Below are 477,725 nucleotides of genomic sequence, written 5' to 3'. Positions count from 1 at the left end.
AAGTCGGAGCTTCAAAAGTAGACCATCTATCTGGCCGCAGCTCGGGGCTTGCGTGGAGATAGCGCAAGTGTTGGTCACTCACATTGCTGACTTTGTTGACTACGTTGTTGATGTAGAAGTGATTCTCAAGATGAAGAAACCAGATGGCAAAGCGGGCTACTGTAAAGCTTCGGTAGACCATGCATCCGCAGAAGGTGTGAGCACAGAGCATAGGAAGGCTTGTCTGCTGCTGCTTGGGGTGAAATCTCGAATGCTCATAGCATCAGGGTTGCGGTGGTCGCTGAAGGCATCGCGAAGGTTGTACTTACGGCGTCACTGTGCCTGCGAGAGTGAAATTTGCACCTAGTGGAGCCGGTGGGAGAGCCTCTGTATCGGTGATGAGTGAGGTGCCCCTGAACAGAAAGCGGACAGCTTGCAGGAACGTGCAAGGAAAGAGAGCGGTAGACCGTAGAATAGCCAAAAGCGTTTACGTTTGGCCCAGTGAATTTCTCGGAAAGAGTCATAGCGCAGCGGCCTTTGAACTGCAGAGGAGGCTCACAGACCGAGTAGAGGTCTGATGCTGAGGCTGGCACGTGTTCACAATCGGTACGGGTGGACACAGGTGATGTGGGCTGATAAGACATGGACTGATGCAGCGGTTCAAATAGTGAGAGCTGTTGTGAGTGAGCATTCGAGGTGACGTAGTGAGCAAGGACGGCTGCCCGCAAGCCCGCATAGAAGCCGGTGCCGAGGGATGACAGCCAGAGCCTAGAACGCAGCCATAGACTAGAACCTCGTTGAGAAGAAAGCGGCTGTCCAGCTGGATGAAGCAGATATCTGGCATGTCGATGCAGAATTCCCGGACACCCTACAACCGCAGGACATTTGCTGCTGGACTGCACGAGGCCACGTCACTCTCACCTTGGTAGAGTTGGTGCATTGATGCTGGCATAGCTGGGCTCGGTCGTCTGGTGTCACCAGTTTGTGGGTTGACATTTGCATGACTGGGCTTGGTTGCCCGGCTCACCAATTTGTGGGAGGCGGCGGGAAGAGAGTCGCCATAGCGACGATTTATTTAGGCCAGTCATCCGTGGTGCAGTGTGATCTCGGGAGTGGCTGACACCGCAGCCACTCAGGTCGAGCATGCTAGCGTGTTCTATTCTCATGCTACCTGCATGTGAGCCCATCTTCTTCGCCTGCTTTGGAGGTGATAGTCGTGCCGCTACAAGATAAAATAGGCCACTGAGTGTTAATTGGACTTATTTTAGGGCTTTTCTCTACTGCATTTGTGAATATGTAAAACCGTCGCACATGGAAACTACGCTGATTCAGTATCTCCCAAGAAACTAACAGCACTGTCAAATGCTTCCAGAATATGTGGCATTGTAACACGTGGAAGCTCTGCCCCCATAGCTTTCCATCCATTGCCACAGAAAGCTGTCCACGAGTATGTCCACGAGTCCTACCAGTATTTGCTTAGGCTGCCATTACCAGGGTTACTAGGAAAGTTTTGAGATCCTGTAAATTAAAATGTGTTGTAGTGAAAAATGTGTTTTGAAAAACGAGGGGAAAAGAAAGGTCATACTGAACCTTTGTTGAATTTTGATAGCAAGGTTATCCCAGGTGGACTTTTCTCGGCATATATGTACGTCAATGTTTCTCCTCCTATTTAGACTTTCTCTTTCAGTTTCCTCATAATAGAATTACCTATGTTTTCTTGCTAGTTCGAATTACAGTATGAACGTATCGTGTGTGCAGCTAATGTGTACGTTGACATAATAGTTCTGCAGAAACCCACAAGGTGGAGAGAAGTAATTAATGAAGGAAAAAGGAGACATCCGCCCAAATGTAGCCAAGTGCTACAAAGGAAACCCATACGGGTTCCTCTAAAGAAAAGCTTCGCAGTTGAAGAAAAATTCGTCCTGGTCCAGAACTCAAATCCGGGGCCACCACCTCTCCGGGGCAGCCGCTCTAGCATCTGAGCTAACCAGGCGGCTAGCAGATGGCAGGCGAAGTCGAATTTATCAATAACTCTGAAGCAAAGGCAAGAGTTTGACGTAATAGTTCTGCAGAAACCCGCAAGGTAGAGAGGAGTAATTAATAAAGGGAAAATGGAGACATCCACTCAAACATTGCTAAGTGCTACAAAGCTAAGTGCGTTGTAGCAGTTAGCTACGTTTGGGTGGATGTCTAATTTTCAATTTATTAATGTGTACATTCTAATTAATAAATTTTCTGATGCAGTTTGCTTCAGAAACATTAGCTGAATAAACCACTTGCCCTTGGCAGAAGGCCTAGAAGAATGTGGAGTATACTGCACTGCCACACGTGTGGGCACGTAACGTGTGCACACAGTGACGGTATTCCAATGCTTGCTGTAGACAGCTAATTGGACAGCAGCCATCTTAAGCCTCATTCCCATTCTCATGAAGAGTCTGCATATCAGAAAACTTAGCAAAAGCACAAGTAGAACAGCACCTGTGTCCCTCGAAGCCTTTTTCGTTCAAAAGAACGAGCAGCAGTGTGTCGGTATCTTTCTTCCCTACGGGAAGAAAGATACCGACACACTGTATCTTGTATCTTGTATCACCTTGTAACACCTTGTATCTTTCTTCCCTACGGGAAGAAAGATACAAGGTACAAAAACAAAGTTCACAATAGAGGGTCAGAAAATTTGGGTATGGGAATTCATCGTGAGTATTTTTTCTTTAACCTAGGTAGGACATTAACTGAAGCAGGGTGTTGGAACACCAGTTGGAAGTTTGCGCTTGACCTAGCTTGTTGCCTTTTTAGTGTCCCGTGTCCACTCTTGCACTAGTCACTTAAGCAGGACATTAGGCAGTATAATAGCAAGAGCTTGCTGGCGCAACCCACTGCCTCGTTCCAAAGGGGACACTCGTAACATCTACCCATGCATCCTAGCCTGCTTGGACGAGATGTGGGCTGGCGACTTGCTGGTCGCGCTGTTGCTTCTTTAAGGGGCCCATGAGTGCTCAGGAGGCCAGAGTAGGTAGTAATGAAGAAGGTCCCCTAGGGGAACCTCAGAATAGCATCGCCATCAATAACAGAAGAAAAGGAGGAAAACAAGAAAAAGAGCTTGCAGTGCAATAGGCTACATCAACATGCAGGGTGGCAGAAGAAAGGAAAAGTGGACAGGGATTGAGGAGCAGTTAAATAGAGAACAAATAGAGGTGTATGTGGTTACAGAAACACGCCTTACAGACTCGGAAGAGCTGCTAGTGATTGAGAATTATGTTTGGGAAGGGTGCAACAGAACTAAGTTGGAAACAAAGGAAGGGGGGAGTCGGAATGCTCATCCATCGGGAAGCCAAATAAAAAGGAGTAAATTCAAAATGTCAAGAGCATCTTTGGTTATCCGATACAATGAGTGGAAAAAAAAAAAAACTTGGCTGGGCATAACATATTTGTGGACTGGAAATAATTGCACAGAAAAAAATAGAGTTAGGGGAATGCATAAGTGCTGATATTAAGGGTTTCGGGATTGATGCCGAAATTATCCTATTAGGTGACATTAATGCCCACATACAGGATATAGATGGCCATACTGACAACAATGGGAAGTCAATACTAGATTTTTGTGAGCAACACAACCTCGTTATCGTGAATATGGAGCCTAAGTATGAAGGGCAGGTCACATGGGAAGTGGGAAACCGGCAATCAAACATTGATTACTGTCTGATGACAGAAGGAATTAATGATAAGTTGAGAGAAATGGTCATTGATGAGGAAGGGTTTAGCAGCATAGGGAGTTACCATAAACGCATCATTTTGAAAATGGGATATGTAGTTGGAAAAGAGAGCAAGGAGTGCAAAATGGGCAGTATGAATTTGAACGCTGAACAAATATTGTCACTAGAGTCGAGGAAGAACTTGGCAAATGGCCAAGTGAAGAGTGTTAATATAGTGAGCTTCTAAGCGTTATAACGACAGAAATACGAGAGAAAGAGAAACAACATGATAGAAGAGAGAGAGAGAGAATATTTAATGGCAGAAAGGTGGAGAGGTCGCCCTGAGTGAAATGCCTCTAGCCTGCTACTCCATGCTGGGGAAGGGGTTTGGGGAATAACAGAGATAGGATGTGAAGAGGAAGGAAGGTGGTGTTATGGAGGATATGATGAGGGCTGCACAGCACAATGTTTCTGTGTAATGGGTACGTGTACACTTCACAGCACAGCGCAGTAATCTTCGCGGGCAGAGGTACAAGTTACTGCAGCATAGCGAAGAGACTGTCTATAGCGTTCATAATTTTTGCCGCTGTTAGCGCCACTGGCGTATGCAAACCGGACAGTAGCAGCTGCAGTGTGGCGATTATTTGTCGCAGCATGGTTTGATGACAGAGTCCGATGGCGATATCTGAGTGTACTGTCCTTGCTCGTGCTGACAGTCTGAGGCCCGTGAGCGTGGTGGTAAGCGTGGCCATACATTCGGTTCCGGGCTTGCAGGGCTCGCTTGAAGCAATGGTTCATCTATCGCGGAATTGGAGCCAGGAAGCTCTCGTCTGGGCCTACAGCTTGTCCACGCCGACGATGCGTTCGTCTCCTTCGGTGTTGCACTGACACTGCCGCCTCCTTGTGGGACATACTTGTCTTGCTCATTTGTTTCAGTATTTTTTCTCCTTTTTCTGTTAAGGACAATCCTTGGAATTGGCCTCGTGGGTTCCGTCGCAAATCGAGCACTTCGTTTGTCTTACTGTGCATGAAGATACGTCATGGCTGCCGGCACAGAGGAGGCATGTCGTCTGGCATGTGCAGACAGCGCTGACATGGCCTAGCTTTAGGCACTTGTGACATTGCAATGGTCGGAGCACATAAGGACGCACCGGGTGTTTCACATAGCCCACCTTGACATCATCAGGTAGCGTGCCTCCCTCGAAAAGAAGCTTGACACTCGTCGAGTGACCGAAGCGGTGAAAATCGATGACCTTCACTGTTGAAGACAAAAGCCTTTGTAGCTACGTCCAAAAATATTTGACACACAGTCCAGGCAGAGCTTCATAGATAAACAGCTTGAGAGCACCCTACTGATTATTGTGCAGTCCCGCTGCTGGAAATAGAACTGCCGCACATGCTGATAGTGGTTTCAATGTAGACACACTTGCTGCCCTGGACAGGTATGCTCAGATATCTGCACTGGTGCTCCATTTTGTCGAAGTAGACATATTGATGCAGTACGCTGGTAATTGAAACGTTTCGAATGCACAAGTATTTGCTTCACCAGAAAGACTTGCCCACATACCACCACTGGCATACATATGCACTTGCTCTTCACTCAGTAGCATTGAACTTAAAGTGTTCCCTATGTGGGAGCCATGTGTAAAACCGGTGTCACACGACCACTCTCGATCGCGGTCAAGCCCGATCCGGATCGAAATTATCGATGCGACTGGCTCACTCTCGTAACTTGCGCAAAGGAGCCAATCGCGACCGAGAAATTCGATTTGTAACGGACTGGATAGCGGCTAAAAGAGCCCCGTGTGAAACCGGTATCAAATAATGCACAGACGTACGCTAGGAAAATGTGTTGCACAAGGACAAAGAACTGCGACATGCCCTGTTGTGCGAAATGCGTGAACAGAACACATGTATATATAAAAAAAACTCCATCCATAACCATAAACAAAATCCGTCCGTCCGTCCGTCCGTCCGTCCGTCCATCCATCCATCCGAGGATCAGCGACGTCAGAAGACAAGACGCGACAGTCATCAGGCTAAGCCCACCTTCCCTGCTGGTTCCCTTGTGTGGCCATGGATACCGCCTCACATGCCTGGCCTTTCTTCTAAGCTACTTGCGCGGTACCACGGTCCGTACCGGTCCGTCCCGCCTCCTTCCCTGTGAACTATATCGTTTAGCCCGTCACACCATCGCCGGACCTTCGTTGTCAAATTCGCGAGATAGTGCATGTTGTGTGTGTGTCGGCTGTGTGTGTGTGTCTACCGGCTGAAGCTTTATTTCGACCCCCTCATCTTCCCTGCTCCCTGAATGGCCAGGATGGCTCCGTGTCCCACCGGGGGCCAATGTAATGAAGTAGAGGCGCCTCGGGGAAAGCAGGTCGGAGAAGACGACGACCCGTGCTCTGATTTGTAAGAGAGCACGAGTGGTTCACTGCTGCTAGGCTGCTGTTTACCTGCTGCTTCTCACGTTTCATTAAACATATATATATATATATATATATATATATATATATATATATATATATATATATATATATATATATATATATATATACCGTAACGCCTTGGTTGAGGGAAAGGAAGAGGATGACGGATCTGTTTAGTGCGGAGCGCAGAACGAAACCCTTGCTGGGCTGTTTTCTTATACTCAACCATCTCATCCATAGTCTGCGAATAAACACACCTCGTCCGTAACGATTCTGTGATGGAGGTGCTGGGTATTCAACCAAGCAGTACGGTTCCGCAACCACCTGATCTACGTCGAAGCTGCCGCCTTGCTGGCATGCCCCGTTGCCTCTGGTGGTCGAGATGTCTCACGGTGAGGGCGGAACCCGGAATGTCCCAGTTCCTGCAGCTGCAGCCCCTGCCCTGGTTACAGCAGCCCCTTCGGTACCTGCCTCATCCGCGGCTGGTCCCTGACAGCGTCAGTACCTGAATGAGCCTCGCTCATTCGGAGGCAAATCTGGCGAGGACGTGGATGAGTGGCTTACACACTACAAACGGGTGAGCAACTTGTACCATTGGGATGCAGTAACTCAGCCATCCAATGCCATGTTTTTCTTAACGGACACGGTGCTTGTGTGGTTCGACAACCATGAGGACACCCTCAGGACGTGGGATTGATTCGTGTCAGAAATAACTGAGTGTTTTGGGGACTCAGTTGCGAAGAGGAAGCAGGCTGAACAAACGCTGCTGCAGAAGACCGTCAAGCTTCGCTCGTCGGAGGAAGATAAGGTCGGCCACCTCTTAAAAGGAATTGTACAGGATGTGTACTTCCTCGTCGGCAAAGAGAATCTTGGTAGAGTAGCTGACGTCATGCGGCATGGTCGTATATTCGAGACCCTGAATATGGTCGCCTAAATTCGGTCGGTCACCGAATGTGACTAACGTCTCGCCATCGTTTGGGCGATCACAAAATTTCAACCTTATCTTTACGGCCAACCACTCGACGTCATGACTGTTCAATCTGGCCGCCTGGCTCGGTAGGCATACGTTTCCAAGACTAGGATATTCGTGTTGTCTATAGGTCCGGACGCAAACAGGTCAATGCTGACGCCCTTTCCCGCTCGCTCTCTTCTTTCCCATGAGCCTGGTGTTGCGCCGGTCATCAGCTACGATTCTTTTTCCCTTACCTATGCTGACATGCCATCCGAACAACGCCAGGATCCTTGGATAACCCTTTTACTAGAGTTCCTGTCGGGCCCATCACTGTGAACTACCAACCACACGCTTCCATGCACTGCTCATCACTTTAGCATCCACGATGGGCTTCTGTACCACTGCAATTATCTAATGGCCGTAAATGGTTTCTGGCGCTTCCTCGTCGTTTACAATCCGACATCTGTGCCTCTTTCATACGAACCCCCAATGCGCCCATGCGAGAGTAATAAGGACCTACGCACGCCTGCGGGTTCGGCACTACTGGCACGGAATGTACCGCTTCCTCTGGCAGTACGTCGGCTTGTGCTCCGAGTGCCGACGAACCTTATGCAACTACAGGGCCATTTCAACCCCTGCCTTGTCTCACCCGGCCTTTCGATCGCATCGGAATCGATTTGTACGGACCCCTTCCAAATACTCCAAATGGCAATTCCACTGAGTCATCGTCGCTCTGGGCCATCTCATGCGCTACGCTGAAACTTCAGCGCTTCCGTCTGCCACATCGCGTGAAGTGGCCGTGTCCATAACCTGGTTCTTCAGCACGGCGCACCTCGTGAACTACGAGTGATCGTGGACGTTCCTTCAGCTGTTGCATTCAAGTAGAAACCCTTCTACGTGAATGCAACATTATCCATCGCACTATACTAGTGCATATCATCCCCATACCAATGGAATGACCGAGCGCTTTAATCGCACACTAGGCGACATGCTTGTAAAGTACGTTTACGCTGACTGCACTAACTGGGACCAGATACTACCGTTCATTACCTGCGCTTACAACAGCGCCACTCTGTCTACCACAAGATTCTCCCCGTTTTTCCTTCTTGAACCTCTCTCCTTCATGGACAGTGTCCTCTCATATCACCCTGATGTCTCTGAAACCACTGCACCATCTGAAGTAGCCACCTATGCTGAGGAATGCCGCTAGCTTGTGCGCTGTAACCTCGCAACTCCAGGCCAGCCAGAAAGACTCTAACGACTGTAGCCGCTCTTCGCTGTCATATCCGCCTGGTACATTGGTGTGGCTCTATGCTCCCTTCTCTGCTCCTGGCCTCTCCCCAAAGCTGCTTCCGATGACGGCCCTTACCAGGTTCTACGTCAGGCATCCCCTGTCCACTGCGTCATTGCGCCCATCCAACCATCTACGGACCAACAGCGCCGTGGCCGCGAAAAGTTCACGTCGGACGGCTTAAACCGCACTACGACCCGCCAGTGTTGCCTTTTCCTTAGGTCGCCAGCGTGGCTCCTTTTTTAATGGGGGTGATCGTAGTGATATATACGAACTCCAGCAAAAGACGAAATTGAAGACTGTTGCTGATGTTCATGCTCACCCTGCTTCGCCGTTGATTAGAGCGCCTTCCTTTTCCTTGATCCCTGCGATAAATCATGACTACATCTAAACGTGTGCTTGCAGTAGTTTTTCTTCCGGCCTACACCACAAGCCACCTTCGGCCCTTGGACGCTAGAATAATAGAATATGTGAAGTATTTCTGCGGAAAGTGTAATGTAAAGTCGTCCTTAGACAGCGTGGAATGTGGGCAGCAGCCGGTAGGCATCCATTCTTATGCTATGCATTATTTAGCATCGGCATGGAGTGCCATCACTGCTGATACATTCGAACACTGCTTGAGACGATTGAAGCTAGAGTTGAAGCTGCTAGAGATGGTGCGTTCGCGGACTGCCTGCGACAGACACAGCCATGGAGACTGTTGGTGCCAACCGAATCGCGGAAATTGCCAACGGAAATTTTTAGATATGTTGACGATTTTCTTGTGATAACACAGACTAACAGCGACTGCTCCGTTACGGTAGCTGATATTTTAACTCTGTTCACTGGCAATGGCAAAGATTTAACTTTCACACGTGAGGTATCTAAGGACGGTAAAGCTGGGGTTCGCCTGTACTAACACAATGTCCATTGAATGTTGTTTGAGGTTGGTGTCATGAGGAATATTAGTGCCCCCTTAGATAAGGACTATTTACGAGTGACTAAACATATGCACAAATTATAACAGTACACTTATCTTCCTCTGTGCCTTATTACCCTGAATTAGTCCCACTTGCTGCGTCATGAGTGATTTCTGAGATAGCGCTTTATAAAATGCATGGCGAGATCCATGCTAATGCTCGGTTATGTTTTCAATAATCGTTATTATGCACTGTATTGCAGAGATGATTCGGTGCTCTCTTTGGACTGTGACTAGAATTCTGGTTCCCTTGCATTTCCACTGCATGACGGTTCCAATGGTATCACTGCATGAAGCGACACTTCTCAGCAAAATACATATATCGGCATATGTATGGAACACTGCCTGAACTAACTGCAAATTGCTTTCTGCCCATTGGTTTCAATAATGTGAAGTCACGGCTGCTCTAGTTGGGGAAAACAGTGAGGAGGAGGACAAGCATTTTGAAAGAATGCTGCTACGATATGTTTAGCTGAGTGAGTGTGTCACCATACTGACTCGCTGACGATGAAATAATTCAAGCTGTATTTCACAAAAAAGAACCCAATTCTGGTTCAAAAGATGTGCGAGTCATGGAAATGCGTGATGAATGACCCCATCGGATTGAGCGGAAGGTTCCTCGTTCTATGAGTGCCCAGAAAGACATGCTGTTTCCTCTGACAGTGTATGGAAATCCCCATCGGCAGGGCCTTAGGAAGGTACTTACTGGCACGCAAAAATTAATTGTTTCTTATTCAAGGCAACGTACATTTCATGGTTATATTGCGCTTAGTTTTACACTGACGATATTAAGTGAAAGACAGGACGTGGACGGACGTAGCGCGATTGCGCTACGCATGTTCACGTCCTGTCCTTGACTGAATATCGGCAGTGTAACTAAGCGCAATATAACGATGAACGTTCACCAACTAGCCCCCTTCATTGCTTTACTAAACATACGTTTCCTACGAATTCCGCACTTCAAGAGAATGTGAAAATATTCAAAATTCTAATGCAAATCAAATGGTTCTCGCCATTTATTTTATACTCTATGAGGAAATAGATGTTTCAAAATCCTGAAAATTTCATACTGGCTGAATATTCAGGAGTATTAAGGCCAACTTTGAAAGAAAGAAGATGAAACTGCATGCATAAACTAAGAAGTACACAAATGCTTCCAATTACAATCATCAAAGCCAGCTTGGCTCTTTGCAGCACTTATTTGAGATCTATTTTATGAGCAGAATCCTCAGAGATCCCATATGTTTTGTACCAAGCAAAGCTCATAATTTCCTGCAATACGCCTTTCTTGTCGTCTGCCACATTTCCATCATGGTGGTAGTTGTGGAATACATAAAGTGAATCAGACACTCAAGGAAACATGTCATTTTATTCAACTAGCATATTCTGCCTCCGAGCATTCCGGCCCGTTAGCTGATATGAAAGCTGACACTATGACCAGAACGAAGGGACAGTCCCAAAACCTAGAGACTGAAGTTAGAAGTTACAACATACTCCAGCAACGCAGTCCCCATCTGTTACTTCAGCATAGCATCCTGACAAAATCTCCTTGTCCAAAGTGACAAAAACATAAACATTGGCGCAGTTGTGCCGTATGTTGCAACTGAACAGCGTGGGCTGCACCTGCCCGAACACTCGTGGGGCAGCGCCTTTAAAAGGCGACAACAAACGCTGCTCAAATGCTACTCAGACGCAGCCACAGCCCGTTCTTCAGTGCGCCAAAGACCAGGAACAACAAGAACATGACATCTTTGCCACATTGGCTCGAGGCGGAGGCTTAATTTCTCACTTACTGTAGCTCACTTTGATATAGCATGTTGTGCTATATCAAGCACAACAACTATATATAGCAGTAGTAAGCGATTTCGAATGGGGAAAATAGAAAATATAAGTGCAGTACCGTAACTGTCCCTCGCTTAGGAGGTTACCTCAACAGTACTGCACGGGGAAGGAGAATAGAGGAAAAAGAATGAAAAGAATGTAAGGAAGGAGGAAGTCAAGCATAAGGCCGTGAAAAGTAGAAAACGAAGCGTGAACGGGGCTTATAGTCGCGTGTAAAGGACAGTAGATTCAAGGAACTAAATTAGAGCAGAAAAGGCTCGTTTGAGCAAACATGAAACACCACTTAGGAAAAGAAAATCCTCAGGACGGGCTGTAGAGTCCTAGGCGTTGGTACGAGGCCATTACTGTTTCGCGACCTGAGCTGTAAGCAGCGCAGTCGAGCAGTATGTGAATGAGAGTTTCAACTCCAGCAGTGCCATTCTGGCAGACGGAACTGACAGTGCCTGAATGGCGAGAGATCCGCTCCGCAGTTCTGACACGGCCAATGCGGAGGCAGAGCCATAGGGCCCTATCGGCTCGTGAGACTTTGGTAGCGGCCGGGGTAGAAAGCCGGTGGCGAGTCCATTGTCAGTGTGCTTAGTTCGGACTGCAGGCGATATTAGTTGGCGTGCGGTGTCAAAGAGGTTGCTATGGGGCGTGCCATGAGAATGTGCCTCTTGGGCGAAGTGATCGACTCGTTCACAACCATCGATTCCGACGTGCGAACGAAACCGATGGAGCCCATTTGTTGTGCCTAATCAAACTTCAAAGAAAGTCGTTGCGCGATGAGCGGGCCTCGCTCCCCTTTGGCCAGCGTGAGTAGCGCCGCGCGGGAGTCGGTGAGTATGGCGACGGATGGGGGAGGCGTTCGAATCGGCAGCCAGGTGGTTAAGGGCGGCAAGTTCGGCAACCGTTGAGGAACAACCGCAGCAGAGGCAACACGCCTTATGCAACGAGAAATCCGGGATAACACAGGCTGCGCTTGAAGAGCCGCCATTCAGGAACGAGCCATCGGTGAAGACGAGCACACTGCCCGACAGTCGCTCCTCAGAAGTGGCGGTAATTTCCTGAAGAATCGCGCAAGTAGGTGTGTGCCGCTTACTTTTCACCCCGGGTACTGTAGTACGGATGACAAGTGGGCGTGACCGTGTGGAGTGGGGGGAAGCCAGGCACAGTTGAGGGCGACAAGTGAGTGAAAGTCAGCTGCGCGCATTCCCATGCCAGAGTGGGGGGGAGAGTGAAAGTGCCTGACGAGCTTCTGCCCTTGTGGGGTGCGTTGGAGATGCTCGATGTGGTTTAGGGCGCAATTCAGCTCTAAGTCTTTGGCTTCTGTTAGCATGGGCCCTATTTTAGGGCAGCGCGGGAGGCCATTAATCTGGTGGATGGCTGCTCTGTATTGTATGTCGAGTGACTGGGCAGGTTTGAAAGAGGCCAAAAGAAGAGGGTTCTTGAGGAAGCAACCGCATTGTAAACTCTGAGGGCAGGTTGAGGAGAGAACCCGCGGCCTCGAGCTAGAAGGGAGCGCGCGGCACTGGCAGCTTTGATGGCGCTCTTGCGGAGAGCGGCCACAGCCGGCTTGAAGCTAAGACGGTCGCCTAGGTAGCGAACTTTGTGGGACCACGGGAGAGGAACACCGTGTAGACTGAGATGAGGAACGGCATGGCGCCCTCCAAAGTGAGGGTTTACGAGTAAGGCCTCGGTTTTGGTAGGTGATAAATTGAGGCCTGGTGCCAGAAATGAAGCTGTCAACCGCATTGATGGCGCATTGAATGATTTGACAAACTTGCCGGCCGCGGGAAGTGGGACCGATGGCGAAAAGAGCTAGGTCGTCAGCATAAACTGCGATGCGGACTTCGTGAGGTAGGACGCGGGGAATGAAGTCCCTGATGCGAGCGATTACTACCCGTCAAGTAGCAAATGTGGCTTCTGCACTAGCCTCATCGCTTCAACTACGTGCCGAGCAAAAACTGATGGCTACTTTCTACGTGTCGGCTATTTTCCTCTTTAAATATCTCGGACCAACTGTCCCAAAGTTCCTCCCTCGTGAACCTAAAAAGAAAGATGCTGAGTACGCTGCCTTGGGGAACACCAGTGGAAACGGGACGGGGCGTACTTAATGATCCGCCTATTCGGACACGAGAACAGCGGCCATGTAGAAAAGCGGCAACATAAGAGAAAAGGCGGCCGCCGACACTGATGGCGCGAAGCGCATCCGTGATTGAGGTGTGCGGTAAAGAGTCAAAAGTGCTCTGAACGTCCAGAAGAACAGATACCCTGATTCTCCACGATGCTCGGCGTCTTCGAGATTGGAGATGACATGGGCGAGAGAGTCAGCTGCCGAACGTTGTCTTCGAAAGCCCCTGAGTTCCGGAAGCAGGAAGTCCAAGGTAGTAGCAACCCATTCGAGGCGACGGAGGGTTATGGCCTCGAAAACATTTCCCGCGGCGGATGTGAGAGAAACAGGCCGTTAGGAGGAGATTTTATAAGAGGGTTTGCCTTTTTTAATGTAAACACGATGGATTCCTTCCCTGAAGGTGGCAAGACTCCGGAACTCCAAACTTCATTGTACTCTTCGTCTATGGCCGCGTTCGGCCGGCCGTGGTAGGCCGCGGGTAACGGTGTCTTGAGTTGCGGGCCGACGTACTTCTCTCGCATCTCGGCCAGGAACGACCTCGGGTCCTGAGCATGCCGGTGGGTTAACTTGGCCGTGTTTCTTCTGCCTTCGAACCTGGTGGTGTCCGGGTCTAGGAGGTGGCGTAGGAGGTGTCACGTCCGGGCTGCGCCGAGGCGTCCCCTCATGCGATCACATAGGAAGTCAAAGGGAAGTCAAAAAGAGCACGCAAAATTAAGTGACGAGCAAATAGCGCAAATAGCGGCCGGCATAGAGCAAGCAATAAAGATTCATCCCGTGGAAAAGCGGGATTATAATCAGTTAGAACTTCTTATTAGTACAAAAATAAAAGAAGTAAAAGGAGTAAACCGCTGGAGGGGAAAGAGGAAGCCACGAAGTTGGTGGAATGAGGAAATTAGGGAGGCCATCGAACAACGACGGTTGGCATCACGGGAACACAGAGAAGCAAAGAGGGCGCAGTTAACTGAAGAGGAAATAGGCCAAAAATGGGAATCTTATCGACAAAAGAAAGAACAAGCGCAGGTCCTCGTCCAGGCTAATATAAAGCAGTCCTCTGATCGTTGGCGGGCTGAAGTTCGCGATGCAACTAAAGGGGGGTCAAGAAAATTCTGGAACCATATAAGCTGGCTGGGTAAAGCGAATCACAGAAAGCAGGAACAGATTCACGATGCCGAGGGAAATTGTTTAGAGGGAGATGACGCTGTGAACTACATTGGTTCAGTTATAGCCCAATCATTTAGGAAACGCGATAGGGTAATCGCCCCAAATGAGGGAGCAACAAAAGGTAGCACAATAGAAAACAGCTTAGAACTGACCAATCTTAAGTGGAAAAAGGCGGAAGCAAATGTTCCAAAATGCACGTCCGCAGGGATAGACGAAACTCCAATCAAGCTAATTAATGAACTTGGCCCAAGAAGCAAGGAAACGCTGATGAAAGCATTGGAGTCACTCATAACAAATAAGCAAATTCCGCGCAGCTGGAAACAGAGTAAAATTAATTTGATTTATAAAGGGAAAGGTGATAAGAAGAACATAAAATCCTTCCGACCAATTAATATAACATCAGTTATATCTGCTGGCGATTTCACCGCCTGCATCGCCAGCATATATCATCAACCAGGCTGATGATGATATATGCTGGCGATGCAGGCGGTGAAATTAAAAATGCAGTCATGGGTAGAAAGTAATAGAATACTCGGAGAACTTCAGAACGGGTTCAGAAGTGGTAGGCGCTTATGTGATAGCCTGTTCGTGCTTACCTAGTGCATAGAAATGGCTAAGGCGCAAAATAGACTTTAGAATAAAAACAGGAACAGCGCAACACATTGAACGTTGAGCCCATTGAACACACTGCTAACGGAAAATAGACCTCTGTATTTAGCCTTCCTGGACGTAAGCGGTGCATACGACAACGTGAACAGGGAACTCCTGTGGAACATATTAAAAGATGAAGGTATCGGTCATGAGGTAATTGATTTTTTACAGGAAATAAGCCGAGAAAATAATGTTGAAATAACGTGGGAAGGAATTAAGAGTACGAAAACTGTCGCGGTACACAAATGATTAAGGCAAGGTTGTCCTCTATCACCACTGCTGTTCATGCTTTATATGAGCATGGAAAGAAGGCTACAAGGAAGCAATCTAGGGTATAATGTGTCGTACAGATTCGGCGGAAAGGTTGTTGAGCGACGACTACCGGGTTCAAGGTATACGGGCGATATTGTACTGTTAGCAGATAGCCAGGAAGATTTGCAAACCCCGGTTAATTACTGTGGAGACGAAGGAGACAGTTTAGGTTTCAGTTTTAGTACAGCTAAGTCCGGTGGGATGTTTTTCGACGATACAACTGATCAGGAGCTTCCAATACAAGGCCATGAAATACCTCGAGTGGCCGAATACAAGTATCTCGGGGTATGAATAAACAAAGGGCAAATGTACACGGAAAAGCACGAACAGTCTCTCATAGCAAAGACGACGAAAAGGAGCTCACCGAGTTCCTGAACGAATGCTGGAAGACGGGCACCATACCGGAAGAGTGGAAGACGTCCACGATCGTCTTTATACCCAAACCAGGCAAACCACTCAATGCGAACAACCTCAGGCCGATTTCACTCGCATCATGCGTCAGCAAACTGATGGAGCACGTGGTCCTGAACTGTCTCAATGAACACGTAGAGGACGCGGGGACAAGTTCCCCCACTCCATGTTTAATTTCAGGCCACACCTGTCCACCCAAGATGTACTCCTTCAGTTAAAAAGGCAGGTGGTACAACCCGAAAGTCTTGTCGCCGATTCCGGTGCCTAGCGGGCCTCAGCCTGAAGAAGGCCTTCGACAATGTCGCCCATGCAGCAGTGCTGGAGGGCCTGACCCAACCGGGGATCGGAAACCGAGCATACCAATAGATCCGAAACTTTCTCACCGACCGGAAGTGCCGGATCGAAGTCGGCGAACATGAAACTAACATTATAGAGCTGGGGAGCCGAGGCACGCCTCAGGGATCAGTCATCTCCCCTTTTCTCTTTAACGCTGCGATGCGCGGGCTCCCGGACCTGCTGTGCTCTATCCCCGGGCTTCACCACAGCCTCTACGCTGACGACGTGACGTTATGGGTGGTTGCGTATGATCCACAAACTCTTCAAGAGATCATGCAACGCGGCATGATCTCTTGAAGCTTATGTATAGTCAAGGGGCCTGACGTGCTCACCGGAAACATCCGAATACATCCTGATCATAGTTTAGTAGAACTTGTTGTTGGGCGAGTTGGTAGATATTAGCGAACATTGTTTAACTGCGCGAACAAACGAACCACAAAGACAGAGAGGGACTAGGACGAGCTGCGCCCGTCCTTGTCCCTCTCTGTCTTTGTGGTTCGTTTATTCGCGCAGTTAAACAACATCCTGATCAAGCGCGGCAGAAGTAGTTGTCCCGGGGGAATACCACGGGGTAGGCGCTTCCTTGAACTTGAGATCGGATGACTTGCCATCCCGGAGCGCCCCAGTATCAAGATATTGGGGCTAGACTTTCAGAACATGCTGCGCTGCGGGCTCATGTTAAGGAAACTCCAGAGGGCGACCAACTACACACTACAGCTCATTCGCCGGGTGGCTAATCGGCACCACGGCATAGGCGAGCAGCTTCGACTTGTGCAGGCGTACATAACCAGCAGAACCATGTACTCGACACCATATGTCAAACTCGCAGCCACGCACTTCGCTAAATTAAACACAATTATCAGAAGAACCACAAAGGCAGCCCTGGAGCCTTCCAGACCATTCGGCCACCGCAAGCCTAGATGCCTTAGGCATGCACAACACGATCGAGGAGCTAATTAGGCGCTCACCACACAGCCCAAGTCCATCGTTTCTCGCTAACCCAGGCTGGCCGCACAGTCCTCCGGAAGCTCAGTCTCGAGGCCATCTCCAAGGTTACAGAGTACATGATGGTTCCGCGAAAGGTCATGGGAAATATTGATGCCCTGCCTCTACCCCGCAGCATGAACCCCGAGTTCCCTCAGGGCCGTCGGAAGGCCCGTAGTGATGCAATTTGGCGACGCTACGGCTCGCAAGATGGAGTGGTCTACACAGACGCAGCGAGACACCCTCGCGGTGGCATCATGACCGCGGTGGTAGCGGATCACCACGGATGATTGATAGAACACACAACAACCACGGCTTGCCAAATGGTGGAAGAGGAGGAAACCGCGATTGCAATGGCCATGCATGCGGAAGCGAATACCGTCACCAGCGATAGCAAGCAGGCCATCGCTAATTTCGTCCGCGGTAGAATTTCCGAACAGGCGTACCATGTCCTCACGCTGCGCCCCCTAAGCGGCTTGAAAACCCTCGTGTGGACCCTCGCTCACGCGGCTGTACCCAGCAACGCGTCGGCTCACAGTTTGGCTCGAGATCTCGCGCGCCGAGCCTCGTCCGCGGATGCGGACGGCGTGAACGAGAAGAAGAGACACGAGGAACCCTGCGAGACTTATCACAAAATAGCCCATAGGCATCACTTGAGGCGTCGTGTGCTCCAACCACCGGCCAAGCAACTCGATAAAACGCAAGCGGTCGCGTTTAGGCGGCTCCAGACAAACACATACCCACACCCTAAGTACATTACCAAAATCACAGGGGGCAAGGAAAGCGACCTATGTAGGCTCTGTGCACAAACAGGGACACTCACACGCATAATGTGGGAATGCACCTCGCGCCCTTTTTATCATCCCCTCGTCAGCAGCGAGACGGACTGGACAGCCTGGTTCAGTTCCGGGGACGTCGACCGACAACTTGAACTGGTGGACTGGGCGGAGAAGGCCAAGCCGGCCCAGGGCCAAACTTGAGCCCGATCCCTCAACCACCTCCCCGTTTCCCCTTCCCCCTTTCAATAAAGTTTACCACCACCACCACCATTGTACTCTTCGAGGAGTTGAGGTAGTAAGGAGCGGTCGAGATTACGTAATATTTGATACGTTATGCCGTCGCATCCCGGGGCTGAGCGGCGCTTGGGGCTTAGAAGAACATGAGTGAGTTCGCGGATAGTGAAGTCAGCGCTGCACAAAGCACCAATTTCCTCTCTAATATGTTGGGTTGGAAAGAAACGCAAGAGTGCAAAAAGCTCGCACCTGTTGCGATCAGGCGAGGTTAATGCTGCGAGATCGTGCAGTGACGGCCGCCTTCTATAATTAAAAATAGGGGATTTGCAAGTAAAATTATTTATACTCACGGAGCTTACGAACAATGGGAGACGATGTCTGCAAATGTTATGAAGCTTTGTGAGCAGAAATATTTTATTTGACAGCCACCACTTTGCTGCTATTTCCTAATACTATTATAGTGACAGAGATAATTGCATTAACGAAAGGAAAATACCCCCCTTTACGTTGCCTCGAACACATTTGTCAAAAAAAAGCAAATTGCTTGCAGCGGAAGACGTAGGTGACTACACTTTTTTCATTTTGTAATGGCAGCAACGGGCACAGGTTCCACACGGCCACTTGCACAGAACCAGGCAAAGAACTATTGAGAACCGGGGTGATATTCCGTAAGAGTCCAATGAGTGGACTGTCCATTTCAGATGCGCCTGATTGGCTGAAGCTGTACCAGCAAAAAGGTAGCATGCAGCCCCAGCCAGGCTCCTTCTCTCCGATGAAGCTCCAGCCAAGCAGCGGTGGCGCAAAAAATAGTCAATTAGGTGGGCTTTTACGGAATACCTCCCCAGAGTGAGAAAGTTCAGCCATATTAAAGAAATTCAAACACACCCTGTGGTCTTATCTCCCACATTATGTTTTGTTAAGATCTCTTGGGTTAAATACAATAGTAGCTATTTGGTACTCCAACTATATGCAGTAGTACTTAATGTTTCCAGTAAGCGTAACTCTACATGAATGGCTGTGCAATAGTGTGCTGGTTCCCCCAGTCCGCAATCGCTCTCCCCCCCCCCCTTTTTTTTTTCTTTTTGGGGAATGTGGTGGGGGCAAGGTCATAAGCAGGCGTGCGATTCTGCTTGAAATCAGCGAATCTATATGACAATTTCTTTCGCCTCAGTGCTGTATTAACAGCGACTGCTTTTTCACGTCACATACAAAGGTTCAGTGACAATGTAGAACGCGCTCGCCTGCGCCGACGATTCGCCACTCTCGGCATTTACAAACGGGAAGCGCATCTCTCGACGGGATGGATGGATGTTATGAGTGTCCCCTTTGGAACGGGGCGGTGGGTTGTGCCACGAAGCTCTTGCTATTATACTGCCTAATGTCCTACCTAGGTTAAACAATGAAAAAAGAAAAGAAAAACACTATGAACTATCGCACCCAAATTTTCTGATCCCTTATTGCGAACTGTGCTTTTGTACGTCTCCGTCCTATGTGGTTTCCCTACTTTTCTTCAAAGTTCTCTCTCCCGAGTTCTGCATGCAATGTCATCTCGTGAGGAGTGATCAAGCTTCAATTCTTCACTTCACTTTTATTTCCTTAAAGACCCCTCAGTGGGGGTATTACATAAGGGGTGGGGTTTACAAATGTGCATTTTAATTGGTGGCCACATGAGTTCAATGAAGAATATTAGTATTAAGCTTATCAGCAAACGTCGTTGAACAGGTGATTTCGGTTATGTGACAGGGCAGGCCATTCCAGTCGCTTGATGAACGGCAAAAGAAGGATGCAGAGAATGCTGTAGTTCGGCTGCGTGGACGGGTTACTTGCAGGGAATGCCCTGTACGCAGGGAATGCCGAGGGGGTGGGGCCAGCACATATGGTGCATGATGGAGCGAACTGTAATAGAACTTGTGAAAGAGGATTAACGAATCAATGCGACGCCGGGATGATAGCGTGTTTAAGGCGGACTGTGCTTTAAGTAGTGATACGCTAGTGTTATAAGAATACGAAGAATGAATGAATCTGGCCACACGATTCTGAATTCTTTCAAGTGCATTGATAAGGTAAGTTTGATGTGGTGACCAGATGGGGGATGCGTATTCAATTTTCGGACGTACGAGCGTCTTGAATGCTAGTAGTTTGACGTGTTGCGGTGCATGACGCAGATGGCGTTTTAGGAATCCCAGTGTTTGGTTAGCGGAGGCAGTAATGCGCGTTACATGAGCAGACCAGTCTAAGTCGTATGAAAGGGTGACGCCGAGGTATTTAAATGTGTCCACTTTTTCTAAGCTAGTATTAGTAATATTATACGGTGAGTATAAGGGCTGATGGTGGCGAGTGAAGCACATTACTTTACATTTATTGGCGTTAAGGGTCATTAACCAGTCGTTGCACCAGCCTTGAACTTTGTAAAGGTCATTTTGTAAAATACTGTGGTCAGAGTCATTAGTAATTGTGCGGTAGATGACACAATCGTCAGCGAACATACGGATTTGAGAGGAAACATTAAGGGGAAGGTCGTTAATATGAATAAGAAAAAGTGGGGGGCCTAGAACGCTACCTTGTGAGACGCCAGAAGTTACAGGGAGGGGTGCGGAGCTGCGATTGTTGACGTGCACTGACTGTGATCGGTTAGTGAGAAATTCAATTCAGTTCAGCTGGGAGAGCTTGAGTATTAGGCGTTGGTGAGGTAACTTATCAAATGCTTTAGCATAATCCAGAAAAATGGCATCGATTTGGGTGTTAGCATCAAGATTAACGTGTAAGTCATGGACAAACATGGCAAGTTGTGCTTCGCACGAGAGACCTCTACGAAAACCATATTGGGATGGATGAAAGTAGTTGTTAGTGTCAAGGAAGTGCATAATTTGGGTGAAAATGACGTGCTCCATTATCTTGCAGGGTACGCTGGTTAGGGAAATCGGCCTGTAGTTAAGAGGCGAGTTTTTATTACCTGATTTGTAGATTGCAACGACCTGCCCTTCCTTCCAGGTGATGGGGATGCTATATATACAGGAGGATAAAGACTGTGAGAAGATTAATCTAAAGTACGATGCGCAGATGAGTTTAGTATTTTCTAACAGTTTAGAGTTGATGCCATCCGACCCCGATGACGATGAGAGTTTTAGCTTTTCAATTATTGCTGTTATGCCATTTTCAGTGAATTCGATGGGTGACATCACATATTGCACAGCTGACGGTGGTATAGGTAACAGAGCATCAGGTTCAGTGGTGAATACTGATGAAAACGCGCGGTTAAATGCATCGGCACACTCCTCTTCGGGGATTACTATATCGTTATGGTCGGCGATAGTGATAGCATTCGGCGGCTTGGGGTTTAGTAGTTGCCAGAATTTCTGGGGGTTAGTTCTAGTACACGAGGCAACCTGTCATGACCCCCTGGGGTTCTTTAACGTGCACCTAAATCTAAGTACACGGGTGTTTTCGCCCCCATCGAAATGAGGCCGCCGTGGCCGGGATTCGATCCCGCGACCTCGTGCTCAGCAGCCCAACACCATAGCCACTGAGCAACCACGGCGGGTAAAACCTGTCATGGAAAAAGGAGTGTTTTTCGCGGCGTATAGCCGAGAGATAAACTTTCTCTGCCTCGTAATATTTGTCCCAGGCCACAGCACAATTGGTTTACTTTGCCGACCGAAAAAATCGTTTCTTCCTGTTTTATAAAGTTGATAATTTTTTTTTGTGAACCAAGGTTTATTGCTGTTAGTCGGTACTGAAACAACTGGAATGTGGTTATTAGCAAGTTCGGTGATTTTTTGTTGGAAGATCGACCAATTTGCTTGAAGTGTGCGGTTGTGGAATTCATCACTGAAAGTGGGGTAGAATGACATTAGTTCGTTGTTAATGGCTTCGTAGTTGCCTTTATCGCATAGGCGTATTATTTTATTCCACGATTCTCGTTTCGGAAAGGTAAAGACAGTGTGGATTACTTTATGGTCGCTAATTGCCGGGAGATAGTATATCGAATATAGGCTAGACGGATTGTTAGTTAATATGAGATCTAAAATGTTGGCCGAGTCATTCACTACGCGTGTTGGTTCTAAGACTAGCTGGGTCAAGTTGAAATTAAAGCAGACTTCGAGGAAATCATTTTCGGTTGAACTATGTGACGAAGGCGGATAGTTATCCCAATTGATATTAGGGAAATTTAAGTCTCCAAAGAGCAAAATCTGAGCGTTAGTGTATTTTTTCATTAGTACATCTAGGACGCCGTTGAGCTTGTCAGTGAAGCAAGTGTCTGCTCGCGGGGGGCGGTAGCAAACGCCAAGTAAAGTAGTTTGCCATAATATTTCAAGGTCATTTGGGTTGTGAACAACGGAGCAGTGTATCGTATTACTAACGGCGATGAGCACCCCGCCGCCTCTAGAGTGCTGGCGATCGCTACGGAAGACATGGAAACCGGGTAGGTCATCCATGACCTCCGCGTCGGATACGTCAGCGATTAGCCAGGTTTCGGTAAGTATCAACAAGTTACATCCAGATGATAAGACCAGATTAGATACAACGTCACCTTTGGAAAGGAAGCTACGTATGTTAGAATATACTACTGAAATAGTACTGTTAGGGCGGATTGTCGTTATTGAACGGTGTGTTGGATGACGGTGATGCAGCGATTGCTATTGGATTTCTTTTACACATTTTGTATTTTCGTCGTACATGTACTTAGCAGATCCTATAAACATAGTTTTGTAGCGTAATGAAAATGCAGCTGACTTAGTCCTTGCAAAAGCCAAAAGATGTTTCCGGGCATTCTGCACAGTACGAGAGTAGTCTTAGCGAATGCTATAGTTAGTCCCTTTCAACTTGCGGCCGTTAGACAGAATTTTTTCTTTTGTTTTATAAAAAAAGGAACTTTACGATTATAGGACGGTTTCGGTTATCAGAATGAGGGCCGAGACGATGCGCACGTTCAATCGCCTCTGGATGCACGGTTATGTTTAATTGGTCGGTGCAAAGCCGAATGATTTCTTCCTCTGCCTGAGCGGCGGATGCAGGCGCACTTGGGTCGGGGATACCCAAGACGACAAGGTTGTTGCGGCGGGCTCGGTTTTCTGCGTCATCGATGCGCGCTTCTATATCGGAGATTGCCCGTGTCGTCACGGCCGCAGAAGTCTTAAACGTTTCAACCCGTCGCTGCAGGTCCTCGATGTGTTGACAGTGGCTCTCGACGGCATGCATTCTTCTGTTCAGTTCAGAAATCAAATTGTTAGTCTCGACTAGACCGCTTTTTAAACCTTTAATCTCGTTAATTAAGTGCGATTGCCCAGCGGATAGCTTCTTTAGTTCAGTTAGTATAGCGTTAGAGTCAGGACCGGGGTTAGTTTCTATGTCGCCCGACAGTAGCAGCAAAGAGCGCGAGACATGAATACAATTCATTGCGATGGCAACCAGACACTGGGGGCTCGGCAGCAGTACCAGAACATAGTTGCTTGATTTCTTAGCGTAGAGACTATAACACTGACGAACCTGCATGTTAAACAGCAGCAGTTTAGTGGACTGTATCGTGGCACAGCCACCGAGCCCACAGGTTGGCACGTCAAGGCGTTTGTCTTTTATAGGTGATCTCCAGATGTTGCTGACGCAGGCAGCTCCCCGGTGGTAGGGCTAATCACGCTCGTCACAGGCGGCGCTAGTAGAAGCGTAGGGGGCGCTAGCGTGACTTGGCGATAGACAGCAGGGGCACAGCCAAGGCACGGTTCCAGGCAGATTGAAGTTGCGTGTGGGACAGCCGAGATGGTAGCGGGCAGAGCTGCGCCGATCAGTGCGATGATGAGCACCTGCATGTTAAACAGCAGCAGTTTAGTGGACTGTATCGTGGCACAGCCACCGAGCCCACCAAGCTATTGTTATTTTACAAATATCGCACAAAATAACTAAAGAAATATGCAAAGAGCCAGTTGATATATAACGAGCCGGTCGACTTACCGATCGACGCAGCCTTCAATTCCAAATGACACTGCCAAGTCTGGAAGCGCGCTGCCAAAGCGACACTCGCTCAAAATGTTACTAAATTTGCGTGTGACTGCGTTATCATAGATTGCCATAGTGGTGATAAGACCACGCTCGGATCGAATGCAAAATAAAACATAGGCAAAATAATCGTGGGAGTTGCGACTATCCGCACGCACTATGCATAAAGATCCACCTCCAATGAACAAAATTCTGACGGATATTGCAACGTTGGGACGACGCTTGCTCGACGCCGAAGTCTGCCCATGCAAGATCCCAGCGACGACACGGAAAGTCCTTCGGACACTTGTGCATTTCAGACTTGCGCCGTCGGCTGTTATGTCGGAGGTTTAACTCCTCAACGGAGAAACACTTTATATAGAATGAACAGGAGATACTCGAGCGCATGAGGCTACACTAAGCGTGTTTTTGCATCCTTTCGGGGCCGCCAATGCTGCGACCCGGTCGATGGAGTGATCGGGGTGAGGGGAAGCGCTATTTTGCCCGGGTTGTTTTAGCGCTTAGGGCCCGAAAGCGCTATACATTCACCCAAATAGATGCTAAGCATTGATTTGTCTTGGCTTCACATAATATTTTTAAACAGGTTGCACTGAAGTGATGAGCGCGGTAGGTTGCAGTACCTGAACGTCCGAGCACATCAAAACTGTATGTAACTGCTCTTTCTGCGCATGCGTATTTGTACTCCTTTACTCTGAACCGCGCAAATGTACATGTCCAAATATTTATCGCGTGCCTCACGAGGTCTGCATGATTTATTGGAGAGTCCAGGTCAAGACTCCCATCTGCAGTTGTACGATCGAAGAGGTGTTCGCTTAGGCGTACATTTCTCGTGAAATCATCTAAATCTTGGAACAACTGAAACTCTTTCATCCTCCCGCATGCGCGACAAAACGTTAGACCTTTTGAAAGGAGATTTATTTGGGCACTGGACAATGGGCTACTCGACAAACTTGTGACATTTCAGCCATTGCCCATTGTCTAGTGCTTTCTTTCGCTGGTTGTTCAGTACAATCAGTTGGTTCGAACTCAAGATTACGACTTTCAGAATCACTGCTGGTGGCTGTTGGGACATTGTCACGCTCGCGTTTCTTTCTTTGTTGTGCTTTGGTGTTGCATTTTTCATTTCCTCGTATTTTGCCAGTTCCAGCGCTTCTAATTCTCTGAGATTTGATTATCCAACAACAGCTGCTTCTCAACAACAGCTGTTATCTCCGCAACAACAGTTGCGAGGCCTCCAAGCGATGTCTCCCGCAGTTATAGTATTCCACTGCTCTCTTTCGTTTTCATGAAATGTATCTATTGCTGGCTTCTGTTTTACCTGAAGACCGTTCGGTGCCACGCCTGAGGTTAAATATTTATTCAGATTAGAGGCATGCATCTCAAATCGCACCCGCTTGTCAACTGTTTTACGTAACGTCATGAACTCGGGCGACCGAAAAGTGCCAGATCGGGCCGTACCTGAAGGGTTGGCCCGTCAAGCTCTCGGCGCTGGCGTTGTGCAGCCGACAGCCTCGGCGTAGGCGGGTAATCTTCATGGTGGCTGCCCCCCTGAGATATATACCGATTAAAAGGAGGATCAGACCTTGGATCGACTTGATGAACCATGAGGGCCAACACTTGTCCCCGCATCTACTGAATTTCGTTACCTAATTGTGCTAAACAGCTAACAAATGTTAAAGGTTATAGCTCCGCGCAAGATGCGCCCGTATGATTTGCGCCTCACCATGTATTATCAGATCGAATATTACGTTAGAACCTTCGTTGAGTGATGTATAAAAGCCGACGCGCTTGACCCGCTGATCAGATTTCGACGATCGCCTACTGTGTTCGCTGCTGTCGTTGGGCTTTGAGTGTAGCCTGCTTTTGTGGGCACAGGTTCGCCCAACCGGGTTCGAGGACGAGGGGGTGCTCGAGGCACCCTCTGTCAGAGAGACGCTCCGCAGCGTGGTGCACGATGACTGACCGCGAGCAGCTGTGGTCGTCGGTGTTTATTTGGTGTGGTGACCAATGTTGCCCACCAAGACTGGAAGGCCAATGAAGATTATGCCAGAGAGGGCGCCACGTGCTCGTCACATATCGTCATTCACAGTTTTGCTGTGTTTGGCTAATGTGTTCTTTTTTATTGTCACTACTACATGACAATATATACATAGTTGACGAATTTCGCTGAATACTGTTGAACTAAAGCACTTCTTGATGCATATTTTTAGCGTCTTCTTTTCAGGCCCGTTCCTTTGTGAGCAATATCCTTAGCAAAAAATCTGATAGGATAAATTGACAAAAATTCTGTCAGTTTTGTATATTGCATTATGAAACGATACAACTGATACACTGGTAAAATTCCTTTTAGTTCTATTCTGGACGTATCCGTGTTATTCTGCTTGTACAAGTCTACTAGTGTATTCTTTTTATTAGTGTAATAGTGTATTCGTATTAGTGTGCCAGATGTATAATCTATCAGTATCTATGTGCGTTGTATAAGTGTAATGTGCTTCAAGGATAAGCAAGCTTCCTCATTTGCCCAAAAAATGAGTCAGAAATAATGCATTTATATTAGCACAAAAGACAATACATATAAAGCAGATATGAAGCCCAGGATTCGGAAAGGAAAGATTGTTGGAACAAATATACACTATACAACAGCTTAAAAAGAATAAAAATGTGATCACGTTTAAAAGAGAAAAGATGTTTACATTGGTTCACAACAAAGTTTAGCCTCTTTAAACAGAAGGTTATTGGCAGTCAAGCCACCGAATTGGTCCACACGTGCACCAGGAAGATTATCAGACTTCACAATCTGGAAAGCTAGTGAATGGAAGTTGTGGGTTCTTCATTATTCATTACCATGTCTTCATGGCTGTTTGCCAGATAAGTATGTCAGGCATTTCAGTTTGCTTGCGGAGGGCACCTATATACTTCTACGGTCACTTCAGATGACATAATGAGATCATCTAATCTTCTCTAAGAGTTTGTTGTGAGAACACAGTCTTTGTACGGATTGGGTGTGATGACATACAATGTACGTCAAATTCTGCATCTTCCTAAAGTGCATGTGGCTGAACTAGGACCTCTTTGGTCGCATTCTTCATATCTATTTGAAGGTGAAAATGGACTTCTTGTGAAACTGGTCATTGGAGCTAATGGTGTTCCTTTACAAATATCGGAACCTTATGTACTTGCTCGAAAGTTACAGGCAGCTAAAGCTAGTTTAAATGCTTCACCAGAAGCAGTCAGTTTTCTTGATGTACAGGAGAGGAGAGCTGCTCAGCAGACGGTTTTATTAGGCACTGGAAAGCTGTGCCTGAACTTGGATGAAAGTGAAAAACAGGCTATAGTCCACAACCGTGGCTATGACTCAATAATTGTCCCGGAATATTACCGAATGGTCATCAACCACCAAACATTCCACTCTTTCCAATACACTTGGACTACAAAGACTAAAAACAGTGCATTTGTCAGCTTCCCAGGTGCGTTTTTTTCTCACGTGTAGAATTCTTACTGGAGCGAATTTTTGTATGATTCTGCAATGCCAGAAATTATTTCCTGTTGAAATTCATACAAAGTACCTTTCAGTCTGCATCAGAAGAGAAGAGCCAAGAGCCACTAGTTTATGTAACACCCAGCGAAGTTATGCGCCTTTGTGTGTTTATGGAAATAGACCACAATATTTTTGTATCGACAATACCAAACTTTTATGCAAGAGGCTAATTCCCGTGCTCAAGACATGGTAACAATGAACAGTATGTCTTCAGCCATGGTACATGAATGTCTGATAATAACAGGTATAACTTTAAAGAACAGCAGTTGGTAACAGTGCACCACGCTTTACGCCGTTCTGTAAGAATCAGCTTTTTGATGTTTGAATATATTAAACAAGCCAGAGCCATCAAAATTCTAGAGCGTTTTTTTTTCTTGCGATAGCTTCTTGTTTTCCTAATGAAGCAGATAGCCCAATTTGCCACTCTTCATTATTGTACACTTGTTGAGCAAGTGCTTGGGGAATCGCATGACCTACATGTTGGCAGTAGTGATGCAGCTTCTGATGAACAGTTGCGGTAGCCAAAACACGACAATATTTTACAATACTTATGTATGGTTTCGGATCGGTGTCCTTACATGTAGCGAAGGACCCTACTTAACCGACTGCCTTGAGTGGGTGATCACAGTGAACAAACAGTGCTTCATTAGCAGATGGTGAAGACGTAAAGCTTTTCAGTCTGTATGCAGAGGCATGTAAAGCAGCTGAATGATGCCTTAAGTGAGCACTTGTGCTACTTGACACAGCAGCGTCATTTTCACACCATGCATCTGTCTTCCTCACTTTGTTAGTTTTGTAACGAAGAAGAGTAGCCTGCCTGCGCCACAGCACCATCGCTACCGGCATGAGCTCGTGGTTGCTGTCTTTCGCCGAACGCTTGTGAGGACTACCCGTTCGCGCCCGTTGCTAATAAATCTCTTAGCAAGTGGTGGACGTGCTGGGTTTCGACCACCCTGGAACTTCGGAGTCGCACTCTACCCCCCTTCATGCCCGACGACGCACGCACACCTCCAGCTCCTCCAACGGCGCCGGCCACCTTGGTTTGTGCCGGTGCCTTGCGTCAGCGAGATCCCCCTATCTTCTCCGGCACAGATGACAAAGACGTTGAAGATTGGATCTCGTCTTATGAGCGAGTGAGTGCCCATAACCACTGGGACGACGTTACCAAGTTGACAAACGTCACATTCTACCTTACGGACGTTGCGAAACTATGGTTTCTAAACCATGAAGCCGACCTCACTTCGTGGTTGGTCTTCAAGAACAACTTTACCCAAGTTTTCGGTCGGCCTGCAGTAAGAAAGCTTCGTGCAGAACAACGTTTGCGCACACGATCCCAAGAGGCCGCAGAAAACTTCACGAGCTACATTGAGGACATTGTCGACCTTTGCAAACGGGTGAATGCGTCGATGTCAGAGGAGGAGAAGATCAAACATATAATGAAGGGTATTCAGGACGACGCATTTCAAATGTTATTATCGAAGAGTCCTCATACTGTCGCTGAAGTGATAGAATTGTGCCAGAGTTACAACGAGTTATGCAGGCAACGGCTTCACACCCGATGTCCCACCCTGCCCGCCGACTTTCTATCAAGCCTTGGAGTCGACGACAACCATGCTGCTCTCTTCGTTAAAAGCAGGAATTCGCGCAGAGGTCGCCCGCCAGCTATCTTTGATATCTTCTGTATAGGAACCACCACCTGCTTTGCATCCTACGATCCGCAACTTCATTCAAGAACAAGTATCTCAAGCCGTTCCTCCAGCCGTTGAGCAGACACCAGTCACGGCTCCTCTCACTCGCTGAAGCAGTTTCCCGGTCTCGTCCACAAACGCCCCTGCCGCCCTCTATGTATCGACCACCGACATTTTTGCCGCCATCTATGCCGCTTCACGACCGACGGCATTTTCCTCCTATGCCACTGCCCGACCGACAGCATTTTCCGAATCCTCAACCGCGACTCTGACCTTACCCCCACCAGTGGCGCACCTTCGATGACCGCCCAATTTGTTTTGCTTGCGGTGGTGCTGGTCACGTGGCGCGCCATTGTCGTCGTTGCATGCTTCCTCTTCAGAACATCCGGCGAGCGCCACCTTTCCCCGCTCCGTTTTCCTCGTCGCCTTCCAGCCTTCCTACTTCTTCCTTTTCCCCTGACCGCCCAACCGCCTCTACTCGCCGCTCACCATCTCCCCGTCGTCGCTCGCTTTCTCCGATGCGGCGCCGTCCCGTGTCCACCGAGCAGGAAAACTGATGGCGGCAGTTCCCGAGGCATGAACTGCGTCCACGTCGCAATGCCCAAGTCCCCATCCCTCTCCAGCCAACGTAATTGAAGTCTCTGTCGAAGGAATCGCCGTCCTGGCACTTATAGATACAGGAGCCGCCGTATCCGTAATTTCCGCCGAACTCTGTGCCGCACACTACGAAAGGTTTTGACGCCTCTCTCCGACTTCTCCCTTCGAACCGCGAACGCTCAAAATATAACGCCTCTCGCTGCCTGTACTGCTCGCGTCTTCATTCAAGGTCTACTGTATGCCGTCGAATTCGTCGTGCTGTCCACGTGTTCCCATGACATCATATTAGGCTGGGACTTCCTTGCAAATAACAACGCTGTTATTGACTGTTGTCACGCCGAACTCGAACTTTCTGCACTTCCCGACGTCGAGATTATCGAAAACGACCCTTCCAGTGTTAAAATGTTTGTTTCCGAAGACAATTCCGTCCCTCCACGCTCTTCCCTGCTTGTGCCTGTGTCGTGCGCCGCTATTTCTGATGCCACTGTTCTCTTTACGCCCTCTGAGCTGTTCATTCGCCGCCGATGTTCTCCGCTGCCCTTTGCTCTCCTTACTCTTGGCAGTGGCGTCACGAAAATGGTCGTCGACAATCCCACAGCCTGCCCTTTAGCTTTATATCATGGTGAGTGCCTAGGCCTTGTTCAACCGGTCGGCACCTTTTGCATCTTTGACGCTCCTGCCGTTTCTACTTCTGCGGGCCTTGGCGCACTTGTGACTCTGCGGTTGATCAGTCACTCCTCGACGCTTTCCACTGCTCCATCGACGATGGCACGTCATCTTCAGAACGAAGCCAGCTTATTGCTCTCCTGCAGAGGTTCAGCGCTTCTTTCGACAGCCATGCTTCCGGTTTGGGCCGCACATCGACCGTTTTTCACCAGATAGATACCGGCAGTCATGCACCTTTACGGCAGCGCCCTTACCGAGTATCCGCCTCTGAGCGCCGTGCCATTGACCACCAGGTTGCTGACATGCGCAAGCGTGGCGTTGTGCAGCCTTCCAACAGTCCCTGGGCATCACCGCTCGTCCTCGTTAAGAAAAAGGATGGCTCTATTCAATTCTGCGTCGACTACCGACGTCTGAACAAGATAACGCGCAAGGACGTTTACCCGTTACCGCGCATCGACGACGCCCTCGACAGTTTGCAGGGAGCTGATTTCTTTTCTTCGCTGGATTTACGTTCCGGATACTGGCAAGTCCCCTTGGCACCATCTGATCGACCTAAAACAGCATTTGTAACACCTGACGGATTGTACGAATTCATCGTAATGCCTTTCGGCCTGGGCAACGCTCCAGCCACTTTTAAGAGAATGATGGATATTTTACGCGGCCTCAAATGGAACACATGTTTATGCTACTTGGATGACGTAGTTGTCTTTTCCGCTGATTTCCGAACCCATCTCAGCCGTCTCGAGCAAGTTCTGAAATGCCTTACTGACGCGGGACTTCAACTTAACTTTAAAAAATGTCGTTTCGGCGCCCGAAAGCTCACTATTCTTGGTCATGTTGTATCACGAGACGGCGTCCTTCCGGATCCAGCCAAGCTCCGCACTGTCACCGACTTTCCGCAACCAAAGAAGTTAAATTAGCTTCAAAGTTTCCTTGGTTTATGCTCATACTTCCGACGTTTCATTCGAAATTTCGCTTCCATAAGTGCACCTCTGACAGCCCTTCTAAGTGGCGACAAAGAACTTTCCGCTTGGTCGCCCGCCTGTGATGACGCCTTCACGAAATTACGCCGCCTGCTAACCTCGCCACCTGTCCTCCGCCACTTCGATCCTGCAGCGCCCACAGAGGTCCACACCGATGCCAGCGGCGTCGGACTTGGCGCCGTACTCGCGCAACGAAAATCGGGGTTTGATGAATATGTCGTTGCCTACGCGAGCCGAACTCTGACAAAGGCCGAGGCTAATTACTCTGTTACAGAGAAAGAGTGTTTAACCATTATTTGGGCCCTTGGAAAATTCCGTCCTTATTTGTATGGTCACCCTTTCGATGTCGTCACTGACCATCACGCCCTTTGTTGGCTGTCTACCCTTAAGGACCCATCTGGCCGACTTGCTCGCTAGGCCCCTAAGCTACAGGAGTATGACATTCGCGTTCTCTACCGTTCCGGCCGCAAACACACGGACGCTGACGCCCTTTCTCGCTCACCGGTCTCCGATGACTGCGCTTGCCTATCCGCCCTTGAGCCCACAGTTCCATCTCATGCACTGCGCAACATGCCGTCGGAGCAGCGCAAGGATCCCTGGATCAGTGCTCTCATCAGCATCCTTTCTGATCCATCCACCTCTTCACCATCTCGCGCTCTTCGCCGCCAGGCTACCCACTTCTGCATTCGCGACGGCCTTCTTTATCGTCGTAATTACCTCTCTGACGGTCGCAAGTGGCTTCTCGTGATACCCCGCCATCTCCATGACCTTATCTGCGACGCTTTCCACGCAGATCCTCAGTGCGCACATGCCGGCCTCTTCAAGACCTATGCTCGACTACGCATCCGATTTTATTGGCGCGGCATGTATAACTACGTCAGAAAGTTCATTCGCTCCTGCGCTCAGTGCCAACGCCGAAAATTACCTCCCGGACAAGTCTACCCGTCACAACCCCTTCCCTGCCCTAGTCGGCCCTTTGATCGTGTTGGTATAGACATCTACGGACCGCAACCCTCCACTCCAGCAGGCAACCGCTGGATTATTGTTGCAGTGGGTCACTTGACCCGCTATGCTGAAACAGCTGCTCTGCTGTCTACCACCGCCCGCGACGTTGCCTCGTTTCTGTTACGACATTTAGTGCTTCGCCACGGTGCCCCTCGCGAACTTCTGAGCGATAGAGGCCGTGCCTTTCTTTCCGATGCTTTGAAGGCACTACTCTACGAATGCCGAATCGTTCACCGCACCAGTACAGCGTACCATCCGCAAAGTAACGGCATGACCGAGCGCTTCAACCGTACTCTTGGTGATATGCTCTCCATGTACGTCACCTCTGATCATTCAAACTGGGACCAAGTCCTCCCTTTCGTGACGTATGCGTACAATACTGCGGCCCAAGCAACTACTGGTTTTTCCCCTTACTTTCTCCTATACGGACGAGAACCTTCTACTACTCTCGATACAGGCACGTACCCAGGATTTTTTTTCGGGGGGGGCCCACCACCTCCATCATCATCATCAGCCTGTTTTATGTTCACTGCAGAGAGAGAGAGAGAGAGAAAGAAGTTTAATGACACGAAATGCCGAGAGGTCGGCCTGAGGTATATTCCTCTAGCCAGCTACTCGGCATTGGGGGAAGGGGAAGTGGGAAAGAAAGAGGGAAGAAAGAGGTGCATGATGGGTGACGATGACGATAGAAGGAAGATGTAGAAAATATGGCAAGCAATTGGGCATGCTCAAAGTCTGCAGTCCAGGCCCGTAATTTTTAAAAAGTTCAGTAATGCCTTGATGGCCTTAAAACTCGACTGAGCGTCTGGCCAAGAGCCTAAAATAATATCCTCCGACAACGGTGCGCTGTCGAGACGCGTAAGGTCCTTGACCAACCTATCACGCTCTTCCACAAACTTAGGGCAGTCACAAAGCACATGACCTATAGTCTCAGTCACATTGCATACCTGTGGAGTGTGGAGACTCGGTGCGTCGCATGAGGTGCACGTATCCGCGCGTAAACGCTACCCCCAGCCTTAGTCTGTGCAGAAGACTGGCATCACTTCGTTGAATTTTCGGTGGTAGCCTAAAATTCATGGTGGGGTCCAATCTCTGGAGTCGTCTGTGGCGATTATCTGGATTGTCCCAGTGCTTTGCTGTCAATTTTCGGATGACACTGGAGAGGAGACAGTTGGCGTCCGCTCTTGAAAAGGGAATTGAAAGCAGGGACTCTCGTTCTTCGAGTGCTTTCTTCGCTTCGGCGTCGGCCAGTTCGTTGCCCTGTATACCACAGTGACTAGGGATCCACTGAAATGTGATGTGGTGGCCGTTATCTTGCGCTAAAGTGTAGAGCTCGGCAGTTTGAAGAGCCAACACTCTATAAGCGCTTTCTTTCAACACCACTCTAAGTAGTTGAAGAGCCGATTTTGCGTCACTGAAAACTGTCCATATTTGAGGAGGCTGTCGCACAATATATTTAACGGCCTCCCTTATTGCCACTAATTCCGTAGATGTTGTAGTCGTCTTGTTATGCAGACGAAACCGTCGAATGACTTGATGCGCAGGCACGACGAAAGCCGCACCAGACGCATACGATGAGACCGAGCCGTCTGTATACACGCTCACCGCGGAGTCATATTCTTTCGACATATATTCAAGTGATAAATGTCTGAGGCCGACGGTAGGTATTCGCGATTTTTTAGAAATTCCGGGAATAGATAGACGTACCGGCATTTTGGACATTACCCATGGGGGCATATGTGGAAGGTCAGCCGGGGCAAAGCATGCTGGTATGGCAGATGCTTGGCATTTAACGGCTCTTGAAAAAGTGGAGTCCGGCCGTATATCGGGTAGTTTCGATAAGGGATGACGTCCGTGACGGCAAAGCAGTCGCAGGAATACTCGAAGAGGTTCGCATCGTAGATAGACAGGTAAAGGGGTGAGGCGAACCTCCTCAATTGTTCCGTAGGTTGAGGTGCAACGTGGAACACCGAGACATGTTTTCAGCATCTGCGCCTGGGCACTTTCGAGCGTACGCAAACATGACGGGCTCATACTTGATAAAACTGGCAGGCTATACCGAATGTATCCGACGTAGAGAGCCTGGTACAGCCGGAGTAGCGAATGCTCAGATGGACCCCATTTCATACCGGCCAGAAAGCGAAAAACTTGAGCAAGCCCAGTTAATTTTTTCTTCAACATTGCCACATGTTTCGACCATGAAACACCGCGGTCAATGACAACGCCGAGGTATTTGTGGTGGGTGACATATGGGATGGCATTTCCATTGATCATAATTGGATACCAACACATAAGCTTCCGTGTGAACGCTATCGCAGCGCACTTGTCTGGGGCCAGTTGCAGTCCTTGGCACTGCAGGTACTGAGACGTTAAAGAAACAGCTCGCTGCAATCTGGCACGAATTTGTGGTCGCGTGACTGCGGATGCCCATATGCATATGTCGTCTGCGTAGGTACTGATGCGTACTGTATCAGGAATTATTTCCGCAAGGCCAATAAGGGCAACATTGAAAAGGGTCGGGCTGAGAACTCCTCCTTGAGGCACTCCACAGACCACAGCGTGTCTTGTCGTTTCGCCAGCATTCGTGGACATGAAGACTGTACGACCATCTAGGTAATTTGCAATCCACATGTAGAGACGGCCGCCGATGCCTAGATTACTGAGGGCATCAAGAATGGCTTCGTGCAGTACATTGTCATAAGCTCCTTTTATGTCTAAGAAAACTGCTCCTACAAGTCGGTGGCGCTTTTTTTCCTGTTCGATCGTGGACACGAGATCAATGACCCCATCTGTTGCAGACCGGCCACGTCTAAATCCGGTCATCATTTCAGGATAAAGCTCATTCTTTTCCATGAACCATTCTAGTCTAGTGAGTACCATCTGTTCCATCACCTTACCGACACAGCTAGCTAAAGCTACTGGCCGGTAAGATGACATTTCGTAAGGCGATTTTCCTGGCTTTAGGAGGGCCACCAAACGGCTGGTTTTCCACTGCTTCGGGACTGTACTGGTTGACCACGTGGCGTTATAGTATGACAGCAGGACTTTCCGACCTTCCATCCCAAGGTGGCACAGAGCAGTATACGAAATACCGTCAGGTCCAGGGGCAGAAGATCGTCTAGACGCAGCTAGTGCAGCTTCCAATTCCGGCATCGTGAAAGGAAGGTCAAGACGGTCATCTTTAGGAGGTAGCACGGGTCGATCCAATGTTGGACATGCTGTAACATCAGTACGGGTGACTCTCTTACAGAAGTCTTCGGCAACCTGCACTTCCGTCAGACATTGGTGAAGTGCTAGAGCACGGAAAGGATGTTTTTGCTGAGGAGGGGCACGAAGGCTTGGTACTACCTGCCAGATCCTAGAAAGTGGCTTTCGAGGATCCAGAGACGAACAGAAGGTCCTCCACCGTTGTTTTCCCATTTTTTGAAGGTGACGCCGTATTTTTCGTTGAGCTCGTCGATATAAGACAAGGTCTAATGACGATTGAGTTCGCCTAACCTTCCTTTCCGCTCTACGACGGATCGCTCGGAGTCGTTCATATTCAATATCAATCGCCGTTCTGGATGTAGGTACACAGATGAGCTTAGTTGTATTCTGCATTGATGATACAATAATGTCTTCTATATCAGATGGTGAAGTGATGTCTCCGCAGTACTCTTCGACAGATGTAGAGAATGTGGACCAATCAGTGCAGCGTACAGCAGGTGGAGTTGATTGCACAAACCACTTCATCTGTACATATGTTGGTATATGATCGCTCCCATGCGTTTCTATGTCCAAGCACCAGTTGACTAAGGGCAGGAGGCTCCGAGATACAATAGTGAGGTCTAAGCAACTTCCGTAGGTAGTGCCGTGGATGTAAGTTGGAGATCCATCGTTGATGACAGCCAGACCTTCACTGTCTATGAAGTCCATCAAGTTCCTACCCCGACAGTTCATTGCGGCACTTCCCCAGTAAGGATGATGAGCATTGAAGTCTCCAATAACAACATGAGGGCCTGGGGAGCTTTGTAATACAGTGGATAGATAAGATAGTTCAAGTCCTTGTCTAGGAGGTATGTAGGCGCCGATGATCGAAAACACATGTAGTTTATGTTTTAGTGTCACACACACATATTCATTGCTGTCATGTGGAGTGATCGCGTTCCGCACAAACGTCATGTCACTGCGTATACACATTAACACTTTGCTCTTGGGTCCATCTTCACGTGACCAGAGCTTAACGTATCCGGAAAGGCGAAATTCCGACGTGAGATTTGGCTCGCATATCACGATCACTGGGAAGCGGTATTTGAATACTCGTTGCCTAAAGTCAGACATGCGGCCGCATAGACCTCGAGCATTCCATTGCATTATAACAGAATGATGCATCTTCTGTTCCAATGTCCAGTGTTTTATCGTGAGAGCCATGATTAATACCCTTATTTTAGAGCCGCTAATAGCGGCTCCATAGCATCTAACGCCTTCACGACCGACAGTGCAGTTGGCGTTGCCAATCCGGAGAGTAATATACGCATAGTGTTTACTAGCTGTTTAAGCATGTCTATCACCTTTTCATTTCCAAGCCTTTCAGTACCCTCCCGGCACTTGGGGAGCGCCGAAGGAGTATCTCCTCCGGAAGCCCTCAGTGGTAGCGAAGGCCACTCAATAGCAGAAGAGGTTGGACGCACGTTGGATGACGCCTCATTCCTTGACGGGCGCGGAGATACTGGGGGAGGCGCATCTTGTGTGTGCCGGCCTTGCTCTCTCTGTGGCACGGTTTGCATCCAAGTACTCAAAGGAAGTGCCTCTTTACCCCGAGGCTTGCTCTGGGAGCGGCGACGCCTTTGCCGCAACCGGCGCCTTTTCTTGCGGACGGAATCGGCAGCCTCCTTGTGCGTGGAGTTCTCTCTCACCATTTTTCTCAGAATTTGCCTCTCCTCTACCATTTTGGGGCAGTCCTTGGATGTCGCCTCATGGGCTCCGGAGCAATTTGCACATTTCATGGCGTCAGTCTCACAGGAGTCTACCTGATGAGCACCACCACATCTTCGGCACGACGTAGGATTCTTACACACAGCACTCACGTGGCCCAGTTTGAAACACTTGTGACACTGTAACGGTCGTGGTACATATGGACGCACTGAGTGCCTCACATAACCTACTTTGACCGATGCTGGCAAAGATTCTGACTCGAACACCAACTTGATGCACCGGGAGCGGCCGAATCGGTGGATGTCGAGGATTCGCACTGTCGACGATAATAGAGATCGCAGGTCGTCCTCCTTTATGTCAATGTCCACATCCGATATCACACCAGTGCAGGTATCTTTGCCGTACGCTAGGAATGAGCGAATTGGGATGTTGCCAACCACTTGAATGCCTTTCAAAGCCTCCAATACTGCCTGAGAATTCACGTCCACCGTCAGAATGTTCTTCCGAGCATTAATGCGGATCTCTCTCACATGTCCTGAGGCTATTCGATCGAAGTATTTGGTCAGTGATTGTCTATTCAACGAATTCATATTCGTACCTTCCGTTGTTGGGGTGTAGCCCACGGAGAAGACCCGTTCGTCACATCTGCTGTTATGAGTAGAATCACTGCCTGCTGACGTCCGGCGAAGCTTGCGCTTCAAGTGGCGCGATTGGACTAGCGTGTAATCACTGTCCGAGTCCATCTCTGCCGCTGTTGAGCTGTCAGATGAATCGGGAAGCCTACAGTCGGTGATGTCGCGGTTTCCCACGGACAGGGCTACCGCCGCGGGACTCGCCTTGCCATGAGGGCGCGGAGGTCCTCCGTCCTCCATTCTGGAGGACGACGTCTTCGGGGAAGCTCCGGATATGCAGAAGGCGCACAACTTTGAAGAACCACAGAACAAGATCAACCGCTCCGCACTTCTTCGTCTTCGTCTTCGCCATGTTCACTGCAGGACGAAGGCTTCTCCCAGCGATCTCTAATTACCCCTGTCCTGCGCCAACCGATTCCAACTAGCGCCCGCGAATTTCCTAATTTCATCGCTCCACCTAGTGTTTTGTCGTCCTCGATTGCGTTTCCCTTCTTTTGGTACCCATTCTGTAAACTTAATGGTCCAACGGTTATCTAACCGGCGCATTACATGACCTGCCCAGCTACATTTTTTCCTCTTGATGTCAATTATAATATCGTCTATGCCCGTTCGCTCTCTGATCCAAACCACTCTCTTTCTTAATGTTATGCCTAGCAATCTTCGTTCGATCGCTCTTTGCGTGGTCCTTAACTTGGTCTCACGTCTCTGCCCCATATGCACTGGCAAAACGCACTGGAAATGCACAGTACAATATGTCCAGTGCATTGGCACTGGACATATTGCACTGGCAAAATGCACTGATTGCACACCTTACTTTTCAATAATAATGGTAAGCTTCCAGTCAGGAGCTGGCAATGTCTGCCGTATGCGATCGAACCTAATTTAATTCTGTGAATTTCCTTGTCATGATTAGGGTTCCCTCTGATTAATTGACCTAGGTAAACGTACTCCTTCACAGTCTCTAGTGGCCGACTGGCCATCATGATATCTTGTTCCTTTTCCTGGCTATTTATCATTATCTTCATCTTCTGCATAATAATATTCAACCCCACTCTTACACTCTCTCTGTTAAGGTCTCCAATCATTTGTTGTAACTCGTCTGCATTGTTGTTCAATAGAACAATGTCATCGGCAAACCTAAGGTTGCTGAGATATCTGCCGTCGATCTTTACTCCTAAGCCTTTCCAGTTTAATAGCTTGAATTCTTCTAAGCACGCAGTGAATAGCTTTGGAGAAATTGTCTCCCTGTCTGACCCCTTTCTCTATAGGTATCTCCCTGCTTTTCTTGTGTAGAATCAAGGTAGCTGTAGAACCTCTAGATATTCTTACGCGAAGGACGAGTCAGTAAGACGAGAAACTATTTACAGAATATATTTACAACAACGGTTGCAGCGCTGACCGGTTAGATTCACAGCGCGAGCCCAGTTTGTTCTTCCTCCTCTTTTTTGAAGTGATGGCGCCTACGCGCCTCGTTCAAACAAACAAATACCTCACGCATGTAGCAATATTTTCCAAGCTTTTTACGTAAGCGTTCTGTACTCCTTGATTACGCAGTGCCTCTACGATTGCTGGTATCTCTACTGAATCAAATGCCTTTTCGTAATCTATATAAGCCACATAGAGAGGCTTATTGTACTCTGCAGATTTCGCGATAACCTGATTGATGACATGGATGTGATCCATTGTAAAGTATCTCTTCCTGAAGCCAGCCTGTTCCCTTGGTTGACAAAATCCAGTGTTAACCTTATTCTATTGGAGAATATTTTGGTAAATATTTTATATAATACTGGGAGCAAGCTAATGGTCCCATAATTGTTCAATTCTTTAACGTCTCCTTTTTTTGTGGATTAGTATAATGTGTGCATTCTTCCAGTTTTCTGGGACCCTTGCAGTCGATAGACACTTCGTATAAAGAGCCGCCAGTTTTCCAAGCATTATGTCTCCTCCATCTTTGATTAAATCGACTGTTATTCCACCTTATCCTCCCGCTCTTCATTGTTTCATGTCTTGCAGGGCCCCTCTGACCTCATCGCTAGTTATAGGAGAGTTTCTGTATCCTGTTCATTACTGTTTCTAAGTGAACTATCGTGACTTCTCTGGGTACTGTATACAAGTCAGCTTAGAATTTTTCCGCTGCTTTTACTATATCTTCGAGATTGCTGATGATGTTATCCTTCTTATCTTTTAGTGCATACATCATGGTTTGTCCTATGCCAGGTTTTTTTTTTACTGATTTTAGGCTGCGTTCATTTTTTACGGCTTCTTCAGTCTTTCTCATGTTATAGTTTCGAATATAAGTTATTTTCGCCTTGTTGATCAGTTTTGACAGTTCCGCGAATTGCGTAACTCTGTGCGGCCGCCAGTCCCGTACAACCACGTAGAGCGCAGGACTCTGCGATTCTAGACGTACTGCGCTCACTACGAAAGGTTAGAAAAACGCCCACATAAGCACAGCAGAGAAGTGGCTACGTGAGGTGGTTCGACCGATTACTGTAGAAGCGTCATTCAAAACAAGTAATTGTTCTCCACTTCCGGCGGCGTTTTCTCTACTTCCTTTTTAAATAAAAAGATGTTGATCCATAAATATTCTCATTAACAGCGGTTAACTTTTTTATTATTCGCTTTTGCTTACAGTTTGGTTGTTGCCTTGGCTCTCTCCCTTAGTAGATCGCTTAATTTCTCAACTCCTTTCGATTTTTGTTTCCAGTTGCCAATATTGCACGAAAACTGCTATACTGTTAGGGAAAAACAGACGAGGTAACGGGCGACAGTCATCTTGTTTATGGGTATAAGGGTTATTGCAGGGTTCCATGATGGACGCTCTTTCACATTATTTTATTTCCCACCTTAGCTAACCCATATCACGTGTATATGGTTCCGGGCATCTGCCAGCGTCGCGGCGAGCCGTAACTCAGGGAAACAAAGAAGCAAAGGGATAAGTTGAACGCAATTGGCATTTTCTCCGGCCGCAACTCGTTCCATGAGAGTACAGACCAGCTGAGTAACAGCCGCGTCCCTCTCCTGGTCCCAGAATCAGCCTAAACAAAGAAGGTTGAACTAACAAAAGCAACAGCTATGCGCGTGACGGTTGAACAGATGGTGACAACTGAACGCATCTCGAGTTAATCGCGCGGGTGCGGAATCTACGAGAAAACTGTCCTTCACATTACAAGAGATGCCGATAACTACCGCCATCTAAAAGGAGTGAAAAAGGCAGCATAATGCTGACCGATGAACAGCTGCGAAGTCTCAACATTGATCTGGCGGCGCTTTAGGAATGTGTGAGGAGTGGTGGCGTGGGTGGGGAGGGGGGGGGGGGGGTATGCCACTTGATTTCGGGGGGGGGCCCGGGCCCCCCCGGGCCCGGGCCCCCCCCGATACGTGCTTGTCTCGATACCATTCTGTCATATACACCTGACGCGTCCGAAAGTACTCCGCTATCTGAAGCTGCTCGTCATGCCGAGGAATGCCGCCAGCTTGCCCGCTCTTTTTCCACCGAGGACCAGTGGCAGCAGCAATCCCGTCAACCTGCCGGCCGTTCTGCACCAACTTTTTTGCCTGGCTCTCTCGTATGGCTTCGGGTACCCGCTACTACACCCGGCCTCTCCTCAAAACTTGTCGCAAAGTACCTAGGACCCTACCGCGTTCTCGAGCAAACGTCCTCCGTCAATTACATCGTAGAGCCCCTCACGCCATCGACGGACTTACGCCATCGCGGCCGCGAACTTGTCCACGTCTCTCGCATTAAGCCGCACTACGACCCAATAGTAGTCTCTTCGCCTTAAGCCGCCAGGATGGCGCCTTTTTCTGCGGAGGGCGATTGTAACGAAGAAGAGTAGCCGCCTGCGCCACAGCACCATCGCTACCGGCATGAGCTCGTGGTTGCTGTCTTTCGCCGAACGCTTGTGACGGCTACCCGTTCGCGCCCGTTGCTAATAAATCTCTTAGCAGTTTTTTCTTTGACTCAATGTAGCTGGTACAAGTTTATCCGTTAACTGTGGCGGAATGACCAAGACACTGTCTTTTTTCTTAATGAAACAATAAAACTCTAAACTTTTATTTTGAACAGTGTATTGCGGTTTGAATCAGACTCCAAACACTATCATATGAAGGCTGTTGCTGATAGTCTTCTTTGCTGTGGCGTGCTGAAGGCTACACAGGTTAAACTGCTCTTGGATGCATGTGTTAGCGCTATAATTTTCAAATCAAGTATGCAGCAACTAGCCCAGAAAGAAGTTTTAATGAAATTACGTTGGTAGTGTCTAATTTATGGCATTCATAAACTCAGCCGGACATGTTAGAGTTGCAGTTAGTATCCACAGTCCTGAAAGTGCTTTGTTTTGCCTTTGTAAATAAGCTGTATTGCAACAGTAATCCTGTTTTGGATATGCATTAAATGTTGCACATCCGTCTCGCAAAATTTGCAAATGCAATTTTGTATTAAAAGAACTGGAGCACACCTGACACAAAAATGGACTGATACTTTTCTCATGCAACTTCACCAGTGTGGTTTCACAGGCTAAGTAACGCTGCTGGGCGTTGAAAACGTGTGCTTTAATTTACGTTGAAACATGTTTAGGATAATATATCTGCATACAAACTGTAAGAAGTTTTGATAATTGCGCACTTTACACAGTTCATTTTCATTTCATACTCTCTATCCCAACTGCGTTTGCTAATCTGTTTACGTGACATGCAATGCGTTCAGGGTTGTATATTCAGTTCATTCTAAAAACATCTCTTCAGGCGTGTGGGCACCGGTGTGTGTGCTATTCCAAACATGCTTTATCAGTGGCTCAATTAGATTTCTGTACGTTTGTGACAAACAACTGACGCCCCCTCGGGCATCATCTTCCTTGGCCCGCCAGGCTCGGTAGGCAACATTGGCCACCGCACTCACTAAACGGGAGCAGGCCGGCTGTACCGGTTTGGAGCGAAACCGGGTATGAAGTGGGCCAGGGGTGTACTCCCTGCCCCCAGATAGGTACTTGTACGCCTAGGGAAAGATGCTGCTAGGTGCTGCTGCTGAATCCCTGTGGTTTCTGCCGGCTCGCCTAGGTCGACATTCACGTGGTCTTGTTAACCCTCGCTTGATCGTGTTTAGTCATGCCGTCCTTGCGCGGTGTCATTGCCAGCGACAGTCAGGTTAAATTCTCAAATATGTCGCGCCTGCGCCTAAATGATTCTATTAAAACCTGCACATTCAGTTTTGCTGGCTACATTGCAGCGTGGGTCGCGAGAGCGGTCTCCACGATGCGCCTCCAGCGTGTCAATTTCGCCGTTCTTTATTTATGTTGGCGGAAATGACGTTGAAAGCAACATGGATCCACAAGAAATATGCGACAACATCAAGGTAAGTCTACTGAAATCACAAAGTTCTAAACATTAAGCGCTGATGGTTGTGCTTTCTTTTAAATTTTAGGCATTGACTGATCAACGAGACGTGGCCCTTGTCGTGCTGGTTTACAAGGTGCTCCCTTGCTGCCTGGAAGATGCTGATGAGGAGCAGAAAATGCAAAAGCGTCGTTTGCTTAACCGCAAATTGATGGCTACGCTGAAGCGCATGCCATGTCTGTGGATATTGAACCGCGAGGTATGGACCCCCTTTTTCCAGCGGCATGCCGGTGCATACCGTCCGGAACACGCTTGGCTTATTTTTGGCTCGGTTGAAGATGTTTCACTTTTGTCGTTGCTTGCTGCGGTAGAAATGCAGACAATTTGTCGTAGTTGTGTCTTCATTACAGAATCGCATTACTGCGGTGAACAAAGCAAGTGTTGCGGTACACACTGTGTGCATAGTTGAGCACTTCACCCTTTGTTGGACGGTCGGAAATATCGGTCCCACTTTTCAGGGCAACTTTGCTACTCTGTAGCGGTGAAGTGTAATTTCTACAATTGAACATTCCTGTGTTGATATCTGAATCACTCTAAGCGTATTTTTTCGTTCATTTCTTTTGTCAAACAATGCGATAGAGCGATTGCGCGGATTGTTTACTTCCCTATCTACTATGTTTAGTTTATTCTATCGCCTTCCTTCAAACCGCCACAGCGGCAAATAGACTCTTTTGATCGACATTCTGTGTTTTCATAATATCTGGATTTTGGTGCGGTTAGGTGTCTAACTTTTTCGTGCCCGCAGCTACCAAAACAGGTGATAAAATTACTAGCATCGTGAACAAATCGCATTGCTACATATGAGAACTGCATAGCCTTCAAGGATTTTCAAGAAGCATCTTTTTCCTGAGAACCCTTGCGATATTGGAAAGCCCTGAATGACGCTGCTCATACAAGCATGCTCAATAAGTATAATGAAAACGTGCACAAACTTCGTGTGTAATATACCGGATACTCTGGCTGCTTCTAATAACATTACAGGTGACCACGAGTAGGTAGAATGGGCCTGTATAATGGGACGTAATATTCCAACTTTTCGTTATTATAGAATCACTGCCAGCTTTGAGATTTTAAGTTATGCGAAAAATACTGAATCTCTAAAATGAATACAGCACAAGAGAGCAGCAGGCAGCGTGTCTCAACCAGCGCATCTCAGGCAGTCTCGAGCTCGCGCCTCCCGGGCGACTGGCGATGCGGTTGCGGCGCCGGGCATTCCTCTTCATTAACATCACCCCCCACAGGAAAAGGAGCCATCCTGGCGACTCATGGTGAACATAGAATCATGGGGTCGTAATACGGCTTCAGGTATTGTACGTGGACGGTTTCACGATTACGACAGCATTGGTCCGTAGGTGGCATGACAGGCTCGCCAATATAGTTCACAGGCGATGTCTTCGTTACAACACGGTAGGGTTCTTGATATTTGGAGACAAGCTTAGATGAGAGTCCAGCAAGAACGGCGGGAACCCAAAACCAGACAAGGGAGTCCGGAAGAAAGTGACAATGCTCATGATCATCGTCAAGTCTAGATTTTTGTTTCCATTGGTCGACGGCTGTAAAGGAACGGGCGAGCTGACGGCATGCTTCTGCGTGGCGCGCAGCTTTGGAGAGGGGCGTACATTCGGATGAGTCGGGTCTCTACGGAAGAATGGTGTCGAGGGTAGTCGAAGGTTCGCGGCCATACAAGAGGAAGAATGGGAAGAAGTTTGTGGTCGCCTGTGGTGCAGCGTTGTAGGTGAACGTGATGAATGGCAAAATGAGGTCCCAATCAGTGTGATTAGAGGCGACGTATTTGGAGAGCATGTCGCCAAGGGTGCGATTAAATCTTTCCGTCAGACCATTAGTTTCAGGATGGTAGGTGGTGGTGGTGCGATGAACAATGCGACATTCAGCAAGGAGCACGTTTACGACTTCGGAGAGGAAGACACGTCCTCTATCACTCAAAACTTCGCGAGATGCACGGTGACGGGGAACAAAGTTTTTCAGGAGGAAGGATGCTATATTGGAATCTCACGCCTGTGTTAGAAGCAAACACAAGGCGTGAGATTAAGAAACAACTTAGAATTGTCGATGTTTGATGTACCATTTTGTATAACTGTTCAACATTTTGTTCCGACCCGCTAATAGCTAACTCCGCTTTTAACCCTGTGCAATTTTCTGTGACCTGACTGTCAGGCACTGCCTGTCAAGCCCTCTGAGGCTTTGGTAGGCCTGCTATATGTACTTTGTTTTCCTTATGCACAATAAAGATTGTATTGTATTGTATTGTATTGTATTGTATTGTATTGTATTGTATTGTATTGTATTGTATATTACGGGCGGTGGCACCAGGCAGAGCGGCTGTTTCTGCGTATCGCGCCAAATGGTCGATGGGGACGACTATCCAGCGGTTCCCGGAAGCCGTGCTCGGAAGGAGTCCATACAGGTCAATGCCAATGCGATCATAGGGCCTGGCAGGACACGGGATTGGTTGGAGTGGACCAGAGACATGCTGAGCAGGAACCATGCGGCGTTGGCACTGAGGGCGCGACCGAATCTACTTGCAGACAAAGGTGTACATGCCACGCCAATCAAACCTGGAGCGAAGGCGGGGGTACGTCTTGAAGACACCCGCATGTGCACTCTGCGGGTCAGTGTGGAAGGCAGAACATATTTCAGCACGAAGATGTCGAGGTATGAACAACCACTTGCGGACGTCAGAGACGTAATTCCGGCGATAGAGAAGTCCATCCCGAATTTGGAAGTGAGATGCTTGACGGCGCAAAGCTCGAGTAGGTGAAGGAACACTCGACGGGTTTGAAAGGAAGCGAACAAGATCCAGGCATCCTTGCGTTGCCCCGAAGCCATGTCGCAGCCTGCTGGGAACGAAAGTACTTGGTCAACGGCAGAGAGGCAGGCATCGCTTTCAGTTGACACGGGCGAACGGGCAAGCGCGTCGGCATCGGTGTGGCGGCAGCCAGACCTGTAGACAACACGCACGTTGAAATCCTGCAACCACAAAGCCCAGCGAGCTAATCGAACTGAGGGGTCATTCAACCTGGACAGCCAACAAAGTTCATCGTGGTCTGTAATCACGTCGAAGGGCGGCCATAGACGTAGCGTCGAAATTTACCAAGTGCCCAGATTATGGCCAAACACTCCTCCATAACGGAATAATTCTTCTCGGCTTTGGTGAGGGTGCGGCTTGCGTATGCAACGACGTACTCGTCAAATCCAGATTTACGCTGCGCGAGCACAGCGCCGAGTCCAACACCGCTGGCGTCGGTGTGTACTCCGGTCGGAGCTGTCGGGTCGAAGTGATGCAGTATAGGTGGCGAGGTCAGTAGATGACGCAACTCTTGGAAGGCATCGTCACAAGCGGACGACCAGGCGTAGTCATTCAAGTCGCTCCTTAGAAGCTGATTCAAGGGAGCGGTGATGGACGCAAAATTCCGAATGAAGCGGCGAAGGTAAGAACACAGGCCAAGGAAGCTGCGAAGTTCTGTTACGGAGGAAGGCTTGGGAAAATCAGCAACTGCACGGTGCTTAGCGGCGTCAGGAAGAATGCCGTGTTTAGATACCACATGGCCAAGGATGGTGAGCTGCCTTTCGCCAAAGTGGCATTTCTTCAGGTTGAGCTGAAGGCCGGCGGCAGTTAGCCACTGCAACACTTCCTCCAGCCTACAGAGATGGGTGGGAAAATCGGGTGAAAAAATAACCACATCTGCTTAGCACAGGCACGTTTTCCACTTAAGACCACGCAAAAGATTGTCCATCATGCGCTCAAATGTTTCGGGGGCTTTGCAAAGCCCGAAAGGCATGACATGAAATCCATATAAGCCATCTGGTGTTACAAAGGCCGTTTTAGGTTGGTCTTCGGGTACCATGACGACTTGCCAATAGCCGCTGCGTTGACTGTCTCCAAGGCGTCAACTTCGCGCCTTGGAGACAGTCAAGGGCGTCGTCAAATCTCAGAAGAGGGTAAGCATCTTTACGAGTTATTTTGTTAAGACGACGGTAATCGACACAGAATCGTATCGATCCATCCTTCTTCTTACCAAGAACAACAGGAGATGCCCAGGAGCTGTCCGAAGGCTGAATGACGTCGCCCTTGAGCATGTCACCTACTTGGTCGTCGATAACACGGCGCTCTGTCGCGGATACGTGATATGGTTTTGTCGCACTGGCGCACTGGTACCCGTGTCGATGCGATGACAAACCGTTGACGTGCGGCCCAAGGGAACATGCTGGCAGTCGAAAGACGAACGGAACTTGTCGAAAAGACGTAGAAGCTGGGTGCGTTGAGAAACAGTCAACATGTCGGCGATGGAGCAATGTAAAACATCGGGCGAAGTTGGCTGCTGCGCGGGGTTAGAGGTCACTCCGGCGACCTCATGAGTAGCGACGGGACCAGTTGGCATGTCAATGACGGCAGCAGGGTCGACACACTGGGCACAGCCGATGCACTCCCCACGAAGCAAAGTGAGGGGACAGGATAATCGGTTGGCGACGACCAATCTGCTGACGCAGGCATGAACGTCCAAAAGAGCGAAAGGCAGCGGGGAACATTTGCGACGAGCGAAAATTGCAGATGGCGTAAAAAGTGCACTGGAATCAGCAACAATGTTGCATGACACTGTGGCAAGGGCAGATGAGTGCGGTGGAATTGTAACGTCGTCGGCAACAAATACTTTATCTTCAGGTTCACGAGCGTCAAGCAGTGGGGCATATTACACAGCATTTGAAATTCCACTTCACTAGAGAACAGTCGATGATGGCCTTATTAGCGGAAAGGAAGTCCCAGCCCAAATTAAGATCGTGGGAACAAGAACACAGCACCAAAAATTCGACGATGTAGAGGAGGCCGTTGATCACAACGCTAACAGTACACGCAGCTGCAGGTGTAATGCGGTCTGCGCTGGCATTACGAAGTGACACATTGAACAGTGGCGTCGTGACTTTTCTGAACGAACGCAAAGTTTGGCGCTAATAACTGAAACTGCGGCACCAGTGTCAACGAGGGCGAGTGCAGCGATGCCGTCTACATATACGTCAATAACATTAGTCGGAGAAGGGCGAGGCTTTGGTCTCTTCGTGGGTGACGCAGTTCTTGCCTCTGGAACAGCGACGATTAGTTTTCCCGTTCCGGCGAAGAAGGACGACGGCGCATCCGCGAAAGCGAGCGGCGTCGAGTCGATGGCGAACGGCGGTCAACAAGAGGGCACGGTACGAGTAGGAAGACATATGGCCGGGGTTCTGAGACGTGGAGGATGACGGGTATGGAGAAACGTATGGTGCGGCGTCGAAGCTACGGCGATAGCACGTTGTGCGGCAACGACAAAATCGTGCAACGTGGCCAGGTACACCACACGCGAAACATGTTGGTCGGATCTCAGGAGTGCGCCATTGTCCACTGCTTTACCGCGGCTGAACGAAGTCAGGAGCTGGACGCAGTGTCACGACCGATGGGGATGGCGCAAAGGTCGTGGCCGCGCGAGAGCCTCAGCATAGCTGAGAGGTGCAGTCACATCGGAAAAAGCAACGGGAGTCGGCACAGGTGGAATCTCGCGGGCAGAAGGGAGAGCTTCGCACACTTGCTCGTGGATGACCTGGCGAAGGTTGGCCAGCAAAGGCGAAGGTGGTGGCGTGGCTGAGGACAGCAGCTAAAGCTGACGAGCGACCTCAGCATAGACGAACTCTTTTATCTGGCCAAGCAGGGAGTCCAACTCAGGAGCCGCGGTCATGCTCGCGAGGGTATCGTCGGACGTAGGGGGGCGCCGCGTGAGAAGGCGCTGTCTGCAGAGCTCGTCGAAACTCTGGCAAAGCTCAATGACCTGAGAGACAGTGCTTGGGTTTTTGGAGAGGATCATATGAAAGGCATCGTTGGAAATGCCTTTCATGACATGACGTACCTTGCCCGCCTCCGTCATCGTCGGGTTGACACGCCGGCAGAGGTCGACGATGTCCTCTATGTAGCTGGTGAACGTTTCACCAGTTTGCTGGGATCGGCTTCGTGGGTGTTGTTCAGCGCGAAGGTTGCGCACGCCAGAGCGGCTGAAAACTTCTGCGATGCCGGTTTTGAAGCTAGCCCACGTGGGGAGATCGGCTTCGTGGTTTTTGAACCGCAGCTTGGCGCCGCCTGATAAATAGAAGATTGCGTTGCCCAGCTTTAGGGGATCGTCCAATTTGTTGATGTTGCTGGCGCGTTCATACGATTCCACCCAATCTTAAACGTCTTTCTCATCGGTGCGGGTGAAGATATCAGGTTCCCGCTAACGCTGGGCACATACGATGGCTGGAGTAACCGGTGGGGATGTCGGGCTGGGGTCGTCAGGCATGTCGGATGGCAGAGTTCGGGTGCGTAATTCTAGGTTGGGGAAAACCGTAGCACCTCCACCAGAATCTAATATGAATACAGGACAAGAGAGCAGCAGGCAGCGTGTCTCAATTAGAGCAGCTCAGGCAATCTCGAGCTCGCGCCTCCCGGGCGACTGGCGATGTGGCTGCGGCGCCGGGCATTCCTCTTGACTACACATAAAAAAGTACTTATAATCTCTTGGACACAAAGCGATCTGTTCTCTGCTTGCGTCCATGAAAGGGTTAAGATGCACGCTATATTCAAAAGTAAAACCATGCACATAGTTTTTAAAACGAAACCCTCTTTGCTTCTTCCTTGCTCAGTGGGTGCTGGCTGCTGCTGTCCTGCAAAATATTGGTTACTGTGTGTCTCGCACTGGATATGTACTGTTTGGCATTGTACTGTTTGGCACTTATAACCGATTTTCACATATGCATGGAATCTGTTAACTTTTCTGTGCATAACTCTACCGGAAAGGATGTATTGCATCCATCGGCGTTAATACATTTTCTAGCATATTTTTTTTTCAGCCAACACACACATCCCCGTTAAATGACATAGATCACTGTAGATGACTGCCACAAGCTTATTACAAGAACTGTGAATTGGAAGCTGTTAGCTACCTGTGGCACGAAGTCACGCAAGGGTACATAGTTTTTGTGCGCACATTGACTTCATATGTTTTACTAATTTAACTGGCTCCTATTGCACTCCGACTGGATAGCAATAACACACAGGCCACTTTACGTTCGAGCTGCTCGAAAGTTTGCGAAAGCTGAAGGTACATTCACAAAAGTTCATAAGTCCATGGCATTAGCGAAAAAATTCAAATCTTCTCTGGTACAGCTGTGCGCTGTCAGAAGTGTCTCAATGCATTGCATTGGGCGAACATGCACATATTGGCTGTACCACTTGGATTTCAGCGTGAATGCGTAGGCTTGATAAAACATTCTACCATATTTTGCCTCGAAACTTTTGCTCACGAGTGGAAAGCGCTGTTTCTGTTATTAATAGATGTGGCTTGCACACAAGGCATGTGCATGCTAAATTTCCGGGTAAAAAAAAGAATAGGTATGCTGCCTGAACAGAACGTGCTGCAGCCACATAACCTGACCTTTGATCTTCATTGCGCTCACAGATTGAAGGAACGGAACCAAGCGAATGTATTTCAAATGCTTTATTTCAGCCAGTTGAATTTGCCAACACGGGGTTGTCCATCTGCTGTTAGTCTGGACTCTATTTAGAGAATTCTAACTGCTGTATTCATTGGTGCTGACAGATATCAAATCAGTTGTAGCTCAGCACACTGTATTCCGTTTGGCACCAAAATGCTTGAGAACCACTTGAGATCCTTCGATGTCAGCATGCTCATAATCAGCGAGCACCCAATAAGGAAAATAGACAAGGTCAGTTTTGGATGGTATCCTTGCAAGGGCTGAAAGTTCTTGAGATATAAATCAGGTGACACGAGCAAGTGTGAGAAGGCTAGGCCACAGAAACTCGCGTTTCTGATTTGTGCTCTATTTGTTCAGCCACATTAAAATACGTGGAGCTTCAAAATGTGAGGAGCCTAGACATCTAAAAGACAAGGAGCAAGCAAATTGAATGCCACTACCAAGCAAAAAAATGTGCAAGTGTAAACTGTTGATTTTGACTCTAAAGGCACGTTCCCACCGAAGACGGAGCGGCTAAAGCCGGCAATCCTCCTCGCCAGGCGAGTAAAAGCGGGCGGAAAACAAGGCGCGATCGCTCGCGGACCAATTTCCTTCCGCCCGCTGCAGCTGTCCACTTTGCCGCAGCCAATCAGAACACCAGACGATGGTGCCACGAGATGGCGACACATGCGCCACAAAAACGTTAGATCCTCCGCCTCCTTGGCGGCGCGGGCAGTCAGGCAAGCCGCCCGGTCTGAACAGGCCCGCGCGCTCACTGCGTTGAAAATACGCTTGGCTGCTTAGACGTTCCGCTTTTGGTGTGAATGTGCCTTTAAGCAAACACAGGGAGAATAATCAGTATGCAATGAGAACAATTATTTTGCATTGAGCCAACATTTGACAGTCTGGCCAGGAACTAAAATATCAGTATTTAGATAGCACAAATGTATATATAGCAAAGTGCGGCAAAGATTTGCACATGTGAATGCTTGTTACCCTCTTGCACCACCTGTATTGTCCAGGTTTGTGCTCCAAACTGTACATATCGCAGCGGCCTGAATACTTTACAAACATTCGTCCCTATTGCGCTGCTTTTTTCCCTCCAGCATCGATTTCTCAATGCGTCCAAGAAGCCGAGGCGCGTCATGTTTGCAGATGGGTACCATGTGCACAGGGGCTCAGGAAAAATTGACCAGTCAGCAAAGATCATTGTTAATGCTCTTGCTCAGCAGTTTGACCATGGTGTCAAGTCACCTGCACATGCTGAACCAGGCGCTGTCTACAAGGCAGTCAAGTGCTGCTTCTGCAACACCAAGGGCCACAAATCAAATGAATGCATGAAGTTTTGTAAACCAGCTTCTCGGCAGATGTCAACACAACACTAAATGTTTCCTGCCATCAAATGGCCCTTCTCAGGGCCACCCATATGCTGTCCGGCAGGTTTGAGATGCTCCTGACCGTTGCCCTCTCAATTTTCTTGTTTAGCTAGGAATCGCTTTGCTTAGCAAAGTATGTCGTGAAGGTAAGGATGCATATCTGGCATATTGCTAGGATTTTTCCTTCCAATTCTATACTTATAGTTTCTGCAATAACATATGCAGAGCACTGCTCAGACCATGCAGTGCAAGAGGGATAAGATATGTAGTAAAACTGCTACATTATCTCGGCACAAGACTTGGGTGTGGCAAAGTCATAGTGAGGGTGTTTGTACAATATGCAGTACAATATACAGGGGGTCTCAGCTGACTTGTGCCGAGGCTTGAAAAGAGAAAGAACGAAAAAAGCTAGGCCTGCAGAACTCAATTGCAATCAATTCAGTAGACTACCCTTTTGAGCAACTTAAATACTGTTAACAACGGCCCGATGACGTGCAAGTTTTGCCTACCAGTTGCGCCAACGGGCGTCATCTTTTCCTGGAGCGCCGCCGCAAACCTCTAGCCACGGCGTCACCTCGTTGCCATTGTAACTAAACGCCTCGTCGTGATTGGGACTGAATGAGTTCGACAAAGCAGGCTTTGTGCCGCAAGACGACACCGCCAACCGGGTTGGCCGCGAGCGGGGGAGTTGCCGCGGGAACGTTGTCGCGGACCCCTTCCCACGCGCCGACCAAAACGCAGGACAATGGCTAACCGGGTGCGCTAGCCGGATCAGCTCCGAGTTCTACGAAGCCCCTCTGCCGTCGGTTCCAGACCGTGCTCCTCTGCGTGCGTGTGTGTGTGTGTGTGTGTGTGTGTGTGTGTGTGTGTGTGTGTGTAAGCCGTCCCGGGGAGAGCTGGCGTGTTTACAATGGCTAGACGAACGTTTCCGTCCCCTTGGAATCAAGGGGGGACCGAGTGTATACAAGCCGCTGTAGTGCGGACGCTCGATACACTTTCTTAAGCAGTCATGTTGGACTGAAGCACTCCCTCAAGCAGTCGTGTTAGACTGACGTACTTTCTCTCGCAGTCATGCTAGACCGATGAACTGCATGTAAATACTGTAAATAAACCCATATTCCTCGTTGTGGATAAGAAGCAGTCCTTCCCTTCATCAACGTCCTCAGCGTGGATAAGTTGGACGACGGCATGGGCCAGCTACCTTCTAATTCATGCCAGACTCCAATCTTGACAACCGATCACGAGCGATGGGATTGAGCACCCAAACCTGACAACTGGCTGACAGCGGTGAGATGGACTTTGCGACGTGGTGCTGTGTCTGCGGTGAGTGCTTGGTTCTTGCTTTGACTCTCTAGGCTTCATTTTGTGGTTCTGTTTAGAACAGTATGGAAGCTAGATTGTTGAGTGTTAGCTAGGTTGTGTTTTCCTAGCTAGATTTAGAGAGCAGGATCAAGGCAATAAAGCAGCAATCATGGAGTTAAGGACACTGCTGAGAGACGAATTGTTGATTGTTGGTGAGGAACTGGGCCTAGATGTACGCAAGGAAATGCTAAAATCGGAATTATTGGAGCTAATTTCCGAACAGGCCAGTGAGGAAGAAATTGAAATGGGATTGGGACTTCTAAAAAGGAGAGAGAAACGGGAAAGAGGAAGAGAAGAACGGGACAGAGAAAAATGAGAGAGAGAGGAACGCGATAAAGATCTTGAGTTAAGAAAAATGCATCTGGAACTTGAAAGCAAATGTTTGGAGTTGTCTCAAGGAAGTGAAGGGGCTCTGGGACGTTTAAGTGAGGCAGGATCATACCGCATGGACAGGCTATTAAAGCCATTTGAGGTCGGGACCGACATAGGCTTGTTCCTAAGCAATTTTGAAAGGACTTGCGAGAAGGTGAACTTCGGCCCGAGTACATGGCCAAAGCGGTTGCTGTCTATGTTGTCGTGTGAGGCGGCGGAAGTAATCGCCAGACTGAGTGCACAGGATGCATATGATTGCCCAAAAGTTAAGGCTAGTCTCCTAAAGAAATACCCCCTTTCAGCCGAAGCTTTTCGGCAAAGGTTTAGGAGCACAGGCAAGAAAGATAGCGAGGGGTATCCGGAGTTTGCATACGGCTTAAAGGCCAACCTACTCGAGTGGCTGAAAAGCGCGGAAGCGTATGACAGCAGAGACGTGATCTTTGAATGCATGTGTCTAGAGCAGTTTTACAAAAGCATCCCCCAAGCTGTGAAGCTGTGGGTGCAAGACAGAGGGAATGTAAACACTGTGGAAAGGGCGGCTGAATTAGCCGAAGAGTACGCAACGCGTAGAAAGTTGAACGCAGAGGACGGAAACTTGGACGGTCGAAATGGACCGCGGAAACCATTTCCGTTCAAAAAGAGTTCGCAGACTAGACGACCGGAGCCTGTAGACATGGAGGAAAGCCCGCAGAAAAGAGCGAGGAAGAAAGCTAACGGCGAAACTGTACAAAAAGAGCAGAAAAGAAAATTCGAATCTTTTAGACCAATATGCTGCTATAAGTGCCTCAAACTGGGACATATCGCTGTGAACTGAGGGAAGCCTAGCGTAGTTTTCTCCCTACGTGGAGGAAAAAGACGAGAATATGGAACTTTTGAGCCCATACCTTCACGACCTGCAAGTTAATGGCAAGCCATGCCGAGTGCTAAGAGACAGTGCCGCCACGATGGACATTGTCCATCCGTCTTACGTGACGGTAGATGACTTCACCGGGGAAGTAGCATGGATCAAACAGCTTGTAGAAGAACACAGCGTATGTCTGCCCATGACCAAAATCAAAATCAGCAGACCATCCGGGGAGTTAGTGACCGAGGCTGCAGTTTCCAAATTTTCGTCACTGCAGTACCCTTACATATTTTCAAATCGTTCGAATCAGTTACTGCGTGACAAAGGGCTTAAACTGGGAGAGGGCATAGTACAGGCATTGACCCACGGCCAAGCTCGTAAAGTCGCGTCGCTTTCGACTGAAAATGCGCAAGCTGCTCCAGCGGAAGCAGAAAAGGGGATAACTTCAATCCGAGCTAGGCCCGAGGAAGAAAAAAACAGTTGAGGAGAGCCTGCCAGCTGACCAGCTCAAGGAGAGCGTAGAACTAGAGTGTCGAGTGCAAGCGTGCAGAAAGAGCAAGCTGACGCAATCGCAAGCGAGACAGGGTCGTTATGATCACCGGCCTCAAAGAACTTTGATCCGCTCTTACGTGTGGATAGAGAGTCACTGGCAGCCGAGCAAAAGAATGATGAGAGTTTAGCTAAATTACATCACAAAGCTAGAGAAGGCACTGCTAGGCGCAACGTGACGATACATGAGAGAGGAGGATGGTTGTATCGGCATTACAGAGATCGAAAGGGTAGGATTTTAGATCAGTTAGTCGTACCTACTAAGTATAGGGAGTGCCTTTTGAGTCTCTGTCATGGAAATGGGTGGTCCGGCTACCTAGGCATAAACAAGTCAAAGGAAAGATTGATTATGGAATACTACTGGCCTGGCTGTTTGAAAGACGTAGAAAACTTTCTAAGATTATGCGACGCCTGCCAGCGCTCGGGTAAACCAGGAGAGACATGGAAAGCTCCACTGAAGGTAGTGCCCTTAATAACAGAGCCTTTCAGACGACTTGTAATAGACACGGTAGGGCCTCTACCAAAAACAAAATCGGGCTACAGGTACTTGTTTACCATGCTGTGTCCGGCTACAAAGTTTCCAGAAGCAATCTCTCTGAAAGAGCTCAGCTCCACCGAAGTAGTAGACGCGCTTTTGACAGTGTTTGCCCGAGTTGGGTTTCCAGCCGAAATTCAGGCGGATCAAGGGTTAGTATTCACCAGCGCACTGACTTCCACATTCTTGCAAAAGTGCGGGGTAAAGTCAATACACAGTTCCGTTTATCATCCTCAGTCAAACAGTGTAGAGAGGCGGCATTCAGTGCTTAATCGAATTTTGCGTGTGCTCTGTTACGAGCACAAGGAGGACTGGGAAAACTGTCTGCCGGCAACTTTGTTTGCTTTGCGAATGGTTCCACATGAAGCGACAGGGTTCTCACCAGCAGAACTAGTGTATGGGAGCACACTCCGTTCTCCACTAAGAACGTTAAGAGAGATGTAGGAGGAAAGAGGAGAGAGTCCTACAGTGGTTGAATACGTGCTAAATCTGCTGCAACGGCTAAGCGCAACCCAAGAACTAGTCGGAAAGAACATGGGAGTGGCTCAAAAGAACGCCGAATTCTATTACGACAAGAATGCGAGGCTTCGTACGTTTAACGCCGGAGACCAGGTAATTATCCTCAAACCTTCAAGAAAGAACAAGCTTGAAGTTCACTGGGACGGGCCCGTTAAAGTGTTGCACAAACTGTCAGATACTAACTATGCTCTGAAAAGGCCCGATCGCAGGAAGGAGGTGAGGATATATCACTGCAATTTGATGAAGCCGTGTATAGAGAGGAGCGGAGTCGTTAACTTTACCATCAAAAAGCCGGATGGCACTAGTGCCAAGTTTAAGGAGTGTAGGGCGACCTCCATCTCTGATATCGGCCTAGAAGAAGTAGTAAAACATTCGGTAAGCTCCCATGCTCTTAGACCCAAACAGCTAGAAGAGCTAAAGGGGGCGTTAGGGGAATATCTCGACAGACTCAGCGATCGGCCAGGTAGAACCGAACTAATAATGCATAAAATAGAGCTGACATCAACTGAACCCGTAAGATCAAAGCCTTACAGGGTGTCTCCAAGACAGAGAGGAATTACGGAGGCAGAGATACAGCGCATGCTAGAGTTGGGAGTTATTGATAGGGCTGAGAGTGACTACACGTCACCGCTAATACTGGTAGAAACCCCTAACAAGGACCCTCGTCCGTGTGTTGACTACAGGAAGTTAAATGCCATCACTAGGGATCAGCTGTACCCGATACCCAACATTGAGGAACGAATTGCAAGAGTTAGCGCTACTAAATACATTTCAACTATAGATCTCGTGCGGGGGTACTGGCAAGTTCCCCTTTCAGAAAGTGCCAGCCGCTATGCCGCATTCATCTCGCCTGTAGGCACTTTTCGCCCTCTCGCACTCAGCTTCGGGCTGAAGAACGCGCCGTTTAGCTTTTCTAAGTTAATGGATATTGTCCTAAAAGACTTGCAGGAGTTCGCCTTACCTTATCTTGATGATGTGGCCATTTTTTCGGACAGCTGGGAACAACACGTATCGCATCTCAAACAGGTGTTCTCACGGTTGAGGGAAGCCGGCTTAACGATGAAAGCGGAAAAGTGTAGATTTGGGTGTTCACAGGTGACCTATCTGGGCCATGTTGTCGGCCAGGGCACGAGACGACCGGCCGAGCTGAAAATAGCTACGATTGGAGAATTTTCTCAGCCGCGCACGAAAACAGACATTCGTTCACTTTTGAGACTTCTGGGGTACTATCAACGGTACATTCCTAATTACTCGCAAATGGCAAGTCCATTAACGGACGCCCTCCGAAAGGGAGCACCGAGTAGCGTACACTGGGGAAAGGACAAAGAGAACGCTTTCCAAAGTTTGAAAACGCTATTGGTTTCTCTTCCTGTGCTTCGCGCGCCAGACTACACAAAGGAATTCATAGTTCAATGCGGCGCAAGCGACAGAGGTGTGGGCATGGCACTTAGTCAGGTCGGTGACCATAACAAGGAGCATCCTATCCTCTATGCCAGCCGTAAACTAAATGTAAGTGAGGAAGTTTACAGCGCTTCAGAGAAGGAATGCGCTTGTTTAGTTAGGGCCGCCCAAGAAGTTGTCGTGTTACTTGTACGGAGCGAAGTTCATCTTCGAGACCGACCACTGTCCTCTGACGTGGCTCAATCAAATGTCACACAAAAATAGCCGCTTGCTCCGATAGGGCCTCACTCTCCAAGTGTACAACTTCTCCGTTAGATATAAAAAGGGAAAGCTGCATAGCAATGCGGATGGTTTGAGCAGGCTAATTTGAATTCTGCGTTTAAGGGTCCCGCCTAAATTTTAGGGTTATTATTGGTAATTTTTTTAAGCCAAGAAGTTCCCCTCTCATTTAGCAGGATTCCTTCCACAATTGATGAATTTGTCAGCACGGAATTGCTTCAAAAAGTGGCATAGCGAAATGCAAAATTTTTTTGTTTCGGCACTTATGTTTTCTTTGACGCCTCGCGTGTCTAAAGTGAGAGCCAAGGTACGTCATCTCGGCACAGAGCCGTGTTGTGGGGTTCGTTTTGCAGTTGCCTGTCCTTGTTGGATGTTTTGGGGAGGTGACATCATTACAGAAGTGGTCGCAGCGAGCCAAGGCATCACCCCCAGGCCACCAGCCGTTCTTATCCTGCCCAGCGGTTGACAGCGCTGGACAGTTGAGATTTTCCGGGCCATGGAGGCGCTGTTAAGAACGGCCCGATGACGTGAAAGTTTTGCCTACCAGTTGCGCCAACGAGCGTCATCTTTTCCTGGAGCGCCGCCGCAAGCCTCTAGCCACGGCGTCAGCTCGTCGCCATTGTAACTAAATGGCCTCGTCGTGATTGGGACTGAATGAGTTCGACAAAGCAGGCTTTGTGCCGCAGCACGACACCGCCAACCGTGTCGGCCGCGAGCGGGGGAGTTGCCGCGGGAACGTTGTCGGGGACCCCTTCCCACGCGCCGACCAAGACGCAGGACAATGGCTACCCGGGTGCGCTACCCGGATCAGCTATGGGTTTTACGAAGCCCCTCTGACGTCGGCTCCGGACCGTGCACCTGTGTGTGTGTGTGTGTGTGTGTGCGTGTGTGTTTTTGTGTGTGTGTGTGAGAGAGAGAGAGGCGGCGTGTTTACAATGCCTAGACGAACGTTTCCGTCCCCTTTGAATCAAAGGGGAACCGAGTGTATACAAGCCGCTGTAGTGCGGACGCTCGACACACTTTCTTAAGCAGTCATGTTGGACTGAGACACTCTCTCAAGCAGTCGTGTTAGACTGACGTACTTTCTCTCGCAGTCATGCTAGACTGATGAACTGCATGTAAATACTGTAAATAAACCCATATTCCTCGTTCTCGATGAGAAGCAGTCCTTCCTTTCATCAACGTCCTCAGCGTGGATAAGTTGGATGACGGCATGGGCCAGCTACCTCCTAATTCATGCCGGACTCCAATCTTGTCAACGGATCACGAGCGATGGGATTGAGCCCCCAATCCTGACAATACTTACGGCTTATTGAGAAATATCTAACTGCTTTATTTTTATGAAGATAGGTGCTGTGGATACTTTTTCAGGACAAAAGAAAGTGCACAAAACCGAAAAAAGTACTATGCAACTGTGCACATTGCAGTAGTGACGCGAGTGCTCTCGTGCATGCTTTAAACAAATGAACCATGTGGCACGCAGACAGAATGTCAAAAATATGCAGATCCGACACTGTGAAAATTATTTAAGCTAAGCTTTCTTTGCTGCTCGTGTTCATTGATGGCATTTGGCAGTGATGTTAAATGTTACCTTGCATGCACCACTTGTGTTTGTCTGTAGTACAGAGAGCTCACAGGCAGGCGTGTGCTCTGACGCTCGAGGTGGTGTTGTGCACCATCCATATCCTGCAAGAATGGTGGCACTGTCATTCCCTCACACGGTGCATCGCATGGTGGGTGAGGTAGAGAAATCGTTTTATTGAATCCTTAGGAGAAATAGCTGCTGCCACGTCCTGTGCCCGACGGACCAGCGCCTGCTGGCCGCACAGGCTTCTGTCGTGCAGCACGGCCTCCCAGTGTTACATGTAGAGACATTAGTTGAAGTTTTGATGCTGGACCACCACTTGCGTACTGTCGTTTTGGCGCTGTGGTGCTGTATTGCAGCTGCGCATCCTGTGTCAATTGTTAGCATGGGCACACTTGCCGTGTTTATTTTTCAGAAATAGCATGCTGTACATGCTATTTGCTGTACCATTCCTTAAATTAGCATTATAATATTATTAGTTTGGCCGCAACTGTCACCATGTCTAGCTGTAGCATTCTTCTTTTAACGAGACTCTATATGAAGGATGCTTTCTGACGGCATCTTCACCTTCTCTTGCGATCATTCAGCGTGCACAAAGATAAGCGCTGCAGCTTCTGCAATGCTTTTGTCTTTTCTTTCCAGGCACACAACTCTCTATGTATCATTAGCGCTGAAATAAAACACTGCCGGTTGCTCAAAGCAGCTTCAATATATTCCAATTGGAACAATAGGCATAGACTTGTGGCAGTATACGACTTTGTATAGCCATAAAAGGCAAGCTAGCATAGTGGGGCATCTCAATGCACTCAACTCCATGTATCTCCAAATAACTAACCTCAAGCGGACACTGTCAAAATCCGGGCTAGTCACCGTGAATTGGTGCGGGAACTTGAAGATGTCGCTTTTCCTTCACTTTTGTGTCTTATGTTTTTGCGAAGGATCTTACCACAGTTAAAGTTGCCCTTGTGGTATTTTAGAAGGGTAATTTACTAATCCCCTAGGCGATGTCATTTCCTTCGTTTGGTTGCACTGTATCCATCAGTTAAGTGTCAGTGCAATAAATGGCTCAAATTAATTAATACGAAATGTTGCCAGGCCTTTTTGGCACGACACTCATGGATAACATTTTGGTGTGGCTTGGGCGAGACCGAAAGAGAGAAATTGATGCATACAAGCACAAAGGGCAGGCACTGTTCCCTTGTGGCCTGCACAATCACTAGTGCTCAAAGCACAGTCAGTGGAGTAGCAGCTAGTCTTATGAATTCATACTGACTATTGCAAAGTTAAACATTGCAAGCACTGTAGCTTGGTTGATGGGACAGACACTTACAGCTGCAGCTGAAACGTGGTGTGATCAACATGTACAAGGTTACGATGCTGTTCACACTTTTTAAACTTTGCCCACAATCTGATTACAGCTTTCCAGAGGGCATTGTTGCAAAGCCTCCAGAATTCCTTGGAATATCCTCGCATGCACCTGCCATGTAGTACATTGTCCCTCCTCTTCGATGTGGCGTGCAAGATGGTACCAGCAGCAGTGGAACAGTTGAAGAGGCGAAAAAAGGTTCCCTTTATGATAGATTGTATGTATATAAAACTTACTGAACACAACCGATTCGGCTTCCGCTTTTGCCAATAAAATTGTCAGCAAAGCAGTAGGGCGATACTGATAAATAGTGCATAAAAATTCTTGAAAGCCCTGTCAGCTTTCTTGCTGTTAACAGACTTTGTTGCTGAGGTGGTTTAGGCAGGGAATGCCAACCTATGAGGGATGGCCATCGCCTCACATTCACCATATTAAATACATGTGCAGCATTAGTCGGTTCTCTAGACTGAGTGCACTAATGTCACAGCAGGCCAGCACTTAATCACACGATGCATTTTCAAACCTCGCATGCTTTCTTTGGAGCTCTAAGAAAATTAATGAAACTTGAAACTACAATTGGCATGTTGCATTTTTCAATGCAACCATCACAATGCAGTTGTCCATTACTGAAACAAATTTTATTGTACCAAATGCATGCAGAATGAATTTGTAGAATATCCAAAGTACATTTTGCTTGTTTTAGTCAAGCAGCTGGCAGAATAAAATACAAAGTTCCAAAGTAGAAAGGTAACACTTCTTTTGAAGTACACGAATGGCGAAAAAGTGTTGCTAACACACAACCAGTGCAAAACTTGTCACAGATTAAAGAAGGGAACTGCTACACACCATTTCTTGGTTCGTTGACCATTTATTTTCTTTCTTTTGTGGCTGATGTTTAAAAATCCTTGCTATAGCAAATGCAGCGACATCAAAAATCAATGCCCGACAGATATGGGCGCTGTGGTGTAAAGTAATGCAGATATAATAATTTTGCATGCACATTATTTAGTCTGAAATTGAGGGATACAATGTATACAGCACAAACGTTACTCTTCAATACCAATAAAAAATATGGAACTCGTGGGCTACAGGAGGGATGAATTTAGGGTGAATTTTAGGGACCTGGGATTCTATAATGTGCAGCTATACCTAAGTACACAAGCACTTTTGCATTCTGCCTCTACCTGGGTGCAGCTTTGTGACCTGGAATGGAAACCCACAGCCGTCAAGCCACTGCAGTGGCGACATCACAGTAAAAGGTAATAGCCAGAAATTAAAACATTAATAATATGGCCATGCAACTTGCACATCAGATAGGTCACCTGAAGCTTCTATTTCCGATTTTTCTGGTGCATAAAAGGATAAAAATTTGGAAAAGTGATAGTGTATGATTTTTATACATTAACAATTATGCATATCTAGTTTTCTTAAACCATGCTGATATTTCATAAAAACGTTTTGAGCCCAGAGAGCCCGGCGTTTTTGCAAAGAAGTTTTTAGGTGAGGTGGACACACTTTGCCACTAATAATGCAAGCTTCAGAAAATTAATTTTTAAAAATTTGGTGACTTATTTATTAATACCTTGGGGGCAGCTGTCTGAGTGGCATAGCTGGAGGTAGTTGCATTTGAATGCACACCCTCTTTTTTCTAAATCTCCAAATTGCACTTATTTTGAAATATTCGTTATCGCGCTCAATTGAGTGCTATTAAAACTTTGTGCATCCTGCTCCACATCAGGTGGCAGTGCCACGTCGAAAAGTCAGGGACAAAGCTTAAGTGATAACCTGACACTGCACACTGATGCACATGCTTGCCAGGCAAAGTGTGTCGTATCGGTAGCTACAATGACTGGCCAAAACGTTGTTTCAGACTTTCTCGTGCCTGTTGGTAAGGGGCGTGTTTCCATCTGATAAAATAGGGGGTGCTGTCAGGATTGGGGGCTCAATCCCATCGCTCGTGGTCCTTTCCCAAGATTGGAGTACGACATGAATTCGAAGGTAGCTGGCACATGCCGTCGTCCAACTTATTTACGCTGAGGACGTCGATGAAGCGAAGAACTGCTTCTCATCGAGAACGAGGAATATGGGTTTATTTACAGAAATTAAATCAGTCTGACATGACTGCTTGAAAAAGAAGAGTGTCAGTCCAACATGACTGCATGAGAGAAGTGTATCAGTCTAAAATGACTGCTCAAGAGAAGTGTGTCCAGCATTCGCACAACAACAGTTTTTATACACTCGGTCCGCCGGCCATACGAGGCGGCGACTGTTCGTTTACTCATCGCCAACTTGCTGCCGCTCCGCAGAACAGTTTACGTACACAAAGGCACACACATTCCGATGCCCAAACGAAGGCGTTGGAGGGGTGCCGTTCCGGGAAGTATCGGTGCCAATCGTGGGTAGCTCGTTGTCTTGCGTCACGCCGAGGCATGGGAAGCACCAAAATACGGCTTTCCCGCGGCAGCTTGTCCATGCGTATCAGATCAGGTCCGCGCTGGAGAACTCCTTGTTCGCACACCGAACTCGTTCCGTCACAATGTCGATGGGGCTGGTGGAAGGAGGCGGTTTTCAGCACAAAGGCCGCTTCTTCGAACGCCTCCTAGCTGCAGCGACGGTGAGTGGGGATGCGCGTCGTGTCGCCCCGTCGTAACTGGGTGGCAATCTTGCCTTGCAGCTCGCCATTCTTAACAGTGGCGGATGCGCGTCGTGTCGCCCAGTCGTAACTGGGTGGCAATCTTGCCTTGCAGCTCGCCATTCTTAACAGCGCCTCCATGGCCCGAAAAATCTCGACTGTCTAGCGCTGACAACCGCTAGGCAGGAAGAGAACGGCTGGTGGTCAGGGGGGGGATTGATGTCTTGGCTCATACTGACCACTTGTGTATTGATGTCACCGCCCCAAAACATCCAACAAGGACAGGCAACTGCAAAACGAACCCCACAACACGGCTCTGCGCCGAGATGACGCGCATTGGCTCTCACTTTAGACACGCTAGGCTTCAAAAAAAAACAACAACATAAGTGCAGAAACAAAAAAATGCTACATTTCGCTATGCCAATTTCTGAAGCAAATTCCTGCTGACAAATTCAGCAATCATGGAGGGAATTCTGCTAAATGAGAGGGGATCTTCGCTTAAAGAAAAGTTAACGCTAATAACCCTAAAATTTAGGCGGGACCCTCAAACGCAGAATTCAAATTAGCCTTCTCAAACCATACGCATTGCTATGCAACTTTCCCTTCTTACATATAACGGAGAAGTTGTACTCTTGGAGAGTGAGGCTCCATCGGAGCAAGTGGCCGTTTTTGTGTGACATTTGATTGAGCCACGTCAGAGGACAGTGGTCGGTCTCGAAGATGAACTTCGCTCCGTACAAGTAACACGACAACTTCTGGGCGGCCCAAACCAAACAAGCACATTCCTTCTCTGAAGCGCCGTAGGCTTCCTCCCTTACAATTAGCTTTCGGCTGGCATAGAGGATAGGATGCTCCTCGTTGTCGTCGCCGACCTGACTAAGTACCACGCCCATGCCTCTGTCGCTTGCGTCGCATTGAACTATGAATTCCTTTGTGTAGTCTGGCGCGCGAAGCACAGGACGAGAAACCAATAGCGTTTTCAAACTTTGGAAAGCGTTCTCTTTGCCCTTATCCCAGTGTACGTTACTCGGTGCTCCCTTTCGGAGGGCGTCTGTTAATGGACTTGCCAATTGCGAGTAATTCGGAATGTACCGTTGATAGTACCACACAAGTCCCAAAAATGAACGAAGGTCCGTTTTCGGCCGCGGCTGAGAAAATTCTCCAATCGTAGCTATTTTCAGCTCATCATGCAAAATATAAGTGAGGCGTGCAGACAGGACACAAGAGTAGAGAAGTGGACAACACGAACTTCTCTACTCTTGTGTCCTGTCTGCACGCCTCACTTATATGTTGCATGATGAATCCTTACCAACTAGCTCAGCTTTCTGTCGTTCTAATTTTCAGCTCAGCCGGCCGTCTCATGTCCTGACCGACAACATGGCCCAGATAAGTCACCTGCGAACAACCAAACCTACACTTTTCCTCTTTCATCGTTAAGTCGACTTTAAACGTACGAAGCCTCGCATTCTTGTCGTAATAGACTTTGGCGTTCTTTTGAGCTATTGCCATGTTCTTTCCGACTAGTTCTTGGGTTGCGCTTAGCCGTTCCAGTAAATTTAGCACGTGTTCAACCACTGTTGGACTCTCCCCTCTTTCCTCCCACATCTCTCTTAACGTTCTCAGTGGAGAACGGAGTGTCCTCCCATACACTAGTTCTGCTGGTGAGAACCCTGTCGCTTCATGTGGAACCGTTCGCAAAGCAAACAAAGTTGCCGGCAGACAGTTTTCCCAGTCCTCCTTGTGCTCGTAACAGAGCACACGCAAAATTCGCTTAAGCACTGAATGCCGCCTCTCTACACTGTTTGACTGAGGATGATAAACGGAACTGTGTATTGACTTTACCCCGCACTTTTGCAAGAATTTGGAAGTCAGTGCGCTGGTGAATACTAACTCTTGATCCGCCTGAATTTCGGCTGGAAACCCAACTCGTGCAAACACTGTCAAAAGCGCGTCTACTACTTCGGTGGAGCTGAGCTCTTTCAGAGAGATTGCTTCTGGAATCTTTGTAGCCGGACACAGCATGGTAAACAAGTACCTGTAGCCCGATTTTATTTTTGGTAGAGGCCCTACCGTGTCTATTACAAGTCGTCTGAAAGGCTCTGTTATTAAGGGCACTACCTTCAGTGGAGCTTTCCATGTCTCTCCTGGTTTACCCGAGCGCTGGCAGGCGTCGCATAATCTTAGAAAGTTTTCTACGTCTTTCAAACAGCCAGGCCAGTAGTATTCCATAATCAATCTTTCCTTTGACTTGTTTATGCCTAGGTAGCCGGACCACCCATTTCCATGACAAAGATTCAAAAGGTCCTCCCTTTACTTAGTAGGTATGACTAACTGATCTAAAATCCTACCCTTTCGATCTCTGTAATGCCGATACAACAATCCTCCTCTCTCATGTATCGTTACGTTGCGCCTAGCAATGCCTTCTTTAGCTGTGTCATGTAATTAAGCTAAGCTCTCATCATTCTTTTGCTCAGCTGCCAGTGACTCTCTATCCACGCGTAAGAGTTGATAAAAGTTCTTTGAGGCCGGTGATAATAACGACCCTGTCTCGCTTGTCAGCGCGTCTACTTGCTCTTCCTGCAGGCTAGAACTCTGACACTCTAGTGCTACGCTCTCATTGAGCTGGTCAGCTGGCAGGCTCTCCTCAACTGTTCTTTTGTCCCTCGGGCCTAGCTCGGATTCGGGTATTGAAGTTATCCCCTTTCCTGCTTCCGCTGGAGGAGCTTGAGCATTTTCAGCCGAAAGCGCCACGATGTTACGAGCTTGGCTTCGGGTCAATGGCTGTACTATGCCCTCTCCCAGTTTGAGCCCTCTGTCACGCAGTAACTGATTCGAACGATTCGAAAAGATGTAGGGATACTGCAGTGACAAAAATTTGGAAACTGCAGCCTCAGTCTCTAGCTCCCCGAATGGCCCACTGATTTTGACTTTGGCCATGGGCAGACACACGCTGTGTTCTTCTACAACCTGTTTTATCCATGCTACTTCTCCGGTGAAGTCATCTACCGTCACGTAAGACGGATGGACAATGTCCAGCGTGGCGGCACTGTCTCTTAGCACTTGGCATGGTTTTCCATTAAATTGCAGGTCGTGTAGATATGGATTTAAAAGTTCCATATTCTCACCTTTTTCCTCCACGTAGGAAAAAACTACGCTAGACTTCTCGCAGTTTACAGCTATATGTGCCAGTTTGTGGCTTTTGTAACAGCGAATTGGTCTAACAGATTCGAATTTTCTTTTCTGTTCTTTTTGTGCGGTTTCTCCGTTAAGTTTCTCCTCGCTCTTTTCTGCGGGCTTTTCCTCCATGTCTACAGGCTCTGATCGTCTAGTTTGCGCACCCTTTTTGAACGGAAATGGTTTCCGCGGTCCATTTCGACCGTCCTAGTTTCCCTCCTCGGCGTTCAACTTTCTTCGGGTTGCGTACTCTTCGGCTAATTCAGCCGCCCTTTCCACAGTGTTTACATTACCTCTGTCTTGCACCCACAGTTTCACAGCTTGGGGGATGGTTTTGAAAAACTGCTCTAGACACACGCATTCAATGATCATGTCTCTGCTGTCGTACGCTTCCGCGCTTTTAAGCCACTCGACTAGGTTGGCATTTAAGCTATATGCAAACTCCGGATAGCCCTCGCTATCTTTCTTGTCTGTGCTCCTAAACCTTTGCCGAAAAGCTTCGGCTTAAAGGCGGTATTTCTTCAGGAGACTAGCCTTAACTTTTGCATAATCATATGCATCCTGCGCACTCAATCTGGCGATTACTTCCGCCGCCTCACACGGCAACATAGACAGCAACCGCTGTGGCCATGTACTCGGACCGAAGTTCATCTTCTCGCAAGTCCTTTCAAAATTGCTTAGGAACAAGCGTATGTCGGTCCCGACCTCAAATGGCTTTAATGGCCTGTCCATGCGGTACGATTCTGCCTCACTTGATCGTCCCAGAGCGCCTTCACTTCCTTGAGACAACTTCAAACGTTTGCTTTCAAGTTCAAGTTGCATTTTCCTTAACTGAAACTCGCGATCTTTATCGCGTTCCTCTCTCTCTCGTTTTTCCCTGTCCTGTTCTTCTCTTTCTCTTTCCCGTTTCTCTCTCTTTTTGAGAAGTTCCATTCCCATTTCAATATGTTCCTCACTGGCCTGATTGGAAATTAGCTCCAATAATTCCGATTTGAGCATTTCCTTGCGTACATCTAGGCCCACTTCCTCACCAACAATCAACAACTCGTCTCTCAGCAGTGTCCTTAACTCCATGACTGCTGCTTTACTGCCTTGATTCTGCTCTCTAAATCTAGCTAGGAAAACACAACCTAGCTAACACACAACAATCTAGCTTCCCTAGTGTTCTAAACAGAACAACCACAAAATGAAGCCTAGAGAGTCAAAGCAAAAACCAAGCACTCACCGCAGATACAGCACCATGTCGCAAAGTCCATCTCACCGCTGTCAGCCAGTTGTCAGGATTGGGGGCTCAATCCCATCGCTCGTGGTCCTTTGCCAAGATTGGAGTAGGACATGAATTCGAAGGTAGCTGGCCCATGCCGTCGTCCAACTTATTTACGCTGAGGACGTCGATGAAGCGAAGAACTGCTTCTCGTCGAGAACGAGGAATATGGGTTTATTGACAGAAATTAAATCACTCTAACATGACTGCTTGAAAAAGAAGAGTGTCAGTCCAACATGACTGCATGAGAGAAGTGTATCAGTGTAACATGACTGCTCAAGAGAAGTGTGTCCAGCATTCGCACAACAACAGTTTTTATACACTCGGTCCGCCGGCCATACGAGGCGGCGACTGTTCGTTTACTCATCGCCAACTTGCTGCCGTTCCGCAGAACAGTTTACGTACACAAAGGCACACACATTCCGATGCCCAAACGACGGCGTCAGAGGGGTGCCGTTCCGGGAAGTATCGGTGCCAATCGCGGGTAGCTCGTTGTCTTGCGTCACGCCGAGGCATGGGAAGCACCAAAATACGGCTTTCCCGCGGCAGCTTGTCCATGCGTATCAGATCAGGTCCGCGCTGGAGAACTCCGGAACCATTGTACGCACACCGAACTCGTTCCGTCACAATGTCGATGGGGCTGGTGGAAGGAGGCGGTTTTCAGCACAAAGGCCGCTTCTTCGAACGCCTTCTAGCTGCAGCGACGGTGAGTGGGGATGCGCGTCGTGTCGCCCCGTCGTAACTGGGTGGCAATCTTGCCTTGCAGCTCGCGATTCTTAACAGTGGGGGATGCGCGTCGTGTCGCCCAGTCGTAACTGGGTGGCAATCTTGCCTTGCAGCTCGCCATTCTTAACAGCGCCCTTCTTTTCTGCGCTCCCAGAACACTCGGTTCCAATATTGCCTCGATTTGCCATTGAAATTCAAGGACGAATATCTTGAACTATATGCAACTTTCAAGATCTGTAAGAAATGAGGGCGCATTAAAATGTGACTGCCTCCAAATTTGTGGAGTTCCAAAATAGAGGAATTCCTCTGCAAGAATGCCACACTCGCCACGCTCAATACTTTAAAACAAGAAAATTTATATGGTAAAAAAAAACACCCTGAATGTATGCAGTCTGCATTGGAGCATTTCATGCAACCAGTATTCAAGCACCTTCTGTCTACAAAGAATTCATAAAGCAAATTTATGCACTAAGACTGGAATTGGTTGCGAATACTGGAAATGCCTCTATGCAAGAGGGATCTGTTCAGACAGTTGCAGCAATCTAAAAAGGGGGAAATGCTTGCATAAATGCCGCGCTAGCACTTTCGTGCTACTTGCAGATGAACCCACACACCTTGACGGATAATGTTACAGGTAAAGAGTGAGGATGCAGAAAGTTTCACTGCGACCCACACTGTTCACATTGCAGGCATTGTGTTGCTGCTCTCTGCATAGGGCCTGTGAATGAAAACCGCCTTCAACATCTCACAGTTAGCTACCAATTGCTATGTGTAGGAAGCCTTACAATTCTTCAAATGCAATTATGACCTAGACATTCGAGAGCTTTTATAATAATGTGCTTGTAGTGAACCCAAACTTGAACATCAACTCTGAAGCTATAATGCCATTATTACCTTAACGGTACACTACACATTTTTTAACACAGTAAAGAAACATTCACAATCTACAATGACACCACGGAAATGAGAGCCATATAATGTTGCACTGCATGCCGCAAAGATAGCACAGTCTCACACAAAAGATTGATCTCTCCCGCAGCCTTTGAGACCCCCTTTATAATGTCTAGCTTATGATGCCGTGACATGGTACGAAACCATGATGATTTAACTTATGATCGTGAGTTACTCTTGAACGAAAGCTTGTGCACGCATGCATATCCCTGCATTGTAACTCTGGAGTGCACTTACAATAAGCACACTGTGAAAAGAAGAAAAATAAACGTAGCAGCAAGAACCATGCAGTGCAGTGCTATTTGCACCTTCTCGGCTATTGTCGGTTTAAGTCACCTTCGCCGCTGCGCAGTTGTGCTATGCGGCGAAGCATATTTAGCAACATGAAGTGAAGCATATCTGAAGTTAAAGGGAACACTGTGACGAGGCCCCTGCTTGTGCTTATGGTTAACCGACACTATCAGCTTAAGTACCCACACTGTGATCTCTTCATGCATTTGGACAACAACAATGGGCATGTGGAAACCACTGTGTCTGTTGCTAATCTCGCTAAGAGCCTAAACTGTTTCCATACTACAAATTTCACCAAGTGGCAAACTTGGCAATGCTTTTGGAACCTCATTCTAAAGTACTTTAGTACCACCAGGATGGTTCAAACTGAAACTGTATTAAAAACCTGAGAAGAGATCGCGCAAGCTTCTAGCTTTCTGAATGTTCGCTTCATCTCCTACATCACTGAGTAGGCAGTGTTCAATTGGCGCTCCCGCTTCACCAAGCATATGACCGCTGACGACAGCACGGCGAAGGCGAATAATGAGGGCTCAAGCAAACATTCAGAAAGCAAGATGCTTGTTTGATCTCGCCCTTGGATTTAGAGAAACTACGCATAATTTCAACACCAAGGAACCCAGGTATGCGTTCAACAAGAAAAGCTTCTGAAGAGGCCACATCCACATCAGCACTGCGGAAAGTCTCTGATGAGCTTATCAACCAGCAGGAATTTTCACTCGTGGCAGAAATTTTCACTGCCACAATCGCAGGCTCAAAAGTATTTGCATGATGACATTTTGGGCCAAAAAGAAGATCCGTTTGAGCGATGGTGTAAGCATGGTGCCCACTATTGACTCTGCTTGCGAAGAGCGACCTGCTGGTACCGCACACTCTAAGCAGCTCTTTTCAGTGTTTGAATCGATGGTGACAAGCAGTAGGTGTCGCTGCTCGTAATTTTTGCCTGAACTGCAGCATCACTGACAAAATGTTTCTTTGCTAGACAGACAGACAAAGAACTTTAATAACAAGGTCCTGAGAAGCTTTGCCCTAGGGCAGAGCTGCGGGCCGCTCCCACGTGGGGACGGGTAGGCCGAGCCTAACCGCCGCATCGTGGGCTCTCTGGACAGCCCAGGTTTGACGGGAAAGGTCTGAGCTCTGGATGGCAGAGCTCCATTCTTCTTCTGTGATGCGATTGGGTCCCTGTAACGAGGGGCATCGCCAGAGCATGTGTGCGAGATTGCTAACAGCCCCACAGTCGGGGCAAGTAGAGCTAAAAACCTCTGGAGTGATCGTGTGGAAAAGGGCCAGGTTTGGATAGCACTTAGTTTGAAGCATGCGTAAAGTGGACGCCAGAGGTCTAGCCAGTTTGCTGTGAGGGGAAGGATAAGTCCTCCTACCCAGGTGATAGTGCGTAGTAATTTCGCTGAAAGTAGTGAGAGTGTCCCGAAACTCGAGGACCCCGGAGTCTGAGCTCGATCCTGCTCCCGCGCGGTGGGTTAGTGCGCGCGCTTGGGAGTGGGCAATGTCATTAAGATTGGGAAACGAGTCAAGCTGAGGTTCGAGGTGAGCCGGAAACCACGTGGAGACCCAGCAGGGCAAAGTTTTGTCAATAATGACGTGTTTCATGCAGAGATGTTCTTATTTAGGTCAATGAGTGAACATTGGAATTATATCAGCATACAATACAGATCTTGTTTTATTTGCAAAATAATTATGACAGGTGGCATTCAATTGATTGGTCTAATTAAAAAGCACAAATTGACCAATGAGGCTGTACTACACTATTCCCATGGTTCACATCTGGAAAAACTACCTCTGCATCACTATCCGACAATATGAACTTTTTTTCTGATGTCCATGCCTCGTTTAAAATAAATTGTAACTGTGGGCAAACGTCGTGTTACTGTAACAGCTGCCGCAATAATGTGAGGGAATGTGTAATAAAAGTCTTCAGTTGTTCTTGTCAAGCTGTCCATTAGCCAACATTTAGCGTAACGTTAGCAGGGCTTACTGAAGTACTTCTAGACGTCCATAGCTACAAAATGTCTTGATCAAGACAGCTACTAGGCTTTTCAATTAGCCTTTCAAGACAACTTTTAGACATCAAATAGCTGCTTGCGTGTTTCGTGAGTATGGGGGTCGAACACGATGAAACAAACGGATACTTAAAGGAATGCTTTAGGTTAAGACAATGAGCTGGAAGTGATTTTTCTCGACAATAATTCACTACACCAAACAGACCCTGCCCGCTGGCGGGGAATTGGACACGTCACGTTCGGAACTTCAGTTAGTATCTCGTCATGTCCCCAGCGGCAGCGATGACAGCGCTCATCCTGGAAGGCAGTGAAGTGTAGAATGACTTGATCAGGGATGTTTTCATTCGCAGCACGTCTCAGTCGCTGACGATGGCGGATCGAAGCCTATCCTCGGGTGACTGATATAGGGGATGGTGCGGCAGTGATACTTTCAACGAGCCCCAGACATTTTAAATGATATTGGCGCCCAGGGATTAAGGCGGCCAGTCCAAGAGAGTGACTGGGCGCTCTTCCAGCAGTTCTTGCACAACATGAGCAGTGTGGATCGGCGACCTATCGCGTTAGAATATATAGTCGCCTTCCAGAAACGGGCCGTCAAAAATGTATGGAATCAGTACGTCGTCTATGACTGCCCTGCAGCGATGACCTTACCTTCGAGGCGTATCAGTGGGCGTCGCACATCGCTTAGTAAAGAATACCGGCTCATTTCACGCAGTAACGATGAGATCGGCGCCCTGCAACTGACAGTAGAAAGTTTTCCAGACAATCCGGCCAGCGCGCACCGCCGTAGCAGACGACGCCGTTCAAGATCCCGCCCCTCGAGCACCTGCGCGAGCTGCTGGCGCCGCCTGACTCAAGCGCTCGCCGCGTCGCGATGCAATGCGCTCCGAGTTTTCCCCTAAATCTGAGACAGACTGTACATCGCTCTTCGAATGAAATGTCCACGCGCACACACGTAGGCACACACCGCGCGTGGCACGAAACGTGCCCAAACACGCGCAGTGCAGGAGGAAATCAAGGCGGTGCGAACGAGAGGTGGGAGAGGGGTACCACCCGCTAATAGAATTTTGCTTCGCATGCGGCGCTCTCAACGCCGGCGAAGCAGCGCCGCTCTCAGTGCCGTTCTTGTCCATTGGCGAATGCTTAGAAGCTTTAAGTTGCGGGCACTGCGGTGGGCCAGGACTTGATGACATTTGTTGCCCAGCTGCCGGTGCTGCCGCGACGCACTTCGAGCAACGGTAAGTGTCGTGCGATTACCCGTTCTCTTGCTCACACGTAAAAAAACGGTTGCGCATTCGAGCTGTGGTCGATGTGATCTCGAAATTCGAAGGAACACGAAACGGTTGTCGCAGGTCCCGCAGTGATCGCAGGATAATTGATTCGTTCGTGCCTTCAACAATTACTACTGCAGTTCCTACGCGTTGCACCAACAAAAATAATAATAATAATAAAAACACGGACAGCTTTCACGCGCCAGCAAATGATGCAAACTAGTGTGGATGTCGTCGTGTGATATTTATCGCGTTAATTTTTCTCCATCTCTATAGGATGACTACGCTATGCGCCTCTTATTTACGCATGCAGTGCATGGCTGCATTTGATTACCTTTCTCACTGCTTGCACTAACCGCGGTAGGGGCGTCAGAGGCGTTCATTCATTATAGTGAGATTACGAAAGCGTATTTCCTTCACTTAAAGCTTCTTAGTAGCTCCTTTGTGAGCCTTGGAGTTAAATCATACAACGCCTACGTTGTGAGCGAGCTGGTAACGAAGCCACTTTACTGCTACCATACCTGGCCCTTGCGCCATTAAACAACACACATCCATCCATCCACTTTACTGCTGCTGCTGCTGTCGCTTATACGGCAACTTTCAAAATTAAACATATATGAATATGAATCGGCTCACCAAGCTTTACATGCACGTCCGTTGCTTTCGTTCATAGATAATGTGCGCAGCTTTGCAACCGTGACCGATATTGTAAAAACAGCAAGAAGGCAAATGACACAAGTAGTGTGTCTGCTTTAATTGTTGTCTGTGCTGTTTTTAGAATATCAACCAACTCCGCGCAGTGCTGTTTACAGCTAAAACGTGTTTTTTTCTTGTTGCATGAGGAGCATTTGCTTCCAATTGTGACAGTAACGTTGTGAATTGTCCTCGGCTCAGACTGCTGACTGTGTGCAAATTTGTCTAATTTGTTTCACTTTACTGCTGTCTTTACAGTTTCTGCTTATTTCCTCTGCCTTGTGGGGTTCTCCTCCGGTACATGCGCGGCGAAGCCGCACTACAGGAGACGCGCTATACGGGAAAAACATCAGGGGAGGCGCGAGGGTCGCGCATCCCCACAGCTTGCACCTTATAGTTGTTTTTATCGAGACCTGACCTGTTTCTGCCTCGTTGAAGACAAATGGACCCAAGTACTGGTCGCTGTTGGTTTGTTTGGTTTGCTAAGTCTGAGCATGGTATGTACATTCGTTTGCTGAAAGGGTATGCTGCTGCGTCTAATGCAGGTGCTCCTCATCTAAAGGTAGATTTAATTAGTAGTGGTTTGAGCGATGTATGACACCACAGAGTTATTGTTCTAGAAAGGTTACAAAGCTGGTCCACAAATTAAAGGTATGGAAATGCTTAATCATTTAAGTGTTCTAAGTTGCCATGAAGTATTACACACATTTAAAATTTCAGTTCCAAAAGAAATAGTAGAAGAATCCAGAAGATTTGCTGCCAGATGTTTTGAGATAATAAATTGTAGAGAAAGCATTATAGTGTGAGCTGCCAATGATTGTCGTAAGCTCTAACCCATTTTTCTATATAGTCACCGTTGCTTCATTGTCTGTTGCCATCACATGCTTCTTATAAACAAAAAATTTACCCGAGTGATTTCCTTGATTTTTCTCATTCATAAGATACAAATGTCTTGATTTTGGCTGCCTTAGTGCCTCATGGTAGAAAACAAGTGTTTATTAGCCAGTTGCCAGCTTGTAAAATCATATGCTTTGTAATGTGGGGGTTTTAAAGGATACTTCACATCTGCCATCATGACTGCGAGTGCTGCTGCCTAGCATTCCCAGGGCTATGTTTAATACACATGCGAAGCTATCCAAGAAAATGGACATTGGGACAACTGCCGTTGAAGCTCACTTGGTAGAGCATCGCAAGCACAAGGCAGAAAACGTGTGTTCAGCTTCGTTGTCTCTTGTGCAAAGCATTATCATGATCTGTCTCCGGGCTTCTTCGTACATCCGGTCAGATAGGCTCAATAATAGTTAGTAACATGCCTGATGGTGGGTCATTCATCTGGGTCCTTAGTGCAGCAGCCCAGTTCTTTACCCATTAGGCTACAGATGCATGCATAGCGCGCCAGATTAATCTCACTGGTTCTTTCATAGCAGCTAATTCTTTCAGGTGTTATGTGACACAGAGTTTGGGATTCACCCGTTTCAGCTCATGAGGCAGTCGACTTCCGGAAGCTGCACGTTGATGTTGGCCAAAATGAGTCAGTATGGGTTCAACTTAGGTTACAGAACGGGAAATCTCTTGCATTGTGTTCGTTTTATCGCCCACCTGGAAGCCCGGTTAAAGTACTGAGTGACCTGTCTGATACCTTGGAGACAATAGACGCCGATATCTTATTCGTAGGTGGTGACTTTAACTTACCTGAAATTGATTGGTCCCGTCAAAGCATTACAGGTAACTTAGGAAATGCGTCGAGTAAAGAAATGATAAGGATATGCCACTCCTTCGCATTATCTCAAATGGTGCTAGAGCCTACTCGAGGAAATAATATATTAGATTTGCTATTCACTAACCTTCCCACGGTAGTGCACTCTACAATAATAGTACCTGGAATAGGGGATCATAACGCTGTCGTTTGTAACATGCACCTCACATACGCCAAAATTGTTAACTGCGGCCAGCGACGCATATATGCTTACAAAAAAGCCCGTACACTTGACATATGTCGAGCACTAGACGCATATTACGATGTCTTTGAAACCTTATCAGAATCTAATGACGTGCATGAACTGTGGCGCATATTTAAAAGCAAAATCTTTGAATTGCGGGAACGATACGTTCCATCGTGGTTGATGACGTCACGGCGTGGCAAAAGTAAGCCATGGTATACGAAGGAAGTACGCAAAATCGCCAAGCGAAGGCAGAATGCTTACGCTAGCTTCAAAATGAACCAGTCGGCCACAAGAAAAGTTAAATTGCATCACCTTACAAAAGAAATGAAAATTGCAGTGAAACAGGCCAAGGAAAAGTTTTTCGGCTCTTTCCCCTCGCGAATTAAAAACCAGCCTAAAGTATTCTGGAAGCTTATCAAAATGAATAGAAAGGACGACTTATCAATTCCCCCCTTAGACGATGCTGGCATCGTTGTTCACGAAAATCTGGCTAAAGCAAAATGCTTCAACTCATTCTTTGCTTCGGTGTTCTCTGCACGTGGAAACAGCAGCAAAATGAATACGAATTTTGGCAAAATGGGTGGTGAACCAATGGAAGACATTTTGATTGATCAGAGGGGAATTGAACTGGTACTAAAGCGGCTGGACGTTGGTAAGGCTTGCGGTCCTGATGGCTTACCTGTTGCCTTACTATCCTCGTGTGCTCACTCTGTCTCAAAATATCTTCGCGTTATTTTTGATAAATCATTACGAGAAAGTGCCTTACCTGATGATTGGAAATCTGCAAATGTTGTCCCTGTGCACAAGTCTGGACCCCGTAACAGTGTATTCAATTATCGACCCATATCTTTGACATGTATTGTTTGCAAAGTGTTTGAACATATCCTTTTTACTAGCATTATAAACCACTTAAACAGATACTCCCTTCTAAGTCCTCAGCAACACGGATTTCGTACAGGTTTTTCCTGCGTTACCCAGCTAACAGAACTAACACATGATATAGCAAGTGCATTAGATAACGGCTGCTCTGTTGATTCAGTTTTTCTCGATTTTGAGAAAGCTTTTGATGTTGTTCCCCACGATTTATTAGTAGAGAAGTTATCATGGTATAATTTAACCACATCAGTTATTGCTTGGATTAAGGAATATTTAAGCTCAAGGCACCAGAAAGTAGTTTTAAACAGCGAACACTCGGATGACATTGAGGTAACATCAGGAGTGCCACAGGGATCCGTCCTGGGCCCTCTCCTATTTTTAATCTACATGAATGACATATGTGTTGATATTTCATCTTCTATACGTTTATTCGCAGATGATTGTGTGTTGTATAGAGTTATTCATAATGAAAATGATTGTCTTGCCTTACAAGAGGACCTGAACAAGGTTACAGATTGGAGCAAAAATTGGGGCATGCTCATAAATTTGCAGAAAACTGTTCACCTGTCTTTTACAAGAAAACGTATTCCTCATCAATATAAATACAAAATAAGCACTCAACAGCTGTCATCTGTATCCGAGTTCAAATATCTTGGTGTTTTTTTTTACCTCCAATCTGTCATGGCACCGACATATTGAATACGCTTCAGCCAAGGCGTGTAGGGTACTAGGTTTCTTGCGACGAAATGCAAAACATTTTCCTACGGAAACTAAGCAACTCCTCTATCACACGAATGTTAGATCTGTCCTCGATTATGCTTGCACTGTATGGGACCCTTGGCTAAAGGGTGACATACAAAAGTTAGAACGAGTGCAAAATTTAGCGGCTCGTTTTGTGTTCCGTAATTACTCTAGGCATTTCAGCGTATCACGTGCGAAAGAGAATCTTGGCTGGGAACTATTAGAGGAACGAAGAAAATCACTCAGGTTAAAGTTCTTTCATAACATATTTCATTCTAGAACTGGTATTGAACGCGACAAGTACATACTTAGGCCTGATTATGTATCTTTACGTCTAGATCATGTGAATAAGGTAAGAGAAATAAAATGCAAAACCGAAATGCTAAGAATGTCTTTTTTCCCCAGGACGATTTCGAACTGGAACAGGTTACCGCAGGAATCTGTAACAATTCTGTCTAACGATGCATTTTTTTCTTCCTTGTCATAACATGTTCTTTTGATGAATGAAGTTGTGCTCTAAGGACCAATGCTGTCTGAAGATGTATCTTTCTTTTTCTTCATTAAGATATATTCTGTTATTGACTGAAGTTGTGTTTCTCGGGATGTATATGTTGTGCTGTAAATTATTTAGCATTTATTATGAAATGACTTGTACTGTTTGTTGTATATACTATATGACCCCCCCCCCCCCACTGTAATGCCACACTGGCGCTGTGGGTTCTGTAATAAATAAATAAATAAATAAATAAATAAATAAATAAATAAATAAATAAAGATGCAACATAAAGCAGGTGTGTCTATTTCGGTGAGACGTTGAGCGTGCAGCGTGCAGTTGTTTTGGTTTTTGTGTGTTGACGTATTGTGCTTTGTATTTCATGTGGTGTTAGGCATTACCTCAATCGCAGCTTCAATGCTGTGCCCATAAAAATAGTTGTAGGTAAGTGCTCAGGAGTAACGGGAAGCTCATTCTCCCTCATTCTCTCTTGCATACAGCAAGTAGTGCGTCCAGTTTAGTGCCACGTACCTGTGTCGGACATTTCCTTGTTCTTATTCTGCTGATATGTTGTACATAGGGGGAAAGTCAATCCTCTGCATCATGGTTGTCAGTGCCACTGAATACAGGGCAGTCTCAGTCTCGCTGCCTTGAAATGTCATAAGAGGCGACATCTCGGTGTAAAGTAGCATCTTCCTGTCCTTTGTCATCGGGCATAGCCAAAGTTGTGCAACCCGAGGATCCTGGAACTTTGTGCGGGACCGATGTTGAAAAGGGGGTGGCTATGTACGAACGCGTGAGCAGAATCAACAGGTGGGACCTCACGCTTATGGTAGTTAACCTGTTGTTCTACCTAAGAGGCACGGCAAAGGTGTAGTACGAAAACCACGAAGAGGAGCTAACCAGCTGGGACCAATGCCAAGAGAAGTTGACAGAGCTGTTTGTCGAACCAGCCGGCCGTAAAATTGACGCAAAACAGGACTGGCATCCTGTGCCCTATCCCCCACGGAGTCCTATGTCTTGTACATGCAGGACGTGCTAGCACTTTGTCGTAAAGCGAAGCTGATCACCACATGACAGAAGCTGAGAAGGTCGGGCATGTGCTTAAGGGCATTGCTGACGAAGCCTTTAATCTGCTCATGTGCAAAAGCTGCTCTACAGTTGATGCTATCTTTAAAGAGTGCCGACAATTCGAGCAGGCCAAAAGCCGATGCGTTTGCAACCATTCGCCAGACTTCCCAATACTGCTACAACGTCGCCGTCGGAGGACGTGGTGCGAATCATTCGACGTGAACTGGATGCGATGGCACCTGCATTTCTGTTCGCGTATCACTGATGCTACAACATTTTCAGTCCCCCTTTTACAAGCCATCGTTCACCAGTAACTTGAAAACATTGGTTTATGTTCTGTCTGTGCTGTTGCCAATCACAGAGCTAACAAATGCCCTTCTACTATCTTTGCTCCACCCCGACGCTTCTCTCCGCGTTATTGCAACCCAACTGAGTGGAGAACTGCAGACGACCAGCCGATATGTTTCACCTGCCGCCGCATTGGTCATGTCACCTGATACTGTCGCAACTCGTGGTCCTCAACACTTCGCACGCCGACCAACCTGAGCCGTTTCGATGAAAATGCCCGCAATGCTTCGCCCACCGCCGACTCTAACAGCGCCAACTCTGCTAGGAACGTGTGGTATAGTCACTCACCATCGCCGCGCGGACACCATTCTCGCTCACCGCAAACACATCGCCCATCTTCCCGTTCGCCGCAGCCACGTCGTCTTTGGTCCCCTGTGGCGTTTGGCCGCATCCGTTCGTAAAACTAAGAAACGAAGCCCTCGGAGGTGGTGCTGCATTGCCTAATACTGCAGCAAATCCTCTGTCTATGCCTACAAGGAGAAGTGTAATTGACGTTAAAATAGACAGCATACCTGTCCAAGCAATCGTCGACACTGGAGCCCACACATCTGTGATGAGTGCTAGCCTGTGTAGACGTTTAAGGAAGGACCTCACCCCAGCAGCTGCCCTAGTTTTTCATATGGTTGACGGTGGCATGCTGATTGTTCTTGGAATGCGTACTGCAAGTATAGCTGGCCGCCCTACTTCTGTTCTCTTTGCTGTGATCAACATCTGCCCTCATGACGTTATCCTTAGATTGGACTTTTTATCCACTCATTCTGCTCTCATCGACTGCATGACCGGTGTTCTTCAGTTGGAACTGCCTCAACTTGCCAATGCTCCGAGCACTGCCCCACGGCACTTGTGCTCATATGACGATCGATGTACGTCTGCCACCCGAGGCAGTTACTTACGTCACTTTGACCGCCCAGCTACAGGTTCCTGATGGTGAATATGTGCTTTGCCCCATCATCGATGTGCTTTTGAACCGGAACATTATTGTTCCGCATACACTGGTCACCGTTACTAATAACGAAGTCGTTTTACCGCTTCTGAATTTCAGCCTGTGCCCTCAAGTGTTTCCGGCCAGCATGCTCTTGGACAGCGTTTCTAGTGGTTCCGAAGTTGATATTGAGAGTCTGAATTCTGAGAGTGGTTTATTAGTGCCAATTGCAGCTCCCAGCTCTGGTTCCTTAACGGATGACTTTGCGAAAATGATTGCGCTTGACCTCACCTCTGCACAGGCCAGGGCCATACGTCTCCTGCTTGAATTGTACAGTGGCATCTTTGATTTCGGCGACAGGCCTTTAGGCCGAACATCTTTTGTTCACTACCCTATAAACACTAGAGACACAAATCATATTTGTCGGCGTCTCTATCGTGTATCGCATGCTGAACATCGTGTCATCCAATCAGAAGGGGACAAAATGCTCCGCAAAGGGGTCATCGAGCCATCAGCCAGCCCTTGGGCTTCGCCTGTGGTCCATGTGAAAAATAAAAAAGGTGCCTGGCATTTTGCGTCGATTACCGCCACCTAAATGAGATCACGCGAGAAGACGTCTACCCACTACCATGCATCGATGACGCCTTGGACTGCGAGAAAACGGCCTTCACCACGCCAGATGGCTTATGTCAGTTCAAAGTCATGCCCTTTGGCCTATGCAATGCTCCTGCGACATTTGAACATGTGATGAACTCTCTTCTGCGAGGCTACAAATGGACCACCTGTCTTCGTTACCTTGATGAAGCTGTTGTTTTCTCTCCTATGTTCGGCAGCCGCCTTACCCGACTCGCTGCCATTATTGCGGTCTTCTGAAAAGCCGGCCTCCAACTGAACTCCACGAAGTGTCAAGTCGGGCGCCGTCAGATTACCGTGTTGGGATACCTCATTGACGCGTCCGGTGTCAATCAGATTCGGAAAAAGTTTGTGCCGTACGCAGTTTACCTGTGCCACATTCAGCTTCTGACGTGCGTTGCGTCATCGGCCTGTGTTCTTAGTTTCGCCGTTTCGTCAAAAACTTTGCCAACATTGCTCGGCCTTTGACAGATCTTCTAAAGAAGAACACGCCATTCTCATGGGGCCTGGAGCAGGCTCACGTGTTTGCCGCTCTCATCGGGTTTCTGATCACCCCTTCCATACTTGCCCACTTTGATCCATCTGCACCGACCGAAGTCCACACTGGCGCAAGCGGCCATGGCGTCGGCGCTGTTCTCGATCAACAACAGAATGGTACCGAGTGCGTGATAGCTTACATCAACCGCCTGGTGTCACCTGCCGAGAGAAATTACTCCATCACTGAGTGGGAGTGCTTCGCTTTAGTTTGGGCTGTCCCCAAGTTCCGGCCATTGTTGTACAGCCGTACGTTTCCGGTCGTTACAGACCACCACATACTCTGCCGGCTGTCTTCCCTCCGGGACCCGACAGGACGGCTTGGTCACTAGGCTTTGTGGCTCCAGGAATTTTCATTTATTGTCAAATACAAGACTGGATGCCTCCACAAGGACACTGACTGCCTCTCTCTTCAGCCCGTGGATCCACCTGATCCTTCTGCGCATGACCCGGTAACCTGTGTGATGGCTTTCACTGAACTAACTGACATGCGCGCTGAACAACAACGTGACGGGTCCTTACAGTACATCATTGCCCGAGTGCAATCACTCCGGCAGCACTGACGGCACATGCCACATGTTCGTGCTTCACAACGGCATCCTCTACCACCGCAATGTCAACGCTGATGGCCCTGAGTTGCTCCTTGTCCTTCCTCGTCATCTGCAATCCGTTGCTCTCGAACAACATCACGATGCACCGACGGCGGGACACCTTGGAGTTTTGCGTACATGCGATCACGTATGACGCCGGTTCTCTGCTGCTTTGTGCGCTGTTATGTAGCAACTTGCTCATTGTGTCAGCGCCGGAAGAAACCTCCCGTACCACCTGTCAGACGACTCCATCCAATTTAAGTTCCCTCTGAAACGTTCTTTCGCTTAGGCCTTGACCTGTCTGGCACTTTTCCGACGACGACTAGAGTTAACAAGTCGATTGCTGACGCTATGATTACACGACATGCTACGCCATAACAAAGGCGTTGGTGACTGGTTGTGCAACAGACGTCGCCGATTTTCTCCTCCACGACGTCCTTCTCCACCACGGTGCACCTCGACAGTTATTACACACCGCGGCTGCTCATTTTTGTCTCGAGTTGTCGACGACCTCCCTCTGCTCTTGTGTCACTGAGCACAAGCTGTCCACCGCCTACCACCCACAAACAGATGGTCTTATGGAATGTCTCAACCAAACGATCACAGAGATGCTGTCGATGTATATCTCCAACAATGACCGTGACTGGGATGCCAAGCTGGCCTACGTGACGTTCACGTATAACTCGTCCCGACATGGCACCGCAGGATATTCACCCTTTTAACTTTTGTATGGTCGCGACCTCACTTTGCCTTTTGACACCATCCTCCCTTCTGTTCCACGTGTTGCAACTGAGTATGCTCGTGAAGTCATCGATCGCGCTCACATAGCACGTCAAGTCGCCCGATCTCGTTTATTAACCTCGCAGCATATATAAAAAGAGTTATGACCGGTGCCGTCACGATGTTAAGTTCGCGCCAGGTGCTTGAGTGCTCCTTTGGTCACCATGTCGTCGGGTTGGCCTCTCCCAGAAGCTTCTCTCTCGCGACACAGGGCCTTATGAAGTCCTAAGTCAAGTTAACAACGTAAATTACAAGATTTCGCCGCTTCAGTTTGATGCATCCTCAAGAGTGACGCCTGTTGACGCCGTGCATGTTTCGCGGCTGAAGCCATAAAACGCTACTTATTTGCCCTAGTATAATATCAAAATCGGTATTCTGCAGTCTGACAAGTGAAAACAAAAACATTATCGTTGCGACATTCACAACCACTTTGGCTGCTCATAAAATCATTGAAGTGCATGTAAGTAGCAGCTATGTTGTGTCTGTTCATAACATGCTCCATCATGCTGCAGCATTATGCAAATTAGCTTTGTGTGGAAGCCACAGCTGTTGCAATGTGCTGCACCACAATGCACCTTGGTTATGTGGAAAAGCTACCATTGTTGCTACGGACTTTACTGTTATACACGTCAACCTTTTGGCAAAGCCACTGCAGTTGCAATGTGCTACACCTCAAAACATTTCAGGTATATGTGAATGTACACTTGCATGTGCTAGATTTGGGCATTTTTAATGCACAGAATTCTTTCTTCATGCCAAGCACTTTGCAGTAGGCAATTTTACGACCCGGCTCGTTTCGGTCTTCTGCATTGAAAACAAAAATATGTTACAGTGAGCCCGAACCTATCTCCCAGCATAACAACTTGACTCTCTTACCATTTGACCACTGTTGTGCACATACTTCTTGGTCACCAGTGCATAGCTGTGTGTATGGGATAGTGGCATGTGCATAACAGTGCATAGTACGTGTCAGAGCATCTGTGCATATACAAGTTGTTTATCAAACTGAGAGCATGTCAGTCTCTCCCATTCTTCCTTTGTGGCTGGACTTCAAGGTGCTTTGCTAGAATGCACCACCTTTGGGATTCGCTCACATTTCTAAGTCCCCCTCACTGTAGCAGCTAGCACAAGATCGACACTGCGCAACATAGTACGAACTTTATTCTGCAATGTTTCTACACTGGAGTACAAAAAGGAATCATGTAGATCCAACGTACGTGTTAAAATCTATGTAGAGTGGTTAATCAGAATCTATGAAACATTCATATTTAATGCATTGTTGCAGTCCAAATGATGGAAAGCGTATTTGCCTTGGCAAGCTAGCAGTAGCAGGTGTCACAAGCATGTTATGCAGGGAAGCCACCTTATCACCTGTAGCTGTTCTCTGTGCAGTGACGATGAAGGTGACATGTGCTTGTTTAGTGACGAATTTTGACAAGAGGTGTATGCACAGGGGCATATGACACTTATCGTAATACTATATGTAAGGCTTGTATACTTGTGCCGCAGCGACACATACCCGTTCTACGAGATGGGCCTAGAATAGGCACGTGCCCATTTGCGCATACTGCATAAGCCACGTTTTCCACTCGTCAGAACAGCGGCCACCACAAAGGTCTAATACAGAGGCAAAAGAAACCATGCCTTTGCATTCGTGCTCTCCTCACAAAGCTTGTGTCATATATGCAATCACTCGCCATACACAAACACATTGGTCAACACTGCAATGTTTGGAAAAACCCTAACCAATGCTACGTAGCCATTTTCCTGCAATATGCTTCTTGTAACATAAATCCCCACTGTGTTTGGAATCTATATAAGTTTTGTTTATTTTCTCGGGCATTTGGTGGTAGAGGCCAGTGCATTAGACAGAAATCCGCTAGACTGCAGCAATGTTCAGAATGTAGTATGAGGTACTCTTGTCTGGCTGGAAGTTGAACATAGAAATTATATTGGTAGTGAAAATATAGTATTCAGTATTTAAACTACACATGCACTCAAGGCTGAGCCTCATCATGAGAACGCAGAAGAGCAGACACACACACGGTGGTCACATGAGATGGCATTGTGTAGCTTTACCAACAAGCCCAGCTGCACACTGAAGTAATTAAGGCATGTTGTTGGGCTATTCACCTCATAGCTTCAGCAAAATTTTAAACTGTGTGAAGAAGACGGGACATGAACAGAAACATAGATGCATGCACAAAGTGTAGACTTCCGACTGGCTTGTTGTGTCCAGTTTCCAGTTTTGTGACCAGTTTTGTGACACACAGTACACCGTTTGCCGAAAGCGGGGCGGCTAGAGCATCCCTTACTGTGAGGCCATGGTTTTCCGCAGTTGTAGCATGTCGCGTTTGCCCGTTGATGGCGGGGAGGCTCCCGAGTCCGTGACGGCTCTTTCTCATGGTGCTTCGGCTGATGAGGTCGCGAGGTGCGCTCGGAGTTTACTGCAAGTGTAGACGCTGACGCCGAGTTTTCCTTACACTGCTGGCTTTCTTGCTCGATCACGGAGATGTCGTGCTCGACCTCTTCAAATAACCTGCCTTGTTTGAGAATTCCTTGCAAGTCGAGGTCATGCTGCATGACATACCGGCGTAGACGTGTCGACGTTGTAGACAGCAATATTTGATTCTTGATTTCGGTGTCGTCATCGGCGAAAGCACAGTGCCTAACAAGCTGTCGTAGCCTGGCGTAAAATGCGTCGAGCGACTCGTTTTCCATTTGCTTGGCTTGACGGAAGCGGTAAACCTCGAAGGTAGTGTTTACTCGGGGTGCGAAATAGTCATCGAGCTTCCTACGTGCTGCGGTGTAGAGAGGGGTAGCGTTACTGGAGCCACCGGTGCTTGAAATGGTAGACGTAGCTGCGGCTGCGGGAGGATCGGGTAGTGCACAGTATATGTCATACACTTCTTCCCCCACGTAGTGTAGTAGTATGGCCGTCTTCCGGGCATCGGCTGTGATACCGCAGGCTACGATGAAGTTTTCGAAGCGTTTCACCCACTTCAACCACTCGGTGCCGACGTTGTTGGCGTCAGTGGCACGCGCGTCGAAGAAAGGGAACGATGGAAGCATGTTGTGCGCCATACCGCAAAGTAGAAGCTTCGACAATCTGTTTTGGTATCTTCGTTCTGCTTAAAATCGTTGCTTGGCATCCTTCACTAAGTTCAGACGCATCCTCGTCGCCATTGTAACGTATGGTAGTTCGAGTATTGAGACTGATTACGGCCGATTCTGTTGGGAACACACACACATTTATTTCAACGAAACTGCAGCCATCTTGGAAGCTCCCTTGAACCCCAGGGTAGCCTTCCTTCTTTCCAAAGAGTGCCATACATGGGCACTACAGCCATTATTGGAATCTGAACCTGTCAAGGTTTAATGCTAGAACGTTAACTAGTGAGGCGATTCTAGCAGTGCTATTGGAGGAATTAGCGGGCATTGAATGGGATATAATAGCGCTCAGTGAGGTTGGCAGGCCAAACGAATGCTTATACAGTGCTAAAAAGCGGGCACATCCTGTGCCACAGGGCCTTAGCGGAGAGACGCGAACTAGGAGTCAGATTCCTGATTAATAAGGATAGAGCTGGTAACATACAGGAATTGTATAGCACTAACGAGAGGGTGCAGGTCTTGTTGTAAAATTTAAGAGGTACAAATTGAAGGCCGTATAGGTCTAGGCGCCTGCATTCAGTTATGATGACCAGCAAGTCGAAAGCTTCTATGAAGACGTGGAACCGGCAATAGGTAAAGTCAAAACAAAATACACTGTACTGATGGGCGACTTCAATGCCAGAGTAGGCAAGAAGCAGGCTGGAGTTTACTAAAGTCAGTGGGGGATTATGGCATAGGTTCTAGGAATAGTAGGGGGAGAGTTATTAGTAGAGTTTGCAGAACGGAATAGTTTGCGAATAATGAATACCTTCTTCCGCAAGCGGGATAAACAAAAGTGAACATGGAGGAGCCCGAATGGTGAGACAAGAAATGAAATAGACCTCATACCCTGCGCTAACCCTGGCATCATACAAGATGTGGACGTACCCGGCAAAGTGCGCTGCAGTGACCTTAGGATACTAAGCTCTCGAATTAGCCTAGATGAGGAGAGAACTGAAAAAATTGGTACATAAGAAGCTGATGAATGAGTTAGCTGTAAGAGGGAAAATAGAGGAATTTCGGATCAAGCTACTGAAGAGGTATTCCGCTTTAACTCAGGATGAGAACCTTAGTGTTGAATCATGCAGTGAACAAAATCTTATGGGCATCATTAAGGAATGTGCCATACAAGCCGGTGGTAACTTCGTTAGACAGCATACCGCTAAGCTACCGCAGGAGACGAAAGATCTGATTAAGAAATCAACCCTTATACATAGCTTTCATTGATTACGAGAAAGCGTTTGATTCAGTCAAAACCTCAGCAGTCATGCAGGTATTACGGAATCACAGTGTAGACGAGCCGTATGTTAAAATACTGAAAGATATCTATAGCGGCTCCACAGCCACCGTGTCCTCCATAAAGAAAGCAACAAAATCCCAATAAAGAAAGGCGGGAGGCAGGGAGATACGATCTCTCCCATGCTATTCACAGCGTGTTACAGGAGATATTCAGAGACCTGGATTGGGAAAAATTGGGGATAAAAGTTAATGGAGAATACCTTAGTAACTTGCAATTCGCTGATGATATTGCCTTGCTTAGTAAGTCAGGGGACCAACTGCAATGCATGCTCACTGACCTGGACAGGCAAGCAGAAGAGTGGGTATAAAAATTAATCTGCAGGAAACTAAAGTAATGTTTAACAGTCTCGGAAGAGAACAGCAGTTTACGATAGGTAGCGAGGCACTGGAAGTGGTAAGGAAATACAGCTACTTGGGGCAGATAGTGACCGCGGATCCGGATAATGAGTCTGAAATAATCGGAAGAATAAGAATGGGAGGGGATGCGTTTGGCAGGAATTCTCAGGTCATGAACAGCAGGTTGCCATTATCCCTCAAGATAAAAGTGTATAACGGCTGTGTCTTACCAGTACTCGCCTACGGGGCAGAAAACTGGAGGCTTACGAAAAGGGTTCTGCTTAAATTGAGGACGACACAACAAGCTATGGAAAGAAGAATAGATGAGGGGATTAGATGAGGGCAGATTGGGGGAGGGAACAAACGCGAATTAATGATATCTTAGTTGAACTCAGGAAAAATAAATGGGCATGGGCAGGGCGTGTAATGAGGAGGGAAGATAACCGAGGGTCATTAAGGGTTACGGACTGGATTTCAAGAGAAGGGAAACGTAGCAGGGGGCGGCAGAAACTTAGGTGGGCGAATGAGATTAAGAAGTTTGAAGGGACAACATGGCCACAATTAGCACATGACCGAGGTAATTGTTGTTTATGCAAGCATTCTGCAAACGCAGCTCGCTTTTAAGCACCCCTTCTTATGTCTAAAAAAAGAGAAACATCCAGTATTCTTTTTAACTTTTAGTAAGCTTATCATATAGCTCAGTGTTAACATACAGGTTAACATACAGTACTTACAGGTGAGGTTACAGAAAGCAGTAATAATTGACAGTAAACACTGCTTGGTTGGTGAAAAACTTGGGGTTTTGACAACCTTTCTTGGCATAGGAGGCTAAGCAAATGGTGATGTAACAACACTGTAAAGACTGAATAAGATGGATGTGGGATGCCTTGATGACTTCTCTTTCTGTTCCAGATAAGGGAGGCAGCTTTTGCATCTGCAACAGAACATTGGTGGATGTTGTGTGAAGCACTTTTTCATGCTTATTCACTACCTGAGCAAAGTAACTTTCTTGGTGCTTCATCATGCGATTTCTACAGTCAACTTCCGTTAGCTCTGCCCTCACGAGACCGACGGGTCGAATTAAAAGGCAAAAACCTGCTGTAACACCATTGAATCATTTGGCAGTATGTGCTTGAGTAACACGCCTCTGAAACGAACGCGCATCAACTTTCTATTTGTACAATGCACAAAACTAAAGTAGAAATGACTTAAAACTGCAAACCAAAGTAGAAACCTACGCGTACCCGATTTGTTAGAATGACAGCCGATTTTTTAAAGTCAGCTTCGCCGTATTACAGCCATGATATTTGGTAAAGCATATGAATGCTAGAACCATGGTTTTAGTATCGCAATCGTTGCACAGCTAGGCAATTTTCTGCTCAATGTCCTTTGAAAACAAAAAGTGTTCGTTAGAATCAGATACGTACCACAATCGGACATATTCAGCTACCGTTACTGCTTGAAAATCTTTCTCGGGTGGGTCAAAAATAGGCATTTCAGACAGGAGATGGCGTTTGTTTAACGCATTCACTGTCCCCTAAGCTCTGCTGAGGCAGACGCTGCCACTAAAAGGGGTCGTTATTGGGGGTCTGGTCAAGTTCGCATTATCCGGCTAATACCAGTTTTAGGATCGAAATAGTGAATGTTTAGGCCCATAGAAATACATGGGCACCGACCAGCACCTTCGGCCACGATCGAATTAGCAGAAAATTTAATATAACCGGAGTCAGATTATTGGAAGTTTACTGTACACCTTTTTCTGTTCTACAAGGACTTGCCATTTTTATATGTAGTTTTCTTCTATAAGTGTGGCAGTGCTGATAAATTTACCATTTGCTCAAATCATTCATTGTTCCAAGGACAAGTTACAAAGTAGGGGGCACACTTTGAGACTTGAAACATTTGTACATATAAAGGCAGGACACGTTAACAGCTGTCCAATAAAGGTAAGTTGGCTGTATTGTCTGCATAGCATGTGGTTGCTTTTTTGAAATGTGGTCATTCTGTAAAACAAAGTTGCATTTGTTTCAAATATATTGCTTAACTATTGCTTGTGTGCTTTCCTGTGCTCTCTGTGCTGATTGCGCTTTTGAAAGTGCAGTGAGCGACTGCAGGCTGAAATGCACAAGGCTTCACTTTATCATGCCAGGAAGCATTTTGGCTTTACAAAGGAGCCTTAACCCCTTCCAAGCATACACACTTTTTTGTATAAAAACATCAGATGAAAGAGAGTGACCTCACGTATTTTAAAGCCTGGCAGTGTTAGACAGAGTGAAGTACAAGTACAATTTGCTGTTAAGTATTGCTGCTAAAATCTCATGTTTGTGTATAGTATGCACATGCAGTGCTGGCTATGCCGTGGTAGAGCCTGAAACAGCTTTCACCACGCTGCTTGCTATAGCATTGCTGTGTTCTGCAACCTGAGGGCAAAATTACAGATATCTAGAAGTTCAGCAGCGCAATTGACAGCTATTTCCGTATGTTTGATGCACTCCTGGCAAGGGACTTTTCGTCCTGTAGGCAAAATAGATGGCCGCCTCTGACGCTGTTTTGGAAAGAGTGCAGCGTACCTCGAAAGCCCTCTCACAATGCTTCACCAGCAGGTTTTGCCAGCGTGAGTGGAGGGGGGCACAATAATTTGACTTTCCATGGTGCGCCACAATACCTTAAAATGCTGCTGCTACTGGCTTCTATTTACTATGACATGCTGGTGCACCTGAACATTGAGCAACCCCATTTTACTAAAATTCTTAATTATTCTACCAAGATGGTGTGGTGTGGCTATCTACGATCACTGTATAAAACCGGGGCAAACAGCATGTCTTAAAAGTACAAAAGCTAGTATAACTGCAATGAATCACTTGCAGTCGTCCGAAATGTACAAAATCGCAAGAATTGGTCAAGCTAAAACACTGCAGAGTTTAAGTAGTTCTGGCACAATTTTTTTCTTATGCGTGTGTAGCTGTCATTCAGTTAATTACACTACGAAACTTCAAATTCCTTCTATCTGCAACAAATATATCCTTAACGCAAACAGTTAAACATGTGCCAAAGGCAGTGTGGCCCTATAATCTGGTGACGACATTGCATGGTAGGTCACAAACAAATGATGCACACTGCAGTTGTTCATGAGTAAGCCATGCCATTATTAGGTCATTGAAAACTGAGCATGTTAGGACCACTATGCAGCACAACGTTGGTCTTTACTTTGTCTTGGTGCACACTGTGGAGTGAATGCATGTTGAAAAACTCAGGCGTATAAAGTTAAGCCGAAGGCCGCAACTATGGCATGCTTCGTAATGGTATAGTGGTTGTGACTTATAGAATACTAGAATTAAATTAATTTAAATTTATATGTTTGAGAAGAGGCATAAGAAAATTTATTTAGTGAAGCAAGTCATAGCACACACACAGCTTTCAGTGGCATGGTGTGGTCATAAAAGCTACCATGTGCAACCAGACTAATATAAAAAAAAATTCTGTCCGGAAGTTTGATGTCAGTGCTCCTTTACATGTAAGCATGAGGGACACATTTTTAAAGGCATCATCTAAATCCTGTGTATTTATTGGTGAATGTCAAATGGCCATACATCTAAGGAAGTTATAGGGTGTTATGACAACAGGAAGCCACAAGATTTTTGTTGTGCGCTCTTCCTATAGAGACAATATAGGGCAGCAACAAAATAGTTGGGCCTAGGGAAGAATTCATTCAAGACCCTTGCCAATTTGGCAGGTTCACTATTACTAGAGATAATGAAAGCCAAGCACATTGAAATGCATGCCCTAACCTCATCAGCATTGCATCACTTATTTCAAGTAATTTTTATTTTGTCATTTTGCCAGAAAAGTTCTCGAAAACCTGCTTGGCTGGTTTCAAGAACATTCTGAGAACGGTTTGGTTTTATTCGAATGCAGCATTGTCAGTCTTTAGTCAACTAGACCCATATTTACTGATATGCAGTTAAGTAGATCAAAGCAGGTGCTGTCAAAGTGCATGTGACAGAGTGTTTGGAGTGGGCATTCTTGGGTGATGTTTCCAAGAAGGGAGTTGTGAGCTTAATGCACACAGCCGCTATAGCATGTGAAAACCAGCACTTTATTAATTTTTTAGATACCGCAGGGCTTGAGCTAATGCTGGTCATAATCTGCTATAATTTCCACCATATATGGTCCTTGTCATCACAAGTTTTTTTCTTGTCCTGCAGTATATTCCCTCTGTGCACAATCAACATCTCTGCCAAGGACAACAGAAACAGTACGATTGGAAACTGCAGAATTCCCCATCTGCGGAGGTGGCTTGGTGATTGCCGTATAAGATGCTTTGTGAGCTGGCATTGATGTCTGAATCTCAACTGATCTTCAAGCGTACGAAATAGGCTTTGGGATACTTTTACCACAAGAAGAAAGACTAGAATTACTGTTGCCTGTGACATATGGCACATAATCATGGCGAGGGATTGGCTAGGATTCCCCATGAATACAACATCAAATAGCTTTATATTCCTACTAACTTGATAGTACATAATACTGATATGTAACAAAAATAAACAACAATGTAACTGAAAAACGATTAGGTCTACTACGATTGAGCCACAAGGGGAAAGATGGAAACATTTGTGTTAATTGTATGAAAAAAATTTGCCTGAGATGTCATCTTCCTAGTAGCAACAATATGATCGTTGCAACAATATGAGCATTACTCTTCAAGCACACCCCCGGCTGCCCACACCATTTTTTACGAGACTTGAAGGCCAACAGGCATAAGGGGTAGCTGTCAAAAAGTTTTTTGGCTGAATACCATCAGCATAAACGAAGAAAGTTATTTTATCCCATATCCTGACATGAAACACAGCAATATTGTTACAAGCCATTTTTCACACACTGAAGAAGGCATCAGCAATGTGATGAAGACAATTGAAGAAGCACTCATGTTCTTATTTCCGTTGCAATACAAACCTACACATGGTCATATGAAGGTGCATGTGCCAAATTCAACATTATAGAATACTAAATGGCACCATGTACTGTTATGAGGCACATGGAACAGACATTCCAAGGAAGTGAAATATTTGTAATGCAGTAAGGCAAGGAGGGATTCACTGTTGGTGTCGAAAGAATTTGGCTAGTCAGAAGGACAATGTGCTAAATACAAAAAAAAAACACTACAGGCCCACTATGCAATGCTTTTGCCAAACTATCCAAAACTTCAATGTCTGCACGTCCACAATGACCAGGAAAAGAACTAAACAAATTTGCTGATGATGGAATGAAAAAGAAATGTTGCGACAATTGAGAAATGAATTATTTGTACTTTCTAGTGGCACACGGATAGAGACAGTCGGTGGGCACAATTTGAACTTGAACTTATGGCAGTGCTGCTGGGGCAAATACCACACTCATACTCCAGAGAAATGTCGGTTACAATGCTCAGTTGGAAGGGAAACTTTGCAAATACTTCTTCAGAAGTTCAAGCATCTCACCAGTTGAGCATGACTAGAGGAAATATCTTCAAATTCACAAATAGCACCATTCCAAAAGAACTGGCACACTGTATTGATTTCTCAGGTGACAACTATTTTTCTAAAAGCCTCTGTGCGCGTTAATACAACCTGAGGCAGCTTAAATCTAGGTCACATGGAATCCAAATATGCAGCGGTGAGTGTAACACTCAAAAATTTGCTATCTCGCGAACGTGAGCGAAAACTTCAATTTGAAAAGGTTTGCTCGAAAGGAAAACTCATGGCCGTAACCCTACTGCCCATCGTAAGTTGTATGAATAAAAAAACTGCACGATGAATAAACACTTCGTCGATATTTGAAGCAGATTGGTAGTGGATATCAAGAAATGTGTACCGGATAATAGCGAAACATGTAACCGACTGACTGACGGAAGTAAGGCTCACAGGATCTCCACCGATAATCTACACCGATAATCACCGATACACCGGTGATTCACACCGATAATGCAGCACGTATTGTGCAAATAAATCGCCCGAAATGCGGAGCAATTACCGCACCCTATTGAAGTCGCCATCGCAGCAACGCGCCATTTATTTCAAAACCACGAAAAAAAAGCTATTCACCTAAGTACAGCGGTGGTTTACCTGTCGGCAACCCCTAATTCGCATATGACGAAAGCAAATGTCACGGAGTCCGAGGCGACGATTGCTCAAGTCAAACTGCGCTCGCACGAATATCGCGCGCGTTTGAGCCCTTTCGACACGCACAAAAGCGCGCGCAGAATGTCTTGCAGCCGATACGATGGCAATTACTAATCTACGTTCGAGAGTAGCTCTTTCAAAAAGTAAAAGCAAGCAACAATGTGACGTCACATTCTGCGAAAAAGGCTTGACCGCATTTCACACCTTCTCTTAGCTCACACATGTGAGTGACCACGGAGCCCTCGGGGGCGATGTTCAGGTAACGCTTAGGGCCCGAAAGCGTTAGGTTCACCCAAATAGACGCTAAAAAATGGTTTGGCTTGGCTCCGTATATTATTTTTAAATAGGTGGCGCTAAAGCGATGAACGCGACGAGAACCCTGAATCGGTGCTTCCGTTGTGCCCGTGCGGTCTTCGCCTGTGCCCGTGACTGTGGAGAAGTGATTGTGGCTGTTTGATGTCGTGAAATTTGAGGGCTTGTGGCGAAATGATTGAGTGTGGCCGTAGTAGTTCTGCCCATGTAGTGTTTTGCGGGCTTCACCTGTGCCTGTGACTGATCGTGTTGCCCAATAGCTTTGTGGAAAGTGACATGGTTTGTGTGGATGTCATCGCAGCGTTTGCCAGCTCCTGGGTGGCCCCTGTGCCCGTTATTAATGGCGTTGCCCAGTAGCTTTGTGGAAGTTGATTTACATTGTGTGGATTTCTTTGCCGCTTATGACTGCCTTAACTATAGGCGCTCACGCTGCTTTTTGAAGAGCGTACGAGCGCAAGAAACTTCGGCGACTTTTGTGTAAACAACGTGGATGTCTTGAAATCTTAGCTAGAAAATCAACCAACTAGCCAAGTCTGTGTTATGTGGTTTTGCGAGCTTATACTCATGCGAGCAGCAGAATGACAGAAAGTCCGTTACATAATGTCAGTTCGATAAAATCAGCTTTGCCGCAATACAGTCATGTTATGCGGTGAAGCATACGTAGTGTATTGCGGTAAAGTGTATGAAAAAGTAGGCAGGGACCACTGCGTTACTGTGGTGATTTTCTTGTATTATGGTCATGGCCGTGCGCGAACAAGGATGAGTCACGGTCGAAGCGCATGGCACAAACCTTGAAAATGCTTCAATTGAAAAAAAAAGAAAACGAATTGGAGTGGGTGATGCCAAAAACAAAGCCTTGACTTTTATTATCAAAGCAGTTCCGAGAATATTCAATCATATTCCAAGCTCCTGCCTTATTTATGATTGTTTGAAGTATATGCATATATTGTGCACCAGCCTTAGCACCAATTCTAGTGTACTTTAATGATGTAAGTTTAATAACACGTGGCAAATATATAATTTGTGCTGTATGGTGTGCTGTTTATACGCTGCTGCTTTCATGTGGTAATGTGTACATTGGTTGGAAGAGTTGATGCATCCTCCTTATAGAACTCATTGAAAGGTGAACCACCTGTAAATTCATCATTGTTCTTGTGGTTGTACACCAGAGTTCATAAACATAGGGATAGTTATGATACACAAGGAGTAGCTGAGGCTTAACTGATCCAGATGTATGCACAGGAGTGCGGAAGTCGACCGTCTATCTCCCTAACTCAGGTTGAATGTGCATACTTGAGTAACATGTAACACTTGTTGGGTGTCTGGCTTCTTATATTGTTAGCTTCTTAGTTTATGTTTTTCTCCCATTTGTAGGTTTTAGTGCGTGTTGCTGTGAATGTATAAAATTGCTTCCAGAGTGGCTTTCTTGTTGCTAATAAATTTAGAGAAGGCAGCGTTCTTCATTTTGTGCATCAGACAGCAAGTGAGCGTGTTTCAAAGGATGTTGGATTTTGTTGCCATAAGCAACAAAAAGGCACAAGAATATAAACTACTTGCTGGAGGTACTCTTTATAGCATTAAGGATATTATCATGCTGATAACTCTGTGCACAATAATTAAAAAAGATCAAATAAAAAAGATCACATCATGTCTGACATGTCTTCTTGCCTCCATGAAATCTTGTCAAATGCATAACACGGGACATAGACCACAGATCTTGGCCAGCCATTCTCATTTGTGGTCTCGACCTCCTACCACTGAGCAGACTGGTCCAAGAGACAAAACATGCAACTTTATCTGATTAAATGTAGTGTATGTTGCATAAAATTAGATGTCAGGTGTTATTGTTGACACAGATACATATCTGTGAGCCTCATAAACTAATGTCAAAAGAAAGAAAATAATACCCATGAAATGCACTCTTGGTAGGATGGCAGGACCATTCTCTTGCAGAGTTAAATAACAACCATGCAGCAGTATTATTTATTTATTTATTTATTTATTTATTTATTTATTTATTTATAGATACTGCGATCTGAAATCAGATCATAGCAGGGTGGGGATACATAGAAATATACAAGCATGTAAACACATACAAATCCATCACATTTGCAGGCATTTTCAGACATTGGTGAAGAATACATAACATACAAGAAAAAAACATACAAGCAGATTGTATCGGATAGATAAGCCGAAATGATACGTGCCTGCGTGTAGCATCTTCGGCGCATGCTCGCCACTTGTGTGCCCTTTCCTGTACTGGGTATAAAACGAGCACGAATAAATGCTGGGGTGTCTTCGTTTGCTGAGAACTGGTCCAGGCTGTTACTCTGTCGCCAACACAAACGATACATGGTGTCAGAAGTCACGCCCATAGTGCTCGGGCACGGTAAAGCAGCATGGAACTTGTGAAGCCACCAGAGCCGCTACATTTCACCGGCGAAATCAGTAAGCAATGGAAGCTTTTCAAACAAAAGTTTGAACTTTTCTTGGTTGCCTCCGCGCCCGACAAGAAGCCTCGACCGGATGCCTCAAAGATTGCTTTACTGCTAACCGTGGCAGGTGACGACGCACTGGAAATTTACAACAACTTCACCTTCGGGGACGATGAGAGCCGGGAAAGTTACGTAACTGTCATAGCCAAGTTCGACACCTACTGCGCAGAACAGCTGAATGAAGTGCACGAGCGCTACCTCTTTAGGCAACGCGTCCAAGGTCAAGGTGAGCCGGTTGAACAGTTTGTCAGAGAGCTCAGGAAGATGTCTCGTTCATGCAACTTTGGCACCACGGCAGAGTCGTTCATACGTGACCAAATAGTTTTTGGTACAAATGATGACAAAGTAAGGCAAAAGTTGCTGCAGGATAAGAAGTTGACCTTGGCTAAAGCGGAAGAAGTCTGCAAGGCTGCGGAAATGACTGCCGCGCAAAACGAAATCTGGTCTCGAGAACAGAGACAGATTGACGCTGTCAAACTACGGGAGTGTACGAAGCAGCAGCAGTGCGATGAACGACCTGCAATGTTCAAGTGCCGCAGGTGTGGACGTACGCACGGTCCGAGAAGCTGCCCTGCATTTGGCAAAGTGTGCAGAAAATGCCAAGGGCAGAATCATTTTGCTGTCCGTTGCAAGGTGAATAGACAAGTTAGGGAAGTGAGGGGCACCGAAAATAGCGAAGAGGAATTTGACATCCTTGATGTATCTGTCAACAGCGTTGGAAGATCGTGTGACCGTGACTGGGTGGTGAGAGCGCAAGTTGCGGACACGGCAATAGACTTCAAAGTTGACACAGGATCGCAAGCCAACCTCGTGCCATTCTCTGCCTACAAAAAACTGCAGCCGAGGGTACCCTTGGCTAGAAGCAACTGTGTCCTACGATCTTACAACGGAGGAGTCATCAAGCATCTCGGAGTCATGACTACCACGGTCGCCGTCGGAAGCAAGACGGCAAAGATTAATTTCTTCATCGTGAAGAAGAACCGTCATGCCATACTTGGACTGCGAGCCAGCGAACTGCTTGGACTGTTCTCGCGCACCGTAAACGACATCGGAACAAGCAACAGCGAGGCAGTTGTCCACGAGTTTCAACAACTTTTTTCTGGGACTGGATGTATCAAGCGCCCATACCGCATAGTTCTTCGAGAAGATGCGGTGCCAGTCGTCCAGACAGCCCGCCGTGTGCCCCTTTCCTTGAAAGAGCCTCTGCGCGAAGAACTTGACCGCATGGTCAAAGCCGGCATTATAGCAAAGCAAGACCAGCCGACGGACTGGGTGAGTCCTCTAGTTATCGTCAGAAAAAAGGACGGAAAACTACGTTTATGCATGGACCCGAGGAAAATTAATGAGAACCTCAAGCGCGAGCACTATGAGATGCCGCGTCGAGAAGATATTGAATCGGAACTAGCTGGAGCACGTTTTTTTTCGCGCCTTGACGCCAACTCGGGGTTTCACCAGATACTGCTGCATGATGAAACGTCAACAATTTGTACGTTCGCGATTCCTTTCGGTCGTTACCGCTTTCTGAGGCTGCCCTTCGGTATAGCGTCCGCCCCAGAAGTGTTTCAAAAGGCTCTTAGCGAAATATTCGAAACACTGCCAGGAGTGCGAGTGTACGTTGATGACGTCATCGTGTGGGGTGCGACAAGAAAAGAGCACGATCAGAGGTTACGAGCGGTACTAGAAGCAGCACAGAAAGCTGGTCTAACGTTTAATGCAGACAAGTGCAGCATTGGCGTGCGCAAGATTTTTTTTCTTGGCGACGTTATTGCGGCAGACGGCATACGCCCAAATCCTACCCTGGTCAGTTCTCTGTTAAGTATGCCACCGCCGACTGACAAGCAAGCAGTGCAGCGCATGCTCGGTGTCGTAAACTATTTGTCGAAGTTCCTGCCATCAATTACGGACCGAACGAAACTGCTTCGCGACTTGATAAAGAAAGACCGTATCTTTGGACGGAAAACCACGCGAAAGAATGGAAAATGATTTGTGACAGTCTGAGCAAAGATCCTGTGCTGGCGATTTTCGATCCTAAACGGATTACGAAGATAACATCCGATGCTTCGCAAAATGGAATAGGCTCGGCTCTCTGGCAGCTTCATGAGGGTTCTTGGAAGCCCATCGCTTATGCCTCACGCGTCTTAACCGAAGCGCAACGTAGATATTCCCAGATAGAAAAAGAGGCTATGGCTGTTGTCTTCGGGTGCGAAAAGTTTCACCATTTTGCGTACGGACGTAACGTTGTCCTCGAGACAGACCATCGACCCTTAATAGCTATCTCGGAGAAGCCGATTGGAGAGATGCCGCCCAGACTGCAGCGATTTTTTCTTCGCTTGCTTAGATACCACTACAAACTCCAATTTGTTCCAGGTAAACGCTTGGTGGTCGCTGACATGCTGTCTCGAGCGTCCATCGAAAGCCCAGAAGCAAACATCGACGATGACGTGGAAGTTCACGCGGTAAGCGTTTTGTCATCACTTGTCAGCGAGGAAACATTGAAGCGCTTGGCAGAAGAAACTAGCAAGGACGACTACTTGAGTCAAGTCATTCATTGCTTGGAAAGCAGTCGTCCAGTCCCTGGGATACTAAAATCCTTCGGAAGTGAATTGGTTGTCTTGAGCGGTGTGTTGCTTAAGGGATGCAAGGTGGTGATACCGTCAAGCATGCGCCCTGAGCTACTTCGAAGAATTCACGAAGGCCACTTGGGAATAAATAAATGCAAATCACGAGCACGTAAGCTGCTGTTTTGGCCTGGTCTCAATGCTGACATTGAAGCACACATCAAGAGATGTGCAGTCTGTCAGAAGTATGCATATCGGCAGCAAAGTGAACCGCTCATGGACCGCCCAGTGCCTGAACATGCATGGTACCGAGTAGGTGTTGATATTTTTCAGAGGGCCGGAAAATCGTACCTGTGTGTTTTTGACGCGTTATCCAACTTTCCGGAGGTGGAACTTCTAAGCGATACAACGACGGCCACAGTTGTGCAAAAGCTCAGCGCAGTGTTTGCACGGTATGGAATACCTATTGAAGTGTGCACAGACAATGTTCCGCAGTTTGCGAGTCATGAGTTTTCACTGTTTGCCAAGAAGTACGATTTTAAACACATTACGTCCAGCCCGCGGTTTCCTCGCTCGAATGGCCTCGCAGAAAAAGGCGTTCAAATAGTAAAGCGAATTTTAAAAAAGACGTCGGAGATGAACGATGATTTGTGGCTTGGATTACTCGCTTACAGGAGCAGTCCGCTAGAAGACGGTCAGTCACCTGGAGAGTTGCTTCAGGGCAGACGACTTCGCACAACTCTCCCAGACTTCAACGAAGCTCACAGACAGTCGGTAAAGAAACATGAACAGTACCGAACCCCAAGACGCAGTCTGGCACCGCTACAAAAAGGCCAGGTCGTCAGAGTACGAGGTGACTCGTGGTCGCCGAAAGCAAAGATTCTTAATGCAACTGCCCAACCAAGGTCGTACCAGGTCGCCACCGAAGACGGCGACGTCTTGCGACGCAACCGACAACATCTCATGGCTACGGCTGAGCCTTTCAGCATTGCGCCTAGTGATGACGACATACCAGACGACAGCCACGAGAACGGGTCCCCGTGCCAGGTCCAATCAAACAACGAAAGTGCTCCCGCCATTACGCCACCGACACGAGAACCAAGAAGATCCCAGCGCGAAAGAAGACAACCACAGCGGTTGCGATATGACGACAATTTCGTGCAAGTTCCGTGAGCTCTAAACCTTTTGAACTGCGTACGCAAACTTTAATCGGTGATGGTGCTGTGTATTCTTTTGAACTCATTTGTTCGTTAAAACGTTAAAATTGTTTATTTTCCTTCCAAGAAAGGAAGATGTATCGGATAGATAAGCCGGAATGATACGTGCCTGCGTGTAGCATCTTCGGCGCATGCTCGCCACTTGTGTGCCCTTTCCTGTACTGGGTATAAAACGAGCACGAATAAATGCTGGGGTGTCTTCGTTTGCTGAGAACTGGTCCAGGCTGTTACTCTGTCGCCAACACAAACGATACACAGATAACGCACACGAATTCATAACATTTGCAAGCATTTTTCAAACATTGATAAGGAATTCTGGGTAACAATATGAGAATTAAGATTATTCCAGTCTGTTATTGTCCTAGGAAAAAAAGAATATTTGAAACAGTTATTCCGTGCGTTGATGGGGGTTATCGATAAAGCATGCCTTCATCTCGTGTTATAACCTGATGAGTAAGTAAAGAACTTGGAAGTGTTAACCTTATAATGGCCGTTTACAAGTTGAAAGAGGAACTTTAATCGACAGATACGGTTGCGCACAGTCAGCGGGGGCAATCCACTGCGCCTTACGAGCTCACCAACAGACGCGCGGCCGTATGAATTAAAAACAAACCTAACTACCTTGTGCTGTACACGTTCCGGTTTTTTTAATATTGGTTAAAGTGAATGGGTCCCAAATAATTATGGCATATTCCAACAACGGACGAATCATAATCATGATCTCAAGCTGAACAATAATTTACTCAAAGAATAGTTTTCTTCGTGCAACATTGCACTGATAGTCTTGAAATACAATACCCATTGCTAACAGAAGGCCTTCCAAATTAGCATGACAGGAGGGCATATTTTATGAAGCAAGAATGAAAATGGAACCGGTTAACTGTGAAAGTTGTGAATGTAACTCTGCAGAAGAAAAATGAACCAAATGGAATAGTTTAAAAGTAAGTAGTTTAGAGACAAAATGCTGTTTTATCCCATGCCAGAAAAGCAAGCAGAGGTTAAAACATTTTCCACATACATACCTTCAAGGTACATGTACAGGGTCTGTCCTGATAGTAATGTCAGTAAGGCGATTAAAAATCATTTATTGAATTTGTTGTTACAAAAAGTTTAAAAATCTTGAAAATACTCTCCTTCTGCGTCAATACATCGGCTCCAGTGAGACTTCCAGCTCTCGAATGCGTTGCGGTAGTCCTCCTCCGGAATGGCCTGTAATGCTGTGGTGCTAGTTGCTTTGGTCACGTCCACTGTCCCAAAATGTTTGCCTTTCAGGGGTGTTTTGAGGCGTGGAGACAGAAAAAAGTCGGGGGGAGCCAAGCCCGGGCTGTACGGGGGCTGGGGGATTGTTGGCACTTCTGCTTTAACTAGTTGGTGACGAAGGCACTGTGGGCCAGCACATTATCGTGGTGCAACTTCCAGTTGTTTGCAATGTTCAGCCGGATGTGTTGAGCCTGCGTTTCCGTCTTTCGAGGACATCCACATTCAATTTGGAGTTCACAGTGGTTCCAGGTTCTTCAAACTCATGATGAACCAGTCCGCGGATGTAAAAAAAAAAATGATGAGCATGATCTTGATCTTTGATTTGCTCATCCTGGCTTTCTTCTGGGGAGGGGACGAGTTCATGTGCCACTCACATGATTGCCTTTTGGCCTCCGGGTCATATTCAAATTCAAATATTGAAATATTCATTGATTTATATGTGTGTGCGTGTGTGTGTTCCTAGGCTGCCTTTGACAATAAGAATAGAAAAGATTGGTTTGGCTAGTTGGCACCTGTACCTTGAGGTTGTGGTTACAATGAGATACAAGGACGTAATAACATATGTTTCAATGGAGAATTTGTGAAATAAATGGGTAAGTTTTTTTTTTAACAAGCCTGGCCAATCAAGGCAAGTTTTAATTGTTGATATGCTTGCGGTATGGGAATAAGCAGCTACAATACAATTTACAGGTTGGTTTTGTATGGCTTCAACTAAATATGAGAGTTGTGTTTTTTGTAGGTGTATCCCGGACTGATGAAGCATACTCCAGTGTTCATCTTGAAAGCATATTATACAGTATAAGTTTAAGGGAAGCAGGAGTCCAAGAAAACTTGAAGCACAAAAAGCCATGTGTTCAGTAATTAGCGTTACTCAAGAAGTTGATATGCATTTGCACTGAAAGATCCCTAGCAAAAAATCTGATAGGGCAACCTAATAAAAATTCTAACAGTTTTTTTCTATTGCATTATGAAACGATACAATTGATAGACTGATAAAATTCCTTTTAGTTCTATTCTGGACGTATCTGTGCTATTCTGCTTGTACAAGTCTACTAGTGTATTCTTTTTATAAGTGTAATAGTGTATTCGTATTAGTTTGCCAGATGTATAGTCTATCAGTATCTATGTGTGTTGTGTAGGTGTAATGTGCTTCAATGAGAAGCAAGCTTCCTCATTTGCCCAAAAAATGAGTCAGAAATCATGCATTTATATTATCACAAAAGACAATACATATAAATCAAATATGAAGTCCAGGATTCGGAAAGGAAATATTGTTGGAACAAATATACACCATACAACAGCTTAAAAGAATAAAAGTGTGATCACATTTAAAAGAGAAAAGATGTTTACATTGGTTCACAACAAAGTTTAGCCTCTTTAAACAGGAGGTTTTTGGCAATCAAGGCACCGAATTGGTTCACATGTACACCACGAAGATTATCAAACTTCACAATTTGGAAAGCTAGATTGTGAAGTGGTGGAAGTGGTGGGTTCTTCATTATTCATTACCATGCCTTCATGGCTTTTTGCCGGATACGTATGTCAGACATTCCAGTTTGCTTGTGGAGGGTGTCTATATACTTCTACGGTCACTTCAGATGACATAATGAGATCATCTAATCTTCTCTAAGAGTTTGTTGTGAGAACACAGTCTTTGTATGGATTGGGTGCAATGACATACAATGTACACCAAATTCTGCATCTTCCTAAAAGTGCATGTGGCTGAACTAGGACCTCTTTGATCGCATTCTTCATTTGTATTTGAAGGTGAAAATGGACTTCTTGTGAAACTGGTCATTGGAGCTAATGATGTTCCTTTACAAATATTGCGACATGCTTTACAAGCAACATGCTCATTTCTAACTAAGGGCTTCTAAAAAGGACATCTCACTTTTATATTGAATTTTTGATGGTTCGCTGACGCATTCAAGGCCCTTCCTTCTAATGTGGAAAGCTTCCTTCAGCTCACGGACAACGCTGTTTCGACTTCTGTCCAGAAGAAGTGATGTACCCTACAGCTACATGGGCAGCAGCAGCAGCCTGCGGTGCCAACACCGCACGCCACCGACGTGCTGCACGACCAGAGACCAGGAAACAGCAGTGGCCACCAAGGCCGGCAGGCATGAGCAGCAGCTAAGTCCAGTGGAGGGGAGAGATACGGACCGGGTACACCTGGTGTCGCTACAGCGACAGCAGGTGTACCTTTTCACCCGCTCTGCTCCGTCGAGGCGCGCTCGTGACGTGGTCGCAGCCAATGGGGTTTGAGGTGCCGTTTCGCTGAGACGACAGACGCCGGATTTTTTGCTCAATGGCCCATTTGATACTTTCGCATAAATAATCGCTACAGAGGAATGACGACGTGGTTATGTTGAGCTCACGTTCACGCTTCGTCTGGACGGACCACCTTACCTGTGTACTTTTTGTACTGGGGCCACTTCTGCATCATGCAATACACTAAGCCATGGAGCACCCGCAACGATCACGCGATAGGCAAAAAACGCTGTGCTTTAAAAATGCACCCGTAGAGTGCACCAATATTGCAACCAGCCGATCCGCGCATAGTGAAGCGTCCGCACGGCTGCGTCTGCCACGTGGCCGTGCTATGCGAGCTTGTGGCTGATATATATTAATTGAGTAATTGAAAGACTGGTTCCGAATGCATTTACTAATGAATTTGAGTCCGCGGCACTTTTATGTGCTGCTTTGAATAACTGCGTATGGTACCGCGGTTCCCGCAGATTTTTTCTTGCTCAATGCATGTGGCGCGTACTTTAGCAGCAGCGCTCGGCGTGTTTCGACTAAAGCAATGTCATTTCAATTCTGCTCGCCACTCGAGGCGGCTGTAGCTGCTTATAGTTATACAGTACTTTGGTTATAACGTACAGTAAGTCTAGTTAATAAATTTTATAGGGATGTGAGGTTTTATTTTGTTAAATTGAGAACTTCGTCAAATTGAAACCACTTGATTAGATCATGCAACATGCCATAGAATTGATGCAAGAGCCAAAAATGTCGTTTTTGCCTACGTTCACAGTTATTGTAGCAGTTGGGCATTTACTCTGCCTTAACGCAAGAAACGATTAAACATTCTTAAAAGTTATATGTCAGTGATACTAAAATCACATGAACTCAATTAGACTTACTATACCCACATTTTTCTTTTTAATTGTGGCAAATCAGGCAAGATATTAGTTGATTCTAGGTTTTCAGTGCTCATGAATGTGACAGTGAAAGTATTGAATGTCATGTAGTGGAATGCAACGAAAACAAGGACACAAGAAAAAGCAAAACAAAGACATAAGTAGGCGCTTGTGTCTGTGTTTCATTTCTTCTTGTGTTCGTGTTTTTGCTGCGCTACCCTGCATGCCATTTTATGATGATCAACAAACAAGCCCACATTGCCACCCCCGTGTAGAGAACAGGAAATTTCGTTATACACTTAAACCTTGATATAACAAAGTAGGTAAAATCGGCAACTCGCTTCGTCATATAGAAATTTTGTTGTATTGAAATTTGATCTGGTATGCAAATGAGTACAGACGCCGATCGATTTTTGTTGTACGGAAAGGGGCCATGCAATTTTCCGAATTATTGGGCAATAAAAAAAAGCAAGTTTGAATAAGAAAACAATTTATTTGAAAGAATATAGGAGTCAGCGATGAATGATACGGTTTCATGCCACGTTGATATCTTCACATCAGCGGTACGAATGAAGTGACGCCATGCTTTCGCGTGCACTCCGCCCCGAAAGCGTCGCCCGGTCGCACGGTGACGACGCTATCATGAAAAACGCCGGCAGCTGGGAGCGAATGCTTCGTCTGCTTCTCGTTCCAACGGGTCATCAAAACTCAAGATTGCGCAACCTTCAATACCAGACGTGCGGGAAAACAGCTTACATGATGCCACGCCATCTTGGCATGCCCGCTCTTTCCACACGCGGCAGATTACCTCTGGAGTAGGGTGCGCGGCTCCGTATGCACTCAGCCACGCTTACAGCCACGCGCAGTCATGGACGAGACGCGCGCCACCTAACCCCCCCCCCGCTCCGCCCCCTCGCGCGCGCTTGATCTCGTTACCGCGAGCTCGCTTTCCTTCCCCACTTTGCCATTGCTCGCGTGGGAAGGCGGCACTTATGAAGCCACCATCTTTCTTGTCTCACCCTCACACACTTTCACTCGCACCTAAAGCACTTAAGTGCGCGGAGCGCGATAGGATCTGATCGCACTTCGACTCAATTTATACGGAACATGATGCGGCTCCAAGCTGTTGTTCTTGTCGCGCTACACGCAATTTGAGAGGTACGTTTGCAAGCACACGCATGTAATTCAATCATTGACTCATTTGACTATCTCCGTCGACGGAAGTTACCATTGATTGTCTTGGCACCAGAAACGAAATTTCGTTATATTGAAATTGCAAACAAACACACTTCGTTATATTGGGGCTCTAAATGCGTGGTGTTCTATGGAGAAGAGGTTATGAAAAGTTAAATACTTCGGTATATCGACAATTTTGTTATACTGAGGTTAACTGTATAGAGATTTGAATGTATATACCTTGTTGTGCAGATCCTTGGGTCATGGTTTCAATGACTATGACTCATATGACTCTGTATCTGTTGCGCAGAAAATCTCTCTTGACCCGTTTCCTTCCCGTTCTCCTTTTGGAGGAGGCCCCCTCTTGATGCTATCTTTGTTCCACTCTTGGCCCACATCATTTCATAATCGAGGCAAGTAAGGCCACAGTTCCTTATGCGATGCAGCTCTGACATCATGCGTTCCATACAGAGTTGCACATAAGCCTGAGCCCATGCATAACCATTCTTCTGATCAAATGTTAATTTTTAAACTAACGTCCTTTCCTCTTGCATTACAGTTATCTCTGCTGTATTGTTGCTGCTCTATCGTGTATGTATACTAATAAATTACCTTAGTCAATTTCTTCTTCAACATTGAGTCCAATCTTTGCCAACTTAAGTGTGTGTTGAATGTCAATTTTTTAAGACCTGTCTTCACAATCTGCCTCCACCTCATCCATTTTAGCATCCTCAATTCCGTCACTTCTCCATCCTGACTTCTAAGTGACTTTATTAAAATTGTTTAGGTTCCATACAGTATTGCTGGTCATGTATTGTCTCATAAGTTTATTAGACAGTGAAAATCTTCAACTTGACTGGAACCTGTGTAACATAAATTTCATAGTGCATCTTTTCAGTTTTCCCAAACTATGTAAATTCTGCTGCTTCTTTGGGCTGCCCAATTTTGCCATGTTGGTGTTTTCAGTTATCATTGAACCAAGGCCTCTGTCTTCTCTAAGGTTTACCCTCAAGGCTTCCCTTTCATCTACTCTGAGAGATTGGCATGTGGCTACCAGATGTGGGCAGCTTGCCTCACAACACAAACACATGCTCAGCTACTTTTGCCTAACCTTTGTGCTAGATGTCAATCAGCATGAGCAAAGCAGCGAGAATGGGAATTATGAAATTAAGGCAGAGGTTTGAGCATTAAGGGAAGTCATACTTATGAGGTGAGTACATGTGAAGAAAAGTATTCAGAAATGTTGGGAATTTGCAGTTTCCTGTTTATTGGTCTATTAAACTCTCCCTAGCTATTTCAGTTATTTCATCATGTGTTGCAATTTTTAGTTGCAATATATTTTTCTTAAGTGCTGCCACACTTACTACTAGAAGTTTGAGAACCTATTTTTCTTATTCACTTGGTTCATTCATACCTACAAGCAGCAGTATTCTCACTCTACATCAGCTATTGAATGCAATGCCCAGATATGTTCTCAGTCTACTTCAGTGGGAGTCACTAACACAGTGAATGATCATGAAGCATGTGTGTTCTTAGAAAGTGCCTTCATGTCATGCAGCTGTAAGTTAAGGTAGGGGATGCTTTGGAAAGCATGTTACGTAGCTTACATGAGAAGTATTTTATCCCAGAAAGCACAAAAATATTTGTGTTTATTTCTGGTGTTCTTCTTCCTTAATTGCTTTCTTGATTCAGCGCATATATATGAAGCAAGAGATCCTGGCTTGTTCTTTCTTTACATTAGCAAATTACATTAATCATATAATAGCACACTTTACATAACTGAGCACACTAAAAGTCACTTGGTGAGCAAGACATGTACTTGTCTTTTTTAATATACCAGCTTAATGTTTTAGTGTGTGCAGTTTGGACGTGATCCTTGAGAAGCACTACATCTGCTACAAGCATATGAGGTATAATTACATTTGTTTAAAAATAATCCCAATCTTCCTTGATAGCTGTCTTTTTTTACTAGACAATACAAGCATGGTGCTTAATTACAAGATAAATATGCCTGCTGTAAGTGTATGCATCAGTGTTTGACTGTTCGATACCATGTATTTGCCAACTTCCGATTATTTGCACTGAAGTAGTGAAGAGTTTGACGGCAGCCTGTCTGGCTTGGTCAAAAGAGGCACGGTAAGTAGTTTAAAATTATATGCCAGCCACAAAAATGAAAAATAAGAGCTGGTTCAACTGGAGCTTTGTTCACAATCTTTGTGAACAAGGGTTTCATGTGGGAGCCGAAACATCTATGTTTTATGCCCGATCTTCATTTGCTTATTATAGTTATTTGAATTCATCTAGCCCTAAAGAAATGGCAATATATTTCGAGTACTACTCTTTGCATATTGTTTCCATTGCTGAGTTTTTTTTTAAGTAACTTCATGCACCACACAAGTACTACTCAAACATTTTCATCCTTTCAAGGACGTCACAACTAGTGGAAGGTATTCTGCACTAACATAATTATTTTGAGATTTCCAGTAAATATGTAGTCCTCACAAAAAGTATCTAAATAATTTTGGCCTAAGCGGTTATACATTAACCATGTAGGCCTCAACTTCTGACATCACTTGGTCTTGGCAAACTTGTGAGCTGACAAGTTTGAGCATGCAGTCACTTCGATCCCTCCATATTTGTTTCGATGAAGGCTTGCCCTTTGGTGCTACTCTGGATCCACCCCCGTTTTCTGTGATTGCCACTACGGACTTCAGGGCACACACCCTCAGGAAAACTTTTCATGTACAAACCTGGTTCTTTCACACTTTTACTAAGACAGACATTGAAGGTGGCATAACAGGCATGTTGGTTACAGAAGTACTTTATTAAATAGCTTTGTAAGTATTCATCTAGTGGACATGTCCATATCCTCTTCTGCTGAAGTGAAAATTAGCTGGGGGAGCATGTCTCCTTCTCATGCATACCCCAGCCCAGCCAATCAGAACTTCAGCAGCGGATGAAATGGACATTTCCACTAGGTGGGCACGGAATACATCCCCTGTGCTCTGTCCTACCTTTCCACCCCTCTCCATGTAGTTTACTCAGTAAACTACTGGTTCAGCATGTTGGTCACCTTAATCAATCTTTCAATAGCTCAGCACTTAAAAGGTATACAATACAAATAAGGCACTGTAAACCCAAGCAGTTAGGCTGACGATTGCTGCTGTTATGCACCATACAGGCTGAAGCAATGGCTTCACCGTATCTTTCTAAGTTAACTTTACTGAACTTTAAATTTAGAGAAGACAGAATATAAAAACAGAATATTATTTTTCTTATGTGCTTCACCCCTCTGCTTTTTTGTGTTACTAAAATCAGTATACTGAACCTAAATGAAGTAAAAAGAAAAGGAAATTGTGACACTAATTTCATTTCACTGTCTTTTTAAAGGTATTTTTTAATTGCATTACTAGTTGTTACTTATGTTTCGATCTTAATGTTCATTTCTCATGCTCCAAATAGGGCTACAACTGTTCCCTCATCCACAGTTATCAAGGCCTTATGGCAACTTTGGAAGCTCTCTGAACTGAGTAAATGCTATGCATTGCATAATTTCTTAATACATTTTCATGGCTGCCTTTAACTTCTATAGTTCTTCATTAAAGCCTCCATCTTTCTTGTGACCATCTTTAAAGAGCTTGCAGTAATGTATGCCTAACAAGAAAGATGGGTGCTTTGTAGTGCTAGTGTGCTCTAAGTAAATCGTTTTATGCAAAAATTGCTGACATAATTGTCTGACAAATAGCGCATCATGTTTGCAATTTTGCCTTCAGTTTCAATTTCACTGTATCTATACATTTTACCAGTGCACGAGTAGGGTTCAAGGTTGTTATTTAAAATGCTCATGAGCACCTATCATGATCAGTTCCCCATATAAGTGGTTTGCCGAAGAGAATACAGGAATACAAGCAAAATTGACATAGAAACCAACATATAGATAACGTCTAAATGACTGCCTATCAAAAGTTATATTTTCTGAAATAAAACTGGAACGTGCATCGCGTAATGTAAAGCTTATTGCATACACTGCCTTCATCAGGACGATACTAGAATATCCAGCCGTTGTTTGGAGTTCCCATCAAGTGACGCTTAAGAGGAAGTTGGAAAGGATATGCTCTGGCGGCGCGTTGGATCTTCTTGGATCTTCTTGGAACTTGGATCTTCTTGAGGTACGTAGGAAAAAATATAGGCTGAAGGTGCTTTATCAAATAATGCAGGATCAACTTAAGATTGATAAGCTCAAATTTCAACATGCTCCAGGCAAAAGAAACCCGCGAACTAACCACGACTACGTCATAAAGCTGTACCGTACCAACAGTGATACATATCGATACTCATTTTTCCTGGATGCGATAGAAATGTGGAACCAATTGCCAAACGCTATTGTTAGCCTAAAAGATGTCACCGACCTTGAAAATGCGGTTGAGGCATATTTATGGGAGTTTTCAATTTAGTTTTGAAGTGCCAAGTGGTATATGTGTTACTTGATATTCATTGTACGTATTTTGATAAATGTCAGAAGTGTGCTGAACAGCATTCAAGTGAACATCTTATTCACTGTGAATTGACAAGTGTTAAGCAACTTTATGTACACTGACAATGTCCATATTTGATTTATCTAATTGTATTGTCCTCTCTGTTATGAACCTCTATCAGGGTGCACAGTGTAAATAAATAAATAAATGGACAACGAGAAATGTGGGTAGGAACACTTTATTTTCCGCACATTTTTTTATTAACTGCTGTTATACTGCTAAAACCTGCACATTTAATAAAAGTACACTGCTCGGCTTCCTCACTCCATGCTAAGTGCAAGTATCTTGTACCAGGAAGTCAAACCAAGACGTGGGATGTTCAGTCTGTGAAAATAAAAACGAGTTAGAAACATTATCGTTCAAAAAATAAAGCGCACTCAAGAAAATAAGCACATCACAGGAACATATCCAATGAATCAGAATTACCTTTGAGAGCAAACATATAGTTTCTATGGCACAGTGAAGAAACCTTATTCCTCCGGCGTTTTTTATTTTTGTGCGTAAGAAAATATGAAAGTGCATGTGTTCTCCCCATTTTGTGTATCTGTCACCTTTTCACACACAACAAAGATGTTGGCTCAATGCGCCCAACTGTCTTTGCATATCCATTTCTCTGCTCTCATACCATGATACCTACAGTTAAAGGCTGTAGTAATGCTTAGCTTGAATGAACCAACACCAGCTACATGAACTGTGCTACTGAACATGGCATTGTAAGTTAGGTTCAAGCACAGCACATTCATATGCTATAAACATTTTATCTTGATTGTAGGCGGGATAAATAAAAAGAAGGTATGTAAATTATAATCTTCCCTAATAAGCTATGCAAAAGCGCTCTCCCGTTTGGACAGAAGCCGAGCATAACTGCAGTGAACAAGAAGCCAACTTATACAGCATTTAAAATCTAGGTTCTAAATGTGCTACAGATTTTTCTGAATTAATGGTCGAAAATCTAGGTGCTAAAGTTGAAAAACATTTAAACAGGTCTCTGTTCGGACTGGTAATGCTATGTGTCGCCTAGTTTGATAAAATATTCCATATCACTAGTCTCCCAAGCTAAGGCTGCTGTACATTTGCAAGCGCAAATCACTCAATTATGTCTCGGGCACGTTTGAGCAAAAGGCAGCCAAGATTACTGTGTCACTGAGGTCTATTTCCTGACATTTGATTTCTTCTCAGAAAGCTACCTCTCTAAAAAACCTTCGCAACAAAATAATCCAAACCTTTCTTGAGAAAAGCTATCAAACTGGTCCTCGAACACTAATTACACAGTGGCTCCTTGTGATGTAATGTTATGTACGTCAGCACCTTAAAAAGTTCAAGAAAATTTAATAATGGCAGCATGACAGGTATACAAAAAAGTAAAGGGATAAAACATCACACAGGCTGCCATCAGTGTTCATATGTCCATTTCAATGTGGATGTTTTAGCAGTGAATACATGTTCTCATTAAACTCAGTCATAATATCACAAAAGCGAAGGGCAAGAGTCTTCACGTTTCTAAACTGACAAATTTGCTTTATTACGATTCACCGCAATACAGGATGTGTTTTGCAGTGAACGGTCACGTAGGGTTTTGGCTAACTACGGCAGGCGTGTCCTGCAGCGAGGCCTCTTGCGTATTGCGGTAAAGCATATTATTGTGACAAGAGCTAACCTGGCATGTATGGCTTTAGCCGACAAAAGTTCTCGAGACATCATGCATCCTGCCACGAAAATCTGCTTTGTTGAAAGTAGAACATTAGGCTCGTTGCTGACTGATAGCATACATTCCAGATTCCCGTAAATATTTCCCAATGTCGGCATGCTTCACCGCAAAACACAAATATGTTGCAGTGATAACGGTGGTCGAACAGGCTGGTGCAAATGTTTCGACCGGGGAGCGTGCCTGCATCAGGGAAACTGCTTTCCTTGGCAGTTTTCATATACGTTAGTCTCCCCCCACTCCCAACAGGAAAGATTTAGCTGGACCTTTGCGAAGAGGCGTACCGACAATCGTTCGGTAGTGGCTGGTAGAGATGCAGGAGTCTAAAAAGCGTTGCGAAATTCGGTTCCGTAAGGTTAGCTTCACCGCAATACAAATATATTAAGCGGTTAGACATACAAAATGTGTTGCGGTGAAGCATAGCAATTGAGGGTACCTGGCCTTTGATGCAAAGCAGCTTCCTAAGAGGCACGCTAATCCCATGGCTAGTTATGCAGTTCCCCGCGTTCGAGTGAGTTCCCTGCGTTCGGCGGTTTCCCAGTGACATACAAAATGACATTGATTGACTGTGTTGTAAATGGCCGACGGCATTATATGCTGATGCAAAAGCGTCGTTTCGCTTTCGAAAACTGCGCTCGGCTAAAGAGAACACCTTAACTCGCATATGACCAAAGCAGTTGGACAGGAAACTACAAAATTGCGTAGCTATTATACAAGAAATCAACAGTTCAGAAAAAATGGCCGTGTATACATTAACTGGCTTACGAGGTCGACAAACCAACGGTTCAAAGCATCACAGCCATGTCCGAAATAGCGCTGAAGGCCGGCCAGTACACTTATTAGGCGCCTCGGCACACGTAATGTAACAGGATACGGCAGGTGCACGCGTACATCATTAAGGAACACATATTATATATGTCGGTGAAAACGGTCACTCTTCACTTCTGACATGCTTCACCGCGTAACACTAGTCTACTGCGGCAAAGCTGATTTCAGGACGCCAATTTATTCAACTCATCTAGCGAGGCAGGTCCGTTTATCACGCTTGGCAACGTTTGGCATTTCCTGCATTCATTTCGTTTGTTTTTTTAATTTTCTTATCATAGTGACACTGTATCACGCAGTGGCAGAGCTGGTGCCGCGTCTTAACTGCTTTAGGAAAGATAAGCGTGTATGCAGCAGGCACGGCGGCTATGGCTCTTCTTTGGAAACTTCAAGAGACGCTCTTCTGCGCAGCGATGCCATTTGTATTATTAAAAGAATGCAGGTGATGATTAAATGAGCCGCAGCAAGGCTGTAAAAAAGCAGTAGTAATGCTGTTCTAAGATACTCTCACTCGAGCGAGATGGTCTTAGCAAAAAAGCGCAATGTGATAACACAATCTCACGAAACAGCTCGTCATGCCAGTGTTTTCTTACGTCCTCGCTCTTTCGCGCATCCTCCCCTGAACCAGACTACTGAATGGTTCTGTGCACACACTGATGATCCTGACGGAGGCAATACCACTCACATGAGGAGCTCTATATAAGATGCCAGGGCCCATTCCACATGCCGGCTGTAATTTGACGCGGCCAGGAGGCAAAATATGCGCACAAGGTACCTAATGGTGGCGCATGAAACAGCTCACAGCCCCAAGCTTTTATTACACGCATATAGCGTGGAAAGATGAATTACTCACGCTCTAAGTGGACACGGAATAGGGACCGCTTCGCAGTGCAACCGGCTCCGTCATGGGCTCCGTAGACAGACGCCATGGAAATGAACGGATGTGACATCATGGGTTATAGTGGACGTGACGTCATGGGTGAACGTAGACATTTTGGGCACCTTTTGTCTGCTGTGCCCCGGTCACACCAGACACAGCCTTTTTTGTTTGTTTCTTCATATTGGTCAATTATGTTTAAAAAACGAATTGGAAATCCCAATGGTTTTGTTTTTACCGGGGGAACACAGAGTAGAACCACTGGTTTGAAACACACTTTCATTTAAAGGTGGTTACGTAGTAACAGCGACACCCTAGAGCTCGCTCATGACAAAACAACTTTCACTCACTATGTCCAGACACTTCGTTCAGGTTGCGTGCAATGCTTCATCTCCAAGCTTTGCATGGTTTCTTAAAAGCATTGTGAACTCTACTCTGTGTTTTTGTTTTACACCTCCTCATCTCATAGCACAAGATCTGAAACGCGTGAACAAGAAGAATCAGGCCAGCACATATTCACAGAAACGAACTCTTCACAGTGCAGTTGACAATTGCAACAATTACAGCAGAAACTGTCAGTCACATGATATGAGCAAAACATAACTCTTCTTTTCTCGGCGACGCCTCAGTGTCATGCCGATGTTAACCCATATGGTGTGCGTCAAGGCAGTGGTCGTCGCTGGCAATGTTTGAAAGATTTTCATAAAATAGAAACTGACTGTAGTATTTATCATAAGGGAAGTAGAAACTCGCAGATCTTCTAAACAGCACTTTGCAGTGCTAAATGTACGCTGGCTATTGATAGTAATAAATAGTATGAATGTTACAATGTTAAACAAGACAAAAGCTATCCGGAATATGAAGGCTTGATGTGATAAACAGTGTTTGGAGGAGGAATGTAGCTGGAGTAAATCTTGCGACAAAGATTTGTCTTCGTCAGTGCCGCAACTAAGTTCTCCACAGCAATCTTTATGCACGCTTAGCTCACTTTCCCAGACCCTCAATGTAGGATGAAGAGGAGAATAAGATAGTGCATAGAATGAAGTTGAAGTGTAGGAAAGAAATGGGGAGACAGTGAAAGAGAAGGTAGGAGCATTGTTGTAGGTTATTCTTCCAAGGTTACTCTTCGAAAATAAAAAATAAAAATAATAAATGTGTAAGGAAGCATTGCCAATTGTTATTATGCTTACTCAAGTAAGAGATACACCATACACCATAAGCGATGCTATATAAAACTGATCTGATATGTAGAGTGGCCTAAAGCTTTCTGCATAGCCTTTACAATCATTATGACACTGTCTGCTGCAGCCAAATATGCAGAAGTTATAAGTGTGTGCTCATGGCCAGAGCAACTTATCTACAGACTGCACACAACACCACTGCGTATGCCCTCTATTTTGGTAATCTGAAAAGTAAAAGTTTATTCAAATGGGCAATAAAGAACATCACATTGAACACAAAATCTAGATCGAATTATCAGGCATGCCACAGTCCGGGACTCAGTATTATTTTGACCACCTTGGGTTCTGTGATGTGCACTTAAATTCGACTACATGCTTATTTTTTTCATTTCCCCACCACTGAACTGCAGCCCCCTTTGCTGGGATTGAACCCGCAAGCTCGAGCTCAGCAGTGCAACATCATACGTACTGTGCTACTGAGTGTTTATGCAAATTTATAAGTAGCAAAACACATTGGAGGCTTTTGCACACTGAAACACTACACACCATCCGATGCACTTCCTTACATCTATGTACATACCAGCGGCTCATACAACAAACATGGAGGCATCTCTCGTGCCCTAACACACATACCATCCAGCTGTGACATATGGCTGCACACCACAGACAAAAACAGATGGGCTAATCATCAGAGACCACACGTCACGATTTGTTAACATGTGAGCCCTCAACCTGCTTCAATAAGGCATGACAGCACAACCCTACTGCACCACTTCTCTCTTCCTAACTGCACCGGAGGCTTGTTACCAGTAATCGTGCCCTGCTGACGTGGTTATCTCTCCAGTCTCTATGTTGCTGTCAATAAGCTGTTGTTTAAGGACTACCTTTTGAGCTTCATTGGGCCTTGAAAGGCCAGATGATGGCTGCGACAATCTAGGGTTTTTCGTAGAGTGAAATCTTAACAGGTGTACAACTTTTTTTGTTGGCTGGTTCATTTGAATGGTCTGGCATTTATTTTTGGGTCACTTTCAACAAGCATGAAAACTGGCTCAAACAAATTGTTTGCCTTCTCAGCCACACCCTCAGAGACTTCACCATCTGATATTGCCTATCTGACTGAGCCCATTTTTGCTATTAAGAGTGCTGAGCTTGAAACTGCATTGGCTGCTTCCAGCTTTGTTATACTCTGCACAATGTGCATTGCCCGACTTGCCTCACATGCTTCTTCGGGTGAGCTCTCGTGGTCCTTGTCACTGCTAGTTGGATTAGCGATGATCACACAGTGAATGTGCTTGCACACTGTAAAGTGTATAAGATGGTCATAGCAAGTGCACATGTAAGTATGCACACACACTGCGCATTCCTTGCACCTCAAAGGACAGTAAGCACCATTTCCCACTTCTGACACTTTGTACGAGAGCCCTTCAATAGACTGAGATGGCACAGTCCATGTGCCATTCTCAGTTAATTTGTCACAATTAAGCTGCCATTTCACTGCCAGACCTGTGGTTCTTCTGAATTGTGCTCAGCTTCTTACCCTTTGCCCCTTTCATCATCTGGATAACCCTCTTCATTAAAAAATGATGTGTCAAGTCCATGAGGACAGAAATTAGTTTGTAACCACGCTTATTCTGTTTTCCCTCCACCATAGTATGCTTTAACGTCCTGTGCTTACTCTCAAGGTGCATGTTAGTGTTGACAGCTGCTCTAGTCCTAAAGCAACAGGCCCACTCTTGTGGTCTAACTGCACAGTGGTCTTTGAAGTACTTCAGGAAGTCCCTCTGGTTTTCTTCCTCACTAGAAAGGAATTGTTTAAGATAATCTTCAAGTGTCTTTTCCTCAAGGAACTCTAAGAGTAGCCACACTATGGTAGACATGTGGCCTTAGCTGTCTTTCTAAACACTCGAGTATCTTCTTACGCCAATTCTTATCCACATGTCAGGCACAGAGAAGTTACTGTTTCGGGACACCCATCACCGTGGATCATGCTTTGTAGAATTACGAGGCATCATCAGATATAAATGTCTTAGCGGCCACTTTTTTGGCCATGGCCGACTCCAGATATTTGAAGAAGGCTGTCAAAGTTTGCTCGTTCATCCAGTTGCAGATGACAAGCTATATCTACACCTGATCCTACTTTATCTAGCACCAGAAGAGTCGTCAGGTCAAACTGATACTCTGTAGTTCCATGTGTGGAGTCAAGACCTGCAGTCCTTGCAGGGCCCAATTTTTCTAGTAGCTCCTTCTGAGGCTCTGTCATCAGAACAAGAGCAAAGTCTGCTGAAGAAAATGTACCACTTCGGTCCACTGCACCTTGTGCCTTGTACAGGCGGACAGATGTTTCACTTTTTTTTTCATCACAAGCACCCACGTTTCTACACTGACAGCGTCATTAGTGTGACAACGTTTAGGAGCAGTAATGTTGCAGGGTTGAGCACTCTGCCAAGTGCACTGGCCTCAGCTTGGATGCCACAGATGGCCTTATTCATTTTAGGATGGTTTCCATTGGCACACCCCTTTCTAGGTTCTCTGCTATGCTAGCCTTTTCCTTGTCACTCATTCTCAAGTGCTGAATTACTGGTTTATGACCATAATTGTTTCTTTGATACCTGACTTTTATGGTGGTGCCTTCAGGTGTCGGACTCTGAGTGTTGTCCTTTGTGACAGTAATAAATGAAAGACATATCTTGTCAGACCTTCAGCTCTTTTGACTTTTCTCCCGACGGTCACTACGACCTTCCTTTTTCCTTGCCTCGCCTGATCTAATACAGTAATAGTGGATCCTTCTCTCTTCACTGGCCAGTTTTTTGGGGGCCGTGGGCAAAATGAACCAGCAGTTTTGGCTACCCTCTTCTTCTGCTTCTAATTCATGAAATTCTGTAATAAAAGCACACAATAGCATTAGATAGTGACAAGTACATTGGGGAGAGATGCAGACAAAAATAATCACTTTTAAGGCCTTGGACACGGGTTAATGTAGTATTTATTTTACTCCCTCACTTTCAACTCGACCGTGTCATTAGGTCACCCTTGATATTGCTCAAATTTCTGTTAAAATTGAATTTCAAATGCGATGCACCCTAAATTCAAAAAATTACCATGTTAGTTTTCTTTTAATAAGAAACAAATCTGAAACTTAAGCATGATCTATCCTCACTCCTTCAATATTGAATCGGACTGTACGTCCACCGCAATGCTGTTACGATAAGACAAAGACGAACTGACAGCACGTGGTGCAAGCTACGCCTGTCAGGATTGGGGGCTCAATCCCATCGCTCGTCATCCGTTGTCAAGATTGGAGTCGCGCATGAATTAGAAGGTAGCTGGCCCATACCGTCGTCCAACTTATCCACGCTGAGGACGTTGATGAAGGGAAGGACTGCTTCTCATCGAGAACGAGGAATATGGGTTTATTTACAGTATTTATATCAGTCTAACATGACTGTTTGAGAAAGTACATCAGTCTAACATGACTGCTTGAGAGAGAGTGGCCTGAGCAGCCGCACAACAGTGGTTTTTAAACACTCTGTCCTCTCCCGATACAAGGTGATGCGAACGTTCATTTAGTCATCGCAAACTGGCTGCCTCTCCGCGGCACGGTTTACACACACACACGCACACACACATACACACACGTGTTTGCGGTCCGAAACCGACACCACACGAATTTTGTAGAACTCGGAGCCGTTCCGGGTAGCGCGTTGTCTTGCGTCTCGGTCGGTGCGTGGGAAGGAGCGAAAAACGGCGTTCCCGCGGCAACTCGCACACCCGTAGCAGATCAGGTCCGCGTTGGGGAGTTTGGTAATAGTTGGCCCGCCGAACTCATTCCGTCACAACGGCGATGAGGCTAGAGGTTGGAGGCGCTTTCAGCACAAAGCCTGCTTCATCGAACGCATCCTAGCTGAAGCGACGGAGAGCGGAGAAGGCGCGTATTGTACCCCGACACAAAGTCAGTTTAGTCACGCCGTGGCTAGAGGTTGGCGGCGATGCTCCCAAGATGTTGCTTCCACAGTCGCAACTGGTTGGCAAAACTTGCACTGCAGCTGGCCGTTCTTAACACGCCCCAGAACAGTGCGAATCCCTTCTCAGTTTCTTCTTGAAAAGCTTTTCTTTTCAAGAGCTTGATTTTTTCACTGTAGATAAGGTCTTGATGAGGGAGTGTTCCATGGTCGCGCAGTTATGATCTGGCTTGCGCATGAGCCTGGTTCAAAGAGGCTGCATTGTGTGTGATTTCAATAATCCAGTTGTTAGTCTGCGTTCGTCCTGTCTTCTTCTACCTTGGTGTCTCGTCCCAAGCGCAATTTAAGTTCACAAAAAGATATCTTACCAAGTAGCCTCCTAACACACTCTTCTTAAACAAAAAATGATTGCGCGTGAGTCAAATTTGGCTCCATTTTATGAAATCTACAACCAGAGTCCTTCAATTGAAGAAGTGCGGTACTACTAAAGAATATTCCTATAGTACGCCGGGAGACCAAGCCGCTGACAGCCGCAATTTCATGTGTGGTCCTGGACCTACGTCGGCCTGCATTCGGACCTATTGCGGCCTGCACTGAGGCGAAGACTACGCCACGCACGCAAGTAGCGCAGAGCAACGTCAGAACCTAGAGCAAACCCCTCCTCTCATTCAAGAAAAAAAAGGGGGGGTTGCGCGAGCGTCAAATTTCGCTCTATTTTATTAAATGCACTACTAAAGAGTTTTCCCACAACATGCTGGGAGACCATCCCGGCGACATCCGCAAATTCAAGTATGGTCCCGGTTCTGCGTCTCCGCCGCATTGCAACGTGCATTAAGGCGAAAACTAGGCCACGCACACACGTGGCTCAGAGCAACGTCAGAACGCAGAACAGCTTACTCCTGTTGCATAAAAAAAAGATGTACGAACGTCAAATTTCACTCCACTTGCTGTGCAGGAAAACAGACTACTATGCCAAACGTATGTCATGTAGCGTATCGCGGGGAGCGCGCACACGACTGTACTATAGATGGATAAACAAATTATATTTAACGAGGATACAAACTTCAAAATACCCCAAGGAAATAATATGGGCACCTGCTCAAAAGCTGCTCTTCGCGAAACAGATGGAGAAAGAGAAAAGAACCATTGGACCACATATCTCCAGTGAATGTACAAAGGACGTCCTACAAAGGATATTTTGACGTCCGTCGGACATCCCTAGAAGTCCCAATGATGTACTACGGATGTCCATGGGATTGTCCGACGCAAGAGAATTGCACATCCAACGAACGTCGATCGTACATCAAAATCAAATATTCGGACGTCCACAGAACCTTCGAAGACAACCCATTGGAGCACCAACGTCCCACAGATGTCCAGCTGAGATCCAAAACGGGACACTCAAACGTCCCTGGGATATTGGGACGTCCAAGAGATGTTTAAATACGGATTATACTTATTGCACAATCCCTAGTACATCCTAAGGACTTTTTTGTCAGGATGTAGGACACTTCTAGGACATTTTACCAATCGTCCAAATGACGTTTGTGGGACATTTGGTTGTGGATTTAGTATTTCCACAGGGCGTCCATATTGCTTATATATTACAATAATGGGGACGTTCCTCAGAATGGGCCCTAGCAGTGCAGCAAGCCTGCTGCAATTTACATACCATTAACAAAGTAAGCTTGGCCTAGTTTTGTGATAGCTTGTGGGCTGCAGTGATGAAAAGGAACTGCATGGCTCTTGAAGATTCATCCCAGCGGTCCAACAAGGCAACCAAATACTTTTTGTCATGCAAAAGGTGAAGTAGCAGGCAGGCCAGGAATATAGCCCACCGCATCTCTAAGCACGGTAAATGAAGGCTGTAGTTGAATTAGGAAGGAACAGCGCCAACTAAGACGATCACACGAGGGGAGAACGACACAGGACAAGCGCCAACTTCATCTATCTTTATTCACCGAAAATTCAGCAAATATAGGAAAAACACAGACATGCGCACCATGACCATCATGCGTCATCTGCCGAACCGTTCCAGATAAGACATTTCGCTTTTGAAAAGGGTCACGGAAGTATCACTAACACAGTTTTTTCCTCTTTTCTTTATATGGAATGCTTCTAAAACCTCACGTGCCTTAGTTTGCCTACTTCTGCCAAGAATCTTTATCTCTCCGAACCGTGGTTCACACTTCTTGCAGTACTGGCATTTTGTTTGTGGTGAATGTTCTGCCGCTTGGTCACACACGGTGCAAGTTGCGCAATGTTGCGAAAGATGCGCACCTCCTTCTTTCAGCGACCTCACATGTTCAGCAGCACGGTCGTTCACGCAAGAAGGAGGTGCGCATCTTTCGCAACATTGCGCAACTTGCACCGTGTGTGACCAAGCGGCAGAACATTCGCCACAAACAAAATGCCAGTACTGCAAGAAGTGTGAACCACGGTTCGGAGAGATAAAGATTCTTGGCAGAAGTAGGGAAACTAAGGCACGTGAGGTTTTAGAAGCATTCCATATAAAGAAAAGAGGAAAAAACTGTGTTAGTGATACTTCCGTGACCCTCTTCAAAAGCGAAATGTCTTATCTGGAACGGTTTGGCAGATGACGCATGATGGTCATGGTGCGCATGTCTGTGTTTTTCCTATATTTGCTGAATTTTCGGTGAATAAAGATAGATGAAGTTGGCGCTTGTCCTGTGTCGTTCTCCCCTCGTGTGATCGTCTTAGTTGGCGCTGTTCCTTCCTAACTCAAGTATGCACCATCTAGCCCAAATGAATGTTCTCCTGAAGGCTGTAGTGCAGCTAAGCATTCTGCCCATGGTTCCCTGCTACGCTAAGCAAATACATTACATACAATTCGATAAAAATGCATTATTTCAAAACATATAGACATGCAAGTTATACTTTTCTGTGCTAACTGGAACGAAGCTACAGAATTAAGTTCTGGAGGCTACTGAATCATCTGACAATCTTATTAAAAACACAGCATTTATTTCAATGAAACAGTTGCAGGAAGATCAGTGGTTCAACTCTGAAATGCACTCAGCAGTTTTCAGTAAAGCCCATCAATGCAAAGAAATAAAACTCAATAATTTCATCATACAAGCGCAGCCATTAGGAGTTATTTATACCGCACCATGGTTAGTGAAAGTGCACATGAATGAAACTGTTTACAAATGCACTTTGGGTATTAAGAAAATTTAGGAATTAGCAGTGGGGTCACTACGGAACTTATCACGAGGCTTGCTGTGGACTCACTCCGCGGTCGCGGGCACATCAGTGCAAAATTTGCTGGACAGTTCTGACATGTTAGCCACTTCAGGTTGTCACAGCCTTTCCCTAGGCCATATTCAGTAGTTACAAACACCAACACGAGTTATGCTAAAGATGTCACAACTACATTAGGCATTAAATTACTTTAGACTAGTTTAGTGGTCATATATAGACACAGACAGTTGCATGACCATCCATTTATAGAGCAAATGCGCTATGCATCTATAGAAAGTTCTGGTAAAGGTCACCAGAAACATTGACACTTTCATGCAGTGACGAGACCATTTCAGTTGAGCTAATAATTTGCAGATGCACCTCGGCCAGTAAAAGAACTTTAAAAGCCCTTTGCAAAGGGGAGGGGGTACAAAGAAGCTAGTAGGAGGGCTACTGTGGGCTGGCTCACTTCAACGGTCGCAGGCACATAAATTCAATATCTGCTGGAAAGTTCACAGGTGTCTTAGCCATGAAGGAAGCTACTCCAGACTTTCTGCAGGCCTGCTTCAGTGGTCGCACACAGTAAAAGTACTGAATATTTTAGACACACGGGACATTAAAAAAATTACTGAAGGATCACGTAGCAGTTGCAAACACGAACATTACTGGAGAGTTAAGAGAGACAAAAGGAGTTACAAGACGCTTGCTTCAACACAATACCAAACTGATTTCACAGGTACTAGAAGTTACAAGACGCTTGCTGTACTTGAGTGGTCACAAGCACAAATTCACCATGAGTGTTCATAGGCTTGAAGGCCTCTAAGCAAGTAAACATAAGCTGAATGCGACCTTTTCGTGGTCACAGTCAAATATTGCTGAACCGTCACAGGTACCTTGGCCACTACACAATTAACTAAAAGCTTGCAGCATGCTCGCTTAAGCAGTCATAGACAGAAAAATGCATTATATGAGTTCACCCACATGAAAAGCTTATAAAAAAAGTGTGGGCTTGCTTCAGCGGCCACACATAAACACAATTTCATCCTAAAAATTCACGGGTATCATACAGCCTCGATGGAAGTTACCAGACGCAGAGCATGACAGTTTTTCAATGGCAGCAGTTACAAATACTTCTGAAAAGATGGCAGCTATCTTGGCGACTAAACATTTTACTAAGGCTCACTGCAGGCTGGCTCAGCGGTCGAAGACAACTACATTGCAGTTCACGTGTACTAAGAAATTTAGTGGTGCATTTCTGTGGACTTGCTTGAACAGTCCCAGAGACAAAAATTAACCCAGAGTTCACAGGTACATCAGCCCATAAGGAAGTCGCCACACGCTGGGTTATCTTTTGTCCATAGTTTCAGATGCAGAACAGAAGAGAACCGGGGTACGGTACACAATTTACTAGTAATCCTGAAGGATCGGTTCCAGTGGTTGCAGACATGAAAATACACTGTCGAGATCAGAGGTACTAAGAAGGTTAGCATAATTCCGTGGGCTTGTTTCTGTGTTGATCATCAACGAAGAATGATGTCGACCCAAAATGACACCAGGCTCATGGCAGGAACACAGCATTGCTGTAAAGTATGCATTAAAAACGTGTAAGAAGTGTGTGCAAAAATTGCTATCCACCATGTGCATGTTAACAACCTGCACGTTTAACAGCAATCTAAGGTTCTTACAGCAACTTTGCTTCCTTGTGGCCTAATACAAACTCGTTGAGCTAACGGTTATCAGAAAGGAAGTAATTATTTCAACTCTGTACAAAGATAAAAGGAACTCTCCTGGTCTCTACGTCAGCATAGCTATGTCAAGCGACCTGATAACAGTAAATAATGTCGCAGTATCGTCCGAAGAGCGAAGCAGCAATTGGGACAGCAAATTACTAGACGCCTATAATTAAGCAGCTGTACGCGTTATCGCCAGAATAACTTACAGTAAACCTTCGCTTCCTCGTTAAATTAACAAACGGTGTCGTGCGCAAAACCAAACATGAACACATCTCCCTGACGGTAAACACGCTGTATGAACGCTGGCGTGATGAAGTGGGGCAGCAGCGACAAGCGATCGCTTCTTGCTGCTTTCAGCCACTATGCCTTTCCAGAGCCAAGTTTACGCCACTTTCGACACTAAGCTGCGCGGGGACAGCGCCCACGAAGCCACTACCCACCGCGGCGCACGTCCGCGTTAGCGGAATTTCGTCAGGAGTGTCCCTACAATTTCTATCGCAATAATAAACAAAAATTAGGTGAATGTCAACTATATAACTCCAGTAAATATACAATGACACTATCGGGATGCAAGTCTCGTAATCTTATCCAGCGCGTCGCTCACACATGTAAGCGCATACGCTGGCCCAAATGATAGCAAATGCGAGAAGAAAGCTAAAGCAGCACGGTTGGTCAACAGCCCTGTGTGCGAGGTGCTGCCATTGAAATACAAATGCCTACAATATAGTTCGGTTATTCGGAACTTCCGCGATTGCAAACGCGATTAAGCAAAGAAAACTCAAACGGTAGACGAAACTTAAGCGACACGGCAACTCACCTGACAGAAATTAAATTAACAGTCGAAGAGACAAACGTTCAGCATTACTAAAAAATAAATTACCGGGTTTTACGTGCCAAACCCACAATCTGATTATGAAACGTGTCATAGTGGGGGACTCCGGAATAATTTGGACTACCTAGGGTTCTTAACGTGCACCCAAACCCAAATCTAAGTACACGGGTGTTTTCGCATCTAGTAGTTCACATGATGTCGCCCGAAATTTCGTTATTTTCAGAAACAAACGTGTATGGCATTGTATGGCAGAAACGCATGGGAAAATTCAGCAACGCGGCCTGCCAACCATCACGTGCAACAAGTGCTGCGATCGCGATACAAATGCCCACAAATTTTGTTATTTCAACCGCACGCCGTTTTACGATCACTGTCGCAGTCGCAGTTACGCAAAAAAAAATCTCGAACGGCAGACGAAGCTCAAGCGACACGGTTAATCAGTGAGGGTGGGCGCGTGACGCAAATTTAGACGTCATCGAAGATCGACAAACGTTCCCCATTACTAATACGAAACAATACGAATACGTGCGAACGAGTTATAGTATAAGTAGCGTAAATGTGTCGATCGTTACAGGAGAATCAGAAGAATAAGAATGGGCTGGGGTGCGTTTGGCAGGCATTCTCAGCTCATGAACAGCAGGTTGCCATTATCCCTCAAGAGAAAAGTGTATAATAGCTGTGTCTTACCAGTAGTCACCTACGGGGCAGAAACCTGGAGGCTTACGAAAAGGGTTCTACTCAAATTGAGGACGACACAACGAGCTATGGAAAGAAGAATGATAGGTGTAACGTTAAGGGATAAGAAAAGAGCAGATTGGGTGAGGGAACAAACGCGAGTTAATGACATCTTAGTTGAAATCAAGAAAAAGAAATGGGCATGGGCAGGACATTTAATGAGCAGGGAAGATAACCAATGATCATTAAGGGTTACAGACTGGATTCCAAGGGAAGGGAAGCTTAGCAGGGGGCGGCAGAAAGTTAGGTGGGCGGATGAGATTAAGAAGTTTGCACGGACGACATGGCCACAATTAGTACATGACCGGGGTTGTTGGAGAAGTATGGGAGAGGCCTTTGCCCTGCAGTGGGCGTAACCAGGCTGATGATGATGATGATGATGATGGCCGGTATGGGACATCCCATTGAAAACATCCTTCGGACATCCACAGGATTAAAGTTTTGGGATTTTGCATAGATCCCAGAAGTTCAATCGTGTGGATGTCTGAAGGATGTCTCAAATATGACATCCCGAAATGAATGTCCTCATGTTTTCCACTGGACGTCCCGACCGGGACTTGGACGTTCGGATCTAATCGGGATGTCCAGAGGATATTCGTGGCCCAACGAGTAAGGCCCTCAAGGCATAAACAGCTGCCTTTTTGGAGGCGTACTGCGCAACAAGAAATTTTTGAAAGCCCGAGATATAATATTGCGTTTAAGCGTCATTTGCTCACGATAAATGAGAATGAACCTAATAAAACTGTTCCTCACCCTTATTGTTTCGGAACACCACGTGCACGTACTCAGCCTCGAAGCTGTGCGCAGCAATCTGGTTCCCCGAATACTTCTCCATTGTAGGAAGGGAAGTGCCACATATGTCGCATTTCATCAGTTTCTTGACATCCACGGCCATGTTGTGAACGTTCCTGATGGGTTGCAGCATGTTCTTCCTCTGGATGAATAGTTTGCTGCAAAATTTGCAGCGACGATCGTCATCGCCGATTGCAGCTCGATCACAGACGTGCGCCATTCCGAAGCGGAGTAGGCAGCGTTTGGAAGCAGGTGGTTTCCGTGTCATTGTACGCACGTGGGTTGTTGTATAATCCGGCGGCAATACATGGAAGAAACCTCCCCAATCACATGATACACTTGGTATTCAGTGGCACCATAGGGACATCTGGAAACCAACTTAGGGAGCCAACATGCGGGAACGTAGGGTCACGTGATGCTGCCTTCTATTGTTCACCGGCCTCTGCAAGCCTGCGGGGACACGCATGTAACGGGAGAGGTTCACCGCAGTACGTGCCATAGAGTTTCCTACAATTTTTGTAGGAAACTCTATGGTATTGGCCACATGGCTCTAGACTGCGCATGCCCAGCAGTCGCCTAGCAACGGAGACGCGTGCTCCGCGATCACGGCCGGAAGCAGCCGTAGAGACGTGAGCGGCTACATCTTCGTGTTTAATGCAACGCGCGCTAGCATACACCTAGCGCAGACGACTCAGAGGGCCCAATAAAATATGTCGCTTTACAGTAGTCGAAATCAAGCTTCGAAGAACTTGAAAGATACGAAGGCTCTCAGGTAGGCATATCTGAAAGAAATGTTGCACCTACAGCTGCTGCAACAGGCATTTATATGCATGTGCTGCATGCAGGCAGCCTCAGCCACCCACGGCTGTGTCTTTGATGAAGATATGATGAAGATATTAAACGTTAGTGCGAGTGTTGCTCTACTCTAGGTGAACGTTTCTGCTGTACAGGTCATTCGTTTGAGTGCTTTAGCACCACCCTATGGTAAATGGTAAACGCGGCAAATGCTGCAATTGCTACCACACGCGAACTTGGCGTGGCAAACACTTCGCAACGGTAGCAACGGTGACGCGCTTCGTTATTTACCGTACGCCTGTTCCGGCTGCGCTAAAACTCTCCATTAATTGGGTCTCAGGAGGGTGCTCTGCTGTGGCGGCTGTGGGTATCTGCAAATAATGCACGTATTGTACGGAATATCGGGCATATGGCTTTAGGGGCCAGTATACTGGCCCCCAAAGCCATGTAAACCAGACATCCACGCATGTACAAGCAAAATATCTTGAACAACAACAACAAGAACCAACACGGGCAGCCACACTGACCAATTCATAAATGGCTATTGCGCGCGCGCGCATTATGTTTATCGCACTAATGGGCATGCAAGAAGAAAAAATGCGAACTGCTGGCCACGATGCATGAAGAATCAGAATATAGTAAATTTTTGCTAACACTTAGTTACTGTAAACACAAAGCACAGAATTAGGAAGGTCTGGTATTCGAGGACTTGCCGTGGCAAGTAAGACGAATGTTGCTACTAGAAAGCTACATCACTGGCATACATTTATTGTGCACTGTTACAAAGGAATGCAATGAATTGTTAAATCAGGATAAAACTTAAATTTGAAAGTAATGAGTAATATATATGAGGTACGTAAACATTGGCAGCACAGAAATAAATATGTCATAAAAAATACTACAAAAACATTGCAGCAACCCACAAGGACACATAAAAGAGTTGTACATCTGTATAATTTCTTGGAATTGCTAAATCAGCTTAAAGATTACATTTGAAAGTGATGAGTAATATATATGAGGTAAGTACACATTGGCAGCACATAAATAAATGTCATAAAAAGTACAAAAGCATTGCAGCAGCCCACAAAGACACATAAAAGACTGGTATATCTTTAGCATTTCTTCATCTAGCACACAAGACACACTAGGGTGGGGTGAAAACACAGACACGTGCTAACTTCCAACAGATTTATTTTCAGAAGCGTCCCACGCATATATATGGCGATGAACAAGAGCATGCGCAACTGCGTTTGTAACATTTGTCGTGATACACGCAGGAAGAATACGCCAATACAACAATCAAGCAAAAGTTTACTTTCCAAACACATGATGGATAGTTCAGATGTAAATTGCAATAAAGAAATTTAATTTTGTCGGGTAGTTTTTTGTTGCGCTTCTCGCCAAGTCTTTCACTCTTTATGGTTGAGATATTTTTTTGTATTAGATCAATCAATGGTGCGCACTCACACACAAGTCCCAAAACATTTTCAACCAAGATTTTCAAAAGCCATGACAGGCTACGGCGACCCCTATTTCCAGCTAAGTATAAAATAAATGAAATACCAACATATTTCATGTGTAGCAGATTCTAGTGCAGAAGAGCAAAATCCCGGAAAGTCGTTAATGGAGTGTGAAGGAAAGAAACAAATGAAGGTGTCACGCCAAATGTCTCTGTCATCATGCCAAAGATTACAGTCTACATTTCGCTAACTCTAGCAGTACGAACCAACAAAGAATAGAACACGACATAATTGGAGCATCGAATACGAGACAGTCACAGCTAAAAAAAAACATTGGCATACAAGCTACGAAGGATGCAAATGAAAAAATGGCTTTATTTATTTTAGTATTTTTACTTCCAAGCGCCCAACATATATGTAGGCTTACAATTATCACAATGATGATTTGTAACATTCACAATTTCAGCCTTTCTGCCCACCCTTTCCCGTGAATCCCAGTGCTCCTCTGGCGCAGGTAGTCCTTGTGCAACTGCAATTTCTTCATTGCAACTCCAGTTGCTGGTGATGTCAATGCTATTTTTTTTTGCTTTCACACCTGAGCACCCCTTTGTCGGTGAACCTCTAACAGCTATTCCATTTTTCGTGGTCAAATTTTTTTCAGCGAGCATTCTTAGCTCATGTAACGATCCACACAACTGCTGCAACACTGCCACCATTTTGGTGTTCGCGTAGACCGGGATGCAGTCTGATTGATTTAGATTGGAGTGACATGGTGATATGCACTCATTGCTCAAGCTCCCATGCTTTATTCCAGGTTGCCAACCGAGTACTCACATTTGGCGAAATGCTCTTCATAGACACTAGATTACCCTCCATGGGGAAAATAAAATGCATGCGGACACAATGTGATTAGGGAAACCATAAACGGAAAACAGTTCACTGTTGAAAAGTCGTGAATGTCTCCTACGAACAAACAGTCACAATGTCAGGTTGCGAAATCAGAAAGATGGTGTGGAGGCTTTCTGTTTCTCTTTGGGTAGCGCTCTCTTGGAGAACTCTGGTGCAATGCAGGTGGTGCAGGATCTGGCGCTGAGGTGGGTAGAGGATATATGATGTAATCACAGCCAAGTGATGTTTTGGCTGGTGCTTGTTTAAGGCCAGAGGCATCTTTGAAAAAAAACTTGAGTTGCGCGTTATTACACTATTTCCTCTCGATGCCTTGATTTGTGATCCATGAACGCTGACAATGGTATAAGGGTCTGGATCATAGTACGAAGTAAACTTGTCGTGTCTGTCTTGCTTGCACAAGACTCGTTGACCGACACAGGAGCGATGTGGTTGAGCGTGCCTTCGTGCATCAGCATGTTGTTTGTTGTATGCCCTTTTCTTGAGCACAGTTGTTTTCAACTTTGTTACGTCTTCCGTTTCCGAAGCAGCTTCAACATAGCAAGGCAGAAGATTTCTCATCGGTCTGCCGAACAGCAGTGAATACGGTGATCTTCCTGTAGTCAAGTGTTTTGAAGACCTGTATGACATCAGGAAAGTGTCGAGCTCTACTTTCCAATCTGTGTTCTCAAGCTGACTAGTGTGAACATGCTTTTTTAATGTTCTCATAAACCGCTCAGCTTCGCCATTAGCTTGAGGCCACAAAGGTGTGATCCGATGATGCCGAAATCCTAATTCTTTTGCGAATGCAGCAAACTCTTTGCCTTGGAATGGTGGCCCATTGTCACTTTTTACCTGTGCAGGGATTCCGAACCTACAAAACACTTGTCATAGGGAAAGAAGCACATTGTTTGCACTTGTAGAGTGTGTGACTTGTACCACTAGGTATCGTGAGAAGTCATCTAACACCACCATAGCGTACTTTCCATCTGGGAAGGGACCACAAAAGTCGACTGACACTTCTTCCCAGGGACCACTGGGTAGTTCTGTCATGGCAAGTGGTTCTTGCTTTGCTTGTGGAACAGCTGCTTGACATGGTAGGCAGCTTTTAATCAAAGTGTGCACGAGCTTATCCATGCCTGGGAACCACACTTTTTCTCTTAACATTTGTTTTGTTTTCACAATCCCTTGATGGCCCTTGTGGGCAAGTAGCACTGCTTGTTTCTGCAGAGTAGCGGGAAGAACTAGGCGTGTTCCTCGAAGGACGATGCCCCCGGGCGTTTTTGTTAGTTCTGTTTTTATAGATGCAAATGGCTTCAGTTCAGCTGAGACCCAGCTGGTGAGTGTGGGGTGCTGGATAACACTGATAAGTGACTGTAGCTGCTGGTCTGCTTTCGTTGCATCAACGACTTCTTGAACCGAGAAGGCCTTTGGGATGTTGTGGCGCTGGATAAGTTGACATACTCATTATATACTTTGTCGATGTGGGCACACATTTTTGTTTCAGGAACTGGATGCCTGGAAAGGTAATCGGAAGGGTTATTACTTCCTGCATTGCGTTGTACAACGAACTTGTACTGTTGAATGCGTAGAGCAAGGCGCTCAATGCGGGCAGATGGTGATGATCTTGGGTTTCCCAGTATGCTCACTAAAGGCTTGTGATCAGTCAGCAAAAGGAAGTTGACTCCACAAAGGTAAAGACGGAAGTGCTCCATGGCCCATACAGCTGCGAGCATCTCACGTTCAATTTGGGAGTAGCGACTTTCAACTGGTGTAAGCGCTCTTCAACTTAATGTCTTCATATCACACTGTGTGAGGATAGCACCCAGTCCATGTGGACTTGCATCTACCACCAATTCTGTCGGTTTAGATGGCTCAAAGTAAGCAAAGTTGGAGGCATCGGACATGGCTTGCTTTAGGCTCTCAAGAGCATTCTGCTGTCGTTCTGTCCACTCTCAGACGACATCTTTCAGTATCAGTTCACGTAAAGGCTGTGTGAGGTCAGCAATATTTCTCAGAAATCTGCCTTAATGGTTTATCATACCTAGCAGGCCCTTCACTTCTTGTGGTGATTCCGGTGTTTTAATCTGTAGGAAGACTGCTATCTTCTTAAGATCAGGACGAACGCCATCAGCTGAAAAATTAAGTCCAAAAAGTTCAGTTCACGTTGATGAAAGTGACACTTCTTTTCATTCAGTGTCAATCCAGCTTCTTGTAGCCGCTGCAGAACGGCTTCCAAGGGCAAGTCGTGCTCCTGTTTTGTTTGCCCAAAAACAAGAATATCATCACTAACATCCAGGACATTGGGGATGTGGTTGAGCACTTGGCGTATGGTGTTCTGAAAGGTTTCCGCTGCACTGCTGATGCCGAAGTTCAGTCGTTTGTAGCGAAACAACCCAACATGTGTTGAGAACGTGGTGAGTTGCCTTGAGGAAGGGTCAAGTTCCAACTGATGATATCCATTCCTTAAGTCAAGATTGGAGAACATTGTTGCTCCATTTAAGGCAAAAATGATGTCATCCACTGTTGGGCACAAATGTCGTTCACGTTAAATGGCAGTGTTCACAACACGCATGACAATACAGATTCGAATTTCATCAGACTGATGCGGTTTAGGCACAATAACCACAGTGGACACCCACGGTGTAGGTCCTATGGCTGGCTCAATGATGTCTTCTGACAGGAGGCGTTCAAGTTCTTTCTCTGTGGCGTCACGTAAGGCAAACGGAATACGCCTGTGTGGTTTTGCAACAGGTGGGACAGTGTCGTCCACAAAAAGATGAATGCGGTGGTTTTTGAGTTTTCCAGCTCCAATAAACAACTTGGGGAATGCTTCCACAATTGTCACCTTGATGCTCATTAACTTGGTATGTGATCTGGACAAGCCCCAGGTTGGATGCTGCTGTGAAGCTTAAGAGTGGTGCACAGTTTCCTCGAATGACAAAGATGTCTTCTTCAATACAGTTATCTTTGTATCTCATTGTGACAGAGACTTTGCCTAGAAGTTCAAGCGGAGATGTTGCTTTGTATGAAAACACTCTGATGGTTGTTTCCTGGAGTTTCACCTTTAGGCGATAGCTCTCAAAGTCATGTTCGCCAACAGTTGACACTGTTGCACCTGCGTCGATTATGAAAGTGACCGGCACATTGTTGACAGTGACAATAACTTTTGGAGATGGGCCTGTCTGAGGTGAGGTCATGGCAATGAAAACATACTCGTCACTGCTTGAACTGGTGTCATGGGTGGCAGCACATTCTTTGGTGCTAGAACTCTTCTTACTGCAAACTGTCTGTGACTACCTGCTTGGACCATTGTCACAGTCCACTGCTTGTACCATTTGTCTCGTTGAATGACAGAATCGTGCAAAGTGACCAACCTTGTTACATGCCTTGCATGTCTTGCCCCATGCAGCACAACTTGATCGTCCGCCTTGGTGAGGCCACTTGCCACCGCAGTTGCGACAATCTGTTGATGAGACACGAGGTCGTTGCGGTGCATAGGTCTGTCGTGGCATCTGTCGGCTGTTTCTTTGGTATTGGCCATGGTGCTGGCCTTCCTCCTGCACTGCGAGCACGCCGCATTGCTATCGACGTCCTTTTCGATTTCGGATACATCCCGTTCGACATCCTCGAGCATTCTTCCCTGTTTAAGTAAGTCTGGTAAAGTGAGGGAATGAAGCATTGCGTATTTGCGAAGGCGAGACGACGTTGTGGCGAGGATTATTTGGTTCTGGACTTCAGGTCGACGTTCTCGAAGTTACAGTGGCGAGAGAGCTGCCGGAGGCGCGCGTAGAAGGCGCCCAGTGGCTCACCAACGTTTTGCTGGGCTTGGCGAAATTTGTAGATCGCAAATGTCGAGTTCACTCGTGGGGCGAAGTATGCACTCAGTTTCGCTCGTGCGGTATCGTATTCTGGCGTCGATGGGCTCTGCGTGGTCTGGGTCGCGCTTGTATATATATAGCTGTTGCAGCTTGTGTAGGGCTGTCGGGGAGGGAGCTAAATATGTCGTAGACTTCCTCGCCGATGTAGTGCAGGAGGAGCGCTTTCTTGCGTGCATCTGCCGTGATGTCACACGCTAAAAGAAAGTTCTCGAACCTTTCTATCCACTTGGTCCATTTGTGACCAGTATTGTTGGCGTCTGTGGCGCGAAGGTCGTAACTTGGGAAGCATAAAGTTTCATATTAGTATACCTAGAGGCAAATCTGGCGCTGCGATCGTTCAACCATCATGGGAATGATGGGAAGTACAGGCTTCGGATTGGCATTCTATTGACTGGCGAACTAGTCTACAAGTATTTTTTGGCAGTTTTGGTTTCGCTCCAAGCGCAATTGCTATAACCTGCAGTGGGACAGTGCAACGCGACGCTCTCTGCCTTTGTTATGTTGCTCGGAGTGGCGATAGCGCGCTGGGCCAGTGACTGGGACGATGCTTGCGTCGCGGTGTGGCGTCGAAGCCCTGACGAGAAAGCGGCGGCATCGTAAACGTTGAAAGAACATGTTTTGAGCGTTTGGACTTTGGTTTCTTAAGTGCGTTAGGTTGGCACTGCAGCGTTACGTTCTTTATGAAACTTCAACATAGGACAAAGAAGGCACTACTAATACAAGACATATACAATTGTACTTCTAGTGGCTTGACAATCAAATTTTATTGAGAGCTTCATTTTGCATTGCTCGTTTATGTGCTCAGTGAAATGCGTGTTTTATGACTTTGAGAACACAAACTTACTTGTGGTAGGAAAGGTTGCTGCTTCCTGGCTGTAGTCTAGTGTCGCAAAATGGGTAAGTGCAAAGCCACGCCATAACGCTTCGGAAGCGGTACGTCAATATTGTGAGCATTTTATTACCCCTTCATCTTCTTCATCTGTATATATTCATCATCATGGTCAGCGTCACCATCTTCAGCGCGCGACCTGCGCAATAAACCGTTGAGGCTTAACAGCTGTCTCACAAGTGGTGGAGGCTGCTCTCGATTCCTTGGTCCTCTATGCCTTCGAGTTTCCCTGGAGCTTCGTTCAGGCCGCCGCTTGCTCCGCCAGGAGAATCTTCTTGGGCCAGGATATATGCGGCGTCTTGCGGCTTGTCGGGTCAGTGGGTGCGGCGGACCGAGCCTCGCAATGTGGCCTCACAAGCCGTTCTTCTGCTTTGTGCAGGTTTTATTGACTCAACTTCCAACCTTCCAGCCCGAGCGGATTCAACGCAGCGCGTGGCCGATGGATTCAGCGACACATCATGAACCGTATCAGCTGTGCTCTTGGCTGCATGATATCGACATCACAGCTACGCCTCCCTCCTATGTGACTTCTTTGGATGCCTTCATAAGGGACATGCTGCATCGCTATGACTTTAGTGGGTGCGGCGGACCGAGCCTCGCAATGTGGCCTCACAAGCCGTTCTTCTGCTTTGTGCAGGTTAGTGTTCACTACAGCACAAACAAAAGTGACTACCGTGGCCTCCTGGTACTGCCATGCCCACGCCAGTGTGTTGAGATTGCATGCGAAGTTCTTTGTGTATGTGAACTTTTATTGTGTGAGGACATTGAGGTGAACCCTGGTTCTAACACGGAAGCTTTATTGACCCAACTATTAGACGTGCAGAACAAGCTAGTCACAGAGATAGCCACCCTGAGGAATCAGCAGAGTGACATAGGAAAAATGATTTCTGAACTTAATGAGCGATTCAGCGATTTGGAAAGGCGCGTTTCGCGAGTTGACAGCCTAGAACAGACAGTAAAGTTGCTTCAAGCTAAAGTAGTAGACCTTGAAGACAGGAGCAGACGCTCGAATCTGGTTATCTTTGGCATACAAGAAGACAGGGGTGAAAATGAGACAGCTCTTCGCGCAAAGTGATTGAAGATCTTTTTTATAAGAGACTCAATGTAACATGTTGCTCTATCGCAAGAATATATCGCATTGGAAAGGCGGGAAAGATAGACCAGTGATTGTATTCTTTCAAAATTACAATGAAAAACAGGAAGTCCTAAAAAACGCGCGAAAGCTCAAGGAAACAAAAATTTCCATTCAGAATGATTATTCGGCGGACAGGCTAAGGAAACGCAAGCTGTTATGACAAAGAGCCAAAATAGAAAAGCAGCAGGGCAAGAAAGTGACTCTTCTGCATGATAAACTGCGCATAGACAATGACCTATACGCATGGGACGATGACGCCAATTCTAGGGTAGAATTGGTTAGCCGTCAAAGAACCTCCAGCAAAAATTGACAGGAAACTTCATGTACTGAAGAGCTGCGTCTGTTAAATATAAACGCGCGCAGTGTAGTGAATAAAAGTGATCAGCTTGAAGCCATCATTCTGGGATACAGCCTCATGTCGTCGTGATCACGGAAACTTAGCTCCGTGATGACATCCATGACAACAGCATCTTTCCACCTTCCTACCAAATTTTTAGGCGGGATAGGAATACAAGAGGGGGTGGTGTCACCGTCTTGGTTAAACATAACATTCTAGCAACTCTGCTTAGACAAATCGACAATCATGAAAGTATTTCATTAAAGTTGTCATGCTGGGGCTTTTCTTTATTACTATTCGCAGTGTACCGTCCTCCCGATGCACCCCCGCAGTTTTTACAAGATCTATACGAACACATGTTGAATTTTCCACAGGATAAATTAATTATTGGTGGCGATTTGAACCTTCCTGGTGTTGATTGGAACAATCCTTTTGCTTCTCATGAGCATAGCGTGCATGTTCAGAGTGTACTAGACTTAATGTTATGTAGGAACCTGCAGCAAGTGGTTAAGCAACCTACGCGTATTCAAGGCAGTGCGTCCTCAATATTGGATCTTGTTTTTGTCAGCCGATGTATGGAAACTTTTTTTGTGTCAGTCCAACAAGGTTTTTCAGATCACTACATGGTGAAGCTCTCATGCCCTCTAAAAGCACGAAATAGTTCTCCTATAAAAACAGTGACGATTAAAAACTTTTTTGCTGAAGATGAAAGTGTCTTAGACTACCTTGATCTTAACCTCAGCAGTTTTGGCGGGTCTGATGTTTCAGAGCTATGGGATAAATTTAAACACCTATGTTTGTGCTGCATAGATAAGTTTGTGCCAAATAAAACGAAAAAGATGAAGAAAAGAACCCATGGATAACGCGCGACATCTTGCACAAGAAAAGAAAACTACAATGGACCGCCCCTGAAAAATTCTGGTCCCACTTGTGCCGAAAAAAAGAGGGTGTTAATCAAATAATGCATAACGATACCCTTGTTACAGATAAACAAAGAATCGCGTCGTATTTTAACGTTTACTTTCAGAGCGTTTTCCCAAAAGCTTGTGATAGCGCATGCGTCGATACCACGTCATGTCATCTTGATTCTGACATCCTATCATTATCAGGCGTGGTGTCTATGCTCCTCAAGTTAAAGGCTAAAACTTCACGAGGCCCTGCAATCGGAGGTGGTCAGATTACTGCATGGATAAAAAATAGGGGTGTGCGATTATTCGAAATTTCGAATACGAATCGAATATTTTCTTTATTCGAAGCGTATTCGATTCAAGGAATGCATATTCGGAAATTTCCGAATATTCGAGGACGGCCGAATAATGGTAGAAATGGCGAATATTCGGACAGACTATGAATAATTGAACAATTATCGAATTATATGCTTGCTATGCATTGTCCTAAGAACATGTTTGTTCACAAAGGACTATGCCTGATACGGTTATTATCTCTAGGCTCTGTTGCAGTCTATCTGCATAACGCCCGTGAGACATGATCAGTATCGGTTTCTTTTTTACCACGCTTTATTCCAGGACTTTTTCATAATGATATATGACGTACTTTCGTGTTCTGTAAGTATACGCAATAAAATATGTAGTGAACATGTTATATATATATATATGTATATACATATATATATATATATATATATATATATATATATATATATATATATATATATATATATATATATATATGTGAGTTTATGGAATGTTTGTGCGGATCTAATGATGAACAGGGAGAAGACACATTCTACATCTGGCCCTCAGAAGGAAATTACAGCCTATGCGAAAAAGCTTCTTCTGGAAAGGGGCAAGGATCCTTGTGAGTGGTGGCAGTCCATTGGCCGCGTCAAGTACCCGCTTTTAAGTGTACTCGCCCAGAAGTACTTGGCCATCCCTGCCACCTTCCTAGTGAAAGAGGCTTTTCTATCGGTGGAAATGTTGTCACAATGCATAGAGGGCGCTTACTTTCTGAACATGTTAAGCAGTTAATTTTCCTTTACAATAACCTGTAACAAGGACATTGCCTGACTGAGAGCATTACCTGACATTACCTGAGTGCATTACCTATAATGAGTGCTTCTTCAACCTGAAGCAGCCTTGTAAAATGCAATATTATTCTTAAAAGGGTAATAAAGCTATTGTATCGTCGTTTTGAACTTTTTAATACTACACACATATTCGATATTCGATTCGATATTCGAAGACAGTTTTTTGCTTTATTCGTATTCGATTCGTATTCGAAAATTTCAATATTTGCACACCCCTAATAAAAAACTTCTTATCACATCGAACACAATATGTTATTGTAGATAACACCCCTTCCAGGTCTGTAGCTGTCACCTCCGGTGTTCCCCAAGGGTCAGTACTGGGCCCATTGCTATTTTTGATCTTTATTAACGACATTGCTGCTAACATTGAATGTGACATTAAGCTCTTCGCGGACGATTGTATTATTTATAAAGAAATTGTCAGTTACGCAGACCACTTATTATTAAACAGAGCACTCGATTTGGTGTGCAATTGGTGTAAAGAGTGGCAAATGTCAATTAACACCACTAAATCTGTATGCATGTCCTTTACAACAAAAAAGAAGCCTTCAGAATTTTCTTACGCACTCGGTGGCACTTGCCTGAATAAAGTAAATAACCACAAATACCTAGGTTTGACTTTCTCTTCTACCCTTTCTTGGAACTTACATATTGATAATATTACCTCAGTCGCATTACGCAAGCTTTTTTTCCTTAGACGATGTTTACGCCTTGCACCGAAACACACCAGACTACTAGCCTATACAACTTTTGTTCGCTCCGTCTTGGAATACGCTAACATCATCTGGTTTCCACACACATCAACTAACATATCAAAACTAGAAAAGGTGCAAAGAAAAGCTGTGAGGTTCATTTTTAACAAATACAGTCCCTATGACTCCCCTACAAACCTCTTAGCTGATGCAGGTCTTAAAACACTATCTGTTAGGGCCAGACACGCCCGCTTAAAATTCATCTACCAACTAATGCACGACAGTTATAAGATAGACCGAACTAAGTACGTTACTTTGTCTACATCACGCCTGTCGCGGAAAAATCACCCATTTACACTAAACCAGTACAGTATTCACAATGACACGTTCAAGTTTTCACTTTTCCCACGTGCGATCAGAGAATGGAATCTCCTCCACTCAGACATAGTTTCCTCTCCGTCACTTTCATCGTTCATCAACCTACTGGAGACATCAAACAGAGAAGACGCCACTTAACACACCCACATATCTTAATCTTAACCCACATATCTGTAATACTTATTTCTGTGCGTGGAATTTATGCATTTCAAACCCCAAACTCGCCGCTTCTGCGCGGTTATCTGTTACCTGTATAAGTTCTCTGATCTTACAAGTGTCATTCATTCGCTATTTTTTATATAAATTCTAGTAATACAATATTGTTATACTGTTATACTAACTACATTGTTATATTGTTATGGCCATATTGTTATACCAACCAAAAGTATTGTATTAATGGTGATTTCTGCAGTAGTTAAGGAAGCGTTTTTCCCTTTTTTTTTCTTCTTTTAATGTACCACGCAACATGACCTGTTTGTTTCTTTCTGTAAAATTGTGCCCACCTGCTTTGGCCTCAACTGAGACTGGCAGTATTACAAATAAATAAATATCCAAAATGCGTTTCTGCGTCGATATGCCGAGATGGTTGCTAACTATCTTGTAATCATCTTCAGTGCTTCCCTGCGTTCATCTAGCATTCCCGGCGATTGGAAAAACAGCGCGAATCGTGCCAATATTCAAAACAGGGGATAAGTCATTGGTCTCAAATTATCATCCCATATTTCTCACTTCTTCCTGATACAAAATTTTTGAGCATATCATAGCCAACTATATCACTGATTTTCTAAACAATAGGAACATATTAACCCCTTTTCAACATGGTTTCAGAAAGGGTTTTTCCACTGTTACTCAATTGGTCTCAGTCATACATACTTTCGCATCTATTTTAGATAAATCCGGACAAATTGATGTTATTTTTTGGACTTCAAGAAAGCCTTTGATTTAGTTCCTCACTCTAAACTCATTTTCAAGCTTAAGACTATTGGCCTTCCAAACTTTATTGTGAATTTGGTTGCCGCTTACTTGTTTAATCGCATACAGTTCGTTAATATAAACGATTACTGCTCATCCAAACTTCCAGTTACATCAGGTGTTCCCCAGGGAAGTGTTTTAGGACCTTCGCTCGTTTTAATATATATAAATGACATTGTTGATGTTATCCCTGAACTTGTCGAAATAAGGCTTCGCTGAAGATAGCTTTATGTTTAAGGAAATTGATAGCGTAGACGATCAGGTTCTTCTAAATAATTGCATGATGAATGTTTTTCAGTGGTGCAACCGATGGGGTATGAAGCTAAACTCCGAAAAAACAGTGTACATGAATGTACCCAGAAAGAAAAATTACTTCTCTTTTCCATACACGCTATCATCTCACCCCCTCAAAGAAGTCAGCGAATATAAGTACCTTGGCGTAACAATAACAAAGAATCTCAGTTGGAATAGCCACGTATCTAACATATGCGCATCCGCCTTCCATAAGTTATGCTCCCTCAAATATAAACTGCGACAAGCCCCTCCATCCGTCAAGCTGTTGGCCTATAATTCAATCATTAGACCTGCCCTCGAATCATCATCATCATCATCAGCCTGGTTGCGCCCACTGCAGGGCAAAGGCCTCTCCCATGCTTCTCCAACAACCGTGGCCATGTACTAATTGTGGCCATGCCGTCCCTGCAAACTTATTAATCTCATCCGCCCACCTAACTTTCTGCCGCCCCCTGCTACGCTTCCCTTCCCTTGGGATCCAGTCCGTAACCCTTAATGACCATCGGTTATCTTCCCTCCTCATTACATGTCCTGCCCATGTCCATTTCTTTTTCTTGATTTCAACTAAGATGTCATTAACTCGCGTTTGTTCCCTCACCCAATCTGCTCTTTTCTTATCCCTTAACGTTACACCTATCATTCTTCTTTCCATAGCTCGTTGTGTCGTCCTCAATTTGAGTAGAACCCTTTTCGTAAGCCTCCAGGTTTCTACCCCGTAGGTGAGTACTGGTAAGACACAGCTATTAAATACTTTTCTCTTGAGGGATAATGGCAACCTGCTGTTCATGATTTGGGAATGCTTGCCAAACGCACCCCAGCCCATTCTTATTCTTCTGATTATTTCCGTCTCATGATCCGGATCCGCCGTCACTACCTGCCCTAAGTAGATGTATTCCCTTACGACTTCCAGTGCCTCGCTGCCTATTGTAAATTGCTGTTCTCTCCCGAGACTGTTAAGCATTACTTTAGTTTTCTGCAGATTAATTTTTAGACCCACTCTTCTGCTTTGCCTCTCCAGGTCAGTGAGCATGCATTGAAATTGGTCCCCTGAGTTACTAAGCAAGGCAATATCATCAGCGAATCGCAAGTTACTAAGGTATTCTCCATTAACTTTTATCCCCCATTCTTCCCAATCCAGGTCTCTGAATACCTCCTGTAAACACGCTGTGAATAGCATGGGAGATATCGTATCTCCCTGCCTGACGCCTTTCTTTATTGGGATTTTGTTGCTTGCTTTATGGAGGACTACGGTGGCTGTGGAGCCGCTATAGATATCTTCCAGTATTTTTACATATGGCTCACCTACACCCTGATTCCGTAATGCCTCCATGACTGCAGAGGTTTCGGCTGAATCAAACGCTTTCTCGTAATCAATGAAAGCTATATATAAGGGTTGGTTATATTCTGCACATTTCTCTATCACTTGATTGATAGTGTGAATATGGTCTATTGTTGAGTAGCCTTTACGGAATCCTGCCTGGTCCTTTGGTTGACAGAAGTCTAAGGTGTTCCTGATTCTATTTGCAATTACCTTAGTAAATACTTTGTAGGCAACGGACAGTAAGCTGATCGGTCTATAATTTTTCAAGTCTTTGGCGTCCCCTTTCTTATGGATTAGGATTATGTTAGCGTTCTTCCAAGATTCCGGTACGCTCGAGGTCATGAGGCATTGCGTATACAGGGTGGCCAATTTCTCCAGAACAATCTGTCCACCATCCTTCAACAAATCTGCTGTTACCTGATCCTCCCCAGCTGCCTTCCCCCTTTGCATATCTCCTAAGGCTTTCTTTACTTCTTCCGGCGTTACCTTCGGGATTTCGAATTCCTCTAGACTATTTTCTCTTCCATTATCGTCGTGGGTGCCACTGGTACTGTATAAATCTCTATAGAACTCCTCAGCCACTTGAACTATCTCATCCATATTAGTAATGATATTGCCGGCTTTGTCTCTTAACGCATACATCTGATTCTTGCAAATTCCCAGTTTCTTCTTCACTGTTTTTAGGCTTCCTCCGTTCCTGAGAGCATGTTCAATTCTATCCATATTATACTTCCTTATGTCAGCTGTCTTACGCTTGTTGATTAACTTCGAAAGTTCTGCCAGTTCTATTCTAGCTGTAGGGTTAGAGGCTTTCATACATTGGCGTTTCTTGATCAGATCTTTCGTCTCCTGCGATAGTTTGCTGGTATCCTGCCTAACGGAGTTACCACCGACTTCCATTGCACACTCCTTAATGATGCCCACAAGATTGTCGTTCATTGCTTCAACACTATACGGTCCTCTTCCTGAGTTAAAGCTGAATACCTGTTCTGTAGCTTGATCTGGAATTCCTCTATTTTCCCTCTTACCGCTAACTCATTAATAGGCTTCTTATGTACCAGTTTCTTCCGTTCCCTCCTCAGGTCTAGGCTAATTCGAGTTCTTACCATCCTGTGGTCACTGCAGCGCACCTTGCCGAGCACGTCCACATCTTGTATGATGCCAGGGTTAGCGCAGAGTATGAACTCTATTTCATTTCTAGTCTCGCCGTTCGGGCTCCTCCACGTCCACTTTCGGCTATCCCGCTTGCGGAAGAAGGTATTCATTATCCTCATATTATTCTGTTCCGCAAACTCTACTAATAACTCTCCCCTGCTATTCCTAGTGCCTATGCCATATTCCCCCACTGCCTTGTCTCCAGCCTGCTTCTTGCCTACCTTGGCATTAAAGTGGCCCATTAGTATAGTGTATTTAGTTAATACGCATGTGTTATTTGGGACCCACACACTAAGAAAAACATCGATGCTCTAGAAATGATTCAAAGTAAATCCATTCAGTTTATCTTTTCTCGATACTGCATGACGGACTCCCCAACCTTTATGATGCAACAAAATAATATCCAGGAACTTAAGCTACGTCGAAAAATTATGTGATTAAACTTTCTTTTTCACTTGAAAAACAACCATCTCGCATTAGACCCTGCTCCGTACGTCCAACCTCTGATGTCACGACTGACTCGAAATCGTCATACTGAATCGATAACACCATTTAGAACACGTACTAACACATTCAAGTTTTCATTTTTTCCACGAACGATTACAGAGTGGAACGCTTTGCCACTATGTATGCTTCGATACAGTGACTCATTCGAGGCATTGACGTCATCATGTGATGCGCTTTTCTTGTTTTTTCTTGCAAAGGACTGTTTTTCCTAAAGTTTCAATGTTCATAATTGTTTTCACGGCCATAAGGTGCTCATTTATGTGTCATCTTTATGTATATATTATCTTTTTTCTCTATGATTTATGATGATTTCTGGTTGATGTTTTGCCAGTGCTTGTGTAAATCTTTTTTTACCCCTCCTGCATGGGCCCTAGCTTCGGCCTGCAGTATTTTGTAAATAAAATAAAATAAAGAAGATCCTCCAGGAGCCTCCGGCGTCACCGTCTCTGCCCCACCGGTCGTTCCTTCATGGACCGTCAGCACGCGGCAGCGCGATCCCACCGTGCTCGCTGGCCTTCGTAGTGACGACGTTGATGATTGGATGGACAATTATGACCGCGTGAGTGAGTCTAACCGGTGCGATGACGTGCACAAACTTCGCAACGTCGCATTCTGCCTCACTGACGTTTCCAGGACTTGGTTTCTCAACCACGAGAGCACCTTGCCTGACTGGGCGGCATTGAAACACCAGCTTCGGCAGATTTTTGTCGCTCCCAACGTCTGCTCTGAGGTCGCCAAGAAAAAGCTTGATGGACGCACGCAAAATATGATGACGAAATACTCGTAGGAAGCCACTAGCGTCCTAGCTAGCACTGTATCAGGTGTGCTTAAAAATACTTGAAGACGTTGAGCAATTGTGACAGCCGACGCAGCCTTTCGAAAGAGTGAGAGTGAAGAGCAAGTAAGTGCCTGTCGTCTGCGAGAGAAGTCTCGCGTTTGCAGCGAGCAGGCGTTGTAGCAGACAACACTTGTAGCATTCCACTCAAGGCGGAATGCTACAAGGCGCAACGCTTTCTCAGAATACAACATTTTTATTTCCAGAAATACTTGATGAGTATTTTTATATAAGTACATGCACGGTTGTTTTGCTGTTGCAAAAATGAATAAATTATTCTTTGGCGTTAAATCAGGAACACAGTCGCACAAGTATGCATACTCTGGTGTTTCCTGGTGACAAACCACCGTAAACCATGCTTCCATCTCAAAGTCATAGAAAGTTAATGTAGCGTGTTGTACATTATATAACTTACTGCAGCAATACAATTAGATTTTACGCGATAATATTTGAGTATAGCTTTGTTTACTGCGCCACAAGCAAACGCCACTTGTCTAAAGACCAGAGTCAATCCGAAGCTGTACTTCCCATCATTCCCATGTAGGTTGAGGCAACGCTCATGAGAACCCCCGTAGGCACTAGCGCCACATTTCCCTTTAGGGTACTTATTTAGAAACTATGTTGGGAAAGGAGGGAGCGAGTGTGCCATGGCTGCGATTGCCGGTTGCCGCTTGCTGCTGAGGGATGATACGACAGAATGACTGTTGGTCTGGCACTCACATGAGACCAAGTAACACTTCTGACACCATTTTAGTGTTCGCGTAGACCGGGATGCCGTCTCATTGATTTAGATTGGAGTGACACGGTGATACGCACTCAAGCTCCCATGCTTTATTGCAGGTTGCCACCGAGTACTCACATTTGGCTAAATGCTGTTAATAGACACTACAACCATGAATGTAGGGCAGGGAAGACAGTATGCGCTCGGTTTAGGCCCTTATCTTCGATTTGAAATGGTGCCTGCTCTGTTCAGATGTTTCCTGCAAATCGCACTCAAGATGTTCAGTGGCTACATCACCTAGGTCTTCAGTGTATCGTGCATCAGAAGATGTGCAGCCTGTAACAGCATGGGCAGTCATATTCGGCCCTTCCCTGTATTCTGCAGGCAGACGTGAAAAACCCCACCCATCAACAAGCAAAAAAACTGCAGCAAAGTGCTTGCATGGCAATTTCGACCTGTTAAAGTCGAAGCATGTACAGCTTGGAGTGCTGAAGTTAACTTTATAAAAGCCCCTACCCTCATTGACAGAACGAATACGGAATGTCCCTTTTTCGCTGCCACCTTCCACGTGCTCGGACCTTTAATCACACACTCGTGCAAGCCGCTCCATAATGTGTGTTGCTACAACAGGAGGCCTCCCATAGAGGAACTCAGGCGCAGCATGGTGCTAAAGACGGTATGAAGGTGAAAAACTCAGATTCGCCTGCAAGAATTATACCTCTTTCTCTGGCAAAAAATTTCCAACCCAGACTTTTAAAAGCCCCTCCAGACTACGGCGACCGCTATTTCCAGCTAAGTATGTCTTGAGCTCTTTGTTTTTTTATTCAATCCATTATTCGTGCCAAAAGGGAGGTGCAACCTATACATCTTCACCCACGTTTCCTTTACTGAGACGTTTCCTTTACTGAGAGCCATTTACTGCTTATATAGGCTTGCAACTACTCATTTTCCTTCCACTGGGGTGACTGCTTCACAGCTTCAATAGCTTTTGTTAGATCATCCTCATTCGCACTGGATGCTACTTGCCTGAGCATTTTCTTCACAATGTCGATCTTCTACTTCATTTTCTTTTTTCGAAATCCACCTGTGCCAAGCCTGTTCTCTGTGAAAATTACACATGACTGGCCGACTGTTCGGGAAGGCAGCAGAAAGTGCGCTGATTTCCGCCTGGCTGTAGTCCACCATCCAAAACTCAAGACTCAGAGTTGGCTTCCAGGCCTTAAAGGTGTTTAGCGCCTCTTCGACGCAATCAGCCGTTTCAAATTGTACCATGAAGGCACCATCAATAGCATAGGTACTTGCGGTCTTCACTATAATAAGGAATAGCGGTAGGGCATAATCTGTTGTTTTATATCTGGCGTCCAGACATACCACATCATCACTATACTTGAGCATCAGTTCCCTCATAAACTCAGTCTGAATACAAAGCAGCAGTGTCTGCTCGCATTCCTGTGCCACAGTTTCTAAAGCGTCACAATAAGGTAACTCATCCTGTGACTCCTCTTGCCCCTCTGAATAATTTTCCATTGACTTCACATGATAGGGTCGCACAAAACATCTTGTTCCAGATGCTTTCTCAATCATTTGTTCAACATAAATTGCTACATTTTCTTGATCAGCTTAACTAAATCTATCCTTACGGAGTGCCTTCTGGATATGATTTCTTATGTCTGTCTTTGTAGGGTAGAAATCTCTGCATGGTGGTCGGGGGGCAGTGCTTGTTTGAGAGCAGTACATCTCGGACAAAAACGTCGGATAGCTCTCAACTGGTTTTACAGATGTCACACCTTGTTGCACAAGCTCGCAAATTGTTTGACACTTCTGAATTTATTGGCTGCGCGTAGCCTGCACACCGGGCATCAATGTCGTGGTTGCAGTGACTTTCCCTGTCGGACATGCAGACATAGAAGCGATGAAGCGATACTGGCGCAGAACAGGTTTACCACTAGCTTCTTCTTGCAATGCGAACCTCAGCCGGGACATCACTTCCTTGGAAGCTGTCTCGTGCTGCCATTTGGTACATTGTTCTGAGATGTTAATCTAAAGATAAAAGAGAAGAGCAGATGGTAAACAGAGTAAACAAAATTATGTGGTTCTGAATTTTGTCGGAATGAAGTGATAACCTCTTTCAGTGATAGAGAATAGAGATAAATTTGACATACGAAAATAAAGGCATGACAGCTGAAATGCATAGGCATAAGAAGCTGATGTCATTATATTGGTGACATTACAGAACAATACCATCAATACCACTACAATAATTCTAAACATTTTTACAGCTTCATCAGCATAGGCCAGGGAGTCCATGCATGGCCAAGCATCCTTTATCCACAAATACTGCAATTCAGTGCTGTAAGCACTTTTTTTAATGCTTCTCGACCGACAGTTTCACCTGTGGCATCAAATGCTAAAATTTTGCATCAAGAATTGCAGTATGAATAAGTGAAAAGATCCAAACAAAAGGCAAGAAATAATAATGACAACAAACAGGAAAAATCTTGTACATTTTTGCAACGGTCAAATGTATTACAAAATTGAGACTGCCCATGTTTGTCAAGAAGTATTTCAACATGTCTGTGCAACACTCTTGGTTTCTTGGGCATTGTAACATGCGCTAGCTATTGTATTGCGAAATCAAACTCATGCGCTGACCCAGCGTTCCAAAAGAAGTGTAGAGAGGGTTATCTCATCTCAACAAGCATACTCGGATTATAAGGTTATTGTCTTGACAGAAAGAAATTAATAAAACAAGTAGTTACGTTCACAAGCTGAATAAGATTTCATTCATTGATTCCAAAAACAGTCATAAATAAAGCTGTAAAACTTGTAGGTTGAATAATTGTCCATACTTCTAAAAAAACTTATTATTAAAGCAAGGGTTCAAAGGTGGAGGCGAGTACTTAAAACTTAAAATTGCTCATACTCATAGACATTACCCCGTCAGTGCAGCCAATTTCAACCAAAGACACATTTCTGCACTCGAAGAGGAGCAAATAATGTCATTCAATACTGATTGCACAATCCACATACATTCACAAAAACATGTCTTTCATAACGCATATTTCAAACCACAAGTTTCTTTCACAAAATTAGTGCCAACTAGTTTCGCTTAGTGGATGCCCCCAATTTTAACACTCCAAAATGTCCTAAAATAATTAATTAAAGCAATGCGTGGAGAGAGTAAGCGCTTTTTATTGGAAAAAAATGAGAATTTAGGCATCACTTGAAATTCGCTCCATGTCAGCTCATTACTTATTTGACTGCAAAAATCTACATTTTATTCATGATCGCTAAGCTGATGAAGTGAATGACTAAGCTGAAATGGTCTAATTTCAAGTCCCTTAATTCCAAAATAAACATGCAGCTGAAAAAGGCTGTTTACCTTATCATCAATGTTGCTTCCAGCGATAAATCAATCCCAAAGTCAAAAAGTTAATATAGGCTATATGTGTTTTTGCTTACCCTGAATTCCGGGAACAACTCCACTTGTTTTATGTCCATCATTGCAGTGCAGCCCTTCTTCTTCGTTCCTTGTAAATTCACCTTTTTTCGTTGGAAGGTAGCTGCTGACTATTCTGCGTCTTTCTCCTGTTGAATGAAGTGAGATATCGAACATCAGTACGCTATAAATAATGACAATTACATTTGGATGAGTGCATGCAGTTAGTGCATTCATTATGAGTGCAGTATTGGTTCCTTGCTCATGCTCGTCCTTTATGGAACAATAAGTTCCATGGTCGCTTTGGCTCCTGCCAGTTGTCAATATTATACTTTAGCTTCGGAGAAGCACTCCGCATCTTCCCTTGGGCACAGGCACAAATTTGGCTCACATTTAAACTAGCATTATGGATCAACCCTCCCTCCCGAACTCCTCCCCCCTTCACCCCCTCCCTCACTGAATTCCGTGGATTTTACAACATATCTTATAGTGCATAGGGATAGAAATGCTAATAGGGCTGGGTGCTTAAACACTTTAATCTGATTACTACCTAACGTTTGAATAACTAACAATCTTTTAACTATCACTTTACTGATTTACAAGCATATACAGTACCTAAAAAGGAAGAAAACTGCATTTGAAGGAGACAGCTAGGTCATTTTTAATGATGTCCACTTTCACATTATTTGGTTGTCCCTGTGCTACTCATTTATGGATTTGCCTGACCTCTGCTGTGTGAATTTTGCAGCATGCCATTGGTAACAAATAAACCCTGCAACTAACAAGCTGGTTCCAATGTGTCTTACAAAACACTGGGGAGTTCATGGCCACTCCTGCTTTTTAAGCAGTTCGTAAGGCACCAAAATAATGACATGTGGAACGTGTTTTGCAATATCTTCAGCAGTTTTCTTCTGGTTAATGTCGACTGTATGAACATGACACCCAGTCACGTTCATATTTCTCCGTGCTACTAATAGCAGGCTTACAAATTTCGCTTATTATATTTTTCCGTGAATTCTGCCATGACACACAGCACTGGAAGTCCTGCTACTAGAGTACGGTTTACTTCAGTCTAACCTCCCACAAGTGCGCGTCACATTTTTAGATGGTATTTTTGACTAGTATCAAGGTTAACACCTCCATCGTCATTACGGCTATATTATATTAATCAACAGGTGAATGGGTAAATTTCCACACCCTAAATATTAACTAATTAAAGAAATATGAAAGCATAGTGAATAAATTCTAAACGTTAACGACGTCGACAAGCATAGACTTGAATGGATGCACTGTCCACTTCTGTTTCTTCAGAAGAATCGCCATTGCTCAGTTCTAACGTTATTTTTATCATTACAGAAACTATATAAATACTCACTTGAAATACTTGTCCATAAATCTGTTAACGGTAAGCTCCTGTTCTCTATAATTAATTACTCACGACCAGTTTCCTCACCCCACATCCACCCGGTTCACTTCTACCACATTCATTATTCATTACCACAACCTAGCATTATTCATGGTAAATTCACTACTAATTTTTTCCGCCACACAACTCAGGAACTCATTAACTTGTATTAAGATACACTCTCATTTATACACATTTAAATCGACCCTTCGTGAATTTTTTCACTCAGTATGTTAATTTCATCATCACCATTTTATTATCAATTATTTTGTGTTATTAAAATACCTTACAGTGTTAGCTATAGCATCTCATTTTGAACAGTGTCTTGTGTGGCGTATAGGTGCCTTGGATTTACTTATTCTACTCATCTCTAGCGGAAGGTTCCTTGTAAAGTCTGTTGACTATGGGATCTCCCTCTGCATGCATTTATTATTCCCCATTTAAAACCTAAAAAAATTCTAACCTTTCACTGCAGTGATGCGGATGGCAGATATGCTATCGTGAACGCGCATAGGCAGAATTTTGTGTGACGTACCGATGCTTGCACGCTTCAGTGCGTATGATATATGAGCGCGTTCTACCCATATCGGATCCACGTAGTCTCCGCGCAATTGTCACGTACCTGTCGAGCACTTCTTGAATCTTGCACCTTGTGAAGGTCTCGCCCAAAGAAGCAGCCCCTGTCCACGGTTTGGACAACCTTAAAAGGCATATCTTCACTCACGACCACATGTCCGCGCTGAGTGCTGAACATCAGCCTGCCTGATATAAAATAAATATTTATATCATCGTACCATTGATCCTGACGCGGTACGTACGTACTACACGCTTGCGATGAACATACCTTTTGGCTTCACAGAGTGCTCAGTATAGAAGCACACATTGACAGCGGTGAGGTTCCTCAGAAGCTCTTCGTATACTTCTTTGAAGTCTGCATAACCGGTTCAGGTGTTTCCACACTTTTTCAAGTCCCGCAGGTGCCTCTTTAAAACTTCTTCAGCTGCTGTCAGATCCATCGTTACTCCCGCCACAGAAAAAGTGGTGCGAAAATCTGCTCACGGCCACGGGCACGCCTGGTGGTGTAGTCGTATATTATAGTTTGTGATTCTCCAGTCACTTTCGCGCGCTCATTCGGTTCTCGTCTGCTGCACGCGCCGGCGCAAGCGGTGGTACCATTGCTAGCCGACGGCCGGGCATGCGCAGTGTAGAGCCATATGTGGTACGTACTGCGGAGAACCTCACCCCCAATCAACACCGACGAGCACAGCTTCTCAGGGTCAGTCCATATGGTGTCATCGTTCATCACCACCACGCTGCGGAGCGTCCGTCTAACGGAAGAGCCTCGAGCCCTCCCTTGTTCACGAACCCGGGCAGATCGGCGACGAATACCCACGGATCGTTCCACGACACCGCCCCCCGTTGCTTCCGCCATGCCGCTGTACGGAAGGCTCGAGCCGTTCGAGGGAGATAGGCCCGCCTGGCCAATTTACGAGGAACAAGTCCACGTGTACTTCCGGGCAAACTACACACGCGAGGCCAAACAGCGGGAAATTTTCCTGGCCAGCTGCCGGACCCGCGTCTTCAGTCTCCTGCTCGACCTTCTCAAGCCAGCCACGCCTGCGAGCTACTCGCCATACTGCGCTTCAACCCGGCACCGTCCACACTAATGGAGCGTTCCCGATTCAACTACCGGAGCCGCCGCGAAGGAGAGATCCTCGGGCAGTTCGTTGCTGCGCTACGAGGGTTAGCGAGTGCCTGCGTTTTCGGGGACCAGCTGGACTCGCTGCCCCGGGACCGTTTCATCTGCGGCGTCAACAATCCCGCCACGCAGACGCGAATCCTGGAGTTTCCCGACCACTATCTGCACGATGTCGTGAAGGCAGCGCTGGCAATGGAAGCTGCCGGCAAGGAAGCCGGCGAGATTGCCCGTGCGACTGGCTCACCGTCGGCGGAAGCGGCGGTCTACAAGTTGGCGACAGAGGGTAGCACCTGCGGCCGCTGTCGTGGTGCCCACTCCCCCTCACAGTGCCAGTCATCTCAAGCACAATGCTTCACGTACGGGAAAACTGGGCACCTGGCACGTGTATGCCGAAGGGGGAGGACGAACAGCAAACAGCAGCAGCCTGGTTCAAGCCCAGGTACCACACAAGCCCGCGGCGGGGGCGTGCGGCAGCAGGCCCGAGTTCTTCCGCGGCCAGGCTCCACGTCATGGCCGAGGACCCGCCGACTTTCGACACGTGGCACACAGGCCTTGTACCGTCGTCTGTGCCGCTGTTCATGCTGACCGTCGAAATCTGCGAGCACCCCATTTCCATAGAGCTGGACACAAGGGTCAGCGTGTTGGTCATGGCCGGGAAACTGTTCAGGTGTACTTTCCCCGGCGTGTCCGTCGAGGCTTTGGGCGTGATGCAGCGCAACTACTCCGGGCAGCTCTCCCGGGTCCATGGTCAGGCACAGGTCAGCGTTCGCTTTGGCGACAGGGAGGCAACCCTCCCCCTTTACATAACCAAGGGGTCGTCGCCGACGCTGCTGGGCCGAAACTGGATTCATGCACTGGGCGTTCGATCGTCTGGCAGAGTACCAGGAAGCCAGCTTGCATGTCATGAAAGATGTCCCCAGCCTCCTGACCGAGTTAAAGTCCCTGTTTCAGCCAGCGGTGGGCACATTTGCCGGCACAACGGCTGGTAACTATGTACCCGAGGGAGTCCAGCCTCGTTACAGTGGCCTCGTTTTTCCAAACCTCGCCCTCTGCTGTTCGTCCTGAAGGACGGAGTCACCCAGCAGCTGAAACGGTTACAGCGAGAGGGCATCCTGGGGCCCATCAAGACGTCTGAATGGGCCGCTCCCATCGTACCAGCCCTCAAACGAGACGGCAGTGTAAGAATCTGCCGGGATTTCAAGGTTACAATCAACCCCGTCGCTACCATCGAGAAGTACCCGTTGCCCCGGATTGAAGATCTCTGGTCAGCGTTGTCCGGTGGACAGAAGTTTACCAAGCTCGACCTCAGAGATGGTTACCAGCAGTTGGTGCTCCAGGATGCCTTCCGGAAGTATGTCACAATATCGTCAACTTTGGCGCTCTTCCAGTACACACGCTTACCGTTTGGCGTGGTCTCAGCCCCAGCCATATTTCAGAGGGAGATGGACAACCTCTTCAGGGGCATGAGGTACGTGGCGGCGTACTTGGATGACATCCTGGTTACTGGCAGCAACGACGGGGACCACCTGCCGAACCTGCACAACGTCCTGGCACGACTGCAGAACGCCGGTCTCAAGCTTAAGCTGGAAAAGTGCATTTTCCTCGCCCCAGTGTTGAGTATTTGTGACATATTTCCGAGGCTGGCCTAGCCCCGGCTCCCCGCAAAGTTGATGCTGTGCTCAAGGCGTCTAAGCCCCAGAACAAGAAGGCGGTTCAGAGCTACCTCGACCTCATTAACTTCTACAGGAGTTTTCTGCCGAACCTGTCGGAGCATCTACAGCCGCTCCATCTTCTGCTTCGAGATGGTCAGTAATGGGTCTAGAAGAAGGGGCAGGACCGGGTCTTCGAGTGCAGCAAGGAGCTAATCAATGCTCCAGTGCTGATGCACTTCGATCCTGCCAAGCCTGTCGTCCTGACCATAGATGCGTCGCCATACGGCGTGGGAGCCGTCCTGGCGCACCGGGACAAGGATGGCCAGAAACGCCCTGTATCGTTTGCTGCTCGTTGGCTTCACACTACAAAGCAACGCTACAGCCAGCTGGACAAGGAAGGCCTGGTCCTCATGTTCGGTGTCGAACGCTTCCACCAGTATTTGTGGGGCCGGAACTTCGAGGCGGTCATGGACCACAAGCCGCTGTTGGGGCTGCTGGGGCCTGACGGCAGTTCCTGTGCAGACATCACCTCGAGTGGTACGCTGGGCCTTGAGGCTGGCAGCTTACAGTCAACAGCTGGTTTACCGTCCGGGAAAGGACCTGGGACCTGCTGATGCCCTGACCCGCCTGCCCCTGCCTGAGGTGCCTGATGCTGTTCCTGAACCTGCTGAAGTGTTCATGCTGGAGCACGCGTACCCGGAGGTGCTCTCCAGATCTGAGGTATCGCAAGCGACATGCCAGGACCCAGTCCTGTCTCAGGTGGCCAAGGCAGTGTCCCGTGGGGAGGAATTGGTTTTGCAGGCCTATAGCCACACGGCCGCTGAAGTGAGCCTGCAGCAGAGCTGCCCACTGTGGGGTTCCAGGGTGGTTATCCCACAGTCTACGGTCCAGGGTCCTGCAGTTGCAGCTCGCGGGCCATCCTGGCGTGGAAAAGACCAAGATGGTGGCCTGGACCAGGACAACACTCACATGGTGCAGAGCTGCCAAATCGGCCAGGAGCGAGCCTCACGTCATGTGGAAATCACCCCCTGGCCGTTCCAACAGACCCTGGTCCCGCCTACATGTGGACTTTGGGGACCTATCAAGGGCCACTACTTCCTGTTGGTGGTGGACGCCTTTCCGAATTGGGTGAAGGTTCTACCTGTCACCACTCCATCAGCAGGCGCGAATATTGCAGCGCTACGACAGGTCTTCGCCGCCCAGGGGTTGCCGGACTTCATCGTATCGGACAATGGTCCTGCTTTCGCCAGCACTGAGTACCTGGCCTGGTGGTCATGGTGGTACCATCATCCGCCGGATGATGGTACCACCGTGACCACCCTGCTTCAAATAGCGCAGCCGAGCGGGTGGTGCAAGCCATCAAGGACAAGCTCAAGAAGAGCCGGACTTGGGATTTCCGGACGCAGATTGCCCGGATAGTGTTTCAGTACCGGACCACGCCTTACAATGTCACTCGCCGTGCCCCCTGTGAGCTCCTGCTGTGTCGTATAGTCAAGACACCCTTGGACGTCTTGCATCTGGACCTCCGATCCACAGTTCTCCTGAAGCAGGAGCTGACCAAGGGCGCCGTCCCGGCCTTTGCCGGAGTCGGCAGCTCCAGTTTTCGCCAGGAACTTCCGTCCTGGCCCACCCTGGTCCACCGGACAGGTGGTGTCCTGCCAGCGCCTCATCGCTGCTCGTCCGCATGCCAGACGGGGCTACGTGGTACAGACACGCCGACCATGTTAGGCCTCACCTTGGGACCTGACCTGCACCCTCGACTGCCAGTTCCGAGTTACAGCCCGCAGGAGGACTAACGGCAGCACCAGTCGCTTCCAGCGGAGCACCGCCAACCTCGGAGGCGAGCGTTGCCAGTGGTGCGCTGGTGCGCACCCGTTCGGCCGGTATCGAGCCCGGCACCACTCACAAGGCCGACCACTGCGGACCCTCCGGATGGAGCGAGGCTGTCTCAGGCAGCACCCGGCGTTGCCACACTCGGCCCCTCAACACCGGTGCCCAGGCGGAGTACTCGACAGCGGAGGCCATCGGACCGTTACTCGCCTGGGTGGCAGGCGCCATCGACCCGGCTAGAACGGAGGCAGAGCCTCGCACATTGAACTTGGGAGTTTTTTTGTTGTCGACAAACAAACTAGGGGTAAGGCCCGGGGTGTGACAAGCATGTGACGCCCCCTCGGGCATCATCTTCGTTGGCCCGCCAGGCTCGGTAGGCAACATTGGCCACCACACCCAATAAACACCGATACAGTGTACTAGAATAGGGGCAGTGTGTTCAGGAAGCGCCCTCCGCTGAGGCGCTTCATGTAGATAGCACGGGATGGCGCTGTAGGAACATGGGCTGTACGGAACGTACGGCGCAGTGCCAGCGCTGCACGCTGATATTTTGATAATCGTTTTCTGTCGCAATCAAATGGACGTGCAAATGATCTTCGGATGTTAAGATGCATCCCCGAAACTCACTACATATAAGAGATGAATTGTATGTGCACTCCTAGCGCATCTCAACGCCCATTAGACGGATTTATTAACCTGACAGCAAAGGTTTTGCAGACACAGAAGTTGTGGCGTAAAGCCGTTAAATTTGTTTTGGGCCACGTTGCCACGTAACCAGAAATTATTCGAACGGAAAAGTCGGCTGCAAATAACGCCGTAGTAAAGGACATCGAATTGATTTAAACCAACTCGGGTTCCAGGTGCACACATTTTCTTTTGCGGTTCGCATTCATAAGAACGCGGCCGCGGCATCCGCGACCCCACGTCAAGCGCTTAGTTCCTCAGCCGCTGTTGTAGAAGAGAAGGCAAAACTACATGCACGTACATAGCCCAAAGCCAAAGAGCTTCCCTGTGCTTGGCATTTACCTTCTTTCGCGATAAACATTTGTCCCTCGTTATAATTATATTATATTAAATTAATTATAATTAAATTATATTAACAAAATTAGCGTTTTGAATGCGCCAGAAAAAGTTGTGCATTCAGATGAAAAAGACAAAGAAGGGTCAGCATACATATGTTGCACCAGCCTGCTAAGAACAGTATAGCTAACTTTAAAGTGCAATTTCTTTTTTCGTCATGCTTCTCTTCACTGATTAACACTTTTTACGTAAAAGTGCAGCCTTGTTAGGACATAATTAAAAACGCACAACTGCTGATGTGAAATCATCAGCATGCAATTTGCAGCATATATGACATAGCCAAATTTAAAGCTTTCACTGGAATCATGACATCAACTATGCTGTCGTTGCGAAGCTCCTCTTTGCGGAAGAAGGTTGTAAATATATTCCCTCAAGTTTCTTTAGTGCTTCGAAAAGCAACTTGGACGGATACAGCAATCCTCCCCTGTCACAAATTTCGTGAACTTTGAGACTGCTACTGACACTAGAGTTCTGCAAAAGAAGAGAGCGGCAGTCCTCACATTTCTTGCGAGCAAAAAATTTCTGCGCGACATACCCTGCCATATATAACGGATGAAGCGGTCACCGCTCCTTTCCTCCGTGCACATAAGCCCGGTGCTCTGCCCGAGTATTGTTTAGCCTTTGCTCTACCAGCGTAAGATTTCCAGCTTCAACTAACTCGTCAATTGTGACGCAACTTCCATTTCCTTGTCAAAATTATCAGGTGAATGAAGTAGCGATACCAAATCCTTACTGACCTCTGTGTTCCCTGTTTGCATTGCCTTCGCCAAGATATAAAAAGGCAATTCACAACAATCAAAAATTGAGGCGGCGTTGGGTGATCGTTGGATCCGCACGACTACTTCACAAGAAGTTATCCAACTTTTATTGGCTTAGTCTAGATGTCAACAGGTATTTAAAACCCTCTCTTTCCAAGTATTCTAACAGAGCCAAAGTGCTGCACAATGTCACACGGAGCCCATCTGCCGTCGACTGGCTCAAGCCGCAAAGTCCTTTTGCAATGGAAAGCATATTTAGCGCCAGCGAACAGGGACAGAAGGGAGACAACACCACAACGCGATAACTTCAACAACTTGATTTTCAGGAAACACCCACCTATTTAACCCATGCACAGTTAAATAGACGGGTGTTTCCTAACAATCAAGTTGAAGTTAGCGCATTGTGGTGTCGTTTCCCTTCTGTCCTAGTTCTCTGGCGCTAAATATGCTTTCCAAGTCAGTCTACCAACACGCCCAACAAATGGCAATCCTTTTGCATGTGACTCCCAACGAGACAGAAACTCGAGGAATGCCTTCAGAGCAAGCACACGGCAAGCACGCTGCAACTGGCCGCAACACCACAGAACGCAACACACGGAGAACGCGTCCGTACAGCCCGTGCGACTGCAGCGCCGCCGCATACATCCGGGACCTGTCTACGCTCCCGGCTTCAAAGCGGTGCGTGGCGCGCTGCACCGTCTGAACACACTGCCCCTATCTAGTACACTGTAACACCGACGAGCTAGCACAGCTCCTCGGTCGGCGCAGTCATCGTTCATCACCACCACGCTGCGGAGCGTCCGCCTAACGGGGGGGGGGGGGTGCCTCGAGGCCTCCCTTGTTGACGAGTTCGGGCGGATCGTGACAATGTTGTATGATGATCTCTATCTGGGTTTAAAAGATTGATACATCATGCTATTTGGTCTTGTAGGCAGGTGGCGTACGTAGCTAGGTAGCTACAGCTACAGTGGCGTGTAGGCAGCACAATGCGAGATCTATCTGCTGTCTACCAGTCTGGTGAAGAGTTCTATGGGTCAGGTAGGAGTATATATCAGACTCATGGAAGGACCCGTACAACCTATACATATTCCTAAGAGACTTGCAGTAATTTCTATCAGTCTTTTTTTTTCTTTTTTTGCTAGGGATGCGTCTGACTTAAAACTGTAGGATCACACGTATTTTTGTTGGCATAAAGTTACGACTGAAGCGCTTTCTATGGGATAACTTGCTCGTCTGTAAATTAATCAAAGGGCAGCTCTACGTGGCCTTCGCTCACGGAACCGTACGAATAAACATGGATCGTTTTCCTCATCACGACTGCGCATGGCTCACTCGTGGAGGCCAGAGGTCAACCGCTCAGTTCAAATATGCGCGGTGAAGCGCGCGCCGGGCAATTAGAGAGAGGATGAAAGCGTGCTCGGCAGTTTCGTTTTCTTATTCGTTTGGCGCTCAACCGCGTTTCTTCAAGGGATGCAAAAGATAGCGCCAACCTTTCCTTTCTCGTTACGAACCACTTCTCTCTTTTATTCATCGCAACAGGTATACAGTCTCGACTCGAAGAAAGAGCCAAGTCGGCGACGCTTTGCGAGTGTAGAGAACCTGCCTTCCACCTTCGCTACGAGGAGTAGGGTCTTCACAAGCCCCTCATACTCGAACTGCTTGCGGCTGGTTCGCAAGTCGCCACTGCAGCTCCAAATATCTTCTTCGGCGCTTATCTGTCCTACAGTGCGCTACAATAGCGTGCGAACGTTCTTGTACAGGTTCACATTCCCAAAAGCTTCGCCGCAACCTGCACCACCAGCGGTTGCGACTAATTAGATCATCGCTGCGACCTTGCCAACCCCACCCTCTAACGACATAAGCCCTGAGGTATCGGACCGTTGCGGTTGAGAAAGTGGATGCGGCGAGCGTGACGTGCGAGCAGTACAAGCAAGGGACCAGCAGCAGCGCACCTGCGGAGAACGCGCTCGCGGGCGCCATCAGCCCCATCGTCATTTCACGCGCGGCAGCGGCGACGCTCCCTTCGGCACTGCGGCAAAGACGGCCCGAGCCAGCGGCAGCGACCCGCCAAGCAGGTGAGTGCGACGCCTTTGCAGTGTGTATTTCTCGCATTCTAACCAGCGCCCCTCGCTGCGCCCGTCCGGCCGCGATCGGAGTGGCCGAACGGGTTTTTTTGCATCCCTCGGAACAGCGCCGCTCGGGTCCTCCCCGCGGGAAGATGCGTTCCCTTCCCTTCGCTCCTTTCGGGCTGTGGGCCGACCATTCCCCCCACCCCTGGAGGTGCGCGCTGCCTCTCCGCTGTCGTGGTGCACAAGCAGCGCGGCCGAAAATCGGCGACGATGTCCGCGCGCAGCCTGCTTGCCACGCGCGGCAACCGCCGTTTGTTTACGTCCCTTGCCGGATGATTGATTCACGGGCGCACCCAGCTGCGTCCGAGCCAAGTGATGTGCGTTTTTGTTTTGCAGTCCGCCCGGACGAAATTTTCCGCGGCCGGAGGACGTAATGCGCGCATTCTCTGATACGGATCCCAGTAAAGAGCCTCCCACGGTCCCTGACCGTGAGTCGGGACACGCTGTCCTGCGGTTTTGAACATGTCGTTGCACCTCTAATCCGCGCTCGTTTTCGGATGCCCGCGGCGCAGGTGCCCCCGCGCGCATTCTTGGCGGCCACAAATGTTTTTGTTTGAGAAGGCGGCCGTTAGAGGCTTTGCTCAGAACATACATCTTCGTTTCGTTTGATTCCTCTTGTCCTTGTCGCGCTGGAAGGGAGCCGTGCTATCTAACGATATGCCGCTGCTCTGTAATTAGCGACGATGACGCCGAAGGATTCTCGAGAAGGAACTAGCGCACGCGGCTTGCAGCGGTTTCGGTCCATGTGGAACCATCGTGTGTGTTCCGGTAACATCGACGGGGCGCGCGGCTTGTAATGTTGGAAACATCGCGTGCCGCGAGGGAGTGCCAGGTACACCGTCGTACTGTCACGTCAAGTGTGGCGCCGCGCGTCCGTCTCACCTCTGGACCATTTCGCATAATATGTGCGCCGCGTGCTGAACGTCATCCGGCGTTCCGTCTTTCGTCGCCCGTATCGATCACGACGAGCGCCTGTTTACGGCCCATGTAGGACGTACGCTTTGAACGACTTTCTAGAAATGAGCGAGAAGGAAAGGGGTTAACTGAAGGGCCCGATTTTTATTAGTCATATCATAAGAAGCCAACAAACACTGACACCAAGGATAACATAGGAGAAATTACTTGTACTTTATAAGTGAAATAAAGAAACGATAAATTAATTGAAATTGAAGTGGATGGAAAAACAACTTGCCGCAGGTGGGAACCGAACCCACAACCTTCGCATGTGTTTGTTGACTTCTTATGATATTTCTATAAATTAGGGGTTTGGTATTTGTAGAGCAGACGAGGCGTTTTCGCCATCCAGATGCAATGCAGTGGAACCGATAGGGCAGCTGCCTTCCTGCCAGGTGATATTTATTTTCCAGGGGATCTAGTTAAGCCTGTTTAAGCGTGTACGCAGACATCTCAGGCAGTGTCGGGTATACTTTTGTATTGGGTCCAGAATTCCTTAGACATTTAGAACGTGCATTTGGTGCTGGATTGAAGCTCATTCACCACTATGCTGTTGAATATAAAGTAACCTCCTGTGCTGTGCTGGCACAGCTTTTAACAGAAATTTTATTCATAAAAGCCTCAAGCTGGAGTGCTAGAGGGTAGGCTAGATGGACACCAGCTTCTAAAATTTTCACTGCCGCTAAAGTCCCTGTGAGTCGAATGTTACTCTTGATAACATTAACCCTTCATATATAAATTATGAAAATAGATTCGGTCTCCTTAAATTGCTGTGTGGTGAAGTGTTGTGCTGGACATTGCAAGATACAAACTGGGCCATTAAAAAGCTGTTGGCCCAAGTGCGAGTATGCTGTCGCAGAGACTGGTCTTATGAATTTGTAGATGGCATGTAAAATGATGAGCTCTTTAGTGGCAAAAATATAATGTTCAAATTGTTTGCAACACTAAAAAAATTTGTTGATTCCACACAGCTCTCCATTATTGCTGGAATATAGTACAGCAGCTAATGTCACTTGTGTTTTCATGATGATTGTATCACTAATGCTTGAACACTATGCCTGCCTGAAAATTTCTAGTGCCTATTTATTGTTTCACCATAGAGAAAGGTGGGCATCATCTGCAGTATAAGTTCCCCTCAAAGAACAAGGTGTTAGTCCACGTGTCATATTGACGTGTATAAATTAAGTGCCATGAATTGTCTTTGCCAGACTGCAGGGGAGGGTATTCTGTGAAGGCTCACTCACACTAGGCCGATTCAACACCAATTTCGGTCTGCCGACTCTCCGCAATGTTTTTTCCCTTTGGGTCGGCGCCAACAATCTGCCGACGGTCGGCGGAGAGCTCCGAGTCGGTACAGTGTGACAGAGGCACTGAGACGAAGGTAAAAAATACTGTCACCGGCAGTCAGCAGACGCAAATCAGTGTTGGATCAGCTTAGTGTGAGTGAGTCTTAAGTCTCAGACTTCGCCTGCTGTTGAAGTGTTGATTGGTTGGGCTGGGGTACCAGCAAGAAAAAAACAGGCACTCCTAGCCAGTCTCCTTCTCGCTGGTTCAGCTCCAGCCAGTCAGCGGCAGTTGAAATGGACAGTCCAATAGGTGGCTAATTACAGAACACCCTTCTGTTGTCTAGCCCTCATGGCTTGCATGTGCTAGCACGTTATGCTGTAATACACAATACAAAAAACTGATAATTAGGTTAATTTGTAGTGGTTGGCAGTGCAACACAAGCAAGGACATTTCATGGTCAGCTCTGCAGCTCTACTAACAATGTCTCTGTTAAATGACATTGCACGTATGTACAGGACGGAATGAAGAAAAGGCAACAAAAAAAAACCTGGGGTAATCACTGCCTAAAGCATTTACTTACAACCTGCCGATCCAGCAGAGCCTAATCTCTCACACTGCAGCAAGTACATTTGAATATTCAATTTGTGAAGGGTATCACCTCTGCCACACAGATGAAAGGTACTTGTTGTGAAAGCACATAAACCCACAAATGTAACATGCAACAAACAAAAATTAATTAACAGTGATTTTTCTTTCTTTCTATGTGTTTCCTTTTTTTTCTCTCTCAGTCTTTTTCACTTGCCAGAATGACTGCTGTACATCCGGCTGTCCCTTATGCCCAGTTCCATAACCAGAAATAATTCCTGATCACTTAGGTTCACAGGTGGTTGACTGAAGCTTAACAGTGTGCCCTCCTTTGGATTTGTCTTCCTTATGTCTACCAGCACAGTAGCATTGCTGCTAAGCAGGATTGTGCCCGTCCTGCTTCATTACTTGCCCTTGCTTATATTACACTTCCATTGTTATCACAAACATACAGTAAATGCAAAATAAAACATGCTGATCAAATTTGTGTCAAGTGAAAACCAGGCTTCATGTTGAAGATCATCGGTATAATTGGTCATCACGATATCAGCACTACTTTTCTCATTTTAGCAGGCACAGAACTTTCTGTAGGCATCAGAGTACTCTTGCATTGTACAACATATGTTATGATTTCAAGTATTGTTATATATAGTGAGCTCTTTCTTTTTCAGATTTTTTTGTTTCAGTGGTTTCCAACTTTATATGTCATATACCTTCTTACTCATATATAAGTTGTGGACCCTTGTGAAATTTTTTCTTTTACATTTCACCCAGGAACATGCAAAGAAGAAATGAACAGTTGGGCATAGATCTACTGTCAGGAGTAAGGCAGTATATGTAATTTTCAGTCTGCAGCCAGTTAGGTGGCTGCAAAAATTTATTTTATTTTATTCTCATTTTAAACTACCTGCACACTGCTCCGACTTACTGTCATAAACAGCTCATTAGAATGGGGAAGTGGGCAGTAGGGGTTGTAGGGTTACAAGTGCCCCATGACTTGATCACTTAGCAGAAACAAAGTTGCAAGTCTATTCCTTGTGTAGTAATAAAAAGCCACGGATGCGGTTGACACACAGGTCAAGCTACAAGTCTTCTTGAATATGCCAATCCTGTTTCTTTACTTTTTTTCCCATGAGAGAATGCTGCTTCACTGTCTCATCATCATAAGCCCGTTTTGCAATGTCCACCTCCATACTCTGCTTCTAATTTCTTATAAACTGATCAGTGTGAGCACATAGTCATTAGCATACAAGCATGCTTTGTAAGTCAATCCTTCAACTATATGATTTATAAAAATTAGCAAGAACATCAGAATCACAAGATCTATATTTTGGCAAACTGCTGTTGTTGGTCATTAAAGAAAAACAGGCGTAATAGGGATAAAATTCCTACTGCAGGCTGGAAAACAAACAAACAAATGAGTCACTGCTGTTTTTGCTGGTCTACACAGCAACAAGTGCTGATGGTAACTGGCACTGTGTGCACAAAGGAAATTAGTTTTATCGGCTGAAAGATGCATTGTATTTAACTACAAAACAGTTCAAGGAAAATGCACTTGTGGGCTGACAGGATTTCCTATATTATTTTATTTTATTCTTCAAAAATTGGTACATGAATCACTGTGACCTAGCTGCAGGAGCTGCATTTTGGTGGAGGTAGCAGTGCAAATGTGCTTGTGTGTAGATTTAAGGGTACATTGATGAACACCAGATGGGCAGGACTAATTTGGAATCTTCCACTACGACCTCTCTCTTGTCAGATGTGTAGCTTTTGAATGTTGGACAGACACTAAAGGGAAAAATTATTTGAGTGGTATCTGTAAATTACCCTTCTACAATTAAAAAAAAAAACAGCCACTCTTGCTATCGGAAGTTCAGTGAGGCAGAAATTATGCAAAAAGGAAAGAGCAGATGGTGGAACGGCCTTGAAGTTCTCATACGAGCTTGCCCTAATGTCGTGGATATCGATGTCATCTGCTCAAACCTCATTAATTTTTTATCAGTATAGTAGGACTACATTTTATTTCAGTAGATCTCATGATTGAACTTAGCAAGCTTGGAATAATTCTTACTGAGTCACGATGGTCAAAATAGGAAAAAAAAGATATTTCAAAATATGTGATGCCCTAGCATGTTGGCACTGAAGTTTTAATATGAAATTTTTAAAAATGGAAGTAGGACTTTCATTGTCTCTTTTGATAATCAACCAATCACTGCAAAACCATGTGTCTTTAGTGTCCGTTCAGAGCCTCGCCAATCATTTTATGAATGTATTTGGCTTCAGTTACAGTTCAACTTCAGTTGGTCTTTCTGCTGTGAATACACAAATGGAGCAAAGAAAAGTTGTAGTTTCAGATAGATCAGGTACTAGAAGCCAATTCAGTTTGATGTAGTTGCATTGTGTTTAAGTGTATGCAATGCTAAAAATGCCAAGGACTGCATTGGGATTTCTTTACTAGGCAATGCTGCTGCTCTAATGTCTTGACATGTACAAGTGTGAAGCACTGCATAAACATTCACTAGAAGGAAACTAGGGCAAGCTCAGCAGCTGCGAAGGAGTCCACTGTAGCTGTTGGGGCTGAAGGCAGTTGGGCAGGTGAGGAGACCTCGTACTAGGAAGATCCCCTCTTGTAATATTGTTACAGTAATATTCCTCTAAAGGAGCATCGACGAAGAAGGCGCTTTTGATCTGGCGTGTACATTCGCCCATATGATTCAGTGCTTGCTCTCCTTGTAAATATATTGTAAATGCGTTTCCCTGTTGTGTCTGGGTCTACGTAATATCTTGGCGAAGATGCAGAGGGTCTGATGCAAGATGGAGCTCTGCAGCAGTTGCCACTCTAGGCATGTCTTCCGGCAGTGAAACTGCATCAACAGCCATGCCAGCCATCATCCTGGCTCTATCCTGTGATCCTGGGACATTTTCTGGTGCTGATGGTGATGATGTTGACAACTGGATTCGACTTGTGAGTGCGTAAGCGCACAGTATACGTAGGACCCGACCTTGATGCTGGTGAGCATATTTTATCTAAAGGGAACTGCGAAGGCCTGGTTCGATAACAACGAAGAGGAGTTCACAAGCCGGAGCGTATTTAAGACAAAACTTCGGGAGTTCTTTGGCCAACCTGCAGGCTGCCAGCGTTCCGCCGAGAAAGAAATTGCCATGCATGTGCATCTACCGAGTCTACTGGTTGTACCGGGACACTGACTGTTTGTCTCGCAATCCTGTGGTTCCATCTGAAGCCTCCGATGGTGCGCTTGCGTGTGTACTCGTGCTCTCCACTTTTGAGCCACGTCCGTGATGTGATCAACAGTGCCATGATCCCATCTTAGGTGAGCTTATTCAGAAGCTGGATTCTCCAGCATCCAATCCATCCCTTCGCCTCTTCGTGCTTAAAGATGGCACATTATATCGCCACAATGTCCACCCGCATGGACATGAACTGCTGCTTGTCCTTCCCACATATCTGCGCTTGAGCATTCTCGGCCAGCTCCATGACACCACACCCGCTGGTCATCTTGGAGTTTCCCGGACCTACGATCGCATTCGGTATCGCTTCTTTTAGCCCTGTCTTTACCGCTTCGTTCGTCACTACGTTGCTGCATGTTACCCGTGCCAGTGCCAAAAGAAACTACTTATGCCTCCTGCTGGCCTCCTTCAGCCCCTTGACATCCCATCTGAACCCTTCTTCTGAGTTGGTCTTGATCTGTTCAGTTCTTTCCTTGCCTCTACTGCTGGCAACAAATGGATTGCCATTGCTACACAGACCACACCACCCGATATGCAATTACACATGCTCTCCCTACCAGTTGGGCAGCGGACGTCACTGATTTCCTGCAACGTGATGTCATCTTGCATCATAGAGCCCCTTGAGAACTCCTGAGTGTGGCGCTGCTTTTTCTCCAGAGCTATCAATGACCTGCTTCACTCCTGCATGACAAAACACAAATTTACTATGGCTTGCCACCCACAAACAAACGGCTTGACTGAACGATTCAGTGGGATGCTAACTGACATGCTTTCTATGCTTGTTTCTTCTGACCATCAAGACTGGGACAGTGCATTGCCCTTCGTTACATTTGCCTACAATTACTCCCGTCATGATACCGCTGGTTTTTCACCCTTTCATCTTCTGTTTGGCCACCACCCAACGCTACCTTTTGACACTATCATTCCAGCTGCTGACCATTTGCGCCCTGATTACGCCCGCAATGCAATTTCCAAAGCTTACAAGGCACACCATATTGCTCGCCATCGCCTTACAGCATTGCAAGACCACCAGAGGCACCACTATGACTCCTGTCAAGTGTTATCTATACCCCGGGCGCCTTTGTGCTTCTGTGGACTCTGACTCGGCATATCAGACTCTCTGAAAAATTGCTTTCCCGGTACTCCGAACCCTACCATGTCTTAAGATGTGTAACAGATGTCACTCACGCGATTGGCCCACCTCAAATCTACCTCTTCCTTCATTTTTCCGCCTACAGACGTTGTTCACATATCCAGCCTTAAACTTTACCGCTCCCATACACCATAGCAAGCACCGTGCCGGTGATTCAGCAACTGGAGGTCATGTTACGGTAATATTCCTCTAGAAGTGCATGGACAAAGATGATGCTTTTGAGCTGGCACGCGCATTCGACCATATGGCTCAGTGCTTGCTCTCCTTGTAAATATATTGCAAATACGTTTCCCTGTTTTGTCAGCCTCCATGTAACAATATTGTAAATGTTATTTGTAATACTTCAAGTCTCAATGTTGCCGATGCAGGCAACATTGAAAACAACTGTAGAACAACATTGAGAACTACTCTACGTACAGTGGTGCCTAAAGGTAATAAACAGCACATACTCATGGCACAGATGGAAATCCTACATTAAGTGTAGCAAGAATTAGTGGCAATTTATAGTTAAACATTTCGGCTTGGTAGATAACAAGAAGCATGGTACTGTACATTGTCATTGTAATTCTTGCCATACTTGATATTAACAAATCTGAACCCCTCTGCTTTGTGTGCAGGAAGTGCAGGCACATTGATAGGCCAGTGCTACCAACTGAGACCATTTATCTAGAGTTCGAATATTAATGAATTACTTGGATAGCTGGAAGCCTTGGTGCATCTTAGCAGTGTCCTAGGCACGTAAGGAACATAACATAAAGGCAGAAGAATGGCGCCAGGCTTCACGGCGAAATCTAGGTCAGGTGCAGGGTGAAGACCTGTAACAGCAGAAGAATACACAGCGGGTCGAGTGTGGGGCTTCCCTGCTTGGGGTTTGGGAAAGGAAACCCTTCTGCTGACTCACTCAGTAGAACGACTAAAACTGGATCGCATTCAAAGGTTGCACCAAACAGGATGACACAGCACCTACAAGGATTTACTAGACATGTTGTTGGTGTGAAGTATGGTGTATGAAGCAAGCCAACCGGAAAGACATAGAGAAGCTGTCAGGCAAGAGCAGTGACCAAAGTGTGAGGGAATTATTGGAAACTTTTCACATAAGAAAGAAAGGGTCTGCTTGTATTATGGACACATATATACGTTGCTTTCTTCAAAAGGCAGCTTGTGACAATGTGATTCTTTGTTACACATTCTCTGTACTGTGTGCTATGTGTGCATGAGCGTCTTAGTTTTGTATCTGGGTCCACTGCTAAAAAGTTGGTAGTTGACACTTCTTTGAGTCTTTCCAGTTATCTGGCTTCATGTCCTGTACTTTGTGCTAAGAACAACACTTATAGTAAACCTAAACACCAACTTGCCCTAGAACAAGTTCACATGGAAGGGCGGCGGGTGATATTCTTACAGGGCAGTATCTTAGGATATTACCTAGAGGGAGATCTGGTGGTAATGTCCATGTGAATTTTGTAGTCTTCCATCATGGGAATATGGGTTTGGCTTGTATTAAACATAGTTTGGTCTTAGACAGGGTCACAGCTGTGCTGATAAAGTTTTCTAGGTATAAACTCTTCATAAAAGACCTTGGTTCTCCTGCATTACATCGTACAGCATTGGTTCCTCACATCTGAGACGAGAATTAACATTTTACATTTTGCACCCCTCACTGCCTAACTGCACTTAAGGAATCAATCTAAAACAAAGCATCTCACATTATCCCCTCTCAATACTTAAGTCAGTAGTATTTCATTAAAACAGTCACGTGGCTTGCCTTCAATTGCATTGTGCCATGTCATCTTGCACCTTTGCCAGCTTCATTCTTTTTCTATTGCCTGAAGTCGCACGATATGCTGTTAAAGCCACAGTTCAGAATAATGCCCAACCTTAATACTTAGCCAGATAATAATAACATGTGTAAATTGTCACACATTGCTTCTCGGCCAATCAGCTAAAATCAATTTGTCACACGTCAGCTGTAAACACATACTTTTTGCCCTTTGCAGTAGTGTGGAATGCTCTTTTTGATCACAGTCACGTGCATAGACCACAAAATATTCAGAGGAAAACTACCTACCTGGTGTGCATAGCTTCATACACACTGCTCCTGAACTGATGCACTGCACAAACTCTAGGAAACATATCACGTAATAGTTCTGCAGAAAACCGCAAGGTGCAGAGAAGTAATTAATTAAGGGAAAATGAAACATCTACCCAATCGTCCCGGACCAGGACGAATTTTTCTTCAACTGCGAATATTTTTTCGAGCAACCTGTATGGGCTTCTTTGTAGCGATTTCTACGATTGGGTAGATGTTTCATTTTCCCTAAATAATTACTTCTCTCCACCTTGCGGGTTTCCACAGAACTATAACGTGAAACTCTTGTCTTTGCTTCGAGTTGTTGACAAATTCGACTTCGCCCTGCCATCTGCTAGCTGCCTGATTAGCTCAGATGGTAGAGCGGCTGCCCCAGTAAGGTGGTGGTCCCAGGTTTGAGTCCTGGACCAGGACAAATTCTTCTTCAACTGCAAGGCTTTTCTTTCGAGGAACCTGTATGGGTTTCTTTTGTAGCAATTTCTACGATTGGGTGGATGTCTCATTTTTCCCTAAATTAGCTAGGAAACATACCTACTTACTGAATTTCTTGTTTTCCAAGTTTGTCTTTACCCTCTGAACTTGTTTTCAGCGTACGGATATTTAGCTTTGACAGTTGTTTGCTTTTACATTTCTCATAACTATTGCAACTGCATTTCCGTTATATGTTCTCTAAATTCTTGAGAGTATCCTGATGTTACAGGCTTTTTGACATCCCCCTCCTCCCCACCCTTTGATAATGTATTTGACGCCTTAAGGGAGAAATAAGTGAAACAGTATGTCAGGTATAATGCAAAGGACAGAAAGACAGTGCAGACCCAGTTTTGAGCTCGTAGCTATTGTCTAGAGCATGTAAGCAGTTGTGTATTATATATACGTAGCTATTGTCTAGAGCATGTAAGCAGTTGTGTATTATAGTAATGGAATAGGTGCCACATGAAGAGAAACAAGTCAAGTATGGCAGAAAATTAGATGTCCATACAAGTCATAAGTTCACAGGAAGACCAGCAGATGTCTCCGAAGTCAATATTGTCTCCATTGAGGCCTGACAAAGTCTAGTCCTCTTTTCAAAACTTTGACTCTAGAGACATTTCTTGTTCAACCACTGTCGATCACAGAGAACTAAACGTTGTGATGAGATTAGGAAAGTTGTGAGCAAAATCTGAATCATTGTATTACACATAGGTAAAGTGATCCACATACAGATGTTATATGCAGGAGGAGGAGGGCGATAGTCAGACTGAGGTCCTACAACATCCAATTTAAAGAGAATGGAGTCTACTGTTTGGTTGCTGTAGATAGCTAAGAGAGGCATTTGACCTGCAGTGGACATGAAAAGGGCTGATGATGCGAGGGATGATCTTGCCTGTATCTTTGTTAGCCCATGGGATGGATGGGGGGTTTTGTGTGAGAAGCATGAAAGATGAGTGGAGGCACTGATTGATTAGCTTGGCTTTCACTGGTGCTCTTTCTTGGCAGCAGTGTGCAACCTTGCTATGCTTAGGGGGCGAAGCTTCTTTGGAAACTGTCATTAGAATAATTCTTCTCATGCTTATCAGAAACAAGTCCTCTGTCTGTGCGTTGAATGTGAGCATAACCGCAGCATGTTCAAAGCCTACCACTGACTGTCATGGTTCAGTATGTGGGAGAGTGGAAGTGCAGGCAGAACACATTTGTTAGGAGGACCTCATGAATACATAGGTTGTAAGTGACTGTGAACATACGTAACTACAGTGCCATACACACTATAGTGATGGAAACATAGTTGCACTGAGCAAGTGACACTGCAGATCACTCGGGATTTAAAATCTAGAAAGAGCCCAGAATTTAACTGCACTTTATAGGCAGCTGTAGGCAAACCTGCGGGAAAATTTGATTGCAGTACAAGGTAAAGACTTGTGCTTAGAGGTCCCCATCATATCTCCAGTGGGCTGGCACCTCTGAATACCATTTGGCCTGCTCTCAAGTCTTGCATTAAAAAAAGAAGAAAGTCTGTGTGACAAATTCTGACACCAGTATTCCTGCCTCTTCTTGGATATCTCAGCTTTTTACATATCGATCTCCTTGTGACTGCTTTTAAATCCAAATGCTTCATAATTCTCTGGGCTTGCCTCGTCTATTGAGAGTGGAAGGAAATTATACTTTATTAAAATATGCTCAGTCATTTCCCTGGCTTACATGCAACAGTGACAAAGGTAATCTACTTTATCAAACTTGTTACTATACAGCACTTCATTTGCAAGCATCCAGCCCTACCACTGGAAAGCAAGGCACTCTTGTTGGAGTTGTCAAAAATGATTGTTTTCTAACACCTTCAAATTGAATGTCCCCAACTGCAGTAAATTATGGGATCGATGTACATTTGTGGATAGCTCCAGATTAATTTTTACCTCCTGGAGTTCTTTAATGTGTACCTACTGAGTGCATGACCATGTTTGCATTTTGCCCCCATCAAAATGCAACGAACCCACAGCTTCCATAATGGTGCGGCAGAGCTATAACCTTCACTTATTTCTGCATCTTGGTTGCTCCCTTGTAAACCCTCTCGTAATTTCTTACTTTTTAAAAATTTTACTTAGCTATCTTAGGCTTGTCATGCTTCACTTTAGCAGCTGTATTCACTTGCAAGCCACCATGCTATTCTTCACACTGCAGTGGTACAGGCACTGAATGCCCACAGCACTCATTGGTCCTCCACTAGTAGGGGTGTTGGAATATTAGAAAATTTTGATTATCAGATCAAATAAGGCCCTATTGGATTCAGTCTTCAAATTGAATAATCGGTATTTGTAAACGTGAATATTTTTCGAACAATTTTTAAGTAGTTTAAATCCTCTAGTGTGTGCACTCAAATAAAAAATCTGAGCAGGAGTGCCATAAATTTTCACCTTGGCAGCCATAGCAGGCAAAAGAATGCAGGCCCTCCTGTAATCAAGAGTAGTTGTAAGCATGAAATGGCTACCAGCAAAGCAGATTGGTTGGAGTAATTAGGACAGTTGCTCACATCCATCTCACAATCATCCACGGCACACGACGCTGCTGGCCTGGTCACACAGCGTGGTGCCATCTCTCGAGAGAAGGAGGCGGTGCAAAAACCGCACTGCGAAATCTAGGACCGCTGGCATTGAAAGAGCACAAACAACCCTGTCTCAGTGCCGAAAGATGACAATCAAGTGTGTGGTGCACTGTATCTGCCTTTTGAACATCACTATTGGAAATGACAGATAAAACTTCAACGTACTAGAAGTTACAGCTTGAGTGATATTGTGAACCAACATTGAAAGGAAGTCGGAAGCAATACTATTGGTAACTTGTTTGGACAGTAACTAGTGCATGTAATGCGGTCCTGTGCAAAGGGTTCGAGGCCAGAGACCGCATTTTCTAAAGTTTTGGCTGGTTGCCCAGATGTTCACGTCAGAGTGCCAAGATAATGGCTCCAGATTTTGGCTCAAGGTCACTTGAAGGTCACTGACAATGGGAGCTAACAGCATATCATGCTTAAAGAAAGAAAAATTAGAAGTTACATATATAGCAGAGCCACTGTACATTACTCGGGGAGCCAGACCTTTTATTCTGAATCTGGATTCTCTGAAGAATTCCGGGTATGCAAGCTAAGTGCCTTTTTGTTTTGTATGCTCTATTTCGACTTTTAAGAAACACTGTTTCATAACTTGCAACAGTATGACAGAAAATTGCTAACATTGTGAATACTAGGATATGAATATCATTCTATGTTCATGATGAAAATGACTGCTTTTTATTCAAAAAGTAGTCGATACTTGATTTGGTCTCAAAAATTAATATTCCCACACCCCTGTTTGTCTATATATTTCTACTATGGCTAAGCTTCATGCTGAAGCTTAGTCTTTTACCTCCCAAATGTTGGGTACTTCATGTCTCCTCGGATTGTTTTACTGTATTTGTTTTACTGCCAAAAACCCTATTCTTGACTTCAAGGCTAGAATTCCTGCCTGATCCCAGCCATACTTCAGCATTCAGTGACCTACCATTGCAGCCTTGTACATTACGCTAATTACTTCGTATTTGTATCACATGCTTTCTGACAGCAACATTGTTACTTTCGTTACTTTTTTTCTCCACTCTTTTTTGCAGTCTTCCCGTATTCATCCATGCACTGAAATGTTTGCATGCTTTGACTATAGGTAATTGTGATCACTAAAACATAATTGTGTTGCCATCATCTTTATACCGTTAGCATTTTTTTCTTTGAACAAATGTTTCAAGATATTGTGGGTGGCAGATTACATGATGTCACCTCCCCAGGTAGCTTGCTTGAAGGCTTAGAGTTCACTTGCATGACATATATTGGAATTGTAAATTAGCTAATTAACAGTATTGTTACAGTAACTCGGGCATTATACTAACTAATTAGGTAATTAGTCATTCACTTTGGGGCACGTGTAATTGCAGAAATGAAGCTGGGTGGTATCTAGGTCTATTTAATGGAAGTCAAAATACTAACACCAGTTTCAAGTTATTTGTTCCTGACATGTTCTACAAAATTCATTGGCATTACAGTTAGTTTCCTCCCAGAGTTCATGGAGGGAGCCCTTTGAGAAACTAGTAACTTATGTATTTCGTAACACGTATTTAAGATGGATTCTGAACTCCCAAGATTGCTTTTTGAAGTCTCGAGACTCGTGCCACTTTCGAGTGATGTGAGGGCCGTGATTTTTGTAAAATTGACATGAATTTATTGGTACTAGGCTTCAATTTGGCTAAATGCAACATGTGCTCTAAAGGTTAGTAATTAAAAAGCTTCATAGCCTTTCAACTTTTTCCTAACTTTTTTTTTTAGCTTTAGGTAGTGCAACAAAGGCAAAAAAAAAAAGAGTGAATTTACAAGACATGCACTTTGCTTTTTTATATCATGTTTATTTTGATGTATTGCTTTTAGCAGTTTCTGTTGTACTTAAAGGGACACTAAAGGGAAAAATGATTCCTTCTGCATCAGTAAATTACCTTTCTACAACACCAAAAACACCACTCTTACAACGATAACACGTTTGGTAAGCCAGAAAAAGCGCAAGAACGAAATACGGGTGGCGACGCCTACTGAAGTTCCCGCACCTGGTGGCTGTGACGTCATCGGTTTTTATGGCATCTTATAGGGCCTGCTAATTATATATAGCGGTACAGATTGACTACATTGTGTTCTAAAGGAACCAAATCTTAAACATGGCAAGTTTCGGGAACCTTTACTCAGCCGACGCTGCCCAAATGCGAAAACATATTTTGGAATCCCTGACGTCACGCTCACGTACAAGCAGTGGGGTTTCGGCGCGAAATTCAAATACTGATACTTGGACCTTCATTTTCTCACGTAATAATCAAACTATCTTTTTGAAATGACTGCCTGCAGGGTTCTGAAACAATGCTTCATTAGTCTAAACTGATTTTTTGTTTCGCTTTAGTGTCCCGTTAAGCATTTGACTTTCATTAATGAAATTCAGTTGTGAGAAATAACAGTGGCTTTCCAGCTAGTTTACTCTATTGTCTTATCATGCTACCTCAATCAATTATGAATCCACTGCAATATTACCACGTTACTGTATTGCAAGTAAAAAGTTTATTGATGAAGTTTTTGAACATTGCACATTGTTGGCCAGTATTTTCAGTTTTCAAGTTAGCCACCTGCTGAGGCAGGGTTGCACTTTCTTATGCAAATGAGTTTTAAACAATTCCATTTTGGGTTAGAAACAACAAACCAGTGTCATAGCCAGAAATTTTTTCACCCTCTTCACCATGGAAAGTGGAGGGGGGGGGAAAGAGGCTGTCCTGGCAGATTGTATACTAATAGGAATCGAAAGGGGGAGGGGGGGCATGGCCAGTGTAACGCTCCCCCCGGCGACACCACTACAACAAACACTATCCCATAATGCCCATCTTTTCTTGTGTGTATATGTGTGTGGTAAATTTCAAGTCTCTTGCCTTCGTTCCATAAGCAGTCACCAACTTTTGAAGGTAGCTTCAACTATCCATTAGAACAGTCCCATTGGTGAACGCAAGGCTTGGTTCGCAGTGTGTCAATTTTCCCTATCTGTTGACTTGGCAAATTAATTCATTGTTTGAAGAGTTATACACCTGTGACATAGGTGCATTCAATCGCGATCAAGCTGTCGGGGTTGAGCTCAGTCCACATCAAGTGTTCCTTCACTCATGACTTTGCTCCATCTGGAATCACAAGTTGTGCATTGGCCACTAAAGATTGTAATTGTAGGCTGACATCTGCACTGTGATTTTTACTGCATATTAGAAAAATTTCCAAGTGCTTCGGATCACATATCAAAACCTGGTGCACTACAGCTCACCCAACTTGATCCATGTTTTTGTACTGGGTAGCAGCAATCAATGTTGATTGAAGTTAGAATATTTCATCCCTATTGGGCTCCATGGCAAGCAGAAGTGTCTGTGCAACATTGATATTAGACCTAGAAATTTCAATCGGTCAACAGATAAACCCTATTAATTTAACATCCTATATAGTTACCTACCGTCCCTGGCAAAATCATGGAACATATCATATACTTGCATATCACAAAATTCTAGAACTCAATCTGCTATTTTCACCCTTGTCGATATGGGTTTTACAAAGGGAATTCTTGCGAAAGGCAGTTGGCCATCTTCGCTCATGACCTGCATGTTAACCTTGAGAGTAACCATCAGACTGATGCTGCATTCCTCGTTTTCACAAAAGCATTTGACACAGTTCCTCATAAGCGTTTGCTTTTAAAATTGTCTCAATTAAACTTGCACAAACAGGTAGCAAACTGGAGCATTCTCCACTAACTGTTATTAGTTTGTCTCCGTTATTAACCATTATTCTAATAGGCTCCCCATAAAGTCAGGCATCCTGTAGAGGGCCCTCCTAGGACTGCTACTTTAAAAAAAATTATATCGGTGATCAACCAGTGCATGTATCGCGTAACCTTTTTTATGTCTGCAGATGATTGTGTAATCTACTGCACAGTTGCCAACAGATTTGACTACACACACATCCAGAACAGCCTTAACAATGTACAAGAAAAGTGTAATTGCCATCTAATTAACTTAAATCCTAATCAATGTAAACTTGTGTCCTCTTTCTGCCATAACCTGCTCAGTTTTACTTATTCAATTGCTAACTTTCCAATACAATCAGTCCAATCATTCAAATATCTCAATGTCGCTCTGTCTTCTAATCTGTCCTGGTGCTCGCACACTACTAAGGTCATTTTAGCTGCTAGTAAATCACTGAGATTTCTTAGCACCATCTACGTCATACTCGATTGTGTAATCTACCGCACAGTTGCCAACAGATTTGACTACACACGCATCCAGACCAGCCTTAACAATGTACAAGAAAAGTGTAATTGCCATCTAATTAACTTAAATCCTAATCAATGTAAACTTGTGTCCTCTTTCTGCCATAACCTGCTCAGTTTTACTTATTCAATTGCTAACTTTCCAATACAATTAGTCCAATCATTCAAATATCTCAATGTCGCTCTGTCTTCTAATCTGTCCTGGTGCTCGCACACTACTAAGGTCATTTTAGCTGCTAGTAAATCATTGAGATTTCTTAGCACCATCTACGTCATATTCTGCAACATGTAAAACCGTTGCCGTACAAATAATTTCATCATCATCATGATGATCATCACCATCAGCCTGGTTACGCCCACTGCAGGGCAAAGGCCTCTCCCATACTTCTCCAACTCTAAACTAGGAATAGGCAAGAATCAGAGACAAAGCTGGCAATATCACTTCTAATATGTATAAGATAGTTCAAGTGGCTGAGGTGTTCTATAAAGATTTGTACAGTATCGGTGGCACCCACGAAGATAATGGTAGAGGGAATAGGCTAGAGGAATTTGACATCCCACAAGTAATGCCAGAAAAAGTAAAAAAAGCCTTGGGAGCTATGCAAAGGGGGAAGACGGCGGGGGAGGATCAGGTTACAGCAGATTTGTTGAAGGATGGTGGGCAGATTGTTCTAGAAAAACTGGCCACCCTTTATACGCAATGCCTCATAACCTCGAGCGTACCGGAATCTTGAAAGAACGCCATTATAATCTTAATCCATAAGAAAGGTCCTGGGACGCCAAAGTCTTGAAAAATTATAGACCGATCAGCTTACTGTCCGTTGTTTACAAAGTATTTACTAACGTAATTGCAAATACAATCAGGGACACCTTAGACTTCTGTCAAGAAAGGACCAGGCAGGATTTTGTAAAGGCTACTCAACAATAGACTACATTCACTATATAAATCAGGTGATAGAGAAATATAACCAACCCTTATATATAGCTTTTATTGATTACGAGAAAGCGTTTGATTCAGTCGAAACCTCAGCAGTCATGGAGGCATTACGGAATCAGGGTGTAGACGAGCCGTATGTAAAAATACTGAAAGATATCTATAGCGTCTCCACAGCCACCGTAGTCCTCCATAAAGGAAGCAACAAAATCCCAATAAAGAAAGGCGTCAGACAGGAAGATAGAATATGCAATGCTATTCACAGCGTGTTGACAGGAGGTATTTAGAGACCTGGATTGGGAAGAATTGGGGATAAAAGTTAATAGAGAATACCTTAGTAACTTGCCATTCGCTGATGATATTGCCTTGCTTTGTAATTCAGGGGACCAATTGCAATGCATGCTCACTGACCTGGAGGGGCAAACCAGAAGGATGGGTCTAAACATTAATCTGCAGAGAACTAAAGTAATGTTTAACAGTCTCGAATACAGCAAATACAGCAAGCTCTCCTATTAATTCAACAAACACGTCAATTCACCCAGCACCAGGAGTCTCAATGTCGATGTTTATGTCTCCTACAACTGAAAATTAAATAATTTCTGTATTCAGAAATCTTAAAAACAGTAGGGCTTTAGATATTAACGGTTTTCAAATAAAACCTCTAAAGTATGTAATTGATTTGTTAGCCCCAATATTAACATACATATTCAACCTTTGTCTCAGTAGTGGAGTATTTCCTAAGCAGATGCAGATGGCAAAAGTGATCATGATACACAAAGGAGGCGATACCTCTGAATTGTCAAATTATAGGCCAATTTCTATTCTACCAGTAATTTCTAAAGGCATAGAAAAAAATTATCCACACGAGAATAACAAATTTTTTAGATACGCATTCCATTTTGTCGAATGGTCAGTTCGGATTCAGACCAAAAAGATCCACTGAGTTGGCACTGCTTAAGCAAAAGGAACTCATCATAAGTGCATTTGAAGACAAGCTCCTTGTCCTCGGAATTTATATTGACTTTTCCAAAGCCTTTGATTTAATCAATCATGACTTGTTAGTAAATAAACTAAACCACAATGGTATAAGAGGGATTCCTAATTCTTTGATACGGTCATACCTTCAACATCGTAAACTAATTGTAGCACACAATGATGCTCTGTCTGATAGCCAATACACAAAATCGGACGTGCCGCGAGGCAGCATCTTAGGCCCTTTGTTGTTTTTAGTTTACTTAAATGATATATTTTACACTAAGCTACCGGTGAACCTTACTGCCTACGCTGATGACATTACGTTGCTCATTATGGGTAGTAGAGAAAATGACTTATCCTCTAGAGGTAATGAGCTTTTGCAATACATGTGTCAGTGGTCGCAGGAAAATTACCTAAAGGTGAACACAAGCAAAACTAAAGCCATAGTATTTCAAGCAAAAAACAGAGTTGTAAAAGATATTATGCTTAGATTTGGGAACAACTATACTATTAAATGTCTGTGAGTAACCTTCTCGGAATCGCTTAATTGGGATGCCCAAATTAATAACATACGATAAAAAATGAACAAAGTGAATGGGGTGCTATGTCGTCAACGGTATGTGCTATCAACAAGAATTAAACTATTAATCTACAATGCTTTCTTAGTTCGAATACTTAACTTTTGCCACACTGTCTGGGGCACAAGTACGAAGCGTAATTTATCCAAGATTATTGTTACTCAGAAACGTGCGATAAGATTAATTGCTAATATCATGGTATGCCCACACAGAAAGCTAATATTCTGAGTTTAACATCATTCAAGTGCCTAATCTTTATGCCTTCAGATTAATTCTTATGTACAAGAATGCTTTTAGAACAAACATCGCAGATATGTTGACACTATTCAACCTTCAAAGCCATGTGCCCACGTACAATGTACGCCGTTGCACCGCTTGGTCTACGCCGTTTTGTCAGACTGTGTTCCGATTTCAATCAAGCGCCTAAAAACTTCCCTGTTACCTTAACACACTTGAGTGTAATAACATCTCGCTGGAAGAAACACCGAAAAATAAGTTAATTAATGTTTTGCCGCTCCTGCACTAATGTATGGTGTTTCATTCTGTTTTCGTATGTCACGCTATTGTTTCTTACATCACACAATGTTAACAAATGCACTAAGGCTGTTGTCAATTTTGTACGTAAATTTTCTTACTGATCCCTACTGTATTCTTGCCCTTGTACGTTCACAAATTTCGCAATGTATTCCAATGTTTCTAGTATTTCTCTGCGTTTGTCATGACTAAGCTGTTTCCTCGTCATACTGTCATGTGGGGCGTAATGGTGTTTTTTCAAGCTGCTGCATGCAGCTTTTACCCTTACGTCCGCTCTCATTCTGTATTCTGTGAAAAGAGAGAAATAAAGGTTATTATTATATTATCTATATTATATATAATATATACATATAGAAAGAGAACAGAAGTTTACGATAGGTAGTGAGGCACTGGAAGTTGTAAGGGAATACATCTACTTAGGGCAGGTAGTGACCGCGGATCCGGATCATGAGTCTGAAATAATCAGAAAAGTAAGAATGGGCAGGGGTGCGTTTGGCAGGCATTCTCAGATCACGAACAGCAGGTTGCCACTATCCCTCAAGAGAAAGGTGTGTAATAGCTGTGTCTTACTAGTACTCACCTACGGGGCAGCAACCTGGAGGCTTACGAAATGGGTTCTACTCAAATTGAGGACGATGCAACGAGCTATGGAAAGACGAATGATGGGTGCAACGTTAAGGGGATAAGAAGAGAGCAGATTGCGTGAGGGAACAAACGCGAGTTAACAACATCTTAGTTGAAATCAAGAAAAAGAAATGGGTATGGGCAGGGCATGTAATGAGGCGGGAAGATAACCGGTGGTCATTAAGGGTTACAGACTGGATTCCAAGAGAATGAAAGTGTAGGAGGGGGCGGCAGAAAGTTAGGTGGACGGATGAGCTTAAGAAGTTTTCAGGGACAACATGGCCACAATTAGCACATGACTGGGACAAATCATTTTTGAGATCAAAACTTGAGTATGCATCTCCAATCTGGAACCAGCATCAAACTTATATCATAAATACACTCATGCTACTAGGTTTATTCCTACTTCATATTCATGTGATATCAGCATTTCATCACTGAAAGCAAAATCTGGTTTGTCAACACTTGCTTTCTATTGACAGGTTGCCACCCTCTCTCTCTTCCATTAATTTTTTGCACAGTTCCCTTAATTGCCCACTGTACATCACAAGCCCCCTTCATGCACATCTCACCGCACCAGTCATCATCCCCTTCAGGTTGCATGCGCACGTGCCCAGACCACCACATTTCAAGCATCAATTTTTCATTCAAGCAGCAGGAGACTGGAACAGCTTTCCACACACCATCACAGCCATCGCAAGCCCATCTGCCTTTGCCGAAGCTGTTGTCACCCTCACCCATACTTCAAAATGAACTCCCGTTTCTAATATTTATTTTGTGATCCACCACTTATGTAATGCCACTTCAATGGGGTTTTTAAGGAAATAAAGTAAAGTGAAGGAAACATGGATGTAATACGATTGAAGAGGACAATACAAATGCCTTGTTCTTGTCGTGTAAGGGTCTTGTGACTATCAAACCATGAATTCTTACCAATTTGCTTTTCTTTCTTTCTGTTGTCCAAACAAATTGGTGCCTGGCTGGCTGATTAGTTCTTTGGGTTTATCATAAATACCAATGGTCATTGTGGCCACCCTTGTGAAGTCCCATTTTTATTTTTACATTAGTTACAATCTTCACTCCTATTCGTGTAACTTCCACAGTGTTGTCCTCTTAGACTTCTTGTAATGTAAGCACAGTTGGACTACTACTATTCCAAAATGTGCCACAGCAGGCCAAACACTGATATATTCTTTGAGGCTTCCTTTACATGCTGTTGATCATCAAAGGACTGCTGCCTATGTATCCATATATTGCCTCTTGATTCTTAGGCTATTGTGACATACATTCAGTATTCTCTGTAGGTGCAATAGTTAGGGTTAAAATATGATGGTGTACGTAGTATTATTTAGCTTTGTTTATTTTTGTTATATTTCTAACCCTTCACGGAAAGCCTTTCTTTTTAAACATTTGCCTATACTAGAGTGGCAAGTATCGGATTCTTGTGTGATAGCTTGTATTTTACTTCTTCATTTATTATTATATGATTGTTTTTGCATATGTTCAACATCATATTTTCTATAACACCTTCGTATCCATCTGATGTCTCAGTGTTCACGTTCATGTCACCTAAAATGAGTTTCTACTTAGCCTCTTATTGGTTTAGGGCCTTCATTTTGTCAAGTACGTTCTTTATTTCGGGAAATCCTCGGTGCACGTACACAAACGCAGTCTGCGTTCCGTCCCACCCCGCTGCATGCGGCTTTCTCCGCCGATTACTTCACTCACTCAGTTCGTTGTCACGCGCTCCCTGCATGCCGACCGCGCACACACCATTGCCTACTGTCCCGTGCCTGCTCATCATCATCATCAGCCTATGTTATGGCCACTGCAAGACGAAAGCCTCTCCCCGCAATCTCCAGTTACCCCGGTCCTGTGCCAGCCGATTCCAACTAGCACCCGCAAATTTCCTGATTTCGTCGCACCACCTAGTCCTCTGTTGTCCTCTACAGTGCTCCCCTTCTTTTGGTGCCCATTCTGTCAGCCTAATGGTCCTACGGTTATCTAATGTGCGTATTACATGACCTGCCCAGCACCATTTTATATCTTAATGTCTATTAGAATATCGTCTGCACCCATTAGCTCTCTGATCCAAACCGCTCTCTTTCTGTCTCTTAAAGTTATGCCTAGTATTCTTCATTCCATTGCTCTTTGCACAGTCCTCAATTTGTTCTCAAGTTTCTTTGTCAGTCTCCAAGTCTCTGCCTAATATGTCAGCACCGGTAAAATGCACTGATTGTATACCTTCCTTTTCAATGATGACGGTAAGCTTCCAGTCAGGAGCTCACGATGTCTGGCGTATGCAATCCAACCCATTTTTATTCTTCTGTGAATTTCCTTCTCATGGTCAGGGTTCCTTCTGATTAGTTGACCTAGGTAAACGTACTCCTTCGCAGACTCTAGAGGCTGACTGGTGGTCCTGAATTCTTGTTCCCTTGCCCGGTCGTTATAACTGTCTTCGTCTTCTGCATATTAATCTTCAGCCCCACTCTTGCACTCTTTCTGTTAAGGTCCTCAATCATTTCTTGTAACTCGTCTGCAGTGTTGCTAAATAGAACAATGTCATTGGCAAACCGAAGGTTGCTGAGGTATTCGCCGTCGATCCTTACTCCCAAACTTTCCCAGTTTAATAGCATGAATATTTCTTCCAAGCACGCAGTGAATTGCATTGGAGAGATTTTGTCTCCTTGTCTGACTCCTTTCTTTATGGGTATCTTCCTACTTTTCTTGTGTAGAATTAAAGTGGCTGTGGAATCTCTGTAGATATTTTCCAAGGTATTTACGTAAACGGAATGTACTCCTTGATTACGCAATGCCTCTATGACTGCTGGTACCTCTACTGAATCAACTGCTTTTTCATAATCTATGAAAGCCATATAAAGTGGCTTATTGTACTCTGCAGATTTCTCGATAACCTGATTAATGACATGGATGTGATCCATTATAGAGAATCCTTTCCTGAAGCCCGCCTGTTCTCTTGATTGACTGAAGTCCAGCATTGCCCGTATCCTGTTGGAGATTATTTTGGTAAATATTTTGTATAATACTGGGAGTAAGCTAATAGGCCTATAATTTTTCAGTTCTTTAATGTCTCCTTTTTTGTTTATTAGTATAACGTTTCCATTCTTCAGCCAGTTTTCTGGGACCCTTGCAGTTGATAGACATTTCGTACAAAGAGCCGCCAATTTTTCAAGCATTATGTCTCCTCCATGTTTGATTAAATCGACTGTTATTCCATCTTCTCCTGCTGCTTTTACCTGTTTCATGTCTTGCAAGGCCCTTCTGACCTCATCTCTAGTTATAGGAGGAGTTTCTGTATCCTGTTCATTGTCGTTTCGAGTGGAGTTCTCCCGAGTCCTTTGGGTACTGTACAGATCAGTATAGAATTCTTTCGCTTCATTTATTATACCTTCGAAATTGCTGATGTTATTACTCTGCTTATCTTTCAGTGCATGCATCTTGGTTTGTCCTATGCCAAGTATCCTTCTCACCGATTTCAGGCTACTACGACCATTTTTTCGGCTTCCTCAGTCTTTCTCACATTATAATTTCAAATATCCCTTATTTTCGCCTTGTTGATCAGTTTTGACAGTTACACAAATTCTATCTGATCTCTTAAATGGGACACTTTCATTCTTTCTCGTTTCTTTATTAGGTCCTTTGTTATTTGGGAGAGCTTGCCTACTGGTTGCTTTGGTGCCTTGCCTCCCACTTCAGTTGCTGCCTCTGAAGCCAGCCTCATTACAGTTTCATTCATTAGCTCTATGTCATCATCATCTTTCTGTTCTAAGGCTGCAAATTTGTTTGCAAGTACCAGCCTAAATTTGTCTGCTTTTACCCTTACTGCCTCTAAGTTGACCTCTTTCTTCTTGACCAATTTACTCTTTCTCTCTTCAAATTGAGGTGAATCCTAGCCTTCACTAACCTATGATCACTGCACTTTACCCTACCTATCAGTTCTACATCCTGCACTAAGCTGGGATCGGCACAAAGTATGAAATCAATTTCATTCCTTGTTTCACCATTAGGGCTTTTCCATTAGGACTTCCTGTGGCTACGCTTCCTAAAAAAGGTGTTCATTATACTCAGCTTATTCCTTTCTGCGAATTCTACCAGCACCTCTCCTCTAGCATTTCTAGAACCGGCGCCGTAGTTGCCAATTGCCTGTTCAACGGCCTGCTTTTTCCCCACTTATGCATTGAAGTCACCCATTACTACTGTATATCGAGTTTGCACTTTTCTCATTGCTAATTCAACATCTTCATAAAACAGCTCTACTTCCTCATCGTCGTGGCTGGATGTTGGAGCATAGGCTTGTACTACCTTTAATCTATGCTTCTTATTAAGTTTGATTACGAAGATGGCTACTGTCTCATTAATGCTGTAGAATTCGTCAATGTTGCCCGCTATGTCCTTATGGATTAAGAATCTTACTCTGTATTGCTTCTTATCTGGCAGACCTCTATAGCAGAGGACATGGCTGTTATTCAGCAGCGTATAAGCCTCACCAGTTATCCTAACCTCACTAAGGCCAATGATATCCCAAACAATGTCTGATAGTTCTACGAACACTACTGCTAAGCTAGCCTCACTCAACAGAGTTTGGCAAGTAAAGGTTGACAGGGTCAGTTTCCAATGGCAGCCTGTCAGGACCCAGAGATTCTAGCACCCTCTGCTGCGTTACAGGTCCGACCGCCGCCTTGGACAGGTGCTCCGCAGCCGCTGGGGACTGAGGGCCATGAGTTAATTGTAGATATCACTGGGGAGGTTGTGGCAAAATGCTGCACCAGGGAGGCCAATTCCTGTTCTGGTGAGGGAGTGTCTTTGTTCAAGCTTAGTGGGCCTTCTTAATTTGGTTGTACCTTGATTAGTATAGCCCCACTCGCTCTAAGCATCTTTCGCCGGTGTCAGGCGCCACTCCAAGCCTGCAGATGTAGTGCATTGGAGGATGTCATACGGAGGTACACCATTGTAAAAGAAGGGGGGGGGGGATTTGAACTTCCGACTACCGCAACCGAGCAGAAGACATGGCTCAGTAAAATAATCCCGCAGGCAGCTAGGCTACCTTGTCGCCTAGAAGTGCGGTCCAGAGGGTCCTACGTGCCTAAGAGATCCGCTGATTTGTCCTCCCTTTGCAGGTTTTGCTGATCGTCATAGGTTGCACAATATAGCGTCAATTCAGAGTAGTCCCAACATCGTGTTTCCCGAATCTCATGCACGCATACGGCCTTGAATGCGCCTAGGTACACTATATATTTTCGGTGAATTTGAACAGCACTTGACACTTGTGCGTAAAAATAAAGAAGGGAAAAGTTTTTCAGTGCTTACTTAGAGGCCGCGAGTTGCGTATGATCTTCTCGTCGCGTCTGCTTGTCCCTTGGCATCCAAAAACTAGCGCGCCCGCGGGTAACTATTCACAATGGTCAGTTGCACCGCCTTCTCAATATGCTCAGAGTCTCTTGCGAAGGGAGCGACTTGAAAGCTCCCAATGGTGTCTCCACCCTTTCTTCAACTTTGGACAGCGCTTATAATAGAGCTAATGAGAAGGAGAAAATGGGGGAGTGGGGGGTAACAGATCCCATAGTTTTTCTGGGAACGCTGTGGCCCTAAACAATAGGAAGTTGGGAATTGTATGCATCGTTTAACCTGCAGTGGCGCCTTCTTCGATCAGTCAGACATGCTTTGGGCATTTCGTAATTATAAACAAATTGGTGGCTATGTTGCTGCCACGGTTGCGATACAGTTCTCAGGATTACAAATGAAAATACGCAAGAAAGAACATCTGCAGAGCAGACGAAAGGTATGGACGCGTATACGATTGTTCTGACGTGCTGGAAATGTGTGTGTTAACTTCACAGCTAGGTGTTGTTGCTACCCGCCGTGGTTGCTCAGTGGCTATGGTGTTGGGCTGCTGAGCACGAGGTCGCGGGATCGAATCCCGGCCACGGCGGCCGCATTTCGATGGGGGCGAAATGCGAAAACACCCGTGTGCTTAGATTTAGGTGCACGTTAAAGAACCCCAGGTGGTCTAAATTTCCGGAGTCCTCCACTACGGCGTGCCTCATAATCAGAAAGTGGTTTTGGCACGTAAAACCCCAAATATTATTATTAGGTGTTGTTGCTACATGCTTTTCCTTCTTTGTGTGAATATTGTAAACAAAAACCTTCCCATCATTTCACTCTGTTCTGTTTGTGGGGAAATTTCGCATCCTCAAGGAAAGCCCATTTTGGCAGTGTGCCTCGTAAGTTGCTGCGGATAAGTTCCGTGCCTGCTCAGTTGCCTGCTTCACTACACAGTTTCCTACTGTCTCATGCCTGCGACTCTACGCCACCTGACATCGGCCCGGTATCCTCACAATTTAATTGTACAAGTAACAAGTGCCTCCATCTCCTTTCCTTTGTTACTGCTGCCCATCTGCAAGTGCTGTACACTCCTAGTAGGACCCCTCTGCCTTCGATGTAGCATTTTATCTGTGTTTGCTTGTCATGAATTCCAGCAAACTAAAGACAGATAGGTTGCACATGTGAGAAATGTTTGTCATTGGAAAAACAAACGTAAAAATAAACAACTCAGAACAAATAATGTACAGTACAAGTTAATTCCACACATTCCCTAAATTCCTCAGACACTATGCATTGATAAGTCCAAAGTATTTACATTGAGTCCGCCGGCAGTGCCGCATCGTCACTGCTTTCTACGAAGTCATTGGACCCACCGACGCGTCATGGATTCAACCTTGTTTCAGCCGTCCAGTACACGGTTGATCTGGCCAGAAGGAAGGTCAGGACGGTCGGGTGACCGAGGCACCTGAATCGCCTGGCAGACTTATCTAGCCTGTGGATTGTAGCTGCAGGGACTCTCAGAAATTGTGCCATAAGCATGTAGACCACTCAGCTCATGGGTCGGTGCCACGGCAGCTGAAGCACAGCCCCCACTCAATTGCCAGTTTCCATGACCCATCCGTCACATCCAAGCTCCAGCTCCTTCTCGTCATCCCAGAGTGTAGCTGGGCAGCTCCTATCTACTACTTGTCCTTCCACAGTGTTGGCCATGTACTTCCACGTACATTTTTCAGCTTCCTCTTCATTCATATTCAGTTCTTTTCGTGCTACCACTTCCTTATTTTCTAACATCTTCTTTCTCTTTATCTCTTCCTCTACCACCTCGTACTTTCTTGCTCGTTTTTTTTTTTTTTCGATAGCAATTATATGGACACTTTAGGCGGATTTCTGCCATCACCTTCGCCGTGATGCTCCATGTAAAGTCCAAGTGCAATAACACTGTGGTCGTGCACCATATGCTGCAAGTGCAAGTGAAAGCTCGCGAGGGTGAGCCGATGATAGCGGCTCAGTGGGGGGGGGGGCGCAATGAGGTGTTTTCCTATGGCAGCTGCTCCAAATGGTGCGGCCATGCGGGCCCTAGCTTGAAAGTGAACTGCAGTGAGTACAGAGTCTAGATGCACTGAGGGCTCACAGCTTCGTGTGTGTTGTGTTTCTCTGGCTTAGTTCACGTTGAAGCGAGAGGCAGAACGAACGTCAATTCATTCACTGCTGCTGCTGCTGTGCTTCCTCACTCCATCATTTTGACAGCGAGTTTATGCAGTCATCGAGTCAAATGTGTTCATGTGTGCTTGTGCATGCAGTACTCCTTGCTTGTTAACTAGTAAGCAAATCTTTACTTAGTTCTTTACTTACCTTAGTTCAAGTGGCTGAGGAGTTCTATAGAGATTTATACAGTACCATTGGCACGCGCGATGATAATGGAAGAGAAAATAGTCTAGACGAATTCGAAATCGCAAAGGTAACGCCGGGAGAAGTAAAGAAAGCCTTGGGAGATATGCAAACGGGGAAGGCAGCTGGAGAGGATCAGGTAACAGCAGATTTGATGAAGGATGGTGGACAGATTGTTCTAGAGAAACTGGCCACCCTGTGTACGCAATGCCTCATGACCTCGAGCGTACCGGAATCTCGGAAGAATGCTAACATAATCCTAATCCATAAGAAAGGGGACGCTAAAGACTTGAAAAATTATAGACCGATCAGCTTACTGTCCGTTGCGTACAAACTATTTACTAAGGTAATCGCAAATAGAATCAGGAGCACCTTAGACTTCTGTCAAGCAAAGGACCAGGCAGGATTCCGTAAAGGCTACTCAACAATAGATCATATTCACACTATCAATCAGGTGATAGAGAAATGTGCGGAATATAACCAACCCTTATATATAGCTTTCATTGATTACGAGAAAGCGTTTGATTTTGTCGAAACCTCAGCAGTCATGGAGGCATTACGGAATCAGGGTGTAGACGAGCCGTATGTAAAAATACTGAAAGATATCTATAGCGGCTCCACAGCCGCCGTAGTCCTCCATAAAGCAAGCAACAAAATCCCAATAAAGAAAGGCGTCAGGCAGGGAGATACGATATCTCCAATGCTATTCACAGTGTGTTTACAGGAGGTATTCAGAGACCTGGATTGGGAAGAACTGGGGATAAAAGTTAATGGAGAATACCTTAGTAACTTGCGATTCGCTGATGATATTGCCTTGCTTAGTAACTCAGGGGACCAATTGCAATGCATGCTCACTGACCTGGAGAGGCAAAGCAGAAGAGTGGGTCTAAAAATTAATCTGCAGAAAACTAAAGTAATGCTTAACAGTCTCGGAAGAGAACAGCAATTTACCATAGGCAGCGAGGCACTGGAATTCGTAAGGGAATACATCTACTTAGGGCATGTAGTGATGGCGGATCCAGATCATGAGACGGAAATAATCAGAAGAATAAGAATGGGCTGGGGTGCATTTGGTAGGCATTCTCAGATCATGAACAGCAGGTTGCCATTATCCCTCAAGAGAAAAGTATATAATAGCTGTGTCTTACCAGTACTCGCCTACGGGGCAGAAACCTGGAGGCTTACGAAAAGGGTTCTACTCAAATTGAGGACGACGCAACGAGCTATGGAAAGAAGAATGATAGGTGTAACATTAAGGGATAAGAGAAGAGCAGATTGGGTGAGGGAACAAACGCGAGATAATGATATCTTAGTTGAAATCAAGAAAAAGAAATGGGCATGGGCAGGACATATAATGAGGAGGGAAGATAACCGATGGTCATTAAGGGTTACGGACTGAATCCCAAGAGAAGGGAAGCGTAGCAGGGGGCGGCAGAAAGTTAGGTGGGCGGATGAGATTAAGAAGATTGCAGGCACGGCATGGCCACAATTAGTACATGACCGGGGTTGTTGGAGAAGTATGGGAGAGGCCTTTGCCCTGCAGTGGGCGTAACCAGGCTGATGGTGATGATGATGATGATGAAATCTTTACAAGTTTATGCGGATGATAGAACTACGATCCTTACTTTGCATAGCTGTCTACTAATTTGCTTTCACAACCGATGCTTCACCTTTCTTGCAAAACTGCGACTTTTTATTTTCTTCCTTTTCTTCTTTGCCCTATTTCTTTACTAAGTCATGGCAGTGCTCTGAACTTTTCCTTGAACATACTCTTGACCACATAAACAAGCCCCCACTTCTTCCTTTATGTTGTCCACGTTTCCTGTTGTCGAGCTATACTCATTGAGCGGTGGCCCTGAACTTCTAAGGGCTCCTCTCTGTAACACTTTGGCCTTCACTCATGCAGCTCTTCAACCTTTCTGCAATCATTTCTCCACAGCTGCAAATATCTTAATCATTAGCCCCTATCATGCTATCCTGGCCTCTCCCCTGATCTCTGGCATCCGCGTATCGTCAGTACCACCCACATGTATCCTTCGTTTGTGACCTGCCTGGCCTTTCCTTTTTGTTCCGTGTTAGAGGATGGTGATTTCATCTTGCCACCTCTGTCATGTCTGTCATTTTCACTCACAGTGGCAGCCCTGAGGTGCCATTCTGGATGGCTTCCGCCTCATTGTCAAATTCACCAACTTGTCAGCTCTGGTTGGCTCACAGGGCTGCTACGGCCTCTCTTGTTAGCGTAAAATGCCAGCATGGAGGAATTTTATTGTGTTCAAAAAAGCACCTTTAGTTAGCTTGTCCTTCAATAGCTTTAGCCTTTCCTTGGCTAGTTTTCACTCATCTTATCTGCACCTCACTTTCTAAACGTGTGATGCTATGCATAAGCTTTGCCAATTCCTGTAGTTTCACTTCCTCCACACTACCTGCAGCTGAATTCAACTTCCTCCACACTCTCATCCCCTGTGCTCTACTCTTACTCCGAAATCTGTGCCAAACTGTCTACAGCTTAGTCACCAACCTTAAGCAGCATTTGGCTGTACTTTAAAGGAAAGCGTCCATCATCTCTTTCATGCCTTACTATTAGTGCCTTATAGACCCAGTTACTTTTATCTGAAATCCTTAATTACAAACAAAATCTCAAAAAGAAAACCTGTGGTAGTATGTGTAGACAAAAGAAGGAAGCTGAGCATTTTCGGCTGAGCATCTTCATTGTGATTGCATTTTTTTTTTTTCAGTGAAAGGTTGACAGGAAAGTAATAATGCAGCAAAGGGCAGTGAAATGAAAAGGCTGCACCCACAGGCAAAATCTGAATAACTAGAAGCTTTAGGCAATTACAATTTGCAATGGACTAAAGTGCTGAATGGCTGCTGGACTTTTGGTTCTTTCTGGTAATTGTGATTTCAAGGGTTAATGTGACCTTTAAGTTTTTGCCACACTGCGCTACATTTAGTCTAGGGTAAAGCAACATTCTTTGAAAGCAAGCTATGCTAGCCACGTTGCTGTGGGATGCACACAGCTGTCTCTGTCAAATTGACGAGATAACTGGCTCTGCCATAGCCCGGCTTCAAATTTCACATGTGTGCAACTGCAGCACTGCATAATTTCTCCATTTGCCAAAAATAACACTCCATCCAGAGAATTTACTTACATCTATTGTCATCTGCACATGTGCCAAGCCCAGACTGTCAAATTGCACTCACACCTGTATAAATATCCCAAGCAGCTGCTGTCAGTATCGTGGATGCACTACAGATACCATTGCATACATAGCAGTACACTTTGGCTGGGACCTGCCACAATGGGCTAGTTGCTATGTCATTCTGGCGAGCACAAGGTCATGGGTTCAATTCCCGACCGTCCAGTGAGAAAGGAATGCAAAAATGTTTGTGGCCGTTCTTTGCAGGCACATTAAAAAAACTCCAAGCGGTCATAATTGAGTTTTGGGGTATTAACCCCTTCCCCTTTTTTTCTGGACTCATTTTATTTAGCAAATTTGAGGTGGCATAATGCAGTGAACTGAGTTGTGGCCCAGGAATCTCTATCAGGTGATAAAATTTCAATTATATAATTGTTGTTATTGCATATTGGCTTCATGGAAGTGTGTAGCCAAGAACTTAAAACGTTAGAAATTTTGCTGCCATAATGGGTAGGATATGTAAACTTAGTGCATCTTTGAGGGCAGGTGTAGAGGTATCTTCACTTAGAGCATTCAATCGTCTGTCCATGCTTTGCTGCTAGATTGTCGTAGTACTTGAGATATCTGTTACTACAAAGCACTTGCAGCAGTCTCCCTTTAACCATATGTGTATGTAGTCTGTAAAAAATGTTGCATTAAATAATGGGAAGGTGACTAAGCATAAACATTTTCCAACAAGAGTTCCTATATAGCACCTAGTTCTTTTGCACTAACTTTGCTGTTGTGTTTGCATTCCAACTTATACACTGGAAAGAATGGCAAGCTCAAAGGTGTGCATTAGTCACTCATTGGCAAGTACTAGCTCATTAAGTTTGAAAGTGTTGGAGAGCTGTCCGGAGCATTTGATCGATGTTGCTGTATTCGTAAAATACTTGTATGTCTTCAAACATCATGTTAAGGTCACTATGAAGGAATTCAAATTTATTGGGCAACTTTTTTTTTTATCTAGGTAGAGAAAATAATTGCAAATTTGGCCCTGAAAAGTGACTAAGAAATAAAAAAGGCTTTACCATACTGAGCTAATTATTTAGTGTTGTAATATCCCAGAAAGGAGATTTCGTTCATGCTGAACTCTCACTTGGCAGCATTGATGACATGTCAAAATCAGTCAATTTTACTGTGAGCAGAGTCTTGGTAAGTTGAAGAAAAGACACGAAGGAGAGATGGGTCTGAAGTTTCTACTCTGGCTTCTCATGATGTTGCAAGATTTGGGCAGCATCTGCTCATTAGTACTTGTTAAAAATCTGCCACTATATCAGGGCAACACTGCATTCTTAAAGAAACAAAGGCTCAACCAAGTGAGCTTGGAAAACTTTTTTCACACAAAAAGGACAGCTCGAACATGTCAAAATACTTTCAAATCGGTGATGTCATATCAATGCTCTAGAGTTGCCGTTTGGGTGTTAAAGAAAGGGAAACACAGCTCTTCGTGTTCTGACACATATTTTCATAGTTGTAAGAACTCTACCACATGCTTCTACATAAAAGTGTCACATTTAGCAAGTAAGGTTGGAAAGCATTTACGAATATGTTAATTTGATAGTACTAAAGTTTTTCTCGAAATGCCCAACGTGGAGTCATTGACATTATCATTAAATTGTGATGCAGAACAAGACTTGCTGATGTGTAGCTATAAGGCTGGATATGATGACGTTGCTCGTAGAGAAAGATGAGCTAAAGTGCCGCACATGTTTTTTCTGGCTGCACTCATGTTTGACACTCTAGCAATCGTAGGAATAAAATGAGCCATTAGATGGATGGATGGATGGACGGACGGGTGGGTGGACGGACGGACGGACGGACGGACGGACGGACGGACGGACGGACAGACGGACGGGTGGGTGGATGGATGAGTGGGTGGGTGTCAACCGTTTGACAAGTACGTAATGATGTACACAATATTTGCAGTGAAATACAATGGCAGACTGCAGCTGTCTCATGAAAATAAAGTGAACAGTAGAAATGCAACATAATGCCATCTTTTGGTTTCTGAAAGGCACAATGAGCACTTAACGCGCAAACCAATACAAAAATACCACATATGCATAACAGCTAAGCATAAACATACTAAAAGATAAATAAAATGAGATATTAAAAGCAATGCTTTCAAAGGAACACTTCTCATAGTGCAGTGTTAGTTGCATTTTCTCCATTAAAATAAAACACAAATGGCACATTATCAGACTTGATTCTCATTACCAAAAACAAAATTCACTTATGGAAACATTCGAGCACTATTTGACTAGCCTTGTATTCAGCACAAGAAAAATAGAAACAACTTCTGCATCATCATCATCATCATCAGCCTGGTTACGCCCACTGCAGGGCAAAGGCCTCTCCCATACTTCTCCAACAACTCCGGTCATGTACTAATTGTGGCCATGCCGTGCCTGCAAACTTCTTAATCTCATCCGCCCACCTAACTTTCTGCCGCCCCCTGCTACGCTTCCCTTCCCTTGGAATCCAGTCCGTAACCCTTAATGACCATCGGTTATCTTCCCTCATTACATGTCCTGCCCATGCCCGTTTTTTTCTTCTTGATTTCAACTAAGATGTCATTAACTCGCGTTTGTTCCCTCACCCAATCTGCTCTTTTCTTATCTCTTAACGTTACACCCATCATTCTTCTTTCCATAGCTCGTTGCCTCGTCCTCAATTTAAGTAGAACCCTTTTCGTAAGCCTCCAGGTCACTCCTCCTTAAGTGAGTACTGGTAAGACACAGCTCTTATACACTTTTCTCTTGAGGGATAATGGCACCTTGCTGTTCATGATCTGAGAATGCCTGCCAAATGCACCCCAGCCCATTATTCTTCCGATTATTTCAGACTCATTATCCGGATCCGCGGTCACTATCTGCCCCAAGTAGCTGTATTTCCTTACCACTTCCAGTGCCTCGCTACCTATCGTAAACTGCTGTTCTCTTCCGAGACTGTTAAACATTACTTCAGTTTTCTGCAGATTAATTTTTATACACACACTTCTGCTTTGCCTCTCCAGGTCAGTGAGCATGCATTGCAATTGGTCCCCTGAGTTACTAAGCAAGGCAATATCATCAGCGAATCGCAAGTTACTAAGGTATTCTCCATTAACTTTTATCCCCAGTTCTTCCCAATCCAGGTCTCTGAATACCTCCTGTAAACACGCTGAGAAACAACTTAGCCTATAAAAAAACACTCTTAAAACCACCAAAACGTTAGTGCAATGATAAATTTTGTAAGAGAAGCAGGCAACGCCCTGTAGCAAAAGGGTGCCAAATTAGCTTCTTCACAAACGAGGAAAATTCGGAACACAGCTGCTGCATAAAAAAATTGTTTTAGCATATTGTTACGTAGGATGACGCAGATGAAAAGCTATGTACAAATATATTTACAAGGAAAATACGCTGCGCTAGGCCAAGAGGCAACAGCCCGCGCTAGCATCTAATCGTCGTCGTTGTCTTCACACTGCTGGCCTTTCGTGATCGCACATATTGTGCCGTAGCACTACCCCCGGCTGCAAAAGCGCCATCCCGGAGCGACTAAAGATCGGACTCGGAAGCAGTGTAGTAGGCCTTGAGCCTACTGACGTGTACGACATCACTAGATGCCACAGGAGAGGATGAGGTTGAGCCCACAGGAGCAATTTCGTAAGTCACAGGCGTCACCTGGCGCAGCACGCGGTAGGGCCCTGTGTATCGCGAAAGAAGTTTCTCTGAAAGTCCGACGTGACGAGAGGGCGACCACAGGAGCACGAGCGCACCAGGTGAAAACTGTACGTCACGATGGCGGGCGTTGTACTGACACTGCTGAGTGGTCTGTGAGGCCGTAAGTCGAGCACGGGCAAGCTGGCGTGCATGGTCGGCGAGGGCGATGGCGTCGCGCGCATACTCGCTTGTTGAGACCGCAGCAGGAGGAAGTGCCGTGTCTAGGGGCAAAGTAGGTTCGCAACCGTACAGGAGATAAAAGGGAGAAAATCCGGCGGTGTCGTGCTGGGAAGAATTGTACGCAAATGTTACGTAAGGAAGGGCAATGTCCCAGTCGTGGTGGTCCTTGGAAACGTACTTGGCCAGCATATCGGTAAGAGTACGGTTTAACCGCTCTGTCAGGCCATTGGTTTGAGGATGGTATGAAGTAGTCAGTTTGTGTTGAATGGAGCAGGAACGCACAATGTCAGCGATAACTTTCGAGAGGAAGTTTCGACCACGGTCAGTAAGCAGCTGTCGCGGGGCGCCATGAAGCAAGATAATGTCACGCAAGAGAAAGTCCGCGACGTCAGTGGCGCAGCTGGTAGGGAGAGCCCGAGTGATAGCGTATCGGGTGGCGTAATCAGTCGCGACGGCTACCCATTTGTTCCCAGAGGATGACGTGGGAAAGGGACCGAGCAGGTCTAATCCAACACGAAAGAACGGTTCCACAGGGACGGTGATCGACTAGAGATGACCGGCAGGTAGCACCTGAGGTGTCTTCCGACGCTGACAGGGATCACAGGCAGCAACATAGCGTCGAACGGAGCGAGCGAGACCAGGCCAATAGAAGCGGCGGCGGACGCGGTCGTACGTGCGGGTTACCCCAAGATGTCCTGCAGTGGGTGCGTCATGCATCTCAAAGAGCACAGCTTCTCGTAGATGTTTTGGCACGACAAGAAGAAGATCAGGGCCATCAGGGAGGAAGCTCCGTCGGTACAGAATGCCGCCCTGGAGGACATATCGGCGAACGGATGCGTCGGTAGGTGTAGAGCGCAGACACTCGATGAGTACTCGCGGCGATAGGTCTCGGTACTGCTCATCGGCGATGTTAGCGAAGGCAGACACAGAGAAAACGCCGTCGGCGGTACTACTGTCGGCGCCGTCAGGCTCGTCTACCGGGTAGCGAGACAGGCAGTCAGCGTCCTTGTGTAGTCGGCCAGATTTGTAGGTGACAGAGAACGAATATTCTTGGAGGCGTAAGGCCCAGCGACCAAGTCTGCCTGAAGGGTCTTTCAATGAGCATAACCAACAAAGCGCGTGATGGTCTGTGACAACGGAAAAGGATCGGCCATATAAGTATGGGCGGAATTTCGCAACCGCCCAAACTAGGGCCAGACACTCACGCTGTCGGGGTTGTCGGACGATCCTACCGCTGTCAATCAGATGTAGGACTCGTCGGACTACCTCGCCGCTGCCACCATTTGAAGGAGTCGGAGGTCGTAGATGAGGAACTCGGTTAACAGGATTTATTTACAGGATTAACATATTTTAAGACAAGATACATTGGCAGTCTAGCGCGACTCCCATATGGAGCCCGCAAGATTAACATTCAGCAAACAGCATTCGAGCACACAGCTCACTACTACATTTTCAGCATAACATCGAGCACTCAGCTCCTTACGACGAGCACGACACGAGCACGAGCACCCTCTAGCAGTCGGCAAACGCTGCTTATAAGCCTCCGCTTGACGTCATAGTTCGACGTCATCGTTCGGCGTGGACGGAGCACGAATGGTCGGGAATGTGCGTCCAATCATGGTAAACTTGCCGCCGCCCCGCAGTACAGCCCACACACACAAAGGCTAACACGTTCGAGCCTACACACACAAAGGCTAACGCGCTCGAGGGCTTTGTAGAACTCTCGGTATAACCCGCGGTGTCGTCGACCGAGGGCCTCGTAGAACTTTGCGCCGTCTCGGGTGGCGCGGCGGCGCACCACATTCCAGAGCTGCCCGCGCGCCACGTGGCCGCCTGTCATCCGTAGTTCTCAGAAGGCGCCTCGTCTGGGGGGGTTGGAACACGCGCAGCGGGCTGAAAGCTGGCACGTTGCCACCCCCGTACGGCCATTCCTAACAGCTCCTCCATGGCCCGGAAAATCTCGCCTGGCCAGTGCTGGCAACCGCTGGGCAGGAAGAGAATGGCTGGCGAGCAAGATGACGGCTTTGCTCTCTGCAACCCCTGCGTACTTGGAATGCCTTCAACCATCTCACAACAACTGGCACAGAAGAGTCGACCCGGCAACACAATACCGCTCAGCGTTCAAACGCCCGGAATTAGCTGCTAACCCACCAGGCCTCCTATCACAATTTCCATGCAGGTCACTCAACTGGGAATCCCAATTTTTGCCCCAAAATTTCGTGCCACCAAAGCGAGCGTTCACGTTCCTCCCGAGTTCGACCAAACCCGACCGTCGCGCTGCTGAAGAGTAAAGGTTTACGCAGAATTAAACCGAAGCCTTTCAAACACCAATACTCAAACATCACTTCAGCAGCTTAACTTCACGAACAGCCTGTTCTTACCCGGTCACAGTGGCGTACTTATCTCATGTACTGCTGCCACTGAACCGTCTGGCCAACTCTACAGGTACGTCATCACAAACGCGCTAAGTTTGAGGTCCCTATTCCGAACTCGTGCTTGCATCTTACAAAGTTTTCATCACGCTGACTCACATTTGTTCCTTTAATCCACACAGGACACGTTCCTTAAACAAACAACCACACTTGCGTAACTTACGCAACACAGAGGAACCTTTGAACAAATGTGTCTTTTACTAACTAGCTCTTCGCACGCGTACTAGAGAAGTCAGAATACGGTTGCCCTCGACACACACGAGCAACCCAGTCAAAAACCTTCTGCTTCCTTCCGTCCGCACAGGACACGCGCTAATAGACCTAAGAGCTTTTCTCAGTGCAAATCACGCACTTACTGAAAATCTACGCGCTTAACCTTAAAATTAAAAAAAAACACTTAAAAAGAAAGAAGGTTAAATAATACACACGCGCGTTACGATAGGCCTCTCAACGATAACCTTGACCTTCAGGTTACTCACATACACACAAAAAAAGAAAGCCTATATACTTATTAATGAACATCTCGCGAGACTACAGGTTTACATAAAACGCGTCTTTCAAATCACGGAGCTTCTCAAACGAAAACACAAACAGAGCTCATACCTTACATACTGAAAGAAATCCTAGTCTCAAATCGCGAAAATTTGCAAATGTTCAGAAATAAAACAAAACACGTTTCACTTCTGTGGAAGCTCTCTTGGCTTCCCGTTCCCGATTGCTTACGACTGACTCATACTTTCAGCCGGACCCGTGGTGGTCGCACTTTACAAGCTATTCTGGCTACGGAGGAACAACAAAAGGGCTGACTCACTATCAGCTCCCCCAAGACGTTACAGTCTCCTGCCAATTTGCGTCCTCCCGCCCCGCTTTCAACAGGACCTCGACTGACCGCGTCGCTACTCCCCACCTGGTCTCGTCTTGCCACCTTGCGCTTCTTTGAACTGCACGCTGAGCTTCGAAGAGAACGACGGAACGACGAGGAATTTGACTGCCCCGTGCCCTTTGTCCGCGTCCGTGCAGAACAAGCTTCTCGGTCCCCCTTTGACCTGTGGCTCGAACGTTCTGGATGCGTCAACATTGTCCTAGACGACCGCACCTTCTTCCTCGCGCCCTGCCCTTTTGGGTTTCTCGCCATCTTTGACGGCGCTACATTAAGTACCGTCTTTCGGTCTTTACCGCGCTTCTTTTTACGGCGCTTTCTCTTTGCACTCGCTTTCATGTCGCCTCGTGCCTCGTGCTGGCCGGTACACATTTCGTCAGCCCGGATCGGTTTCTTACCCGCACAGTCTGAGTGATTTACATTTAAATCTACTCTCTCGCTGCCTCGACTGGCGGACAGCTCAACCGACTCTGGCACAATGCAGCAGGCTTTACTCGAGTAAGACAACTCGCACTCTTGCGAACTGCCCTCTACTACATTGCCCAGCTCACGCTGTGAATCGGCACACAGCCCGTCGGTATCGATCGCTGTCTCACGCGCACAGTCCGAATGATTAATAACGGAATCATCCCTATCTAGGCTATCTAGACTGGCGGAGAGCCGCACCGATCCCTGAACAATGCAGTTGTTCTCTCGTGGACTACGGAGCTCGCCATCCCGAGAACTACTCTCAACTGCACCGTCCAGCTGGCACTTCTCTTCTGCACGCAGATCTGACTCGACATGGGTGCTCGCGTCTGTCAAGTCAACAGTACCCTGTACCTCGCTAACGACCTTGATACCATGAGATGCGATGCACACACGCGGTAACTGTGCCAAATTGTTCGCAGCTGGCCTAGCTGTCTCTACAGTCCTCTGTTGGCACAGCACCTCGTCGCTCTCACTCTGGCCTTTAACGGCCTCTGCTGCCACTAAGGCATCGTTAGCTGCTAGCACTTCGAGTTCACTTATGAACGTGTTGCTATTCTCACAGGTACTACTACTCTCGGCTTTCGACTGAAATCTGCTGTCGACATCCTGCCACTTTCGCTGCGTCCAGCCTACAGATTTTTCAAGCCGCTGTTGACTTTGTTCGATTAACTGCTCGAAACCTTCAATCGTTTTGTTCAATGCCTCAATGTACTGCCTTCTTACTTCTGTTAGGCCTTCTTCCTGTGAAATGCTTTTCAGTTTCTGCCTTGCTTTTTCCTGTTCTTGCTTAAATTCTTCCTGCTCTTGCCTAATTGCGTCCTGTTCCCGTTTTTTGTTTAGAATTCGTTTACCCATTCGTTCGATGAATTTCAAATCATTGTTACTTTCTAGAATTGCCTTACGAATTTCTGCTTCCGTCAAGTCCTCCTCTACGTTTACCTCGATCTCTTCACACAACCACAACAGGTCAGCTCTCGTCAAACACATTAGGACCATGGTCGCTACTTTAAGCTTTGGTTCTGCTGTCACACAATACTTGTTGCGATACCCACGCAAATCAAAATACAAGTAAAAGATCCCCAGCGAATCAAATCCAAAAACACAGTGAAATTGAAGCCTGGTAAATCTTACAGCTAAAACCAAACGCTTACCCACTGAAGCAGCACCATATCACCAGTCCTTCCCCGCCGTAGAGGTGGTCAATCTCAAGTCGCCTCCAACTTGATCAGGATGCCGGTCGGTCACCATGTGCCAACGTCCGTCAGCTGCCGTTGTTGTCTCCCGAGTCGTAGGCCGATCTAGGAGCCGTAGTCGGATCCCTCCGCTGCCATTCAGTTGTCGGGGTTGTCGGACGATCCTACCGCTGTCAATCAGATGTAGGACTCGTCGGACTACCTCGCCGCTGCCACCATTTGAAGGAGTCGGAGGTCGTAGATGAGGAACTCGGTTAACAGGATTTATTTACAGGATTAACATATTTTAAGACAAGATACATTGGCAGTCTAGCGCGACTCCCATATGGAGCCCGCAAGATTAACATTCAGCAAAACAGCATTCGAGCACACAGCTCACTACTACATTTTCAGCATAACATCGAGCACTCAGCTCCTTACGACGAGCACGACACGAGCACGAGCACCCTCTAGCAGTCGGCAAACGCTGCTTATAAGCCTCCGCTTGATGTCATAGTTCGACGTTATCGTTCGGCGTGGACGGAGCACGAATGGTCGGGAATGTGCGTCCAATCATGGTAAACTTGCCGCCGCCCCGCAGTACAGCCCACACACACAAAGGCTAACACGTTCGAGCCTACACACACAAAGGCTAACGCGCTCGAGGGCTTTGTAGAACTCTCGGTATAACCCGCGGTGTCGTCGACCGAGGGCCTCGTAGAACTTTGCGCCGTCTCGGGTGGCGCGGCGGCGCACCACATTCCAGAGCTGCCCGCGCGCCACGTGGCCGCCTGTCATCCGTAGTTCTCAGAAGGCGCCTCGTCTGGGGGGGTTGGAACACGCGCAGCGGGCTGAAAGCTGGCACGTTGCCACCCCCGTACGGCCATTCCTAACAACGCTCAGTAATGGAATAGTTGCGCTCCGCGGGTGAGAGGAGCCTGCTGGCGTAAGCGATAACACGGTCGTGACCACGCTGGCGTTGTGCTAGTACTGCTCCAATTCCGTGACCGCTGGCATCAGTACGGACTTCGGTAGGCGCAGAAGGATCGAAATGGGCCAGAACGGGAGGCGTTGTGAGAATGTCGATTAGATGAGAGAATGCAGAGGCCTCGTTATCGCCCCACTGGAAAGAAGAGTCTTTTTTCAAAAGGTCGGTTAGCGGTCGTGCTATGGCGGCGAAATTCCTCACGAAACGGCGGAAGTACGAACAAAGACCGATGAAGCTGCGCACATCCTTGACACACGTCGGAACAGGGAAGTGCGTAACAGCATGGATCTTGCCTGGGTCCGGTTGCACTCCGTTCGCGTCAACGAGATGTCCAAGGACGGTAATCTGGCGACGGCCGAATTGGCACTTCGATGCGTTGAGTTGCAGACCGGCTCGCCGAAAAACGTCCAGGACTGCTGAGAGGTGCTCGAGGTGCGTAGCGAACGTTGGGGAGAATACGATAACGTCGTCCAAGTAGCACAAGCACATGGACCATTTGAAACCGTGAAGAAGGGAGTCCATCATGCGTTCAAAAGTGGCAGGAGCGTTACATAGGCCGAACGGCATCACCTTGAATTGATAAAGACCGTCGGGTGTTACAAAGGCAGTCTTCTCGCGGTCGAGAGCGTCCATGGCAATCTGCCAATAGCCGGAGCGAAGGTCAATAGAGGAGAAATAGCGAGCACCGTAGAGGCAGTCAAGGGCGTCATCAATCCGAGGTAGGGGGTGCACGTCCTTTTTGGTAACCCTGTTAAGGTGCCGATAATCCACGCAAAAGCGCCATGAGCCATCCTTCTTTTTTACCAGCACAACCGGTGACGCCCAAGGACTACATGACGGTTCAATAATGTTCTTAGCAAGCATTTTGCGAACTTCTGCGTGAATAACTTGACGCTCAGCTGGTGACACTCGATACGGGCGGCAATGAATAGGAGGGGCATCGCCGGTATTAATGCGATGTTTGACAGCTGTAGTTTGGGCTAAAGGACGATCGTTAAAGTAAAAAATATCGTGGTAGGAAAACAGAACGCGGTAGAGTTCACGAGCGTGCTCGGAGGGCAAGTCGGGCGCAATCATTTTCCGTAAGTCAGCGATGGAACAATTTGTCGACTGCGATGGTAGAGAAGTATCGGATGAAGTGGCGTCTACTGCAATGGATGCTACTGAGTGATCCTCGAACGAACAAAGCTGGGCCAAAGACATCCCACGTGGCAGCACTTGTGTCGTCAAGCCAAAGTTGACCACTGGCAGGCAGACGCAATTCGCCGTAATAGATAAAACTGTATGGGGTACTGTGATCCCGTGTGTAAGAAGGACGTCTTGCATAGGAGCCGCGATGTAGTGACCGTCGGGGACTGGTGGGGATGACACTAGGTCAACGTAGGTCAGTGCCGAAGGTGGCAAGCGAACGAAGTCGGCGGAACTGAGGCGACTGGGGTGTGGTTCAGTAGGATCCAGAACAGGCAGGTCAAGGCGGAGAGTACTGGCGGAACAATCGATGAGAGCAGAATGTGCGGAGAGGAAGTCTAAGCCGAGGATGATGTCGTGGGGACAGTGGGCGATGACTGTGAATAGCACGATTGTTGAGCGATCGGCGAAGTTGACGCGGGCGGTACACATACCAATTACGGGGGCTGTTCCGCCATCGGCGACACGGACAACAGGCGTCGTGGCGGGCGTGATAATTTTCTTGAGCCGGTTACGAAGGTCAGCGCTCATTACGGACAAATGCGCCCCAGAGTCTATGAGAGCAGACACGGAAACACCGTCGACGTGCACGTCAAGAAGGTTCAGATGAGTGGGCAAAGTCAGTAGAGGATTTGGCGGCGTAGGGAGCAATGCAGCGTCACCTCGAGGCGCTGCATCGTCTAGTTTTCCGGCTGGGAGCGGCGCCCGAAGGGAGTCGGCGAATAGGAGCGACGGGGCTGGGGAGAGCGAGATTGTCGTCGTTGGGGCGAAGGCGAACGAGAATAGGGGCGGTTCGTTGCAGGAGAATCAGTGGCGGCATTATCGGAGCGTGCGGCATAGGGACGAGAAGGGCCACCTGAGGGGTGAGAGTAGGCAGTATAAGTAGACCGGATCGGGGAACTCCAGCGACTACGACAGTGCCGAGAAATGTGCCCGATTCGATGGCAGTGGAAACAAATAGGCTTGTCATCAGCAGTGCGCCACTCAGATGGGTTGCGGAAACGTGGTGGGTAAGAAGATGCGGGACGGGGCGAAATCGAAGAAGCCGGGCGGGTATCAGGGCGATTGGCCGGCCGGGTATCAGGGCGATGGGCCGAGCAGATGGTGTGAAGACCCATGTTTTCAAACTCCTGGCGGACAACTGCCTGGATCAGTGAGACCGTGACTGCAGATGTGTTGGTGGGACTGGAGTCGAAGGCAGCCGGATAGGCGGCCTCGATCTCACGCCGGACGATTCTGGTAACATCGGCAGTGTTGTTGGGACGAGGAGCGTCGGCACAGGAAGATGTCGCTGGGGTGTTGGGCAGACGGGCAAACTGCTGGTCAATACGTCGGCTTTTGGCGAGTTCCAGGCGGCGGCACTCTTTTATAACAGCATCCACCGTGGCTACGTTGTTGCAAACGAGCAAGTTGAAGGCGTCATCGGCAATGTCTTTGAGGATGTGGGAAACCTTGTCTGACTCAGTCATGTGGGTGTCAACTTTGCGGCACAGAGCCAAGACGTCCTGAATGTACGTGACATAGGGCTCTGTTGACATCTGCACACGGCCGGAAAGCGCCTTCTGCGCGGCAAGTTTTTGACCGTAGGGGTTGCCGAACAAGTCTCGAAGCTGTGTCTTAAGTGAATCCCAACTGGTGAGCTCATCTTCGTGCGTGCGATACCAAACTCGAGGTGTGCCACCGAGGTAAAAGACTACGTTGGCGAGCATAATAGTAGGGTCCCACCGGTTATTGCGGCTGACGTGTTCATAGAGGCTGATCCAGTCATCGACGTCTTCCCCATCGTGGCCCGAGAATACGCCAGGATCACGGGTAGCGGGGAGAGTGATGTAGGTCGTCGAAGGGGCAGCAGGTGTCGGAGCCGGCGGAGTCGGGTTGTCGTCGCCGGGAGCCATGAAGGAAGGCTCGACGTACCGTCCACTGCGAAGCTCCGTGACGAGGCACAGGGAACGTCCACCTCCACCAGATATGTTACGTAGGATGACGCAGACGAAAAGCTATGTACAAATATATTTACAAGGAAAATACGCTGCGCTAGGCCAAGAGGCAACAGCCCGCGCTAGCATCTAATCGTCGTCGTCGTCTTCACACTGCTGGCCTTTCGTGATCGCACATATTGTGCCGTAGCAATATTGTTCTCACTCGACGGGGAAGTCATTTTCTTCGGATAAGTAAACATGCATTATAAGTACAAAAATGGTATGCTCTATAAATAATTCGAGTAGAATAACTATACCATGTTTCCATGAGAGTGAGACTACAGCCAATTCGTGTGTATGTTCATGGATCATAAGGAACGTCAATGTAGTTGCAGTTAGTGGTTACCTTGTACCACAGCACATTTGGCATGCACTAGTCAACCAAATGCAGTGGTACCACGCCACACCATGCTGCTGAGAGTGCTGAGCCACTTGTAGCAGTATCAAATCAGCCCTTGCCTTTTAAACTATCTCACTGCTTTCTGTACACTCAGCCTGACATCACGTAACAGGATCCTATATTTGTCACATTTTTGAAAATGTACAGCACTACTAAAAATGCAATCAGGTGCACGAACGGCCAAATCATTGATTCAGCTGATGCTGGAGACTAGCTGCTACATCTACATCTGTGTAGCGTTATCTGGTTGGTGTTCATACACTGGGCTCAACATAGCAGCAGTGGTTAATTTCATTGGCCCCCCGCAGCAGTACTACCAAGGAAACATGTTGCAGTGAGGGCTCATCTTAAGGTTGCCACTTCAAAGGGAACATTATTTTTGGTTGCTTAAGATAGTGAGGTTTAGCCTTGTAGTCATTACCATGACTACAAGTTAGACCGCTACCAGTTTCAAAAGAGGAAGAAAATTTTTCAGCACTCCTAAAGGCACACAGTACGATGCCATGTGGGGCTGGAGTGCGAACCATGCTTAGAAGATCACTCTCTTGCTGGCTGGCTTGAGCATCCTAAACCTGAAAAACAGGAAAAAATCTTTACAACTAAGCAAACACATCACTTATTACTTACTTCCGCGTTCAGATGTTCACCCTTGCTTGGAGCCCATGCTTGACTGTCACTATAACAACAGGTGCGAACGTGCCCAAGACACTCACTGTCTCTCCATGGGCGCGTTCGCATCGAGCTTTATCTCGACCAAATCAAGCATGGGCTTCAAGTTAAGGCACGTTTCTGAGTGCCTGGGTAAGATATACAAGGTCGCTTAAGACGTCGAAAGTAACCGGTTTTCAGCTTCTCTAAATACAGTGATTAGGTCAAAATCTCAAGAGTATAAATCCACACCTATAGCATCTGTATCATAGGGGCAGATCTAAGGCATCTGCTTAAATAGTGCCACTGACAATAAGATTTGTCTTTGCAAGCAGTAGAGCACAGGAAAGCTTTATATAATATGCAAAAAGATCGACTGTTCAAGAACATGTGAAAGTACATGGCTTGTGCCTACAAATGGTACAAACACCTAATACTGCACGCTATACACAGGAGCTATGTAAACGTACAGAGGACGGAGGAGTAACAAAGCATGCAAAATATCATGTAGCTCTACAGACAGCCCTGAATACAAAAGACCTCCACTGGCAGACAGAACAAAAGCAATGCATGAATGGTGACTACCTCACAACATCGAGCACCACTATCGAAAACGTGTGCCAGAACCACTGAAACCATTGTGCCGTTTTGCACAAAACCTGTGGACTATGGGAAGCACGTACAGTATAAGAAACACCAGGACGATTATGAGAAGATGAACTGAAACATGGGACAAAGGGAGACAAACAAGAACGTCACTTCTCTATTGCCATTTCTTTCCGGTAGCAGTTCAGCTGTTCAAACGAGTCTTAGCTATGTACCAATTGGCTGTTTAAAACTATTCCGAGAAGAAACACCACTGACATGCCTTTAAGGGTACTGCCAAAACCATTGGGCGTTTGCGTTGTGCATCAGCTCTTCCGGCCCATGCTAAGCAATCATTACCAGCATAAAAGGGAAAAAAGTGCAAAACAAACCGACATACCTTGAAAACCATGTGCCTGCTGCAACCGGACACCACTGCAGACATGGCTGGGAATAAGAAATGAAGTGTCACAGCATCCGCACCGCAACCTAAAGGTGGTTCGTTGTGAGAACGGAAAGGTTGGCACTATCAGAGTCCTTTCATGTTTTTCTGGTCACGAAACTCCGCTGTCTTGCTATGGGAGAAAATCATATGCTGCCCAAAGTTGCCGCGACTCAGCGCCACTGTGCCACAGAGGGCATCGTTTGCGTACCGAAACGCTTGCGTAGTGCGAGGCGAGCTGAGTGATTGGGTGCGTTCTGTGCATGTGCTGCACTATTTTTCGAGTGCTGGGCTGTTTAGTTGAAGTGGCAGGGTGGGACAACGATGTCGAACACATGTTGCGTGCCGGGGTGCCGTTCCTGCTACAAGGGCATGACTGAAAAAGTGTCGTTCTGTTTACCTATTGACAAGGAGCAGTGCGAGAAATGGAAGCGGACCATACCGCAGCAGGAGAGTTGCGGTTTTAACTTCGAATCGATGTGTACGCGTGTGTGCATTCTGTATTTATTGCCATTCATTTGCTGGTGTTTGTTTCCTGCCCCCCCCCCCGATGCATATCTCTCGTTTGATGTTCTTTCTTTATGCTTATTATATCAGTGTCATGCTTCTAACAAACTTCTTGCATTGTGAATGGTGGACCATTTGTGACCGGACGCCTCTTTCTGCTGTGTGTATTTCACTGCGCTTATTTTATATGATAAATAAATGATCATGCTTGTATGTTGCTTTTGCACCGACACGGTTTATTTCTTAATCGAGTTATAAAGTTCTTTTTTTTTCATTTTTTGACCATGATAAGAATATCAGGACCGGTGATCACAACATTTTCACATCTTGTAAATAGTTGCGCAGTAAGAACCAAAATACCTAGACTCGTCGTTTCTGTGTCGAAACCACGAGCAGCGTGAGTAAGTGCTGGGCTTACTGATGCTTCTAAACGACTGCTTGCTGAGGCAATTGCCTAATTACAATACAGCTAGTTTCAACTGTGCAGGTCCTAACACTTCACGTTCGCCTTAGTCCGTTGCTAAAATCCGCACCGAAGACACTTAGTAGCGAAGTTTGTCTTGCAATAATCCTACCTAAATCTCATTCAGAAATGGCATCGCTTTGCAGAGAAATCTTAAGCGCACGGAGCAGCTCAATTTCCTTTTCTTTGTCAATAAGTATTCTACTGTAGCAGCCCTTTGCAATAAAAATTTCATTCTTTTGATTTCTTGATAAGATACTGCCCACAGTTTAGCAGAAAGTGAACAGCTGTGCTCGGTGAGCAATTTGGCACTATGCGCAACGGAGAGTTGGTGCTTAATTACAGCAGAGTCCTTCTTACGGGTAAGCGGGGGTGCCACAGCTCATATGTTTGCATCTGGTGATAAGTGGGACCACTGGTGCTTTGTTGCGAATGCGCGGTGTTTAATTTCAGGCAAATATAAAAAGCGGAGCCCAGCGAAGGGTTGAGGCGAGCGGCGATGATGAAGAAATCTGGGCCGAGACCGCCCAGTCGTGCACAGCAGACGCATTTCAATGGGGGCGAAATGCAAAACACCTGTCTATTTAAATTTAGGTGCATTCTAAAGGATCCCAGGTGGTCAAAATTAATCCTGAGTCCCCCACTAAGGCGTGCCTCACAATCGTATTGCGGTTCTGGCTCTTAAAATCCCAGAATTTTTTTTCTTGGACTGAAACCAGCGATGTTATGAGCGGCTTCTTTTTTTTCGTCCCGGGCGCTCGTATCGTGGCAGAATACGTGCTCAGGCAGGTATTTATGCATGTTGAATGTTAAAAATAGTTACGTGAAAGTAAAGCGACGGTTGTGGAAGTTGAAGAAGCTAGAATACCGAGGCTGCCCCATACACAACCACAGCGGTAGCGGCGTTCGCATGCCCTCTCATGCATGGTTGCGCCTCTAGCGGTGGGCACTGGCTCTATATGAAACTGAGGTGGCAGTTTTGTTACCAGAAAAAAAATGGAAGGACTCTGGCGCTATCTTGCTATCTTCTGCATCCCTTCAGGGAGCACAGCATAGAGCAACACAGCTCAGCGATAGAGAAAGCTCAGTGCCAGCACATGGCCAGCACTGGAACACAAGCTCACACGTGCCCGCATATCCTTGCTTGCTGCGCCATTGCAATGGCTGCACTTATGGGGCGGTGTGACAGGCACGCGACTGTGAGAATAATTGATAATTGGGCAATAATGCTGCAAAAATCTCTTTAAATCATTTGACTTTTCTGATGTCCTTAAACACCATTTTTAATTTAGTGCAAAATTTGTGTGTGCTTCCAGCTCCTTGCTTTCGAGCATGCTTTCAACGCACATGGCCTCCGAGATACAGTGTCAAGTGTCGGAGGCCACGCAATCACTTCCACACAGGAAGTTTGCCACAGTTTAAAAAAGTTTGGTGGCGCTCAACAAAAGTAGAGTGCTTCGACATAATTTTCATGCAGTTTTTTTTCTACTATATATATCAGTTCATTCCCAAACATACTGTACCTTGATTTTTCAATTACTTTTCCAAAGTCGGAAATAAAGAAGTTATTAATTGCAAAAAGAAATGAGACATCTATCGGCATCCATTACATGATCACTGATGATACTGGGCAATTGTCGCACCAAACTACAGGCTCCAACTGCACAGCATCTTCCATGCCAAAATCACAGAAGCGCATGTAGACAATGCGAAAGCTTTGGGGGGCCTACAATGCACGTCTAAAGTACAAACTTTATGGATGTTCCATGGACATGCAAAATTTTGTCTGCTGTACGTCTGATGAACGAACTAAATGGATGTTCATTGGACATCAAACCAAAACTTTGATGCCATTGTGCGTCCCTTAGATGTATGTGCATGCAAAGGATGTCCATAGGACATCCCATATTTTGCTGGATGTTTGGAGCAATCGGGTACATCTATTGGATGTTTGTGGCTATCTGGGTACTCCTTTTTGTAATCACATCCGTTCCCCTTGAAATCGACTTCTTTAGGCGTTCAGTCACAATGGCCACTGCCATGCTAGGATAACCTTCTTCTAATAGGCGCCAGACCTGTTCATTAAAACTGGCACTCATTTTGTGCATGCACGATCTGATGAGAGAAGACTTAAGGCATGACATGGCAATTCCGTTTTTGCTATTTGGAATGCTTGGATTGAAAGTTTAACAATGGCTTCGAAGATCTAGGGGAGTACTGCCAATACATGTGATTTTGTTCGAAGACCAAGGAAATGTCTAGAAACAGTATCACGGGTCTCCGAGGAAATTCCTTGGTAAACTTTGATCCTCCTCCATTAAGTTTAAATTGCTCACTTACTGAGATAGCAGCGGCATCAAATTCGTCCCTATTGCTGAAAATCAGGTAATCATCAGCGTAACGAAAAATCTTAATAACACAATTGCCTAAGGCCTTCTCTAAGCAGCTGTCAATCTTGCTCAGGTAAAGCTATTCCTCAGGTAAAGGTAGTGTTGCTCTTTAGTCGCCTTTAAGGCAACGAAGTGATGTGATAAAGTGAGGTGGCACATGAGCTCCCGCATGTGATCAAGCAATGGTATAGAATAATCTCTGGGATTGTGATGGCATCTATTGATGGAGTGGGTAGGTTGAGAAATATCCTTTTTTTTTTCGTCTCTCTTTGTCTGTCTTCCACAGGAGGAGCATCCAAACGGGACTCACCTGAGGGTGCGCCCTGGTGACGCCAGCATGCCTTTGCCATGATGAATTAGCCCCCTGCTGCAGTGAGTAGCCCACGGCAGACTAGCCCAGTTCTTCCTCAGCATGTGCATCAAAGCACGAAATCACCAGGGTGCAGTGACCAAAACAGCATTTGAACGAGGGATGCCTCAGGGGCTGATGCTTCAGAAGCGTATGCAGTTGGGCTGCCTGGTGCGTGACTGGACCATAAATGGTGTAGAGGAACAGGACATTGCCTTGTCCCTTTCTTACCTCCAGTCTATATATTGTGACGCTCTTATGTGCATAGTGGGTTCACGCCTCAACAAACTGTATGCGGGGGCACCGAAGAGTGGTGAACGAAGAAGACGACGTATGGCTGGCTAGCTGAATCTCGACAGGCGCTCAGCTGATCAAGGCCATCGCATCTAACTCTACCCGGCTTTAAAGTAACACCTTTTGTGGGCGTAACAGAGTGGTGGAGGTGCGGGGTACGACAGAACGTACCACGGAGTCGCAACATCTAGAACTTCGCCGGAGCCGTCGTCTTGCCGGTCTCTTGCCAACGACCTTCCCTATGGCTCAGGACAGAGGTGGACAAATGCCAGCTCTAGTTTCACCTTCTCAAAGGTCAGCGCCAGTTGGACCTTTGCAGCACTACATGGAACCACGCTCGTTCGCGGGAAAAGTGGGCGAAGACGTCAACGAGCGGCTGACGCACTACGCAAGGGTGAGCCGCTACAACCGATGGGATTCTGTCACTCAGCTTGAATATGTCGCACTCTTTCTGAGTGAGACAGCGCTGATGTGGTATGAAAACCACGAAGACTTCCTAACAACGTGGGAGCGCTTTGTCGAAGAAATGAAGAAGTGTTTTGGCGACACCCACGCCAAACAGAAAGGCGCCGATAAAACACCTGCTCAAAGAGCTCAAGCTCCTGGAGAAACGTGCACTATATACATAGAGGAAATCCTCAAGCTGTGCAAAATCGTGAATTCGCAGATGTCCGAGGAAGACCGAGTCGGACATCTCCTCAAAGGAATTGCAGAAGATGTATACTATTTCCTCATAAGCTGGGTAGAGTTAGATGCGATGGCCTTGATCAGCTGAGTGCCTGTCGAGATTCAGCTAGCCAGCCACACGTCGTCTTCTTCGTTCACCACTCTTCGGTGCCCCCACATACTGTTTGTTGAGGCGTGAACCCACTATGCACGTAAGAGCGTCACATTTATATTTATTTATTTATTTAAAAAAATACCTTACAAGCCCCTAGAGCTTCTTTTGCACTGTTTCTGGTGAAGCCGATGTCTTGACAAGGTGGCTTGTTTTTTTCTCCATTTCCTTTTCTGTACCTCATTTCCTGCTTAGCTAGCAATGCTGCAGAAGCTACAGAAGTGGTGCAGTGATACAAGTCTCGCTTCACACGTTTTGCAGTGGGGTTGTTCTTGATCTTCGACACTCTTTAAGGAACAAATCCTTCATATATTACAACTACATCTTAATTACATTAGGCTACATCAAGTGACGTATTATGTGTGCACATCTGTGCTTCCAGTATGTTACATACTACGCATTAGCAACAAGTGCAGTTGTCATGGTGTAGCCACTGGCCACAAAACGTGCCACTCCTCTCATTCAGACATAAATAGGTTCAGGTCTGTAATGGCTTCTATGCAATAAGTACATCATATTTTGTAGCATACAAGTATGAGACTTAATATTGCATTGAATTACATAGTGCATATGTAATATTTTTAGCTGGTCGTGAATGCAGCCAGTGAGAGAAGTCTCCCTAGCATTTGCCAGTTGTCTGTAAAATGGAGTACGGGCCTGATGAACCCCTTGTTGAAGCATTGGCTCCAGTGATGTTTTTCGTTTCACTGCTGTTTATCACATCGAGTCTGTGAACTCTTCTGTCTGGTGCACATACCAATGGGCAGGTAGCAGTGCACAAAAGGCACCCAGTATGCAAATATTGTTATCGGCGCTTTAACATTGGCCCCCTGCAGAGCATGATTTCATGAAAGTGCGATGGTGCTCATATATTCTTAAAAAAAAATAAAAAAATTCTTGAACTTCATTGATGTGAATTTCTTCAGAAGACAAGATTCTTAGTAGATGTTGCCAAGTTTGTAAGAGATACAAATTATAGATTGAGAGTTATAGATTTTAGATTTACAGGCCCAAAGAACAATTAGTTTTATGAGTTACCTTGAAAAGATCATTGTTATTCTTCAAAGTGACAAATATCAACAAAGAAGATGTGTCATTGTAGTCATCTGGTCCTTTTGCCTGCACAGTGCATCCTTGTTTATGAATGTACAGCTTGTCTACAGAGGCGGGGAGAATGTAATTGGGCATAATCAAAACTGTAGGAACAGCATGGTTAGATAAGATGCCGCCACTGTTACAATCGGCCAGAAGTGATAGTGACCTTCTAGCCTCCCCTAGCCCGCTGCGACATATCTCTTCGTGAAGCCAACAATGCATCTCCCTCGAACAGGTTGAGTATTGTTAGCTGGTTCGCAGTCGCCTTCACAGACCAATTGGAGCAAGAAAACTGGAAAAGGGTGTTCTACGGTGTTCCCCCACAGACTCCGGTAATCATCACAGTCGTTTGACGGACGCGGCAGCTAACTGTGGAGTCAGCTCAGGAACCAAGACATGCCAGCTTGAATCAAGCATGACAACCCCTGTCTACGAGGCCCCACTCTTTTCGGTTTGTTCAGTGAAACAAAAGTGCAAGAGTGAGTGTATGAACCCTCACTCTCAAAGACGGGTCCTTTAGCAACTTTGGACTCCAATTGGATGAAGGTTAAACGGTTCCTAGGCCAGTTTCCCTGGCCCAGGAATCTAGGGAAAACATAAGTGGTTTTCAGCAGCCGTTTTCGGCTCCTTGGTGTGCTTTGTTTCAGTCATGCTAGGCCACGGAGCAAGAAGCATTTAGGAGTGGAAACTCCGCTGTTTGCGGCGACCAGAAAAGGTCACAAGCCCGCGGAGCCGTTATCGTGCTGGCGGCACCTGGCGGCCTGGAAAGAAATTACCGCCGTTGAGAGCGCGCTGGAGCAACGCCGGAGCCGCCTGTTCGGGCGCTGCATTTTTTTTTCCGCTGCGGCTTCTAGGACGCGCCGCATGGCGCCGCCACTGTATACGGCCCCGTCGGCGCATACAACAATTGTGACCTTATCTGGTCGCCCGCGCTCGCTCGCGCTGACGGGAGTTTCGCCTCCTAAATGTCTTACTCCGTGTGCTAGACTGATGAAATGTAACATTCTCTGCCCTTCATGTAGATACTGTAAATAAATCCCGTACTCCTCGTTTTCGATGAGAACAAGTTCCTCCTTTCATTAACGTCCTGGCTTGGATGATCGGACGACGGCATAGGCCAGCTACCCCTTTTGACATACCCGGCCCCAACTCTTACAACTGGCTGGTAGCGTTGAGATGGACTTTGCGACGTGGTGCTGTGTCTGCAGTGAGTGCTTGGTTTTTACTTTAACTCCCTGGGCTTCATTTTGTGGTTGTTTAGAACAATAGGGAAGCTGGATTGTTGATTCTTAGATAAGTTGTGTTTACCTAGTTATGTTTATCGAGCAGGACCAAGGCAGTAAAGCAGCAATCATGGATTTGAGGACACTGCTGAGAGACAAATTGTTAGTTGTCGGGGAGGAACTAGGCCTAGAGGTACACAAGGAAATGATGAAATCGGAACTATTAAAGCTGATTTCCGATCAGGCCAGTGAGGAGGACATTGGAATTGGGTTAGAGCTCTTTAGGAAAAGAAAGAAACGGGACAGAGAGAGAGAACGGGACAGAGAAGAACATGAGTTAAGAAATATGCAACTTGACCTTGAAAGTAAATGTTTGGTGTTGTCTCGAGTGAGTGAGAGGGTTCTGGAACAACAAAGTGAGGCAGAATGATACCACATGGACATGTTGTTAAAGCCATTTGAGGTTGGGAACAGCATAAGGTTGTTCCTAAGAAATTTTGAAAGGACTTTTGAGAAGATGAACTTTGCTCCAAGTACATGGCCACAGCTGTTGCTGTTTATGTTGCAGTGCGAGGCTGCTGAAATAATCGCCAGACTCAGTGCCCAAGATGCATATGATTGTGTGAAGGTTAAAGCTAGCCTTATAAAAAAGTACCACCTTTCAGCCGAAGCTTTTCGGCAAAGGTTTTGAAACACTGGCAAGAAGGATAGTGAGGGATATCCGGAGTTCGCATATGGCTCAAAGGCAAACCTAGTCAAGTGGTTGAAAAGTGCGTAAGCATAACGAGAGCAGAGACATGATTATTGAACGCATGTCTCTAGAGCAGTTTTACAAAAGCATCCCACATTCTGTGAAGCTTTGGGTGCAAGACAGAGGCAATGTAATAACTGTGGAAAGGGCAGCCAATTTAGCCAAAGAGTATGCAACATGTAGAAAGCTGAATGCCGAGGATGGAAATTGGGACGGTCAAAATGGACCGCGAAAACAGTTTCCATTCAAGAAGGGATTGCAGATGAAACGACCAGAGCATGTAGACGCGGAGGAAAGGACGTCAGGAAAGAGCAAGAAGTCAAATGGCAAAACCATACAAAAAGAGCAGAAAATAGGAATCTTTTAGGACAATTCGCTGCTTTAAGTGCCACAAACTCGGACATATCACTGCGAACTGCGAAAGCCTAGCATAGTTTTGTCGTACGTGGACGAAAGAGATGAGAACATGGAACTTTTAAGCCCATATCTTCACAACATGCATATTAATGGAAAACCATGCTGGGTGCTACAAGACAGTGCCACCACCATCGACATTGTCCATCTGTCTTACGTGACGTTAGAGGACTTCGCCGGAGAAGTAGCATGGATCAAACAGGTTGTAGAAGAACACAGTGTGTGCCTGCCCATGGCCAAAGTCAAAATCAGTGGACCGTTCAGGGAGCCCGTGACCGAGGCTGCAATTTCCAAATTTTTGTCGCTGCAGTACCCTTACATTTTTTCGAATCAGTCAGAGCAGTTACTGTGTGACAAAAAGCTTAAACAAAAAAAGGGCATAGTACAGGCAATGGCGCGAGGCCAAGCTCGGAAAATTGCATCGCTTTCGGTTGAAAATGCAAAAGCTGCTCCAGCGGAAGTAGCAAAAGAGGTAACTTCGTTAACCGAATCCGAGCTAGGCTCGAGGGATGAAAAAACGGTTGAGGAAACACGGCCAGCTGACCAGCTCAATGGGAGCATCTCGCTGGGGTGTCAAAGTTCACACCTGCAGGAAGAGCCAGCTGACACACTCACAAGTGAGACAAGGTCATTACTATCACCGGCCTCAAAGAACTTTGATCAGCTCTTACATGTGGACAGAGAGTCACTGGCAGCCGAGCAAAATAATAATGTCAGCCTAGCTTAATTACATGAAACAGCTAAATAAGGCATTGCTAGGCGCAATGTGACGATGCACGAGAAAGGAGGCTCATTATATCAGCACTACAGAGACCGAAAGGGCAAGACTCTGGATCAGTTAGTAATACCTACTAAGTACAGGGAGGATCTTTTGGATCCCTGTCATGGAAATGGGTGGTCAGGCCATCTAGGCATAAACAAATTGAAATAAAGATTGCAATTGCGCATGGAATACTACTGGCCTGGCTGTTTTAAAGACATAGAAAACTGAGATCATGCGACGCCTACCAGTGCTCGGCTAAACCAGGAGAAACATGAAAAGCTCCACTAAAGGTAGTGCCCTTAATATCAGAACCTTTCAGATGACTTGTGATAGACACGGTAGGGCCTCTATCAAAGACAAAGTCGGATTACCTGTTTATCCTGCTGTGTCCGGCTACAAAGTTTCCAGAGGCAATCCCTCTGCAAGAACTCAGCTCCACCGCAGTAGTAGATGCGCTTTTGACAGTATTCGCACGAGCCGGTTTCCAGCCAAAATTCAGGCAGATCCCAGGCCAGTATTCGCCAGCTCACTAATTTCCACATTCTTACAAAAGTGCGGGGTAAAGTTGATGCACAGTTCTGTCTATCACCCTCAGTCAAATAGTGTAGAAAAATGGCATTAAGTGCTTAAGTGAGTTTTGCAGGCAGAGCTCTGTTACAAGCAAAAACAGGACTGGGAGAATTGTCTTCTGGCTACTTTCTTTGCTTTGCGAACAGTTCCTCATAAGGCTACATGGTTCTCACCAGCAGAACTAGTGTATGGGAGGACACCCCGTTCCCCACTGAGAATGTTAAGAGAGATGTGGGTGGAAAGAGGAGAGAGTCAAAGAGTGGTAGAGTATGTGCTAAATCTGCTGGAATGACTAAATGCAACACAAGAACTAGTTGAAAAGAACAAAAGCATGGCGCAAAGGAATGCCAAGCTATATTACGACAGGATGTGAGGCTTCGAACGTTTAACAGTGGGGACCAGGTAATGATTCTCAAGCCTTCAAGAAAGAACAAGCTTAAGTTCACTGGTATAGACCCATTAAAGTGTTGCACGAACTTTCAAGTACTAACTATGCTCGGAAAATGACCGGTCGCAGGAAGGAGGTGAGGATATACCACTGCAATTGGATGAAGCCGTACGTAGAGCGGAGCTGGGTCGTTAACTTTACCATCAAAGAACCGGATGACATTAGTACCGAGTTTAATGAGTGTAAGGCTACCTTCAACTCTGAATTCAGCCTGGAAGAAGTTGTAGAACACTCAGTAAGCACAGATTCTCTTAAACCTGAGCAGCTAGATGAGCTAAAGTGGCTGCTAGGGGAATATCACGATAGATTCAGCAAACTGCCAGGTAAAACCAAACTAATGACACATGAAATAGAACTGACATCAACCAAACCTGTAAGAACAAAGCCTTACAGGGTGTCTCCATGACAGAGAAATTATGGAGGCAGAGATACAGCGTATGCTAGAGTTGGGAGTTATTGAGCCTGCTGAGAGTGACTACATGTCACCACTAATGTTTGTGGAAACCCCTAATAAGGACCCTCGTTCGTGTGTCGGCTATAGAAAGTTAAATGCCATCACCAGGGATCATTTGTACCCGATACCCAACATTGAGGAACGAATTGAAAGATTCAGCGCTACTAAATACATTTAGACTCTAGATCTTGTGCGGGGATACTGGCTAGTTCCCCTTTTAGAAAGTGCCAGCCCGCTATGCTACATCTATCTCACCTATAGGCACTTTTCGCCCTCTTGTTCTCAGTTTCGGGCTGAAGAACATGCCGTCTAGCTTCTCTAAGTTGATGGATATTGCCCTAAAAGGCTTGCAGGAGTTCGCCTTGCCATATCATGATGATGTCGCAATTTTTTCCAACAGCTGGAAACAGCACGTATCGTACCTGAAGCAGGTCTGGTTGAGGGAAGTGGGCTTAATGATGAAGGTGGAAAAATGTAGGTTTGGCTGCTCACAGGTTACTTATCTGGGCCATGTTGCCGGCCAGGGCACGAGATGGCTGGCTGAGCTGAAAACAGCTACGATTGAAGATTTTTTATAGTCGCACATGAAAGCAGACATTTATTCATTTTTGGGACTTGTTGGGTACTAGCAACTGTACATTCCGAATTACTCGCAAATAGCAAGTGTTTAAATGGATGCACTCCTAAAGGGAGCACCAAGTAGTGTGCACTGTGATAAAAACAAAGAGAACGCATTCCAAGGTTTGAAAATGTTATTAGTTTCAAATCCTGCGCTTCCTGCACCAGACTATACAAAGGAATTCATAGTTCAGTGTGACGCAAGCGACAGGGGAATGAGCGTGGTACTTGGTCAGGTCGGCAGTGATAATGAGGAACATCCTATTCTCTATGCCAGCCGTAAACTAGCTGGAAAAGAGGAAGCCTATAGCACTTTAGAGAAGGAATGTGCTTGTTTCGTTTGGGCAGCCCAAATGTTGTCGTGTTACCTGCATGGAGGGAGATTCATCTTCGAGACCGACCACTGCTTTCTGACGTTGCTTAATCAGATATCTCAAAAAATGGCTGCTTGTTCCGATGGAGCCTTACTCTCCAACAGTACAACTTCTCTGTTAGATATAAGAAGGGAAAGTTGCATAGCAATGCAGATTGCTTGAGCAGGCTAATTTGAAACTCTTTCTGCGTTTAGGGATCCCTACTAAATTTTGTTGTTTTATTTTACTAAGACAATCCCCTTTCATGTAGCAGAACTCCATCCATGATTGCTATGTCGGCACGAAATTCCTTCAAAATTTGGGTAGCGAAATGCAGTATTTGTTGTTTCTGCACTCATTTTTTCTTCAAAGTCTGGTGGGTTTAAAGCAAGATCCAAGATGCTTCATATCTGCACAGAGCCGTGTTGTGGGGTTTGCTTTGCTGTTGCCTATCATTGTGAGATGTTTTGAGGTGTATGTCAGCATTTCACAGCTGGTTGCTGCAATCCAAGTCATCCCCCTTGCCACCAGCCATTCTCTTCCTGCCCAGCGGTTATCAGCACTGGCCAGTCGAGGTTTTCCGGGCCATGGAGGAGCTGTTGCAATCGGTCGGGGGGTGATAGTGACCTTCTAGCCGTTCCTAACCCACTGTGACAAATCGCTTCGTGAAGCCAACAATGCATCTCCCTCAGACAAGACTACCGGCGTCACTAGGCGAGGCAAGTTTGGTGGACTGAGTATTGTTAGCTGGTTCGCTGTCGCCTTCACAGACCAATTGGAGCAAGAAAACTCCTGGAAAAGGGTGTTCTACAGCATTCCTCCATGGACTTCAGTAATCGTCACAGCGGTTTTACAGATGTGGCAGCTAACTGCGGACTCAGCTCAGGAGCCAAGGCATGCTAGCTTGACGTGTTTACGAGGCCCCATTCCTTTCAGTGTGTACAGTGAGACAAAAGTGCGGGAGTGAGTGTGTGAACCCTCACCTTCAAAGGCTGGTCCTTCGGCGACACATCGCTCTCAGTCTGTCTTCATTAATAACCAACCCTCGAACCCACTTCTAATGACTCCCGGCATCCTTCAGGGTTCTGTCATCGGTCTCTTGTTAATATTCCTAATTTACATTAATGACTTACCCCAGCACATATCTTTTTGCATCTGATTCTTCGCCAATGATGCATTATTTATTGCCAGTGACTAACCCATCTTACCAAGAATCCCTTCAGGCAGACCTAAACCACTTGCTAAATTGGCGTTGGCAGTGGATGATGATACTCAACCCTAACAAATGTAAGTAGTATGTGTCTTTTCACCACAGTCGCAAATCCTTTGTTTTCGAATATACCATTTCTAGCTTCCCTGTTGACTTCCTCCAGTCTTACAAATACTTAGGTATCACCGTTTATGAAGATTTATCCTGGCTAACATGTGACTAACCTGATATCATCAGCTAATAAAACACTAGATTTCTTAAAACGTCACCTGCGGGAAGCTCCACAACACGTCAGACTACAAGCTTACATTTCACTCATCAGCACTAAACTAGAATACGCATCGGCCATCTGGAACCCTCATCAAGCATATTTAACAAATGGCATCGAAGCTGTACAAAACCCGGCTACCAGGTTCATTCACTCTTCATATTCATATGACATTAGCATATCATCTTTAAAATTGCAGTCAGGTTTGTGTAATCTTTCTGCTCGCCGCCGCATTGCTAGTCATGTCTTGTATCACAAGTTCTTTTATTCATCACTAAGACAAGAACCATGCACCTGCGTACACCCACCACGCAGATCCCATCACATCGGTCACCCTCTTCAAGTTTTGTGTCCACGAGCTCGTACCTACTACCTTCATGAATTGATTTTTTTCACGAGCAGCAACTGACTGGAACAGCCTTCCCCATCATGTCACTGCCATAACGTGCCCATCAACATTTTCGACTGCTGTAAACGCCTGCATTTTGTAAACCCCATCCCTTATGTAACACCCCAGAAGGGGTCTTTAAGGAAAATAAAGTGATGTGATGTAATGTGGCTTTAGACGCTCCGATTGGACGAAGGTTGGACAGCAGTTTCCCTGGCCTAGAGATCTAAGGACGACAGAGGCGGTTTTAAGCAGCCGTTTCCGTCTCCTCGTTGTACTTCATTTCAGTCATGCTAGACTGATGAAATGTAACATTCTCCACCCATCATGTAGATATTGTAAATAAACCCCGTACTCCTTGTTCTCGATGAGAACGCGTTCCTCCCTTCAACAACATCCTTAGTGTGGATGAGTTGTATGATGGCATTGGCCAGCTACCCCTTTTTGACATGCCCGGCCCCAAATCTCGCACTGCCATTAAGGGAAATACATCCAGAAAGATTGTGTCATGTTGAGACACTACAATCTGAGAAGTATGCTGAGAAAGCTTTAAAAAAATCGGGGATATTGTCAAATATTGTCCTTTAATGCAATTCACTGTGAGGTTGGATGCGCATTCATTATCGGTAAAGTTGTTTGAAAGTGTGTGTTAAAATATATTAGCTTAAACTTCGAAATTTTTTTAATGTACCTTCAGTTTACTCATGTTAATTGGAAACATTGAAAGAGCAGATGTTGAGAATCTATGTGTATTGAATGGCTGCAATGCACTGTGGCTACATCTAAAGATGTACAATTTAAAAGAATGATTTGGCTGCATGGTGTTTGTGGGTCATGAATATGAATTTATCAGCTTTTATTTCATTAGGAAAAACAAATTTTCAGCGTTCATGGGTTCATGATGTTCAACAAATGAATAAATTTCTCACAAACAATGATTTATGTACACCTGCTGTCACTCCAGGCTGATTATTTAAATTGAATGTTTGGTTTTGTCTGCAATGAGGGGCTCAGTTTCAGATTGTTATTCTTTCAGCGAACATTCAGTACCTTACAAAGAATATACAGACGACTGTCCCAAAGTCAAGGACTGCAACGTGACCCTCGGTTAGTAGTAAAAGTGAGATAAGAATAAAAAAGCAACCAGAAGAATGCTATGTAGCTCAATGCTAAAATACATAGGTAACAAATTTATATGTTGAAAAATCAAAGGTTTAGGTCTAAAAGCATTGGCCTGCTGGCATGACAGTTCACAGATGTTGCAGTCTATTCTAGTATGGGTGAAATGAAAATATTCTGGTGCTTTTATATATGCGGATCATAGAACTGAGGTGGTGAAAGTATAATCTGATGTCCACTGTCACATTGTCCTTATCAGTTTATTATGTAGTTTTGGGATGTCAAGTCAATCAGTCAATCAATATTTTGCTTAGCCTTACACATTCTCGATGTGAAATTCTTAGACTAACTACATGTGCCAGCCAACGTTTCCTTGCCCTTGCCTTAACTAGCTTTTTATGATATGTACCATTGGGCCATGATGCAATAACGCCTGTCAAGTTAAAGGTAAAGGGTTGGCAATAGGAGGGCAAGATTGGCCCATTACAGAGCATTGCCTGAAAGGCAGCGAGGCACGTCCGTGCAAGTCAGTGATCCAGCCGCGTTTTTAAATGCATCTGTTGGGTGCCAGCCTCAGTTGGGGACACCCCCACTGTGAGCATTTTTTGTTCTTGCCCATCACTGGCTCTTCGTTAATTGAAACAAGGGGTGACCACATGCTGACATGGCTGTGGCAGCTCTGACAGGTCACGGTTGTGGCCTAGGCCATGAATGGCTCTAATGAGCTTTTGGGCTGCATACGGAAGTGGCTTTTTCAAGGTCTCACTAATGACAGACTGATGAATATTCATGGCTCCTGAGCAAGTTCACTTCTGCTTGTCTCGTGAGAAACAATCTGCTGCTGCCAGGGTTGGGCTGCTCGTCGAACTTGTGAGTCTTCTTAGTTTCAGCTTATAAATCTTGCACTGTTGTTCTCTTGGTTCAAAATGGTATTGAAGAATGCGGGTGAGGTAACTGGAATCTTATCTTATTAGCATGGACCTTAGAGCAGAGCAAGTCAACATTAAGATAAGGATGCATTGTGCAATACCTAAGGGCCAGGACACAGTTTCTACTACTATTACCACTGATCCTCTGCAGTAAATCTTCTGCAATAAATGTTGGAAGAATGGCCTGTTGTGTTTGCTGGCAGATGAATGGGTGTTCACGTGATGCCATTCTTTACCATGATTTTGGGACTCAGTTTGTAGGCACAACTTGCCCTTTTCATTTGAGAAAGACAAGTGCAGTATGCAGCAAGTATTGGGGACTCTACACTGGCATAAACATGTGAAAAGAGTTGCCTCCAACTTGCTATGGCTGGAGTTGTTCAGCTGAGCCTTTGTGCATCTCGCAGCCTCTGGCACTGTCATGACGAAAGCATATGACTTCAACTGGCAACGTCCTGTACCTGAAGCCCTGCTCAAGGGATGCATCTTTGACCGTTGGGAAGAGGTGTGTTTCCTTGCTTTTTCTCTGCTCTGCTGCATGTGACACACATGCTACGTCCAACAAGGACTACTTATGATGAACAGTGTGTGGCATACTTGCATATTATTGCCATGCATGCATCGTTTTACTTCTGGCTAATGATCACTTTTACTCAGACATCACTGTCATGCTATCCCTTTCACAGAAGACATGTTTACTGTATTAAAAACTGTGAGAATGTTGTTGTCACCTTGATAGAAAGACGGGACCCGTCATGCTACAGTATGTTCTCCAAGAAAATTTGACACACTTCAGAGGGCGGACGGGGTTGCACAATGCTTGACCATGCTTGCCCTGTTTCTGTCCTCACACAACTGTTCCAGGGTGCCCAATAAACACTCCTGTTCTCCTCATTCAGCAGCCTGTTTAACTTAGCTCTGTTTATCTTCAACTTTGAAGCAAGAAGTTTTAGAGGTCTAGCTATCCATTCGTACTTGCAGGATCCCATGATTACCTTGGCTGTTCTTTTGTTTGACATGGTACTCTTTTCAGACGTACTTGAAATGAGCTTGTTGGTGTGCTGTCATGTACAAGTGTTGGCTGCAGCACTTGTAGTCGCTGTTAGAATACAGCTCACAGCAGGTGCACATTAAAACAACAAAGAATTGCAGTTCTTATAGTTGAAGTAAGTTAAATTTGAGGGCTCACCAGTTAAAGGAGTACTGTCTTAACATATTAAACTTTTCATTTATTGCATTAGATGAAGCCCTTTATTTAAAGTGAAGAAAATTATAGTCGAAAACGTTATGACAGTGCTCCTTTAAGACCAGGCCATTTTTATTAGTGTTTACTTATGTGCATGCCTTTCTTGCCCACAGGAAAAAGAACAAGTTGTCTACGAACCGAATGCTTTGTTCCGAGTTGACGAGTATGGATTTTTCATCTATTGGAACAGCGACGGAAGGGTGTGTACATTTATTTACGTTTATTTTTCTTTCTTTCCTTTCTTTTACATATATCAAGTGTGCAGCTTGTAAAATGTGTAGCCTGTAAAGTGTTTGCCCTTGTTTAACACATACGCATTGCAGGACTGGGACCTTGATCTTCGAATCTTCCTCTCAGATGTGTTTTAACTGTTTTGTTCTCATAGGGTCATCATTGTTAAGGGTTTCTGCAGGCACCAGCTTTTGAACAGTCTTTGTCTCTTATCATAGAGTGATTTTGGAGCAGTAAGTAAAAGTTTTGAATGTAGAGCAAGTATCTCAGATGGGCATGGTTTTAAAGGGACACTAAAGTGAAACAACAAATCAGTTTAGGCTAATAAAACATTGTTTGAGAACACTGCAGGCAGTCATTTCAAAATAATAGTTTGATTATTAGATGAGGAAATGGAGGTCGAAGTATCAGTATTTTAATTTCGCGTCGAAACCCCGGCGCCGGTACATCAGTGTGACGTCAGGGATTCCAAAGTATGTTTTCGTATTTGGGCCACGTTGGCTGAATAAAGGTTCCTGAAACTTGCCATGTTTAATATTTGGTTCCTTTAAAACACAATGTAGTCAATCTGTACAGCTATATAATTAAGTAGGCCGTAGAAGATGCCATCAGAATCCATGACGTCACAGAGACCAGGTGCGGGAACTTCAAGGAGGCGTCGCCACCCGTATTTCGTTCTTGTGCCTTTTCTGGCTTACCAAGCGTGTTATCGTAGTAAGAGTGGTGTTTTTGGTGTCCTAGAGAGGCAATTTACTGATGCAGAAAAAATAATTTTTCTCTTTAGTGTCCCTTTAAGGACACCTGTACAAGACATACAAGTTGCAGCATGAAAGGACAAAGTTAACAAGATTCACTCTTATCAGGGAGTTCTATGTTTTGCACACCCAAAGTTAGGGGATGTGCACCGCCGGGTGTACAAAATAATAAAAAGGTGCACACAGAAGAAAGCAATGGTGGTACAAAATAGTGTAAGCAGGGCATGGGGCTATGGGTACACAAGGACCTTTGGGTGTGCTATTTCTAAAGCTTCCTGCAGTCATCAAAAGTCCAGGAATGGATGCATTTTTCACATGGTGGCAGCCTGCATGCATAAATAAGACCCCCCCAGATGTTTAGTTGCACACATATCTCACAGCAAATGTTGGAAGATGCCAGTTATAAATTTCTCAGTGATGGAAGCTGTTGTCAATCAATCAATCAGTTGATTGATTGATTGGGTTTGATGAAATTATGTTTGATGAAATGAAAGGTGGGTTTGATGACTGAGATGCTGATGGTGAAGCCATGATGACGGAACACTGGCAGCTAGCATGCAGTAAGAACAGGCTGTGCATTATCACGGTTGCTTGGGACCTGATGGAAAGAGCGACTGTGGTGACGCTCAGCCTGTTATTACCGCATGCTTGCCACCAGTCGCAAAGGCACCTCACAGACTCTGGAGAGAAAAAAAAAAAAACACAATGCGCTCTCTGCAACAGTTACTTTTCGCAGTTTACGGACATCTTAGGAAGGCGCCCGTTGCACGGCAACATAGCGCAGTGAGCCACGTCGCATGGGAGAGTCCAAGTGAAGAAGGGGTTGCCAGCAATTGGTCAGCATTGTGAGCACAGTTGGGCATAGTGTAAAATTTGCGTGTCTGTTGCTCGCTTTCCTACCTGTCTTTGGCTTCGCTGTGTGTGGGGAATACGCCTGCTGTGGGGCAGATCAGACATCAATAAACTTTGACATGCCAATGAGCAGGACGATCAAGGAGAGAGACGCACACAGCATGGTTGTCAAAACAACAGGTGCCAAAAATCAGCGCTTCAATGTGATGCTTGCAAAAATGGCAGACGGCCAGAAGCGGCTGCGAGGACGAGCTGTTGTGGATCCACAATGTGTATGAAGAGGCCTGGTGGTCTGGTGATGACAAGTCTGGTGGTTTCAATGTGAAATGAAGTGCAATAAAAACGCTGTTACGGTTTGCAAATACAGTCTAAACCCGCAACAACGAATCCCCGCGTAAATGAAATTCTCGAGAGAACGAATTATTTTGTATCCCCACTGAACGCCCACAGGATTCAATGCATTTTGTACCTCTTGACAATGTAACGTCACTTTACTACAATTCCGCATCAACGAAATTTGCGAGAACATAACCCCACATATTATCCAATCGCACAAGGCTAGTAGGCTCCAAAATGTGCTCAAATGCATTTGCTTTGCGACGAAATTTCGTGAAATACGACCACATTGCACTTGTGCCAGCGCCGCCATTTTTTTTTTACCAGAACAATAAGCGCCACAAGCAATCGCGTGTGCTGAAACACATCATGGCCACCATCTTGTTTGTTGATTGCTTGTTTGAAATTCCACACATGTTGCTACAGGCATGTGGCAACTGTTTTTGCATACCTAAGGTACGCTCGATTCTCCTGCACCACTGTGAACCCGTTCACAATGGTTCACGAGAAGTTCAGAAATTCTAGTACTATATTTCTTCAGTGCAGGCGCAGCACAATGCTCAAAATGAATGCTAAAGTACAGACATGGTGCAGGAATTTTGTTTTTTCCGACTAATGTTCACGGAATGTGTAAGCTTGAAAAGTCAAGAACTGCTGGTATGATCGGGTCCTGAGGCATAAGTACACCTGCGTTTATGTAGACACAGCAGACACACGTAAGCAGGGTTTTAACAGTGCTTGTGCTTGTGCTTGACATAAAAATTGTAACAGCGCAAACACATGCAACTACAAAGTAACAAGGACGTCCTTGATACTTTGTGGTTGCATGTGTTTGCACTGTTACAATTTTTATGTAAAGTATGCACCAACTCGCCCAGATAGAAGCTTTAATGTTGTGCTTTTGCGCTGTGTCGTCTGGACCTCGTGAACTGGTTCAGGCGGTGCAGGCAAATCAAACGTACCTCTAGTACAGTGCGTAATGTGCGCCTCGGTGAGAAAAAGGCACCAAAAAGAAGGAAATCCACGACCCACCAATGTGGAATTATTTATGACCCTTGTGATGGCAGTTGCAGCATGGAGTGCCATGCATCGAACCATGGTTGAGCGATCATCCGGGAATACGCATCCCTTGCTTCAAGAACGCTGGTTTTGGTGCCATCCGAGAGGCATCACGTGTGGATTCGGCACCGGATGTAGATTTGTGCAAAGGGGCCATAATATCAATCAACTACCTTCGGGTATACGAGATACGATCACTTTTGTGGATGGCACTAGATGCGTCAGCGCCTCCAGGTGACAGCGTGCACCGGAGAAATGGTGCTGCATGCATGGAGCACTGTTTCTCTGCGTCCAGTGCTGAGTTATGCAAAGTTTCACAAAAGTGATCGCATCTTCGAATGCAGTTGACCGGGAGTAGTGCTCCACGGCAGTGCAGCCACTGCCGACAGTGCAGTTCTGTGTCCTCGAGCAAGCTTGCCAAAGTAGGCTAACAGAATTTTGACAGTAAAGTTTTTTTCTGCAGCACATTACCTATCTGTGCTGTCTGATTTTGCAACAGTGAAATTCTTGCGAAAGCAAATTTTTTCGCATTCCCAGCCGATTTTGTTATTGCGAGGTTCAACTGTAGTATATGTGTATTTTTACACAAAGATAAGTTATCTAGCACATTTTTGAAATCATTGCTATCTTACTTTTCAATTTTTGCTGTTTCGAAAAAGTTCCCATGAAATTGATCCTGCATAATAATTTCACCTCCCAACTTTGCTTCGTTTTTCTTTTTGAAAAAAGTATGTTCATTGCTCGAATATATATGGTAATTTGCGGTTGTTCTAAGAGATGCGACAGAACTAAATGAAACAGAGTAATTTAGCTAGAGATTATGGTTTTCAGGAAGAAGCAGTTTGCGACCTTGCTTGAAATGTTGTGCTGTTTTAACACCAAGGGATGACATATTCCAAATTTTTCAGCTGCACAATTCAATTACTTTTTAACCATGTACATTATCACAATTTAGCAAATTAATGTTGCCATTCGAAGCATGTCTAGTATTATGGGCCGGTGCATAGAACAGATATTCGAGGAAGTAGAAAACTTGTGCATGTTATGGAATGGAATAGATGTGGCTGCATAATGTTTTAATCGATTGCAGCTGTTGCATTTGAAAAATATAAAGTCGTCACTTGCTTAGTGGGAGCTCAGCACTTGAATCGGAGCTCTTTCAGAATAAGTAGTTGTTACTCTGCAAATGATGACTTGAACAATATTTTTCAAAAGCAATATGTGCTGTCGGTCATTGCGACTGAAAGCAGGGTGGTCATTGTGAATGTGCCGGGAAGTGGACCCAAACGGTCAGCCTGCCCCTTTTGGTCAGTTTGGTTGAAGACCAGGATTTAGATACAGCTGTCTTAAAGTCGTATGCCTTGCACTGAAGCATCCCTTACATCAGTGGTGCCAGGTATTGTCGCACATTTTCCAAGTATGACATTCACATGGCAGATGTCCCTTCCAACAAGCTGTTGATGTAACTCAGCAGCTTAAAAGACCCATGACAGCCCAGAGAATTCCCTGGCATTATTTAGAATGTACCTTGTGCTGACTGTGACCAATGTGCTTAGAAAGCATCATCTTTTTTGTCATTAAGGGGAACCAGACATCTAGTTCACTTGATGGGGACGTAACTATTATTGCAAAAAAAAAATAATAATTTGGCAACTCATCTTCTTCTTGAGTTATGTTTTGTCATGCCACAAAAATGGGACAGAACAGAATTGTTAGCTGCCAATTCATGCACCACGCCATCTCTTGCACATTTAACCCTTTCAGGGTCAATTTTTTTTTTCGCCATATGCGACCGCCCAGCGACGATTTTTTTATTGCAGATTCCAATTCTTCTTAGGGACTTATTTCGAAAAAAATTTACTGCAATTTTTCTAGGGTGACCGTAAAGTGAGAAAAAGATATTTTGCGTTGATATATCAGTACTCTTCATTCATGAATAACAACAATAAGAAAGGAAATAAACTTATAAGAATTAAAAATTTGGTGCATTGTTATACACATAGTTCATGGCTTTAAAAATGCACACACGAGAGCATTTTGCGAGTCTCAAATGTTCCTGCTCTTACACTAATATGTACATCCATAACGTAATCGACTACATATGTGCCGCACTCAAGAAAACTGTGGTTGTGTACCCGTCAAAAAAGCAATACGTGTGACAAACTGCTGCTAATCTTAATCTTATTTCCAACAAGAGGCAATTGGTTTTCGCGAGTCTCCAAAAAGAAAAAGAAAAGAAACGGAAATGCATGCACGTCAGCATCCTTCCTATTCGCACCCCTGTGAGCACTAAACGAGCAAAAAACAAGCAGTCGCCCTTTGAGCAATTAGTAATGAGATAGCCATCAGTATTGCGAGTGCAAGAAGCCAAAACCACCCGCGGAACAAAACCCCAACAGTACCCAAACCGCCACCTGCCTGCGCGCGTGCCAATGCGCGAGTGGTAGTATATAGACGCGCCGGAGCAGACTAACTCTAAAACAAACCATGCAACGAAAACCGAGAGAGGGAGGTGCGCAAAAAAAATTCCCTGTATTCCTACATAGTGGCAGCACATGACAGAAAAGAAAAAGTTAGGAAATTTGCGCACTTTTTAAACATACAGATGGCGCTGTAAATATACTGCATCGACCATTTTGGACTTGTTCGCGGCATCAGATATTTACGTCATTGACCCTGAAAGGGTTAGAAGGAGAACTGATGCTTAATCTTTTAAGGAACCTGTAATGGTTCCTTAAGGAACCTGTAATGGTTTGAAACATCACTCTCCAACATCTTCACCCTCGTGCTTGACTTGGTCTTGCATCATGACACCTGACCAGATGTCAAAATACGTGACTATCGCTTATATCCTCCCACAGCAACAGAATTTCACAACAGGTCTGCAGCCTGTGGATTATTCATTTTGCCACATTGCGTCTTGATCAGTAGAGCAGTTTATTTTGCATCTCTTACTGCTTCATTTTTCAAGACTGCTACAGTAGGTTTACATAACTGGTTGCTGTTATGGTGTCACACAGCATGAATGCTGTTATCATAAATGTATCATGAACAAATTTAGGACAACTGGGCTGAGCTTGTTTGACATAGTGTGGGATGGTTTATCTTTGTTTTTGATTTTGCTAGGAAATTGAGCTAAGTTTCCTGGCCAGATGCATTGCCAAAGGCATAGCAAAGGACAGGTTAGGAGTGACAAGAAGACAGACAAGGTGACAGACAAACAACTAGCCCCTGTCAAAGCATTACTTTCTAATTAGCTAATCATTCTTAATCCATTGGCACAGGGCCCACTGCCATGGTATTGCTCAAGTACTCAATAGATGCACTGAAGGGGGACAATAAAAATGATTTATTTTCATATTGCTCCATAAAGTGCACTGCGAGGTGAGAGTGGCGGCATAAGTGGACAGATAGCTAAAGGTGAGGCTAGGCAAGGTGCGGCTGGCCGCACTTGTCGAAGGGGGGAGTGAGGACCAGGTGGCGCAGGTGCAGCAGAGAGATAGAGGAAGGAAGTCATGGGTGGCACGTAGCGTGCTGTGCCCAGATGGGCGGCGTGGCGGGAGAGTTGCAGAGTACTGTAATGAACTGAACGTGTGCGACGGACATGGTGGCCTGTGGTCGTTTGTAACAGCACAACATTTGGGATTTCTTTCTACAGCCCAAAAAGTACGAAAATAAGATATTGAAAAGGTGTTCCTTATTTCACATGACACTGCCTGAAGCAAGTGTCCAAATAACACAGCGCAGTCCTGGCAAATCCACTTCTCTGCTTTCTTCATGCTGTAGTGGCAGCACATATTCGCAAACAAGCAGGCTTGCCGAATATTTCGGATATATAATGCTTCTTTTGTTACTAAGAAAATTCTTCTCAAGCCAAAATAAGAATAAATAAAAATAAATTTGACCAGACTAAGAATAACCACAAAAAGCAGTAGCAGCTACTGAACCGTCACCTGTTGAACCTACTGAACAAGTCATCTGTTGATGCCTCTATAACCAAAATAAATTACAATAGTCTCAATCTTTCTGAGCCCAACGAAATTGCTAATGCTTTCTCGCACTACTTCCGTTTATACTAATAACAACCTACATGCACAGCTGCATAATACTTTAAGGCATACAACACAATTATTCTTCCTGTTTCCAGCTACACCAAATTAAGGGTTTTCTATGATTGCTAGTCTTAAAAATACAAGGCCTGGCATAGATAAAGTTTGTGTAAGGCATTTAAAACTGGTTGCACATTTAGTTTCTGACATGCTCTGTAATATTATTAACCTTACTTTTAACCCGGCTCATTCTTATCATATTTAAAAAACGCTAAGATTATTCCTGTTTTTAAGAAAGAGTGACAAACAAACAGTTGTCTACTTATTACTGACCAATTGCAATTATTTCCTGGCTTAGTAAACTGATTAAAAAAATTGGTTAATGTCTTAATAACTACATAACAAATCTTAAGTTGCTAAGAAACAACAAACTTGGTTTCCACCCTTGAAGTTCCACTAATATAGCTGTGCTCTCTAAATAACTACATAAAGAAGTGTTTCGATTCAGGAAACTTAGCTGGATCTGTTTTTTTAGGGTTCACTAAAGCTTTTGACGCAGTTAAACATCAAGTCCTGTTCAATAAACTTGAGTCTTATGGTATAACTGGTCCTGCGCTATCATTCTTAAAAAATTACTTACTTGACCGGCAATACACAGCACACATAGCAAATACTTTCTTTGTAACAAAATGTATTAACTAGGGTGTACCACAGAGCTCAGTTCAAGGTCCTCTGCTTTTCTTTCTATATATTGACACGTGTACTTATCTTTATCGGACAACCACGTTTCGCCGCTTAACAACTGTAATCGCACAGCGAGTGACGCGCCTGAATGTATCCGATGTTTCTGGAAAGTTATCGATGCTTCTACCTGGCTGTCTGTTGTCGCCGAATCTTGTGTTATCTGATTTCATCGCGTAACGCGAATGGTGTAGAACTTTGTGGAAGGCACGCAGGTCCGAACGATTAGTCTGGAACATTCGACGACTGCTCTATAAAAACCGACGCGCTTGACCCGCTGATCAGATTTTCGCCGATCGCCGACTGTGTTCGCCGCTATCGTTGTGCTTTAAGTGTAGCCTGTTTTGTGGGCACAGGTTCGCCCATTAAAAGCTAGTTTTGTCTTTCACAGTACTGCTACTGTGTTCTTTCTTCACCGTCACTACCACGTGACAATATTGGCATGTGTACTTATTTTTATCGGGCAACTACGTTTGACTGCCTAACAAATGTTTCGCACAGCGCAGGACGCGCCTGCATGTATCGAAAGTTTCTGGAATGTTATTGATGGTTCAATTCGTTATCTCTCACCAAACCTTGTGTAACCTGATTGCATTTATGCGCAACGTAAATAATGTAGAACTTTGTGGAAGGCACGCGGGTTCCAGCAATTACTCTGGAACATTCGACGATTGACGTATAGAAGCCGACGCACTTGACCCGCTGATCAAATTTCCGATGATCGCCAACTGTGTTCGCCATTGTCATGTGCTTTAAGTGTAACTTGCTTTTGAGGGCACAAGTTTGCTCAATAAAGATTTAGTTTCGCCATTTACAGTTTTGCTACTGTGATCCTCACAGTCACCACCACGTGACATCTGGTGGAGGTGCTAGTGCGTTCATGTACCAAACACCCCAGCAATGTCGCGATCCAAGCCCGAAAGCCGACGACAACAGCAACGTCACCAAGGACCAGCAAGCTAGCCGCAGGCAGCAAGGACTGCTACCTGAATAAGGACCTCTTCCCGAGAAGACCAGAGGAATCAAGCCCAAGTTAGCAGCCCCAATGGCTGCCCCAGCGTGCTCCATTCTGCTGCAACAACCTCGGGACCCACCAACCTTTCATGGATCATCGTCCAAAGACCCAGAAACCTGGCTGGAGACGTACGAACAAATTGCAACTTTAAACAACTGGGACTCCAACGACAAGCTGCGGCATGTATAGTTGGCCTTAGAAGATGCTGCCAGAACGTGGTTTGAGAACCGGTAGTCGACCCTAACAATGTGGGACCTGTTCCGTAGCGGCTTCCTGCAGACCATTACGAGCGTCGTGCGCAGGGAAAAGGTTGAAGCTATGCTAGAAACCCGAGTACAACTACCCAACGAAAACATAGCGATCTTCACCGAGGAGATGACGCGCTTGTTCCATCACGCCGACCCCAAAATGTCCGAAGAGAAAAAGCTTCGCCTACTCATGCGTGGCGTCAAGCAAGAACTTTTCGCCGGAATGATACGAAATCCACTGAAGACCGTCGAAGAGTTTCTTCACGAGGCCACAAGCATTGAGAAAACTTCTGAAATGCGGAACCAGCAATACAACCGCCGCGCAAGCCCAGAATTGTGCTGAAGTTCAATCATTGGGCACCGACGACCTGCGCGAGACCATAGCGGTCGTGCAAAAGGAACTTCAGAGGATGTTCCCAAGATCCCAGCCTCAGGTTGCCTTGATCATTGACATCGTGAAAAAAGAAATCCAGCAGTCACTGGAACTTCCCGAAGGCAAGCTGGAATCGCCACAGGCCCAGCCTTACGCGACCTACGCTGCCATCGTCCGCCGTCAAATTAATCATCTGTGCCCACGCCAGGGCACTATAACCACGCAGTTCTGCCGTCCGCCACCAGCTCGGCCACCCGTCGTCCAGCGAAAGTACCCGAGGAACACAGACATCTGGCACACTCCTGACCACCGTCTGCTCTGTTACCACTGCAGAGAAGCAGGCCACATCTACCGCCGATGCCCATACCGGGAAATGAGACTGCGAGGGTTCGCTTTAACGCGCCACAACCACAGCTTGGCGAACAACCTCGTGATATCGCTGACTACCTAACCGCTACTTAGTAGAGCCCTCGGCGACTGTCCCATTCGCTGTCATCAGGCGGATGGGACAGTAGCCTCAATGGCTACCTGTCGCCACAACAACGACCATACATTGGCCCAGCCTGGGGCCAGTCTACGAGTGCATATCCGGAAAACTAAAAGCAGCAACTGACGGAATTGCGGTTACTGTTCGTTGAACTGCCAAAGAACCTCTGCCGCCGCCGAAGACGCCGAAAAGGTGATCTCGACGATATATCAACGAGACGCCACCATCCTGATGAAGCCATAAGGTCAACAATACACCGACAAAAGACGACTTGGCAACGCGACATTCCAGCTTCAGTTCAACAAGATGCAGCCGTGATCCAACGTCAAGGCCTAACTGCAACACAAAACAAAAAACCACCAATCTCGATGTGCTTCTTGACGGCCACACTGTCACCGCCTTAGGGGACATGGGAGCCGACTACTCCGTCATAAGTGGACCCATCGCCACCCAGTTGAAGAAGGTTAAGACTGCATGGGAAGGACTTCAAATTCAGACCGCTGGAGGACACCTAACTAGAATTGCACCGCAAGGATTACAGTTCAAGACGGGACCTACCCTGCCATCTTCGTTATCCTCCAACATTGTTCACGAGATGTCATTCTCAGCATGGACTTCCTGAACCAACATGGCGCAATCCTTGACCTGAATTGGAAGTCGATAACGTTATCTGAAGACCAAGTGATACCGGCAGAGAGTTCTCGTAGTCACCATGCCTTGAGCGTGCTCTAAAATCAAGCCGACGTCCAACCCCACTCCAGCATTGTTATTTCCGTCAGCGCGAGAACACCTGCTGACATAAAGGCATCATCGAGAGTGACCAACGTCTGGTGCTTGACCATGAAATTTGCGTTGCAAGAGGGATCACTCGTCTGCACGGTGGAAAAGCGAAAGTGTTGTTGGCAAACTTCAGCCAGGAGTTCAAGCGCATAAACAAAGGCACGACAATTGTATACATAGAGGAAATTCTGGAAACCAGCAATGCATTAGTCCTCTCCTATTCTGCCGCATCTACCCCAACGACCGTAGTTCCCGAACCAGACTTCGACATAAATCCAAGTCTCCCCATGATTAAGCAGCAACAGCTCCGAAGTCTGCTTCGAAGATACAAAGACTGCTTTTCGACGTCACCAAGAATTCGACAAACACCAGTCCCAAGGCATCGCATAATAACCGAAGAGTGCGCTCGATCATTCCGCCAGAGCCCTTACCAAGTTTCGATGCGAGAACGTGAGGCTATAAGACAACAAGTGGACGAAATGCTGCGCAATGACATCATCCAGCCATCTAAAAGCCCATGGCAATCTCCTGTTGTCTTAGTGAAGAAAAAGGACAGAAGCCTACGTTTCTGCGTCGATTATCGTTGACTGAAAAAGATCTCTAAGAAGGGCGCATACCCCCTCCCATGAGTAGACGACACATGTATCAGCTTTGCAATGCTAAATACTTGTCGTCGATGGATCTCAAGTCTGGCCACGGGGAAAGAGAATTCGACGAGAGAGATCACGAAAAGACCGCCTTCATCACGCCAGATGGCCACTACGAGTTCAAGGTCATGCCATTCGGGCTGTGCTCGGCGCCTGCAACGTCCTAGCGCGTGATGGATACGGTTTTAGCAGGATTGAAGTGGCAGAACTGTCTTGTTTACTTGGATGACGTCGTCATCTTCGATGGAAATTTTGACTATCACCTTAGGCGGCTTGTGACAGTACTAGAGGCCATCATGTCATCAGGGCTCAATCGGAAGCCGGAAAAGTGTCGCTTCACTTACGATGAGCTTCGGTTCCTGGGCCACGTCATCAGCAAATCTGGAGTCCGCCCCGACCCACAGAAGACAGCCGCCATCACAATGTTCCAGCTACCCATTGACAAGAAGGCAATGCGTAGATTCTTTGGCATGTGTGCCTACTACAGGCACTTTGTCAAATACTTTTCACGTATCGCTGAACCGTTGACACATATAACTAAATGTAATGTCGAGTTCAAGTGGGAAACACGGCAGGCTGACGCATTTGAAGAACTCAAATGACACATGCAGTCGCCACTGGTACTTGCGCACTTCGACAAGTATGCCGAGACAGAAATCCATACTGATGCCAGTAGCCTAAGCCTCGGTGCTGTTCTAGTCGAGAGGAAAAACGGACTTGAACGGGTGATAGCTTACGCTAGCCAGTCGCTGTCAAAAGCGGAAGGCAATTATTCTACACCGAAAAGGAATGCCTCGCCATTGTTTGAGCTACAGCCAAAATTTCTCCCCTACCTATATGGCAGGCCATTCAAAGTCGTCAGCGACTATCACTCGTTGTCTTGGCTAGCGAATTTAAAGGATCCTTCAGGACGGCTGGCATGGTGGAGCCTCAGACTACAAGAATACGACATCACTGTAATGTACGAGTCCGGACGAAAACACCCAGATGCCGATTGCTTATCACGCGCCCCCATTGACCCGCCACCGCAAGATAACGAGGATGATGATGCCTTCCTTTGAATAATAAGCACGGAAGACTTGCTGAACAGCAACGAGCAGACCCGGAGCTAAAAAGCCTCGTCGAGTATTTGGCAGGGCGCACCAACGTTGTCCCTAGGGCATTTAAGCGAGGATTGTCTTCGTTCTCGCTTCAAAACAACTTACTAGTAAAGAACTTCTGACCAGTCTGTGCCAACTACCTTCTTGTTGTTCCCTTAGCACTGCGTCCAGAAGTACTGTATGCCTTGCATGACGATCCGACCGCTGGGAACCTCGGGTTCTCCCGGACGCTATCAAGGGTACAGGAAAGGTATTACTAGCCACGCCTGATCGCCGACATTGCCCGTTACATCAAAACATGCCGAGACTCAGCGATGCAAGACACCACCGACAAGGCCACCGGGATTACTACAGCCGATTGAGCCTCCTTGCCGACCATTTCAGCAGATTGGGATAGACTTGTTGGGACGCTTTCTGACATCAACAACCAGAAATATATGAATCGTCGTGGTGACGGACTACCTCACCTGCTTCGCTGGAACGAAAGCTCTGCCGAAAGGTAGCACAACTGAAGTGGCGAAATTTTTCGGCGAGAACATTCTGCTGCGACATGGTGCCCCAGAAGTCCTCATCACCGACAGAGAAACAGCTTTTACAGCGGAGCTCACCAAAGCCATTCTGCAGTACAGTCAGACGAGGCACAGGAGGACAACTGCCTACCACCGACAGACGAATGGTCTTATGGAGCACCTGAATAAGACCCTCGCCGACATGCTAGCAATGTACGTCGACGTCAAACACAAAATCTGGGATGCTGTCCTGCCGTACGTAACCTTCACTTACAACACAACGGTGCAAGAAACTACACAGATGACATCGGTTAAGCTGGTTTACTGCAGGAACCCACCGACGACTCTCGATGCCATGCTGCCACATGTCACCGGCGAAGAGAATCTTGATGTCGCCGCCTATCTCCAGCGCGCTGAAGAAGCTCGACAGCTCGCCTGCCTACGGATCAAGAACCATCAGTGTACCGACAGCCGACACTACAACCTCCGACGACGCTTCGAGTACCAGCCCGGTGACCGTGTTTGTGTTTGTACTCTGATACACCGACGAGGACTCAGTGAGAAACTATTGCGATGCAATTTCGGACCCTACATTATCATCCGACGTATTGGCAAACTGGACTATGAGTTCGTGCCAGACGGCATTTCACCTTCACAGCGGGGCGCCATACACAATCTGAAGTGGTTCACATGGTGCGTCTTATGCCCTTTTACACATGCTGACGAACTTCTTTATTTTGTTGTTTGTTTGCTACGAGTGTTCTTGTTTATTATTTTCAGTTGTTTGCAGCATCGGGTTTATGGTTTTTAAGACGGAGGTATTGACACGTACTTGTTTTTATCAGGCGACCACGTGTCACCGCCTAACACGTTATCGCACAGTGCAGGACGTGCCTGCATGTATTGGAAGTTTCTGGAATGTTATCGTTGCTTCCATCCACTGTCTGTCACCGAACCTTGTGTAACCTGATTGCATGTACATGCAACAATAGTGTTTTACTTTGTGGAAGGCGCGTAATTCCCAGCGATTACTCTGGAACATTTCATGACTGATGAATAAAAGCCGACGCGCTTGACCTGCTGATCAGATTTCTGACGATCGCTGACTGTGTTTGCCACTATCATTGTGCTGTGTTCATCACTGTGTTTATCATAGTCGCCACCACATGACAATATTAATGATCTTCCAGATTCTCTTACCTCCTCCGACTACAATCATTGTATTTTGTATTCAGATGACACAACAATATCTTCATCAGATAAATCTATACTGCTCTTACATCAAAGTTAAATATTGCATTGAGTAACACTATGAAACGGTGTTGCAACAATTACTTAGTTCTTAATCCTCTAAAATCTAAATTTAGGTTGTTTAAATGTGTTTGAGGCCCTTAGCTTTTATTCCTGAACTAAAGCTTTCAAGCTTTAGTTCCATTCAGTTCCCACTTGCAACAATGTTACTTTTCTTGGCATACATCTCGACGCTAACCTTACATTTTGGTGTCACTTCCAACATCTCAAGCAGAAGACTGTTTGGTATGTGCACGTTAATCAAAGCTCACCCCTCTTTTTTTCTCGTGAGGCTCTGCTAGCCTTGTATGTTGCTTTTATTACTAGTCGCATTAATCACGGGGTCGTTTCGTGGGGCAACCTGTACACTTGGCACTTATCATCAGTTCAACATATCCAAAATCAATTAATATGCATTACATTCGAACCCACTTATAACAATACCGGTTTTAACAATATATTGGTTATAACAATGAGAAGCTGCTGCACCGTCAACTATTGTATGTTTTCCATGGTTAAATAGCCCCCTTACTACAATGCCCTGATGCCGCATTATCGGTTATAACAATGAACTTTGACCGCTGAATGTCTGAGCCGAAAGGCAGTGAAATGCGAGATCCTTGAAAAGAAAAAAAAAGAAAACAAAAAATTCGAGCCGCTGCACTTTAGGCCGGCTGCTCCAACAGCCGCCGCATGCTCATTTTTCAGCCAGCTCCGCGCAGCTCTCTCCCGTCGCCCTTCCACCCCTCCGAACACGAATGGGCTGCGCCTATAGCTCTACACTGCCCCAAGCTCCGAAGCACGGATGGACCGCACCAACTACACCACTCGCAGATCGCTCGTATGTTGCTCTGTTGTTCGCTGGTCAGCGCAGTTCTGCAAACAGCTTAATAGCTCGCGTTCGTCTTTGTTGGTTGCATCGAAATCGTTCCTGGCCATGCAGTTTCTAAGCCTCGCTTGACTCGCTGCATAAACGGAAGATGGCTGATCCGCCCACTGATCATCGGCAATGCACAACATTGTTGGTGAAAAGAAAGCGCATGGCTGTAGACTTGGAAACTAAGTGCTTTTAACCAACAATGCAATTGTTGCAAACATGCTTGCATCAGATAGTGACGGCGGTGACGGCAGCAATGACGCAGTAAGGCAGGCTAGGGTGCCTCAACGTTGTCCTCACAGGAGGATCGGTAGATAATTCAGCCCTTCCAGGGCTTCGTTTTCACGAGGAACCTTCTGCTGCACAACATAGAGCACGTGGATGTGTTGGAGAAGGATGTCGGCAAGCTTCGCCTTGTGCAAGCCAGTGAGAAGTACATGGCGAGATGCTTGTGGCGATCTCTCCTCAGCGTTTCTTCTGGATTTCTCAAGCTGACAGGCTGCCGCGGCAGCCTTCTCGCAATGTTTAAAAGTCCCCTTTCAGGGCCACCGAAGCGATGCCTCAGCGGTGCTCGCATATCGCTTGCCACCCTTGACACCCCTTTGCAGTTGTTACAGCAGCGCCATTCTTTAACGCCGACAGCTGCGGCTTGTTTCACGCTCTCAGAGCGCCCAGGAAGCAGTTAAATGAGTGAACACAATCAGAAGCCAGATGGAGGGAGGTGGTAGGGAGGGGCAGTGGCCTCCCCACCATTATAGTTTTCTCACATCAGCTCTGCTGTCCCCCTATTTTGATTTTTTCATGCAACCTGGTTATAACAATGGAATTTTTGTGGCACTTGAATATTGTTATAAGCAGGTTCGATTGTATTACTTCTAGCTGCATGCAATCCAATGCCTCTGTGTAACTTCGCTTGTGCATTATCTTGCCTGTTAATAATTTGTTGCAGTTTAACATAGTCGTCTTATTCCATAAGTTGCTTTATAATAACCTTACATTTCCATTCATTGCAGTTGGGCTTTCACAGAATAAAAATGCAAGCAAATTTGCAGCTAATAACGATTCCTTGTTACCCATGATTCATACCAATTACATGTGCATTTGCTGCAATTTCTCTTAGGAATGAATTACCATTAACAATAAATTTCAGTAGTTCTCTTGAAATCTTTAAAAATTACCTTAAGTATAATTTCCTGTGATAAGTGTACTATGATCCTGGCGGGGCTTCTAGAACTTCTCTCTCACATGCCACTTTTTGTGTTTTGTCCTTGTTGTTTTTATCCATGCCTTTTGCTGGCTTTCTTTTATGCCATGCTGATCATGTTTACTTGATTTGCAATGAAATGTCTAGTAATGTATTGAATCTGTCAATTTATTTCGTAATAACGTTCATTTGCTGTATGTAGGCATCACCATCAATGTTGTACTATTAACTGAGGGTCCCACTACAGTTCTTGCACTTTGGGACCCTCAGCTGTGTATTTGTGATGTTGTGTAACTACATTTTTGGAACCAATAAATCTGAATCTGAAGCCACAACTCACGTGAAATAATAAAACGGACAGCATCGCTGAGATCGTCTCAAAGTGTGGAAAACACTGTAGAATAATTTTGAAGGCAATAGAGGACACCATTGCATTTAATTTTGCTAAGTTTTAGTAAGATGCCAACACATTCATGGCAGTTAAAATAATGCTTTCCACGGCCTGCTTACGTACATATAACAACTGGAAAGCGTACCTCCACCTGCTAATAGGGCAGAAAGAGGTTTTGCTAGACTGACACTAGTTGCCTTTAATTTTCCAAAGCAAGCAAAGTGCACTTATGTGGCACTTTTAAGTTCACTTTCATCTATTGTTCTCAAAAATGGCATGTACACATCTCTTTCGCACTTCTAGGATGGTCAGGTGCTCGAATTGTCACAAGTGAATGACATAAGGGCTGGCGGAATACCAAAGGTATGTTTCTGCATTTTCATTCAACACCTTTCTTTCGTGCATGCGTATTATTTTTTGATCCACCTCCATGTTACATGTATTAGCACAGCAGACTCCGTTATGTCAAGCCTACTTGCTATGTCTCTGTTCAAAAGCGTACTGCATGAAGCAAAGCATGCTGTCATAAATTGTTCCAAGTGCTTTGTTTTCCTATCTCTCTTGATTAACCAAGCAAAGTGGGCCTTTGTGGTTATTTCATATGTGTGCAGTGTTTCACACAAACCAAGGAGGCCAGTGTTAAGTGCTTGCTTTAGTTTCCACCAAGCCATGCAATTTTTGTGCAAGGAGCTTGGGTTGACTGCCGAAAGAGGTGGGCCTCCCACTCTGTAACACACCGTGACACACCATATGCGAAACTCCTTTCTTCCAACCATTTTTACATGGGGTGCACAGGTTACTGCAGTAATGATTGTTAAGATATCATGCATGTTTGCTGGAGTCATTATCATGCAGTAATGTTTCACACATTGCAAATGTTAGGGTTGCTGATCTGACCTAGATGCACAAGCAAAGAACTCCTGAAAAGGCAACTGCAACAAAATTTTTGTCCACATAAAATGGCTAGATTTAGATAGTGTATATATAGATCCGCCTCTGTGCAAAATTTTACATTTGAAGTAGTATGAGTGAATGCATCATGAAAGAATCGGAAAAGTAGACATTTTTAATACCGAAACCTAAAAAGCACCATCATTACCGCTCACCAGAAGTGAGTCATACTCCGAGTTGGGTCAGAGTTCGTACAAAGCTCTGAATAATACTTGTAGGCAAGCAGCAAGATTATAAACACTTGCGTAAAGAGTAATGTCTGCTAAATGTTTTTGTAGTCTACAATTTTCTTAAGGCTGCGAAAGTCACTGGGCATGGTGTGTTAGAAGGCGCTGCTGACCCTTGGCTGTTTGCTCTTGCCTTGAGCATGTGCTGTGTGGTTGCTTGCACGGCCAACGTGAGGCATTTCTTGGTTCATCTGCATACGGGAGTGTGGGTATACTGTGGCCACAGCTTGCCCTATACGTGTGTGCAGGATGTGAGACTACTGGCAGAGCTGAGCAGCAAAAACCGGTACGGCCTAGACGAGGTTTCACTGACCATCTGCTCAGGCACGGACATGGTCAACATCAACTACACACATGTCGTCTGCCCAGATCCTGAAACAGCCAAGGTAGTATGCATGGTGCCCTTGTTTTATGACTATTTAACACTTTACATACACTTCTGGTTTATGCAGGTCTTAGACTGTACAGTTATGCCATGTCATATCATTGTGACATAAAGCAGTGTCACAGTATGTATTCAGACGACTTGCTACATAATTTGTCCCGGTCACACATTAGTCATAACACAAAGACTTAAGTGCTCACTGTCTGGCATACAATGCATTTTCTCTGTTAAAACATCTTAATCACCATAGTCACTGGATGATTATCTGTGCCTGCAGACAGTGGTGACGACTTCTGCGTGAATCCGCTTGATGCATTGCGCATGTTGAGTCACTTCTAGGCTGAAAAAGTTAAGGAGTAGATCTTGCTGTGATGTCTCCACCATGCAGACTTGGCTAAATAATGGCTAATGCAGGTACACTTTGCAGTCAGATTTTCAGGACTGCTTCCTTTGTGCCACTGGACTACGAGTGGTTACATGTCTCCCTTACTAAGTCGTTTGAGAATTATTGTTCTCCATAGGCAGTATTGTACAGCAGAATGTTGGGGTTATGTTTATGGCTCATACAAATTTCGGGGTGATACAAATTTTTGGTTGGCCTCAGCAAACTTCCATTAGAGTACAACGAGCTAGAATTCTAATTTAGTGAACTGCTTTTCATTCCTTGGCGTTTGATACTAAGAGACGAGGCCACCAAAAACACTCCACGGATAGGTGGCACGGCACGAACAGTACGCTGCTGTTGTCAGTCCAGCTAAACGGCTGCACAGCGTTGTGTGGGTTGCCAACCTCGCCTGCTAGCTGCACCTTCGCTTTGCAAGCACAGATAGCGCAGGCAGCGCAAACATAGATCATGGGACAGGCTGGGATGAGCTGCGCCAGCCATGCCATTTTTTTTTTTCTTCTCTTTATGTTCGCATTTGTACACCGTGCCTTGTGATAGCTATGCTGTTTCAGCAAGTGCCTTCAAGCAAAGAAATTTGTCTTGCAAGTGGAAAGACCGCCCCCTCTGAAGAGAAGTTGGACATTTTACAAAACGTGGATGAGGAGCCAAAAAGAAAAGGCATGGAATTTGCAAAAAGGCTAAACCTCACACCATCGACACTGTGCATAATTGTTGGACAACGTGATCAAATAATGAAGAATGTGCTCCGCTTCAGCGTAGACACGAAGGAGGCAAGTACCGCCCCCCGCATTAAGCTGGAGGAAGCTCTATTATCCTGGTAAATTTCTCAGAGAAAAAGCCAATGAGATAGCACTTTCTTTGGGCATTGATAGGTTTCAGGCTTCTGGTGGCTGACTCTATCGCTTCAAAGCAAGGCATGGTCTTACCTGCAAAATCGTCACCAACGAAGCAAAAAAAGAAAAAAGAGACGACCAGTCAGCTGGAGCGGTTAAAATACCAAGTTTATTTGAAAAATGCTATCGAAGCAGTGCAAAATCGTGCTGCTTGCTTCATTCATTCTTATTCATGCGATATCAGTTTGTCATTCCTTAAAAATGAATCTGGTCTGCTCACTCTTTCGTCTCGGCACAGGATCGCCACACTATCACTTTACCACAAGTTTTATCACAGTTCTTTCAGCCATCCACTTTACATCGCTCCCGCCGCGCACATTTCCCCCCGCACGGGCCATCCACTTCAAGTCGCCCGACCCCGTTCTGGCACCACAACTTTTTCTGCATCATTTTTTTTGCCGCGCAGCTTCAGAATGCAATGGCCTTCCCCACGACATTGTTTCAATCACCTGTCCATCACGTTTTATTCAAAGTGTATCCATATACCTGTCTTGTTAAAAACCTGTGGCATTAGTAACATCTCTGTACAACCCACCCCTTATGTAACACCCCCTTGTGGGGTCTTTAAGGAAATAAAGTGAAGTGAAGTGAAGTGAATTGAGACTATGTTGCTGTTGCTCATCTTGAGATATGAGCCCCAAGACGTGTTTAACGCAGATGAGGCAGACCTGTTTTTTAACCTTCAGCCTGAGAAGAGCCTCTGCTTTAAAAGCCAAGTATGTCGGGATGGGCAGAAAAGCAAGGAGAGGATCACCATTCTATTCTGCTGCAATTCTGATGAATCAGAGAATTTTCAGCTCACTGTAGTGGGCAAGCGTTAAGCGGGAGAATCACCTGCCCTGCATTTACTGGGCAAGCAAGAAAGCTTGGATGATGGTAGCCCTGTTTGAAGAGTTCTTTTCACTCCTCGACCGAAGGATGCCGAGTAAGAACAGAAAGATTTTCCCGAATGTTTATCAGTGTGCCGCCCGCCCTAAGGAAACGCTTAAAAATGCAAAGGTAGCTTTTTTTACCCCGAATACAACATCTTTTTAACGAACTTCTTGTGCGGTGCCTACTCGCTAAGATTAGTCGTAGCAGCAAAAACTTGAAAATAAGCCTTCTGGATGCGCTGCACCTAATTGCCATGGCTTGGGACTGGCTCACATCGGTTACCGTAGCCAACTGTTTTGGGAAGTGCGGCTCCTTTAGAAATCCCGATGTAATGAATGCCCCAAGAGCCAGAGGAACCAGCAATCAAAGAGGGGAGTGATCTTCACGCCGTGTGCTCCGTGCAAGATTTTCTCGCAGCAGATGTGAAGACGATTTCTCACGACTTGCGGTGTGCACGCGGTCGAGGACGAAGGTGACGTCCAGCGAGAACAAAGGAACAACGATGAGGAGCCACCACAAGCAGCTGAAATGCTGCATGTTTTGAGGCATGCCATGGGCACAAAAGAAGGCAGCGATGGTACTTGCGAGTGTTATTATGCATTTGGGAAAAGTCTGCTGGCCTACTTGATGAAAAAGCAAAATGACATGAGGGATTTATTTACCTGCAAGTAAACTGTTTGTTTTTTGCTCCTCTCAGTGAAAAGCTTGTCAGTTTCTCTAACTTTAACTCCTGTTTTTATTGTTTTTTAACTGATACAAATTTCGGGTGGTACAAATATTTTTCACGACTCTTTAAGATTCGCATCATTGAGATTCTACTCTATTAGCAGTTCTGTTTTAAACCAGATAGCAAGAAATGCAGTAGAAATTCTTGAGTGTTACTTTGAACAGCGGGGTTGAGCAGAGTTCTTGAGCAGTTGTTGGGCAGACTTACCAGACACACGTGTGTGTACGAAGCTGCAAAACTCAAGCAGAGTGCAATTAGGTCGATTTTCTCATCGGAGTAAAATCACAACACTTGGGGCTTCTCAACTGAGACAATATTTCATTATTTTCACATCCTTTACGCTATACAAAACTAGATAACATGGATACCTTTTTCTATATACTTTTAATTTGTTTAAATGAATTCTACTTACAAAAGTAGGATAGACAGTTGGCATTGCTGGCACCTTAAAGAGGTGGGCGCAAAATTTGACTTATATATGAAAATAAGATTGGAGCAGAATCAAAGAACTAAGCAAAACTGCAATAAATTAAAAATGCATTTCAAGCTTTGCAAACACCTGTAGGGACTTTCAGGTGACATGAACAAATTTCTCTTTTTATCAATTTCTAGAGGAACAATATGAAATGAGTTGTTGCTCCATCAAATAGCAGGCAAATTTCTCTAGCTATCTGAAAGAGTTTTGGTGTCAAGTTGCAAGGGCACAGGCATTTTGCTCTTTTGTAGTTCAAGGCAGTGTGCAAGCATAATTTTTCAATTAAAAACTTGTAATAAAATGAGACACTAAACATTATACCAGCAAAGAGAGGGCTAGCATGTGTCCTGTCATCCTCACTTTGCCGGTCCTTTTCACTAACGTTTGGTCTATGGCAGAAGCAACTTGCCCCGCTTCTCACTCTTGCGAAATAAAAATTCATATCTTTCCATCAAGTTGTAAGGGATTTGCTGCATGTAGTAAACCTCCCATGCAGGGTTGAAAAATTTTGGAGGGCTCTGCACGTGCCAATATTTACAAATATGTATATGTGCAGTGCACAGCAGCTGTTGTGGCACGGGTGTTCGTTGATGCCATTCGTGCTGAGGTACCAGACTTTGTGGGCATGCTGTGCTCTCTCATGTTCCCTGGCATTCAGTCTTTTCCACATGACTATCATGCCTCCTGACATCTGGCTTCCCTGCATCACACATGCTATGGTGAGGGTCGATGTTGTTGTTATGCAGCTTTGATGAGAAATGGCTTGAATATTCCGATGCTAGTGCCACTTGACAGCGTGAATAGCTCGAGCGCTACAGGAAGTTGCTTTCACTTTTTGAGCTGCAGAATGTTGGTACTCGGAGACTGACCATGTTTTGTTATTGCACCCCACGGGACTGCTCTGAAAAATGCTGCCCATTTGGCTTCAGAGCACAGCACTAAAATTTCTGAACACAATCACTCTGACATGGTTCCGTTCACGGTACTGAACCTGTAAACAAAGCCTCAGTGTTTGGTATGGATAAACATTTGCTTGGTATCCCTGCATGGCGAGTCTAACTTCCTCGACCCCTCAGGATGTTTCGCCGAAGAACTGTTCCTTCTGCTGTCAGTGTAAGTTGAAACCCTGAAAAGTTGTAAACGACTTGCTTTTCTTTCCACTTTCACCTGCATCTGTAGCAGGGGCTGAAATGACAATACATACATGTACGATTTTCCCTGCTGAGAAACTGGCTACTGAGCAATTGCACAGCGCACTTATACATAATTATGCAGAACAAAGGTTCCGATCACCTATTCTCAGTTTGCATTTCAATTTATGCCAACTCTTCATTTATCGAATTGCTGGCATTTTATACAAGGAGCAATGAATGCCCCTTTTGTATGTTGGTGCTGCTGTGTTTGTTACTGGGAGCTTTTGAGACCCCACACATAGTACACAAAGTCTTCAAAGTAGTAGTAGTACTTTTGTTGTAAAAAAGAGGAACAAAGAAGGTAAGAAATAATCCGGTGGCCATGAAGAAGATTCAGGTGAACAGAAAAGATAGGAGAGAGGAAAGTCGTAATAGGTGTGGAGAAAATAAAAGAAAGCTAAATGGAAAAAAACGCACTGGTCAACTGGTTATACTCTTTTTAGACTCCTGAATTTTTCTCACAACGCCTTCTCTGCAGGTGTGGCAAGCTGGCCTGCGCAGCATCACCAACAACATCAAAGCCAACAATGTGTGCCCCGCCACCTGCCTTGAAAAACAGTTGAGTCAGATTTTTTTCATGCCATGGGCTCCATACCACTGACTTAACGCACCCACAGGACTAGTAGCACAGTTGGCATCAAAAATTTATGTGAATAGGAGTTCGACAAAGAGAATATTTTCCGAGTCTGTGCACACTGCCTGTATTTAACATTTGCTACCTGTACATGTGTACGCAAATAACATAGTGTTGTACTGTTGTACAGGTTGCAAGATATACCTGGCCTGACATTGGATTTTTTGTTGAACTTAAACATTACAATATTTTGAAATTGAATATACATTCTAGTTCAGCAGGTAATTGATTGTTCTGTGCCAAGGAAGGTGGCAGAATGCAAAGCAGCTCAGTATTTTCTGTAATGTCACAGTATGTTTACACAAATGTTGTAAATTACTTCATAATAGTACTAGCTCAATAATGCCAAGTAAATCAGATTTTCCGGGATATCATAATTTAACGGATAATAATATGCTGCTTGCACAAAATGAAATATGAACTTTTTTAAATATCCAATAACATTCTGTCATCGTAACAAATGGGGGAATAGTTCTTCTGGAACCATAAAGTTATTAGGAAGCTCAAATGACTTTATGCATGAAAGTGACTTTATCCAATGTGAAGTGCATATGCGGAGTCTACATACATCTGTTGCTTTGATAAATGCACTTCTATGTGTCCGTCATTTATTTGCATGGTGCCATGCATGAGTGTGGCTGACATAAGACTGATTCATGAACAAAAGACTCGACATCTCCCATGTGATGTCCAATGCCAATGTATCATTTGATATGTTGTGGCACACCATAGAATGGATTGACATACCACTATTGATTACACTACAAATTTGATACACACATACATTACTCATGTACTGTCTGCAGTCGAACCCACTTATAACAATATTGAAGTGCCACGAAAATTTTATTGTTATAACAGATAAGCGTTGTAACCAGGTTGCATGAAAAAAAAAAAAATAGGGAAATGGCAGAGCTGTTGTGAGGAAACTATAATGGTGGGGAGGCCAGTACCCCTCCCCACCACCTTCACCATCTGGCTGCTGCTTGCGTTGACTTGTTTAACTGTTTAACTCTGCTTCCTGCGTGCTTCAATTACGTGTAACAAGCTGCGGCTGTCGGCGTTCAAGAATGGCACTGCTGTAACAACTGCAAAGAGGAGTCACGGGCATCAAGTGACATGCGAGCTCCACCAAGGCATCCCAGCCCCAAAAGGAGCCTTTTAAAAAATGTGAGAAGGTTGCCACAGCAGCCTGTCAGCTTCAGAAATCCAGAAGAAACGGTGTGGCAAGATCATCATAAGCATCTCACCACATATTTTTCACTGGCTTGCGCAAGAAAACTCTGTCCGTCAGCCTTGCTTGCTTTACACAAAGCTTGCCGACAGCCTTCTCCAAGGCATCCAGGTGCTCCATGTATTGCAGCGAAAGGTCCCTCGTGAAAATGAAGCCCCAGAGTGACTGAATCATCTGCAGGGCCTCCTGTGAGGACAATGTTGAGGCAGCTTGCCCTACCGTGTCACCACTGTCATCGCTCTTCGATGCAAGCACGTTCACGATGATCACCTCATCAGTTAGAAGTTTTGATGTTTCTAATGCATTGTCCACATCTAAAAACGCTTCGAGTCCTGAAACATCCTCATCAACTGCAGACCAAAAGTTCAGGCATCACTTCATCAGTAGGATATTCACAGGCTTTGTATAAGTCACTGCTGCTGGGGCAAGGCATGCTTTCCTAAAGCAGTTCCACCCCGTAGAAGCACTTACTTCGGACCATGCATGGAAGATAAACTGCACAGCCATCAATAGATTGATCTTCAATTCTGTTTGCTCCCTGCTTGTCCATGTGACCATGTCCATCAACAAGACTAACTTGTTCAAGATGTGGCGACGATGCATGGCCTTAAAATTGGTGATCACGCAGGCGTCCATGGGCTGCAAACTTGCCGTCATGTTCGGTGGCAGGAAAAAACTTCCACGCTTTATAGCTTGGGCATGGAGTGGGTAGGCACTACAATTACAGTAATCCCTCATTATAACGAAGTCAGGGGGTGGGTAATAAAATTCGTTATAAGTCATAATTCGATGTAAGTGACCACTCGAGAAAAGCTAAAGCAGTCGAGCTTTAATTGCACCACAACTGCGAGGAAGTCAAAATCTATTGTATTCAGTGGAGCAAAACTTTATTCAGGTGCAAAAAAAAAAAGGCAGTGAGCTTTAGCTGTTTCAAGTTCCAGGTGTGAGCAACCCCTGCTCTAACTTGACCAAGCATTGCACGAGGCCGTGGTCGCGGCCCATGCATTCAACCTTATTTCGCAGCAGGCATAGGTACTCCCACGTCTGCAGCATACATAGTTGGCACTTCACATGGCTCTTTGTCCGCTGGCTCTTCGTCCTCGTTGGGGCCACCAACAGCGTCATTTAGTATCTCAGCATCCGTCACTGAGGCAACCATGGTTGCAGCAGCGTCAGCCAACACGAATGTCTCGAAGTCGCCTTCTACCTCTTGGCCAGCAATTTTATGAACAGCCTTGTACAGATAGCTACAAGTCTGGTCATCGTCAGGGTCGCTTACGATGGCGCGGGAGAAGCCGGTGTGGCCAGAGCAGTTGGCGACCTTCGAAGGTGCGAGTTCTTTCCTTGAAAAGTTCAGCAAATGGATCGCCCCAAGCAAATCAATGTTGTACCTCTTCACTGGCGTCATACGCCAAGAGCATGCGCTGCAAAAGAGCCTTGTGGTACAGCTTCCGGGTGGTCTCAATGATGCCTTGATCCATCGGTTGCTGTACCGTGGGTGTGCTTGCAGGATAAAATTTCACAGCAATCGCCTTGAGATTGTCGATCTTCCCATGGCTCGGACAATCGTCAATTATGAAAAACACTTGCCGATTCTTTGCGTCGAACAGTCTATCCAGAAGGTGCATATAGCCATCAAATATAGCAGCAGTTATCCATGCTTGCTTGTTACTTATGTAAATGAATTCCTTGGGACTAGCTGCATTTCGGAAGCACTGCTGCTTCTTCTCCTTCCCCAGTATCGACAACGGAAGCTTGTCCTCGCTTGTTGCATTGGCACCAAACAGCACCGTGACACACTTCTTGCTGTGTTTTCCTCTGGGTGAGGATCCGCCAGCGGTAGTGAACGTGTGATTCTGTAGCATCTTGTAGAAAAATGCAGCCTCATCTAGGTTATAGATGTCTTTGTCTTCATACTTTTCCAGTCCAGCTTGGAGCCGATGTTGGTGCCACACGTCTTGAGTGTCACGGTTCATGGCTGCGCTTTTGCCAACGATCAACTTCAAGGTCACGCCATGTCTTTTCTTGAACCACTCAAGCCAGCCATTCCTGCACTTGAAATCTTTTTTTTTTTTAGTACTTGAAATCTTTATGGCCTATTTGGAGAGCAAGAGCTTTGGCTTTTGCAATAAGTGCCGGTCCATGTACGGGGAGATTTGCACTCCTGGCATTTTTCAGCCACTGTAGAAGTGCACGTTCAACTTTGGGTTATTTCGAATCGCGATTCCTTTTTCTCTTTGCCGAGAAGCTCTTTTCAAAGCCATCCAGCACAGCTTCCTTGTTTTTTTTAATACAGGTGATAAAGTAGGCGGCGGTATACCGAATTCCTTCGCAATGTCAGTTTTCTGCCAGCCGCCTTTTTCCACTTCTTTTATCAGCAGAACTTTCTGCTCCAAAGTCAGACACTTTCGCCCGGAGACTGATGGAGCCATTCATCACTGTAGACCACAAAAGCACACGCAAGGCATGCCTAACGAAGCAGTCCGAATGACACACAATCACATGGCCATCGGCGCCAAAGTTACTGAATGCGGTGGGCGATGCAGAAAGCAGAATCTTCTAAATGTCGTCAGGGCAGGCACACACCCGGAGAGGGGGGGGGGGGGGGGTGCCTGCCCTGACGACATTTAGAAGATTCTGCTTCTCTGATTGGCTGGCAGAGTAACACAACCTCGTGCAGTCTGTGTACCTTGGTTGATAACTTGTTTTTTTTTTAAGTTGTATTCTACTATGAAAATTTTTATTTTGAACTTTTGCTTGTTTACTTAATCTTGGGTCATTCCACGCCAAATCAACCAACGTTTTTTCGACCATCACAGATATAGCTGCAAAAATTTCCACATGTTTGTTGGAGTTCAAAACTCATCCTCCAAATTTATTTTTCCTTGCCAAAAATTTAGTAGAATTTTGACGACAATTTGTTTTCCCTGCCAAGCTGAGCTAGACGGCATCAATCAACATTTTTTCTCAGACACACTGTAAGATCCACTCCTTCAAATTGCGTTTATGGCAACCCAAAGATGCGATGTGACTGCAAAAATTGCCAATTTTATAAATATTTGAATACTTCGATTGGTTCTGGCCCTAGCAAAAGTGTGTAAAATTGCAAAGTTTGAGTTTTTTTCTCGGAACATAGAAAAACCTGGAAGTCACATATAACATATATACTGGTAGCCCAGTTAACATAGTACAGCTGAAAAATATTTAAAGTATCGAAGGTTTAGCAGTTCGCATGGAAAAAAATTGTAAAGTTCTATTTTTTTTGCAAAAAACACCATATTCAAGGTAAAGAAAGGTGCCTTGGTGGTCGTCCTAAATATATATGCATTATATCATTAGATAGCCCTATGTGTCTACTATGCATGTGAGAAGTTATAAAAGTATTATTTTTTAAACGCAAGAAATGATTTTTTGAATTTTCGTGTCAGCACCGAATTTTTCCGACGCGAGCCAAGCTAGGTAGAGCACTGATTCGGGTGCTCTGCGGCCCAGGCTTGCTGGCCTGGGATCCAGATGACAAAGCAAGTATCGTCTGCAACGCAGACGAAAGGGAGACAGTGTGATCACCTGCATTTCATTGCGAACAGACGCACGCTTCAGTGCAATGCAGCTTGTGCTTGGTGTGTGCCAGGTAAACCATCCTCCAATTGCACATAGAACTTAAGAGGAAGCTCGTCAAATACATGTAAAAGGAGAATTCGTCTTTTTCAGCAGCCACTGCGCCAAATTTGACGAGGTTTGTTGCAGTTAAAAGAAAAACTTAAAATCTAGTGACTGTTGGTTTCGGATTTTTGAGTTAGGTCGTCAATTTTTTATTAAAAATTGTCAAAAATCGTAAATTTTCAAAAAACAAAACTATCAAGTTTATAACTCTGTAACTCAACGAGGAAAAACGATAATGGAATTCTGTTAATTGGAACTAATAGTACATCTAAAGCGGACAAAACTGATATGTTACACATGAGTATAAAAATAATTTAGTTATATGGAAATACAGCTTTTGCAGAACCCTTGTAACCAACATAACAAATTCACGTAAAATGTAAAATGACATATCAAATTTGTCTGCTTTGAATGATCTAATGGATGCCATTCACAGAATCGCGATACCTGTTTTTGATGCAGAGCTATGAATTTGTAAACAGCGTGCTTCTATATTTTCCAAAAGATTGAATATTTTAAAATCTTTATAACAAAATTCAAGCCCTAAATCGAAAATTCCCTTCCAACAGTCACTAGAATTTAACTTTCTCTCTCAAATGCAACAAATTTCATTAAAATCGGTCCAGGGCTTATCTCAGAAAAATGTTTTTGCGTTTTACATATATTTGAATAGGCCGCGTTGGAGTTGAGCCCGACCTCAAGCTTCCTCTTAATTTCCCCAGAGAGTCCTGCACATTTGAAAGGTATGTTTCATACATTCATAAATTGAAATATTTACACATAAGCATAAACTAAACGCAGAAAGAGTGCTCGCATCCTTCACGCAAAGCATTATAAATCAAATCTGGCCCTGAAATCGGTGAATTAGTTTTCTATTTTCAGATGAACACCTTTTGCCCTGCTCACTGGGACCCAGAGACTGTCATAAAACGACACAAGTGAAAAACACCTTCCTGATTAGAACTAACAGCCTAGATGAACGTGAACTTAGTCTTTTGGTATTGCGTGCGAAAAGCGACTAGGACAGTTTAGAAACAGTATGTGCACACCATTATTGTGTCTATATTAAGAAGTTCACGACACTATGTGCGTGGAAGATTTGCTCGGACACTTTCTCCGTCCATGGGTCAAACCGTCGGGGCACGTGGGTCGTATCTCTGGGCCTCGCTTCAGCAGTGTCTCTCTTGGGGCTGGTTCCTGGTGAGAGACTCTATCCACAATGTATAGTCAGGTGTTTCCAAATGCGGGCGCAGTTAGACGTAGCCAATAAGAGCTTGGCAGATTGTGAAACAATATGCGAGTCTACATTTGAAGGGTATGCATCCACCTCAACAAACTGTGCTGCATCACGAGATGGGACTGGAAGGACCTCGAACAGAAAACGGAAGCACCATGAGGAAGAAGCGGCTGTCGCAGGTGGCACCTTGCCCAATGATAATAGTAAGGATGCTCAAGTGCAAGGCGTAGCCTATGAAATGGCACCAACCACCGTACTTGCGGAAGACTATAAAAAGCTTCTTGGAGACGGGAGAGATTGATTTGTACGAGAAAGAAAACGGTCAAAAGAAATTTCTCTTCTGGCATCGGTGCCTCGTTCATGGTCCTGAAGAAAAGTTGCTAAGTGCTTTGGTGCATCGGAAAGTCAAGTTCGCATTGCTATGAAAATTAGGCAACAGGGGAGAAATTTTGGGCTCTCCTACATCAAAGTTATGTAGACCACTAAACGAGAGAACAAGAAGCATAATAAAGTTCTATGAGGATGAACATACATCCATCTAGCTTCCAGGCAAGAAAGACGTCGTCCGATGTGAAGCACAAAAGATTGCTGCGAAGGGATCTTAAGGAAGCGCACGAGGAATGGAAGAAAAGTAACACAGAGCTGAAGTGCGGCTTTTCTAAGTTTGCCTACCTGAGGCCACACCACTGTTTACTTGCCGGTGCTCCGGGAACGCACTCCGTTTGCGTTTGCATTTACCACCAAAATGTAAAATTGATGCTGCAGTCCTTAGGCATTTTACAAACAATCGACTCGCTCCTTCAGATGACTGTGTGTGAGATTATGAATGAGTGCTGTATGACCACTATATGCAGCAATTGCCCAGGATATTCGTCACTCAAATTGCTGATATTGAGCTCTCCTGCACTGAACCGAGATTTGGCAGCAAGTATTTCTGTCCGTCGGTGGGCTAGGGGAGTGTGCTGCCGATTGGAAACAATCTTGTTTACCCATAATGACTTCGTAGACCGTCTCCTTGAGATGATGTGACTTAATATCGCATCATTTTGTCAGTAAGCTCCAAGCTCGGCACCTGCGCAATTTGAAGACCGCTCTCATGCCTGCAGAAGCCATAGTTGTTATTTATTTATTTATTTATTACATACTGCCAACTGCCTCTTGGCAGTCCAGGCAGGAGTGAGTGTATACAAAGTCGGCACTGCAAGTCAAAAACAACAAAAACTTAGGTTACGAGGAACCATAAAAAAAGAATGCTTAATGATACAGACTATTGCGTCGGGAAAGGCAGCATGTACAAAATTACAAAAATAGGAAAATGGTGATTCTAAAACGAACACGCTTCATTGCAAAGATTGTACGGCAGCCACAAATGAATCAACCGAGGACATACAAGCGACTTTTTGCGGTAGAGCATTCCACTCTGCTATAGTTCGAGGGAAAAACGAGAAGCGATAAGCAGTAGTTTTAGTCGGTGGCATCACAATCGTTTTGCTGTGCTTGCGTCTGGTTTCTCTTGTTTTGTTGAAATTGATGTATATGTCGGGATCCATTTTTGTTTGTTTATTAACGATATTAAACAAAGTTTGTAGGCGATGCAGTCTACGCCGAAATTCAAGCGATGGGAGGCCAGACCGTGTTCTGAGATCAGTGATCGAGACTCGTCTATTATAAATAATATAAATAAATCTAAGGGCTTTCTTTTGCACGCTTTCAATGTTGTTGACACCGGTCTTTGTGTGGGGATCCCAGACAGCATCGGCATATTCAAGCAGTGGTCTAATGAGTGTCGTGTAGGCAGCGAGTTTAGTCCTACTAGTGCAGTGTTTAAGCCGGTGTTTAATTAGCCATAGCTTCCTTAGCGACGCCGAAACGACGTATTGGACATGAGCGTTCCAGGTTAACTTCGAGTCAATAACTACACCCAGATACTTAAATTTGTCAACCGTCTTAATTGCTACATTATTGATTTTATATGTGCGAATTGATGGTGCTTTCTTTCTTGTAATCATCATTTGAGTACATTTTGTGGCATTTAAGTTCATGCGCCAGGATTGACACCAGTTATCGATTGCATTAAGGTAATCCTGTATAGCAGTCTGATCATGGGGTGATTGAATGTTGTGGTACACAATACAATCATCAGCGAAGAAACGGCAGCGTACCGGGGAATCAAAGGACAAGTCATTCAGATAAATCAAAAAGAGAAGAGGTCCAAGTACTGAACCTTGCGGTACACCGGAAAGTACAGGAGCAGGTGAAGAAAATGAGTTTCCTATACGGACATATTGTGTTCGATTAGTTAAATAAGAGTCAAGCCAGCGAAGAATTTGTTCATTTTTCAGCGTACATTGTAGCTTCAGCTTTAGTCTTTGGTGACAAACACGGTCAAATGCTTTCTGAAAATCAAGGAAAAGCACATCTATTTGCCCGCCGCAGTCCAGCGCTGCCATGACTTCATTGGTAATATGTAGAAGCTGAGTAACTGTAGATAGGCCACGCCGAAATCCATGCTGTTTTTCCGAAAAGAAATTATTGTTTTCCAGAAAGCTGCTCAGGTGCTTAAAAACATAGTGCTCCATCACCTTACTAGCGGTGCAGAGAAGCGAGACAGGTCTGTAATTAGTAATACTGAGTTTATCTCCGGACTTATGAATGGGAATTATCTTTGCTGCTTTCCAATCGTTAGGAAGGACACCTTGCTTTAGACTTTCGTTAAATATTATGTACAGATACTTTGCGCACCACTCCGCATATCTAAAAAGAAAATTATTTGGTATGTCATCAGGACCAGCAGATTTCTTTATATCTATGTTTAATAGGGACGAAAGAATACCTTCTTCGGAAACAAAAAGGTCCGGAAGTTCGCAGCCAGAACCTGAAAATTCTAGGCTATCGTCTTCAGTACCGCGTAGAAATACTGAAGCAAAGTACTCGTTGAATGCTTCCGCAATATTCTGGTTGTCACTGGTCTCGGTATCATTCAATCTAATTTTGGTGACCGGGTTCTTTTTCTCGGTTATGTGCATCCAAAACTTTCTTGGGGCGTTAGATAAAAAATAGTGTAGTTTAACATTGAAAAAATGGTACTTTGAGTCTTTTATTTTTTTCCTAAGTTCGGTACGCATTGACGGTAACACAGAACGATCGACACAACTATAGGGGCGTGACAAGCCTTTTAAGCGGCGCTTTAGCTGCAGTATGTCCCGAGTGATCCAAGGGTTATTGCGGGCCATTCTCTTGCGTTTTGTTGGAATGTACCTGTGCATACATTCCCGCACTGCGTCCTTAAAATGCAACCATAAATCATTGACACAGGTAACACCTTGATTTGATTTTTTAAGAAAAATGTCGAAATCTTGCTCTAAGTAGTCGAGTAGACTTTCATCTGCAGCTCTCCCAAAATCCAAGACTTCTTTGTCTGGACAACGGATAATATTTTGCTGTAGATTGCTTTTAAGCAGAATCACTTCATGATCTGATATGCCTGGTAAAACTTCTACAGTAAATCCTTTTTCACTGACTGTTTCAGAGATAAGAACAAGGTCGAGGATAGTTTTTGAGCTTGAAGTAACACGTGTAGGTGTTCCTACTACTTGTTTTAGATTAAAAGAAAATGCTAAATCGAGTAGCATTTCAGCATGTTGACAAGAATGCCGAACACAGAGATCGTCCCAGTTTATCATCGGCAGATTAAAGTCCCCGCATAAAATGATATGAGTATAGTGTTTACTGTGGACGTAAAGAAAATCATGCAGCGATTCCAAAATTGAGATATCTGCATTCGGAGGCCTGTATACTACACCAATAAGAACCTTACATTTGAAAGACGGCACTGCAATCCAAACCATTTCAGCAGAAGTATTGTGTGGAATGGATGTGAATGGGATGCTATTCTTTATTATGGTCGCGACACCACCCCCTCTCGAGCCACGGTCATGGCGAATTATGTTGTACGAGCTGGGTATTATGTCAGAATCAGGGATAGCATCATGAAGCCATGTTTCTGTTAGAAGCGTGATGTCAGGATTGTAACTAAGAAGTAGGCTCTCAAGGTCATCAGACTTGTTCACAACGCTCCGAGCGTTAACATTTAAAACAGTTAGCGGACTGAAGACGGGGGGTAACTCTAACAAATGTGCTTTAGTCTTACTTTTGCGCTGTTTTTGACTGGAATTAGACCGGTTATGTCAATTTGCTGCTGAGGGAACTGCCCTGTCCAATGCCTCGTCCCATCTGAATGTATTGCCATTGATTCTAACCTTGTCGAAGGATAGAAATACTTTGTCGCCTCTGTCTCGGTTCTCTTTTGTCCAGGTCCAAAGCTTTTTTCTTATTGATTGGACTCTAGGAGAGAAGTCCTCTGAGATGCTGTATGGAGTGTTCTTCAAAGCTTTACACTCTTTCAGTATTTTTAATTTGTCTCGGTAGTCTACTAGCCTGAATATTACGGGGCGGAATTTGTCGTCCCTAGGCTTCCCTATTCGATGAGCTCGCTCAATTGAAACATTTGGAACATTTAGTACGCTGTCAAGGATTTTTGTCGAAACCTCTCGTTCCAAAGATTGGTGTGCTTCTTCCTTCGGTTCCGGCAGACCATACAGTATTAAATTGTTCCTTCGGCTTCGGTTTTCAAGGTCATCTACTTTTAGCAGTAGGCTGTCAACGGTTTTCTGCAGGTCGTCTACCTTGACTGTGTAGGTCTTAACAGTAGTCGAAATATCCTCTACTTTTCGGTCAATGGAAGCTAACTTATCAATACTTTCATCTAGACGCTGGTTTGATATGGCCACACCTTCCTTAAGTTCTCGCAAGTGGTCCATAATTTTTTGCAGCATGATTTCGGTAGACAGGCCTGGATTCAATTCAATGTCCCCGCAGGAAGCTAGTAAGTCCACAAAACAATGGTACACACTATTTAACGCATCTATAAACGGCCGTGGGCACGGCAAGAGCAAAAGACACACATCGTCACTACTATAGCCAGAATCATGGCGGTAGTCTCTCACCTGTATTAGGAACAAAAACGGATTCTTTAGGCGCATGGTTCCAAAGCTCTCGCCGCGCCCACTGGTCGATTGCCACTCTTGAGTTCTTTTTATACTCTCCGATAGCTGTGACGTAGCGGATGGTGGCGCTCGATGTCGGTCTAAGTGCATCGTCCAAGTGCAGCTGCGCAGGCCCGGCATGTCGTCAGCGGAAAAGCCTGTCGATGTCTTGCGCTGGTGGCCACGCAATTCCGTCCCATGCAGCTGGATCGGACTCTGTAGCTGAGGCTGCATCGCTGTAGCTGATGCAAATCAGGGCCTGTATTAGGAACAAAAACGGATTCTTTAGGCGCATGGTTCCAAAGCTCTCGCCGCGCCCACTGAAAACTACAGCTTTCTCATTCAGAGCGCCCTACAGTCAGTATACTGCAGGGTGCGCACAGGTCCGTGAAAACCTTGAAAACCTTTGAATTTGAATATTTTGTTTTCAAGGCCCTTGAAAATCCTGGACTTTTTGCTGCTCCTTAAAAATCCTTGAATTCCTAGTGTAGTACATGCAAATGACTATTAATAAAAAAAATGCAGTTAAAATATTTGTATTTTCAGTACCGTGCTTCAATATATGCGTTTCAGCCGTAAAAAATCAGTTTGTGCTAATATAGCCAATGTTGCGTGACGGTTAGCCACATTGGAGCCACTCGGCTCTGAAGCCAACTTGAGCCGATTCAATCCAATCCGATCTTGGCGCTTTGTTATGGTGGTTGACGGCATTGCATTGTGCCGTCACTTCTGCAGCCGACTTGTTGCAGCTGAAACGTCTGAATACAAAGGAAATGCCTGAGAAAAGCAAATTTCAAGGTGCGTGGCTTCACAACAAGGCTTACAAGGACTGGATTGCACTAGATACGACGAGTGAGCACCGTGCAAGATGCAGGCCTTGCGGAAAGACCTTCGATATCACCAACATGGGCAAGTCAGCATTAAAGAGCCATATGAAGAGTGCTAAGCATGCTAGCGTCATGGAGATTGCAGCCAACAGCTTGGTGCAAAGATACTTAGTTCCAAGCACGGGGCAACAGTCAGCCATACCACTTACTTCGCAATTGGGAAACCTAGACAATGCTTGCAAGGCACATGAGCTGGTGACGAACGCGGAGATTCTGTGGACATTGAAGGTTGTCACATCGCATTTCTCCTATCGGTCGTCGTCGGAAGCAGGCCAGCTATTCCAGCGTATGTTCCCGGACAGTGGCGTGGCCAAAGCATTTTCTTGCGGAGAGAAAAAATGTGCCTATGTGACGTGCCATGGTCTGAGGCCCTTCTTTTTATCTGCTCTGCAACGGGAGATAAAAGATTGCGATTACTACGTGGTACTCTTTGACAAGTCCACGAACGACTATCTCCAGCGAAAACAATTGGATGTTCACATCCGGTTTTGGAATTCGTCTCACAAGGTGGTAACGAGGCACTATACCTCGGTGTTTATGGGGCGCTCGACATCCGAGGACATCCAAGGAACGCTGCTGATGGTGCTCGAGCCTTTCCCTCTTGAGAAATTTCTTCAGATTTCAATGGATGGTCCCAATGTTAACCTAAAGTTACTCAAGCATTTCCAAGAGCACCTGCATCCAGCATACCAAGTTCAATGTCTGGACATTGGGACTTGTGGCCTCCACACCATGCACAACGCCTACAGGGCAGGTGTTACAGCAAGTGGGGACTTGACTGTCTGCTCTCCAGTCTGAACGCGCTTTTCCATGGTTCTCCGGCAAAAAGGGAGGACTTCTCAGCAGTTACCGGTCAGGAGACTTTTCCCCTGAACTTTGTCTCCCACTGGTGGTTGGAGAATGTGCCTGTGATAGAGCATTGCTGTTGTGGTGTGACATTAAAAAGTTTATTGCAGCTGCAAGGAAGAAGGAAGTAAGCCCCCCAAAGTGTGGATCATTTCACAACTTGTGTGAGTTTGCCAGTGATGACTTACTGCTAGCAAAGCTTCAATTTGCACTGGGTGTGGCTATGACCCTCAAGCTATTCTTCACTGAGTACCAAACGGATCAGCCCATGATGTTCTTTCTTGCAAGGGACTTGGAAACTGTGGTCAGGAAGCTACTGACAAAGTTTCTGAAGTGCTCGGTCTTGTCTTCAGCAAAAGAAGCCACTGGTCTGCTGATGGTGGTCATTGAAAGCACCGAGAACCACACTCCACTTGAAAAGGTGGATGTAGGCCATGCCGCTGAACAGACTGTCAGGAACACTAAAGCAAGCCAAAAGTACGTGTTCCAGTTCCGCATGGAATGCAAATGCTTCTTGATCAGTGTGACAAAAAAGGTGCTTGAGAGAAGTCCATTGAGATTCCCAATCATTAGGAGTTTGTCCTCTCTGGACCCACGACAAATGTGTACCAAACTAGATGAGTGCCTGGCTGGCTTCAGAAGAGCGTTGGATGCCCTCATTACAGTGGGCGGAATGTCTGAGCACCAGAGAGACACTGTACTGGGGGAGTACACCGAGTTCCTGCAGGAAGAGATGCATAACCTGCGAATGTTTGAGAAGAATGTAAACAGGTTGTGCGAGTTCTTGACTGAGCTGATGAAGTTTAATTCATCATATGGTGAACTGTGGAAGGTTGTCAAACTTTTGCTCGTGCTCAGCCACGGACAGGCCACTGTGGAGCGAGGGTTTAGTGTGAACCGCCAGGTTGCTGTAGAAAACCTGAAGGACCTGTCGTACATTTCGCAAGGTATTTTGTGCGACGCTGTAAACAACGCAGGGGGCGTCCTTAACGTCCCTATTACAAAAGAGCTGAGAACTGCTGTATCAGCTGCCCGACAGCAGTATGCTGCATATCTGGAAGCAGAAAAAAAGAAACAATGTGATGATGTAAGGGAATCAAAGAGGCGCTGCATCGACGCAATGAAAAAAAAAGAAAGAAACTCGAGGCAACAATATCTGACCTCCAGGCTTCAGCGGATACGTATGCCGAAAAGGCAGAAGCAGCTAATGATCTGAAGTATGTGGTCAGATCAAGTAGTCTGAGGAAGCCTGCACAAAGCAAGACTGAGGAACTGTGTAGTCTCAACCAGAAGATTCAGGAAAAGCGGCAGGAGCTCCCCTGAAGTTGCCATTAGCACTTTTGCAGAATGGATTGCTGTTCGACATTGGTGCAATGCACTGCAGGGTGTTTTTCAAGACAGAACATATAGTATGTTGGTTTAGTGCAATACAATCTGTTGCTTGAAATGTTTTTCTTCGACTTTGTTCAGTAATATTATGTTGGTTTAGTGCAGTACAAGCTGTTCCTTGAAATGTTTTTTTTTTTCGAATTTGTTCACTAATATTATGTTGATTTAGTGCAATATAAGTTGTTCCTTGAAATGCTTTTTTTTTTTTCGACTTTGTTCAGTAAAATTTGTACCTGATATTGAAAACTGCTGCATGTAGCATTGTGTTGAGTCCTTGAAAATACTCCAACTGGGTCTTGAAATTCCTTAAATATCCTTGAATTTTCCCCTTTTGAGTCTGTACGAACCCTGATACTGGGACAAAACTCAAGCAACAGTACACCCGATTGTAGTCTACTCTCGCTCGACGGACTCTTCTGATGAACGAAATGTTCAGTCATACGTAGTGATATCCAACTACCTCGACCATACGACTGCTGCTGCTTCAACATTTCAGCAGGTGCTGATGGATCAACTTAAAGTAGACATGCCGCAGGTAGAACATGTGCACTACTTTTCGGATGGGGCTGCTTCCCAGTATAAGAACAGAAAAAATTTTGCAAACCTGTGCTACCACAAGGAAAATTTTACTTTGGATGCTACATGGCATTTTTTTGCTACATCACATGGAAAAAGTGCCTGTGATGGGGTGGGTGGCATCCTGAAACGGTTGGCTGCCAAGGCAAAGCCTACAAAGGCCTTTCTCAAGGAAGATTTTGACACCGTTTGAGCTGTACGACTGGGCACGTGAAAGCCTTTTACATATAAAACCAATTTGGGTGCCGGAGAGTGCAATATCTAAACGGGAGGTAGAACTGTCATCCAGGTTCTCGAATGCTATGCACATTAACGGAACCAGGTCATTACATTATTTTCAGCCGAAGTCACTTTTTCAACTAAAAGTTGCATTCACATCTTCGTCGAAGACAAGAAGTGTTAAAGCTGTTCGACAGCCGGCACCAGCTCAGCTATAAAAGTGATGGGGCTATGTTCAGGCTAATGTATTCAAACGCGGTTGACATTAAATTTTCGTAGCCATGGAAAAAAAACTCGGGGATACGGCATTGGAAATCGCTTGTCTTGGTGTGCATACAATAAAAAAGCCACAAGCCCCTTGCTGAATAGTGTCTTGGGCTCACTTTGTTGCCAATCTGTCTTTGCAGGACGGCTACGCTTCATATATGTACACTGTTTACATGATCCACGTACTGAAAATTAAAAAAAAAGTCATTTCCTGCAGTTAAAAAAATACCTTTTTATAACTTCTCACATGCATAGTAGACCTATAGGGCTATCTAATGATATAATGCATATATTTTTAGGCCAACCACCAAGGCACCTTTTTTTACCTTGAATATGGAGTTTTTTGCAAGAAAAATGGAACTTTACAATTTTTTTCCATGCGAACTGCTAAACCTTCGATACTTCAAATATTTTTCAGCTGTACTATGTTAACTGGGCTACCAGTATATATGTTATATGTGACTTCCAGGTTTTTCTATGTTCCGAGAAAAAAACTCAAACTTTGCAATTTTACATGCTTTTGCTAGGGTCAGAACCAATCGAAGTATTCAAATATTTATAAAATTGGCAATTTTTGCAGTCACATCGCATCTTTGGGTTGCCATAAACGTAATTTGAAGGAGTGGATCATACAGTGTGTCTTTGAGAAAAAATGTTGATTTATGCCGTCTAGCTCAGCTTGGCAGGGAAAACAAATTGTCAAAATTCTACTAAATTTTTGGCAAGGAAAAATAAATTTGGAGGATGAGTTTTGAACTCCAACAAACATGTGGAAATTTTTGCAGCTATATCTGTGATGGTCGAAAAAACGTTGGTTGATTTGGCATGGAATGACCCTCTTGGCAGTGTTTCTCCTGCGCTTCTTTCCTGCGCGAGTCTATTTGATGTGGTTCCTTGTTTGCCAAGTAAAGGAGAGGTGTATTTCACAGGCCTACCTGCGAGATACACCTTATTTCATTTTTCTTTTGCGGGTTTACATGTCTTTATGGTGAATGGTGGGCTTTATTCATACTTGTACTAGTAAAGGCACCCCCCTCATTTGCATAGGAAAGTTACCTTGGGTTGGGCCATCTTCCGAAAAAAAGAATACTGGGTACATGCCTGCGTCAGGGCATCTCGCTTTCCTCGTCAGTGCGCACTGGTGATGGCTACAGTTGCAATGGCGGGTTTGGCATTGGCTTCACGTATAGAGGAAGAAAAGTGATCAGAGTGGTGGAGATCAAGAAGCAGGAACCGTGGAAGGGCACCCGTTGGTGGAAGATTGTGCTCGAGAGGGCAGCTTTGGAGGAGCAGCGGCGTCGAAACTGGCAGCGAGGAGGCGAGGAGTTGACATGAAGGAGAGCGAGAGGAGTGACTGGCATCCAAACAACTTGCAGACTGGAGAGCAAATGAAGAGGGGAAGGCAGTGGCCGCTTTTATAGGGGGGCGGTGCAGAGGTCATGGAAGGCTGCGAGAGTATCACGCTGGAAAGCGCCGCAAATGCCGCGGCTCAAGTCTGAGGTTGTGTTTGTTGTGTTCAAAAATCTATCAGCCACTCCTTGTGGGTACGCAGCGTGATCGTGAAAACTGAACAGTTTTGCAGTAGGGACTTTCCATGATCACTGGGCAATTTTTTCTTGAATTGTGCAGCCGTGAAGTTCGCAAAACAAAAGTTTTTCGGCGCACCATCGTCAACAGCACTTTGCTAATTCTACGGTTGGAGGGTCGGTGTTCGCGTACCGTAGCGTCCGTGCCATTGACACATGTCTACAAACCAAATTCAATGATCCTACCACATATTTAGACCGTTTGTCTAAAGTCTGATGGCTTGAATCGAGCATGACCAGCTCGAAAAAATCAGCGGAAAACACCAGCTTGCGTTGACCCACCATGTTGAGAGCCTGACTGGCGATGCTCAGGTTTTTGATGTTTTCGACAAGTTATCGGTGGATTTGTACCATCGAAAGTGCAATGAAGCTAGGGGCAATGGTTTATTGTGATGCAGGCCAATTATAGCGAGCGGCAAGAATATTTCTAGACTTCCCAAAGTTGTCTTCCCAATTTGTTAACGTAGCTCCTCGTGTCAAACATGGCACTTATAATCTGAGGGACACTTCTTTTGTGCTTTTTGGCACGTTTCAGTATCATAAGTGCTCTTTAAGAGTGGTAAAACTTTGCTCATACAGCGCACTACATGGAATGCTATGGCACAAGTCTACCCGCAGTCTTTTGGCCACTTTTCGGCATTGAAAAGACCGTGGTTTTCCACCATCGCACAGTGCCAGGAAAACATTATTTTCGTGCGGATTCTATCACGGGGAACACCAGCGATGCGATTGCAACTGAGAATAACGGTTCAGGCGTGTTGCGCCACGGAGTTTGACAGCTTCCGTTTGCTCTGCAGTAAACAGCTAGGAGCACTCAGCACTTGCTTGGTGCCCGTTACCAGACGGTTATCGGTTGTGGGCTTGGTACTTATGTGACCTGTTCTATGCCTGCATGAGACTAATTTGAGACTAATAATTTAACACTGTATATGCAAAAGAGTCGCCGCCGCTCGGCAGCGGTGATTCCTCTGTTTGCCACTTTGCTCTAAGCTGGTCAAGTTCTTGATGCGCTTGAAGTAATGCAGCTTAAAATGCATGCGTTTGGGTCGGGACCAGAAGAAATTTTGAATAAAGCGATATTTCGAGGGAAGCGATTTCGTTATAATGAGGGATTACTGTATCTAGGATGAACACTACCTTTTTCTTTGATCACTCAATACGTTGGTCAAACTCCAAGAGCCACTCACAAAAAGGTTCTCGCAGTTGTGAAAATAGCATAGCGGTATCCTGGCAACACCATGGACGCAGTGGGGATCTTTATGGCGAAAGCAATTATATGTACACTCCAGGACTATATGGACTCGTTGTATGCTGTATGTGCGAGTGAAAGCATGCAACGATGAGCTGGTGATGGCGGCTTAATCTACTGCACGCAATGGATGAAATCGGGCAGAATGCTTGCTGCCTTCCATCACACGCGAGGCTTGGGATGCGAGGGTAGGGAGGAGGGGCATGTTATACTCCGGGCGGTCCGGGCCGCTGTATCTTGAAAGCCATCTGCGATGGGTACAGAGTCCGCACTGTGCTATGTTCTCGCGACTTAGTTTGCGTTGATGCGAGCGGCTGCAGGAATGTCAATTCACTTGCTTCTATTACTGTGTTTCCTCACTGCAGTGTTTTGACAGCGAGTTTCCGCGGTCATCAAGTGAGACGTGTTCATGTTTGTTTGTGCGTGCATGACACGATGCTTGTTCATTCACAACTCGTTAATACGAAATTTCGAATAATTCGAAGTAGCCGCCGTGGTCTGTCTAGCAATGTACTGAAAGCAATATGTAACATATCCCTCTAACTCACATTGAAATCTGCACCACCACCACTTATTCGAACTCCACGCTATCGTGGATGGGCAGAGTGCTAGTGTGAGGGAGCTTGCTGGCATTGCCACGTGGGTCGCGCAGCTTTGCTTGTACCATCCGCGTTCTTTTGTTTAGGCCTGACTGGAGGGAGACATGTTTGCACCTGGCCAGGCATGGCCAGAGGTTCTGTTGCATGTAACTTCTCTCCACTGAGGTTCCGTATAACGCTCAAGGGCGATAAAATCGTCGCTGGGCACCATATGCTGTATGTGCGAGCGAAAGCATGCGAGGCTGAGCTGGCCAGCGCAGCTCGATGTCACGTGCGCGAACGAGGAAGGCGGGGTGGGTGCGTGCCCTTTCTTTCCGCGCGAGAGGCACAAGGATGAGGTGGAAGGAGGACGTTCTTCTCGGGCAACTGCTGCTTACGGCACGGCCATGCAGGTGCTGTATCTTGAAATCAATCTGCAACGTGACCAAAGTGCGTGCCCGTGTGGGCCTCATCTTCAAAGCAATCTGCGATGTTTGCAGCATGCGTGTAGTGCCGGTAGCTTCATATGCAATGTGCTTTCTACATTACGCCCGTGTTGAAGCGAGAGCTGTACGAAGGTCACTTCACTCGCTGCTACTGCCACGATTCCTTACTCCAGCATTTTTCAACAAGTTTCAGCTGTCATCAAGCGAGAGGTGTTCATGTTTAGCTGTGCGCACATGACACCGTACTTGGTAACTAAATTAGTAAGCGAATGTATACAAATTTATACGGCCGATAAAACTACTATCATTACTTCGTATAGCTATCTACTAATTTGCTATTGCAATCGATGCTTCACTTTTCAGGTGAAACAGTGATTTTTTTTTTTTCTGTGCACCGGTCAGCGGGACGAACGCGTGGATGGAGCAAGAGCCATCTCGACGTCAGGCACGTCGGATCGCGTTGCCCGCATCCAGTTACGTTGGCAGCGCCAGTGCTTCAAAGTATAGACGTTGTTCATGCCAACGTGACGTAGCATGTGTGCACACGTGCTCATGCCACATCGGTCTATATACACGCCTTAACCGTACAATTTTTTTTCTCTGACTTTCATTAGTTCGAATTTTGTATAATCCGAATTTTTTTAGCATACCCGCGGAATTCGAATTAACAAGCTTTTACTGTAATTTATTTAGTATGCCTATGTTTACAAGTTCATATTGCTGATAAAACTACTATCCTTACTTCATATAGCTGTCCACTAATTTGCTATTGCAGTCGATGCTTTTTCTTTTGGGCGAAACTGCAACTTTTTTATTTCCAAATGACAAATGTGGGGCACTTGTCGCTCCCGTCCATATTGGTGCGCAAGAACACAGAGGCACAGCTTGCTGTTTTTGCCACCTTTACACGTGTCTCCTTTAAGTGGATGCGTCTTGGACGATGACATCTGAAAGGACAGTCCTGTTTCATCACAGTTATATATGTCAGTGTAAACATAGTTGCCAAGGAGTCGGGGCAGCATTTCCTCCACCCACTTCTGCTTCGTCTCCATGTCAAGTGAAGCTCCCTTGCCTTTGTAAACAATGCCGTTCCTCTCCTTGAAGAGGTGTACTTAGCCGCCACCTGGCTGGAAGTTCACATTGTTGATGAGTAAGGCAAACTGCTTCGCTTTTGTGGCCAGAGTTGGCCCGGTGATTGGCAAGTTCATGGCATGGGCATCAAGAAATCACTTGTAGAGGGCCTTTCCACCTCCTTATAGGAACTTCATAGAATGTTTGCATCCATTATCTAACGACCAGTTTTATCTGTAGAAGGGTTGAAATCTGGGCCAGTTGGTACATACTTTAACGAAAAAAACCAGTAAAAAACACAAAGGACAAGAGGAGAGGTTCACACCACAACGACTGGACTATCAACTCAGGTTTATTAGAATCGGTGTAGTCCCAGCAAGGCCAGCAGAGCATGTGCAACTGCATCATTGCTAATCACATAGCATGAAAAGACAAGAACCGTTTCTATCGGGACCGACTTAGAAATTCAAATTCTTTTTCAAGTAAGCGCACCGAGGTTGTACAAACGCAGTCATCACCTAATAAACTGATGTAGTAAGCTTCCAAGATTTCTCGCTCTTCTTTGCCCTTGCCCCTACCAAGAATCGTCACATTGCTAAACAAAGCATAAGAACCACACTCATTGCAATGGCGAGGCAAGTTTGCAACGTTATCTGATCCCAGGGAGGAGTGGTGCTCACGCAGGCGGTCATTAACACATCGACCGGTTTGGCCTATGTAAAATCTTTCGCACGTGAGAGGGAACTTATAGACAACCCCTGCAGCACATGCCGTAAAACGGTTTTCATGCTGCGTTGTGCAAACATGGTTCCTTGCCCTGCCTCGAGAAATGCGCGAGCACAGACCCGAAAGCTTACAAGGGGCAGAAAACACAACACTTACTCCCTGCTTGGCGGCAACCTTCTTGATATTGTGGCTCACTTTATGCACATACGGCATAACTTCAAGTTTCCTACGTTCAGTAGCCCCACCATCTACCAGCTTCATGCGTTCCTTCTTTAGCCTCTGAAGCTTCTTTAGCTTCTGTTGACATTGAAGACCTCTTCTACAGCATTCCCCATGATGAACTCTTTGTAGCTGTGCATGAACTTATTGATCACTGCAGGGCTGTAAACTTCCAGAATGCATGTGGTATGTCGGTGGATGCCTTTCTAGAGCTCCTATCCTTTTATCTGTCATCCACTGTTGTTGAATTCAAAGGTTCCTTGTTCCTTCAGAAAAAAGGAATATGTATTGGCTCTAGTGTTGCCCCAGTGCTTTCCCAGATATTTTTAGCAAAATTTGACAGGAAACTTCAAGGCTTCCTTCTAAACAAGTGTGTATGCAAAGTTTTTAGGTATGCGGACGATTTTTTAGTACTTTTAGAGCTTTTACCAAATGACACTCTGCCCGCAGCAGTAGATGATGTATTGACAGCTTTTAAAGCTTCTTCACGCACTCTTAATTTCACTCATGAATTTCCTAGCAATCATTCCATCAGGTTCCTAGAACTGCAACTAACATTCTTTGATGACGGGCATTTGTGCTGGATGTTTTCACCTAGGGGCAAGAAAGCTCTTTTACCATTTGGATCTGCACATTCAAAGATTGTAAAAAGAGGGATTACAATCAATTGTTTCCGCAGTGCACTTGAAAGAAGCTGTCACCACGCCATTAAAAGTAGCTTTGACGCACAATCCCAACGTTTAGAAGCCGCAGAGTTCCCTCCACCTCTTTTCAAAGCAGTGGCTGAATCGCTGCTTCAGAAGCTAAAGAAGGAATGTACGAAGCTGGTAGATGGTGGGGCTACTGAACGTAGGAAACTTGAAGTTATGCCGTATGTGCATAAAGTGAGCCACAATATCAAGAAGGTTGCCGCCAAGCAGGGAGTAAGTGTTGTGTTTTCTGCCCCTTGTAAGCTTTTGGGTCTGTGCTCGCGCATTTCTCGAGGCAGGGCAAGGAACCATGTTTGCACAACGCAGCATGAAAACCGTTTTACGGCATGTGCTGCAGGGGTTGTCTATAAGTTCCCTCTCACGTGCGAAAGATTTTACATAGGCCAAACCGGTCGATGTGTTAATGACCGCCTGCGTGAGCACCACTCCTCCCTGGGATCAGATAACGGTACAAACTTGCCTCGCCGTTGCAATGAGTGTGGTTCTTATGCTTTGTTTAGCAATGTGACGATTCTTGGTAGGGGCAAGGGCAAAGAAGAGCGAGAAATCTTGGAAGCGTACTACATCAGTTTATTAGGTGATGACTGCGTTTGTACAACCTCGGTGCGCTTACTTGAAAAAGAATTTGAATTTCTAAGTCGGTCCCGATAGAAACGGTTCTTGTCTTTTCATGCTATGTGATTAGCAATGATGCAGTTGCACATGCTCTGCTGGCCTTGCTGGGACTACACCGATTCTAATAAACCTGAGTTGATAGTCCAGTCGTTGTGGTGTGAACCTCTCCTCTTGTCCTTTGTGTTTTTGACTGGTTTTTTCGTTCAGTTTTATCTGTTGAACTTCTCTGCAGAGCGAACTACACTGTCAGTTGCGATAATCTGTACTTCTTCACCAAGTCATATTCGTTGACCGTCTTTCACGATACTGCACTTCATTGCCAACCTATATCAGTACACTTTCTTTTCACCGGCAACGGCATTGCTGATGATCAGTGGGCAAATCGGACATCTTCCATTTTGGCGGCAAGTCAAACGAGGCGGAGAAACCATGTGGCTAGGAACGACTTCGATGCAACCAACAAAGATGTGCACGAGGGACTTTCAGAGAGTGGCATGGCATAGAGCTATGGCCGCAGCCCATTTGTGTTCAGAGGAGTGGAAAGGCAACGGGAGAGAGGCGTACAAGGCGGGTGATGCGGAGAAGGCTGGGAAACAGGTTCTATTGTATGAGCGCATGGCCATTGGGGCGGTGGGCAAGGGTGCGGTGGCTCAAATGCCTCTTTTTCTTTTCAAGGATTTCTCATTCCATTACCTTACAGCACAGGCACCCACTAGCCAGACTTCATTGTTATAGCCGATAATGCGACATAGGGGCTTTGTAATTTCACCATAGAAAACATGCAAAAGTTGATGGTGCAACAGCTTCTCATTGTTAGAAGCGATATATTTTTAGAAACGATACCGTTATAAGTGTGTTTGACTACTCAGACTGGTTGGTTATTAGCAACTAGAAGTGACACCACTAAAACAGGACAGCAGCTAGAACAACTGGACGATAAACACCATGTTACTCTTGTTGTCATCTTGTCGGCAGCATCCTGTTGTAAGCATGATGTCCCATCAGATTTGCTATCGCCTCGTTTCAGGTTAATTTTCTATTTGCTACTTGTATTATTTACATATGATTTCGTTCTTCAGTATAGGTGATAACATCCACTTTCCGTGAAATCAAGTTATACTGTACTGCTGTTTGCCGTGCTTCTTAATTCTCCATGAACAAGATGTCTTTGCTCAAGTGTACTGACTGTTAATTTTGCTGATGATTTATTAATACACATATTTGCACCTCACCTTCAGGGCAGAAAATACAGCCTGTTGATGATACTCTCTGGCAATGATTTATTTGTGAACTGTGAGGTGGCACACAGCCACCCTTTTATTGTTTTATTCTCTGTTGAGAACTTTACTCAACTGTTCTGTCTATTGTAAAAAGCGCACCAGCAGAGGAAGGAAGGCCAGAAGAAGCAGGTGTGCCACCATCCGCCTGCTGGTGCACTATTTTTTACCATGGATTACAAACTAGCCCAGTCACGTGCCTTCTTCTATGCAGTTGGATCAAGCTAGGATTCCTGGTGGATCCAGATGGAAAATTACCAGTTCGAAGGTGGGTCCCACTTGTTGAGCTCTCCCATGTCTCGTGTGCATGCTTCTTTGCAAGACTGGCCAGGCTTGCACATGCACCTGTATTATGACAGGTACGTCAGCTAGTGCAAGGCAGGTCTTAGTGATCGAAGTAAAGGTCACAGACATTTATTAAACCATGTAGTCGAGGCTGTCTTATGCACCAGAGAGGACGTAAACTGGTATCGAATTGGGACAAGGATATATGAAAACGGGGGAGACCAACTTGCCCAGCAAATTACTCTCCTAAATTCCAAGTTCACCGCAATTCAAGCGTGTTGTGCGGTGAAGCATACTAAGATTGGAAAGGGGCTAATGTCGCGGAACAGAGTATGCGTTCCTTAACCCCATGAGGGTCAATTTTTTTCAATAAATGCAACACTCCAGGGCTAATATCTTTATTTCAGATCTATAGTCCTCAGATTGACCTATCTTGAAGAAAATTTACTGCAATCTATTTAAATGACCGTAAAGGGATAAAAATATTTTTTCCGTAGGTAAACAATTCAAGGGTCTACCAACAGGGAAAACAGGAAAAACCGGGAATTCTCAGGAATTTTGCATAGTCCGGAAATACTTAGAGAAAACTCAGTAAATTTGTGATTCTATCAGGGAGAAATAGCTGTAATTTTATTGAAAGGGAATCAAAGTCGCGCTGATGCTGGCTCGAATAACACAGGAATTGCAACCAACCGTCTTTGATGCCATTTCATCGGCTGGAAGAGTTGCCAGTGTAGTCATTGACCAATTTTCCGGAGACCAGACTTTTGTTACATGCCTGATAATTCAGACGGCTTCGCGGCATTACCATGTACCGCATGGTATTGAGTCAATGTGTAAAAACCAGGGTGTCTACCAACCGGGAAAACCGGGAATACTCAGAGATCTTGAATAATCTGGAAATACTCGGGGAAAACTCAGGGAATTTATGCTTCTATCAGGGAAAATTAGGTGTAATTTTATTGAAAGGGAACGAAAGTCGCGGTAATGCTGGCTCGAGTAACAAAGAGGGATCATAATGAATCTACTTTGACGCCGTGTTGTCGGCTGGAGGAGGTGCCAGTGTATAGTCAACGACCGACTTTCCGGACGCCCGATAGTTCTGACAAGTTTCGCGGCACCACCCCATAGAGTCAACATCAGAAATTTTGGACGCCAGAACTCTTTGCCATCCGATTTTCCTGACTTTTTGCTGTGACAGCAGGTCCAAAATGGCATTAATCAAACAAAGCCTCCACCACCGCCATTTTGATTACCTCACCGCCTTGGAACAGTGCTCTCGCATGCAGATCCGCTTGCAGCCGTAGCCACCATCGCGGCAGCTTCTTGCCGTTCGGTTCCGTATTTTTCATTGAAAGAATTTGTCACTGTCAGCAATGCGACTCCGTCTTTGTGGTCCTCGCTATTAGCTTCGAAGCTTGGGAAGCACGACGCGTTGCATAAGACAGGTTCCTGAAAGTTTTCTTAGCCTTAGTAAAGTAGTGTTATGTAGTGAAGCATATCCAAAAGTATTGCAGTGAAGCATAACAAGCATCGGATGGGGCATTTGTCACGGGGCACAGTATACATTCCTTAATTATACATGCGTACACTCACCATATCCTTCTTAGTACGAGCATTCATGTGCCCAATAAGTGTACTGGCACGCATTCAGAGCTTTTTGGCATGTGCTTGTGGCGATTTGAGCCCTTAAAGGGACCCTGAAACAATAGAGTAGGGCCTTCTGATCATTAATTGATGCATCTAAGGGCTCCACATAAAGCGTGTAACTTATTATAAGGTTTTAAAAATCTACATCGCTGCCGATCGCAGCACACTGCTCGGTGGAATTTTCAGTTGCCCCCACCCATACGACGTAAATCACCTAATTGATGTCGGTAGGGCAAGCTGTTCGATTGGCTGCCCAGGGTGCTTTGTTGATAATTTTTCCATCTTTATTGGGAACAAATGATGTCCATAATAGTTGCAAAGCTAATTTTTTTTTATAAAAAGAAAGTAACAGAAAGAGAATGCACGAGAACAATTTCTCACTACACCTAAGCACTTCTGGAACACAGCAAGCGTGGTCTGCTTGTGTTACAACATTCTCCATTTTGACGAGAGCTCCGCAGTCAGTTGGTCTCAGTCTTTTCGCAGTCACTATGATTCGACTTTGTTGCACTGTGGACTGCAAACCTAGCAACTGGCAATATGTTAAGTTGGGACATCATGTCCCTCTGCAAAGCAGCAGACTGGCTGCAGCGCATCGGACTGCCGCTATCCAATCGGCGCCAGGATTTGCGTGTTTTTGGCCATCACTTTACACCAGAAGATTACTAACACAATAGTGTTTTGTGAGTTCGGTATTAGGGTAAATGCAAGCGCAAGGGGACAGGACCTGGCCGTTTGACTGTGTCGTTTCACGGGATGAACGGAAGCACAAATGTGAATGATCTGCACAATGCAGCCACTTGGTGGCAGAGAGCTCAACCACACACAGTAGCAGCAATGAAGTGTATTCTTATTTGCAGCTGGTGCAAATATTTTGCAGGAGCGTAATTGAAAAGACGTTTTTGTAAATGTTTAAAATGTTTTTCACTTGGTTAGAGCAATATTAGCGCTTTGTTTGGCTGGTTAAGCTCTGCAACAGGTGGCTGGACCGTGCAGACCGATCAGGCTGCTCATGCACTGTGATATACGCATGCTGCTTTGATAGCTCTCGCTTGGGGTCGACTGCAGAGAGTTTGGAGAGGCTTCGCACGCTTGCTCTTAGAGAACCACAAGTCGACGACACGACGTGATATCATGACGTAGAGCCAGTGAAGGTGGAGCTTAGCCCCGATCACTCAGCGAACGAGTTGAGGAGAAAATGCATGACTATGGAGAAGGGTAACTTGTAATCGTCTGTAGCTCTCTTAATATGAGATGTTTCACACAAATTGTGGTGCTGTACCCCACGCGTCTACAAAATTTGTCCAAACCGTTTCAGGGGCCCTTTAAGGGCAAAAAGACATGCATTTATTTTGTCAAACTGCCCGGGTTTTTTTGTTTTTTTATGTTTTCGCAGCCCTAGGGAGTACTAAAAATCGTATGTTCACTGTACAACTGACCATGAGGATGTTCAAATGGTTCGTGAAGCGAACGTGCGTCGGAAGGAGGATGAGAACAGAAATGACTGGTGCATTGAAAAATGAATGGGAAAGGAGGCGTGCCATCGCTTCTTTCAAGAAGCTTGAGATAAAAAAAGCAAAGTGTGTTGGCTGACGCCAAGATGCTGGTGTCCCTCATTCAAACCAAAATAAGCTCTTTCAAGCAACGAAACGCAACATTGAGGCATGGTGCGTGGGCCGAGAGTATGTCTGGACAGCTTTTGAGAGAGAACCTCACTTGTGACAAAGTTTGGACATCATACCAATGAGCTCGTAATCAATTGATAGAAATAGCTCACATTTGAAAATATTTGCTTCTGTATGCATCTCCTTTTTATTTGTATTTGAGAACGGTTGAATCAATTTGCTCTTGGTTTTACCATTTTTTTTTTCGAAGGTATTTTATTTCCTGAGCATTCCACTAGCCACCCCCCCCCCCCTTCCTGCTTTCTTATTGAATAAAATTAGCACTACTCCTTATTACAAAAACTGGGTCGCTTTTTTATTTTTTAACGTGCTTATAGACAGTGACAGCATTGGGCGACATGGTGTCCAGCCCGCCTTGACATAAAACAAAGTTCTGTGTCACTCAGGGAATATTGCAAAGCCACTCAGGGAAAACCTGGAAAACTCGTGGAATTTGAAAATGTCAACTTGGTAGACACCCTGAAAAACACTAGGCCAGGTCAGGTCAGCTTCGACGTTGTTACGTTTGCTAATAAGCTTGCCGTTCTGTGCCGTGTTTTTCATTGAAAGAATTTGCCGCTGTCAGCAAACCAATTCCCCCTTTGTAATCCTCAGAATTCACTTCGAAGCTCGGAAAACACGGCGCGTTGCATAATGCCTGGTCCCGAAAGTCAGCTTCACCTCATGCAATGTATTGCAGGGAAAGTTGATGAGTGTGGGAAGAACAATTGTCAAGGGACACAGTATGTATTCCTTAAAGATACATGTGTGCACCCGCCGTCTCCTGTCACAGTATGAGCACCGATAGGCCTAATAAGTGTACTGGCAGGCCTTCAGAGCTTTTTCTGATGTGCCTGTGGTGATTTTGAGCCCTTATGAGCAGTAAAATACATGTATTCATTTTTTTGGACTGCCCAATTTTTTGGACATTTTCGCGCCCCTAGGGAGTCTGAAAAATTGGACGGTGAGAGTACCACTGACCAAGAGGATGCTTCAAATAGTCCATGGGGCGAACGCGCAGCGGAGGGGAACGAGAACAGAAAAGGCCTACACATGGAGGAATGAACGGGAAAGGAAGTGTGCTACTGCTTCTTTGAAGGAGTTTGAGCTAAAAAAAAAAAACATCAATGTGTTGGCTGATGCCGAGATGCAGGTGTCGCTCATTAAAAGCAAAATAAACTATTTAAAGCAGTGAAACGCAACCCTGAGGCATTATATGTAGGGTGAGAGATGTCAGGGCAGTTGAGATTGACTTTCCAGCTGCTCAGAGAAAATCTTACTAGTGACAATGTCCGGGCCTCATACCAATGAGCTTGCTATCAGTTGATAGAAATAGCTTATATTCGAAAATACAGTCGATCCTGGATATATCGAACTCGAAGGGGATCACGAAATATTGGATATATCGATCATTCGAAATATAAAATATGCATGTCAAAAGCTTCTCTAACAACTCCACACATCTCAAGGCAGTTTCCCTATGTCGTGACTAACGGGAACTTACCGATCTGTACCTCCAAGGCGCGTGAAAAAACAAAAACACAGCGCGATGACCAGAGCACTTTATTTCAGAAGAAAAAAATCTGTGACCTTTGCTTGCTTTTTCTTCTGCACCATCAAGTTCATTAAGCTGTCCTCAAGCTTGTTGACAGTGTCCAAATGAGAAAGGCGAGCTCCTTCCATTGTGTCACAACAGTGGTGAATGATGCTGAAAGCTGATGCAAGTTCAGCTGCAGTGCATGGTGGTTGGTCCTCTTCGCCAGAACCTTCGCCGTTGCTCGAGTCTGCGTCCTCGTTACCCATGATGTCAGCCACAATCTCCCCATCAGCGCGATCCACTACAGCTTGCACGCCGTCATCGGCGCTGACTAAATCGCTTGCTGTAACGCCGCCTGGGATGGTGCCTGGGAATGCAGAGAGCTCGCGAAATTTGCTTTCCAGGCATCCAGCGTCATCGTCTTCACTGTCAAGACATCCATCGTCCGCAGCTTACCACAAAGCCTGCTTTGCGGAAGCAGCTCACAATTCACAAAGGTTTGGACTTGTACATGACACGCTCCAGGGCGACTCGACTGTGCTGCCTTCAGCTAAACATCGGCTTTGTTCTGGAGGATCGTACTCAGGGTGTTGCGTGGAATTCGAAACGCCGCCATGGCCGACGACTTTTTCTCACCAGCATCCACCGGTCGAATGATGTCCGCCTTTGTTGAAAAATCCAAATTCTGCGTTTTTTCGCAGCCATGGCTCAGGAACACATGCCAAAAGCAGAAAGAAAAATGCAGTGCACCACATGAGGCTCAAGCCTTCGCGTTGGCCTCATGAATAAAAGGAACAAAGCGAATCGAAAGACGCACCGCTCCGCGTATCCGCACTACCACAAACCCAAGCTGCACTGACCTCGTTCGTTTCGCTGTGCCAGTGGTGTCAGCCGACCAAAACACAAGAAACTGGTGCCTGCGGTCAGCATGGTTTCTCCCTCTCGTTTCCCTTTTACACCCACTCGCACTCCAAGTGCACCACGTTACGTGCCCTTTAACCACACGCCCCTTTCTCAGAGCTCGGGGCGACACGCTTGAGGTCGCGGGAACATCGCGAAAGCTTCGCGAAGAAAAGCGCACTAGTTGGAGCGGGATGCAATGGGAGAAGCGCACTTGCAGGGGTGCAGTATAGTGGGAGAAGCGCACTTGCCGGGGCGCAGCTCAGCATGGAGTTCGATACATCGATATGCCACGGGAGTTCTATAAACGCAAACAATAGCGCTATACTTTTGCATGGAATTCCCAAGGGGATTTTTCAACTGTTCGATATAGGCAATTATTCGATATATCCGGGATCAGCTGTATTTGTTCAGTATGTATCTCTTTTTTATTTGTATTTGAATATGTTTGATTCAGTTTGCAATGGGATTTACCATTTCTTTTGAAGATATTTTATTCACTGTGCATTTTACTAACGCCCCCCTTCTGTTTTTGAATAAAATGAACACTATTCATCACTGTTCAAACTGGATTAAGTCGTTTTTCTTATTTATTAACATGCTTACTAGTGAGTGACAGCATCAGGCGACATGGTTTCAGTCCATGTTGACATAAAACAGAGTTCTGTGTCACTCAGGAAATTTTGCAATGGCATTCAGGGAAAACCTGGAAAACTCAAGGGAATTTGGAAATATCAGCTTGGTAGACACCCTGGAACATGCATTGTTTATTCATGAATACAGATGGGCTTGCGTAAATACTTCATCACCAGCCTATTTTATGTCCACTGCAGGACGAAAGCCTTTCCCTACAATCTGTCTTGCACCAACCGATTCTAACTTGCACCTGCGAATTTTCTAATTTCGTCATCCTACCTAGCGTTATAATAAGTATGAGAAAGTCGATGCACATACTGGAATAGATCTACAGTAGAACCTCGTCCATACATTTTGTAAAAGACAGCAAGAAAAGACAACATACTAACCAAGAAAACATACAATCTGAAGTAACTAAAAAAATTGACAGACCTAACTATTGTTGACATCCACGTAATGTGAAGCATTGCGTGGATCGTTGCAGCACGAGCTGCCGACATGCATCAAGCTAATGGTGCTCCAGTGGCCAGAGACGCATATTGTTGTTTTCTGATTGCGTGGTGTTTTAAGATGGCCACAGGAAACCAAGACGAAATCGAGCTGGTGGGTGATGCCAGATGCCACCGAAGCGAAATGTGATGTCAACATCTCACCGCCTGCAACGAAGAATGGGAGCGTGTTTGGATCATCGCCTACTAAAAGCGTGCAGTGCACTACAAATCACACTACGCACCACACACTGTAAAACATAGGTGAAGATGCTTATCTTAATAGATCTGGCGGGATAGCTGTGAATGCAGCATGCGGCAACCCCGCCGTAGATTTGTTGGTATCGAAATAAATTGTGCACGCTGTCGTTTTCATGAGACGAGCAGCTATATGCTGTTCTCGATTATGCAGGCCTCACACCTTTTCCTGTTCACACGAAATCTATCAGCCGTAAAATGTATGCGATCGTAGTCTGCAGCAGGGAACGGCATTGTGTTTCGATTATCGTCTATTAAAAAGGTGTGCTACGCTTTCGACGGCACTATGTACACACTGTGAAACAGATAGGTGAAGATGCTTATCACAATAGGATTGGTGGTGATAGCTGTGAATTCCACATGTGACAACCCCAGCGATGATTTGCTAGTACCAAAATGAGAAACTGTGGGCACACCGGCATTTTCATGCGAGACGGGTGGGCAAATATTGTGATGAAGCTGCTGCACCGGGCAGCTATATACTGTTCTCGATCGTACACGCCTTGTGTCTCTTCTTCTTCACATGGGATCTAGAGGCCGGAAAACGTATCATACGATCACAGTTTCACGATGTACTGAACGTTGGTGCTGAAAAATCGTCTTCCCTGCCAACGTATGAACTGTCATAAAATGAGTGTAACATCTATTGAGTCATTTTTTATGTTCTCGATTGTTGAGTGGTCATTCAACAGGCGAGGCATCTGGTAGAAGCCAATTATCCAGTACACTTGCTTTCTTCGGTGGCTGAAAAGTTGCTCAAGGTCGTGCAACGAGGACATAGGCCAGAGAAATGTGACATCGCTGAAAAGAGCCAGCCTTTCGTTCTGCAGTATGTGCACAACATTTCGCACAGGTTAAAGGAGATTGGCCAGGGCACTAGAGTGAGTGTAGTTTTCTCGGCTCCAAAGAAACTACAGAAGCTATGCAAGTGAGTCAACGCACCACGTGCTAAATTTGCTTTGTGCTCCATCAAGCCTAGTCAGGTTTCATCCAGTACGTAGAAGAGGTCGTTAACTCAATCCCGATGAAGTGCGGAAGACCTATGTTGGCCAAACTGGCAGACGCCTTAACGACTGCTTGCACAAGCACCGAAACAAAGTGTACAACACAGTGCAGGGTCAGCTTGGCATTCATTGCCGGGATTGCAAGTGCACTCCCCTCTTTCAACAGTGCATGGTATTGGCAAGGCATAGGTCGCACTTAACCTGAGAAATAATAGAAGTGCAGTACTCTCACAATCTAGGTGACCGCTGTGTAAGCACCTCTTCCATTGTTCTGTCACGACCTGAGCGAGATAACAAGGCCGAGCGTAGAGCAATCGTGGGCACATGAAGTGATTTGTGTTGTCAATGATGAGCTGGTTCTCTGTATTCCCCTTTTCTGCTTGCCGCACATATATATTATGCTCGTCCGCAAATAAAGATCGGCTTTAAGTTAGCACTATTTACTCGTCTCTGTCCTTTCCTACTTTCGTGTGCTATGCAAATGCTGCCGGAAGAAAGTGAGGAGGAAGCATGCCGTCTTCCATCATGCGCTAAGCACCGAGGGGAATGGGAGGAAGGGGGCAGAAACTGCTTTTGTGCAGCCGTGTGTGGTTGGGCTGGCCATATCGTAAAAGCGATCTGTGTTGGCGCCAGAGTCTAGGTGCGCCAATGGCTCATACCTTTGTGTGTGGTGTGTACTCACCACTCAGTTTGCGTTGAAGTTAAACGAGAGCACAAAACTCACTTCGCTTGCTGCTGCTGCCAAGCTTCCTCACGCCAGCGTTTTGACAGTGTGTACATGGTCATAGAGTGGGATGTGTTCGTGTTTGCCAGTGCGGTGCTGACAGCATGCTTGGTAATTAAGTTAATAAACAAATGTTTACAAGTTTATATGGACAATAAATCTACTATCCATACTTTGTATAGCTGTCTACTAATTTGCTATTGCAATCGATGTTTCGCCTTTCAGACAAAACTGCGACTTTCACTGGGACCACAGGTCCTAAATGGCATTGAGGCCACTATGCCCTGCCTCTAATTATCTCGCAACTTCGAAGCAATGCTCTTGCACACCAGTATGCTGACAGCTGTAGTTGTTTTGTGCTGTCGTTATCCCTAGCTGCTTCGTTTCACTGCAAGACAGCGGGTTACACGGTCAAGGATACGCAATGTATTGCGGTGAAGCATATCAAGAGGGCGAAGGGGCCACTGTCACGGGAACGGGACATAAAATGTGTTCATTAATTATACACGTGCACATTCGTTATGTCCTCTCAAAGTACTAACGCCAAGGCGCGTGAAGTGTTGCATAATCGTAGTTTCCAAAAGTAAGCTTCGCCGCAATACAATTGTGTTATGCGGTCAACCAAACGCAATGTATCGCGGTGAAGTATACCAAAGGCAATAACAGGCTACTGTCACGGGAAATTAAATATATTTCTTAATTTCAAACGCGCGCCACCGCCGTCTCCTATCTCAGTGCGGACATCGAGATTCCTAAAGCGTTGCGTAATGCTGGTTCCCGAAAGTTTGCTTTGCCGCAATGCAAAGATGTTATGCGGTCAAGCAAATGCAATATATTGAGGTGAAGCGTACCAGGAATGGAAAGGAGTAACTGTGTTGGGATGAGACATGTTCCTTATTTACGCACGCATGGGCCCGTCATCTCCTGCCACAGTACGAGCACCGAGACGCTTAATAATTGTACTGGTAAGTCTTCAAAGCAATTTCGGACATGCCTGTGGCAGTTTTAGTCCTTTTGGGCAGTTAAAAGCCATGCATTATTCTCTTCAGACAGTTCTGTGGTCCCCTGGGAGTTGGAAAAATCAAACGTTGACTGTAAACTGAGATCGAACTATCGAGGTTTTACTGTTTGCACCTTGAATGATAGTTGTCCTTGAAGTGTACTAGAGACTACAGTACTGGCGTCCTCTGTGGCAGAGGTGGTGTGGTAAGTCACATTATGAAATTATTCAGTTGTTGATAATAATATACTTGTTGATCCTGCTTTCCAGCCGTTGCTTTTGCTTCACTGTGACTGAGCTGCCAACAGGTTGTTTGTGGACAGTGCTATGACCCATGTTACAGCGGAGTTGTGAGATGTTTCACTTTCTTTGTTTATTGCGAGTCACTAATTAGAGTGCGCAACATTTTATAGCCATCACTTCCATGGGAGATGACTAGGTTCTTCAAAAGTTGCAAAGCATCCATAAGGAGGGATTTATGGCTCACTCTGAAATTTTTCCCACTCCCTGCTTGTGGGGCTGCAGGATAGCACAGACATTTGCATCAGGCAAGACTGAGAAGCTGGTGTACCAATGCATTGGCGATGTTGGACTCCCAAGTGGCAAGGTAGGCCTGCCATTTTATGTTTTGGCAGAAAACTCTAGCCATTTGATCTCAGACTCAGTGCTGCACATGGTTAGGGGTGGTTCTGGATAGCCACTTCAGGGATACCTTCACAAGGTTTCGCATCACTATATTACATTTCGTGCTTAACCCTTTCGGGATTGTTTTTTTTTTTTATTGCAGATTCCAATTCTTCTGAGAGACCTATTTCGAAAAAAAATTACCGGAATTTTTTAAGGTGACCGTAAAGTGAGAAAAAAATATTTTGTGTTGGTATATATGTACTACAACATGGCTACAATCAGTACACGACCAGGGTAGTTGGAGGAGTATGGGAAAGGCCTTTGCCTTGCAGTAGGCGTAACCAGGCTGGTGATGATGATATGTACTGTTTATTCATGAATAACAACAATAAAAAAATGAAATAAACTTATGAGAATTATAAATGTGCACATGAGAATATTTCACAAGTCTCAAATGTTCCTGCTCTTAAACAACTATTTATGTCCATAGGAGAATTGAACTGCATAGGTGAGCACACTCAAGAAAACTGTGTGGTTGTGTGCCCGTCAAAAAAGCAAAACATGTCATAAACTTCCGCTAATCTTCATCTTGTCACCAGCCAGAGGCAATTAGTTCTCGCGAGTCTCCAAAAAAAAGAAAAGAAGGAAACGCATGCACAGTGGCATCCTTCCTATGTAGACCCCTGTGAGCACTAAACAAGCGAGCAATTAGTAACGAGATTATAATGGAAAGGTTGGAGATAGCTGTGTAAGCGTGCCTTCTCTATCATTATAGCCATTGCATGATGGACTATGATTGTGTTGTGTATATATCTTTGTGTACGCATGCCTATTCTCGGGTGGATATTAAAGGCTGGTGTTATTCAAATGAAAATAAAGTTCTTCCATAATTTTTTTATAGCTTCATACAATGAAGCAATAAAATAAAATATATGTGCTTCTCTCGACTTTTTTTTTTTTTGTCAATGCAAGGTGGTCTCGCATCACAGAGATGTCTCCCAGATGGTACCTGGGCTTGAAGTGGTCTACTTAAAAAAGCTGCAACCTCATTAAAACTTTGTTTTGGGCTAGTTTATTCATTTCAAAAGTATAGGCTGAGTAGCACACAAAAAAGCATCAGCAAAGAAGGGACATTTCACTTGTCCTGTCCTTATTTGAGTATTTTTGGGGGTTACATCAGAAGCTGCAACTCTGAATTGGTTTATTATATTCAACCAACATTTTGTACATCTCTTGTGAGGGCTAGTCTAAGTGTCGCCTTCCCAATTGCTATGCAATTTATGATGGCAGACTTTTGGTGACCTATTTTTACCCAACGGTTGCAGAATGATGTCATCGAACCGAAGGAGTTCACCCTCGAGAAGTTTCAAGAGTTGTACCAAAGGGTCTGTCCCCGCAATGACATCGAGGAGCTTTTCAATTCCATGTAAGTTCGAAATTTTGCTGAGACAAGAAATCTTGCAGGAATAGTGAAATCTGCATCATCTAAGAAATGAGCACTGAAAAATTTGCCTTCATTGAATTGCTCGATTGGTCAGGTCAAGATTATTACACAGTAAAAGTTACTGCACAGGTTCCCAGAACACTCCTGATATGTAGCATCTTGTAAGTAAACATTTACTTACACAATACCCCAAGAAAGTGGACAGATTATTACAGTATCAATTACATGCATCGTTTTCATCATGGCCCGCCAACAGTAGGCTGGCTTTTTAGTAGCAAAGCCAAGATTACCATAATGTAGTTTATGATAGTATTTGTTCACAATAATGATGGCACAACGTTGTGACACCACAACAACACACATTCCTTTTCTCATTGCTGTGTGCTCGTAGGCTCTGGTTGGTTCTACGGAAACCCACAATGTGGATTACAAGTTTATTTCTGTCACGGCTCTTCCTACTCCTCCTCCGCCCTGTGGGTTTCCTCTGAGCTGATTCAGTGCCTGTGTGCTTCGAGTTTTCAATTGATTCACCCTCACTCTGCTGGCATCCTGGTTAGCTCAGCTGGTAGAGTGACTGGCCCAGAAAGGCGTTGGTACAAGTTTCAATCCTTGGACCAAGATGAACTCTTATTCCACTGCAAAGCCTTAATTTCTGTGCAACCTGTGTGGGTTTTCTTTGTTGCTTTGGCTACTGTGGAGTAAATGACAAATTTTACGATTAGCCGCTGGCATGTTTGTCAGTATTGTCACGTGACTGCGAGCACAAACAGGGCTCGTCCAGTGTGACTTCCATGACATATGGTAAAGTGATGCATTCTGTCCCCTGCTTGTTAGTTACTGTTTATCAATACTCAATTGCGGCTCCAGCTGCATGCACGTGATGTTTGTAAATTTCATTCAGTCCTGACTATTAAACAAAATTACTTCAATAAGTTGAAGTAAATGCCTGGTGTTGAATGAGACGGAAGACTGGAAAATTGAGAAAAGATTTTTATATAGTAAATTTCACTAAATTGAGATGTCATTTCGAAAGTTCAACAGTACTGTAATATCCCGACAAATGCCCCCGTCCGAAAGAAAATCCACCCCTGTTTATGGGTCAGTGATGCTACCACTGCGCCAATTGCGCCGAACTGTGCTAAGAGGCAAACGCTGCTACATCCTGCTAGAGAACAGCAAAATATGAGAAAACTGCCCCCGCCCTGTGCCTAAGGTGTTGCTCAGGATTTCAAAAGCTGAAGTAAGTCCGCAAGAGCCGTTCCTCCAAACGATCGAAAGCGAAAACCGAGGTCCATTGTCCATGCAAACTTCTAACGGGATGCCATATCTTGCGAAGATAGCGCTTAGTGCAGCTATCGCAGTCCTCGAGGTAGTGTCCTGGAGTTGTTGGACCTCTAATAAGTTCGAGAAAACATCATAAGCGACAAGGTAGGAGTCTCCAGCAAAGGAAAATATGTCCACTCCAACCCTGTACCATGGGCATCTGGGAACTGACCGCATCAGTAGAGGTTCTTTTGCTTCTGCATAAGCATATTTCTTACAGGTTGAACAGCTTGCATGTAGCGCTACAATTTCACTGTTAAGGCCTGGCCAAAAAACAAGGCGGCATACTTTCTCTTTGCACTTTTGAACACCAAGATGTCCCGCATGACTTCTGGACAATATCTTCTTTCGCATGCTCTGGGGTACAATTACTTTGGATCCTTTAACCCTTTTGCTGTCACGGACATACCGGTACGTTCTCTATCGTGCGTTCAAAATTTCGCGCCAGAGCGCAAAGCTGGCGCTCCTGGATTGGCCACGCTATCTGTTGACTCTTTCTACAAGTTCGTATATTCGCCCCGACCTGTGTTACTCCATGTATTGAAGAGTACGGCACGACTGCCACTCCCCACTTTCTCTTTGCTGAGTGGCACGGTGGCTGCGTGTTCGCTGTATCATGCGTTGCCGCGCGCGTGTGGTTATGGGTTCAAGGGTTGTTCTGCCATCTCCGCTGGTTTGAAGGTTTTTATTTTTCTTCTGTTGGTGTGCTTGCTACGGCGCGTCAAGTTCAGGTGCACGTGTGCCGTTGCCTCTCTGAAAAGAGTGACTCGTTGCTGCTTTCGCTCTCTCGCCGCACCCTTGCTTTCGACTTGCAACAGTAAATGTAAAGCCCTTCGAACTTTGTTTAGCCTTTTTCCATCTCTCTCTGTCATCTTGATCACGCAACGTCCCATTTATCTCCGTTGTGCGGGCGACTGAAAGCGCATCCTTCCTGCGCGCGGTTACTTTCAGATGGCTCAGCGCGCGGGACCTTCGTCTGCTCATTGGAGCGGTGGCTCAATTCCGATTCAGAATACGAGCCGAGCTCGGATTCGGACTTGGACAGAGTCGCATGCGAGGAAGACGGTTCCGCATCGTCAGATTCGGATGTTGAAGGGATTTTATAGTCAGGCTGATGATGATGATGATGTTTACTAACAACAGCTGCAGAACACTGAAATTTATATATTGCATTGACTATGTTATTTGTATACCAATCATAATCAAAAATAAATTGATATGTTCATTCCCTGTTATGCTCGTTCCCTGAAACCAAGCCGACACTGGGGGTGCGTCACGGTCAGAAAGGTCCGACAGTGAAAGGGTTAAAAAGTATCCCATTTACAACAGATAGTTCTTGTGCAAAAGGCTTGAGTTCACCCTCAACGGGTCGGCTCCTTGACAAACGTTCCACCACTACCTGCAGGTAGCTGTCGCACGCAGTTTCTGTCCGCAATTCACACTCTGTCGTTGGCGTCTCCATGTAACCTAGGGAGTGCACTGCATGAATTTCCACATCGTTCATGTTTGTATCTTGTCTGCTGCAGTCATCAGCCGTGGATTGTGATAACATATCAGCCAGAACTAGGCTCTTTCCCAAAATGTAGCAAAGTCAAACAAAGTCATACTTAAACAGACGAAGAAAAAACCTTTGCATTAGGGGCGACATGTCATCAATTGCTTTTTCCGCTATCGACACGAGTGGCTTGTGGTCAGTTTCTATGAGTAGGTTTCGCCTGTAGACGAATTGATAAAATTTTTCACATTCGAAGCAAATGCCAAGGGCCTCCTTTTCAATCCTAGCATATCTTTGCTCTGTCTGTGTAAGACCGCGTGATGTGTATGCTACGGGTCGCCATTCATCGCTGTGACGTTGCAGCAGAGCTGCTCCTACACCATCCTGTGAAGCGTCGCACGAAATCTTGGTTTCCTTTTGAGCATCAACGATAGTGGCCAAAGCTTGTGTTATGCTCTTCCACTCCCTAGCGTGGTTTTCAGTCCACTGAAAATCTGAGCGACACTTGATAAGATCTCTCAACAACACTGTTTGTTCAGACAGCCGCGGCACAAATTTTCCAAAGTAGTTTAGCACTCCCAGCATGCGTTGAACATCGGGCTTGCTTGTTGGTTCCGGCATTTCAGTCATGCTTTTAACGAGCTGTGGGTTTGGTAATTTACCATTTGAGGTTATTATGTCACCAAGAAACTCGATTTCTGTGACGCCGAACTTGTACTTTTGTGCATTAAAGGTTAAGCCAGCTTTTTCGGCTGCTTTCAGGACAGCTACTAGGCGCTCGTCGTGCTCTCGCCGCGTTGAACTCCACACCAAAATGTCATCTATGTATACTAGTACGCCCGGTAGCCTGTCTAGAACTTGAGTCATTGTTTGTTGAAACACTTCTGGTGCAGACGATATTCCAAATGGTAGACGCAAAAATCGATTTCTCCCAAAAGGCGACGAGAAGGTACATATCTTCGAGGTTTGCTCATCCAAAGTTATCTGGTGGTAGCCAGAGTTAGCATCCAAACAGCTGAAGTATGTGGCGGCCGCTAACTTAGCTTCCAAGTTTTTGCACTTAGGGAGGGGAAAATGCTGCCTTTTCACCTGCTTTTTGGTATTCCTAGGATCCAAACACTCGTAGACTGCCATCTTTCTTCACAAGTACCAGGGGGCTTACCCAGTCCGTAGGCTCCTGTTCTTTTATGATGATTCCAACCCGCACCATTCTTTCAAGTTCATTTTTGAGACGCCCCTCCAGTGCCAAAGGAACACGACAAGCTGGCTGGACAACCGCTACTGCTCCAGGTTTCAGGACCATGTGATAGTGCTGCTTCAGGCAACCAAGTCCCTCGAAGACATGTCTGAAATCCTTCAGAGGATCATGTACAGAAGCCGCGTTCACAGCATCCACAGTACGGTGAACCAGTCCCAAGGACTCACTGGCTTCTAGTCCCAGTATGGGCTGGCAGCCATTTTTTACAATAAAGAATTTCACTTGAGTGTGGGCATTTCCAAACACGCACAATTTTCGACACAATTTTCGACACGACAAGGTACTCCAAAGTTGCACTGCGAGGCTTGTTTCTTTAAGTCACTTTAACATTTTTCGAGCGGTTCTCCTTCCGCTTGGGTCCTCATGCAAAACAGGTATCCTTCATGCACCTCGTTGGTCACCTCTGTGCAGTAGGCATCAAACTTTTGTACTAAGGTCTTGTAGTCATCCTTGCTCTCCTTTGGCTCGAACTTGAAATTGTAGAATACATCGAGCGCCTCGTCACCCACGATGCTCAGCAGGAGTGCAGCTTTCGAAGCCTCACTTTTTAGCTGGTCCTTCACTTGCGTTTCTTGCAGGAAGAGCTCAAACTTTTGCTTGAAACGCTTCCACGATGCCGAGACGTTCCCTGCCAGACGCAGGGGCTCCGGTGCCTCCAGCCGTTCCATGCTTCGTACTCCACCGCTGCCGAAGCTGCGAAGCTGCCGAAGCCACTTCTAACACCATGTATCCGAGCCGCGAAGGACGGCACAACAGCAAGATAGCCAGAACAAGAAGAATGCAGGTTTATTGGGAAGTGTTGCTTTTATAGCCGACCAAATGATAACGGGTCGACTGCAGCGCGCATGTCGGGAACAGGCGCATGGTCATGATACAGTTGTAATGGCTACGTGGGAGGTCAGTATGTTCGAACTCATAAACCCCCTTGGCGATTGGGAGTGGGATCATGGGCTAGCCACACGGCCAAAAGCCAAGATTGGGTCCGTGGGCGATATGCTAGCAACTATTGGGAACCCTTTTTGTTTGTTTTTTGCACTTAATGGACAGAACAGCAAAATCTCGCATGTACGCAGAAAGCTGCAAACTGAATACATACATCAGAGCTTAATCTGACAGCATTGCACAGCGAAAAGTTGCGCATATATCTGTACTTCGCAGCTGCGCGTTACACACATCGAGCTGCAGCATAGTGAACGAAGGAGAAACACCTTTGCGGTCTCGACCATCATGGTATTTTAAGTAGATTGTATATCAGTAAGCACAGCACTAGGGCGGTAAGTAGGTAAATTTTCGTACCGCTGATGTTAAAAAAAGCAACGAAATTACTTTACTGCTAAAGTTGATGTTTTTGGACTGCCTGATTATTTGGACGTTGCTTGTGAAAAATTTTTAAAATGAGTCAGTGACTTATTACACCATCAAGTTTGACACTCAGAACGCTAATTTCACATTCGGAGGCGCAAGTCTCGACACAGCGACTAACCCATCATGCGACATAAGTGATTATCTAGCATGCTAGCCTATAATAAGCCTGGCAGTCTATAGCAGCTGTGCCCTCTCTGGGTGACATTTACCTGCAATAAGGTATATGTGAATTTGGGGGGAGGAGGCCTGTATATAGACACCCACCTATGAATGCAAAATGATCTTATGCTCGTTTAAAATTTGATGATGGATCTTTTGGAATGGAAGCATTCTTGGAGAATCAAACAAAATGAAGTTGTCTTAGAATTAATCACTCATTTTCAATATAACCATGTTATACCATAAATAGTCAAGTCAAAAGGGACATTTTTGTTTGCCAGCTTTACTTGTTCACAAATACTGTGTCTGTTGCATAAGTCTGAATGACTTAGGCAAGCAGCTATTTGTGCAGCTAGCATGAGTCTTATCAGAATTACTGCTACTTGAACTTTAAAGGACTTTATAATATTGTTACGTAGGATGACGCAGACGAAAAGCTATGTACAAATATATTTACAAGGAAAATACGCTGCGCTAGGCCAAGAGGCAACAGCCCGCGCTAGCATCTAATCGTCGTCGTCGTCTTCACACTGCTGGCCTTTCGTGATCGCACATATTGTGCCGTAGCAATATTGAGAGTTTGCAATCACTTTCACAAACTTGCTCCGAAATTACATTTTACTGCTCCAAAATGCATCTTTGGCTGCTCCAAAAGCTTTTACAAAGTTGTATGGGCCAGTAGCATCACTGATGGCATTATTTGCTTTCTTTTTTTTTTTTCAAGAACACCGAAAGGTAGCCCACAGGATCAGTTAGCTACTGGTGGAAAAAGGAACAATGCTTGCTGGGAAGGGCAGTCTTGTTTAGTTCCAAGTCCTAAGGGTGGTCCTAAAAATTCATTGCAAAACTACAGGCCCTTATCTCTGACGTGCGTAAGCTATAAAATAATTGAGCATATTATTTAGACTACCGCAATGGAACATCTTCATAACAATTTCTTTTCGAATTCCCAACATGGGTTGAGGCTGGATTGTCGTGTACAACACAACTAGTAGTAGAATTCAGCCAGGATATGTTTTTCTCTTATGATTCAGGATTTCAAATTTACTGCGTATTTTTGGATTCTAAGAAAGTTTTTGATATCGTTCCTCGTGCTTTACTAATAGATAAATTATCCTGCCTCTCGATACACCCTGCTATAATCAATCGGATTAGTAGTTACTTAACTGGGTGCACTTAACATGTTCTGGTCAATGAAGTTTCGTCAACTCAAGTCACCATGACCTCAGGTGTACCGCAAGGTTTAGGTCTTGGGCTGTTGTTATTCTTAATTTACATAACTGATATGGAGAGGGCCTTGAATGCAAAGTGCATTTATATGCAGATGATTGTATTGTTTATAGAAATGTGCAAAACATACAAGATGTCTCCAGCTTATAGCATGACCTCAACAGAATACATGCATGGTGCTGAAAATGATACATGCCTTCGAACAGTTCAAAATGTCAGTTCATGTCATTTACCCGAAAACGTGTGCCGGTGAGATCACTGTATAACTTGGATGGCCTTCCTCTTGAAATAATTCAGCATTATAAGTCATCCAGAATACTGAATCTTACCAGACGTAATTTTTATCAGGTCCCTGTAAATGTAAAAGAAGAAGTTTACGTTACGAATGTGCATTCAATTCTTGAATATACTTGTGCAGCGTGGGACCCTCAAACCTTGTTGAAAACCTCAGAACGAATTCAAAACCATGCTGCCACGTTTGTTTCTGGCAGTTATGACTTCCACAGCATTGTCTCAGTAATTAAAAAATATCTAGGCTGGAAATCATTAGCGCATTGTCAAATGACCACAAAACTGCAACCGTTTTTCCAGATATACTTTGGTGTTACCGGAATAGACAAAGATCAGCACATTCTTCCTCCCCACTATGTCTCTCAGCGATGTGATCAGGATTATAAAGTTCTCGAAGTGCGCTGTCACACTGAGGTTTTCCTTCATTCCTTTTTCCCGCACACTTCAGCTCTGTGGAATAGGCCTCTTATGAGCATTAATCAATGTAAAACCTGTTCCAAGTTTACATCTTTCTCATCCTTAAATTTCTCATAGCTGCAAATTAACCTACTATCATTTCTTCACTTATGTCTTGGTTTATGGTTTGTCTATTGTAACAATCTACCTTTTGCTTTATTGTTTTCTTGGTTTCCCTTGTCTATGTTCTCCTGCTGGTGTTAGTCTTGCTTTTTCTTCTGAGCTTTCCGTATATGTGTATTTTCTTTCCAGGGTCAGTTCTTTCTGTGTCAGTGTATCTCTGAAATAACACCCCCCCTCCCCCCCTGCTACAATGTCCTTGTGGCGCTGCAGATATTCACATAAATAATAAAAAAAAATCATTGGTTCATTCCCTTTTGCTGCAATGGTGGCCTTCGCAGAAGCTAGATACCATGGGAGATCAGCAAATAATACAGAACAATTCCGGAATTTGACATTTTGCTTGGCAGTGACAGTGACTGTTCTTTTGAAGGTTTTGAGAAAGACTGAATGAGGACATATAAACAAACCTTCACTTTTGGGTACAACGGTCTTTATATTTACATTTATTTTCTTTTTCTTTTTTTGAACTTTCCTTGATTGTATACCGAAACTTAGCCCACTCCCTCTTTTCACCCTATTTGCTCTAGATTTTAGGTGGGCTATCTCTGGGATATTGCAGTATGTGTTTTGTTGTGTGAATGGATTTTATGCTGCAGTGTTTACCTGTTAGTTTTCCCAGCACGTGCAGATAGTGGCTTTTTTCCCTTCATTATCATGCTGAAATCCACTCTTGTTTCCTGCTCAAGCAAGTTACTCACAACTTGAATTTGTTCTGTGAGTGGATGCTTTGACCTACAGATTGCGCATAGAACGCTATGTGCATGCACCCACAGGCGCATACAAAAGACAGAGGAAACAAGCACCTTGCTGTTTATTCCCACACTTGTTTCCATTTGTATTTTGTGTCTGCGTGCACAGTTTCTTGTCCAGTTTACTATGATATTTAGTTTTGTCTGCAAAATTTTATTATACTGTTTTGTGATATACAATGTCTGGCAGGCTGCGAAGTGTCTTTTGCATAATGAATGCAAACCTGGCTTGTTTGTTGTTTCAGCATTTCTTCCTGGTGCTTTGTAATAGCAGTTTGCGTCAGCTCACCGGTGTTTAAATCTGTGCTCCTTTCATCTGGAACGCAGGCAGTGCACATTATCTCTGACTTTGAGGAAGAAGTTCCTGAGGCTCTTTATGCCATCAGCAGTTGTGCAGAGGCTCTTTAAAGAGGCATTGAAGAGAACAATGGTTTCACCGGTACCAGTAAATTACCCTTGCCAAAAAAAAAAAAATGCCACTCTTGGCAAGCCAGAAAAGACTGGCACTGATGCTGCCTTGAAGTTCCCGCACCAGCTTACTGTGACGTCATGGATTTCGGTCGTGTTGTTTGTTCATAAAAATAAAAATTGTGTTCTAAAGGAGCCAGGAACATTTAGTGTGCCAATATGGCCCAAATATGAAAAAAATACTTTGACATCTGTGATGTCACACTGACATCAGGCTAGCGAGCCTGTCTTCACTCACCATCCTCCCTGTCTCTCTCTCTCTTTCTCCCTCCCTCAAAAAATTACATTTTGACTTTATTTTATTTTGTATTAATCAACCTATTACCACAAAGGTAACAACAATAGAGTTTGCAAAGAATACTTTATCACTTGTAAACTGACTTAGTGTTTCTCTTTCAAGTCCCATTTATGACATTGTGGCTATTCCTAGTGAAATTGCTTTGTCATGTTTGGGGTCTCCAAGACAACTAATTGTTGTAGAGAAAGAAGTAAGGCATACATCCACCCAAGCAACTTTCCTGTTGCTGTATATATATTGACATCTTTTTTACATTTGCAGAACGGAAAGCAAGACAGATTACATCAGCCTGAAGCAGTTGATCACATTTCTCAATGAAGTAAGTCATGTTGCTCTGTACATAACTGGATAGTGCCTTATCTATGTCTTTTCTGTATTTGCGTAACTGTGAAAATATTCAAAGAGGGTTTGATACTAGTTGGCTAAGTTACCTGTAATTTTGGAGTTTTCAGCATAACGTGTTCAATTTGCAATCTAGGATTTGTAAACTAAACCTGCCTTATTGTACGTGCATTCAGCAGTTCCTGGATTTCATGCTTCGAATGTGGCAGATACCACCGTGATGGCTACTGTGATCATTTCACTCTTCATGTAATGCTCTACTGGGGCCCTTGAGTTATATAGGTATACCAAATAGTAGATTTTGAATCGCATATCAAATTGAATCAATAAAAAAAAAAGCCATATATTGGATCAAATATGGTGCACACTTGTTACGACGGACTCTGATAATCATGCAAAAAGGTCCATTACATCCTGTTCTATACGAAATTACGGTCGTGGTATGTTGTGAAATGAGGAGACTTTCACATAAACCACAGTTTAACCCGTAAGTGCGTGCAAAAAGGTTAAATACATCAAAAATAAAATGCCTAACCATAGATAAATTGGTTTGCACGGTAATCACACAACCATGTGGCATGGTGTCTTCCTGTCCGCTGTTTTACGGATGCCGGTTGCTGACAAATGGAGGCACCCTCATACTAGAGCATAGGTGCATCCATACAACAGCAACATTAATGGCTGGCACAACAGCAGAGAGTGTGCTGGCCTGTGATACTGTGCCAGCCAACCAGCTCAAGCGCACCACCGCCACCACCGACAAAAACGATGGCTACAGTTTGTTCTTTACCAAAATCAGTTGCTAGAAGTATAAGAGCTCATTCACACCGGTGACTTGAGGAGGTCGCGCGACCATTTGCGACTCGCAATCAAAAAGCGACCGAAGGCGACTGATGTTCACACCGGCAAGCCTGGCTGAGCGCGACCCGCAAGTCGCAACCCCGGAGATTATCGTTCTCAGCGAGAACTCTCGGAATCTACGCAGAATTTGAACGCGACGCCGGAGGAGGCCGGATGTAGACACACGAAAGATCACTTCCGGTGCGCTGCTGATTGGTTTATCAGTTTTGCGACCACGGTCGCGCAGAGAGCGACTCGCCCAAAATGGTCGCTTTTCAAGAAAGGCGACCGTTTGCGACTGGTCACAAAGCGACCAACTTGGTCGCGCGACCTCCTCAAGTCGCCGGTGTGAATGTGCCCTAAAGCAATGTCTTAATTTTATCTGTCACGACAAGCAGTGACCACTGTCAAATGTGTAGCATGAATGAGAGCCACAGTGTGAGGCAAGTTCAACTTGGAGCCTGGCTGCCAATGCACTGCATGCAAGACGGCTTGACCGCATCATGCGTCTCGCAGTCTGGGCACCACGAACAGCAGCATATCTTCGTTTCTGTGTAAATCGATGTGATGAGAAATAGAGCATTCTCAAAACGCTGCAGTTTGCGGTGGGTGGCGGTGGTCCTCTTGCATGGTCGACACGAAAACTCTCTGCCAGCAGGGCGCTGCGCGACACACCGTTGCAGTAAGCTTGCTGCTAGTGTGTTCGTTGCTTAAGAAAAAATGCATTTTCACAACATTCACAAACGACCAGGAATGGTTGCTTCCAGCGCACTGCCACATGCATGTGCCGTGGCGGCAAAGTGTGTTGCATTTACACTGTATAGACAAAATTTCCCTTAAATGTAGTATGTTGTAGCCAATAGTCCATTATAGTCAGGCCCGTGTTAAAAGCGAAATTGTTTACATTGATAGTACAAGAGACCAAACTAATTGAGAAAGATAGTCTGTTATATCCGAAAGTATGTTGTATGCAGATCCATTGTAACTGGCACAGACTCTATCGAATGTTAGAAAGCTGTCTGCAAAATTTAATGCTTACAAATTTTGGGCAAGAAAATAAAGCGCTGCACATGTTCGGGAGTCTCGTAGCATTAAATAACAAGAATGTAGCAAGCTGTCTGTAACTTAGGTACATAGAAATCGAGATATACAGCACGGTCCACTCTCGTTAAAGGGGATGCCAAATTTATTTATTTGAATACCTGCAGCACCACAAGGGCATTGTAGCAGGGACGGAATTTCAGAGATACACTGGTACAGAAAGGACTGACTCCAAAAGGAAAATATGCACATACAGAAAGCTCAGAAAAAGAAAAGCAAGACCAACATCAGCAGGACCACATATGCAAGGACAACCGAGAAAACAAAGTGAACGGTAAATTGTTCCAATAAGCAAACCATAAACCAAGACACAAGTGAAGAAATGATAACAAGGCAATATGCAGCTATGAGAAATTTAATGATAAGAAAGATTTTAACTCTGAACAGGTTTTACATTGATTAATGCTCGTAGGGAGCCCTCACAGAGCTGAAGTGTGCGGGAAAAACAAATTGCAGAAAACATCAGGGTAAGCACATATTTCAAGAAATTTATAATCATGATCACATCGCTGAATGACATAGTGGGGAGGCAAAATGTACAGTTCTTTGTTTATTCCGGTGACACCAAAGTATATCTGGAAAGAAAGTTGCAGTTTTGCGGTCAATCGATGATGCGCTAATGATTTCCAGCTTAGATTTTCTTAATATGCCAGCACTTATTACAGCTCAAGTCTAGTTTGTGAAAGTCTGGAAAATATATATTTATTTGTTTATTTATTCAGAATACCCCTAAAGGCCCTCTCGCAGGAGGGTATTACATAGGGGGGGGGGGGGGATGCAGTAACGCATACAGATGTAATAAGTCAGTAATAAGTTGAAAAAGAAATTGGGAACTGATAAACAATAATCACAAAAGATAATACAAGACCAATAAGATTATTGTAGTAGTAATAATTATCAGAAAAAAAAGAGAATACGAATTACAAACACACCAAAAATGGAGGGTAATCTTGGTCATAGAAAGCACTCAGACCATTAATGTATAAAAAATCAGAAAACAATACAACATGTAAACTTAAAAGGAAAAGGCAACACACCGCAATAAAAATAGGAACAATAACCATAAAAATATGCATGTTACATAGAGGACAAGAACATCTTTAACATCATTCGTAGTGGAAAATGGGGAGGGGGGGAGGAGGTGGGGGGCATGACACAAGAAAGGTTTACACACTTTCATTAAGGACTAGAAGTTTCTAGAATTCATTTATATCGGCGACGGTTGCGATGTGTGATGCCAAGCTATTCCACTCGGTTATAGTGCGCGGTATGAACGATCTGGCATGAGTTAGTGTGCGACACGTGAAGCGTTCGATTTTAAAAGGGTGATCATGGCGGGGAAAGATGGCAGGGGGTGGCTTAAAGAAGTCCTCGCGAAGGGATGCATGATGGTAGAGCTTATGAAGAAGTGATAAGCAAGCGGTTTTACGGCGACATGATAACACCTGCAGTTCAGCATGATTCTGCAATGAAGTGACGCTGGTGTGACGTGAGTAATCCGAAAAAATAAAACGCACAGCACGGTTCTGCAGGGCTTCGATGTTTTTAATAGTGTAGTCTTGATCGGGATCCCAAATGGCTGAGGCATATTCTATTTTAGGATGGATTAAAGTGATATAAGCCAGTTTACTTAAGTGCGATGGGGTGTGTTTCAAGTTACGTTTAAGAAACCCAAGTGAGCGGTTTGCTGAAGCAAAGGTGACGTTAATATGGTAATGCCAGGAAAGGTCAGACTGAAAGTTAACTCCAAGATATTTGTACATGGTTGTAAGTTCCACTGAAGTATTATTTAGCAAGTAAGATGTTGGAATGCGAGAAGCTTTCTTAGTGAAAGACATCAACTTAGTTTTTGAAGGATTTAGTGTCATTAGCCAAGCTGTGCACCACGAAATTAAGGAGTCAAGGTAAGATTGCAGAGATTGGCGGTCAGCTTCAGAAGAGATGTTGCGGTAAATAACACAATCGTCAGCAAATAGCCCAACTCTAGATTTGAGGTAGGAGGGTAAGTCATTCATATAAATTAGGAAAAGCAATGGACCGAGCACACTTCCTTAAGGAACACCGGATGAGACTGGGACGAAGGGAGAGTCAAAGTTATTGACTGATGTGAACTGTTGTCTCTTAGAGAGGAAGGCTTGCACCCATGCCAGAACAAGTGGGTGAATATTAAGTTGTCTAATTTTACTAAGAGCCGGTAGTGAGGAACTCGATCGAACGCTTTTGAGAAGTCAAGGAATATGGCGTCAATTTGGATGCCGGCGTCCTATGATGAGTGTAAAGCCTGAGTAAATTCTGCAAGTTGTGCTTCACATGAGAAGCCCTTGCGAAAACCGTGCTGGTATTTGAAGATGATATTGTGTTCCTCTAAATAAGTAATTACTTGTGAGTGTATAATGTGTTCCAAGAGTGTACAGATGGTACTAGTTAAAGATTTAGGTCTGTGGTTAAGTGGGGCAAGCGATCCCCTGATTTAAATATGGGCACTACTTTTGCTATTAGCCAGTCCTGAGGAATGGTGCCTGACGATAGTGATAGAGAGAAGATGGCTGCCGAGCAACGATAGATACCAGAAGAAATATGTTTAAGTATTTTGTTGTTGAAGCCATTATGATCAGATGCAGATGAAGTTTTTAATTTTCCAAGTAGACATAAAATGCCACCTTTGTCAATTATTATTTCAGTCATATTAATACCGGAAACAACATCAATGTTAGGGCATGTAGTAATATCCTCAAGAGTAAAAACTGTTGAGAATGAATCATTTAATAACTTAGCACATTCGGATTAAGTAACAGGAGAACCATTGGTATTAGCAAGAGTTACATCAGGGTGGTTGCTGGGATTTATTGTGCGCCAAAAGCGCCGAGGGTTATTTATTAGCAAAGATGACAAATCACGACTGAAAAAGTGACGACGAGTAGTTTTTAAAAGCTGTTGATATTCCTTGTCATACTTTTTATAGCGACACCACGAAGCCGATAATCTGTTTTTGTCTGCCATTCTGAAAAGTCATTTCTTTTTATTATTAGGTCGACGTAATTGCTGATTGAACCATAGAGAAATGTTACTTGTTTTGATGGTCATAACTGGAATGTATTTGTCAATTAAGTTTGAAAGAGTATTTTTAAAAAGGTTCCAGTTATCTTCAATGGAACGTGACAATCATCATCATCATCAGCCTAGTTACGCCCACTGCAGGGCAAAGGCCTCTCCCATACTTCTCCAACTACCCCGGTCATGTACTAATTGTGGCCATGTTGTCCCTGCAAACGTCTTAATGTCATCCGCCCACCTAACTTTCTGCTGCCCTCTGCTACACTTCCCTTCCCTTGGAATCCAGTCCGTAACCCTTAGTGACCCATCGGTTATCTTCCCTCCTCATTACATGTCCGGCCCATGCCCATTTCTTTTTCTTGATTTCAACTAAGATGTAATTTACCCACGTTTGTTGCCTCACCCAATCTGCTCTTTTCTTATCCCTTAACGTTACACCCATCATTCTTCTTTCCATAGCTACGGTGGCTGTGGCACGGTGGCATAGCTACATATGGCTCATCTACACCCTGATTCCGTAATGCCTCCATGACCGCTGAGGTTTCGACTGAATCAAACGCTTTCTTGTAATCAATGAAAGCTATATATAAGGGTTGGTTATATTCAGCACATTTTTCTATCACCTGATTGATAGTGTGAATATGGTCTATTGTTGAGTAGCCTTTACGGAATCCTGCCTGGTCCTTTGGTTGACAGAAGTCTAAGGTGTTCCTGATTCTATTTGCGATGACCTTAGTAAATACTTTGTAGGCAACGGACAGTAAGCTGATCGGTCTATAATTTTTCAAGTCTTTGGCGTCCCCTTTCTTGTGGATTAGGATTATGTTAGCGTTCTTCCAAGATTCCGGTACGCTCGAGGTTATGAGGCATTGCGTATACAGGGTGGCCAGTTTCTCTAGAACAATCTGACCACCATCCTTCAACAAATCTGCTGTTACCTGATCCTACCCAGCTGCCTTCCCCCTTTGCATAGCTCCTAAGGCTTTCTTTACTTCTTCTGGCGTTACCTGTAGGATTTCGAATTTCTCTAGGCTATTCTCTCTTCCACTAAGTGGGCATCTAAAAAATGTTCCATGAAATGGGATAATTCAATACATATTGCATCAAAATTGGCTTGCTTATAACACCTTATACACTTTCCAGCAACTCTCTTTTTGTTGAGTGAACTAGTTAAGCTCCCAGTAATTATGTCATGGTCAGAAAGACCATCGAGATGACCTATGTCAGTAAACAGGTCAGGTCGAGAAGTTAAAATTAGGTCAATAATGTTTGCGCATGTGCTCGAGCAATGTGTAGGTTTTTCGATGAGCTGGCACAATGAAAAATCAAGGCAAGAATCAAGAAATTCCTGTGCCTGAGTATCGTTGGCTGAAACGGATAGTGTAGACCATTGAATATTGGGATAGTTGAAGTCTCCAAAGATTATAAGAATTGCATTTGGAAACCTCCCACATATTTCAACAACAACGCGATGAAATTCACTTCCGAAGGTCGCATTCATGTCCGGGGGGCGATAAAAAACACCAACAATGAGATCAGTGGAACCAAGCTTCAGGGACACAAATAAATACGCTTTCAAGAAATGAGTTAACAAAGATAGGTATAGCAATGAAATCTTTAGAAATTCCAATAAGCACACCCCTGCCTCTTCGATCCTTTATATCGCAGCGAAAGAAGTTAAAATCTACTTGACTGACAAGAATATTATTATCAGAAACAGTATCGTTCAGCCACGTTTATGTTAGTGCAATGATGGAAGGCGAACTTGAGTCGATAATTGAAGATAGTTCAACACTTTTAGAAAGAACACTTCCGATATTAGTGTAGAAGAAAGAGACCTTTCCGTCTGAACGAGATGGGATGGTTACATGGGCTTGACACTTAAAAGGGGCATGTCACGTAGGTGGGGTCATTGCTGAGCGTGTGTCGGTGCGTGGTACACACATCGCGCAATTAGAAGTTGTGTCCCAAATGTAAGTGTCGTTGTTTAGGCACTGCCTGTCAAAAATAAGATGCACCCAATCACCTTCCTTCCTTAGTGTTTTCGAAAACTGCAATAACTTCCTGCGTTTGTCCCGCACAGCCTCAGAATAGTCCCGTGCGACACTGAAGGGCGTATTTTGTAGTTTGAAGCCTTTGCTCAGAATGGTTTCGACTTCTTTGTCATTAAAAAGTTTAGCGACGATGGGGTGCTTTTTAACTGAGGAGGAGCAACCTATGCGGGGAGCCCTGGCTAGTGACGAAATCGAAAAGTCAAGTCGGTTCATGCAGAAGTCACGCACAAGATGTTCGGATGATTCCCCATGTTTCAAATTGTTCCCCGTCATCAATTCCATAGAATATTACGCTTGACCTTCGGGAACGATTTTCCAAGTCGTCAATTTTGGCTTGAAGGTCTGAGAGGTCTGATGAAGGTCTGATATTGTCCCGGCGTGACAGGTTTTCCACCTCATCAGATTTTGAAGTGAGTTTAGTGATAGATTCCCTAAGTGAGACAATTTCGGAGTTAAGCTTGTCATACATTGCACTACAATCAACAGCTCCTGAAGAAGATTCGAGCGAAGATACACGTGTTTCAAGGGCTTCGACGCGGGAATCAAAAGATTCCTTGATATTGGCAATGTCACGTGCAATTTGTTTCTGACGAGCCAACAATTACGCGAGAAGATTAGCCATCTCTGGAGGGGAACTAATGGAGCACTGACTGCTATTTGTAGTAGTGTTATTAGCCTCGCTTGACTTTGATGTACTTGCTGAAGGCACACCTCTAGGTCCAGGGTTAAAGGGACACTAAAGCGAAACAATAAATCAGCTTAGACTAATGAAGCATTGTTTCAGAACCCTGCAGGCAGACATTTCAAAAAAATTGTTTGATTATTAGATGAGAAAACGAAAGTCCAAGTATGAGTATTTGAATTTCGTGCCAAAACCCCAGCGCCGGAATGTCAGCGTGACGTCAGGGATTCCAAAGTATGTTTTCGCATTTGGACCGCGTTGCCTTAATAAAGGTTCCCGAAACTTGCCATGTTTATTATTTGGTTTCTTTAGAACACAATGTAGTCAATCTGTACCGCTATATATAAATAGTAGGACCTAGAAGATGCCATGAAAATCCAAGACGTCACAGCCCCCAGGTGCGGGAACATAAGTAGGCGTCGCCACCCGTATTTCGTTCTTGCACTTTTTCTGGCTTACCAAACGTCTTGTCGTTGTAAGAGTGGTGTTTTCGGTGTTGTAGAACGGTAATTTACTGATGCTGAAGAAATCATTTTTCACTTTAGTGTCCCTTTAAGTTCAACATCCCCACTCAAGAGAAGGCTATCGGTAACAGTGCAAAATGTGAAAGCAGCAAGTAACAACACTGTTCTGGCAGAACAGCAGCAGCAAAAAGCAGTCATCAGAACGGTAGCTATAGGCACCATGAATATAACATACCTGTGTGAAAAACAGGCAGTGTTTAAGCAACATTCCAGCGTCGCGGCTGTACTGCCGCCCACTGAAGGAAGGTGCTGTTGCGAAGACCTTTATATCATCCGGTGTAGACGGCGCTGACTGCAGCTTAACGGTGATTGGTAGAACGACGATGACATCAGCCAGAAGCGAAGCACGTGGGAGGCCGTCGGCAAAGCCAAGGGGCATGCCAGGGCTATCACCAACAGGAGTGACAGGGCTGTCCATGGGCACACCATCGACCGCATCCATGTGCCAGTGAAAAGGAAGCGCAGAATATAAGGCAGCGTCCCCGCAGAAGAATCTATGGAAGCATCCCAAGAACTTTGTGAAAAACAGGCAGTGTTTAAGCAACATTCCGGCGTCGCTGTTGTACTGCCCACTCTATATATACAGTATCTTTCATCAATAGAATTTCTGTTGAATAGAATCAATTCCTTTTTTTCTGCGGAAACTAAAGAATTAGTTACGTTCTGTTGTACTGAATGCCAATGAGATTCTTACTTTAATAGTGGACCTGTTTTTGCTGCAATCTTTTATTTATTGCATAGAAAGTTGGGCTTTCCAGTTTTTCTTTGAACTAAAGAAAGGGTTATCCCAATTTTGCGACAGGTGGATTATCGTTAGGCCAATGTGCATAACAAACGAAAGGACCCTGCATCACATGCCCTAATCACTTCTCCAAGCATATCCGGCCCCAACAGTTACGAGCAGGTGCCATATACCACGTTTCATTGTCAGGTTTGATGGGATTTGCCACCTGTCAAAGATTTTAAAATTTGGAAAGTCCCGTCAAGTTCACTTGATGCTCCCCACCTCTTTGTTCATCCGCAGTCTGTACAAATGCATGCAACCAGCCATGCTGCTTTTGAGCCTGCCATGCACATCAAATGCGAGTCTTGTGATGGATTGCTTGAAGAGACAACAAGAGACAGATGTGCATCTCTGTGCAACGAGAGATAGCTGCACAGTGTGTCCCAAAGATGGTGGCCGTGAACAACTCTGTTGCCATCCTGTGCACTCAGCTTCATTTGCAACGCAGTTTGTCGGCTTTCCGAGCATTGCACAGCTGCTGCAAATAGATCTGGATCGATTTGGCACCAAACTGTAACTTATGCCCAATGAGGCAGCGCCAATTAGGCCTAATGGCCTAGGCAGTGTGGCTGTGATGAAAATTCGCCACTGGCTGGTGGTGTAATGGGCCACAAGCCGTCACAGAGTGCTTGCCATTAATATGTTGTACGGGTGCCTCATCAGGGATCAGTCTTGAGATCACCTGTGCGGGCAAGATTGATGGCTGTTGAAGTGGCATGAAGTTCGGCGCTGCATATCCAACAGAATCTGTGAGCCTATCGGCAACTAATCAGCCTGATCTTCACGCATGCTTTTGCACTTAACGAAATATGCGCTGCTTTTGTTGCTGTTCGTTCTGTCCATATCGCATTATCGTTTCGACCAGTCCTGTCGACCCAGACGAACCTTGTATCGGTGGAGGTGGACCTGGCCGATGCGGCAAAGTAGAGTAAAGTGGAAGCAAAAAAAAGTATTGTTCTTTGTTCCATTTGGGCAAAAGTTAAGGCTACCCTCAGTAACAGCATGCCTGTCACAAACAAATTAATTTCTTGCTAACGTGTTTAGAGCAGATGTGAAACTGACTACAGTCCCTCCACAACCATAGAGTAAAGCTGGACCTAGCCATGGCATTGTTCCATTTTTCACATTTGCTGTTTTACGGTCTCTGTGTTCTGACTGTGCTGTCTGTGCTGATTCATAGAGTCCAGCACCTTCGTCCTCAACTTGTCTGTGCAGCCATGCGCCTGAATTTGACAGGCAAATTCTGCGTAATTTGTTGACACTCCATCACTCGCTGTTATGGAAGTTCAAATGGTGCATTGTAAGCTGTTTGTCTACAGACAGCATGGTAACGCACATGTGGATTGGCGATTGAAGATGATGTTTATTTTGTTCCCGTTTTTTAATTTAAAGAAGTATAGGTGGCACAAATAGTAGCTACAAATTTAGATGATCCCTGCACACACATGCCTTTCTTAGAAGAACAGTCTCACTCAGTTGAAAGCTGCCCATATCTTGCGCCTTTTGGTTATGTCTTCACTGTTTGGTAGAGTCAGCAGCTGTGTACAGATCAAATGAAAGGATGAAATTTATTTAGTTATTGTATACGTTCTCAATGTCTGAAATGCAAGAAAGGGCAGGAAGTGCAGCCTGCAATGCTCTGGTATGCTTTTGTCTATGCAGAAGCAACGCGACCCACGGCTAAATGAGATCCTGCACCCGTTCTACGATGAGCGGAGGGCACGGGAGATTGTCACTGCCCACGAGGCCAACCCCGACAATGTGCGGGAGGGTCGGCTCAGCCAGGGGGGCCTGGTGCGCTACCTCATGTCGGATCAGAATGCGCCCGTGTTTCTCGATCGGCTCGACATGTACATGGAGATGGACCAGCCGTTGTCCCACTACTACATCAACTCCTCCCACAACACCTACCTCACGGGGAGGCAGTTTGGAGGCAAGTCCTCCGTGGAGATGTACCGGCAGGTGCTCCTAGCAGGATGCAGGTTCGTGCTCCTGAATTCTGCTCATCTTGGGTGAGGAAGGAGGTATGGAAAAGATGTTGCAAAAAAATAAAACAAATGAATGAGTCCTGTGACTTCCATGCACAGATAGTATGCCTCATTGCAAATGAAGGTATATTGAAGCAGCGCGATGGTACGAGCGCAAGAAAACAACTGCGATGGGACTAGCACTGACTGCCAGCTTTAATCTGTTGGAAGAAGCACCAGCCATTTATAGTCTGACGTAAAAACAACAAGGAACACCATTTAAATTGACAAGCATGCACACAAGTAGCACTACAGGTACAGGTGTTTATCCAGAATAAATGTATCTTGATTTGATAGGCCAAATGATGCTCCACTGACAAGCTTATGTTTTGCTTTTGCAAAACATAAACAGCAAGTGCCTACAAATTCTTTTTTTTTCTTTCTTTAGTTTTTGCATGTTTCTGGAACCTGGTGCTGCTAAACAGTGGAGTGCGTGCACATCTGTTACAATGAACAGCTGCCATACCGTTTTTTTTTTTTTTTGCACTGTTTTTGTACTGTCTTGCTCTGTCGTGAAAAAGTTGCCCGATTTGTCCAATATGTATCTTTTGAACAGCTTAAAGGTATGTGTGCATTTATGATTTTTTATTACATTGCATAGTTTTTGAAGTTTCCAAGGAGCGGAGAATACTAAGGTGACTTAATGTCGACTGGTGACTTTCTTTAGATTGTGAGAAAGCCTGTGAACACACTGTATAGCATGTACTGGTCTTTTTTTTTCCTTGTCGTGCTTTTGCAAAAAGTAAAGAAGTGCACAAGCAAAGAAATAAGCCAGCTGGCAGTTGGCAGTTAGGTGACTGCCATAGCACAGGATGGAGGCTGGATGAGTAGTGGCAGGTTTTTCCTAGGCTGGCTTTTGTGGCAAAGGACGGGGCCCAAACTGGCAGCGGGAACCTGCCCAGGTACCACAATGCACCGTCGCAGTACTTTGGGGAAGGAGAGTCAGTGCATTGCCGGTGGGTCCCCTTTTCGGGCCAGGTCTTCGAGCCACCCACCACTGTCTCCAGAGCAGCAGTTGGAGATGCGCCCACACTTCTCGAACACCACGTCAATCCCTGACCTGCATCTTGATCACATTCTCTTTCTCTCCTCTTTGTCTCCTGTTGTCTTTTCGTTCTCTTCTTTTTTCCTTCTGCATACAGCAAGACCTCGTTGATTTGAATTCGATGAGACCGAAAGAAATGTCAGAATTAACGGAATGTCGAGTTATAAAGGGTATCAAGAAAACAATAAACAAATGCTTACTAGGTCAGCATGCTTTTATTTACTGAATGAATGAATGAGCAAATCGTGTTTGTTTTTATTTTGAACGAAAGCAGTGCGGAAGCTGCAATTCTTGTCATCTCATGACTGATTGCCTTTAGCAGCAGCGAAGGCCTCGTGACTTCCTTCACAGCACAGCCGCGGCGCACGCCTTCATCTGAGACATGTTTTTTATTACCGCACGCACATCCTGATTATCTTTTCACCAGTGAGCTAGTTGCCAACAGATCGTCCATCCATCGTGACGTACCCATTGCTCTTCATTGCTCTTTAACACTGCGCTTTGTACAGAATTAAAACGAAACAACCGTTTGCCGCAACCACTGGGACAAAACCACAGCTGCTATCGATATGATCATGGACAGCAGTCTTGCAATTATGAAGGCATGCTGCTGACCCGTGCACCCATTGAAAACGAAACTACTGCTTGCCACAACCGCTGTGTATGAAACAATGGTGCCTATCGAAGTGATCCTGGATGGCGACTCCATGTGTTATGTGCATCGGTAAACGCAAGAATAAGGGCCCTAAAGGCATGAAGCAGGGCACAAGGCGTTCCGGCATTGTTGTCATTCACATACGACTCGTCCGCTCCGTGTCAATTGGATGCTATTGCCATTGCTGCTCTTTTGCGTCACACATTTGCGGTGCTTCACACTCGTCGAGCTCCGAGAGTTGTCCGAATTAACCAATGTGCCACCAAGTACGTCTGAATAATTAGACTTTTATTGCATTAAATAATGTGTACACTTGCCAGGATCAGAGGACGAGTCCGAATTACCTGATTTTCTGAATTCATGTTGTCTAATTAATAAGGTTTTAGTGCATATCCTAGAATATTTTAATCGTTTTTCTTTGTCTTTTCTCGTTATAATTTCCCAAATCACCTGAATACATGACACTCACCTTACTCCAAAAGGCCACTGGGGCTGTCCTTTCTTGCAGCACCAAACACTGAATTCCCACTGGCACCATAGCAATAATCACCAACTAATTTTCACAAACACTCACCTCTTTCTTTTGTCCTTCCTAAAGCATCCTATTTAATTTTCTTCTTGCTTTTTTCTATAAATGCATGAATTCAAACCATTTCTCTCTGAATTCTTGCCCATGAAGGGGCAAAAAGTAGGTGGCAGTTTTTCTTGCAAACAATTCCGTATTCAAATATCATTCATCACTTAACTTTTCTCACCATTATTTGACATCTGGTTTGAATTCAACTCAAGCTTAAACAGGGACTGCAGTAAAGACACATGCATATTTGCATGTATATAAAAAGTACAGTTTGATTTGTGCGCAGTGATGACAACTGTATATTGGTTACCTGATACACATTGAGTTCTGCTACTTTCCGCTAACTTTGTGCTGAAAGAGCCTTGCCTCGGAGGAGTGTGTTCCGTTTTCAGTAACCACAACTTGCTGTGGTGCAGGTGCGTGGAGCTTGACTGCTGGGATGGCAAAGGCGAGGACGAGGAGCCCATCATCACACATGGCAAGGCCATGTGCACCGACATCCTCTTCAAGGTGTGTGCTTAGCTCGAAATTATGAACTGAACACAGCTTACTCTGGCACAGATTTAACGCACCTGAAAGCAGTTCTGTCCAAATGCTTGACAATGCGGGTCTTGTGTTGTATTCAACATGTGCAAACAACTTGCAGTTCCCTGCACTCTTGACACTTCCAAGTGATAATTTTTGCTAACACTAGGAGCATGGTTATAGAATGAACTTTGTTGACAAAGTGGCTGCAGAAATATTGAAGTTTGGAATATTGAACAATTGCGGTGTGATATATTTGCAAACAGTGAACTGTACACCAATGCCTTTGGACACTTTCAACAGACAAAGTTGTCATGTTGCCTTCATCCTTAAGGCTGATACCCTGTTTGCGTATGAATATGACTGAAAGCAAATTAACTTGTCATTAAAGGAATCATTTATCGATATCACACTAGCTGCCTGACAGGGCTGGTGCTCTGATTTGTTTATTCTTATACTGATGAAACCTGCAATAACAAAATCGCCAAGGAACGTGAAAGAATTCACTCTCCTCTTGTGCGCCACATGCTGTAAGTGCAAGGGAAAGCATGCGAGGGTGAGCCAAGACGCCTGGTGGCTTTATGCACAACGTCATTCCACGCATTGTGCACTTGGCTTGGAAGGGGAGGGGGGGATCGATGGAGGGGATGGGAGAGCTTTGCAGGCTTTGCTTTGTTCCGATAGATATGTACCAAAAATATTGTCAACATGGCATGAAACAGGAGCTTTGGTCACTAACTCTCAAATTAAACAAAATGAATCTTTCTCGTCATTGAAATTTAAGAAATATTTACGGCCCGTTTTGGGTAAGAAAAGTTAATTGCAACTATACTTATTTGTTATCATAAGAAAATGTTAATGCAGTGGAGTAAAGTGCCGATTTTACCGACTGTTATGTTCAGGTCTAGCTGTACAATATTTGATTGTAAAGTGGAATGTCTTTAATTTGAACTCGTTTAATTTGAACTTACAATTTATTCGAATTGATACTGTGATCCTGTCAAAATTACATATATTTAAATGTGCAAGAACACTTGGTAATTAGAATGCATAAGCATTTGCAACAATTAGTTCGACGATACTATGCCACCGACTATGCTCTAAGCAGAGCACCAACTTGCACAGCGGCATTTCTGGCCGAGCGACATGCCGGCTGCTGCTTCTATCCCCCATTGTAAGTACCATATTTTGGCGTGTATAACTCGCACCGATATTTTTTAAAGTCGGGGTGCAGTTTAAATGCAAATTTTGCCTTACAGTGTGGCTTCACAACAGTAAAAATTGTGCATAGAGGTTGGTTTCATGGCAGCCTGTGCCACACTGCAGTAAAGCCACAGTTCTGGAACTTATCACTCATGTGTGAGCTCTTAAGCACATGTGCCATCTAACACAGCACTGCGCGTAAGTCCTTCATTCTGTAACAAGCATGTGACGCCCCCTCGGGCATAATCTTCGTTGGCCCGCCAGGCTCAGTGGTTTGCCAGGCTCGGTAGGCAACATTGGTCACCGCATAAATAAACACAGACGAGCACAGCTGCTCGGCGGTAAGTCATTGTTCATCACCACCGTGCTGCGTAGCGTCTGTCTAACGGAGAGTGCCTTGAGCCCTCCCTCGTGCACGAACCCGGGTGGATCATGACACTGCCGACGAGGATCCACGGATCATCCCACACCACTGCGAGCGGTGAAACACTGCCCCCCCCCCCCCCGTTGCTGCCACCATGCCGCTGTACGATAGGCTCGAGCCGTTCAAGGGAGATGGGTCCACCTGGACAGTTTACGACGAACAAGTCCACGTGTTCTCCTGGGCAAATGACACACCCGAGGCCAAACAGCGAGACATTTTCCTGGCTTGCTGCTGGACCTGCGTGTTCAGTCTCCTGCTCGACCTTCTCAAGCCAGCCACGCTGCACGTTAAGGGTCTGGGTGAGCTGCTCACCATATTGCGCTCTCATTTCAAACCAGCGACGTCCACACTAATGGAGCGTTTCCGATTCAACAACCGGAGCCGCCGGGAAGGAGAGACCCTCGGGCAGTTCGTCGCTGCGTTTTCGGCGACCAGCTGGACTTGCTGCTTCGGGACTGTTTCGCCTGCGGCATCAACAACCCCGCCATGCAGACGCGACTCCAGGAGCTTCCCAACCCCAGGCTGGACGATGCCGTGAAGGCAGAGCTCGCAATGGAAGCTGCCGGAAAGGAAGCCGGCGAGATTGCCCATGTGACTGGCTCACCATCGGCGGAAGCGGCAGTCAACAAGTTGGCGACAGAGGGCAGCACCTGCGGCCGCTGTCGTGGTGCCCACTCCCCCTCACAGTGCCAGTTTTCTCAAGCACAATGCTTCATGTGCGGGAAAACTGGGCACCTGGCGCATGTATGCCGAAGGGGGAGGACGAACAGTGGACAGCAGCAGCAGCCTGGTTCCAACTCAGGTACCACACAAGCCCGTGGCCAGGGTAGCCGTCGCAAGGGTACGTGGCGGGGGTGTGTGGCAGCAGGCTCAAGTTCTTCCGCGGCCAGGCTCCACGTTGTGGCACAGCACCCGCCGATTTTCGACATGTGGCACACAGGCTTTGTTCCATCGTCTGTGCCGCCGTACATTCTGACCGTCGAAGTCTGTGGGCACCCCATTTCCACAGAACTGGACACAGGGGCCTGCGTGTCAGTAATGGCCGGGAAACTCTTCAAGCGTACCTTCCTCAGCGTGTCCATCTAGGCTTCAGGCTTGGTGCTGCGCAGCTACTCCAAGCAGCTCTCCCGGGTCCAGAGTCAGGCACAGGTCAGCATTCACTTTGGTGACAGGGAAGCAACCCTTCCCCTTTACTTAACTAAGGGGTTGTCGCCGACGCTGCTGAGCCGAAACTGGATTCACGCACTGGGTGTTCGTCTGGCAGAATACCAGGAAGCCAGCTTGCATGTGGTGACAAATGTCCCCAGCCTCCTGACCGAGTCCAAGTGCCTGTTCCAGCCAGGGGTAGGCACATTCGCCGGCATGACGGCTGGCATCTATGTACCTGAGGGAGCCCAGCCACGTTTTTTCAAGCCTCGCCCTCTGCTGTTCGCCCGGAAAGACGGGGTCACCCAGGAGCTGCAACCGATACAGCGAGAGGGCATCCTGGTACCTGTCAAGCCATCTGAATGGGCCGCTCCCATCATACCAGTCCTCAAACGAGACGGCAGTGTCAAGATCTGTGGGGATTTCAAGGTTACCGGAAACCCCGTCGCTACTGTCAAGAATTACCCGCTGCCCCGGATTGAAGATCTCTGGTCAGCATTCTCCGGTTGACAGAAGTTTACCAAGCTTGACCTCAGAGATGCTTACCAGCAGCTGGTGCTCCAGGATGCCTCCCTGAATTATGTCACAATATCGACAACTTTGGTGCTCTTCCAGTACACACACTTGCCGTTTGGCGTGCCCTCAGCCCCAGCCATATTTCAGAGGGAGATGGACAACCTCTTCAGGGGCATGAGGTGTGTGGCGGTGTACTTGGACGACATCCTGGTTACTGGCAGCAACGACGGGGACCACCTGCCGAACCTGCACAACGTCCTGGCACGACTGCAGAACGCCGGTTTCAAGCTTAAGCTGGAAAAGTGCATTTTCCTCGCCCCCAGTGTTGAGTATTTGTGACATATTTCCGAGGCTCACCTAGCCCCGGCTCCCCGCATAGCCTAAGCCCCAGAACAAGGAGGAGCTTCAAAGCTACCTCGGCCTCGTCAACTTCTACAGGAGTTTCCTGCCAAACCTGTCTGAGCATGTGCAGTCGCTTCATCTGCTTCAAGATGGTCAGCAACGACTCTGGAAGAAGGAGCAGGACCAGGCTTTTCAGTGCAGCAAGGAGCTAATCAGCAAGGCTCCAGTGCTGGTACACTTCGATCCTGCCAAGCCTGTCGTCCTGATCGTAGATGCGTCGCCGTACGGCGTGGGAGCTGTCCTGGCGCACCGAGACAAAGATGACCAGGAATGCCTCTGTCGTTTGCTTCTTGTCGGCTTCATGCAGCAGAGTAACGCTACAGCCAGCTGGACAAGGAAGGCCGGGCCCTCATGTTCGGTGTCGAACGCTTCCACCAGTATCTGTGGGGCTGAAAGTTCGAGGCAGTCACGGACCACAAGCCACTGTTGGGGCTGCTAGGGCCTGACAAGGCAGTTCCTGTGCAGACATCACCTCGAATGGTACACTGGGCCTTGAGGCTGGCAGCTTACAGTTAACAGCTGGTTTACCATCCGGGAAAGGACCTGGGACCTGCTGATGCCCTGAGCCGCCTGACCCTGCGAGAGGTGCCTGATGCTGTTCCGGAACCAGCTGAAGTGTTCATGCTGGAGCACGCGTTCCCGGAGGTACTCTCCAGATCTGCGGTATCCCAAGCGACCAGCCGGGACCCAGTCCTGTCTCACCATCATCATCATCATCATCAGCCTGGTTACGCCCACTGCAGAGCAATGGCCTCTCCCATACTTCTCCAACTACCCCGGTCATGTACTACCGTAAAAACCCGCGTATAATACGAACCCGAATATAATACGAGGTGAAATTTCTGGGACGAGAAATGGAAAAAAAAAGGTTTACCCGCGTATAATACGAGTGAGAGAAACTCGGGGAAAACATTTATTGAAATCGGACTCAGCACTTCATTCACTGTCGTCCTCCGCTGCGCTTTCATCGGACAATTCCTTGTCTGACATATCCTCCCAGAGGTACTCGTCCTCGGTGCCATCGAGCGCGTTCGAGATCCCGCACTTCTTGAAAGCGCGACGCACAAGGTCTTCTGGGATGCTCGCCCATGCGTCCACGATCCACTTGCACAGCGTGGCTGGCGATGCCCGCTTCAGCCGCCCAGTTGGCGTCACTGCAGGTTCACCTGACCGCATCCACTCTGCGTAGCACCGCTTCACCGCGTCCTTGAAAGGCTTGTTGACGCAAACATCTAGAGGCTGCAGCTGAGACGTCATCCCACCAGGGATAACGACGAGTTCAGTATTACAATCACGCAACAGCTTCTTCACCGAGTCGGCCAAATGGCCACGAAACGCGTCCAGCACGAGGATGGACGGGAACGACAACAGTGCACCGGGCCGCCTACACCAAACGGACTTTATCCAGTCGAGCACAAGACTCTCATTCATCCACCCTTTCTCATGGCATTTAACGATGACATTTTTCGGCAGCTCACCTTTCGGCATTGTCTTGCGCTTGAAGACGACATAGGGCGGGAGCTTGCGGCCGTCTGCCGTGCATGACAACATGACGGTAACACGCGTCTTCTCGTTCCCAGTGGACCGGACACAAACTTGTTTCGAGCCCTTTTCGTGCACGGTGAGGGGCGATGGCATGTCCAGATAAACTGGTGTTTGGTCAGCATTGCCGATTTGCCCTAGCTGAAAGTTCTTCAACTGGCGCAACGAAATAACGCGGCGCTGGAAAGCCACCAGTAACTCTTCAAACGATTCCGGCAGCTTTTGTGAAATTGAAGTTCTCCGGCGCAATGAAAATCCTGCACGGCACATATACCGATAAACCCAATGCTTGCTTGCTTTGAAGGTGGAGCTCGTTAGGCCTTTTTCTCTCGCAAGCTCCCTGGCTTTTGCCTGCATGAGCTCCACGCTCACAGCAAGATGCGCGGCTCGCTGTTCTCGGACGAATTCCGTCAGTTTGAGTTCAATTTCAGGGAATGCCCCATTCTTCGGGCCGCGAAAGCTTCTTCGCTTTCCGCTGCACTCGAAAAGTGCTTCTTTTTGCCGTCGCCATCCGCGGATACTTCCCTCGGTGACGCCAAACTGCCTCCCGGCCGCACTGTTGCCGATTTCCTCTGCCGCTAAAATCACATTTCGCTTGAAAGCTGCCGAGTACTGCTTCCGTGCCCCCGACATCGTGCTCCTTCACTAAAAACGATGCACTTCGCGAAGCGCGGTTAACACGTGAACTGCCAAGGTCCGCACTCAACCAAGGAGGCATTGACTCAACAAAGAAAGAAACGATGCCGTAGCCACGCTGCAATAGCGAAGGCAAGCCGTAGCCAGGCAGCAATAACAAAGCCAAGTCGTAGCCATGCAGATATTACGAAGCCAAGCCGTAGCCACAGAGCAATAACGAAACCAAAACTTCGAGCCGAACTTTGAAATTTTTGTCCGGATCCGCATATAGTACGAGGCGGAAATTTGGGACGCTAATAACAGGAAAAAAACCTCGTACTATACGCGGGTTTTTACGGTAATTGTGGCTCTGTTATACCTGCAAACTTCTGAATCTCATCTGCCCACCTAACTTTTTGTCACCCCCCTGGTACACTTCCCTTCCCTTGGAATCCAGTCCGTAACCCTTAATGACCATCAGTTATCTTCCTTCCTCATTATATGTCCTGCACATGCCCATTTCTTTTTCTTGATTTCAACTAAGATGTCATTAACTCGTGTTTGTTCCCTCACCCAATCTGCTCTTTTCTTATCCCTTAACATTACACCCATCATTCTTCTTTCCATAGCTCGTTGCGTCGTCCTCAATTTATGTAGGACCCTTTTCGTAAGCCGAGGGCATCCTTCATTCTTCAGGCAAATGATGGCTTTTTCAGCTGCAGCCGCTATTTTGAGCCTGTCCTCGCCATCATAATGAGCGCCAAAGAAACGGCGCAGCAGCTCTGCCGCATCCAACGCTTGTGCGGGCGTTGGTATGTCGGGTTCGGCAATATTAAGCTCCGGGCTGTCGTCAACACATTCGTCACTGTCGTCATTAGGCACCCCTGTCATGGCGCGCACAATTCCCGTCTCCGCCACCACATCGGCATGAGGCAGGCCGGAATCAATTGGCGATCGTGCTTGCCAGTACAGCCATTCAAGCAGCCTTTAGCATCTCGAATGCCCGGTACAAGTCGATCGTGGACTCGCGCTTCATGTTCCTATTAAGCAGAATCCGGACGATCACACGCTTGCGGTAGCCATACTTAAAAGGACACTAAAGTGAAAAATGATTTCTTCTGCATCAGTAAATTACCGTTCTACAACACCAAAAACATTACTCTTACAACAATAAGACGTTTGGTAAGCCAGAAAAAGTGCAAGTACGAAACACGGGTGGCGACGCCTACTTATGTTCCCGCACCTGGGGGCTGTGACGTCTTGGATTTTGATGACATTTTCTAGGGCCTACTAATTATATATAGTGGTACAGATTGCCTACATTGTGTTCTAAAGGAACCAAGTATTAAACATGGCAAGTTTCGGGAACCTTTATTCACCCAAAGCGGCCCAAATGCAAAAATATACTTTGGAATCCCAGACGTCACGCTGACATACCGGCGCTGGGGTTTCGGCGCGAAATTTAAATACTGATGCTTGGACCTTCATTTTCTCATCTAATAATCAAACTATTTTTTTGAAATGACTGCCTGAAGGGTTCTCAAACTATGCTTCATTAGTCTAAACTCATTTATTGTTTCGCTTTAGTGTCCCTTTAAAGTTCATGATAACTCCTTGGTCAAGGGGTTGCACAACTGCAGTGCAGTTTGGTGTTAAGAAGCATAGCTCGATGTTTTTGAGTACAGCAGCACTGTGGTGGGCCATGCAGTTGTCCAGTACGAGGCATATCTTCCAGTTCAGCTTGCCCAGCCACTCGTCCCACTCTCGCAGCCATTGTGCAAAAATTTCTGTCATCATGCAAGCCTTACAGTTGCACACATAACTCACTTGGAGCTTTCGTTTGCCTTTGAAGCATCGTGGGGACGCACTTTTGCCGACCACGAGTGCCGGCACCTTTTCGGACCCATCCATGTTGGCACAAAGCAACACTGTTACGCAGACCTTACTCTGCTTACCGCCCTGGCAGCGTTCACCTTTGAGGGCCAAGGTTTTTTGCGGTAACATCTGGTAGAACAGGGCTGTCTCATCCGCGTTGAATTCTTGGCACTGTATTTTTCTAGCAGCTGTCCGACGTTTGTTTCCACCCACACCACTGCAGCTTCGCGGTGACATACTGCGCTTCCTTGCTGACAGCCCTGCCAACGATGTCGTGGCGCTCCTTGAAACGCTGCAGCCAGGGGACACTCGCCACAAAATCCTCGTGCCCCATGATGCACGCAAAACCCCTCGCTTTGCACTGCAACAGTGCCCCACTCACATGAGTGCCGCTTGTTCTTGCGTCCAAAAACCACTTGATGACCGCCTTCTCTGCGGCTTCAAAAGCGGGGGCTCGCAGCATCTTTCTGTCACCTCTTACGCCACGTGCGGCAGCACTGGTGACAGCTTCTTTGCTGCTCGAAATCATTGATAACAGCTCAACACTATGCCTAAATAGTTGGCCGCTTTTTTCTTCTTCACACCGGACTTGACTTTCAGCATAACCACCTTCTGCTCGATTGATATCGTTTTGCGCTTCTGTTTGCTGTCGTCCATCTCCTTTCTGGCGGCGGGGAACTCGCACTATCGAACAGATCGAAATACTGATATCGTTGATGCGCATGGAGGTAACGTCAAGCAACAACTAAACTGCAGTCAGTGCTGCCCCACACACGCAGTGGAAGAGCGGGCGGGTCCACCAGTAAATGCTCGTTGTGGAAAAAAATTGCCGACGATTACGTTACATCCTAATGCGAAAGCTATTTGGGCTTTTCTATATATTACTGAGGCAAATAATTCGAGCAAGACATGTATTGACAGTCATAACTTTTTATTCTTCACTTCAAGAAACACTCCACTCCGAGTTATTGATTGTCATAAAGGTAGCTTTGTGGTCGGAGAAATAGATAGATATATGCTAGACTTGCTGCACCAATGCCTGGTTTGGCATAGCGCACCTCTGAATTCTGGCGCCGACGGTGCTCGGCATCTGCTCGGGCAGCTTGTTTAGCAGTAGCGGCAGACGAAAGACTTCCACTGGTTGCCTCACTCATGGCTGAGAAAGAACTGAGTATAAACTACTTATATAGGCAGACGGATGATATTATAATATAAACCATCTGTGAGCCTCCGACAGTCTGTCTGGTGCGGAACATTTCGCACCAGCCGCCGCAAACGGAGCTTAGCTTGGCGCAGCTGCCTTGCTTATCGGGAGGTTGCAGGAGGGGGCGCGTAGGCACATAGGAACATTGCGCGGTGAAGAGATGGCAGTGACTGACTGACGCCGCTGACACTGCTAGCGAGTTAACTGAAGGTGGCTTTGCGTTTGGGCATGGGAAGCACGCACCGTGATCCGCTGATACCGAGCTGGTGCTTCGGCAACCGGAGAACACCACGCGCTCTCGCGCAGTCGCCGCCACAGAGGAGAGGAGGGGTGAAGGGGTACATGCGGGGGCGAACGGCGGCGGCTATGCGTTTCGGCTTGGGCAGCAGCACATCATCGAGATCAGCCGCCCCCAAGCTGGCGCTCTGATTGCCACCGCACATCGGTGGCATTGGAGGAGGAGCGAACAGAGCAAGGCTCGTACCGTGCACGAGAGATGGCGCCAGGAGCGCACGCAGCTAGAGCAGCGCGCTGGCCCCAGCTACGAAGCTGGTTATGGCTAGGCACGATGGCGCAACGAAACACAGGAATGGGCGCCACAGAGCTGTGCTTAAAGAATGGTTCGTTATACTCATTGTGAGGAAACATTAGCTTCGTTAAAGCGAGGTTTTAAATACATGGGCATCTATTGGAACTTCAAGGGGAATCACAATTGCTTCATTATATCCCATTTTGTTATAACAAGGTTTTACTATATATAAAAATAATAATAATCTTTATTACATGTATCCAGTCGTGTCGTGGTTATAATATCCAGCCCGCATAAGCAACATTGCTTGTATGCTAGGCTGGGCAGTCAGCTGGTAGTACTGATATGTGTACAAATAAATAAATAATGAAAAAGAAAGAAATAAATAAAGAAAAAGAAAGAAGTACAGGAAAAGAAGTAATATTGCAAAAGAATGATACTGCAAAAAAAAAGATAATAATGCATCAACAGCAAAAAAGAACAACATTGACATTAAAGATAACTTCACAATCAGGTTCGCATGCTTCAAATCCTGAATAAAAAGTTTAAAATATATGGGCATTACGTATCACCCATGACCTTAAATGTGATTTAATTTGTTTGAATGTTCCTGTAATATCATCATCATTCAATTTATTGAAATTAGCCGGCACATAGAAAGCACGAGTCCTCTTGCTGTAGTTTGTGTGCACACGAGGTACCACATATCTTTCTGTCTGACATAAGCTGCAAGATTTCACATTAAAATTTGTGAAATTAGTAAAAAAACAACTCTTACACATGGCGTCGAACAAAACTTGTTGCTTGACAAACAACATATCTGACTGGTACATGCTCAGCAAGACATCTTCCCCATGACCAAGTGTGCCATACGAGAGGCTATAGGCAATTTTATTTAGGATGCGGTTAATTACCTTAAATCTACTAGAAGAAGCAAAGCAATAAATTGTTATTCCGTACCTTATGATCGATTCATCAACTGCTTTGTAAACCATTTTACGAACATTTACATCACAGAAAGATTTTAGGGCATACAAATGAGCGCACACAGCACGTAAACGCCTTGCGAGCTTTTCAATGTGGACATTCCGTGACAATTAACGTGTCGTCGAAGTGTAACCCCAGGTATTTTGTGTTATTTACCAGAGTTACTGGAGGACATGAGCATGCAAGGCAGTCACTGGCATGGAGATAAACAGGGGAAATATCCGCGACTACTTTATATGGGTTGTGAAAACATATCATGTTAGTCTTCGATTTATCAATAAACATTTTGTTATTAATGAACCAGTCAAGTAGTTTACAGACATCATACTGTAATACTCTAATGGCTTCGTTCGAAAGTTTGTTCGATACAACCAAAGCCGCGTCATCAGCATATAAATAAATTTTTTCTTTTAGTGGTAAGCAAGCAAGATCATTCACATAAATGTTAAACAAAAGCGGCCCCAATACGGACCCTTATAGTACCCCTGATTTAACAGGCAACAAAGAACTATAGGACTCCGCCACACGGACACACTGCTGTCTGCCTGTTAAATAATTTTAAAAAAATGAGTAATACGGGCCTCTGAAACCACATCTGTTTAGTTTTGATAGTAATGTTCATGATCTAATGTGTCAAATGCTCGTTCTAAGTCAATGAAAAGAGTTAAAACGGCTTTGTTTTTATCTAGTTCGTTAAAGATACTATAGTCATTAAAATCTTCCAGCAGGCCCACAGCACTCTGTCCTGAGCGAAAGCCAAACTGTGCTGGGTTAATAAGGCTAAACTTTCCACAGAATGAGTCCATATTAACATAGACTATTTTTTCCAATATGCTTGCCAAAGATGAAAGAATTGAAATTGGTCGGTAATTCTCGTAATGTTTTCGAGATCCTTTCTTATAAAGAGGTCTCACAATGCTAACTTTCATGTTAGCATTGTTAGCACCGGTTTTTAATGTTTCATTTAAGATGTAAAGTAGTGTTGATTTGAGCACATCGAAATTCGCAGCTATATCACTTATCCTAATGTTATCAAAACCTGAAGATTTTGTTAAGCGCATGGATCGTATTATATCCCACAATTCTGCTTCATCAACAGTAGGCAGAAAAGCAGAATGAATGTTAGAGGATGTAACATTGTTTGGAAGATTTGCCGGTATGCACCCATTTGGGATGTTGTTTACTGACTCGATAAAGTGTTTGTTAAAATCATTCGCTATCTAGACAGCAGGTGACTGGACGAAGGCGTCTGCAAGAGTATTATCAATACTCTTTTTCGCCGGTCTCCCTATTAGAGTGTTAACCAAGTTCCACGTTTTACCAGTATTGCAACTGCAAGCTGAAAAGTTGCCTGTGTGGTAGCGCTTCCTAGCTAGTCTTATTTGAGCGTTTGCTTTGTTTCTCATTTGCCTAAATCCTTCTCTTGAAAGAGCATCCCCGGGTTTATCTTGGCATTTTCTAAGGAGTTTACTTTTAACGCTGCAAAGCTCCATTATTTCGTTATCAATCCACGGGCTCTTTTTATTTCTTCTTTTAAGGTTTATTTTCTTTTCGGAGCAAAGGTAAATCTTTCTAAAGGCCTCTACAAACAGTTCATAAGCCTTTAGGCGGCTGTGCCGCATTAAAGAACCCCAGTTAAATGTTCTCACATGTTTATCTACTTCATTAGAATTCAAAACATATTTCTCTACAGTTTTTGTTTCAGTTAAAGCAACAGCATCTTCTGAAACTGCTATAGCAATAAACTAGTGGTCCAATACTTTTTCCTTAATAACACAGCCAAATGAATTATATTTGCACATTTTTGTGCTGAAATGGTCTATACACGACCTTGTTAAACGATGACCGAGAATTTCTTCTTGTGTATAACTCTGAATTTTGTTTTCGAGTCCATAGCTTGCCAAAAGTGTTAAGTGATCAAATGTTGCAGGCTTATTTGTTGCAAAAATTTCTATACTAAAATCACCGGCCCAAATAATGCTGCTTCTGTCTGCGTATTTTGGAGGAAGCTTGCCAAATCGTCTACAAATATATTTATGTTAGTGCTCGGTGGCCTATAAACAGCACATACTGTAAATTCCAGATCTGCTTTAGTCATTAGTACAGCAACTACTTCAGCATCTTTAAAATGAAAGGACACTCTTTCACAATGCCAATCACTTTTCACATAGACCACTACGCCACCACCTCTTTTCCCTCCAAAAAAAAAGACTGAAAACCATGCAGTGCAAAATGAGCGCATTTATCTTTTGAAATATTGATTTCTGTTGAAATTAAAACATGTAATGATGGCAATGCTTCAGCTAGGTGGACCTTTAACATGTCCCAGTGTTTGCGCAGGCTTCTTACATTCACATGGATTAGCTCAAGCAATAAGCTACTGGAAAGATCTGATGCCCACTTATCTTTCCTTGATAGTCATTGTTCAGTTGAGTGTACTTGGTCAACCATTTCAAATTATTTTATTTAAGCCTTGTTCATTGTCAATGCGTAACACTGACGTTCCTTCGCGTTTCCTTACAAGTATTCTGCCATTGCGCACTCAGACGCAACGATATTGCTTATCTTTCACCAGATTTTTTGTCATCCATAGCAGTTTCTTTCCTCGGGAAGTTAGATTATCGTTCAAGTATATCTTTTCACCCTTCAGTCTGTCCCGCTTTTCAATCCATCGCTCTTTTATTTCACTCTTTGAAAATTGCACCAGAATAGGTGGGACGGAGTTAGCTTTGCCTTTGATTCTGTGCACGGCTTCAATGTCGTCGTGACTGGGCCTAGGAAGTTCGAGTTTGGTTGCAATAGATTGCACTACCTTTTGTAGTTCCTCGTTATCAGTCACTTTGACACCATGGATTTCTAAATTGCTTCTTCATGAGTACCGTTCAAGATCAGCTGCTGCTTGCTCCATATTCGACAGCCCGTCAGATTTGACCAAAAGCTCGGCTTCCAGTTCAGTTACTTTTTTGTTTGTTCCCTTAACTTCCTTTCTATGTTCCTCCAACTTTTGCAGAATTGTGTCATACTTAGATGAAAGCAATCCCAATGCTGTCTCAATACCCTGAATTGCTGTCCTTTGCACCAGCATTTTCTGGTTGGAAGCCTCGAGCTTGGCCAACTGCACGTCTTGCCGCCTTTCTAACACCTATTCGACTTAGTACGACATCAAGTTTGGCCAGTACATGTGTCAGTGACAGCTCGACCGATACATCTGTTGCTCTAGCATTCTGGATTATGCTGTCACCGTCTCCAGTTAGCAATTGCGATGCACCATTTACGCAAGTCAGACACACCCACTGTTGTCTTTCCTTAGTATAATAATAATGAAGGACGTGTTTTTGCCACAAATTAAGACACACACAATGGAGGAAACATAGATGACAACATGAGTGGTGTGGTATCCTGTGTTAACTTCTGGTTTCGGTTTTGGGTCTTTACATCAGGGCGCCACTCAGCGCCAAACGCTGTAAGTTGCTTTCCTGCTTCCCCTCGGAGAAATAAAAATTCATTCTTCGTCTGGTCCCCGACTGAAGCAGTCCGGCTCTTGTGGCGCTGCGCGCCCCGGCCGTTTAGGCCTCATGCCGTAAACCTTTCGTCCGGCCGCCCCGTCGAAGCTACAACAAACTGACGACGAGGGTGGGACAGGTAGGCGTGACAATGCGTCCGCAATGACATTTTGGTCACCTTTACAGTACTGAATGGAGAAATTGTAATGCAGCAATCTCGCATTCCACCTTGAAATTCTTAACGGTCGCTGTCCAGGACCCTTTGAAGATAGCAATGCGACTAGAGCTTGGTGATCAGTTCGTAGAGTGAACTGTCGACCCCACAAGTAAACATGCCAATGTTCACACGCAAACAAACATGCCAATGCTTCCCGTTCGCCTACGGAGTACCGTCGTTCTGCGGAAGATAACGTACGAGAAGCAAAAGCTACTGTAAAGAGCTCATTTCCGCATTTTTGCTGTAGGACAGCTCCTATGCCAACGTCAGAAGCATCAACCGTTACAACAATAGGCAGATGCGGTTGAAACATTCGTACCACCGGACGTGATGCAAATAAGTCTTTAATAGCTTGAAATCTGCATTCAGTATCCCAATCCCAGACAAAGGCTTGTCCTTGCCTTAGGAGTTTCCTTAGCGGTTCCACTACGTCGGCATACTGCGGGATAAATTTAGCATAATATCCCGTGAGGCCCAGAAATGAATGTAGAGCCTTTTTGTCTTTAGGCTGTGGTGCCTCCACGATTGCCTGAATTTTACTATCCATCGGCGAAATGCTGTTTGTGGAAATTTTATGTCCTAGGAAAGTTAATTCTGGGACACTGAATACACACTTGTGGTTAAGCATCATGCCTGCATTACTTATCCTAGACAGGACTGTTTGCAAATTTCTGTCGCGGTCAGGTTGAGTGTTGTTGTGTCGGCAGCGGCAGGCAAGCGGGGGGCCCCGACCAGCGAACGCGCGGCTAACGCCGGCGCAGTGAAGGAGACGCGGAGCGAACTGCTCCCGTTGAAAACCGGAACGAAGACTCAGCCACCCTTGGCCGTTTATTGCTAATAAAGGGTTCACACGCCAGATGACAGCTCCCAATTGGTCCAATGCTCGTCACATGACAGAAGGGGGGTGCGCCATCTAGCTCAACAACTACAAAACATACATGTGTGTTGGCACATAGATCTGACAGGGGGCGACACTATACTACATCATCCCCCCCTGGAAACAAAGTAACATACAGTGAAACGCGCACACACGACGCGCACTTAAGTCCAAAGAAGATTTCAGTTCATTCCCCCCCATGTTCACACACCTGCACCAGTTGCACACAAAGCACGCACTTAAGTCCACAAAAAATTCAATCCGTCCCCGCCCAAGTTCACATACACGCGCACCAGTCTTGGGCACTAAAAACACAGGCAGTCACTCAAACAAAGTTCAACAAGGAACACGGCACAAAACTCACTGTACCGCAACAAGGAACACATTTTGCCTGTGTGAACGAAAAATGTGAACTGCCTCCTAAATGTCACAGCGAGGCCCCTAGCTGTGGCATTTCGAAGACGGCAAAACGCTCTGCATTCAGGAAACATAATCGTCAAGCCGCGGAGGCCGTTTTTTGACACGATGAGGACGCGTGCGTACCTCAGAAGAACTTTGGGGGTTGCGACGCGTTTCGGTCGACTTTAAAGACCCAGTCGTCCCACTACTATTTCCCTCCCCCTGGTTGGAAAATTGAATGTGGTTGTCGTTCGAAGCTGGAGAGGGTGGCCCAGGACGCTCCTCTCGAAGTCCCAACAAGTCCTGGGATACTACCGATTCCCCCACGGAATCTGAAACTATTGCTGACTGTGTAGACTTGGAAGCGATACAGTCAGATGCACTACTTAAGCGGTGCCTATGAAAGGACGATGTCACGCCAGACGAGTCATCGGAATGACTATCCAGGTTTGAATACGAGTACAAAAAATCTTTATCAGTCGTGGCCAATGTACTACGGTTTGAGGTATCTACTACTGTGGTTAACTTAGACGCATTCCACGTCTTCCCATCACTGAGTACAAAAGAGGATGGTCCTACCTGGGCCTTAACTGTACGAGGCGTACTGTACTTAAAAAATCCTTTCTTGGCAAGTTTTACTTTGACGGTGTCTCCCACCTTGATACGAGTTGCCTGAGCACCTCTACGTTTGTCTACATACTGTTTAGTTTGCCGCTGTTTCTGCGAGACTCTCTCGCGAACTTACGGAAGAGAGCTGTCCTGAACCGTTATGTGCTTATGCAACCTGAAGTTGCTAATATCTATCTTTGAACGAGGTTGACGACCATGAAGTAGGAAAGCTGAGGAGAGACCCGTTGTAGCATGTGGCGTAATCCTATAAGAACCCAAGAATTCTGAAATGCTTTTCGAAGCATCTCGACCTTCAAGCCTGGCTACCTGCAGGTGTTCCTTAATGACTCGGTTGAACCTTTCTATTTGACCATTTCCCTGAGGATAATAGTTGGAGGAGAAAAAATGAGCGATTCCTTTTTCCTTTAGGTAATCTTGGAATTGTTTTGAGACAAACTGCGGACCATTGTCTGTAACTATAGAGTCTGGCAACCCTTCACGGCTGAAAGCCCAGTCAAGAAGCTTAATGACATCATCTGTAGAGATGGAATTAGTACCAAGTACTTCTGGCCACTTTGAGTAGTAGTCAACAAGGGTGACTAGATACCTAGGGTAGGACGTGTTTAATGGGCCAATGATGTCCATTCCCAATTTCTGCCAAGGCCCGTTCAGCCATTCAACTGGTTGCAATGGAGCTACATGAGGCTTTGCAGACTTGTCTGCCAGCTTACATACATGACAATGCTTTACATACTGTTCAACAGTGCTATCCATCTGGGGCCACCAATAGCGTTCACGAAGAAGCTGCTTAGTACGTACTATGCCCTGATGATTTTCATGTGCCAGCTGTAGAAATGTAGGTATGAGGACACTGGGTATTACCACACGATCACCACGCATGAGTAATCCATCTACAAACGACAATTCTTCATTCACATGAAAGTAAGCTATTAAAGCATTGTCTATGTTTTTCTTAGAAGGCCAACCCTCTGCTAGGCATTTACTGACCTTCTGAAGCGTCTCATCCGTACTCGTTGCAAGTTGCACTGTTTCCTTGTCAACGACTGATGTGACCAAGGATACTATTTCTTCCTCCTGAACTACATTCTGCGAATCCTTTACAGGAAGTCTAGACAAGGCATCAGCGACTAGGTTTTCTGATCCTTTGCAATATTCAATCTGAAAGTTGTAATACAGGAGCCTGGCTGACCATCTTGAAATGCGAAGAGGTCGACGACCTGAGTCGCCAGCGGACAGTAATGCAACTACTGCTTGATGGTCAGTTCGAAGAGTGAACCGTCTACCCCAGAGGTACACATGCCATTTTTCACATGCAAACAGACATGCTAGCGCGTCACGCTCTCCTACAGAATACTTTCGTTCAGCTACAGACAAAGTTCTAGATGCAAAAGCTACAGTTTCTAGCTTAGAACCATACGGTTGCTGTAACACAGCACCAACACCAACATCAGATGCATCAGTCGTGACTACCACAGGCAATTCAGGGTTGAAAATCTTAATGACAGGGGAACATGTAAGACGAGCTTTCAACTGATTGAAGCTACGTTGTGCATCATCAGACCAAGCAAAATTTTGCCCTTGCCTGAGCATGAGGCGAAGCGGTTCTACAAGTTCTGCATAATGATCAATGAACTTGGCATAGTAACCAGCTAATCCTAAGAAGGATTGCAATGACTTAATATCTGTAGGAGCAGGCGCATTCAGGATTACTTTTACCTTGCTCTCTGTAGGCGAAATGCCTTCAGCTGAAATTTTATGGCCCAGAAAAGTCAGTTCTCTCACAGAGAAGACACATTTCTCATTCAGTTTCATACCACTGTTTGAAATGCAAAGCAAGACTTCTCTTAAATTAGCATCATGCTCAGGTTTTGTCCGACCCCATACCAAAATGTCATCAAGGTAACAGACAACATTCTTACAACTCTGCAAGATTTGTGACATCATTTTCTGAAACACTGCTGACGCGGATGCCAAGCCAAAACAGACACGCTTGAACCTGAATAAGCCTTCATGAGTTATGAATGTCGTGAGATCTCTACTACCTTCTTCCAGTAACAGCTGGTGGTAAGCAGATGCTAGATCCAGCTTAGAAAAATATGTGGCACCATGAAACATTTGCAATAACTCTTCTACGTGCGGCAAAGGATACCCATCAATGACAATTGCCTTATTCGGTTCCCGTAGGTCAACACAGAGCCGGATGGCTCCATCCTTTTTGCGCACCACGACGAGTGGAGACACCCATTCAGAAGCCTCGACGCGCTCGATGACGTCGCAGTCCTCGAGACGTCGCAGTTCATTTGTCACCTGGTCACGGAGAGCCAGGGGTAGTCTGCGCAACTTTGACGATACTAGTTTCATACCTTGCCGTCGATGTATTTGGTGCACGAAGTTTTTGACGAGTCCCAACTCGCCACTGAAGAGGTGATCAAAACCCGGAGGCACACCTGTGGGGCTCTGTACTGGAGGAAGCGTAGCCAGGCAGCATGTCAGCGACGTACCGTCGATTTGTATCCCCAAGCGCTGGATGGCGTCAAGACCCAGCAGTGATGTTCCTGTAGACGTTACATGGAACGTGACTGAGCACGACCTTTGAAGAAACTGGACAGTGGCTTGGAAAAGGCCTTGAATGTCGATGCGTTGCCTGGAGAAATTCCTCAAGTCCACTGCTGTTTTTGACAGTCTGTGCTGTCGACCAAAGTGCTTTCCAAAATCCCCAGCTGTCATCAACGAGACAGACGCTCCTGTGTCCACGAGCAGCTGCATGGCGACGCCGTTAACCATGACCGGGACTTGTAAATCCCTTTTAGCTTCCAAAGTGCTCACCGTCAAGACAGACGCGGACGGCTGTCCTGCGGAAGTTGAAGACAGCGTCTCTGCGGAAGAGACGTGCTGAACAGTACGGGTTTTTCGTTATACGGATGCAAAATGGCCCAACGTGTGGCAGGCGTTGCACCGCCGGTTCCTTGCGGGACAGTTCCTGTATGTGGCAATATGCTTCGTGCTGCCACACCGGTCGCATGTACTGCGGTCGAAATTAGGGTCCTTTGCATCCTGTGCTTCATTGCGGGTCCCGGAGGAGCCTCGCGGAAAATGTTGATAATCTGGGCGGCCTCTTGGAAGACGTCGGCCATCTTGGCGGCTCCTCGGAAAAAGTCGGCCATCTTCATGGCCTCCCGGACTACGTCGGCCATCTTGGCGGCTTCCCGGAAGAAGTCGGCCATCTTGGGTCGTCGACGGAGCGCCAAGTTGAGCTGCCTCGATTCTCTGTATTTTCTCCGAGTCGAACGCGCGGTTCGCTCGATGTAGGGCTTCTAACGAGCGTCCAATTTCTTCTGCCTTGTCCAGGGACAAGGTTTCGCCATGGGCCAGCAACTTTTCGCGAACGCTGGCGTTCGCCACCCCATGTATGATTTGGTCTCGGACGCGCTCGTCATAGCTTGTGCCGAAGTTGCACTGTACCGCCTTCTCCTTCAATGCGGTCACGAATTCCAGGAAGCCTTCTCCCTCGAGCTGCTTTCGGCTGGTGAACTCGTGCTGTTCCGCCAGGACATTTGTTGACGCGGCGAACAGCCGGTCAAGCCGCTGCAAGAGTCTCGGAAACTCTGACGCTGGGGGGACCGCATCACTTGTCGTTGACGCTGCGCCGGTCGACTGCCTTGCTGCTTCGCTTGAAGCTGACGCTGCGCTGGTTAACTGCCTTGCTGCTTCCTGCTCCTCGGCTGCGAAGTGCTTCCGTTGTCCCTCACGCCCGAGAGCGCTGACGAGCGCAGACGCTCGCCGTGCGTCCGTCCAGTCGCCGCCGCCGGCCGCTTCGAGGTGGGCCTGAAAAATTTTTTTCCAGCGGTACCAGGGAATTAACGGAGGGCCGGGCACTTCAAGAAAAACGGGAAGGTTCGCCGTAAATGCCATGCCGGGTAGCGTGCAGGAGGCAAGCCGGAGCTCGCCGCAGGAATAGGCAAGGAAGAGCAAGGGGGAAAGTAGGCCTAGGCTCGGAAGCCTCGCGACGCCCAAGTGCGTCGGCGGCGTTCGCCGGCCGTGCAGACACGGAAGGGACGCTTCACTTACGAAGCTCGTTGGTTTCCCGGGGCTTCGGTCGGAACCGTTGCGGGAATCCCATCCTCGCCGCCAATGATGTTGTGTCGGCAGCGGCAGGCAAGCGGGGGGCCCCGACCAGCGAACGCGCGGCTAACGCCGGCGCAGTGAAGGAGACGCGGAGCGAACTGCTCCCGTTGAAAACCGGAACGAAGACTCAGCCACCCTTGGCCGTTTATTGCTAATAAAGGGTTCACACGCCAGATGACACCTCCCAATTGGTCCAATGCTCGTCACATGACAGAAGGGGGGTGCGCCATCTAGCTCAACAACTACAAAACATACATGTGTGATGACACATAGATCTGACAGGGGGCGACACTATACTACAAGTGTGACCCCATACAAGCACATCGTCAAGGTAGCACAAGGTGCCTGGACAGTCTTTCAGAACAGATGACATAATCTGCTGGAAAGTGGATGGCGCAGATGCCAAACCGAAACACACATGCTTGAAGCGGAAAAGACCGTCATGAGTTATAAAAGTAGTAAGCTCACAGCTTTTCTCAGATAATAAAACCTGATGATAAGCGGACTGCAAGTCCAACTTACTAAAGACAGTAGCACCAGCAAGTCGATGCGACAGTTCGTCAGCTCTCGGTAGTGGAAAGGCATCAATGATGATAGTCTTGTTGGGGTCTCGAAGATCGACGCAAAGTCGAATGGAATTGTCCTTCTTTCGAACGACGACGAGCGGAGAAATCCACTCAGACGCAGTGACTCATTCGATGACATCAGCTGATTCCAGGCGTTGCAGCTCGGCGGAGACTTGCTCCCGGGGAACCAGAGGTAGAGGACGCAGTTTCGCTGAGACTGGCTGTACTGAAGGTCGGAGACGAACGTCGTGGACGGAGCCCTTTACAAGTCCCAATTGCCCTGAGAACAGATGGGCGAACTCTGTTGGAGCGTTGTGCGGAAGAGACGGAGGCTGAACGCTTGGGTCAGCTGGAAGTCCTGATACTTGACATGTGAGCGAAGACCCTTGAATGTCAATTCCCAAAGCTTGAATGGCATCTAAGCCCAGAAGAGAAGTGCCTTGGTTCCTGACGTAAAATGTCACTACTGCAGCGTTGTTGCGATACTTGACGAGCACGGAGAAACGTCCTGAATGCAGAATTTCTTGCTGCGAATAATTCTTGAGTCGAAAACTCGAAGGAGATAATGGAAGAACCTTGAAATGTTGTTCGTATAGGGAGCTGTTCATCAGCGACACTGTAGCTCCTGTGTCCACAAGCAACTTAAGTGTAGTATTCGCAATGAGGATTTCGGCGCGAATTGTTGCCGGACGGAAATTCGGTGCTTGAATTGTAAGCACAAACGGGACTGTAGAAGCTGATTCTGTATCAGCGGTAACGGAAACAAGCTGCGTTGAAGCAGGAGGCTGTCGCTGCATTCGGTTCCTCGACCGGCAAACCGAAGCGTAATGTCCTACTTTTCCATGCACGGCAGGTAACGTGCTTTGCCGGACAGGCTGGATCGGATGCGATGTGCTGAGGTGAACCACATCAGTAGCAATGGGGTGCGAATTCTCGACTGGCTACGCAGAGTTCGGGCCGGGCGTCACATTGGCCGACCTCTCAAGGATGCGACTGTCCGCCACGCCATTGATCGCCATCTTGAAGGCGCCGGGTCGAGGACAGAGATGGCTGGCGAAGCCATCTTGGCGTTGCGTCGAGACGCGCTGAATAGACGAGCTGCTGAAGACTTGAAGTTCCTTGTCAACTTGCTCCACGCTTCGTCCGATTTCCTCGGCTTTCTTGAGCGTGAGGGACGACCCTTCGTATAGCAGCCGTTCTCGTACTCTTTTTGATGCGACGCCTTGGAGGATTTGGTCGCGAAGAGACTCGTCGTGCCAAGTGCCGAACGCACAAGCAGGCGCTAGCCTTTGTAGCGCGGTGACGAAGTCCTGGAAGGTTTCCTCAGGTAGTTGCTTCCTGTCCCGGAAGATAATGCGATGCACCAGGGGATTGGAGCTTTCTTCGTAGTGCTGGTCGATGATGCGAAGAACGTCTTCGAACGTAGCGGCCGTCTGGTCCGTTTGCGACGCGAGATCATAGTAGAGACGCTGCCCCTCAAAGCCTAAATTACTCAGTAAAATGGCTTTCTTCCTCTCGTCTTGTAATGCTTCGCATCCGGTCGCCTGAAGAAACGTGCAAAAAGAACGTTTCCATGTGAGCCACGGTAACGGAGGAGTACCGGGTAATGCAAGGAAAGGCGGCATGGGTGGTGCGAACGCCATGCTGGGCACGGAGAACAAAAGCGGGGGAGTTGCGGTGGACGGCGTTGAAGTGGACGTAGCGTCTTGCATGCTGGAAGCAGGGGAGCAGCAGAAGTAGAAAGGCAAGGGGCCGTAAAAGTAAAGTGAGCGGTTTACCTCTTCGCCAGTTTGTTGTAGCTTCGACGGGGCGGCCGGACGAAAGGTTTTTACGGCATGAGGCCTAAACGGCCGGGGCGCGCAGCGCCGCAAGAGCCGGACTGCTTTAGTCGGGGACCAGACGAAGATTGAATTTTTATTTCTTCCAACTAATTTACTTCGGGTGCTTACTCAGGAACATATACCGTAAAATTCCAAGCAAGTGCCCCCCCCCCCCCCCCCCCCCGTGATCAAAAATAATCCAAGAAAGTTTGTGGCGGGGAAGGGGGGCTTCCTCAGTCGCGGGCTGAAATTCCAGGGCTGTTATCCCAGTGATCGTAGGCTCACCTGGCTTGCTCGTTCGTTTCCATCGACATCAATAAAATCAAATGTATTGCATTTAAGCCCGACATAATTGTCTACACATTGTGATGATCAACATAGGCACATCATTACGAGCTACATGTGGTCCTGTCAAAAGCGCCACCGGTCTCCAATTCGACAGCCCTGCAAGCTAGGCCTGCCGGCTCGCAGTCATTGGCGGCTGCCAAAGGAGCTGACGCTGCAGATGGGGCTTGCGGAAACACATCTATGCTGCTCGCATAGTCGTGTTTGTATTGGCACCTTGTCTACAATGAGAGAGCTGTGCAAACACGTCTGTTTTCGTTTTATTTGCGCAGTCATTCCGAGCGTCCATGCACTAGTGCTGGTTCTGGGCGAAGCTACGCGCTGCTCGCTCATTTGTACCATGCATGGAGGAAGGAAAACCCTCCCTCCATGATACCATGTGTCCCCAATTGTCGTATGCGGCAAGTCGGACTCCGATGCATCGTATGATGGATCGCATGCAAAATTGCACCATGTGTCTCGCGCCTAATTCACATGTAACACTTCACATATTTGTCCAAAATGGCGACTGACCTGGCCCTGGCCAGGTCAGTCGAAGAAGGCCAGGTATCTGGCCTTCTTCCAAGGCCAGATACCTGGCCTTGGAAGAAGTTCGGCTAAACAATAAATTTCTTTCTCACTAAATTGCTTTGTGGTATTTAATTTAATATGCAATTTCTTAAAGAAATGCCAGAAAGACTGTAGCCAAGTGTTCCGGTGAAAATGCATGCAGCAGTGAACAGCGTGAAGAAAGGGAGGGGGGCGCTTGCTCGGTAGTTGGCGCCAATTTCAAATCACTCGAAAATGGAGGGGTGGGGAGGGTTGCTTGCATGGGTAGGGGCACTTGCTCAAAATTTTACAGTACACATACACCACATGTGCAGGCTATTCACAAGCTTATGATATCCAGCAGTCGAACAATCTCTCCTCCGATTGGTAAAGGATAACAGATGCATAGCTAACATGTCTTCAGCTTTTTTTTTTATATAATAAGCTTTCAGTAGCTCACATGCTGCCTGATTTCAGCTTCTACCGAGAATCTTAACCTCCTGAAAATGTGGTTGATACGTGCAGGCCTTGCAGTGCACTGCCAAATGTGCCATGCCATCTTTCCTTAGATTTAGGTCATGTTCCTTGACTTGTTCACTTATGCAGCACCCGGTCTGTTCAGTGTAGGACTTGCCACACATAAGGGGTGTTTTCTATTTTGTATTTCATGCACGCACATTTCCCTTGAGTTGTGCCATGTTTCTTGCCAAAGCCTTGCCGACCGGTATCCTCACGGGCGGTTCTCGAGCAGAGTCGAACCAGTTTGACAGGGGCAGAAAAGGCAATGGGTACCCCATACCATCGTGCCACCTTCTTGATGTTATGGGAGACCTTACGAACATAACGATTCACAGCATGTTTTACGGTCCTGGCACTTTCTTTCTCCCTTGTGGTACTTGTACCTTTTACCTTTCGTAAAAGGGTTTTGGTGACTAATGTCACTAATGAGACAAGGAACCATGCTTTCTTAAGTTGCTGGATCTGATTATCAAAAGGTGCCTGCATCGTGTGCGTACATGATTTCCTGAAAGCAGAGTCCAGGCAGGGCATAGCCGTTCCACGCTTGACGATTTTGGAATGGCAAGAATTGCTTGACAGCAACCCTTTCCTGGCACGTGGGAAATATTGCCAACAAGCTTGCCTGTCATGAAAGCTTAATCTTAAATCTAAAAATTGCAGGATGTTACATTGTGGTGATTCATGTGTAAATGAAAGCCTTTTGCCGTAGTTCTTAAAGATGTTTAAAATATCATCGCAGTGCTTCAAGGACCCTTGTCTGTTAACAAGAATCAAAAAGTTGAGCATATATCTGAAAGCCTTAAAGATATTCAAAGTGCTGTCTCATTTAAAAGCTTCAACGAGCAGGCGATCAACACTTGGTAGGAATATATTGCACAGCAGCTGCACAATACACCAGCCAATGCAAATGTCGTGTCAGTTGGCAGAGTCGTTGCAAGAAAAGCTGTTTGTCCAAACAAACAAAGGTACTATTACGATAGGCTTCCAGTAGCGGTAAAAAGTTCTCAAGCATAACAGCAGCTACGTTTTGTAAAGATATTATGCCACTTCTATGCCCATTTTTACCACAGCAAAAAACACCTCGTGTGGAATAAAATAGATCCTCAACATCTGCGGAAAACCGTTGCCTAGAGGTTGACTGCTCCGTTAAACTGCGCTATCTCTTGTGAATTACCTGTCAAGAAAGAGTAATTTACTTTTACAGATTTTAGCACCTTCTATAGACGCATACCTGCAGGTCTCAGCTGTGCAACAGGCTGCGTTAACCAATAATGCATATTATTTAGGCTTGTGTGCGTATAAATTTTTCGGTTCGAAGTGAAGTCAAAGCAGATAGTAATTATTGTCGAATAATTTCAATGCAAATGGTTCGCAAGTAGTTGCTGAATTTGCATAAAACCTTGGCATGGAAGCAAGATGTTGACAATCTAGAAAAGTTGGTTCCTTACTTGCAAAAAAAGAAACAGGTTAAAGTTTGTAATCAGTTCTTTTTTTTTTCGAAGTGCTGTTATTCAGGTATTTTCATGCAAAAGTGCAAATGCAGCACTTCTTACAACTCCAGCGGCACAGATTTGTTTGCAAGCCCTTATTCACTGTTCTGCTTCAGTCTACTCTAATCTTGTGGTGGTCGAGGCCGCAGCAGCGTTTCCTACTCACCCTGTCAGGATTGGGGGCTCAATCCCTTCGTCCGTGGTCCTTTGCCAAGATTGGAGTACGGCATGAATTCGAAGGTAGCTGGCCCATGCCGTCGTCCAACTTATTTACGCTGAGATCGTTGATGAAGTGAAGAACTGCTTCTCATCGAGAACGAGGGAAAAGGGGTTTATTTACAGAAAATTAACTCAGTCTAACATGACTGTTTGAGAAAAATAGTATTAGTCCAACAGGACTGCATGAGAGAAGTGAACCAGTCTAACATGACTGCTCAAGAGAAGTGTGTCCAACAATCGCACAACCACAGTTTTTATACACTCGATCCGCTGGTCCTACGACGCGGCGGCTGTTCGTTTACACACCACCAACTCGCAGCTGCTCTGAAGACCAGTTTTCAGACACAAAGGCACACACATTCCGAAGCCCAAGCGACGGCGTTGAAGGTGGTGCCGTTCCGGAAAATCGACGCCGCTCGAGGGACGCTCGTTGTTTTGCAACATGCTGAACCGTGAGAGCGCAAAAATAAGACGTTCCCGCGGAAGCTTCTTCAGGCGTGTCAGATCAGCGCCGCGTTGAGGAACTCTGGAATCATTGTCCACACACCAAACTCGTCTTGTCACAATGTCGAAGCGGGCTGGAGGAAGGCGGCGGATTCCAGCGCAAAGGTCGCTTCTTTGAACGCCTCGCAGCTGCAGCGGCGGAGAGCGGGAGGTGCGCGTCTTGCACCCCTTGTCGTAATCGGGTGGCAAGGTGACAATCTTGTTGTGCAACCCGCCGTTCTTTACAGCGCCTCCATGGCCCCAAAAGTCTCGACTGTCTAGCGCTGACAACCGCTAGGCAGGAAGAGAACGGCTGCTGGTCAGGGGGGGATTGATGTCTTGGCTCGCAGCGACCACTTGTGCATTGATGTCACCGCCCCAAAACATCCAACAAGGACAGGCAACTGCAAAATGAACCCCACAACACGGCTCTGCGCCGAGATGACGTGCATTGGCTCTCACCTTAGACTCGCTAGGCTTCAAAAAAAACAACAACAACATAAGTGCAGAAACAAAAAAAATGCTGCATTTCACTATGCCAATTTCTGAAGCAAATTCCTGCTGACAAATTCAGCAATCATGGAGGGAATCCTGCTAAATGAGAGGGGATCTTCTTCGCTTAATAAATTTAACACTAGTAACCCTAAAATTTAGGCGGGACCCTCAAACGCAGAATTCAAATTAGCCTGCTCAAACCATCCGCATTGCTATGCAACTTTCCCTTCTTATATCTAACGGAGAAGTTGTACTCTTGGAGAGTGAGGCTCCATCGGAGCAAGCGGCCGTTTTTGTGTGACATTTGATTGAGCCACGTCAGAGGACAGTGGTCGGTCTCGAAGATGAACTTCGCTCCGTACAAATAACACGACAACTTCTGGGCGGCCCAAACCAAACAAGCGCATTCCTTCTCTGAAGCGCTGTAGGCTTCCTCTCTTACATTTAGTTTACGGCTGGCGTAGAGGATAGGATGCTCCTCGTTATCGTCGCCGACTTGACTAAGTACCACGCCCATACCTCTGTCGCTTGCGTCGCATTGAACTATGAATTCCTTTGTGTAGTCTGGCGCGCGAAGCACAGGGCGAGAAACCAATAGCGTTTTCAAACTTTGAAAAGCGTTCTCTTTGTCCTTATCCCAGTGTACGTTACTCGGTGCTCCCTTTCGGAGGGCGTCTGTTAATGGACTTGCCAATTGTGAGTAATTCGGAATGTACCGTTGATAGTACCCCACAAGTCCCAAAAATGAACGAAGGTCCGTTTTCGGGCGCGGCTGAGAAAATTCTCCAATCGTAGCTATTTTCAGCTCAGCCGGCCGTCTCATGTCCTGACCGACAACATGGCCCAGATAAGTAACCTGCGAACAACCAAACCTACACTTTTCCGCTTTCATCGTTAAGTCGACTTTAAACGTACGAAGCCTCGCATTCTTGTCGTAATAGAATTTGGCGTTCCTTTGAGCTATTTCCATGTTCTTTCCGACTAGTTCTCGGGTTGCGCTTAGCCGTTCCAGTAAATTTAGCACGTATTCAACCACGGTTGGACTGTCCCCTCTTTCCTCCCACATCTCTCTTAACATTCTCAGTGGAGACCGGAGTGTCCTCCCATACACTAGTTCTGCTGTTGAGAACCCTGTCGCCTCATGTGGAACCGTTCGCAAAGCAAACAAAGTTGCCGGCAGACAGTTCTCCCAGTCCTCCTTGTGCTCGTAACAGAGCGCACGCAAAACTCGCTTAAGCACCGAATGCCACCTCTCTACACTGTTTGACTGAGGGTGATAGACAGAACTGTGTATTAACTTTACCCCGCACTTTTGCAAGAATGTAGAAGTCAGTGCGCTCGTGAATACTGACCCTTGATCTGCCTGAATTTCGGCTGGAAACCCAACTCGTGCAAACACTGTCAAAAGCGCGTCTACTACTTCGGTGGAGCTGAGCTCTTTCAAAGGGATTGCTTCTGGAAACTTGGTAGCCGGACACAGCATGGTAAACAAGTACCTGTAGCCTGATTTTGTTTTTGGAAGAGGCCCTACCGTGTCTATTACAAGCCGTCTGAAAGGCTCTGTTATTAAGGGCACTACCTTCAGTGGAGCTTTCCAAGTCTCTCCTGGTTTACCAGAACGCTGGCAGGCGTCGCATGATCTTACAAAGTTTTCTACATCTTTGAAACAGCCAGGCCAGTAGTATTCCATAAGCAATCTTTCCTTTGATTTGTTTATGCCTAGGTGGCCGGACCACCCATTTCCATGACAAAGACTCAAAAGGTCCTCCCTATACTTAGTAGGTATGACTAACTGATCTAAAATCCTACCCTTTCGATCTCTGTAATGCCGATACAACAATCCTCCTTTCTCATGTATCGTTACGTTGCGCCTAGCAATGCCTTCTTTAGCTGTGTCCCGTAATTTAGCTAAGCTCTCATCATTCTTTTGCTCAGCTGCCAGTGACTCTCTATCCACGCGTAAGAGTTGATCAAAGTTCTTTGAGGCCGGTGATAATAACGACCCTGTCTCGCTTGGGAGCGCGTCTGCATGCTCTTCCTGCAGGCTAGAACTCTGACACTCTAGTGCTACGCTCTCATTGAGCTGGTCAACTGGCAGGCTCTCCTCAACTGTTCTTTTGTCCGTCGGGCCTAGCTCGGATTCGGGTATTGAAGCTATCCCCTTTTCTGCTTCAGCTGGAGGAGCTTGAGCATTTTCAGCCGAAAGCGCCGCGATCTTACGAGCTTGGCCTCTGGTCAATGCCTGTACTATGCCCTCTCCCAGTTTGAGCCCTCTGTCACGCAGTAACTGATTCGAACGATTCGAAAAGATGTAGGGATACTGCAGTGACAAAAATTTGGAAACTGCAGCCTCAGTCTCTAGCTCCCCGAATGGTCCACTGATTTTGACTTTGGCCATGGGCAGACACACGCTGTGTTCTTCTACAACCTGTTTTATCCATGCTACTTCTCCGGTGAAGTCATCTACCATCACGTAAGACGGATGGACAATGTCCAGCGTGGCGGCACTGTCTCTTAGCACTCGGCATGGTTTTCCATTAACTTGCAGGTCGTGGAGATATGGACTTAAAAGTTCCATATTCTCATCCTTTTCCTCCACGTAGGAAAAAACTACGCTAGACTTCTCGCAGTTTACAGCTATATGTCCCAGTTTGTGGCATTTGTAACAGCGAATTGGTCTGACAGATTCGAATTTTCTTTTCTGTTCTTTTTGTGCGGTTTCTCCGTTAACTTTCTCCTCGCTCTTTTCTGCGGGCTTTTCCGCCATGTCTACAGGCTCGGATCGTCTAGTTTGCGCACCCTTTTTGAACGGAAATGGTTTCCGCGGTCCATTTCGACCGTCCCAGTTTCCCTCCTCGGCGTTCAATTTTCTACGGGTTGCGTACTCTTCGGCTAATTCAGCCGCCCTTTCCACAGTGTTTACATTACCTCTGTCTTGCACCCACAGTTTCACAGCTTGAGGGATGGTTTTGTAAAACTGCTCTAGACACATGCATTCAATGATCATGTCTCTGCTGTCGTACGCTTCCGCGCTTTTAAGCCACTCGACTAGGTTGGCCTTTAAGCTATATGCAAACTCCGGATAGCCCTCGCTATCTTTCTTGCCTGTGCTCCTAAACCTTTGCCGAAAAGCTTCGGCTGAAAGGCGGTATTTCTTCAGGAGACTAGCCTTAACTTTTGCATAATCATATGCATCCTGCACACTCAGTCTGGCGATTACTTCCGCCGCCTCACACGGCAACATAGACAGCAACCGCTGTGGCCATGTACTCGGACCGAAGTTCATCTTTTCGCAAGTCCTTTCAAAATTGCTTAGGAACAAGCCTATGTCGGTCCCGACCTCAAATGGCTTTAATAGCCTGTCCATGCGGTACGATTCTGCCTCACTTGATCGACCCAGAGCGCCTTCACTTCCTTGAGACAACTCCAAACGTCTGTTTTCAAGTTCAAGTTGCATTTTTCTTAACTCGCGATCTTTATCGCGTTCCTCTCTCTCTCGTTTTTCTCTGTCTCGTTCTTCTCTTTCTTTTTCCCGTTTCTCTCTCTTTTTGAGAAGTTCCAATCCCATTTCAATATCTTGCTCACTGGCCTGATTGGAAATTAGCTCCAATAATTCCGATTTGAGCATTTCCTTGCGTACATCTAGGCCCAGTTCCTCACCAACAATCAACAACTCGTCTCTCAGCAGTGTCCTTAACTCCATGACTGCTGCTTTACTGCCTTGATTCTGCTCTCTAAATCTAGCTAGGAAAACACAACCTAGCTAACACACAACAATCTAGCTTCCCTACTGTTCTAAACAGAACAACCACAAAATGAAGCCTAGAGAGTCAAAGCAAAAACCAAGCACTCACCGCAGATACAGCACCATGTCGCAAAGTCCATCTCACCGCTGTCAGCCAGTTGTCAGGATTGGGGGCTCAATCCCTTCGTCCGTGGTCCTTTGCCAAGATTGGAGTACGGCATGAATTCGAAGGTAGCTGGCCCATGCCGTCGTCCAACTTATTTACGCTGAGATCGTTGATGAAGTGAAGAACTGCTTCTCATCGAGAACGAGGGAAAAGGGGTTTATTTACAGAAAATTAACTCAGTCTAACATGACTGTTTGAGAAAAATAGTATTAGTCCAACAGGACTGCATGAGAGAAGTGAACCAGTCTAACATGACTGCTCAAGAGAAGTGTGTCCAACAATCGCACAACCACAGTTTTTATACACTCGATCCGCTGGTCCTACGACGCGGCGGCTGTTCGTTTACACACCACCAACTCGCAGCTGCTCTGAAGACCAGTTTTCAGACACAAAGGCACACACATTCCGAAGCCCAAGCGACGGCGTTGAAGGTGGTGCCGTTCCGGAAAATCGACGCCGCTCGAGGGACGCTCGTTGTTTTGCAACATGCTGAACCGTGAGAGCGCAAAAATAAGACGTTCCCGCGGAAGCTTCTTCAGGCGTGTCAGATCAGCGCCGCGTTGAGGAACTCTGGAATCATTGTCCACACACCAAACTCGTCTTGTCACAATGTCGAAGCGGGCTGGAGGAAGGCGGCGGATTCCAGCGCAAAGGTCGCTTCTTTGAACGCCTCGCAGCTGCAGCGGCGGAGAGCGGGAGGTGCGCGTCTTGCACCCCTTGTCGTAATCGGGTGGCAAGGTGACAATCTTGTTGTGCAACCCGCCGTTCTTTACAACCCGTCATACGTCATCACAATGCTGCGAAGTACAACCTTGACTGCTCGACGCGAGCACCTTATGCTGGATTGCACAAGTTCAGCTTGATGTTTGCAGTCTACACACAAGCTCAAGCCGTTTCGCTCTACAAGTGCTCGTAGGAATAAATAAGAAAAAATTCGCAGTACCATCGGGGTGCAGCCATGCATGCCAATTTTTCACAGCAGTGCAGACCGCATTGCCCCCCTTTAGGGCAAAGTTCTCCATTGTCAGTTTCACTGAAGAGATGGGAAACAGAGCAGCTGGTCAGAGATACGACATGGATGATGTGTGCATCCACGACTAACGGCTGTTCTTACAAAGATTCGGGTGTCGTATGCAGTTATTTTTGTGGGTGATGCTCCTAAATGTTTTTTTCTTTGCAAGGTATTATAATTGGGGGATGCATATGGAAAAATACATGTATTTGTTCCTTTCAAATTTTTCTAAAACCTTGAATACTGGAATTTGAGCTGAAGCAAATATTCAATAGTAACATAATATTTGATTAAATATTCAAAATTTTTGAATATTTGCACCAGCCTAGTGTTATTGACTCATGGCTTGCAGCAGTCCGCGGCAATGCCTGTGGAGTCGCCAGCTGTCATTTCTCTTTTTGCATTTTATAAATAAATTATAGACTCCAGCAGAATGGTGCATTAGTGGCCTACACATTGGGGTCTGCAGAAGCATACATTGGAAATTGAAATTCACTTTAGTGCTTCTTTAATTAGAACTAAATCATCCGACACAGTGTTCTTTGTATGAGAAAACGAATTTCATACTTGTATGGAATCCACTGATGAAATCTTCGCATTTCTTGTGTTTCTCTGTGAATCGTTTCGTTCAACGTTTCATTCTTCCATAATAGTGGGTGGATGTATACCTGGGTGTTTTGTGCTCTTTTCATGCTTCTATGGTCATGCACACATCTGTGTAGAGCAGGGGTGGGACCAAACTTTCTGTCTTGGGGAACCCCACCTGTCTTTCTAAGGCTTGCAACATAGTCAGTCCTCTCTATTGCAGGATGTCATCTATGCCATCAGGGACTGTGCATTTGTGACTTCCGATTATCCTGTGATTCTTTCATTTGAAAATCACTGCTGGTAAGTGTGCATGCTTGCGTAGCGCATTGCATTCCTGCACATTGCGGCTTAACTACTGGGAACTCAGCTCATGTTCTTTAAAAAGCCTTCCCCCCCCCCCTCTTCTCTGGATACGTTAAGGGCAAAAAGGCAACGCTAATGAACTAAGAAAAAAAATATATATAATTCAGTTGTGCCACTGTGATGTCAATGATTACTATTTAGAGTTTATGTTCCTAATCTTGTTTGCACATTTGGTTGCACATCATGATGGCATCAAGAAAAGAGAAGCTGCACAAAATGCCAACTAGAGTTATGGGCATTGTAAGGTAAATCGTGTCAAAGCAAAGTGAAAAACAAAGTGTTGCATTACAGGGCCATTTCCCATTCTGTCATTGTTTGTTTGTGCTTAGTTGACATATGCCATGCCAAGTTACAAAAAATTTGCTCAGAAATCTGTAGCATTGCTTTAAACAAGCTGTGTCAAGGGACAAAAAATTTGCTCAGAAATCTGTAGCATTGCTTTAAACATGACTTCTGCATGAAACTTTTATGGTGAACTTCTGCACATATGCTTATATCTTCTGTAAATCAAATTGAACCAATTGTATCAGAGAATAACTATGTCTCTTTCTCACTTTATTCTTATAAACATCCCTCAGTGCTGTTTAGGCAAAGCGATAATTTGATATGTTTATATCCTCCACTTAAATAAATCTTTGTATCAACAAAGCACTTTTTTCTTTCCATTGTGTAGTTGTGATCTGTTGTAAGTAATATGCTAATTATCAGTGCAAATGTTTAATGATTTAATGTTGGCATTGTGACTTCTATGGGCTTGGGTTATCAACTGTGTATTTCATTATTTACAGTTGCTGCACCATTGTCAAGGCTGAATAATGCTTCTCTGTTTCTCTGTAGCAAAAAGCAGCAGTATAAACTTGCCAAGTATTGCCTGGATATTTTTGGTGACCTGCTGATTACTGAACCACTGCCAAGTTATCCGGTATGTTCACCACTTGTTCCTAAATATGCACTCAGCTTCTTCAGTTTAGGCACCCTCCTAGCTCTCTGATGGCAGCCAGCAAGGTAAAGTAAGGGTGCACATTTTCAACTTGTATAGGCTCTACTGCACGCTTCTCGCAAATTGAAGTATATGACATGTTGAACGAATATGAAGGCTCGACACACTTATATACATTAATCCGATACTGAAGCTTGTTTGTAAGTGTGCACCATGGTGCAATCAGTGTTGCAGTGATGTCATGACACAGCACCAAATTTGCTGACATCATTTAGCAATAAGGCTAGCTAGCTAGCTGCTTATATACAGTAATTTTCTTTGTAAATAATTACGATTATTTGATAAAGATTTCATATTATTTATTTTATTTATTTATTAGTAAACCCTCAAGGCCCTGAGGGCATTACAGAGTAGATGGGTACAATATAAGTACAAAACAAAACAACAACAGGGATTCAAAGGAAAGAAATTAGTTTGCAGCTAACACCAGAAAGTGTTCAGTAAATGCACGCTTGAACAATGCTTGGCCCTCTGTGGCAACGATGTAGGAAGGACTCCACTCTCTATTTATCTTCGGGAGAAAAGAATGTAAAAAGAGATTAGTGCGGCACAAAAGGACGGCGACTTTATTTTGGGTGGTCGACGCAAAGACAAAAGTAAGCAAATTCCGAGATAAATTCCTGTAGAAGTACTTGTTTATTGTTTGACCAGGAACGTGTTGTTAATAAAAAAAAAAATGAGCAGGAGTAGTTGTGCTCATGTTCTGCAGACGTGGCAATTGCAGGAATGGACGGAGCCAGTGTATCATGCCATTATGCATGGGTGCAGAAATCGAAAGTAGTTTGTTGACTAGGGTGACGAGCGACATGTTTGCAGCTTTGCAGGGACATATCCGAGTTAAACAAGAACTGGGGCATCTGCCCTGCCTGCTATGTGCCAACTTGGAAAATGGTGCAGACAATAGGACAAGAGATGTACAAACTGTAAAGATGCACTGTTCTGGTTGCGTATCTTAAGCCTTTTCATCTGCGCCATTTGCCATGCTAAATGAATGTCAGCTGAGTCAGCTTCAAACTGCTGCTCTGTATCAAATTTCTGACAAACCTTTTTATATGCCCAGAGTTTCACACCAGAATTTTCAGACTGCTGGAGTTCAATTTTTACATTATATGTATGAGATCAAGATGTGTCGCAATAATTGAATGCTAAAAGCTAAAGGAGCAAGAGAGAGTCGGCAACGACGTGTAACAGGTACAATGGGAGAACCTATGGGACCCACGGCACACCTGTTCCAGCACAAACACAAGGTGTGAATGTGAGAGAGTGCAAAACAGCTGCGTTCTAACAATTGAACCATCTGTAACAGATACCCTGAATGGAGCCAATAGTTACAATGCACGCACTTCTGCATTGTGATGTATGGCTGGCTGCATTTGCAAGCAGCTAAACATATGTCTGCAGAGAGACACAGTGCACCGATCCTAGTGAAAAGAACTAGGTGATGGAGTAAGTGAGGTGGAATTGTCTTCGTGCTCAACAAAACCATTGAAAGGCTACGACAGGGTGTGAATATATTTAACGTGGTGAAAACAAGGTTGAGTAAGAAAGAAAAGAAAGAATAGAACCTAGTTGCCTTTCAGTAGACAACCTTAAACTGTCATTTGTGTGTTGATATGCCAAGGCCTTCGAAGTTGACGAGTAATGACAAAGTGACAGTTGCAGGAAAATTTTCTCCCTTGCCATTTGGTGACTTTTGATGGGGCAGTTTATGGTTGCTTGCGCAAATATTATCAGTGGTGGGTAAATTTACCCACTGGTAAAATGCTTCACACAAGCAGCCCTTGGTAACAGGCATGTTTTGGAAAGAATGGGGGTCCCCTTGTTCAGAGAACGTTCAAGGGCTGATGAAAACTTGGTGCGAATGCCGAGGGGAATTTCAAGGTGACCTTCTAGTAGTGAGCTTTAATACTTGCAGTTGGAACCAGCAGTACCGCTTCCAAGTCCCAACGACCTCAAGAGGAAGATTCTCATAAAGAACAAGCGACTCAAGCCAGAGGACGAAAAGCGTGAGTTTGTTTTTGCCGCAGTTGGAACTTTCAGATAGGATGGCTGCTAAACACCTGGTGATGTGGCCTAGATAAAGCAAAAAATTTTCTTCTTTAAAAGAAGGAGTGATTTACAAAGTGGGAACTTAGTCCACTTAATTTATGTCTGTACAATACTTGGCCTTGGTTTAATTTTTGGCAGGCTTTGTTCAGTTGGCAGTGAGCTCAGGCCTTCATTTATTTCTAGAGAACATTTCATTGTTCTTTTTATAAAGCATGGTTCGTTTAGAAGTGCAATAATAGAGTAGCTAATGCATGTGTGAGGCTATCAGTCACAAAGGTCACCTGCTGCGGTATTACCATCTGCACTCCTGCAAACATTTTTATGAAACAAAATAGGTGAAACGAGGTAGCGAGTAGGACATATTTGTTTCATGAATGGTCTTATATGTCTCACACACTCACTGTCTTAACTCAATATACTTAAGAGTAGTAATTGCTTCAAATTTATCTCTTGTGCATGCATGAAGTTTCTGCACCTACAGACATAGTCAAATCTTTATGGGATGTGGGATCTGACATAAAGCAGAATAGTTGCTGAGCCAGGCCACCCAGCATGGTACATTTACTAGCGTCTGTGATGACCAGAATAATTTCAACAATTGCGAGCCAAAAACTGGGCTGACGTTCGACTTTCTCGTGGCACTCGCATCCCGTGAACTTTGGACCTTGCCTGTGCAGGTGTTTGGGATGGTGCTTTGTTTGGGCACTGTCAGCGTATTGCATACCTGTGAACCTTGTTATTATACCAGTATTCTTGATAACATGTTGAAACTCATTATTAGTGAAAGTATCTAATATTCATGGCTGGGCAATGTGGCTGGGTCTAGGCATTGCCTGTTTATTAGGGATACCTAACACGTTAAAATTTTGTGACAGGTGCCACTTCAACATCACAGGGCTACAATGTAAAGTAAGCATCATATGCGAAGATAAAGACATGCACATTAATGTTTACATGCCTTTACTTTATGCCGAGTGATAGTGGATAGCCATGCTAATCCAAGCAGCTGACAGCAAGTCCTTTAGATGCCGTAAATCATTTTAAAATGGTATGAAAGGCCAAGTTTTATGGGTAAGTTCTGGGGTGGGCAGGATGTTGGGCAGCTCTGGGGGCCAAAAGAAGTCGACGCCTTCAAGAATGTTCGTGATAGCAATACCACATAGATGGGTCTTTCGTTTGATTACCAGTCGTGTGAAGGATGGAACAAATCACGAACCTGTTCTTCAAGCGCATGTGGAGGTTGGCTGAGGTGTACCGTACAGGACAGTCTGTTGTTGTCATTTTAATGACATTATGTGGCGGTGGTGTCGCAGGTGAACTGGAGCTCTGGCGGAAAGGACAGCTTCAGAATGATGACGAGGAGGAAGAGAAGGAAGATGCCTCGGTTACCATCATCGCACCAACCGAGGAAGGGGAGGGAGGTGAGTGCGAGAATGACCTGAAGCTGTTGCATGCTCCACTTGAGGAATGCCTTTAATTAGTTTAGTATGCCGAACTGTTTGCATGTATCCAGGTTTCTGCACACTTTATGAGATTAACTGTAAAAACATTGGGTAAATGAGAATTTTATTGCAATTTACAATAGCCTGGGATAGGCGCATGTTGTGTAAAAGATAGCTCCAGCAAATAAGTCTGTGAGAACTAGTCTTAAGTATCATTGGCCAGGGAACAAATCTGTAATAATAATAATAATATCTATTTCACTCATGAAGTGAGGGAGTGCGGGAAAAAAAGCTGACAAGTCAGCTTGACTAGTTCCCAGCTCCCTGGAGTACAAAATAGAAGAAACAGAAACACTTTTGGCATTGGCAACGTAAAAACCACAAACATATAGTAATAGTAGTGCAGCAATAACTTGTCCACAACAGTGAGAATAACTAACTATAGAAAGAAAAAGCTTGTTAACTGTGTGATAGACCAATGTTAAAGGAAACGTACAAACATGAAAAAACTACAAGTAAAAAGCTCTACATAATGAAGGAAAAGACGAAAAATAAAATGGCACACATTTGTGTAGTATGAAACAGTACATTAGTACTTTGCAGTGCATATAGCATACATGCGCAGATATGAAAAACCATATGAAATTTGGTCATGGGAAAGGAGTTTTGCCACAGAAGAACAATTTCAGTTTCTGGTTCAATGCTGTTTTGGAAGTGAATCCATTGTTATGGCAGAAATTTAGCAAATGCAGTAGCATTCTGTTTACCATTTGTTGTCCGTATCCGGTTCTGCACGTTTTGATCAGCCATGGCTGTGTGTTTCGATTCTCATAAAGTGTGGTCCTTTTAGAAAGCGATGCCAACCGTAGTAGGGAATAGCTGTTATTTTTTACGTCAAGCTTATAGACCGTTTTTTCGTAGGCGCCGCCATATTGTGAACGCAGTGGCGCCGCCTGTGAGCAGCGCCATACTGGCTTGGGTGAAAGTGGTCTTTTGCATGGCAGGTACACGCTCGGCGGTAGGTTCTGGCGTTTGTTTTCGCGGTCGTGCGGTCTGTTTAGTATGACTTGCATCTTCTACGTGGTAAACGGTTCTGTGAGACGTGCTGAAGTGGTTTAAGGCATTATGGCCGGAATTTCTGCTGAGCGTTGAGGTGGACGGAACACGCAGCGCGATTTGTGCGCGCATATTTGAGCCTACAATCGGAGATCAGTTGTGTATTTCCGAATGTTCCAATCACTAATGTGACCTTATTGCTGTATTATCCTCTATTTCTAAGCTGCGGTTTAGGAGCCATGAAACATACGCGACGATCGTATATAACAGCATGGGATAGGAGCTGCGCTGTTATACTTTGACAAGCGTTCAAGCTGTTCGCTGCAGGTTACATTGCGTGACTACTTGGTTGGATGGATGAGGTTTCCATTCATGAATAAAATAGTTTTGGCTAGTAATAGCTGCATACCTTACAGTCTGAATTAAGCTTGTCCAGCAAAGCGACCGTTTACGAACTGCGCGAGCGTCCTAAGCAGTAGTAGGTGCTGGATTACAGATATCTTTGTTCTATATAGCGCATGGTCCAAGCATACGACATCAGCGGTTATATATTTAATAACGTTGTGCGGCGTTAGCCCGTTTTCTCTTGCTTTTATGCGAAGCATATTACGAGGGCTCAACCCAGCTCCTCAGGCGCGGCGGTGACCATGAAATCACGTGACACCGTGACGTCACGACAGAGGAGAAGTGGCTTTGGCTCAACTCTTGCAAGACGGGCTGGGTGGGAATAGAACCAGGGTCTCCGGAGTGTGGGACGGAGACGCTACCACTGAGCCACGAGTACAACGCTTCAAAGCGGTACAAAAGCGCCTCTAGTGAATGCGGTGTTGCCTTAGAAACGAGCTGTTTCTAAGGCGTGCGTCTCTTGCTCAGGCGCACATTTCGTTGCCGCGCCGAACGCTGCTTTGCTCGATGCTCACCGCGTCCAATGCGGGGCGCGTAGTCGCTGCCCTGTAGCCCATTGTCTTACACCCCTTGGCGGGTCGACGGGAACGCTGTCGCGTTCCACTCTTGAAGGCGAAGAAGTAATGCATGAGTTGTTTCTTCGTCTAGCCGAACCAAATATAGCCAAGCAACAGCAGTTCACCAGGCTAAACAGTGGTTCAACAACTAAAATAAAGGCTAGTATGCTTCGCATCCTGGGCTTAACCTTACCTAAGCCACAGCCATTTTTTTAGAGAAAGAGAATGATAACCGAATTTTTTTTTCAGTTGTGTTCGTTCAGTTCTCCACGACGCACTCACACGTATTACGGAAATTTTGCGATCAAAAATAGCCATCGCATTCTTTTTTTGCGAACCCTCTCATATATTATGGCCGTATGCAGGCCAAAAAGGCAATGCTGAAGCACACAGCTTATATATGTATCGTGCTGGTTCACCAACCGCAGTGATCGCTGTGTTGAGCAGCGCCATGGGCCTCATGCAGCAAGGCTAGCGTAGACATGGTAATTTCAAGCATACTAGACTTGAAATGCGTGAGAATGATGCCAATGTATCACAAATATTTGATAGTGCCTGCCGTTCAGATGTTTCGTGGTTGCCTTAGGTTGGCCGTGCACGATCATGCGCTCTTATGTTTTATGTTTTACTCCCTACGCCAATCGATCAGACAGTGAGTTGAGTTACCATTTAATGCTGGTAATACAGAGACGCCGGTTTTCTTTGTTGAATTAAAATCGATATAAGCAAAATAGTAAACAACACATACACGCACCGCGACTGATAATGCGCGTACACCGCGGCTATTATGCGCGTCACATTTTTGCGCCCCCAAGACATATTTCTGCCTACAGTAGTTACCGATGCACCGAAAGGCTTCCCTGACGACCTTATATGAACGAACATGGCTTAAACTTAACAAAGTAAGATCTAAAACATCTCGAAATCGTTCCGCAGCACGCGACAGCAATACTTTCAAGCAGCGCCGCGGCGGATCGCCCAAGCCAGAGAGGAGGAAAGGCTCTCCGCGCGCCCTATCCTCCTCGCCCGATGAAACGGTCTATAACGTGAACATAGGCAACGTAGATGTAGCTCGTGTATTTTCATTATGCAGTACTTCAAGAATGGAGGGTGAGAAGGGTGACTGATGGGGACGTTTTCAATATTTTGTAACACTTTTTTCTGCAATATCATGATTCTTTGCAAATTACCTTTTGTTGTGTTCCCACAAACTAATTGACAATATTTCATATGTGAGTAGAATAGCGCATTGTGCAATAGAAGCTTAACCTTTGACGGTAGAATGTATCTGTTGGCGTATGTCAATCCAACGATGTGAGATAGTTTTGACACAACGTGGTCGATATTGCCACTTGGAGTGCCGTATGAAGAACACAGTAACAATACTGTGAAAGACAAAACTAACTTTTATTGGGCGAACCTTTGCCCACAAAAACAGGCTACACTTAAAGACTGGTGACAACGGCGAACACAGTCGGCGATCGTCAAAATCTGATCAGCGGGTCAAACGCGTTGGCTTTTTATACATCAGTCGTCGAATGTTCCAGAGTAATCGCTGGGACCCGCGTGCCTTCCACAAAGTTCTACATTAATCACGTCGCACCTACATGCAATCAGATTACACAACGTTCGGTCACAGATAGCGGATGGAACCATCGATAACATTCCACCCAGGTCATATTTTCACTGAAATACACTCCAAGTATTGTAAATGTGCTTACTATTTCTATCTTTGAGTTTTGCAGCTTAATGTCTGAGGTAATGTTAATCTTCTTGTTTTTTGCACGGTATATGACAGCCTTCATTTTACTAACGTTTATTTTCAATTTGTCAAGTTGCACCCATGTATCTAATTCCACAAGCATTCTGTTCACTCTCAGAATCAGCTCATCCGTACTTCCTACAGAGAATAACAGTGTCACATCATCAGCATAAATGACAAATTTCACCACAGGATCGACGTTAACAATGTCATTCAAATATAAGTTAAGCTGTGAGCATTCCACACATGTGGGGACATACAAAAAAGGAAACTTGTTTTATATGCATCTGACTGTTTTCAACCCTGTTACAATATCTTCAGTGGGAAGGTCATTCCAGTCCCAGACAGTTTTCAAGAAAAATGCGAGGAAACATGTAATACTCTTTTCAGGTGGTGGGTAAACGACTTTTTCATGGTTTACAGGGAAGGTTTACAGGAAATGACTGGTGACTCCCACTTCAATTGCTGCTTCTGAAGCCAGCCTAGTTATAGTTTCACTCATTGCCTCTATGTCATCTTCATTTCTCTGTTCTAAGGCTGCAAATTTATTTGAAAGTGCCAACCTGAATTGGGTCTGCTTTTACCCCTACTGCATATAGGTTAGCCTGTTCCTTCTTGACCAATTTTACCCTTTCTCTCTTCAAATTAAGGTGAATCCTAGCCCTCACTAACCTATGATCACTGCACTTTACCCTACCTAACACTTCTACATCCTGCATTATGCTGGGATCGACAGAAAGTATGAAATCGATTTCATTTCTTGTTTCATCATTAGGGCTTTTCCAGGTCCACTTTTTATTCCAACGCTTCCTGAAGAAGGTGTTCATTATTCGCAACCTAATCCTTTCTGCGAATTCTACCAACATATCTCCTCAAGTGTTCCTAGAATCCACACCGTAGTTGCCAATTGCTTGTTCGCCAGCTTGCTTTATCCCCACTTTTGCATTGAAGTCGCCCATGACTACAGTATATACTATATGGCTTTATTTATGTTGTTATACAGTTAAACCTTGATATAACAAAGTAGGTAAAATCGGCAATTTGCTTCAGTGTATCGACATTCGGCCTTTTAACCAAAGAAGTGCAGTCACCTACCGAGTTTTCTTACACGGAAAGGGGCCGCAGAATTTTATGAATTATAGGGCAATCAAAAAAAGCGAATTTGAGTAAGAAAACACTTCATTTTGACGAATTTTGGAGTCGGCGACGAATAATACAGTTTCATGCCACGTCGATGGTATCTTCACATTGGCGGTACAAATTAAGTGAAGCCAGCCACTCGCGTGCACTCCGCCCCCTTGGCTAATAGCATTGCCTGCACTGGGATGACGCTATCAGGAAAAGTGCCAGCAGTGGGGAGCGAATGCTTCATCTGCCTCTCGCTCCAACGAGTCACCAAAACTCCAGATTACGCAACCTTCAACACTAAACATGCGTAAAGAGAGCTTACATGATCATGATGCCCCGACGCACGTCAGAAATGGCAGTGTTGGAATCTAAATGTTGCGAAGCTTGTTTGAGTTAATGAGTTAATGTGATGGATGACACGTGCATCAACCTTGTTGCCTGTAGCTGTTAGCTCTCCGTGTTACGAGGACAAAGGGGATGCTTGTCAAGGGAAGAGTGCTGATGAGAGGCATACGGGGCATAGAGAAATATGATGCTTATGTAAACACATTTAAGGCTTCTATAACCTCTTGCACCTACCAATTTTGAGGGATCGGCCAAGAATTCCAGTGGTGCATACGCAGCTTTACATACGTAGAAGCCTAAGTAGTCTATTCAAGCACGCACTGGGTGGCCAGTGTACGAGGCCAGCCAGCAGCGAGTTAGTGGGCACACACCCAGTGGTTGTCTATTCTGCAAACACAGCACCTGCGAATTGGGTGCAGGAGGCAACGCAGCCCTCGTAGAATTATGCTACACAGGTGCTGTCTGCATCAGGCAGACTATACAAGCTGCAGTAATAATTGGCAGACATTGTTGATAGCAAATACAATTTCTATATGTGTAGTGATTTTGACTTTGGCACACATAGACTTTCGTGATAATGTATGATACTATCTTAGTGTTAATCCAGGGAAAACACAGGGAAGGCGGAAGATGGAAATTCAAGATGATGAGTAAAACGAGAACATGGTGAGAACAGGAGCCAACATTTTGACAAGTGGACTTGTCTTCTTCAAGGCGACATATGCTTTTCTTGCTGCAGTATATATAGGTGGATTTCTCCTAAAGGGGAGAGGGCGTAAGGCTGGGGGGTGCGGCAATGAGCGAAGGTGTGTTAGCGACGAGAGTGTCGAATTGAGAATAAAGGAGTGCTGTGCACAAGGCCAGGGACACGGCCGTCTGTCAATCACGTGTCAATGCTCATGTGTCAGCCGGCGTGTCAACGGCGTGCACAGCAGCCCTCTATTACTTGTTTCGCTGGTGGTCGTGGCCTACCGTGCCTCTGAAAGAGATAATAGAAGGAGCGGCAGAAACCAGTGCTCGTGAAAAAAAAAGGGGGAAGAAAACAAAGAAAAAGGAAAAAATACTGAAGTGGTATAAATAAATAAATAAAAAGACAAATACGGAAAGAAGAAGAGAAAAATGAAAAAGGAAAAGACGCTGAACAACCAAAACAAGTGTTGTTGCCTATAGCTTGAAATTTAGCATAGCAAATAGATTCTTTATGCCTATTGGTTGTAATGTCTTGAACTCATGGATAAGGCAGGATTCTCTGTATTTTCTTTTTCGTTCAGAACGGAAATTTGACTGTAAGATGTAGAGCTTAAGTTCATCAAAGTTATGACCTTGTTGGTTGAAATGCTTGGCAATGGCTGTGGGAAGCTTTCTAGCTGTGCCCGCACGATGTCCATTTAATTTGATGTTCATTGATTGTCCCGTTTCACCTATATGTTGTTTCTTACAGAAGGAACATTCAAGCATATAAATCACATCTGAACTTGTACAAGTGAAGCTAGATTTGACTTTGTGTGTATAACTATTTGCGGTGCTTTTAATTTTAATGTCACTTTGAAGGTGCCTGCAGGTTTTGCACCTGGGGCGACAACATGCTTTTATTAAGGGAGAATGCTGTTGGCTGACTTCTGCGTGCACTAACATGTCTTTAACGTTCCTGTCAGCGATAGGTACCCTTGGTACATCTGAGAATGCTTTGCGTATAGAGATGCCCACCATATAAAACAACAGCCTTACTAAGATTCAGTAGAAAAATGGAACATGATTCATGCGCAAGTCAAAGAGACAATGCGTTTTAAGACTGATGAACACTGTTCTTATTGGTTTTAAGTGGCACATGTTTAGTTTGTCTAAAAGACATCGTCACCTTTCTTCCAAGCTTTGAAGAAGGTACTTCACTTCGCTAGCATCAAGTTAAAACCAGGACACTGCCACCTGGGTTACAAAAAGCTGAAGTTTCTTGGCCATGTTACGAGTGTGGATGCCATTAGGTCTCTGCAAGGGGACAAGCTTTTTTGTCCAAACATTGACTTGAGCCTTAGTCATCCCTTGTTTAAGAGCCAATGTTTCACAAAAGGGATCTGCCATTATCAGGGTGCCTCGAACCACTGTTTGGACAAGGTGCCAAATACATCTCAAAAAGACTTGTCGCTGGACAAGGTAGTGCGGTTTTCTATACATCCCTTTTAATGGCACGAGAAGCAGACACGACAATGTCAGGTCAGTGTTTGTCATGTTCTATGTGTCATGTTCTGTGTGTCCTGTGCTGTGGGTCATGTCCACTTTTCACACCATAAAAAAGAATCTATATTGTCGAACATGGCCATTTTCGATAGCCATTTCGACACAGCAATGCCTGAGGTATCCCTCATTCAGTTCTCCAATGTTTCGCCAAGGGAGGCTGTTTTTATTGGCGCGCCTTGAGCCAGTATTTTGACAAGGAGGCTTCTCGAGGACAAAAGTCCCCTTGTCTAAGCATTTTCTTTGGACACATCGATGAAAATACGTCCCCTTAGCAAAACATTGGCTCCGACTTGAAGTGTTCCTTTTTTGACCACTGTTTACTTCTGCTCTGTGACGATTACACAAACACTACATGCATATGCATTTACCTGGCATCTCCCCATAATCAAACTCTTTCATATCAAAAATTTGAAACAAGACCACAAATGTTTGAGCTATGAAGACTGCAGCTGCTGCTGCAGATCCCCTGTAACACAAATGAAATCATGGAAAAGTATGCGTTTTCCTAGCACCCTGCACATTTGCCGATATCGGAAGATAGCAGCTTGCTGCTACTTAATTAAGTGTAATAGTGGCTGTGGGGTACAGCCAGAGAACAAGGTCTCTATCTTATGATGTCATATCTTGCTTGATTTACTTACTCGATTTGAATTGAACATGAGCTGGAGCTTCACATCTTGTGCATCTTTGGAATCCTATATTTATTTATTGTACAATATTAAGGGAGAAGCTACAGAGTATAACATCACAAAGGTGCAGCAACATTGCCAAACTTTCTCAGGAAATAATTGGAATTCACATGGCCAAGTTTTCAGAAGTTATTTGGCTGACATTATAGTTCGAAGTGGCAAACAATGAAGAAGAACAAAACTTTTCTTTTTTACAAACAGGGAGTGTGTCTGCAGTGAATATTGAGGTTGTTGATACCCTTTTTTTAGTGTGAGTTGTTTAAAGTGTTTGTCCTTGGCAAATTTGTCAGTTAACAGACTCTCAGTGAGTGAATGCACACTTGTGATGAGTGTATGCTTTTAGCGGCTACCGCCACCGCGGGCTTACCAGCCTGCCAGTGTCGTTATTGCTGACTAACGTCCCTTTGTGGCCCAACTTTCAGAGGTCGAGCCAAGTTCACCCACACAGAAAAACAACCCTGGATCCAAAAGTGAGATTTCGGCCATCCACGCTTCTCGCCCTGTACGCTTCTCTCCTTCTCTGCTGTGTGCTGCCTTGCCAGTCCACGGTTCATCGGGTTCACGCACTGCTTGTGCTGACCGCTTCTCTCTGCACTGCGCCGCTTTCCGTGTTGTCATCTCCATGGCTGGACCCGAGCGCCACCTGCTGGCCTGGCCAGGGTGTGGTTTCTGCTTCTGCTGTCCTCCTCTCACGCTTCTTGTCCTCCTCTGCACACAAACTGTCCCCTGATCCCTTCTCGGTGCCACTCCTTGGCTTCACATGGCACCTGCTGCACTCTCTCGCTCTGCACTTCGTCTCTTCTCTTCCAGAGTCTAGTCCCAGTTGCGGCCGACTGGTGTTTCTTTGAAGCACTTTGCTTTCCTTCTGTCTCATCTTCCTTGGCCACCGTAGCAGTAGTACTTTGCTTGCAGTTACAAGGTTTCTCATTTTCCTGTTGATAACAGCTTAGCATTCTGTTGGCAGCACATTTATTGTTTTCTCAAATGTGCAGCTGCCGTAGCTGGATGACTGTATTGCCAGGGGGGCTGTACATGCTTTTGAAATTTTTGGTGCTAGTTTTATAGCCTGCGAGGTAACACCATAGTAGAAAATGTTGCCTGGAGAGTTCTATTTTTTTTTTTTTCCACTCAGTGTATTTGCTGGAAACTTCTCTATTGGCACCTGCTTTATATTTTCTGATTAAAGTTAAGTTCATATAAAGCAGGCGATTGGTGTTGGACCATAACTTACCGCTAACTTCTTGCCATCCACAGAGCACAATGATGTCTTCACTTCTGTAGAATGCGGCGAGACACCACCTTTTTTGGAATGATTGGATAGAAGCATGTTTAGTTTTGATCAGATGTATGACCAAAATAAATTTCTAAAGGATTACTGAGTTAAAGTTTGAATTGGTCATGTTAGAGCTCTGTAAAAATACTGCAACAATGGACACACAAAAGGCAGATGCAGTTTACTCTGCTGTTGTCACCATGCACACCTTTTAGATAAGCTAAAGCTTTTGTACTAAAAGCACTTTATATTCTTTACTACACAATATACACCAGTAAAAAAGACAGTTTGCTCTATGGCAGGGTGTGAGACTCATGCTGGTCTACCACTGTTTCAATTATTACAAATAGTGCGCACATCTGTACCATGAACAGTTACCTCTCATTTCTACATAGCCTTTCAACAAAGCAAGACTGCAGCATCATAAAAAAAATTGGGTTTACTTTTGGTTTAGGGTATTGAAACTGGGAGAGCCATGTCACTCGAAGCAACTTTCACAAAATTTATCTGCATTATCTGTTCTGATGTGTCTTGTAGCAGAGCTTCAGCACAACCGATTAATGTCCTTCCTGTTGAGAGCGCACACTTCTGCTTCCCTGCTTGACACTTGCTCACAAGTGAAAATTGATGTTGGCTCAGATGTGCTACGTTAGCTTCATAAAGCATGGCTTGATCCATGTTCTTCAGAGCCTTTATACTTTGGTTGCTAGGTATGTTGGAATTTCCAAAAAGAGTGTTGGTTATGATTTGACAACTTTCCTGAGAGCATAAGCTTGCTTCCGAGTCAGGCTGGCACTGCTGTCTGTGTCAAATAGCTTTCATGCTTTTCAATATGTAGTACTAAAGCAGTTACTGTGAAGTAACAGCACTGAAAGCAGGGCGTGTTGATAAGGATCTGTACTTTAGAACAAAATAGAGCAAAAGACGTTGGCACAAAAAAAAGTAGACAACTCAACTGCTGGTGTGCTTATGTGTGCTTACACAACACAAGTGCTGATGTACTTGTGTGTGATAACACAAATGCTGTGTTATCAGCACTTGTGTTCTCTACTTTTCTTTATCTCTGAATTTTTCATGCTGTTTGGGTCGTACACATGGATCACTATGAAGTCTCGTTAGTGCTAGCTATTTTCATTATCCATTTCGTATAGTAACCATTTTTGTATAACTGTTTTCATTTGTTCTTTTGGGTACGTCTCTGAAGCGTTAATAGGGATTGGTTCGGAGAGGCCACTAAGAAGTTCAAGGGCTGTTGGGAACTCTCAAAAGCAGCTTTGCATTCTCTATGCAAAATTGAGAGTAGTCTCTGATGTCGTATGAAAATACGTGCAAAACTGGGATGTTCTCCATGCAATTACTTATGTCAATTACTTGATGTACGAAAATGTATGCATGCATGTACACGTATGTGCACATTTGTGTTGACCAGTTCTGCAGCCAGGATCAAACAGCAGCCCTCTACATTGTGAACCAGCCTCCTTCATTTTATTTCTTGTTGCATAGCTGAGCACACATTTTATAGGTAGCCTTGTGTTTTTCATCAACTGCTCATCTCTGTCATCTATGCAGTCAAAAGAAAAAAAACTGATAGACATGCAGCAATTAGGTAAAAGCAGAAGCATTTCAGGCTGTTGCTTGGCAGTATGATTGCAACTTTCACTCGGACCTGAACTCTCAAATGCATCTGCATCTGTTCCTTTCTTTTTTTTTGATGAGAAAACTATTTTATTGAAAACATTTCTTTTCGCTTATCACTATGCTCAGGTTGTGGTGTCAAGTGCAATTGCAACAAGCAATTACATTTGCAGTTGTCAAGTGCAACAAATCTATTGCACCTTGCTATTTGTTGTGCTGCAAATGCCCACATCTCACCGGCCACTTCTGACAGCGTTAGGCTTCGATGAACATTGGGTTAATCTCTGCACCAAAGTCATAGACAAAAACAGGTAAAACATCATATCAGTCAAATATGAGTATTCATGCATGGAAAACAAGCATTTAACCATGACATAATTATTTGATCGTCGATTATATCAATGGAGCCCCCACGACATGCCTCATAATCAGAAAGTAGTTTTCGCACATAAAACCCCATAATTTAATTTTCTTTTCTTATACAGGATAGCTTAACAAGGCTTGCTGCTAGGCTAGTTGGTTAATGGTATAGAATAAAATTAAAAGAGTGCAAAAAAGGACAGGGGCAAAGCGGAACAGCACGGAAATTTGACACTGGCAGTGAAGTTGCAGGGGGGGGCTCTTGCACAGGTGGGGGCACTTGCTCAGAATTTTACGGTAGTTCAAATGGCTGTTCTGACTAAACCGATGCCTCAACTGCTCTAAAATTTTGCACAGAGGGGATGTTTCACAGTTAATTTTTATTAGTAAAATGCTTGGATGCAGTGAATTTGCCTGTTTCATTCAAGCTAACCAAGGTATGTCAGGATAAATTAAAATGCAAACAGGAAATAACTGGCCAGAACACGTAGTTACATCTTACACGTAGTTACATCAAAGTCCACTATTCACATCAGTACTCGACAGCCAGTTTCTAGGCACGGAGTAGTCGGAAGTGTTCATTTCTTAGTCGTAATTAAGCCACTGTTACGAATTCAGGTGAACCTGAAAACAAAACAATGCATTGAGTAGTTTTGAAATTGTTTGCATTTGAATTTATGATGATAATACATGTCTATAGCAGTGCTGGAAGGAAAATGTGGATTTTCTCAGTGGGAAAGGTGCTGGTGCTATCTGCTGCTTGGAGAAATAAACTGCTTTACATTGTGCCATCTGCACTGTTGGCGTTAATTTAGGGCAGGGCAGACAATTGTGCCATTTCTTTCATTAATAAAATTACTTTTTCAATCTGGCATTGCAGCAGACTTGTATTTCTCTCATGTTTTGGTGAAAGAGTCAAGTACAGCATCCAGGCATGGTATTCAATGAGATGCGCTGTAAAAAAATTCTCCCTCTAGATTTTGAGTGCAAGCAGTGCAGTGATTTAGCCAGACGTATGCTGTGCTCCCTTATTGATTCAATATACAGTATCCTGCTTTGATCCAGGGCACTGGCACGATTGTTTGCATCGTGGGAATTTCCTGGTCTGTTGATTTTCTGTGGTGTTGTAGTTGCAGTGGTACAACATCACCACGTTGCCCCTCCCTCTTTTTCTTCTCCTCGTGTGCAGAAAAGAAGGTAAGGTGGGCTCTGCGGCCGGAGCAGCTGGCGTCGTGACCCGCGTTTGGTCGGTGCTTGTCAGGTGGAGGCCCAGCTGGAGGAGCAGCTGGCCATGGCCCACTACCAGTACACGGGGGCCACGGTGCACGTGCACCCGGTGCTCTCATCACTGGTTAACTACGCGCAGCCCGTCAAGTTCCAGGGCTTCGATGTGGCCGAGGAACGGTCCATCCACTTCAACATGTCCTCGTTTGCCGAGACGGCTGCCCTCGGTTGCCTCAAATCACAGGCTATCGAGTTTGTCAAGTATCCTTTCTTGTTGAGATGTGGCTCCGATGGCAAATCGATAACTGCGGTCCAGATTGCACCATCCCTGTGACGGAAACCAGTGGCACTTAGTTTTTAAAAGCAGATGAAGTTTTGATATGAATATCCATGGCATGCTTGCGATAGTAAAATAGGTTAGGAAGTTATATCCCAGCATTATATTTTTGTTAAAATCTGTCTAAGCTCGTAACACTGTGACAAAGTTCAGAGTGTGCACCAAGTTTTCCATGGTCTTGCAGATAGTGGTATGATACTGTTTTGACAATGTATTGCATCATAATATTTATAATGAAGCTTTTGACTTAACCCTTTCAGGGTCAATGACGTAAATGTATGGCGCCGCGAACAAGTCCGAAAACGGTCGATGCCGTATATTTATGGCGCCGTCTGTACGTTTAAAAAGCGCGCCAATTTCCTAACTTTTTCTTTTCTCTCATGTGCTGCCACTATGTGGGAATACAGGGAAACTTTGTCGCGCGCCTCCCTCTCTCGGTTTTTGTTGCATGGTTTGTTTTAGTGCTAGTTCGCTTCCGCACGTCTATATAGTACCGCTCGCGTATTGGCACGCGTGCGGGCGGGTGGCAGTTCTGGTTTTGTTTTCGCGGGCGGTTTTGCCGTCTTGCACTTGCAAAACTGATGGCTATCTCGTTACTAATCGCTCAAAAGGTGACCACCTCTTTCTCGCTCGTTCAGTGCTCACAGGGGTGCACAAAGCAAGGATGCCGCCGTGCATGCGCTTCCGTTGCTTCTTTTTTTGACACTCACGAAAACTAATTGCCTCTGGTTGGCGATAAGATGAAGATTAGCGGAAGTTTGTCACACGTGCTTTTTTGACGGGCACACAACCACACAGTTTTCTTGAGTGTGTGCACCTACGCAGTTCGATTACGCTATGGATGTACAGTGCTCACGGAACGAAACGCGACAGCGAGTATTTGGTAGAACCCAGCATATGTGCAGAGAAATCGAGAGTACCATGTCATGTCGCTATGAATCTGGTCACTAAAGGTGACTCTGACTCCGCTCTAAGTGTACACACCAAGGTTACTTCGATGTGACACGACCTTCAGCAGGTGGAGACGAAAGTATGGGCATTAGTTAGCTCTCAATTGACGTGTTTCATTCCGTGAGCACTGTACATATTAGTGTAAGAGCAGCAACATTTGAGTCTTGCAAAATAGTCTCGTGTCCACATTTTCAAGGCCTTGAACTGTGTGTATAAAAATGCGTCAAATTTTTAGTTCTTATAAGTTTATTTCCTTTTTTATTGTTGTTATTCATGAATGAAGAGTACATATATACCAATGCAAAATATTTTTTCCTCACTTTACGGTCACCCAAGAAAAATTGAAGTAAATTTTTTTCGAAATAAGTCCCTAAGAAGAATTGAAATCTGCAATAAAAAAAATTGACCCTGGGTGGTCGCATATGGCGAAAAAAATCGACCCTCAAAGGATTAATGTCAAACCACTGTTCACCTACAAACAAGCAGAATGAACTGCATATAAGCATAGATACACAAAAATTCAGTTTGTTCTACTGAACTGAATTCAAAATATCAAAAGCCTGGATAGTCAGCCACCACCTCCAAGGAGACCTGCTGGTATCAGGACATCAAGGCATTGATACAAGAGTGTGGTTGCCAGAAACAATGCTTAATGAAATGTCACACCTGTTTTGAAGACCTTCTATTGCTGGTCATAAGACATGGCTTCAACTTGAGTGCTGCAAGCTACACGTTGTACAGAGGATCATGAAAAGGCGACTAACATTCTAAAAGTAGCATGAGGGTGCGGTGCAGTCAGTTCTCTGAAAATAAAACTTTGAAGCTAGTTCACCTTCATCTAGAATTTTTACCGAAGACACCATCACATAACATCACTCATTTTACTGATTAATCTGTAGGCTAGCGGATGGTAATGCTAGTCCAATGTGATCAACATTTTTAGGCAGGTAATAAAAGCATGAGTGTATTGACCTAACAGTTTCTGTGGAAGTTTAGACGTTGCAAAGAGTTTTGTGAAAGGACATTGTGTTGCCAGATTCTCTCAATATTTAAGTGTTCTAACTTGTTACTTAGATTAGCCTGGCCCTTCTGTATACCACACTCCTTCCTAACTCAGTTGATAAGCTGCACAGTTGTTCGATAGCCATCTCAGCTACATACAGTTCCCGCACCAGATCGGTGTTGAAATGTGAAGTGTGGGCAGGTTTCATCAGGCACACTTCAGCCTCAATCAGTCTATCTGTTACGCCATTTCAGAACTCCAGCCTATCACAGTTTCATTTCTCTCACAAATCTTGCATCGTCCCACAGAAAATAATTTGCCACTGCTTTTAAGGTAACAAAACAAACCAAAGAACATTCTATGTGCACCATCGGTCAAGTGTGGAAACGAACCTTGGTTATTTGGCTTTGGAATCGGGCATTCTGTACATTGAGCCGAGAGTTCATCAGCACACCGGCATCCACCCTGCGGAGGGACAAGAGGACAAAGCACGTTGCGATGATAGAGGGCACACCCCCCCCCCCCCCCCCCCCGCCCCCCTCAAACGCTTGAGGGAATCAGTTGCATTGTGAGGTTACACTCAAAGTTAGATCTTCAGGACAGAAGAGAACAAACAAAGCAAAATTATTCCTGACGTGCAGTAAAGGATATACAGGGTGTCCCATATAATTTGAGCCAAGAATTTAAATATAAAAGGAGTGTTGGAAGCGAATTGAACCGATCACATACTATTCGCAATTGCCTATAGTAACTCAGACAATTTTTTGTTTTTCCCTTAACTCAATAATTAATTAAGCTTAATTCTTCAACTTTTTAATTATTGGCTGAGTACTCCAAGTATGATACGCAGATATGTAGAGCACCTTCAGAAAACATCAATCGAGTTGTTTCCTTTACGATACGTCTCGCGTAGTCCTTTTTTTCTGGGTTGCACAGAAAGCCTGCAAAATAAGAAAAAAGCCACGTGACGGAGTGTTTATGCAGTGGTATCGTGCTGCTCTCAAGCGTGTGCTCGTTGAACAAGGTCGGCTCCTGTCGGATGACAGCGAAAATGCATGCTGCTGGCCAGGCGCTGCCGATGAGATAAAGAACGCCCTGCCTCTATGTCGCCAGTCACGATGCAGCCGACCTTGTTCACCAAACGCACGCTTGAAAGCAGCACGATACCACTGCGTTAACACTCCATCACGTGGCTTTTTTCTTATTTTGCAGGCTTTCTTTGCAACCCGGAAAAAAAGGACTACGCGAAACGTATCACAAAGGAAACAACTCGATTGGTGGTTTCTGAAGGTGCTCTACAAACCTGCATATCATACTTGGGGTCCTCAGCCAATAATTAAAAGGTTGGGCAATTAAACCTAATTATTTAGTAAGTTATGGCCAAAACAAGCAGTTGTCTGAGTTACTATAGACTATTGCGAATAGTATACATTCGGTTCAATTCGCTTCCGACGCTTCTTTCATTTTAAATTCTTGGCTCAAGTTATGTGAGACACCGTGTATATATTGCTACGAGGCGCTGCAGTAGCAAACCATGATGAGAGGACTGACGAAGACGGCGAGTGCCGATAGTCGCGGTCACGGGCTCTGTCTTGTATGCATGTCTTCTGCCAGTTGTATATCTATCTTGTAAATATGCCGTATTTACTCACATAATGATCCCACTTTTTTGTCAAGAAAATTGACGCAAATTCATGGGTGCAATCATTGCGCGGATTAAATTTCCCTAAAAAAAGTATATTCAGGGTGTCTACCAACCGGGAAAACCGGGAAAACCGGGAATTCTCAGGGAATTTGAACAGTCTGGAAAAACTCAGGGAAAACTCAGGGAATTTGTGCTTCTATCAGGGAAAATTAGCTGTAACTTTATTGAAAGGGAACGAAAGTCGTGTTAATGCTGGCTCCCGTAACAGAGGAATCGCAACGAATCGTCATTGACGCCATGTCATCGGCACGATGTATTGCCAGAGTAGTTAACGACCGATTTTCTAGACGCCCGATTTTTCGGACACGCCCGATAATTTGTACGGTTTTGCGGCACCACCACATACTCCATATAGTCAACGTATATTGCCCTGACTGCAGGTCTGAAATGGCATTAATGAAAGCCGCCACCGCCGCTATTTTGATTATCTCGCCGCCTCGAACCGGCACTCTCGCAGGCAGATCCGCTGGCAGCCGTAACCACCACCGTGGCAACGTTAGGCCTAGCTGTTTCTATGTTCGCTATTAAGCTTCTTGCCGTGCGGTGCCGTGTTTTTCATTGAAAGAATTCGCCGCTATCACCAATGGCACCGACTCCGCCTTTGTAATCCTCGCGATTGGCCTTGAAGCTCGCAGAGCACAGCGCGTTGCGTAATGCCAGTCTCCGAAAGTTAGCTTCGCCTCAGTGCACTATTGTTAGGCGGTGAAGCATAACAAGCGTGGGAAGGGGGCAATTGTCACGGGACACAGTATGTATTCCTTAATTACACATGCGTGCACCCCGTCTCCTGTCACAGTACAAGCCCTGATATGCCTAATAGGCGTACTGGCAGGCCTTCAGAGCTTTTTCAGGCGTGCCTGTGGTAATTTTAGCCCTTAAAGGCAGTTAAAGACATGCATTAATTTTTTTCAGACTGCCCTTTTTTTTCAATTTTTTTTGCGGCCCCTCGGAAGTCCGAAAAATCAAATGTTGACTGTACAACTGACCAAGAGGTTGCTTCAGATGATCCATGTGGTGAAAGCGTGGCAGAAGGAGGATGAGAACAGAAAGGACCGACGCACTGAGGAATTAACGGGAAAAGAAGGGTGCCGCCGCCTTTTTGAAGGAGCTTGAGCTAAAAAAACTAAGTGTTGGCTGACGGTGAGACACAAGTGTCCCTCATCCAAACTAAAATAAATTGTTTAAGCAGTGAAACCCAACACTGAGATGTTGTGTACGGGCTGAGAGTATGTCAGGACAGTTGAGGTTGACTTCCCAGCTGCTGAGAGAGAACCTTAGTTGTGACAAAGTTCAGGACCTCACACAGATGAGCTTGCTATCAGTTAATAGAAATAGCTGATGTTAGAAAATATTTACTTATGTATGCATGTCCTTTTCATTCGTATTTGAAAATGTTCGACTCAATTTAGAATGGGCTTTACCATTTCTTTCGCTGTGCATTTTACTAAAACCTTCCTTCTGTTTTCTTTTTAAATAAAACAGATATTACTCCTTACTATTCAAACTGGATTAAGTAATTTTTTGCTTCAGCATGCTTACTAGAGAGTGACAGCATCGGGCAACGTGGTGTCAGCCTGTCTTGACATAAAACAAAGTTCTGGCTCATTCAGGGAATTTCGCAAAGGTGCTCAAGGAAAACCTGGAAAACTCAGGGAATTTAGAAATGTCAACTTGGTAGACACCCTGTATATATATATTTTTTCATTTCGCGTTTGCTGCGGGATGACAGTGGGTCAACAAATAGGCGGCTGCCGCTGTATGTAGTGCGGGACACCAAAACAAAAATGGCAGCCAGGGGAGCAAGCCAAATGCGCCGAACGCGATTTTTTTTCTTCTCGTGAGTACATTACATGCATTGAAACAGTTTCTTCCATATCAGTGATGAATAATATCGTTAATATCAGCAAGTTTGCGGCAATAACATAGCCATGTCCACTTTGAGGGAACATAAACAGATGGGCGCACTTAGCTGCCAGTGACATAGAAACACATGGCAGGCATGCTGCGGAAACTGCGGCATTTGTCTTCACTACTATCCTTGTACGGCACGTTTCCGCTAAGGGTGGGCGAATATCTTAGCTGTGTTACTAGCATCGGCGTATGAATAGGGTACACTTATTGTATCAGTATAAACGTGGCTGCTATAATTGCCGTTCGCGGTTTGTTGCCTGCCCACAAGTGCAGACGAGAATCAAAAGGCGCTTTTTTTTTTTGTTGTTGTTTACCACAACCATTATAAAGCCTACACGTAATAAAGGCAAGTGTGATTGTAGCTTTTTTTTTTTTGTCATGGAAGTGCGGAAAGTGATGAAAGGAATGAAATGGGGCATCTGCTTAAGAATGTTTGGTGCGTGCAGACCGCTTGGTTTGTCTTGAAGAGTCCTTCACGTAGCATTCGACAGATGGTAAGAGCGATAATTATTGGCTGAACTTGGCACACGACATATCACTGCGGCAAGTTCGGGGTGCGATCATTACACGAAGAATACAAAAAATTGAATTTTGACGACAAGATTCAGGGGTGCGATCTTTACGCTAGTAAATATGGTATTGTCAAGTGTCTTTTCTCTCCATAAAATTTTGGTAGAGAGTGCGGGTTTTTCAAGTCTCAAGACAGATTTATGCAGCGGACGCTCCTTGGTGGCATCTACAATGTCGGCACAAGCGGGGACGAGGATGCTTCAAGCAGCTCACCAACCGTGCCTCAACCATCAGCCACCAACCATCCCGTTGTCTTCACACAACCGCATGACCCAGGTACCTTTTCCACCTCTGACAGCACCGACGTCAAAGATTGGCGTCAGCTGTACGAATGGGTGAGCACTACCAATAACTGGGACCAGACTCTGATGCTACCGAACCTCATATTTTACCTGGCGGGCATGGCACAAGTGTGGTTTCTGAACCAGAAACAGGAACGTACCAGCTGGGAGGTATGTAAACAAAAGCTCATCGATCTGTTCGGCAAGCCCATCGGACGCCATGGTGCTGCGCAGAAAGAACTTGCATGCCGAGCTCAGACTTGCACCAAGTCCTATGTGACATACATCCAGGATGTGCTCGCACTTTGTCACAAAGTCAATGAGAAGATGCTGGAAACGGAAAAGGTTGCACATATCCTCAATGGTATCGCGGATGACGCGTTTACACTCCTGGTTTTTAAGAACTCATCCACAGTGGAAGACGTCATCAATAAATGCCAATGCTTTGAAGATGCAAAAAGTCGCTGCATTGCTCTGAACTTCACACATCTTCCGAACACGGCTGCGACGTCCACCTGCAAGGACCTCCTCCTCCCACCCGTTCCACCCATTCCTGCTGCATCCAACAATATTGTGTGCATCATTCGCCGCAAGATTGAAGCTGCCTCCCCAGTTACCTTTCAGGTGCGTAACCCCGACAAGTCCCATGCAACCATTTCCATTATCCGAATCATTATGCGTCAAGAACTAGCAAACACAGGATTACAGACGCTTTGCCCAGGCAACAGACCTGACCACCGTCCACCTGCCGCACCTGAGTTATACAGAAGCCCATCTGTTCACCCCCATTATCAGAATTCTGCAGAATGGCGCACATTCAATGACAGGCCCATCTGCTTCTGTTGTGGACACGTTGGACACATTTCCTGCCATTGTCGTAGTGCTTGGAACTCGCAGCCTTGGCCGAACTATTGAAACATCCAACATCCAGGTGGTAGTTCCCGAGTGCCGATACGCAACGACGACGACAACACTCCACCATCATAGCCAGCATGAGCAAACCACTCCCCTTCGCCATCCCGACACCTGCCCTGCTCACCTCTGCGTCGTCATTCTCCTTCTCCCTCATATTCCCGCTGCTCATCGGAAAACTGATGGGCACAGCTTCGAGAGGCGAGCCTCCCACAACGACCTGACCCTAAATTCCTCTGCTCGCACTACCTGGACATCACAACCTCATCAATGTAGACGTGGACGGAACAACTGTCATCGCACTCATTGATACTGGCGCCCACATATTGGTCATCAACTCAAACCTTTTGTACTCATTTGAAGAAAGTTGTTACCTCTGCTCCGATCGCTGTAGTCTGCGTAGCCGATGGTACGACTACGGCTGGTTCCGGGTTGTGTACCGCCTGTGTCACTATTGCCAGACACCACGTACACTTCAGCTTTGTTTTATGTCCTGGATCAGTGCCCACATGCAATCATCTTAGGACTTGACTTTCTCTTGGCAAATTCACCTTTTATTGACTGCTCTGCAAGAATTATCCAGCTTGCCTTACCTCATGCCATTGAGCCTTCTAATCCTGTGCTGTGTCGGCTGTGTTCCGCCGATTACATTTGTCTGCCACATCTAGCCGTGACGTGCATCTACTTCTGTGCTGGTCCTCCAGTAGGTGACAGTGATTACATCGTGTCGCCCAACGCTACCGTCCTCTGTTCGCGGAATGTCATGTTCCTGCACTTGATCATCAGTATAAAGGACGATGCCGCATGTCTCCCTATTGTGAATTTTGGACTATGTCCTCAAGTGATACCTTAGGGTATCGCTCTTGCAACTCTAGCTCCAGCCTCCAACTATCATGTTTCTGTCTTAACTGATCCTACTGCACCGCCTCCTGCTGCTATTGATTCGAACCCCACGATGTTAGACAACATAATGAAGATGATCGCAACTGACCTTCTGGCCGAACACGTACACATGCTTCGGGGCCTGTTCATGTCATACCAGGACATTTTTTATCTGAGTGACTGACCACTGAGCCAAATAACAATTGTCAAGCATTGGATTCGCACAGGAGATACCAAACCCATACACCAACGTCCTTATCGTGTCCCTCCATTGAGCGCCAAGTTATACAAAAGGAAGTTGAGAAAATGCTTGCCCATGATGTCATCGAACCTTCTTCAAGCCCATGGGCATGGCCTGTCATGCTCGTTACAAAGAAGGACAACTGCTGGCACTTATGTATCGACTACCGGAATCTTACCAAGTAACCAAAAGGATGTGTACCCCCTACCTCGGATAGGTGATGCCCTGGACTGTCTCAGGGGTTTTCTACTATTTTTCTTCAATAGACCTTCATTCCAGGTATTGGCAGATTGCAGTTGATGACATGGATCGTGAAAAGACGGCTTTTATTACACCTGGTGGGCTCTATCAGTTTAAGGTGATGCCGTTCGGGCTATGCAATGCCCGAACGAATGTCCATCATTTGCTCATTCGAACAAATGATGGACACCCTCCTTCACGGCTTAAAGTGGTCATTCTGCTTATGCTACCTTGATGATGTCATTGTCTTCTCGCCTACTTTTGACACACACCTCAAGCATCTCTTGACAGTTCTTTCAGTGTTCCACATGGTGAGACTTCAGCTCAATTCCACGAAATGTCACTTCGGCCGCTGGCAGCTTACTGTGCTCAGACATCTCGCCGACTATTCCAGTGTTCGTTCCGATCTGGAGAAAGTTTGTCTGGTCAAGGATTTCCTTGTGCCAACCTGCGTAACTGATGTTCGAAGCTTTGTATGCCTCTCTGCTCCTATTTCCGCAGATTTGTGCGAAATTTTGGTGGCACCCTTTTTTTGCGCCCTCTAACGGAACTTCTTAAGAAAGACGTGACTTTTGTCTAGGGTCCCGACCAAGCTAGTGCATTCGCTGAGCTGAAGACGCGAGTCGCCACTGATTCTCGGCCACTTTGACATCTCCGCCCCAAAAGAGGTTCACACCGACACTAGCGCCCACAGTATCAGCGCTGTTTTGGCACAACGACAGCACAGTTGCAACCATGTCATTGCATACGCCAGCCGTCATCTGTCACCAGCCGAATGCAATTACTCAAGTTCAAGTTCACATTTTATTCATCAGCGATGTCAGTTTTATAAGGAATTGTATAGAAAATTAGCACTACACAGGGAGCCCCAAAGTTATAAACTGTCAGGGGGACTCCCATACATGAACAAAATGAAAAAAAAAAAACAAGTACAGCTCAAGCATTGGTAACAGTGACTACAGACAATGTGATAAAATAATGAAGAGTGTGAAAAAACAAGAAAATATAAAGCTATTTAGTAAGACAAAAATTGCGAAGAATACTTCTGTGGTGAACAAGCAATGCAAATTTACAATACAACAAGAATAGGTGTAATATACCATGTAGTATAATAGTTAAGTCAATTATGATTACAGTCACAAAAGTCAGTTGTTAGGATGAAGAGAGTTGCTGCATAAAATATTTCTTAACTTGGTTCTTGAATATATGCTCTGTGGGGGATGATTTAATGGTACGTGAAATAGAATTCCACAGTTTTATTCCCGCAAATGTGGTAGTGAACTTACCATACCTTGTGCGCACTTTAGCTAAAAGACGATTATCGAGTTTAGAGAACCTAGTAGTGTTAGTATTTACAAAAGTTTCAATAACAAAGCTATTTATATGTGCAATATGATGAAATAACTTATAGATCATGATTGTTAACTTGAACTGAAAGAGCTTATAAAGAGGATGTATGTTTAAGCTGCAATAAAGTGGCATTGCATTGGATAGGAAATGGCTGATAGTCATGAGACAAAACACCTGATTCTGCAGGCGTTGAGGTTGGCTGAGGTGAGCGAGGGATGTGTTTCCCCAGGCTAGTACCCAGTAAAATAAATGGCTGTGAATGTGTGCATGATAAAGGGAATGGATAATGTGCGGCTGAAAATATGAGCGGGTTTTGATTATGGCATGTATTCCAAAAGAAATCTTACGGACAAGTGACTGCGCATGAAGATTGAATTTTGGATGCCTGTGTAAAACTACGCCAAGATACTTTGTGCTATCGATATTGGTATTAAGTTGTTTTCAAGACACACAGATATAGATATTGAAATTAGTGTCGGGAAGGAATGAAAAACAAAAAGAAAGCTGTTTGTAGCGGATTGACGCACAGCATATTCTTTCGACGGCAGGAAGTTCTCTTATGCAGATCAATGTTAACATTTCGCTGTAGCTCATCGACATTATTAACGCAAGTAAAAATAGTCGTGCCGTCTGCATATAATATACAGTCTGTAGTGGTCAGAGTATTAGGTAGGTCGTTAATAAATAGTAGAAACAGCAGCGGGCCAAGGATCGAGCCCTGAGAAACACCTTGATATATCTTCGTAGCAGATGAGAGTTTGCCGTCAATCTGAGCAACTTGGGTACGATTAGTTAGGTAGCTAGAAATAAGCTGAAGTGGCAGGCCAGTTATGCCGTAAGATTCAAGTTTATATATTAGAATTTTGTGAAGGATGATGTCAAAAGCATTTGTTAATTCTATAAATACACTTCCAGCCAGAAAGCCTTGGTCAATTACCTTCTTGACTTTATCGGTGAAGGTTAGAAGCGCAAGCTCAGTTGAGCAACCTCGTTGAAAGCCATACTGTTTAGGTGGTAGGAGATTAAATTTTACTAGGTAGGATGATAAACATGTAATAACTAGTTGTTCAGTTATTTTACTGAAAAAAGAAAGAATACAAATAGGCCTGTAGTTATTCAGAAGTTCACGATTGCCTTTTTGGTAAACAAGCTGGGAAATATGCCTGCTTTAAACATTTTGTTAACAGTATCTGCTATGATAGGAGACAGTTCATTAGAAACTAACTTGATATGAGATGGGGGAACAGAGTCTAGGCCAGGTCCAGTAGACCTAAGCGAAGATATAACATGAAGAACTTCCTTTGCATTTGTAGGTCGCAAGTAGAAAGAATGAAGATGACGAGGCAATGTCGGTAATGGGGGATCTGTTTGAGAATCGCAAGTACTACTAAAATACTCACTGAAGGCATTCACGATATCAGCTTGGTGGCAGTATGTTTGTGTCTCAGTTTTTATTTTTGTTAAATGCTCACAACATTTATTATTTAAGAATTCGTTGATGACCTGCCAGTTGCGCCTCATATTATTGCCATTATTCAAAATCTTGTTCTGAAAGTAATCTCGTTTGGCACATTTAAGTGCGGCTGCAAGTGTGTTAGAATATTTTTTGAAACGAGATTTAAGTTCACAGTTAAATGGCTCACAAATCACCCTTCTGTGGAGCCGATTTTTCTTCAAGATACATTGAAGTAGCGCTCTCGTGACCCAAGTTTTTCGAGGGGAGCTGAAAAATCGAGTTATGATAGATGTAGTACAGTCGAAACCAGTTATATCGAACTCGCAAAAAAACGCCTATCAGTTCAATATAGATCATAATTCGATATAAGCCTGCTAAATAATTGATGTCATAAAAGCACATACCAATTATAAAATCACTTTATTGATGAAACTAGCTTAGTTTCATATAAATTAGTCCTGCATTTTTTTCTGCTTGTGCACTTTCACTGCCTGTGACGCATGCACTTCCCCACATTGTCAAAAGGAGTCTGAGCAGCTGAGGCCGCAACTTTCCGCATTCGCTCAGAAGCACCGGACTAGTGTGAGTGCACCAGTCACTTCGGAGGATGTGGGCAAGAGACCGTCGTTGCTTTCCTCATTGTGCCCACTTTTATTTGTGCTCGGTATGATGTTGGCAATGTGGTCTTCATTTTGGGGCTCTCCCGTGGTCGCGACACCATCATCTGCACTCAAACTCGTCCACCATTGATGCGGCAACAGCTTTCGGAAATTCTGACAGCTCGTTCCAAACTTCGGCAACACCGGCAACGGCTTCCTCGCATTCATCAGAATTTACAGTCATCACCAAGCACACGGAAGCCGGCACGTATGAAGAACCACTTCCACATGGCCGTGCATACGCGTCGGGCGCCACGGGCACCGGGTCGCGAGTTTTGCCGCTTTAGCCCTAATCGTGCCGAGAGTGCTCCTCGGAATCTCGCACGCTGCGGGGACATCCGACTTCTCATCGTGTGCGACCTGATTTATGATTTCGAGCTTCACGACAAAAGGCGAATTCTGCCGCTTCATCATGGCAACACTGCGGGAGAAGGCCCACAAGGCACAAACACAATGAACCAGAAAAGCAGCGACACAACTCGTATTTTCGCCATCTTTCACGACGAGAGCACAAGGCTCTCTGAGCAAGCGCTGCAGGCGGGCCAGGATAAGTTTTTGCAGGGAGGTGTCGACAGCGCGCCCGAGCAGCCCGAGGCAGCGCAATCACAGTAGGGAGAGTGGTTGCGTGGAGCCGCACCACCGGGTTTCTCCACTACCGTGAGGGAAAGCCAACTTCTGGGGGCACTTTTCCGCCGCTTGACGTTCGATATATAGGGAGTCGCGGCTATTTTTGTTTGATATAAGCGTAATTTTTGCTATATATACTCATTGTAACTATACCGTGACCATAAATTGTTCTATATATAGAATAATTCGATGTAAACAGGTTCGATATAGTCGGATTCGACTGTAGTGCATTGATGAATTCAGCTTGTAACTTCACCCAAGATCAACTGATAAGCCTCTTCAGCGCAAGATTCACAGAGTACTGCTGTCCAGTCATTTGACTGTATCATAGAGATAAATTTTTGAGAGTCAAAATGTACTTTCTTTTTCTTTTCAGTCGATTTAGAATTTTCTGTACCTAAAGTCAAAAATATAGGGTAGTGGTCGGTTATGCTGTGCTCGATGAATCCTGCTGTATAATCTATAGTAAAGTTGGTCAATATGTGCTCAATTAACGTATTAGATCCTGCCATGTCACATGTGGTTGGAGAAGTAATTAAAGAAGCAATAGACTGAACAAGACTGTTCATAAACTGGACAACCGTAAGACAGCTTTCACCTTTGGTTGCAGGGACACCTTTTATTTCTACATTATTTAGTCGGGAGTACTGTTCCAGTTCAGAAACCCTGCGTGCCAAGTGGCCATTCTTTTTATTTTTTTTTTCTATTTATTCATACTGTCAGCACAAGCCAAGACAGGAGTTGCGGTTACATTGCTGTCATCAAACTAGACAAAGTAGATGTTTAAACTTCACTTCACTTCACTTTATTACCTTAAAGACCCCATTAGAGGGGTATTACATACGGGGTAGTTGATAATATTGTAGGCATTTATAAGCTATACATTGTCATCTGTACATGATCATCATCATCATGTGGGGTTCATATTAGGTTCTTCTTCATCGCTTGTGGGGCTCGCTCTTGTGTGATCCGTGCTTTGGGCATGGTCGGTTCGCCGCATCTCCAACATGTAATAAACGTCGTGATAACTGCTGCATCACAAGTGGTGGAGTGTGCTTTACGGTCCTCCGTCCTCTGACTCCCCGCTGAACCTCCTGGAGCTTCGATCAGGTCGCCGATTGTGCCAGCTGTCCGCCAGTATGTCGCAGGACGAGCCAACGGGTACTTCTACTTCATCCATCTCGGCCTCGGCTACACCAGCCTCTCCGTATTGGATTATCAGTGGGCACCAGCGTGATCCCCATCTGTTTGCTGGACTTCGCGGTGAAGACATCGAGGATAGGTTGGACGACTACGACCGAGTGAGTTCGGCTAACCGTTTTGACGACGCGTCCAAGCTAAGTCACGTCGCCTTTTATCTCACAGGAGTAGCGAAAACTTGGTTTTTCAACCATGAGGTTGATTTCACGAACTGGGGCGCTTTCAAACAGCAGCTCCGCCAAATCTTCGGCACATCGGCTGTTCGTTCCGCCCTCGCAAAAAAGACGCTCGACACTCGAAAGCAACAACTCGGGGAATCTTATGCCTCGTACATCGAGGATGTGCTTGCTCTTTGTCAACGCGTGAACACGGCCATGACCGAATCAGCCAGGGTTCGCCATATCCTCAAAGGCATCGGCATGGTCGCTTTAAATGCCTTAGCCATCAAGAACCCCGCTACCGTCACTGATATCATCGCTACCTGCCAGCGCCTCGACGAACTCGACTACGGTTGCAGCCAGACACCACTGCAACCACTACCGCTGATGACCCCATGTTACGAGCAATGATACGTGCAATAATTCGCGAAGAGCTCCAGTATCTTGGCTTTGCCGCAGGACCTATGCCTTCTCATGTATCGGATACCAATCTGCGAGACGTTGTCAAGGAGGAATTGGCATCCATGGCTGGCACAGCGTACACGGACCCTCTAACCCCTCGGGCCCCACCAACGTACGCACAAGTAGCCGCCGTTACTCCAGTTATCGTTCCACTGATGCCTCAAAAACCAACGCCGGCCCACATGGCTTCCCTGACTACCAGCGCACGAACCCAAACCACCTATCTGCAGTGGCGTCCTCCTCGTCCCATCTGCTACTACTGCGGCTATCGTGGCCATATAGCACGTTTTTGCCGCAAGCGGCAGCAAGACGAGCGTCGTGGATATGACGCATACGAACGGGATGACTTTTCGCCCCAAGCTACTATCCAACGTCTAGGGAGCCTGCATGACCAACGCCGTCCTTATGCTCCTCCGCGCAGCCACTCTCCACCACCTACTGTAGCCTCCGAGACGGTCCCGACGTATCGTACTGCGAGACGCCGCTCGCCATCACCCCTTCGCCGCTCTACGTCCCCACTTCGACCAGCTTCTCAATTCGCCGAGCATCGTCCGGAAAACTGAATTATGCAGCTTTTGAAGGAAAAGCTGCATCGAAAGACAGGACAGAAATTCCTCCATCGCGTCCGTACAATATGATATTGGTTTTAGTAGAAGGTGTACAAGTCGAAGCTTTGATAGATACTGGTGCTAATGCTTCAATTATTCACCGTGCATTGCATTGTGCATGGACTCCGGAAAGTTACGACCCCCTATGATGGACCAACGCTACTCGCTGCTCAAGGGGCCGCCAATCGACCTATCGCCATGTGCACTGCTTGTATTTCCATTGATGGACTTCTACATTACGTGCAATTTGCAGTGCTAAGTTCGTGTGCCCAGCAGCTCATATTGGGATGGGATTTTCTTTCTACGGCCTCCGCCTCCATCTGCTGTGGGCAAAGCGTTCTCCACATGACTGACACGACCTATTCACTTCATGTAGATGACGCACCACTTCACTTGCTTGCTGCAGAAGATACCGCGCTACCACCTCGCCATCAAAGCATTGTTACTATCACGTCTGATGTGATTGACTGCGGCGACGTGCTCGTATTACCATCTGCACGCTGTCTTGCAAGAGGGATAGCCTTTGCATCAGGGCTGGTTCGGTTTGATAATTTCTCTGCACTTCTCTGCGATACAAACCCGACATCCGGAAAGATTCTCATCCCTAAAGGCAGTACATTGCCTTGCGCCACTGAATCGGAGTCTATCTCTGTTGTTTCCTTTAAAGCAGCTTTCTCTGAAATTCCTTGCACTGGACAGACCGCATCTCCTTCAGCTCTTGCAGCTGCCATCAGTTCCGACCTCACACCTTCGCAATCACAACAGTTGCTTGCTTTGCTCCAAAAACAAGAAGCTTCGTTTGATGCGCATTCGTCTTTTTTGGGAAAACCTTCGATTACGACGCATCGGATAGAGACAGATGGCACATCTATCGTGCGCCGTAGACTGTATCGTGTATCGCTAGCCGAGAGGAAAGTCATTGACGAGAACGTCACCAACATGCTTTAACGGAACATAATACGCCCCTCTGCTAGCCCATGGTCATCCCCCGTTGTTTTGGTTCGTAAAAAAGACAGCTCTGTTCGATTTTGTATGGACTACCGAGCACTTAACAAGATCACACGCAAGGACGTATACCCTATGCCGCGAATAGATGATGCTTTGGATCCCCTGCAGGGTGTCGAGTACTTCTCCAGTCTTGATCTGCGTTCTGGCTACTGGCAGATACCTATGCATGAGGACGATAAAGAGAAAACAGCGTTTTCGACACCAGATGGGCTCTACGAGTTTAATGTCGTGCCTTTTGGCCTCTGCAACGCGCCCGCAACGTTCGAACGCATGATTGATACCGTTCTTCGTGGCCTGAAGTGGAAGACTTGCTTGTGCTATCTGGACGATATTGTTGTTTTCTCGTCAACCTTCTCTCAGCACCTGAAATGTCTGGGTGAAGTTCTCAGTGCCTTGCCAATGCTTGACTTCAGCTAAACACCAAGAAATGCCATTTTGCGAGCAAGACGATCAAGGTGTTAGGTCACATTGTGAGCAAAGATGGCATTCGTCCAGATCCTGACAAGGTTTCGGCAGTTTGGCACTTCCCTCGTCCCGAAAAGACCAAAGATTTGCACAGTTTCCTAGGCCTCGCTTCCTATTTTCGTTGATTCATACGCGACTTCGCCTCACTAGCATCACCTCTGCATAAATTAATGTGTTCTAATGTTCCCTTTGTGTGATCTCCCGAATGTGAATCAGCGTTTGCCTATCTAAAGCACGCTCTCACATCAGAACCAGTACTTTGCCATTTTGATGAAGCTGCTCCTCATCATCATCATCATCAGCCTGGTTACGCCCACTGCAGGGCAAACGCCTCTCCCATATTTCTCCAACAACCCCGGTCATGTACTAATTGTGGCCATGCCGTCCCTGCAAACTTCTTAATCTCATCCGCCCACCTAACTTTCTGCCGCCCCCTGCTACGCTTCCCTTCCCTTGGAATCCCGTCCGTAACCCTTAATGACCATCGGTTATCTTCCCTCCTCATTACATATCCTGCCCATGCCCATTTCTTTTTCTTGATTTGAACTAAGATGTCATTAACTCGCGTTTGTTCCCTCACCCAATCTGCTCTTTTCTTATCCCTTAACGTTACACCTATCATTCTTCTTTCCATAGCTCGTTGCGTCGTCCTCAATTTGAGTAGAACCCTTTTCGTAAGCCTCCAGGTTTCTGCCCCGTAGGTGAGTACTGGTAAGACACAGCTATTATAGACTTTTCTCTTGAGGGATAATGGCAACCTGCTGTTCATGATCTGAGAATGCCTGCCAAATGCACCCCAGCCCATTCTTATTCTTCTGATTATTTCCGTCTCATGATCCGGATCCGCAGTCACTACCTGCCCTAAGTAGATGTATTCCCTTACGACTTCCAGTGCCTCGCTGCCTATTGTAAATTGCTGTTCTCTTCCGAGACTGTTAAACATTACTTTAGTTTTCTGCAGATTAACTTTTAGACCCACTCTTCTGCTTTGCCTCTCAAGGTCAGTGAGCATGCATTGCAGTTGGTCCCCTGAGTTACTAAGCAAGGCAATATCATCAGCGAATCGCAAGTTGCTAAGGTATTCTCCATTAACTTTTATCCCCATTTCTTCCCAATCCAGGTCTCTGAATACCTCCTGTAAACACGCTGTGAATAGCATTGGAGAGATCGTATCTCCCTGCCTGACGCCTTTCTTTATTGGGATTTTGTTGCTTTCTTTATGGAGGACTACGGTGGCTGTGGAGCCGCTATAGATATCTTTCAGTATTTTTACATACGGCTTGTCTACACCCTGATTCCGTAATGCCTGCATGACTGCTGAGGTTTCGACAGAATCAAATGCTTTCTCGTAATCAATGAAAGCTATATATAAGGGTTGGTTATATTCCGCACATTTCTCTATAACCTGATTGATAGTGTGAATATGGTCTATTGTTGAGTAGCCTTTACGGAATCCTGCCTGGTCCTTTGGTTGACAGAAGTCTAAGGTGTTCCTGATTCTATTTGCGATTACCTTAGTAAACACTTTGTAGGCAACAGACATCAAGCTTATCGGTCTATAATTTTTCAAGTCTTTGGCGTCCCCTTTCTTATGGATTAGGATTATGTTAGCGTTTTTCCATGATTCCAGTACGCACGCCGTTATGAGGCATTGCGTATACAGGGTGGCCAGTTTCTGTAGAACAATCTGCCCACCATCCTTCAACAAATCTGCTGTTACCTGATCCTCCCCAGCTGCCTTCCCCCTTTGCATATCTCCCAATGCTTTCTTTACTTCTTCCGGCGTTACCTGTGGGATTTCGAATTCGTCTAGACTATTTTCTCTTCCATTATCGTCGTCGGTGCCACTGGTACTGTATAAATCTCTATAGAACTCCTCAGCCACTTGAACTATCTCATCCATATTAGTAATGATATTGCCGGCTTTGTCTCTTAACGCATACATCTGATTCTTGCAAATTCCCAGTTTCTTCTTCACTGTTTTTAGGCTTCCTCCGTTCCTGAGAGCATGTTCAATTCTATCCATATTGTACTTCCTTATGTCAGCTGTCTTACACTTGTTGATTAACTTCGAAAGTTCTGCTAGTTCTATTCTAGCTGTAGGGTTAGAGGCTTTCATACATTGGCGTTTCTTGATCAGATCTTTCGTCTCCTGCGATAGTTTACTGGTACCCTGCCTAACGGAGTTACCACCAACTTCCATTGCACACTCCTTAATGATGCCCACAAGATTGTCGTTCATTGCTTCAACACTACGGTCCTCTTCTTGAGTTAAAGCCGAATACCTGTTCTGTAGCTTGATCTGGAATTCCTCTATTTTCCCTTTTACCGCTAACTCATTGATCGGCTTCTTATGTACCAGTTTCTTCCGTTCCCTTCTCAGGTCTAGGCTAATTCGAGTTCTTACCATCCTGTGGTCACTGCAGCGCACCTTGCCGAGCACGTCCACATCTTGTATGATGCCAGGGTTAGCGCAGAGTATGAGGTCTATTTCATTTCTAGTCTCGCCGTTCGGGCTCCTCCACATCCACTTTCGGCTATCCCGTTTGCGGAAGAAGGTATTCATTATCCTCATATTATTCTGTTCCGCAAACTCTACCAATAACTCTCCCCTGATATTCCTAGTGTCTATGCCATATTCCCCCACGGCCTTGTCTCCAGCCTGCTTCTTGCCTACCTTGGCATTAAAGTCGCCCATTAGTATAGTGTATTTAGTTTTCACTCTACCCATCGCCGATTCCACGTCTTCATAGAAGCTTTCGACTTCCTGGTCATCATGACTGGATGTAGGGGCGTAGGCCTGTACAATCTTCATTTTGTACCTCTTATTAAGTTTCACAACAAGACCTGCCACCCTCTCGTTAATGCAATAGAGTTCCTGTATGTTACCAGCTATATTCTTATTAATCAGGAATCCGACGCCTAGTTCTCTTCTCTCCGCTAAGCCCCGGTAGCACAGGACGTGCCCGCTTTTTAGCACTGTGTAGGCTTCTTTTGGCCTCCTAGCTTCACTGAGCCCTATGATATCCCATTTACTGCCCTCTAATTCCTCCAATAGCACTGCTAGACTCGCCTCACTAGATAACGTTCTAGCGTTAAACGTTGCCAGGTTCATATTCCAATGGCGGCCTGTCCGGAGCCAGTGATTCTTGGCACCCTCTGCTGCGTGGCAGGTCTGACCGCTGCCGTGGTCAGTTGCTTCACAGCTGCTGGGGACTGAGGGCCGGGGTTTGATTGTGTTGTTCATATAGGAGGTTGTGGCCAAGTACTGCACCAGGGTGGCCAATCCTGCTCTGGTGAGGGAGTGCGTTACCGGTTCTGGTCACCGGGATCAGGCCGCACTCCAGGCCTGTTTATGCAATTTCATCAACACGCGGATTTTTATTTTTTAATCCGGTGGAAAATTTCCGGCACCGGGATTCGAACCACGGACCTCTTGCACGCGAGGCGGGTGTTCTACCTCTACGCCACCGCTGCATCGCCCCTCTGCTGCTCCTACCCTCTTGCATATGGAATGCTAGTGGTCACGGCATTGGTGGCATTCTCCTACAGCGAGACGACACTTTAGGTGAGAGGGTCGTCGCGTACGCAAGTCGTGTTCTCACAAACGCCGAAAAGAATTACACCATCACGGAGCAGAAATGCCCAGCTATCGTTTGGTCTGTGCAGAAGTTTCGACCTTATCTTCACGGCCGCCATTTCACCAGAGTTACAGACCACCATGCATTGTGCTGGCTTTCGACGCTGAAGAACTTGTCTGGACGACTTGGTCGGTGGATCCTCTGTCTGCAAGAATACGACTTTACTATTACCTACAAGTGCAGAAAAAAATACCAGGATGCAGACGCGCTTTCTCGCTGTCCGCTTCCTATGACACCAAGCAATGGACCTCCAACTATCATCCGTGAAAAGCTTACGCACGGCCCTTCTTCACATGCTTTCTCATTGGCCACTGTAGAGGAGATGCCTACTCACGACAACAGATTTTTCCAATCTCAGCAACTTGCAGACTCTTACTGTCAACGCTTCGCGCCCGCCTAACGCCTGCCTTCGTCAACAGCTGACGCAATTTAAGATTGACAACCGCGTCCTGTACCGTCATGTCTATCACCCTGACGGTCAACGCTGGGTTCCTGTCCTGCCACGCTCTTTACGTGCTCATGTCCTGCAGGCTTCTCACGACGACATGACTGCTGGTCACCTTGGTTTCCAGAAAACCTATGACCGCATCAAAGGTCGCTTCTACTGGCCTGGCTTGTCCGCCAGTGTAGCGAGGTATGTGGCTTCCTGTGTCCTATGTCAGCGTCAAAAGCTCCCTACATCAGCTCCAAGCGGACAACTGCCACCGGTGCCATGTCCGTCGCAACCATTTGAAGTCGTTGGCATTGACCTGTATGGTCCTCTTCCTGTGACTCTCACCGGTAAACGATGGATTCTGACAGCCGTTGACCACTTGACACGCTACGCCGAAACAGCTTGTGTGAGTTCTGCCTCAGCATCTAAAGTTGCTGCATTCGTACTTCAAGCGTTAATACTGCGTCACGGTGCTCCTCGCGTCCTCCTGAGCGATCGTGGAGAAGCATTCCTCTCGCAACTAGTAGACAAAGTACTCAGAGCCTCCGGAACCACCCACAAGACTACCTCCAGTTACCAGCTACAAACCAACGGCCTAACGGAGCGATTTCATCGCACGCTGTCCGACATCCTCGCTATGTACATCGAACCAGATCACAGAAACTGGGACGCAATTTTGTCATTCGTGACTTTTGCGTACAATACCGCCGTTCAACGCACGACCGGTTACTTACCGTTTTACCTTGTCTATGGTCATTCGCCTTTTTCCTGCCTTGACGTCTCTTTCTTCGCGCCAACTGTTGATCGATGCCCATCCTCCTGTGAAGAATATGTGTCCCGCATTCTGCGTTGTTGCCAGCTCGCCCGCATCAACACTGAAGCGCGGCAACAGGACCGCAAGCAGCACTACGACGCCTCTCATCGCGTCGTTGTGCTTCCGCCCTTGCGACGAAGTTTTTCCAGCCGAAAGGAAGCCGGTTATACTCGTACAGGTCGAAGGGTGTGATAAAAGCAGTGTACATTTTTGTTTCTTCGGTTAGCGGGATCTGCCAGAAACCTTTGCACAAGTCAATACGTGAAAAACATCAGCAACCACCTGTCTCATCTATAATCGTGTCTATCTTCGGCATGGGAAATGGTATAAGTTCTGTCTGTCGGTTGAGAACCCTGTAATCTGTGCACAGTCTGAAAGTTCCATCTTCTTTCGGCGCAATAGTTATGGGAGAGGCGAAGGGTGACACCGAAGGCCGGATTATATTGGCGTCTAGCATCCCCTGCAATTCCTTCTTCAACCATATCTTGCGCTCTCTTGACATGTTGTAAGGTGATTTTCGGATGACGGTCTTGTCGGTTAGTTCGAAAGGCACCTTGTGTGACGTCATCGCCGGTGGATAGCTTCCTATGCATACCAGTTCAGGATAGGTCGTTGCAATATCCTCCGCGCAATTGACAAGTCGCAGGTTATCTTTTCTATCCGGCTGTGTCTCTTGCCTTGATAGTCCTTCCACTAAAACCGCATCGTCCCAGTATACGTTGATTTTTAGTTTCTTTATATCTGGTCTGGATAGCAGAAAGTCATACGTCACCCCCTCAATCACCAGTACTTCACTCTCTATTTCATGACCTTGGAACTCGATGTTTACTGAGGCCCACTGACTATGCATTGTCACTTTTCCATCGTAGCCTTGCACCCGTAGTACTCTTCCACTATGCAGGTGACTTGCATCTACCTGCTTGGCATTCATTATAGACACAGAAGCACCGCTGTCAACCAAAGCCATCATGTGTCTGTTTCCCACTTTGACAGGGATGTGAAGTAGGCTAGAGCATGTTAAATAAACAGTCTCAGTTGTGGTCATCGGGTCGGACTGATCACCCTTGTTTATCAGTTTTTTGTCGGCGGAGCCTCTTCAGCGTCCGAAAGTAGGGGGACAGGGTCGCTGTCGACGTTATTCACCCGACCTCTGGGAGCGCGCCAACCCAAGTTCTCTGTGCCGCCTGCAAGGCGGCGCGGTTCTCGCTGATTACGGCTTGACCAATCCACGCCGAACCGTGTGAAGTGACTGCTTGAGCGAGCGCTTATATTTGCTTCTGAAGTAAAAGGTATGTCGTGAAGGCACTCCAGGAGCCCGTCCATAGATTTAGATGACCGTATTTGTACTTGCTTCAGGACTTGCGCGTGCAGTCCGTGCATTATTAGTGCTACTACGGCAGAAGGAGGAAGCATAGGCTCGGCCAGCTTTAAAAGGCGGCGTTTGTCAAAGAAATATTCGACAAGGGAGCCTTGCTTGAATTTGAAATTAAGCGCGGCATCCCACCTTTGCACTGGGTTGCTTTTCTTTCTTTTTTTTTTCTTCTTTTTTCTTCCACTGATTCCAAGAGCTGCCAGCCTCTTCAATAATGTGCAAATCATACCACTTCCATGCAACACCGCTTAAGTAACTACGCATGTTAGTAATCTTGTCCTCATTAGAGTGCCAGTTGTTCTTCCCAGCGGCATATTCATAGAATTCAAGCCAACCTTCTGGACTTGACGACATGTCGTCGAACGCATCGGGTTCTACAAATTTAGTCACCAAGCCCTCAGTGTTTAAAGAGCTTATAAGCGACACCACCAGCTGGTTCTGTTGCAAAATCTGTTCTTGTTGTAGCCGAAGAGCTTTGAAAACGAGGCTCACCTCTTCCGTCGACGACTGTGATCCAGAGTCCTTTCGACGCATCGGTTGAAGAACTAATTCGTCGAAGATCGCCAGACGCAAGTTCACTTTCACAACACCCTTCCGACGTAGTTCATCAGTGTCCATGGAAGCCTTCTCTAAAACCAGGTTCACGAGTTCTGCCGAGTTGAGTTCGCGAGGTAGTTCCACCGCTGGTTCATCTTCAGCTTGGTATCTCAAAAAGATGATCTTCTCTGCGGAGGTCTCCTCAAGGAAAAATGTCACCCACATGTTGGAGTCTGCTGTCGGCTGTGCCAAAATAATGTAGCGTTCCTAGTTAAAGGATACAATAGACTGAAAGTATTGCTATGGAACTGGCGTCCATCTTGTCTACCATTTTATTCTCACTTCCTTCTTCTCTTCTCCTGAACCCAGACTCCTGCGCTTCTTCATCTTCTATTCCAAGGCTCATACCGCTTCTAGTTGGTTCAGATATACAGTGCCTAATGGAATGCAGTCTTTCTGGTGTAGAACCATCATCCCATGTGAAGACCGATTCAAAATATTCATTGAAGAGGCAAGCCATTTCAGAGCTGTTCGTGATAAACTTATTTTCACTTGTCAGAAATTGAATGCCGGATTTGGACCCTGAATGTACCTCCAAAATTTTCCTGGAGAGGATATAATGAAATTGGTAAGTGTTTCATTCATAAAACAATGTTTCACTTTAATAATTTCCATTTTAAGTTCCTGTGAAATGGAATGAGAACAATGACATGTTCTTGTAGACAAAAATTTTCTAGACCTCATTCGTTTCACGAGACGCTTCTTATGAATTATTTTTCGTGTAATCTATGGGTTCTTTCTATTAACTTTCTTGGGGCGCTTAGGAACAAATAGTTCTATTGATTCCAATACCACACTCTTAAACTTCTCCCAAGCATTATTTACTGATGTAGTATTTAGCGAAATAAAATGGCTGAAATCATCATAACCTTCCTCTAAATGGTCCAATACTGCAACATCATCTGCTTTAGAGATATCGGAGATTAGCAAAGTCTTATTCTTTTCTGCTCGTTTATGTTTGGTAGAGACATACGTGATCACCATTTTGTGGTCAGAAATCCCTTCTAACACTTCACACTAGTACTTGGACTATGGGACAGATCTGCTTAAAAACACTAAATCAAGTAGTGATTCTCCTGAATCGCGGGTTCGTGTGGGCATAGTTACTATTTGTGTTAAGTCAAGAGAAAAGTCAGATTCAGAAGAACACGAGACAGGGCCTGATCATTTTGATGTTCCTGATTATATACCCAGTCAATATTCGGTAAATTAAAATCTCCGGCCATTATAATCTTACAGTTTCTGTTGCCAAACTTTTCAAGTAAGAAGTCATTGAGCAATAGCATGTATTCTTCGGTGGTGCCAGGGGGGCGATATACTGCAACAATTACAAAGTACAGACCACCGATCTCTGTGATACCCGCAATACACTCCAGTTCTGGAGGGGATGAAATTTCAACGAAGACCATTGAAGTTTTATAAACAATAGCAACACCTCCTCCTCTGGATCCTCCGTCTTTGTGACAAGCCATATAGTTCAGAGGAAGGAAATCAGCACTGTCGATTGATTTATTTAACCAGGTTTCAGTTAAAATTACGACATCCGGTTCATGTTCGAAGAGGACAGCTTCCAAAAGAGAAGATTTGTTGCATATGTCCGTGCATTGGTGTTTAAAACTACTAGTCTTTCAGGGACACTCTTCACTGCTGTCAGAGCTGTTTCCCCGTCGTGGGGCTTTTCTCTGCCGCCTATGTTGCTATTTTTGTCATGACAATGCAGCTCCCGACAGGGCCTACATATGGAAGTGTCATCATCTCAGTAATACAGCTTGCCATCCACATAAAGCCTGTCATAAATTAGGCGCACTCGCTTTTCACTCGACTTCTCATTTTTAGCGCGTTCCCATAGGCACTTTCTGCTGTTCACCACGCTCTTTGAGAAGTCATTGCTTATCGAAACGTTCATGTATGGCGCTCTTTGGCCATACCTGGCCCTTGCGCCAAAAAACCCCATACATCATCATTGAAACGTTCATGCCTTTAAATTTGGGACAATTGTGCATAATTTCCTGTTTTTCCTTGGAGTCATACAGCCGGAAAATAACTGGTCGTGCTGGCTGCGTTTTTTTCCAAGACGGTGCATGCGCTCAATGCTGTGGGGAGAAGTACCAATCACAGAAAATATTTTGTCCTGCATCAGCTTCGATAAATCTGCCTGTGTTTAATCGTCTTGTTCAGCCAAACCGAAGATGATAAGGTTATTGCGGCACTGGCAATTTTCCAAATCGTCAACTTTTCTAGTTACCACTGTGACTGTTTCATTCAGACGAGACATCGTCCGCTGTTTGTCATCAAGTTTAGAAAAAGAAGACTCGAGTTTAGCTAAGTAGTCTTCAATAAGTTTTATGGTGGCACCATTTACTTTCACTTCTTTTTGAACTGCTCTCTGATCATATTTATTGTCACTTAACGTCTTGCTCTAGTCTTTCAATGTTTGTAAAATCTGTTCAAGTTTTTCATCTGTGGTCAAACTGGGGCCCGGAGTCAACTCAGCATCACCATTTGTGATAAGCTTGAGACAATCACACAAGCAGCGCTACAGTGCGGGGGCACGGCACGATGATCAGTGACAAATGATTACTTCTACGTGAGGAAGTGTCGTGTCTCACCTGCAGACAAGCAAATATGAACACATTGGAAACCATGCTTGCATGCGTGCCTTGCTTGCAACTGAGTCCGTGGGGATCCGGGAGCCAGTTTATGTAGGGATCGGTCCATGACTTTGTCGTTGATGATTGGTCGATGCTTCCGATATACGTATCGCCATCACTAGTGCCTAGTAGCTGCATCTGCAGTAGATCCAGATGATTTGGTCACAGCAATCGACGTGCCGGCTTGCAGTGTGTGGTGATTGCACTTGAATTCGTGGTGGTGATGAGAAAAGGGACCTGCAGACAAGCAAATACAAACACATCAGAAACCATGCTTGCATGCGTGCTGTGCCCGCAACTGTTCCTCATCTTCCAGAGCCCTGTTTTCAACAGCAAGATCAGTATTCTGCTTCTTAACCATCTCGAAAAGTTAAACATGTTAAAGCTGGCACGCATCACGGCAACCTCGGCGCGCAAAGCGTCCATATCTTTTGCCAACTCAGCATTGGTCGACATTGTGTAAACAGCACCCAATTTGGCAGCAGCGGCAGCGGTATGCACACAAAAAAATATGGTTGGAAAGTGAAGGAAATAAAAAAAGGCCAACCTGTGGCAAAAGTAGGAGTAGATTAGTGACTTGCTCGCAACCGCAACCGTTGCTGCCAAATGTGGGAGACAACATCAACGATGCCTGCTTATATGTTGGAACCTGGCCGGTAGAGGGCAGACGCAGCAGACCAGTCACTGTTGTGACGAGGTGGTCAGCTGGGCACTGCACGTGCAGAGGTGATAGCCTTTCCATGCTTCGGCTCATAGACTGTTCCACATATGCTGTCCTGTGGCAAAAGTAGAAGTAGATTAGCGACTTGCTCGCAACCACAATTGCTGCTACCGAAAGTCAACCACTTTCGGTCACTGAACGTGAATGCCTCGCCCTCATTTGGGCAGTAAGTAAATTTCACTTCCACCTCTATGGATGACCTTTCACGGTTATCACAGATCGCCACGCCCTATGCTGGCTTTCATCTTTAAAAGATCCAGCTGGACATCTAGGTCGGTGGGCTCTATGGCTCGATGAGTACTCTTACACAGTGGTGTATAAGACAGGCCGATTTCATAAAGGTGTTGATTGCTTGTGATGTCATCCAGTAGACCCACCAGACCAGTGTGAGACCGGTGAGTCAGTCTGCGTCCTCGCGCTTACCGCATTTGGTGACACTACCTTTGATGCTAACGATGCTACCCTTACCTGAGAGACATCATTCTCAGCCTGACGGACCTGCCACCTTTGTATATGTTTGTGCTGCAAGATGGCATATTGTACCCTTACAACACTCACCCTAATGGCCCTGAAGTGCTACTGGTCATTCCCAAGCATATGCGTGATACTGTGTTCACACAGTTACATGATGTCCCAACCACTGGTCATCTGGGAGTCTCAAAGACATATAGCCATGTTCGACATCGTTTCTTCTAGCCCGATATTTACTTTTCTGTTTCCCGTTACGTCACCTCCTGTAAATCTTGTCAGCTCCGCAAAAACCCAGAAGCCCTACCAGCTGGCCGTCTTCAGCCCATTGAAATACCATCTTCACCATTCTTTTGAGTTGGTCTTGATCTTCTTGGCCCTTTTCCTCTATCTCTTAGTGGGAACAAGTGGCTAGCAGTTGCTACGGACCGCACCGCCAGGTACGCGATCACGTAGGCTCTTCCAACCAGTTTTGCAACCGACGTTGCTGACTTCCTTCTCGACACTGTGATACTTCACCACAGCGCTCCTCGACAACTTCGTACCGATCTGGGCTGCTACTTTCTCTCACAGGTTGTCCAGGACATCTTGCACACCTGCATTACGAAGCACAAGTTTGCAACAGCATATTACCCTCATACCAATGGCTCCACAGAGCGGCTCAATAGAACTATCACAGAAATGCTTGCTATGTACATCTCTACCGACCACCGTGACTGGGATGCCTCTCTGCCGTTCGTCACATTCGCCTACAGTACGTTCTGCCATGATTCTGGTGGTTTCTCTCCACTTTTTCTCTTGTATGGGCGAGACCCTGTTCTACCGTTTGACATGATTTTCCCAGCCGTTCTCGATACGACGTCAGAATATGCCCCGAGATGCCATATCTAGAGCAACCGAGGCACATGAGATTGCACGCCTGAGCCTGACCACTTCTCAAGAAAAGTAACAATGTATATATATGACGCTCGTCACCGCGATACCCACTTTAACCCTGGTGACATTGTGCTTATTTGGAAACCAGCAAGGCGAGTTGGTCTTTGTGACGAGCTGATTTCGCCCTACTCAGGCCCATACCGTGTCTTGCGTCTAGTGACAAATGGGACCTACGAGTTACAACCTCTCAATACTTCCACACCGCAATCCTCCTCTGATATCGTTCACTTTGCTTGACTCAAGCGATATCACTCAAACCTACCAAGTGCTGGGGCACCGCTTTCGTCGCTGGGGGTCATGCTACGAGGCACTGCAGTAGCGAACGAGAATGCGAGGACTGACGAAGGTGACGATAAGCGATAGTCACGTGTATGGGCTCCATCTTGTATGCCTGTCTTTTGCCCGTTGTATATGTCTCTTGTAAATATATTGTCAAGTGTCTTTTCTCCCCGTAACAATATGTATTTCATTCGAAATACTTAAATCTTGAAATTTTTTCTAATCTCCTTAAGGTCAAAAGTTGAACTAGTTGGAATGGATGCATACTTAAAATCAGCGGGGAAAATGATAGCAACACGAAACGAAGAACACAGGATCATACCTCCGAACTCTCCGAATTTCCATAAAGCTTACGCTGGTGGCTATGGCATTCTGCTTTTGAGTAAAGTCATGAGTTCAATTCCCAACTGGGGTGGAGGTTGCACTTCGTTGGGGATGAAGTGCACAAAGCGCCTCTGTACTGAGATTTTGGTGCACATTAAAGAACCTCAGGTATTTGGAGTCCCCCCGCTACAGCATCACTGTGCAACTTCATGGCACTGAACCTTACAATTTAATTTTTGAAGCGTGCATTTTTGACAGCCAATGCAGCAGATATGCACACCCCACTGAAGACTAATCATAGTTTTCATTCAAGTTACTATGTGTTTGAAGCATATGTTTTGACACGTCAGCAACCTATATCAAAAATGCATGATGCTATAGGAGAAACATGTGCTTGATGCTTGGAGCATCAACTGTCAGAAATGCATGATATAGGCTAAGTATGTGCTCGATATGCAACTTCCTAATTAGGCCTATGCCAGTTGCATGTCTCTGCTGCACGGTTTGTTTGTTTGTTTGTTTGTTTGTTCGTTCGTTTTTTATTCTCTTAACCACAACATCATTAAGCATTACAGTAAAGGGAAGAGGGTGTTGCACACAGTAAGCAAATTATAACAGTGCATATTCTAAACACAGTTTAGATAAACAATAAAAAATTTTAAATAATACATAAGAATTCTAATGCATATTTCTTATGTAAAAAGCTAAGGAAGCGCTTAGATTTCGTTGTGCTTTCTCTAATTCCAACTGTAGATTAGGTTGCTTGCAGCTAGAGCTTGTCCTGCTGTCTCTTTTTTTCTTCTTTTTTTTTTGTGTGTTGGTGTGTGTGCGTGCATTTGCTTGGCGCTTAGGGTGAGGATAATGAGAATAAAGATGTTTCTTGGACATTAGTGTTAAAAAATTGAATTTTTTTGCTTTACAGAGAATTCACATGTGCAGACTGTATGTGATTGCATGTTTAAACACAACTTACTATAGCTGAACAGTTCTTATGCCAATGTCAAGGGTGCTCTGTTTTATTATTTGCATGTGTTTAAGATTTACCACTGTGGCTGATCACATTGGAGTAACTGCCACAGTGAACTTGACTGTGAGAATCGAATTAATGTTTATCTCAATGCAGGGGAACATTGTTCACAATAATGCTAGGAGCTGCTTTTACAGCATCCACAGTACATGCACACATCCTTGCTCGTCAGGGGGAGATGTCTTGTTGGTGCAGCAACAAGCGAGCACTAGCCCCAGCCGAGTTGGCACCGGCTCATTCCCCACTTGTCACCAGTGCTTGGGCGGAGGCTGTGACAGGTCGACAAGTGAAAAGCTGTTGCTTGGTCGCATTCAGGGCAAACCCCAAAATTCGGCCTAGTCTCTCAACAAGAAGATTCAGTTGCTGTGTCCTGAAACAAAATTTGCTTTGCACACTGTTGCAGAGATGGCCACTTCTATGGCAGTACTGTGGTTCAACAGAAGGCTAGAGGAGGTTCTACGCTAGTGGGACGTCCTTCTAGCTCGGGAGTTCATCGCAAGAGCTCTGTAGGTACCACACACACAGCAGGAAGGCTTTCAAGTTTTACACTTCTGGAAAGACTGGACTGCATTCTGGCCAAATTTCATATGAATATGTCATTTGCAAGAGTAATAAGGATGTTAAGAAACTTTGAACTTCATTTTCAACTGCTACCTTTGCCTAATGCTTTGACTCTACATAAGTTTTCAAACTTTTTGCTTTGACAATTGACAACACAGTCTTGAGTATAGTCAGAGCAAAGCTCACAACATTGAAGGCACACTGCATGCAAACTCTCAATTTCTGTTTGCGTAATTGTTGAACTCCTTACAGATTATTCTGTGTTAAGGGGGAACGCTGCAATGAAAACTTTTTTTTTTATTTGTGGGAATAAATTGGCGAAATTTGGCATGCAGGTGTGATTTGTTATGCCGATATCATAACTGCAATTAGTTTTGTGCTATCTATTATAGTTTTCAAGTCAGAACAATTGAAAGCCTGTAATGATCATCCCTTAATTACATAATTACACATAAGTTCGCCAAGATTTTCTCATCCCCATGTTCACAAAGGCGCATTCTGTGCAATAAAGCTATTGATTTATTTTTTATATGCCAAAACGAGCTTAAAAATATTTTTCAGCTCTCTTATGCATATTGTCTTACTAACGACTTTTGCAAAAAAAACCATTATAAATTTTTTATGAGGTGCAGTTAAAAATGGACAGCTTTATTGGACTCATCAATGTTTCAGGATCGAAGTGCAAAAGACAATGATTTTGTCTTCATTCCTTGTGAAATGGCACTGGGATGACCGAAAGCAACTGCACGAAAAATGAGAGCTGAGAAAACAGATCTCAAAGTTTCATTTGTTGTAAACCTTTAAATCTTCATTTTGAGCTCCTAAAACCCGCCTGGAATGTAGTCCTCTGCCTGTAACGACACATTTTCTTTACATTTTGATGTAGGTTTTTTTTTTCGTTCTTGCAGCAGTTTCGTGCACCTTAGTTGCCTTTTTGGTCACCGTGCATCCATACGTCGTGCAGAGGCAGATGACACTGCATTCAAAATGTCCGCTCTTGTCTCTCGTTGCGCAACCTCTTTATTAGTGGAGTTGGAGCTGAAATTCGCAGTTAAATATTTGGCACAAAAACTTCTGCTCCGCTGATGTCACTTTGCCATCACGACTGCATGCGGACATAACGCCACTATCGCTCGCAGATGTGCCTTCACTATCGCTCGCAGGCGCGCCTTCACCGTCGCTCGTGGTCGCGCTTTCATCATCGCTCGCGGTCGCGTAGGTGTTCTGTGGTTACGTCGTCAGCAATGCACGCAAGCGCGCTTTCCCAGTCACCCACGTGCACTGGTCGTACCTCGTCAACAAGCTCGACGGCATCCGCTTCTACGAGTAGTTCTCTCCCTCTTTTCCATGCCTTTCGTAGTCTTCCGTGCACGTGGGCCATTCAGAACGTCATGCATGAATGGATTCACCATTTTCTTTGAGTACGTCTTCCTAAACTTTTAACCTTATGTCACCTCTCTGCTTTTGAGCTACCAATCCTCCAATCACTTTTTGCTAATTTCCACCGCATATTTATTTACATGACTATTGTTATCTCTGAACCCTGGGGCCTCAGGAAGCCTGACTGCGCCCGCGTCGACATCGGGATGGCTACCATCACATTTTAGTATGAGGTATTCTATTGTTTCTACAGATTTACCACACGCAGTACATGTGTCTTCTTTGTTAAATTTCTTTTTGTAGCTCCGCATTCTAAGATATCCTGACCTAGCTTCAACGAGTAGGGCACTGCCTCTTGAGTTATCATAAAACGCTTCCTTCCTGATCTGCTGTTTCCATTATCGATGATGTTACGGTGAAGGGAACGAAAAAGTTGGATTGGACTATACGAAGACGAAGTCTGGCAGTTGCCTGAATGCCATATACACCAGTTGTAAATATACGTTATTTTACACTCGTGGGCCTGCTTTCTTCCTGCAACATTTTGGTAGAAGGTGCAGAGTACAATCACAGAACTTCGCAGCGGACGTCATCTGCCTGCCGCCAGAATGGCAAATCAACCGACACAAGCGACAACGCCTCAGCAGCTCGTGCCAACGATCATCCTCACTCATCCGCGGGACCCAGGGACAGTTTGTGGCACGGACAACGCCGACGTCGAGGACTGGCTTACGATGTACGAACGAGTGTGCGACAACAACAGGTGGGATCCAACAATGATGCTAGCGAACGTGATATTTTACCTAAGAGGAACTGCGAGGCAATGGTACGACACACACGAAGCTGACTTAACGAGCTGGGATGTCTGCAAAGAGAAAATGCGAGACCTATTTGGCAGACCTGTCGGTCGTCAGCTGGCGGCAAAAAAAGAACTTGCGTGTCGCGCTCAAACGTTCACAGAATCCTATGTCGTCTGCATACAGGATGTGCTGGCCCTCTGTCGCAAGGCTGATACCAACATGACTGAGGCAGACAAGATTGGTCACATATTGAAAGGTATTGCAGACGATGCCTTCAATCTCCTGATGTGCAAGGATTGTGCCACTGTGAATGCAATTATAAAGGAGTGCTGGCGCTTCGAACAAGCGAAGGGCCGCCGCGTCGCTCAGACTTTCGACCGATTGCCCAATACCGTTGCAACATCTTCTTGCGAAGACCCGTTGCGCTTCGTTCAGCCCACAGGACCAGAAGAAATCACGCGCATCGTTCGCCGTGAGCTTGAGGCCATGGCTCCCGCTCCAGTCTGTTGTGACTGTCAAGAAAGCGTGCCCGCTTTCTCCCTTATACAAGCGGTCGTTCGGGAGAAAATAGCAAGTTTTGGCATTCCATCTCTCTGCTCGGTCTGCCATACAAACACCTACCATATTTCTCTGGCCGCTCGCTCCTAGGCGCAAAGCTTTCCGCCCCCTCATCGCAACCCAGCTGACTGGCGCACAGCGGATGATAAGCCTATCTGTTTTAATTGTTCTGGTATTGGACACATCGCCCGTCATTGCTGCAACCATTGGTCGTCGCCTCCTCGGTGGTCGTCTCCCGAGTCACTACCGCCAAGTACCAGACAATCGTACTTTCTCGCCCTATACGCCGACTAGGAACATCAACGCCGACAGTGCTCCACCAAGATCCAGCCGATCCCCGTCTCCGCAAGGTCGTAGGTCCCGTTCGCCTCTCGTTCACCGCTCTTCGTCCCCTTCTGCAACCGGTCGCTTCGCTTCGGGAAACTAGGCGGTGCAGCTCCCGGAGGTGGAGCTGCAACTCCGACCCGGCCCACAAATCCTCTGTTGACCCTGCCTACATGTGAAAACCTACTGGACATTGAAGTTGATGGCGTTCCTGTTAGATCTCTCGTTGACACAGGAGCGCAGCTTTCAGTTATGAGCGCTGCTCTCCGCCGAAGGCTCAAAAAGGTTCTGACACCCACCATACCGTGCACTGTGCGAGTCATCGTCCTTGAACACTGTCCACACGACCTAATTCTCGGCCTCGACTTCCTTTCAGAACACTCTGCCCAAATTGACTGCTCCACAGGTGTTGTACAGTTGGATCTGCCGCTTCCTGCCGACGCAACAACTTGTGTTTCACACTGCTTATGTTCTGCTGAGTTTGCAAGGCTGTCTCCACAGGCGGCTACAAATGTCCTCCTGATGCCCTGTCCTCCCGTACCTGATGGCGAGTACGTCGTGTCGCCGCTTACTGACGTGGTTTTGTTGCGCAATATTGCCCTACCGAGCACCTTAATCCGGATCCGCGAAAACTGCGCTCGCGTGCCCATCCTCAATTTTTGATTTTCGTCGCACGTGCTGCCACACGGTATCGCCATAGCGCATATCACTCCTTTGGAAGAATTTGAGATTTCTTCTTTGACCTCTGAATCCTTCGTCAGTACCAATGGACCTTTGTCACCCACTCCTCCGTACTCGCCGCCTGCAGACGATGTTTCTAAGATGATCGCCCCTGACCTTCCTTCCAAGCAAACAACAGCTCTTCGTCACCCCCTGTCATCTTTTCGGGACATCTTTGATTTGGACGACCGTCCACTTGGCCAGACATCTGTTGTCACGCATCGCATCAACGCCGGTGACGCCAGCCCCATTCATAGGCGGCCATATCGTGTCTCCGCAACAGAAAGGGCCATCATACAGAAAGAAGTAGACAGGATGATGGACAAGGACATCATTGAACCTTCCAGTAGCCCGTGGGCATCACCTGTTGTCTTAGTAAAGAAAAAAGACAACTCGTGGCGCTTCTGCGTTGACTACTGTCACCTGAACAGGATAACAAAGAAGAATGTTTATCCCCTGCCACGCATTGATGATGCTCTTGACTGCCTTCACGAATCCCAATACTTTTCATCAATTGACCTCCGCTCCGGCTATTGGCAGATCAGCGTCGATGAGATGGACCGCGAGAAAACAGCCTTCGTCACACCGGACGGTCTGTACCAATTTAAAGTCATGCCGTTTGGATTATGCAATGCGCCAGCTACATTCGAGCACATGATGGACTCTCTCTTGCGCGGCTTGAAGTGGTCTACATGCCTCTGTTACCTCGACGATGTGATTGTGTTTTCAACGAACTTTGAGAGCCACTTGCGGCGCCTCACAACCATACTCTCCGTGTTTCGCAGGGCTGGCCTTCAGCTAAACTCCTCCAAGTGCCATTTCGGTCGCCGTGAAATTAACATGCTCGGCCATCTCGTAAACGCCACCGGAATCCAACCTGATCCACAGAAAGTTCACGCAGGCGAAATTTACCTGTACCTTGTTCAACAAACGATGTCCGTAGTTTTCTGGGCTTATGCTCTTATTTCCGGCGATTTGTGAAAAATTTTGATGACATCGCTCACTCTCTCACTGACCTTCTTAAGAAAGACGTCTCTTTCTCTTGGGGACCTCTGCAGGAGAAAGCCTTTTCTACCCTGATTGAGCAGCTTACAACTTCCCCAATTCTCTCACACTTTGACCCTTCTGCGCCCACTGAAGTACGAACTGACGCGAGTGGTCATGGCATCGGCGCTGTCCTCGCACAGCGTCAACAGGGCCAAGGCCGTGTCATCGCTTACGCTAGCCGCCTTCTTTCCACGCCCGAGCGAAATTACTCCATTACCGAGAGAGAATGTCTCGCGCTCGTATGGGCGGTCGCGAAATTCCAGCCATACCTTTCGGTCGGAGCTTCTGCGTCGTAACTGATCATCACGCCCTCTGCTGGCTCTCCTCTTTGAAGGACTCAACTGGACGACTTGCACGTTGGGCATTGCGACTACAGGAATATACATTTTCTATTATGTATAAGTCAGGGCGCCTGCGTAAAGACGCTGACTGCCTGTCCCGCAATCCCGTGGATCAACCGGACGATACCGATGCAGACTCGGACATCAGTGTTTTATCCATCTCCGACTTCCTCCATATTGGCGACGAGCAGCGTAAAGATCCTGTTATTCGAACACTTATGGAACGCCTAAGCTCCTCGCCCAATGACCCGTCCCTCCGCATGTTCACCTTGCGTGATGGAACTTTATACCGTCGTAGCGTTCGTCCTGACGGCCCAGAACTCCTCCTAGTCGTTCCCAAGCACCTTCGACTAGCCGTGCTCCAGCAACTTCACGACGCTCCTACTGCTGGACATCTGAGCATCACTCGTACATACGACCGTCTGCAGCGCCGCTTCTTCTGGCCCGGCATTTATCGCTCTGTGCGTCGTTATGTCACTTCTTGCGACCTGTGTCAGCGCCGGAAGACGCGTGCTACGCCTCCCGCTGGTTTGCTTCAACCAATCGATATCCCCACAGAGGCTTTCTTTCGTGTGGGCCTAGATCTCCTGGGCCCCTTTCCAATTTTTATCAAAGGCAACGAATGGATTGCTGTAGCAACCGATTACGCCACGAGATATGCCATCGCGTGAGCGCTACCAACCAGCTGCACTACAGATGTTGCAGACTTCTTACTATACGACGTCATCCTGCACCACGGCGCCCCTCGCCAGTTGCTGACAGATCGTGGCCGCTACTTTTTATCGAAGGTCGTCAATGACCTGCTCCGCTCCTGTTCTACAGAACACCAGATTGCTACCGCGTACCACCCTCAAACGAACGGCCTCACCGAGCGACTCAACCGCACGCTAACTGAAATACTGGCCATGTACGTTTCCGACGATCACCGTGACTGGGACGTTGCTTTACCATACATCACTTTCGCATACAACTCATCCCGTCACGACACTGCCAGATTTTGACCATTTTACCTTTTGTATAGCCACGACCCCATCTTGCCCTTTGACACGTTGCTACCTTCCGCAGTACAATCACCCAGCACTGGTTACGCTCGCGATGCTATTGACGATGCCTCGCGTCATCGCCTCGCACTCTCGCAAGCTTCTCAAAAGCAACGTTACGACCTTCGGCATCGAGACTACCATTTTTCACCTGGTTCCCGTGTCCTTCTCTGGAGGCCTTCGTGTCGCGTCGGCTTGTCAGAAAAACTGCTTTCCCGGTATTCTGGTTCGTACCAGATCTTACGCCAACTCTCCGACGTGACATACGAGATCGCCCCAGTCGGTCAGCCTTCATTGTATCGCAATGTCACCAGCGATGTTGTTCACGTTGCCAGGCTTAAGCCCTATGTCCCCCCCATTAAGTGAGGCTCTATAATTTGCACGGGGACGGAGCTACTCCACTGGGAGGGTGATGTTACGGTGAAGGGAACGAAGAAGTTGGATTGGACTAGATGAAGACGAAGTCTGGCAGTTGCCTGAAGGCCATATACGCCAGTTGTAAATATACGTTATTTTACACTCGTGGGCCTGCTTTCTTCCTGCAACAATATAGTCCCTCACTATGCTTCTTTTCCATTGAATTTATCCAATTTTTACCTTCCGTGTTTCGAACCTGTCGTTTAATGCTCTTTCTCTGACCTTGTGTCTGGCGTACTTACTGGTTAGCTTCCTAGTTCTTTTTAGCCATTGTGACTCAACGCTCTTTCTGTATAGGTATTTAAATACCATAGATGCCCACCTGTTATCGTCCAATTTCCTCAGGCATCTTTTATATAGGATTTTACTCTGAGCTTCCCGTGATCCCCCTGTACTGCTTCGTTTGTGGTTACCCCGTGGGCACCTAGTGCAAATGTTCCAACAGCTCTCTGATTTACTTCTAGTCTCGACTGAACTTCTGCCCTTAAGCACAGGACTGCATTCCCGAAAGTAAGCCCTGGCAACATTACTCCCTTCCAAATACCTCTCAGTCCCTCATACCTGTTGTACCCCCACAATGCCCTATGTTTCATTATCCCAGCATCTCTTCGCCCTTTTCCTATCAGAGACTGTTCGTGCTTTTCCGTGTACATTTGCCCTTTGTTTATTCATACCCCGAGATATTTGTATTTGGCCACTCGAGGTATTTCATGGTCTTGTATTGTAAGTTCCTGATCAGTTGTATAGTCGAAAAACATCCCACCGGACTTAGCTGCACTAAAACTGAAACTTAACTGTCTCCTTCGTCTCCACACTAATTAACCGGAGTTTGCATATCTTCCTGGCTATCTGCTAACAGTGCAATATCGTCCGCATACATTAAACCCAACAACCTCAACAACCTTTCCACCTAATCTGTACGACACATTATACCCTAGATTGCTTCCTTGTAGACTTCTTTCCATACTTATCATATAAAGCATGAACAGCAGCAGTGATAGAGGACAACCTTGCCTTAATCCTTTGTGTACCTCGACAGTTGTCGTACTCTTAATTTCTTCCCATGTTATTTCAACATTATTTTCTTGATATATTTCCTGTAGAAAATCAATTACCTCATGACCGATACCTTCAACTTTTAATATGTTCCGCAGGAGTTCCCTGTTCGCAATGTCGTATGCACCGCTTATGTCCAGGAAGGCTAAATACAGAGGTCTATTTTCCACCTTAGCTATTTCTATGCACTGGGTAAGCATGAACAGGCTATCATCTAAGCGCCTACCACTTCTGAACCCGTTCTGAAGTTCTCCAAGTATTCTATTACTTGCTACCCATGACTGCATTTTTAATTTGACTGCCTGCATTGCCAGCCTATACATAACTGAAGTTATCGTAATTGGTCAGAAGGATTTTGTGTTTGTCTTATTGCCTTTCCCTTTATACATCAAATTCATTTTAGTACTCTGTTTCCAGCTGTGCAGAATTTGCTTATTTGTTATGACTGCCTCCAATGCTTTCATCAGCATTTCCTTGCTTCTTGGGCCAAGTTCATTAATTAACTTGATTGGAATTTCGTCTATCCCTGCGGACGTGCATTTTGGAATATTTGCTTCCGCCTTTTTCCAGTTAAGATAGGTTAGTTCTAAGCTGTTTTCTATTGTGCTATTCTGTGTTGCTCCCTCATTTGGGGCGATTACCCTATCATCTTTCCTAAATGACCTTGCTATAACTGAACCAATGTAGTTCACAGCGTCATCTCCCTCTAAACAATTTCCTTTGGCATCGTGACTCTGTTCGTTTTTTCTGTGATTCGCTTTACCTAGCCCGCTTATATGGTTCCAGAATTTTCTTGATCCCCTTTAGTTGCATCACGAACTTCAGCCAGCCAACGATCAGAGGACTGCTTTATTTTAGCCTGGACGAGGACCTGCGCTTTTTGTTTCTTTTGTCGATAAGATTCCCATTTTTGGCCTATTTCCTCTTCAGATAACTGCGCCCTCTTTGCTTCTCTGTGTTCCCGTGATGCCAACCGTCGTTGTTCGATGGCCTCCCTAATTTCCTTATTCCACCAACTTCGTTTCTTCCTCTTTCCTCTCCAGCAGTTTACTCTTTTTACTTCTTTTATTTTTATACTAATGAGTAGTTCTAACTGATTATTGGCCTCGAGCTCCACCACTGGAAAAGCTGGCGCCACCGTCGGCGTGACGTGCTAGGAGGGATCACGTGGACATAGCGGCCGCGTCGGCTGCTTCGGGCGCGCCGAAGCGAGCTGAAAACGAGTTTAAATTCCCTCGTACGCTGCGGTTTTCATTTAGTGGCGAAATTTTCCCGCTTCGAGTGTCTCCTTTACAACGCTTGAAAGCACTACAATAGGTAGTGGCTGCCTTTGAAGGCGCGCAACATGGTACGCTACTGCTCGATCGGTGCCGCAGGGCCGGACGCACGTAACGGAGGCCGGTGTCGGCCTTATTCACACGTAGCCGCAGGACAAGAAGCTGTGTGAAGCTTGGCTCGCGAAACATAAAACCGGCAGTCATCGGCTACAACTCGGGTATGCAGCAAGCACAGACGCGAGGAAGATTTCTGCTACGGCGCCCGGTCTGCGATGTTCTCAAAACGCGCACTGAGACGCTCGCCTGAGTCCGCTGCCCGACTAATGTCATGACGGTTTGGTCTATGAACTTGTCGATACTATGAGACTGCCAAGTTCAGTGGAGTGGAAAGGCAGCGGTGAGAAGCACATTTAAAGAAAGCATGGCATATGGTCATGTTTGTGTTATGAATTAATGCACTGGATTACAAAAAATGAGCAGCGGGAAATTGCACGCTGAGAACGCCGATAAACATACAGTTCGACGCAACTCGAGAAATAGTATTGAAAGGTCAAAGAATTTAGAAGAAAAAAAAGATTGCATCGTCGCGACGGCACATCACAGTCCCCGTAGGCGTCGAAGTCTCTACAATGAAATTATTTTTGAACAGCTCTGATAGCGCCCACGCAACAATGGTTGCCTGTATACTGTCAAATGCTCATATTCTGCGGCCTAAAGCTCATGGCACGGTGCGAAAACGCGCGGAGAAAGCGAAACAGTGCGCGGACAAGCATGCAGACGCGCAGTCGGTCGGTGCGAATCTGCGCGATCGCTGCATTGAGGCTTCATTCTATTACGCTCCATTTAGTTATACAAACACTATAAGAACATATTTCACATAGTTTGCTCTCGGCGTTTACCTACCTTTCACGCAAGAAGGCGGTTCGGGAGACTCCATATCGCGGCGACCGCGCGCAGTGGCGTTCACTGTACGTATTCGGTAAAGAGATAGCGGCTGTAAACGATTGTGTGCTTTGAGCTTGCCCAAGATTATTATTTAGACAGTAAGAAACTTCTCTCGTTTCGAAATTACTTACAGAAATGTCCGGGAGAGCTCGCGCGTGGTGTTTTCAGTGAGCGCTGACAGCAAAACCTATGAGGAGCGCGTCACGTGATCCCTCATACTACGGCATCGAAGCGCTTCCGATAGAGGGCGACTCCGTAACTCCTCGCCGCCAATAATCCCACTTTTCCATAGGATGTTTCTATATTGCTTCCTCTATGCTGGCTACTATTTGTGCTATTTGTTCGTCATTTATTTCGCATACTCTTTTTTACTTCCCTGCATTTCTCTTTTGAGCAGGGCTCCCAACTGTAGACTGATACGCTTATGATCACTTCCGTGGTTGTACTTCCCCTCTTCATCTATTTTCATTATTGCGAGCTTGCTGTACATCCCCTGCGACATTAAGCAGTAGTGAATGGTTGTTTGCTTGTTACGGCATTTTCACGTGATTTGTCCCTCACACTTAATTTCTCTATTTCCTATAACTAGGTTGTGTCACTGACAGAAGTCTAGCATCAACTTCCCGTTACAGTCTGTATATCCATGCCGATCCTCGATGTGGCCATTCATGTCACCCAGCAGACAAATATCGGCACCTTCTCCAAATTGCTTTATATTGCACTGCACTTGCTCCCCGTCCCACGCGGCCTTCCCCTTCTTCGGTTTCATCGCTAAGCCTACGTCCCTAGGCTCAACGAGCAAGTCCGCCAGATCACTTGAACAAAGCCGACCTTGACCGCTATCCCAAACAAAAATAAAAATTTAGCACTCCCTACCCCATGTAAGAATCACTTTGAAGAGCTAGCTGAGATAATTAAATAAGCCTATCAAATAGGGCCCGCTTACCACATAGGCCTAACGGGGGAACTGTCAGACCTAGACAAAGCCGGTAGGTTTACTACTCTTACCAAGTATTCAAAATTTGCGCCCCTACTCCATGCAAAAAAGAACACTTAGAAAACACTAGCTAATAAAAAGAAAAGAATACTTAGCTACGAACGACGTGGCTGAAGCCTCGGCACAGGAGTGTCCGCCACATCCACCCAGCAAGCACCCAAAAAAGCCTCCTAGTCATTCCTTTGGTGGGGCTCACCACAGAAAAGGTGTGTAAGCTGCCATGATCGTCAATCACGTTGATCGGCACGCACAGCTCTCTGCTACGCAAATGTGCGCAGCAGAGAGCTGTTCGTCAGCAATTCAAATCTACAACAGCCAGTAGAAGCGCGCGCTGTGCCCCACGTGACTGCTACGCCCAGTCGCAATGCCGGGTTTGCCGGGTTTTCGCTTGCATTTGCTGGTTTATTTTTTGGTGGAGAAATGCGTCGCTCCGGCTAGCTTTAGCTCCGATCTCTCTCATGGATCTCTCCAAGATGGCGGCACTGCATCAATGGATAGCCGGGCGATCCACAGTGTGACGGAGCCTTCCAAAACCCAATTTTTCCACAATTTTTGATGATAGCACTCTAGGAAAGTGCTTTCTACCGCACATTTTGTTGTAATATTTCGCCACGAGGTAAATAAAGGTCCGTGGACCGCAAAAGAAATAAATCAGAAAATCGAAAACTTTGACCACTTTGATTGCCATGTCATGAGAATAATCTTTTTTTTTTTATCAATTGAATATACAGTATTTTCTCGTGAATCACTGAGCTTGAAATTGTTCAAAACAGTGACTGGTTTCTGCTGCTGCTGAGTTGTGAGTACAGCAGTGCAACTCAGTTTGCACTGGATGCACAAAGCGCACCACTGAGATGTCATTGCCCAAAGTTTATGGCCAACTGGTGGCACTCATGCTGCAAGTCTTCACTTGAACGGGTGTTTCGCATGAGGCAGTGGTTGCCAAGGCCTGCAGGCCTAGTCTCAGGTTGTATAAGACATTATTATTTATGTGTATTGATACTTAGTATAACACACCCCTCACAAGTTCACGAGTTCTTTATTGCACAAAAGGTCGTGCATTGGGTATTGTATGAAGGTGGGGCTCTTGTAGGAGTTGTGAAAGGGGCCCCCTAGTCTGCAGGCATTACAGGCTAAATGCAGTGAATGTGTGAATGAAGCAAAACAGAAGAAAAATGAAACAGTGTTTGCGACAGTGCAAATCTATTGTATCGTCATTGATTCAGTGATACAAGCATGAAAGGTTCTAGCTTAGTTTCGTAATAGGTTTATTCCACGACTGTGCTTATACAAAAAGGAAAATGAGCCATAATTAAAATGGGCATTTGGTGCAACTAGGATGATTAGGTTCGTTGATCATAGTGGGTATGCAACATTTTGATAAGTAATTTCTACTGAACGGCAAAATAATTTGGCCTATGATTTTGTAAAGCAAAACGAGAACATGGTAATTAGTGCACTCAGCTTTTTTAATTGGGATAGCAATCATGGGGACTCTCAAGGTGCGATTGCATTGTTGACGTAGTATCGATGCACACGTGCGGCCCTCACATGGAGCTCCGGTCAGGTCTCCAAAGACATACAGTACGCTTGACAGCAAAATCGCAAAGCCAACTGGACACACCATCGTACTCCGCTCAATCGACTCTGCAGGAGCCAGGGCAGCACTTTAGCTTTCTCTGCTGTCATGAGCATTGTTCACACACACATTAGCATTCAGCAGCTGTGTCATACCACCATATAGTGGTGCATACGCTGGTCTGAGCAAAACGGGCGTCAAGGCAAATCTGCCTAATCCTTTCTTTAGGCGCTGGCAAACATTTTTCACCTTCTCTCTCATGTCATACACCATTGAGGCTCCTCATCACGCCAGCTTTCTTGCACGCCTTCAGTGCAATGCCAAACCTTGCTATCGCTTTCAGTGCTTTTCCTTTGGCCGAAACTGCCAATTGTTTTAGTGGTATGCGATATTGATAGAAATTTGTATAGCTGAGAGAGTGCAGTTGGTGAATTTTGTGTTGCTGCACACGTCTTTGAAGTGAAGTGCAATATTTTGAAACAGTCATGCTAATTTCCTTGACTTGTGTGACAGTTACAACAAGCGACAGCTGAGTCGCATTTATCCTAAAGGAACAAGGGCTGATTCAAGCAACTTTCTTCCACAGGTAAGACATTCCTCACTGGCAGTTTTATAGTCCTGTGAGTGTCTGTTTGGAGTTGTTGAATTCAGAATTATAGGCCACATTTATAATGCAGCTGTATTGGATGAGTGAGTAGAGACAGAATAGTTTCTTCACATGTTTAAGAAGTGACAAAGGTGAACATTAAGTTTAGCTAAAGTGACTAATTGCATTCCTGGAGATCTCTCAGCATTCCATCTGTTCTAAGGAATCACTTGATCATGGAGAAAGTTGTAGTGGAAGAAAGCATGTCTCTTCCTGACCTAAGTTGTCCACAAGCGGAAAGCAATCTAATAACGCATCATTCTCTGGCCTCCCGGCTTCCAAGGGCTCTCTGGCGCTCTGACCATCGCACATTTTGTTGCTCTGTTACTCTCAGCATGTCAGAGCGGAACACAGAGATGATGCTGTGCATTTGTAAAAAATACAAGAGGAACGAAAAGGCTAACGCGTTAGCTCGAGGGTTCACTAACCGAGCGACGGCGTCCTCTTCTAACCCCAACCACCCGCACTACCCCTCACAAAATTCCCCCAATTTAAATGCCAAAGACATCCTTGCTCGTCAGCGTGGAGTCCGAAGAAAATACCCGCCGCCTCACCCACAACTTAACGGGGAAGAGGCCGCCGATTGGCGTAAAATACAGACCGGGGTGTTCCCCTATTTAAAATTGCTAAACGCCATGTATCCCACTCGTTATAGGGCCAACTGTCCTTGGTGCGGTGGCATACCTACCCTAATGCACATAACCTGGGAGTGCACTAAGCACCCTCATAGGCCAAGCACCAGTAGGACAATGGAGCAGTGGGAGGCACAGCTCGCCCGCTCCGACCTGGCAGGACAAAAGTCCTTAATTAGCCAGGTCAGGCAGGCGGCAGAGGCCAGTGGGGCCCTGGACTGAGAGGCTCCGACCACCCCTCCTTCAAATCTTTACAATTGTAATAAAGTTTCTCTCTCTCTCTCTCTCTAGTAAGGCTCATGTCACGGAATGACATCACCATGTTCCAACAAACGTGTCATTCTGAGGAAAATTTTATTAATTACAGGGAATATTCATGACAAACTACACATGGACATCTCTGCCAACAAAACTGCCAATGGGGTTGTGCTAAAGAAGCACAGACTGGAGTAGTGTTAACATATAAATGCAATAAATTGCAAAATTGCTACATTGATACAATTGTGCATCTCAAAGCTTTCCCCCAGAATTAGCATTAACAAGCATGGAGAAGAAAGTAAAGTCAATCAAGGTCTTACGAAACATTGCTTAGCAAGTTAAACTTGAGCTTTGTGTGTATTTCATAGATGGCACAAGTAGAGGAAACACATTTTTACACATTGGATGGCTTAATCATGCAGAGAGGCAGATTTATGAGTTGCTTTTTAAGATGTTTCACTTTCTTTCTTAAAACACTTTCAAGCCACGTTCATGGCTTTTAGTTCCAGTTTGTTTACAAGTATTGTCATGCGAATAAATACATTTATTGATTGATTGATTCTTGCTGCTTTGTTACTGGTGTCAAGCACCATGGAAAATTCACTTCTCTCTAACAAATATCACATTGGTACCTACATGTATTGCCTTTTTCACTATAAACTTTTTACATTTACAGTCTGGTCCTTTCACTGTTCTTTCACAAGAGCTCTAGCATTTTTACAGCTCTTGGATTTGAGGAGCATAAAGCAGGTGGCATTACTGGCTCACCGCCCCCTGTTCCTCCTTATTAACTGGCCTGATTGTATAAATCTCCACAAGAAGTAGGCATAGAAGACAGAAAGCTGAGCATGTTTGTAGGATTCATGGTACAAAGAAATGCTTATGACAGATAACAGTTTAGGCAAGGGACTAATGAGGAACTTCCATGTTTATACTGTTCTTCGCAAACATCCATGTGTAACTGCGAGTCAGCCTAGTTGGAACAGATTCATTATTTAAAAAAACGTTTTGTGTGCAAACAGACAGGGACAAAGAAAAGGGTAACACAAGGACGAGTGCTTTCCTTGTGCTCGTCCTTGTGTTACCCTTTTCTTTGTCCCTGTCTGTTTGTGCACAAAACGTTGTTTTTTTTTTTAAATAATGCACCCATGTGTGTCCATGATTGAGCATCCACACACAGGTAGTGTGTCTTCTTTCTTGTCCACCACTGTACAACCATTTAGTTGTGTAAAATGTGGTTTATTATTAGTACTAGTAGGCACGTAAGCCCCTGTCGTTGTTTTGTTCAGAGCTTCGCATTGCTCTATCTCAGTAACTTCCCCACGTTGTTCATCTTTTTCTGTTTCTTTTTGTTGCGAGCTTAATTGATTGTTATCATGTCAAACATATTTTAATAAACTATGAGAAACCATGCTGTGTCCTATAATTGTGTCATACATGAACTGTACTGACGAGCTGCTTATATAGGCTGTAAAACTACCAAGTCTGCGATTACTATTCATCAGTTCAAACTCAAAGTTTATTCGACAACAATGAAAAAAAGTTGTCAGGAGCACAGACAAAAAGCACAAAAATAAGCTTGATGGGATATGTACCCCCTGAAAAAAAAAAAAGTTTCACATTGGCAACATGAACAATAACAGAATTTATACAATGACTACATAGTGAAAAGAAAGTACATGTTATAAGGAGAAAAAAAAACATGCACAAGGCAAGTACATCATATGGAAATAAAATCAAAATGCAAGTGTATCGCATTAAAATTATGAAGAGTCTTGTCAGTTTAGGAGAAATGGCATTCTGTAACGGATTATTTGGTCACCCTATTGCATTCTTGAGGCAGGAATGTGCCAGATTTCTTGGTTATGTGTGTTGTGTGTAATATGAGGTTGCCCAAGACAAGCTATTCTCTTAAGATAGCCAGAGTTTCCCTTTCGCATCCTTTTTAGGAGCAAATAGTCGCAAAAATCGTGCACCTTTTTTATTCCAAGACAGACAAAGAGAGGCTCAGTGTGAGCGTCGAATCTCAAATCAGTTTTTGCACTTAGAGCTTTTTTTTTGCAACAGAAAAGTTTCATTATATTGGGGGGTCTTAGTTATAGTAGCCCAAACCAGGTGACAGTATGTGATATGTGAAAGAAAAAGGGAGTTGTATATGAGCAATGTTAAATTTTTAGGAAGAAAGAAGCATAATCTGCTATGGATGCCAAGCAGGCGTTTGGTGTGTTGCGACACCACGTACCCGAGCACATGGGCGTTGGACCCTCCCGCGTGTAGCCGTGCGCGGCCTAGCCGTGTCCGGGGAAAAGGGGATCCTGGGGGTTGAGCCAATGCCGGGTGTTTGGACCTTTACGGCCCCTCGGCGGCGGCAACACACCGCTTTGCCCTCGGCTTCACGTAGATGGCACCCTTGGGCTGACCCACCCGGGGGAAATCAGCAGTCGCCTTTTCCTGTACTCCTCTCCAATCTTCGTCTGTCTCTCTCCTCTTTTTCATCTTTCCTGTCTTCTCATCACTTCTCCTCACTGCCTAGTTTCCCGGCGGCAAGGGTTAACCTTGTGTAGCTAGCCAGCCTTGGTTATGCTGTATTTGGTTATAGCAGCGATGTACGGCTGGCATTGGCAGGGTTTCTATAGCAGGAGCTCCTGTCACGTCCCCCTGTTGGGCTCCATGGTGGGTGGTCGGCATCGCGGCCGAAAACCCAACTGTACTTGTGGAAAACGCTTTTCCTAAACTCCCTGATCGCCCTCAGAAACGAGGGCGCACCGAAGAGGTCTTTCAGTTTTTCGGACGCCAAGTCCACAATTTTCCTCGTTTTCATGTCATCCACGCAGAAAAACCAGCTAAACAAGTACGAACAATCTCCCCGTTCCTTGTATCTAAGTCTCTTACCGAAGTTTTTGGCCCAGGATATAAGGTGTCGAGGATGGCTAGCGGTGACCTCCTCTTGGAGCTCCGCGACCAGAAGCAATTTGAGAAGCTGCCACAGCTAGTATCATTTGGGGAGACCTAAGTAGTAGTAACCCCGCACCGCACGATGAATACCTCCCGCGGCGTTGTCTCGGACGGTGATTTGCTGGAGCTCACTGAGGCTGAGCTCTTGGAGGGTTTCAGTGAACAAAATGTTATAAATGTCAAAAGAATTAAGATGAGGCGAGATGGTAAAGAACTTGCGACCAAACACCTAATACTGACGTTCAATTCAAGTGTCCTGCCCGAGTCAATCGAGGCCGGGTACATCAAGCTCCGTGTAAGACCGTACGTGCCAAATCCTCTCCGATGTTTCAAGTGCCAGCGTTTTGGCCACAGTTCGCAGAGCTGCCGAGGCCGCCAAACTTGTGCGAAATGCAGCGCGCATGAACACTCCTCTGAAGCTTGTGAGAATTCTTTCTACTGTGTAAATTGTGATGGCGAGCATGCCGCATACTCACAGTCATGCCCGTCTTGGAAGAAAGAAAAAGAAATAGTAACAATCAACGAAAAAGAAAACATATCATTCAAAGAGGCACGTAGGCGGGTTGCATACCTTCCTAAGGCCAGCTTTGCCGAAGTGGCGCGTTAAGGGGCAGCGTCACAACAGCCTCCGGCGGCTGTCCGACCCGCAAGCCGTGAGTCGGCAGTTACGCCACCTGCCCCCGCGGCGGTTGCAGCTAGCGCTGCTCCGTCTACCCAGCAGACAAGGCCACCGACCCCGAAGGTGGGCGCCGCTGAGGCTGCCCCACCCTCCCCCGCCCCTTCCAGCGCTGGCAACAGCTGGCGCAGCCAAATTCCTCAGGGAGCCCCATCGACCTCCGGGCTGGTAGGCGCAGGGGTCTTGCCCTCCAAGGCAGGACTCTCTCTGAAAACTTCTCGCTCGCAAGAGCACGTGTCCGGAGCCTCACACGAGGCAATGGACACTACACCTGTCCTCAAGGCGCACCAAACGCCTAAGGAGCGGAGAGGCTCCCTTGAACGCTCCAGAAAGGGCAAAACCCCGGTTACTGGGCCTCGAAAGAGCTCTGTAATCTGAGGCATCACTGCCATTTCCGTAAACACAGCACCAATTTACTATAAAAATGTCTTCTAAAAAATAAAATAAAAGGTCTTAATAAAATAAATAAAAGGTCTAAAAATAAATAAAAGGTCTTCTTGGAAACCTTGATGATGTGCAAGAACTCATCCACAAACATAATCCAAAAGTGCTGTGTTTACAGGAAACACACTTAAAATCCAAATACACAAACTTTCTCCGAACGTATGTTATGTTTCGCAAAGATCGCGATGATGCCGTCGCATCATCGGGTGGTGTTGCGATTGTCACTCATAAAAGTGTAGCCTGTCAACCTTTATAGCTACAAACGCCCCTTGAAGCAGTGGCGGTGCAAGTTGTTCTGCTAAACAAACTCATCACCATTAGCTCTCTTTACATACCCCGACATTGCAAACTAACGAAACATGAATTCCAATCCTTTATAGATCAATTGCCAGAACCTGATGTTTTCCTTGGCGATTTCAATGCGCACAGTTCCCTGTGGGGTGGCTCTCGTATAGACGCGCGAGGTCGTCTTGTTGAACAGTTCCTTTTCTCTTCTGGTGCGTGCCTCCTGAATAAGAAGAAACCCACTTATTACTGTCTTGCAAACAATACCTTTTCTTCAACTGGTCTGAGCATAGTTTCCCCGTCCATACTGCCTGAACTCGAATGGAAAGTTACGAACAATCCTTACGGAAGGGACCACTTCCTCATACTATTAAGAACATTTAAAGAAAATGAATATCCACCACAGGCTCCTAAGTGGAAGATTGACACAGCAGACTGGGAGAAATTCCGAAACTTAACTAGTATATCATGGGCTGACATCTCTTCGTTAGAAATTGATGCTGCTGTGAAGTATTTTACAGCCTTCATAATAGATGCCGCATCTAAATGCATATCGGAAGTAAATGACTTGGCGGGTAAACGGCGTGTCCCGTGGCGGAACAATGAATGTAGGATCGCTAGAAAGAAACAGAACAAAGCGTGGGGGTTGCTACGCGCCTCTCCCACTGCGGAGAATCTTGTTAACTTTAAGAAAGTAAAGTCTCAAGGCAGGAGAACCCGCCGACAGGCCAGAAGAGAGAGTTGGCAAAAGTTTTTATTGAGTATTAACTCGTTTAGAGATGAGGTCAAAGCCCGGAACAGGGTGAATAGGATTAGAGGGCGACAAACATATTCACTCCCTCTAGTAAATACACAGGGCGATACACTGCAAGATCAGGCAGACTCATTTGGGGAGCACTTTGAGAGCGTATCAAGTTCAAATCATTATTTGCAATCCTTCCTGAAATATAAACAAATAGAAGAACGTAAGCCATTAACAAGAAAATGTCAAGAGAATGAGCCTTACAACCGTCCCTTCAGTATTGCCGAACTGAGAGCTGCCCTGAGTGCATGCAACAGCTCTGCACCAGGATCTGATAGAATCATGTATGAAATGCTCAAAAACTTACACAATGATACACAAGTTACACTACTCACACTTTTCAACACCATCTGGGATGCAGGGTAGCTTCCAACCGCATGGAAGGAAGCCATTGTGGTCCCTGTTTTGAAACAAGGCAAAGACCCTTCCTCAGGGGCAAGTTACCGCCCGATAGCCCTCACAAGTTGCATTTGCAAGGTGTTTGAAAAAATGATAAATCGGCGACTCATTCATTTCCTTGAACAGAGCAAAATGCTTGATCCTTATCAGTGCGGCTTCCAAGAAGGGCGCTCCACAACCGATCATCTCGTACGTGTTGAAGGAAATATCCGGGACGCATTTATACATAAACAGTTCTTCCTATCGATATTTCTCGATATGGAGAAGGCATATGATACAACGTGCCGTTACGGAATCTTAAGAGACCTGTCAGAAATGGGCATCCATGGGAATATGCTAAACCTAATACAAAGCTATCTGTCCAGCCATACCTTCCGGGTAAAAGTCGGCAATGTACTCTCACGTCCTTTTACGCAAGAAACGGGTGTACCCCAAAGAGGCGTGCTCAGCTGCACACTCTTCATCGTGAAGATGAACACGCTTCGCGCTTCATTACCACCGGCAAATTTTTATTCTGTCTACGTGGACGACATACAAATAGCTTTCAAATCTTGTAACTTCGCAGTCTGCGAGAGACAGGTACAGCATGGCCTGAACAAAGTCTCAATGTGGGCAGACAAGAACGGATTTAAGATCAATCCTAACAAAAGCTCTTGCGTTCTTTTTACCAGAAAGAGAGGAATGACCCCAGATCCTTGCATAGAACTGCGTGGACAACAGATACCTGTAAACAAAGAACACAAACTTTTAGGTGTCATACTTGACTACAGACTCACTTTCGTCCCCTACATTAAACATATTAAAGAAAAATGTCTTAAAACAATGAACATAATGAAACTTCTATCCCAGACTACGTGGGGTAGTGACAGGAAGTGCCTAATGAATCTCTATAAGAGCCTCATCCGGTCACGATTAGATTATGGTGCCGTGGTATATAACTCTGCCGCCCCAAGCGCGCTAAAGATGCTAGACCCTGTTCACCATCTAGGTATCCGCTTAGCCACGGGCGCTTTCAGAACAAGCCCAATTGAAAGCTTATATGCCGAATTGAATGAATGGTCTCTTCACCTACAGAATCATACATTAGCTTTACATATTTCCTTAAAGTACGCTCCAATCCTGAACATCCATGTTTTCATACCGTTACCGATATGACGTGCGCTACACTCTTCAGCAATCGCCCCTCCATAAGACAGCCTTTCTCGCTGCGTGTGAAGGAGCTTGGCGATGAAATGCATGTCCCACTCCTCGAGCATCGCTTAATGCACGTAACCAAGCTCTTACCTCCTTGGGAGTGGCAGGTGATACAATGTGACACATCCTTTATAAAAGTTACAAAGCACGCTCCTGAGGCCGAAATCAAAATGCATTTCCTAGAACTGCAGTACAAACACTCCTGCGCAGAGTTCTACACAGACGCTTCGAAGTCAAATGCCGGGGTATCCTATGCAGCCGTCGGCCCATCCTTCGCGGAATCCGATGTACTGCATCCGGAAACAAGCATCTTTACGGCCGAGGCCTACGCATTACTCTCTGCTGTGAAGCATATAAGAAGATCAAAACTTCCAAAAGCAGTGATCTATACAGACTCTGTAAGCGTCGTGAAGGCCCTAATGTCACTCTACAAACATAAAAATCCCGTATTCAATGAACTGTATTCAGTATTGTGTAAAGCGTACTCATCTAACCAGAACATCATAATATGCTGGGTCCCTGGCCATAGGGGAATCGAAGGTAACGTTCTCGCGGACGAGATGGCCACATCAATCACATCGCAAGCTGTTAACCCTACCACTGATGTACCTGTCACAGATCTGAGGCCTTTCTTACGAAATAAACTGCGACATCACTGGCAGTGCACGTGGGACGCGCAAACAAATAACAAACTGCACGTTATAAAGCCCCAGTTAGGTTTTTGGCCCTCCCCAACAAAATCTCGCCGAACAGATGTCCTATTCTGTCGCCTCAGAATAGGACACACATTTGGCACCCACAGTTATCTGCTTACTAAAAGTGAACCTCCAACCTGTGGTAGATGCGGTGAGAGGCTTACCGTCCTCCACATGCTCTTGGAGTGTCGGGAAGCCGAAACAGAGAGAAACATTTTCTGCTTGCTTACCATTATAACATCCCTCTACACCCGGCTATGTTTCTCGGTAAGGAACCGCTTTTTGACACCAAGCCAGTCCTCAACTTTTTAAATGATGTTGTGCTACATGTAATAAGACCATTAAACCCGTAGAGCATCCTCTTTCCAGAGGATGCCGCTGTGATAGTTGTTTTATATAGGACATGCCTCCAGGCCCTTGTGTCGCAAGGGCTGTAACAAGGCCATGGTGCTCTAGTTAATTTTAGAAACTCATGCAATTTTTAATATCGTATGATTATTTTGAAATGCACCTCAATGCTCATAGTACGCGTCATTTGTCATCGCCATAATTTTATTACACGTACATTTTACGCGCTTTACAGCGACTATATTTTAGGCCCCTTTACAGCCACGTCACATCAACTCCATACAACCCATCACTCCACTGCGAAATCATTAACACTTGCATGGCGCTCTTTGGCCATACCTGGCCCTTGCGCCAATAAAAACCACACATTCATTCATTCATGCAATGGATGCCAGCAACGCGAGTAAGTTTAGTAGCAACCCTATCGATACGAGTATTCCACATTAAATGTTCAGTCGTCTGGTTTTTTATTTTTTTCATTTACTTGTTAAACGTGAGTAATCGATAACGAAAGATGTATTATGGATAAACAAAGATCTGTTATGATGATTTTATTGTAAGGGTAGAAGATTTGTTAATGATTGCACCAGGCCAGCGAACTCAGTTCATAAATGGTAGCACAGCCATTACACGTCTCAAGTACCGACAAAGACAACACAGTGCAGCTGACAAGTTGCTCATTACTAAGGCTGTGTTCAAATGCTCGCCGTAGACAGCAAGGTAGACGAGGAAGCAGACAGCAACTATCTTAAGTCTTGTTCCAGTTCTCTCAAAGACATCAGAGTAGACAGATTTGCAAAGACAGCATCGAAGTCAAAAACGATGCAGGCTAGTTTCCTGTCCAAAGAAGATGGCGGCTGAGCAGGGTCGTTGGAAACTCGATGGGAAGATTGTCTGCGCACAAGAAAACGTAGACATGCTTTCCTATGCCCTTAACATAAATCGCATCGAGTTTTTCATGGGTTTGCAGGCAGAAATACTTAAAAGAAAGAAATAATGTGTGCTTTTCTCAACTTTTCTTTTTGTCACCACGAGGTGGCGTCGCATTGCAGAAGCATCTTCCAGACAGCGCTAAACGTGTTCCATTACTTAGTCTCGAAGCTGTCTCGGCTGTCTCGGCTGTCTCCTTAGCTGTCTACGTAGACTGTCTTAATACGCTTAATAAAGTTTTGATTATAGACAAGTGACTATGTTTTAAGTCGAGCCATGTTCAAGACAAGCCTCACACACCCATATCTCCCCTAGCAAAAATTCTAATACAAAAACTAATAGCCTATGAGGTTATTGACACTAATACAGTCTATTATGTCTATTAGTGTATTATTAGTGTATAGGTCTATCGGCATATTAGTCTAATAGGCCTATTAATGTATTAGTCTAAGAAAAGGTTGCAATGCACAAGATACAGAACGGAAATAATTGCTAGAAGTGTTTATTAGCACATCATGTATTTTTACAGATTTTTCTTTCGAGTTCTTCGTCAGGTCAGCAATCTTGATTGCCAGAGGTATTACTCCACCACTTCGACCAGAGAATGTCCTTTTGAGGAAGTGGTTAGGAAAACCTGGGCAGAGAACACACACATAAAGAAACATTTAAAAGCAGGGGCACTAGTTCTACCACTACGTGTTTTCTGGCAATATTTGCTTCTAAATTGGAATAATATGGCTGCACAATTTCCAAACTAACATTAGGACAAAGTTTGATATGCTTAGCTCAACATGTTTATCATAATGAAAAATGATGTCACCTGACACAACAGAACAATTAGATGGCACATAAAATGACCATAAGATGTTCTGTGTGTTACATTGAAACTGTAGGCAGATAAGGAACAACTCTAGACAAAAATCTTGCACAGCGTTGTCGGAAACAGGCATGTCATTGCTGCAATGCGCACAACAATCGGCCCAATCACGTTGTACTGAAGTACATGCACAGTTGGGATAAAAAAAATCAACTTTATACTGTACTGTAGACACATAAATAAGTAGAACAATTACCTCCAAATGGTAGAATCGGCACCGGGGATAACGTATCACATCGATGCACGCTGGTAGATCCACAAAGCTGCGAAGCACAGGGGTAAAAACAGTTGCCTTCCATTGTTTTGAAGTCACACAACATCCCAGATGAAATTATCCAAATATATTACTGCACGAATAAGATTGTGCAGGCGCCAACACCTCAGGTTCCTTAAAAACACATCGTTGATTCACTAAAAATTATGCATGCCTCGCCTTGACATGGCTACAGTTCCTGCAACATGGCAGCCGCTAATGTACACGTGCTGTGCGCAACTGCAGCTGACACCGTTGCACTTTTACGATCTTCTTCCCGCTTGCCGTGTTTCCTTCTCTGTGATACTGCTCTTTGATGTTCTTGAAGTGATCAATTTAGGTTACAAGATTAACATTACTTTATGCACACTTCAGCAGAAGATACGGGACTAACGAAACTTAGTGGCAAACAAATATGGTTGCTGCAACTGCATCATCGTTATTAAACTCACCGGGCACCGTGACTCTACCTTGCAGATTACGGCTAGTTGTTTGTTGTGCTTTTTGTTTTTTTTTTGTGGCGAAGTGTTTGTTGTTCTATAAACACTAGCTGTTTCCTCAAGGACTCATCGCGATGAGGCTGAACAGAGGCCTAGTTATGAGACGTCACCAGGGAAGCAAAATTGGCAAGACCATCTAGGCATGCGTCGCTTTCATGTATGTCGCTGAGACATAGGAGCCAGTTTCACTAGCTTGATGAAACTGATACAACTGTGTGAATGCAGTGTGCTGCATGTTTTGTACAGCAGACTTTTTAATGATTCAGCAAATAATTAGAGACACCTCTCTATGCAAACGGTCCCCAATAGCCTAATTTTTTGTAATATTTCACCCTCACATTAAACAAGCAACAAACAAGGGCAACGGAATTCAACAATGAATGTTCCATAACAGACCAGCAACAATCTGTATAAAGTCAATAGGATGTATTAGTCTAATAAGGAAACTAGTAGACATGCAACACTGTTTGTGTAAGAGTAGTACGTCTATTACATAGGGCCTGTTGGTCTTGTAGGTCAGTCAGTACAACTAAGAGAAATTTCTATTGGTCTAATACAAACTTCTATTAGAATTTTTGCTAGGGTCAGCATCCCTATGTGGTGGCACAGGTTTATCGTGAAACTTGCATGGACAGTGGCCATCTTAAGCCTCGTTTCAATTCTGACAAAGCCAGCAAAGACATTATCAAAGCGAAAAGCAATGCTGGCTACATTGCTGTCCAAACAAGATGGCGGCTGACCACCCTTCCTAGAAGGTCAGTGGAAAGTTCACCTGCATGCAAGAAAGCATATTCGGAGATTTTTTTAGAACTTAAAATAAGCCACATTCTGTTTTCCTTAAGTTCGCATCTATTAAGTGTGTGTGCAAAATAGTCGTATTTGCTTTTCCTAGCTTTTTTTGAGTGTGTGTGTGTGTGTGTGTGTAAACGTGAAGTGCTGTCAAGTTGTAGAGGCGCATTCCAAATGTGCTCTAAAACTTGGGCTGTCCTCTTAACCATCAAAGCAGACTGACTTCAATGCTGGCTAGAATTATGGCACAGTCCAGGTAATATCTTTAAATATTCCCTGATGGCTGCACCTGCATGTACTACTGATGTGTGCGATGCTGTGTGCAGATCTTCTGGAATGCGGGCTGCCAGATGGTGGCCCTCAACTTCCAGACACCTGACCTTCCCATGCAGCTCAACCAGGGCAAGTTTGAGTACAACGGCGGCTGCGGGTCAGTGTTCATTCTAACATGCCTGTGCACTGTGTCTTGGTGTGACAATGCCCAATGACTGTGAATTTTGGTGCATGATTGATGTGTTATACAAATGTTCCTTTCTCTTAAATTGTATTCTTAGACCAGTTATGGCTGATGCACATCTATTTGATGCACTCTCTTCAACATAATAATTTTTTTATTTTATGTCCTAATTGTCAGTAGTGTAAAGGCCAGTCACGAGATGGCGCCATGTGTCCGTTGGAGCGCCGTCACCGTTTCACCTTTTTCAAAGCTACTCTTGTTTTCTCCCCCTCATTTATTTTTTTTGCCCTGTGCTATTAAACAATATGGCAGCTTGACAGTTGTGTGTCGTTTCGTTGGTTTCGTGCCAAATCCACTCAATCCGCGACCCTAAAAGATCTGGTCACCCTGCATACTCAACAAAACCAAGAGATTATGGGACCAGGACGACGCACAGACCACTTTTTGGAAGAAAAATTAGGATTGCCTTGGTTGAGTGATAAAAAAGTGCAACCACGTTGAAGCAGAAAACGTCAAGCTACACCACCTTCACTATGTCGTGCCAATTGTCTTCAGAAGATTAGACAGGCGTGAGCATCAAGAAACTGTTGGGAAGTGACTGACTGACAAGCGATGTGTGCTCGTGAAGAAAAGTGAGAAGTGCATATTTTTTTCGTAAGAAAGAGGGATCGTCACGTGACACCGCGTTGCTGCAGGCTCCATGTTGGATGTGTATGGAAGACGCTTGGACACGTTCGGCGCGAGTACGGCAAAACTGTCAGGAAGAAGTGACTGACAAGATCTTTTCAGTGGATGTTAGTGGCGAAATTTTTCGGGAAGGAGTGACCGACAAATCGTTTTAGCGTACGCTAATTGGGAAACAGCTCTGAAAAAGAAGTGCGCTGTCCCTCTTGCGTTCGAGGATCAGTGAACATGTCGGCATTAGACGAGTTTATACTGCCGAAGTCGTCATCAGATAACTATCACACATGGCTGATAAGGGCAAGAGCAGCTCTTGTACAGAAGGGACGCGGGGAAGCAGTCAACCTTGGATTCTCGAATAGAGAAATGAACGAGCGAGAAAAGCAGACTGACAACAAGGCCCTGACCTCTCTGTTCCTTATCGTCCAGGACAACTACCTGGATGACTTTGGGACTTGCAGAACTCCAAAAGAAGCCTGGAATATGCTGCAGGAAATGCACTCAAAGTTTGGACTTTTGCATATACTCCAGCTGATGCGCAACTTCAACATAAAAATGAAGAGAGACGAGTCAATGCAAGATTACCTAGGAAGATTGATGGTGCTGCATAGGAAGTTGTCAAATGTAGGCTATGCATTTACAGACAGAGGTTGCATTAGTGATGCTAATTGGGCTTCCTAACACATACGAACCGCTCATTCTGAATTTGGAGCAAGACGAACAAACCCTCACGACCAAAGCAGTGAAGGCAAGTCTGCTGATCAAAGAAAACAGAAAGCTGCGTCGTGACGAAGATCGGTTGAGCGACGAAGAGAGTCAGACAAGGGCCCTGATCACTAACGCTCGATTAAGAACTGAAAGCAAGCAACCCAATGAGGAGGTGCATCATCAACTCGCTGTCAAGAAGGATGAGAAGTTTTGTCAATGCACCTCAGGTATGCAAAAGAAGGTGTGATGCTTTGCTTGTAGCAAAATTGGTCATATAGCCAGAGATTATGACCAGTTTCAAGACGAAGGGGATGACCAGAAGAAGAGAAACTCATCACAGATAAAGATTGCAACACAGATGGCTTTATGCGCCAAAAATGTGATAACAGCGCCTCCTCGTGTGGCATCTTGATAGCGGTGCTACAGATCGCGTGACATCACACAAGGCGAAGGTCACTGACTTCAATCCATGCGAGTCAGGAGTAGAAACTGCAAACAAAGAATCCATGAGTGTCATGGGGAACGGAAGAGTTCAGATTAAACTATCTGAAAAGTGCAGTGGGTCATTCATCATGCTAGAAGATGACCTTTATGTGCCTGACTTGAACGGCAACCTATTATCAGTCGGAAGAATTGAAGAACGAGGTTTGCACATGACGTTCGCCAGGGGCAAAGCTGAAGTTACAAAGGACACCGATGAGCTGATCCTTACTGCAACTCGAGAAGGAAGACTGTACTCTGTCAAAGAAGAAATAATGTCGACGAAGGTGACAAAGACAAAAGACACAGCTTTGTGGCACAGACAACTAGGCCACCTTCACCAGGATGCTGTTCGATGCCTCTGTGGAGCTAGTGAAGACCCTGTGAAGGACAAATGTAACACATGTTGTCTGGGAAAGCTAAGGCGAAGCAGTTTCCCAAAGGGTGAGGCAACATGGGCTAAGATACCACTGGAGCAGGTGCATTCAGATGTGGTTGGAAATATCACACCAACGACCAAAGGAGGCTCCAGTTACTTTGTAACATTCACAGACGACTACTCAAAATATACTGTGGTGTACCCCATGAAGGCCAAAAGCAAAGTGCTTCAGAAGTTTGACAAGTATAGACGCATGGCGGAAAATCTGCACAACACGAAGCTGAAAACCTTGCGTAGTGACAATGGAGGAGAGTACACAAGCAAAGAGTTCAACGAGTACCTGTACCTGGCCAAGCATGGCATAAGTTGCCAGCTGACCATTTCTGGCACGCCTGAGCAGAATGGAGTCACAGAGAGAATGGACCAAACATTGCTTGACATGATGAGGTGCCTTCACATCACTGCAAAACACATCAGAAACAATTGCCTGTCGAAGGCGGTTGGAGGGGAGTCACCAGAAGCTCTGTGGACAGAGGGAGAAGTGGAACTAGACCACCTAAGAGTGCTTGAGTGCAGAGCATGGAGTGTGTGAAACAGACGGTGCAAGCGGAGCAAGTTGGACCCGAAAGCAGAAGAGTGCATACTGGTCGGCTACCCAGAAGAAGTGAAGGGGTACAAGCTGCGGAACCAGAAGGAAGATCACTTCTTTGTAAGTCGGGACGTTACCTTTGAAGAAGAGTCCTTCCCATGCAAGCTTACCCAAGTTGCAAGTAGAAAGACTGAAGCACATATAGCGACACTTATTGCACAATCACGTTACGAGTTGAAGACAGCTTGAGCGAGCCATATGATGTTGGTAGTTCAGATTGCAATGATACTGATTACAACTATGCTGAAGAAGTTGGCTAATCAGCTGATGAAGACAAGGCAACTACACAGGACAAAGGAGCTATGCAGCGACTGTCCAGCGTGACAGATTGTGGTACACAGGCACCAAGACAGTCGGAAAGACTAGCAAACAAGAAACCACGTCAAAGTGAATGTCACGGCTGCTGCATAGCCAGGCAAAACAACCAAAGAGATTCAGAAACTCTACACGAAGCCTTATCCGCACCAGACAAGGAGGAATGGAAAGCAGCTATACGGAGTGAACTGATCAGCCTCGAAGCTTCCAATACATGGGAGCTAGTGCCACGACCGAAAGACAGACAAGTCGTAAAATGCAAGTCGGTGTTCCGCAAGAAGTACGACGAAAATGGTGACCTACAGCAATACAAGGCACGGTTGGTTGCATGCAGATACTCACAAGTGAAAGGTACTGATTACAAGGAAACCTTCTCCCCGGTAGTGAATCTGAAGTCCGTCAGGACACTGCTGGCCATAGCAGTGGAGAGGAATTAGAAGATCCACCAGATGGACATCACGGCAGCATACTTAAATGGTATTCTGAAGGAGACCATCTACATGCAACAACCGCAGCCTTTGAATGACTGTAAGAAGGATGAAATCTGCCTTCTGAAGAAGAGCCTTCACTGGCTACGACATTCTGGAAGGGAGTGTAACCTTGCCTTGGACAAAATGCTCAAGTGAGAAGGGATGACAAGATCAAAGGCGGAACCCTGTGTTTATGTCAGCAAGAAGAACCTCATCGTAGGAGTCTACGTTGATGACTTGCTCATCATCGCAGAAGATGAGAAATAGATTGCAGACTTCAAGAGCCGCTTAGGTCAATGATTTCATGCAAGACTTGGGTGAAGCTATCCACATTCTTTCCATATGACTAAAGAAATAAGATGGAGAACTAACTTTGGACCAGACGGCCTATGCTAACAACATACTGGAGACATTTGGCATGTCAGATTCAAAGGCTGCATCACCTCCTTTGTATCGTGGAAGCAAGTACCAGAGAGGAAACAACAATAACCCATCAAGTGAGAACTTGCCCCGCAAGTACAGACAAGCAATTGGTGCGTTGCTTTACCTCGTCGGAGGCACAAGGCCGGACTTGGCTTTTGCGACTACTTACATGGGCCAGTTCAATGAACATCCCACAGAAGAACATTGGAATGGTATAAGGCACATTCTTCGCTATGTAAAACAGGCAAAGAATAATGCGCTAGTCTGCCAGAGAACTAGGAAGTGCATACAAGCCTTTTGCGACGCAGACTGGGCTAGTGACAAGGCTGACAGGAAGTCATTCAGCGGGTATGTGTTTACACTAGCTGGGGCTGCAATTTCCTGTAGTGAGAAGCAGAAAAGCACTGCATTGTCAACAGTCGAAGCGGAATATGTAGCAATGTGCCATGCTACAAAGGAAGTAATGTGACTCCAAAATTTCATGAAGGAACTTAATGTGCACGAATTCATGCACGAACCACAGATATTAATGGCTGACAACCAGGGTGCTATTGCGCTTGCGAAAAGCCAAGTTACTTCAGATAGAAGCAAACACATTGACCTCAAGTATTATTTCCTGAGAGAAAAGATCAAAGAGGGATAGCTACAACTCCAGTATGTCGAATCGTTGAGCAACTGTGCCGACCTCTTCACTAAGGCCTTAAATGGAAGAATGACTCTCAAGCACTGTGAATGTTTGGGCATCAAAAGTGTGGGCGCTATGACAGTCCATTAAGGGGGAGTGTCAGTAGTGTAATGGCCAGTCACGAGGTGGCGCCATGTGCCCATTGGTGTGCCGTTGCTGATTCACCTTTTTCAAAGCCACTCTTGTTTTCTCCCTCTCGTTTTTTTTTTTTTTTCCCTGTGCTATTAAACAAAATGGCAGCTTGACAGCTGTGTGTCGTTTCGTTGGCTTCGTGCCAAATCCACTCAATCCGCGATCCCAAAAGATCTGGTCACCCTGCGTACAAACAAAACAACAAAAACAACTCAACAAAACCAACACTAATCCCACTTGTAGCCAAGTTTTGCTGAATTTTGTCTTTATCTGTGTAGTTGTGCATTGCATATTTTTGCTTGTATTCACTTTCTAGTTACAAAGTACAGGATAAGTTTTTGTACTTTGTCCACCTGCTAGGCTGTCATCTTGAGAGCCGCAGTATTGTAAACAAATATAAGTAAATGAATACTATGGAGGATGTGGCCATGAGCATGTATGCCGAGTGGCTGTTGTGTTACAGCCAAAACACACATGGCAGACTATCAACTAGGATATATTGCATATGATTACACATTGCTAAGAAGGCAGTGTAAACCAGAATGTTCATTTCAGTAGGCACACATATAACAAACTCATGTACAATAAAGTGGTCGTTATAATAAAGACATTTGTATTTGTCATTTCCACTTATATATTTGCTGTGCAGCTTTGGTCCAGTTTTAACAAGTCACATAATATAAACTGAGCAGATGAAGTGAAATATAAAATGTTGCCAGAGTCTAGAGATAAATTTGTCGAATAATGAGCTTTCAAGCTTTTGGAAAATATTCAGCAAAAGAGAGACTGCATCGTCGTAGCAGGCAGTCCTCGCAGTGCACCTGCACCACTGCCTGGCTGCTCCAGTCTGTTATCTCTCAATAGGGCATTCTTTGAGTGCTTCCCAAGAGACAGCCGCTTTCATCAGCCCTGGCGCCGACTGTTGATGGGTGAGCAAAGGAGCTCCCTTCAAGTTGACGACAACCACTGGATTCTGTAGACGCAGTAACCACCATGAAGGCCAGGCTTCCCAAGTCGCTGCTAGCTGACCATCATGCAGAGCCCACTAATTGATGTAAGGGGCCAACATTACGATCGGATAGCAGGGGCAGTGAGCTTCGAGCCTCCCTTGCTTTCCAGCAATGAATCAGCTTCGTGAAACTCATAAAACGTCCCACCAGCATCACCCAGACGGCGATGAGGTCCGACATAGACTGTGACGGGTCAACAAAGAAGCTCCCTTCAAGCTGACCATCATGCAGAGCCCACTAATCGATGCAAGGGGCCAACGTCTTCCGTGGGAACTGCATTGACATCAGGTTCCCAGGTTTCCACTTTGTTGTGCCATATGCAGAGGCGATTGTGCAACAATGGATGTGGAGTCCGGCAGAACGGCATGATGTCATGGGAGGGATATTGCGAACGATTCAACGATTACGATTGGCAGAGATAAAGTAATCAGATTTCCTAGTCTAGTCACCTAGGCAAGACAACCACTTTAAAAGTGGACACCCTTGATACAGTAAGTGTGTGCCAACGAGCCCCAACGTGCTCTCCCTAAAAGATGTCTGGTCTGACCTGTAGCTTGTGCTATGAGAACGATGTACTGCACTCCATGCTTCGGCCAGTACGAGTATCTCTTGTTCTGTAAATAACTTTGCCTTTACAATGTAAATAAACCGCCTGTTCCATTTCTCTAACCTCGCACTCGTCACAAAAGAAGCAACCCTCCTCAAGAAAGCTCGGACGACGACGTTGGCCTTAGCCTTCGTGTGATGCCCTGGTTGCACAGGCCAGCTACCCGTTACCAAGACACGCCAGGGGCATAGGCTAGAGAGCAACCCTCACTTAACGCCAGACTCTGAGGCCACGACCCCTGAGTGCTACGTCTTCCATGGGAATGACTTCGTCTTGAGGTTCCCAAATTGTTACGTGGTTGCCTCATATGCAGGGCAATCCCCAACATTGGGGGCGGAGTCTGGCAGAACGGTGTAACATCATGGGTGGGATATTGCAAACAATTCGACGATGATGATTGGCCGAGATGCAGTCATCAAATTCCCTAGTCTAGTCACCTAGGGACACCTTTGGTGCAGTGGCGTGTCCAGTGAGTACTCCTACATAGCGTGCACTTCCACAGCTGCAGCTAGCGTAAATAATGTAAAATAAACCCTTTTCTTTCACTACCAGTCCCAGACATACTCATCCCTGTGCCTGGAGAATTCCTGGCCTAAACGCTATGCCGAGTCGCAACAAGCATAACTCATGATCTCTACAAGGCATTTGCCGTAAGTTCTGTTGAGTCAGTATGCTTTCGAATGCCTCGACTACCAAGAGCATTGAGCACCTCTGCGGCGGAGTCAGAGAACGATCTTGCCATTGGTTCCCAAAGATTTATTCTTACTCAGCCACAACAGGTTTCGAGCCTGTTGTTCTGTGTTATTCTTTGTTTCCTTTCCTTTTTTTTGTTTTCTTGAATTTATATATTGCAGTCACACAGTGGCAGTCAGTCCTAACCTATGTGCTGTCTGCTGTTTCATATCCTGTTTTATTGCGCCGTTTTTCTTGCATAAATTTTGCTGGACTTTGTCTCAAACTCGTGTGTCATGCTAGCAACACCTGCTAAGCTTCATTGCAACCAGCTTGCTTCATTTGCTTGGTTACAGGTTGTAGTGTGGAAACTACCTGCATAATTCTTCTGAAATGAAAAGTGTTGCTCGCATCCACTATATATTGTCGCCTTCAGGTAAAATAACTTTCAGGTTTATTTTCAGCCATGATGGGAGCCACTTGATGTTACTTTTGTTTTGACTGCTGAAAACAATAGAGAGTTTTAGAATAGGGGCCCCAATATTTTGGGGCCCCAAAGAGCTTTGCGGGCGTTGGCGTTGGGGCACGCAGGAGTGAAGAGGTTTAGAATAGGGCTTTGCGTTTACGGATAGCGTCTTGTGCTGACAGCACCACTACGGCGTCTAAGAAAAGCTATTAGAAATAATTAAGTAAAATATACCATTTTATGATAGGAATAGCAATTTTGACTTGCGTGTATTTGCGTTTAATTACAATTTAGAGGTTATTCTTCAAGCAGCAAACAATTAGTTGCGCTTAGTTTTCAGCAACATACCCAACTTTACGTGCCTTCACCAGCCAAGCTTAGCCGTGTTAGGCCTATGAGCCGTAAAATCCACACTCGAATTTGGAATGAGTGGCGTCTAATGAATCAATCTTCATAACACACGCTAGCTGACAGAAAGCGATAAACGCAGTCACTTCTCCTAGCTTGCGAACTTCACGCGTTACTGCGAATCAAACCCAGTTTGGTGCTAGGTTAGAGCCGTTGCTTCGATGGGTGCCGCCATGTTTGTTGACGCAAAGCTTTTGGGACCGCTATTTGGGCTCCCGCTAAATCGGTGAAATAGCGTTCCCAACGCAAAACCCAAACGCAGTTCACGTCTCGCGCATGTGCAGAGGCGTCCACGCTATTTCTTTGGGGCCCCTATTCTAAAACTCTCTATTGTCTTGTCTCTTAGTACAATGTAGAAATATTTTTCTCTCCAGCTTTATCAAGTGGCTTGACTTAATGAGAGTGATGTCCTGCTTGCATTTACAACATCCCTGACTAGATCCCAAATTATGTTGCATTTCTTGCATAGCAGAAGCATTTTCATGTACATGGCCTGTATTGTTTCTGGAGGCAGGTACATAACATGTTTTTGGTCCAGCTGCATGAACCACGCAGTGATGGCGAGACATCAACGCAGGTACCTTCTGAAGCCTGACTTTATGCGACGGGCAGACAAGTCCTTCGACCCATTTGCGGAGTCACCCGTGGACGGTGTGATTGCGGCCCAGTGTTCGGTGCGGGTGCTGTCGGGCCAGTTCCTGTCGGACAAGAAGGTGGGCACATATGTCGAGGTAGACATGTATGGACTTCCCACGGACACCATCCGCAAGGAGTTTCGCACCCGCATGGTTCCTGCCAACGGACTCAACCCTGTCTACAACGAGGAACCCTTCGTCTTCCGAAAGGCATGTACAGAGCCTCGCAACATGCAACCTCAGGGTGAAGCGTGCAAAACGAGTGGTTTGAGATGTTCTTAAGAATGCCTCACCTTGGCTAAAATAGTACAGCAAGCAGAAAATAAATCCATTACCATAGTTTCATTTCCAACCTGCTTTATTTTGTGCCCTCAATTCAGAAACCACTTGAAGTTTACAGGGAAAGCATGTAAAGCTATGTTGGTTTTCCAAGATCAACCCATGTGCCTGAATGCGTTGCACCACATTTCCTTTATCAGGGATTTTAGATAGACTGTGAGATGTGAGACATTCAAGAGTTTGCTGGACAATGCCACATGGATCTAGACTTAGAAATACATGCAGAACCGCTTCGACACTATCCTCACAAGAACAGTGCAGAACATGCCAAGGCTCTGATTGGTCACCACAAACACTGTTCAGTACAGGACTGAGGGTTTTTATTGCTGAATTATCGTGCCATTGAGGTGTGAAGCAAGAGAACAGACCACCGTTAGACACTACAGCAATTTGCCTATTCGATTGCTGTAGTCTAAAACAGTACGAATTGATCTTGACGTAACATGCAAAAATGTTTTTGTTTCTTAGACCGCTAGATACTCATTGTGCTTTCTGTGCATATTGGGCCACAGGTTACTTGCTGTTGTATATTTCGAAATTTTGTTCCTTTATTGTTGTCATGTGGAATTCACACGCACAGGAAATCGAGTAACATTGAGGCTAAGAGATATAATTTTTCACGACCTATGCCAGCTAAAGTAAAGTACAACTTGGTGGCAGCAGTATGACATTTGTAGTTTGAATGGCGAAGCTTACAACTGGCCCCTGTTTATAGGTGTCAATCATGCATTCTGCAGCGTGTAATGGTAGTAATGCACACAGAAAAAGCATAACAAACATGTAGCAAAGTGCCTCATATCGGGCATTTCGATAACGCGAAATTTGTTGTTAAGGCTTGTCTTAAAATTGTGCAGAAAGCATTGTGTGATTTATAAATGTTTTAGTTAGCCATCTACTAGAGAGAAAACTGGGATATAGCTTAAAGAAGAAAAGTTGTATTCCCAAAAATGTTCTAGAAGGAAGCTGCAGTTGAGAGCTCCAGATGAATTTTTACCGCCAAAGCTCCATGTTAGACCCTGTAATCATGACACAAGGGTCCTTCGTAGCATTTACGTTTGATTATGATTGTTGTGGGAAGAAATAAATTTACAATTCCTTGCTTGGCAGCAGAATAACCTATTTAACAGTTAAATAGTGTCAGGTACGTTCTTTATTTCGGGAAATCCTTGGCACATGCACACACACTGTCTGCGTTCCGTCCCCCCGCATCACACGCGCCTTGCTCCGCCGACTACTTCACTCACTCAGTTAGTTGTTGCACGCTCCCTGCATGCCGACCACGCACACGCGCCTTCCATGTTCTCCCTGATCGCCACACACCGTTGCATACCGTCGCATGGCTGCGACTCTACACCACCTGGCGTCGGCCCAGTACCATCACAGATACCCCCCCTCCCCCTTTATCCTGTGAAGAGGGCTTCCAAAGCACATGATAAGGGTTCAGCTGATCTGCATTAGCGTGGCCTGTCTGTTTCCCTGTAGCAGGGTCTCCGAGTCTGTAGATATTGCGTCCAATGTGTGCAGTCACTCTAAATGGTCCTGTGTGTCGTGGGGCAAACTTTGCTGGGAATCCAATGGCTGCCTTACTTAGTGGGTGCATGTCCCAGAAAACCAAGTCTCCAACCTGGAAGGTAGCTAGAGTCTGTTCATTATCTTGCGATGCCAAAACATCAAGTTTGTGCATTGCACGTTATCATTGCTTGCAGCCTAAAGATATCCATAAGAGTCATTTCAAAATACATCAAAACATTGTCCGTGATGGTAGATGTGCATTTGCGGCTGCTGTGCATGCAGGTAGTTCTTCCCGATCTGGCTGTGATCCGGATAGCTGTCTATGATGAGAATGGTAAAATGCTGGGTCAGCGCATCCTTCCCATGGATGGCCTGCAAGCAGGTGAGCTACTTCCTGCACTTCATTCGGGACCGATTGTCGTACAAACTTTCACAGTTGCAAGTCGGTGCTTGTTGAGAAACTACCTGGGTCCTTTGTGCACACTGCAGTTTTTAACATGATTAACTGCTCGTTTGCCCAGCATTCTCATTTCTTCGATTCGGATTTAGATGGCACCCAAGCAGTTCTAACCCAGCACGCTGAATTAAAACGAAACCGCAACTGCTGAGGACAAAAGCATAGTCGCTATCAGCGCGAAAACGGATGGCGACTATGCAATCCTGAAGGCACGCAGCCAATGTGGTGTCATGCACAATGATAAACACAAGAACAAAGGCTGAAAAGGGGCAACAGAAGAATGCATGAAACTCTCTGACGTTCCCATACAGTTTCTATGGTTTATGCTGGTGACTAGGCCATTCAGTGCGATTTTATGTTGTTTCATTTTCTTGAAAAGCGTGCTTATACTGTATCTGTATATATGAGGTTCCTAAAGAGAATGCAAGAATAGACAAGTTGACATCCTAGCACTCTAATCAGCAGCCTCATGCAAAGCTTGGCCTCAGCTCGTATAACTGTTGTATTCTTTGGCTGTTGACCCTGAGTGGGGCCTCAACAGAACACCACAAAGTGAATTCAGAAACCATCTGACGAGCGCAGGCCGGTGCACATGGGGAGCGTCATTTATTTGTACTTGAATGAGCTTTGTGACGATATTGACATGCTGGAAGAACACTGCTATCTCCAATCGACCTCCTGTGCCCACTTGGGAGACACTTTGTTCATGGAAGGAGTCATGTACTTCGTGTGAAGGCGCACTCGCCTCCATTTGCAGTGGTGCTAGTTAGCAATGCCAATGTAATGAAACTGAGCCAAGTCAAAGGCACCCCGCTTCCCTAGTAGTGCCTACTTTAAAAAATACTGCAAGCCCCTTGCTCACAATTAGCGTTTATCATTTTATCAATGGGAGCATAAAAAGTTTAGGCGGGAATTTTTCAACCTGTGTTTTTTGAGAATCTCACTTGTTAATTGGACTTCAAGCCCTAAAGATATGGTGTAGCGTATGTGGATTCAGTTATTTAGAAGCAAATAAACAAAGTATAAAATATCATTTAGTGACCCTTTTAGCATCAGTTTACTTGGCTTCCTTTTCCTCTCTTTCTTCTTTATGTGTAGTGCATTTTCATCAGTTTCTTAAGAACTGTTTTCTGATTTCCATGAATGCATTTGTAAATGTGTTTGGGTGGTATCTACTTCCAAGTATTTTTTAGTGCTGGCACTATTGTTCTTGCTTGCATTACCTCTTTCCTGGAACATTTGTTGCCGCAGGTAGCACTTGCATTCTGTTTCTTTTCTCTTTTTTTTTCTGCCTGTAAACTTTCAAGGAAGCTGAGGAATCTCTCTTCAGGAAAAAAAATTATAAACAGCATTAGCAGAACACCTTGTAAATAGCTCTTGGCTTTAACTCTTCAATCTGTGCAGGTTTTGAATGTTGATTCATTGTAATCTGCTTTTGGACTGTCATATTGAATCACATTTAATGTGATTACAGGCACCTTATAATTAGTACTCCTTTTTGCTGCTTTTTTTCTTTTTTCATTGTTGATGTGGTGATTGTGCAGTGAAAACTTCTCTTTCCTCAGGCTATCGGCATGTCTCTCTCCGGACAGAGGGCAACTTCCCCATGTCACTGGCCATGTTGTTTATCTGCATTGAGCTCAAGATCTACGTTCCAGATGGCTTGGGAGGTCAGATAATCATACTGCTGTCTTCATAAATGATATAGTTTGCCAAGATCTTAGATCCTGTTGTGTCTTGTTTATAGCCAACATCCAATGCTTTCCTTGGTAACATTGAAGTTGTGCAAATTTAATGCTATCACTTGCATTGTAATGTTACCGAATATGTTAAGAGGTTGAAGAATGCTTTCTTGGCACTGTAGAAACCTGCTGTTAAACACTGATGCAGTTCACAGTGTTTCAGTAATGCCTTCGATTATTTTTACACTTTTTGTGGCTCAGACACAGAGTCTGTTTCCAGTGTACAGGTCGCCTCTGTGAAGACAGCAGTTATGGTGCACAGTGCATTCATGGTGCACAATGCAAGCATGGTGGACAGTGAAATCATTGTGCTATCATGATGAAACAATTAAAGTTTATGAAAATACCAGACAAGAATGGTACTGCCTATGATGACAACACAATAATGATACTTGTTCTGTGCCTTTCGTCTTGCCATTGTCAAATATTTCGCTGCTGTTGTTTTTTACTGACATGAAAGTGTTACTGATGGATAAAAAGAAGCATCCATATTCTACTTGCATTGGAGGAAACATAATGCGAGACTGGGACATTTTTTAGTTGAATCTTACGTTGTGTTTCATAGCCTATTATCAGTTATTTCTGGTAAATTTCATGGCAATAGGCATACTCAACATATGCATACTAGGGAAAACCCGGAAGTTACAAGAATTTTATTTAATTTGTGTATTTTTTACCATTCCAAAACATTAATCACCTTCAAAGGACTCTCTCTGGGATGTAATAAACTTGTTCCACTGCCTTATTTATTGTTCACAAATGTGCAGCAACTCTTGCGAACTGATGGCCCTCTGTGCCTTTCTTCTTTGTCTCTTCCACATTGTGGACATGCTTGACCTCAAGCTCCCATTTCAGTTGAAGTGTAGCATTTTCAGGAAGGGCCACATGCTCCGTGCTGTGTGTGTAGGAGTGATGCACAAGCCCAAGTTCCACAGGTTTGCAGCATTTTCTTCAAACTGCATTGTGCAACCGGTTGAGCACTTCACCATGAAAATGCTGACTGTTTGACCTTGCATGGAAAATTTGAAAGGAACAAGCTCTTGAACATCAAAAAATTTTCTGAGGGAAGAGAATTTCAAGAGAATTTCAGTGTTGGGAGAATTTGATGAACACACATTGTTCTTTGACATCTGCCTTCGCAATACCGACACACATGGCGACAGAGGCTCAAAAGAAATGAATGCAGTGAGCAGACAAAACTCCACATGCAGACGTTACTTGGTCAACAGATAGGGAGGGTAGTATTGACTACCCTTCCTCCTCTAAAAAAATTCACTGACTATTGTAATACTCTGTAATGCAAAATTTGAGCGCAGCTCTATACATGTTTTCATTTCGCGATATGTCGAGGCAAAGAATTTGAAAGAGACGTGTAGCAGAGTCGGCAATCGTCTAAAATCTGATCTGCAGGACGGCTTTTATACATGACTAATCAAAGGTTCCAGTGTAATTGCTGGTGCAACTTGGCTTCCAGAAAGTACTACACAGTTTGTATCGTGCATACAATCAGATTACAAAACAATCACAAACCATCATAATCAAAACAAGCGCGAGCGAGAACTGGTGCAAGCAGACGATAGTACAAAACTAGTGCTCCGGCTGTGACCAGATACGAGTAAGCATCGAGCAGTCGGGCGGGTCCGCATGAAAACAGCTTCCCGCATGCACGTCGCTGAAGGGCCGCTCTCATTGGTGTCCACCCTTCGCGGCTTGCATCTTTTTTCATCTGCCGCTCCACGGTTGCTCTTTCATCCTTCGCTGTTGTGCTCATTCGCTCGGTTATGCCGACGCTGACACTCGCTGCAGGAAGGGGCGCCTAAGAGCTGCGCTCTGAAAATTCTTGCTACTTGTGGGTCCTTCCTCGTATAAGTAGTTTACAATTGTACTTTCAGGCACGTACCCGGAGAGAGGGGGGGCTGCCCCCCCCCCCCCGCAATTAAGCGGCATACCCCCCCTCCTCCTCCACGCCGGCGCCAACACTCCTCACAGACATTCCTAAAGCGTCGACAAATCAATCTAGTCGGCGGTGAACATTTTGCTGCCTTTTACAGCCAAAGCTGTATATGGCTAACCTTCCGTTGTTTTTTCGGCGTCCATCAACAAAAAAAATAATCATGTGGGCCGATCCTGGTGATAGTGCAGAAAGGGTGCGAGCTCAATGGCACATACCCCTGTGGGCTCGGGAACCTGTAATGTGCCCTGTAACGTATGGGGAGTGCTTAACGCCCGCTTCACCAGCGCCGCGGGTCAGCGCAGCATTGCACTACCTTTGGGCCGACCCGCAGCAAAGGTGAAGCACTTTGTTTTCGTGTTTTCGTTTGAGAGCTTTGACTGTCGTCAGCTCTCGCTGCCATTTTATCTTCACAGAGTGGAATGGTTGTCAATTTTTTCGCTCTTTTTGGATGGTGGTAGTTATGGGCATCTCCAGGGATGTGAAGGCGAGTTTTCTCATCGATTTGGTGCCCCCACGATTATCTCGAGATGAGTTCAGTTGTTAGCATCTATTCAACGATCATGCGCATCACTGTGGTTTCGTTAGTTCAGTCGTATTTGTTCAGACTGATCCAGGGGCCAGGGTAGAGGTTCGGTTCGTAGTCAGGTGGTCTGTAAGCTCGCAGACCGAGTTGCTGCCGGAGAAAATGCCAATTGCGTTCAACTTTTCCTTTTGCTTCATTATTTTCTAAAGTGGCGGCTCTTGGCGACGCTGGCGGATCCTCGGAACCATATACCTGCAATATGGGTTAGATAACGTGGAAAGTAAATTAATGCGAAACAGCATCCATCACCAGATTCTGAAATAACCGTTAGAGCCATAAGCAATATGACTGTCACCCATTAGCTCGTCTGGATTTTCCCTAATTTTACAGCAATTTTAGTGCGAAATTGGCAACTGAAAATAAGAATCGCAAGTTGAGAAATTAAGCGATCTACTTAGGGAAAGAGCCAAGGCAACAGCCAAACAGCAAGCAAAAGCAAAAATTAGCAAATTTAACCATTGTTTGTTAAAATATTTATGGATCAACATTTCTTTATTTAAGAAGGAACTATAGAAAAGGCCGCCGGAAGTGCAGAATAATTCCGTGTGTTTTGAATCACGCTTCCACTGTTATCAGTGGAGCCACCTGACGTGGCTCCACTGATAACAGTGGAAGCCACGTCAGGTGAGCCACCTGACATTAGCACAGCAGTTCTCTGCTGTGCTAATGTGAATGTTTTTATAACCTTCCGCGGTAGGCACGGTATGTCTAGAACTGCAGCGTCCTGCGCTCTACGCGGGGGTACGGGACTGGTGACTGCGCATCATTAAGAAACTTTCCGAAAAGCAACACGAGTCGCTTTTGCCACTTAAATTGGTAGAGCAGTAAACGGGACCCAAAAGAACTGTGATTGTTCCGCATGTATATGTATAAAAACGAGAAGAAAGAAAGAGGGTGGACCAAGGGGCCCGATTTTTATTAATCATATCATGAGAAGCCAAGAAAGACCCCAAGGAAAACATAGGGGAAATTATTTGTACTTACTAAATGAATTAAACAAATCATAAATTAATGACAATGAAAGTGAATGGGGAAACGGCACTGCGGTAGCTCAATTGGTTAGAGCATTGCGCGCATGATGCCAAGACGTGGGATTGTTCCCCACCTGCGGCAAGTTATTTTTTCATCCACTTTCATTGCCATTAATTTATCATTTCTTTAATTCATTTAGTAAGTACAAGTAATTTCCCGTGTTTTCCTTGGTGTCATTGTTGGCTTCTCATGATATGATTATATATATATATATAGTTCTTCCATTGCTAATTCAGAAAATGCCACTAAAAATCTTCATTTGACACTTTCACTTGTTTACTTGTTCTTGGCAGTGTTCTTCCTGCGCTTCTGTCATGCGCGAGTCCATTTGATGTGGTTCCTTGTTAGCCAAGTGAAGGAGAGTTGTATCTTACAGGCGTGCATACCTGTGAGGTGCACCTTATTTCACTTCTTTTTTGCAGGCTTACGTGTCTTTATGGCGAATGACGGGCATTATTCACATTTGTAATATTAAAGGTACCTCCCCCCTCATTTGCATAGAAAAGTTACCTTTGGTTGCTTCCCCCCCCCCCCCCAAGAAAACATCCTGGGTACATGCCTGTGTACTTTACTGAATCATGTTTTGTGACAGCAATTATACTAGGTGGCTACAGCCAATAATGGTATTAGCAAAAAAATATTTTAACGCTGTTTTCATGTGCATTGTTGAGTAGTTGCTGCTTCTGATGGTCTGCTCTCAAGCTAAGGTATGGTTACGTCTGGTCATCTGTGTTTGTCCCTCTCTTCGGTGCAGACTTGATGGATGCCCTGTCAGATCCACGGGCATTCTTGTCGGCCCAGGAGAAGCGACTTGTCCAGATGCGTGCCATGGGCATCGAGGAGGCCGACATCCTCGTCAACCGGCCTGAGCTTGGCTCCCAGCAAAAGAAAGACGACGAAAAGCGGGGTGCGCTGCCTATCCTGTTGTGCATTACTCACGTAATGCATGGCAGCATTATGGACGTCTGACATTTCACTCTGTGCGACGCGTGAGGTCTCAGACGTGCTCTTGATACAAAGGAACGACAATGTAGTAGTGTAAAGAATGACAAGGGCATTTATTGTGCCTTTTGTACAATAAGGCCGCCTAGCCGAAATGCAACCCATGGAATGTGCTGATGGGTGCAGACGAATTGAGGAAGTCTGACTCACAGTGACAGAATATGAGGGAATATGTTCGCCCCCATGCTGGACACCAACGCCTAATCGTTCACACGTACAGTCACGCGAATGGTGGCACGTTCAAACGATAGGGTTCATTCATCCCGGTGCCCCACTCCGAAGCCTTTCTTGGGACAGTCCCGTGAAGCGTATCGGCACATGTGCGAAACGTCTGATCAGTTAGTCTGACGCCAAGCCAAGGAGGGGGATGCTACACCCTCTTGCACCCGAGTAACTCTGCCGTTAGGTGGCGTTGGCAGTGTAACACTCTCTCTCGCACTATTCTGCAACTACACTGACTGGCAGCGGTGCTTAGACACGCAGGCAAGCAGGATAACAGGAGATGTGAGAGCCACGCAGGGAAAACAACATGAGGGGGAGCAAGAGAGTCGAGCGACTTGCAGACGTCCTTGTGCTACTTGCTCAACCACATGGCCGCAATTTTCTGGCGCCGGCAACAAGCACCAGGTGTTGCCATCACAGAAAGCAATCTATTCAGCTTGTTGCGTCACCATTTTTTGGTCAGCCAGAAAATTTTGCTTGTCACCTAGAAGCCCTCGCGACCATTTCTCCCCATTATCGTGTGATTGCACAAAAAACGCAACAGCAACCACTCTGCCCACTTCGATCTGAATCCTCTGTTGCTACTTGCTTTCTGCTGTGATAGCAAAAATGAAATAGTAAAATTAGCCTATGCTTAGTCTCACTTTACGCCGACAACAAAGCACAGGGGATGTTTTGCCATTATTATTGAGATCAGTTGTTTGTTTTGACACTGTGATGTGACACTTGGTGATGCCACCAAGAGCTGCAAAGAAAATGTTTTGATTTTTACCTACCAGCTGGTGCCACAGCATTGTGCACTGGCAAGATGGAAGCATTTTTTAAGACGTTGGCCTTGCACCGTGTTTGAAATTTTCTAACAGGCATACAACTGTATTTATTCAGACAACAGTGGAAATTTATTGCTGTTCTTTTTTTTTTTTAATGTCACATCTAAAATAGTTGCTTCATTCCATAGCATGAAAGGGTCCCCCTGTTGTGTTGCTTGAAGTCACGTGCATATCGGTGCCTCCTAACTTGAAAAAATACCTCATTATTCCTGGTTATCAGGGACATTTAGCTGCTTTTAATGCGTTTGTGGATTTTCTGAAGACATTCAGTGGAATGGAAATTGCAAATTTATGCTTGACACCGAGCTGATACAATGAAATCATAGGCTGTTCACATTGGCCGTTCCTTTTCCGTCTTTCAAACTCACTGCTGTAATACGAAATTTTAGCACTTGAAGAATTGAGCTGTCAATAAGGTACTTACGTTATCAGGGAAATTTCAAGGAAGTTGTCAGTTCTCAAAAATTCAAGGGGAAAAGCTGAGAATTTTTACTCTCGTTGCTTTGAATAGGGGAAATTCATACTCACATTGGCTATGGCGAGGTTAGTGGGATGCCAGAAGAAAGCCAAGTTTCCTACATAATCTATCAATAGTGGTGTCTTTTGCTGGTTTTTACTGTGCAACATAGAATGTTGCTTAGTTATGAGTTCGACACAGGCTTGTCTGGTCAGGTAGCATGTTATAAAAGTGATAAAAATTAAGGTCGTTGATGAAGTAAAGTCAACGTTCAAGTTTCTCAACACTCAAAAACATCAAATGATAGCTTTTTATTTGGTTGGCTACCCTGATTTTCCACTTTTTGTGGTAGAGCGTTGCTTTTTGCACAACTGCAGAGGAGTGGCGTGTGGAGGCCATCACGGTGGACGCACTGCGGGCAGAGAAGGAGTACATCAAGCTGCGGCGCAAGCAGATGAAAGAGCTCGAGGGATTGCGCAAGAGACACCACAAGGATAAGCAGCACGTGAGCATGGCATCTCCTTAGCAGCTTGTCCCCTCTTGCCACCTGTTTGTTTCCTCCTCGACATTTTTTGGCTCTCCTTCCTTCTCGTTACAAGACCACTCGAGTGCTGCTTCCCATTAAGCTTCGCCAGTGGTGTCCACGATTGCAGTGCATAATGCACACAACTGGGGCACCAGAGTCTCAGTTCACATCGCTCGCTCGAGTGGCTCCTTGGCGCACGGGGCGTGTAGCACTGCACAGGTCTCCTCGTCCAATATATCGAATAGCAAATATTCAGTTCACAAATCGCATTATTTGAATGTTCACTATTTGATTCGATTTGATTCGGGGATATTCGCATTTTTGCACACCACTAAATTTTGCCTCACACTCCTCAAAGTACACACTGGTATCTACAGGGGTGCTAGTCGCTATTTATTTACACATTTCATTACCCGTTGCACCAACCAGCATTAAAATGGGAGGGACAAGTCATATTCACACTTTGGGTTGTGCACGAAACACGCACGAACAAAGAAAAAAACTAGCGCTCGTGTCGTCTAGTCCTTTCCTTTGTGTTTCACGCGCAACTCAAAGTGTGAATATTAATTTTTGCCTACCCGCCCCGCTTTCAGTTCCTCTGATGGGTAACAATACAGGTTCAGTAATATACCATGAGAAGCTAGCATGGAAACTTTAAGCTTCTCTCACTTTTTACATCCTTTTTGGTTTAACAAAAATATGTTCATAGTGACACTTTTACATTCTTTTTTGCTTACCAAGAACCAATTTGTCGGAAGACTTTTACGTCCTTTTCGGCTTACCAAGAATGTAACTTTAAAAGCAGGACCTTCCAGTGGTTCAAGTGGTGAGACAGTTGGGCGCCAGAGATTGTGTCCACCAGAAGCAGATAGGTGATCACCATGGTTGCTGGGTGATGTAGCTGCACAATGACGTGCAGTTCAGCTGAGAATTGAATTATTCCAACGTTCAGTACTCGATTCGATTAGGTGCTAATTGAGTATTCGCACGCCCCTAGTTAAATATAGCTCAACTGATTGGCTGCTGTGATAGAGGCACAATGTATACGTAGAAGAGACACGGCCCCCACAGGTGCAGAAGCAGCAGTGCCTGGCCGTGGAGAAGCTTTTGCCGCGGGATGCTGGCGACGACTCGGGCACGGCTGCCAGCGAGGACTGCGCAGTGCGGTCACTCGTGGTCAACCAGATGCACCAGTGGTCGTCCCTGCTGGCCTCGCAGCGCAGCCAGGAATGGGAGCTGCTGCGCCAGCAGCTCACCCAGCAGGGGGCCCTGCTGCGCACACTCATGCTCAAGGCACAGGCCGCTCAGATGAAGCAGCTGGACGCAAAGTTCGAGAGGCAAGGCGCATCTCTTTCGCCACTGGCCATCAATCGGTCGGTTTGTTTCGGTAGCTGGCAAGAAAGAAAAGGCAATGTCACAGCGCTGGCCTCATCACCCCAGTAAGCCAACAGTATGAGGAATGCATTCATCAAAGCACATGCCTACAAATTCAGCACATAACTTACAATAAAAAGAAAACAAGTGTGCTATACATTATAACAATACTTAACGGTTAAAAATGAGAAAGTGTTAATTAAAATAATTTTGCATGCAAGGTACTTCTTTGGAAGACAGTTGCACGTTAAGGAGATTGGGTCACATGTATTTTAGCGTTGCAGAACCATTGCTACCTACACTGGCACAATAGGAAATTTTCAACAATTCTAGTTGAACGCAGACTTTTTTCGAGATGCAGGGGTTGTAACAGGATCAGATAGAAAAGGATCGTGGTTTGCAGTAATGTCTGCACAACATGATAAACACAACACAATAAATCCCAGTTTCAGTTGGAAATATGTTCACTTCAAAGTTGTGAATAAACAAGCAGATTGATTGATTGCATCAGTGTCGACGAAGCAACAGACAGATTACGCATTGTAGTAGAGAGCAGAATAATTTTGGTCACCTGGGCTTTAATATGCACCTAAATACAAGCAAACAAGTGTTCTTGCATTTTGCCATCATTGAAATGCAGTTGTTGTAGTTGGGGTACCAAACATGGGATCACAGAGGTTCTTTTCGGTTCTGTACCTAAACAACACGTCATGGTTTACAAATATCCGGTTTATCTGTAGGCCTAAGGGAATGCCACAGGTAATGGCATTCCTTGGGCTGATAACAATGCAGTTATAAGATGCAGGGCAATGAATTGCACTTCTGTACAGCAAAAAAGCTGTAAGGTACAATAATCACAGTTGCCCAGACGTTCTGTCAGCGAAAATTGCGCTAACATAATTTAGAACAAATGAACTAAAGAAAGCGTAACAATGTTCTGGTAAAAAAGGCAGTAAAAGTATTTTGTGTAAACCTTCAGTTTAGACCACACGGTGTAAGACACTATCATTAGGTGAGGACAGTGGAGCCCAGCCAGTGAGGAGACACAATCGACCAGATGAAGCACTATCATGCGCATCCGACTGTGCTCTGCCAACAGCGGTAATCTGTCGGCAGAGCAGTAGAATTCATGACTGAAAATTTTGTTGCTGCACAGGCCGTTTGAAATCACATGTGCGAGACGTGTCCCCACATCTCTGATTTTGCTGACAGGCGCACTTTAGGGGCATTTTCGGTACTGTTCTGCACTTGCCTTTGTCCACGTTGTGGGAGTTCCTTCGGTCTACCGGGGCGCAGTCGTTGCTGTGCCTAAGGCTCCGGACTTATTCGCCATTGCGAGGAAAACCTCTCCCAAATGCCTGCCCCTTGACCGCGCGCCGTTTTCCCTGGGCGCCGCGGCCGCGTCTTGCGACGTCATGCTACGCGGCCCTGCGATTGGGTCGTGGGGCGTGACGTAGGGAAAAAGCCCCGACTGGGGACGATTGCCGTGCGCGGGAGAGTCATGCTGCGACAGGGACGAGCGCCGGTCACGAGAGGCAAGCTGCAAGGTACGTGAGCGACCAGCTATTTGTGTCCCCAACACCCCGGCCTGGGGACGTTCACGTGCTTTGTCAGCTTGCGTAAGTGTGACTTGCTGAGTGGCTTTGCGTTCCGCCCTTGCGGCAGTCGCAGGTGCTCAGTGCATCACATTTTGCGTGTCCGAACCGTCGCAGACCATTGTCGGTGACGGGAAGCGCTAGGTAGCGTTTGCGAACGCATTTCGGCCTGCGCGCATAAACCATTGTTCGACGCGGCATGTAACCCGCCTTCCTCGCCATCGGGAACCGCGGGCGCCGAGTGTACTCCGTGTGTTTGGGTGCAGTCTGGTACATGTTGGCCATTTGTGATCAATAAACGCCTTAACTGTCCTGGACGCCGTGTGTTCCTGGGAGAGCGCCCATGCGTACGGCCAGAGCCGGCCAGGTCTTTCGGCTCGGTGCTCGAACCTGCGGTGGGTCTATCGCCGTGCGCCGTCGTGCCGCGTCGTGAGGCTCCACTTCTCGGGGGCCACTTGGCGACGCCGTGCGCGGAGACGTACTGTGAGCCCACAACGTCGAGTGATAATTGCAGAATTGGTAAAAACTTTAGTATCAAGTTTACAACTTCGCATTGCACCAGACAAGTCAGTACATCTAAATCGGATATATTTGGCATATTATACACTGCTCTAAAATGTACCAGTTATTTGTGGGTAGGACTTTTGCAAAACCCTCATAAACATTGTACCACTTTCCTAAGCTCTAAATTCATATATCAATATTCTCCACTTTAGGTACTCTAACTGATGCAGTTTACAGGACTGAGATATCTGTTTTTGCTTTATAGTTTCTGTAATCGGGCTTTCATATTTTTACGAATTTTTTTAATATTTACTAAAGCTTTCAAGCACTAAATCAAAATTTTGCTTCCTACAGTCACTAGAATTTAATTTCCTCCCTAAAATGCAAAAAATTTGAATCAGATCTGTTCATGTATTGTTCCATAAAAGCATTTCTGCGGTTGACATGTATTTTAATGGGCGGCATCAAAGTTGGTCCCCAGCTATGGCTTTCTCTTAAGCCATAGAGCCACATTATTAGAATTGTTGAAATAGCTATACCTAGGGAACATGCCTGCTACACATACAGGTAACTAACTCGGAACGCCCAGCAAACACCTTCGAAAGCCAGGATGTTTTCCGTAAACAAGATCAGAGAGTCGTCTGGCGGCACACCTTGGTGGCAGGGACTTTATTTGGCAGCCATGAAACACATGCTGTTCTCACTTAAAATTAGTCTCTTGCACTGTGCTTTAGAGTTGGAGATTTATTTGAAACAACTAAATCATTGATATTGAACACTTTCCTGCCTGCGGGGAAAACAGCAGTATTGGGGTAAATACTTTTTTCCTATCACAGAGCACGCTTTATACTACAGTATCAAATTGAAGGAGAAACATTCTTTCTAACTCCCAAAGAACATGTTTGTTAAAATGAATTTGAAAAAAAAAATCTCAACGAAGCTTTTGTAGAAAAAAGTTATATGAAAACGTCATTCTTGCTTTGCACAGAAAACTTTTTAAAAAATTTGAGGATGTATGTTTTGAATGCAAAGGCCCTGTGCAATGTTCTAGCAAATATGATCTTCCTATGTAAAAAATTTGTTGAGATATAAAAGAAAATGTTAACCCTAGTGACGAGCCCTAGCGGGTTGCCAACATCAATTCCCAAACGTCTTTTTGTGCAAAACTTGACTTGCTGCATGGCCACCGGGACGTGACCCCGACCGCAGGTTGTGAACGAACACCCTGCTGCAGGTGAGAGCCGCAACCTGTGGAGCATGCATCATTATATATCGGCGCACAGCAGCCTTGAAGTGGTTCTATGAAAAGAACCGGAACTTCATTTGGAAACCTGACTAACCGAAGTTTTCTTCCACGCCAGTGCTGCTTCAAAACTACGAAAACTCACATGCAGGTGCATTGAAATCGATAGAAATGCAATGTTTCTGTGAATGAGCAGCGCACAACGCTGACGCCATCTTAGAAACAATGAGCACTCATAGGCCGACCACAGGTCTTATGCGAAAGCACTTTAAAAATCTGAGTGTAGCATATAAAGGAAATCGGACACTGAAACTCATTTAATAGTTTCTAGATAGCCCAATAACTGCCACTAGCCCTCTGAGAGCGCTCGGAACACAGGAAAATACGTATTTGCAACTGTCGATAACGGACTATCGATGGGAATAGGCGCAAACCGAAAAGTGTTAATGTGTGAAATTTAACTGAAAGAATGATCAGCTCAATATGCTCCTATAATTTTGTCACATTTCACCATAGTGAAATAAAGTATACACAACATTGCACTTGAAATAAAATAAGAAATGCAAAAGGCAGAATGATAGCATGGATGCTACTAACAACCCTGAAGTTGGTTGGAAAGGTACATGTCACACTGATCTCGGGGCCGTGTGGTTGTTGGGAGAGATGGAGTCGGGAGACGCAGGCGAGCACAGCAAACAGATTTTACTAATAACACACTCAAAGATAAACTCCACACTTGAGTAGCCTACATATGTCCTTATTCTCCCCTACGTTCGTCCTTCGAGCGTTCTGCGCAAAAGTCCGGCAACCCTGGCCTATGGCCGCACGCTTACAGAAGGGACCTTTTTGTAAAGTTCAGTCATGGTGCGTGTCTCCAAGTCTGATGTGCTTCGGCTCTTGATCCCAGTCAGTGCTCCCGCTGATTCTGCAAGTTTTGCTTCCTTGGTATCGGCCGGCCAGCTCCTCCGTCTCGGATGCCGGCGCCCCCCCGAACTGTGTTGGTGACATGGCACCCAGGCCTGCCTGGCTAGGCCTAACACAGGGCCTCGTTGCTACCTCTCCGTGTGCCGATGAGAAGCCCCGGGGACTATCGTCCGTGCTGGTCTGCCGAAGAAGGGGGCTCCAGTTCCTGGAGTGCCCGGCACTGCCGTGGGAGGCTGCAGCAAGTCCGGGAAGCCTCGCTTGAACGTCGCCGAGGTCGACAGCTACACCCTGGGTTGCCAGCGTCATGAGGCCGTCCGAACCTCCATGGGTCCCGTCGCCAGTACGAAGCTGGTGCTCCAACCTTCTTGGCCCAGAGCCACGTCGATAATGCCACCTTGGCGCCGCTTGTGCTCCGATCACACCTCGGGTCAGGCGCCTCGAGGGCTCGTGCCGTTCAGAACGGTCGGCGCACATCGCCCTCTTCTTTTCTTTTTGTGTCCCATGCCTCTTACATATGACAGTACACCCCCGCAAAATAAAGCAGACCTGAGTGAGAACTTGCTGGTAAACAAAAATGAAATGTTTCTCCAATATTTTGGTGTCATGTAAACATTGAGCGGGCTGCGTCTCGACTTGTACGTGTTTTCATTTCATGTCAGGAGACTTACGATTGTGCATCAAACACAGAGTCTTTATAAAATATGAGTGAAATACTGGAAGTGCAAAGTATAAAGCACGTCTTGATAAAGCACAGTGCATGAGTCACATGTACTAAATATGCCCAGGGTGTTGGAATAACCCAGTCTCGGTGATACCCTTTTGACGTACCGATGCCTTCCATAAAGAAAGCCTTTTCTAATGGTGCCCTGGAAGCAACACTGGTGCACAAAAATTGCCCACTATTCATTGTTACAAACAACACTTGTAAAAATTGCCCCTCAAGTATTGTCAGTCCATGCTACATGAGCCATGTAACTTGAACATCTATAATTGAGACACTGGCCTGTTTAGTTTATGTTAGTGTGGCCTCCAGTCATATTGTATATTTTTATTCTGCTAAATTGTGGTTTGGGATACACACCAGTGAGCACCAAACTTTGTTGGCCGGTAAAAGCACAGGGAGGCCTCACTGCTCCAGCTGCCAACAACAATCAAGGCGGTGACGCTTGTCTGCCACAGGGAGAACAAGGAGATGAAGACCAAGCAGGCCAAGGTGTCGGTGGAGACGGCACGGGAAGTGTCCAGTGACAAGACATTGCGCAACAAGGCAGAGCGAGAACGGTGACTTCCACTTGCTTTTTTTTTTGTTCGTTCGTTTTTATCACTGCTACCAAGTTGTGTCACTCTGCATATGCACCTATATAGCATCCAAAATTTCTTGAACATTAGTTTCCCATTCCATAGCAAGAAAGGTTGTCTGATAAAATGTTCTGTGTTTTGTGAATGCTGTTGTATATTTTTGAACATGCGCGAGCACCAGCGATTACTCTTGGATATACGATGATCCCACGAAGTGGATTCGATGACCAGCGACTGAGCTTGTCTTTCTGTGCACAAGTTCGCTCGATAAAGAGTCAAATTGTTAACCCGTACTTTGGCAGTGTTTAATTCTTTGCCATTGCTGCACAACAATATCTGACCTGAGCAAATGATAATACAGGTTGATTATTGTTGTGTTGAAATCTACGAGATGCTGAGCTGTAGTTGCACCCTTGGCATGCTGCAAGAGTGCATGCATCTTTCGAGCAAGCTAGTTAGCATCAAAAGCACTGCTGGCTCTCATTTCATTGTGCAAACGAATTTTCAATACTTGTGCATTTTTGCATTGCATTTTTGTGCTTTTTGTAAATGTAATCGCCAACTTACCCAAATCTCTGCTCTTTCACTTGTTGTGACAGTGTCTGTACTTGTCTTGCCAGTCATGGCAACTATACCCTATTGATATGTTGCTGCAAAGCTACTCTAAAATTGAACTCGTTGCTCTTTATTTTGTCTTTTGGTACATAGAGCGGTGTGAGAAGTTTACAGGGTGTGTTAAAGTTTTCTGTAATGTTGATTTTGGCATGTACAGTTTGCACAATATTGCAACAACTTAGTGCTCTCTGCCCTTGCTCGCTTGTTTCCTTGAAACTTTCCTTGACCAGCTATTTATTTTGTTTCCAGTACCTCAAAGGTCCCCGTTTTGGAATTTTACATAAGGGGTCGACAACAGTTTAACATAGCAGAAGACGTACAGTATCTTCTTTGATGTTGATGGAGCTGGAATGTTGCAGGGCATCGGCAGGAAGACAATTCCAGTCTTTTGAGATTCGCATGGAAAGAGAAGATAAATGAGTTGCAGTCCGGGCTTCGGCGAGAGTGTACGGCTCTATCATGGTTGAGTCGGCTAGGATTGCGATCAGCTGCAATGACTGCAGATAGATGAAGAGATCAAATTTATTAAAGGGACAAAGTCGAGTGACTTTGCGTTGAAGACTAATAGGGGCCTTTAGTTCTGTGATGCTTCTGTTGTATGAGTAACCCAAGAGGATAAATGTAGTAGCATGGTTTTGAACCGATTCTAGTGTTTTTATCACGTTAAATTGATTAGGGTCCCATGTGGCACATGCATATTCTAGTTTTGGTCTGAGTAGAGTATCATAAGCTAATAATTTTACAGACGATGGTGCTAGGCTAAGTTGCACCAAAAGTAACCGAGAACACGGTTAGCTTCGTTGGTTATCCCGGCCGCATGGTATGACCAAGAGAGATTTCCTCGTGTGTCGCCCGCATCGGCCGTGCCAGGATTGAACCACACCAACGAGAGCAGGTGACATCCCGCAAGTGACCCTTTGCCCCACAGTGTGATCACATTCCGTTTTGACTCACTAAGCGCACAAGCCTCGGCTGGTCGTAAGTGCACAACATACGGCAGCTTCCCGTGTAGGGAATGGGGAAGTGTGAGGCCCTAACATGCGCCAAAACATCGGTGATAGTGCAGAAAGCATATTCTCTGTAAAACATGCACCATCCAGTTGTGTTGTTCGGCAATCGGCAGACTTAATCCGAACAGTGAAGAAACATCCGTAATGGCTTAACTTTTAACAAATGCAGGCTATAAAGAGCAAACATGGAATGCGCTGGAAGGAAGGTGCATTAAGGCAGCATATTTAGGGCACCCGAACCAGAAGTCTCCAGCGCCACCACAGGAGAAGCAAAAAGACACTTAAGGCTTGTTTGGGTTAAGTGTGATGGTGACTGTAAATTGGCAGGGTATGCTGCTATCATCTTGGTGCGTAGGGGCACGTGTTCGCAGCGCGCGGTTGGGCTTGCGCATGAAGCTACACTGGCAGCTGGGGCAGTTGATGCCTGGACATTATTCCCTAAACCTTTGAGGGTCAAATTTTTGTCACAAGAACCATGGCCCTGTGGTCAGCCTTTTTTTTATTATTGCAGTTTCCAGTAGTAGCAAGTAATTGAAAACTCTTAAATACAGCAAAAATTTATTTCAAGCAATATTTTGTCACAAGAATGTTTACTCGCACCAACAGTATATACACAATTAAGCTATATAGTAAGAGGTTGAGAAAAAGATATAGCAAAACTTATGGCTATCATTTTGTTGCCCCAAAAATATATTTCATCAGAAGAAGAAACATGTCAGAAACAAGTCTGAAGAAGAAACGCTTGAGCAGTTATCCCAAGAAGAGGCAACGTGCACGGGCATGCCGAAATCAGGACTGCACGTGCCCACAGTATACGGGCATACGCAGTAGAGAGGAAAATGGAACTGTAGGCGAAGAAAAAAAAACTGATCTCTGAATTTTGGTCGCACCAGCTGGGGGATGTAGTTGTACGATGTGCGCACAACCATGTGATCGAATAGTCGAGTAGTGTGCACCAGTAAGTGGAAACACAATTTCAAATGACTTTGGGTGACTCCATAGAGATGGCAGCACCTCTCAACAAGCAGTAGCGTCAAATACACATGAACGTAAGAACACATGAACAAACATAAGAAGGGTACCGTACATGTACGTCAAAAACCTTCAAAGGGTTAATGTGTTGCATTTCCTCGTGCAAAATCAAAATTGCCAGCCTCTTGTTGGGACACTCATTTATTTTCCGCTCTAGCAAAACAGATTCTAAAAGCAATAAGGAGCAGTGGCAGAAGTCACACTCCCGTTTCTGGCTCTCTCTTCCATTCAGAGGCAGTGCGCATTCTCACACGCCCTCTCTTGCGTGTGCCTCCGCAGGCGATTGCGTGAGAAGAACAGCAACAACACCAAGAAGTTCATCGAGGAGCGCAAGTCAGCGGCACTGAAGCAGAGCAAGGAACGCGAGCGCCTCAAGAAGGTCCACGAGAAGCAGCTGCACGACCTGCAGCGCGAGATCGACAATGTGAGTGCACTGTACTACTTCTCCGGATTATCCTGGTACCTACATACTTGTACACTTGGTGAATGAATTAAGCAGTCAGGTTTGTATTGTACATTACAATTAATGTACATTGTAATTTTGGCAGAGGAGGTTGGTCTTAGAAATAAAATTTTATTCTTTGTGATATGGTGCTGAGAACTTGTACATATATGTAATGTTTATGTGCGTATTTTGAATATGCAGTCCATTTTTTTTATCTCCTCAGGTTCTAATTTTATATGAGCATCCTTTAAGTAACTTTTGCAAAAATATTTGCAAAACAGCAGTTCGTAAAGTTTCATTAAACAGGGTACCAATGGCTTCTGTATGATTCAAGGAATGCAATAATACCAACGTTATTGCTCTGCTTTTACTTAGAACATGAGTTGCGAGACTTCAAAGTTAGTCACCGGAAAAACACTTTTTTGAGTTTTAAGTTCAATACATCACAACTGATGTTCTATGTAAGGCAGAGCAGTAAAGTTTGCCTTATTGCATTCCTTGAATCATACAGAAGCCATTGGTACCCTGTTTAATGAGACTTCAGGAACTGATATTGGCATATATTAGTGATGGCAAAGAACACAGTAGCAATACAGTAGTTGACTGATTTTTCGGACTCCAAAAATTCGGACATGCTCGATTATTCGGTCTCCTTCGTGGCACTGCCATTCTCCCCATAGACCATAAAGTATAACAACTGCCAAAAGTTCAGACACCTTGCAACCTCTCGTCTGATTTTTCGGACACTCCTTGAGCCAACTCGATCGAGAGCACCACGCACCGACTCTGACTGGTGCATGGTTCGACTTGCTGGACGCCATTTTTGTTTTGAACGGAGCCTACTTGCTGCCCCACAAAGTGGCGCTACTGCAAATCCCCGCTCATCATCATCGTTTCTGCCTGGTTTGTGGTTACAGCAGTTCCAGTCACAGCTTAGTAAGCCACGTGAACACAATCCAGCAGCTGATTTAGGTTTTCCTTCATGCACGACGCTGCGAGTAGGCCATGTTTTTCGTTTGTGCAACAGGTGTTGGCGTGACAGTGTGGTAATGTTTGCTTTGTGCGCTGTGTTGAGGTTGCAGTGATCCAACGCGGCATACGGAAACATCGCGTCAAGTGTCTAATGGCGCCGACAGTGCCCGCGCAGACTGCGCTGGGAAATGACGGCAAGCGGATGCCAGGGAGCCTAGGATTTGTCGCCTTCAGATGTGCTCCCTACTGCCGCCGAAAATGTTCTGCCGAGACCTGCGCAGTGATTGCATTGCGATTCCAGACACCGTCTCATTTGACAGTTTCACAGGTGATGACACTGCTGTGCTCACATGCGCAGAACTCGACGACGGTGAGATCATTCGTCAGGTTTCTGCTGGACCGCCGTACGATGACTGCCATCGCATGCGGAGCATGTACAAGCAGTGACTGTGCTTTCAGCCGCCTATAGTGACCGTACGACCCTCTCCGAGATGCACGCTTGTCTGATTGCGTGTAAACGGAACAGTGCGCAACGGCGCATTCACAATTTCTGCAAGCCTACTGCAGAGCCCGAATAAGTGCGTAGAAATAAAGGAGTTCCTTTTTTTTTTTCTTAATCTGCTTTTTCGGACACCTGTTTATTTGGACATTTCTGCAGTCCCCGTGAGGTCTGAATAAACGGTCGGCGACTGTACTGTGAATGACGAAACTCACTTTTATTGGGCAAACCTGTGCCCTTAAAAGCAGGTTACACTTAAAGCACAACGATAGCGGCGAGCACAGTTGGTGATCATCAAAATCTCATCTGCCGATCAAGCGCGTTGGCTTTTATACAAGAACCATAGAACATTCCAGAGTGATAGCTGGTGCCCGCGTGTCCTCCAGAAAGTTCTACACCATTTGCATCATGCATACATGCCATCAGATTACACAAGGTTCGGTGAGAACAGACAGCAGATAGAACCATCGATAACATTCCAGAAACTTCCAATACATGCAAGCACGTCCTGCACTGAGAAATAACATTTGTCAGACGGTGAAAAGCACTCACCCGAAAAAAATAAACAAGTCCATGTGTAAGTATTTTACAAATATTTGCAAGAGTTACTTAAAGGATGCGATTCTCAGCACTACACCTCGATGAATAAAGATTTTTAAAAATTTTGGTCTAGGACCCACGTCCTCACTTAAGTGCAAACGATTCCCAGACTACTACGCTGCGTCGTCCAGTTCACAGATGCACTTGCATTTGTAAAAGTGCCTTAATTCAGACTGAAATACTCACACTTCATACTACTCCAAACTTCATGAATACTTTGTTTAGCGCAAAACAAAGCATTCATGGTGAGAAAAGGTTTATTGGCGGCGCCTAATGCGAAGGCACAGCCACTGGGAACGGCGAGGCAGCCCGAAGCACTGTCCAAACGGACGGCAGCAATCAACAGCACGAGCCGAAACAAGTCGCGCGTCGGCGATGCGGCTGTGCCGCAAGGCGCGTCTTCTTCATCACAATCTCCCCCCGGACAAAAAGAGCCGTCCTGGCGCCTTAAGAATTGGGAGGCGGAGGGTCGTGGTAGGGCTTGAGATGCGAGACGTGGACAATGTCACGCCCACGCCGGCGCAAGTCTTCAGGTGGTGACAGGGGCTCAATGAGAAAATTCACCGGGGATGTTTGCTCCAAGACTCGGTAACGCCCTTCGAATTTTGGGACGAGTTTCGAGAAAAGCCCTGGCGTTTGGAAAGGGACCGACAACCACACAAAAACGCCTGAAGCGTAGGTGGTGTTTGGAAGTGTGTCGATGCGGTTTTCTTTCTGGCGCTGCTGTTGCTCTGCCGTAAAGGAGCGCGCTGGCTGGTGGCATTCTGGGGCTTGTCGGGCGACGTCGGACACAGGTAGACACTCAGAGGCGTCAGGACAGTATGGAAGGAGCATGTCGATTGTATGCGTAGGCTCGCGGCCATACAGGAGGAAGAAAGGTGAAAATCCCGTAGTGGCCTGGATCGCGGTGTTGTACGCGAACGTGGTGAATGGAAGGATGCGGTCCCAGTTACCATGATCAGATGCCACGTACATAGAGAGCATATCACCAAGTGTGCGGTTAAATCGCTCTGTGAGCCCTTTAGTCTGTGGGTGGTATGCCGTGCTTGTCCGATAAATAATGTGGCATTCCGAAAGCAAACTTTTGACGACTTCGGAGAGGAAGGCGCGACCTCGATCGCTGAGGAGTTCTCGAGGTGCGCCGTGTCGAAGCATGAAGCGATGTAAGACGAAAGAGGCTACATCCCGCGCTGTAGCTACTTGGTAAAGCAGCAGTTTCGGCGTAGCGTGTCAGATGGTCAACAGCAACTACGATTCACCGATTGCCGTCAGGCGTCATAGGAAGCGGGCCGTATAGGTCGATGCCGACGCGATCGAAGGGTGTGGCAGGGCATGGGAGCGGCTGCAAGGTACCAGACGGGCATAAAGGCGGCGATTTACGGCGTTGACAGTCAAGACAGCATCGAACAAACTTGTGTACAAAATTGTACATGCCGCGCCAGTAGTAGCGGTGGCGAATTCGTTCCTATGTCTTGAAGACTCCGGCGTGGCCACACTGCAGATTGTTGTGGAAAGTGGCACATATTTGAGACCTTAAGCTGCGGGGAACCACCAGAAGCCACCGACGACCTTTAGGAGTGTAATTGCGTCGGTGCAGCCGCTGTTCACGAATGGCAAAATGAACTGCTTGGCGTCGAAGGGTTCGGGATACAGGGATGGTCGATGATCCAGAAAGATAGTCGAAAAGAGAAGCGATCCACGGGTCACGACGTTGTGCGGTGGCAAAGGAGTCCGTGTCGAGAGATGACACAGAATGTGCGGAAGTTGTTCCGCAAGCCGAGTCTGGAGGTAAAGGTGAACGAGACAAGGCGTCTGCGTCGGAGTGTGTGTGTCCGCTGCGGTATACGACGCGAATATCGTACTCCTGGATGTGTAATGTCCAACAGGCGAGGTGGCCAGTGGGATCTTTCAAGTTGGCGAGCCAACAAAGCGCATGGTGATCTGTGACCAAGTTGAATGGGCGCCCGTACAGATATGGTCGGAACTTGCCAAGTGCCCATACGCACTAACTAGCCTGCCAACTCATTGTGCTGTACTCCAAACTTAGAAGCCAGCTGCAGAGCGATTGCACCTCGCATTTCTCTGGAACTACATGAAGCAGGCATCCTAATCAGTTGTGTCTTGTCTTTGCTTTGATGGTAGTACATTTCTGAGAGTCCCTTTGTTTGGGATTTTTACTGGGCCTTTTTCAAAGGCTTTTAAAGTGCAGCATATTGAAAGCAAAACTCAACACTAAGGTTAGCAAGTCAGTGCAAAGGCCTTTGAGCAGATCTTATTTCAGAGTGGAAAGTCCTCAACAATGATTCTAGGATTATATACACACATTAACATTTCGTTCGTTCAATTCTGGCAATATCCCACCGGGGACACCTTTGAATATGGATGATATATATGTACATATTTACATATATTTTTTTCATCCACTTTCATTTCCATTAAATTATCATTTCTTTAATTCAATTAGTAAGCACAAATACTAATTCCCCCTATGTCATTCTTGGTGTCATTGTTTGTTGGCTTCTTAGGATGTGATTAATAAAAATCTGGCCCTTCGGTTAACCCCTTTTCATCTTGTTTTTATATATATATATATATATATATATATATATATATATATATATATATATATATATATATATATGCACACACTTGCACACGCGCAAACACACACACACGCAGTTAACCCTTTAAGGGTCAATGACGTAAATATAAGGTGCCGCGAACAAGTCTAAAAATAGTCGATGCCGTATATTTAAGGCGCCGTCTGTACGTTTAAAAAGCACGTCAATTTCCTAACTTTTTATTTTCTGTCATATGCTGCCACTTTGTGGGAATACAGGGAATTTGTTTTAGCGCTAGTTCGTTTTCGCGCGTCTATATAGTACCGCTCGCGCATTGGCACGCGCGCGGGCGAGTGGCGGTTCTGGTTTTGTTTTCGCGGGTGGTTTTGGCGTCTTGCGCTTGCAAAACTGATGGCTGTCTCGTTACTAATCGCTCAAAGGGCAACCACCTCTTTCTCGCTCGTTTTGTGCTCACAGGGGTGCGCAAAGCAAGGATGCCACCGTGCATGCGCTTTTGTTGCTTCTTTTTTTGACACTCGCGAAAACTAATTGCCTCTGGTTGGCGATAAGATGAAGATTAGCGGAAGTTTGTCACGCGTGGTGGTTTTTTGACGGGCACACAACCACACAGTTTTCTTGAATGCGTGCACCTACGCAGTTGAATTACGCTATGGATGTACGGTGCTCACGGAATGAAACGCAACAGCGAGTATTTGGTAGAACCCAGCATATGTGCAGAGAACTTGAGAGTACCATGTCATGTCGCTATGAATCTGGTCACTAAAGGTGGCTCTGACTCCGCTCTAAATGTACACACCAAAGTTACGTCGATGTGACACGAACTTCAGCCGGTGGAAACGAAAGTATGGGCATTAGTTAGCCCTCAATTGACGTGTTTCATTCCGTGAGCACTGTACATATTAGTGTAAGAGCAGCAACATTTGAGTCTTGCAAAATAGTCTCGTGTCCGCATTTTCAAGGCCTTGAACTGTGTGTATAAAAATGCATCAAATTTTTAGTTCTTATAAGTTTATTTCCTTTTTTATTGTTGTTATTCATGAGTGAAGAGTACATATATACCAACGCAAAATATTTGTTTCTCATTTGCGGTCACCCTAGAAAAATTGCAGTAAATTTTTTTCGAAATAAGTCCCTAAGAAGAATTGAAATCTGCAATAAAAAATTCGACCCTGGGTGGTCACATATGGCAAAAAAAAGCAACCCTCAAAGGGTTAAACCTCAATATGACAAATTATTTAACTTTTCGTAACTTCTTGTCCATAGAGTACCATGTATTTAGAACCTCGTTATAAAGAAGTGTGTTAATACACAATTTCAATATAATTTCAATATAACAAAATTTCACTGTTTCCGCAGTGTAATATGGAGACAATAAATCAAAACTTCCACTGACACAGATGGTCAGGTGATTGAATTACAAGTAGCTGCTTGCGAACACACCTCTCAAATCATGCTTCATGCAACAAGAGTGACAGCGGAAGTGGAGCGGCGTCATGTTTCGTATAAAGTCCAAGTGCGATAAGATCCTTCCGTGCCCTGCGCACTGTGTGCTTTAGGTGTGAAGGAAAGCGTGCTAAGGTGAGATAAGTAAGATGGTGGCAGCCGCCTTCCGCCCAAGCAGAGGAAAGAGGGGCAAGGGAGCCAGCTCGCAGCAACACAAGAGGGCGCAAGGGAGCGGGGGGAGTGGGGTGTAAGTTGGAACGCGTCTCTGTCGTGGCTGCACATGGCTGTGAGTGCACCCTGCTTTAGATGTAATCTGCCATGTGTGCAAAGAGTGGGCATGTTGAGACAGCGTTGCGTCATGTAAGCTGTCTTCCCGCATGTTTAGTATTTCAGGTTGCGTTATCTCAAGTTTCGGTGACCCATTGGAGCGAGAGGCCAATGAAGCATTCGCTCCCCGCTGCCAGCGCTTTTCACGATAGCATCGTCCCAGTGCAGGCAACACAATCAGCCGCGGCAGCAGAGTGCACGCGACAGCATAGTTGGCTTCGATTAATTTGTACTGCCGATATGAAGATATCGTCGACATGGCATGAAACCGTATCATTTGTTGCGGACTGCTAAATTCAACATAATGAATTGTTTTCTCGTTCAAATGAGCTTTTTTCGATTGCCTGATAATTGTGAAAATTTTGCGAACCATTTCTGTGAGAAAAATTGATCGACGATTTTTCAATATTGGCCTCAAGCTCCACCACTGGAAATGCTGGCGCCACTGTCGACGTGATGTGCTATGAGGGATCAGGTGGACATAGCGGCCGCGTCGGCTGCTTTGAGAGCGCTAAAGCGAGCTGAACACGAGAGTTTAAATTCCCTCGTACGCTGCGGTCCTCATTTAGTGGCAAGATTTTCCCGCTTCGAGTGTCTCCTTTACAACGCTTGAAAGCACTACAATAGGTAGTGGCTGCCTTTGAAGGCACGCAACATGGTAGGCTACTGGTCGGTGCCACAGTGCCGGACATACGCAATGGAGCCCGGTGTCAGCCTTATTCACACGTAGCCGCAGGGCAAGAAGCTGTGTGAAGCTTGGCTCGCAAAACATAAAACCGACAAACAGTCATTGGCTACAACTCGGGTATGCAGCAAGCACAGACGCAAGGAAGATTTCTGCTACGGCGCCGGGTCTGTGATGTTTGGAAAACGCACACTGAGGCACTCGCCCGAGTCTGCTGCCCGACGAATGTCATGACGGTTTGGTCTATGAGCTTGTCGATGCTATAGATACTGGCAAGTTCACTGGAGTGGAAAGGGAGCGGTAAGAAGCACATTAAAAAAAGCGTGGCATATGGTTGTGTTTGTGTTATGAATTAATGCACTGGATTGCAAAAAAGAAGCAGGGAAATCGCCCGCTGAGAACACCGATAAACATACAGTGCGATGAAACTTGAGAAATAATATTGAAACATCCAAGCATTTAGATGAAAAAAAAAGATTGAATCGTCGCGACGGCGCATCACAGTCTCCATAGGCGTCGAAGTCTCTACAATGAAATTATTTTTGAACAGCTCCGATAGCGCCCATGCAACAATGGTTGCTTGTATACTGTCAAATGCTCATATTCTGCAGCCTAAAGCTCATGGCACGGTACAAAAACGTGCACGCAGCAAAAGCGAAACAATGCGCAGACAAGCATGCAGACGTGCATTCGGTCGCTGCGAATCTGTGAAATCGCTGCATTGAGGCTTCCTTCTATTACACTACATTTAGTTATACAAACACTATAAGAACATATGTCATATAGTTTGCTTTCAATGTTTACCGACCTTTCACGCAAGAAGCCCGTTCGGGAGATTCCATCGCGGCGACTGCGCGCAGTGGCGCTCACTGTACGTATTCGGTAAAGAGATAGCGTCTGTAAACGATTCTGTGCTTTCAGTTTGCCCAAGATTATTATTTAGACAGTAAAAAACTTCTCTCGTTTTGAAAGTACTTACAGAAATGTCCGGGAAAGCGCTGCGTGATCCATCATAGAGGAGGAGCGCGTGATCCATCATAGAGGAGCGCGCTGCGTGATCCATCATACTACGCCAGTGAGGCGCTTCCGATAGATGGCGACTCCGTAACTCCTTGCCGCCAATAACAAAGCAAATTGCCGATTTTACCGACTTCATTCAACTAGGAGCTTGCTCCACTTCCCCTCTTTCCCTTTACTCGCATGGGGAGGCGGCACTCATGCCTGAAGCCACCATATTTCTTTTTCACCCTCGCACACTTTCACTCGCACTTGTCGTGCCGCGCTCGATTTGAGAGTCGCGTTTGCAAGCAGCCGCTAGTAGTTAAATAATTTAACCATCTGTGTCCGTGGCATTCCTTTGCTGTGAAAGTGAAATTTGGTTTTATTGAAATCGCATGTTAACACACTTTGTTATATTGAGCTTCTAATTACATGGTGTTCTGTGGACAAGAAGTTATGAAATGTTAAATGCTTCATTATATAGAGAATTTTGTTATATTAAACTTCGTTATATTGAGGTTTAACTCTGTATGTATATATATGTGTGTGTGTTCTGTGGCGATGCGCAACTCTCACACGTCCCCTGATATGTTGTTTTCCCGCATAGCTCGCGTCTTCTGTAATCCGGCTTTACCACGTGGCTTGCTGCCTGTGGCAGTCAGTGTGGTTGAAACGCATCGCGAGAGATGGCGCGAGTGTGGCTCTGCTAACGCCACCTAACAGCGGGGTTGCTTGGGCCCGGAAAGGAGAAGGCTCTCCCTCTTGGGCTCAGGGTCGGCAAGCAGCGCAGACGTTCTGCGCGTGCACCGAGCCACGCTTCTGCGAGACCGTCTCGCAAAGCCTACTCCAGAATGGACTTACGAACACGATTGTTTGAACGCGCCACCGTTCGCGTGACTGTACGCACAAACAACCAGGCATTGGTGTCCTGCATGGGGCGAACATATTCGTTCGTTATCCGGTCACGGACTTCCGTGATTTGTCGTGCGTCCATCGGCATGTTTTGTGGATAGCAACTCGGCTCGCAGTCATTAGTCGATGAAAAGTGCAATAAATGCCCTTGTGATTGTTTGCACAACAGTGTTGTCGTTCCTTTGTCCCAAGAGCACGGGTGAGAACCCCACATATGGCGCCCAACGTGGGGCTCTTGGGGCATAGGATGATAGTTTTAACAGTTTTGCTTCGTTCAAGACCTTTGAACCGAAGCGTAGGGCTAGCGTGGATTTTGATTGATAGCGTCGGCGGCGTGCTTTCTTAAGCGAGGAGACGGTGGCTGTAGTGTGTTTTAACTTGTCAACATATGCTAAGCCTTTTCGCAACTGTTTTTTTTTTATATAAATGACATTTGTCGGTACGATAGCCGCGTGGTCTACATCCTGGGAAAGAGGCTTAGCGCCCGCGAATCATTGGCAAGCCTGAAGCGAGTGAGTATGGAAGCCTTGTGGGTGGTCCAAATTTCATTATGCAAAATAGAAGTGAGGCGTGCAGACAGAACACAAGAGTAGAGGAGTGGACAACACAACTCTTGTGTCCTGTCTGCACGCCTCACTTCTATTTTGCATAATGAATCCTTACCAACTAGCTCAGCTTTCTGTCGTTCTAAGGTCCAAATTTCTTATGTAAACAGCTTCTTCTATCTCTTTGACTCTGATGAAGTCGCAGCTCTAGGAGCCGGGTGGTCGCGGGCCACAAGGGCCGCTCCTGGCTGACTGGTATTGCGGCCTGGCACCGGGCGCTTCGACACCGTCTGGCACGGTGGGCACCGTCAACTCGGATGCTGTGTGCACCGAGCGGGGTAGGACCACCTAACAGAGCTGACATCTCCTCGCGGCTGCCTGTGTTGCACCCATTTTGCCACCTAACAGCGGGGTTACTTCGGCGCGAAAAGGAGAAGGCTCTTCCTCTTGGGCTCAGGGTCGGCAAGCGGCGAGACCGTCTTGTGAAGCCTACCCCGGAATGGATGACACGATTGTTCAAACGCGCCACCATTCGCGTGACCGTACGTGCGAACGACCAGGCGTTGGTGTCCTGCATGGGGCGAACATATTCGCTCGTTATCCGGTCGCGGTAAGTCAGACTGCCACGATTTGTCACGCGCCTATCGGCGTGTTTTGTGGATATTAACTCTGCTAGCAGGCATTAGTCAATGAAAGGTGCAATAAATGCCCTTGTAATTGTTTGGACTACTGTATTGTCATTCCTTTGTCCCAAGAGCACGGGTGAGAACCCCACAGTTCTGAGGAACTACTTTATTCTCAAAGATTCTGCGCCACGACGACAAAGAAGTTGTGGCTCTGATGATGATATGTGCAGATATGATGATGATGTGAGTCGATGTTAATATATACAGATGAGGAAGATGAGATGCGAATATTGTGCTCACACTAATTCCCCCTAAAGCGGCCAGCCTGGCAGCAGAAGTGTGCTACAAAAGGCGTTATACATAAGGTTCCAATTGAGACATGTGCACAATTTCTGTCCTGTGACAATGACAGTCAGGGGAAGTATAAAGAGGCAAAATGCGGTAATTAACAGGTTAATTTCGTTCAACAATCCAGCAGGATCCAAGAAAATGACTGTGAAGTTTGTCACATAAGCCACAGTACAGATTTCCAGAGTAATGCTTCGTTGCCAGGGCAGAAAGCCACACTGCGGTGGGTGGAGTCGTAGCAGTGTTTGCGAGCATCCTAAGACATGTCAGTATTAATGCAGGCAAGGCAGCGGCAGTGGGCGAGGCGGGAGACAAATTGTTCGGAAAAAGGCACTGCCAATGAGACAGGAGCCAAGAAGAAAGATGCATCAAGGCCGAAAGTTGGATAGTGGCTGTAGACAAGGAAGAAGGAGGTAAAGCTGGTTGAGGTGTTGAGGTGCAGTGTTGTTGGCAAAAGTCACAAATGATAGGATTGCATTCCAGTTTGTGTGATCCGGGCTGAGGTACATTGAGATCGTGTCTGAGAGTGTATGATGGAAATGCTCGGTTAAGCCATTGGGTCACATTATTATTTGGGGAAAAATAAAGAAAATCGATCGGTGACTGTTTTTATCGTCGAGTTTAACACTCAGTATGCTAGTTTCACATTCAGAGGCAAAAATCTCAACATAAAGACTAATCCATCATGTGGCATAGGTGGTTATGTAGCATGCTAGCCTAGATGCCTGGCAGAGTTTATAGCAGCTGTGCGACTGCCCTCTCTGGGTCTCATTCCCCTGCAATAAGCGGCATAAATTTGGGGGAGAGGGGGTGTGTATTGACTACCACCTACGAATGCAAAATGATCTTACCAAGTGTCAAATTTGATTATGAATATTTGAGAGTGGAAGCGTTTTTCAAAAACCTAACAAAAGGAAGCTCTCTTGGAATTGATCACTTAAGTTTTCAATATAAACATATATACCATAAATCGTCAAATCAAAAGAAGCAGTTTGTTTGCGATCTCTACCTGTTCGCAAGAACTGTGTCTGCCAAAGCGTAAAAATGACGTATGCAAGCAGCTGTTTGCATAGCTGGCATTAGTTTCATCAAAATTACTGCTACTTCAACTTCAGAGGACTTTATAATATGAAGAGTTTGCAATCGCTTTCATAAACCTGCTCTGAAATTCCATTTTACTGTTTCGGTAAGCATTTTTGGCTGCCCTAAAAGCTGCTATGAAATGGCATGGGTCAATGTCATCACTGCGTTCCGTTGCACCCTTCCTGTACAATGTTATCAATGACAAGTGGCTGCTCTGAATCTCGCAGGTGCGTTTTGGTCTAGGCGTACACGCTTATCACTTCGTCATTCAGACGCGTTTGAATTTCCAGCCATTTTTCCTGTTTGCGACCACCTTGCATGTTTATGTAACACATTTTACCTTCTCTATTCTTATCCTTTGTGCATCTTTTTCTAACTCCTTGTGGTCTAATTCTGTGCTTTACTAGTGTGTCACTACATTCAACACTTAAAGGGTCCCTGAAACGATTCGGACAAATTTTGTAGATGCACAGGATACAGCTACATTAAGACATTCGCGCCTCTATTTGTGTGAAACATCTCATATTAAGAGAGCTACAGATAATTACAAGTTACCCTCTTCCATAGCCATGCTTTTTCTCCTCAACTCGTTCACTCAGTGATCAGGGCTAAGCTCCGCCTTCACTGGCTCTCCATCATGATGGGACGTTGTGCCATCTACTTCCATTTCCGGTTGTCTTGCAGCAAGCACACAAAGCCTCTCTAACCTCTCCACCAGCCACCTGGCAGTCGATCCCAAGCGAGAGCTATCAAAGCAGCGTGCATTGCAAGCATGCTGTCGCAGCACCGAGCGTGTCTGGTATCCTGGTAACCACAGGCGAGGCGGGTGTTTTGACGGATGGGTGTAGGCGTTAACTAAAACCCCTCCATTTAACTATTACTAGTTTTCATAAAAAAATCGCTATCATAAAACTCGCAACCAATGCTGTGATGAAGGAGCTTTAGTGTAGACACACTAGATGTATGGGTGTAGCCTAATTGATCTGCACGGTCCTGCTACCTGGTTGTGCAGAGCGTAACCAGCTAACAAAAGAGCTAATGTTGCTGTAACCAACTGTAAACATTTTAAGCATTTAGAAAAACAATGAGCTCACAATTACGCTCCTGTCAAAAATTTACACCAGCAGCAAAGTAGAATAGACTTGGTTACTGCTGTATTAGTTTTGTGTTTGGTTGAGCTCTGTGCCACCAGGTGGCTGCACCATACAGGCCATTCACATTTGGGCCTTCGCTCATCCCGTAAAACACCCAGGTCCAGTTCGCTTGCACTTACATTTACCCGAATACCAGACACACGAAACAATATTGTTGTAGTAATCCTTTGGCGTGAAGTGATGGCCACAAACACGTAGATGCTGGTGCCGATTAAATACCGACAACCAGCACTGCAGCCACTCTGCTGTCATGTTTGCCTCATAAAAGGACACAGTGTCGCAGTTTGACATGTCGCTGATCACTATGTTTGCAGCCCACAACACAAGAGCAAACCATGGTGCTCGCGAAAAGACACATTGAGACAAACACAGACCGCACAGCTCACGTCAAGGTGGAGCACATTGTAACACAAGCAGACGACACTTGCTGTGTGCGGGAAGTGCTTGAGTATAGTGATAAATTGTCCTTGTGCACTCTTTCTGTCACTTTCTTTTTTAGAGAAACAAATTAACAAATAAGCACTTTGTCCGGTGTTCTTCCTAAGTCTCTGTTTTAGCAGCACTTTTCCATCATGAAATTAACAAACATTCCAAGTATTGCAAACTATTGCGAAAAGCATTTTTTCACCATAAACTTGAGAAAGTTATCGATAACGTGCCTTGGGCAGCCAAACGGATAGTTCACCGTACTGGCGTCATATGGTCACCTCATGTCACCTGGTCAGGGGTGGCTGAAAACTCAGGCCAATGGCATGCTGCGATTAGTAGCGATGTACATATTTAAAACCTCATAATAAATTACACACTTCATGCAGAGCATTTAGATGCATCACTTAATGATCTGAAGGGCCATGCCTAACGACTCAATATGTTTGTACAAAATCGTCAAAAATCGTTTCAGGGTCCCTTTAATCTTCCTTGCTGATTGCCTGGGGCCCGCCTAAAAAAGTTACAGTTCATGCCACAAATCAACGTCCAACCGGTGTTGCTACACTGTCGTTAAAATGTATCCTGTCCATACACAGAAGTGCCTTCGCTGCCTGCCCGGTGTACTTCTTGGTTGATGCCAATGATTGTAAAATTCATTGCCTAAGCTAGGGTCCAAATTTCTCTGTTTACTGCAAGCACTGCCCTTTCATTTGCATGCTCCTGCTTTTCAACTTCTGGCACTGTGCACACTACAAGTTGTGCTTCCTTTGAAACGTTCTACAGATCAGTAACCCCTTTGGCTATTTGCTTCATGACCCTGTCCCCCATCCTTGCAGTATGTCAGCAACTCCACCCATTATCACTACTAGGCCACTCTCCTCCATTGTTTCCCACATGTATTGTTTCGCTTTCGTTATCACTTAATCAGTTTCCCGGGAAGCGCACTAATCTGTACTCGCTCGCCAGCACCTACCCTCTCTATTATCACCGGTACTTTTTGCATGTTTGAATTGCCAAGAAAGACATGTCGATGTTTTGCAGCGAAGCTGTTGAGGGCTACTTCCCCCAGGATGGTGTCCATGTGTTAACACAAAACTATCATCATCAGCATTGGCTTCAGCGTCGTCGTCTTCTACAGCAGGCTCGTTGGTGCCCCTGGGCGCTACCGCGCAAATGCACTCCTGCCCCTGCTCCCACGTCATCATTGCCATTAATTAATTATATAACGAATTAATTAAGAAACACAGAGACATTACTAATTTTACAGCACAGCTGTTAAGGGCTAGTTCCCCCAGGATCGTGTCCATGTGTCTACACAAAACTCCCCGTACGTGGGCCGAACGCGAAGATAGTGCAATGCCGGGCCGACCCGCAGTGGAGGTGCAGTTTGCCATTAAGGGGCCCACATATACTGGTCCTTCCTCACAGAGTGGAAGGACACTGGGCTTTTTTTCTCCTCACTGCCGAAAGGTGCACCTGGGGCCGTGATGCCCTCCCTCCCTGTCTCATCCTCACCCTTCACTTTGTTGTATTCTGTGGCCAGCACGTCAGTGGTCGCGTGACCATCACTGGCATGTGCGCCACTGCTTTCCATCGTGGTGGTTTTGGCTTCCTTACCTGCTCTTGCTTCATTTCCAGTCCCATTCGTCGTGCTCGCATCAAAGCTTTCACCATTGCTTTGCAGAATGGCACCCCTCAGCTTCATTTTTACATTAGCTAGCCTTTCTTCTACTTCCTTCCTCTGCTTCTGTTCGCTTTTCAGTTTTGTTTTCTTTTCTATTTTTCCAACCCGCTTAGCTAGCTTACCCTTCAGCTCTCGACAGTCTAGTCCTGACCCTAGTACACATGTGCTACACATAAAGACTGCCCCGTTTGCTTCACGTACCGACTCAAACCATGTTTCTCCCAACACTAGGAACGCTCACACTCAGAACAACGCACATGAGGGTTTCTCCCAGTACTGGCTGTCATCTTGTACTAAGAAGGCGTAGTAAAAGATTTGAGTGCAGCTCTATACATGTTTTCATTTCGCATGTCAATATGCTGTACTATGATTATATAAGTACACGTTTTACATTAGGAAGAGAATGGTGTGAGTAGCTTGACTGCCGCAGGCAATCTGTCTCATGCGGCACATTGCCAACAGAGCGAAGTGTTGCACGACTGCCTTGCTAATCGAGAGATAGCGAAAGGCAGCGTATGGGTGACGCGTGGGCACGATTCACAGCAGCCACCGCACACAGAATTCCGCTCATGTAGAGCTTTGATTCCATATATGGTATCGGTGGACAAGCTGCGCGCATGCCTTATCGATGGCGTCATCTGTGAACAGACAACGATGGGTTTCTTGTAGCGGTCATCGCCGCAGAGTCCATCTTGCACAGCACTAGGCTTCTCTTCTCACGGTTTCACCATACCCTCCTCCTAAGCTTTCCTCCTCCCGCTCTCTTCATTATCGCAGCCTTTCATCCCTCGCTGCACTTCTCATTCGCTCTTTCATCGTTTGCTCAGTTGCGCCGAGGAACGCTGGTGCTCAATGCAGGAATTGGCACCTAAGAGCTGCACTTTAAAAAGTTCTACTTTTTAGAAGAACTTAATTTTAGTAGAACTTTTTCCTGCAAGTGACTTTACTTGCAGAAAAAAATACAATTATTCATTAAATACTTATATCTAACCAACCAGTACAGAAACCTGGAGGCTTACGAAAAGGGTTCTACTTAAATTGAGGATGACGCAACAAGCTATGGAAAGAATGATGGGTGTAATGTTAAGGGATAAGAAAAGAGCAGATTGGGTGAGGGAACAAACGCGAGTTAATGACATCTTAATTGAAATCAAGAAAAAGAAATGGGCATGGGCAGGACATGTAATGAGGAGGGAAAATAACCGATGGTCATTAAGGGTTACGGACTGGATTCCAAGGGAAGGGAAGCGTAGCAGGGTGTGGCAGAAAGTTAGGTGGGCGAATGAGATTAAGAAGTTCACAGGGACAACATGGCCACAATTAGTACATGACCGGGGTTGTTGGAGAAGTATGGGAGAGGCCTTTGCCCTGCAGTGGGCGTAACCAGGCTGATGATAAATAAATGAAAAATCTAACCAAAAAGATCAAGAAACTGAAAAGAATGAAAACTACTGTATTTACTCGAATCTAGGCCGGCCCTGATTCTGAGCTAACCCATGAAAGTCCGAAGCCAGAAAAAAAAAAGCTTACCTCGAATGTAGGCTGAACAAAAAAGTGAGGACAGCATTCACAAAATGAAAACAGCATTTATTGAATATTGTCACGTGGTAGTGACGGTGAAGAGAGAACACAGTAGCAGCACTGTGAAAGACAAAACTAGCTTTTATTGGGCGAACCTGTGCCCACAAAACAGGCTACACTTAAAGTACAACGATAGCGGCGAACACAGTCGGCGATCGTCGAAAATCTGATCAGCGGGTCAAGCGCATCGGCTTTTATAGAGCAGTCGTCGAATGTTCCAGATTAATCGTTCGGACCCGTGTGCCTTCCACAAAGTTCTACACCATTCGCGTTACGCGATGAAATCAGATAACACAAGGTTCGGCGACAACAGACAGCCGGGTAGAAGCATCGATAACTTTCCAGAAACATCGGATACATTCAGGCACGTCCCTCGCTGTGCGATTACAGTTGTCAAGCGGCGAAACGTGGTCGCCCGATAAAGATAAGTACACGTGTCAATACCCCCCTCTTAAAAAGCATCGACCCGATGCTACATACAAGCGAAATAAAAACACCCGTAGCAAAGAAAACAACAACAAAAAATAAAGAATTTCGTCAGCGTCCGTAAAAGGGTTTAAGGCGCACCACGTGGACCACTTCAGATCGTGCGCGGCGCCGCTGTGAATGCGAAATGCCGTCTGGCACGACCTCATAGTCCAGAGCGCCAATACGTCGGATGACCTTGTAGGGTCCGAAATAGCGTCGGAGTAGTTTCTCACTGACTCCTCGTCGGCGTATCGGTGTCCAAACCCAAACACGGTCGCCGGGCTGGTACTCAACAAAGCGTCGTCGGAGGTTGTAGTGTCGGCTGTCGGTCCTCTGTTGGTTCTTGATCCGTAGGCGGGCGAGCTGTCGGGCTTCTTCGGCGCGCTGGAGGTAGCTAGCGACGTCAACATTCTCTTCGTCAGTGACGTGGGGCAGCATGGCGTCGAGCGTCGTCGTCGGGTTCCTGCCATAAACCAGCTTAAACGGCGTGATCTGTGTTGTTTCTTGCACCGCCGTGTTGTAAGCAAAGGTCACGTACGGCAGGACGGCATCCCAGGTCTTGTGTTCGACGTCGACGTACATCGCTAGCATGTCGGCGAGGGTCTTATTCAGCCGCTCCGTAAGACCATTCGTCTGCGGGTGGTAGGCCGTGGTCCTCCTGTGCCTTGTCTGACTGTATTTCAGAATGGCTTGGGTGAGCTCCGCTGTAAAGGCCATTCCTCTGTCGGTGATGAGGACTTCTGGGGCGCCATGTCGAAGCAGGATGTTTTCGACAAAAAATTTCGCCACTTCGGCTGCGCTACCTTTCGGCAGTGCTTTAGTTTCAGCGAAGCGGGTGAGGTAGTCTGTCGCCACGACGATCCACTTATTTCCGGTTGTTGACGTCGGAAAGGGTCCCAGCAAGTCCATCCCGATCTGCTGGAATGGTCGGCAAGGAGGCTCGATTGGCTGTAGTAATCCGGCTGGCCTTGTCGGCGGTGTCTTACGTCGCTGACAGTCTCGGCATGTTCTGACATAATGGGCGACGTCGGCGGTCAGGCGCGGCCAATAATACTTTTGTTGTATCCTCGAGAGTGTCCGGGAAAAACCGAGGTGTCCAGCGGTCGGATCGTCATGTAGGGCGTGCAATACTTCTGGACGAAGTCCTGACGGGACAACAAGAAGGTAATTGGCGCGGACTGGTGAGTAGTTCTTCTTCACGAGTAGACTGTCTTGAAGCGTGAAGGAAGATAATCCGCGCTTAAATGCCCTGGGGACAACGTCGGTGTGCCCTTCCAAATAATCGATGAGGCCTTGAAGTTCCGGGTCCGCTCGTTGTTGTTCGGCGAAGTCTTCCGCGCTTATTATACCAAGGAACGCGTCGTCATCCTCGTCATCTTGCGGCGGCGGGTCAATGGGGGCGCGTGATAGGCAATCGGCGTCTGAGTGTTTTCGTCCGGACTTGTATGTTACAGTGATGTCGTATTCTTGTAGTCTGAGGCTCCACCGTGCCAGTCGTCCTGAAGGATCCTTTATACTCGCTAGCCAACACAAAGCGTGATGGTCACTGACGACTTTGAATGGCCTGCCATAAAGATAAGGGCGAAATTTAGCTGTAGCCCAAACGATGGCGAGGCGTTCCTTTTCGGTCGTAGAATAGTTGCCTTCCGCTTTTGACAGCGACCGGCTAGCGTAAGATATCACCTGTTCGACTCCGTTTTTCCTCTGGACTAGAACGGCACCGAGGCCTAGGCTACTGGCGTCAGTATGGATTTCTGTATCGGCGTATTCGTCGAAGTGCGCAAGTACCGGCGGCGACTGCATGCGTCGTTTGAGTTCTTTAAATGCGTCGGCCTGCGGCGTTTCCCACTTGAACTCAACATCACATTTAGTTAGACGTGTCAACGGCTCGGCGATGCGTGAAAAGTCCTTGACAAAGCGCCTGTAGTAGGCACACATGCCAAGGAATCTACGCACTGCCTTCTTGTCGGTGGGCTGCGGGAACTTTGCGATGGCAGCTGTTTTCTGCGGGTCGGGGCGAACTCCGGATTTACTGATGACGTGGCCTAGGAACAGAAGCTCGTCGTAAGCGAAGCGGCATTTTTCTGGCTTCAGAGTGAGCCCTGATGACTTGATGGCCTCTAGTACTGTGGCAAGCCGCCTAAGGTGATCGTCGAAATTTCCGGCGAAGACGACGACGTCATCCAAGTAAACGAGACAGGTCTGCCACTTCAGTCCTGCTAATACTGTGTCCATGACGCGCTGGAACGTTGCAGGCGCCGAGCACAGTCCGAATGGCATAACCTTGAACTCGTAGAGGCCGTCTGGCGTGATGAAGGCGGTCTTTTCGCGATCCCTTTCGTCGACTTCTATTTGCGAGTAGCCAGACTTGAGGTCCATCAATGAGAAGTATTTAGCATTGCAGAGCCGATCCAATGCGTCGTCTATCCGTGGGAGGGGGTATACGTCTTTCTTCGTGATTTTGTTCAATCGACGATAATCGACGCAGAAACGTAGGGTTCCGTCCTTTTTCTTCACTAAAACAACTGGAGACGCCCACGGGCTTTTCGACGGCTGGATGATGTCGTCGCGCAGCATTTCGTCGACTTGGTGTCTTATAGCTTCGCGTTCTCGCGTCGAAACTCGGTAAGGGCTCTGGCGGAGTGGTCGAGCGCACTCTTCGGTTATTATGCGATGCTTTGCGACTGGGGTTTGTCGAATCCTCGATGACGTCGAAAAGCAGTCTTTGTATCGTCGAAGCAGACTTCTGAGCTGCTGTTGCTTAATCACTGGGAGACTTGGATTAATGTCGTAGTCTGGTTCGGGAACCATGGTCGTCGGGGTAGATGCGGCGGAATCCGAGAGGACAAACGCATTACCGGTTTCCAGAATTTCCTCGATGTACGCGATCTTCGTGCCCTTGTTGATGTGCTTGAACTCCGGGCTGAAGTTTGTCAGCAACACTTCAGTTTTCCCTCCGTGCAGTCGAGCGATCCCTCTTGCGACGCAAATTTCACGGTCTAGCAGGAGACGTTGGTCGCCTTCGATGACACCTTCTACGTCAGCGGGTATTTCGGTGCCGACCGAAATAACAATGCTGGAGCGGGGCGGGATGCTCACTTGGTCTTCGAGCACACTCAAGGCGTGGTGACTACAAGGGCTCTCTGGCGGTATCGCTTTATCTTCCGACAGCGTTATTGACTTCGACTTCAGGTCGATGACTGCGCCGTGTTGGTTCAGGAAGTCCATACCGAGAATGACGTCTCGAGAACACTGTTGGAGGATGACGAAGGTGGCAGGGTAAGTCCGGTCATGAATGGTAATTCTTGCCGTGCAGACTCCAGACGGCGTGATGAGGTGTCCTCCAGCGGTTCGAATTTGAGGGCCTTCCCACGTAGTCTTAACTTTCTTCAACTGGGCGGCGATGTGTCCACTCATGACGGAGTAATCAGCCCCTGTGTCGACTAAGGCAGTGACTGCGTGGCCGTCGAGAAGCACGTCGAGGTCGGTGGTTCTTTGTCTCGCGTTGCAGTTAGGTCGTGGCATCGGATCACGGCTGCGTCGTGTTGAACTGAAGTTGGAACGTCGCGTCGTCAAGTCGTCGTTCGTCGGTGTAGTCTTGCCTTCCTGACTTCGTCGGGACGGCGGCGTGTCGTTGTTATGTCGTCGAGATCGTTTCGTCGTCGTCTTCGTCGGCGGCGGAGGATCTTCGTCAGTTCGACGAACAGCAACCGCACCTCCATCGGTTGCTGCTTTTAGTTTTCCGGATATGGGCTCGCTGACCGGCCCCGGGCTGGGCCAGTGTATGGTCGGCGCTGCGGCGACAGGTAGCGGCCTGGTGACGGCGAACGGGAAGGTCGTCGAGGGCTCCATCGAGTGGCGGCGAGGTAGTCGGCGATATCGCGAGGTCGTTCGCCAATCTGTGGCCGCGGCGCGTTAACGGCGAAACCTCGCAGTCCCATCTCCCGGTACGGACATCGTCGGTAGACGTGACCTGCTTCTCCGCAGTGGTAGCAGAGCGGGTGGTGGTCAGGAGCACGCCAGATGTCCGTCTTCCTCGCGTAGGTGCGCTGGGCGACGGGTGGTCGTGCTGGCGGCGGCGGCGGCGGACGACGAAACTGTGGCGTGACAGGGCCCTGGCGCGGTCGCGGAGGGGGTCCTTGACGGCGTGCGACGGCGGCGTAGGTCATCGCTTGCGGCTCACGCTGCGGCGATTCAGGGGCTACTCCAAGTTGTTGTTGGAGTTCCTCACGCACGGCGTCGGCAATCGATGCCACTTGAGGCTGTGATGATGGGAACAGCTTTTGTAGCTCCTCCCGCACGACAGCTCGGATAGTCTCGCGTAGGTCGTCGGCAGCCAGTGATTGAATTCCTCCGTAGTGGGTAGAGCTTGTACGGCGGTTGAATTGCCGGTTCCGCATTTCGAGTGTCTTCTCGATGCTGGCGGCCTCTCGAAGGAACTCTTCTACGGTCTTCGGTGGGCTTCGTATCATTGCGCCGAAAAGTTCTTCCTTCACACCACGCATGAGAAGGCGGACTTTCTTCTCCTCGGGCATATCCGGGTCGGCATGGCGGAACAGACGTTTCATTTCTTCCGTGAAGATGGCAACATTCTCGTTAGGTAGCTGCACTCGGGCGTCGAGCATGGCTTCGGCCCTTTCCTTGCGCACGACGCTCGTAAAGGTGCGCAGGAAGCCGGTACGGAAGAGGTCCCATGTCGTCAAGGTCGACTCCCTGTTCTCAAACCACGTTCTGGCGGCATCTTCTAAGGCAAAGTACACATGCCGCAGCTTGTCGTCGGAGTCCCAGTTGTTAAAAGTCGCGATTCGTTCGTAGGTCTCCAGCCAGGATTCTGGGTCTTCAGTCGCTGCTCCATGGAAGGTCGATGGGTCCCGCGGTTGTTGTAGGATAACGGGGGACGCTGGGGCAGCCATTGGAGTTGTTTTGACCAGGGTCTTCTTTGTCGACTCAGGTAGAAGTCCGTGCTCTGGGGGCAGTCCTTGCAGTCTGCGGCTAGCACGCTGGTCTTCGGCGATGTTAGTTTGGTCCTCGGGCTTCGGGCTTGGATCGCGGCTTTGCGGGGGCGTTCGGTACATGAACGCACTAGCACCTCCACCAGATGTCACGTGGTAGTGACGGTGAAGAGAGAACACAGTAGCAGCACTGTGAAAGACAAAACTAGCTTTTATTGGGCGAACCTGTGCCCACAAAGCAGGCTACACTTAAAGCACAACGATAGCGGCGAACACAGTCGGCGATCGTCGAAAATCTGATCAGCGGGTCAAGCGCATCGGCTTTTATAGAGCAGTCGTCGAATGTTCCAGATTAATCGTTCGGACCCGTGTGCCTTCCACAAAGTTCTACACCATTCGCGTTACGCGATGAAATCAGATAACACAAGGTTCGGCGACAACAGACAGCCGGGTAGAAGCATCGATAACTTTCCAGAAACATCGGATACATTCAGGCGCGTCCCTCGCTGTGCGATTACAGTTGTCAAGCGGCGAAACGTGGTCGCCCGATAAAGATAAGTACACGTGTCAATATGAAGATGATGAGCTCATTCTATGTCGCTATCTTTCTTATTGCTGTCATCTTGTCGCAGCCGGCGCATGCAAAAATCTTCTCCCGTTGCCTCCTCCAATGATGGACATTTTTCTCACCAATGCTGAAGTCCCGCCTGGCTTGAACATTTGATGATGCCTCTGCAGCTAGCACAACCTTTTTTTTGAAAGCAGCAGCATAGTGGCATCGCATGTTTCGTGCCATTACGATAACGCCACACCGCAAGCTGATATGACACCGGTCAAAATGGCGACATCGCTCGTGTACTTCACTTGGCTACTGGTGCAGCTAGTAGCGGTCGCAATACTAACTTTTCTAGATGGCGCTAGCTATGCACATTATTTATCAATTTCAATTAAAAACTCCAATGTTTTTTAGTATCCTTGAATCTAAGCCAGCCCTAGAGTTTGGTACATGAATATTTGAAAAAAAAACTATTGGCCTAGATACTTATAAACATGGTAATATATATAGATTGCTTGGCTAACCTAACACTTCTAACTTCTCAGAACCAATGAGCGAAAAATCAAGTAAAAGAACTTATCGTTTTGGTGCACTGCTCCTGCTATGCTGAGTAGGCACTTGCACTCAGCACATCTGTTCCCTTCGGTATCACTCGAGAGAGTGATGCCCTGTTCTCTTGAATATGTGGGGTCCTGCTGACAGTGAATGGCGCCGTAGGTAATGGTAACTGCCAAAGGCACTGGCTGTACAGGAGCCTAGTCAGCCATACTGGTAATTTGTGCGGAAACAGAAGGCAACGTCCAGAAGTGGAGTTTCAGGCTTTTGTCGTGAATCCCCACACCTCCACCAAATATGTGATGCGGTTGTTATGAACGATGACAGGTCCTTGTGGCTGGAGCAGTATGGCAGTAGGCACTGCTTAATGGTGCCATTGTGGTGTTCAACCATTTGTCCTGCCGTACGGTATGGGACAGTGTGACGGTCCTTGATGCCCCAGTGTTTTAGGAGACTGCACCATAAAGTGCTCACGAAGGGCTTCCTATTGTCACTTGTGATGGCCACAGGTGCGTCATGGCAACACAAAACTGCAACCATACATAAGATTTTCGCATCTGTTGCTGCTCACAGAGGAAAGAGCTTTGGAAAATTAGTGAATTTGTCGGTAACCACCAGCCAGTATTTGTGACCACGAGGTGTGATGGTGCAAGGGCCCGATAACATCGGCACTAAGCTCTCCCATGGGAGCTGGGCTGACTGTTCATGAGGCCCTCAGGCTTCTGGCATTGAGCTTTTGTGCACTCACGGAGAGCACAGCATTGCACATACTTTGATATTTCAGCTCACGTGCCTAGCTAGGCTAACCGTGCTGAGACAATGTCTCATCATTTTGAAAAATCCAGGACAGGCTGCAGTGTGGTGATCGTGTGCCATCTTCAGTGTCGGGGTTGAACAAGTAGCGATGACACCTTCTTGTTGCCTCTTTGCTGAACCAGCAGCTCGTTTGGCTCCAGTTCTGTTGTCTCTGCCAGATTATGAAGAAGACGGTGATCAGGGTTCAAGCTTGGGAGCCTAATCTCTTGACCACAATCATCAGTCCTGAGAGACGGCCATCAAGAGCCTGTTCTTGGGTGTTAGGCTGCTGAGCACGAGGTCGCGGGATCGAATCATGGCCACGGTGGCTGCATTTCGATGGGGGCGAAATGCGAAAAACACCCGTGTACTTAGATTTAGGTGCACGTTAAAGAACCTCAGGTGGTCGAAATTTCTGGAGTCCCCCACTACGGCGTGCCTCATAATCAGAAAGTGGTTTTGGCACATGAAACCCCATAATTAAATTAGCCTGTTCTTGGATGAGCCGTCCTGTGTCACCTAAGAGTGTAGCATCCTCCTCTAAGGCTACTACTACTTGCTCAAATGTAATTTTCACTTCAGGTTCTCGAGCAGCAAGGGGGAACAGTGTCTCATGTAGACTGTCACTAGACTGTCACTTGGGTGGTTTTAACATTGGAGAGGGGTGCTGCTCAAGGCATCTGTGGGTATATTTGCCAGTCCCCACCTGTGCTTTATTCAGCAATTGAAGCCGGTACAGCTGTGAAGAAAGTGTCAGTGCGATTAAATCATCTCTATAACTCGAACCATTTGTGTTGCGTTGGAAAATTGCAAAACTGTGCCTTTTCCAGTGACTTTATTATAACTTCCCCGAACTGCATGGAAGGCTTCTAATCCCACCAACCCGTACATCTCGTCGCCTTTTTAACTCTTGCAGCATCCAGCGCTTGCATGGTTCAACATTTTCCTGTAATCAATCGTTTTTGCCTAGCCCCATTATAGAGTGGAACAATTTACCAGATAGAGTTGTATATGAGCGCAACCCCATTATCTTCAAGCAGCTGCTTACTGACCACCTTAAACCCTAACCTTATAGTGACCGTACTGTGCCTTCATTCTTTTGCAATTGCAGTCTCACATTGTGACTGTTCTGCTGATTTGCTTTTGGATTCTATTCAGTGTGCCTCTTGGCTTTTTGTTTATTTTGTTTTGTTTTAATACGAATCCACAGGCTGAGTTTTGTAAGCAATTGTAACCATATCTTTGTTTCTATCCTTATCTTCTGTAACCCCCCCCCCCCCACTTATGTAATACCCCGACAATGGTCCTTAAGGAAAAATAAATGATGATAAATGATGATGAAAACCTGTAGTCATAGGATACAACACTTGACCCTGGGCAAAGCTTGGTCGGTGCTAAACATCCATGACAAGAATGAGTGGTCACAGTGGATCTCAAGTTCAGTAAGTTCAACATAGGCCCTGAACTTTTCCACTGCCCACACTACTGCAAGGCACTTCCACTCCTGGACAGTATTATGGCTTTCGGCCTCTGTGTGAACCCGACTAATGAAATAAACAGGCTGCAGTCGTCCAGCCTGCATTAGCACTGCTTCAATGCCAACACCACTTGCATCAGCTTCAACCACAAAAGGTCGGTTTAGATCTCAAAGGCCCACAACTGCATCCTGAGATAAGGATTACTTGAGTGCAGGGAAAGCCTACACTTGACTCTGTGCCCACTGCCACGGCTCATTCTACTTCGGAAGGACCTTGAGTGGATATGCTGTCAGTGAGAAGTGTGAGATGAAGTTCCTATAATGGCTAGCAAGTCCAGGAAGGTTTGCAATTGCTTAATTATGCTGGGTCTTGGGTAAACTAGCACTGTATGCAACTTTTCTTCATCTGAGTCACCTAAGTGCCCACTGGGGTTGCACCTACCGCCTTGCATGTCCCAGACACTGTGATCAGAAATGCCCATTTCCATTGCATTCATAGCAGCGTGGCATGCCAGTACACTGACATGTAGGACAATTCGCTAGCTGGGTGACCCACACCTCTGCAGTGATGGCAGATAAATCCTCCGAGTCGCACTGTTGGTATCCCTGTGACGGCACTACGAGAGTTGGCCTTATAGCACAAGCGGTCAGTCCATGCAGCTGGTCTCAATGGTAGGATGGCTGTATCACTGCGGGATGCAATGACCAGCGAGATGGCAACGGCGGAGACTGAAACAGCGCGGACAGCCGCAGCCATCAGCAGTCTGGGCTGCATTCCAGGCAGGCCAGTCACATCCACAGCCGAATGAAATGCAAAGTCCCTTGCCACTTGGTCAGTCGAAGGCGGTCACAGCTTGTACTGCAACCGCCTCCAAGCACACTCCATTGGGCCTTATTATAAAAACTTAGCGCTAAAAACACACAGGACATAGAAAAAGAAACACACACCGCACGCATGTAGTGTGTGTTTCTTTTTCTAAGCCCTGTTTGTTTTTAGCGCTCTATGTTTTTATAATACAGTGAAACCTCGTTAAACCTAGTTGGCCAGAGCTAAAAAAAAAAATATGTACTAAATCGTAGTACTGCTTAACCGAAATAGTATAATATCGCCCACTTACCTGTCAAAAACAGAACTCGGAGAGAGTGCGATGAAAGGGGAAAAAACATGCAGTATTTATTTACTTCGCGCGACAAACGTGTTATTTTCGTTTGATGCCGCGGCGACCTAGCAGCGACGACAACGGCCTCAAACTTGCTGAAGCTGTGAGCCAGCTGCTCAGCCAGTCCCCTCTTCTCGGCAAACACTTGCATGGCGGATTCCTCGTTGGCGTTGCATATTCTCCGTGCACAGGCGCGGTAGTGTTGCAGAAGTTGCGGGGCACTTTTTCATTGCGGGGTGCTGTTCTCATCGCAACGATTGCATTCATGAGGCTGACATAATGCGCAGCTTCTGCTGCCACTATCGGGCCTAAATCGCGCGTGCTGTCGCTTTCCGTGTCGTCTTTATCACTGTCGCTAGGCAACACTTCGGCAACAGAGGCAACGATGGCGAAAAGTCAGACCTCGTAGCCGACATCTGTTCGCGGTTTAGGGAGCTGACCTCCAGTGGAGCACAGAGCGGCATCACCTGAGGGTTGAGCCCCCACCACTGCTGTCGCAGAACCTGCCAGCACAGCCTTGGCTGCCAGGAGCCTTTGACGAACTGCTGCCACAATTAGCTCATGTTGCACGGCGGAGCAATTGGTCTGCCCTAGAAGATGCTGCAGCAACTCTTCTGACACGTTCACCGCCTCCATGTCGATGCCCATGTTGATCTCAGATGAACTCCCACTTGTTACGAATGAAGACAGGCTGACACGTCCACCGCAAACATTCACTTTATTACCGCACTCGGCAACTCTCCCACCACACCATCCATCTGTTCACACCACACCACACTTTGCACCACCCGCACCTTCCTTCCTCTTTTGCCACTGCACTCGCGCCGCCTGGTCCTTCGCCTGCCAACTACAGTGAACAACGCCTTGCCTTGCTCGAGCTCTCAATCTGCTTACACTGCCACTCTCTCCTCACAGGGTTTACTCACACTAAGGCAAATCAGTCCACAGCAAGCGCAAGGCAGTCCGAACCGATGTGAGCATGAGCTTCAGTCTCATGGCCAGCGTCTTTTGAGTCTTCTTTCGATTTTGCCACTAGCACCAGGAGAGTGGCTCGTGTTTTCCTGGCTACAATACTAATGGTCAATGACCCACATTTTTACATAATGTTTGTGCTTACCGCTGCTTTGTTTTCACTCCAATTTTGCAACACTATTTCAGTTCTTTGTTCGCACCAATCCATAAAGCAGTTGCCTGGGTCATCCATTATAGTAAACCCCTGTTAACTTGACGCTGTAAAAACCAGAAAAAATTTCGAGATAAACATAGTTTCGAGATGAGCAGAATCATAAAAATAGAGGCCTGCTGACTGAACAGACAACATTGAAACTTTCCAAAATGCCGTCAGTAATATTCTCGATCATTTTCGCGTGCATTGCACTGGACATTTCGGCATCTATGGGCAAAGGCACTACCAACGGCGCGCCAAGACGGTTGATTCTAATGCAGTTTATAAAGCTGGTCATCGGAGCATAACCTGTTTCAGACAACCAAACAGTTGGCGCTGCTACTTTCTGCATTGTAATGAATTCTGGACAATTTCAGTTTGAAAGCAAAAACTGAACTGCAGAATAGCAGATTTGTCACATCTTTAGCAGATGCCCGCAAATGATGCAACATTTATGCCTCACCATCGTATGAGCATGAAGCAAGTGTCCTTACAAAGCCACAATTTCACTGAAAATTTGTGGGCTCGCGAGTGCTGGATACACCTGCTGAAAAGTGCCGGCCGTCTTGCTCAAGGTAATGACGAATACTGTCACCACGTTGATATACCCTTAACAGCGTCCTTAATTAGGAAAAAAGTTCACCGACGATTGCGATACTCCCTAATGCAAAATTTTAGCGCAGCTGTATACGTGTTTTCATTTCACAAAATGTTGGCTGGTGCAGACAATCTGTCTCGTGTGGCACATTGCAAATCAAGCGAAATGTGGCATGTCTGCCTCGCTAATCGGGATATCGTGAGATACAGCACGTGGGTGACGCGTGGGCATGATTCACAGCAACCTCCATAGATAGCCCTCCACTCATGCTGTGCTTTGTTTCCATACAGACCTTGTTTCCATGCACTGCTCTGGCTTCATCTCCTAGCCATCGTCACCGCAAAGCCCGTCTTGCGCAGCACTACAATTTTCTGCTCATGTTTTCGCCATACCCTCCCTTTTCGCTTTCCTCATTGCGCTCTCTTCTCTGTCGCCATCTTTCATCTCCCGCTGCATTCTGCACTCACTCGGTTACGACAGACAATGCCGACACGTGCCACTAGAGCCTAAGAGCTGCACTTTAAAATGACCTGCCGCTTACTGCTGCTGTGTGTGGTCACAACAAGGTGGCAGTCGAGCAAGTGCGCACGAGCAGTGAAAGGAGGGGGCAGAAGATAAAAGCGGGTAACGCAGTTCGGTGCGACATCCGACTTGGCTAGCGAGCTGCCAGCAGGTGAAAAGCGAGTGCCCCATTGCCTTCTGCCTTGTATTTTTGAAGTCGAGCTTCAGAGATATCCCGAGTCCGACGCAAAAGCTTTTCAAGGTAAAAGGTGAAAAGCACACGGGTTTGCACCATGAGTGAAAAAAAAGATTCGACTTAACCAATATTTCGACATATCAGAGTTTGAGTTAACGAGGGTTTACTGTAATTTTTGCTGATCAATGGCTGTGGAACCAACTTGTATCTCTGTAGCAGCTCACATCTGCGATGGCGAGGTGTGCATGCAAGGATGGTTCTTTGTTTTGTTTTTCTGGACACACAGGCAAGCAAAGCTGCCAAACACCTTATTGAACAATGTGTACCAAAAATGGAATCGTTAATTAACTACTGCATATATCCTCATGATTATTCAGTATTATAGACATTATTAGGTCTAATTTAAGATCGTAGCATTATTTTGCTGAATTCTTAAGCAGAACATTTATTTTTTAAGGTGAACGGAAGAATTGAAAATGACATTGGGTGATGTTGCTGAGGGCTTCCTATACAATGCATCGCAACCAAAAAACAAACCTGGCAGCAAGTTGAGCGTGGTTGTGCTATGGCACAGGGCCTGGAGCTGTACAACACGGCCGAGCTGGAGTACAAGCTGTGTGCCAAGCTGGAGTGCTTCGTGTGACGCCTGCCCGATAAGTGGGGTGCTTCCCTGGCTGCTAACTGCTGCCGCTGCCACGACACGAGGAGGGAGGCCTGCGATTCCGGCGTCGTCCAAGGTCGGCGCTCGGCAACCGGGGCATGGCCCGACCACACACGTGCAAGCTTCCCTTCACGTTTTCTGTGCCACAAATGAGCTGTGCACACTGTGGCAGATTGTCACAATGACACAGCCTGTCGTGGATTCAAATTCAGGGAGCAGGTGACGTTATGCTCTCATTGGTAACCAAGGTTGCCATTACCGAAAGGCATTCATTGGCCTTCTGAGTGCATTTTCATGTTCAATATACTTGCGCGTGATTGCATGACTTTCTTGTAACTAAGAGGAATCCCCTGCACAATGAGCTGAAAAGATAGTTTAGGTGACATTGTAGTAGCGGTCTCTTTATTTTTTTCTCTCATTATATGATATAAGTTAGGGCTGCTGTGTGGATTTCAGCAGCACATTTGTCTTCCTGCAAAGTCAGTCAGTGGAAAATATGTGCTCTAATCTGAAAATCATGGCATCGGAATCTTACAATAACCAAGTGATGTTATTTTTCCCTGGTGAAACAGACCACAATCGTGGGAAAATTTTTCAGTGCAACAATGTCTTTTGCAGGGGGCTGTCTGATCACTCTAGGTCTGAGTGGAAGTGAGACCTTTTACTTTGTTAAATTTCTGGGCAGACTGAGGGCTTGTTTCAATCTGCACAAACTCTGCATTTCACACAAAGGGCAGCACAGGAATGGCTGTTGATTTGATATTGTTGTTACTGAGCACGCTCTTCCTGTAGACAAGCAGTGTAGTTGTTGAAGCATTGCTGAAGCTCAATGTTGACGCGACGACACATGTCAAGACAGAGAAGGTGACACATTTTGGATGCGCATATTGTTAGCCTTCAGTGGATGGTCATATAAACCAGAAATTATTTATGTTGAGGCCTGCCCAATTGCTTCATGAAATCTTTGTATGTTTCTAGTGACAGCACAAGGCGTGAGGCCATCTTAAGGCTATCTTGTTTTCATAATTGTGAGGTTTATAATTTTCTACCTGCTCCCCACCATTGTGTTCCTGCAGTATTTTTGTTTTTGAGAGCACTGTAAGGTGGTCTTGTTCTTCTCCTTTAGTTAATTTTTCTTGACGTAAACCATATTAAACGTGCAGCAACCAGTCAGTAACTGCTCATACACATTTAAGCAATTCCATCGCATGGTGTACTGGCACAAAATGCAGTTCAGGGCATCCCTGTTGGAAGACTCGGAACTGCCCGCACTTAAATGCTAAAGCACTAAATTTTAGACCGAGTTGGCCAGTGTGCTGGAAAAGCATGGTAACTGAGAAAAGTGAGAATACCTAAGACTAGCTGTTCATTCGTCATCTGAATTCAGATAAGTTTTTGTATACAAGACAGATTGCACTTGCTGCAACAAGCATTGACAGCAACGTACAAGGAAACGTGCACTTGAAAGTGTCCACCAATAATCTAGTCTTGAAGCTCTTTAATGGCACATTTGATTGGTTTCTTTCAAGCACTCTAGAGAGCTTTGGCCATGCGCTTTGCGTTCGGCAAGTCGAAATCAAGTGCGTGAAACACGTTTACCTGGTTCATTCAGAGCACTCGTCACCTCTGCACTGGGAGCCCTGCAGAGATCCGACAGGACTCCAGTCACATGACTTTTCCAATTGCTCTAGGAGTGGCTGCACGGTTAGCTCGGGCATGCTTTTTCTCCACTGTCGAGAGGCCTCCACATTGCCGCAAGTCGAGTCGAAGCATGGTGGGAACTCCTTTGAGTGTAGAGCAGGGCCTTTCTCGAGTCGTGCAACTGCTTGCCACCTCTCCGTCTGCACGGTGCTTTGGTGCCAATTAATGCTGCACTACGTTCTTTTGTTTCTAGCTGAGTTGCAGTGTGTAATGATGCATTATTCCAAGAGGAAAGTGCACAATTATTAACTGTGGGCACTCCTTTTTGCCCCTGGTGCCTGTCACCAGTGAGAAACACGATGAAGTTGCTTGACCATACGCAATTGATCGCTGGTGAGAGCGAGTGATACAACTTTCAGCACACGAGGCAGGAGTGGGACAGAGAATGGGCGGCTTTCCGTTTCTGATGCTTCCGCTGTATCTCACCATCTTCTGTACAGTCCAACACGAAATATCTTTCACTTGTGCAGCGCCTATGAAAGAACCCAAGAGAGACCACATCAGCGACGAACCGTGAAATGAGTAAGCCATGCTGTCGCGCATTGGCTTTCGATGACCTTTTGCTCCTTTTGTATCTGATGTTCGTACCTAACCTGTGTGGAACAGATGGCCAAAGGTGACCAGTGTTGTTATGTTTCATTGTGCACTTCTGTGTTGTTTTTGCTCCCCACAAGAAGAAGCCAAAAGGTGTACGAGTTGTTGTTGGATGTGCACCCTGTTGAATGTTGATGTGATGGAAAAAATAGGAGTGCCTCTATAATACATGAGTATTCAGAAGCTATTTCCTGATGATTTTCAAAGTTGCAGGCCTGATTGTTTATGAGCATGTATTCTAGTCACTGAGTTGTTTCCTTTCCATGTACTTAGTTTGTAAGCAGATGCTGTGTTTGCTGACACGGGTTCACGTGCGCGTGACTTCTAAATGACTGAATGTATTAATGTCAAATGCGCCTCACGTCCACCTCAAATTTTTCAGTGCAGTTCCTGTATTTCTTTCTTAAATAATGTGCATTTATTTTGGAGCTATGACTTCGTGCACCGTATTAATGCAGTGTGAATACAGTGGCATTTGCAGAAGCCTATGGAGTGCCTGCACTTAGCTATACCTGTTTTCACTTCCTTCACTTGTTGTTGACTGCATTGTTCTGATGTCTAGAAATGCATGTGGCACCGCAGTTGTGCAAAGTGAGCTCATGTTCAAACCTGCATCTCAAAACAGGTGGGCAGTTTGTGCGCAGTGTGCCTGTGCGCCCATAGCTCGTTTCCGAGCTCGAGCCTGCACAGATGTCGTTGGTGCCGCCTCGTACCCTTAGAAACAGCGCAATATAAAGCCAGCACAAGCAAGACCAGTGCTCATCCTGTATCGTCCTTCTTGTCCTTCGTTTATTTCATACTGTTTTTTAGCTACGCTCCTATTGCAGTAACCTCCGTCGAGGTGCAGATCTTTCTATCTTAAGTCTTCAGACTTATCTTCATCAAGTCTTGAGCTAAAATTTGCTAGAGAAATGTATAGGTAACTACAACACTAGGTGCCACGTACCAGTTACCTAAAAATTACACATTGCTCTTGTAAATGTCGCTCTGCTTGATGCCATGACCTTCAGACATGAGAAAAAGTTACTAAAACTTTGAATTCTGCACAGATGTCATCATTATTTAAGGTGACGGTATAGCTGTTACCTTTATAAAGGTTACTGTGATAGGAGTGTAGCTTTTGCAAAGTATCCTCTTGGATCTGATAGTTGTTCAGTATTGAAAAGCTGGTGTGCTTTGTATATTGCAGTGTGTGAAAACAGTATAAAATTGCACAAACATGAGATGCTCGGGATTTGAAAAATTATTTGCATCTGCAGGTTATTAGCATGCTGTCCATATAATTTCTCTTCTGCTGTACTTGTTTCCGAACTAGTCGGCTTTAGAAAACTGATCAAATGAAGCCAAGAGACAGCCACAAACGTAAATGAAAAAAGTACATGGTCTCAGCAAATATGTGCAAGTTCAATAATGAATAATCTGTGAACTCCTTGCACAACTTGTGTCAAGAACTCTCTGCTTTAGGATAATTCATTGTGGTAAAATAATGTAACTACCATATTTTCTGGTGTACAATTTGCACTGTTGAATAACTTGCACCATTCCCACAAGTAAGTTTTTAAAGAATAGGTTGGTACATAAAATGCGTGTCTTGTACGACACTACTACTCACTACAGAGTCAGTGCGATCAAACGCGACACACGTGCTTGCATTTAATGAAACAGCATAATTGGAATGCTTTAGTTTAGTGCAATCTGCCGCGGCAGTGCAAAACACACGTGTACAATTGTCAACATGAATTGCACTATACTAGAAATAACCTTTTTTTTGTTTTGGAGCACCCAGTTTCACTTAGTCTAATGCAGTGTGCATGTGTAAAGGAGAAAAATTTGTTCTTTGTTATGGTTGTCAAATTTCTTCTTCTCGATCGCATCATCAAACAGTCATTTAAAAAAACAGCATCGCAAATGTGCGTATTTGCTCGGTTCCCATTTTCAAGTGCAAATACAGCAGCATGTGATGCAGGCATATTGTGCACCAAAAAAACAGAGGCACCAGAAATTCAGTTGGCATGGCATCCAGGCTAATGAACGTTGCCACCTTATCCTGCCATGTGCCGTCTTGAAAGCTTGTTGCACTCATGCTATCTAAGAAACCACACAGGCACTTGTTGTCACTGCCATGGCATTGCGAGTTGCCTGCACATCAAATCCTATAGGCTGACATGCACTACCATGACCGTTACGCTGCTAACGGGAGGGTCTGACACATGTGGCTGTCGTAAGGCTATTCAAAGAAAAAGATATTAAAACATATACAAGTTCAAATTCAAATTCGGATTGTTTATTAATCCTTGAAAAAACAATAGGAATGTGTCCGACACAACAAGTTGCGTCATCACAGCACAGACACAAATTAACCAAAAACGAGAACTTATACACCAGGAAACATGGTATGGTCTCATGAAACCAAATAGTATTAACCAGATTTTTGTATGAACTTCATGCATGGGCCAAGTGTGACACCAGCGAATAACTGATGCTCTTATGTTCATTAAATTGGTTGTTAATACTTGCTGCGTGTCTTGCATGGCAAGAAGTCATCTTTAGCATCACTAAATTATGCAGGTTATAGAGTATTTTAACTAAGGCAGGTGCTGTAAGGGCTGCAGACAAATTCTTGGTGCAGTTGCATGGATGCATGAACGCACTGTCACACTTAATTTTTGTTCCCCTTAATGTGAACCGGAAGCGCAGTTTAACTAGAAGAAAAAAAAAAGACGCACTTTAGCCCATTGACGTCCTCTAAGAACTTGGCACTGCGGTAACCTAATGCCACATTTCCAGAGTGACATTCTTTTGATCGCACTGATCGCATTCCAGTTGACTTGCTGCAACCTGTGTCACTTCTGCCATTGTCCCCCTTCGAAGATTTTGCAAAAATGGTGCTTTAAGTGAGCTTAGCTGTTTTTTGCAGTGTGCCGTTTTATGCTTTTCTTGCTTGAACCTGTCGTCCAAACTGTCTCTCAAAGTAGATGGCTTGATTTTCCCAAGTCTAGTCCATGTTTCCGTTGTTGGCGGTGCCAGTGCATTCTCAGGGCAGCTTTTTCCCTATGCGCCGGTGCTTTCAAAGGGTGCACTGCGCAGTAGCCTTGGTGGGATGACAATCTCGCACTCGTTGACACTAACTCAGGCGTATTTGAATTAAGGTGCATGCCAATAAAAAGAGAAGGAAGCACATTGTGCAAGGTATCTTTTTTTTAGTAATGACTGCAGGGATGAATGAATTTTTTAAATTCTATTTACTAGATAGGATGACATTGGTGAAGCAGAACAAGCCTGCCCGCAAACATTTGTGAGCACTGTGCTGAATAGGCTTCCTCATAAATTATTTATTTCTGTCTAATAAAGAAATATGCTGAACCTAACCCTCCCTTTTCTGCTGCTTTAGTTTGGGTGTAGGATCAGGTTTTAAGGCTGCGATAAATCAGTAGTATAAGAAATGTCTGTGGGACACTTTTTTGTTTGCTGTTTACACAGCTGGTAATTGTCCAAACAGCAAACAAAGAAGTTGGCTACCCTAATCAACAATGTGCGACTGCACCAGCCTCGTTAAATATAGCAATGATGGCATTGAGCAAAGAGGAGTTATTTGATGCTTATCTAATTTGTAACTTCGATTAGGCTGCAATTAGCAGCATATGTGTTTCACCTCTCACATCCAATAACACTCATCTCACTTTGGGATAGTTATCAAAGTATGCATACCAATATTAGATGCTACAGTGGATTATATTGTGACATGCATTGTATTGTACACAGGCAAATGGAACTTTGAGCTTGAGAAAACTAATTTCGCTTGAGTCTGCCTAGTGCTGTTCTTGCGTTTTCTGGCAAGTGAAAATTTTCAACAATAGATATCACTACTAAAGCCTGACGCTTTGAGAAAAGCTGCATTTGTTGCTGGACGAGGGAGCCTCTGTTCAAAGTGAACTCGGAACAATGTAGAGCAGCAAGCCTTGATGAGCATGTTCTTGTTAGACTTTTGCTCAGGCACTGTTCCGCATTTTTTTAGACATAGGTGCATGCACACACTGGTCACTTCCAAGACTACTGATCTGACTATAGCCTGATCTAGTCTCCTGCAATGCTATCAGACACGGCTATAAAAGTCTGGTCATTCAGAAAACTGTCGTGTGCATTGAAGTTAAAGGTGGTGAACAATAATTGCGTACCTGCTATTGCCTCGTTTCTGATGAAATATTCTGGAATGGCTGCACTTAGGATGCTCGGCAGCTTTCCATCTAGCTAGTGCGGCACGGGGTAAAGTTGTCGGGCATGCACTGCCAGGTTGGTCCTTCCACAAACCTGTCCTTGTAGATGATATTAATGAGCTGTGCAAACACAAACTTGAGCTACTGCTTGCATAGTGTAAAAGTAGAAAATAACAAGCTGTTACAATTTTTTAGCAACCATATGTGAAGTGGAATACAGCGGTCACGTTTGCCAAAGCAACATTAGGCTGCAGTGGCTGACAATGTAAAGCTCTCATGTGAGAAGTGAAGGGATGTAAACAAGTGAACCAACACAAACCCAATCGAGGCATGATGTCTTTGTATTGCTGCCATTAACAAAAATATAGCCATAGCATCAACTATAGCCGGATGTGAAGCTTTGGGTTGCAAAACCTCATAAATTACCAATTAATTTCAACTGAAAAGTTAACTTATTCCAGTATAATTGAGAGTTGGGCATGTGTATCATCTGTTTAGTTGTTTATGTAGGCTTTTAAAATGAAGTGCAATGTCACTGCGAGGCTTTCATTACCTCTTCTTTAAGTGCTAGTTTTGTGAAGCTATTCTGTTATGCAGAACATTTATTTTACAGCTACTATAGGATCAAGTGATAAGAAACAAACGTAACAACAGTTGCTCATAAGCCAAGCTAGAAAGGCCTAACTGGTACACGCAAACGAGGAAGGGGTTAGCCTACCTCATTATTTTTTCCAGCATTTCTAGTAGTGTAGCATAGCGCATGAATGAAGCTATGTAGTTTCATCACCAGAGACTGTTTTGCAGTTAAATTACTTTGCTTCTTGCATCCTCTTGCTGTGTATTCAAAGATTTTGTTTACGTAGTCTTCATGCTGTAATCATCTGGAATGTAGCATAAACTTTTGGAATGTTACATTTATTAGATTTCTAAGGTTTATGACATAAAAATAAGCATTCAGCTTTAGAGCATTCAGAATTGTATCCGAATTCGTAATTGAGCAATTTGTGACGGCCA

The 477,725-nt window shown here is 45.7% G+C and overlaps 2 protein-coding genes and 1 pseudogene across 2 annotated transcripts; 2 read left to right on the top strand and 1 right to left on the bottom strand.

Moving 5' to 3' along the window:
* Positions 1-96,607: 96,607 nt before the first annotated feature.
* On the top strand, positions 96,608-100,898 carry LOC135907094 (uncharacterized). The gene is made up of 3 exons (XM_070522686.1): positions 96,608-98,181; positions 99,277-99,365; positions 100,142-100,898. Exons 1-3 carry the CDS (start codon positions 96,814-96,816, stop codon positions 100,638-100,640), a joined length of 1,956 nt encoding a protein of 651 aa, XP_070378787.1. The 5' UTR covers positions 96,608-96,813; the 3' UTR covers positions 100,641-100,898.
* A 32,258-nt stretch (positions 100,899-133,156) lies between these two features.
* Positions 133,157-133,935, bottom strand: LOC135907120 (uncharacterized; annotated as a pseudogene).
* A 24,325-nt stretch (positions 133,936-158,260) lies between these two features.
* On the top strand, positions 158,261-475,865 carry norpA (no receptor potential A). Its single transcript, XM_070522685.1, has 30 exons — positions 158,261-158,877; positions 208,835-208,920; positions 221,040-221,137; positions 221,992-222,078; positions 239,126-239,185; positions 240,249-240,386; positions 245,431-245,510; positions 269,641-269,694; positions 280,098-280,179; positions 281,525-281,625; positions 291,120-291,177; positions 301,902-302,221; positions 304,960-305,053; positions 337,459-337,538; positions 338,439-338,523; positions 340,517-340,607; positions 341,964-342,034; positions 349,458-349,499; positions 354,811-355,022; positions 398,606-398,678; positions 411,102-411,205; positions 419,895-420,162; positions 422,086-422,185; positions 423,826-423,930; positions 428,326-428,478; positions 430,460-430,587; positions 431,680-431,945; positions 437,428-437,529; positions 440,484-440,628; positions 470,116-475,865. Exons 3-30 carry the CDS (start codon positions 221,054-221,056, stop codon positions 470,182-470,184), a joined length of 3,252 nt encoding a protein of 1,083 aa, XP_070378786.1. The 5' UTR covers positions 158,261-158,877; positions 208,835-208,920; positions 221,040-221,053; the 3' UTR covers positions 470,185-475,865.
* The last annotated feature ends 1,860 nt before the right edge of the window (positions 475,866-477,725 follow it).

This window comes from Dermacentor albipictus, chromosome 7 (assembly GCF_038994185.2).
Source record: "Dermacentor albipictus isolate Rhodes 1998 colony chromosome 7, USDA_Dalb.pri_finalv2, whole genome shotgun sequence".
In the NCBI taxonomy this organism is placed as follows: domain Eukaryota; kingdom Metazoa; phylum Arthropoda; class Arachnida; order Ixodida; family Ixodidae; genus Dermacentor; species Dermacentor albipictus.
This window is presented reverse-complemented; position numbering and strand designations above follow the sequence as displayed.

Excerpts from the sequence above, each read along its gene's own strand:
- LOC135907094 (XM_070522686.1), top strand. The coding sequence starts at position 96,814 with ATGGAACTTGTGAAGCCACCAGAGCCGCTACATTTCACCGGCGAAATC. Across the intron at positions 98,182-99,276 it reads AAGACCAGCCGACGGACTGG|GTAAACGCTTGGTGGTCGCT; the intron begins GTGAGTCCTCTA and ends AATTTGTTCCAG. Across the intron at positions 99,366-100,141 it reads ATGACGTGGAAGTTCACGCG|GAGCAGTCCGCTAGAAGACG; the intron begins GTAAGCGTTTTG and ends ACTCGCTTACAG.
- norpA (XM_070522685.1), top strand. The coding sequence starts at position 221,054 with ATGACGAAAGCATATGACTTCAACTGGCAACGTCCTGTACCTGAAGCC. Across the intron at positions 245,511-269,640 it reads GCCACCTGCCTTGAAAAACA|TTGGATCAAGCTAGGATTCC; the intron begins GTTGAGTCAGAT and ends TCTTCTATGCAG. Across the intron at positions 349,500-354,810 it reads ACTTGTCGCTGGACAAGGTA|CTGGAGGAGCAGCTGGCCAT; the intron begins GTGCGGTTTTCT and ends GTGGAGGCCCAG.